Here is a 576716-nt window from a genome sequence, read left to right on the forward strand (position 1 = left end):
GCATGTTTCTGGTTTCCCTGCTTATAACTACGAAACTGATAAATGTTCATTTTTAACATCCTTTCGATATAACCAATATATCGCGGAATTTAGATAAATAAAATTGATGTCAAAGAAAAGATAATTTTGTGTACAATACCAGACAAAAAAAATATTATTTTAATTTTAGTCTCGATTTATGAAATATTCAACCAATAAGAAAAAAATACAGAATAACCAAAAAAATTAAAACCGCGACATTTCGGAAACAAGAGCTGATAAAGATAGTTTTGAAAACGAAATGTTCCATATAAATTTGATCAATGCAGTTTTTTATACATTTGTAAGTTATAAGTATTATTTTTATTAAGAATATCTAAAAAAAAAACAAAATTTATCACCTTTTTTGATTTCAGTCGCTTTTCATTGCTTATTCTGATATGAAAGCTTATAAAAATGTATACCAATGTATAAAGAAAAATTAGTTCTTAACAAAACATGGTTCTAATTATTCAAATCGGATGAAAATTGTAAAAGTTATTCAACTTTTCATAAACACCTTTTTTAGTATTTTCTCCCCTAGCGCATGTAAAGAAAACAAAACAAAAAACTATTTGTACAAAAATATTTGTACAATCTTTACTTTACAACGTACATTTTTTTGAACGTTTTTCGAAAAAGTTCAATAACTTTTGCAAATAAAACCAGGTTTACATATTATTAATTAGGACTTTATTAAGGAAGATTAAGTTGTTAATGTTGACTTATAATTAATCTTCATACTTTAGGAAGTTTTATCAAAATCTTTGGATAAATACAAAATAACTAGTTACCTTTCTTTGAAAAATTCCAAATATTCCAAAATTTTACATTTGAATGGTGAATGGGTTAACATTTCCCAATTTCAGTTAACACTTTTAGGTTTAGTGGTCACTTTTCTAACCAACTTTTCTGGAGTCTCTTTAAAACATTTTTATTGACATCTAATTTGCTAAACAATTAAATTTTTTTAAGTCAACGTTTATGATTTTTTGCAAAACCTTGTCTCCAGGTTGCTCAGGTTTATTTAATGTATTAATTTACAGATATTGTATACCGTTGCTTTTCTAATGGGTTTTCCCGGATTCAATAAAAAAAATGATCAGAGTGTTTATTGTTCATCGAATTCAGTGTTACTTTGTTATTTAGTATTTGTTTGGTTGTCTTGTGCTAACAAAGTAATATTTTATGGTGGTTAAATTACTAACCACTGTGACTGAAATAGGTTTTATATAATATGCTTCTCTACATAATTTTATGTTATTTTGTAAGGATGTCGCGAGTGAATGTGAATATAGAAGATATTTTTTTTGGAAGGTATAACTTCGGATGGTGAAAGCGTATGAAGTCTTGAATCCGACAAAGAAGATAATTATGAGGAGCAAACCGATCTGATGGTGCTCGGTTACATTCCTTTGGAGCTCCAGTCAAATGTTGATGGCGATTTTGAGTCGTATGATAATATAACTCTATGAAATTTGGCTAATACTTCTGTTAGTGACTTATCTACCTAAAATGCTGTGGTGGAACCCAAATGAGGAACCAGTTTAAGATTGGAAGAGACACAGGAGATGGGGATATAGCAAATGATATAATAAAATTGGTGAATGTCTCACCTACTTCGTTTGTTTTGGTCAAGAAATTGTTTATCATAATTATTTTTAATGCCATCCGCTATGGTGGTTATTGTATTCTATAAAAACATTTAGCTGTATTTTTATTTTTTTCTTATTTTTCATAATAAATGAAAATTATTTTGATTATAAACATAAAACCGTGACTGAAGAATTTGCTATTCCTAAATCATAGATTTGTTTCCATCTCTAAATTAGCTACCAAAAAGTGTACCGACATTATACATTTCGTTGCGATATATTAACGAACATTATATATTTATGAAATCTCCAACATCAATATAATTTTTGTACATTTTTGGCAAAAATATTTCTTCTAGGTCTCCTGAATTTAAGCCTTATCGCATATTTTATAAGGACCCACACTATATACACTGAATCAATTAAATCTCCGTACAGACATACTCATAATATAAACTAGCTATTTATGGTCACTTTTCAATACATATTTAAACCTTCTTTTAATTAATTTTATAAAAAATCTTAAAAACTAGAAATCAACATAAAAAAACTACAAACATTTTCATTAAAAACATAAAAATTTACATAAATTCAATAATTGTACGAAAAGTATCACCAAAAAGTCTCCGTACAGTTAACCGTTTTAAGGCAAGGAATCCCAATATTAATCTTAATTGAATTTAATATGTAATAGGTCCTCCTTTCTGAGCAATTGTTTCATTTTAATGGCTGTGCATGGAATGGACCAGCTTTGTTGTTGTCATGGAATCCAAAAATAAGAAAGTTTTAATGGATAGAAAGAAAATTATTATTAATTTGCAAAATTAAGGAAAAAATCTAACCGAAATCAAGGATATTGTAAAAAGACCACGCTCTTCCATTCAGTACGATATTCAACAGTTCAAAAAAACCGGAACAATGGCAAATAAACAAAGAACTGACCATCTAAGAAAAATAGACCACCACTTAGAGAGAAGAATTGTACGATTTGTAGAAGGTAATCCAAAAATTAACGCATGTGTAATTGCGGGAAACTTGAAAACTAGTGATGAATTAACGATAAACCCCCAAACTGTAAGAAACGGTCTTAAACTAAATGGATACAATGGTCGAGTAAGCCGTAAGAAGCCCCTTGTTCGAAAACTGAACATTAAAAAGAGATTGGATTACGCTATCGAGCATATTGATAAAGATTTTTTATTTTGGGATCGAATTATTTTTAGCGATGAAAGTAAATTGAATGTTTTTGGTTCTGATGGAAGAGAAATGTTATGGAGAAAGCCAAATACTGAAATGAATCCGAAGCATTTGACGCTAACCGTAAAGCATGGAGGAGGTAACGTTATTGTTGCCTCCATGCATGGCTTCATCTGGGGTGGGAAATCTTATTTTTCTTGAAAACACGATGGATAAATATGCATACCTTAATATATTAAAAGAAAACTTAAAACAAAGTTCTGAAAAATTAGGCTTGGGACGTTTGTATTGTTTCCAACAAGACAACGATCCCAAACACATCTCTAGATTAGTAAAGGAATGTCTTATTTATAATGTTCCTAAGCACTTAAATTGCTCAGCTACGTCACCTGATCTCAACCCGATTGAGCATCTATCGGATCACTTGGAAAGAAAGATTCGTCAGCACAATATATAACGAGTAAAGATCAGCTAAAAGCCGACAACAACAAAGCTGGTCCATTCCATGCACAGCCATTAAAATGCTGCAATTGCTCAGAAAGGAGGACCTATTACATATTAAATTCAATTAAGATTAATATTGGGAATCCTTGCCTTAAAACGGTTAACTGTACGGAGACTTTTTTGGTGATACGTTTCGTACAATTATTGAATTTATGTAAATTTTAATGTTTTTAATGAAAATGTTTATAGTTTTTGTGTTGATTTCTAGTTTATAAGATTTTTTATAAAATGAATTAAAAGAAGGTTTAAATATGTATTGAAAAGTGACCATAAATAGCTAGTTTATATTATGAGTATGTCTGTACGGAGACTTAATTGATTCAGTGTATATATGTATATACTTTTGTGGGTCTACGAACAATATTTCGATGTATTACAAACTAAGTTATCAAATGAATATACCCCATATTTTTGGTGGTTTGTATAAAAAACCAAAAGTTAACACAATTTCCGTGAAACATTTAAATAGTAAATAGCTTGAATTTGTATTATGTTGTAATATAAAACCTAGTTACGGTTAGAAATTTTCAATTCAGGTTATATGAGATTTATTCGTATACTCACGATTCAAACATGAATACATTGTACATTAATTTCATGCGCAACTTTATAAGAAACATTTAATATCTTTATTTTGAGTTTGATAAAAACAGGCAGCAAATGTTGAAGGTTAAAATTGAAAGCCCTTACTCTCGTGTCGGTTGTGGCAGTTTATTTTCCTTTTATTTTTTAAGGTGTTGAGATCTACTTATAAAGAAATTATTTAAATGCATCATACACTTTCAACATACGAAAACATATTCATATATACATACTTATACATATTTAAATGTTGTTCATTGTTGATGCTGTTGCTGTTTATAACCATGTATTTAACTTTTTTCTTGAGGCTGTTGTATTCTTCTTTTTTTGTATTTGTGCAAGAAGTAGCTTTATTTAAATTTATTGATGTTGCAACTTTTGAAATTCTCATATTTCATATTTTTGCGCATACACACTACCATTGTTGTAAAAAAGAAATACTTTTTTCAACTACAAATTTACATATTAAAACAAGTTAGGGTGTTGCATTAGGTTATGACGAATCTAAAATACTCTCCACCTAAATATAATAATGATAGTTACAGAAACTACACTGATATAAACACTAGAAGATATGTACATTAGGGATATAACTATTGACATTTTTTGCAAATATGAAAATTGGCATAGCATAGTCGAATAGATCATTAACAAATATATAAAACCACTGTATTATTTTTTCGCGGTTGTTAAAAAAGTTCACGCACCAAACGCAATAAAGTTTTTCATGAAGTATTTTCAATTATTTTGAAATACAATATATTTTACTCTAATAATAACTGCGGCCATACTTCAAAAGATAATTTTTAAGTAAGTGAAGTATCCCTCACACTTGCAAAAAAAAAAATGAAATTATTTATATAATTTTTCAGAGAAAAAAATTTTGGTTTATTTTAGAAATCGGTGTTGGTGCGTGATGTTTTTGATTCCAAATGACCTAAAAAAATATTTTTCATTACTTGTACAATATCATTACTTGTATAATATCTAGGAAGTAATTCGATAGCTCGTGAATCATTATATTGCGAACGTCATAATCGTCTCGATACAGACATTTATATATGTTGAAGTGATTTTAAAATGTGGACCTTATATGCGAGCTATTGTCAAATATGAACCAATCTTGCGAATTCTCCTTGCAATTGTTTGCTATATTGGATGTGGATACCCACCTCTATTTTTTATTTTTATTTTTTTTTTTTTGATTGTATGTCTTGAGTTACAACACATTTATTTTCATAGATATCCCACTCGCATCCCATTAAGCGACCAAAAAGGTCTTAAAGCTAATGACTTAAGCATTCTTTTGGGAAAAAAATCAAAAAGGTTTTTGATTTTGCAAAAAAATTTTATGTCTTGAATTACAAAACATTTATTTTAGTAAAAATCCTACTAAACGACCATAAGGCTCTTAACTCTCCGTTACTCGCAACTGATCTAGTTGATACAGGTAAAAAAATTTTTCTGTAAATTTTTCTAAACACCCTAAGTTTTTAGCTATTTTTTGATAAAAAATTATTTTTACTGCAATTTTATTTTTATTATTCTTTTAAATACTTTGGCCCATAATCATAGTCAAAAATAAAGTACATTTTAAGAGAATTAAACCCGACTTTACTTAAGAGTGGACTTTATGTCTATCATAGACAAGTTAAAGTATACTTCTGACGCTGAAGTCGACTCTAAATATAAAACTAGCTGAAGTTGTTTTTAACTCGTTTAATAACAGCATCAGCTGTTCTTCGCCGAGTAAAAAAGTTCGTCACAAAGTAAAAAATGTTTAAGCTACAAGATATTGGTAGAGATTTTGCAATTATTGAACAGTTATCAATAAAAATATCGTAATTATGATATTAATCTTACATTTTCCCTTTTCCACAACAAACAACTTTCTTTCTTTAGATGTCCCGGTTACTTTTATTGTTTACGTTTTTTGGATTATTTTTTTTAATTTTGTATGTCAGCTGTTCAGCGTTGCCACTTGTCTGTTTTTTGTTGTATATTGTATGAAAACATTTTCTACATTTGCGGTGGCACCTAGTTAAAGTCGGTTCAATTTAAAACATACTTTAATTTTGACTATGGTTGCAAATTAATAAAAAGCTGGTTTTTATTTTAAAGTTGTTTTTAAAAAGAAACGACTTTAGTGTTTGACTATGATTATGGGCGTTTGAATTTAATATTGTTTTTATGTTTTCGACATAAAAAGTGAAGAGATTATTTTCAAACGCGCCATTCTTTTATTGATATCAATTTGATACATTGCGACTAGTCTCGATTGAAAATTATTGCAACTAACGGAGGGTTAAAGGAAAAGATCTAAGCTTTTGAGAAAAAAGGCCCATTTAGAAAAAAAGTCAAAAAAGTTGATTTTGGAAAAAAAAAAAATTCAAAATTTTTCTGTTGTTATAATTAAAAATGTAATAACCATATAGAATTATACATAGAGACGAGACACTCTGATTTGTCAAACAAAAATACAACAAATAATATTTCTGATACAACAACAAAATACATTGACTAGCATGTATTTTGTTGTTGCAAGAGATAGGTTTTTGACAACAGACTTAGGTTTTTGACAATTCCGTCTCGTCTCTATGTTACCCTATGGTAATAACATTCCGTCAGTCCATATAACCGAAAACTTCTATTGGATTTTTTTTTTATTTCTGATTCATTACACAGCGGAACAGACATTTTGGTACCTAAATTTGAACTCATTACTATGTTAAAATTGATTTTTTCCAGTCAGTTTGAGTTTTCCAAATATCGTGGTTTTTATATCCACATTACTATATTTTGGTGTTCTTGTTCAAAAAAACACTACTATTTTTTCAGATTTAGTTTATTTTATAGAAAAATTAACATTTAGAATTAGAATAGAAATCATTTAGATTAGAATAGAAATCTTAAATGTTCGAAATATAAATATCTTCGAGGTTTGCTAACATGTTTTTCAAAAGTTGGTTTTGCCAAATTAGTATATATTATAATAAGGATCCAGAATATATCTACTTTGTTGTGTTCCAGTCGAATATCTCTCGACGTTACGCAAGGAATGTCAAACCTGTGCATATCTTCATTTTTCACATTTGTTGGTGAAGGGTATAAAATATATTTTAAAGTAGAGCTAAATAACGTATGATATACGGAGGCAATATGAAGAATATTTTGTGAATTAAAGAAATTATTTTGTTGACTTAAATAACTGTAAATTTTACACACTTAACATTAATATCGAAACATATAGACATAAAAAATGCATTTAGAATGTTTACTCAAAATTTGAAAAGATTTTTTCAGTTTAGTTGGATGGTAGACTGACTTTGATTTTGGTAGGTTTGATCAGGAATACTTTTCTAGAAATTCGATTTTTCATATAAACTTGCTTTGCTTATTATTTTAACTGCTTCGGTTAGTCCTCTAAGAAATAATTTTTATTCTCTGAATAAATGTTTTCAACTATGAAACCACCTCTGAAGAAAGTACATATTTTAATGCTTTCAAAATAATTTTTAGCCATTAAAATGACACAGCAAAAAATTTAATTATTTATAAACCAATTTATTTTTCGGTTACAGTTGAATTTTCCAGCACTGAACCATGTTAGCGTATGAGTAATACTGTAATTAATTGATCAATATTGATCAATCATAACATGTATACTCAATAAAAATTGATATAGAGAGAGTCTATATATAGTAGTTTATACATTTGAATAATGATCGATCGATTATCCCACTAATTTCTTACGAATAATTATTCAAATAATTTTAAAATTACTTTTTCAAATAACGAATTGTTCTAAAAATTTTATGAAGATTATTCGAATAAAACGAATAAATATATATTTTTTAATTTATCATGTTTTTTTCAAAATTCTTAATTTAAATAAGTAATAATATATTTTATGGCGTTCATAATAACTCGTCACACTCATAATTAATGGATTTGACCCAAATCACGGTTTGCATTCATGTATTCACATACAATTTGATGTGGAATCAAAACCAAGTTTTTCTCAAAAACACTTAAAAATAAAAGTTTCTGTGTCATCCTGCAATTTATTTAGAAGCCCAAATTGTAGTCTTAAGTGAAATATTGACAAAATTGCAATTATTTATTAACCACGCTATAAATATGGCCATTAGTGATAACTTTTTTTATTAAAATGGATAATAATAATACAAATTTTAATTCAAAAATAGACGAAGCACGATCTTAAAATTGATTTATGTGATATTATTGAAGATGGCTTTAGATGACACTTGACGAAGAACAGACTTAATAATTTACTATATTTAAAAAAAAAACTAACTTATTCGAATAATTCGATTAATTTTAAACGTGTAATCGATTGATTCGAACAAGTTCATATTTCTTATTCGGATTATTCGATAGTTAAACAAAAACAAAATTTGACCAATAAAAGAAAAGATTTTTGTAAGGACAGGTTTAATGTATAAAAAAGCACAAATGTATATAACGATCCACAATATTTTCCGTAGTACAAGTATACAACTTTTATTTAATTTTTTTTAAATATCTGTGTATTAAGGTGTGCTTGGGTTGAGAATTCTTTTTTCTATTTATTTAGAAAATGTTGTACTTCTAACACTTTGACGTTGTCATTTAGAAGGGGTTGTAATCTAATTGCTCTTGCAGAAAGCAAAACAAAAACAAATTTACCTGATATAGTATATTTAGAATGCAAAATACCTTGTATAACGTGTATTTTACTTAAATTTTAGTGCAAGTATAGGTGCGTTTTTAACAACCACCCACCCAGTATAAAAGAAATAGTTAGTCTTAAGTTTTTTGGCCCTGTTAAATGGCAAGAGTGTGTAAAACAGAATTCACATAAACATAAATTAACGTCAAATTATTCTTATTATTGCTGTTATAATGAAAAGTATGAATGAAAGAAGTTTCGAGATTGTTTTTGCCAGTTGTTTTACTCTGACTCGAAAAGTTTCTAAGAAAAATTCTTCATAAACATAAATTCATTTAATTTATTTAAGAATAATTTCCTACAAACATATTGCACACATATTGCTGCGAAATCAAATTCCTGCTCAAAATGTTAATGGAAAAGTATGTACAACAAAGTTTAGAAATAAAATTAAAGTTGTTTTTGAATTGGATTCTATGTGTTGAAATATTAAATTTCATGATTTTAAAGTAGGTATTCATTCATATTCATGTAAAGTGATAACTATTTATAAAATACCTGATGGGGGGTGGAGAGTTATTTTAAAGTCTGCTCTTCAAAGAAACATTCGATTTTATTTGAAGGTAGTTCTTATATAATAATTATAGCTTAAGTTTACATCATTAAATTTAGCTTACAAAGGCTTTTGTATTCTAAGGAAGTATTTTGTAAATTAAAAAGACTTTTATATTCTAAGAAAGTATTTAGTAAATTATAAGGCAATAAATAAACATTTTAGTCTATCTAATGATTTTATTTGATGAATTTGTATGTTAGAAGATGAAAACATGATATATCCTACATGAAAATATTTGAAACATAAAGAATCCATCTGTTCAGAATTGCATATGCTCCACAAATAACTAGCTTAGCTATCATCTCTCAATACCAAAGATTTTTCATCAACAGAGAATATTTGCGTAAAATGTCATGTCAAGATTTATATCTCTAAGCCCTATTGTGCTTTCAACATACAGACAGACGGATATAACGCAATCATCTTATAATTCTTCAGAATATACTTAGAATTGTTAATTTAAGAAATTCAATTTGTCTAGTTTCTTACATAATTCTTATGGACATTTCGAGTCATAACCGCAAAAAAAGCTCATGCGACATATTTTTCATATAGCGTTTTTTATAATAAATGAATTCATTGGCATCGTTTGAAAATCATTTGCATCATCTACAAAAATTTGACGGTCACACTGTGTACAAATTTAGCTTAAGTGCCCTTTGAATAATTTTTTGTTTTTTTGTGACGAGGGCTTTTCACTTAAGCTAAAATTTCTTAATAAAAAAACTCAAAAATATATTGTTTTTAAAAGTTATAATATAATAACACTGTCCAACAGCATTTTTGAAACAGAATAGCGACCCTATAATTCTGAAAAGGCATGTTGATTAGATAAATTTTGTAGAATAAACTTATAGTACACCTATTCCGAATTTTTTTTACAGTGGGTCAAAGTTTTCATTTTTTGATCGAAGGGAGCAGTATACTAACTGAAAAAAATTTTGTAAGTTAATGTCTAAGAGAATTCTTATTATCAGAGTTATATTGTGAAATTTTATGGGGATTATTTTTGTGGAAGATCTTAACCCACTAGCTCCTCTCCTTTTTTCGAGAAAATCAAAAAAGGTCTTTCAAAAATGACATTTTAGCATTAAAATACAAAATTTTTGCCGGAAAATTTCAGTTGGGGTCACCAAAGATACAAAAGATGTAAATAAAGCTCTTTTTACGCATTTCTCACATTTTTTAAAAAAATCGCCAAAAATCTATTTATAATCCGAATGAGCTGATATTTAAAATATAAATAGTACTAGAGAATATCTACAAAAAAACGTTCATACATATGTAGGTTATCACTTTTAGGTCAAGATTTATTTAGGTTTATTTTTTTTTTAATTTTGCTCGATCTTTTTTTAATTTTTTTAGATGTCGGAGCTACGGATGCTCATTTTTTTTAAATATCATCTATATTTGCGATGATATTTAAAAAAACAAACAAATGGAACTAAAAATACGAAGTTTGGTCCGAATATTTTATAATAATAAAAATATAATGATATAAATGTGAGAAAATATGTTTATTTTACAAGTAAGAGTGCTATATTCGGCTATGCCGAATCTTATATACCCTTCACCTTTGTTGTGGATGCATTATTATTTTTTATAATTAGAATATAGGTATGTATGTACATTTCCCACTTTCAGCTTACAGCATCCTAAATTTATCAAGAACACAAAAAACAACACCAAACGAAACAGAACACCAAAAGAAAAAACAAAATACGCAAGGCAATGAAACCAACACACATCCAAACATACGTTTAATTGTATAAAAAACAACAACAACGCCAAAAGAAACAAAACACAAAAGAAAAACAAAATACGCAAAGCATGCACATTCAAACATACGATTTGTTGATTTTTTGTCAAAAAAACCAACACACAACCAAACAAAAGTTTAGTTGTATAAAAAACAACAACAACGCCAAAAGAAACAAAACAAAAAAAAAACAAAATATCCAAAGCTTGCACATCCAAACATACGTTTTGTTGTGTTTTTGTCAAAAAAACCAACACACAACCAAACAAACGTTTAGTTGTATAAAAAACAACAACAACGCCAAAAGAAAAAAAACACAAAAAAAAAACAAAATAGCTTGAACATCCAACCATACGTTTTGTTGCTTTTTTGTCAAAGCATGCAATACATTGTGTTTTTTGATGAAATTTTCAGAGGTTGTCTCGGATTTTTGCTCATATCTCCGTTATTTATGGACGGATTTTGCTGATTTTAAATAGCAAAATTCTCGAAAGTATGTCTGACAGAATTGTTGAAGATTTGGATCCCGGAGATATCTGGGGCCTTCAGAAAATTGATTTCAACAGACAGACAGACAGACAGACTGACAGACAGACAGACAGACAGACAGACAGACAGACATACAGACAGACAGACAGACAGACAGACAGACAGACAGACAGACAGACAGACAGACAGACAGACAGACAGACAGACAGACAGACAGACAGACAGACAGACAGACAGACAGACAGACAGACAGACAGACATACAGACAGACAGACAGACAGACAGACAGACAGACAGACAGACAGACAGACAGACAGACAGACAGACAGACAGACAGACAGACAGACAGACAGACAGACAGACAGACAGACAGACAGACAGACAGACAGACAGACAGACAGACAGACAGACAGACAGACAGACAGACAGACAGACAGACAGACAGACAGACAGACAGACAGACAGACAGACAGACAGACAGACAGACAGACAGACAGACAGACAGACAGACAGACAGACAGACAGACAGACAGACAGACAGACAGACAGACAGACAGACAGACAGACAGACAGACAGACAGACAGACAGACAGACAGACAGACAGACAGACAGACAGACAGACAGACAGACAGACAGACAGACAGACAGACAGACAGACAGACAGACAGACAGACAGACAGACAGACAGACAGACAGACAGACAGACAGACAGACAGACAGACAGACAGACAGACAGACAGACAGACAGACAGACAGACAGACAGACAGACAGACAGACAGACAGACAGACAGACAGACAGACAGACAGACAGACAGACAGACAGACAGACAGACAGACAGACAGACAGACAGACAGACAGACAGACAGACAGACAGACAGACAGACAGACAGACAGACAGACAGACAGACAGACAGACAGACAGACAGACAGACAGACAGACAGACAGACAGACAGACAGACAGACAGACAGACAGACAGACAGACAGACAGACAGACAGACAGACAGACAGACAGACAGACAGACAGACAGACAGACAGACAGACAGACAGACAGACAGACAGACAGACAGACAGACAGACAGACAGACAGACAGACAGACAGACAGACAGACAGACAGACAGACAGACAGACAGACAGACAGACAGACAGACAGACAGACAGACAGACAGACAGACAGACAGACAGACAGACAGACAGACAGACAGACAGACAGACAGACAGACAGACAGACAGACAGACAGACAGACAGACAGACAGACAGACAGACAGACAGACAGACAGACAGACAGACAGACAGACAGACAGACAGACAGACAGACAGACAGACAGACAGACAGACAGACAGACAGACAGACAGACAGACAGACAGACAGACAGACAGACAGACAGACAGACAGACAGACAGACAGACAGACAGACAGACAGACAGACAGACAGACAGACAGACAGACAGACAGACAGACAGACAGACAGACAGACAGACAGACAGACAGACAGACAGACAGACTGGAGAAAATCGGAAAATATTTGGATACGCTGTTATCAAAAAACTGGAGTAGGTTGGGTAAAAATATTGAACATTTAATTTTCAAATGCGAATATCTCCTAAGATATAATAGGTAATTGATAGCTACGACGAGGTCTTTTGTAGCGCTCGATGAAAAGATTCTATATGTGTTATTTTTTTTTGAAATCGGAACACAAACGAAGAAATAGGATTGTTTTAAAAATGTAATATACACGAGGTGTCCTACTTTGAGGACCCTTGGTCGCACCCCTGGTGGGCCCATGAGGTTCACATTCAGAACTTAAACTCGACAGCACTTCTTCTTTGCGCATGTGAAATTTCATTCAAACCAATCTAACCATTTAGAAGTTACAAATTTATTTATTTCCTTCTTTTTTTTCTATAGAGTAACTTCGGGTATTGTGGACTATGCGTCTAATGTGGACCAGTGTCTTTTTTCAGAAACTATTGAAGGTATGATAAAACTGATTTGTCGTACATTTTACAATTTGGTTGAAACGACAATTGCACATTTGCTTTCATGAGTAATTGATATGTTGGCTTTTTATTCTTGTATTGAAATTAATGCGCCTGCTCAACATTTTTTTCGGCTCAAGTGAGAAACAAAATTTGGTACAGTTACTTGGTAGAATTTAATGTTTGGTTGTTTTATATAGTTAAAGTGGACACGTAGGTTTGCATATATTTGGTAAGAATTTAAGCGCATTTAGATTATTAGGTAAAAATAATTTGTTACCACTGTAACCCAAGTTCGTGTAATGTGGACCACTTAAATTACTTGATTACGTACTACTGGTCCATATTACCCGACAATAACTATGTACTTCGTAAGCAATCTATCTAAGCCAAGATCACGACTTTTTAGTTTGTATTAATAAAAATATATTGAAATTAAATTTTTTAATCATGTATTACATACTAGTCCACATTACCCTCATATAGTGGTCCATATTACCCTCCAATTTTTTTAATGCTAATTTTTGGGTTCCTTACAATATTTTCACATAACTTTTTTATCCTTTGACAGAAAAAATTTTCAACTGCAAAATCAATTAGAGAATACATTAACTAATTTACTGCTTCACAACATTTTTAATATCCATATATATTGTGGCCAAAATTTAGAAAAAACAAAACGGTAGTCCACATTACCCGAAGTTACTCTACCACTATGTGTCGCTTACGATAAAATTCGTTTACTGTAAAATGTAAACATTGACTTACGATCAAATTTTACCCCCTATAATTTTGAAGTTTTAACAATTTTGATTTTCTGAGAACGCCAAAACATCAGTCGGTCCATAAAATTTTAATTTTTGCAATAAAAAAAGGTCTCGATATGTATATACATATTAGGGAGATCAATTCTTCGACTTTTTTTAGAAACCGGTTTTCGGTTTCTTCGAAAAATTGCAATTTAATATAAACCGGTTTCGGTTTCTGTTTTTTATAATAACCGGTGAACCGGTTTTTTGGAATAAGAAATAAGAAGAAGTTGTGTTTATTAAAATAATAATGATTAAAACAATTTTGATTACTTCTTTTATCCTTCACAAAGTCTTCGGTTCAAATTTGACCCATTTTCAAATTAATATTTAATTTTTTCTAAAAGTGAGTGCTTGATATATTTGATATTTTATGAATTTTATTTCATTTCAAATGTCAACAACTATGTTAGGTTTTTAGAAAAACGAATTGGCAAAAAAATTATCTATAAACTTGTTTGTTATGTACAATTAAGTTACATTTTTTCAGAGCTTTGGTAGCACTACAATATATCTTTGGTAGCTCTAATATACATCTGTCTCTTTTCATCATACTTGCTGAACTACTGTTTTTCTTATCCCTCATAAGGACTTCGGGTAAAATGTTACCTATTTTAAAATTAAAATTGCTTTTTTTCTAAAAATGATTGGTTGATATTTTTGATATTTTATGACTCTAATTTAATTTCAAATTGCAACAACTACGTTAGTTTTTTTAAAAAAAATCTATTTTCAATTTGGGTCAAATTTGACCCGAAGATCGTTAACGTCAGTAAATTTGAAATTTGAAGGTAAAATAATCTCTTAGGAATAAGTAAAACACAGTTTAAATGCTTTGGAGTATATCGAATTTTTGTTTTTATAAAACTAGACATTGCAATTATCTTTTACTTGTGTATTTGTAGGACATATAGAAAACAAAGCATTGAGTAAGTTTTCAGACTTTCCAGATCACTTGTGACATTTCTAAATTTAAAAACTCTTCTAAAATAGTTGAAGTAGTTGTTTTAAATTTTTTTTTATGGATTTTGAATATTTTTAAAGTTTTTAATACACTAAAACTCATAAAAACACACTTTTAGAAAAAAACCGGCTATTCGAGGAGAAAACCCCGGTTTCTTCGATATTCGAAATGTGAGCTTTTCAAAAAAAACCGAAACCGACCTTAGCAAAAAAACCGGTTATTAAAAACCGGGTGGATCACCCTAGTATATATGTATGCATAAGATCACCCTAGTATATATGTATGCATAAGATAGAAAAAATTGCAGTCCGTCAACGCGTATTTCCCAACATTACGATAATGATTCGCACTATTACGCGTATTTCCCAACATTACGATAATGATTCGCACTATTGGACATCCACTGTATTGATTACAAAAATATTTAATTTCTAGTATGTACATTTATTTATAACTTAAAAGATTATATATTTTTAAAGTTATTAACAATTTTGATATTCGGAGAACTCTAAAATATCAATAAAAGTTTAATTTCAGAATTAAAAAAAAATTAAAAAATGTCGCTTACGATAATTTGGCGCTCGATATGTTGTTAAATATGTTACTCAGTAAACATTACACCGCATTTCAAAATTCAAACAATTTTGTATATAATAAAGGTTTCAAACCACACACTTCATATGGTCAAACTGTATTTGCAATTTTTCACTTTGTGTTTTTTTTTTTTTGCTTTAAAAGGCGTGAATTTGAGTTTAATCTTTTTTAACTTACACTTTATGTAGTATGACGATATGGATATCAAATAGATGAAAAATTGTTTTAATTTATCAAAATAAAAACACTTTCAAAAATGTCCTTTAATATTCTTGAAAGTTCCCATTCCATTTGTTTAAAAAAAGGCATATGTAGTTACGCCCATGTGGATTTACACATTCCAAAATTTCATATATCTATCTGTCTAGTGGAGAAAAAATTTACTGAACGATTTTAAAAACTAAAAAATGTATATATATTGCGAAATTATTGAATCTAGTACTTCATTATAATGTCTTTAAAATATATAACCAGTTATGGGAAAAGTTTGAGGATATTAAAGGACATTTGAATTTGAAAAATTAAAACATATAAATATTCTGAAAATCAAGATGTCCTCTTTCATTTGATATCCATATATGGTGCACTATACAACCAAAAACAAAAAATGTTTAACAAATACTCTTTCTTCTTATTTTTATCTTTGTAATTAAGAACTGTGCATATAAGTTCGGTAGAATTTTGTTGATTTCAATTCGATTTGTATGAATGTCACAATGAAATGAGACCATCAACAGAATGATTATTATTAAAAGTGTATTCTTACATAATAGCAGTATTTTTTTTATATTTTTTGCTTTCAATATATAAAAACTAATTGGAACATTAGTAATGATTATTTCCTTTGCTCATCATTATCAATGACTTTTTAACATTTACGGACAGAAATAAAAAAATTCTGTTGTCATTGTTGACATTTTCTCATGTTTTTATTCGTCAAGTTGCTAATTAAGTTAAAGTTGATACATCTTCACAATGACTTTCTTTTCTAGATGCTTTTTCTTAATAATTTGTTTTTGCCAGCAATTGTGTTCAGTGTTTTAAAGGAATTGGTAATGCGTTTAGAAGTTTGTATTCTTATGACGGTATCTATCTATATATATATAAAAATGAAATGGTCCATGTATGTAATGGCATCAAGATTCAAAATTTTCAGGAGATGGTTTGTAAAGAAAAAAAATTAAAAATTTTGAAATTTTAAGTTTTTAATATATTGCCTCCTTTTAACTTCTCATTTTTCTTAATAAGATAATTTTTTAGGGTAAACTTGAGGAACTAACATTAGTAAATAGCTACCGAGGGAAGCCGGTGCGGTTAGCTAGTATTTTATATTTCACTAGATTCGAAGAAATTTAAAATACTTTTTAAAATGTTTTGGAGTTATAATTTCATAAATGTACAAAATATTTAAACATAATTTATTTATTTACTTAGTTAGAGTAAAATAAGTCGAATTAATAAATAATAAAAATAAGAAATTGTTTTAAATTGAAATTACAAAAAAGAAAAATGTTTTTAATGTCCTGGCTTTTTCCAAGAATTATTTTCTAAAGAAAATAAATTAACGCATCAATAGTTTAATTTGTATTAATCTCATACTCGCAACTACAAGCTGGAAAATAATGATGTCCTTGTAGTTGTCCTACTAGCGACAATCACATGTAATCCTGTTTAGTTGGGGAGAGTATAAATATAAAAATAACTCACATCTTCACAAATGGGGATATTGTTAAGTATTTGCTGGTCAACATATTGTTATTCATGCTTTAATTAGGATTCAGGCTATAATTAGCATTATTCTGTATGTGCAAGAAAATATTGACAAATATCTTTTTTTTAATTTTGCTTAATCGCTAACCAATTGTAGTAAAATAAAAAGAATTTTATAATAAAATTAAATAAATTTAATTACTACCGTAAATTGTGTGGAAAATAATATTTTGTAAATGCAATTGTTTTTTAACTAAAAATTCTCATGAAATTTCATAAAAGCGTTGATAAAATGTACCTGTTAATCATTAAAAAGAAAAGTTTCAATCATTTAAAAATATATGTTAATAATGCTGTGTAATTAAATCTCAATTTCTTAAACAATTCCGTTGAAATAAATGTTCATGAAAAATAAAATCGTAAAATATCATAATTATTTATAAAAATATTTGGGATATCTCTTGAAAGACCTCAAGTAATCATTTTCATTATTATAAAAATGTTGTTTGCACTATGCTATACCGAAGATATAGAGGGGTTCGAATGTAGCAATTCTCAATCACTTCGTTTAGTATAACGATGTTTCTAACGCTACAATTTCAAAAAATCATGATATGTACATATGTATGTTGTTTTGAAATTGATTTTAAAATTGTTTCATTTATTTAAAATATAGCTTTTTTATATTTCAAATAAAAGAGGCTTTTTGAAAATCTGTTGAAAAATTACGGTATTACTGATAAGTTTTAAAAACGATCTTTTTTCAAAAAAAAATATTTTCTTCACGATCCACTATCAAAACTATAAGGTATCACTGAACAAGGATAAAAATCGGTATACGGGGGTATTCGAGATTGCTGATTCCGAACCTGAGGTAAAATTTTTCAGATTTAAAATAGCGGATCCAATATGGCGGCGTAAATTTTGAAATGTCTTCTGATTTACATGAAAATCTGTATACGGGCGTATTCAAGATTGCAGATTTCGAATATGAGGTAACATTTTTCAGAATCAATATGACGGAAACACTCCCGATAACATAAAATGTCCAATAAAGTATACACAGCTTTAAAATTTTTGGTTTTTAGTAGTCAGGAATAGTTAATATTAAATAACTATAAATATGCAAAAGTGCTAAGTCCATTATATTTTCTAAAAATTTCAAAATTATTATCGCAGTCAAATAGAATTGAGTATATAATACATTTTTTAATTATATAATACTAACTATATAATACATTTTTTAATTATTGGTTTATTCATTAAATTTCAACCAAAAACTGTAAATCAATTTTTTAATTAAATATTTAATAATTTTGAAATTTATTATCATCTCGACTTTCTGATATGAAATGTTACAAGTCCCAAAAAATTACCTATAAGACGCAAACGCATTTATTCTTAGCTGTGATTATTTGTCATTATAAATCATATAAAATATGTAAGTAATAAAACTCCATTATCAGATTTCATAAATACATATTTCGAATTATGGATTTTAGAACGTTTTTCGTATATTCTGTAATATTTCTGAAAAGGATCTTGTACACTAAGCTAACGAAATTATTAATAAAATTAAATTTTAAGAACCAAACACACTAATGAAGTCAAATTGATTGAAAGAAAGTATGTACAGCAAATTCAACTAAACGTTTGGTAAAATCATCTCTAAGTTTATAATGAATCATTATTAAGATTTGGCTTAACTTCTAGACTTATGTGGAACATAATTTTATAGTTTCATTATGTGCAATTTATTCTGAAAAAACTCATCGTCCTCTACTATTTAAAATCATTGTAATTATTAAAAATATTAATCTAAAGAGGTTTGTATTTTAAATCAGCAGTTTAGGTTTCAAATCAGACCAATTATGTGTATACAGTGAATATAAAAATGAATAAAAACATGAGATTTATTAATTTTAGTTCCAAATATTAAAAACCGGTTAACCGAGTGATAAAATCCGGATGAACCGGTTAACCGAAAATCAACATTTTAAATTAACCGGTTCGAAATAAATCCGAGATTTAGAAGAAAAAGCAGTTTTTAGGTTAACCGGTTTATAAACACTACTCCCATATAACTGACATATTCTTACAAAAGATTCGCACTTTTCACATAATCCGATTCCTCATTCAAAACATTGCCGCATTCAACTTTACCAACAATAAAATTGAAAACATCAGCATTTTTCTCCATTTTATTTTGCTCAACCAACCGCAAGTTCGCTATTTTGCAAGCGGAAGCTGCCACGAAAAATGATATTTCTCAAAAAGTGCAACATGAAATTGACAAATTATAATCAAAATTTTTCACTTAACAAGTTTCTGATTGTTTAAACCCGGTCAAATTCGGCCAACTTTTTAAAAGCTTATCCAGAATTAATTTTTCCAAAAAAATTATAAAATTAAAAGTTATGTCAGAAATATGAGTTTTTTCGCCAAAAGCAATTTTTTTACATAATCTTTTTCTTAAACTATTAATCACTTTTGTTTTTCACATTTAATTTAAATTTATGTTTGTTTTTAAACTATTTAAATAAACTTAAAAATTCGATCAAATTGCTCTTTATATACTGCTTTCAACACTTTGCTCAGAAACAATGACTTGACCACTTGCTAAGCAGTCGGCGTTAATTTTTTATAAAAACAAAATTTGTCGTTATTTGCTTCAATGTTTTCTTTATCAAATACCAACAACAAAAATGCATTCTTGAAAGTGAAAAACATTACTTTTTGCCTTAATAATTATTGAAATTACATATAGTGCGATCGTGAGATGTGACATGTATTTTTCTGATATAACCCGTATCCTTTCGTTTTGCCCCTATCGTTTTTCCAGTTGATAGGGTCAGACGGACACAGTTTAATCATCATAGAATGAAGACCAGGCATGACAAAATCAATATTCCCCCCCATCTTTTTTGATGGTGGATATACTAAACCGAAGTGATCGAGAAAAATTTTAAGTATTTTTGTATTCTATGGTCTCTAACAAAAAAGAATTGTTACATGAAAACCCCTGATTTTTTTGTTCACTTTTGTATTACTGTGTTATTGAACCGCAGCTTCTGGTATTCCTGATAGTAGTTTCAAAATATGTACATATTATGCAAAATTATCATGAATGTAATATGCATTTGAGTTATTTCTATTTAATACACATTTTGCGGTTGTACCACGAATGTAGCTTCACATGAATGTACACCCAACATACACCTGGAAAATTATCAAAAAAAAAAAATGTATTTAAAATAGGACAATATTCACGCACTATTATACATATTTGTATCTACATTTTTGTCGTTTTCATTTGGAAAGGTTTTATGCTTTGACTAACGTACTTAATTCATTAGGGGAAAAGCATTTCATGACCAAATATTTATTTTATGTTTGATTACAATTATAAACTAATTTATGTGCAAAAGTTGGAAACCTTTCAATATTTGTATAGTTTAAGTTTATTAGTTAAACAAACATCATGCACATATTTGATATAATGATTTCAGTATAGAAGAACCATGACAAGGAAATTCTTATAAAATAAAAATAAACATAAAATACATAAATAATAAGTAAATATAATAAACGTTAAACTACAACAATGTTCAAAGAACCAAACCTCAATAATTTATCTTTCAAATTGAATTTAAAAATATATATGTACATATAAAGGAAATATAATAAGGCATAACTATTATATTTGCCCTTAACAAGTACTTCTCCTAATTCAAATCACAAAAATATATTTTAAAGACCACCCTAGTAAATTATGTACGTAAAAGTGTGTATAAATAGTTCATAATTTCAAATTTAGTTTCATATTTTTGCAATTCAAATACAAAATTGTTTGCGGTAAAATTAGTCTTGATTTATTGATACAAAATTTAAAATTTAATTTTTAGTAATCAGAGCTGACAGATAAATTTGATGAAAAATCTTTAAAATTTCTGAAAATGTATCACTAGAATCGCAACTATAATTTTGAACATAAGGTATTTTCTGAATTTCTAATTTTATGTGTTTATTATATGTTTTTTTAATTTAAATTAGAATAAATAAAAAGCCTTTAAAATTTTAAAGAACTATATCAATAAAATGATTTAACATTGAAATTCACTAAAGCATCGAAACGTTTTACTTTTTACCCTACATCACCATAGTGGGGAGGTTATATTGCGTTTGTGCTGATGTTTGTAACGTTCTAAAAATATTAGTCTAACACCCACTTTAAAGTACACCGATCGACTCAGAATCACTTTCTGAGTGGATTCTATTCCTCCGTCCGTCTGGCTGGCTGTCCATTGAAATTTTAAAAAAAAAATGTTTTTGCAGTTTAGTGTAGGATATTATATGGTCGGGCTTGACCGATCCTACTTTTTTACTTGTTTTTTAGAGTTTTGTAAGTCAAACCTTTAATGCATTAAAACTTTCGATAATTTTGTTTCGAAATATTTCATTTAATACAAATGATACAAAAAGAGCTATGTAAAATTTACACAGTAAATATATATTTGTTGAAATTACATGCATTGGTTATGATTAAGAATAAACTTTTCAATTCAGCGCACAGAGGTTCCAAATATACTAATTTTGCGGATTAATTGAAAAAACTAATTTCAAGTATAGTGAAAATTGAAAGTACCTATTTAAAGAGCACAAAAATCTACATTAACAGGCAAGAAATTAATGTGAAATATGAAACTTATTTGTGGAAGTGACTTTGTTTTTAGTTTTTATATTGGATTTAAAAAATGGATTTAAAAATGGACATAAAGCCTCATAAGTTATATGCAAATTAGTAGCAGCTTCACCCGTTAAGTCTACCAACAAAAAGCACTTTGCGATTCTGCTAAACGTTTTTATCGCTGTCGTTGTTGATATTGTTATTGTCATTGTTTTTTGTTTATAAGAGATGTGCAATCGTTGTGATTAATAATACGAGAGTCACGTGTGAGTCAGTCCTGGACGTGGCTATATTCATGTATTATAATGAGATAAACAATTTTTTTCTTTATATCAGTTAAGTTTAGTTTTCCATCCGCTGAGTTTCTAATCGTGAATGAATAGCACGCGGGATTTTAACAATTCAACTCTCACGCTTGTATATGCATGCTTAAAAGTTTTTTTTTTGTGATTAATTCGAAGTTTTTTCTTGTGGTTAATACAAAGTCATCAGATAGGAGACAATTTAGCTTAATAAAAATCATGCTGAGAGCGCGATCGCGAGAATTTAAAGTTTTATTTCGGGAGCCAGTTATCACTCACCTACACATCTCATTTTAAATGTATTGCATTTAAACTTTGCAGGAACCGAAGTCGTTTAATGGCAGGTGTTGGGAAAGATCTCTATTATTCAAGCTCCCATTACTAGTTGATATAATGATATCATCTTAAAACAATATTGTAGTTTACATAAATTTAGTGTGTCTCACTGATGGAGTTCTATAGATATAGGAGAATTTGTATGGGGGAACCCGATTCAACCCTCGAATACCCTTCCGATTTGGTAGAATGCGTAGTTTGTTTTTAGAGTTACCCACATCAACAGATAATAATTACTTTATGTATATGGTGGGTAATTGACTTCCACCTCCGATATCCCTGAAATTTTGTTACAATATGCGGATTAGTCGAGCGTCGTTATTAGATATTAATAAATCCGTAAAAACGGCATTTGACCCCACTGTGCAGCGCCACAGTATTCGAAACTATGTGAAAATGTCATCAGATTTGAATGAAACTCATTGAGATTGAATCACTAACTAAGTAAATTATTGGGAAACATATTCACCAAATTTGATATAAATTTAAACCTTGTAACTATACTACAAATTTACTACAAACGCCCACAATATTGGGACGTGCAATTATCGCTTTAATTACATTATTCCCTGCCAATATATTACTGATAGTGTAAATTGATTGAAAAGCAAGATTATCTGAATAAATCTCGATAATGGTTTGCAAAAATTAACTTAAAGTTAATGTAGGGAAACTTATGACATATAATAAGTTAAATATTTTCCCAAAAAATATTTTAAAATAATTTTGGAAAAAACTCTAAATTTTTTAATTTTTTTTATGAAAAACACTCAATTTCAGGAAAAGTTATATCGGTAACAAAAAAGTTAGACCTATCCCGGCGTTTCGCTGGGTCAGGTCTAGGAATCGAGATATATCGATTTGAAATTAGCAGGTATCGTATATGGAAAATTGTAATTTTGTGTACCTTTTTCATGCATTTTGACCATCTAAATGTCCGAATATCTCAAAGTTATGTACAGTAAAGTTGTTAAGGTCAGCGCCGGCTACAACGTAGTCAATAAAGAAAAGTGGTATTTTTCATAATTTTGTTCGTTAGATATCTTACGAAATTCAATTAAAATCATCTAATACTATACCCCAGAGAAAAAATATAGTTGTACATGTTTACCATAACTATTTCAAAATTTTTACAATTCTTTTAAGTTTAAGTTACCATTCAAATATATATGATTATGTTTGCTGAACATAACTTTGCGATATTCGGACTTCAAATTGATATATGTATCTCGATTCCTAAACCTGACCCAGCGAAACACCGGGACAGGTATAACTTTTTTTACCGATATAACTTTTCCCGGTGGACAGAACCCCAGCCGATTTGAGCTATCGCACAGTGTTATTTATGGTACAAACTTTTGAATATACATATACAGTGACGGACATTACAATAGAATCACTACCAATATTTCATATAAAACTATGATTTATATATAATATATTAAACTCTATTTTTATTTTGCCTTTGAATTTTGTCTATGTGGTCAACGCTTACAATTACAACTTATTACAATATTAATAACATTGTTATTTTTCAAATTAAATGACATGAAACGTAAATTTTGTTGAATACATTGCGACAATAAATAGAATCACATTTAAAAAATTAAATTAAAAGTTGGCTTTGAATTTTCATTTTTGGATTTTTTTGTTAATGAGAAAATATTTTAATAGTAATTATTAAATATTAGCTATCGGTAATAAAATATTTATCAAAAAATGGGTCGCGCAAAACATTGCACTGAAGAAGAAAGGAAAATTATTAAAAATTTAAGTAGGACGATCCCAGAAATTTGTTTTCATCCGCGATTTGTTTTCATCCAAACGAGATCCATTTATTCCGGAAGGAGGTTGGTTGTGAAGTATCCACAAGAACTGTTCAAAGAAAATTGGTGGATGCTGGTCTGCATGGCAGAACTTCAAGAAAAGTTCCTATGCTCACTAAAAAGCACGTGGCAGCAAGAAAGAAATTTGTCAAAGAACATAAGGATTGGTGTGTTGTGGACGGATGAAACAAAAATTAATTTGATTGGTAGCGATGGTAAAACATGTGTCAGACGTCCAAAAAATGCTGAATTAGATCCTCGGTATACAACAAAAACGTTCAAACATGGTGGTGGAAATATTATGATATGTGGATGCTTCTCTTGGTATGGCGTTGGCCCAATTTACTGGATTAAGGAGAATTTGGATAAGCACCTGTACGTGAATATTTTGGAAAATGTTATGAAGCCACATGCAGAATGGAGTATGCCCTTAAAATGGGTATTCCAACAAGATAACGACCCAAAGCACACTTCTGGTCTTGCGAAAATGTGGTTTTCAGATAAAAAAATTGATATTATGGAGTGGCCCTCGCAATCCCCTGACTTAAATCCTATCGAAAACCTATGGAAAATAGTCAAAGATAAACTTGGACCTGAAAAAGTGAAAAACAAGGAAGAATTATGGCAAAAAAATCAGGAAATCTGGTACGCTATTCCTCGTTCTACATGCAATAATGGTTATGCAACAAAATATTAGGAAAACGATGAGTTTTTAAGATGTTCTTTAATTTTTATAAGTACTAGTTTTTTATATTTGTCATAGTTTTTAACATAAGAATGTGTTCATTTTTTATTTTAGTTTTATTTATTTTTCGTGTACACCATAGGCATTAATATATACTGAAATAATTTAAATTTTTGAACTAAATTCTGTAGTTTTAATGATTTATTTAAATTTATATGTAGTGATTCTATTGTATTGTCCGTCACTGTATGTATACAAGGGTGGCCCTTAATAAACGAAAGTTGGATTTTGGCCATTCACACCCCCCAGTTTGGTGAATATTAGTAAAAAAATCATCCTGAAAAAATTTTAGGTAAATCGGTTGCGGATAAGACGTGCCGCAAGCCCTCTGAAGTTTTGAGATGCATTTATAGGGGTAAAAAATGCATTTTTTCAGTTTTTGTAAAAATTTTTCCATTAAAAAAATACCTTTGCAATTAAATTTAAAAGAATTGAAATGTGTACGTAATTTTCGTTCTAATGAGACATAAAAAACAGAAATTGGTCAAATAATTTTAAAGTTATTAAAAATTCGTACATACACTATAATAATAAAACTACCATAGTGTCATAAACATTTAAAAATAATTTAAGTTTTAAACGTTTAGTGTTTAATAAAACTTATTTAATTTTTTTTTAAGTTTTGCTACTCAAACCTTGTGAAAACAAGTCATAAAGATTTTAAGGAAGAATTATGTTCATTCATATTTATGTACAAATAAAAAAGAAAATATGAACTATAAAAACTTATGGCTCCTGAATATGAAAAGTAAAACCAAACAAGAAGCTATAAAACCAAAAATGCCAAGAACAGCAATAGCAGCAACAGCACCAACATCAGCTACAATAAAGTTCATCAAAACTTCAATTCATATCATGGGTTCATCAACCAGATGACAAGAAAGAACATACAATATTAAACCATGAAATCTATGATATAATTTACCAGGCAGTGACTCTTAAACATTAATATAAAGAATTAAGTGTAATTCCATTATTGTGATTTTATTGAAAGGAAATGTTAATTGATTATTTAAGGAAAAAAATCGTATATTAGATGACATGAGGTTTAAGTATATATTTGGGAACTGCTGTTTTATACTAATTTATTCTTTTAAATACAATCAGTTATGCTTCAATGAAGTACTAACATTTTCACTTCAATCCCTGCATACGCTGGTGTACATAAATGACTTAAGACAGGTACAACATGGATGGATAGATGAATGAATGATAAATGAAATTGTCATTTTTTGTCTTTTCTTTAACCAACCAGGTTTAAAAAAATTAAATAAACTCTAAAAGCCCAAGGTGATACAAGTTTGTTCATAAAAATATACTTGGTATTTTTGTAGTTAAAAAACATATTGTAACTACTGAAATAACAGCATGATAAAATTTAACAAAATAAAATATTGATTAAAAATGTATTGAGAATTAAACTTTTTGTACTTTTAAAATAAGTAATACAAATAATAGTACTCGCTGAGTAAATTATGTAGTTGAAATTCTCAAGTATTTTTCAAACTTAAAAAAAATTAAGAATTGCTCTTTAGGATTTTATTTTTACTTAAAACAAGTAAGAAAGTATGGTCGGGCTTGACCGTCGGGCTACCCTACACTAAATAAAAGACCAAAAACATTTTTCTTTTAAAATTTCAATAACTTATATTTTTGAGTGATTTTTGGAAGTAGGCCTTATATGGGAGCTATGTCCAATTATGGACCGATCACCATGAAATTGGGTCGTGTGATTTATGTCTATATTAAAGTTAACTATGTTGAATTTTCTGTGTATACCAGCATTTTTAAGCGATTTATGCACGTTAAAGTGATTTTCGGAAGTGGGTCTATATAGGAGCTATGACTAATTATGGACCGATCGTACCAGTCTTAGCTCCCATATAGACCCGCTTCCGAAAATCACTTTAACATGCATAAACGACCTAATTTCATGGTGATCGGTGCATAATTGGTCATAGCTCTCATATAAGGCCCACTTAAGAATATAAATTATTGATATTTAAAAGAAAAATGTTTTTGCTCATTTACTTAGTGTAGGGTATTATATGGTCGGGCTTGATCGACCATACTTTCTTACTTGTTTTAATTTCAAATAAAACTTTTTTGAAATTAAAAAAGGCTAAAACCAAAATTTCTGGACTAAAGAGTAAATAAAAAGGCTAAAATTATATTTGTGAGCCATTTTCATTTTAATTCATTACTGTTTTTCATTTAGTTTTTCAACATACTCAAGAATTGTGCATTATGAAAAGAACAAATAACAATTGCCAATATCAATACTCGATGGCTGTCAATAGTCGTTAAACATATTGCGGATCTATGCTTCGAGTTAAAACCCATTTTGGTTTAATTTCGTCAAACTAGCAATGCTACAAAGCTAAACTTTTAAGTGATTAATATACTGATTACCAGTATTGCACAAAGTACAAAAAGTAAATAAATTATAGTAAATTCAACGGATCCAACAAAACTCTTTTCTGATTTAAAATTCCTTCTACATAGTTTGTGTTTTGAAATTGTAATACAATGCAATGAATTTGATCCATTATCGTCCCCAATTAAAAATTGTTTAATGTTTTCGCCACATTTTTCATACAAGTTTGAAGAATGAGAGATAAAATAAAGAACGGTTTAGTTAGTGAAGATTACGAAAAATAATACTGCAAATTAAACTAATTGGGCAATTGCTACAATGATTACCACATGAAAACTCTTCGCAAAATCGATTTTTTATCCGTTGATAACACCGTAAGAACATGTCAAAAATGTCCTTTCAAATTTTTATCCTTGAATATCCTTTTAGATTTCCAACAATTTTTTTTTTTTAAAAATAGTGAGTTAAAGATCCAAATATTAAATACCACATGCCAAAATTTCCTCCTTCTATCTTAACTAGTTAAGTGTTAAAAAATATTTTAAATTTTTTATATTTTATTTTAATATTTCATTCGAAAAAAATATAACAAAATCCGTTGTGAAAAGCAACGAAGAAGACTTTTTAATAAACAAGTAAAATGGTATAGTCGGACAAGCCCGACCTTATGATACCCTACACCGGGTATATGATTATAAAGAGTTTTCTTTTGATATTATGGACCAATCGTGGTGGGATGAATTGCGAATATATGAAACATATTTGTATTGAATTTTGTTTGGATACTGACATATTTCAGAGATTTATGTATATTAATGACATTTTCGAGAATGTTGCTTATATGGGAGCTATGGAATATTGTTGACCGATCGTCACGAAATTTGGTCGTGACTTCGGCTTACATAAAACTTAATTGTGCTGAATTTGGTTTGAATATGTTTATAATTAAGATATTTATGAGAGCTTAACTATTTTCAAATAGGCCAATTGTATGGGGGCTAGGATAAATAATGGGCTGATTCTACCCAAATTCAATAGCCTTTGTCCTTGGGGAAATATAAAGGTTTGCGCCAAATTTTGTCGAATTATCTCTAAACCAGCGACCTGTAGTTTGATTACAAGGTTTATATGGATGGACTGATGGACATCGCTTAGTCGACTCAGAAAGCGACCCTGTACAGATTGTAGTGTTTATAAAAAACCGACTTTTTAAAAATACGGCTTGTCAGTTAACCGAAAATTGGCCTTTTTTAGAAAACCGGTTTTTCGCTTAACCGACATCGAAAAAAGCGTTTAACCGTCATTTATGTGTAAAAAAAAAATAAAATTGCCAATAAAGTATACACAGCTTTAAAATTTGTAGTTTTTAGTAGTCAGGAATGGTTAATATTAAATAACTATGAATAAACAAAAGTGCTAAGTCCATTTTATTTTGAGTATAAATATGTTACTAAGTACATATATAATTATTAAATTAAATTTCAACCAAAAAATGTAAATCAATTTTTTAATTAAATATTTGATAATTTGAAATTTTGAAATATCACTTCGACTTTCTGATATGAAACAGAAAATATTACAAGCATAGGGAATAGACATAGAGCGGAAACTCTCCTGTCAAAGACCTAACTCTGTTGTCAGAAACCTAAGTGGTGAGAATGTATTAGTTGAAAAAACTATGTGAAAACAAAAACAACACTTGTATGTGTGATTATTTTGAGTAATTTTTTTGTTTGAGTTTTTTTCTAGTTTCCGCTCTATGTTTCTCTATGATTACAAGTCCCAAAAAAGGACTTATGCAAACGCACTTCTTCTTTGCTGTGATTATTTGTCATTAAATATCATACCAAATAAGTAATTAAACTGTATTAACAGACTTCAAAAATATTTAAAATTAAGTATTTTAGAAAGTTTTGTGTCTCCCCTGTATTATTTCTGAAAAGGACTTTGTACACTAAGCTAACGAAATGATTAATAAAATTTTAAGAACAAAAGCAGTTATGGTTTCAAATCAGACCAATAATGTGTGTACAAAGAATATAAAAAATACACAAAACCATGAGATTTCTTAATTTTAGACCTAAATTTTAAAAACAGGTTAACCGAGTGATAAAAACCGGATAAACCGGTTAACCGAAAATCAACATTTTAAATTAACCGGTTCGCAAAAAACCGAGATTTCGAAGAAAACCCGGTTTTTCGGTTAACCGGTTTATAAACACTAGCAGATTGGTATACTTTAAGGTGGGTGTTGGGACAATATTTTTGTATGTTGCAAACAACAGCCCTAACCCATTATACCTCCCCCACTATTTAGTTTTATATAAACATGCACTTTTCTTAATAAATCTTTTTTGTATAATACATTTTTTTTATATTTTAATTTGACCTTTATATATGGGGCATTTCACGTCAAGTGAACCAACTTTTGAAATCGATGTCTTCCGATCGCGATGAAATTTGCACCATTTGTTAGTTCTATTGGATAGTAATTCGGACACCATTTTTCAACAAGATCGGTCAAGAACTCTCTGAGTTATAGGAGGTCAAAATTTGACATTTTGGCCAAACAGGTGTTTTTTTATCCATATAACTTATTACCTATTGTTCTTAGCAAAATGTGTCCCAAATAGTTTAGATAGCTATTTATGCAATCTTTCGAAAAAAAAATTAAAAAAATTTAATAAAATATTTTTGATTTTTTTTTTTTAAATCAAAAATATTTTTGACTTTTTTTTTCAAAATGGGCCCTTTTTATTTTTTTTAAGAAAGCTTGGGTCTTTTCCTAAGCGACCTATATGGTCGCTTAGTGGGATGCGAGTGGGATATCTATCAAAAAAATATTTTGTAACTCAAGATTTAAAATTTTTGAATTTTTTTGCAAAATCAATAACTTTGTTGACTTTTTTTAAAAAAATGGACCCATTTTTTAATTTTTTTTTTTGCTCAGAAGAAAGCTTATGTGTTTTCCTTTAACACCCTTTTTGTCGCTTAGTGGGATGCGAGTGGGATATCTATAAAAAAAATGTTTTGTAACTCAAGACATACAATTTTTAACTTTTTTTTGAAAAATCAAAAAACTTTTTGACTTTTTTTTTCCAAAATGTACTCTTTTTTATTAATTTTTTTTCTCAAAAGAAAGCTTAGGTCTTTTCCTTTAAAACCTTTTTGGTCGCTTAGTGGGATGCGAGTGGGATATCTATCAAAATAAATGTTTTGTAACTCAAGACAAAGGTTTTTAAATTTGCACTATTTTAATTTTTTTCATATTTGTGTGTAAACCTTAAAAATGAAACTTACGCAGAGAAACTAGACACATTAGACTTTCCGATGGTATGTAACATACCCAACTAAAATTTCATAGCCTCGATACTGTAATACCCATAATATGTTAACCTCAGGAATAAAAATCACTTTTTTTCTATGGAAATGTTGAATAATTTAATTTTGTTATTTATTTGTAATAATAATTAATTTAATATATAATAATAATAATAATAATAATAATAATAATAATAAAAAGATGAATAATTTAGTAAAATTTAATCTTAATCACAATAGATCAATTTATATAATAACTATTTTTACACTTAATTTATGAAGTTTTTAAATTTTCAAATATCCATACTTTTATCCTCCTTATTTGTCACCTTTATTAGCTGCTTTTTTTTTGTCAATCCTTTCTTGGCGTTATTTGATTCAGCTACTGATTTCGCTGCTGGCTTCTTTTTTGGCTTTGGAAAGAAATCGCATTGAGTAGATGCAGAAAACTTTTTTAATTTGAGTCTTCCATCGACAAGCGGTATGAAAGCATGGTATTGAGCAGTGCCATCGATTGTTACCGCAGCATCGAATCTGCTCTTTAGTGTTTTCAATGTTTCCTCATGATCCTCTTTGCTACTAAAAACTATTTTAGTTTCTTTACAATAATTCTTTGCCGAATGGAATAAAGCAGTCGCATCTAAGATGCGATCTTGATGAGAGCACTGGAGGCTATACTTCGCTGCATTTCTTTTGAGGTTTGCTCCAATACCATCACATGCTCCTTTACCATGAGCAGTAGGATGAAAATGCCACTCAGCTGGCATTCCAAAATCTTTTTCATGAGCTGTAAGATTTGCGAAGCTACTTCTGTTTTTAAAATGTTGACGAGCTCCGTCCGAAACGTAGATAATTTAGTATTATCTTCTGGTACTCATAAACTGCAACGGTGTCATGTTTTAAATCGTCGGATATGATTGCCATACTTTTGTGTTCCAGGTTTTCTTCTTTCATGTAGTAAATAACTACTGTGAATATAGTTGCTTGGTCGTTATTGAAGTGGAATGCTTGTATGGAATCCTGAAGAACATATTTATAGTTCTCTGCGAAATCAAATGAAATAATGAATTCACCAGACTTCAAATGTGTTTTCAAGTCCTTGAAGAATGACCACTGCTCTTTGACTAAAAAGTCATGGGTTCTCAAATTTAGCAATCCTCTACACAGTTCTTCCACAAAATCATCCACATTTTAAATTATGGTTTTCAGTGTGCATCTTTCAGTCTGAAGCCAAGATTCAAATTTTAACTCCTCAATACATTCTCGATCAAAAGAGTTGATTAAATTTTCTTTGATGGATGTGGTTTCCGGGCAATTCGAACATTCACCTAAGTGGCAAGAAGTTGTAGCATTAGGGCACATAGTCAATTTAAGGCAATCGCGGTAATGGTGTAGATCTTCTGATGAATCATCTTTTAAGTAATTTAAGTTGATTTCCTTCAACATCAATTTAACATTTTCATGGTAAATACAAACACATACTGTGTGAGTTCCGCTGCTTCCTGCCAAAACGCAATGTTTTTGCCTCAGTTGTGTAAATTTTGTGAATCCAATTTTGACATCCTCGTATTCAGATTGAAATGTTGTATATATAAGGGATGAAATTTTGACATTTAGTATAGAATATTTGGGTCTTTAACGCACTATTTTTCTAAAAGGAATTTATTGGCAGTCTTAAAGGATATTAAAGGATAAACATTTTAAAGGACATTTTTGACATCTTTTGATCCTTACAGAATAAAATAAAGATAATACAAAGTATTTTACAACTCTTCTTGTTCTTTTGACATACAATTTGTCATTGTTGGAATAGCAGGAGTATTTTTAAATATTTTTTGAAAAATGTACTTCTTTGAAACTTTGAAGTCTTTAAAAAATGGCACAGGATCACAAAATGAAAAACTGAAAACACAGTTTTTCTCCATTAAATTTATAGTTTCAGACTTATATCATCCGGTTCGTGTCTAACGAAATTTTTCTCTGTTTGTCGGACGGTGTAATACACTTAAAAAAGTGATACCAAGAAAATATATTATGTCATATTGTTAGTGAAAAATTAAACTGCTAATAAAATTACGAAGATTAAGGCGCAGGGGCAGAATATTTTAAACTACATGGTTAATCTAGTATTCAACCTTTTAGTACTTCCTTTAAGTATTGCAGAGGTTGAACGACTTTTTAGTGCAATGAAAATTGTAATGTTATAAAACATTATTGAAGATTAGATTATCATTAAAAAATTACACAAATATTATTTATTGTATTTTATTTATATTTACGCAAATTCTTGTTCTGATTCTTCCGATTATGATAAAACTATTATTCCTGTTTTATAATTATACATGTATCTTTAAAAGACTGCAAATATATTAATGTATATTTTATGCAGTTAATTCGAAACACTAAAATAATAGAACAATGTTTTAAAGCAAAATTTCCATACAAAATTAATTTTAAAACGTTGTTTAAATTTAAAAATTGTTATGAATACGGCCTTTAAAATTAAATTAATTATGAATTTTATAAACATATTTTCTAATTTGCCTTAAGATATGCTTTAAATTTTTGTTTAATTCCTTAATTTTATTAAATACATATGTTTGTTAAAATCATTAGCATATCTTTGGGATGAAAAAACTTTGAAACAGCACAACTTGCAATCAGTTCTGTTTTAACTATAAATGTGCTATAAATTTAAATATACAGTGCACTCGCGATAATATGAACTAATTAAAACCAGGCCAGTTCACTTTTGCAAGAATGTTCATATTTGCGAATGGCATCCCCAAATTATTTTGCAGTTGAATTAGAATTTAGCCACTACCCTGTTGATTTAGATTTCCACTCTGTGTAGATATGTATATAAAATACGTTAAAAAACAAAAATAAGCTGTTCATATTTTAAAGCTTTTGCACACTAAGTGCATATTAGCTATATGTGTATATGTATGTTTTTAAAAATTAACTTATGATGGTTAAACAACTGGAAATTTCAAGTGGGCGTGGTTAGTGAGCGCGGCGCTTCTTATACAATGTAAATTGTTAATTTCGAATACGAAGTTTAGCTAAAAATGGTCGAGATCGGAAAGAAAGAAAGTTGTAATTTCGATAGTCTTTAAGCTTTGCCTGAATAAGTTTGTTATATTTTTACGATGTTTGGCTGAAATTGTGCGAGATCTGCTTAATGGGGATGACCCCTCTCTTATAAAGAATATAGTTAAAGTAAAGCTTGAAATGAGTTATTTTGTTACCATAGAAAAATGTGGAGTGGTATCTCCCTTTCCAAGCACATAGATCTCAGCCATTTGTATATCGATTTTTTCGATTTTAAATAGCACCCGAGACGGAAGAATTCCGGAGATATTGATATATGCATCGAGTATGTAAGTTATTTGGGGGCTTCGGATAGTTGATTTCAACAGACAGACGGACATGGCTTAATCGACTCCGCTATCTATAAGGATACAGAATATATACACTTTATAGGGTCGGAAAATTATATTGTGGAAATTACAAACGGAATGACAAACTTATATATACCCTTCTCACGAAGGTGAAGGTTATAATAAACTGGATCGAAACTATCCCAATGTTAAAACATATCAAGTTATAACGGAAAAAATCTAAAGAATCTAATCTAAAAATCTAAAATCTCAGGATATATTTGGTTTGTAATGAATTTATTGAAATTTTAGTACACATTTTGTATCCCATTTTATATTGTGTGTGTTTAAAAAACGTATTTGAGTTAAAAGAATTTATACTGAAATTACTATTGTATGTATATAAAATCGCAACAAAAAATGTAACGTGTTTAAATTTAAATTATGTTGCCAGAGAAACGTTTATTGTACAACAATAATTGAAATATTATCTGTTTAAATTTTTAATTTTTTTTTATATTAGGTTTCAGCTATACCGTATTATGTTGCAATTCGAAATACAAATTCATAGGTTATTGCAGAGTCTGAAAAATGTATTCCTTTTTTAAATGTTTAATTAAACTGTTTTCAAATGAAAAGCAGATATACACTTTAAGTAATTTGATTACATCTCACTTCACACTAACTCAAATTCCTTAAAGTACCTTTTTTTCTAAGGAAGTTTTTAAACAATATTGAGTTTGTTACAGCATTTGAAATATTTTCAAAAAGTATTTCTTATTCTAAAATATATACATATTTATTGTCTTTTACATACTTAGTTGAGTGTATAAATAAGAATGTTTTTTTTATCATTCTAGTATTGGCACTTTAAAATAGAATACCTTAAAGTATTTTCCGTGTGTTGAAAACATTAAATGAGCTCAAGCGATTTGATATGCCTACCAAAATCAAATGAAAACAAAAAAAAAGGGATTTGATATGTGATACGTGTAGTCGTATGCATGGAATTAACTTCCTTTGAGTGAATTTTCACACGTACAGTTGGAATATTCTAACTTCCCTTAAAAAACATTCACACTGCAAGAGTTAACGGAAAACGTTTCCTAAACAGCGAGTCCCAAGTGAAAATATTTCGAACACTTTCTTGAAAGTAAGTACATACTTGGAATTGTTTCCACTAATGCTTGTAGCATATTCGAATAGGAGCTGTCAAGCTATCACAAAGTTTTTTATAATCAGATAAAATTATACCCTCCTTAGTCACATGTTGGGAAATCACTATTTAAAATCAAATGTAAATGTGGTGGTTCCCAATTCGATAGACAAATCTATAAAAATAGCAAAACAAAAAAGTGTAAATTTCAAGGAAATTGAAATCCCTTTTTCCAAAAAAAAAAACGAAATATACAAAATACAATTTATATGATAATCAAGGTTAAAGTAAAGTTAATTATTTTAAAGATGTAAATATTTGCAAATAAGAAAACTTTTTTAAATATACTTCAAAGTTTATTGAATTTAACATTAACTTTATGTAAACTTATGCATGAGGAAAGTGCGACAATTTGTGGTTTTTTAAATCAAAGAATCTATTAAGATTACAAAAAACGGTAAAAGGAAATGCCTATGATTTAGTGAGTAGTCAATAATTACTTCCGAAGAATGTATATTAGAGCGTACTCTTACAAGCAAAAAAGTTTTTCTGCAACGCAGTTACGAACATTTTTTTTTAATTTTTTTCCCGAAAAAAGGCAATTGGATCTTAAAGTATTACACACCTATAGTTTTGTCTCGAGAAGACAAATATTTTGCTGTAAGTTTAGCAAATGTTTAATGCTTTAATTTTCTGAAATTACGGTGTTACGTTAGGGTAGTAGGAACAGATATCTAGTGGATAAATACTATAACCTGATACTTAAGGTCAACGGCCCTTAAACTTTGAGAAGTCTCGAGAAGACAACAACATTGATATGTCATATTTTAAGATTCGAATGTAAATGCCGAAGATAAAACGAAAAATGTAAAAAAAGCGAACCCTACATTGAGGTACGGTCTAATGTACATGAAATAATTAAAACTTGGTCGAAATAAAATCATCATAAACAGTTTAATTAACAAAGTACGATAGGAACCAACATAAGCTCGATACTCTTATTTCATACGCCATATCTGTAAAGGTAGGGTCACACATGGAAAATATTTGACGATAAGCACGTAACCACTAAATAAAATGTATTTATATTCTTTTATTTATTTCAAAAACTTATTTTACTTAGGATGATTCAAAACAAAAAATTTAGTTTTATTTTATTTGCACTAAAAAAAGTGGTTACGTTTTTTTGAGTAAATATTTGCCATGTGTGACCCTATATTAAGAAATGTATGTTCATCACTAGCAGCTGCTGGAATGATACATCACCGTAAGAATCTACAATTGGTGGTACAATTTGTTAGTAAGCTAACAGCTCAAACTAAGCTACATTAATCATTATAGGTGAATTTAAATCTGGCATTTCAAAGATTTATATTAATGGTACGTGCTCGAGTATCAAATATATATTAAAACATAGCTGAAAAGATAACTAATAACGGGTCAAAATTATATGCTTGTGAAGTAAACCATCCATTGCTCTATGGCCGTAAAACCCCAATAAGCGGCAAAAACTATTTCCCGACATGCTAGACTCACCAAATTTGGTATGCAGTCTTCTGCTGTCAAAATATTCGATTTGATTAAAAATGGGCGGTCCACGCCCCCTTTTTGTAGTGAGCCACCCATAAGGGGGATTTTACATGGCATTAAACCTTAGTCTCTCACGAAAAACTACATGTAGGAAATTCCTTTATCGGTTGTTGTCCACGGGAGTTCAACCCCACAAAAGACGATAACACTATTCACAATTTCCCAAAAAGATGACCCAGTAAAAACATCAAAATAAGTGTTAAATACAATCATTTACAAAATATCTTTACAACAGTTAAAAATACACACCTCCATATTCAAAAATTTATTTTAATGATAATAATAAAAATTATATTGCTTCACAATTGATAACACGAATTAGAATAAATTTACATATTATGGGTAGTCAACTTTCATTATTTGTATCTTACAATGCATTGCATGAATGAATGTAAAAAGTTCGAATCACTGAAATTAAATGAAAGATGCAGCATATGCACTGGTACTAGATGCTCCGTCAAGGATGCGAATATAGGCATCATAAACTATTGCAAAAATTCCAGCAAACTAATCAAAGTCTAGCACCAAATAAAATTCAAACAAATTTCACGATCATACCAGTTGTTTTATATAAGTAATGGAATAATATACTTAATGATGAAAATCTTCCTATTCAAAAATATAATACCGAAAGTACTCATTGGTCTTAATAATGGTCATATTACGAATATCCTAAAATGGCTGAGGTTCGTTATAATGAAACATGTGCTTCCAAACTCAACTGGGTTGGGTTGTTTATGGCGGTGGAGTGACTTTAAATAGCAATTAAAATGTATTTCTCATTAATAAATGTGAATGTCCAGATTCCATGACACCACTAGTTTAGTTTTTTAGGGACTTAGGGAAAAAAGAACAGCACTATTTGCTAATATAAAGGAAATGTTTCGCCAAATGAGAATGGGTAAGGCAGATCAAAATGCGCAACATTTTCTCTGAAGAAATTCAGACTCATTTGTAAATCCAGACTACAGACATGGCCAGTATTCATAAATGGTTTATTTACATGAAATTTGAGGAAAAATTCTTCGGAAGTACTTGACAACCTTAAAGGTTTAAAAGAAGATCGAATATGTCAATATCGAGTGTTTAGACTGTGGTGGTTAACCGAAACGGATAAGTTTACTTTTTTTTATCATCATTTATTTATTGTATCTTCATTATTTAATGAACTAACAATAAGTGGTTCAAATCTTATATCTAATAATTATTATTTAATTAGCCCAGCCAGTGCCGGATGAAAAAATTGTGTATTCATGGTTGTTTTGGTTAAATTGGCATTCTTCCTTCTAGATTAGGTCTGCTGTGTCCCTCCTTCTTAATCGAGTGTGGCCACGGTTATCTAATATGTTGCGGGCCAGCGGGTTTGGGTGAACTTCAAGTTTTTTTAAATATTTTTCGTACATTAATGTCTATATTTTATCCATTTGGATTTCTAACTTCATTTTATGTTGTGGAAGTGTGGAGAACAACCGAGAGTTGGAATTCATAAGTAACTGATCAGATATTCCAAAAATGCCTTAATTGGATAAAGCATTTACCCAAAATCGATCAGTAGCTACTACTAAGAAGTGAGATCGAAAAAATATTAACATACTTAAATGTTAATAAAAAAGAAACCTACAGTTTTGATTCTTTTTATTTGATTAAAATTATTATTACCACTTAAAAAAATATTATTTTTATAGTTCTAATCACTAATGATGAAATTTTGAACCTTTTTCGAAAACCCTTCCATTATGGTGTTTATAGTGCATTCTTTGTTCGAATAGGTAGTCAATCTCCGATTAAAATCTACCACACTTTTAGACACATTTTTAATGCTCTTCAATTCTCTTTTAACAAGAGTCCAATATCTCTCCACTGGCCCTAGCTACAGGCAGTTTGGTTTGGAGGATTTGCCTCTCTTGGTGCAAATGCCACATTATTGTTGTTTTACCACTCAAGACCTTTCTTACCATAGTGACAGGATGCGAAATCAGGCCAAAAATCAGGACACATTAAGAAGTCTTATGAATAAAAGCATCCCATTTTGTAAACATTCCTTGATGTAAATTTCAGTATTTATAGAGCCCTTTTTAACAAATGCTTGGCTTCTTTTGCCGCAACTGCATATTGCTTGCCATGCCAAGAACTTTTTAGGAAAATTTTCTACATTTGGGTCCTAAACTTTTCTACACCATTCCCTCGAAAAATGGTGTAGGAATCTGCGAATTTTTCCATACGTACGTTTCGTCATCCATTATGCAGCAGGTATATTTTTTGTATAAAATTTGACTTCAATTTCCGTGCTCTGTCTTTGGCCTCTAATTTCAGGAACTTCGTGTCAGGAACTTTTTGAGCGTTCGTACCAAATTGACATAGTTTTCAAAGATAACTTGATCAAAAAACGTGTGTTAAGGTTTTTCGATCTCACTCCTTATATATAAAATTAATGAATTGCAATTCGAAGAGCCTCGTTTTTGGAGTGACTCAAATATTTTCAAAAACGCGACCTGTACTTTACATGGAAAGCCAGCCAGACAGTGGAGAAAATTGTTGGCGAAAAAAATGTGTTTAAAATTTAGAAAAAAAAAATACAAAAGGGTGCTACTAAAATGTTATTAAGTCCATGATAATCACAAATATGCTCTGAAATGAATAACATGCAAAAATATGCACTAAGAAATCGATGACGAAATTCTTAAAATGTTACCAATTCTGAAAATTATTCGAATGCTCTTATAAATATTATATTGCTTAAACTGGATTCCCATAATATAGCTTTAACTATTTCAAATTCGTATATACGAATATTAAAATAATAATACTTGTATGTACTACGTATTCAGTAGGGTATTCGAATTATTCGATTTTTCTCTTGTTCGAATAATTCGAATAAGAGATTTTAACTTGTTCGAATAATTCGATCACACGTTTAAAATTAATCGAATTATTTGAATAATTAATTTTTTTTAAAAGTAAAGAATGAAGTTTTGATGTAGGTTTTTAAATATTTTATTGTTAAAGAAAAACAAAAAATTACATTACAGTTAACAATCCAAGAATTGATAATGTTAAAAAACATTCGAAAACAAAGTCCATCATTCAATTGTAATCAGAAATATCCTGATCAGATTTCCTCCCGAACAATCTACAAAAGAGTTGACTAGCAAACTCTTTAGTTTCCGTTTTGGAGCTATGCTTTAAAAAATGTGACATGATCCTGAATTCAAATACAATATAAACGTATTAAGAACTTTTTATGTCGCACAGAGGGTTGAAATGTACCAAAAGTGGCAATTAATTCAAAAGCTGAACTTTATCGGCTTCAGTCATGTTTGGTATTGGGTTAAAGTGCATTAAATAATACATCACACGCTGCTAAAACTTACTTTATTGGCAGTGAGCGGTCAAAGTCAAATAATTTTTACAAATTTTGCGTGCTGTAGTAAAAATTGAAAATTGTGATATTTCGAGAGCTTATATTTTTTGTTAAATCTGTTAAAAGTAGAAATATTAAAATGGAACCATCAACTTCAGGTATTTGAGAACATAAATAAATAATTTTTGTTTAGATAAATGTTTTGAAAATATTTTTTAAGATTTTTTTAAAGTTCTCCATTATTGGGGTTTTTTCGATATATAGATTGAGATTAAAAAAAATCAGGGCGAGATCGGGTAAATTCCATTAAATGCTCTTAAAATATGAACTTTCAGCTTCTATATACAGAAAAAAATCGTGCGGGTTTATTGAGGTTTTTTACTTATTTAAGTTATAGTGAAAGAACTTCTCTTGCTAAAAAACATATTCTGATACAAAATAGGTTAAAACATTTTTTTCTTACATTTTTTTTAAAGTTGTGTTTTTATGTATTTATGATTGTTCATTACAAAAATTTATAATATTGTCTTTTGTGGCTTTTTTTAAAAAAAATTTTAAATTTATACAATTTTGTGTAAAACAAAAATTGGATTTTAAATTAAATTTATACTAATATAAATACATACAATAAATTTATATTTTGAATTTTTTAATAGCACATTAAGTATTCTTTAATTTACAATTTTATTCAATAATTTATCACTTTCCATTCCAATGTTACAGCATAAATTGTGAAAAAAGGTATTTTTTTCCAAAAAACAATAATGCGCTTAAAGGGTTAAATTTTTTTTTTTTTTAAATTTGCTTATAATAACTCATCAATAAAAAAAATATAATATTTTAAAACTACGGCTTCTATGAATTAATCGCCACTTTGGGTACCATTCAACCCACTGTGTGTCGTTCATTAATTCGGGTTTTAAATTGAGTATCTAATTCTTTAGTAAATTAATTATTCACAATTTCTAAATAATTTATAACAAATTGTATTATACATCAAGCTCTATCAACGTTGCCGAATCTTTGCTTAATCAAGTGTTTTGGGAAATTACACAATAAAGGGAATCTGTCCAAAGTTTGATATCATTGTCAGTGAACGTGGCTAATTTGAAGTCAGGCAGTCAAAACGTTAGGTTGCAATATTTGTGTTTATCATTCGATTTATTAAATATTTTGCAACACTTACGTACGCGGTTAATAACATCACATATGTATATTTTAAGATCATGGCCTTCATCTCTTTCAATGTAATCATTATAAATATCATCCTTAATATCACTTTCGACGACCGTTTCAAAATCACATTCCCCATCACATTCAACTCCACTTTAATCTAAATTAATATAATTAATTCTAAGTTTTTAGAATTGTAACTTCTTGCAGTAATATTTATATATTTATAGAAGGAGCTATCGGAACACTTATCTACAGTGATCGAAAGTCCCTTTGTCTTTAATTATTTGTCGAATTTCAGAAACAATACAATTTTTGTGAGTCTTATTACTTATTTAAATTTGAAATTATGAAAAATTTAAAGCAATCTTATAAATTTAAATATATATATATCGTTCTATTCGATTATTCTACATAAAATTGTTCGAATTATTCGTTATTCGAAAATGGCCATTTTTAAATTGTTCGAATAATTATTCGTACGAAATTATTCGATTAATCGAACGATCATTAGTCGAATGAATACCCTAGTATTCATATACTATTCTTTCTTACTTTATAAAATTATTGTTTTTATTTATTTTTCTCTGAATCATAAAACATTCTGCTTTAATCAGTCGACGTATTTTGTGTTTGTTTTGCATGAAAACACTTTAAACTTGTTGTTTATCACTTTTTTGGACTCACGTCTCTGTTATCAATATAAAAGAATTAATAAATTTGTTATCGATTTAAAAGAAATTTGCTCATTGAAATTCACATGTTTCAAATAACAACAATGTTTTATTTATGTAGATTTGTTTAAAATAGACAATCCTGCTAAATTTAAAGTTTTAATAAAAGGCGTACAAAAGATAGATAAATAATTCAGTTGCAGTCAAATTTGACAATATCTAATTATCTTTTGTTTTTAAGTTAAGTTTTCATTAAATTTTATTATTCCCTTCACTTTCGTGAGCAGGGTATATATAAGTTTGTCATTCCATTTGTAATTTCCACAATATAATTTTCCGACTCTATAAAGTATATATATTCTGGATCCTTATAGATAGCGGAGTCGATTAAGCCATGTCCGTCTGTCTGTTGAAATCAATTTTCTGAATACCCCAGATATTTTCGGGATCCAAATCTTCAATAATTCTGTCAGACATGCTTTCGAGAACTTTCCTACTTAAAATCAGCAAAATCGGTCCACAAATGGCTGAGAAATTAAAATAACAATTCAAAAAAATTTTTTTCCAAAAAATTAAAAAAAAACTACTTTGGAAGAAAAAAATAAATTTTGTTTACCTAAAAATATTTAAAATTTGTATTTTGAAGTATAATTTGGTGAAGGGTATATAAGATTCGGCACTACCGAATATAGCTCTCTTACTTCTCTTTATGCACATTGTTTAAAATTTTTCTAAAAATCTAAAATTGCAAAAGTAAGACCTTGTATGGAGGACATGGACGATTTTAACGCTATAAATTTTAAACTGTTATTGTTTCCTTTCAATTAGTAAATATGTAAAATGTGTTTACTTATTTGATCCACGTTTTTATTGATTTTTTTTATCGAAATGTTTCGAAACGATCCAAACTTATTTTTTTAATATTGAAAAAAATACTACTAAAATATTTATGTAAGTTTCTATAAAATAAACTTATTCATTAATTACAACAGCAAACTAAGCAACCGTAACAATGTTAAAAATTGTTTTTGAAAAATATATCAAGGATGTCTTCGATTTTGGTCAATAACATGGTATAGACACTACCAATAAGATGGTAGTATAGTAAGTTTGACATTCCATTTGTAACGCACAAAAAAAAAAAGATGATGTAATGTCTGTCTGTTAAAAGCAGGATATGCTGCAGAGGGATTAGATTTAGTGCAAATATTATATTTTGATAGAAAATATTTGGTATTGAAAATGGGCAAAATCAGATTATAACATATACAATTTAATTTCTAAAAGCGTAACTGCTATTGTTACCATCAATTTGTTTGATGTTGTTTACTCTTACAAATGTTTTGTAACATAAAATAAAATAAAACTAAATGCCTACTGTGATTTGATACAAGGAAAAGAAGATTTTAAAATTAACATACAAAATTCAAAAACTAATTCAAAAAAACAATTAAGAGAGCTATATTCGGCTGTGCCGAATCTTATATACCCTTCTCCAAATTATACTTTTTAATTTTTTTTAATTTTCATCGACTCCGCTATCTATAACGATTCAGAATATATATGGGGGATTTCATGTCAAGTGAACCAACTTTTAAAATCGATGTCTTCCAATCGTGATGAAATTTGCAGAAGGTTAGTCCTATTGGATTATGAAATCCAATATATACTTTGTGGAAATGAAAAATGTAGAAATTACAAACGGAATGACAAACTTATATTTACCATTGCCACTTATTAAAAAAATTCAGCGTAAATAAGTTTTATATAAGACACAATACAATTCATGAACATATCCATATAAGCTCAAGTATGTTTTATAATTTGTTACTATACACTCGAACTTACATATGTACGGTATCATACAGTCGATCCGGGTCGACCACCCCTTCTTATTTTTAATTTTTATCTGCATATATTTATATCGCAAAACCCAAATTACTCCCTTACAACATTACAACTATCTTATACGAAAGAAAATTAATATTATGTACATATGTATCACGTTCATTAAATCAATTAAATGTTTTTACTTTCAATTACTTTAAAATGTGTCAACAAAATGTTGTTTCAAAAACGGCGGGCCTAAAAACATATTGTTTGAACAGTATAAGGTATGTTTCATATTTATAGGAACAATTATTTTTTTCTAAATTTCTCATTATACTTTGATGTAATCTTAAAGGAATCTTTGGAAGACTTATTCATCGCTACATTTACGCTTTGATATGACATTTGTTGATATTGTTGTTGTTATTAATGTAATATTTATTATTTTAAAGTATATCAATGTTTAAAAATTATATAAATTTGTTTTCAAAAATACTTGATTTTTATGCAGTTTTGCATACTTTTCTACTTCGATTATTTGTAATCTTATCTTATACTTATATAAATAGGCCACACATTTTTTCAGTGGTACATTTTTATATTATTGTCCACCAATATTGATGAAACATATATGATTTAAAAGGTTATTTTCTCTAGATATGCACTTTATAAAAGTGATAAAAAGCATTTTAATAGTGATCGAATTTCGGCCATCGGACGATCCTAGTATTTCTAAATTTGAAACATTTCATTAAACAAAGATGTTAAATTTAAATTCATTAATGTGTTTTTAATTAATTTTAAAATTACCTAATTAGAAATAAATTTGTTTGCTATAATTTTTATATTCAAGGTAAGAAAAATATATTTTTTTGTGATTTTGATCTTGAATATGAAGTTTTCTTGCCTCAGATACTAAATCAATATTCCGAAAATTATCACTTTTTTGCAAAAATGACACCGAGCTCCCAAATCTTTGGGGGCCCATTTTTTTTTTTGGTATTTTATCACGTAGTGGTGTCCGTATATTGTTATTTTTCCATGATTGTAAAAATTACACACAGTGTTTTGAAACATTGACAAATATATTATTAACTAAAATTCCAATAATAACAACAACAATATGAACAAATGGCATATCGATGAAAAGTACATGGAGTGATAAATATGTCTTCCTAAGATAACTTCAAGTTTGCATTAAAGATTAATGAGTAATTGAAAATAATTAAATGTTCCTATAAATATGAAACATACTTTATACTTATAAATACATACGAGAATTTAATTATCAAAAGTTATCACTCAATTAAACAAAACTACATACAAATAAAATAAAAAACCTAACTAAAAATGTCGCAAAATATAAATTTAATTCACAAAACCCGATTGTAGCCGGCCTCTTACTAGCAAACGCAGTAAACTGTGAAATATATGCGTAGATACATAAATACATAGTAAGTAAATAACAACAAATATAAATTACTATCTAAAACCCGGTGCACTTCGCGTATCGAAATGAAATAAAACGTTTAGAATTAAAAAAAAATTATTTAGTAATTTTAATCTAGACTATCTTTAACTATTAAAATTTTACATTAAGTCAAATTTTATATTTATATTCGTGGAAAATCACCATACATATGTATTTTTTTTAGTTTTTAAAAACCTTACCCCCTTTGAAAAATTTGTACGTTTTTTCTTATTATGCGTGCAAAATCTGTTACACCAAAATTTCTGTTAAGTCAGTATGTGTTTGAATTGCAATTTTTCAAAGGGGGCAAGGTTTGTGGAACTTCTGAGAAGTAAATAAAAAACGCCTTTATTTACTCCTCAGAAGTTCCACAAACCTTGACCCTTTGAAAATTTTCAATTCAAACACATACTGACTTAACAGAAATTTTGGTGTAACAGATTTTGCACGTTTGGTGTAAGTATTTTATATTGTTGAAAACATTATGACTTGAGGATTGATATTTTAGTAAAATTAAATAATTTTATAAAATTTTGGGACTTCATTTACTTTAAAAACTAAAAAAAAATTCATATGGTGATTTTCCACGAATAAAAATATAAAACTTGAATTAATGTAAATTTTTAACAATTAAAGATATCATAACAAAATTTGGAACCAATATAGACTCAAATGTCCTTAAATCAATGGCATTAGAAGTTTTGAAATTTTTTATTTTCAAATACCGAAATTCCTAAAACGGGGAAAATGTGTTCCAAAAATTGACATTTTTTAGAAAAGTGCCTACTGTGACGTTATTTACCGTTTGATAGTAAAAATACTTAGACCCCTTTCACACTAGGCAATTTAGTTGCGCAAGTCTCTTGTGTTTGTAGATGCCAGAGGTAATGTCGGGTTAAGGAGAAGAAAATTTAACATGCTGTTTTGTTGTTGGGCAAGAGACTTGCATAACTAAATTACCTAGTGTGAAAGGAGTCTTAGTAGGTATTTAAGAAACATATGGGTTTATATAAATATGGAGCTTTTTCGTGGATCGCTGCTTTGCCTTTTTATAATTTTTTACTGAAACCCAAATTTTTTTTTTAAATTGGCCAAGTTTGGATAGGACTGGGGGTGATATGTCCGCTTAAGTGAGCCAAATTTTTCCTTACACGCTTTTGCATTAAGTTATCTTTCCGGATCATATAAAAATTCTATATAGTCCCGAAGTATGTATATGGGCTTTTTTGGGACAAAGCGTAAAAAATACGGCCCTTTTTACAAGTTCCATAGGTAAGAGATAACTGTTAGCAAGTTGTTTTTATTTTATTTAGAATTTTATCGCCAATATAGCTGATGTTTTAAAAATATATTTCGACCCTCCATAGACCCGCCATATTTAACAAAACCATAAAAAGATCCAGCAAAATTTAAAAAAATAAATCAACAAACCTGAATATATCTTCTCAAGGATATATTATATTCTAAATTTCAGCTCATTCGGATCATATATGGATTTATTTGAGACCCGAGGTGACCAACTTTAAGGAGCTACGTACTGGCTCCCATTAGCGCTAGGAAGCTGAACAAACGTAAATCTACTCGAAAATACCTCAGCTCAAACCATGTGAAATTTCGTAACAATATCTACAATAATTCCCAAGATACCGAATTATTTCCACAAAAAAAGTTTCTAAACCACTGTGCAAGGTTGGACCTAAAGTTACATTTTGCAAAAAAAAAGTCAAAAATTGTATGTCTTGAGTTACAAAACATTTATTCTGGTATATCCCACTAAGCGACCAAAAAATTCTTAAATTAATGTACCTTTCGATTTCGAAATTAAATTAATAAACATTTTTAATTTTTTTTTTTAAATATTGAAGAAATTGCTATCTAAACTATTTGGTACACATTTTGCAGAACAATAGGTAAAAAGTTACATGGATGAGAAAAACACATGTTTGGCCAAAATGTAAAATTTTATGTTTTTTTGTCTGAATTACTATCCGATAGGTCTAATCTTGGTGAAAATTTCATTCCGATCGGAAGACATCGATTTTAAAAATCGCCCACTTATCCAATCCCGACAATTTTCTGCCAAACTGTGTAAAATTCTTTTCTTTGAATGGGAGGGAACTCACTTCCCATTCCGATCCCTCCAATTTTTAGGTTTAACATCTTGCAGTGATACGAAATTGCTTCATATAAAGTTTGAAGACTTTCACAATTATAGATCTCGAGATATTGGAAAATAACCATTTACCACATGTCCTTTTCCGATATGGGATGGACCAGATAATCCATAACAACTATTTACTTTTTATGGAAAGTGACAAACTTCAAAATAAAAAATATCTTATTGTCCCTTTCAGAAATAGAGAAACATACGGTACAAATTTTAAGAGGATCGGTCCAGTGGTTTAGGCTATTATAACTCACAGACTAACAATCAAATAAATAAACTGGCATACATTAATTTTTATATATATAGATACATACATACTAATAACCCAGTCAATAATTGTTAAGATGTCAGAACTAAAAAAAATTAACTGAAATTTATTAGTCAATTATACATATTTCAAAATAGGGTCAGATTTTATAAAAAGAAATGGTTAAAGCGATTGTAAAATCTAAGGCCCATAATCAAAGTCAAACACTAAAGTCGGTTATTTTTAAAAACAACTTTAAAATAAAAACCTGCTTTTTATTAATTTGCAACCATAGTCAAAATTAAAGTATGTTTTAAATTGAACCGACTTTAACTGGGTGCCACCGCCAATGTAGAAAATGTTTTCATACAATATACAACAAAAAACAGACAAGTGGCAACGCTGAACAGCTGACATACAAAATTAAAAAAAAAATCCAAAAAACGTAAACAATAAAAGTAACCGGGACATCTAAAGAAAGAAAGTTGTTTGTTGTGGAAAAGTGGAAAAGATAAGATTAATATCATAATTACGATATTTTGGCACTAATTTTATTGATAACTGTTCAATAATTGCAAAATCTCTACCAATATCTTGTAACTTAAACATTTTTTACTTTGTGACGAACTTTTTTACTCGGCGAAGAACAGCTGATGCTGTTGTTAAACGAGTTAAAAACAACTTTAGCTAGTTTTATATTTAGAGTCGACTTCAGCGTCAGAAGTATACTTTAACTTGTCTATGATAGACCTAAAATCCACTCTTAAGTAAAGTCGAGTTTAATTCTCTTAAAATGTACTTTATTTTTGACATGATTATGGGCCTAAGTCTTTAAATTACTTTGCGTCAACAAAACAATTTTCTGCAATTTAATCAAATTCTACCGATAAATACATGACATTTCCCAACAATGCAAATTGGTGTGAATATGATTTCTATAGTGAATTTTAAGATATCCCACATTTGTTCCGAAAACAAATTTTGAATTTTTAATAAGCTTGGTAATAACACTAAAGTAAATTCCTTCACCGTTTTTGTACCTTTCGAAAATGCGAACTCTACCACAATCACAAAAACAACATACATATACATGCCTGTCACAGAATTCCATTCCGATCGAAAGTGGAATTAATTCCGTATTTTGTTTCTTCAGAAAAAGTAAAACGAAAATTTCTTTCGGAATGAAACCACTTTCAGTTTTGAAAGTGGAATTGATATTCCTTTGTAATTATTTTTTTTTCTAGAATTTTTAATAAATTTCTGTACCAAAAGCTTCCCTTTTGTTTTAATATAAAAAACGCTCTAAAATTTGAATCACAAATATAGAATTATTAAATGTTTTTAGAATTAATAAATTACACGGAATCTGAAGAACCTAAAACGAAATAGATCAGAATAAAAACTACGGAATTGAAACCATTCCGAACCAAATGTGTGACAGGCCTGATAGTTGTTGTGATTGTGCGAAATTTCTCAAGGGTCAGAAACGGTGGCATGAATTACCTTACTGTGTTTCCATACTAAATCTGATCTAATTCAAAAAATAATGTTTGGTAGGTTAGTGGGTGTATGTATAAGCGATAAAATATCTTACCGTAAAAATTTATTCGTATATTTTGTTTGAATGAAATTGTAGGTTTATTTCAGTGTTGTCATTTTGACGCTTTTCGGGTATTTTATGACGCTTTTTTTGGTCTCGTTAACCTTTTATTTTTTCCAAATACCCTTTTTTAAAAAGGGTGTTTTTTTACGCTTTTTCCATATTTTGTGGCGTTTTGGTGCTTTTTTTTAAAACTATGTGATTTAGTAACAAATCAGACTTATAAAAGATCTGGGGTTAATTACCGCAGTCGAACAAGATCGAATACTTATTCGAAAGTGCGTTTTTTAATTTTTGGTATTCTCTTATTTGATATCGAATAAAATGTATAGAAAATTATAATTATTGCGTTCGAAATTTATTTCGATTACTCGTGGGACAATTTGCCCCCTGGGTATTTCATTAAAATCGTTTTGTGGCCCGGTGATGATGATGATTATTAAAAAGATGTATTTGAAAATGAAATTGTTTCCCTATAAAAAGTGGTCCTTATTTAGTTTTTTTGTTGAATTGTTATTTTATTAAGGTTTTGTTTACTAAATAATAAAATAAATAATTTAATTAAAAATTTAAACCTGCTTTTTATATTTAAAGTTTTTTGCTTTTAATCCTTGCTTTGAGTGCCAATTTTATTACCCTTTTTACCCGTGTTGAATGTATTATTTGCAAAGCAAAAAAATAAATTTTGAAATTTGTTTTTTAAAATGTTCCTTTTTTCTCTCGGCGCTTTTTACTTTTTTTTCGTAATTTTTTACCCGTTTTTACTATACACTTGACGCTTTTCTTCATTTCTAAAATGGCAACACTGGTTTATTTAGTGCAAACTAGTAAAGTGCTCTAACTACAAATAATATGTATTATCTTCATTTAAGTTTATGTGTGCACAGTGAACACCGCAAAACATATCAGGAATGTATAACTCAGTATTACTTTAGTGACTACGATATTATTGTACAGTGAATGTCACTTAAAATCGTACACCATCGTAGTCAAATTTTATTCATTAGTTTTAGAAAGATGATGTTTTGGAAATATTTTAAAATGCTATTATTATATTGTGTGTGCTATTACCTATCAGAAAATTGGGTATAATTTTAATTGCCCTTATCCACAAATAAAACAAGTAAGAAAGTATGGTCGGTCAAGCCCGACCGTATAATACCCTACACCAAGTAAATGAGTAAAAATATGTTTCTTTTTAAATATTAATAATTTACATTTTTGAGTGATTTTCGGAAGTGGGCCTTATATGGGAGCTATGACCAATTATGGACCGATCACCATAAAATTAGGTCGTGTGATTTATGTCTATATTAAAGTTAACTATGTTGAAATTTGTGTGTATACCAACATTTTTAAGCGATTTATGCACGTTATAGTGATTTTCGGAAGCGGGTCTATATGGGAGCTATGACTAATTATGGACCGATCGTAATAAAATTTCGTGACATGAATTTTGTATATATAAAACTTATTTGGAGCGAAATTTGTGTAGATACATAGATAAATTAAACGTTTATGACCGATAAAGTCCAATTTCGAGGGGACATTTGTATGGGGGCTAGGTGAAATAATGGACCGATTTCAGCCAGTTTCAATAGGCTTGGTCCTTGGGCCGAAAAAGTAATATGCACCAAATTTGATCGAAATATCTTCAGAAAGTGATTCTAAGTCGATCGGTATACTTTAAGGTGGGTGTTAGACCAATATTTTTGGGCGTTACAAACATCTGCACAAACGCATAATACCCTCCCCACTATGGTGGTGTAGGGTATAAAAAATTGGGTAAGACTGTCAGTGCCCAGAATATCAACGCTTCATTTAAAATCGTAAAGGCACTAAAAAATAGCAAATGATACCCTACAAAGTATTAGGATTATTTAATATTAAAATTTTTTTTCATTTTTAAAGTTTTAATTATAATTTAATATAATTTTACGAATTTAAATGAAATATGAATTTTGTGATGTTCTTTAATTTTCATCAATATTTTTTTAACGAAATGAGGTTTTGTTAACTTTTTTGTTGAAATACATATTTTTTGTTCCAATTAATAAAATGACTTTTAATTTTTTATATATTCACCTATTATTGCCTGTATAATTTCATAATATTTAAAAAAAAATATGTTGTACGATTTTGAGTGACACTCACTGTATATACATACATGTATCTAATTATTAGATTCTAATATAACTTCTTGGCTGAAGATAGGTTCAGATAGACTCTGTTCAGTTTAAATGTATTTTGCAAAATAACATAAGAAAATGGAACAATATATTTTCCATCTCTGACGTACTCACTTGTTATGGAATTCATATTATGGAATTCATAATAATAAACAAATAAAAAAGAAAACAAAAACAACGCGAACATTTTCATCGTTACAATTGTAAGCTGTTGTAGTTATAAATTATATTTTTTCATTTAAAGAGCCACTTTACCACCCAACACCCAACAAGAGCGTTGTATCATTTGATCGAAGAGAATTTTGGGAAACGTACTCTTTAGCAAATACATACATACATACACATGTTACATGCAGGGCTGCCAGATAATTTTCATGAAAAATATGGAATGTGCTAAATACTAGGATATAGCATTTAAACCGAAGTCTTGGTTTCTTATAATTTTGGGATAATTTATTAAATGTTAAGATATTATAGACTCACAATCAGTTGATACTATAGAAAAATACTACAACAATTACAATTTGGTACGAAACAAAGTATACCAAGTAGTCCAACATTCTATTTTTAAAATTACTCTCTCACTCATCTCGCGTGAGAATTCAACACACTTGTGAGAAAATTAAACACATCAAAATATTTAAAATTTTAACTACGATTTTGCACAAATGAAAAAAATATTTTTAATTAATTTTTGACACTTCATTTTATTTGTGGTAGAATTTCAATTGTAGAACAGAGTTTAATTTTTTGGTATTGAAATACAAACAAATTGAAACTTAACACAATTTTATAAAACTATGTAGGTCCGGTGAAAATTAAACACATAACACATATTTAGACTTAGGTACATTTTCACTAACACATGCCACCGTTTAGAGTTAGGTGCTGCTGTCAAAGACTTAAAATCGACTTTAAGTCTTTTGTAGTTAGGCTGAATAATTTCATTTTACACCTAAAATGAATAAATGTTAGCATTTAATAAAAATTGTTATAATTGACATGAAACTTAATTCAATAAATTTTACACAATTTGGAAATTTTCTCTAAAAATTTCCGATTATTTTTGTAAATCATGTGGCAGCCCTGCTGGCAGGCGATCGTTGTTTAGAATGAAAGCACTTTGAAATACTTTTTTATTTAGGATTTATTTTCATTCATTCAGTGTAAAACGTCGAAGCACCAAGGTGTGATCGTGTAATCGTATGAACGATTGTATACAAATAATAAACAATTTAAAAAAAAACACAAAGTGAAAATAATTAAACAAAAATAAAAAGAGTAATTAATTGAATTTATAAATAATTCAACAAAACAAAATTTAATCAACCATAATAAAATATAAAAACAAAATAGTGAATAAATAATCATCACAGAAGCATAGTTATACAAACATACATCTACATAAATACATAGATATGTATTTATGTTTGTATGTATGTACTTAGATTAGTATCAGTGATAAAGTGTTAATTAAAAATGTCACAAATTGAAATCAACCAAATATTTACTTACAAACAAACACACAAATGTACATAATAAATCCAAATGTTTACAATCTGTGTTTTTTAAGTTTAGAATTTATACATACATACTAGAAATACCTACTTAGTAGGTATAATTTGTAAAAATTACTATAATGTATGTAGTATGTCTGTATATAATTGTTGTGTAATGTCAATGTGTAGCATAATTGGTTCTTAATATGACTAAAACTTTTAACGGCATTCCATGGAAATATTTTGCCATAAAAAGTCATATCTTAATAAAAAAAAGATACAGTTTCGGGTTATAATTTATATAATCAGCATGCAAATCGGAGGTGACCAATATTAAAGTTGTATAGTTTTGTAAACAATTATTCGTTTATGTTTTATAAATTTGCGTGACGTGTTTCATGAACCCACCTTTAAATTTAGTGCAATTTTATACTGAAAATTTCTATTTAATAAAATTTTAAAATAATCACCCTAACTATGGAAGAAATTGTAAAGTTAATTTTTGTTAAAGTCGACTTTATTTTAAAGTAGAACTTTGGTTTTTATTTGAAAAAAACTTCAAAACTTTTTCCAAAATATACATTCAAATAATTGAAAATATTTTTCAATGAATGTAAATAAAAAGAAGAAATTTCAAAAAATTATAAAAACAAATTGTACATAAAAGTTCAAAACAAAAAGCTTTTTTTCTGAAATAATAAAACAACATTTTAAATTATATTTGAAATTTGTTTTATGGTACGAAATTTAAAATAATAGTCAACTTTATGGACTTAAAATCGATTTTAAGGCTTTCGTTGTTAGGCTGAAAATGTTCATAAAATTTCATAACAAAAAGCTTTTTTTTTAAATAATAAAACAACATTTTAAATTATATTTCAAATTTGTTTTATGGTACGAAATTTAAAACAATAGTATAATTAATGGGCTTTTGTAGTTAGGCTGAATAACTTTCAAATAAATAAAAAAAGCTGTATAATTTTAAATTCTAACTCCCATATTTATAAAAAAATTTTAAATTTAAACAATGTTCTAGCTGTTGGTTAATATTTCCATAATAGTTCCTTTAACATTATTTTCACATGTAAAAAAAAATTATATTTTATTTCTTATAAATAAAAGTAAACAAAAGCAGCTGATTCACTAAATGCACAATAAATTCAAGTGTGTGAGTCTAAATTGTCGCGCAAATTTATCAGAGTAGTGCAAACAAATTTCCATAAAATATTGGACAGTTCATTTGCATAGACTGCACAGTTTGTGAGGCATCTAAGCGTTTACATGAGAACCCTTAATATTTTTAGTTATTATTTTAGTCTTATCTAATATCGAAGGAAATAAACAAAAATAGAATAATTTGTATTGTTAACAACATTTTTGCATGAAAAATTCATGTACACAGATATGCGGGTAAACGGGTAGTTTTTTTTTTAAATGTGGTCAGACAAAACTCGTTTTACTTAGCTATTTTTCATTCGATATTAATGTTTTATACCCTGGTAGAAAGATAATTTTTAAAATAAGATAATACTTATTTTAAATGTTAAAAACTATTAGTTGAATAGCAAAATGTTTCAAGAAATCAGATAATGTACCATTGTTTATCGATTTACGACAAGGGATCTCATCCAGTTCATAGCATTTATTCAATAATTTTGAAAAATTGAAAATAATAAAATTTAATTTATTAAAAATAAATACATTTGAATCGATTATGTTCATTTTTGGGTGTTTGAGTGTTTATCGATGTCCGCGTGTTGGCTGAAATAGGTTTTTCAAAGCCCTCAGATAACCTATGGACTCACATGTAGTACTAATATATTAGATATTAGTATTGCAGGTATTAGAAATCAGCAAAATCGTCTCATAAATAGCTGAGATACATTCAAAACCCTAAAAATATCCATAATTAAGCACAAAAATAGACTTTTTGAAACTTCCCACACATAATTCTTTTGTGCTGAAGAAATCATAAAAATCGGTCCCTAAACGACCGAGATATAAGCGAAGGCCGGTATTAAAAAATACGAAAAGATCATTTCTTTACAGTTTTATTATTCTGTTTATAATAAATATGAATCGTCATCGTCTAACTAATAACTACAATTTAGATAAATAAATTTATTAATTTTCTGATTAAAATAATCATTGTGAACACGTCCATTGTTGTGTTGTTATTGTAGTAACAGCAGTATTAATTAAGGCAAAGCACCAAAAACAAAAATTAAATGTTTATTGAAATTCCGAATGCATGAAGCAAACAATAAAAAAAATATACATACAGTAGCCCAATAAAGTCTACATACAGGAATTCATATTAAAGTTCTTTCATTTAGTTAAAAAAATAAATTCATACTAAAAAAAAATAAAAAAACACCTCCTATGTCAGTTTTAGCAAAATTTCATCGTTATTCGAATTATTGATTCTGAGTCAAATAACTATTTTTTTTTATTTTTTGGACTTTAATGTTCAAAATATTATGAAACTCTCCGACAAAAAATTTTTCGTTATTTTCCTCAGCATCAAAAACTCTATTAACGGTAAACTTTTGGGTGTTATTTGATTTTATTTGTCAAATCGACATAAGACGTGTATTAAGTATATAGGTATTTCTTTAAAAAAAACTAAAAAATTAAAGTAACACAATTATTTTTCCTGTATATAGACTTAATTGGGCTACTGTATGTGCAATAAAAAATTATAGAAACAACAATAACAAAACAAAAACAAAATAATGTTAAAAATACACAATATTATAAACAAAAACAAACAACTATAGCTTTTTAAACCCCTTAAATAATTAAAATAAATTAATGATAAAAAAAAATTAAAATATTTGCCCTACAAAAACAACAACAATAAAAACAGCACAAAAATTACTACATTCACACAGTAGCAACATTCACACATGCAACTGCACTACATATTCAGCACACCACACGCAACATGTCAAAGTATCATATTCTAAACAACAGCGATTTCCTCAATCATGATGATGATGATTCAACAGCCACATCTACCAGCACTATTACTGCGGCTCCACTTACAGACGATGAGGAAAACTTTGGCCTCTTCGGCCGAAGCCATCATCATCGTCCAAATGATCAATTAAAACAAAAGAATTCAGTGCACCAAAACAAACAACATCAATATCTGAATAATTATTATGACAACGATCATGATGATCATGATGATAATCGTTACAGTCACGATCACAGGGAATTATTAATCAGTGATAATCACGTTGAAGATCTCATTCAATACACTAACAACAACAATACAATTGACAATAATAATCAAAGTATTTACAACAACAGCAGCAACACAACAACTGCTGCCGGTAAACATCAATTCACAAACACTAACAATTTAATGACACCTTTGGATTCCGCTGCTGCCGATGATGACTATACGATGGATGTTCCGCTGTTACAACAAAATTATAATAATAATAATACTAATAACAATAACAACAACAATGGGGACAGAAGAAACAACTACAACAAAAAAGCAAGTATAGTTTTATATATTTTCTATTTTTATATACATTTAAATGAAAATAAAAGAAAATTCATTAAAATTCCTACTAATGCAGTGATGAAATGATTTTTATTAAATAGTTGTTGCATTGTCTAAAAATATTTATCTGATACAAGTTCGTAAAAGTAAATATGTTTGCATGTAGCTACTTTTTCATTTGATAAACAAAATCCGGAAAATGCTTTGTTTTTAACTTTATCACATATTTTATCAATGAAAACCAACAAGCAACAATAAACTAATTTTCTTTAAGAAGAGCAAACAACAACAACGGAATATATACAAATGTACATATACTCAATTTTCCGAACAGGTTTATTTTTTCTCTCTCTGTAATGAAAAAATAAAGGGATTTTTATTTGCACTCTTCGAATACAGAAATTTAAAGATCTCTTAAGAAATTTTTTTAAACACACATCGTGCAAACAGCGTTCCCAGATTATCGTATTAAATTATCAAAATATAGTTACACTAGCTTAACCCGTTGCGCATCGCTACCCCTTTCGTAATAAAATGAAAAAATTTTATATTATTTTATAAAAAATTAAATGAATATAATTAATACCAGAATTTTTTGTTAGTTTTTAATTTTATACAATGCTTTTGCCATTGAGAGTATACAAACTAGTCTGCGATTTTAAAAAATCTTGATATTTTTCTTAAGACATTCACTCTGTTTTAATTTCGTATGTTTTTACAGTGGGCAAGTTTCGATCAAGTCAATTTTTAGTCAAACTACTTGCAATGATAGGAAAGTAATTTATAAACAGTTAGAAGACTCTAACTATATCAGTTATTTAGATATACGAAAATAACTATTTACCTTCTATAATCTGATACAACCCATTTGCAATACGCAAAATGCACATCCAAATTATTGAGAATCACACTATTATCTCCAGATATCCATTAATAACAATTAATCGCATGTGGGATGGGTTACCCAACCTCTTTCGATCCCAATCAATTTCACCCAAACATCATAAAAATATAAGAAAGTGATTCAGAAAAGCCTTAAAGATAATTGATAATATTTATTTTGTATGTGAGGTTCCATGGAACCACAAATTTTGAACAATCTCGGAATTTTTGTTATCCAGATGTTCAAAATTGACTACTATGTACTTTGTATGGAAGGTGCCACACCCACCGTTCCGATTCAAACCATTTAGCTAAACTCCGTACAGTGATGAGAAATTGATTCATATAAACTTTAAATACTTTACAATTATAGTTCTCCATAATACGCCTGTTTTCAATCTTATTTCGCCATTAATCATTTCTATGGCAAAATCAAAAATTATATATTTTCTCTATTGATCAGAAATTTTTGGTATTGAAAATGAGTAAAAACAGTTAAAAAGGATTGGCAGGAATATTATGACAAACATTAACTAATGAAGTAAAAAATAATCGATTCAAACACATACAAATCGTTGGTGTCTTCCATACATCCTTCACAATTGCTCTAGTTCTCAAATTATATATTAAAATTTGTGTTAAAATTGTTTATTTATAAATTTTCAACGCTTGAATTTTGGTGTGCTTGTTTGGTTCAGAATTTGTATATAAAACAAAAACAAATTTTTGAAATGTGTGAAATTTTGTTTTTGCTATGCACATAAATATCACTTTGGTGACGTGATTTACAAAATTAGGGCCTTAAATTTAATTGGTAACCTATAAAAACATCTTAGGACATCGATATACATATAAAGCTCATATGGACGGAGCTTTTTATTCTCGCAAAATAGTGTTTGTATACATCACAATAGTGGAAATGGTATATTGTATTTGTGCTGATGTTGTTGTAACAGCTGAAACTATACAATTTCCTAATCTGGGGGTTCAATGGGCTTGATCCACAAATTTTTGGACTAAGTGAAGCAGGATTGGTTGTGGGATATCATGGGGACCCTACCACATGCTGGACCCTACCACATACATTTTGTCGGTACGGTCTGTAAGGGACCAGTAGGCATTGGCGATGTTGCACCATTCCGATCTGTGATGTTGAAGCCAGGATGATTCCCTGATGAACTTCTAGGTGGAACTATTTCGATAACGTTATGTTCCTTTACTGAAAGAACATTCGTTTCCTTGTGTATATGGTGTTCCGATGTAATATCTATACAGCCTGTCTTTAAGGCATTGAACATTTCACCACTGGATATAACTCTGCGAAGATAACCTCACTGGTGACGCATAATAGTTCACTGAACGACCAATTGTCTTCTAGGTAGCCAACAAGGTTTCTTTATCCATTCACTATGTGCAGCCGACTAGCCCTTGAGAAGCTTGTTTCTACTTCGCAATTTGTGTGTGATTGTAGTGGCATGAGCTGAGGAGGTTAATAGTCTGTTAAAAGTAACCCCCAACATTTTTGGGTTTATTATAGTCAGAGTTTGGACTACGACTCCAAGGTAGGTATTTACCATCCTCATCCAGGTTGCATGCAGTGAAGAAATTGTGTATTTCATTTTAACTCCTTGTGGAGGTCTTAGATATGTTTGGAATTTAGAAATGTGGAAGTGAAACAGTAGTGGCGACAGGACCCCGCCCTGATCAATTGCTTGTTTAACTCTGTACGGGGTAGTGAACATTTCTCTCTAAGATAATTTACGACCCATCTCTTCAAGTTGTTGGATATTAAGGATTACATGCAAGGTCTGCCGCGTCGAGGATTGTTAATCAGATTTTAATATAATATCTCTCTTTAATGTCCAAACATAAACTCAATAACACCTCTTCTGTAGCCATAGGACATCCGTTTAGAAATTACAGATTTATTTCCATTTTTATTAAAAAATTAATGGTATTGTATGGTCAAGCTTGACCAATTTTACTTTATTCTTTGTTCATGTTATAGTTTTCGATATTATGAAATATGTGTAATTTAAATTATTATAGGTGCCAATTCTATACACCAATACTTAAGTATTCTTCATTTCTAATACTGATTGATATAAATGGTTAATACTAGAAAATTTTGGTTTAATTGATAGCTTGCAAGTACACAGAAAAAAACGATTTTTAAACTGTTTCAATTCAAATGTTTATCAGATATCAAAGCCGGCTTCGATAATTCCATAACTGAATCAAGTATTCATGTGCAATTTGTATTGAACTTCATAATTTGGATAATTAAATATAAAATGTTCGTATTATTAAAAAAAATTCGTTACCTTAATATAGAAAAACTAACTCGTGTTTTTTTTTTGTGCAAGCCCAGATTTTCGTTTATTTCGATAAATGGTCCGCTCGCTCATTGTTGCAACAACGTCATAACTCAAAATCCGGGTGTTTTGAACTGAGTAATACAAAATATGCGCCGTTCTTTAGTCTTTCATATAGTTTTATCAGTTTTAAAAAAAGTCAATTATTTTTTGTATGACAGTGTTTTTTCGTTGTAAACGTCAAAATTAAAATTCATATTTTCTCGTATATTTGACAAGTAAAAATTTGGGTTAAATACAGATTAGAAAAATATTAATATCTACTATTTAAATTTCTGAAATCGAATGATTTGATGAAAATTTATTTAAGAAATAGTAAAATGTCATAAAACATTCAAAGCCGTTTTTCACGAAACGACTTTTTTTGAATTATGACGTTGTTGCAGCAAATGAGCGATATGTACAACTATTCCTTGAAATGTTGGAAATAAAAAACATATGTAAATTATTTTACAAATCTGACCACAAATTCATATTAACAACACTTTCTTGTTTTGATATATTAAAAACAAATCCTCAAAAATCTTTTGGGCCACAAGATTTTTTAGTTGTTTTTAAAAAAAACCAAACGGTTATTGGTGGAACGCCCCACTGCAGGCGTGGATCCAGACGGTGAAAATGGAAATTAAGTAAAATTTTGTCTAAATTACAAAGAAAATATATGTACATATATAAATTTGGCTTCCTATATTCTAATTCCCAATAATAGTAAGTTAAATTAGATTTGAAATTTGTTTTATGGTACGAGGTTTAAAACAATAGTCAACTTTATGAACTTAAAATCGACTTTAAGGCTTTTGTAGTTAGGCTGAAAGTATTTAAAAGAATAATAAAAATAAAATTGCCGTAAAAATATATTTTTATCAAAAAATTGCTTAAAATATAGGGTTTTTAAAAAAAATTACAATAAAAAAATATTTGCCTGTATCAACCAGATCAGTTGCGAGTAACGGAGGGTTAAGGCTTTTGTAGTTAGGCTATATATCTTTTTCAATTTCAATATCGATACAGAACTCAATATAAAAATAAAAACTGGGTACAGTATTTTCAGTATTTTCGTCAAAATGATGATAATTCGATAAATCTGACAGTTATGCTTCTGATCTGTAACGCTATGAGAGCAGGCAAGCCCATGCTCTCAATTACTACGTTTATACGCACGGCTTATTCGCAAATAAAAATATTGCAATTAGAAAAAAATGCCGCATAAACAGTGAATTAATTTTTTATTTGCGAATAGCTATCTCACGAAAACAATTCCTGATTAACGACACTATTAACGCTTTTAGTTTATTAAGACGTTTTTTAAATATTTTATTGCGTTTTTGAATTACTTGGATTGCAAGACGGGCAAGAATTTTTGATTCTATAATTTTTACATTTAAAAAAATAAAAAATGTATCATATTTTATTCAATAAAAGAGCTACCAAATAATTAAATTTTACCGTCCGGCATCTCATAAAAACAAGAATTTTCCGTAACCAATGTGACATATAAACAGTGAGTTAGTTAATTGCAAATAATTTTTATTTGCGAATAGGCTACGTATAAACGTAGTAAATGTTACGTCGCACGGTGGCTCAGAACTTAATTTCATTGGCCAATAGTCCAACATTTTTTAACTCCGATTTCAAAAATTTTAATCCCATTCAATATTAAACATATTGAATGAAACTAAGGCAACCAACAAATTAGATCATAATATTGGCAAAATGCTGTTAAAGTCACATATTTTATGTTATTTAATAAAAAGTGTGATTTTTGTAAATTTTATCAGAAGTAAATTATCATTACTCGCAAACTATTATCAATAATTGGATGATTTTTTTCGTTATGTTGATAGGATAATAGTCTTTAAGAACTGGTATGATTTGTCACTTTACCGTTTATACCAGCTGTGTTATTAAATTGTTTCTCAGGTACTATATTTTAGTCAAAATTTCAGTGGAATATAATTGCTTAGGGTCAAAAGGGGTTAAAAAAATGTTACTTCCAGGAGAAAGGCAAACGTATGCTCTTTAAGCCCATATATACTTGTTGACCTGTTTTGACTTGTTTCTGGAACACTTTTTTCATTTGAATGAAATTACTCCAAAATTTTGTTTGTATTTTTATTTCACCAGTTCATATGACTGGCGCAAAGTACAAGTCGCAATTTTGAAGATATTGCTATAAAATTTGGTACACATATTTTTTTCGGCACGTGGACAAAGCCTATTGAAACTGGCTGAACTCGGTTCATTATTTCACCTAGCACCCATACTAATGTTCTCCCGAAATTGGACTTTATCGGTCGTAAGTGTTTAAGTTATATAGGTATCTCCACAAATTTTTCTCCAAATAAGTTTTATATATACCGAATTGATGTCACCTAATTTTATGGTGATCGGTCCATAATTAGTCATAGCTCCCATATAAGGACTGCTTCCAAAAATCACTTTAACGAGCTTAAATCTCTTAAAAATACAGGTATAAAATTCAACCCAAATCACTTCCATATAGACGTAATGGCGATCGATCCATAATTAGTCGTAGTTCCCATATAAGAACCGCTTCCAAAAATCACTTTGCCGAGCATAAATCTTTCAAAAATACATGTATAAACATAAAATTCAACGGAAACAACTTCCATATAGACATAAATCACACGACCTAATATAACTTTAACGAGCATAAATTTCTAAAAAATTTTGGTATAACATAAACATAAAAAAAAAAAATACTCTCAAATAGACATAAACCACACGACCTAATTTCATGGCAATAGTTTCATAATTAGTCATAGCTTCCATATAATGCCCTCTTCTGAAAATTATTCACGAAAATAAATTATAGTGTAGGGTATTATATGGTTGGGTTTCGCCGTACATATTTTCTTACTTGTTTTTATCAGCTTATAACTCAACAACTGCTGTTTTGGCCGATACTGTATCTCTGTATCAAATTGATATCAATAAAAAAAGGTCCGTTTGAAAATAATATCTTCCTTTTTATTTCGAAAAAAAAAATATTAAATGCAATGTATTTAAAAGACTAATACAAAAAAAAATAGCAGTAAAAATATTATTTTATAAAAAATAGATTAAAATTTAGGGTGTTTAAAAAAATTTACAATACAAAAATGTTTGCCTGTATCAACCAGATCAGTTGCGAGTAACGGAGGGTTAATTTAAGACAATTTGCAATGACAGTCAATGCATTTACATATGTCTGCAAAATAAGGCCTTTTGTTAGGCCAGTAAATGTAATTTCTTACGATTGGTATTTATTATGTAACTACTGCAAATAAATAAATAAATATGGGAATTTATGTATGTATGTAAATGTAATTATTATTTTGGTGCAAAATAAATATTTATTTATTCTTGATTATTGAACAATACTTAATTTTTTTATTTTTTGTTTTGGATTTTGCATGATATTTTAATAATTTATTTATTTTTCTGCAGCAGCAGCAGGAATACGACTTTGAATGTGTTTGCCTGTGCCAACAAAAAGGATTTGCATCCAACCTCAACTCCAATTCAACAAAGAGTGCTAAATCAAAAATCCTTTGGGCGATTGCTTTGTGCTGCATATTTATGGTAAGTAATTTTGTTTCATTCTGTATTTGCTCGTAACTGCTCACAGTTTTGTAAAGATCAACAAGAGAAATTGCAACAGCAACTAACAGTACAATTTGTATGAAAATATTTAGCATGTTCGTATATGCATAGTTCCCAGATTTTGTTCGCATCTTATCCCCACAAAATTATTGTTTGTCCCCAAAACACAATTTTTCTTATCACCAAAAATACCCAGTAAAAAATATTTTAAAATTGTTTTATTTTAATTGATATGATTATTGTTTCAAATAATAAAAGCTTTAACTCTACCGTTCATCATATCAAATCGCAGAAAATATTAGAATAATGTAGAATGTTTAAACTTGTTTATATTATGTTTACTTTTCACTTTTACAAACTGTTTAAAAAAATATGATAAACATTTTTTCCCGAAATTGCACTATAGGTATAAATAAAACAGAAAAACAGATTCGTTTTGACAACTGAATTTGTCGGTTGCATGTATTACCCAGCAAAAACTTTACTTACAAATAAGCCGAAAAATAAGGGGAATTTGACGATTCGACTACTTATTTTTCTACTGAAAGAAGTCATTATTTTTGTTCGCAATGTCCCAAATGTAATCCTTTATATTTTGGGAGGAAATAAGTTGTTTTGTTAGTAGAGTTATTTATAGAATTTTGTATTTGTTGAAATTACTGAATTTATGTGGTACATACAACTGTATTAAATAATAATTCGATCAAATAGAATGAAATTATCAGTGACTATTGTGAATTATTGACTTTCAAATAGAATTTGACTTTTTCTTTTTCAATTTATTTTACCAAAAAAAAAAACAAAAGCAAAATAATTACATATAAAATACAACAAATAAAAATGAAAGATACGTAACTTTATGCACTTTTGTACATTTTGTTGAATATCAACTGATTGTAAGTTTCTCAACGGATTTAGATTAGAGTATCCAAAACCGAAACCAAAAACCGGTTAACCGGTTTTTTCATCTTTGCAAACTCCACCGGTTTCGGTTTTTTTAAGTTTTCGGTTTTTGTAAGACGGTTAACCGGTTTTAATGAAATATATTTTCTAAAGCTCATTCAAACATATTTATGAAAAACTTTGATACCATTTTTAAAAATATTGATTTACTTTATAGACAATTATAGCATTTGACAATATTTCGTAAAATATGTCAAATAATTGCATAATTATAGAGCCTTAATAATTAAAAAATGCTAAATTTCCGAAGATTTAGTGCACAATTCTTAACACTTCCCTATTAGCGTCCAAAAATAAAAATAAATTTAAGTATACGTTTTTCATATTAAATAAAAATTTATTATAAACCGGTTAACCGGTTTTATTTGAGGACAAAACCGAAACCGCTTCACCGGTTTTTTAAGAGACATTAATCAAAACCAGGTTTTTCAAAAACACACTTTTTCGGTTTAACCGAAAACGGTTTCCTAAATTTCCCGGTTTTTCGGACACTCTAATTTAGATAGAAGAAACTTTGGCTTTGCGAATGGTGTATATACAATAAAATGTAAGTAATTTTTTTTTTGGAATTTTGGAACGCTTACCCTCTATTATTTTTATATATATAAAAAACTATAGTTAAATATGAAATTCTGTCTTTCTATCATGATTGCAACCCGTGCCGACTTGCGATTTAGTTTTGTAGTGCATTTACAAGGGCGAAAATGCAATTTTTTCAGTTTTTGTAAAAATTTTGCCATTAAATACTTACTTTTGCAATTCAGTTTAAAAGAATCGAAAGGTGTACGTAATTGTCGTCCTAATATGATATAAAACACATTGGTTAAGAAATGTTAAAATTATTAAAAAATCGCAAGGCCATTAACGTGTTTCATGCCACTAGAACAAGAAATGGAACAAAAATTTTGAAAATATTAAAATAAAAGCTTATCTTTACTTAAAATATATCCATATTTACTTGTTTTTGTTTTCTTAGGATACCGTTAACCTATTCGCAGGTATAGCAAAAAAAAAATTTTTTTTAACAGCAGTTTCAAAACTCCACTTTCAAATTTTTAAAAATTTTGTTAAACAAATTTCAGAATTTTTTAATCATCACATTGGGATTTATTGAGAACATAATAGGGAATAAAAATATGAAATAAGTATGACAAAAACTACTATACCTACTACTCGGTCAAGCTGATTAAATTTGCAAACTAAAAGAGATAACTTGCATATGTATGTTTTTTGTAGATCTTCTCAAGGACTATTTATATTTTAAATTTCAGCTCATTCCGTTCATACTTGGATTTTTGGCGATTTTTTTAAAAAATTTGAGAACCGATATGACATGTAATTTTGCTAATTAAGCGTAAAGAGCTTTATTTACAACTTTGGTATCTTTGTTGATACCCACTGAAATTTTTCGTCAAACTTTTTGGAAGATTATTTTAATTCTTAAATGTCTTGAAAGGACTTTTTTATTTTCTCGAAAAATGGGTCAAATTGACCCCTAATGAGAGGAGATTGAGGTTTAAGATCTTCCACAAAATTTATCCCCATAAAATTACACAATATAACTCTGACAATATGAATTCTCTCAGACATTAACTTACAACATTTTTTTCATTTAGTATAATGCTCCCTTCGATCAAAAAATAAAAACTTTAAACCATAAAAAATAAAAACTTTGACTGAAAAAAAAACTAAGACCAGCTGAACTGCCCTTTCAGAATTATAGGGTGTCTAAAATGCTGTTGGACAGTGTCATTAACAGGGAAACCAAAATATGCAAATGCATGTTTTTTCTGGTGAGTCTAATGGGCACATTGATAAGATATTTACACGTTTCAGAACTATTTAAGAATTTTGGCATCGATTTGTTAGTGCATATTTTTGCATATTTTACCCTTAAATGCATATTTTTACATATATTTGTTTTAGGAGCATATTTATGTCATATTTGTGTTTTAGAGCATATTTTACTGTTTTATAGCATATTTTGACTTTATCAAAAACATATTTTGTCTTACTTATTTTTCGCTGTTGTGTTACAGGTTTTTACTTCCTTTGTTTAAAATTCAAAATTTAAAAATATATGGTTTTTTTTTAATATAAAATAAGCACTATTTTAATAATAGCGCCATCTAAATATCAAATTTTAGTTCTAATTCAAACTTAACCGTTCTAATTGTTAAAGAAATATTATCTTTTAAATTTGCTCCTATAACATCAATTGATGTCGAAAGAACATTTTCTATGTATAAAAATGTTTTCAGATCCAATAGCCGATTTCTATTTGAAAATTTAAGTCAACATTTTGTTATTTTGTTGCAATACTAACCCTAATTGAAGAAGTGGCTTTATATTTATCAGGCTTGGGCGATGCCAATTACATTTTCCATTAAATTAATTTAGGTGTAATTGCAATTGATAATTTCAAATTACAATTACATGTAATTGTAATTGAAGAATTATGATTACAATTACTGGTAATTGTAATTGCGATTTTTCAATTACAATTACATGTAATTGTAATTTGAAAAATTCAATTACAATTAACAGTAATTGTAATTGAAAAATGGCAATTACAATTACCAGTAATTGTAATTGATAGAAAAAGCATATGTAATTTATTAAAAAGTAATTTAATTACTTTAAATTCAATTAAATTTATAAATATTAAACCGGTTTACCTTTTTTTTCATCTTTGTAAACTCGACCGGTTTCAGGTTTCTTTAACGGTTTTATTGAAATATGTTTTTGTAAAGCTCATTTAAACATATTTTTAAAAACTTTGATACTATTTTTAAAAATATTATTTCGTCAAAGATATAAAATAATTGCATAAAGAATTAAAAAATGTACAATTTTCGAGGATTTATTACTCAATTCTTAAGGACCATATAAGGACCATTTACGAACACATTAAGCTGCATAAATATCTAAAAAATATTAATATTGAACAAAAATTCCATACCTATCCGTAATTTATATTTGCAAATCATACTACAGGATTTTGTAAATATAGTCCATATTTGGCTATACCTCCCATATAAGGTCAACTCCCGAATAAGATCGTAATAAATTTCTTACAAATATAGTTATCAAGTTGAAATTCGAAACAAAAAATTTCAATATATATAAAAATCACTGTACTCAATTTTATGAAGATAAATTATCGTCATAGCCTTCGCATGAGAAACATTTCCGGAAAACTCATTAACCTTCACAAATCTCCAAAATAAATCTTTACTGAACCAAGTAGGTCATAGCCCCATATGTCCCTCAACCCAAAAATACATTAACGCACATTTATATCGATCAAAAATTTAACAGAAATCAGTTTCAAGTAGACAGAAATCATACTATTTGATTTTGAGACTATGGGTTCATAATTATATATTGCACGTATATAAGGCTCATATCCGGAAAATTCATTAAACGCGAATATATGTATATTAAAATTTCCGTATGCAAAATTTTGAACTATGTCTAAATATATTTGTATACCCTTTTTTATAATCGGATTCTTCACTTGAATTATATATAATTATTTTACATTCAAAATGAAATAACTTCTGCGCAAAATAGTATTTTTAACAATTGTTATATTATTTCATATATTTATTTAATAGTATTTAAATGACATTTTCTCAATCCTCATACATAATAGGATCTTTATACCAATGTAACTTCTATAATTCTCATCATATTTCGGTGGAGGGTATTTCAGACTCGGCATGGCCGAATATAGTACTCTTACTTGTTTTTAAATGTAAATCATAACTTACAAATTTACTTCGTTTTAAAAATAGTTTGTTAATTTTGTTCAATAGTCGTACATCATATTTCAAAAATGGTCAATATGTTAGTTCTGAGAAGTAAATGTTCTAATTTAGAGGGATATAAAATGATATGAAGTTGGAGTTTCGAGTTAATACGTCTTGAAATGAGTAGAATGTATATACATATGTACTTCGAAAAAATTTAAAAATTATTGTTTACAAACTATACTTATATAAAGATTTTCAATCTTTGTTGGGAAACTGAAGACTAATTTAATTAATCGAGTATGCATCAGTATATATGTATGTGTTACTATATAATATACTGGTCTTCGGCATTCTACTGCACACTATAAAAATAAGTAATTGGTAACTTCTGTAATTTTATATTTTTTTTAATAATAAATACTTTGAAAGTAATCATTACATAGTTTTAGTCATATTACTATTACTTTTTCTTAATTTTGTAATTGTAATTGACATTTTTCAATTACAATTACATGTAATTGTAATGTAAAATTTTGCAATTACAATTACTTGTAATTGTAATTGAAAAATTCAATTACAATTACATGTAATTGTAATGTGCTATTGGTCAATTACACATTACAAGTAATTGTAATTGCAAAAATCCAATTACAATTACAAGGTAATGGTAATGTACCAGTAATATATTACACAATGTAATCATTACCGCCCAAGCCTGATATTTATATAAAATGTCATCATCAAATACTCCTTGAGGCCTTTGCATAACTTAAGTTGCTATTGTTTTTATGTTGTATTTATTTTTTGTTATACTTGTTTAGTTCTTGTTATTTTTGTTTATTTTATGTCACTTTACCTTTTTAGAAATAAATTGTATTGATTTTTTTAAATAAAAGTGTATTTTTTGGTTATAAATTATGTAAAAGTTGGTTTTTTTAAGAGCATATTTTTAAATTTTAAGAGCATATTTTAAAGAAAGACGAATTTAATTTTGAAATGCGAATATCTCACAAAGATAAAATGAATTAATGTTTGTAGACCACAGCTAAGTAATATATTCCTATAGTACAATACTTGAAATGCGCCCCACATACTTTGGAATATCGTCACTACGCCTCCCGTTGGACTATACTAACCAAATACATCTGTTCAATATCTGGCAGCCCAACCCACAATGTTCATTCATTCAACTACAACAAAATTCCTCTGTATTTATGGTTTTAATTTTCAACAATAACTTCTTATTTGCGTTTTTCTATTTTCTATTTTCTTGTTTTCATTTCTTCTTCAGCATACAATGAATATGTTGGTATAATATGAAATATTATTTCTCTTACTTTATATATCCTTTCGTTTGCATTCTATTTTACATACAGGTTGTTGAATTCCTGGGTGGTTATTTAGCCGGAAGCTTAGCCATTATGACGGATGCCGCACATTTAGCATCAGATTGTATTAGTTTCGTTATTGGTCTAGTAGCCATTTGGTTGGGCAACAAACCACCGGATGGAAAAATGTCATTTGGATATAAACGATTTGGTAAGTAAACATCCTTAACTGACAATTATTTTGTAGTTAAAACACACATACAATACAATACACATATGCACACTAGAGTGTACATTCAAGTGCCCTAAGACAAGTTAATGGCCTAAAGAATTTTTAATAACTTTACAAATTTTTAACCAAAATTTTTTTTCTTTTATATCTCATTAGAATGCTAATTACGTACGCATTTCGATTATTTTACACAGAAATCATTATTTAATGCCAAAAAATTAAAAAAATGCTGCTTGATATGACGTAAAATACTCAAAACATTTTAAGAGCCTTTAACAACACTGTCCAACAAATTGAGACTTTTTGATTGGAACAAAAATTTTTTTTTTTTTCATATTTTATTTATTGTATCTTTACAAAATAATGTGAACTATCAATAATTTGTTCAAATCTTAAATCTAAATATTAATTTTTATTTACGTCCCATCACAGTTGGACGAAAAATTATCATCAGCGCAGGTCTGTTGGATTCCTTCTTCTTAGTCGGATGTAGCCATTACTTTTCATTAATGTTCGTGTAAGTGGGTTTGGGTGAACTTCTAACTTTTTAAAATATGACTCCGCTAGTTTTTTATTTAATTTTTCACCAAGGAGACATCTAGGTCCTTATGAATGTTAATATTTCTCACATACCAAGGCGCTGCTGTTATCATTCTTAATATTTTATTTTGAAATCTTTGAATTTTTTCAATATTAGAAGCTGAGGCCGTGCCCCATAATTGAATTCCATAGCACCATATGGGTTTTATTATTGAGCTGTACAGCAAAAGTTTGCAATCTAAACTCAATCTCGAGTTTTTACCAATTAGCTAGTAAATTTTTAGTAATTTTAACTTCATTTGAGTCAATTTCGTATCCATATGCTTTTTCCAGGTAAGACGTCGGTCTAGATGCAGACCTAGATATTTAACTTCAGTTTGTTGAGGTATTATATGATTATTTATTAGGATTGGAGGGCACGATTCTCTACGCAATGTGAATGTAAGATGTATCCATTGTTTTAACCACCTTTCTATGTCGAGTATTTGGTCTTGTAAAAGTACAGATGCTTCTTGGGGTTTTCATGAATGGCTAGTATAGCTGTGTCGTTAGCAAAAGTTGATATATGGGTTCGACTGTTTGTAGGCATATCACATGTATATAGCAAATATACGAAGGGACCCAGTATACTTCCTTGGGGTACGCCTGCTTCAAAAAGCTGTGGTGAACTTATGAAGTCTCCCTCTTTAAGAAATAACTTTCTAGGAGATTGTGTGTGTTCACTGGTAAATATTGTTTTATTTTTTATCGATAATCCTTCATGCCATACTTTGTCGAAGGCTTGAGAAACGTCGATGAAGAGTGCAGAACAATATTTTTTTTCTTCAAATGTCTTGGATATGATTTCTACCAACCTGTGAGTTTGTTCTATGGTGTTATGTTTGGTGGCATGTCACAGTGTCCATTGACATAATGTCCATGGACATTATGTCACTCCAAAAGATGACATTATGTCCATGGACATTATGTCATTTTGGTAGTGTCATTTTGGTAGTGTCATTTTGGTAGTGTCATAATGTCCATGTGTAAAGTGTCGTAAAGTCCATGGACATAATGACACTTTTGGAGTGACATAATGTCTATGATATTTAAAAAATAATTTAAATATTTATGTTTTAATTTAACTTCTAACGAATTTACCGTTGTAAATTTAAAGTAGTAATAAGACGATAGCTGCGATTTTTAGTTATCTGTTATCTGAATTTTGTGGAGTTCAGACGCCACAAATTTAAAGTAAAAGTGTTAAAGTGTTAAAATGGGTAATGTAAAATATAAATATGAATTTAGGAATAAATTTGAGAAAAAAAAGAAAGTTCAATAAAAAATTTAAGAACTTTCACTTCAAAAAAATACTTTTTAATAATTTATTTACAAGAAAGGCTTTATTTAGCGAAGCCGCCTGCCTCGTTCTATGGAGGAGAAAGTCCCTAAGAGCGGCCGTAAGCCGCCAAGCAGAAAAACTTTATTTACAAAGACAAGTTTTTTGCACTCAGTAGCATTGCGAGCAACTATTCGGTATCGCAGAAAAATGTATTTCTTATTGGCGGCCTGCGGCCGCTTTTAGGGGCTTTCTCCTCCATGGAACGCGGCAGACGGCTTCGGTACATGAAGTTTTCTAATATATGAAAATATAAACTGTTACTAGGATCAAAAATTTTATAAAAATTAGTTTTTCTGAACAAAATTTGGACATTATGACACTTTCAAAAGTGTCATAATATCCTAAGCAAAGTGACATAGTGTCCATGGACATTATGACACTACCGAAATGTCCATGGACATAATGTCACTTTATGGGGTGTCATAATGTCCATGGACATTATGTCAATGTACATTATGTCAATGGACACTGTGACATGCCACCGTTATGTTTTTCTCGAAAACCGAATTGATGAGTTGGAATATAATCAAAATGATTCACTATCGGCTTTAACTTGTGCATTAACAGTTTTTCGAATAGCTTTGATATATTTGACAATAGGCTAATGGGTCTATATGATTCTACTTTACTATGCTCTTTTCCCGGCTTAGGTATCATTGTAACTAAAGAAACCTTCCATTCTGGTGGATAATATTCAAGGCGTAATATAGCATTAAAAATAAATATGATTATTCTTAATGCAATTTGGGGTAGCTCAAGGAGCATCTTGTTACTGATTTTATCAATACCAGGTGATTTTTTTGAGTTATATAATATCCGACTAACCCTTTTTGAGTTATCATAAATTGTGTGGAGAAAATCGAAAAAATTTACAATTTTAGAAAAAAACATTTAAAAAATTCTATTCGTAGAATTAAAAAATTTTGCCATTTTTGTACTTAGGTAACCATGATGCATCAAATCTTTATAGAGGTTAGTGAAGCCTTTTTTTGCTGTTGGCCTGTATAATTACAAATATATCAACTCAATCCAATATATTCGATTCGTATAATCTTCTGATATTTCAGGTACATAATTTTATTGGTTTATAGATTTAAAGTTCAGAAAATGTGTCTGTATTTTGATTTTTCTATTGTATTATTAATTTACAATTAAGATGAATCAGGAAATTATTATCGTCCATTAGTATAGGAGACATTTAAGTATAAATTTTTGAAATTTTCGTGATAAGTAATCAATTTCAAAGTTTTGAAATGAGTTTAAAAAATGACTAAATTTTGACAAAAATTTCTATATGTCTATTATAATTGTAGAAATAATAAAAAACTAGATGTGACAATTTTTGATTTAATGATAAACAGTTGCGACCATTGTCTGATGTAGGGTACATGTCTATATCGATTTAAATATTTCTTGTTATACATTTTTGAAGGCAGTTCAAAGTTTTTTAAAAATCTTTAAGAAATATTAAACACAAATAAGCTAAATTTTTAAAAAATTTTATTTTCGAAAATTTTGAGAATGTCGTGCTGTATTCCTGATGCTCAGTCATCATCATGTAGTACCTTAAACCAGGAGTTCTCACAAGCATTTGCTTCACGGGCCCTGACCAATTCTATTGAAAGTACGGACCACTTTTTTTGTCATATTCCATAAAAACAACAAATTCATAAAAAAAACAACAATCACTATTTTTAAAATTTTTATAATTTTTCAACATTTTATTTGAATAATGCACGCACAACCTTCCACTTAAATATTGAACAATTTTAAAAATTAATTAATGAAGGTTTAAATTTTTGATGGGTTACACACATTTTCAAAGTTAGTGGCTCTAATTTATATTGGATTTAATTAATTTGTATATTAGGAACTGTGAGTACATACATATATGAAATTATTAAAAAAAACTCTTGTAAGTTTCAAAGCATATTTAAACATTTTTATCTTTTAAATGATCATAACAAAATAAAAACTGTTAAATTAAAAATCTCCCATAAATCGTTTTTATCACACATTTTTAGAAAATGGAATTAAAATGTTTTTCTTATCTAATCAAGTATAACAAAGGTGCTTATATTTGTCAGAAAGAATAAAGTAATTTAAAAATTTTCTCTAAATGCATAAAAAGAAATGTTGAAATGCAGATTATATTATTTATCGGTCAATCAAATTCAAATAATTTCATTATTAGATTTCAAGAAAATTACAGTTTGTCTTTTATTAACGAAAGAGGTTCTGCACGTGATAATTGATTGTTGACAATAAAATCGGTGGCATGTCACAGTGTCCATTGACATAATGTCCATGGACATTATGACACCCCATTTGTCCATGGACATTATGTCATTTCGGTAGTGTCATAATGTCCATGGAGACTATGAAAGTGTCATAATGTCCAAATTTTGTACAGAAAAACTAATTTTTATAAAATTCTTGATCCTAGTAACAGTTTATATTTTCATATATTAGAAAACTTCATGTAGCGAAGCCGCCTGCCGCGTTCCATGGAGGAGAAAGCCCCTAAAAGCGGCCGCAGGCCGCCAATAAGAAATACCTTTTTCTGCGATACCGAATAGTTGCTCGCAATGCTACTGAGTGCAAAAAACTTGTCTTTGTAAATTAAGTTTTTCTGCTTGGCGGCCTATGGCCGCTCTTAGGGACTTTCTCCTCCATAGAACGCGGCAGGCGGCTTCGCTAAATAAAGCCTTTCTTGTAAATAAATTATTAAAAAGTATTTTTTTGAAGTGAAAGTTCTTAAATTTTTTATTGAACTCTCTTTTATTGTCAAATTTATTCCTAAATTCATATTTATATTTTACATTACCCATTTTAACACTTTTACTTTTTTAAACTTTAAATTTGTGACGTCAGAACTCGACAAAATTCTGACAACAGATAACTAAATTATTTTTTAAATATCATGGACATTATGTCACTCTAAAAGTGTCATTATGTCCATGGACTTTACAACACTTTACACATGGACATTATGTCAATGGACACTGTGACATGTCACCAATAAAATCATGGTTTAAATTTAAAAGTACTTAACTACATTAATAATGCTCATAACTTAAATAATAACAAACAATAAATAATGTAGCCAATAAAAGGTTATTTCGGGTTATAATTTTTCTTACTGCTCTGCAATGAAGTTATTTCAAGTTCAAATTTCTTAAATCCAACATTAACCGGTCAAAAAAGGGTAAAAATTATATTATTATACTTTTTGAAGGTAGTTATGAACAATGAAGCAATAGTTTAAAAATTGTTTGTATATAGGCTAGGAGAATTCTTATACCAAAATCTACCACTCTCAATGAATTTATTTCTTGTATTGAAAAGGTATTATATTGTAAAAACTGTAAAAAAGTATGTGAAAACATAAAATCTGAGGTTGTCCCATATTTGATGTGGGACTGGAAAGGATGTATTTTCCAATGTCTGATTATAAGGGGACCATATTCAAGCCACTTCTCTACTTTTCACCTTTTTAATATTAACTTTTGATATGTCCCAAGTGCAAACGAAATGGGACATATTATAGAGATATACTAAATAATTCTTAACACAATATTTAAAAAGATCATATTAAAGATCACTATGTAACACTTTGATAGCTGATAACACATAAATACATTTATCATAATTCATTAGGTGAACAAAACAATAAAAAATTATTGTATCGAATATTTTACTAAAATAAATTTCGGCATTCGAAAGAAAAAACCGGCTTATTCAATATCGACCCAACAAATTGTTTGTACTTCTTTGAAATTTAATTGTTTGCAAAAATGTCTATCATTTATTCCAAGAATCTGTTGAATTCGATTGATGCTGTGGCATTCACTAAAATCAATAATTCGTTTCATGATTTTACTTCCCGCCATGTATAGATAACATTCTTTTGTAAAACCACAAACATTGTATTTATTGTCAACTAAATCTATAAAATATAACCACAATTACATGAAAACAAACTCAATTAGCTTAAGATTTTTATTACAACGAGTATTTTAGCGATAAAATTTTAGATTAAAACAAAAATAGAAGTTTCAAAACACAAAATAAATTATACTCGTGCATTTCTGTGGCAGTATAATAAAAAATGTTAAATCAACTTAAGTTAAATTGTATAAAAACTTAGCAAACAAATATAATTTTTTTAAATTTCGTTTAAAAAAATGTTGAAAATGTTAAATTTGTGATTTTTTTGTTTGTATCGAATTATACATATGTATGTAATAGATCGATAAATATTTCGTGTTCAAATACAGAGTTTGGCCAAAAAAGCATGGACGTTCTAAAAGTATTAAAAAAAATTGCATGTAAGTGGCTGAAATTTAGTCCAAAAAAAAGATTAACATAAGTGATCAAAAAAATTGGTCATTAAAATTTCGACAATTTGCTTACCTGCTGAAATATACTTGTCTGAAAACTGAAACTACTATGTCGTATTTCGAATACGACTGTTTAAAAAAATTATTTTCGAATTAGCAAGGAAAATTAGTCGATTAACCATTATGTTTCAAAAAGTTAAAACTAAAAACATACAAAATATTTTTGTAAGAAAAAGTACAAAATAGAGGGACTAATTGGTCGTATTATGTGTTCAAATTTCAAGTTTTAGAATGACAACAACTTCATTTAAATTTAATTTCTGAGATATGAGATACAAAAAGTATAAAAACTCCTTTTTTTTTTGAATAAATTATGATTAAGTTGGATATGTAGAGATACCGATTTTACCCGTTTTTATCCATTTTCCATCGCAAGTAATGATTCGGTGAAAAAATGATTTTGTTTTATAGCGTTCAAGCACCATTTCGGTTATACAAAATCGTCTTTCAGGTATTTCAGCTTCAATTCGGATGGTTCCCTGCCTTTGGGTGAATCCTGATGATTGCAAACGTTTTGAAATTGCTGAATAATTAATACAAATTAAAAACAAGTTGACAAATTTATAATATTATAAATTTCAATGAACTTATGCCCTCATTTTGTATCTTCAAACGAATTTTCGTTTACGTTTTCGCTTGGAACGAAAAAATAAAGATTTGGTATTTTATAAAACTAAACGATATTTGCTATTCGATATTTCTGTTTTATAAAATTTATATACAGAAACGAAAAATACGTTTTGACAAATATGATAATTGAAAAATGACAAATTTTTTCGAAAAAAAGTTTCGTTACGTTTTACAAAATTAGGACATTAATTACACTCTGCTACAAAATAACACTTTTTGCTAGAACTTGAAAAGCGACCTAATGGAGGTTGTAGGCCAAGGATAGGACATACTAAAACCGTTTTCAAAAATTTTGAAACACCCTCAAAATTTTGAGTTATTTTGAAAAAAAAACTATTTTAATTCACACACTTTAACACAGATTTCGAAATAGGCAAATAATTGAGCTTTCATAAAATGTATGCATAAATTGTATATTCCAATAAAGTGTGTAAGTTTTTATAGAAAGTTTCGCTTTACTTTCTTATTTTATCGTAATTTTTCAAATTCAACAAGAGTTATTTTAATTTTTTTCTATGAAATCCTATTTTGTTTTGCACAGTGTTTTAAAAATAATTTTATATTGACAAAAATGAGACATATATTTATATATTATAAATTTGCAAAAGTTCGAAAAAATTTACCTTGTAAATTAAAGATTGTTCAAATATTTTTTTTGAATAGTTTTTTTTTTATTTATGTATATGCGCTGGGGGGAGAAAATACTAAAAGAGGTGTTTATGAAAAGTTGATTAACTTTTACAACTTTCATCCGATTTGAATAATTAGAACCATATTTTGTTAAGAACTAATTTTCTTTGTACACTGGTATAAATTTTTATACGCTTTCATATCAGAATAAGCTATGAAAAGTGACTAAAATCAAAAAAGTTGATAAATTTTGTTTTTATTTTAGATATTCTTAACAAAAATAATACTTATAACTTACAAATGTATTAAAATCTGCACGCCATTTTAAAGCGTAATTAGTTTTCTTTCCAAACCAGTTAAAAAATTTAAAGTCGGACAAAAACTGACTAAGCTACATGTCGATAAGACGACGAACATCACTAAAAACGGTTTTTTTTAGAAGAACTTCTGAATTTGAGGGTGAAATTTTTAGACACAATTCGTAATGTACTCAGCAAGACGTATAACCCACGCTAGGTCGTTTTGGTATGAGAAAAAAATAAAGGAAATAAATTTGTAACTTCTTAACCCTTAGTCCGATTTGAATGAAATTTGAAATGTGCAAAGAAGAAGTGGTGGGCATGGTCCCACCAGGGGTGCGGTCAGCTTTCCCCAAAGTACTCTCTGCGAGTTGTTAAGTTTTCCCTAATTTATTTGCCACGTAAAAAATTAAAGGTAGACATGTTATATATCAATGGATAGGGGATTTTGTCTATTTTTTTAAAAATATATAACTTTGGATAATTATTATAAATTCGTGGAATACTTTTTTGAAAAATATAACAAAAATTTATTTTTATAGAGATTTTGCAAAAATACAAATTTTTCAATTGAAATTAAATTTTTATTTATGAATATTTTTTAATAAAATCCATTAGAAATAGAAAAATAAAAACAAATTTTTTTTTAAATTTTTTGGCTATAATATCCATACCAAGCGCGGGGTTATCAGAACCCTTAACAAAACAATTAAAAATATATTTCGCTATCTAAAATGGGTTACTATATTTTGATATTGAGTATGCGATGTGAGAATTTTTGCCCTAAAGTTGAATTTTAGATAAAAAATATGCGTTTTTTGGATGGACCTGGTCCCCTCGGTATCAAAAATTTTCAAATTTGTTTCCATTTAGAATATTTAATATAAAGTTAGCTTTTCAAACTGTAGAAATTCCTAAAAAAAGAAAAAAAGTACTTTTTTCCAAAAACTAGCGAAAAATCGCATTTTTAAAAATTTTTAAATTCAAATGCATATAATTTTGGATTCAGTCACGATTTTTAAACAATTCGTTTTTTATTCGACACATACATTTGTTGTTGTTTATCAAAAAACTGGAGTAGGGTGGGTACAAATGTTGAAAATCAAATGCTAATATCTCCTAATTTATAAGAGATAATCGATAGTTTTTTTTGTAGTGCTCGACGAGGAGATTATATATATGTAATGGTTTTGAAATCTGAACACAGCCCTGGCCGCACCCATGTTGGGCCCATACGGTCAAAATTCAAAACTTAAACTCGACTACACTTCTTCTTTGCGCATGTCAAAGTTCATTCAAATCGGATTAAGGGTTAAGAAGTTACAGATTTATTTCCCTCTTTTTTTTCTCATACCACTGTGCACCGTGTTATTGATATCGAAAATGAGGGTTTATATAATTGGCATTACATATTTGTAAAATATCGGTAATGGTATTTAGAGGTAACGGTATTTACGATTATATCTGTAACGGTAATTGCAGTTATTTCGGTAAGGGATGCTTAGGGGTAACAGTAACCCACCTTGCATATAAGTCTGACAAAGAAAAACAATGATTTTTGACTAAAGTAGTTTTAACATAATGTAACAAAATGGGTGTATTTTTTTAATTTTTATTGATGTAATGTTCATCATATGTTTGTAGGTTAAATGCTGCATTAAAAATTATTTATGTTTTCGTTCTATAGTGTTCTATGTGTGTTTTATAATCAAAATGATTTGAATAAATAAATGTTAAGTCGGTTCAATTGAAATTGTTTCATTCACAGAGGTCATGGGTGCAATTGTATCGATTTTGGGCATTTGGATACTGACCGCAACTTTGGTTTTAGTGGCAATACAACGCATTTATTCGAATGACTATGATTTGGATGCAAATACTATGATGACCATTTCTGGTATTGGAATTTTAATTAATATCATGTAAGTGTGAGTGCACGTGCAATTGCGTATGTACCAGCATCTCTATGTATATTCATACACATACATAAGTACATATACATACATATATATGTAAATATAATGTGGTTATGGATGTTGATGTTGGCATTTAACTGCAAATATACATACATTTATGCAAAAAAGGACAATATATATGTCGACATATGTATGTATGTATTTATTTAAATTTATTTAAAAAGAAAAAAAATAAATAGAATAAAAAACGTGTGTCGTTAAATTCCAGGGAAATGTTGAAATACATGTTCATTTATTTTTTCTGTCAATTTTTTTTATATTAATTTTAAAAATTTTTTCAGTATGATTTTCATTTTACACACTTCAGTGCTTGACCTACCAGCAGGTAGTATTGGTTCCTCTCATGGTCATAGTCACAATCATAATGACCATCATGGTCACAGCCATAGTCACTCACACTCCCCCACTTTACGCCAAAGACACAGTAATGATAGCGGGCACTTGCACACAGAGTTTGCAACGAGGTCACTACTTCCTACTGACAGCGATGCCGATGCTGCTGCTACTGATGCTATTGACACTGGCGGGGCAACATCAATAGAGCTGTCGTCTGCACCAATGGTGCTCAACGGAAATTTGTTGAAACACCAACAAGATGGGTAAGAATTTATTGAAATTAAATTATTCTGTGGCCATTTATTTCAATGTAGTCATTTGTACAAGACATAAAAGGACATTTGTTGCTGTTTTTGTTCTCCTCGTTTTTGCTACAAATTCATTCCCGGTTCAAGTGTATTTTCTGTATGAAATTAATGTCGTCCCTAACAAAAAATCAAGCCCTTTGAAAACATGCCATAAAGTAAATTAAATGTCGTTTTTTATTTATATTAAAGTCGACAAAATCACAATTTAAGTGTACCTTAAACAATAGGTATTTAGAAAAAAGCGCAGCATTTAAAAAGTTATTAAAGATTATTATACCCTTCACCTTCGTGAGAAGGGTATATATAAGTTTGTCATTCCGTTTGTAATTTCTACATTTTTCATTTCCGACCCTATAAAGTATATATATTCTGGATCCTTATAGATAGCGGAGTCGATTAAGCCATGTCCGTCTGTCTGTCTGTCTGTTGAAATCAATTTTCTGAAGACCCCAGATATCTTCGGGATCCAAATCTTCAATAATTCTGTCAGACATGCTTTCGAGAATTTTGCTATTTAAAATCAGCAACATCGGTCCACAAATGGCTGAGATACATATGAGGAAAAAACCAAGGCAACCTCGATTTTTGACCTATATCTGGATTACTAAGACATTAATATAGACAATATGGATATCTAATGATAGATACTTCAAAGACATTTGCAACGACGTATATAAGACCATAGTAAGATGGACCTACAATGGGTCAAAATCGGAAAAAAAATTTTAACCCGAATTTTTTTTTTCACAAAAAAAAATTTAAAAAACATAAAAAAAATTTTAAAATTTAAAAAAAAAAAATTTAAAATTTAAAAAAAAAAATTTTAAATAACAATCAAAAAAATTTTTTTACAAAAAATAACAAAAAAACAACTGGAAAAATAATTAAATTTTTTTTACCAAAAAATATTTAAAATTTTGAAGTATAATTTGGTGAAGGGTATATAAGATTCGGCACAGCCGAATATAGCACTCTTACTTGTTTTTTTTTTTTTAAATTTTACAATATTTACAAATTATTAACGATATGAGAATGTCTTAGTTTTGCAGTATGAAGTATTTCTGATCATAGATTTAGCTTAATTTCCCGAAAAACGTAGTATTTACAAAGTATTAAGAAGTTAAGATTTTGTGATAAAATATCTATTATCTATTCGGTATTGTTTAACAAGATTATTTTAATCAAGTAAGAGTGTTATATTCGGCTGTGTCGAATCTTGTATACCCACCATCAATTATGGTCAGTTATGGTCCGAACTATTCAAAATTAGATAGAGCGGTTTAATGTGTTAAAACTTTAACTGACTTATGTCGAAATTTATGTTATTATCATTTATCAATTATAATTATTAATGAAAATAAAATATTTCTCAGATATAGGGGTTATTGGGGATAGGGTCAATTATCCGATCCTCTAAAATGTTGGTAGAATGATTTAGGTTCATATATAACCTATTTATGTCCAATTTCATCAGTATATTAATATCACAAACATAAAAATATTCGACATAATTTAATTAGATACAACATCACAAATTGAGCCTTAGTGCGATGCCCGCTAATGTAAATTTTGTAATGGGTTGTAATTATTATCTGATGAAATCAAAGGATTAGCATCACCACTCAACTATATTGATTTTAGGTTACTTCAGCACATTATTTGGAACATTAATGTGCTTATTTTACTGGACTATGTGCTATTGTGGATGTTACAAATTTCAACTTTTTATGTGACAGCCAAACAGACTAACAAATGTAAATATTTACTATCACGACAAATATGTTTTTCACTTGGTCGAGAATAGCACCGTAAAAATAGTACATATTTTAATTTTTTTATTTTCTTACATGTGATTATATTTTTCTTCGCACTATAGAGTTTGATAAAAAATGCTGAAAGTTATAAATTAATAAAAAGAATATCTTGATAATGAATATAATTCGTACGATAACTAGACAAAGGTGAATATCGTCACCTTAAATGCAAACGGACATAACTACACAAAAATTCAAAATCGAGTTTTTTATTGATTATGGTTCTTTTTATTAAACTACATGATCACGCAAATTTTTAGACCCCTTCGATCAAAAATTACAACTTTATTAAAGAAATTCAAACGGACGTTTGACTTTATTATTATTGATTGTATAAAGTTTTTTGCTTTTCCTTTAAAAAAAATAAAAGTGTAGTTACGTCCGTTTGCGTTTAAGGTGACGATATGTAGACTTAAAAACCAATAAACATTTTCTACTAGAGTTTACTGACCGATTTGGCTGATAACGATTGGAGTTAAAATTTTAATAGACGAATTTATTGCTTCAACTGAGTAGGAGGTAATTAATCAGAATTATAAAATAGAACACAACGCTCTTTGTCGCGTTTGAAATAAATTTGTTATAATTTATATCCAACAATCATAATCATTCTAATCATTGGTAAAATCATTGCTGAAACAACCTGAAGTAGTTCCATTTTAACACGTGGTTGTTGTGCTCAATTGAACTAGTGACAAATTAAAGCCAAATCATATGTATTATAAATGATTACAGAAGTTTAACATATTTTTAAGTAGTAGTAGAAAAAAACCTGCAGTAGAATATTTGAATCATAACTGAAAAAAGTGATAAAAATCGAAAAGCTACTTGGTATGAAATGAAAATGTTGTGATTTTAGAAATACTTCTTAATTATTTGCTATATAATTATTGGAATGCGTTCACAAATTTTGGTATTAAAATTTCAAGATTTTAATTTTTCAGTGACTACTTCTTATAATCTGTATTACTTAGATGCAACTTAGTTAAATCGTAATATTTTATATGTACGTATATTAGGTGGTTTTTCATTTTTTTGACATTTAATTTTTTGAAAATATCATTATAGTGGAAAATATAAAACTGTGCATTATTTCCAAAAACGTATAACATTTTTAATAATTCAAAAATATTTTAAGTAGAGAAATAAATGTTATTTATTATGCAATAAAATATGTATGTATTTATAAACGCTTCTGAATGAAATTCCACAATTATATAGGATTTTTAGAGATTTGTGATTGTAAGTCCAACAATTCCCAAAAAACTTTTCCAAAATCCCAAAAATGGGGTATTTCTGGCAATTTACCATACAAAAAGCGGAGAGAGGTCCTCTCTGTGACAACAATTTTTAATATTTAATAATATTTATACTTTATCCATTGTTCCTCAAGGGAAGGTATAAAACATGGAATTTCTGATACTTCGAGGCAAAGGCTAAAACGATTTTATTGAAATTTGGAACATTTGGAAAAAATTATATTTCAATTCAAACATTTATCACATTTTGAACTGGTTTCAAATATTTTATAATTGAATCAAGTATTCATGTGCTCAAAAACAAAATGTTCGTGTATTTTCTATTGAATTTTGAGTTTTGAATTTGATAATTTTTGACAATGGAATATACAATTTTCGTTATTGGTTGAACTTCAAATACAAAAATTATTGAATAGATAATTTTCGTAATTGAAAACACAAAAAATAACGAAAAAATTTTTCAATTACGAAAATAATTTATTCAATAATTTTGGTATTTAAAGTTCAACCAATAACGAAAATTGTACATTCAATTTCGGAAGACATTTGTATGGGGGCTAGCTAAAATACTGGACCGATTTCAGCCAGTTTCAATAGGCTTGGTCCTTGGGCCGAAAGAATAATATGTACCAAATTTGATCGAAATATCTTCAAAATTGCGACCTGTACTCTGCGCACAAGGTTTACATGGACACCCAGCCATGTCGAATTATACCCTACCACCATAGTGGGGAGGGTATAATGCGTTTGTGCAGATGTTTGTAACTCCCAAAAAGTCTAACACCCACCTTAAAGTATACCAATCGACTTAGAATCACTTTCTAAGTCGATTAAACGATGCCCGTCCGTCTGGCTGGCAGTCCATGTAAACCTTGTGCGCTGAGTACAGGTCGCAATTTTGAAGATATTTCGATCAAATTTGGTACATATTATTCTTTCGGCCCAAGGACCAAGCCTATTGAAACTGGCTGAAATCGGTCCAGTATTTTAGCTAGCCCCCATACAAATGTCTTCCGAAATTGGACTTTATCGGTCATAAATGTTTAATTTATATATGTATCTACACAAATTCTGCTTCAAAATTCAACATAGTTAACTTTAATTTAGACATAAATCACACGACCTAATTTCATGGTGATGGGTCCATAATTGGTCATATAAATTATTGAAATTTTAAAAGATAAATGTTTTTGCTCTTTTACTTAATGTAGGGTATTATATGGTCGGGCTTGACCGACCATACTTTCTTACTTGTTTTTATTATATTTTTTCATTCATATTTTTCTATGTTGTTCTTGAATCGATCAAGTACACAATGTTACTATGAATGGTCTCTACTTTCACGTATATACCGATTTTTTCATTTGTCCACATGACTGTTAAACGAAATTAGCGTCACCAAATACATAAATTTATTTCGTTAAATAATTTAAAAAAAATATTTATTTATTACTATCATATATGTGGTTTCTAGAATCATGTGAATGGCAACTTAAATATATTATGGTTACGGAGACCGTAATATTGTTAAAAACATCTTGTAAAACTTTTGAAATGGTTATATAAACATTTATATAATTCACGATACTTAATTAACTGTTTTATGTAATAAAAGATAAATAACAGTATAGCCAGAAATAATTAACATCAATTTATGCAAATTAACAACTCAAAACCTTATATGAAAATTAATATACATATGTACATAAATATTTATGTATTTATTATTTCTCTACATATGTATTTATGTATTTTTGTAAATATGAACAAACAATAAAATTGAATTATTTTCTTTATTTGCAGAAATGAGAAAAATTTAAATCTCCGTGCAGCCATGATACATGTAATTGGTGACTTAGTACAAAGTTTTGGTGTATTTTTTGCATCAGTATTAATTAAAATATTTGTAAGTCAATAAGTAATTCCACCTCCAAGCAACGAATAATAATAAACAAATCTCATTCTGTTTACATATTTGTTTTTCTTCTTCAGCCAAAAGCAGTTTTTCTTGATCCATTGTGCACTTTGCTATTTTCCATAATTGTAGTAATGACAACAATTAATTTATTCAAAGAATCAATACATTTAATAATGGATTCAGTACCTCAGGACTTATCAATAGATGATCTGGAAATGGACTTATTAAACATAGAAGGAGTCAAGTAAGTATTTACTTGCTGTTGCATATTATACTGTTTGCTCATTAACTCTACTCTGTTCTATTTTAATCTTCTGTTTGCAGATCAGTTCATCATTTAAATGTTTGGAATCACACTTCAAATTACAGCATTTTAATGGTTCACTTAGTCATTGGTAATTATAATATTCAATTGTTTATAATAGACTACATCAATCATAATCTACTTAAAACATACATTGCATTAATTCATACATATTATGTACGTACGTACATAGAAACACTTGTGAATATGTACATTAGACCGGTCCGTAAAAAGTAAAATTGTCTTGGATGGTCTAGTTTTGTTTTCTAGTATCTAAAACTCTTTATGGAGTTGTAACGTTATGTAAAAGGTTTGTAAATAATAGTTTGTCTAGATGAGAGGTTCTGACTGGTTCCAGGGACAGGTGAGGTGAGTGAGTGACCAGTTCATGTTCTGATATTTTCAAGTTGCACAGCTAATGCGTTTAAACAAGTGTCACAAATAATGTTTAATATATAAAGTAAATGTATTATTACTCTGTCTCAAGTTCTTTAATTTGTGGTACTTCAAAGAATGGAAAATAACTTTTTGATAAAACTGCTAATCGATTTCCGATATGGGTTCTCTAATTAGAAATTTGTCCTCAATTAGTACGATACTAGGGAACAAAATTAGACAAATGAAGGACATGTCTTATGTAGTGTTTATAAACCGGTTAACCGAAAAACCGGATTTTCTTCGAAATCTCGGTTTTTTGCGAACCGGTTAATTTGAAATGTTGATTTTCGGTTTTTAAAATTTGGGACTAATATTAATAAATCTCATGTTTTTTTGCATTTTTTATATTCATTGTATACACATTATTTGAAACCTAAACTGCTGATTTACAATACAGACCTCTTTAGATTAATATTTTTAAGAATTACATTGATTCTAAATAGTAGAGGACGATGAGTTTAAAAACTTTTTCAGAATAAATTTCATATAATTAAACTATTAAAAATTAAATTCCGCATAATTCTAGAAGTTAAACTAAATCATAATAACGATTCATTATAAATTTAGTGATGATTTTACCAATCATTAAATTGAATTTGATGTACATACATTCTTTCAATAAATTTTACTTCATTAGAGTGTTTTGTTCTTAAAATTATATTTTATTATTCATTTCGTTAGATTAATGTACAAAGTCCTTTTCAGAAATATTTCAGGAGAGACAAAAAACGTTCTAAAATCCATGATTTGAAATATTTTTGAAATCTGATAATGGAGTTTAATAAATATTTGGTATGATTTATAATCATAAATAATCACAGCTAAGAAGAAGTGCGTTTGCATCTTATAGGTCCTTTTTGAGACTTGTAACATTTTCTGTTTCATATCAGAAAGTCGAGGTGATAATAAATTTTAAAATTATCAAATATTTAAATAAAAAATTCATTTAAATTTTTTGGTTGAAATTTAATGAATAAACCAATAATTAAAACAAGTATTATATATTTAGTAACATATTTATACTCAATTCCATTTGACTCAGATAATAATTTTGAAATTTTTACTAAATAAAATGGACTTAGCACTTTTGTATATTTATAGTTATTTAATATTAACCATTCCTGACTACTAAAAACTACAACTTTTAAAGCTGTATATATGTACATTATTGGACATTTTATGTTTTTCACACATATATGTCGGTTAACCGGTTTAACAGGTTTCTTCGATGTCGGTTAACCGAAAAACCGGTTTTCTAAAAAAGGTTTAACAAAATTTTTAAAAATTTGAGTTTTAAAACTTCCGTTAAAAAAAATATTTTTTTTGGTTATACCTGTGAATAGGTTAACTGTATCCTATGAAGATAAAAACTCATATACAAGTAAATATGGATATATTTCAAGTAAGAATAAACTTTTGTTTTAATATTTCTCAAAATATGTTAATTTTGTTCCTACATTTCTTGTTCTAGTGGCCTGAGACACGTTAATCGCCTGGCGATTTTTTAATAACTTTACAATTTTTTAACCAATTTTTGTCATTTATATCTCATTAGAACGACAATTACATACACATTTCGATTATTTTAAATTAAATTGCACAAGTAATTACTTAATAGCCAAATTTTTTTTTAAAAAAACTGAAAAATGCATTTTTCCCCTTGTAAATGCACCTCAAAACTAAATCGAAAGTCGGCACGGGTTGCCCTTCTTAGAACAAGCTAAAATTTTTTTTTGGTGGTATTTTAGGTCATTACGAAAGTTTTCAGGAGGTACCGTTTCAACAATTCAAAAAAATTCTAAGGGACACTCTAATGTATGTATATGTTTACATAGAGTTTCCAAAAAACCGAAAAATTTCAAAACCGCGGTTTCGGTTTTATTTCGGTTTTGCGATAATTTGTTAAATATTAAATGTTATAGAAACAAAATCAGTTGATAATATAGGAAATGTTATACAAATTTAAATTAAACTTGATGGGTGTTCAAGAGGATAAAGGAACATTTATTTTAATGGTACTCTTTTAGGGCCATTATTACAACATGCCGTTATAGTTAAAGTTACCTTTAAGGGTACCTTTTTCTATTGCTTAAAGTTACCTTTAATTATAACGGCATGGCCCTTAATATATTGAATTAGTTAGCGTGTATACATTAAAGTTGGCTAATATGCTTTTCAGTAAAGAAATAATCAAGAATAGGGGACTCAATGGTATTATGATTCCAAAAAGGAGAACTAAATGGTACATATGATTCAAAATGGTACACATGATTCTGAATGAGTTAGAATTCACAAAAGGAGACTTTAGTGGTACCTTTCTTTAGCATTTTCTATAATAATGGATGCTGATTAAGAATACAAAATGTGGGTCATTATGGTACTTTTTTATTCTAATAATATGTTCCGAATGAGCTGGGATCCATATTACAATGAATCAATAAACATGAAACTAGAGACATGTTATCCTGAATTAGTATTAATTCACTAAGGGAGACTTAATAGCACTATTTCTTTCTTCCAATTGGGGTGGCGAAGCGCACCGAGTCAGCTAGTACTCCATACTTATATCAGATATTTGAAAACAACTAGGTCTTTGTTACAAAAATTGTGCATAATTTTTTTTTTTAATTAAATAAATAAACAAAAATTTGGTTTAATTATCAGTAAATAATTGTAGATCAATATTTTTAAATGAGTTTGTGTCATTCTTTATTAACAGGTTTCATTGCCTAGCCTACGAAAGGTAGCCTGCTACATCATCTGAAGCAATTATAGCAATACAATTTAAAACATATAAAGAAATCATTAGATGTTTTTACCGATCTGTTTTTTTTCTAAATTTTGAATTTTTCTGCAGAAAATAGATAAATAGTAAAAACCGAAGAATAATTGTAGGTTTCGGTTTTAGGTATTGAAAACCAGCGGTTTCGGTTTCGGTTAAAACCGAACACGAAACTCTATGTTTACATATGTATTGCACATAGATATTGTTGTCTATGAGTTTATCAATAGTTTAATGTAGAAAGGACCCAGCAAAAATTGGAGATTACATTTAAGTAGGTTTGTAAGGGAGAGAAGCTATATTACCCCTTACAAACCTGCTTACAGAAGGCATGATTTATATATGGCGATTTTCCACTTAGAAGCATTACAAACCTGCTTACAGAAGGCATGCTTTATATATGGCGATTTCCCATAATACAACCTGCTTTCTTGTAAGCCACAGGAGTAAGTCCATTAATTATTTAAATATTTCACTTACAATCTACATCTCTATAAGGGATAACAGTAAGCTTTTTATTTGTTTTAGCTTACATTAATACAAAAATGCTTTCGATAGTATTGGCTTATTTGTTACTTGCTTGGTAAGGCTTCTTAGTAAGCGTACCAACAGCGCTTCCGCTTTTACTGGGGACTTATGAGGTTTTAATTTCGTAATGTATATATTTCGGTGGATTTCACTAAAATACAGTTTTCAAGTTTTTCGATTACAAATTACTAGTTTATAACCATTTACAAAAAGTATTCAATGAAAGTACATATATTTACGAACTTCCTCAAGTTGTATTATGATTATTTCTTCTAATAAAAACCGAGATACGGCATTCCTATACTAAGACAGTTACATGAATGAACAGTAGGGGTTTAAAAAACTCTTGTTTTCTTGGTTAGAATTTGTTGTTGTTGATTTTTTCAGAAACATATTCACAAAATTAAGAAAGCAGTTTTAACATTTTCCAATTCTGAGGAAGAGCTGCACTGATAATATTATGTAGGTAAATTCTACGGAAAATGCATTATTAATAACTATAAATTTATTCAAAAAACGGACCGCTAACATTTCATTTGAATTAAAAGAATTTTTCATTTATTTTTTAATGTTGTTTTTATAACTAACAATTTATGTAAAAATAACTGATTTTTTTTAGTTTTTTGTTCAAGGCAAACGAAAGCTTATACTGAAGAATTATTTTTGTTTTTAAAATGATATGAAAACAAATAACTGCAAATATTAACTGTACAGAAAAACATTTTTTTCTTGTAATTTGATTTTTGAACTGCATGCATAAAAAGTTAAAAAAAAATAATTTCTTTAAAAAATAACTACATTTTCATTAATTTTTAACTTTACGGAAAAATTTTTGAATAAACTACAATCAGTTACTGTAAAGAATGCTTGAGTGTGTATTTTTGAGATGACGTAGTTTAAAGCTTTAAATTATTTTATAAATTTTATATGTGCTACTAAATTATTTAAAAATATCAATATTATGATCGTTTATGGATATACATAAATATAATTTAAAAGCTATTTAGATTTTCTTCCCACATGTAATTTAAAATTTCAAGTCGATAAAGAAATTACTGTGCTAATTCATTAATTACGAAAAGTCACAAAAAATATTGTAAATTTTTGAATATAACATTAATTTTTTAGAGTAATTTCCAAAGAACGCAATGAAGTTCTTAACCAGAATTACAACTTGGATCCATACCAGGGTCGGGGTTATCGGGACCCTTAACAAAATAATTAAAAACATATTGAGCCACCTATAATCGTTTACTATAATTTGATATCGGATACGCGATTTGAGAATTTTTTCAATAAATTTTTATTTTACATAAAAAATAGGTGTTTTTTGAAAGGACCTGGTCCCCTCGGTAACAACAATTTTGAAATTGGTTTTCCTTTAAAATATTTGATGAAAACTTAGCTTTCAGAAAGTAGAAATTCCTTATAAATTTTTTGCGATAACTTAAAAAGAAAAAAAAGTTCTTTTTCCCAAAAAATTTGCGAAAAATCGCTTTTTAAAAATTTTTAAATTCAAATGCATATAACTTTGGACTTAGTCATTATTTTTAAACAAGTCTTTTTCCATTTGATACATACATGAGTTGTTAGTCCAATAAAGGAAAACTAGAGAAAATCGGGAAATGTAACATACCCGAGGTGTCCTACTTTGAGGGCCCTTGGTCGCGCCCCTGGTGGGCCCATGAGGTCCACGTTCAAAACTTAAACTCGACAACACTTCTTCTGTGCACATGTGAAGTTTCATTCTAACCATTTAGAAGTTACAGATTTATTTCCCTCTTTTTTTCTATACCACTGTGTGTCGCTTACGATAAAATTTGTTTACTGTAAAAGATAAACATTGACTTACGATAAAATCTTACCCCCTATATTTTTGATGTTATTAACAATTTTGATATTCTGAGAACGCTAAAACATCAGTCGGTCCATCAAATTTTAATTTCTGCAATAAAACAAAAATTTTAAAAATGTAGCTTACGATAATTTGGCGCTAAGAGCACGATATGTTGCACAGTGAGGGAATTTCGGAAAAAGTGAAAATAAATCTGTAATATGTAAAGAGATAGTCCGATTTTAAGAAAAATTCACATGGCTATAAAAGAGGTGCTTCTGAGTTTACGACTTCAATTTGGACTTTAAAAACCGAGGGGGCCTTAAGACACCAAACTGGGATATGAACAATTTAAAACGTTGACAAATGTTTGTAATGTAAATGTTTTGTAACTCAAAACATGCAACTTTTGACTTTTTTTTTGCAAAAACCTTGTTAACTTTTTTTTTCCAAAATTACCCTTTTTTAATTTTTTTTTGCACAAAAGAAAGCTTACATATTTTCCTTTATGACATTTTTGTCGATTACTGGGATGCGAGTGGGATATCTATCAAAATAAATGTTTTGTAACTCAAGACATAGAATTTTTGTGTCAAAACATGGTGCAAATTTCATCCCGATCGGAAGACATCGATTTCAAGTGTTGGTGTACTTGACATGAATTCCCCCATATGTATCATTTAAATAAATTCTAATTAAACGTTCTACATTTTATTGCTAAAAATGCATGTATGAAAAAATGTCAATAAATATGGAATCTACTAGGAGATATCTACAAATATCATCGTTACAGCTACATATGTTCTCTTACAGTTTACGAGATATTCGGATTTTAAGATTAAAATTTAGTTTTTGTTACTCAAACATATCACACATGTCCTATAAATTGTGGTATTTATTATATTTTATATTTAATTATATTTATTAAAAACTAAATCTTAGACTTTCTGTTACTTTCTATTTCGGAACACCCTAATGTGTCTGTTACTCGTAGTTTAATTATTTTACCTAAATACATACGTTCATATTTATGTATTATACATATATTCATACTCATTTATTTACTCATATCCTTTGTACTTAAGTATTTGTATTTTATAATATTTCAGATATTCTCACCGATAGCAATACGGTCCTAATGAATGCCACACAATTAGCTGGAAGTGCAAAATACAACATTAAACACAGCACCATACAGATTGAACGAGTGACCTCATAAATTATCTACACTCATTCACTCACATGTTCATTTCAATTCAAAAATTTTCAATAATTTTTCTTAATGTTTTATTGTTGGAAAACTAAATGCCAAAGTATACCAAATACTTATTGTTCCTAAAATACATATATAGATTTATAAGTTATTTATACGTATGTACGTTTATTTAAACAAATTTAAATATATAAATGCATATATGCATCTATTTAAAACTATGTACATATTTATATAAATAAGTACATAGTACGAGTATATGTACAGATTGTGCACTGAAAATATTTACATTAGGGTGGTTCATTAAAAAATACTACAAGTCAACGCTAAACTATTACATGTACATGAATATAATAATGAATACCTAAGTAGCGCAGCATCGTGTTGCAATTATAGTAAGTAGATAAATAAAAATTTACCCAGATATTACAGATGATTTCCGCTGCCATAATTTAAAACTTAATATGAACCACTCTAATGTACATGTAAAAATTTGGAATAAATTTTTGAAATTATTTACTATTTATTGAATAATATTGTATGTAAGTTTGTACAACAATGTAAAATAAGTTGAATAACAACCATATTTATTCATGTTGATTTATGATGTCAAATATACAAATTTATTTTATAAATCATCTAAATATTTAGGATTATGTGTTTTTTTTACTTGTAATTTTCTAAATCAATCTTATTTAGATTATTCATACATAAATGCATTCTATTGTTTAAAATTCTATTTGCAAATATTTAATGTGGTTGTAAGCCAATTAATTGTGTCCTTAACCATTGAACACATACAAAATCTTTAAATAATTTCCACATGTGGTGGTAGCTTTTATTCAAATTACATATTTGTTTCTACGAAATTAATTATGAAGTGAAACAAGAATATTATGATGGTTTTAAATAAAGTACATACAGTTAGTGAAATTCATTTAGTTACACTACATTTTTCATAGAAATTTTATAAAATTATAATTATTGTGGAAAAAAGTGGTTGAAATAATATTGTTACTGGTAACTTGAGTTGTTTCAATTATTTTATGTGACCTAATTGTTGACCTATAAAAAAAACATTGCTGTTTTCCGACTAATGAAAATAAAGTCAATTAATTCGGTATACAATTAATATAAAAAAAAAGTAATTAAAAATTACAATTACAGCTAGTAAAGTTATTATTTCATAAAAATATGTACGTATAAAATGTGTATAAAAAAATAAATGTGTTTTTATCAGGCTGGGGGTAATGATTACATTGTGTAATATATTACTGGTATAATTACCATTACCTTGTAATTGTAATTGGATTTTTGCAATTACCATTACTTGTAATGTGTAATTGGACAATAGGACATTACAATTACAAATAATTTTAATTGAATTTTATTTTTACAGTGCAAATTTGAATGCCGAATATCATTATTTTACAGTAATAATTCTCTAACGATATGTACTAGATATTAATTATGTCTTCAATTTCCCAACAAAGATTGAAAATTTTGATACAAGTATATAAAAAACGTTTTGCTATTTTTTCGAAATATAAATCAATTATTTCGCAATTTTATGCTAATTATGAGAAATTGTATAAAATAATAACTCCATAAAAGGTCTTCGCCAATGGGAATTCATTATTGGGTAATTCCATTTTATTTTGACTCCGTGTGGATTATCACAAACTCCAATTTCTTTGAAATTTAAATCCATATAATTAATTTTGTATAGCCTTCTAAAGTTAGATATCTCGTACACTTTTCTATAAAGAGAACAATGTTTAGGATAGAATAACTTTAGAACGCGTTATTAAATTTGTATAAGTGTGGTGGCGTAATTTTTAACTCACTATGAGAAAATATTTTTAATTTGTTAGTCAGTTTTAATTTGCTCCTAACAAACAAACTAAAAGACCTTCTACGTCGCGAAGTTTTTATTTGCATAACAAGCTCAAAACTATTTAATTTTTAAGACCCATTTCATCGATTGAGTCGTTCCTCATTCGATCAAATGGTTCAATTTTTGTTAATTCAAATCTAATCCTAGTTTAACGAAAGTATATTTTCATCATTATATTTATTTTTGCTTCGTTTTTAATCATTTCCAAATGAATTGAACAAATTTTCTAAAGCCTCTTTGAATTGAAGAAAAATGGTATCATTCAGTACAAATTTATTATAATACTAGCGGATACCCGGCGTGTGCAACTTAGAGATGCCAAACGGGGATTTCTTAAAACCCGAAGCCCGGGATTTTTTAATTTTAAATCCCGGGATTTTCCAAATCCCGTTTTTCATAAATAGGGGAAATTGTAATTTTTGTGTGCCTTTTTCGTGCATTTTGACATTCTACATGCCCGAATATCGCAAAGTGATGTTCAGTAAAGTTGTTAAGCCCAACTCCTGCTAAAACATAGTTAATAAAGGAAAGCGGTGTTTTTGGTTTTCCTTGAGTGGTGCTCTGGAAAATCAATTCTTCACATTTTTTGGTAAGTTATCTAACAAAACTCAATTTAAATCCTCTTCAAACGAAATTGATTTTATCTCAGATGAGGAGCTCGAATAAAATGAAAATACAGTACGGACTCGATTTGTGCAACTACCTATTATTGCAACTGACCGATTAGCGCAACAGCCTATTTTTTAACATTAGAGTCTTTATAACTGCAACTTTTTTCAAAAAACAGACGCGATAAGTGCAACTTTATTTTTTTTTCATATGTAATATTATTCAGAAGTTATTCTATTCTCTTCTCTATTTATTCTGGTTGTTTTTTAATCAGAAGCGTAATTCAAAACTATTTGCCAAATCATAGGCACCTAAAAAATACTTTCACGACGACACTGCTCTCATAAAGAATTTTGGCTGTTTATTCACAGTTATTTTTTATTAAAATATTTTTTATTTATTCGAGTACATATTATATTTATTTACACCATTTATTTTTACTTTGTTATGTTTAATAAATGAATTAATTACTTTTTGTTAATTAAATTGCATGTTTTTGTTAAAAAAAAGAATAAAAAATAAGAAATAAAAATAAAATAATAAGCGTATATAGTGGTTGCTTATTGCAACATTTCGAATATCGCAACAACCTCGATTTCCTTTCGGTTGCGCAAATCGAGCCCGTACTGTATTTCGATTGCTCAAAGGCTAAAATATATTATTAATAAATCCAAATAACAATAACGAAACCAAGTTATAATGTAGATTTGGAACTTGCAAAAGCAATAGATCACTTTATTTCTGAAGGAACAAGAGGAAAATACTTGCAGATTTGATTTTTTTTTAATTACGAAAGAAAAAATTTACTTTCAATTGTAGATTTCCCTTTACCAAATCCCGAACCCCGGGATTCACAAAAATCAGTCCCGATTAGCATCTTAGTGCTACTATGCTAAAAATTCAAAATTTTATTTACCAATTTTGAAAGTTCAAAATCCATTTGAATTTGTTTACAAGGACTAAATATAATTCCATTTGAATTTAATTTCTAGGATACAAAAAAGGACCAAAACTCGGTTTTCGCCCGTTTGATCCCCTTTATGGTACAAAAATCAAAAAGTACCATACAGATTAAGTTGGATTTTTGATGCCAGCTTTATTAGGTCAAACACTAAAAACATGTTTTTTAATGATCTATCACTATACCAAAAATATATTGAAAAACATCACAAAACAAGCAAAGTTTTATTTTAGGATGGTACAAAACATTTATTTTTAAAGTAAAAAAGTCATATTAAAATCTTTAAATGTAATTGAATTTAAAGTAATTACATTACTTTTTATTAAATTACATAGCATTTTTCTATCAATTACAATTACTTGTAATTGCCATTTTTCAATTATAATTACTATTAATTGTAATTGAATATTACAAATTACAATTACATGTAATTGTAATTGAAAAATGACAAGTACAATAATTGTAATCAGTGACACATCAATTACAATTACATGCAATTGTAATTTAAAATTAATGGAAAATGTAATTAGCATTCCCCAAGCCTGGTTTTTATGTAGATGACTCACTCTAGTAATAAATAATTATATTGTGAATTACGGTTCTGATTGTATGACTATCATTGAAGAGAACCTCTGCTCTCAGAAAATTAACATTTAATCATCCTGTTAGAATGCAGGTTGTCATAGTTGTCTACCGCTAATGTAATAACTCAAATGTATGGATTTTACTTTTCGTAAAATAGTCAATAATATAAAAAGAAAATGTGCTACAATGTATTTTTACTCTTATACTTCAATATTCGACTACAACGAGGTCTTCACCACAGTTCCGAGCACGGCTACTGGCAACAAAGCAATTTAATCAGTTATGAAAACTATATTGACTATATTAGCTCCCAAAATATTCGATAATGAATATTACTTTCGTATGGGAGGGACCATTCACAACCACAATCGATAATAAAGGAAAATCGTATTCTAGGGATCAAAATTAGAAACTTTGCACCTCTAAAATGAATTCTGACGTTCCTTATTTTGACCCAATGGTCAAATTTCAAAAAATTTAAAAAATTTGACTAAGCATATTAGACACGAACGAAGTTATTTAAAAATCGTAACTGAATCCAAAGTTGTATGCATTTGAATTTAAATATTTTAAAAAATGCGATTTTTCGGTAGTTTTTGGGGAAAAGTACTTTTTTTTTCTTTTTAAGTTATCTAAAATATTTCTAAAAAGGTGTATTATGAATTTATACTTTTTGAAAAGCTAACATCACATTAAATATTTTAAATGAAAACAAATTTGAAAATTGTTAATACCGAGGGGACCATCAAAAAACTCCTATTTTTTATCTAAAATTCAACTTTAGGGCAAAAATGCTAAAATCACATACTCGATATAAAAATATAGTAACCCATATTAGATGGCCAAATATATTTTAATTGTTTTATTAAGGGTGTGGATATTATACCAAAAAAACTAAAAAAAAAAACATTTTTTCAAAATTTGTTTTTACCATACAAAAAATCCAGGGGCGGTGCTATGGGTTCTCAAAGTACCTTCGGTATATAAAATTTTTAAACACTGCAATTTTTTTGTTTCCTATCCGATTTCAAAGACTTTTATATTTTTGGAAAGCGCTCGGCTATGTCTTTAAAAAACATGTTAAATTTTAAAATTTTGCCATACCTTGGTCCGCTTTTTTAAAAATATGGGTCGTACTTTTGGACTGAATGGACTGATATTTATTTTATTAGTTAGACAACTAAATTACGAATAACATACAAATGATTTCAGAGCAATATCAATTATGGATCCAAAAATAAACGATTTTCAATTTAAATATTAAAAAAATAGTTGATTTTTGCTGTTTTTTGGGCGAAAAAGTGACTTAACTCTTTTTTAATTAAAAAAAACTTTCTTTAAGATCATATAACAATTTTATGTTTATCTGAAAGATATCTTTACGGAGAACATTTGGATATAAAAAACATGTCCTATTCTTCGAATATGTCGCCCCTCCGCCTTTCGGAATTTGACCTATATTTTATCAAAAATTCAACTTTGGACCACATGTTCTAAAATCCCAAAGCTGGGATCAGAAAAAAACAAGCTTTGGAAACCTTGATGTGTTCCCTATTTATTGCCAAAGTATTTTCCCAGCCCCGAACGAAATGTGGACCTTATAGGCAAAATTGTAAAAAATACCATTTTTGGAATTTTCGCTCGAATTTTTTTTACACGTTGTTATTTAGAATGACAAACTTGAAAATTTCATTTGAGTTTATAAATAAAGATTTTATTACATATTCATTGAGTTTCTAAAACTAAAATTTATATCAAAATTTTAACAGGAACAATTTGATCCATATTTATTCCGAGCTATATTTTTTTGTTTAGATAAGTTAATTTTTGGTCTTAAAAAAAATTTAAGTCAATATCTCAATTAGATTCAAAAATATGCCACTTTAAAACTCCGTCCTTCAAAAATATTGCACTTTTTTATACCAAACATTTTTTTATAAATTTTCTTAATGTGTCTGAGTCAGAACTAATGACTTGTGTTGAATAAAATATTAAGAAAATGTAAAATTTTTTTCAATCGGACCAGCCGTTTAGAAATGCCAGATTTGTTTCCAAAAAATTTCGATTCTGCCCCACTGTGCACTGTTATTTACATTCATAAAAATGTTATGTAGGCAAACATATTTGTGTACAAATTTCTATGTTAGGTAAATTCTGCGAGTTGTTAAGATTTCCCTAATTTATTTGCCACGTAAAAAACATAAGGTAGACATGTTATATATCAATAGATAGAAGATTTTGTCTTTTTTTAAAAATATATGTATATAACTTTTGATAATTAAGAAATTCATGGAATACTTTTTTGAAAAATATAACAAAAATTGCTTTTTATTGAGATTCTGAAAAGATAAAAATTTTTCAATAGAAATTAAATTTTTATTTATGAATATTTTTTAATAAACTTTTACAGTTATATAAATTTTGCAATTGAAAATAGAAAAGTAAAAAAAAAATATAAAATTTGTAGTCAGGAATCCCGCGATTCCCAAAAAAGTGTTGAAAAATCCCAAAAATGGGTTTTTTTTAGTTTTTTGGGTAACAAAAACATTAGAAACATATTTGGCCATCTAAAATGGGTTACTATATTTTTATATCGAGTATGCGATTTTAGCATTTTTGCCCTAAAGTTGAATTTTAGATAAAAAATTGGAGTTTTTTGGATGGACCTGGTCCCCTCGTTATCAACAATTTTCAAATTTGTTTTCATTTAGAATATTTAATGTAAAGTAAGCTTTTCAAAATGTATAAATTCCTTATACACCTTTTTAGAAATTATTTAGATAACTTAAAAAGAAAAAAAGTACTTTTTTTGCCCAAAACTATCGAAAAATCGCATTTTTAAAATTTTTAAATTCAAATGCATATAACTTTGGATTCAGTTACGATTTTTAAACAATTATTTTTTTTATTTGACACATATATTTGTTGTTAGTTAGGGAAATATATGGACCCGCTGTTATCAAAAAACTGGAGTAGGGTGGGTAAAAATGTTGAAAATTTAATTTTCAAATGCGAATATCTCCTAAGTTGTAAGAGATAATTGAAGGTTTTTTGTAGTGCTCGACGAAGTGATTCTATATATATAATAGTTTTGAAATCGGAACACAGCGGAAGAAATTGGATCGTTTTAAAAATTGAATATACACGAGGTGTTCTATTTTAGGGAACCCTGCCCGCACCCCTGGTGGTCGCATGCGGTCAAAATTCAAAACTGAAACTCGACAACACTTCTTTGTGCGTGTTAAATTTCATTCAAATCGGACTAAGGGTTAAAACGTTACGGATTTATTTCCCTCTTTTTTTTCACATACCACTGTGCGCCATTTTGAGCTTGTTGAATGCTCCGCTACTTATGCAAGCTAAAACTATTCGTGTTAATCATTTCGCTCATTGCGAGGAATATAAGGAAAATCAGAATTCATTTTAGAGGTATGGTTCCTTATGCAAAGTTTCTTATTTTGATCCCTAGAGTACGATTTTTCTTGTCACTTGCGCGATTTTTTAATCGACCCGCCCTAATGTATTTTACACGAAGTTTGAAGACTATGTATGGGAAGAGCCACGATCACTGTACTGATCCAAGCCATTTCAATTCCATGTATGTGCAATAGAGTGGCGCTTGGTTTTGTATTTTCGATGCTTTAAAGTTTATTTTAATGTTACTTTTTGAATAATTAGGGTGGGTAGATTTATTTCATTAAAAATCGTATAGCAAATCGCATTCTACAGAAAATTCTAAGAAATTTTCCCCAAGAAACCATAGAATTTCTTAGAATTTTCATATTTTGTGGGAAGAAACTTCCCTTTAATAAGAAGCAAAACGTCATCTGCATATGCGAATACTGGTGGTCTGAATGCTGGAGTTCTTGAGTCCAATTTCCTGACATTTCCTGTTCGTACTGTTCTTTGTCATTCAGTCAGTTTTTTGAGTCCAAATATTTCCCGATTTTCTAGATTTTTCTTTTATTGGACTAACAAGAAATGTATATGTCAAACAAAAAAAGAACTGTCTCCAAAGTTATATGCATTTGAATTTAAAAAGGCGATTTTTCGCTTTTGAAATCAGATCAGTCAAAATTCAAAACTTAAACAACACTTCTTCTTTGCATGTCAAATTTCATTCAAATCGGAGAGTTTAGAAATCACAGATTTATTTCCCTCTTTTTTCTATACCACTGTGCGCTGTGAGGTATGAGATGGGTGGTTCTTAGATCACATCCTTTAGGATGCATAAGCCCCAATACCGTTCCCGAGAACTCAAGATGATCACAGTTGGGAAACATACATTAGTAAGTGAAATAAAAAAACTATTTTAAATTGATTTTTTCAAATGTACAAAATAAGGGCCATCATAATATGCAATGGCAATAAATAATACGTACCAAGTTTAACTGATTTGCCTGTAATAGTTGTTCATTGACATGTTGTCAATATGTAATAAAATTAATAAACTTTATCATTAAGAAATAAAATAAATATAACATGTTATAATAATAGACCATAAGTAAATAATATTTATTTTCAAATTATAATTCCAATTAAAAATTTCGTATGTTTTCGAATAATGTATTAATGTATGATGTTAGGTAGGTACATACGTATTAGGGTGTTTCACGAAAAATGCATTTTAAAAAGGCGAAAAATGATTTTATCCCAAAAAAAATCGGTTACAAAATATAAATTTAATTTTTAAAAATTCATATTGAAATTAACAGTTTAAAAATAACATTTTTAGTCTTAAAAGTCCATTCTATCGTCATGCCTTTACCCAATTAGTTTTGCATATTAATAGTATTGTAATATTGTGACAACAAAAAATATACACGTTCGTCTGAATATCCTAAATTTAAACTTTCAACAATTTTCAGCAGTTTAAACCATGATAAAAATATAGAAGGTAGTTTCAATCAAAATTATTTTTTTAAAATAAGGTTTTTTGAAGTTTCCTTTTTTTGTGAGCATTATAAAAAGCGTTGCCACATTCCAAAAAATGATTATGATTTTCGAGAATTTTTTTACAAAAAATGTGTAATTAAATTTATTATTTAAATAAAAATGTATTATGTTGTGTTGGGAGTTATTGATTCAATTCCTAACGTTCGATTACTTATTAAAACACGTTGACTATTTTTATATGTATGCATTTTCTTCATTTTTTTTATTACTATGTAAATATTTTATATCTTTTAAATGGAGGTTTAATTATAAGAGACAATTAGCACACGGATGAATGTATTTTCAAGATCTAGCCGAGCACTCTCAGAAAATATAAAAATTCTTTGAAATCGGATGGAAAACAAAAAATGGCACGCGTTTAACAAATTTACATGTCGAAGGTGCCCTACTTTGGGTCCCATAGCGCCGCCATTGAAGTATTTGTGGGGTTCATTTTCAAATCTTAAACTTGAATATTCCATAAACTGTTGTTGTTGTTGGGTAAATATTTTTTCTATTTTTTTAATAATTTTCAAATTAATGAAAATTATTTTTCCCAAAGGGAAAATTTGAAATTGATATGGCATTACTATTTTAACGAAAACGTCAAAATCCTTAAGCATGTCAGACGTAGAATTTTAAAAAATAAAGAGAGAATGAAACTACCTTCTATTTTTCTACTAGGTTTAAACCCAGTGTCACGATTAAATAAATTTTAAACACCAAATGGCAGCCACTCTAATATATAATTTAATATGTTTAACATATGTACATTAGACATGTCCTCAAAAAATGTATATGCTTTGGATTGGTCTTAATTTGTTCTTTACTAACTGCTGCCAAATTTGATATCATTCGGATAACTAGAACCCGTGCCGGAAATTGATTGAATGTTATAAAATAGACTGACGGTAGACTGTGGTACTTTTTTTCGATTTCTTCAAAAATTTTAATATTTTAATAATATATTTGACACATTTTTAATAAATCCAACTAATGAATAAAATAATACCCATCCAAAGCAAATATATTTTTTAAGATCCGGTCTAATGTACATATGTATTTGCAAATTTTAATATACGTATATACATGCATATTTTTATATTATATACATGTACACAACTACAAAAACCTATGAATGTACTTGCGTTTGTAACAAGTTCAACGTAACGGAAATCGGTAAACCATAAAACAATTTGAAATGCTTTTTTATTCGTAATTTTAAAGTAAAAACCAATAACTGCTGAACATGTGAAATTATTATCAATTGCACGTAATAATCATACAAAAATACATAACTATTCACAGTCTCACATCACATCCATCCTTACACAGATCTACATCAACCTTGCAAACGTAATCATAATAATAAATATATATCAATGAAAAGAATTCTGTGTTGACGAATTTGTTAGGCACTAGAATAACTACATGTATATTAAAGAACTCCATGATTGTATCGAGGAGAAAAAAAGTACAAGATCAGATAATAACTTCCCATGAAAGTGATACTTTTATTATAAAAATGAGTTCTGAAAAATAAAGTGTGCATCGATTAAAGAGGTAAAACATAGGTTTCCTCAATAATTTCAATACTTACATGTCATATGACTAGGAAATAACTCCGCAGCAGTGGCAGTATAATGGAATAAATGGAATGGACCGCTGGTACTAGAAAGTCACTGACATCTTTAGAAATTGCTTATGGAATATATTTTAAATTTATTTCGAAAAAATCTTAACACAGTGCTAAGAAAAACAAGTAAGAGTGCTATATTCGGCTATGCCGAATCTTATATACCCTTCACCTTTGCTGTGGATGCATTATTATTTTTTATAATTAATATATATATATATATATAACTGAACGTGAAGAGTCTCATTTCATTCCTTGTAATTCTAATTAAAATACAATAAAAAACAAGTAAGAGTGCTATATTCGGCTATGCCGAATCTTATATACCCTTCACCTTTGTTGTGGATGTATTATTATTTTTTATAATTAGTATATATGTATGTACATTGCCCACTTTCAGCGTACAGCATCCTAAATTTATCAAGAACACAAAAAACAACAACGCCAAACGAAACAAAACACCAAAAGAAAAAACAAAAACAAAATACGCAAGCCAATGAAACCAACACACATCCAAACATACGTTTAATTGTTTAAAAAACAACAACGCCAAAAGAAACAAAACACAAAAGAAAAACAAAATACGCAAAGCATACACATCCAAACATACGATTTGTTGCTGTTTTGTCAAAAAAACCAACACACAACCAAACAAACGTTTAGTTGTATAAAAAGCAACAACAACGCCAAAAGAAACAAAACACAAAAAAAACAAAATACGCAAAGCATGCACATCCAAAAACATACGTTTTGTTGCTTTTTGGTCAAAAAAAACCAACACACAACCAAACAAACGTTTAGTTGTATAAAAAACAACAACAACAATCCAAAAACATACGTTTTGTTGCTTTTTTGTCAAAGCATGCAATACATTTGTTTTTTGATGAAATTTTCAGAGGTTGTCTCGGATTTTTGCTCATATCTCCGTTATTTATGGACGGATTTTGCTGATTTTAAATAGCAAAATTCTCGAAAGTATGTCTGACAGAATTGTTGAAGATTTGGATCCCGGAGATATCTGGGGCCTTCAGAAAATTGATTTCAACAGACAGACAGACGGACATGGCTTAATCGACTCCGCTATCTATAAGGATCCAGAATATATATACTTTATAAGGTCGGAAATGAAAAATGTAGAAATTACAAACGGAATGACAAACTTATATATACCCTTCTCACGAAGCTGAAGGGTATAAATATAAAGGGGTTCTCATGTAGATTTTATTTTTTACCTTTTAAACGAATTAAATTTTTAAAAATCGGTTTAAAAAAAAAAAAACTTAACAATCCGAAAAGATAGAAAAACAATTTATCAGAAAAATTAGAGTTGACACTTTCGTTTTATAATTGATTTTTATACTTAAGTGTGTTGGAAAGCTACTTTAGTATGTTTATTCACTTAAATAAGAAAAACATATATTACTGGCTAAAGAACGTAGAAAAATAAAAAAAAATTCCCCAGGAGATTTTTTCCCTTTTCCCATTTTCCTTATTCAAATTCAATGTTAATAATATAATTTTTTTTTAAATAAAAGGTACAATTTAAAAAAAATCAATTTAAAAACAACATACTTAGATTTTTTGAACTTTGAGAATATCATTAAGGGTCCTCATGTAAACGCTTAAAAGCCTCGCAAACTGTTCAATCTGTGCATTTTTACACTCTCGCAAATGAAATGTCAAAAAATGTATGGAAATTCGTTTGCACAACTCCGATAAGTTTGTGCGACAATTTAGACTCGCAAACTTGAATTTATTGTGCATTTGATGAATCAGCTGCTTTTGTTTACTTTTACTTTTATTTATAAGAAATAAAAATCAAATAAAATATAAAAATTTTGTGCATGAAAATTGTGTAACTTTGGAACAGAATGATTGTATTAAATGACATTGTGTATGAAAACATTAACCAACAGCTAGAACATAAACAAAGTCCTCCAAACTATGTATACCACCGTTTGTTCCAAAGATTTAACTTTCATTCAACATTTTAAAATTAAAATTTATACAATTTGAAAAAAAATTATTAAAGCTTTTGTTGAATTTATGTATTTTTATTTGACAAATATAAATTTTCTGTATAAACTTGCACAAAATTGAAAAGGTGGGTTCATGAAACATGTCGCGCAAATTTGCCCATTTGCACAAATGGGAAACTTAAGCGTTTAAATGAGTACCCTTATTATTTCACTACATTTGCAATTATAATATGTACTAAAATAAAGCGACCGCTAAAAACTATGAGGATTTCATAACTCTATAAACTCTAATAAAACTGAATTGCTATATGAGAACGCCTGCATATTTTTGGTGTATGTCATAGTGTGATTAATGGGTTTGAAAAACAGAAATTTGTCGGAAAGGGTACCACTCATTGCATAGTGTGAGGTTTTGACATTCTAGCATATCAAAATTCATAACTCGGTAATAAATATAGGTACAGTTACGCATTTTGGTACAAGTAATATATGACTAACTTCACAACTTCACGCCCACTTCCCATATGAAATAATTTGTTACATTATACTCATTAAAAATCAAGTAAGCAAATATAGTCGGGCAAGACCGACCTCTGATACCCTACACCGAGTGATTATAAACAGTTTTATTTTGATATGAAACTTATTTGTATTGAATCTTATTTTACAGAATGGTGCTTATATGGTAGCTATGACTAATTGTGGACCGGTCGTCACAAAATTTGGTGGAATCATTTACATATACAAGGTGGCGCAAAAGTTATCCTCCTATCAGAAAATGCTATAAATTTTGCGATTGGCCACTAATGTCAGTTCTGTTTTGACATTTGTGTAGTAAACACATGCGAAATACACGCTAATAAACAATGTTACGCTACACTGCTCCAGAACGCGGAATATTGCTGACAATAATCGGTCGGTGACTTTGGCACAACGTGAATTTCGTCGCAGATAAGTGATGAGGCCCATTGCCATCTTAGCGGGTACGTAAATAAGAAAAATTTACGCTTCTTGGGCACTGAAAATCCGCGTGTAACCCACGAAGAGCCATTACACCCGCTCATAGTCACTGTATGGTGTGCTGTTTTCGCTGGAGGAGTCATCGGACCTTTTTTCTTCGAAGACGTCGCGGGCCAAACGGTTACTGTGAATGGTGAGCGCTACAGAGCAATGATCAACGAGTTCTTTTTGCCGCAACTTGACAAATTGGGATTGGAAAATATGTGGTTCCAACAGGACGGTGCAATGGCACACACTGCACGTGCCACAACCGATATGCTGAAGGATGCATTTCCCGGGTGCCTAATCTCCCGTTTTGGCGATTTGCATTGGCAGCAAGATCGCCTGATTTGACCGCTCCAGACTTCTTTTTGTGGGGCTTTTTGAAGTCGCGGGTTTATGTCAACAAGCCCCAGACTCTTGCAGCTCTTAAAGACAATATCCGTCAAGAATGTGAGGACCTATCGCCGGACCTATCGCCAAAGTGATGGAAAATGCCATAAAAAGGGCTCAAATGACAATCAACTGTGGCGGCGGCCATTTACATGACATCATTTTCTCGACTTGTTGTAAAAAAAATTAAAAGACCAAATAAAAATAATCCACAAGAAGAATCAAAGTTTTTCATTATTTTTTTAATTACAGCCAAAAAACAGCGGAAGTTTACTTTTGCACCACCTTGTATATAAAACTTAAGTATGCTGAATTTGATTTGGATATGTTTATAATTACGACATTTATGAGAGCTTAACTATTTTCAGATAGAGCATTTGTATGGGGCTAGGAGAAATAATGGACCGATTATATCCAAATTCAATAGGCTTAGTTCTTGGGGCAATATAAAACTTCGTGCCTAATTTTGTCGAATTATCTTTAAAATTGCGACCTGTAGTCAAAAATTTGTTGTCAGGAAATACCTGAACCCATGATCAGTTTTTGGATCGGCAATTGTGGAGAGGCAAGTTGGGGCATATTTTTTTGGTTGATTCTGTAAGAAGACAGATAAGGTTATCTAATGTAAATGATGCGACAACTTTTCCTTGCTTTCCTATATATTTTTATGTCCAATGAAAAAACACAAAATATCAAAATAAGTTCAAAAAGAGATATATTTTAAAACCTTCAAACTTTTTTTCTGCTCACGCGCAATTTACAATTTATTATTTTTTTTTAATAAACAATGTATGAAACTACAAACTAGAAAAAATTTCATGAAGATATTACACTTTAAGAAAAATTACACACATTTAAAATTGAACTACGCGCCTTGACATGCTTATTTCTTATAAAAGTATGCAATTACAGTGAAGTTTCATGTGCTGTTACTTTATAAAACTGTAAATTTCTTTACTTTCAAATGCAATTCTTTGTAGTTGGGAATGTTATCAATCAATTCTATTTAAAATTCTTTAAAAAAAAAACAAACAAAAAATTGTATATTGATAAGCTAAATTGTTAAAACCTTACACTGTGCATTGTCGAGAATATTTTTCTATAATCCCGGGAAATCGTGAACATAATTAAGGCATCAAACCATGGACGGATTCATATGAATAATAGTTGTGCTGATATTGGAGGCAAGCTTTCACATGCTACATGACATGATATTGACAATTTGAAAAACTATAAACTTAAAATGTAATTAAATTGAAATAATTCTCAATTTAAAGCTTGAGAGCACCGAAACTCCAATTTAAGGGCCATCCTATTGTTCACATATATAATTGCAGACAATAATGTGTATTTAAATATTCGTATAAATGTCTGAAAATCCTTATTTAACTGACAACTTTACAACAAGAATGCAACGTTTGCAATTATTAATTAAAAATGCGAAATATACTTGCAGTACATATTTTTTTATATTTTTTCAGGCACTCAAACAATTCCAAAACATATATAAAATTATATTTTTCCAATACACACAGAAAACATAAATGTTATTTTGTTGAAAATAACTTATTCTGTGTGGTGAAGAAACGTGTCACAGTGGTATAGAAAAAAAGAGGGAAATGAATCTGAAACTTCTAAACGGTTAGTCCGGTTTGACAGAAATTTCACATGCGTAAATTAGAATTTGAATTTGGACCTCATTAAAACTCTTTTGTATTTAAAATTTTACGGAATTTATTAAGTTTATTTGCCGTAAAGTAACAAAAAATCGAGGGCAAAATTTGGGCCTAGTCTCCATACAAGGTCCCCCTTAGAAAATGACTTGAAAACACATACATAATTGTCTTATAATTATTAATATCGTGATCAAATTGGACATAAAAATGTTTTATATGAACCTAAATTTTTGTACCAACTAGCGATGATCGGTCCATAATTAACCCTACCCTTAAAAAAATTGTTATTATGCTTCAAATAAAAAAGTGTTATTTTATGACGAAACAATAACTATAGTTCAAAAAGTCTTATTAGTTTAGAACTCTTTAAAACACAACAAATATTTGTTTTAACTACCATAATATATTAGGACATTATGACAATATGACCCCAATAGTAGACCGTTTGAATTCCGTAAATATGAACTTGAGATTAATGACAAAACCAATACGGCCCTTATCGTTTTTGGTGGTGGGTATAAGAGGACCATTTACCACTTAAAAACAAAAAAGGATATTCATAAATTTGTTCTTCTTTTAAAGATAGATATTAGATAAGTAGGCTATAGTTTAACTTATTTCCAGCATTGTTATCTCTTCTTATTATATATATTTTTAAGCATTTCCACAGTGACCAAAGTCGGCGAAACCGTCTTACCCGTGGTGGAATTGTCAGAATTGGCATATGGCGAATGATCCTCAGGAAGAGTTCAGTGCTTTATTATAATTTTGTTTCTTACTTCCAAATAATTTAGCAAAACAATTATTGTCCTTATAAGGGACAATCAAAAATTTCTTTAGCCATTGTAAATTCATTGCTTTTGATTAGAAAAAAATTATTTCATATTAGTTTTCACTCAAATTAGTTCAATCAGTTAACAGTAATTCATTTTTCAAACACATTTGATTCAAGATATTAATTGAAGTAGATGATAAAACTTCGTTTTCTTCGTACTCATCGTCTTCGTTAAGATTCACTGGTGGATAATTACAACATAAGAGCTCGATAACGTCAGGAGGAAGGCTTAGAAGCTTATGTTGTTGCATGCGTCTGCTTAAATATTTCGTAGATATAACAGGATCAGAAATGTAAAATGTGCAGAAGATTATTAACTCGACTGTTTTTCCGAGCGAGATGCAATATGCCGCAATTCAGCAGCAGCTTCGCTATAGAAACCAATTGGAAATACTGTGATTTCTATGATCTGCTTCGAATATATCAATACATTGAGTAATGTGGATGTCATTGGTAACCAAGGATACAAATCGTCCAAAGAAACTAACTTTGGACAACCAACACGAAGACCCAGCTCCTTCCAAAAAGCATTTGGATATTTTCTTTCCTCTTTGAGACTGCCAGTTTATTATTATCTGTTCGAATTTGCCATTTTTGTACTTCAAAATTGTAGCCTAAATGTGAAATGAACTCAGAAAATCGGATTAAGCAATGCAGAGGGCTCAGCCCGAATTTGAAATTAGACTCTTTTCCACGAAATTTGCTTTTGAAAGCTTTGTTGCAGCTCTTCTTTTTCTATATTCAGATTTAATACAAAATGGAATCTCTAGACGTCCGACACCAAAGAATTTTTTTCCAGCTGCATTCTTAATCTGAAAGCATATATGTATATGCCATTGTTTTTTTAAGTAATTTCAGAAAAGGCAGACTTTTTTCAGCCAAATTTAAAAAAAGTATTTTTTTTTATTGCAAAGTAACCTAAAAAAAATAAACTACTCAGAAAGCGCAATATGCAATAAATTGAAATTAATTCACAACATTGCAATCTATTCATTTCTTTTTAGTTCATGTTTAACAAACGTTAACATTTTTTCAATAAAAGTTTAAGTTTTATAATCAAAAGAAATTACTTAAAGGTTATGTTTCAAATTAACACTCTCAGGAACATTTTATATTTTAACATCTATGAGAAAATCAAATACAAATACTATTTCTAATTCAATGACCCATAATCATAGTCAAAAAAAGTATACTTTATGAGAATTAAACTCGACTTTACTTAAAAGTGGACTTAAGTTCTATCATAGACAAGTTAAAGTATACTTCTGACGTTGAATTCGACTCTAAATAGAAAACTAGGTGAAGCTGTTCTCGTTTAACAAGAGATATTAAGTAGTCTTATTTTTTTCCATTTGTCCACCACAAACAATTTTTTTCTTTAGTTGTCCCTGTCATAGAGAATAAACATAGAGCGGAAACTCTCCTGTCAAAGACCTAACTCAGTTGTCAGAAACCTAAGTAGTGAAAACAAAAACAACACACGTACGTGTGATATTTTGAGTAAATTTTTTGTTTGTCTATGGTCCCGGTTACTTTTAGAGTAAGTTCGGGTAATGTGGTATACCTATTTTTTATTTGACTATAATTTTTAAAATCTTAATTCGATTGGAACAGTTCTCAGCTGGTTTTCTACTACAAGTGTTAGGTTTACATCCATGAAAGTAAAAAAGTCTTTTAAGTTCAAGTTTTAGAGAAATTTGGGAAAAATAAAAAAGCCCATAAACAACCCATTGAAAAAATTTGGCGGGTAATGTGGTATACCATGTTCTGTTAATATTGTATGCTAAACAACTTAACCGATGCATAGTATTTTAATTTGTAAATGAGTTGCGTTTTATTTAAATTATCTTTAATGGGTTCGGTTAAAGTTGGCGACTGACCAAGCTTACCAGAAGCTCCTAAATACATTCTTCGCCTCGTAGGAGACATTGAATGAATGATGCGAAAAAAATGTCCATTTGTTGTTTTTAATAGCTCAGATAGCATTCTTCAAATCTTCCGCTGTCCATTTACATACTTCACATTGCTTTGGCATATTATTTGTTTGAAATTCTTTAGCTATACCACATTTATTGAAATTATTATAAAATTAAACATATACACTAAATATGCTATATTGTTACATATGTTCTTCAATAGCAAAATATTTCCATTTGACTTTAAAATTAAATTAATGAAGTTTAAAACACGTGACTTTAGAAAAAAATTTATTTTTAACAGATCACAAAAAAACTCTACCACAAGATAATGCTGAATTTTTACAACTGACTATTTCCATGACCTGCAAAAATGAAGTACACTCACCCAATGTTAATTAACTGAGTTAAGAAAACTCTTATGCTTGGTACCGCTACTCCTATGCTCTTATTTTTAGAGAAAAGGAACTATACCACATTACCCGCCTATACCACATTACCAGAACTTACTCTATTGTTTATGTCAGTTTTGATTATGACTTTATTTGATTATGTATACTTTAATTATGACTAAAGTTGCAAAATAATTAAAAGCAAGTTTTTATTTTAAAGTTGTTTTTAATTTTTAATTTCTTTAACATTTAATTTTTTATTTTTGTAAACCTCCAAACGATATACGATTTTGATCAAATTAGTTTTTAGACAAATATGACCACCGAAATTTATACAGTGAAAACTCTATATAGTGGACAGCCTTTATTATTTTTTAGTTTATTTAATATCAAAAAAAACAAATCATTCCAATTTCATGCATCTTCCACGAAAAATATATAAAGACAAGAATGTAGATTTTTTGAACCATCTAAATTTGCTTCTAAATGTTCCAGAATAGTTTTGATAACAAAACAGCGATAATGAAATTTAAAACTTTTAATAATACAATGATCTAAAGGAGGTAACCAAAAGGCATTTCATATTGTCCCGTCTCACATTGGTTGAAGTTCATAGAACGAGCGGCTAGAAATAGAAGAAGTTGTCGAAGGGCAATGAAACTTGGCACATAGGCATTTTTTGTTTGAATCAAGAAAAAATGGAAAAATCAAAATGATCCGCCCACTTTTAAGCGCACTTCCCATGCAAAGTAAAAATTAAATTTTGACCCGCGGCATTGTTTTTTGGCACATTTTTAAATACTCAGAATCATTGTGGCATAACTCCCTTGATTTTTAATGCATCAACTCAATCTTCAATAAATTTTCACAAAAAATAAATATTATAATTGTAGAATGAGCTCCTGAAAATATATACCTGATCCGCCCACTTTTACGCCCGTCACCCAAGAAAAAACAAATAGAGAAAACATGAATAAATAATTTAAGCATAGTTTTTTAATAATTTTTTAATTTGCAGCTTTGAGCGAAATCTATTTATAAATGGGTCTGAAGACAATAAAAGACTATGCATTACATCTTCATTAGTGGCTACACGTCCAATTCTTCACGAATGATATAATCTATAGGCTCTATAGTCTTCATTCCTAGCTTCCTGAGCTTCCTCGGACAGCATACCTTATACAAATAATCAATTAAAATGTAAAAATAAAAGGGCCTTTAAATAGAGGCACACCTATTGGCAGATTACCTTCTGCTTTAATTTTGCTACCATGCACCAGAATCTTATGCACAGTTACAGGCATGTGGTACCAGCACTGTTGCCAGATTTGTCGATTTATCGGCATTTTGGCGATTTTTGTCGGAAAAATGGCAAAGTGCGATTTGCCGATTTTAGTACTCAAAATGACGATTTTATGAAAAGTCTATATTTACATCAAGGTTTTCATATAATCTTTTAAGTAACAAATAGAATGAATACAAATTGAACTGTAATTGTTTTTGTAAAAAAGAAGATTATATATAAAAGCAGAAGAAGAGCTTAAAGAGCTTAAATTACATGATTTTAATAATTTAATGAATCAAAACGTAAATGTTTTTTTACGTACGAAACGTTTGCTAAATTGTTTTTGTACATAAATTATTATTCGCAATATATGTAAGTCGTAGCTTTTTGCAAATCTTTCAGCCTTTTGTAAGCCGATCTTCCAGATTTTATTTAGCAACCGAACCAGAACCATTCATGTTTGTAAGTTATTGAGACAGACCAAAATCGAAATATCGATTACTCTATTTATAAGGATCGTAAATGAAAAATGTGGAAAATAATAACGATATGATAAACTTGTATTTAATATCTTATCTTATTATATAACACCTATTTTATAACATTAATTATTTTAATATGTGAATTCTTTATTGGATTGTTAGTTTTTTCTAAAAGTTCGGAAAAAAATTACGTATTTTAATGTTTTCCGATTTCAAAAATATTTGACCGATTTTGACGATTTTTTAGTCCAATTTTGACGATTTTATACCAAAATTATGTGGCAACAGTGAGTACCAGCCATATGGCAACAACAACATGCTTGAACGTCAATTTATGTTTTTTTACTTTATCACTTTATAGTGTTTACTGTTTTTTTTTTTGGAAAGGAGTAGCTGAATTTTTTTTTATCATTTAGCTGAGTCTTTAGGCTGTACTTTGACATCTTTCGTTAAATAGCGCTAAAAAGGTGCAGTCCGCTGAAGTTGATGAACATTGAAATTTTGATGTTGTTTATATTTTGTTTTACGAAATTTTTTATATGGCAATTTTTCCAACTTGTTTTAAAGCAAATCTCATCTATGACAATTGTCATTTACGAAAATATTCAACAAAGTCAAATGATAAGTTTACTGTGATTGTAACAAAAGATTGAATATACAGTAAATTTGCATGCCATTTTAAACAAGCAAACATATATGAACATCGAGCGTGTCCCTCCAAACAAATAATAAATATATCAGCCTAATATTACGGAATCATAATATTCAGATATCTGACAACAAAATACCAACAAATTATGCAAATCGGCGAACATGAAAAAAATAAATTTCGGCCACTCTTCAACCAATGTGCGTCATGCTAACACATATTTGTTTGACATTTTCTTGAACAAGAGTTCCAAACATAGAAATGTTTTGTGATAAACATAGTTGCTACTAGTGTTTATAAAAAACCGACTTTTTAAAAAACCGGTTTGTCGGTTAACCGAAAATTGGGCTTTTTTAGAAACCCGGTTTTTCGGTTAACCGACATCGAAAAAACCGGTTAACCGTCATATATATGTAGAAAACATAAAATATCCAATAAAGTATATACAGCTTTAAAATTTGTAGGTTTTAGTAGTCAGGAATGGTTAATATTAAATACCTATGAATATACAAAAGTGCTAAGTCCATTTTATTTTGTAAAAATTTCAAAATTATTATCTCAGTCAAATGGAATTGAGTATAAATATGTTACTAAATATACTTGTTTTAATTATTGGTTTATTCATTAAATTTTTCTGATATGAAACAGAAAATGTAGCAAGTCCCAAATAGGACCTATAAGATGCAAACGCACTTCCTCTTAGCTGTGATTATTTGTCATTATAAATCATACCAAATAATTAATAAAACTCCATTATCAGATTTCAAATTATGGATTTTGGAACGTTCTTATTTCTGAAAAGGACTATGTACACTAAGCTAACGAAATAAATAATAACATAAAAATTTTAAGAACAAAACACACTAATGAAGTCAAATTGATTGAATGAAGGTATGTACATCAAATTCAACTTGACGTTTGGTAAAATCATCACTAAGTTTATAATGAATCATTATTAAGATTTTGCTTAACTTCTAGAATTCTGCGGAATTTAATTTTTATAGTTTGAGTATATGCAATTTATTCTGAAAAAGTTTTTAAGTAAACTCATCGTCCTCTACTATTTAGAATCATTGTAATTTTTAAAAATATCAATCTAAATAGGTTTATATTGTAAATCAGCTGTTTAGGTTTCAAATCAGACCAATAATGTTTGTACAATGAATATAAAAAATGCACAAAACCATGAGATTTCTTAATTTTAAACCTAAATTTTAAAAACCGGTTAACCGAGTAATAAAAACCGGATAAACCGGTTAACCGAAAATCAACATTTTAAATTTACCGGTTCGCAAAAAACCAAGATTTCGAAGAAAAACCGGTTTTTCGGTTAACCGGTTAACCGGTTTATAAACACTAGTTGCTACTTTTCAGAGTTTGTGTCCATTAAAGTGAGGTGGTGGTGGTGGTTACGACCAGTGTTGCCAAACATTTTTCACAATTTCCCGTCAAATTGGGCTTTAAAAATCGCCAGAAATCGCTAAATAAAATTTTTACAAAACCGTCAGAAACCCGTCAAATAAATAATTTGAAAAATTTTAATTTACGTTAAATAAAAATAGCTGGTAAAATAAAATGTAAAAGTAAATTTACCGTATACCATACTATTCAAAGATTTTACGCTAACCGCTAAAAAGCATTTTTTCCCGCAATTGGCATTGCAAAAACGTCAGATTTGACGGGAAAAACGTCAAATTGGCAACAATGGTTACGGCCCTATGCTCAAATATATAAAGAGAGGTGGTGTGAAGTATAAAGAGTTTTCCGAATTTACCAGGCTATATTAATTTATTAAATATTTAATGTGCGTTAAAATGATGCAATAATTACAATTATTTGCCAATTAAAAAAATATACTAAATAATAATTTAAATACTTACACATGTAAGTACTTTACAATAATGTTTCCTACTTTGTAAGCATTTCTCTGCCAATTCAATTAATGTGTCTTTAAAAGCGCAGTTTTTTCAGATTCACTAGAGTTTGCTTAGTATGTATGTATTTATATATTCTTTTTATATCTATCTATGGCTACATATATGCATATTTATATAAATATTATACAAAAATACTTATTGTGAATATGTTAATGCTTTATAAAATGGCGCACACAAACATACATACATATGCATGTATGAAATTGTAAGATATAATTATTACGCTACATACTATGAACCTACAGAATAAACATGTTACAAACAACGATGTTGATAACCGCATAATAACACAACTTAAGAACGCACTGTAAAATATCACAGATATTCACGCATACATTAACACGTTGCACAAACTGTAAAGAAAACATTTAATGCAACCAAAAGTATGACATGGGTCAACAAACACACAACGTCATTTGGAGCCATTTTCAAATGGCATGTACTCCTGTGTGAGTGTGTTTAATGGGCAGGGCTGAGATTTTTATGTACTAAAATAATGAAGATACGCACATAAATGCAAAATAGTTTTATTAAAAAATATTCAAATTTTATTTGCATAAAAGCAAAATATGCTACTATAACAAAACATGCAACATGAAATCGATGTTATTTTGTTGCAAAACATCTGATTCGTAAAAGTTATTAGTCAAAATTAATGGCTACAAACATGCATTTGCATGAAAATCGCAGTCCTGGTAAAGTGAAACATAAATTTCACAACTATACGAGTAACGACAACGACAACTGCTGCTTATGCGTATCAGCGATAAATGTGTTAGTCTTAACCGAATTACACATACGCACACACTAGATTAACGCATATTTATACATACATACTTATAGATTGTATACGCACTGTGGTCCACTATATCATATCATGGTCACAGATTTAAAAATTCCTTTACTCCTAAGAATGGGTAAGGTTTCTTAGGAGTAAAGGAAATAGTTGAAAGCGAATTAAATTTTCGCAACTTCTTAAGCAATAGTACATTACAGTTCATTCTAAATGCCTTTCTAAATTGGAATAAAATCGTCAATAATAAAGCACTTCGAAATATCATCCAAGAATAGTTTTTGAAGATGATCTGGGAATTCAAATGTTTCACATTTATTTAAAATTATTTGAGATTGAATGGAGTGTTTAAATATACACAGAAAAAAGTTTCAACATAAATATTATGATTCGAATTCATTGATTTCAATTCATAACATTTATAAATAATTTCTTAAATAGTATGATTTTTTTAATATTTTATTTTTTGAAATAAAATCTAGAAGGCTTGAAAAATATAATTTCAATTTCATTTTTATTTTTATGTTGTTCAAAAATGTTTGAAATTTTTCATGGAAAATTTTTAGTTTTTTTATGATTTTCAGCTACAAAATGATATAAAAAGCGCGAAAATGATTAAATTGATTTAAGAGGATGAAATGCTTTTATATTTATGAATGTTTTATTATGTTTAATGATAATTTTTAAGTTTCAGATATTCTCCTTTTTATCTTACAATATTGGCCAATATATGGCTATTATGCAAATATTCTTGCACTAATTCATTATATAATACAATTATAATGCAATTTATTAGAAAAATTAAGTAAAAAAAGCAAAAATTTCCGTCATGTAAAATTTTATAATATTTATGAACATGTTCTTATTTTGAATGAAATAAGTTTGGAAAAAAAAAGTCAAGTTCGATTAATAATATTTATTACAAAATTCATTCCAATTATGAATTTTTTTTTCTGTGTACGGCTCCAATGACACGCTAATGTAAAAAACCTCACTTGAACCCCCCGCCTTAACTAATACTTAGTGTTATACCCTTTTTTTACAGTGATGCCAAATGTGGACAATTTTCCCTTTTTGTTGGGATTTTTTTTTTCCAAAATTTCGCATGTAGGGAAGAAGGGAAAGATTTCTTACTTTTGTCGAATTGTAGGGATTTTTTGCAATGGCAATTTAAAACTATATATTTTCCAATTATAAAATTAAAAAATAAAAAAATTGTTTAAGTGTATCATTAACTCGTAAATCTGGTTAATATGAAGTAAATAAGAATATGACATCTTTAATATCATCACCGCTTTCAAACTATACAGTGATTCTCTTTTTTACGGTATTTGACACTTCCTTAAAGATCTAGCGGCGCTAATAATTTTTGAAAACAACTAGAGTAGATTCTACAATAAATTTTCTTTTGAAGAAAACACTTGTTTGGTTTTGTGCATTTTTTTGTGTTCTTAAAGAACATGACAACTTTCCTCCTAAAAAAATTCGAACTTAAACATCAGTCCAAAAAGGATCCTTTAAATTTCGCAAAATGTCATGAATCCTTCCTGAGTTTTATGATCAGATGAGACATAAAAACAGATTAAATTCTAATAGCATATATTATATATGGGGCATTTCATGTCAAGTGAACCAACTTTTGAAATCGATGTCTTCCGATCGGGATGAAATTTGCACCAAGGTTAGCTCTATTGGATAGTAACTCAGACACAATTTTTCAACAACATCGGTCGAGAACTCTCTGAGTTATAGGGGGTAAAATTTTGACAATTTGGTCAAACAGGGGTTTTTTCTTATCCATGTAACTTATTACCTATTGTTCTTAGCAAAATGTGTCCCAAATAGTATAGATAGCTATTTCTTCGATCTTTCGAAAAAAAATATTTAAAAAAAAAAATAAAAAATTTTTAATATTTTTTTTCCGAAATCAAAAACTTTTTTGACTTTTTTTTTAAATTTTTTCTCTTTTTTTTTTTTTTTCTTAAAATAAAGTTTAGATATTTTCCTTGAACACCTACTTGGTCGCTTAGTGGGATGCGAGTGGGATATCTATCAAAATAAATATTTTGTAACTCAAAACATAAAATTTTTGACTTTTTTTGCAAAATCAAAAACTTTGTTGACTTTTTTTTTTCAAAATGGACCCTTTTTTAATCTTTTTTTTTAGGTCAAACAAAAGCTTAGATATTATCCTTGAAGACCCTTTTGGTCGCTTAGTGGGATGCGAGTGGGATATCTATCAAAATAAATATTTTTTAACTCAAGACTTACAATTTTTGACTTTTTTTTTTGCAAATACGATTTTTTTTCCAAATGGGCCCTTTTTTTAAAATTTTTTTTGTAGTCAAAAGAAAGCTTAGGTCCATTCCTTTAAGATATTTTTAGTCCCTTAGTGGGATGCGAGTAGGATATCTATCAAAATAAATATTTTGTAACGCAAGACATACAATTTTTTAATTTTTTTTGCAAAATCAAAATTTTTTTCCAATATGGGCCCTTTTTTAATTTTTTTTTTTTGCTCAAAAGAAAGCCTAGGTCCATTCCTTTAAGATATTTTTAGTCCCTTAGTGGGATGCGAGTGGGATATCTATCAAAATAAATATTTTTTAACTCAAGACTTACAATTTTTGACTTTTTTTTTTGCAAATACGATTTTTTTTCCAAATGGGCCCTGCGAGTGGGATATATATCAAAATAAATGTTTTGTAACTCAAGACATACAATTTTTGTGTTAAAACATTTATTTTGATAGATATCCCACTCGCATCCCACTAAGGGACTAAAAATATCTTAAAGGAATGGACCTAAGCTTTCTTTTGACTACAAAAAAAATTTTAAAAAAAGGGCCCATTTGGAAAAAAAATCGTATTTGCAAAAAAAAAAGTAAAAAATTGTAAGTCTTGAGTTAAAAAATATTTATTTTGATAGATATCCCACTCGCATCCCACTAAGCGACCAAAAGGGTCTTCAAGGATAATATCTAAGCTTTTGTTTGACCTAAAAAAAAAGATTAAAAAAGGGTCCATTTTGAAAAAAAAAAGTCAACAAAGTTTTTGATTTTGCAAAAAAAGTCAAAAATTTTATGTTTTGAGTTACAAAATATTTATTTTGATAGATATCCCACTCGCATCCCACTAAGCGACCAAGTAGGTGTTCAAGGAAAATATCTAAACTTTATTTTAAGAAAAAAAAAAAAAAAGAAAAAAAATTTTAAAAAAAAGTCAAAAAAGTTTTTGATTTCGGAAAAAAAATATTAAAAATTTTTTATTTTTTTTTTTAAATATTTTTTTTCGAAAGATCGAAGAAATAGCTATCTATACTATTTGGGACACATTTTGCTAAGAACAATAGGTAATAAGTTACATGGATAAGAAAAAACCCCTGTTTGACCAAATTGTCAAAATTTTACCCCCTATAACTCAGAGAGTTCTCGACCGATGTTGTTGAAAAATTGTGTCTGAGTTACTATCCAATAGAGCTAACCTTGGTGCAAATTTCATCCCGATCGGAAGACATCGATTTCAAAAGTTGGTTCACTTGACATGAAATGCCCCATATATATTTTGTCCAAAACAGAAATTGCCACTCAGTCTTACTAAGCTAAAGAAACAGTTAAACAAGGGTGTGGTTCCCGAATGGTTTGGGTGTGATTAAAATACCATGGTCAAGTCCACACCTCTATGTTGTGCTGTCTAATTTACTTTTTTTTTTTAATTTTCTCATTATTTTTTTCGTATTTCATATAGGACGGGTCAACGGAGAGTCGATATTTTTTTAATTATCACGAATATTTGTGATATAGTTCTAAAGAAAATAAAACGAACCTGATAATAATTATCTCGTCCATATAAAATGTTAAACGCAAAAGTTGAAATATCTTTTTATATGTTTCAACTTTGTATGCTTCTATTTTTTAAGTTTTTTTTTCAAAAAAGTCCCTATATCCAAACTTAGTCAATTTTGAAATACAAGAGTACAAAATTCTAAAAACGCAAATCACAAAATCTTCTTTATATAGCTCTATATGTTTTTTTAAATACATACAAAGCGTTTTTAATATCACAATAACGTCAAAGTGGGTACTTTTCTAAAAAAAATATCAGTTTTTGGAACACATTTTCCCCGTTTTAGGAATTTTGGTGTTTAGGGCTAGGTGATATAGTGGACCGATTTCAGTTAGTTTCAATAGGCATCATCCTTGTGCCAAAAAAATTATATTTATGACAAAATAAAAATTAAATTCTTGAAAGATTTTTGATTTTTTAGTGTCTTTTTGCCAAATATACCACTGTAATTCACACAATAGTTCCATTAGTTCAGTACTCTGAAAAATACTGCTCAGAATGTAAATGTCAGTGTCTGTAACTGTAACAGTGAATGTGAGCATGAGTGTGCGTGAGCTCACCCGCAATCGTGGTTTAAATAACACTTTTCACATGAGTAAATTGAAAAATGTTAAACAATTTTTTGCCTTCTGAAGAATTACAATTAATTAAAGACACTTTTTTGTTGTTGCTTTCCGAAGGATTTTAAGTAGTATATGCTTATATGTATGCAGTCCATGATTATGGTTTTGTGTTAAAGGTTTTACTTTAACTGCACATACACATCCATTCATAAGATTACAATTGGCTGGCATACGGGCGTATTGAAACTTGAAAGAATGAAAGGAAGGAAGGCACACGCTACTTGGAGCAGCACAAGCGATCCACTTCAAAGAGTAGCCAGCCAGTTACATGTTATTTAATTTATTTTGCAAAAACACAAAAGCATATTGTGCGTGCATGTTGTTGCAGTTATTATTTTGCAAATTGCAGTAAGTGCGTCATCACACTTACAACTAAGTAGTGTCACATATGCTTCCTTCCATTCGTTCATTCTGGCTCACATGTATATGGAAATTTACTTATTTAGCAATTGTTTGAGTATTTTGTAATTGAATTGTTAAGCATTCACAAGAGGGAGCGTAAGAGTCGGAGCGAGTGACTATGTAATTGCAGCATAAGTATTACGAGTCAGTTGATTTATTATATCCTACCCTACCATACCATACCCATCCCACCATCTCTCGAATTAATACTTATACACCAAGTTTAAACTATTTTACCCAAAAGATATTCATAGCATATGATGATTGGATAATAAAGACCATATTTAAAAAATTAACCATTAATATGCAATTTGCTATTAAATTTATATCGATCGTGGGGAATACTTCGACATCAATCAATTGGTAGCGTAACCACTACATTTAGCACAAATTTGTTTGACAGCTTTTATATTTATTTTGTCATTTCGTTTGTAACACATGGAAATATTCATCGTTATGGGTCTTTATGAAATTCGACGACGATCTAGCTATGTCCGTCCGTTTATCTGTCTGTTGAAAATACGATATGGCCCAAACCAAATATTGATAAGGTTTGTTTGGTATTGAAAATCGGCAGTATCGATCCATGATTTCACCTAACCCCCATGCACAAATTACGCGGAGCATTCCGTACGATACAATAAAAGACTATTAAAATCAACATTCCGTCACATATACAAGGAACGGAACGACATGCTCGATTGCTAGCTATTGTTTCCAAACGAGTTGTACCAGAAAATGTAGACGCTGTTACGGCGACGACATCTGAGGGCCGAGCAAAATTGCCTAGACTTGAGAGAAAAAAGATTTCAAACATTAATTTTTTTTAGTTTCTTTTCTATTATTAAGTTGTATTAAAAAACATACAAACAAACAAAACAAACATAGCCATTTCACTGATTGTTTCATGTAAAGTGCCAGAAAAGATGATTTTTTTTAATTTTTGTATGAGGACAAAATCACATTCGCCATCACTTTCAACACCACTTTAATCTAAGTTAATATTTTTATTATTGATTGCGATTCTGCTAATATTTCACCAGCATATGTTCACACCACAGCTACCCCGTCATGTTTAGAATTTCTGTATCGAAATCAATTCATTAAATAAAAATATTTTTTGCTCTAAACTGTTCTATTTTATTACAATACAATTCCCATTAAGGTTAGCAAATAAGAAATAAATACTGTAATAATTTACATTAGGAAGTAATTTTAGATAGATAAAATATATTGTAAATCATAAGATAACAGAATAATAATTAATTTATAAGGAATACTGTAGATTTTAATTACTAAATAAATATATTGTTTTAATTCTAATATTTGTATTTCATTGTGATAAGGGTAGCGAAGCACACCGGGATTTAGATAGTATAATATAAATTTAAAACTTATTAATTAATAAAACTTTATAAATTATATTATGTTCAACGCACACATTTTTTATGTAAGACCACCCATGACTTTAATATTCATAAATTTACGGAATATTATCATTCTTCTATTCTTGCTTTCAAACTATAAACTGTCGAAGAAAGACAAATTTTTGTGTTTACAATCCTAATGTAATTTTTTATTGTAAACATTTTTTATAAGCTGATTAAAAATTTTTCGATACGAAATAGATAGATTTTAGTATGTATATGTATCGAAAATATAACTTCCAATTGCTGGCAGGGTTAATACACATAACGATGTTCTTTTATTTTCGAACAGTACTTATAGTGTTTGTTTTTCGCCTCTATTACATATTGCCAATATTACATTATTTTAATTATTCAAAAACGTCTAGTTACCAGATATCAACTAAATGCATTTAAATGTTAAATTAATTCATATATGTATATTTTTCTCTAGTTCTACAAGCAATAGAAAATGTCAAAAAACTAATTTACAGAATATTCTACAATTTAACATAATGAAATTTAATACATTGAATATATGTATTTACATATGTATTTATAAATACATAGGGTTACTTATGTATGATTGAAATATGAAATTAATATAATAATACCTGTATGGTTAACATTTCCATTATTAGCTTATAATTTCTGACAACATTTATATCAGTCTATTAGGCATTGGCCCTTATAATAACACAGCCTATGTAATTTTTGGAAACATACATACATAATTATAACTTACATATTTATATACGTATGTATATAATATAGGATGGGCCAACTTCGACTGACTGATTTTAATTGATTATTAACTTTTTTACATTTCTTTATTTTTTGTTTAACCCATTCCCAGCCATTGTACCTGCTTGAGTACAGAAAAAAGTCAATACTCAAATACTCATAAATTTGTTAACAAGATAAATCTGACAACTTTTTTTGTGATTTTGCATTCAACACACTGTGCTTTTAAACATCACACATACAAATTTTAAAAAAATAATACCCTTAAGGTATATTTTGTCCTGGTTTTATAATGCTACATCATTTTTTGGAATATTAGCGAGGTTAGTAACAATTGAGCTGCGGAGAGCAAACACAGTTTTACGAAAGCAAGAGTTTTTTTATAATTTTGTGAAGTAGAGTGATTATGTGTACATTTTATAAAAATGTATAAGAAAAATAATTTTTTGGGACAAAGTTGTGTGATTAGGAAAATCGGTGTACCCAGTTGGGTACAATGGCTTGATATGTATTATTTTTTTTAAGATTTTTCTTACGCTAAAATAGAATTTCAGACCATCAAAACGTGAAGTTTTTAATGCAAATGTTTTAAAAACTAGATTTTTTGGAAAAATATGAGCACCACAATTTTGATAGCTATTATTTTATCAGATCCGGATTGTAATATGGATGAAGATGAAGGTGTTGCTGACGACTTTGTTAGAGATCGCATGTACCAGGTGAAATATAAGTATTTGGTGATAGTGATAGTGACGATGATGTTCAACTTGAGATGTTCTGGCAGAAAATAAAGCCCATGCGATGTTCAAATGTCTCAAACTATTTTTTTGGACAATGAGTTAATATTATTTCATACTTGAATGGGAAAAGGTTATTAGTTTAACCATTTAGCAGACTTGCATTTATGCATCGCAAGCTAATAAACACAATTTATCCTTCAACACAGAAGATTTGAATATATTCTTGAGTATTTTGCTTTACAGTGGATTTCGCTCTATGCCAAAAGAAGATATGTATTGGGTGCTCTGCGAGGATACTCGCACTCCAAAATTTCCGAAATTATATCACGGAACAGATTCAATGAAATAAAACGTTTTGTTAATTTGGCTGATAACACTGACTAGGTGAGATCCATATACAAATTACACTGGCTTCTGGTGTCGCAACTACTCCTGGAAACCAATTTCATTAAAGGATAAAAAGTCCTCTACGATGGGGTGAATGTCATAACAAAATAAGAGGGTTGTCTGAACAATGCGATATTGCTTTGTGTTGAAAAAGTAATGTTTTAAAAATTTTCACACATTATAAAAATAGCATACACTTTACGCCATTGTACCCATTCAGGTACAGCCCCAAAAACACGTGTCCTAAAATTTTTTTTAATTTTTTTTTAATTTTCTATGTTCTTTGACCGTATTTTAGTTTAAATAAATAAATGAATTTAAAAATTTTTCATTTTAAATGGTCTTGGTTTTTAATGGGTTAAATATGTCAGGATTATTGAGAATTACCCGACGTAAACATTTTCCAACAGGGTCCGATATACCGCCCCGAAAACGGTTTCTATCAGCCATAATTCCACACCAAACCGTGCTTCTGAGAGGGTGTAATTGTCGCTGATGCACTGCTCTTGGAATTTGGGGTACTCAAAAATAATAAAGTTAGTCCATTAGCAAGACTGGCAGAAAAAATAGAAAGAAATAAAAAAAAAAATTTTAAAATTTTAAAAAAAAATTTTAAAAAATAATGTTTAAAAAAAAAAATTAAAAAAATATATTTTGTTTACCTTAAAATATTTAAAAATTTTATTTTAAAGTATAATTTGGTGAAGGGTATTTAAGAGTCGGTACAGCCGAATATAACTCTTTTACATGTTTTTGATTGTATTTTTTTCATAAGTTAACATATCATATAATGTGGTCAGCTCAAAACTGGTCTAACCGTAAATATTATCATATCATGACTTATCTACGACAAATTATTAAAAACTGTCTAAAATTTAATGCAAAACCTCCTGTTTCACCAATCTTCACATAGCGTTGCAACTAAAATCAACTTTAAAATGTTTTCATGTACATTGATGTAAAATTCTTGCGAGTATTTTGAAAATTCACTAGTAGTCTCAGTGGCTAACTAATTCGACGTAGCGGAACTAGTTCAGGTATATTTTAAACATATCCCCTTTTTAGAAATGGCGTTTCATGATTATTTAATGATGCCTGTAAGGGCAGGGTCTTTAGTCATCAATGAAACTTAAATTACATATGTCTGTAAATACAGAGCCTTTTAGAAGGCCACTTTTACTCAAAGTTTTTACTTCTAAGTATGTATGTAAATTTATGTATATGCTCTAGGGAATATAATTTAATCCGATTATAAAATAATCATTGAGAAAAAATCAGCCTTGAGGTATGTACTTTAACTATACATCTTCTTACTCGCACTCGTGTTGTTTACATTCTTGAAAATTATTAAGAGTTCATGAAATAAGTTTAAATAATTGTAAATTGTTTTTCCATTCCAGATTCAAGGTGGTAAGTAAAAGTCATTTAATAGTTTAAATTTTCACAAGTACTTACCACAACTGTACCGCAATTCTGTAACCTTTTTATACTTTTCTACTGATTGCTTTAACGAAATAAATATTTATAATATTTATATTTAATATAACGAATATATATATACGAATATAGTTAAAAATATAAATGTCAATATTTTGAATTACCTTATGAATTACGAACGAATGACTGTCATCTCTAATTTGAATCGATTATTTATGTATCAAAATCAGCTGTCCAAACAAAAATGTCAAAACAAAACAAAATAAAGAAAAAGATTTTTGTATTAAATAAATAAATTAAAAGAAATAAAAAGTCTAATTAAAGTTAAATTCATTTGTAGAAGTAGCAGCTCTGCCATTCTTTCAGCCCACACCTCTAATAAAGCCCGCTCGCTGCCCTGGTCCCACTTACTTGCACTTTTTCTTTTTTCTAATAATGAAAATAATAATTAAATTATATTTGTTTAATTAATAATGCTACAATTTTATGTTTTTACTTACCTATTTTTATCCATTGCCAAATTACAAATTTAAAATTCGCACCAAACAAACAAAATAAACAAAAAAACAAAACATGTAAACAGAAGAAAAAAACAAGAAGAAGAAATAAATAAATGTCAAACTGAATTACGAATGTTGTCGTGTAAACAGGTTGATTCGCAATCGTAATTCAAAACGCGAATTAAGTAATTCAGACTGCCGTGGAAACATGGCATTAAATTGTTCACTATTTTTTCGTGTTTGCGGATAAATTCGTAGTTTTGTGAACAAATAATCGCATTTATATATTTTTTTTCTCCCTTAAATATGTTCGCAAAACCTACTGAAAACAGAAAAAAGTTTTTTTTTTAAATAAAAAGTAAACCAGTGTAATCATTGTTTATATATGTGTTGTTATAAGGACAGTCGACAAATTCCGATGAATTTCCTTCTTAGAATACGGTCTTAAAAACGATTTTTAACCTTTATATTTTTTTTTTTTTTTTTTTCATCATTTATTTATTGTATCTTCATTATTTAATGAACTAACAATAAGTGGTTCAAATCTTATATCTAATATTATTATTTAATTAGTCCAGCCAGTGCCGGACGAAAAAATTTTGTGTTCATGGTTGTTTTTGTTTTGGTTAAATTTGCATTCTTCCTTCTAGATTAGGTCTGCTGTGTCCCTCCTTCTTAATCGAGTGTGGCCACGGTTATCTAATATGTTGCGGGCCAGCGGGTTTGGGTGAACTTCAAGTTTTTTTAAATATTTTTGTACGTTTTTCGAGATTTCAGTTTTTACAATGGGCACGTTTAGATCTTTGTGTATATTCGCGTTTTTGATATACCAGGGGGCAACTGTGATCATTCTTAGAAACTTGTTTTGGCGTCTTTGGATCTTTTCTACATTTGACGCTGAGGCCGTGCCCCATAACTGTATGCCATAACACCATATCGGTTTTATGATCATGTTATAAAGTAGAAGTTTACAATCTAAACTAAGCGTGGAGTTTCTGCCAATAAGCCAATTAATTTGAATTGATTTCAATTTCATTTGAGTCAACTTTGCATCTATATGACTTTTCCATGTAAGGCAACGATCGAGATGTATTCCGAGGTATTTCACTTCCGATTGTTGAATTATTGTTTGGTTATTGATATATTGTTTGGTTATCATAATATTAATAGGCAAGTCGATTTCTTTAGACCCCTTTTACGCTCACATTATACATTCAATTTGGGAAAGAAATATACCATTTTAAAGGGATTTATTCACAGAAGTGCAGAATATATATTCTATTGAAATCGGTTCAGGTTTTTAGGAGTTATAAGCGTTTAAAGATGTTACTAACACATATGCAAAAACGTGTACATGTGAACCTTAAGCTAAAAAGTAAACAAAGCAATGCGTGTTGTTGTTGTAAATAAATAAGAGAAACAATTAAACAGTATTGATTTCGCTCTGTTTTAAGTGAGAGTTGTTATAGAAAACAAAGAAGAAGACTTTAGTAATTTAAAGACACAAAAACATATTTTGAAGGTGTTTTTTTATTTTCAAACTTCCATATTCATCACATTTTGTTTTATAAACCAAAATTTTCATTCAAAATTTGGTTTATAAACCTTTGACAAATTTGAAAACTGTTTATGCATATGGGGGTAAGTATGTAATTGTACCTACATAAGTAAATATGTAGTTATTTTATAATATGTGCACAACTATAATTGTGACGGTTTTCAAACTTCATATGAATCAATTACTTATCACTGAATGAAGTTTAATCAAAAATGGGACGGGTCGGAAAAAATGGTGAGTCGCCTCCCATACAATAGTTATTTCTAAATATTTTGTGAACTATAATCGCAAGATTCTTCAAACATAGTTTAAATGGCTCTTTTATAATTTTGCATAGTTTCGCTGAAACTGTTCGGGATTGGAATAGTGGGCGAGGCACACCCTATACAAAGTATATAATTAATTTCGAATATCTGTAGAACTGTAATTGTAAAAGTGTTTAAACTTATAGCGAATTAATTTCTTATTACTGTGCGGAGTTTAGCTGAATATAGACGGAATTAGATTAGAGGACATATCACCCAAAATGGGAGGGGTTGGAAAAGGAAGTGAGTCACCTCCCATACAAAGTAATAATTGCAAGGTTCTTCAAACTTTGTCCGCATAGCTCTCTTATCATTTTACACAGATTGACTGAAAATGGTCGGGATTGCATTAGTGGTTGTGGCACAAAGTAAATAATTAATTTTGTATATCTGGAGAACTATAATTCTAAAATAAATTAAACTCTGTATCAAACAATTTATTACCATTATACGGAGGTTAGCTAAAAACGAATTTATTCCAGTTCCATGTTCGAAGTTTAGCTAAGCATGATCGGCTTAGTAGGAATGACCCCTCCCTTATAAAGGTAAGTTAAAGTAAAGCTTGATATTTACATAAAAGGTTAAAAAATGTGTGGGATCAAAGCAATGGAGTGGTATCTTCCATACAAAATTAGTTAGTTATTTTCGAATGTCAAGTGAATTGTAATTGAGAGATTCTCAAATTTTGTATGTGTTATTTTCGTATTTCCATTCATATTTTTTTAATTTTACTAGGATAGGGGTAGCGAAGTGCACCGGGTTATGCTAGTTGATATGAATAGGGGGGCATGATTCTCTACGCAATGTAAATGTAATGTGTGTACATTTTTGCTCGTTGACTTTAATTTTCCATTGTTTTAACCATTTTTCTAATTCAAATATGTGGTTTTGTAAGTAACGAGACGCTTCTTGAGGGTTTTCATGAATGCTTAGAATAGCAGTATCATCAGCAAATGTTGATGTATGAGTGCGATTGTTAGTTGGCATATCAGACGAATACATCAAATATAAAAAAGGTCCCAGGATACTGCCTTGGGGGACTCCAGCTTCAATGGGTTGTGCAGTACTTAAAAAGTTTCCCTCTTTAACCTTAAATGTTCGACCAGTTAAACCTTTATATAAGTTTATTCTCGTATTACATCGCCAAATATGGTTTAAATTGCTCACTAGGAATGTATTAAAAATGTAATCCCAGTTGCTCTTAAAATTTGAGTACTATTTTCTAAAAGCAATATATGCAATCTACTTATTTATCTTTAAAAGATAATTAAGGCATGTTAATTTTTATATTTAAAATTCAAATCAGTCCGTATCTAACAAACACAAAAGGATCGACCAATCGTACTTTCAAAGAACAGGTTATTTCGAATATTTGTGTTACAAAACTAACTCCTAAACAATTATAGTTATGGCTTACTATAACATTTTATTTGTCGTTAACCTACCGACACATATCGTTATCTACCGACTATTTTTAACGAAAATAATCGGTAAAATTTAATTCGAATAAACGATAAATATTGATAACTAACGAATTTTGATTACTTAACGACAAAATTTTATCGTTTAAAAGTTAGAGAATTGCGGTACTGGATACAAATAAGTATTTACTTTCATAAAACTAAATCAAGATACAAATTTTGATAATTAGGTTTGAAAAAAGTAGTTATCGGTAAAAGAATGTTCTCATGCTAATGTCTAGAAAAGTTATATAATAAATAAGTCATTATTCAACTACATTTATGTAATGCTGTCTGTCATTTTTATACGGTTATTACTAGGATACTGTCCTATAAGTAATTTGATCACAACATTATTATGATACCTTCAAATAGATAAATACTCTCATACATATTTTCATCCCAAAATATGAGAATAATTAAGGAAGATACATATATAAATAATCTTGAGCTTATAAACATTTACAACAGTGTAATGCTTTTATTACCTGGTGAATCCATTGATTATAAAAACTAAATGCATGATTAGTTAAATGTTATTTTAATTATGAAGTATTAAAATATGTTTAAATGGTATTGGTCATAATCAGGGCAATTTTAAATATACAAATAAAGTTAAAAATAAGCAATCAAAAATGCACAAAAAAAATTTAAAAATATGCTGAAAAAAGCTTTGATATACATACATAGAAAAAATATAAATATAAATTAAAGCTTTAAATTAATTTTATTTCAAAGCTAAATTTAAATTGTAATTAAAGGTAGTAATTTTCAATGCAACTTTTGCCAATTTATACATCTCAAATCAGAGTGAAAATAACACTGTGCTCGAAATTGACGATTTTTTTCTGTCAAGCGGAGCACCCGTCGGGTTAACCTAACCGTTTTTTATGTTAGTTCTTGATTTCGAGTATACCGTTATTTCGAAAATGGATTAGGTTGCCCTACACGCATTCGCGTAACTTCAATTCAGTTTAGCTTGTTGAATAAACTAGTAAAAACGAAATTCCACAATATAATTGTTTTTAAGTAAGACTGAAACATTTTTTTAATATGCGCTGTTGTTTTAGATATATGTATATAATATTAGTTGACCGCCCCGGCTTCGCCCGGCAGCATTTACTAATGTATGTTCGTCAAGTTTCTCCAACCCTGCCTGTTCTTATTTATTTGCAAATAAAATATCTAAATTTGTGCTGCATACTTTAGGGGCTTTTTTATTACAGTTGACTGGACTCAAAAAAGACGGTTTTAGCCGTAATTTTTTTAATTGTTTTTCTTTACAAACCATCTTCTGAAAATTTCGAATCGAATAAAAAAAAATCAGCCAAATCGCTCCAGCCGTTCTCACGTGACCCTAGGTCTCCACGTAGCAATTTTTATTGCTAAGCACAAGCAATAACGTCGGCAGAACAACAGCAGAGTGATTGCTGATTGCTTTAGGTGGAGAAAACGTTCGTCACAAATACAAAATTTTCAACGCGAGAAGTTCTATGAAAAACTGTGTTGTATTTTGCCCATATTCTGTATTGGATGATTTTTTTCACTAATTTCTTTGTTTTTTTTTTACTTTTGGTACTTAAATAAATTAAATATGTATAAATTAATCGCACCGAATCATAGAAAGAAGAAATTTTACATTAATGACAACTGAAATGACAGCTTATTGCTTAGCAATAATTGCTCAGGCAATCAGTAGAGCAATCATTGCGCAATGGATTGCTACATATGGCAATTTGCCGTCTACACTCGCAAATTTCATTGACGCAATCAAATTTGACAATTGCAGCAATAAATATTGCTACGTGGAGACCTAGGGTGATGACATTACCTACATGGACCATTTCATTTTTATACCTATAATATTTATAATATTTTTTAGCAAAATTTAAAAATTTTTGTTTTATAAAACCACATACAAAATTGTAAAATGTAGCTACTCAAAGTCAAATATTATATATGGAAACCCTAAAAATGCGGTAAATCAGTAATTAAAAGCGGTACAAATTCTGGATATTTTCCAATTTTTAAAGGAATTCAAATGTTTAATAATATTCGAATAAAAGCAATATTACTATTTCATGCATAATATATAGGCAGCAACTTGAATTAGACAAGCTCTAGAATTGAAAAAAAACTTAACAAATTACAATTTTACAAACTATATTTTAAACTACTTAATTCTTAGAGATGACGCATATGCGAATAAGTATTATTCGTATCAGGGTTGGCAAAGTTGGTACAATTATACTTTTTTTGGTACAATTCGATTTTGAAAAGTACAATGGTACATCAATGATTCATTTGGTACAATTTGAAAATTTATTTCACAGTTAATATATTGAAACAAATATATTTGTAAATGATATAAGTCATCAATAGTGGCATTTGACGGGTCTTGTCAAACCCTTAGCCGTTTTAGTTTTTTCCAAACCGGAAAGTGTATAAACAAATTTAAGTCACTATTATTGTAATCATTTTCTCTAAATATTAATATCCTTAGACGTTGTAATGTTAGGCACCTTATTAATTCCTGTAATAACTTAAATATCACGCAGATAAAAAAGTTTTGGTTGTTCATTCTTAATGACTGAATTTTTCTGCTGTGGCTGAAAAATGTTGGGTGACAAAACTTCAGTAATTTCAAATGTAATGCTTCATTATCAACTGACTATCTCTTGATAGAACCAAAAGAATCAATGGATATAATGGAATCATTCTAAAAAATATTAACGAACAAATTTTGCCGGCTAGGAACGCTAGTTTTGGTACAATTTCTGTCGAAAAAGTACATTTGTTTCTAAATTCCATTTCACATGTCTGATTCGTATCGTATTTGTAAAACTACCCCACAATTTGTTTAAAAACACACACGCAAACTTTCTAAAATGCCTACAAATGCCTACAAATTTAATCAAGCATGAAAAGGATTTAAAATTATTGCTACGGTAGAGTAGACTTTTCTACATTTTTTCCTTCTGAGTTTATCTAACCATTTATTTTCGGAGAAAACATTAATTTATGACATTTTAATTTGGAAATAAATACTTTAACACGTGAATACTTGTAGATGAATGACCATATTGTATACATTTACTCCTTCCCAAACAAATAATAATTTATAATTTTAAGTACAGTCAATTGTAAAAGTCTTTATACAATATGATATATTAAACAAAAAAAGAAAAATACGTTAGTTAAGTAGCTGTCAAATATATTCATACAAGCGCTTCAAAAAGTTGAAAGTGGCTGAACTTTATGCTGCATACACGTTACATAGACTAAACTATGTATAACAAAAGAACCCTTACTGACCATTAACTCTACACATTACTTCTGGTGGTCAAAAAACTACTTTCTATTGTTAAGTAAAAAAAAGTTTAAAGTGACTACATCCTGGATTACTTAGAGACACTATAGTGACAACTGATTAGATTACCTTGGATATATATAGAAATTATTAGTTTATCTTTGCATTACTAAGAACATAAGTGTCAAAACACCCATAAATATACACATCGAAATCAGTCCAGTAACTAGACATAAGCGAAAATTATCTTTAAAAAAAGACATACATCCTACGAAAATACACCACTTCAACTTTTTTGTTAGAAGTCTATAACGCGTTGAACACAGTTATGTTGATCGATTTTTTTAATTAATCGAACTTACTCCAGAACCATTTCGGTTGAAGACCTTTTACTTCCCCAACTGTAGTTTTTCAATATTTTATATAAACAGATTCTAAAGACTAGTATTTTGTTATATTTTCACCATCAAAAAAGATAGGTCCATAATTGACCCTACCCCCATATAGCCCCTATATCAGAATCAAATTCTGTACAGTTCGGACATGTTGATGGTGGGTATATAAGATTTGGCACAGCCGAATACAATACTCTTAATTGTTTTTATATTACCAGTTTAAAACGTTAATTTTACATGAAATATAATCAATTTATAAGGCGTATGAACATTTTTTAGCATCAGTGTATCATCCAGCTATATTGCTTACATAGGTTTGGAAGAAAGTTTCTCACTTTTTAAAGAAGGCAAAACATCTGCGATTGAAAGGTCAATTTAAAACTAAACAATTTTACTTTGAGCGAAAGGACCCAACTTGATTAAAGTAAGTTAAATGTTAATTTAATTTATAAACTCTTTATGGTTTTATTATTGAAAACATTTTCAATGCGTGATATGGAAGTCCATATGTCATTTATAGTTAAGTATTTAGAAATTAAAAAATAAAAATTAATAAGTGATAAATTTTGATAAATAAAATAATATGAACAAAAATGGATTCATATAGGAATAATGAAAAGAGTCATCCCTCACATTTACACTATTATTGTCAAAAATTAACACAATTACAATTAATTTCGATAATAAAGGTCAACAAATAAAGAAAAATAAATTGGTTCCGAGATTCGGTTAGTGGTTTTGTATTAGGCGTGCATTGGTAACACCAAATTTTCTCCATCTAAGGTATTTATAGACGGCAATACTGAGTATTAATATTTGTCAAAAACTCAAGCATCATAATACATTTCATCGTCTAAACAAAATTTGTATAAGATTTTCAAAAAATACAAACGATTTTTTTGATTTGTGGTCGGTATTGAAAATTTGTTTAAAACAATTCAAAAACTTTTTATTTTCATATGTATCGGGTATGTAATTATAAAAACAAATAAGGCAAACAAAAATGTAAAGAAAATATAAAATAAAAATAAAGTTAGCAGAAAAGTATCAATGAACAAAGAAATAAAATATTTGTAATACTATCGTGTAAACAACAAATATATTTTTCGAAACGATTTCTTGACATACCGAAAGATTTCAATAATATTTTAAATTTGAAAAGTGTTAATACTCAGTATTGCCGTCTATAAATACCTTTAATAGAATCTACTTATATGAAGAGACCTACAAAATTAAAATATCAGTTTTTTCCATAGCTGTTAAATAATGATTACTAATCATAATAATTAGTAATTAGATTACTTTTTTTCAAAAGGTGAAGTAATGATTAAATTACGATTATGTTCCGATTCGCACGATTACTAATTGATTACGATTACAAATAATCAAAAAATAATCAAGATTACTTGAAATTACGAGAAAATAATCAAAAATAGTCAAAAGTAATCAAAAAATAATCCGACTATTTTCAAGGATTACTTTTGATTATTTTAGATTATTTTCCAAAAATTTTGCATTTATATCATTTTATTTTCAAAAGTTTGCATTTACAATGTGAAAAAATAAACAAAGAACAGGTCGCCAACATCCGGACTCGAACCGGGATCAAGAGCATGACACATACACCTGACCTATCGAAAGAATTCGTATTGTCAGAGTTATATTTTATGAAAATCATTTTTGTATAAGATCTTAATCCTCTATCTCCTCCGTTAGCAAGTTGTTTTGTTTTTATTCAGAATTTTATAGCAAAAATAGCTGGTATTTTTTAAAATAAATTCGGCCCTTCATAGGCTCGCCATGTAAAAAAATTGTATCTAAGTCAGCAATTCATTACTGAAATAAATACAGATTCTTACCATTTGAGCCAATCGCGTAATTTTAACCAATTATTGTTAACATTACACGTTAGGCTCAAAATGTTTCCTTATTAACCTCAAGTAAAGAAACAGTGTATAAAAAAGTGTATACAAATATATTTAGACAAAGTTCAAAATTATGCATATGGAAATGTGTTATATCACAAAATTTTAATATATAATCGCGTTTAATGAATTTTCCTGATATGAGCCTTATATATAATTATGAACCCATAGTCACAAAATCAAGCAGTATGATTTCTGTCTACTTGAAACTAATTTCTGTGGAATTTTTATCGATATTAATGTTTATAACGGTAATGTATTTTTGGATTGTGGGACTTATATGAGAGTTATGACCTATTGTGATTCGATTCTCATAAAATATTTTTACGTGATGTCTATGCATTTTAATCGAATTTCATCTTAACAATAATTGTATGAGTATTCTAGTTATTATCGCAAGTGGAACGTGATTTCTAAGTATTTGAGGGCTAATTTTGTAGAATTTCATTTAAACAACGCTATTATCAAGAGTGGACCATATATGGGAGTTATGGAATTATGGATCGATATTTAAAAAGCAGTATATCAATTACTGTCGGTGTAACATTTTGGTGCAGTACATATTTTTTTTGGATATTTGTGTAGGTTAATGTGTTTTCTGGAAGTGGTTCTTATATGGAGGCTATGACCAATTATGGGCCGATCATCATAAAATTTGGTACTGCGATTTTTATATATATTGAAATTTTTTGTTTCGAATTTCAACTTGATAACTATAGTTTTAGGAAATTTATACATGTTTAGGCGATTTTCAGAAATGAAATACCACTTTTCTTTATTGACTATGCTGTAGTCGGCGTTGAGCTTATCAACTTTACTGAACATAACTTTGCGGTATTCGGACATTTAGTCAAAATACATGAAAAATGCAAAAAAAAATAAATTTTTCCTATACGATACATACTAATTTCAAATCGATATATCTCGATTCGTAGACCTGACCCAACGAAACGCGCGGACACGTATAACTTTTTGTTACCGATCTAATATTTCCCGGTGGACAAAACCCCCGCCAATCACTGGCCCTACTATTTGTCGTATTTAAAAGTGTTATTAAATTTAATATACGAATATTTTTTTATGAAAAAACATCTAATTTAGTTTTATTTGTTTAGAATTTTTTCATGTAGTGAATGCAAATTTTTGAAAATAATCTAAAATAATCAAAAGTAATCTTTGAAAATAGTCGCATTATTTTTTGATTACTTTTGATTATTTTTGATTATTTTCTAGTAATCGCAAGTAATCTTGATTATTTTTTGATTATTTGTAATCATAATCAATTAGTAATCAGAAATTGTTCTGAAGCGAATTATATAATCAATTAAATTATTTTTAAAAAATAATCTAATTGATTACTAATCGTAATCCAAAATTAACAGCTATGGTTTTTTCTACCTACCTTAGTCTGCATTTTTCCTAATAGCGGATCCAAATCTCGCCCGATTTCTTTCAAATATATTTTTTAATTAACAACCAATTTACAACTACATATGTATTCGCAAAAATAATTATTTCCAAATAAATACTGAGTCAAAAGTTAGGTGCATTTATATTAAAAAAAATAAAAAAGTAGTTTCTTAGCGAATTCTTTTTTCGAAAAAGTACTAATATTAATGATTAGTTATACATAAAATAAAATGAAAATAAATAATGTGTTCACATTTTTCTCAAAGGTACCATTTTGGGAAGTGGTATAGAAGAAAACTAATTTCAATATTTATATTACTACAAGGTTCAGATGTTCTAAAATATTTTACAAAAGAAATTTATAGCCCGGAACTCTGTATCGTCAAAAATCTAAAATTTCATTAAAAGTGATTCGTAAACAAAACTTTTATTGCTTTGTAAAAATTAAATATTTCCTAAAAAATCTGCTAATTTTTTCTAAAAATTGTTCTTTAAAATGTTTAGTTCTTATTTGATGCCCACCAATAAGACTCTTAATGAAAGCCAACTATTTCATATATTCAATGAATGATTTATCTCTTGTTGTCAATGTGAACAATTTCTTAGGAAATCAGAAGGTTGAAAATTAAGAGGAATTAGCAATAGACCTTTTATTATCTTTAAAAATCTTGGATGTGAATAATATGAACATAAAAGTACACTATCTGTGATTTAGACAAGTTTCCTGAAAATCTTAGATCATTAGCCGTTAGCGGCACCAAAATCATTGCAGACTTGTTATTATTACTGAAAGAATTTGAATCTTTAATAGCTTCAAATGCATATGTTTGATAGTGAAGCAAATACGATGTTTGTTCTGCCTTAAAAACCCCTAAGATGCTCATCGATTTGCACATACTAAATAAATTTAATTTACACTTTAGGTCAGACATTTACAAGTATGCATCCACAAACTTAAGGCAAAGAATACGGAGAGAAAAAGGACTACAATCATATGTAACCCACAATATCTTTGAACAAGGATACTTCAATACACTCCCCAAAATATTTATAACACCAAAATTGTTTTTTGTCATAACTCAGGAACTATTAGAGCAATCATAAAATAAATCATACAACACAATTTTCGGACTTAAAAAAAGAATATATAGAGCTATATTTAAAAACTTTTTCCATTCTTTAATCCTACATGATTTCTGAGAATAGTTCAGAAGCTAATATTAAGCATTTAATTCTTAAAATACCAAACAATTTTGAAAGGAAATGTAGTTCATAACTTTTTTTAATTTCGGTAGCTAAAAATTGGTTAGCATATCAGCCATGAGCATTTTTAGTCGATAATAACAATTATATTAATTTACGAGGTCTTATTTGTGCTCCAAGGCATTTTTAAATCGTGGCCAGATTTTATTAAAATCTGTTTATGATAATTTTAATTAAATTTAATCGAAATTAGTGAATTTTATTAGCGAAATTTCAGTAATACTTACTTATTTCTCCGACAAAATAAAAATTAAACAAATTTTGAAACAAAATATTTGTACATTTTACCCTATAATTGATAAAGACAACTTCACTAATTGTTATCAAGATATGTTTTTATGGTTTTTTATTTATTCTACAAGACGACGACGCATAGAGTTATCAAAAATTCGACATACACAAAAAACCGTTTTTCAAAAAATTCGAAAAAGTTTAATTTTTAAAAACCGGGTTTCGTCCGATTGTCTGTTTAAAATACGATAGGGCCCAAACGGAACGAGCTATCTCGCACAAATTTTTCACAAATACTCGCTATCGGTAAGGTGGTTTGTTTGAGCAATATCGGTCCATTATTTCACCTAGCCTCCTTCGGAATACTGTTTGAGCAGTCAAAAATATGTAGATTATGCGTTAATCCTGATAAAATTTTGCATGAATTAAAGTATGACGAAAATCGAGCAACATAACTCTCCAGGGCCCCGAAAATAATTTGAATATTCATAATTTTCTTATAATAATTAATATCGTGATGAAATTGGAAATAAATAAATTTTATATGAACATAAATCTTTCTACTTTATGTCCTCAAGAAGAGGATATATTTTAAATGATTTCAAGACATACGATTCCTTAATTTATTTTTTATTAAAGAAGAAACAGAAAAAACACGTTCACTTGTAGTTGAAGTGGGATGAATTACAGTAATTTTGACTTACCTGCACAACCAACTTTGCACGATATTTTGTGCAGGTAAGATAAAAATGCAGTTAACCTTAATACACTTACGTGCTCATTGATGCTGGTAAGTGCATTTAAGTTTACTGCCCAAAAAAGCAGCTAACGGCAAATAATTTACATGAAGCTTTGTGATTTTTCCGTCTAAACATAACGACAAATTTTTATATCCTACATAGTGGGGAGGGTATTATGCGTTTGTGCAGATATTTGTAACACCCAAAAATATTGGTCTAACACCCACCTTAAAGTATACCGATCGACTTAGAATCACTTTCTGAGTCGATTAAACGATGTCCGTCCGTCCGTCCGTCCGTCCGTCCGTCCGTCCGTCCGTCTGGTTGGCTGGCTGTCCATGTAAACCTTGTGCGCAGAGTACAGGTCGCAATTTTGAAGATATTTCGATCAAATTTGGTACATATTACTTTTTCGGCCCAAGGACCAAGCGTATTGAAACTGGCTGAAATCGGTCCATTATTTCACCTAGCCCCTATACAAAGTCCCCTCGAAATTGGACTTTATCGGTCATAAATGTTTAATTTATCTATGTATCTACACAAATTTCGCTCCAAATAAGTTTTATATATACAAAACTCATGTCACCAAATTTTGTTACGATCGGTCCATAATTAGTCATAGCTCCCATATAGACCCGCTTCCGAAAATCACTTTAACGTGCATAAATCGCTTAAAAATGTTGGTATACACACAAAATTCAACATAGTTTAATTTAATATAGACATAAATCACTCGACCTAATATCAAGGTGATCGGTCCATAATTGGTTATAGCTCCCATATAAGGCCCACTTCCGAAAATCACTCATGAATATAAATTATTGATATTTTAAAAGAAAAATATTTTTACTCATTTACTTGGTGTAGGGTATTATATGGTCGGGCTTGACCGACTATACTTACTTACTTGTTTATTTTAGCTACGTTTCAAATTATTAAGAAGTTGCAAACTTCTTATTTTTTCAAAATCGTATTTTCCTTATTTTGTTTTGATTTGATTTTGTATTAGGCAGCTAAATTAAATTTTTTTCATGAAAACCAGTTATAGCTTCCAAAAGTATTATGCACTTATCTTAAATGTGCAGGTATGAACAATGCCCTTAAATTAACGAATTTATATGGAGTTTGGTAAATAAATATACAAAGCACAAGTTTTGTGCACTTATATGCAAAATGCTCTTAAGTGAAAGGCAGGTAAGTCAAAACTACTGTATTTGTTAAAATTGCATTGTATGAACGATTTAATTAATTTGATCTTTTTGAAAATTTGACCAAATAATCAAAATCTTGTTTTAAGTCGCTAGTTGTTGAAATATTAGTTCTTTAGTGTGGATTTTGAATTTCTGTTAATGTTTAACTGAGCTTCTAAGTTTTGCATAAAATCTGAAAAAAATAAAAAGAAAAATATTAGATTTTGTCGAATAATTCGAGACAGAAAATCGGGTTTGTCGAACAACTCGAAAATCGCTTTATTGTAATGTTCGTTTCAACAGTCTCTTGTATTGCCCCCGTTGACAGCTCCGCTCTCGTTAAGGGCTCCAAGCAATACTTGAGACCATTGAGCAGCACAGTCGTTTGCCAAAGCCAAACCTTGGTCGCTCAAAACACAACCCCAGTTGCTTTACTGCCACAAATCAGGTCATTCCAGACCTGCCAAATTCATTGGTGCTGCAACAGACGGTGTAACTGGTTCCGGTATCGGAACAGTATTCGCAGTCATCGGTTATGCCAGGAACCTATCATTGAAACAACAGTTATTCTCCTACCCCATCTTGGGTTTCGGCCTTTCTGAAGCTATGGGTCTTTTCTGTCTTATTATGGCTTTCTTGCTCCTCTTCGCTTTCTAAAGTGTGTATTTATTAGGGTATTCATTCGACTAATAATCGTTCGATTAATCGAATAATTTCTTACGAATAATTATTCGAACAATTTAAAAATTACCATTTTCGAGTAACGAATAATTCGAACAATTTTATGTGGAATAATCGAATGAAACGAATAAATGTGATTTTGAAACAGCCGTCGAAAGTGATATTGAGGATGACATTTATATTGATGACATTGAAATAGATGAAGGCCATGATCTTAAAATATATATAAGTGATGTATTAACCGCGTACGTAAGTGTTGCAAAATATTTCTTAAATCGAATGATAAACACAAATATTACAAACTAACGTTTGGTTGCAAGAAAAGCATGGAGTTCGTCTTATACATGATTTTGAACATCTTTGTCTAACATGGTAATAAACTTTTTGCGTATTTGTAAATGCGTCAATCATGCACTGCCTGACTTCAAATTAGCCACGTTCACTGACAATGATATCAAACTTAGGACAGATTCCCTTTATTATGTAATTCCCCAAGACCACTTTATTGAGCAAAGATTCGGCAACGTTGATAGAGCTTGATGCATAATTAGAGATGCTAAACGGGAAACCCTGTTCCTTAAAATCCCGGGGTTTCTGGGATTTCCTAAATCCCGAAGCCCGGGATTTTTTAATTTTAAATCCCGGGGTTTTCGGGATTTTTCAACTCCTGTTTCTCATAAATATAAAGGGGAAATTGTAATTTTTGTGTGCCTTTTTCATGCATTTTGACATTTTAAAAGCCCGAATATTGCAAAGTGATGTTCAGCAAAGTTGTTAAGCTCAACTACTTCTACAATATAGTTAATGGTATTTTTGGTTTTCCTTGAGTGGGGCTCTAGAAAATCAATTCTTCACTATTTCTTGTAAGTTGTTTAACAAAACTCAATTTTAATCCTCTTCAAATGAAACTGATTTTATCTCATTTTATATTTCGTTTGCTAAAAGATAAGGTACTGTTTTTTACCGTATGTGCATTAGAGTTCGTTTGTGACCAGGTCACTTCATTTGTTTTTCGGGTATCATAATTTTTCTGAAGGTTTTTGTGTAAATAAAAATAAAGCATCCATTTTTTTGAGAATTTTCACACAAGGAGTGAAAATTTTTCAAAAAAAAAGGACGCCATTATTTTTATTTACGCAAAAGCCTTCAGAAAAATTATGATACCCGCAAATCAAATTTTTTAAATTAACTCTAATGTACATACTTTATTATTATTTATTCTTATATAATGTACTTATGCAAGTATTTTATGCTTTTTAGTGCCTATTAAAAATTAATAGCTAAATAAAAAATTTACTTTCAATTGTAAAGACATATTATGTACGTTTCTTTCTTATAATTTTCGGGATTTTAGATTTTTTTACCAAATCCCGAACCCCGGGATTTTCAAAAACCTCTCTATGTGTAATACAATTTGTTATAAATATTTTAGAAATAGTGAATGATTAATTTACTAAAGAATTATTTACTCAATTTAAAACCCGAATTAATGAACGACATAAACAAATTTCTTAATACGTTTATATTGTATTTGAATTCATGTCCAAGTAGCTCAAATTTTTTAAAGCATAGTTACAAAACGGAAACTAAAATGTTTGATAGTCAATTGTTTTCTAGATTTTTCGGGAGGGAATCTGATCAAAATATTTCTGATGAAAATTTAATAATGGACATTGTTTTTGAATGTTTTTTAACATTATCAGGGGGATAATTCTGGCACTCGTAATCGAAATAAATTTCGAAAGCTTATTAGCGTTCGAGTAAAAACTCGTCCATTATCGAGCACAATCAGTTTTCTATACATTTTATTCGATATCGAATAAGAGAATCCCAAAAATAAAGAAACTCGAACGTTTGAATAAGTATTCGATCGTGTTCGAAAAAAAAAGAAAATTGAGAAAAAGCGGTTTTTTATTAAACTATAGGTTTGACAACTATAATAGTAACTCCCAAAGTCTAGACAACAATTTTTTTTCTAAATAAATCTAAATTTAAATATTGTAATATAGAACTCCAACAACACACGATTAAGGATATACTACCGTCCAAACTATTTTCCGAAATCTTTATTAAAAACAAGCTGACCATATATTGCTGAAAAGAAGGCAATATATCAAAAATAAAAATTTCGAATCGAGTAAATAAAAAATCATTACACACATGGATCATTTAATTTTTATCTAGTTATATGGGGGATTTCATATCAAGTGAATCAACTTTTGAAATCGATGTCTTCCGATCGGGATGAAATTTTATCCAAGGTTATTGGATAGTAATTCAGACACAATTTTTCAACAAGATCGGTCGAGAACTCTCTGAGTTAGATTTCGGAAAAAAATATCAAAAATTTGTAATTTTTAGTATTTTTCGAAAGATTGAAGAAATAGCTATTTTAAATCTTTGGAATACTTATAATTATTTCTTTTGAAGCAGCAATAACGGGACCCTATGTTTTAATACATATAAGAAAAAAATGTTTTAGTTTAACTAAAGTAGAAACAATTTTTGTCTTATAAATATGTCGGGGAGTGTATATGTAGAAGGTGGTATATTTATATTAGAGTAGTGCCATTTGAAAAAAGGAAAAAAAGGAATCGACTAAAACTAAAATTAAAGTTTAGTTTCTCAAAGGCTATTATTTTAAGGCTTTTATAATTTGTTTTTATTTGTATCATGTGGGAGGTATTCGATAGGAGTTTTCAAATATATAGAGAGAACGTATATATGTTTATAAGGACCCAAAATATATATAAATATTTGCAAAAAGTTTAAAAATTGCAGATGTGTCATTAAAAGGGCTTTTCAAAAATATTTTACATGATTACCAATATTTCATGTGTATCCTTTGAATGAAAAAATATTAATAACCTTAATAAATTACATATTTATCCTTGGATCCAGCTCTCCGTATGAATTATACTGTTATTTTAGTCGGGAACATCTGGAACTTGTTTTTGGGGCCCCCTAATGTATATATGTACGTATGTTGATGCGTGAGTCGGTGTAACTATTTATATAAGTAAACTTGATTTATGTAATTCAGTCTGGATATTGTAATCAAATGTAAATTAAATCAATGGAAATAGTTGTGTAAAACTTCATCTCAGTGCTTGTTGTAAGTAACGTGGAAAATTCTATAGTTTTGGATTTACTTCTTACTTATTACACAAAGTACATACTGCATATGAGGAAAGAATGTGGAACTCAGACATGTGTGCACACTTGTGTGTTTTCAGTATATTACAATACATAAAGTCGAACGTCTAAAAATCATAAATCAAATATGTAATGGGTTTACTTACATTTGTGTATTTGAAACATCCATATGTACCAATGTTGGCACTTGTATGTGCGATTGTTTGACTATGAGAGCGTAAACTAGTGTTTAACAATTGTACTTTTGGAATTTACATTATATGGAATTTACAATTTTGGATTTATGTTTTTAACACAAATCAAATCAACAATCAAAAAGTTTGAAGAGTTTGACGGCACGCAACACAGCGCAGCAATATTGGAATGCGGTTCATAACTGCATTAACGATAACTCTTCAAATGGCGTTTTGCAGCAAGCATTATGAAATGCCAAATGAAATGTGTACTAAGTATAATAAATGAAAAAAACCTACATCCTATATACATACATATAATAATGCTATTCGTAGCTAGTAGTATAGGAACTTTTTTTTATATATATAATTCAATTCCATTCAGTCATGCATCCAATCATCCATTTAACCAGTCATACATACATTTGTTCACTCATTCACTCACCCTGCAAGAGCCGGCACGTGTCCTTCATATTTTAATCTCGTACTCGATCGAACACTGATGCTCTTGTAAAACCAAACCAATAAACTTGTTCAAAGTTAAACACTCAACCTGCATAAAGCCACTCGCCAACTCAACTAAACTCAAATACTTACCTCAATCACCTCTAACCGACAGCCAATGGCCCCAATACCACGCAGACATACATATATTTATGTATTAAATGCACTACTATACATATTTGAATAATTTTGAGAAGCTGGCAAATATATCGGTATGTTGGTCAAGTCTATAAAATTTAAAGTTAAAGATGAATACAATTTATTTAAATATATACACAAGTTTTCCGTTGTGTCGAATCCTAAATACCCTGCTCTTATATTTAGAAATACACGCACTTGAACAAAAATTAGTTCTCATTATTTAAGAGTACTATATTCGACTGTCTCTTCGTTTAAGACCTATCGTGTTTTAATTGGCTTTAAACGTCAAACGCACAACATTTTTTGGTTGTAACGATTTTGCCCATTTTCAAAAATTTCTGAACAACAGATTATTTGGGGAAAAGTTCATCGACCTTAATCCTTATCGTGCCTTCAACAGACAAACGGATATAGATAGATCGTCTTACAATTTTATAAAGACCACGAATAATATTCTTTTGTGGATTTATGACCAATATTTCGATATGTTATAAATTGTACGGCAAAATAAATATACCCCTACCTTTTTGATGGTGCACGCAGAGAATAAACATGGTTCAATATGGTCACGATAACTATACTATGTTCTTTGTGTTTTAAAAAAATTTAATTTTAACAATATTTTAGTTATTGTACACGTTTATATAAAGTGAATTTGTCAATAATACAGTGCACTCGCGATAATATGAACTAATTACAATCATGCCAGTTCACATTTGCAAGCTGAGGAAGTCCAAAAATTATTAAGCAGTTGAATTAGAATTTAGCCACTACCCTGTTGATTTAGATTTCAACTCTGTGTAGATAGATAAAATACGTAAAAAAAACAAAAATAATATGTTCATATTTTACAAAACTTTAAAATATGAACAGCTTAGTTCATTAAGTTCATATTTTAGAGTACCCTATGGAAGTAGGTTAGGTTACATGGGTTGCTCGCAATTTAGCGAGTTCACTCGGAGGCCTTGTGGCCCATTGTGATACCCTTAGAAATACTATTCCCTTATGCTGAAAATTCGTACATAAAGTGAGAATAGTTTCCCTCCCTAATTTCGTTGACTATGTGATTCCTGTGATCCCCGTGGGAACCAACCGGTACTTCTAATAAATCTGATCATATTTATTAGTGACACATGTCTGAGACAGTCCAGATCATGGAAAAGAGCTCTACCAAGATGTAGTAGTCTATGCTCTTGTAAGGCTGGGCATTCACATAGAAGGTGCTGTACCGATTCCTCCTCCTCTTCATCTAAACAACTTCTACAGTAGCTATAACGAGGGTAACCCATACGTTCCGACATATGTCCAATCATACAGTGCCCAGTAATTATACCCGTAAGAAGCCTGATCGAATTCCTGCTAAGATACAAAAGAGTCCTAGTTCCATCCTCTGTCAGATTGGGCCAGAGCATTCTTGATATTCTACAAGTGATGATATTTGACAACCTGAGTTCCGTCTCACTCAAAGCCCATTCATCTATCAATCTCGATATTGTCACCAGGGGAGTGTGAATATCCCTTTGCGCTAGAGATACGTCCAGGGACGACCCGTTGGTTGCGCACTCATCAGATACTTCATTTCCCCGGATGCCCTCGTGTCCTGGAACCCATATCAACTCGACGTGCTGTTGTGTCAGTTGTGCCAGTGATTTGATACAATTGAGAAGACATTTCGACCTGATCACGTTGGAGTTAAGAGCCTTGATTGATGCAAGGCTGTCCAAGTAAATATGTATAGTCGAATTTTCGAGATTCAGTTCCCGGATTCTTCTCGCGGCTGTATCGATGGCATAAATCTCTGCCTGGAAAACCGTGCAGGTGTCGGGTAATCGAATAGACATCATAAGGTCTAGTTCATCTGAAAAGATTCCCGAGCCCGTGCCTCTTTCTGTCTTTGAACCATCAGTGTAGATTGAGATCACGTCATCCCTTAGGACAGAGTTCGCGGCCCAATCATCTGGTCTTAAAAGTTCTGTCAAAATTCGGTGTAGGTATTATGTAATCCGTTTCCCGCCCTATGATTGGCCTGCCTATCTTTTGTAGGATGGTTCCATGACCAATACGATCATGCTTTAGTCCGCTCGACTGTTTAAGTCGTAGAGCAGACTTAGCAGAAATGCATTTGATATATATATCAAGGGGAGTTATATTTAGCATCGTCTCTAGACTGGCCTGAGGGGTAGAATTCATAGAGCCAGTAATTGCAAGACATGCTAATCTTTGCACCTTGTTTAGAATAGAAAGGTGAGTCTTAGTGTCCACCAATCTCCACCAAACAAGAGCCCCATAGGTCAAAATAGGTCTTATGACCGCGGTGTACATCCAGTGTACAATGTATGGTTTAAGACCCCATCTCTTCCCAAAGGTTTTCTTACATATATAGAAGGCACATAAAGCCTTCTTCATTCGACTCTCAGCATTACGTTTCCACGAGAGCTTAGAGTCCAAAATTACGCCAAGATATTTGGCTTCGCTTGAAAACTTCAGAAAAGTACCATCCAGTCGTGGAGGTCTGAATTCTGGAGTTTTATATCTTCTGGTGAAAAGAACCAGTTCGGTCTTGGCAGGATTAACACCTAGACCGTTTTCCTTGGCCCATGATAGCAGAACGCTGAGAGCTGATTCCATGAGTTCACTTATTGTGGGAAGAAACTTACCCTGAATAAGAAGCACAACGTCGTCAGCATATGCGACTACTTTGGTACCTATCCTGCTGAGCTTGAAAAGGATTTTATTTACGACAAGATTCCAAAGAAGTGGAGAGATGACACCACCTTGTGGTGTGCCTCTTGTCACAAATTTCCTTGTCCTACCAATGCCCATATTAGAGTTAATGGCCCTGCTCCTAAGCATATTTTCTGTCCAATTTCTTATCCGCTGATCAACACCTAGGTCACCCAATGCATCAACTATTGCGGATATGTTCACATTATTAAACGCACCCTCTATAACCAAGAAAGATGCCATAACATACTCCTTTTTGTCAAGTGTCCCCTCTATAGTTCCGACAACGTCGTGCAAGGCAGTCTCCACCGACCTCCCTTTAAGGTATGCGTGCTGTGCCCTACAGAAATTATCAGGGGATAGGATGTCCCTGACATGGATATCGACCAATCTTTCCAGTGTTTTCAATAAAAACGATGACAGACTGATCGGTATATAGTCCTTGGCGGTATTGTGGTTTACCTTTCCCGCTTTGGGGATAAATACCACTCTAACCTCTCTCGATTCTTTAGGAATGTATCCTGTTTCAAGGCTGTACCTAAATATCATTATAAGCCATGGTATGATGGTTAAAATCGATTTTTGGAGTAACGCTGGGAATATGCCATCTGGCCCTGGAGATTTATAGGGCTTAAAAGATGACACCGCCCCCAAATTTTTCTCCACGCTAACTAATGCACTTATATGGATTTGAGAAGCTGCAAGGTGCTCCGATGCGGAGCCCTCATTTTCATCATCCCTGCAACCCGGAAAGTGTGTCTCCATAAGTAGTTCCAAAGTTTCGGTACTGCTTTCTGTAAAGTTACCATCTGGTTTCATCAGGAATCCAGGCGTACCAGGATCTTTGGATAGTACCTTTCGTAGACGCGATGCCTCCGTGGTATTCTCCAGTTCCTCACAGAAACGCTCCCAAGATTCCTTCTTTGCCCGTCTGGTTTCCCTTTTGAAAGTGTTGAAGCTTTGACGATAATCGTCCCAGCTTAACAAGTCTTGATCCCTCTTCGCCTTATTAAAAAGTTTTCTACATTCCTTCCTTAGCTGCATTAGTCTAGGATTCCACCATTGTTGCCGGAATTTCCTAGGTCCCTGCCGCTCCCTACACGAAGCATAGTAGGCTTCCCTTAATGACCTGGATAGAAACTCTACCGAGTCGTCCAAGTCCCGTGTACCATTTAGTCCATCCATTGCTGGAGGTGGTATGGTGTCACTAGGATTTCTAAAGGGTTTTTCCCTATCCAGTGTAAGCTGTATCGTAAAAACTATCCTGTGGTGATCGGAGAATGAGCACTCGAGTGAAACTCTCTAATCAAGAATTCTAACTGAGTCAGTGTTCCCTACCAAAGTAATATCAATGACCTGCTCCCTGATCCTATTGAAGAACGTTGGTCTATTACCCCTATTGCAAACACTTAGGTTAGTAAATAGAAGGTATTGAAGTAAACACTCACCCCTGTCATTTATATCCGAGCCCACAGAGTATGATGGGCATTTGCATCGCATACTATGATGAGATCATGGCCCCTTGTGTTACACCAGTCTACAAGTGTGCGTACAGCACGTGAGGGCGGATTAACTTCTTCGTATGGTAGGTACGCAGATGATATGATTAGGGTTGGTAACCCTTGTCGCTCTAGTGCAACTACCGTTAAATCACCAGAACTGTAATTAGATAGAAGGAAAACCTTAATGTCTTTCCTGACCAAAATACAGCTCCTTACTTTACCTTCAGGGGTCGGAGAAAGGAGCACATAGTTTCGTGACCGGACGCCTCGAACTTTACTGGCTACAAGCCAGGGTTTTTGGATTAAGGCCACGTGGATGCTGCTTCGGAGTGTTGCAGATTAATCTCACTCTCAGGCCGCTTGGGTTCATCACTGCGCTTCATCGCGGGTAAGATCAACCGAAGTTGGTTTAGCCCGTACTTAATGACGCCTTGCGAAGAACGCAGGAGTCGGAGGGAATCTGAACCGATTTTGATCCAGAGATCCTTGCCTTCTCCTTTGTCCCTCGAGCGTCCTCGTTCGATCGTCCAGTCCTCTGTGCCAAGTTCCTTGTTCTGACGCTTTATAAGTGTTAGTGTGGCTTCGTCCTCCAAAAGAGGAGGAGGAACCCACACTCCCACCGTCGTACGAAAAGGTACTTGATCCAGTGGGACGATTTCGATTCTTGCATTGGGCCAGAGTTCGCCAACTCCTCGGATACAGTTTCTGAGAAAGCCTAGAGCCTTCTCGTTACCACACCCGATGATCTTGACACCCTTTAACCATTTGGCGCCGTCGAATGCAGTGAAGGAATCATCCTCACTGCATGCGAGTTCGTCAACTAGTGCCCGCAAGATCTTCTCCTCCAGAAGCAGCCATCTGTCCGTAGTCATTTTCCCATCAGGTTGACTACGATCAATGATGGCTACTTGTAGCTCAGGTGCTGATGATAAGCTAGTTGATGGTTTCAGCCGCTTACCCTCAGACACCTGCGTTTCACCTGACCTTTGCCGCTTAATACTAGGCCTGCTAGCTAGACCTTTGGCAACCGTCGCGGTTCCTCGAGTAGAGGAGATTGCGGACAGCACCTTGGGTGTTGTGCTAGCAGACTTCGTCGTGCCGCATTGGTCATCACCTCTCTTTGGTCCCGACGTGGCCCTCTTTGATGTACATGGGCGTACGTCAAGATCCTCCGAGACGGTGATCGTGTTCGGTCCAGTGCTGGCATGGGGCACATGTTTAGATGTGATCACCTGCCTGCTCTGGTTTGGTTCGGTCGTAGTCTTGACTGGCCTGACCTCCACAACAGTAGTATTTAGCATAGCCTCATACTTCTGTATGTGGTAGGTATGTTTACGCCGTAAACGCTTTTCCCTGGTGGTCAACGACGCGGGATCTCGTGAGTCCAACGTCCTGACATACCGGAGAGAGCGTTTGTAGCCCGCCAACCTTTTCCGTTCGTCCTGTTCTGAGTCCTGTTTCTTGTTTTTCTATTCTTTGTCTCCCTTTGCAGGGTCATGGGCCTCCGGATTGTGTACGTCTTCCTTCGCTTTTAGCGGCTCGGAGGACACCATGAGTAAGTCCTCCTCATCAGTCTCATAAAGGTTTAACCCTTTTAGACCTGAGAGGTTGTCGTCCAAAGTCACTCTTTCTTGTCTTGTCAGAAAACTGTTCGGTCTGTCGTTAATCCCAGTAGCATCACCGACTACCAGACCCGGGATATTCGTCTGATTCGTCGCAGTCACAGTAGCTCCAGTGGCACTCAGACCTGTGGCTTCCGCCTGAGTACTCACGTTACCCTTGGAGATTTTAGCACACTCGACCAAGGACATAGGGCCGTCTTTATTTTTTGACATTTCATGGGGGGGGTTTGGCAGTTTATACCTCTACCATAGGTAAGAAAAAAAGACACTGCCGCTCCACAGGAGTCAGACGCAGACCAGGATGCCGCTTAATGTGAGTCAGACGCATCCTGGATTTGAGTTTTTTACCAAAATCATTCGGACTGACAGAACCAGATCTTACTTTCCAGCCGCCCTTAACATAGGGAACAGACGCCAGATGGTACGGTTATGTTGCCTAGGTAACCCAACCACAGTCCCGGACCGACATCAAAAATGCAGACAGAGGGAACCCTAACTAAGGGAACAGACGCTACCAATTGAGGTCGTGATCGCTAGGCGACCGAAGATGGTCATTTACCCCACAGCCGCTCATAACATAGAGGACAGATGCTATGAGGTATGGGGAGGGTAGTTCTTAGATCACATCCTTAGGATGCTTAAGCCCCTGCACCGTGCCCGAAGACTCAAGGTGACTACCCACAGCAGGGTCCCTATGGAAGTAAATAGTGTTCATATTTTGGGGTGTTCATATTATCGCGAGTGCACTGTATTTTAATTGGGAATTTAGTACCTTAAAACAAAAACCTATTAAAATAAAATTTTGTATTTCTAGAAATAAATTTTAATAATAATATGATTACTTAGGATCATAACATGATTTCATTGGATCATATCACATATATTTTAATTTGGTCATAAATTGATTTATATAATAATATGCTTATTTCAGAACATATTATGATATTTTATGATAATAATAATGATCATAATATATTTAGATTACAATCATAAATCTTACAATAGTATGTTGCTCTTAGATTATGTTTACCACAACCATGTTTTTCTCTGCGTTTGGGTACAAACAAGTATATCCGAAAAAAATATTTGGATTGTTCCAGACGTTGTCAGAAATACAGGGATTTAGTCAGAATTAATCAGAAAAAGTTTAAAAAAACTACAAATGTTTCCTAAAGAAGTCATCACATAATTTAGATAAATAACACTGTGCAACAAATTTCGAGTCAAATGAAAGTTCACCATTAACTTAACAAAACTGCCAAAGGGTTTTGAAAAGTTAGCTCGAAATTAATTGTTGTGGCCTCTTGAAGTTGGGTAATTTTTGACAATTTTTTGCACTATGAGTTGAAATAAAAAAACAAAAAAAGTATATGTATAAAAATATTTAATGGAATGTTGTGAAATGCATTGTTTAATTGACTTCACTAATAAGCTAATTTGGATTTATCTCTTATTCTAAACATTGTTATGTCAAAGCAAGTGTCATCTTTACTTCGCCGATGACGTGTCACACTCGTGTTGGCGAATGTAATTCAGCTATTTATTTTCTACTAGGACCGCCCGGTGGCCGAAATTGGACCACTTTTAAACGCTTTTTACCACTTTTATGGAAAGAATTTAAAAAAAAAATGATGTTCTGCAAATCTAGAGAAAATAACCTTTAAAACCATATATGTTTCATCAATATTGGTGGACAATAACATACTTAAAAGTGTACCACAAAAAACCGTGTGGCCTATTTATATATAAGATTATAATCATTACCCTTATACCTATGTACTTTTTTCTATAGTTCACACAGCATGTTTAGCTTTTGAGAAATACACTTAATTCTTATATAAGTAAAACTCCACTCGTGTTTTATTTTATTTATTGTGCGTACTTATTGTTGCATTGAATTCAATGTGGAAAAATATATATTTTCTTTTATTTCAACAAATGGTGGACGGTATTAAATATATATTTGGACCCGCTATTATCAAAAAACTGGAGTAGGGTGGGTAAAATTGTTGTAAATTTAATTTTAAAATGCGAATATCTCCTAACCTATAAGATATTTTTTTGAAATTGGAACAGAAACGAAGAAATAGGATCCTTTTACAAATGTAACATACCCGAGGTGTCCTACTTTGAGGTCCCTTGGTCGCGCTACTGGTGGGTCCATACGGTCCAAGTTCAAAACTTAAACTCGACAACACTCCCTCTTTGTGCATGTGAAATTTCATTTAAATCAGAAATACCGTTTAGAAGTTACATATTTATTTCCCTCTATTTTTTTTCTATACCACTGTGCTCCCGTTATTCATTTTTAAATATAGTTTCTTAGTTTCGTATCGAAAATCTCATACTGATTAAAATATGTAGTAAAATCAAACAAATAGTCGGATAAATTGATTTTGACATAAAGTATTTTCTTTTTTTATCAATCAATTTCATTAAGACTACAAATTTAAATATCATTCGTGGTCTCCAAGATATTTGCATTTTAATAATATTGTATATCTGGTATTACTTTTAAGATATTTTACTGATTTCGAATATAATTAAGTGCAAATTGTTCATTGTTTGCAACATTATATCACAAACGCATATACATTACTTGCCATGTATGCATATAATGAAAACCCGGTTAACCGCGTTTTCCAGCTAAAACCGTATTCGAAAACGGTTTTTGAAATATGCTATTTTTTGAATAACAGGGTTTCTAAACAGGTCGTTTTTTTAATACTCTATTATCATACCTTTATCAGACATTTTTTAATGAGCTTTCAAACTACAAGATCTGGAAAGATTAGTGCGTAATGTTGAAATTGAGATAAATGTAAAGAAAACCAAATCCATGAGAATTAACAAGGCGATTCAGTTGATTACTTAGATAGCTTCTTCTACCTAGGCAGTATAGTAACAACAAAAATGGCGGCAAAGAAACATAAGCTAGCAACAGGCTCAACAGAGTGAGAGCGGCATTCGATATTCGCAAATATCCAGACGAACCATGCACAGAATATTCAAGTGCCTCAGAATTATGCAGGATTTTCTGGACCAACATCTGCAATACGGATCTTTGGAACTTAAGATGTCCGAAGATGTCAGGAAGATGTCCGATAGTATTACAAGGATGGTGCTAGAGTGGAATCCTCAAGGCTATGTGGTCGACCCAAGAACACCAGAAAATGCACAATAGCCCAAGAACTAAGATAATGTAATCTAAATAAGTGCGAAAACAACAACAGCAAACAGAAGATGGAGGTGCTTTGTGAAAAAAAATGTTTTGGTTCATTACAGAAATTTTATAAAAAATATATTAAATAACCAACTAGAAAGGCTGTGCCAAATCTTGTATATCCACCATCAATACGAGACAATAAAATATTTTTCTGATAGGCGTTATATGGGCGGTAGAGTAAATTATAGACCGATCATCATAAAAGCTGGTAGATAAATTTAGGTTCATATAAAACTTATTTATTTCCAATTTCATCACGATATTAATTATTATTTTAGTTTCTGAGGGGGACCTTGTATGGGGACTAGGGACAAATGTTGTCCGATATTCGCCATACTTTACAGTATAATTTCAGAGTACTTAGAAATAATTTATGAACAATTTTAGCAGAATTGCCGCGCAATCAACATATTTATGACTGCTGAAATGGTATTCCGGGGGACATTTTTTCAATACCAAACAAACATTACACAGGTCAACAGCAAAAAAAGGCTTCACTAACCACTTTATAGATTTGATGCAACATGGTTAGCTAAGTACAAAAATGGTAACATTTTTTAATACTATGGATAGATTTTTTTTATAAATTTTTTTTCTAAAATTGTGAATTTTTTTAGATGTTTCTCAACATAATTTGTGATAACTCAAAAAGGGTTAGTCCGATATTATTAGAAAAAAAAACTTAGAAAATTTCAAATTTACATAGCCTGTCTGTTTGTATATTGTGTTTTAATCCGCTCAGTAGTTTCGGAGTTATTATAACAAATTGAAGCAAAAAATATATTTTTTATGTAAAAAAAATCATGAAAAATCGAAAACGGCAGAAATTGTTTGATTTATTTATCGCAAAGCCACATGTAATAGGAACAAAATGTGATATCGATCATAAAAATCTATGGATTATTTTCGAATTTATTCACAATTAAGTGAATTCGCTTATTTTCAGAAAATTGTATGTGCGTACAATAGATTGACAATCAGTTGTCTGGAAAAAATTTTTTGTTAAAATTTTGAAGAGTGCCGGGTGGAATATTGTGACACTAGGCCTAAAAGTTAAGTGCTGAAAATTTTAGCCAAATCGAAAAATGATTTCTGGACGCGCATCGAGGTCAAAGTTCAGATATATGTTAAATTTTACTATTTATATGGAATAAATAGGTAAATCTCGTTAACTTTCTGCATTGTTTTCTAGAAATATGTAGATTTATTTATATTAATGAATATTACATTAAAATTTTTTTTAGCATACATCTGAACTTTGACCTCGATCATTGTCCGATTTGGCCCAAATTTTCAGCACTTAACTTTTAGGCCTAGTGTCACAATATTCCACCCGTCACTCTATGAAATCTAAAAAAAAATCGGCTGTCACTCTAGCGTACAAACATGTACTTAGAGTGTAAATTTTACATGTGTTTCGATTGTGGCCTATAATGTTTTCAACAGACAGACGGACGGCTATAGCTAGATCGTCTTAGACTCTTATAATTCTAAGCGACAAATATTTTGATATTTTACAAATGGAATGACAACAGCAACATATCCCATCTTTTTTAATGATGGGTACATTGAAAATTTAATTTTAGTATTAACAATTCAGATGATAACTTCAGTAAGACAAACAAAATATATTAAATTTACTTAATGAACAACAATAAATACATATGTATATATGATTGTGTGTATGAATTTTGTTGAAAAAAGCTAAAATGAAATAAAATAATAAATATTTTATATTTAAGCGGATTTAAGGAATTCATTTTTAGCAAACTGTTTACATATTAAGGACACACACATACACAAACATACTCAAAAATGTCTATGTATATGTGAGTATATATATACATATGTATGTATTGAAGTGTGTGCGTTTGTATTTATAACAATTTCTGGCATCATTTTCTTTATGTTTCCAGTCTTCTAAGACCTAAATATACTGAAGATTCATACAAACCTAGGAAAGATGAATGAAATGATATACATAGATACATGTGTGTTTATATGTTAACAAGGAATGTAACGAATGCGAATAATTCGGTTATTTTTCCATCAATTAAATATGCGAAAATTATAGATGTGAGGATTACGATCATCTCTCTAATCGAAGATATTGTCGCTAATGTATTTACTAGCGCCACAGTTCAAAGCACATCAATCGATCGATTATAAAAAATTGGCAATAAATCTGAATCTTCTAAACAACTATTCCTATTGCAAAATTATGTATGAGCGAATCGTAGAAGTGAACATAGGCTTTAAGAAAATCTTAAAATTTAGGGTTTTTACCATGACTTCATTTTGTTTTCCGCAAATATCTTCTTTTTATACCCTACACCACCATAGTGGGGAGGGTATAATGCAAATGTTTGTAACGCCCAGAAATATTGGTCTAACACCCACCTTAAAGTAAACCGATCGGCTGGCTGGTTGGCTGGCTGGCTGTCCATGTAAACGTTTTGCGCAAAGTACATGTCGCAATTTTGAAGATATCTCGATCAAATTTGGAACATATAATTGTTTCGGCCCAAAGACGAAGCCTATTGAAAATGGCTGAAATGAATAGGTATGTTACAATTTTCAATGCGAACAAAACACAACCTATTAATGTTATTTAATTATTCAGGATCCTTATTAGAAGTGAAATAGATAACCAAAATTGTCTCAAAAAATATTCATTGTTAACTGCAACAAATATTTTAGAATAGAGTACAATTTTTTTTTTTTTTTTTTTTGTATTAAACTTTTTATATAAATATGTTCTAAACAGCAAAATATAACAATTTACTTGTTAAATGGAGATTATATCTTTCATTTTGCTGTTGACTTTAATTATTCGGATTTGCAAATAATGATATTTATTATTCGCCGTCGTATTCGTTACATAGGTATTCCAAACATCCCTAGTATTTAAGTATGTTATCTATGTATACATACGTATATTGTGTATATGTGTAAGTAAGTATGCATAGGTATAATTCCACTTTTAGTACAAAATACACATTGGAGTTTGTTTGGAAATTCCTATTATTCCTATTTAAAATACTGAGACATTTCTGAAGATTCTATGTACATTGTACAAACACTGTATGTACATGCAATAATTCTGTTTAAATGTAGTTCACTTTCTTAAACATACTTATAGTAACCCAAAATGCTAAATGCCGTCACAATCATTTCAACAATTTTACAGAAATAGAAGAACTCTTTAACATTAACAGGTTGCACATTTTATTTGAAGTTTCGAATTTTCCAAAAATGTTCAAAAATTATATGTTGAAAAAAAATTCATGTATTTCATTTATCATAAATTTAAATACCAAACTTTGCATTTTCAAATTTCTAGTTATTTTATTTGACATTTTAAATGATATTTATTTAAGCTTAAGGTCTTTTTTATATCCCTATCGTAGTAAAATCTAAAAATGTGAAAGGAATTTATAAAAAATTAAACGAATGTTTGTCTTTTGTCATTGCAAGTATAAAAAATATCCTGCGATTCTAAAAAATATGGATATTTTTCTTAAGCCTTTCGCTCTGCTCTAATTTACTATGTTTTTATATATAGTAAGACAAAATATATATTTTTTATTAATTAATTTTATTTGTACAAAATTATATAATAGTAGTAAGTATAAAGTTAAAAGAATAATAAAACAATAGGTATACAAAAACATATATTTTTTATTATTTCAATATGTTTTTTACAAAACTATATAATAATAGATAAGTATGTATGTATATGAAAATTTTATTTATAGATATTATTTATTCCAAAACAATATTAAAAAACAAGAAAGTATGGTCGGTCAAGCCCGACCATATAATACCCTACACTAAGTAAAAGAGCAAAAAAATTTTTCTTTTAAAATTTCATTAATTTATATTTTTGAGTGATTTTCGGAAGTGGGCCTTATATGGGGGCTATGACCAATTATGGACCGATCACCATGAAAATAGTTCGTGTGATATATTAACTATGTTGAATTTTGTGTGTTTACCAACATTTTTAAGCGATTTATGCACGTTAAAGTGATTTTCGGAAGCGTGTCTATATGGGAGCTATGACTAATTATGGACCGATCGTAACAAAATTTGGTGACATGAATTTTGTGTATATAAAACTTATTTGGAGCGGAATTTGTGGAGATACATATATAAATTAAACATTTATGACCGATAAAGTCCAATTTCGGGAGGACATTTGTATGGGGGCTAGGTGAAATAATAGACCGATTTCAGCCAGTTTCAATATTTCAGCATGTATCAAATTTCATCGAAATATCTTCAAAATTGCGACCTGTATTCTGCGCACAAGGTTTACATGGACAGCCAGCCAGCCGACCAGACGGACGGCCGGACGGACGAACGGACGGACATCGCTTAATCGACTCAGAAAGTGATTCTAAGTCGATCGGTATACTTTAAGGTGTGTGTTAGACTAATATTTTTGGGCGTTACAAACATCTGCACAAACGCATAATACCCTCCCCACTATGGTGATGTAGGGTATAACAATATAGTTAGGCAAAACAATATATTTTTTATTAATTAATTTTCTTTACAAAATTATATAATAGTAGTAAGTATAAATTTAAAAAAATAATAAAAAATAGTAGACAAAAATATATATTTTCAATTAATTCGATATTGTTTAAAAAATTATATATGTAATAATAGTTAAGTATGTATATGAAAATCTTATTTATATTATTTATTCCAAAACAGGGCCCTCAGAGTCATCATTACAAATATCTGGATCTTTTAGCAATGCCAAAACTTCTGGAGTTAAGACAGGTTTTTTAGTTTTCGGGTTTTTGCTCAAACTGCATATTAACGGATCTGATGATATTAAAAGTCTATGTAACAAATCGGTATTAAAATCAACTCTAGTTGTTTTTCTAGTGAAATGTATCCTTATTCCTAGCTTCCTGTGCTTCTTCCGATAATTGTCCTATTGGAAGTATACAGTTATCTATGATTTCTTTTGCATGGTATAGGACTTTATGTACCGACACAGGCTTTCTTGTTCTTAAAGCGAAATTTTCGAAAGCTGAGGAATTTATTGGATAACCTGATGCTAAACATTTTAAGATAATGTGAAAACGTTTAATCGGTTCTAGGTCAAAACCAATTATCTTAGCTGTATTCTCCGCATTTCTAAAAAATCTTCTTGCCGTGTTTCCATCGTTGGAATTTCCGGATTTTTGTTTCGGCATATCGATCAGTAATCCCATTTCATTTTTAAACCTGTTTTGAATGTGTTGTTTTCGTTCCAATAATTTTGTTTTATTTTCGTCTCCTCTAACTTGCCATTTTTTTATGTCCGTTCTATAAGCAATGTGTAATAGACATTCCATAAAACGGATCCAGGCATGCAGAGGAGAAATGCCTAAACGCAGTATATACTGATCTACTTTTTTATTTAAAATTTCTACTGGGTAATTCATTGCTGATAGTGTGGCTCCACATATAGCATGCTTGCGACGATGCATAATTTGAAAGGGCACTGCACACTTTTTCATCAATCATGCACAAAATTAATTTAGAAGTAACATTAAAAGTTACATTGCCTATTGTGATCTTGGTTGGTACAAGTGAAGAAATTTGTTGTTCAATTAAATTTACTTCGTTTAAAATAAGATCTTTCGTTTCTTTAGCAAATACAAATTTTATTGGGCGACAATATCGCGTTGAGGATGGTGCTATGTTTTTCCAAACTATAATTTTATGTCCATATTTTGTTTTTATATACATTTCAATTGGAACAATGGAAATACTAAACAAATTTCCGTCTAAAATATCTTCTTGAGCGAATTTTTGCTTGTATTGACTATGTTCAGCTTCATCACAGACCCATTTAATAATAATAATTACATTATCGAAATTGCTCGGTATCGATAAAAAAAAAACTTCTTCGTAAACGGAACATAGTCTAACAACTGTATGATCAATTAATGATTGCAGATTTATAACCGCATACGATACCATCCGGGTAACAAAAACTCTTCGATTTGCATACTAAATTATAAGATGGATATATCTTGGGATCTACAGCTTTTGTATGTTGTCTTAGTAATTGATATATATGCGTCGACAAATCGGTATCAATTATCATGGCAAGGGCCTCGTCAGGAGAAAGAGTTGTCGCCCTTTCACTAGACATTCTAGCCATTTTTATTGTAACACCCCTTTTTGGCGATGCATTCGCAAGCTCAGTTACAATTGCAGCTGAAGATCGGTTACCAGATGAATGCAATTGTACGGCAGCTGCCATTAACAACTCATTTGGATTAGTAATTTTCACAAGCTCCTTCGCTTTTCTTATTTTTGTTTTTTGACAACAGTCATCGAAATTTTTTGTTGGTCTACCAACATTAGGCTCTGAAAAAGAAAATTTAAATACGTATAATGCGAAATCAATTTTACATGCGAGCCAATTGCTGTTGCATTTTAAAAACTTAAATTTTGATCTCTGTGACTTCCACCACTTTTCTAGTATTTCATGGCAAATTTTACTAACAAATGTTTTAATTTTTTAAGATCAATAGTTTGATTGGATACATTACTAATATTTCCTAAAATAAAATCCAACACGCGCTCATATTTATCATTTGGCGCAGCCGAACAGAAAACATCGAAAATGTGTTGGTGCGCAATTTGTGACTTCATGTTAAACTTTTAAAAAAATTGTATGGGGTATGCAAAAAGGTGCAAAAAATATTTTGTAAGCACAATAGGTAATATACAGTGAGTGTCACTCAAAATCGTACGACATATTTTTTTTTTTAAATATTATGAAATTATATAAAAAATTAAAAGTAATTTTATTAATTGGAACAAACAATATGTATTTCAACAAAAAAGTTAACAAAACCTCAATTCGTTAAAAATATATTGATGAAAATTAAAGAACATCACAAAATTCATATTTCACTTAAATTCGTACAATTATATTAAATTACAATTAAAACTTTAAAAATTAAAAAAAATGTTAATATTAAAAAATCCTAATACTTTGTAGGGTATAATTTGCTATTTTTTAGTGCCTTTACGATTTTAAATGAAGCGTTGATATTCTGGGCACTGACAGTCTTACCCAATTTTTTTATTTGTGGATAAGGGCAATTAAAATTATACACAATTTTCTAATAGGTAATAGAACACACAATATAAAAATAGCATTTTAAAATATTTCCAAAACATCAACTTTCTAAAACTAATGAATAAAATTTGACTACGATGGTGTACGATTTTAAGTGACATTCACTGTATCAATTTATCATGTGGTAGCAACAGAACAATGGAATCCAATGGTATTCTATATTTTTGAGTCCATGAAAGACTACCCACTTTCCACCTATTTAAATAAAATTATTTATTTAAAACGACGACGAAAATTTATTTAAAACTTTTGAAAAACAAAAAAAAGCGCCAAAAAATATTAAAAAACAAAAAAGTTATAATGGTTCAAAGTTAGTGAATACGCAATAGATAGAAATGAGATGTTTTTTCCGTTATAAAAACGATTTACAAAGTTCCGTTACTTTGTTTTGTTTCACATTTATATGCTTTGATGTGCATTTATATATTACATATTTGGAATATTTGCTGTCATGCTGAATTCAAAAATAGGCAAACAAATTTAGATTTAGGTGTTGTCTTTGACAATAAATTAAATTTTGTAAGTCACTTAAACTATATAAATCCGAGATCTTATTCCCTTTTAAGTTTTATCAAGCGAAATGCTGTTAACTTTGATTTCCATACTAAAAAGATTTTGTTTTCATCTTTTGTCCGATCTATATTGGAATATGCTTCGTTTATTTGGAGTCCAAATGCTAGTACAAGACGATTAATAGTCTTGAAAAGATCCAAATTAAATTTTTAAAATTTGTATTTTCTTCTTTTTATTTTTCAACTCCTATTTCTTCTTATGAAAACAGATGTATCTGGATTTCAATGAAGTCCTTAGAAGTAAGAAGCAATATTTCTTCTTTATTATTCCTTCATGGAATTGTTTGTGGTACCATAGATTGCCCTGTCTTTTGAATAATATTAATATTTCTGTTCCTCAGAGATCTCTAAGGAAATTTAAATTTTTTCATACTTATTTGCATAGAACTGATTATGCCAGAAATGAACCTCTTAATAAATCAATTAGGTTATTTAATACCTTTTGCCAATATTTAGATATATGTAAGTCAATCCAATAATATTTTTAAATCCCAATTAAATAATTTATTATAAATGTTAATTTAGTTTTAAGTTTCTAGTCTGTAAGGATTTTTGTATCCATAGACTAAATAAATTTTGGAGTTTTGTCCACCTAAATCTGACACTGTGCAGCGGTTTTTAAAACGGCATTAACAAATGGAAAATGAATAAACGCTCTTAATTTTTAAATTCAAATGCATATAACTTTGTAGTCAATCACTATTTGTAAACAATTCTTTTTTGTTTGACATATACACTTGTAGTTAGTTCAATAAAAGAAAAATGGAGAAAATCGGGACCCGCTGTTATCAAAAAACTGGAGTACGGTGGGTAAAAATGTTGATAATTTAATTTTCAAATGCGAATATCTCCTAAGCTATAAGAGATAGTTGATAGCCACGACGAGGTTTTTTGTAGTGCTCGATGAGGAGATTCTATATGTATAAGCTTTTTGAAATCGGAATACAAACGAAGAAATAGGATCGTTTTAAAAAGTGATCATACCCCAGTCCTACTTTAGGGACCCCTGGCCGCACACTCGACAACACTTATTCTTTTCACATGTCAAATTTCATTCAAATCGGACTAAGGGTTTATATTTATTTCCCTCTTTTCATTCTATACCACTGTGCATTGTACGATGTAGCTAATTACTATGAGTTATGTACTTTGATAAAATATTACGTGATATTTGTATTATTTTTTGTGAATAGAATTTTAATAGAAATTTAAGAGCATATATGCATTTTTCAATTTTTAATTCCGTTTTAAAAACCAAAAATTTGGAAATTTTTTCAAAAAAAAAATTTTTTTGACAAAAATTATATTTCTAAAACGACTGCGAAGATAGTAAACATTTTATATAATTTCATTATGGAACTTCGTTTTTTCAGTTTATTCCATAAACTAAACCGTTTTTGAATTATGCGAATATATTGTGACGACAAAAGTCGTAAACTTGTTTTTGCCACCATTAAATATTAATTTTATTATTTTATATATATTTTATTTTATGTTTAGTTTTAATCTGATTATTTTGTTTGTTTTATGTATTTAAATTTAACGGTTTCATTTATATGAGTACGCCATCTGTTGGTAAATAATAGAGTCAATTTAATATCACTACCCCAAAATACAACCATGCAGAATGTAATAAAAGTACCATAGTACGATCGTTACCAACGATGGTTGTAGTCACTTAGTTGTCCGACACGGGTATAAATTTTATATATATAAAAGAAGGCACACTGTGAAATTGAAGTCAGTCTGCCAGCAGGAGGCCAAGCGGTAAGAACCACTCGACGTTAGCGACGAGTAGTACTAACTAATTGGTTAGCTTTAAAAGGCAACTAGTGGGAAACCAGTGGTACATCCAGAGGTTATACCTCTACCTTGTAACACTCTTGTCCGACACTTACGACGTTAGCGACGTGGTGTAAACAAGTCCCAATAGAGGCATTTTAAGACTAATTGGCTATTCTAATAGGCACTAGTGGGAAACCAGTGGTACATCCAGAGGTTATACCTCTACCTTGTAACACTCTTGTACGACACTTACGACGTTAGCGACGTGGTGTAGGCAAGTCCCAATAGTAGCTTATTGATCTAGCTCACCAGGGTACAACTAATTGGCTATTCTAAGAGGCACTAGTGGGAAACCAGTGGTACATCCAGAGGTTATACCTCTATCTTGTGACACTCTTGTCCGACACCTACGACGTTAGCGACGTGGTGTAGGCAAGTCCCAATAGTCGCTTGTTACTTTAGCCCAACAGCGTCGTCGTCAGCAGATTTTATCTCAGCACGACTGACTAGTTGCTACCTTGCTTCCCGTGGCTCCACTCAGACAGTTGGCGTTACTCTCTAGATTGAGTTTTTGTGTTATTTGTAAAATTAAAATAAAGTGATCAAGGTTGCCAATTTAGCCTTTTTCCGGCTAGATCTAGCGATTTTATTTTCATTTAGCCATAAAAAAATGGCTAGAATGAATCTAGCCGGAAGATCTAGCCATTTTATTTAGTCTTAGTCTTTTTTTTTATACTTTTCTTGAGCATTTTTGGAATTTTTTAAAAATAAAACAGTATTTTTTATCAAATGACAAAGAAACAGTATTTTTAAACAAATTCGTCTGTTGATGATTTGATGAGAATACTATTGGTTTTATGAAAACAGGCTTCGAAATTGTTTCCAAAGCAAACAATGGATCCGATTTTGAATGTAAGTGCCCAAAAATATGTTTAATTTATCAAAAAGGAAACAAAAATATTGATATTACAATATTTATCCGCATTTTCTCAATTTCTGGTTATTTTTCATCGTGACGATATACTGACAGTTCTCATACAAAAATTCTATTTATTGAAAGTATATCGTTACGGAAAACGATAACCGGAGATTGAGAAAGTGGGGGTTAATCTGCTAAACCCCATTAATACGAAGTCGGTAAAAATTATTTTTCAAAACTGTCAGTATAACTATTAGTTAACACATAACCAGACTCCGTGGTAATGGGGGCAAGAAATGTAATATTTATGAATTTGTATATTTGTATTATTTTTGGGTTTTAGCCATTTCTAGCCATTTATAATTCAAAATCTAGCCATTTTCTGAGCTGAAGAGTTGGCAACCTTGAAAGTGATACGTATTATAACGTTTAAGAGAACTACGTCTTTTATTCTCTTTACTGAGACGACATAGGAGAACTTTGTGGTTTCTCTTCAATCAAGACAACAATACGACCCTGGACTCCGCTGAGACTACCCCGGCAACCAGCAGAAAATCGTGTCGTTACAATATCTTGTGCAACCTCCTCCGTTTTCGAAATAACGGTATATCTCGAAAATACGAGCTAACATAAGAAAACGGTTGACACCACTGAATTCAGCGTACACGAATTAGTTTAACCCACCGGGTGCCCCGCTTGACAGCTTTTTCAACTAGCACAGTGTAATTATTATAATTACATTTAATGATTATAATCAGTTGTGTTCGTAACTTCACCTTATTAATACAAAATTAAATAGAAATAATCACATGACCTAATTTCATGGCGATCTGTCCTTAATTAGTCATAGCACCAATACAAGACTCTCTTCCGAAAATCATTCGCGATAATAAATTATTGTTTATATATTATTATAAAAGAAAAATGTTTTGGTCATTAACTTAGTGTAGGGTATTATATGATCTACAGACATAAGTTTCATATTGACATGATTCACACCACTTAATTTCATTTCGTTCGGTCCATAATTAGTCACAGCTCCCATATAAGCCCAACTTCCGAAAATCATTCACGAAAATAAATTATTGTAATTAAAAAAAAGAAAAATGTTTTGATCGAGCTTACCGATCCATAATTTATTACAATTTTTAACATATACATTATTGGAATGTTAGTTATGACCTTTTGGATTTTAGATAACGATACGTACGAAGTATCTATTATGTAGGACTAAATTAAAAATAATATACAATTGTTTTTGTTTGGCAGATTAAGATAAAATGTAACAATATTAGTGTAATTCAAAGTTTATTATTTTATTTTTAGAAGTAATTTCTTTAACATACGAGTATTTGTTTAATTTTTTTTAAATCGATATATGTATGTAATGATAAAATGACCCGAATTATTCCCACTTGTTTACATATTTTAATTTCAAAAAATAATTAAATTTTTGCGAAATTTTATCGTTGATTTTACTCAAAATATTTGGATAAGTTTATCAGTAAAGCTATCTATCCTTACACAACGGAACAAACATGTTGGTTCTCGAAATTTCAACAACGCACAGTGGTATAGAATAAATAAAAGACGTAACTTCTAAATGGTTAGTCCGATTTGAATGAAATTTCACATGAGCAAAGAGAAAGTGTTATCGAGTTTAAGGCAATATATTACAATTTTCATTTAATTATTTCCATTGTAAGTAATAAAAAAAAAGAAGTTCAGAAAGTTCAAAAAATAAAATATTTCCTTTTTTCAAGTAGAGTTAAAGCTGTTTATTTTTTATAATCATTTATTTGAACTCATTTTTTAATTAATTTATAAGTGAGAAGTGAACCAAACGCGACTGTGCAGGGGCGCGGCCAGGTGTCTTAAAAATATGAAACCTCGGTTGTTTTAAACGATCCTATTTCTTTGAATGTGTGACGTTTTAAAAAAATTACATATCGTCATATTAAATGCAAATTTTCGTAATTGAAAACACATTTTTGTTATTTTTTGTTTTTTCAATTACGAAAATTATCTATTCAATAATTTTTGTATTTAAAGTTCAACCAATAACGAAAATTGTTTATTCAATTGTCAAAATTATCAAATTCAAAACTCAAAATACAATAGAAAATATCAGAAAGTTTTGTTTTTGAGCACATGAATACTTGATTCAATTATGAAATAATTGAAAACAGTTCAATATGTGATAAATGTTTGAATTGAAATATAGTTTTTTCTGTGTGTGTTTGACTTGTATATTTTTCATATGAAAGTGTAGTTACCTTTTTGCATTAAGAATACAGGCAAATCCCGGTATAACGAACGATATGTTGTCAGGCCCATTCGTTAAATTGAAAAATTCGTTATATCGTTTTTTTTTTAATTTTGGACAACTTTTTCTATTTTGGAATTTAACTAAACGTATGTCGTTTTGATCCCTAGGTTGGATGAGCGGTGAGACATTAGGATGCATGAATATCGTCAAAATTTGTATATCTTTAGTAGTTTTTACTAATTGTTTTTAATAAATAAACGATTACTAAAGCCTTCATTGTAAGGGATTTCGATTCTGAAAATAATTCAAACTGTAGAAAATTAAACTAATGTTGAGAATTTTGTTATTCCATATTTCATTCATTCATCTAAATTTTTAGTTTTTCGTTCAATGAAATTCTTCTACGGTTTCCCATATTTAATTCCGCTTAGAATGCGAACAAAATCTTTCATTCGATATTGTGAAAACAAGCAATTAAAACCACTACAATAAAAAATGTCAGCACCTATTACACCGTGCGACAGCAATTATTGGACTTGAACCGGACCATATACATATGAAACCTTATGTCATATATGTATAGTAGAACTGCGTTTTTAGTTTTTCATTTTGTGATCTTTTCTCCTTTTTAAAGGACATGGGGAACGATTCCACCAGGACCTAGCCATTATTGAAAATCGCTTTAGAGGAAAGAGCACTTGTCACATGCTCGCTAAATACTGTTGGTCGATATGTCGAGATTCACATACTCCATACAAGCGGCAGAGTAAACGTATTAATTTTTCTCCATAATATATTTTTATATTTCTTCTTTCTTTTATATCTTTATTTAGTATAGCTAAAATATTTTTCTTATTATATAAATTTAATTTTTTTATAATAATTGTTCCTGCTGGTACTAATTGGGAATTTGTTAGAATTATACTAAAATATGAAAGAATAAAATTTAAGTAACTCTTTTGTTTCATTTCCAATGATTGTCTTTTTTTATTTGATACACATTGACAAACATTTATAAAAATATTTATTTAATTTTTTATAAATTTGTACATCCTTGAAACTTTGAAGTCCTTTAAAAAGAAGAAAGGATCAGAAAATTAAAAACTGAGAACGCAGATTTACTATATACGATCTCCAGTTTCATGTGTATGTGGACTTGTTCAAGTCCAAAAAGTACTATCTAATATTTTTGTAATCTTAATTGCTGTATCGATAAAAGTATTTTTTTTTAATGAACTTAATAATATGTTTTTTTCTGTTTAGGCTTAACTTATAAAGCTATAAGAACGAAATTTAAGCATGTGTTAAAGTATATGCATGGTTTCAACATATATTTTTTTTAGAAAAATATATTGGAAATTCTCAAGGATATAAAAGGATACATTTTTCAAAGGACATTTTTTACAACTTTTCGTCCTGAAAAGTAAAAATAAAAAAAAATTATCTACTTCTAGAAATTGTCCCCTTTCATTTCATATCCATATAAAGAAAAACTAATGAGCAGAACTATTTAAATAAATTTTAAGAAATTTCTATATCCTTAAAACTTTGAAGTCCTTTAAAAAGGAGAAAAGATCAGAAAATGAAAAACTAAAAACGCAGTTCTACTATATATGACATAAGGTTTCATATGTATATGGTCCCGTTCAAGTCCAACAAAAAAAAGTAAAATTGTATCACGGTGTTATTAAAGAAAGTAACCATTGAAAACGGTACTGTAACGACGTATTTTCTTATTTTTACATTCTTTACTACTTTTGTTTTTTATACTTTCTGTTCGTTATATTGAGCGCACAATTTTCGAAATATTCGCTATATAAGGCTGTCAATGTTAAAAATTATTTCGTTTGTTTGATTTTGTTTGTTTTTTCTCATCATTGTATGCTCGATATCAATTTTTGAAACGGTCGTTATATAAGGTGGTGAATGTTACGAATTTGACCGTGCGTTAAATCGGATTTTCTTTAAAGTGAGATTTGTTATACCGGGATTTGCCTGTACATGCACTTGTAGTTACGTCTATTTGAATTTCTTTAATAAAGTCGCCGTTTTGATTGTAAAAACTAACATTAAAACTATACAACCAAATCAATTTTTTCCAAAATTACATGGTCCGACCAACAAATTTTGATAGAGGCGACAAAAAAAAGACACGTGTATCGGCATTTTTAAAGTTTACATCTGAATTGACTTTCTGGTTGAATTTTCCGTTTTGGTATATTCAGGGACTTACAGTAAAATTTCACGGATAATATTTTTGCGGAACATGTTAACCCCTTAAATCCCTGTTTTAATGGTGGTTTTTGCACTTTTTTAAAAGAAGGACAAAAAATACCCATGCCTTGAGGATTTAGAGGGTTAACATATTCTACAAAATTATTCTCCGTAACATTTTACATAACTTTGCTGAACACATTTTATACCTAAAATGTAAAGATCACATGGTTTCTTATGACGATTAACAATAAGAATACGCCAGAGTTGGGAATGTTTAACGCATCCTCAAATGAAATTCAGATGTAGATAAACTTTCAAAACGCCGATACACGTTTTTTTTTGTCTCCTCTATCAAAATTTATTGGTCGGACCTTGTAATTTTTTTTGTGTTGTACAGTGTAATCAATCAAAAAATGGATTTCGAATTTTAATGTAGTTAAGTCCGTTTGCATATAAGGTTACGATATCTAGAATCTCCTTGTCAAATACAACAAAAAACCTTATAACTTAGGAGATATTCAAATTTGAATATTCAATTTTCTACATTTTTACCCACCCTATTTCAGTTTTTATTCGATATCAAAATATAGTAAGTTATTTTATATGGCCCGCCCCTGGTATGGATATTATAGCAAAAAAAACACATTTTTTCTTGGAAATTGCGGTATTCCTGGTAATAAATTTCAAGATTTGTTTTTAAGAAAAATATGAATACAGAATAAACAAAAAATTATAATCGCCATATTTTGAAAACAAGACCCGTAAAAAAAATAAAAATTATTGTGAAAATTAAATGTCCCATATGTATATATATGCTTTATCAATTACATTTTTCGCTGCACCAAATCAACATTTCTATTTTGTTCATCTGTGTTATTAATGCCTCAAAATCCGGAATCAGCCAAGTAAACAGGGAGTAGTGAATCAGTAAATTGTCACTTTTAAAACAGCAGGGATATTAAGAAGATTAAATTAAATATTATTAAATTTATTGTTATTAAATTTATCATTTTCAAGAAATAAACAAAAATATATGTATTTATAATTTTAGGAACATCAAATAAAGCTTCTAATTCTACAAATTCAATTTAATTTGTATCTTTCATTATTTGGGAAATTTCTTTCCTTTCGAAAAAGAGTGTGAGGTGAGCAGGGGGCTTATTGTGTAATTGGATCCAAAAGGAAAATCATTCGGATTTGTATGCTTTATACATTGAAATTCGATAGTATACATATATATTTAACCTACTGAAATTAGATTGATGCTAGAAAATTAAATACATACGTTGCGTGCAGTTATTTATAGCATGATATAATAAGAAAAAGTTATTACTTCTGATGAGTATTTATAAAATAAATAAAAATTGTTTTTTTTAGCGCATCAATAGCATTTTGTATGAACAACTAAAAGAACTTCAGCGTGTAAAAACCATTGGCGAGAATTATTTCAAGTTAATTTAAATAATAAATTAATATTACCAGCGTGAACAAATAATACTATACAACAAAATCAAATTTCATTCAAAATTACAAGGTCAGACCAATAAATTTTGATAGAGGAGACAAAAAAAGACACGTGTAACGGCGTTTTGAAAGTTTACATCTGAATTTCATTTGAGGGGTGGTTAAAGTTTCCCAACTCTTAACTTTTGACAATTAAAAAATTCATGGAATACTTTTTTGAAAAATATGACAAAAAATGCTTTTTATTGAATTTTACATAGATACACATTTTTTAAATTGAAATAAAATTTTTATTTATGAATGTTTTCTAATGAAATATCACAGTTATGTAGATTTTTCTATTCCAAATGGAAAAATAAAAACAAATTTTGAAATTTGTTATCAAGTATCCCGCAATTCCGAAAAAAATCTTGAAAAATCCCAAAAATGGGATTTTTTCGTTTTTTGGCTATGATATCCATACCACGGGCGGGGTTATCGGAACCCTTTGCAAAATAATTAAGAACTTATTGGGCCATCTAAAATAGGTTACTATATTTTGATATCGAGTATGCGATTTGAGAATTTTTGCCCTCAGGTCCATTCAAAAGTGGCATTTTTTGAATGGACCTGATCCCGTCGGTATGAAAAATTATAAATGTTTTTTTCATTTAAAATATTTGGCGTAAAGTTAGCTTTTCAAAAAGTACAAATTCATTATACATCCTCTTAGAAATTTTTTAGATAACTTAAAAATAATAAAAGTACTTTTTTCCCAAAAAAATTGCGAAAAATCTCCTTTTTTAATTTTTTTAAACTCAAATGCATGTAACTTTGGACTCAGCCATGATTTTTAAACACTTCATTATTTGATATATAGATCTATTGTTAATCCTATAAAAGAAAAATGGATGAAATCAGGGAATATTTGGAACCGCGGTCACCAAAAAACTGGAGTAGGGTGGGTAAAAATGTTGAAAATTAAATTTTCAAATGCGAATATCTCCTAAGCTATAAGAGATAATTGATAGCTACGAGGTTTTATGTAGTGCTCGACGAGGAGATTCTATATGTGTATTTTTTTTTAAATCGGAACACAAACGAAGAAATAGGATCATTTTAAAAATTGAACATACCCGAGGTGTCCTACTTTGGGAACCCCTGGTCCCGCTCCTGGTGGGCTCATGAGGTCCAAATTCAAAACTTAAACTCGACTTATTTTTTAAATATCATGGACATTATGTCATTCCAAAAGTGTCATTATGTCCATGGAGTTTACGACACTTTACACATGGACATTATGACACTACCAAAATGACATAATGTCCATGGACATATTGTCATCTTTTGGAGTGACATAATGTCCATGGACATTATGTCAATGGACACTGTGACATGCCACCTTTTTTGTCCTTCTTTTAAAAAAGAGTAAAAAACACCATTAAAACAGGGATTTAAGGGGTTAAAATGTTCCGCAAAAATATTATCCGTGAAATTTTACCATAAGTCCCTGAATACACCAAAACGAAAAATTCATCCAGAAAGTCAGAAATAAGACATTACAAAAGAGACCTTAGGGTTAATTTCGCATTTATTAAGAATTTTATTTTAAAGTACCCCAAAAATTTAGCATGAAAAAAATAATAGTTCAAATTTAACTAAAAATCACTAATATCTCTATTATTTTACCTTCGATAACAAATTTGAATAGGAAGTATTCATTAATTACATTTTTTCAGCTCTAGGCAAATCCACTTCATTACCACACAATGTATATTTCAGCTATAAGCGAATGAATGCTTTTGAATTTATAGCGTTCTTCAATGGATGCGCATGTCTGATGAAATTTTTGACCAAAATTCAACAAAAACTTATTTTTCAAATTCCCATATGTATTACTTTGAGAACAAGTTGCCAACATAATCTGATGAGCATGGTGAACAATTTCATCAGACATGCGCACCCTTTGAAGAACGCTTATAGCTTAAATATTTTGGACATTGCACATACACGCAGAGAAAAAATATAATTGGGCATGGTTACTGTAACCATTTATATAGTGTTACAAGTTTTTTAACTATATTATAGTCACAGTAACCATTTACATGATTGTGGTAACCATAATATGGTTAACTTACGATTCACATGATTGTCTCAACCATATATGTATATGGTTACAGTAAACATATATATGTTTGTGGCAACCATATTTATGATGAATAATTTTATCATAATATGTTGTTCTCAGATTATGATAAGCCTTAAGCCGAGAGCACCATAATATGATAAGTCCTTCATCATATAAATGGTTGTCACAAACATATATATGTTTACTGTAACCATATATATGGTTGAGACAATCATGTGAATCGTAAGTTAACCATATTATGGTTACCACAATCATGTAAATGGTTACTGTGACTATAATATAGTTAAAAAACTTGTAACAATATTGAAATGGTTACAGTAACCATGCCCAACTATATTTTTTCTCTGCGTGTAGGTGACTTGTGGCGATAAAATGAAAAATGCGTTTTACAAAACAAATGATATGTCATTCGAAAGAGGACACTTTTCTACATATAGTTTGTTCGGAACATTTTTTTTCAAAGCTTTGGTTTAAGAGTAGCAGCATGCCAAACGTAATAAAAATAATACTACATTTAATATCTATTAAAAATGGAATATTAAGGTGTATATTTCATTATTCAAATATCTTATTCTTTATTGAATAAAATAGTTTTTTTGTATTAATAATTTCGATATATGTTGTTGGGAACTGATTTGTGATCTCTTTTAAAGAAATTATGAATGCACGTACTTAAATTTTGGTAAATTCTGAACAAAATATTATTATAATTTTTTTTACATGAAAAAGTTCTTTGGAAGTAAAAAAGTAGCATAAATGCGCAAAAATGCCTATAACTATTTTATGTCGATTAAGGAAGGGAATGTATAGAATTATATTCTATTTTAACATTTTGCGGATTTCGATCAAAATCAATAAATCTCATGTTTTGGTGCATTTTTTATATTCAGTTTTATTTTATTAATCATTTCGTTAGTGAACAAAGTTCCTTTTCAGAAATAAACAGTCTAAAATCCATGATTTGAAATATTTTTGAAACCTGATAATTGAGTTTTATTAATTATTTGGTAAGATTTATAATGACAAATAATCCCAGTTAAGAAGAAGTGCGTTTATATCTTATATGTATGTCCTTTTTGGGACTTGGAACATTTTCTCTTTCATATCAGAAAGTCGAGGTGATAATAAATGTTTAAAATTATTAAATATTTAATTTAAAAAATTGTGATTTACATATTTTGGTTGAAATTTAATGAAGAAACCAATAATCAAAAAAATTATTATATATTTAGTAACATATTTGTACTCAATTCCATTTGAATGAGATAATATTTTTGAAATTTTTACAAAATAAAATGGACTTAGCACTTTTTCATATTTATAGTTATGTATATAATATTAACAAAATAAAATTGTAAAGCTGGGTATACTTTATTAGACATTTTATGTTTTCTTCACATATATGTCGGTTAACCGGTTTAACCGGGTTTTTCGAAGTCGGTTAACCGAAAAACCGATTTTCTAAAAATGAACAATTTTCTGTTAACCGACAAACCGGATTTTTAAAAAGTCGGTTTTTTATAAACACTACATATAATGTAATTTAATGTATTTTAAATGACTGATAACATAATTAGAAAATTAAAAAAAAAAAAATCCATTTTTTTTATTTCAGTATTTTTCACTTTATTTTGTTCGGTGGGTTATAATATTTTTCCATATTTGAAAATTACCTTTCAAATAATACCAATAACTTACATCAAAACCCAGTGGTTGATTTATCGCCCCTTTTAATATATCTTTGCCCCTTCCTATCCAAATTTGATATCGAAGGTAAAATAATAGAGATATTAGTGATTTTTAGTTAAATTTTAACTATTTTTTTCATGCTAAATTTTTGGGTACTTTAAAATAAAATTCTTAATAAATGCGAAATTAACCCTAAGCTCTCTTTTGTTATGTCTTATTTCTGACTTTCTGGTTGAGTTGGGAAACTTTAACCCCCCCTCAAATGAAATTCAGATGTAAACTTTCAAAACGCCGATACACGAGTCTATTTTTTTTTTTGTCTCCTCTATCAAAATTTATTGGTCTGACCTTGTAATTTTTTTTGGTGTTGTATAGTGTAATTTTCAACTCTATTACAGTTGTTGAAAATTAAAGTTAGTTTTAAGGATCTTCTATATACCTTCTATTATACATATATGCTTTTATACTACGAAACTATTCTTAGGGCCATTATTACAACTTGCCTTTATAGTTAAAGGTAATTTTAAGCAAAAGAAAAATGTACCCTTAAAGTTAACTTTAATTATAAAGGCAAGTTGTAATAATAGCCCTTAGTCCTTTAAATCTGCAAATTTCGAATTTTTTAAGATTTTTGTGAACGTTTTTTAAACTATTCACCAGGGATCTTGGATGTGCTTCAAAAAAATATTTTGGGTTAAAGACTCTTCAGTAAGTTTCCATAACTCTTCCACAATATTTCATGTATTAAACGAAGTCTACACTGTACGAAGGTACACTTCACAGTGGGGCAGAATCAAAATTTTTTGGAAGTAAATCTGGCATTTCTAAACGGCTCATCCGATCGGGATAAAATTACAAAATTACGGGATACATGGGAGTAGCCAAGGAGTATTCGAGTTTAAGTTATTCAAATGGGCCCTACTAATTAACTAGGGGCGGCGCTATGGGGGCTCAAAGTAGGGCCCATTTTAATAACTTAAACTCGAATACTCCTTGGCTACGCTCACGTCAAATTATATCCCGATCCCGGATGAGCCGTTTAGAAATGACTGATTTATTTCCAAAAAATGTTTGATTCTGCCCCACTGTGCACTGTTGAAAAAAACTAACAAATTATGAAAATCACCAAAATGTTAGCTTCAAAATATAGCACCTTATAACTTTTAACTGGATAGTAAAATTGTAGGTTGATATGATAACAATATTGATTCTCAATATCAGCTGATAAGTTCGTTTATACAACTCTAAATTAAATTTATGGTAAAAAATCCATTTAATGGGCATATTTTTTGTTAATTTAGCAAAGGATTTATCGAAATAAGATCTAAAATTTCTAATGTCCACTGCATGAAAAAAATTATATTTCTAAAACAACTGCGAAGGTTAAAAAAAAATGTTAAGTCTTTAAGGTAATTTGATTACGGAATTTCATTTTCTCAATTTATTCAAGAAAATAAACCGTTTTTGAGTTACGCGAATATATGTTGTGACAACTCCTCCATTTTTTAGAAACCATAGGTCTAAAATCAAATCCTATCTTGCGCATTTCGTCGTTTATCCAATGAAGATTTTCTGTTTTTTTATTTTTTGATAGCGCCAGATCATGGGCTATACGCCCATCTAATTAAATAAATTTCTCTGTTGATAACAATGTGATACTTATATTGGAGCTATGAACAATTATGAACCGGACTTTATAAAATTCTAAGGTAAGATGGGATTTTTATGTAACCCAGATAGCGCTGGATTTTTTGGAAAGTTTAATTTTTATTTCGGAACGTAAATTCCTAATATACAATTAAACCACGAGAAAATTTTTATCAACTGACGCTTTAAGGTTCAGAAGCTTCATAACATGTAATAAACAATGAAAATTAAAAAAAAAATGTGCATTTAAATCAGGAAAAGGCAAAACATGGGCGTCTCGTTTTTCATTTACTCTTCTCTTACGTACGTGTGCACACTAGACATGCCCATAGCTGCCAGATTTGACGTTTTGTCGTCATTTTGACGATTTTTGGTTTCAAAAATAGCAATTTGACGATTTGACGATTTCTTTCTCGAAAATGACGATTTTCTGCATTATGAAAATATGGTACTATTTTATGAAATAGTTAAAGAATTCTTTCATTTTGTTGGTGAATATGAAAAGCAATATTTAGATTTTGAATTTTGTCAATTAAAATTTTTAGATTTTAAATCAATTTTTGTAAATAAATTACTGAAATAAAACGGGAAAATTCTAAAGCAACTTTTTCTATTTTGATAAAATTTATTCTGAATATAATGACATTACCCCATTCAATTGAAGCCGCCAAGCTTGAATTTATGCTTTAATCTCAGGCAATATTACCTTCCGAATGGACCACTTACAGCGTGGTGATATATTTTAATGAAATTATCTTTAAAAAGTAATGTCAGAGATTGTTCTTTCGGGTCATAATAAAGATTTAGACATTAAATTCTATTTTATGTGTTTTATTTAAAATTAAAAAAACTTCTGAATGAAACCTTATATTATAATTAAATTGAGCTATACTTTTTTATTGTAGTGATCCCTTTTTTATAAACTTCAATTTTAAGAAATGTTTTTTGATAACTGTGATGTTTTCGTTCACTTTTTAAATAGAAATTTAAAATTCCGGTTAGAAATCTTGACTTTTTTAATTTTCCGATTTTTTTTTGAAGATTTTTAAAATTCTTTTTTCTTTTTTATCGAGATATTGACGATTTTTTCTCAAATTCATCTGGCAGCCCTGGGCATGCCCTTAAAAAATAGATTTGCTTTGGATGGGTCTTATTTTGTTCATTAGCAGCTAAAACTAACTACTGCAAAATTTAAGTGAAAGTGGATAACTAGAACACGTGCCGGAAATCGATTGAAAGTTGTAAAATTGGGTACTTTTGGTACTTTTTCCGATATCTTAAAAACTGTCCCTATTTAAATACTGTTTTTAAACATTTTCAATAAACCTAAGCTTCTAGAGAAAATTATCTTTCTAACAAGGTATAAAGCATGAACATCGAGTTAAAAATAACAAAGTTATTAGCATTTCCCTACGTCATATATTCAAGAAAAACGACATTTTTGTATTATTTGCTCACTGTTTTGCATGCAAAAGTTATGTAAACAACTATGTCAACAATATAAATGCGAGTAAAATATGAGTAAACTAGGACTTTTTGCTCAATGTTTAGTAAGATAAAACTCGTATAACTTTGTTATTTTTCATTCGAAATTATTGTTTTATACCTTGTTTGAAAGATAATTTTCTAGAAGTTTAGGTTTATTGCAAATGTTTAAAATACAGTATTCAAATAGGGAATTTTTTTAAGATATCGGAATTTTACAACTTTCAATCGATTTCCGGCACGTGTTCTAGTTATCCGATTGCACTTAAATTTTGCAGTAGTTAGTTTTAGCTGCTAATGAACAAAATAAGACCCATCCAAAGCAAATCTATTTTTAAGAGCATGTCTAGTGCACACGCATTATAAAGAAATAAACTACTTTTAATCAGTCTAGCTTGAGAATTCCAACAAGCAGGTTGTGTATCGTTTTTTATTGCACAATTTAAGAATCAGCGTTGCCAGTGAAAAAAAATTGTCCCAACTTTTAAAGATATATGATGAACAATATGATATTTTACATTTTGTATTGGGGAAAAGAGACGAAAGTTATTGTAAAATGTATTATAAAGTCTTAAATCTAGCGCATTAGTTATTTATATTAAATTGATATCAAAAGTATACATTGTATTAGAATTAAACTTTTTTAACATTTTATCTGTAGCCTGAAATGAATTGCAACAAAACTTGTTATTCTCATCAATGAATCTAAAAGTTCATATTGAAATTCCCTTTCTACGTAAGCGTTGCTGGTTGGTAAAATTAACATATTAAGAACGGCCAATGCTAAGTCTTTAAAGAGAAATGTTCCACCTACCGAAAAGTTCCATTTCATTTCAATATTGAAAATTCATTATATACTTTAAAAATAGTTCTATTTTCTGATAACCGTTTAAGCATTTCTTATAAAGCTTTTTAAGTACAAAAAACAATTTTCTTTTAAAATTTCTATTTCTCCATTTTTATATTTTGTAATATATTTCTCCATTTTTATATTTTGTAATTCCATTTCCAATTCTGTGCCAAAATCGATAGATTCCTGATTCCAAAAAATCCGTCGAACCAATAGCAAATTTTAATGAGCATATTCAGTTATCAATATTTCCATTAGTATTTAAAAATGACGCGTCATGACGGCTTAAACATTTTAGAAGAAAAAATTAATATTGTTGAAACTATTTGATCATGTATGCTACCTGCATCCATATGTTCAGATTATAAATGATTAATTTTATTAACTATTCGGTTAATAAATATCAAAAAAAATATTTCAAGAAAACCAAATAATTTGTTAAAAAAATCGCCAAATAAATCGCCAACTAGTCTGTAAATCGCCATGTCGCCAATTGGAAATTTTGGTCGCCAAAGGCAATGAAAAATCGCCACGTTTGGCGAGAAATCGCCACATCTGACAGCCCTGCATACAACAATTGTTTGAAAAATTTACACACATTTGTTATGCTCTTTTAAATACTTTTGTTCATTCATCGCTGAGCATGCGAAGAAAACACATATGGCGGACTATCGTCATTTTTTTTTCAGAAATTTATTAAGCATTGTTGTTGGTTGTTCTCGTTCGAAGCATAGCAAACACACGCGTTTCAATTACAATTGAACACAATAAAACAAAGTCAAAAATAAATACAAAATTTAAGTGAATTTCGGACTTACAACGTATATTTTTTCATTTCCTTAAAATTTAAATTACATTCATTTAATAAATTGGTTTTATTTGACAAAAATCCTAAATCTAAACTTTCTTAATTTTGTTATTATTTTAAGTGTTTGACATTATGTTCGCTGGGTAGCTCTCTCACCAATACATCTTCATTTTTATTTTTGAACATCACTGGTGTATAACTAATACAATCGTAAAATGCAATAGAATAGGTTGCCTTTCCCTGATTTAAATGCACGTACAAACCCGGTTTTCCCTTTTTTCCCCGTTCTTTTAAAAGGACGGTTGCGCTAAGTATCCCACAAATAAGGATTATTTGTGTCGAATTTCAACTTGATAACGTGAATGTGATTTCGAATGTGCACGTTAAAAATATTGACTCATCCACGAATAATATGGTCTTGTGGTTTCTCTTTACATAATACCTATTATTGCTAATTTTGTATGGATACTGCTATTATTTAGACATTTTGTACCATAGTGCCATAAAGAAGCGTAACCACTTTTTTAGTACAAATTTGTTTGATGTGTTTTGTAAGATCAAACAGCATCAAAATAAAATATTTTTTGTTTTGAATCATTCTAAGTAAAATAAGTTTTCGTAATAAATAAATGAATTCAAATATATTTTATTTAGTGGTTACGTCTTTTTCGTGAAATATTTGCCATACTTTAAGTCCTTCTCTAGTTCTATCGTATCACATACGGAATAACATAACAATGGGACTCTATTAATTATAGACAGATCTTTTCAATATTTAGTAATACTGTTTCTGTTGGATAACCTTAAATTTATAGAATTCTATGATTTCAGTAATAGTTTAGTAATGAAAGTCATATTCAATGATAATACTGATTTCGTGTGTTTTTGATGTTACTTTCGTTGTTTTACATTTTCGGCGACAACATGTTTTTCTATTAATCCCTTTTCAAGAAATACATGTGCTTACATATTTAATCGAAATTAAAAACCAATTAATATAATTTTGTAAAAAAAAGGAATATGAATTCAATTTATTGAACCAAAACAAAAAGCCAATTAATATTATACGCTTAATCCTTAAATGTGTAAATGAATGAAAACAAACTTACAGTTGAAAAGTTATATACTAAATACATAAATTAAAGGATACAAAAACAGTACAACAGATTTATTTAGCATAGAAAGAGAAAGCCAGAAAAGAGTAAAAGTAAAAATAAAATAAAAAACAATAATAATAAGACTAAAAAATAATAATATATGGGAAAAGAAACACAAAATAAAAATACAAACAAAAAAAAAATACAAAACAGAGAAATGCTTCTTAAATTTAAATATAAATCCTATGTGTATGTATGGATGTATGTATGTTTGTATTTGGATGCGTAAGTAAGTCTGTAGTTTGTGCATGAATGAATGAGTGTTTTCGTCCTTTAATATTTTACACACAGATACGAAATATAAACAAATAAAATGAACAAGTTCAGAAAGGAAGAAAAGACTGTATGGAACAGTCAACCGACAGAGGAACAGTCAGTCAGACAGACAGACAGAGAGACATACATTACATCCTGGTATAATAATAGTCAAATGTATATATGTATGCATTTATACAAAGCTTTCGCGTGTACATATTTTATGGGAGTTTGTATGTGTGTGCTTATGGCAGTGTAGTAGTAGTTTTTTTTATTGTTTCACACAAAACCAGTGTTGGTATTTGTGTGTGTGTGTGCATGTATGTACGAGTGTGTGTGTGTCTTTCTTTAATTTTTTTGTTTTTTGGTTTTTCATAAAACATAAATAAATTACAAAATATCATCTCATAAATATCTACGATGTATCCTTCTTTGAGGGGATACTAAACTTGTGTCACCATAAACTAAAGAATCATTTCCAGGCGATAAACTGCCAACACTCTCAGGGGTACCACGAATTCCTGCAATAAAAACAAAATGAATGAATGAAAAAATATACAAATATATACTTATTTATAAAACACACAACTAAATCCTTAAATAAGAAATTATTTTAGGTAAATAAGAGAACATAGGTTCCATAAGTTAAAAAATAATTTGGTCAGACTACTGCATCCCAGAATATAAAATAAAAATTAAATATTTGGTCCCTCTATAAGTACAAAGTAATACCTAGACTTTGAATAAGTTAAATAAGGAATTGAATTTTTCCATCTTCGAAATTATATACAGTTACGAACAACTACTTTCATGTCGAATATATTGCTGAAAGCATAGAGAATTATAGACAGAGACGAGACACTCCGTTTTGTCAAACAAAATTACATGTCTAATATATCAACAAAATACATTGACTAACATGTGTTTTGTTGTTGCGAGAGTTAGGTTGTTGACAATTTACCTATGACTGAAGGCCTGAACCTCAAAATTAAATACAAACGAGTACCACTAGTAGTGTCTAGAAATCTATTGTTAACTACATTTATTTATGTTTTAATTTATCTGGCAGAATTAAATGGATTACATTTGATGATTCTTACGGAGGAGCTGTTTTCCGTTTACAGCCCATTTTTAAATTTCTTAATATTCAATAGCATTTGAATATCTGAATAAGATTTACCTTCTTTACTTTAAAAATAATTTTTGTTAAGCAATGCACTGTGGTTCCAAATCAAAATGTGGATAAAATTATGAAAATCGGTATCTTCAGAATTTGGAAAAACTAAGTTTTTTCGGAAGCTGACAATCTGCTCTCCTCCAATACAAATTGGTTTTTCAATTGGACATTTCGTTTTCTCGACAGAAGCGCCAGAAGTTCAACAAATTTTGAATCATATTTTCGTTATTTTTTTTATATTTTACTGCTTTACTAAATTAGATATATCTCAATGGTTTTACCATATAGAAATTCATACTTCAAAACATAGATAAACATTGATATAGGCTTTTATTAAATGTATATCTTATATTTATGGGCCTCTCCATTTTCCTGTTATAGTCCTTTAAACTTGGTTCTCAAATATACTGATATTTTTTTTCTAAGAATGTTATATAGCTTGCCAAAAAAAAGGCCGTCGAAGCCCGTCCAATGACTATATACATCATTTAAAGAAACTTCTGGGGACTTCTTTTTTTTAATTTTTACGGAATGGAATTTTTAGAAATATTTCTTTATTTATTATTGATTTTTATATATCTAGACCCTACTGTAACTTGAAATATAGTAAATACAGATCTTTTTAAAAATTTAGTTTCAGAAAGACATGAAAAAGTATTTTTTTAATTTTTTATTAATGTTTTTATATGTATATCTAGACCCTACTGTAACTTGAAAAAAAGTTTATATTGATCTTTTAAAGATTTTTTTTTGGAATCGGAGATACCAATTCTATATAAAAAGATCGCCAAATAATTTTGTCCACCTAGATTTTGATTTGGAACCACAGTGCAATGGTATAATGTTTTGCTCAACCCACTAAAACAAGAATTATGAATAAATCAACTTAACATTTAATATACAATAAATTCATAATATTTAACTTAATTTCACTTTACTCTTAAAAAGTATTTGACTTCTTTATTAAAATTAAACAAATAAATTAATTCAGTAGTCTATGTATGATTGAAATTATTATTAGAATTTACCAAAAATATAGTTTTTATAGTTCTAATTAATAGTGATGAATTTATGAACCTTTCCCGGAAAACCTTCTATTAAGGTTTTTATTGAGATTTCTGTCATTTTGTTCGAACACGTAGTCCATCTCCGTTTTGGAAACCTTTTTTGTGACCTTCAATTATCTTTTAACAAGAGCCTCTCTTGGTACAAATACCAAATTATTGTTCTTTTACCACTCAAGACCTTGCTTACCATAGTGACAGGATGCCAAATTAGGCCAAAAATAAAAGGTCATAATAAGAAGTCTTATGAGTAGTAGCATCCTCTTTTGCAAATATTCCTTGATGTACATTTCGGTATTTATAGAGCCCTTTGTAACAAATGTTTGGCTTATTTTGCCGCAACTGCATATTGCTTGTCATGCCAAGAACTTTTTGTGAAAATTTTCTGCTTTTGGGTCCTAAACTTTTCTACAACATTCCTTCGAGCATCAGCAACATAAAATTATTGACCCGAAAGCTGCGAAAACGTACATTTTGTCAACCATTTTATTATATAAAATTTGACTTCAATTTCCGTACTTTGTCTTTGGCCATTATATTTAATTATATATAATTTATTACATTTTTGTTTTTTTTCACACATTCCGTTATTGGACCTCTTACGACTATCTGACTCCACCAACATATTTAAAATTGACAAACGCGTTACAACACCAACAATAAAAATATATGTTTTTTCAATATGAATGGTGTCTAAAAAATCTTTGCATACTGAGTGAAGAAAATAAAAAATTGGTTATATATACTCGAATTTTGTGCCAATAGGCCTTTTTATGAATGTTATCGCATTTGAAAGAGGTTGTATAGCGTTTAGTTAAAAAATATTTTTTTTAAGTTCTACAAATAAAAATAATGGCAGGAAATCGCATTTCGAAAAAGATTATACTTTTTGTATTTTAATTATTATAAAGGAAAATGATTATGGGCTAAGAGTATCACATGAAACACTCCGAAATGAGCTACTAAAACACAAATATTCTTCAGGAATGGCTAGGAAAAAACCCCTGCTCTAAATCAAAAATATTGAGAAACGATTAAGATTTTCTATAGAGTACATTTCACTCCCTCCAGAGTGCTGGGACGACTAAATTTTTTCTGATGAGACAAAACTAATGTTGTACTGTCATGATGGAATCCAAAAAGTTTGGCGAAAACCTAATTCCTACAGTTAAGTTTGGAAAGCTTTCTGTTATGGTATGGGGTTGTATATCCAGTAAGGGAGTAGGGTTAATCAGGATTTTGGATAAAATATTGACGAAATAAGTTTATCTTGATGTTTTAAAAACCGATTTAACCGCTATCATTCTGAAATTCGGTTTTGTTGACCCAGTAAATTCAAACAAGTTTTAATACAAATATTACTAGACAATGATCCCAAACATAACTCTTATTTATTTGGTCGTGGTTACTATATAACTGTTCAAAAGTTATTGATAGCCCTGCCCGAAGTCCTGATATTAACCATATCGAAAATTTGTGGGTACATTTAAAGAAAAAAGTGGGAAAAATATCGCCAAAGAATCAAAACGAATAAATTAAAGAAGAGTGGGACAAAATACCCTTGGAATATGATATCCCTAAGCTAATTAACTCAATGGGCAGCCGTAATTGATGCTCAAGTTGGACACACAATATATTAGCAGCTAAAACCCTGGAAATGTATCACAAACTTAATATTTTATCGAATGTGCAAACATTTATTTGATAGTATAAAAATTGATTTTTTTTGTCCTTTTTTATTATAAATATGAATGGTTTTATTGAAATTGATTTTTTTTGTTATCTATTATATTAATAAATATATGTTTATAAAAAATGTGTTGAAAATAATAAAAAAAGTTGATTATTTATATTAGTAATCAATATTTTTTTTGAAATTTTGTCATTTTTTCTCTATGTGCAAAGAGTTTTTTGACAAACTGTACATATTTTAATCAGATTAACAAAAAATGAACATAATTGGCATTAAACATAATAACGGAAATGCTTTACAAAGGTAACTTGATAAAAAAAAAAAAAAAAAAATACTTGGGTGAAACGTTTTAATGAAAAACGTGTGTTAAGGTTTTTTTGATCTCAGACCTTATATGATGAATTCCACACAAGAACGCAGAGAAAACACAAGTATTTGACCTTGGGTTTTCCGATTTTTACTATATGCTATTTCCATGTTTGCTGTACATATTTTCTAAACCAGATACAAGTATACTCATAAATAAGGCAAGTTTAAATATGCTCACAAAAAATATGCACAAAATTACGCACTAAAACTTCATGAATATGCGAAGAAAAAAAAGCTTTAAATTTATTTTATTGTAATACAAAATTACAAATGTTACAAAATGTTTTTTCAGTTTTCAAATTATTAAATTATCTTCATTGGTTACATAAAATGGCGAAAAAAGTAATATTTTGTAAGAAAATTAAAAAATGTTCATAAAAAAATGTTATTTGCCTTCAACAGACAGACAAACCGACGGACATACAAAAAATTAAAAATTAATTTTTTCTAAAAACTAGTGAAATGTGCAAGAAATGTGGCATAGCTCATGAATAACCTTTAACTTATGAGGTGGTGGTAAATTTTACACCCTCTCTTCATTTTTTTAAAGTTTTATCAAAAAGGCTTGCGAAATAAAGTGCCTGTATTTTTGTTTCAAATAACATTTTGCTTTCTTTTTTTAATTTTTTTAAATTAAAATTGTTGTATCTTATTGTTAAAAAGCAAATATTAACGAAAAAATGTTTTTTAAAGTAAAATTTTTTGCAAAAATTATAAGGTGTAAAATTTACACCACATCTGTAACTATGTCAAAAATTTTCACGTCATAAGTTAAAGGATAATACGGTAGTAGTAGTACATTATAAGTTTTTATTTATTGCATATTTGAGAACATAAGAAAAGCAAGGTTTTAAAGGTAGCCGCCATTTGCAGGAATGAGGTCTAACAAGCTGACCGTCTATCGCAGTACTCAAGTACATTGTTCATAGCCCCGATAAGGACACGTTTTAGGTTTTAGAGATTCCAAATTTGAGTGAAGAATAGTGTACACCATGCACAAACTTATGTGAACCAATCATTAATTTCGGTGACCCTTACCACTCATGGAGAATGCTATAAAAAGCTCCACGAAAAACAGTTACCATAAAAATACTTTTCTATTCAATGAGTCCACAATGTAAAGTTAATGTTGAAAAAAGCTTTTTTTTTTTGGAAATTAATAGTACATTTGAAAGGTTTCAGTTTGTTTCGGATTAGGCTAAATAATGATTACTTGGTCGAATATTAGGTGGTTTTGTTCGAATTCGGCCTGCAAAACATATTCGGCGAGACTCTACCACTCAGCTGCAAAACAATGAAGTAATAAACAAGATGTGGAACAATTTAAAGTCATATTAATTAATACAATTAATATCCGATAAATATTTTTCATATAATTGAAAATATATGAGGGAATTTCCTTGGAAAAGTCTTCGAGAGCGGTAATCAATTTGAAACAAAAGAGTACCACTGCGGTACTCAATAACGCCGGTACTCAATAATGCCGGCAATAACCATTACAAAATCGATTGCTTTATTATTATACAATTTGTCTAATTTAATTTGTTTTCTTATTCATGTACTATGCACCGTATAAAAACAATTATTTATAATTATTTCCATATCCGGCTAAATTATAAATATTGAAAAATACTATACCTAATTTAAACGAATCACAGTGTAAAAAAAAATAAGAACGAACAAATTAAACAAGAAAATCAAATATAAGTAACATTAATTATATAATAAGAATCTTAGAAAAACATTTAAATCTACAGTACAATTTTGTGAGTATAATACTCATAGAATATACCAGAAAATATTTTTTTTTAATATTTTATGAACACCCATAGTCCTACATACATATAACACCGTACGACACTTAATATTAGACACGAACCGAATGATATACGTCTGAAACTATAAATTAAATGGAGCCAAACTGCGTTTTCAGTTTTTCATTTCGTGATCCTGTTTCCTTTTAAATGGAAAAATATTTCTGATCATCCTACTATGCCAAATTTGGCGTCAACTGATCAAGAAGAGTTGTAAAATATTTCGTATCATTTTTATTTTATCCTGTCAGGATCAAAAGATGTCAAAAATGTCCTTTGAAATTTTTATCCTTGAATATCCTTTTAGATTTCTAATAATTTTTTTTCAAAAAAATATTGAGTTAAAGATTCAAATATTGAATACCACAAGCCACAAGATCTTATGATACCCTACACCGAGTATATGATTATAAAGAGTTTTTTTATGATATGAAACTTATTTGTGTTGAATCTTATTTGAATACCAAAATTTTCGGTAGTGTGCCTTATATGGGAGCTATGACTAATTATGGATCAATCGCCACAAAATTTGGTGGGATGCTTTGCGAATATATGAAACATATTTGTGTTGAATTTGGTTTAGATATTGACATAAACATGCACTTTTCTTAATAAAACTTTTTTTTATATTTTAATTTGAACTTTATATATGGGGCATTTCACGTCAAGTGAACCAACTTTTGAAATCGATGTCTTCCGATCGCGATGAAATTTGCACCAATGTTAGTTCTATTGGATAGTAATTCGGACACCATTTTTCAACAAGATCGGTCAAGAACTCTCTGAGTTATAGGAGGTCAAAATTTGACATTTTGGCCAAACAGGTGTTTTTTTTTATCCATATAACTTATTACCTATTGTTCTTAGCAAAATGTGTCCCAAATAGTTTAGATAGCTATTTATGCAATCTTTCGAAAAAAAAAAATTAAAAAAATTTAAAAAAATATTTTTGATTTTTTTTTTTTTAAATCAAAAATATTTTTGACTTTTTTTCAAAATGGGCCCTTTTTATTTTTTTTAAGAAAGCTTAGGTCTTTTCCTAAGCGACCTATATGGTCGCTTAGTGGGATGCGAGTGGGATATCTATCAAAAAAAATATTTTGTAACTCAAGATTTAAAATTTTTGAATTTTTTTGCAAAATCAAAAACTTTGTTGACTTTTTTTAAAAAAAATGGACCCATTTTTTAATTTTTTTTTTTTGCTCAGAAGAGCATCCCACTCGCTTAGTGGGATGCGAGTGGGATATTTATAAAAAAAATGTTTTGTAACTCAAGACATACAATTTTTTACTTTTTTTGAAAAATCAAAAACCTTTTTGACTTTTTTTTCCAAAATGGACTCTTTTTTTATTAATTTTTTTTCTCAAAAGAAAGCTAAGGTCTTTTCCTTTAAAACCTTTTTGGTCGCTTAGTGGGATGCGAGTGGGATATCTATCAAAATAAATGTTTTGTAACTCAAGACAAATGTTTTTAAATTGTTTTTTTTTTCATATTTGTGTGTAAGTGTTTCTAAAACCTTAAAAATAAAAACCACAACAACTGACCGATAATAGCCACTGGAGGGGTGCAATATGAGGCCGACCGCTATTAATTTTCCACCTTGTCTGAGTTCCAAATTTGTCTGAGTTTTGTATCTTGCGGCTTTTTTAGTCAATCCTAGAGGTAGTTTTCAGCGCACGTGATTTTCATTGTTAAAATATCAGGTGCCCCAGAAACAAATTTTTGGAATCAAGTGGAAATATTTTATGGCCCTTCTCCGAAGTACCAGTTTATTTATTATTTTATGACATTTGACTTTAAGAAGTGGGTGGAGAGGTAGAAGTTGACAGGTAGGTTATTTATATGGTGGTTTATTTTTATTATTATTTGTAACATTTGGTTAAACTAGGTACTTTAGTATGTAAGCCCTTCTTGACCCTAATAAAAGATTTTAGACTCATTCATTAAAACGTACTACCTATATGATCTTAAAAAACTATTTATTGTCATTCTGAAGACATACGGAAATCAGTTTTTTAGAAACAGCGTTAAAGTTAAGACGTGTGTTATTTACATAAATACTTACAAAATTCAAAATGTCTACGACTTCTAAAAAGGCTAAGGTTGAAAATGAAATTTATTCGTCTTTTTGTTTTAATCCCTTTAACAAAATGAAGCACAGATCATCAGATATGCGAAATATTTCCGACGGCTTATTAAAAAAATTCCCTACGCTGTCAAAACGATTGAAAATTTGTGGATCATGCAGGAAAGAGCTCGGAAAGTTGAACGAATTACCGAATTTGAATAGTAATGAGCCTTGCGTTGAAGTTATTCCAGATGAAGACAAAAGTAATTCCGAGAATGAAGACAGAACTGTTGATGATGATGGTTATTCTAACTTTTCAAATTCAACGAATGAGTGTCGAAACCAATACCATAAGGATGCAGTAGAAGTTCTTGAACAAATAAAAGAGAAATACAAAACGTCACAGAGTGAAGCTGAAAGAATTCAACTTCTCACGCTTGCTCCAAGAACATGGAGTTCTGCAAAAACAATGACTGAGTTTGGAACGTCTCAACGAAAAGCAAGAATTGCTAAACAATTGGTTGCTGAGGGAAAAACTTTGGAGTGCGATACTAAATCTCTAATAACTCAGTTTTATCAGCGAGATGATATGAGTCGCCTGATGCCAGGGATGAAAGACTGGATGTCTGTACGAATCGATGGCAAGAAAGTTCAAATGCAGAAGAGAATGGTTCTCTGTAACCTGAATGAATTATTCGCAACATTTCAATCTGAATACGAGGATGTCAAAATTGGATTCACAAAATTTACACAACTGAGGCCAAAACATTGCGTTTTGGCAGGAAGCAGCGGAACTCACACAGTATGTGTTTGTATTTACCATGAAAATGTTAAATTGATGTTGAAGGAAATCAACTTAAATTACTTAAAAGATGATTCATCAGAAGATTTACACCATTACCGCGATTGCCTTAAATTGACTATGTGCCCTAATGCTACAACTTCTTGCCACTTAGGTGAATGTTCGAATTGCCCGGAAACCACATCCATCAAAGAAAATTTAATCAACTCTTTTGATCGAGAATGTATTGAGGAGTTAAAATTTGAATCTTGGCTTCAGACTGAAAGATGCACACTGAAAACCATAATTTTAAATGTGGATGATTTTGTGGAAGAACTGTGTAGAGGATTGCTAAATTTGAGAACCCATGACTTTTTAGTCAAAGAGCAGTGGTCATTCTTCAAGGACTTGAAAACACATTTGAAGTCTGGTGAATTCATTATTTCATTTGATTTCGCAGAGAACTATAAATATGTTCTTCAGGATTCCATACAAGCATTCCACTTCAATAACGACCAAGCAACTATATTCACAGTAGTTATTTACTACATGAAAGAAGAAAACCTGGAACACAAAAGTATGGCAATCATATCCGACGATTTAAAACATGACACCGTTGCAGTTTATGAGTACCAGAAGATAATACTAAATTATCTAAAATCAAAATTTACAGTAGAAAAGGTATACTACGTTTCGGACGGAGCTCGTCAACATTTTAAAAACAAAAGTAGCTTCGCAAATCTTACAGCTCATGAAAAAGATTTTGGAATGCCAGCTGAGTGGCATTTTCATCCTACTGCTCATGGTAAAGGAGCATGTGATGGTATTGGAGCAAACCTCAAAAGAAATGCAGCGAAGTATAGCCTCCAGTGCTCTCATCAAGATCGCATCTTAGATGCGACTGCTTTATTCCATTGGGCAAAGAATTATTGTAAAGAAACTAAAATAGTTTTTAGTAGCAAAGAGGATCATGAGGAAACATTGAAAACACTAAAGAGCAGATTCGATGCTGCGGTAACAATCGATGGCACTGCTCAATACCATGCTTTCATACCGCTTGTCGATGGAAGACTCAAATTAAAAAAGTTTTCTGCATCTACTCAATGCGATTTCTTTCCAAAGCCAAAAAAGAAGCCAGCAGCGAAACCAGTAGCTGAATCTAATAACGCCAAGAAAGGATTGACAAAAAAAAAGCAGCTAATAAAGGTGACAAATAAGGAGGATAAAAGTATGGATATTTGAAAATTTAAAAACTTCATAAATTAAGTGTAAAAATAGTTATTATATAAATTGATCTATTGTGATTAAGATTAAATTTTACTAAATTATTCATCTTTTTATTATTATTATTATTATTATTATTATTATTATTATTATTATATATTAAATTAATTATTATTACAAATAAATAACAAAATTAAATTATTCAACATTTCCATAGAAAAAAAGTGATTTTTATTCCTGAGGTTAACATATTATGGGTATTACAGTATCGAGGCTATGAAATTTTAGTTGGGTATGTTACATACCATCGGAAAGGCTAATGTGTCTAGTTTCTCTGCGTAAGTTTAATTTTTAAGGTTTACACACAAATATGAAAAAAATTAAAATAGTGCAAATTTAAAAACCTTTGTCTTGAGTTACAAAACATTTATTCTGATAGATATCCCACTCGCATCCCACTAAGCGACCAAAAAGGTTTTAAAGGAAAAGACCTAAGCTTTCTTTTGAGAAAAAAAAATTAATAAAAAAAGATTCCATTTTGGAAAAAAAAAGTCAAAAAGGTTTTTGATTTTTCAAAAAAAAGTAAAAAATTGTTTGTCTTGAGTTACAAAACATTTTTTTTATAGATATCCCACTCGCATCCCACTAAGCGACAAAAAGGGTGTTAAAGGAAAACACATAAGCATTCTTCTGAGCAAAAAAAAAAAATTAAAAAATGGGTCCATTTTTTTAAAAAAAGTCAACAAAGTTTTTGATTTTGCAAAAAAAATCAAAAATTTTAAATCTTGAGTTACAAAATATTTTTTTGATAGATATCCCACTCGCATCCCACTAAGCCACCATATAGGTCGCTTAGGAAAAGACCTAAGCTTTCTTAAAAAGAATAAAAAAAAAATAAAAAGGGCCCATTTTGAAAAAAAAAGTCAAAAATATTTTTGATTTAAAAAAAAAAATCAAAAATATTTTATTAAATTTTTTTATTTTTTTTCTTTCGAAAGATTGCATAAATAGCTATCTAAACTATTTGGGACACATTTTGCTAAGAACAATAGGTAATAAGTTATATGGATAAAAAAAAACACCTGTTTGGCCAAAATGTCAAATTTTGACCTCCTATAACTCAGAAAGTTCTTGACCGATCTTGTTGAAAAATGGTGGAATTACTATCCAAGAACTAACATTGGTGCAAATTTCATCGCGATCGGAAGACATCGATTTCAAAAGTTGGTTCACTTGACGTGAAATGCCCCATATATAAAGGATGAAATTTTGACATTTAGTATAGAATATTTGGGTCTTTAACGCACTATTTTTTTAAAAGGAATTTATTGGCAATCTTAATGGATATTAAAGGATAAAAATTGTAAAGGAAATTTTTGACATCTTTTTATACTTACAGGATAAAATAAAGATAATACACAATATTTTACAATTCTTCTTGTTCTTTTGACATAAAATTTGTCATTGTTGGATCAATTTTTAAATATTTTTTTAAAAAATGTACATACTTCTTTGAAACGAAATGAAAAACTGAAAACGCGGTTTTTCTCCATTTAATTTATAGTTTCATACGTATATCATCCGGTTCGTGTCTAACGATTTTTTTCTCTTTTTGTAGTACGGTGAAATAATTTAATTTAAGTATAATTATAGACATTTAAATAAATATCACTAACCATATGATTGAGGTGATGTTCTCAGTGGTGATCCAACCGGTGAACCTGAACTACTGCTTTGTGAACAGCTTCCTGCTTTGCTTTTCATTGACGTAGAAAATACTGAAAGAAAACGTAAAATTATTATTAGTTATATTACAATTAATAACAAACTAAATATTTAAATAATAATTGAACTAAATTCAATATCAATTTAATAATAATAAAAAAATTATGTTAAAATTAGGCAGATATATTTGTGCATGACAGACACAATTTGATGATTTAAGTTTTAATTAATGCAAACAAATGGAATATATAGAGCGAACAATTTAGTACAATGATTGATAATAAAATAACACAATAAATTGTAATATTTATAAACAAAATTAACTCCCTAAAAAGGTGAATTAGAAGACTGTAACAATTTTTTTTTTGTAAAATTCAATTTGTCAACAAAAAACTAAATTTTAGTGATATAAGAACGACCCATTATTTTTATTATTCATTATGATATCAGATTAAGGTTGTTAATGTACTTAGGATTTTTTATGCACTCTTTCCCTGGTGATGAACTAACAATTATTTCCAAGATGAGATAAAAATAGCAAAATGACATCATTGTGATGGAGGAATGGTTTGGAATAAGTTTGGATTACAATAAACAATTTTTTTAATACCCAAAAAATCATATTTTCTTGATCATGTCACAAGGTATCTAATTATTTTAGAAATTATCCCTTAAAAAACAATCTAAACTTCAATTATATTCTGAAACATCGCCACATTGGTTAAAAACATTTAATAGTTATTTATGCAATCTTAAATAAATATTATTTATATCAATGTCAAAACATTTACAAGTTAAGAACCTGCAAAACAAACAATATTTGTAAAATGTTTACAAATACTTTTATCGGTTCTATTTAAAATAATCGTGAAAAATATATGACCCAGATAAAATTAATGAGGTTATATTCAAATTATTTTTTTTTGTTTGTTTCTTTATGAAATATGTTCATTAATTAATAGTCTAGCAAATAAATATATAAACAATTATGTTATTTGTGAAATACGGTAAGTTGTATTATGAACATTACGGGTGCAATTTTGTGGGAATAACAAAATTAGCATCACACATCACTTAATAAATATTATACATTTAAAATTTTAGGGATCCTTAAAAAGATCTCCACGCCAAACCAGATGCAGATAATGAGAATTTAATACATTGTTCTGTGCTAATACTTATACTGTTTTCACTCAAAATGTGATTAAAAATCTCACAAAAATATATCAGGCTAATTACAAAAGCCTTAAAATCGATTTTAAGTCCATAAAGTTGACTATTATTTTAAATTTCGTACCATAAAACAAATTTCAAATATAATTTAAAATGGTGTTTTATTATTTCAATAAAAACAAAAGTTATATTTTAAAATAGTCGACTTTAACAAAATTAACTTTTAAATGTCTTTCATAGTTCAGGTGTACATTTTTTTTCAGTAAACAGTATACAAAACACAGTAAAATAATTACACTGTAAAAAAGATTCCAATTTCAGTTAAAACAACTAATAAGTTAATAAATAATAATATTGAATGTCTGCTAAGATTTACTAAGATAAAACCATTTTAAATTAAGTACATGTACAAGGCCAAAAATAGTAGATAGTTAAATATTATGGAAATTTTAAATTTTATAGGTTTTTAGTCCAAAAGTCCACTTATAAATCTTAATATTTAAAAAAACTTTCTCCATTTATCATATTCATTTTAAAATCCCAAAAGAGGTATTCCCAAACAGAATTCATTGTTATATAAGGAGTGAGATCGAAAAAATCTTAACATATATAAATGTTAATAAAAAGGAAACCACTAAAACTACAGTTTTAATTTTTTTTATTTGATTGAAATTATAATTACAACTTACAAAAAATTTTATTTTTATAGTTCTATCAATAGTGACGAATTTATGAACTTTTTCCGAAAACCCTTCCCTTATGGTTTTCATAGTCATTTCTCCGTTTAAAATGTACCACACCTTTTGACACCTTTTAGGTTCTCTTCAATTCTCTTTTAACATGAGCCCAATATCCACTGGCCTTAGCTCCAGGCAGTTTGGAGGATTTGCCTCTCTTGGTACAAATACCAAATTATTGTTCTTTTACCACTCAAGACCTGGCTTACCATAGTGACAGGATGCCAAATCAGGCCAAAAATAAGTGGGCACATTAAGAAGTCTTGTGAATGGAAGCATTCTTTTTTGTATTTTAGAGCCCTTTGTAACAAATGTTTGGATTCTTTTGCCGCAACTGCAGCATTATAAAAAAAAGATTGACCCGGAAGCTGCGAAAAGTTTACAGAACATACGTTTCTTCATCGATTATGAAGCATGTATGTTTAAACCAGCATTGGCTTTAACTTTTCATACCAAATAGTCCGAGTACTGAGCTAACCGGGCTGCTTTCCTATCGGATGTGTTGGGAGCTCTTTTAAAAATGTTTTTTATTTAGAAACATCATGTGAAGCATTTCTTCTATCTGACAAGTTCTCCCGATACTGTTTAATAAGATTGGAATCAGTTTGACGACAGACCTTTGATTGTTGGGCCAACTTTTTGTAGGACCAAGTTGGGTTTTGTTGAAAATATTTAATAATTTTAGTATGCACTTTTTTCTCGTCACTCATTTTAATCAGATTAACAAAAAATGAACATAATTGACATTAAATATAATAACTGACATGCTTTACAAACGTAACTTGATCACAAAAAAATCAAAAATAAAATAATACTAGGGTTAAAAGTTTTATGGAAAAACGTGTGTAAAGGTTTTTTCGATCTCACTCCTTACTAAGAGCTAAATATATTTCTGAGAGCTGTTATTGACTTAAGGCCTGTAAATTCTTACCATTTTTAGTACTGTGATTTCAGTTGACATAAAACATACTTGAGCTTATACATATTTATAACATAATTATCATTAAAATATTACTCACAAACTGGTGCCCTGCAATTATATATGTAGTTCAAAAAAAGTTAAACACCTAATGTATGTACAGATATCATAAATCTGGCACTTCATTCACAATGTGTCTGTTGCAAAAAATAAAAAAAATAAATTCAAAAAGTGCATATGAGAGCTGTTTATGGTAGAAATATTTTTTAATATTTCTTTTTATATAAATAAAATACCATCCTCTATATTCACACTAGAGACACTGTATTTATTTATGTAATTAATTTGTATTTAACCTCAAACGACTTTATAAACTAATATTTAAAAAGCCAGCAAAACACACCATAGCAGCAACAACCATCCTTCCTTTCAACCATGGATTCATCCATCCATCCACAAACACACCCAACGAACCAACCAGCCAGCCAACCAAGCATCTATCTATTCATCCTATAATGCCAGTATGTAGTTAGTATGAGTAGATACATTGTGGGTTGTTATAATTAAAATGTAGGTTACACGCTAATGAATTTAAAACACACCGAGATTTTCAACAACAACAATATTAAAATTGGAGAAGGCAAAAAAAAAAACACCTGAATATCAACATGATGTACCCAAAATCAAACGAATGGAAGTAGTGCTCTTGTGCTCTACACTCATGTTGAACTAACTGACTTTAAAGTTCTTGAACGATATTTGTCTTCTTTTTTTTGTGTTATCAATAAATCCAAAGGCATAAGAGGTAAAAGTTATTCCTAGCACCGGTGTTAGTAGTTAGGAGGAGTACTACAGCATATTGAGACAACACAACGACAATAACAAGAACAAGATAACACACTGACACTAAATCTGCTGCTGACTGAGATGGATAAGAATGACAACGATGATATAGACATTTGTCAGTTGATTCGGGTTTTCAGCATTTTGTTGTCGTTGCTTCACTTGGAAGAGATTATGAGTACTAGATAGAGATAAATGATTTCAAGTGAGCAGTGAGTAGAATGACATGATGGTAACATAAATATTTTCATAATACCAAATACTCGTAGCTCTTTGTTATTGTAAAATTTTAACTGATTCCAACTGATATCTTTATAGACGACAAGTGGTACATGAAACGTTTAATGAAACTTGATGCTGTTTTATATAAATTTATGAACATAAGTACATTCTCCTCCTCGGCGATAAAACAATTTATGTTGATGCAAAAATATTCTCGTATATGTATTGAACTTTTCGAGATTAGATGAGGTAGTTATTAATACGAGGGTCAAAATGAAAATCTCGTCATTTCTAAACAAAAATATTTTGTCGTATTTTTTTAAATTCAGACTAACTCCTCAAAAATATATTAAGTTTGGGAAGATACGGATTATGTAGTATAGTCTCGATTGCAAAAACATGTTCCAGTGGAAAATTTGATTCAGGTATCCATGAAAGCAATATAACAATTTGAACATCTATCTTTGGCGTAAAAAACTGGGTACATCCAATAGGTAAATTGGTAAATAGGTAAAATTCGGTAACGCTATTATAATGATGACTGTAGTGTTGGTCTGACTTAAATATGAAGGATTTCATGTCAATTGAACCAACTTTTGAAGACGATGTCTTCCGAAGAAATTCAGACACAGTTTTTCAACAAGATCGGTCAAGAGTCTTAGCAAATTGTGTCCCAAATAGTTTAGATAGCAATTTCTTCAAACTTTCTAAAAAATAAAATTTTTTTAAATTTTTTTCCCAAAATCAAAAAAAAATTTTGAGTTTTTTTTCAAAAAATGCTTTTTTATAATCGAAAGAAAGCTTAGATCTTTTCCTAAAAAAAATTAAAAAACATCGACTTTATTGAAGAAAGAAAATCATATTTGTATAAAATTTATCCTATCCAAGTAAAAGTCTAGAAATATGGTACATATATTTTTTGAAACAAAAGAAGAACGCATGCAGAGTTTCAATAAAATCGGTCACGCCCACCGCCCACGAAACCCATACATAGATAAACATATTTCGTTTATTATTCGACAAAAAATTTTATGTTTTCATCCTGTTCCGAAAACTTCCGAAAACTATTTTTTTTTAATCGAAACAAGACACAACTTTAATTTTATTAAAAAAACAGCTTGGGGGAGTGGGGCTACATTTTTTTCCATGGAAAATCAAAACTAAAATAATTTTTAGAGACTTATAGATTTGGGCAAATCTTCTTAACGGTTTATGATATCCCCATAATTTTTATTTTTTTTTATTTATGGAGAAATGTTATATTTTTCAAATATGTTAAAGGTAAATGGTATTATTAGGAAAATTAAACTTATATGAAATATAAGTGAAAATATAAATAAATTTTTGCTTAACACCCTTGCATGGACTTTACTTCAATTTTTTAAAAATAAAATAAAATTTTTCTTAAAACTATAAGTGTACATTTCATCTTTAAACATTTCTCTAGAAAACTGCATCATTTGGTTTTTGAAATTGAGTGTTTGAAAAATTTACTTTTTGACACCTAAATCCCTCTGTGCGTTGGTCCAATATTACTTGCTGGCTTACCAGGTAAGTAAAGTTTTTGCTGGGTATCACCATATAATTTATGTTGGATTTAATCTTTAAGTAAGAAACTGTGAGTATAGGTATGAAATTAATTAATGAAATTGCAAAGCATATTTTTAAATGTTCAACTTTTAAATGACCATAAATTTAAGTGGTAAAAGATGAATAAACTAAGATTTCGGACTCTCAAGTTTTTTTATGGTCTACCGATATGTGTCACGGATTTTTTTTTCATTTCGAAAACCCAAAAGAAATATTATTCTCCAAAATGATTGATTTTCCTCATATGTATATGTACTTCAATGTAGTTTAATGCAGTTGCAAAAAATAATCCCTTATGTTAAACTCACTGTGTCAGAGAAATACTGAAAGATATGAAAACAGATTAGCATTGAGGTAGAAGTCTAAATATAGAACATTAACATCTAACTAAACAGAAAATTTGAAAAATTTGTTGGAAAAAAAACAAAAATTTTTAAAGATACAATTTCATTTTATGTATGTATTTCCCCCTTTTATCACAACTCAATTGTCTTAAGTGTTGGGGGTATTTTTTACAATCTTAACTTCTAAATCAATTTCCAATTATCCGACACAAAATGGGCCCCCATCATTAAATACAACAACTCATTGTAACAACCTCTATTCACTGGCTGAATCATGCCTAGCATGTCATTTGCTTGTAATACAGGTGTGCGATAAAACATCTGTTGAAACAGTAGCCAACAGATAAACTACCGACTGGGGTGTTGTTACAGCGGCTCGAGATACGTACAAGAATTTATAAATGATTTTGTTTAGAAACAACAAAAATCTAGGAGCCACTGACTGAGCAAAAAAAAAAACAAAAAAACAAGAAAATAGAATGAATACTCGAAAAACTACTACCATAACAACTCAATTTGTGCTGTTACTTTTACCGTTAACAGGAAGTTGCATTCTGTGTATGTCCATGTGTGTGTGTCTGTGTGTCGTCACATGAAATTTCCGCCTGCAAGCAAATACCAACTTACTAAAGCATACAGAAACAAACAAAAACAAAAAGAAAAACTCAGCAGAATGCACGTTAGTTAGTAACTACTACTGCACAGTAACTTTGTATCTTTTTATCTCACTATACATACATACATATATGTTTATATATGTTTGGATGGATGTGTGGATGAATATCTTTTTGTGCATGTATTTGCGAATTAAGCCAGGGTATGCGACAGTATTACAAACTACAATCAGCCATTTGTTGTTAGATGCTGTGTCTTCGTTTATTCATTCATTAAAACTAGAACGTTTGAGTTTTCATGAGTGTGAGTGTAAGTGTTTAGAGTTGTGTGTGTCAATGTTTATATATAGATGGATGCTCTGAAATGTAGTTAAAGTTTAAGATTATTTATACCTATACTGTGTCGACAAAACCTTTGAATGCAAACACAGTTAACAGCAAAATAGTTCAAAACATAGCCATAACATTGTTCCATTAATTCGAACAATTTTTACAAGTAATTATTGCTTGCCATGCCAAGAACTTTTTGGGAAAAAATTTGTGCGTCCTAAACTTATCTACAACATTCCCTCGAGCATCATCAACATAAAAATATTGACCCGGAAGCTGCGAAAAATGTTCCATACGTACATTTCGACATCCATTATACAGGTATATTTTTTATAAAATTTGACTTCAATTTTCGTGCTCTGTCTTTGGCCTCTAATTTTTTAGCAGAGTTCGTGTCAGGAAATTTTTGAGCCTTGTATGTTTTTAAACCTGCAATGGCTTTTTTCTCGTCACCCTTTTTAATTAAATATAATAACTGACATGCTTTACAAAGGTAACCGACAGTGAACCACCCGAAACTCTTGGGTGTCACTTTTGATATAATTTTTACCGCCTCAGCAATCACGCACAAACTGCGAAATAGAAACAAGGTCCTCAAGGCACTAGCCGGCAGCACTTGTGGTATGGACAAACAAACCTTGCTAGCAACCTACAAGACGATTGGCCGGACAAATTACCTCCAAACTAAGGTTCTACCGGTCAAGGAACATAACATCATGCTGACGCAACAGTTCCTTCTGGGATGTCACCGGAGGAGTCATCCAAACTTCAACATGACACAGTTGGAGTCTCCCCCCGAGGCTGGCATTTATTAATAGGTTTTTGGTTATTATTATATTATCCGCCCATTAAATTGCATATGTGGCGCAAATGTATCAATTTATTTTAAAGAGATTCATTGAAAATTGCCTTCAAATATCCATTAATATTGCGAAATATTTTGAGCATCACTGTTCAAATACTTTGATAGTGAGGCACAACACAACATGTCAACCACCAATTTGTGGCTCACTTAGTTATTGACTCAGTACAACATACACTCATCCATACGTTGTTCATACGTCCATACAAACATACATCATGTATAAACTGACTACCGAAAGACGATGAACTTTAGCAAATGCCCCTCAACACACAGAAACTCCCATTCAAACGCCCACATTTCAACTAAATACTTCTGGCGCACACACTCCATGCCATGTCTTAAATTTCTGAACAAGACTGACTGACTGAGCGATGATGATGAATTATGAATACAACAACGAACGATGACAACAGCGTTCAACAGCAGCAGCGAAAAGAAAAACAAAAAAAAAATAACAGCAAGCAGAACTTTTAACAATAATTGTTGGCTTAACTTCAATATTCTTTTTTGCCATCCTCAGAAATTTTGAAAGAAAAATTATAAAAATGTACAGAATTCAAAAAGTCGGGACAAGCCAAGCGAGGGAGAAACGGTATGAAAACTATTTTTTAAATTAAGTTAAAACTCAAACTTAATTGAAAAGAAAACTCAAGCGTAAAGTTGGCGACGCACATGAATATTGGATGCACACAAACTGCCAACTTTTTGGATCAGACAAAAAACTGAGCTGAGCTAAACTAAACTACAACTCCAAGATAAGGAGAACAACACATTAATAAATTAAACAGTCATCAAAAGCAACATCAACAACACCAACTGCCGCGATGATACTCTCCTCTCATTATTTATTGTTGGCATTTGAATGTCGAATAGAAAAAATCTTTAGACAGGAAAGGACTTCGAAAAAAGTCAGCCATACGTATGAGAGAAAATAAATAAAGAACAACAAACAGTTCCTTAAATAAATAAATACATTTTGTAGCAAAGTTTTTAAATGATCAATTAAAAAAAATGTTTATTTGTTGGGTACCCTACAAGTGATAAAAGCACCTCGTTAGCTTAATGATCAAATGGTATTGAGTTTAACTGCGTTCTTAAATAAATATTAGTTTATTTATTTAATTTTAACCAAAAAAACACCAACCATGTCTAAGAAACTTTATTTCCCAATGCTTGTGGGAAATACAGAATAATTTTAGATATTTTTTGAAACTGATTCCTTAAAACTTCTGCCGCCAAATTCTATATGAATTGTGTGTATTATTTATATGCAGTAAGTGTGATTAATGTGTTGTTGCTTTAAATTTAGTATTTGCTAATGACTTCATGTTTCCCATTCACTTTTAAAAACAAAATCAAAATAAAATGTAGCGCAGTATGAAAATAAAACGAAAGTAAAACCAAACAAAAATTCATATTTTATAGGTCAAAATGGTTTTAATTTAATCCTGCACAGAGCCAAAAACTTGATGAAGGTAGTATAGATGATAAAAAAAAATTGTGCAACAAATTTTGGGTAAACAAATAAAATATCAGGATTTATTTGTATTAGCATTTAAAAGATTGGGTATGTATTTCCTTGCGTCTGTTAATTATTTGACAGATAGCATTTAACTTGTCTAAGGGCTATTATTACAACTTGCCTTTATAGTTAAAGGTAACTTTAGGCAATAGAAAAAGGTGCCTTAAAGTTAACTTTAACTATAACGTCAAGTTGTAATAATGGCCCTAAATATACTAAAATGTTGATAATTTATCAATGAATTTTCCACAAATTTGTTTTAAAAATGTTTACCAATTTAATTTAATACCAATTTATTTAATATCTTATGTTATAAATTCTATATGGGCATTTCCTGCCATTAGTCAACCAGAATCAAAAATAAAATGTGGATAATCATCGGGTTTTATTGAACATATTTCGATATAATTTGGTACATAACATTTTTTCGGCCCAAGGACGAAGCCTATTGAAACGGGCTGAAATCGGTCCATTATTTCTCCTAGCCCCCATACAAATGTCCTTCCGAAATTGGACTTTATCGGTCATAGCTCCCATATAAGGCCCACTTCGAAAATCACTCACGAATATAAATTATTGAATTTTTAAATTAAAAATGTTTTGCTCATTTACATAGTGTAGGGTATTATCGGGCTTGACCGACCATTTTAAGGTATTTATGGGAAAATGCATGGTGATAATAATAAAAAAAACATATGCAAAAATCGTACGTTCGCGACCGGTACTTAAGATAATTAAACAGAAACCAATAGAGATATTTTATTGTGTAAATACCGGATAGAGACCTACATTAATACACTTTTAAAATAAATTAATCGCTTTTAAATATTCCGTTCCATTTCGCAGATTTTTACATTTCACTACTGTCAGCCAAAGTTGACTTCTATTTTTCGTACGTTCGTTACCACATGTTTATAATTATGAAAACTTTAACTCGATGAAATCCATATTTTGCACTAAACATAGAGCTACCAAAATGATATCGAATCGCAAAAAAATGCTTGGAAAAGTTTTTTTTTTATATTCTTTATACATCAAAAGCGTACGAACGTACGTTCGTGACCCCTGGTAATGCCCATATATGAATAATCAATTTAGAATAAATATCAGATTAAAATGAAAATTAATTACACTGTCCAACAAATTGAGGATTTTTGATTGGTACAGAGAATTCTCATTGTCAGAGTTATATTGTGGAATTTTATGGGGATCATTTTTGTGTCAATTTGACCCTTTCTTCGAGAAAATTAAAAAAGTCCTTTCAAAAAGGTCATTTAACCCCTTGTGGACCAAGGCTTTAAATAGTTGAAAAAGTTTTATTTGTTTATGAAATATTGAAAATAAGGAAGTTATTTACAACATTTTAACTTTGTGGAGGACCGGCAATGTGCCGAAAGGGACCTGCAAGGATCCGAAAGGGACCTGGTACCGTTGGGTCAGCATCAGACAAAAGACAGAAAAACTCATAGATTTTTGTTTCCATTTTATTATTATATTGATTAGTTTTGTAACTTTTATAAAATTTTCTACTACAAGTGTATTTTATGGTATTTTACGAAAAATTATTTTTGTCATTACAACATCAAATAATTCACCGTTATTCTGGGTAAGCGAATTTGCCAATAGGCAAGAAAAACATATTATTCCAAAGATGATAGTGTACTTCAAAGTACTTTTGGGCAAAAAGGTTCAAAATGTTTTGTTTTCATTTTGTAAGCTTATTATTGTTATGGTACTTATAAGTACCGTCGGTCGACAAAGGGTTAAGGATTAAAATATTCTACAAAAATGTTTGCCCGAAAATTTCAGTGGAGGTCACTAAAGATACAATAGTTGTTAAGTGGTAAAGAGCTTTACATTTAATTAGCAAAATTACACGCCACCCGGGTTTCAAATTTTTAAAAAAAAATGCCAAAAATCCAAGTATAATCGGAATGAACTGAAATTTAAAATATAAATAGTCCTTAAGGAGATCTACAAAAAACATTCATATTTTAATCCTTACATGTCCTTTTTGAAAGAACTTTTTTGAATTTCCCTAAAGAGAGGAGATAGAGGGTTGATTCATTTCGTAGGTATAAACATCATATTTAAAGTATCATTTTCACCAACAAATAAACCGTGCTAATAGGGGGGTCACACGGCATGTATTGCATGTGTTTTTTGACATGTATTGGGACATTTTTCCACATGTAAACATATACATATCGTGTGATCCATATGAAACTTTGTGTATGTAAAATACATGAAAATTTTTCGTAATTAGAGCATGTTATATTTTCGTGTGTTTACCATGTGTATTTTGAAATGCAACACTGTGTGAGTGCAAAATAAAAAATACAAAACAAAAAAAACAGAGAAAAATCATAACAAAATAAGATTCATCAAATTAAATATATTTATTGTGATTTAAAAATTTTTTAATAGATATATAGTTAAAAACAACAATTCTATTGACTAATAGAGGTTATGTCACACGTAATTACATAAGTACGTGTGAACGTGGAAATTATGAATCTTAATACATGCCGTCTGACCCCCCTCTAAGTAAGAGATTATTTTTGAAACATTTTCGATTTGAGCCACTAAATTATGTAAAGCGTAGTTGATATAATTTGAGTAAAAAATAAAAAAAATAAATTATTAAAAATTTAGTAGAAATATATACAATGTACAAGTAGTATCCGCTATAAATTGTTGGGCATAAACAAAATTTATTTTATCCTCATTTGTACACAATTAATTAAATTTTCATACTCAAGTAAGTAGTACAGCGGAACAACAAAAACATAATTTGTAACATTAAAAACACAATAACATAAAATAGTTTCCCAGCGAATGGTTTTGAGTCAGTTGAATGCATTTTAGTTTGGTAAAAAAATTATGTTTTCATATTAGCAAAAATTATAAATTATTTTTTTTGTATAATATTATAATGGGTTATCTATGGTAATGTATATTTCAACATCTATGGTTTAATGAAAAACAACAAAATTTTTAATTGGATTTTTTTTTAAAAACTTAAATTAATTCATTACATCTTTGGAAAATATTCGAAACTGCACATAAAATTTGAAACCTTTAAATGTTATCTGATTTGCTCCAGCAATTGGTTTTGGATGATGGAGAACAATTTGAGACCTTGGGAGCATCGAAAAGATGCACAAAATGTTTGCCAAAGAAAATATTCAAAATTTCGATTTAATTTTGAACACAATAACTTGATATGTGTCTATAAAATATATGTTTACTGGGATTTATTGTTAAAACGCTAAAAAAAATACATTTAAAATGTTTTTATAAGTAAATTCCTCTTTAGAATATCTAGTAAATTTTAATTATTTCAATTATACAAAATTTACTCGCGTTTAACATTCATTCTGTTTTTTTTTTTTTGCTTGTAGCATTTTGTATCGTTGAGTGCTGCTCTGTTCTGTACAGTTCCCTTTTCTTCTGTTTTATTTAACGTTTTTATTTCTTCATTTCAATTTAATTGTGTTCTAGGTCAGGCTTCTTTTGCCCAATGTGACAGTAAAATAATTCTTTCTAAATAATTACGTCTGCTCTTAAAACTGGCAAGAGTTTTTATTTAATTCGAAATATTTAAATGTTGCCACAATGTTTAAACAGTTGTTAATGTATGGAAACCTAAACAGAAGTACGTACACCAGTAGTGAAGTGTTTCCATTTAGGGGTTTCAAGTGTGAATAGAAAATTTTATGTTTCGAGCTACTGGTTCAATTCAAAGGCAATGTAGTAAATATCTAGATACTTTATAACGTTTTTTCCAAAAAAAATGTGATACATATGAGATGCCTACGGCTTCCAAGCTCTAGCACTTTCAATATCCGATCGGCCAACACCATATCATCATCTTCAGTGCTTGTACGGCCACAACGAAATTCAGTAAACCACTATTTTACCATTGAAGTTGATGGTCAGAGTTCCAATAGTATTTATCAAGCTTAGCCTTGGTTTGAGTGATGTTTTTTCTCGCCAAAAAATAATGCTCTTTTTTTAATTTTTCCAATTTCTCCTCAAGTCACAAGGTAGTCTGCTGTAAATGGCTGTCAAACACAAACTAAATGATGCAGCTTGATCGAATTTTGACAGGAGTCAACGGACAATTGCCTATTGACAGTAGCAGTGTTGTTGCCCTTTCAGTAAAGAGACAACCTCTCTCGTAATACTGATACATTTTCAATGTTTTTTTTTCTTTTGCCCTAAGGACGAAGCCTATTGAATTTGGTTAGAATCGGTCCATTATTTCTCGTAGCCTCCTTAAAGCAGCCAACTATAAATTTAGTTTTCTCACAAATACAAGATATGCATTTGAAAATATAACCAATTGAGAAACTCTTGCTTCATACCCAAAAGGGCGAAGATAAAAAAACAACAAAAAGGGAAAACAGACATAATAATATTAATTTTGTTAAAAGTTCACAAAGAAATTATTTTCTAAAAAAAAAAAAAAATATTAAAATACTCGTCGTAGAACAAAAATATTTATGAACAAACCATTTCGATGTATAAATTCAGCCACTTCCACGAAGGCAGCAGCGGACAGAATGGTATTGTGAGCTTTATTGTTGTGCAAAAAGCCGAAAAGTTCAAGAGATAAATGTACATTTTCAACTCAACTTTGATACTCGTACAATTATTATTGTTTTAACTAATATTTGTTTGGATGAATTTCGATTTACTTGGTTCGTTTTGTTAGAAAATTTTAAGAATTTCTTTGCCCCAAAGCTGTATTGAATGAAATATTTATTAATCGCACTGAACTATGTATAAGTAGAACGAATTATGTTTAACCCGTTTTAACTTTTCATTCGTTTTATTTACAAAGCTGTTATTAAAATTTCCAAAATGTTTCTATAATTTCATGCTAGACGAATTTCTTTTTATTACAGTAGGGACCATCATACACTGTGAAAGAGAATAAATAGGGTTCTAAAAAAATGTTCGGCATAGATAAAGTTAAATAAAACCTAAAACGAATAATTTTAATGTTCATAAAAAAGGTTGGAAACGAATTAAATTTTACATTTTATTTACTACTACACCATTTCCAATTGTATTTCAGAAGTTTCTAATTGTATTTCAGAAATTTCCAATTGAATTTCAGAAATTTCTAATTATATTTCAGAAAATTCCAATTCAATTTCAGAAATTTCTATTTATATTTCAGAAATTTCCATTTATATTTCAGAAATTTCCAATTATATTTCAGAAATTTCTAATTATATTTCAGAATTTTCTAATTATATTTCAGAATATTCCAATTATATTTCAGAATATTCCATTTATATTTCAGAACTTTCTAATTGTATTTCAGAATTTTCCAATTGTATTTCAGAAATTTCCATTTGTATTTCAGAATTTTTAATTTATATTTAAAATGTTTCTAATTGTATTTCAGAATTTTCCAATTGTATTTCAGAATTTTCTATTTGTATTTCAGAAATATCCATTGGTATTGCTATTAGAATTTTCTGAAATACAAATGGATATTTCTGAAATACAATTGGAAAATTCTGAAATACAATTGGAAACTTTTTAAGTATAAAATAAAAATTCTGAAATACAAATGGAAATTTCTGAAATACAATTGGAAAATTCTGAAATACAATTGGAAATTTCTGAAATACAATTAGAAATTTCTGAAATATAAATGGAAAATTCTGAAATATAATTAGAAAATTCTGAAATATAATTAGAAATTTCTGAAATATAATTGGAAATTTCTGAAATATAAATGGAAATTTCTGAAATATAAATGGAAATTTCTGAAATAGAATTGGAATTTTCTGAAATATAATTAGAAATTTCTGAAATTCAATTGGAAATTTCTGAAATACAATTAGAAACTTCTGAAATACAATTGGAAATGGTGTAGTTGACCCCGGTAGCATTTACTAATGTTAGTTCTTCAAGTTTCTCCAACCCACATACACCTGCCTGTTCTTATTTATTTACAAATAAAATATCAAAATTTGTACTGCATACGTTAGGGAGCTTTTTTATTACAGTTGACTGGACTCAACAAAAAAAATCCGAGTTTTACCCGGAATTTTTGAATTTTTTTTCTTTACAAACCATCTCCTGAAAATTTCGAATCGAATAAAAAAAATCAACCAAATCGCTCCAGCCGTTCTCACGTGATGCCATTACATACATGGACCATTTCATTTTTATAAATATACTAGTTGACCGCCCCCGGCTTCGCCCGGTAGCTATTTACTAATGTTAGTTCTTCAAGTTTCTCCAACCCACATACACCTGCCTGTTCTTATTTATTTGCATATAAAATATCAATATTTGTACTGCATACTTTAGAGGGCTTTTTTATTACAGTTGACTGGATTCAAAAAAGCCGGTTTTAGCCGCCATTTTTTAATTTTTTTTTCTATACAAACCATCTCCTGAAAATTCGAATCGAATAAAAAAAATCAGCCAAATCGCTCTCACGTGATGCCATTACTTACATACATGGACCATTTCATTTTTACATATATAGATAGATATTTTAAAAAGTTATAAATATACATATGTAGGTATATAAAACATTATCTGTTAATATTTTGTAATTAAAATATTATTTTTTGTTGTTATTAAAGTAGTTTTGTGGTGACTCGATATTGTCTGTTTCACACCGCACAGTGTGGCAGAATCAAAATATTTTGGAAATATGTAAATCTGAGATTTGTAACCGATTGACATACAATTTCACATGTATGTAATCTAGTTTAAGTTTTGACGACGGACTCCACAGACCACTCAGAAAGAAGCGTCCTCAAAGTAGGCCCCTCAAATATGCAAAATTGTTAAACGCTTATAAATTTAAATTTCACTATACTTTGGGCTGGATTTATTATAATATAGGACAAAATTTAAGACCGATTCCATTGCAATTATTTTAAACTAATCAAAATCCAAAAATACCAACATTTTAATTTTAAAAGCGAGCGGTAGATTAAACATTTGTACAAACTCTTTATTTATTAAAATCTGTTAAATAGTCACTCTATTTTAATACACACTCTTTAAAAATACACTGGTAACACTGATGATGCTAACTAATATAACAGCGCCAACGATACACTGACTCACTCACAATTAGCTGTTACTATGAATTCATACAGCACCACCTTATAGAAGTCTCATGAATAATCTAATGGAATATCCAATTTCCACTATGGTCACCTAGAGCTTTTAAAGCTGCTTCACAGTTAATGTTTTAATACTTACAAACAATTTTAATAACAGCGTGTTATCAGCATTGTTGATAAGCAGAAGTTTTTCCAGATGGAAATGTTTATAAAAGGCAAAGGTAGGCGTTACATACCGTTAAATTCAAATTGATAACGCAATTTTAAAAATGCATAAAAAATCGCCGTACCAAATTGTTTGAAGATCGGCCCATAATTGGTCATACCAAATAAAGACCACTTTCGAACAGCACTTCAACGAACATAAATGTCTTATAAATTTCGATATCGAACTGGATTTTGTGACGATCAGATATAATTAATCACAGCTCCCAAATAAGATCCACTACCGGGAATAACTCTAACAACCATACAAATCTTGTCAAATCGTTATTAATACGAAATTTAGACAAAATAAGCATCAAAGATCGTTCCTTAATAGCTTATAACTCCTAAATAAGGCCCATATCAGAAAAATACATTCCCGCAATGTCGATATTGATGAAAAATTTAACACAAAGATATCCATAAATCTTAATACCGGATCCATAATTATACATAGCTCATCTTTAAGGTCCTCAACCGGGAAATATATTACTCTCCACCAAAAATAAACGTTTTAGAGAATGGACTAGTAGGGTGACAAATAGTGTGACATTTTAACAAAAATATTTTTTGTTGATCAGGAATATTTGGTGTTGCAAATGTACAAAATTGGTTCAACTAAAACAATTTTGGAATAAAAACTCTATTAAAATACGAAGAGACATAGAAAACGGAAAATTGCAATAGTAGTTTGTGCTAAAGCTAACTTACATATGCATCCAAAAATCCATTAAAATGTTTGGATCAGAATATATAAAAAACTTTTGTCTGCAAACTAGTTATAACTCTGAATATAGCTCCACATATAAAAACATTAATGCTATAAGAAGTTAAAAGAAGATATAGTTAATCTTATCTTTTGCTGTTACTCTACTGTTAGTTTCTCATGAACAAAATCCTCACGATCTTCTTCATAATCTTTTGTTGTTTTAATTTTAAAGTTTTGGAGACAAACTGGACAAAAAGTAAATTACCTTTGATAATTTCAAAGAGTTTTTCTCTTGCTGGTGTTATCGAATAAACTTTCGACAAACTTTTAGTTTTTCTAATCAAAGTAAGATTTAGTTGGAAAAAGTATCAACTTGAAGAAGAAATATATTTAGGTTTTTTTATTAATAAAAAAAAGATGCAGAAAAGCCATAACCAGTGGTTCATTTGAACAAGAACGAATTTAGTTTACCTTTTTAGGGCCATCGTTATAGTCTGCCCATAAATCATTTGGAAAATTTTAGTTTTTATTATTTTTAACAGATAGTTTATTGAACAACAAGTTTTAGTTTATTTATTCTTGTATGTGTTTGCGACCCTTATATTGACTATAAATCTAAATGAAACGTAACTGGATGTGTTACAAACAAACTGATAAATAAAATTTGCTTTTAAATATACTGCTGATGTGGTGGATGGTGTTGCTTTAAAAGCAACTTCCCCGTAGAGTCACTATAAAATATTAAAAGGTAACAACTTTTTCTTCACTATTTTTTTATATATATATATTAGTTTTTGTGGTTGTTTCTGTTTTTGGCTTATCATTTTCTAAAGTTTTTGTCGCGCTGACTCATTTTCACCAATACGAAAATGCGGATACGTCCGACCACCAACCAACTAATATAACAACACACGCACACCTAGAACAACATACTCATAGAAAAAATAAATTAGTTTGAAAATAAGTTTATATTTTAGTATCGCGTTGAAACGTTCCTGGAGAGAGAGAGAGAAAAAGGAAAGCGAAAACGAAAAAAAAATCGTTGAACTTAAGTCATAAATAAAAATTTTGGTATGACCCCAAAATATACTTGTGTGCGAGTATTAACTTGATGACTTGCTGCTGTTGCTGCCACATATTTCTACTACTTGTACTTGTGCTTTTACCACTCTATGAAAGACGTTGGCACTTTGCTGGTGGTCGATGGGGGTCGGTCGGTCGGTTGTTGCATACTGATGGTTTAGTGTGAAAACTGCTGCAAAGAGCAAGTTTTATGCCATCGAATAAACGCGAAACTGAAATATAATACTTAAATAAAAAGCTACTCTATACATTCTAGGGTATACATACATTCGATTATTATTCGTTTGAATATTGGAACCATTTCTTAGGAACATTTATTCGGGATTTTAAAAAAATTCTCAATTTTAATAAGTCTACTTTGTATTGTATATCGTATTAATTCGAAACATTATTTATATCAGAGGTTCAAAAGAATTAATTCTTAATTCTATTTTCGAAATCAAAATAAATGTTATCGCTTAACCATTCCGTTAATGAATTCATTATGAATTAATTCATAGGCTTTAAGAATTCATTCTTTATATAATTAATTACTTATTGAATTATTCACATTTTCCTGAATTCAAATCTATTACAAAATACATAGCATTTAAAATGTATTGACTGATTCAATTTTTCTTCAATTCAAATCTATTGAAAATTAATGAATTTTTCAACTTATTTTGTAAATGATTAAAGCAAAAAAAACAACAACAAATCAGAATGAAGAAAAAATATTTAAATAAGATTAGAATTAACCAAACTTGAATCATTCAGAGGCTAAAGAATTATATGTTGTGAATGGAATTACGCAATGAATGGCTGACATTTTTATACCCTTCAGCTTCGTGAGAAGGGTACATATAAGTTTGTCATTCCGTTTGTAATTTCTACATTTTTCATTTCCGACCCTATAAAGTATATATATTCTGGAACCTTATAGATAGCGGAGTCGATTAAGCCATGTCCGTCTGTCTGTCTGTCTGTCTGTCTGTCTGTTGAAATCAATTTTCTGAAGGCCCCAGATATCTCCGGGATCCAAATCTTCAACAATTCTGTCAGACATACTTTCTGATTTAAAATCAGCAAAATCCGTCCATAAATAACGGAGATATGAGCAAAAATCCGAGACAACCTCTGAAAATTTCATCAAAAAACACAATGTATTGCATGCTTTGACAAAAAAACAACAAAACGTATGTTTGGATGTGCAAGCTTTGTGTATTTTGTTTTTTTTGTGTTGTGTTTCTTTTGGCGTTGTTGTTGTTTTTTATACAACTAAAGTTTAGTTTGGTTGTGTGTTGGTTTTTTTGACAAAAAAGCAACAAATCGTATGTTTGGATGTGCATGTTTTGCGTTTTTTTGTTTTTCTTTTGTGTTTTGTTTCTTTTGGCGTTGTTGTTGTTTTTTATACAATTAAACGTTTGTTTGGTTGTGCGTTGGTTTCATTGCCTTGCGTATTTTGTTTTTTCTTTTGGTGTTTTGTTTCGTTTGGCGTTGTTGTTGTTTTTTGTGTTCTTGATAAATTTAGGATGCTGTACGCTGAAAGTAGGCAATGTACATTAGAGTGCTCCAAGATTGTATGGACGAAAAAAACTTTCTAGGTACAGGCCGTCCCCCCCTCTAGAATTGTTCTATGTATTGTAGAAACACGTTGTGTAAAATATTAGGATGATTGGATAACGTTAACTGGTGGCGCAACGACGCTGAAGTTTTGAGATGCATTTACAAGGGGAAAATATGCAATTTTTTCTGTTTTTGTAAAAATGTTGCCATTAAATAATGGCTTTTACAATTTAATTTAAAAGAATCGAAATGTGTACGTAATTGTCGTTATAATAAGATATAAAAGACAAAAATTGGTGAAAAAATGTTAAAGTTATTAAAAAATCGCCAGGCCATTAACGTGTCTCAGGCCACTAGAACAAGAAATTTATGAACAAAATTAACATATTTTGAGAAATATTAAAATAAAAGCTTATTTTTACTTAAAATATATCCATATTTACTTGTATATGAGTTTTTGTCCTCGTAGGATACCGTTAACCTATTCGCAGGTATGACCAAAAAAATTTAATTTTTTTAACGGCAGTTTCAAAACTCCAATTTGAAATTTTTAAAAATTTTGTTAAACAAATTTCAGAATTTTTTGATCATCACATGGGGATTTATTGACAACATAATAGGGAATAAAAATGTGAAAAAATTATGTCAATACCTCCTATAGTTTTTCCGTACCTGCGATATAAATTTTGCGATTTTCGAGAAAAACTAATTTTTTGGTCATATTTTGGGGAATGACCAGAATTTCCTTACTGTAATGTTTTTTAAGTAAAAGCTATTCAGAATAATATAGTCCAGGTAATTTTAAATATAGTCTGAAAGTTTTACTAAAATCGGAAAACTTTAACCCTTAAATCGTGAAGGTCAAAGGTCAATTTGTTCAATATTTGGAATTTCTCACGGAAAGATAGCGAAATATTATATATTTTTGGGCCGATTTTGATGAAACTTAGGAAGAATATAAAATGAAGTCTAGTATTCACAATAACAGTACAAAAATGGAAATTAACCCTTAAGAGTACTTGGGGTCAAAATTAATGTGTTTTTCGTGATTTTAAAAGTTGAGGGTCATTTGGACCCCAAGTGCTATTAAGGGTTAATTTCCATTTTTGTACTGTTATTGTTAATACTAGACTTCATTTTATATTTTTCTTAAGTTTCATCAAAATCGGCCAAAAAATATATAAATTTCGCTATCTTTCCATGAGAAATTCTAAATATTGAAAAAATTGACCTTTGACCTTCACGATTTAAGGGTTAAAGTTTTCCGATTTTAGTAAAACTTTCAGACTATATTTAAAATTACCTGGACTATATTATTCTGAATAGCTTTTACTTAAAAATCATTACAGTAAGGAAATTCTGGTCATTCCCCAAAATATGACCAAAAAATTAGTTTTTCTCGAAAATCGCAAAATTTATATCGCAGGTACGGAAAAACTATAGGAGGTATTGACATACTTTTTCACATTTTTATTCCCTATTATGTTGTCAATAAATCCCCATGTGATGATCAAAAAATTCTGAAATTTGTTTAACAAAATTTTTAAAAATTTCAAATTGGAGTTTTGAAACTGCCGTTAAAAAAATTAAATTTTTTTGGTCATACCTGCGAATAGGTTAACGGTATCCTACGAGGACAAAAACTCATATACAAGTAAATATGGATATATTTTAAGTAAAAATGAGCTTTTATTTTAATATTTCTCAAAATATGTTAATTTTGTTCATAAATTTCTTGTTCTAGTGGCCTGAGACACGTTAATGGCCTGGCGATTTTTTAATAACTTTAACATTTTTTCACCAATTTTTGTCTTTTATATCTTATTATAACGACAATTACGTACACATTTCGATTCTTTTAAATTAAATTGTAAAAGTCATTATTTAATGGCAAAATTTTTACAAAAAATGAAAAAATTGCATATTTTCCCCTTGTAAATGCACCTCAAAACTTCAGCGTCGTTGCGCCACCAGTTAACGTTATCCTATCATCCTAATATTTTACACAATGTGTTTCTACAATACATAGAACAATTCTAGAGGGGGGGACGGTCAAAATTCGCAATTTTATTTTTTTGGAGCACTCTAATGTACATACATATATACTAATTATAAAAAATAATAATGCATCCACAACAAAGGTGAAGGGTATATAAGATTCGGCATAGCCGAATATAGCACTCTTACTTGTTTAATTTCGCATTGAGATTTTAGTGAATTAAGTTCAGATTGAATTAATTCGATGCTCTGATTTATATCAATTGAGTAATTCCATTTTGTATTTAATGGTATTTTACCGATGGTCTCCGATTTTAATAAAATTTAGTGAGTATGTGAAGGAGCGTTCGGAAGCATGAAAAATCCATTTTATTCCATTTAATTTTGAAAAATGTGGCAACTTTGAAAATGATTACGAATTTCGTTAAAAAACATCCGTAGATTTTGTTGTGTGAACTCCAAACCTTATTTTTAATGAAAATGTTTGGAGTAAATTTTACTCGATTTGTATCCCATCTAGTGACATCAAAATGTGTTCCCATATGAGACATACATTCTTTAACAGAAAATTTTCTAAGCTTTCCGAAAAATATAAAAATTTTTAATTTTATTACCATCATATTTTTTAAATCTGATATACTAAACTATATAATAGATATCGTAAACTAAAAAGGTGTTACATATACATATATTTTAGGTACACTTTAAATTCTACAATCACTTTAGATATAAAAGAAAAAGCTAGTTATTTGGATACCCTAATACACACACATAACTAAAAAAACAAGAAATACTTTAAAAATCTGTTCACAAAATTGTTTTCAGTTTCCAGGATTTTTATTTTATCCTTTTAATTTCTTCTTTGTGCGTTCACTTTAAGCCGAATATGCTAATAAAACGCTGATTTTTTCCGGTAAAAAATTAGACTTTTTTTTAGTGAAATATGAAGCACAAAAAAGTTTGAAATAAAGAGAACATGGAAATTGTTAATAAAACTTACCGTCTGGATTGATTTGAGTACTGCCACTTGAAGGATTCAAATATAAATACACTGAAAGAGAAATACAAACAAAATTTAATTTTCAATAAATTGTATACTACAGTGCACGAAAAACCTAAGCGTACTAAATAAAAAGTAGTTTAGTGATATAAAAAAATATATTTTAAACTAAACTAATCGTAGTCTAAGATTAGTTTAATTTACACAGTAAATCAAAATGTACACAAAAAAATAACTTTCGGAAGTTCTCAAACAATGGATGGAACTAAAACCTGTTAAACATTTTTTTTGGAATTTTCTATGTTGAAAGAAAAAGTTCCAAAGATATTAACCGATTTTTAAAGATCACTAAAACTCCGACTTGTTTTTTTTTAAGTTTATCTTCCATTTGCGATTATAAGGTTACTGAGCTTATCTTGTATTATATATAAGTTTGTCATTCCGTTTGTAATTTCCACAATATAATTTTCGGACACTATAAAGTATATATATTCTGGATCCTTATAGATAGCGGAGTCTATTAAGCCATGTCCGTCTGTCTGTCAGTCCATCTGTCTGTTGAAATCAATTTTCTGAAGACCCCAGATATCTTCGGGATCCAAATCTTCAATAATTCTGTCAGGCATGCTTTCGAGAAGTTTCCTATTTAAAATCAGCAAAATCGGTCCACAAATGGCTGAGATATGAGGAATACACCAGGACAACCTCGATTTTTGACCTATTTTTTACCAATATCTGGATGACTAGACAATATGGATATCTAATGATAGATATTTCAAAGACTTTTGCAACGACGTATATAAGACCATAGTAAGTTGTACCTACAACAAACAGACAGACGGAAAAAAATTTAAAATTTTAAATAACAATTCGAAAAAAAATGTTTCCAAAAAATTAAAAAAACATCTTTGGAAAAAAAATTAATTTTGTTTACCTAAAAATATTTAAAATTTGTATTTTGAAGTATAATTTGGTGAAGGGTATATAAGATTCGGCACAGCCGAATATAGCTCGCTTACTTGTTTTTTTTTTTTAAAAAATCGATGCAGTTCTTATTCAAATACTATTGAGCTACATACATACATACTTATATGGGCAACTCCACGAGAATGACAACCACAACGGAAAAAACAAAAACCCTTGAAGATGATTTTCAAGATGATTTGAATAGTAGAAAACACTAAAATGTTACTATGTGAAAGTATTTAGAGCTTATTACAACATTTTAAGTGCAAAAATATTAGTTTAAACTGACTAAATTTAATTTTTTAATTTAACTGATATGTTTTAGCTAAGAATGAGGGGAAAACTAAACTCCAAATTAGCATGTAATATAAAATGAATTTGAATCTGATTGTTTTTTTGCTATTATCAAATTGTTTATTGAAACCGAATATATATTTTCTATTTATTTTTCTATCTCTCACGATTCGCAAATTTTCGCATATTTCTACATGTACCTCAAAATTACTTCCGTTTTATGTCACGTACGATAGATATCCCCTTATTTCGATCGATATTTTGGACAACAATGTTTCGAAATAACTTATAATTTTTTAAAAATTATAAGTTTTGCGAACCAGTTAATTTGAAATGTTGATTTTCGGTTAACCGGTTTATCCGGTTTTTATCACTCGGTTAACCGGTTTTTAAAATTTGGGAATAAAATTAATAAATTTCATGTTTTGTGCATTTTTAGTATTCATTCGATACACATTATTGGTCTGATTTGAAACCTAAACTGCTGATTTACAATACAAACCTCTTTTGATAAATATTTTTAAGAATTACAATGATTATATATAGTAGAGGACGATGAGTTTACTTAGATACTTTTTCAGAATCAATTACACATAATGAAAATATTAAAAATTAAAATTAAATTCCGCATAATTCTATAAGTTTAAGTTTAGGCTAAATCTTACTAATGATTCATTAAAAACTTATTGATGATTTTAACAAACGTTAAATTGAATTCGATGTACCTACCTTCTTTCAAAAAATTTGACTTCATTAGTGTGTTTTGTTCTTAAAATTTTAATTTATTAATCATTTTGTTAGCTTTTCAGAAATATTGCAGGAGAGACAAAAAACGTTCTAAAATCCATGATTTGAAACATTTTTGAAATCTGGTAATGGAGTTTTATTAATTATTTGGTATGATTTATAATGACCAGGGAAACAAAAATATGCAAATGCATGTTTTTTCTGGTGAGTCGAATGAGCACATGGATAAGATATTTACACGTTTCAGAACTATTTAAGAATTTTGGCATCGATTTGTTAGTGCATATTTTTGCATATTTTACCCTTAAATTCATATTTTTGCATATATTTGTTTTAAGAGCATATTTATGTCATATTTTGCGTTTTTAGAGCATATTTTACTGTTTAATAGCATATTTTGAGTTTATCAAAAACAAATTTTGTCTTACTTATTTTTCGCTGTTGTGTTACAGGTTTTTAATTCCTTTGTTTGAAATTCAAAATTGAAAAATAGATGGCTTTTCACCAAAAAAAAAAAATTTAAAAACAGAAATTTTTTTTAAAATTTAAAATAACAATTCGAAAAATTTTTTTATCCAAAAAATGAAAAAAGATTCGGCACAGCCGAATATAGCTCTCTTACTTGTTTTAATATAAAATAAGCACTATTTTAATAATAGCTCCATCTAAATATCCAATTTTAGTTCTAATTCAAACTTAACCGTTCTAAGTGTTAAAGAAATGTTGTCTTTTAAATTTGCTCCTGTAACATCAGTTGATGTCGAAAGAACATTTTCTATATTTAAAAATGTTTTCAGATCCAATAGACAACGATTTTTATTTGAAAATTTAAGTAAATTTTTTTTGGTTAAAAATTATGTAAAAGTTTGTTTTTTTAAGAGCATATTTTTTAAATTTTAAGAGCATATTTTAAAGTTTTTACTGCATATTTAAAGCGCCTAAAACGCTTTTTTTAGAGCATATTTCCGGTTTCCCTGATAATGACAAATAATCACAGCTAAGAAGTGCGTTTTCATCTTATAGGTCCTTTTTAAGGACTTTTAAGTTGGAATTGTTGGAATTTAATGAATAAACCAATAATTAAAACAAGTACGTATTATATATTTAGTAGCATATTTATACACAATTCCATTTGACTGAGATAATAATTTTGCAATTTTTACAAAATAAAAAGAACTCAGCACTTTTGTTTATTTATAATTATTTAATATTAACCATTCCTGACTACTAAAAACTACAAATTTTAAAGCTGTATAGACTTTATTTGACATTTTATGTTTTCTACACATATATGACGGTTAACCGGTTTAACCGGTTTTTTTCGATGTCGGTTAACCGAAAAACAGGTTTTTTAGAAAAGGCCAATTTTCGGTTAACCGAAAAACCGGTTTTTTAAAAAGTCGGTTTTTTATAAACACTAATTCCACTCAATAAGCGTAGAAATGTCACGTACGATGACATGGAATTGCCCATATACAAATCATACTTATATATGTAACCCTATTACTGTCGTAAGATATGCTCCAACCTTCAAATATACATAGATAAAAGGTTAAATACAGTGCTAATACATAGTACATGATTTATTTGATTTTGATGTAATGATTTGCTTAATCTGGGCACATTCATTTTCCCAGCTATCATTCCTAGATTTTAGTTAAACTTCAAAACAGTAAGATTTCACATACTACACATATATATACATTAGAGTGACAGCCGATTTTTTTTTTTTAGATTTCAAAGAGTGCCGGGTGGAATATTGTGACACTAGGCCTAAATGGTAAGTGCTGAAAATTTGAGCCAAATCGGGCAACGATTTCTGGACGCGCATCGAGGTCAAAGTTCAGATATATGCAAAATTTTACTGTTAATATGGAATAAATAGGTGAAACTCGTTAACTTTCTGCATTGTTTTCTAGAAATGTGTAGATTTATTTATATTAATGAATATTACATTTAAAAAAAAATTTTGGAAATTAACCCTGTATCTCCTTTGGTTCAAAATGACCCAAAAACTGTATTATCGCCAAAATTAGAGAAAAATGCAAATTTTTCAGTTTTTGAAAAAATTTTGCTACTAAATAAATACTTTTGCAATTGAATGCACTAGAATCGAAATATGTACGTAATTATCGTTGTAATGAGATATAAATGACGAAATTTGATTAAAAAATGTTAATGTTATTACAAATTCGCCAGACCATTAACGTGTTTCAGGCCACTTGAACAAACAATTTAGGAAAAAAATTAAGATATTTCGAGAAAAATTAAAATAAAAGCTAATTTTTACTTAAAATATGTCCATATTTACTTGTATATGAGTTTTTGTCTTCGTAGGATACCGTTAAACTATTCGCAGGTATGGCCAAAAAAAATAATTTTTTTTAACGGCTGTTTCAAAACTCCATTTTCAAATTTTTAAACATTTTGTTAAACAAATTTCAGATTTTTTCGATCATCACATTGGGGTTTATTGAGATCAAAATAGGGAATAAAAATATGAAAAAATTATGTCAATACCTCTTACAGTTTTTCCGTACCTGCGATTTAAATTTTGCGTTTTTTCAAGAAAAACTATTTTTTTGGCCATATTTTGGCGAATGATCCCAATTTCCTTACTGTTATTAATTTTAAGTAAAATCTGTTCAGATTATTATAGTCCAGGTAATTTTAAATATAGTCCGAAAGTTTTTCTAAAACCGGAAAACGTTAACCCTTAAATCGAGAAGGCCAAAGGTCAATTTTTTCTATATTTGGAATTTCTAATGAAAAGATAGCGAAATGTTATATATTTTTGGGCCGATTTTCATGAAACTTGAGGAAAATATATATTGGTATCTAGCATTTACAACAACAGTTCAAAAATGGATTTTAACCTTTAAGAGGACTTGGGGTCAAAATGGTTGTGTTTTTAGTGATTTTAAAAGTTGAGGGTAATTTGGACCCCAAGTGCTGCTAAGGGTTAATTTCCATTTTTGTGCTGTTATTTTAAATTCTGGACTTCATGTTATATTTTCCTTAAGTTGCATTAAAATCGGCCCAAAAATGTATAACATTTCGCTATCATTTCATTAGAAATTCCAAATATTGAAAAATTTGACCTTTGACCTTCACGATTTAAAGGTTATCGTTTTCCGATTTTAGTAAAACTTTCAGAACATATTTAAAATTACAAGGACTATAATATTATGAACAGGTTTTACTTAAAATTTATAACAGTATGGAAATTGGACTCATTCGCCTAAATATGGACAAAAAATTAGTTTTTCTTGAAAAACGCAAAATTTAAATCGCAGGTACGGAAAAACTGTAAGAGGTATTGACATAATTTTTTCATATTTTTATTCCCTATTTTGATCTCAATACACCCCAATGTGATGATCGAAAAAATCTGAAATTTGTTTAACAAAATTTTTAAAAATTTGAAAATGGAGTTTTGAAACAGCCGTTAAAAAAAATTATTTTTTTTGGCCATACCTGCGAATAGTTTAACGGTATCCTACGAAGACAAAAACTCATATACAAGTAAATATGGACATATTTTAAGTAAAAATTAGCTTTTATTTTAATTTTTCTCGAAATATCTTAATTTTTTTCCTAAATTGTTTGTTCAAGTGGCCTGAAACACGTTAATGGTCTGGCGAATTTGTAATAACATTAACATTTTTTAATCAAATTTCGTCATTTATATCTCATTACAACGATAATTACGTACATATTTCGATTCTAGTGCATTCAATTGCAAAAGTATTTATTTAGTAGCAAAATTTTTTCAAAAACTGAAAAATTTGCATTTTTCTCTAATTTTGGCGATAATACAGTTTTTGGGTCATTTTGAACCAAAGGAGATACAGGGTTAATTTCCAAAATTTTTTTTTAAATGTAATATTCATTAATATAAATAAATCTACACATTTCTAGAAAACAATGCAGAAAGTTAACGAGTTTCACCTATTTATTCCATATTAACAGTAAAATTTTGCATATGTCTGAACTTTGACCTCGATGCGCGTCCAGAAATCGTTGCCCGATTTGGCTCAAATTTTCAGCACTTACCATTTAGGCCTAGTGTCACAATATTCCACCCGGCACTCTTCAAAATTTTAACAAAAATTTTTTTCCATACAACTGATTGTCACTCTAATATACATACAACTATGCAACTACAAACTTATATAACGCTTGCCACTAAACTTTATTTGTTGAGTCTCTTCTAAAAACCCGAAAAAAATCATTAACAGCATATTTGCTCGTTCGCATTGTACCTATAAGACAGTTAGCGAAATTTAATTAAAGGCACTTGTTTTTTATTGTAACTTTCACTGAAAATAAAGAAATATTACCTTACACAGAAAAAACTATTTCCTAAACCGTTTCAATTATTTCATAATTGAATCAAGTACACTAATACCGTGATTTCGAAGTTGCGTCGATTTTGTTCCAGTTTGCGTTACATGGCAACACTCAATGTTTAAGCTGCTGACATTAACATCGAAAGCTCTAGAATTCGATTATACTAGTTTGTCCTTTAAGATCATTATAGAAGATTCACGAAAGATGGCGTGTGTGTAAATAGTGGCAGAGTTTGCAGTAGTCAGTTAGTTTATCAGAGACGCGGTTCGAATAAACATCAACTGCATTATAAAGTGTTTAATTTAAGTGTATTTCTGCGAATTTATAAACGTGTATAAAAACACTTGCTTAATTCATAACAATTTGTATCGTGTATCTTGTATTAAATAAACTTTTTGTTTATTAGTTTGTGAACACCCATTGTATACTGTATGAATGTTTTTGAAAGAGTAGTATGTATAACAAGCAGGGCTGCCAGATGAATTTGGGAAAAAATCGTCAATATCCCGATAAAAAATAAAAAAAAACGTCATTTCGAATTTTAAAAATAGTCAAAAAAATCGGAGAATTAAAAAGGTCAAGATTTCTAACAAGAATTTTAAATTTCTATTTAAAAAGTGAAAGAAAACATCACATTTATCAAAAAACATTTCTTAAAATTGGAGTTTATAAATAAGAGATCACTAAAATAAAAAATTAAAAAAGTAAAGCTCAATTTAATTATAATATAAGGTTTCATTCCGAAGTTTTTTTAATTTTAAATAAAACACATAAAATAGAATTTAATGTCTAAATCCTTATTATGACCCTAAAGAACAATCTCTGACATTACTTTTTAAAGATAATTTCATAGCACCACGCTGTAGGTGGTCCATTCGGAAGGTAATATTGCCTGAGATTAAAGCATAAATTCAAGCTTGGCGGCTTCAATTTTTTATTATATTCTAAATAAATTTTGTCAAAATAGAAAAAATTTGCTTTAGAATTTTCCCGTTTTATTTCAGTAATTTATTTACAAAAATTGATTTAAAATCTAAAAATTTTAATTCACAAAATTCAAAATCTAAATATTGCTTTTCATGTTCACCAACAAATTGAGAAAATTCTTCAACTTTTTCATAAAATAGTACCATATTTTCATAATGCAGAAAATCGTCATTTTCGAGAAAGAAATCGTCAAATTGCTATTTTTGAAACCAAAAATCGTCAAAATGACGATAAATCGTCAAATCTGGCAGCTATGATAACAAGGAGTCCGTCGCTCAATTTTTTCAAATTACTCTCTCATATATACGGGTACTATGTGAGCTCAGAGAAATGTGAACAAATGTATAGCTGTAAACCAATACAACTTTTTAAAAACATATAAAATAAAAGTGTATAAGTGTATTTAATTTTTGTATGAAAATTTCCAACAACAAGCTTACAATATTGTATTGAATACAATAATACACTCGATGCACTCTATACAAGGGGTTTTGTGAATTAAGAAACTGAGTGACTATTTAAACTGTTTAATAAGTAAAGAATTGTTACAATTTAAAACTACTAAACTGCTTTTATTTGCAATCAAAAGTATCCGGTTTATTTAAAGGAAATAAACCAAAGTTTTTAAATAGGTAAAAACGTAAAAATATGTTAAACTGTAAAATTTTCTGAAAATTAACTTATAGCGTTGCACAATAAGCAAACGAAAAGATAATTCATATTTCAAATTATTACGAGTATGTTTCATAATAAAAGTGGTATGTATGTATATTTATCTCCGTATTCTAAACTAAATGAATCTTCCACCACCCCTGGATCCTAGACTGGTGTGTATATTGCATGTGCATTGTGAAATTTTTTTGTGAACGTGGAAATTATGAATCGCATGACATACACATGGAAATTAGTATGTATTGGATACATATCACAATACATATGGAATACATACCGTGTGACACCCTTTAAAAGACAACCCATTCTGTACGTAAAGCTACGCATTTTCGAAATAAACTAACTTTAAAAACACATATTAACAACATGTTTTATCTTCGAATGGTGCGAACAGTGAAAAATAAACGTTTTTTAAATAAAATCTGAAATCAAATGCATATAAAACAAAATGCAAAAACAATCTTAAGCAGATTATCGACTCTTGGCTAAAAGTGAATTTGCATGAACGTTTTATCTTCAAATCATTCAATATGCATACTAAGAAAAATGTGTGCCTTTAATTGAATTGTGCTTACTGTAGACATACCAAAAATTCTAAGTGGCAAAATAAAAATATTCAACGAACCGTAAGTTGACACAGGTTAACAGTTTTGCAAATAAAAGTTAAAACAAATACACACAGCCACACAGAAATAAGAAGTGGTAGCACTAATAAACTTCAACCCAATCATCATCTAGATAAAATGTAGAACGGATGAAAACAACCATGAACATCAAACTAAGCTAATAGTTAACAATCTACATAAAATTGGAAAGAACGAAAAGCAACATTCGAAAGATTTAGTTGACTATAGATTATAATGGTAAGGTGTAGAATCGTTAAAGTGTAATTGTGAGCGAATGGAGAATCCACAACAGTTTAATTTGAAATTCTCTAAAACTGTTTATCAATTGCATATCATTATAAATAAGTATCAGAAAAAAAACAATAGTAGAACGCATTAACAAAAGGTTTATAAGGACTGTTATCGAAAAAACATTAACACACGTTTTTCATCAAAACTTTTAACCGAAGAATTATTTGATTTTTTTTTTTGATCAGTTACCTTTGTAAAGCATGTCAGTTATTACGTTTAATGTCAATTATGTTCATTTGTTGTTAATTTGATTAAAATGAGTGACGAGAAAAAATTGCGTACTAAAATTATAAAATATTTTCAACAAAACCCAACTTGGTCCTACAAGAAATTTTCCAAACAATGAAAGGTCTGCCGTGCCGTTCATGTAGAAGGAATGGTCCACATGAGGTTTCTATAGCCAATAGAAAGCATTTTCAAAAGAGCTCCCAACACATTCGGTAGGAAAGAAGTCCGGTTAGCTCAGTACTCGGACTATTTGATACGAAAAGTTAAAGCCAATGCAGTTTTAAAAACATACAAAGGTCAAAAAGTTCCTGACAGGAACTCTGCTAAAAATTTAGAGGCCAAAGACAAGCACGGAAATTGAAGTAAAATTTTATACAAAAAATATACCTGCTGCATAATGGATGACGAATCGAACATATGTAAAATTTTTCGCAGTATTTTTATGTTGCTGATTCTCGAGGGAATGTTGTAGAAAAGTTTAGGACTCAAAAGCTCAAACTTTTCCCAAAATGTTCTTAGTATGGCAAGCAATATGCAGTTGCGGCAAAAGAAGCCAAACATTTGTTACAAAGCGCTCTATAAATACCGAAACTTACATCAAGGAATGTTTACAAATGAGGATGCTTTCATTCATAAGACTTTTATTCGTAATGTGTCCACTTATTTTTGGCCTGAATTGGCATCCTGTCACTCTGGTGAGCAAGGTCTTGAGTGGTACTAGAACAATAATGTGGTATTTGTACCTTAATAGGCAAATTCTCCCAACTGCCTGGAGCTAAGGCCACACAGTGGGGGATCTGAAAAAAAGTGGAAATAAATCTGTATCTTGTAAACGAATTGCCCGATTTTAATAAAATTTCCCGTGGCTATAGAGGAGGTGTTGATAAGTTTAAGTTTTGAATTCTTTCATACTAATATTAATACATGTCTTGTTAATTCAAAAAATTATATTTCAAGAAAATCGGGCAAGAACTGGATCCGTTATTAGCAAAAAACCAGACCAAGGTAGGTAAATAAAATAAAATTTTACTTTTCAAATGCGAATAACTCGTAAACTATAAGAGAAATTATATGGATAATATAAGAGATAATATATCGAGATGTTTTTTGTAGATCTCGTCTAGTAGATTCCATATATATAAAAATCTTTCAATTCGGATCGCAAACAAAAATTTGGCATCATTTTTAATTTTTGATATACCCGAGGTGCCCCACTTTGGGGCATTGTGGCTCGGCCCCACTTGGTGTTATAAGCCCAAATTCAAAACTTAAACTTAATAACACCTCCTATATAGCCACGGGAAATTTTATTAAAATCGGGCAATTCGTTTAGAAGTTACAGATTTATTTCCACTTTTTTTCAGATCCCCCACTGTGGGCCAGTGGAGAGATATTGGGCTCTTGCTAAAAGAGAATTGAAGAGGACAAGAAAGGTGTCCAATGTTGTGATAGATTTTAAACGGAGAAATGACTATGAAAACCTTAATGGAAGGGTTTTCGGAAAAGGTTCATAAATTTATCACTATTGATTAGAACTATAAAAATATTTGTTTTTGTAAATTGTAATAATAATTTCAATCAAATAAAAAAAATCAAAACTGTAAGTTTAGTGGTTTCATTTTTATTAACATATGCAGTGACGGACATTACAATAGAATCACTACCAATATTTCATTTAAAACCAGGAGCAATCATAAGGATTGGTGTGGGCCAGAAAATATAAAAAAAGTGGCAAAATGTGTTGTGGACGGACGAAACGACCATTAATTTAATTCGTAGTGATGATAAGACATGGGTTAGACGTCCAAAAAATGGCAAAAACCAAAAACGTTTAAATATGGTTGGGGAAATATTATTATATGGGGATGCTTTTCTTGGTATTGCGTTGGTCCAATTTATTGGATTAAAGAAAATATGGATAAGCACTTGTATGTAAATATTTTGGAGAATGTTATAAAGCCACATGCAGAATGGAATATGCCCTTAAAATGGCTCTTCCAGCTAGATAATGACCCAAAGCACGCGTCAGGTCTTGCCAAAAAATGGTTTTTATATAACAAAATTCATGTTATGGAATGGCCGTCTCAATAACCAGACTTAAATCCTATGGTAAATAGTAAAAGACAAACTCGGACTTGAAAAATTTAAAAACAAGGAAGAACTTTGGCAGAAAATTCAGGAAATATGGTTTGTTAAATTCAATCCCCAAAAGATTTGATGCTGTTATTAGAAATAATTGATATGCAACAAAATATTAAGAAAACGACGAATTCTTATGATGATTTTTTATTTTTAATCATTTTAAGACCGATTGATTCTATATGAATGTCGCATATTTTATTTAGTCTTTTAGATTTGACATCGTTTTTAACATAATAGAGTAACTTCGGGTATTGTGGACTATGCGTCTAATGTGGACCAGTGTCTTTTTTCAGAAACTATTGAAGGTATGATAAAACTGATTTGTCGTACATTTTACAATTTGTTTGAAACGACGATTGCACATTTGCTTTCATGAGTTATTGATATGTTGACTTTTTATTCTTGTATTGAAATTAATGCGCCTGCTCAACATTTTTTTCGGCTCAAGTAAGAAACAAAATTTGGTACAGTTACTTGGTAGAATTTAATGTTTGGTTATTTTATATAGTTAAAGTGGACACGTAGTTTTGCATATATTTGGTAAGAATTTAAGCACATTTAGATTATTAGGTAAAAATAACTTTTTACCACTGTAACCCAAGTTCGTGTAATGTGGACCACTTAAATTACTTGATTATGTACTACTGGTCCATATTACCCGACAATAACTATGTACTTTGTAAGCAATCTATCTAAGCCACGAACGCGACTTTTTAGTTTGTATTAATAAAAATATATTGAAATTAAATTTTTTAATCATTCATGATTAGCTGGTTCATGAATTTTATGTATTAAATACTAGTCCACATTAGCCTCATATAATGGTCCATATTACCCTCCAATTTTTTTAATGCTGATTTTTGGGTTCCTTACAATATTTTCACATAAATTTTTTATCCTTTAACGGAAAAAATATTCAACTGCAAAAACCATTAGAGAATACATTAGCTAATTTATTGCTTCACAACTCTTTTAATATCCATATATATTGTGGCCAAAATTTAGAAAAAACAAAACGGTAGTCCACATTACCCGAAGTTACTCTAATGTGTTATTTTTTTTTATTTTGTTTTTTTCTATTTATTGGTTACGTTATGAGCATTAATATATAATGAACAAATTTTAAATTTTGAAATCAAATTTTGTAGTTTTACCGCTTTAATCGAATTCATATGTAGTGATTCTATTGTATTGTCCGTCACTGTATGTATGTTAAGATTTTTTCGATCTCTGGTTTTACATATCGCACAGGTTCCTTTAAAGAGCGAAAATTGGAAAATTTTAATCATAAAAACTTTAAAATGGTCCTTTTTATCTATTGATTCAGCTCACTGACGTCAGGACAACAATTTTAAGAAATGGTACTCGTTTCTTTGAATGAATTAAGCATTAGTTGGGAGTTTTCACATAATTTTTTTTTTTGGAGTCGCCCTAGTGTACGTGGTTAACCAGGAATAAATATGGCATAGTTGTCCAATGTTATTTATTCCTTTGTATCGTCTAAATATTTTAATCAATAAAAAATATTCAAATTGAAATACAAGGAAATGTTATACTTACACCACACTGTAGCTGCTAAAATGACAATTGCTACAACGATTAAGCCCAGATTGGAGAGAATTTTAACCAGCAGCGCTGATGAAGAGTTAAACGGTTGATTGGAACACTTTTGTAGTGTTGTGGAGCCCAAAACAGGAATCTGTAAAAAAAAAAAATAAAATTTATTAAAAACATAAATGTACATTTGTCATATTTTAATGTCTTCGTATTAAGAAACGATACTTTCTGCTTTCTATTCGTATGATGCTTCTCTTTTTGGAGAATAATAAATATTAAACGGAATTGAAATTATCTTGGGTTGATTGTCTGCATCTGAGTACATGTTGGTTGGGAACGTTCATTTTAAAAGTTATTAAAAAAAATGGGATACAAGTAAAAATAAAGAGAAATGACTCAAGTTAAGTTATCCGTTGATTGTATAAATTTATGTCATCGATTAAATAAACTTCCGCCATTGGCATTGTCTTGCTATTTCTGTTGCTGTTGCAACACAAATTGCATGCTTCCGCTTCCGTTACACAGAGAAACAGAGACAAAAAAAATCATAAAACAAGAAGACATTGGTAATAACAACGACAACAAGAACTACACAAACAAAAAATAATAAAAAAAAGAACCAAACAATAAAATACAAAAATTGAAGGGTTCATTCTACAACAGCCAGTTATAACCCGAATCTCATACAAAAACAAATATTTATAGTACGTATGGATGTATCTATAAACTACACTACAGAGCAGTAGAGCAGTTGAAGATGATGTTGGAGAGTGGAGAGAGTGTCACGCAATTACATGCTCATCCATGCACTCTCTTACAGATTTAATAAATATCTACAATAAAAACAAAACGAAAAGGAAGAGACCCAGCAGTTAAGCAAGTAGTCAATGTATTCCTTAAAGACAGTAATTGTAACAAATGTCTTATCATTTGGCTGACTCCAATATTTTGGTCATTTGAGACGTGTGTGCACTTTGTAATGTAGAGAGAAAACAATTGGTTACTTTATACATCCCAAGTAATCTAAAGTGAAGACAATTGTCACTTAAGTGTCTCTAAGTAATCTGGAGTGTAGTCACTTTAAAAATTTTGTGAGTAATTCGTACAAACTGCTTTTATAGAAATTATGTTGATATACTTCTCATACAGTTTATTTTTATTTTTGCTTAAGTATCTGGTATCCCATATAACATAGCATGAAGTCAATAGTCACTTTAGTGTCTCTTAGTAACCTATAGTTTTTTTGTACTGCACTTTAGAAAACAATCCATTATAGAGTTGTCGCAGGAAGGTTTGTTTACAAGCAATCCTTTATTATATAATGTTAAAATAACTAGTTATGTAGCTGAGCAAGTGACCAGTTTGGTATCTAGTAGGTATTAAACCAGTTTGTAAATCCAATGCGTTGACTACTTTGGACCAGCTATTAGACAATCTCATTGTAATCAATAAGGGTCAAGGGCGTCACTGCTCACTCACGTAGCTATTGAAGTAACTAGTTCCCACCCTAAATGATGGGTAAAATCACTAGTTCGGAACTGTCTCCTAGAACTGCTGGGAACTTACTCCACAGTACTACAGCAGTGTTACTTTCTGTTGACTGTGTCCCATTTTAAGTTTATTTGTGTGTGTACGTGAAGGAGAAAACAATGAGGAGGACACATTGATGCAGGAAAATCAGTAGACGACCAACAAAAAAAAAAATCAAACAAAAAATGATAATTGCAACTGTGCAACATTATCTTCATCATCATCAAAAATTACGACCCGTATCTGTTGTACACAGTGGTTAACTTTATTAATCGAATTCTTTTGTGCATCACTCTTTATTTCATTCTTTCTTTCACTGTTTCTTTTACTTTTCACAAAATCAGAAAAATAAATAAAAGAAAACAAATTAAAGCATATTGATGAGATGTCGCAAAAAAAATCAAATGAATCTTTGTGACAAAAAAAACGAGATAAAATAAATGTTGTACATGCCTCAATGACATAATTTCTTTGTCATTCTTATTGCAGATATTTTACTTTAGTCAATTCGTGTTAAGGAAACGTGACCTAGACCCCAATGAAGGTGTTACTTTCAAATGTAGCACGTAATTTTAAGGTCGACATTGTATAGAAATTTGCATGACAGCCACCTTATTTATTTAATCTCTCGTTTTCATTTTTTTTTGTAAGTATGTGACACGAATCAAATTCAATCGAAAGTGAAATGAAATTCGTATTTTACAATATTTGCGAAACTCTCACCAAACGTATCAAATGAAAAGTCATGAATAAAATTCAATTTTGTCATAGTTTAACACCTTTTAACTGATATTTTTGAGGTTTTAAATTTATGTTTTCATTTTGCTAAAGATCATTCATTGTTGGCTCCAAATAATTGCGACGTGTTTCATATAACCACACAATTCATCGCACAGTGGGAGAATTTCGATTTTCCGAAATCTCGATTTTTATCAAATTTTCCATGGTTATATAGGTGATGTAGTCCAGTTTATTTTTTAAATTCAGTTATTTTTTAAAAACCAAGGGGGAGAGAGCCTCAAGGCCCCAAAGTTTGGTATCAACGGTCAATGAAAAATTAAAAATAATGCCAAATTGTTATCGATTAGATTTGAAAGTTTTTTATATATACATATGAAATCTACTAGAAGAGATCTAAAAAAACATTTCTTATAGTTTAAGAGATACCCGCATTCGAAAATTTAAAATTTCAGTTTTCTTAACTTTAAAAGCACATATGTACCTTAATACATATAATATATGGACAATTCCATATCATCGTACGTGACATTTGTACTCCTATAGAGTGGAATAGATTTTGCAAAAAAAAGAGAATCTGAAAAATAATTTGGTCTTTATGTTCCATTCAGAGGGTACTATATTTTAAAATAATTAAAAGTTCTTTCGAAACATTGTTGTCCAAAATATCGGGCGAATTAAGGGTATATCGTACGTGACATAAAACGGAAGTAATTTTGAGGTACATGTAGAAATATGCGAAAATTTGTGAATCGTGAGAGGCGCTAAGTTTTCTTTTAATTTCTTTCACTAAACCCAATATATTTTTCCTTTACAATCCGTCATATTTAAATACATATAAACAATCTTTGAATGATTTTATAATAAATAAAACATAATATCGTACGTGACAGATTTTTTTCTTATAGTAAAACAATATATATTCTATAAATATATCTATATCAAAACTAAAAAAATAAATAGAAAATATATATTCGGTTTCAAAAATCAATTTGATAATAGCAAAAAACAATCAGAGTCAAATTCATTTCATACGACATGCTAATTGGGAGCTTACTTTTCGCCACAATTTTAGCCTAAAACATTAAAAAATTAAATATAGTCAGTGTAAACTATTATTTTTGCCCTTAAAATGTTGTAATAAGCTCTAAACACTTTCACATAGTAACATTTTAGTGTTTTCTCGTATTCAAATAATATTGAAAACAAGTTTTAAGGGTTATTGGTTTTTCAGTCGTGGTTGTCATTCTCGTGGAATTGTATAAACAACTCTAAATTTGTTGCTAAATAATAAAAAAAAATATTTAAAAAAAAACGGTAAAGATGTGATCCGCTATTAGCCAAAAACCAGACTAAGGTAATTAAAAAAGTATGTACTAGGTTTGTTTCGTAAGTTTCGCTGAATACGAAGTGGAACTATCGGATACGAAGTTGGCAGATGCCTTTATTAGGAATAGTGGTTGGTTAATGGGACCGAACATATACACTGAATCAATTAAGTCTCCGTACAGAAATACTTGTAATATAAACTAGCAATTTATGGTCACTTTTCAATACATATTTAAACATTTTTTTAATTAATTTTATAAAAAAATTTTATAAACTAGAAATCAACATAAAAAAATACAAACATTTTCATTAAAAACATAAAAATTTACATAAATTCAATAATTGTACTAAAAGTATCACCAAAAAGTCTCCGTACAGTTGACCGTTTTAAGGCAAGGAACCCCAATATTAAAATTAATTGCATTTAATATGTGGCAGGTCCTCCTTTCTGAGCAATTGCAGCATTTAAATGGCAGTGTATGGAATGGACCAGCGTTGTTGTTGTTAGGAAATCTATTTTATACCACTCATCCATTATAACGGCTTTTAGCTGATCTTTACTCTATATATTGTGCTGCCGAATCTTTCTTTCCAAGTGATTCCATAGATGCTCAATCGGGTTGAGATCAGGTGATTCAGCTGGGCGATTTAATTGCTTAGGAACATTATAAATAAGACATTCCTTTACTAATCCAGAGGTGTGTTTAGGATCATTGTCTTAGTGGAAGCAATACATACGTCCCAACCATAATTTTTGCATCACTTTGTTTTAAGTTTTCTTTTAATATATTAAGGTATGCATATTTATCCATCGTTTTTTCAATAAAAATAAAATTTCCCACCCCAGATGAAGCCATGCAACTCCAACCAATTACGTTACCTCCTCCATGCTTTACGGTTAGCGACAAATGCTTCGGATCCATTTCAGTATTTGACTTTTTCCATACCATTTTTCTTCCATTAGAACCAAAAATATTCATCGCTAAAAAAAAATTAGATTCAAAAAAAGTCTTTATCAATATGCTCAATAGCGTAATCCAATATCTTTCTCATGTTTACTTTTCGAACAAGCGGCTTCTTACGGCTTACCCGACCATTTTATACATTTAGTTTAAGAGCGTTTCTTACAGTTTGGGGGGTTTACCGTTAATTCATCACTACTTTTCAAGTTTCCCGCAATTACACATGCGCTAATTTTTGGATTACCTTCTACAAATCGTACAATTCTTCTCTCTAAGTGTTGGTCTAGTTTTCTTGGACGGTGATTTCTTGGTTTATTTGCCAATGTTCCGGTTTTTTTTGCACTGTTGAATAACGTACTGAATGGAAGAGCGTGGTCTTTTTACAATATCATTGATTTCAGTTAGACTTTTTCCTTAATTTTGCAGGCAAATAATAATTTTATTTCTATCCATTGAAATTTGCTTATTTTTGCATTCCCTGATAACAACAAAGCTGGTCCATTCCATTTAAATGCTGCAATTGCTCAGAAAGGAGGACCTACCACATATTAAATACAATTAATTTTAATATTGGGGTTCCTTGCCTTAAAACGGTCAACTGTACGGAGACTTTTTTGGTGATACTTTTAGTACAATTATTGAATTTATGTAAATTTTTATGTTTTTAATGAAAATGTTTGTATTTTTTTTATGTTGATTTCTAGTTTATAAAATTTTTTATAAAATTAATTAAAAAAATGTTTAAATATGTATTGAAAAGTGACCATAAATTGCTAGTTTATATTACAAGTATTTCTGTACGGAAACTTAATTGATTCAGTGTAAATCGCGAAAATATTTTTAATTTTCGCTTCACATTTCCAGCTCCAAAAGCTTTTCCGCCTTCAACTTCCAAAACGTCCCATTTACACAAAATATTTGTATGGCTGATCGGTTTTCAAAGAATTTCATGAACATTATTAGTTCGTTAAATTCTTATGTCAATGTAAGCAAGGACACAATCGATCATATAACAATTGTGTGCAACTTATAAATACAACTATTTTGATTCTTCTCCGTAGTAAATTTTTGTTCTTTTTTCTCCTCGTACATTTTCCAATAAAATATTTTTCTTTGTTTATTTGGAATTGTTATTTTGAACAATATATGTACATTACTGTAGCACCAATTGGAGTCAAAAAAAACTAGTCAATATTTAAAAATTTTTTCAGTTTCATTTTAATCCAGTTTTTCTATATAAATTTAAAACATACGCAGAGAAAACAGATTCTTTTTTCTATTTTTTTAAACAATTTGTTTGCCTTTTAGTGCATTTTCTTTTTATTTTACGAAAATATTCACTTTTTGGAGTAATAATATTTCGTGTGAATACAAAAGAGTAAATAACAGTGATATTAATATCAGGGGTTCTATGTTATAACTTCTAACTAACCCCGAAAATGAATTCCATAACATAGCATATGTATTCTTTGAAATTGTTAAAAAAAAAAACTTAATTTTTTAAATTGGTATGAACTGAAGCCAGAATTATATTTACTGCATATAAAAAAAATTATCAAAAATATTAATAAGTAGAAATGGTATTTCAAATAAAGTTAATCTATATTTTAGATGGAAACATCGAAATTCTATTTTTTTGTGGCCACCTTATTGTAAATCCATTTTATTATTAATTTTATTGGAAACAATTTCGCTGTTTCCAGTTGGTAAAAATTTCAACACAATTATATTGAATTGATTGCGTTTCATTTCATATTTTTCACAAGTGGTCAGCATTGATGGAAATAAATAAACAAAATTTCAGTTACTGTGACCAAAATTGTGAATAAAAAAGTGTTTCTGGCGAATATTATAACTGCTGGTAGTTATTTCCTTTAAAACTCTTTCTTTTTGCAGGCATATAAATCGGTTTTGTATTTATTTATTTTTGTTTCGACACAACATTTCATTTCACAGAATCCACACTTTAATTATCTCAAATACATTTTTAAATTTATTCATAGCACTAACATTTTAATAAGTAAATTAACAAAATCATAAATAATAAATTCAATAAATTAATTAGAAAAAATGTATTTAACAAAAAAAAAGAAACTTGAGATTTTTTAATAAAGTTCTCAAACTAATTAACTTTTAAGTAATTCAGTTGACAAAGTTCTCTCGCATAAAAACTTACATCCTATGTACTTTAAAAACAAGTAAGAAGAAAGGAATAGTAAGGCTAAACCGACCATATGATATCATACACCGAATTAGCTAAAGCCACATAATAAACCCAAGACCTATTATGGACAGATCACAATGGTTTTTAGTAAATTATAAGGAACCATAAAGATATTACAATTTCTGGTTCAAATAAACAAGTGTTTAAACTTTCCCAAACTTAATTTAATAGCTTGAATTTGACTGTAAAAATCATACACCAGATTTAAACATGTTTTTTTCTGCGTATTTCAGTCCAAAAGGGCAAAAGAAAATCATTCTTTTTTAAGAGAAGTTTTAATTTGTTGCTTTTGTAAGCCAGTGTGTCCCAATTGTAAAGCACATTATAGGAAATTTACATTAACAATAAACAATTTTGTTTATTGAATCGAATTATTAAAAGTTTTAAACAACTTTCACGAACAACAACAATTACAACAAAAATACTTACTAACCATTTTGTTGCTTTTATTTTTATTTTTTTATTTTTTTTTTGTTTCTTGTACAAAGAAAAAGTTAAATATTCTGCAAACGAAATAATTTTAATTAAACTTTCAATGCATACAGCACAACAACAAAAATACGAAAACTTTTTACAAAATAATTTTAAATAAGTATAAAAAACTATTAAAATTAATCCAAAAGATTACAATATTAAACATACGCACTCACATCCATACATATAATTTTGTATTGAGATAAAAAAAAATTATATGCATTTACTAACTATATACATTAGAGTGGACCCAAATAAATGTTATTGATGTTCCCAACTAAATAATACATTCTAAGATACCGTTTCTTAAATTGTTGGACCAAGCAAGCGTCAGTATTTGGTGAGCTGGATCAAAGGACAATAGTTAATTTTTTTAAGATTTCATGATTTTTTTCTCAAAGGCATCATGTGAAAGGTCTTTGAAATGCGCTTTTAACAACGTATCCATTTTCTCAAAATCCAATCTCAACACAGGACAAACATTTTGAGAATTGATCACCCTAATATATATCCATATTTATGTATGTATAAATGTATATGCATTTTATACGAGTGAGTACTTATGTACATGTAGTACAAAAAACTAGACAGATAGATGCATACACTCCCAAACTATATTAAACACCACATGTATAAAACAAAGATGCACAAATTTACAGAGTTGAAAATATATTGGTTCGTCAATCGTCATGTTGATTTCTAAAGGTCTAAAATTGGTTTAACTCAGCAAAAATTTAAAATATAAAGATTTTCTGACATCGTAAATTCTTTATAACTTAATAGCAAAATAATCATACAATTTTATCCATATCACGAATTAAATCCCAAATTTTGGGTTCGAATTTTCGAACAAAATTTGGCCGAATACGGAAACCAAAACTTTAATAAGAAAACTATTAGATATTTAAAACACAGACAGAAAAACTGGAGTCCAAAATGAAAAGTCGGTACTGCATGGCACCTAAATATCAGCTGAAACATGGTCTAAAATTAAAATAGTTAAATTACAGATAATATGAACTAATTAAAACCAGGCCAGTTCCCTTTTGCAAAATTGTTCATATTTGCGAATAGCATTAAATTCCCATCTACATAGGCCCATAATCATAGTCAAAAATAAAGTACATTTTAAGAGAATTAAACTCGACTTTACTTAAGAGTGGACTTTAGGTCTATCATAGACAAGTTAAAATATACTTCTGACGCTGAAGTTGACTCTAAATATAAAACTAGCTGAAGTTGTTTTTGACTCGTTTAACAACAGCATCAGCTGTTCTTCGCCGAGTAAAAAAGTTCGTCACAAAGTAAAAAATGTTGAAGTTACAAGATATTGGTAGAGATTTTGCAATTATTGAACAGTTATCAATAAAATTAGTACCAAAATATCGTAATTATGATATTAATCTTATCTTTTCCACTTTTCCACAACAAACAACTTTCTTTCTTTAGATGTCCCGGTTACTTTTATTGTTTACGTTTTTTGGATTTTTTTTTTAATTTTGTATGTCAGCTGTTCAGCGTTGCCACTTGTCTGTTTTTTGTTGTATATTGTATGAAAACATTTTCTACATTTGCGGTGGCACCCAGTTAAAGTCGGTTCAATTTAAAACATACTTTAATTTTGACTATGGTTGCAAATTAATGAAAAGCAGGTTTTTATTTTAAAGTTGTTTTTAAAAAGAACCGACTTTAGTGTTTGACTATGATTATGGGCCATAGTGTTTATAAAAAACCGACTTTTTAAAAAACCGGTTTTTCGGTTAACCGTCATATATGTGAAGAAAACATAAAATGTCCAATAAAGTATACACAATTTTAAAATTTGTAGTTTTTAATAGTCAGGAATGGTTAATATTAAATAACTATAAATATACGAAAGTGCTAAGTCCATTTTATTTTGTAAAAATTTCAAAATTATTATCTCACCAAATATTGTAAATCAATGTTTTAATTAAATATTTGATAATTTTGAAATTTATTATCACCTCGACTTTCTGATATGAAACAGAAAATGTTACAAGTCACAAAAAGGATTTATAAGATGCAGACGCACTTCTTATTAGCTGTGATTATTTGTCATTATAAATCATACCAAATAATTAATAAAACTCCATTATCAGTTTTCAAAAATATTTCAAATCATGGATTTTAAAACGTTTTTTGTATCTTCTGTAATATTTCTGAAAAGCTAACGAAATGATTAATAAATTTAAATTTAAGAACAAAACACACTAATGAAGTCAACCGAGATTTCGAAGAAAAACCAGCTATTGAAATCCCCAAATTATTATGCAGTTGAATTAGAATTTAGCCACTCTGTCTAGATAGAAAAAATACGTTAAAATACAAAAATAAGCTGTTCATATTTTAAAGCTTTTGCACACTAAGTTAATATTTTAGAGTAACCAATGGAAGTAAAAAGTGTTCATATTTTGGGGTGTTCATATTATCGCAAGTGCAGTGTATTTCGAAAATTAGTAGAGCAATTGAAAGGTTTCGAAAAAAATTTTAACGGTTGTAGCTATTATGGGTTAGAGTGGGGACTAAGGATGCCAAAACGGGACTGTATTTTTCAATCCAGGGATAAATCGGGATTTTTGTTTCATATTCAAAAACATAAAATTTAACAATGAAAACAATTTATTTCATAAATATATTTAAATCAAATTATAACAAATAAAAAACTAATTAATTAAATTAAAATAAATTGAAATCGGATGATAATTAATATCTATCTATATATATAAAAATGAAATGGTCCATGTATGTAATGACATCACGTGAGAACGGCTGGAGCGATTTAGCTGATTTTCAGGATATGGTTTGTAAAGAAAAAAATTCAAAAATTTTGAGTCCAGCCAATTGTAATAAAAAGGCTCCTTAAAGTATGCAGTACAAATTTAGATATTTTATTTGCAAATAAATAAGAACAGGTAGGAGTATGCGGGTTGGAGAAACTTGAAGAACTAACATTAGTAAATGCTACCGGGCGAAGCCGGGCGGGGCGTCAACTAGTTTAATATAAATATGTTTGAGAACAATTAGTATTTATTATACCCATACTCTGAACTTTATGACGTTGAGAAAATTAAAACAAAACAGAAAATTTTCCAACATTTGTATGGAAATTGATATTAAAAATATTCTTATTATTGTGATAAATTTTTATTTGTAAATTCTCATTAAAAACAGAAAGTATCATTTTTCGTTATTAGTAATTTTAAATTTTCAAGATAATTTGGCTCACCATAGGAAAATTTTAAAAAGGAAAAATAACAAAAACAAGTAAGAAAGTATGGTCGGTCAAGCCCGACCATATAATACCCTACACCAAGTAAATGAGTAAAATTATTTTTCTTTTAAAATATCAATAATTTATATTCCTGAGTGATTTTCGGAAGTGGGCCTTATATGGGAGCTATGACCAATTATGGACCGATCACCATAAAATTAGGTCGTGTGATTTATGTCTATATGAAAGTTATTTATGTTGAATTTTGTGTGTATACCAACATTTTTAAGTGATTTAAGCGCGTTAAAAGTGATTTTCGGAAGCGGATCTATATGGGAGCTATGACTAATTATGGACCGATTGTAACAAAATTTGGTGACATGAATTTTGTATATATAAAACTTATTTGGAGCGAAATTTGTGTATATACATATATAAATTAAACATTTATGACCGATAAAGTCCAATTTCGAGAGGACATTTGTCTGGGGGCTAGGTGAAATAATGGACCGATTTCAGACAGTTTCAATAGGCTTCGTCCTTGTCGAAATATCTTCAAAATTGCGACCTGTACTCTGCGCACAAGGTTTACATGGACAGCCAGCCAACCAGCCAGCCGGACGGACATCGTTTAATCGGCTCAGAAAGTGATTCTAAGGTGCGTGTTAGACCAATATTTTTGGGCGTTACAAACATCTACACAAACGCATAATACCCTCCCCACTATGGTGGTGTAGGGTATAAAAACTAATAAAATATAATTTATACCAATATATGGAGTTCACGAAAAACATCGTTCACAGTCAACGAGAAATAATTAGCATGTCAAGAGGACAGTGTTGCCAATTTAGCCCTTTTCAATCTTGTTTAGCCACAAAAAAATTAATTTAGCCTTTAGCCTTTTTTTGCTGTTGAAAATTAGTAAAATCAGTTCAAAAAAATTGGCAGGGATATTATGTCAAAAATTAACTAAAAATGTTGAACCAGTAAACAATTTAAGCACATACAAATGGTTGGGCCTTCCATACATTAAAAACATGCCATAACCAATATAGAGAAAATGTACGTCATTTAAATAAAAATTGTTAATAAATATGTTAATGTTTTACGCGCGAGTCCGGGCGTTTATAAAATCATATATAGGGTTAAAGAGAATACTTTTAACTTTATCTGGGCGATGTATTGACGTAAATATAGTACTTTAACAAATATTTTATAACACATGAGTATACCGTTTTCAAAGACTACAATCCAACCAATTTAGAAAGAAAAATTCAGTTCATTATCGATAATAATTTAGGTATGATCATTTTTATCTGATCAATTATAGAAAATTAACTTTTTCCAAATTTAAATTAAATATTTATGTTTACATATTTTGGCTACCTTAGTTTTGATATGTTTACTAACTAATGGCAAAATTTATGTTTTTGCCAATGAAAATCAATTCTGTCCGGCGACGTGTATAATTTTTAGAATATTTTTTTTCTGCATTACATGAGAGGCATATTTGCCATATATTCACTTATCAAAATATTCTCCATCGAAGTTATCACAAAGGATTACTTTATACATAATTTGTCATATTAATAAATTAGCATAGGAACATTTTGCAGGCCAGGTGATAAATACGAGGCTTTAAAAATATCGGCATATGATATACGTGTGGCCCCATATTAAGTTATTTTAAAGTTAAGGATCAACATACAGGAATAAATATTCTTATTTTCTTGCATTTGGACGTGTGTTATATTCATACATTTTTGTTTGTCTATTCGGCATAGCCAAATGTAACATTCTAAGTTGTTTTTTGTGTCAAATGTATGTATTTTTTTAATTAAAAATTTTAGCCCTTTTTTAGCTTTTTTTTAGCCCTTTTTTAGCCTTTTTTTCTAAGTATTTAGCCCTTTTTGTTCACCATGAATTGGCAACACTGCAAGAGGATGAAATTTAAAAATCTGGGATTTGAAGAGCGAATAAGTATTATACGAGTAAGTATACCGAATTTAAGTTATCAAGACATATTTGGGCATGGGAGAGCTCCTTAAAGATCAAAGATAATGGCATTACCCGGAATTTGTACAAACATTTTTTCACAAATCCCGACATTAGGGATTTTTGGGATCGGGATTAGCATCCCTAGTGGGACACATTTTATATTGGTGGATTTCTAGGAAACATAGTTTTTGGTCACAAATTTGTTAAAATTATTTACGATGTTGCATTAAAATTATTGAAGCTGAAGAAGTTGTTCCGAAATATGTTATAAATTAATGTACTTATGACCTTATCGGAGATAGAAAATCAAAGTCAGTCAGTCCTTTAAATGTATGGATATGTGAAGAAATTTTAGAAAAAGTATAATAAAGATACACTCAACTATAAAAGTAGGAGTTTTATTATTGTAGTAACTAAAAATATTATTTTTATATATTTAAAATAAACTCTGTTCGTAGTTAGATGAGATGTTGCATGTCTGTATATGGATGTGTGTGTTTAATTCACATGATTGTGTATGTATTAATTAGGGTTCCTAATATCAAAGATTTATTCCATAACCGAAAACAATTTTACAAAACATATCCAAAAAACTTCGAAGAACTAGCAGCATTTCCGACATTTAGGAAAAAGTAGGTGTTCAAAATTCAATTACAAATAACAAGCCTCTTGCAGAAAAAATGATATTTCTAAACAAATGTATAAAGTGTAAATGCATAACAGTACCAGTCACTATTAAAATATTTTTAATTTTTTTAATATAACCTAAACATACCAATAATATCCCGGCAAAGATTACAGAGCACTTCTAAACTAACTATTTATTCTAAGACTAAGAACCCTAGTTTGATTACATACATGCATACATATATGTAAGTATGGCCAAAAGATAAAACTTTTAAGTATTTATATAAAATTTGTTTACAACAATGATAAAATGCAATATTTAGTTACATGTAAGTAAGTAATTGTTAAAACTTGCATGTTGTTTCTCTACTTGTTTCTGTGGTCGAAATCATGGTGCTGTATTTTGAAAAAAAGAAAATGCAAACAAATGGAAACGGAAATACATATAATTGTATGCAGATTAAATACTCATACATATAAATAAGTACATATGTATAAATATAAATAATCAATTATGGTGTTCCTACAATTTAAGGGTCAAGTTATTTCAAATATTGTTTTTTTATATTTTTTAGTCCAGATGACTAACTTTAATATCTTGGACCATTTTGACCCCAGATATAAAAGGGTTAATAATGTCCTAGAAATTTTCTTAAAATTTAATAATTTGTTCTAGACGGGAATTCCCGGAATCCCGGGAAATTTCAAAATTAATCACGATTTCTGGGGAAATGAAAAAGTGTGAAAACGAAAAACACCAATTACAAATTAAGAAACAATTTTAACAAATTTCATACAAAAATTTAATTTCATCGAAATTCTCTAATTTCAAAAAATTATTCAAAAAAATCACACATACGAGTGTGCATTTATTTTCACATAGTCATTTTTTACTAATATTCTCACCACATAGGTTTTTGACAACTGAGTTAGGTCTTTGACAGGAGAGTTTCTGATCTATGTTTATTTCTCTATAGGTATAACTGTAAAAATTTACGTGTTTCATTTATTAGAATCGAAAAAAAAATATTCACTCTTATCGTGGTTAGCGTAAACGACAGTTTCGTACTAGATTCAAGATAAAATGCAAATTGTTTCTTTAATCTAGTACGAAACTGTCGTAGGCGTAAAACGTTTACGCCAACCACAATAAAGTTGATTACTTTTTTTAAATTACTTTACTTAAAAGAAAGAAGAATTGAAAAAAGTATTTAAATTGACAGCAATCCAAAGAATTTTCAATATTTTTCAATGGTTTACAAACTATACGATTGACGAAATATGTCGCCATCAAAGAATAGTTTTCATGCAGGGTGTCCAATAGCAAAATTAGAAAATGAATTTAAATTATACTTGTTAATAAAAATTGTTATAAACTTTTGAAAATTTTAGGGATAAGACAAAATGTGAACAAATAAGTGACTATTCGGAGCATGGTGCAATACTGGAGTTATGATGGCATACTCATCTTTGTGTAATAAAACTTCATGTAGCTATAAACAATATAAACACACAAAATATCCATTTACTCACTCACATCTACTACAAATATTGTTATTTAATAAAAATACAACAAAAGTAGCAGATGCAAGTAAAGCGACAACAAAAAAATTGTATTTACTAAATATGCAAGTATGAATATGTGTATTATATACATACATACATTCATATATGTAATATGTTTAAAAATACATAAACTTCTTATCGTAGTATGCATACAAATGAAATATTTGCTTATATACACATGCGTCCATAAGTATTTTAATGTCCCTGCAACTCCTGGAACTAGTTAATCTCCAACCTACCTACATTGATTTTAACAGTGGAGTTAAGCATGCACTTGTCATTACAGTTGACCATTTCTGTATAATTAAGCATTTGATAGTGAAATTACTAGAGTCCGACCGAAACTGGGTTTTTCAGGCCGAACCCGAATTTCAAGTTGTTCGGCCTGATACGAAACAAACCGCAACTTTTCAAATGTACTATAAATGTCCAACAAAAATTGGACGCCACTAATCCTGGCTTTTCATCCGAAACCGAATATTCAATCAGACTCTAAAAATTACTAGTAAATGGTGATGTAATTTTTATTAATGGCAGATGATGAATATGTATTTTGAATATTTTCCATATCATCAGTATTTGAATATTAACTATTAAAAACGATCATAATTATTTCGATATAAAGACCTGCTAGGAAGTGAAAAGTTGACCATTGCTACATCTAATACTGCAAGGGTATGTTGTATAATTTGTTTAGTTTTATATACAAAGATATATGAACTAGTTAACAATAATTGTTACAATAACAATTTCTACCATATTACAGACAAATAAGTTTTTCTATATTTTACTTGCAAAAAAATATTTACAATATAAACAGACAATAAAAATGTTAGGGAAACTAAAAAATATATTAACATGATGAAATTAAATAACCGACCAATAAAAAAAAAACACATTGGAAGTTATATGGTACATTCAATTTAATATATAACTATGTACGTACGTTAAAATTACAACTAACAAAATAAATTAATTTAAAAATGTCAGTAGTATGTAGGTAAGGCTAATAATAACTTAATGTAATTACATACATACAGTGACGGACAATACAATAGAATCACTACATATGAATTCGATTAAAGCGGTAAAACTACAAAATTTGATTTCAAAATTTAAAATTTGTTCATTATATATTATTGCTCATAACGTAAACAATAAATAGAAAAAAATAAAACATTCTTATGTTAAAAATGATGTCAAATCTAAAAGACTAAATAAAATATGCGACATTCAAATAGAATCAATCAGTCTTAAAATGATTAAGAATAAAAAATCATCATAAGAATTCGTTATTTTCTTAATATTTTGTTGTATATCAATTATTTCTAATAACAGCATCAAATCTTTTGGGGATTGAATTTAACAAACTTTCGCATGTAGATCGGGAATTTTCTGAAAAAGTTCTTCCTTGTTTTTAAATTTTTCAGGTCCGAGTTTGTCTTTTACTATTTTACATAGGATTTAAGTCTGGTTATTGAGACGGCCATTCCATAACATGAATTTTGTTATATAAAAACCATTTATTGGCAAGACCTGACGTGTGCTTTGGGTCATTATCTTGCTGGAAGAGCCATTTTAAGGGCATATTCCATTCTGCATGAGGCTTTATAACATTCTCCAAAATATTTACATACAAGTGCTTATCCATATTTTCTTTAATCCAATAAATTGGACCAACGCAATACCAAGAAAAGCATCCCCATATAATAATATGGGGATACAACCATGTTTAAACGTTTTTGGTTTTTGCCATTTTTTGGACATCTAATCATCACTACCAATTAAATTAATGGTCGTTTCGTCCATCCACAACACATTTTGCCACTTTTTTATTTTTCTAAAAATATACATTTTAAGGTATTACCTTGGCGTGCGTACTAATTTGAAATTAGCGGATTTCAAGGAAATTAAGTTTTTGGTCACAAATTTGTTAGATTTCCACGGACAAATTCTCCCGATACTGTTTAATAACATTGGAATCAGTTTGACGGCAGACCTTTGATTGTTGGGTTTTGTTGAAAATATTTAATAATTTTAGTACGCATTTTTTTCTGGTCACTCATTTTAATCATTGACATTAAACATAATAACTGACTTGCTTTACAAAGGTAAATTGATCAAAAAAAATCTAATAAAAGTTTTAATGAAAAACGTGTGTTAAGAATTTTTCGATCTCAGTCCATAATATTGGAATTATTTTATAAATATCTTGTTTGTCGTCAATGGGCAATATTTGTTATAGAAATACATCAAATGTCAGTAAGTCTTTTATATATGAGCAATTGAAAATTATCATTTCAAAACATTTTGCTTCAAAAACTTTTAGAGATTTCAAAAACTTTAAAGTATCAAAAATTTAATAAATGGGACATTTCACGTCAAGTGAACCAACTTTTGAAATCGATTTGACACCATTTTTCAACAAGATCGGTCAAGAACTCTCTGAGTTATAGGAGGTCAAAATTTGACATTTTGGCCAAACAGGTGTTTTTTTATCCATATAACTTATTACCTATTGTTCTTAGCAAAATGTGTCCCAAATAGTTTAGATAGCTATTTATGCAATCTTTCGAAAAAAAAAATTAAAAAAATTTAATAAAATATTTTTGTTTTTTTTTTTTTTAAATCAAAAATATTTTTCACTTTTTTTTCAAAATGGGCCCTTTTTATTTTTTTTTTTTATTTTTTTTAAGAAAGCTTAGGTCTTTTCCTAAGCGACCTATATGGTCGCTTAGTGGGATGCGAGTGGGATATCTATCAAAAAAAATATTTTGTAACTCAAGATTTAAAATTTTTAAATTTCTTTGCAAAATCAAAAACTTTGTTGACTTTTTTTAAAAAAATGGACCCATTTTTTAATTTTTTTTTTTGCTCAGAAGAAAGCTTATGTGTTTTCCTTTAACACCCTTTTTGTCGCTTAGTGGGACGCGAGTGGGATATCTATAAAAAAAATGTTTTGTAACTCAAGACATACAATTTTTTACTTTTTTTTGAAAAATCAAAAACCTTTTTGACTTTTTTTTTCCAAAATGGACTCTTTTTTTATTAATTTTTTTTCTCAAAAGAAAGCTTAGGTCTTTTCCTTTAAAACCTTTTAGGTCGCTTAGTGGGATGCGAGTGGGATATATATCAAAATAAATGTTTTGTAACTCAAGACAAAGGTTTTTAAATTTGCACTATTTTAATTTTTTTCATATTTGTGTGTAAACCTTAAAAATTAAACTTACGCAGAGAAACTAGACACATTAGCCTTTCCGATGGTATGTAACATACCCAACTAAAATTTCATAGCCTCGATACTGTAATACCCATAATATGTTAACATTTCCTCTATGGAAATGTTGAATAATTTAATTTTGTTATTTATACTTATATCCTCCTTATTTGTCACCTTTATTAGCTGCTTTTTTTTTGTCAATCCTTTCTTGGCGTTATTAGATTCAGCTACTGATTTCGCTGCTGGCTTCTTTTTTGGCTTTGGAAAGAAATCGCATTGAGTAGATGCAGAAAACTTTTTTAATTTGAGTCTTCCATCGACAAGCGGTATGAAAGCATGGTATTGAGCAGTGCCATCGATTGTTACCACAGCATCGAATCTGCTCTTTAGTGTTTTCAATGTTTCCTCATGATCCTCTTTGCTACTAAAAACTATTTTAGTTTCTTTACAATAATTCTTTGCCCAATGGAATAAAGCAGTCGCATCTAAGATGCGATCTTGATGAGAGCACTGGAGGCTATACTTCGCTGCATTTCTTTTGAGGTTTGCTCCAATACCATCACATGCTCCTTTACCATGAGCAGTAGGATGAAAATGCCACTCAGCTGGCATTCCAAAATCTTTTTCATGAGCTGTAAGATTTGCGAAGCTACTTTTGTTTTTAAAATGTTGACGAGCTCCGTCCGAAACGTAGTATACCTTTTCTACTGTAAATTTTGATTTTAGATAATTTAGTATTATCTTCTGGTACTCATAAACTGCAACGGTGTCATGTTTTAAATCGTCGGATATGATTGCCATACTTTTGTGTTCCAGGTTTTCTTCTTTCATGTAGTAAATAACTACTGTGAATATAGTTGCTTGGTCGTTATTGAAGTGGAATGCTTGTATGGAATCCTGAAGAACATATTTATAGTTCTCTGCGAAATCAAATGAAATAATGAATTCACCAGACTTCAAATGTGTTTTCAAGTCCTTGAAGAATGACCACTGCTCTTTGACTAAAAAGTCATGGGTTCTCAAATTTAGCAATCCTCTACACAGTTCTTCCACAAAATCATCCACATTTAAAATTATGGTTTTCAGTGTGCATCTTTCAGTCTGAAGCCAAGATTCAAATTTTAACTCCTCAATACATTCTCGATCAAAAGAGTTGATTAAATTTTCTTTGATGGATGTGGTTTCCGGGCAATTCAAACATTCACCTAAGTGGCAAGAAGTTGTAGCATTAGGGCACATAGTCAATTTAAGGCAATCGCGGTAATGGTGTAAATCTTCTGATGAATCATCTTTTAAGTAATTTAAGTTGATTTCCTTCAACATCAATTTAACATTTTCATGGTAAATATAAACACATACTGTGTGAGTTCCGCTGCTTCCTGCAAAACGCAATGTTTTGGCCTCAGTTGTGTAAATTTTGTGAATCCAATTTTGACATCCTCGTATTCAGATTGAAATGTTGCGAATAATTCATTCAGGTTACAGAGAACCATTCTCTTCTGCATTTGAACTTTCTTGCCATCGATTCGTACAGACATCCAGTCTTTCATCCCTGGCATCAGGCGACTCATATCATCTCGCTGATAAAACTGAGTTATTAGAGATTTAGTATCGCACTCCAAATCTCAGACAAGTTAGATACAAAACTCAGACAAATTTTGGGGGTGGAAAATTAATAGCGGTCGGCCTCATATTGCACCCCTCCAGTGGCTATTATCGGTCAGTTGTTGTGGTTTTTATTTTTAAGGTTTTAGAAACACTTACACACAAATATGAAAAAAATCAATTTAAAAACATTTGTCTTGAGTTACAAAACATTTATTTTGATAGATATCCCACTCGCATCCCACTAAGCGACCCAAAAGGTTTTAAAGGAAAATACCTAAGCTTTCTTTTGTGAAAAAAAAATTAATAAAAAAAAGAGTCCATTTTGGAAAAAAAAAGTCAAAAAGGTTTTTGATTTTTCAAAAAAAAGTAAAAAATTGTATGTCTTGAGTTACAAAACATTTTTTTATAGATATCCCACTCGCATCCCACTAAGCGACAAAAAGGGTGTTAAAGAAAAACACATAAGCTTTCTTCTGAGCAAAAAAAAAAAGTCAACAAAGTTTTTGATTTTGGAAAAAAATTTAAAAATTTTAAATCTTGAGTTACAAAATATTTTTTTTGATAGATATCCCACTCGCATCCCACTAAGCGACCATATAGGTCGCTTAGGAAAAGACCTAAGCTTTCTTAAAAAAAAATAAAAAGGGCCCATTTTAAAAAAAAAGTCAAAAATATTTTTGATTTAAAAAAAAAAAATCAAAAATATTTTATTAAATTTTTTTAATTTTTTTTTTCGAAAGATTGCATAAATAGCTATCTAAACTATTTGGGACACATTTTGCTAAGAACAATAGGTAATAAGTTATATGGATAAAAAAAACACCTGTTTGGCCAAAATGTCAAATTTTGACCTCCTATAACTCAGAGAGTTCTTGACCGATCTTGTTGAAAAATGGTGTCCGAATTACTATCCAATAGAACTAACATTGGTGCAAATTTCATCGCGATCGGAAGACATCGATTTCAAAAGTTGGTTCACTTGACGTGAAATGCCCCATACACATTCACATATGTATGTTTTCATTATAAATCTGATTAAGTGATTTCGTTAGCGAAAGATTTTGTAACTTCACATACCGAAGTGCCGCTTTTCATAGTAATTTATTATGAGCTGAAAATTAAGTTTGGATGCACGATAAACTTTTTAATGATTCGTAAGAATTATTGCTCATAGCTCTCATTTAAGACACATTTTCAAAAATAATTTTAACCACCATAAATTCTTTTATATAATCATGTATCGAGCGAGACAAATACTTAAATCTTATGTAATCAGAAATCACAAAAAATGAATACTGTTAGGATTGGATCATTATTATTGGATCAGTATTAGCCTTCTTCTTAAAAACCATCCCAATTATAAAACACTTGAAAATAAGTATAAGCAACGAGATTAAATTGAATTTGAAACAAATTTTGTAAAATAAAATAATTTGAATTCACTTTTGTAACCAATGATATAAAATTAATCTGTAACCTGTCACTGAGTCTCAAAAATTTGTCTATTTACCGCCATCATAACCCAAAGCATAGATAGCTTTCAATTAATGTGTTAGAAACTCAACTTATAATATCCTACAATTAAATTATACTCTAATATGAAACAATTTGTATCAAATATATAAATAAAATAACATTTATAACAAAGAAAATGGCATCAAAGTTGACAAATTGTAGTAATTTGCTCTGCAAACAAAATAACTCTTTAATTTGTCATTTTTTGTCAATAAAATTTCCTGGCATTAAAGTTAAAGTTTTGTATAGTTTTTTTTACCAAAATCCATTTCAAGATTTCCATAATCATTCAAGTTTATTCAAAGCACAAAGAGGAAAAAAAATAATAATTTTGTAGATATACTTACTTGAATATCCTGCATTGTTGCCGGTGAATGGACATGGACAAATAATTGTTCATCCAATGGTAGTTCCTTTAGGAATTTTATCTTGTATTGTAGTGTTCCATGTGCTTTTGTATATGTTGTCACTTTTAACAATGAACTATCGGATGGTTTAACCTAAAAAAAAATAAATAGAAGAAAAACAAATATAAAAATAAACCGAAATATGAAACTATGTTTACAGATACAAGCCAACAAACAAACAGGATAAATCAAGAATGACTATAATCGTATTATAATACATAATAAACAATTTGGAAGACAGATAAGAGACATACTTCAGCTTTCATTTTTTGCTGGCTTTTAAGATAAACATACGAACAAACAAAAAAATCCTCAAACAATCGCATGCAATTTGTTGGTAAAATTAAAATTTATTCTATTAAACAAGAAAAATCATTACAGAGACTTAAAGTAATTAATTCTTAAATTTAATGTTTGCGATTAGGGAGTGGAAGACGGCGTTACTGGCATTACTGTTTAAGATTAAATTTATAACAATTTTTCATCTATTTTATCTACGACTTTTAAAAAAGAAATTTGTCCAAATAGATTTAATTCTTTGAATGACACATGATAATGAAGAATACATGTAAATGTCAATTTGTCAGCATGTGTCTGGCAGAGCAAACAGTCAGTCAAATATAAATTGCCATTAAATTAATCTCCATAAAAAGTTTTTTCTCGTTTTTTTTTTCGAAAAAATATTGTAAATAAAACAACAACATAAATGTACATAAAATTTATTTGATCAAAATGTGCAACAACTCTACAAATAAATGAAAATTGTTTTTCTATCAAATTTTAATTAGAAAAATTTATTTGTTAAATTAAAATTGCAATTCTATTTATTTGTTTTCGTTGGTGAATAAAAGTTTAAACAAAAATAAATTTTTGATGTTTGTTGAATTTACAAAGTACTAAAAATAATTGTAATGAAAAGAGCAAACGAATAATACTCTATAAATTAATTAATTAAACAACATAAAATAAACAAAACTAATCTAAATATATTATTGTTGAAAATAAAATAAAACTTGCTGAAGGTCTAGTTTAGAATTAATGAATAAAATGTTTAAAGTTTGCAGACATTTTATACCACATAAGTAAATTAACTATTAGGTAGAGTATCTACAACCGAAACAAAATTGCTGTAAACTCGACCGGTTTTGGTTTAACGAAATATATTTTCTAAAGCATATTTTTAAAAAACTTTGAAAAGTCTCCTAAATATTAAAAAATATAAAATTTGTAAGGATACAATTCTTAAAATATATTTTATTATATTGTGGTTTATTTCCTTTAAATAAACAGAATACTTTTGATTGCTAATAAAAGCAGTTTAGTAGTTTAAAATTGTAACAACTCTTTATTTATTCAAGTTTACACAGTTTAAATAATCACTCTGTGTTTCAATAAACACACACTTTATAATGTATAAGAATACACTGGTAATACAGTTGATGTTAATTCTAACAACGCCTATGATCAACTAAACTAACTGCAACCGCTGCCACTATTTATATACAGCGCCATCTTCCAGTATCTTCATGAATTATCTTAACGAACAAAACTAGAATGTTCTATTTCTAAAGCTTTTAGCAGCTTCAATGTCAATGTTGTCATACTTACAAACAATACCAATAACTGAGTGTTATCAAAAATGTTTATAAAAATAAATTTAGTAGACATTTTTATACTGAATCAAAATGTATTATAAAACCGATAAACAAGTTTTTTTAGAATGATAAAAACTGAAACCAATTTTTTTAAAGGCACTACTTCGGTTAATCCAGTAACCGTTTTTTTTTTAAATTTGCCGGTTTTTTGGATACTCTATTATTAGGGATGTAGATATGCAGTGGACAGTAGGTATTTTGTCCTACTTTTTAGGTCACAATTAACTTCAGCCAATGTTTTGGACCGATATGACTGAAATTTGGAATTTAGGAGTTTTTCATGAGTTTTTGATTTTTGTAATAGTGAATATTTTTAGGGTTGCCACCATATGAAAATAAGTAAAAAAAACTGAATATCTGGAAAAAAAAACTAAAATTTATTTTTGAAATTCGGCACGATGAAAATACGCAAGGGGCTAACAAAATGGCGTATAAGACAAAATCTTTCTTGAAAAAGTCGTTAATTTTCCGTGAACCTTGTGCAACCTTAACGATAAATTTTTACAAAAAGTTTATAGCTTTTGCTTTAACGATGCTAAATCTTGTTTTGAAACATTATTTAAATAAATTTCACTGATAATTAAATTGTAAACAGCATAGATTTTTTTCTTATTATTTTTTTCACATTAGAAAGTTGGCTATATTTTAAGCTGAGGCTGTAGGAAAGAAAATGATATAAATCAAAAACCGAAAAACACCGAAACAAATAATAAATTCAGAATTCTTTTTTACACAAAAGCAATAACGTTCACCAAAATATTATGTTTTTTTTAGTTACTTACTATCCCCTCCCTTACCGTATTATGCAAGATTTCCTTCTAGTTGTTTAAAACTGATAAAAGAACGTTTTAATTCATATAAAAATTACACGTTTTGTGCTGCACTTTGAACATTGTCTACTTCGGCATTACCAAAAACATTATAATTGTTAATGGAAAATAAATATTTTTGGCCAGATATTGGGTCAAATTACATACTGTGCAGTGGGGAGAATCGAGATATTTTGGGAATAAATCTACCATCGACATGAAAATTCTCATAGACGTAGCAAATGAGTATTCAATTTTATGTTTTAACGACGGACCCCACATACCCGTCACTAATGGTGCTGTGCCGTTTTATATCTTCAACGCTGAATTAGGCCTCCAAAAAATGTATCCCTGATATAGTTTGCGAGTTATGCGCATTTGAAAATTCGAATTTCTCAATAAATTTATACAGACTTTTCACAATATCGGATCCAACTTATTACAGATTCCAATAAAAATGTTGTTATAAGCTAAAGAACAAATAAAAAGACATCGTATGAAAAAAGTTTCAAAATTGAGAAAATATTAAATTTTCGTTTTTTTTTTTTGGTCCATAACCGCTATTACTCTATGCATCCTACTACAAAACAAATTTTTTACGAAACTTATAATTTATATTTTTTTGAAAGAGAACTTAACAGGAATAGTAAATATACTAAAATATAAAATATACCTTAAACCCAGAAAAATAACATGAGTCGGCATGGTTACGACAACTATACTATGTTCTTTGTAACAATATATTTTATTGTTACCTTAATTTAGACAATATTTTAGTTACTGTAAACTTAAATTTGAATATGGGTCATCGAAACATAATTATTTTTCCAACAACTATATAATGATAAATAGGTAAACATACAACCATTTATGCTTACAAATAACCATTAAATGTTAAGTTGTAATGCAAACAAAATATGTTTTTTTCACCATTTGTAGAATGCTTTTGCATTAGAGTTTGCTGTTGGTGTTTGTCTAAGCTATGATATTTGTACAAGTAAGTTTTGAGTGTCTGTCATTATCATTCGTTCTATAGTTTTATTTGTATAATATCTAATAATAGCGAATACAAATAAAATTCAGTGAATTTATCAATACTATATCAATTGGGATTTTAGTACGTTAAAATTAAAATATATTAAAATTGGTATTGCAAAAAATTACTTTTAATAATAATATGATTACGTTGGATCATAATATGGTTTCAAGGGGCATAATAATTTTGGGTTATATTATGATTAATTGGGATCATTATATGATTACTACAGAACATATCGTGATCATGTATGACAATTATATTACGGCTATTAGAATCATATGTTACTCTTACATTATGTTTACCACAACGAATTTAACTTACTTTTTATGCAAATTTTATATTTAGACTAAATGTTCTAAAATCTAGAAGCTGATAGTTATTTGTAAATATCTTGAGAACTGTAATTGCGAGATTATTCAAACTATTTTTATAACTAACAACAAATTACGGTATTTATTATATTCATTTAATTTCTTACAAAATCCTTTCAAAATTCTATATTTTACTACGATAAAGGTAGCGAAGCTCAATGGGTTATGCTAGTATTATATATATTTATGAAGACTCAAATTTCATAATTTTTGTATTTTTTAAATATTTTGTACGAGTCCAAAACGAGTTTAAAGTTAAATATTACAAAAATTTTGAATTTTATAGAAAAAAAAAAGAAAAATGTTTACAAATGTACAATATTTTTATTATGTTCTTTTTGTTTCCAATTTTTAATAGGCGTTTTAATAGGCGTCTTCATAATTTTTATGTCGCCCACATCCACGTCAAATTTTATTCCGATCGAACCAGCCGTTTAGAAATGCCAGATATATTTCCAAAAAAATTCGATTCTATCCCACTGTGTAGCATCGAACCAAATGTGGTTCCAATCGTAATATTTATATTTATTTGATTATTATTTTTTTTAAATATTTTCAGAATTATGGGATTTAATGTTGTAATTTTTTATAGTTTACGTATAAACTTTCTGTTAAAGTATCTATATGAACATATTTAGCACTACAATTATAAAACATATGTATCAATCGGTCAATTTTGACACTAAAAATCGTCAAATCTGAAGGAGATATGTTTCCTTGTTAATCAGCTAGATATTGGTATTGAAAAAATAACTGTAACTGTATTTATTCATATAAATATTTATGGTATTTTTGTGTCCACAAATTGGCGTCATTGTGTTCATTATTTTATTGTTTAAGTTCAAATAGAGATACTCTCTACATTTATTGCATTCAGATTAAAATGATGCAAACGTGATGAGCTGAATGAACTGACTGACTGAACGAACGAACGTATAAATGATAAAAATTATCTACTCTATCTAACCAAATACAGTCACAATATTTAATATTAGTAGTTAGCAGAGAACCAGTAAAATAGTTAAAAAAAAATAATATAAAATCGAATAGACAAACAGTCGGACCGACAAGGACTAAATGAATGGTGAGAGATTTAGGTGGAAGATTGTGTCAATATTATTTAACTGTGCAATTGAGCGTATTATGACGTTGATTTTATTTCAATACGACAATGGTGTCAATTGAAAATAAAAATTGGTTTTCTATTACCCACCCACCGCACATTCCCACCACATACAGTATGTCTGTATATATGGATGGATGTATGGATAGATGTAGTATCCTGCAACAGATTATAAAATATCTGTATGCAGTCAATAGTTAGTACACAAACATTAATTCTCAGGCAGGCATACCATCTATGTATATATGCACTATATACGAGTATCCATCTATACTTATAAAATAGTGTATAAAATCTAAAGTTGTGTTTCCTATATTTTATTTGATATTTTCTATTTTTATGGTTTGTTTTTAAAATGTGACATAATCTCTAAATGGCTTTTTGGTACATTAATTCCGATCGAAAAACTTTTAAAGTCACAGCAAAAAAAACTGCAAAGGAAAAAGACATAAATGAAATGCATTTTAAAATGGATCTCTCTGTACTTAAGGCAGCATGTTGCCCAAATGCGAAGTAAAAACAATTTTGGTAACACCTATACTTCACCACATTAATAACCAGACAGAAAACGGCAAAATCGGTAGGAACATATTTGTGCCACCATGAACATTCTAATGAATTTTGACAATTACCGATTAACATTATTAGCACATACCTTCTGCATTACTTAGAAGTAGTCTAATAATGACTTATTTATTAACTAATGTAAAGGGCCCATATTGTTGACGCTACATCTGTCGAATTGACTGTCATTTATTTAGTTTGTTTTGCCAAATCAACATGGATGAATAAAGCATTTAACATCACGTGCAAATGATTAAATTGTTTTATCAAAACGGTGTAGCCCATTTCTGGATGAATGGTTACGTCAACAAACAAAATATCGAATTTGTGACTATACGAATCCACATGAGATACAAAAGCGTCCATTGCATTCCGAAAAAGTCACTATTTGGTGAGAAATATGGACAAATGGTAATCATAGCCGCCAATGGCTATGAACCAATGAACCAAATACATACTTTTTTTAAATTTTATAATAAGACGCAAAAAGGATTTATTAAAAATAAAAAAATGGTAAAATATGCAAAACCATGCAAAAATATGAAATTATATCGTTACCATTGTGTTGCAAATCATCTACTTCGGAGAAGTAATTGGTCAAAACTAATGTTGAGTTAATCCAATAACTGAACAACATTCATTTGAATAATTGGAAGAAAAAGTACCAAAAAGGATCTAATGGGGAGTTGATTCCTCCAGTCACATAAAAATAACAGTTTATTATTTGGAACTCGGGGGGCGATATTTGTCGCAGACCCATATTAGTATAAATATATATTCTGGGTCCTCATGGAATTCTAAGACGATCTAGCTATGACCGCCAGTCCGCCTGACTGGCTCTTGAAAACACGATAGGATATAGCTTTCTGAAATTTTCCATTAAAACTCTCTGTTGATAAGGTTTGGTATTACAAATGGGCAATATCAGTTCATGATTTCACCTAGTTTGAGCAGTCTTAAATATGATGAATATGCGGCAATCCTGATATAATTTTGCACACATACACAAAAATTATACTGTAAAATATTGCGAAAATCAGGCAACATTTGTCATACAAAGTAACCACTCAGAAAATGACTTGAACATTCATAATTGTCTAATAATAATTAAAATTCGTGGTGAAAATGGACATAAACTGTTGAAAATTCCACAATTTCCAATAAAACTTTTCAAAAATCCCAAAAATAGGAATTATAGATTTTTGACTGATCGGGGAGAAAAATTCCCTTTGCTAAATAATTCAGTACATAATGGGGCATTTAAGTTCTAATATTTTGAATACAGCTATGTAATTTGAGAAAATTTGACTTAATGTTGAAATTTACATTAAAAATATGTCTGTTTTGGAAATTGTGAAATTATTTTCTAAAATGTTGCTTTTTGGTTTCCGTCATTTAGGCCTATAACGTTTTAATTGGTATGGACGGACATGTTGTTCTAAAATTTGTTTGGGAATAAAAGTAATAATAGTTAAAATTATTTAAAAACGAAGTCATTCTTTTATGAATATGAATTAGGGTACTTAATTTCAAGATTTTTTTTCATTCCCGGGAAAGATAAAACAAATCGTTTCGATCCCTGAAATTTTTGAATACTTAAACTTAAATTTGTTTGAATATGTAGTGTTTTCAAAGGCTGTCAAACGTTTATTAAGGGTTTTTAATATAATATGTTATTGCAGCGGCCTTGACGCACTAACAGTTTTCGTCGGTCAAAATTCATTAAAATCTATTATTTTATAAAAAAATCTAAGATTAAATCAGGATAAAATGAGATCGTTTTCAAATTAAAGACACTATTATTGCCCATCCTCTACGATGGGTAGTCATCTTGACGCGATGTAGAGGCTTAAGTGCGATGATTCGCGTTGGCCATGCTGGAGGGGACAGTTTAACTTGAGTTGGCTGTCTCTGGCAGGGTCTCCCATTCCAGAAGGGCACGCGTTGAGCATGATACTAAGAACTACCCTCCCTTTGTCTGATAGCGTCTGTTCTCCTCTGGGGCGGCTATCAGATGTTATTTCCATCGAACCATTTTCCCCTCATTGAGAGGGGTGGTTAAGGTGGATAGTCCGGCTGGTCCGTAAGGACTCTTTAATGTCCGTCCGAAATCCACCAGCGTCTGTTTCCCATATTGGGCGGCTGGTGGTCTGCGTCTGTTTCTCCAATGGGGCGGCAGTTATCTCAACACCTGGCAGCAGGTATAAAATGCAAGTAATTGTCCATCAGGACTCATGGAAGAGGATAAGGCATGCCCCATGTACCCGGTCGGGGGCTTCATAATCTCCGGGGACCCTACTCCCACAGCGATGGTTTCGGGCTGTGGTGAGTCGAATGCTACTGCAACTCAGGCTAGTCAGGTGATCACACCGGGCCAGACTAGTCTGCATGCTACTGGTGTCGCAAGAGGTCAATCTGGCATACCCAGATTGGCTGATTGTAAAAAATCCAAGGCAATAGGTGGTAGTGACCTAAGCGGCGAGGTACCTCTGGACTTCTCTCCAAGTACCTCCAAAGCCGCGAAAGCCCAAGTCGTCAAGGCGGCTAAATCCCCTGTTTCGGGTGCCTCTAAGGGGGAAGCGACTAAGTCGCCCCTCACGGATGCTTCCCATATGCCAATTGTGCGCTCAGGTCTTGTGAAGGAATCCTCCTGTCCTGAAGACGCATCACCCCTGGCCAATCCCGGCTCTGAAACTAACCCCAGGCATAAAAACCCTGCTAGAAGGGCTGCTACCACCAGGCGTTCCGCTTACCGCTTTGTTGAGGCACTTGGCTCGAAAAAAGTCGAGGACCTCACTAAGGAGCAACAAGCTTCGCTTTCCTGGGCGAAAGCCTATATTGCTGGTCTCAAGACCGCTCCTCCTTCTGCTGAATTACCAGCGGGGCCTAAACGGCAACGTTCAGAGGAGGATACAGCGACCAAGAGCCAGCAACCGGGACCTAAACGTCCCAAAGCGGCACAAAGGTCGTTAGCTAAATCCTTTAGCGAGATTGTCAAAGACAGTCTTGTTAGGGCGGTTATCGACCGGAGTGCGAATGACGGATCCATATCTCAATTGAATTGGGATATGGTGAAGCAAAAACTGGTAGGGGTGTTTTGGAAAGTTCTCAAAGAGAACCCAGGCACTCCTCCACAATGCGATGACGCTGGTTGGTACCAGGGTCACGTAAAACTTATGTCTTGTGTAGATGAACGCTCAGCGTTGCTACTAAAGACTGCCGTCGCATCACTGGGTGAGGTTTGGCCGGGGTCTAGGCTTGAGGTGGTATCTGTGAGTGAGATACCCCGAAAGCCTAGATCCATAGCTAAAATACCAGCTGAGCCATCTAGCCCGGAGGAGATCTTGGAGATCCTTCAGTGCTGTAACCCACAGCTTCCAACTCAAGACTGGAAAGTTGTTAAGGTTACGGACGCTGAGGGCTCTTCAAAGAAAGCGATCGTTGTCCTGAATAAGGACTCTTTGGGGCCGCTAAGGAAGGCACAAGGGAAGGTCTACTATGGATTTGGTACGATCATCCTGCGTGTCTACCGTAGCGACAACAAAGGCGATACATCCTCAGGTGATGTAAAGCCCATGCTCTCGGAAGAGGGCATGGATTGCAATGACGCCACTGATCCAGCCGACACTGAAGATACCAACTCAGTCTCTGAACTAGTTGGTACATTCTTTGAACGGATGGATGAGGTGGTGGACGAGGACGCCCTCCTGAATTCTGACCAGGAGGACGCCGACGTCACTATTGTAAAAATGGAGCATGGTGAGGGTGACCCAGATAAACCTTCACCACTCTAAAGCAGCATCAGCTGCACTGCTCCTCCGAATTGCTCAGAACGGGGAGGAGCTAGTCATGGTCCAGGAACCTTGGGTCCATCAGGACCGTATCTGTGGACTATGTTTGAAGGGCTATAAGCTCTACTTCGCTAAAGGCGCAGGTAAAATTAGATCCTGTATATTGGCTAAAAGCTCTTTGAAAATCTTCATTCTGTCTGATTACAGTAATGAAGATACAGTAGCAGTCTCATGGGAAACTAATGAAGGCTGTTTGTTATGGCTGATATCCAGCTACATGGCGCATGACCACGGGGAGCATCCACCAAACGATGATATCCGTAGTGCTGTGAAAAAGGCGAATGAGTCCAGGATACCATTGGTTATCTGTGCTGACGCTAACTCGCACCACATTGTATGGGGTAGCAGCGACACCAACACAAGAGGTGAGAGTCTTTTCAGTTTCATACTTAATAGTAGTTTGGAAGTAGTTAATAGAGGTTCAGAACCTACCTTCATTGTTTCAAACAGAAGTGAGGTACTAGACTTAACACTTGTGAGTGCTGAGCACCACAGTATGATTAACAATTGGGCTGTCTCCGACGACTGCTCTTTTTCTGATCATCTATATATTGATTTCAATATCAGTGTAACTTATAGGAATGATAATACCATTCTAAATAGGAGGAAGACCAATTGGGAGTTGCAGAGTGATGTACTCTCCCGGTCTCTACCAAACCCGCCCACTATTGAAAATAGGGACGATATTGAGGTAGCAGTTGAGGCACTTACAGAAGCGTTCCAATCAGCTACTAATTTGGCCTGTAAGCCGAATATCTGCAGGGGTAGGAATAAGCCACCCTGGTGGAACCCTGAGATTGCACACGCAAGAAGGGCGTGTCGTAAATTGTTCAACGAGGCAAAGAGGCTGGGTAACTGGCCGGAATATAAGTCCTCAGTGAACCACTTTAAGAACCTTACGAGGAATGCGAAAAGGAAAGCCTGGAGGGACTTCTGTAGCGGCGTGGAAGGATCCTCTGAGACTAACCGATTACGTAAAATTCTATCAACTTCACCGGTTGTACCGAGCTATATCCAGAAACCCTGTGGTAGATGGACTCTGAATAGTAAGGAAACACTTGAGGTCCTATTGGATACTCATTTTCCAGGTTGCCTTCCAGTCGATGATGAGACTATGAATGGGGCTGCCGATTCTGTTGCTCCGGGTGATAACTCTGTTCCGATAAACAGGGATAGAATCCAATGGGCAATCAAAAGCTTCGACCCGTTTAAATCTCCTGGGCCGGATGGCATTATTCCTGCTGATCTTCAAAAGAACGAAGAAATAGTTGTACCATGGCTCATTAGCATATACACAGGGTGTATTAGATGGACCTATATCCCCACATGGTGGACGAGATGCAGAGTAGTCTTCATTCCTAAAGGTGGTAAGGCGACTCACACTAAACCAAAGGATTATAGGCCAATTAGCCTTGCATCCTTCCTGCTGAAAACCCTAGAAAGGGTGATTGACGTATATCTGAGAATGACCATTCCGTCGGAACTCATCTCTAAATCCCAACATGCCTACACCAAAGGCAGATCTGTGGAAACAGCTCTACATTCGCTAGTTGGCTCCATTGAGGAGTCGCTAATACATAAGGAGTATTCACTTGTTGCCTTTCTCGATATTGAAGGAGCTTTTAATAATGTCAGGCCCGATGCCATCCTATCTGCGATGGATGAACTGGGAATTGATCTATGTGTTCGCCGACTAGTCGAAAAGATACTCGGTTATAGAGTCATTTGTGCTACTTTAGGTGGTGTAAGTGTTTTAAAAGTGGCCAATCGTGGAACCCCGCAGGGGGGTGTTTTATCACCACTTCTGTGGAATTTGGCTATGAATTCCCTGTTGATCAGGATGGACAACAGAAGGATCAAGACAGTCGCATATGCTGATGATGTTGCAGTTTTTATATCTGGTAAATTTCTGGATACAATATCCAGTTGTATGGAATCAGCATTAAGTACACTGAGTGAGTGGAGTATTTCATGTGGACTTAGTGTGAACCCACAAAAAACGGAACTGGTTCTCTTCACTAGGAGGTATAAGATCGATGACTTCAGACCACCTAGACTGAATGGAATCAGTCTTGAGATTAGAGATAATGCGAAGTATCTTGGCATCATTCTAGATAAAAGATTGTCCTGGAATTTGAATATTCAAAACAGGATTAACAAGGCTTATGTAGCCATCTACTCCTGTAAGAAGGCAATTGGTACAAACTGGGGTATTATGCCGAAGGGTATCAGTTGGATCTTCAAAGCAGTTGTTAAACCCATCTTGTTCTATGGAGTGTTGGTGTGGTGGCACGCCTTGGATAATGCTACTCACCGTAAGGCTGTGGAACGAGTTCTCAGGACTATTGCGATACTGATTACAGGCGCTATAAGGACTACCCCCTCTAAGGCACTTTTTACTATCCTGAACTGGTTACCAGTTGATTTGATGGTGATACAAATGGCTCTCAACTCTGCTGTGAGACTAAATGCTGGATGTTCGTGGTATGGTAAAGATCATGGGCACTCTAAGATACTGAACTACTATGGGTACTTACATAGTAATGTCGATTACTGCATCGCAAAACCATTTTTCGATATGCATTTCCATATTAAGATCCCGAATAGGGATTCATGGCAGCGCGGACTCTTACCCCCTGATGATGTCATAAGGGTATTCACTGATGGCTCAAAGAGGGGCAATAGGGTCGGTGGTGGTTTCTTTATTGAGAACTATGGGATTAAATCCTATTTCAGGCTACCTAACTTCTGTACGGCTCTTCAGGCGGAAATTACGGCCATTAAACGTGCATCCAACTGGCTGAGGTTTTATCAAATATCTGGTGATATATGTATATTTACCGATAGCAAGGCTGCCGTTAAAGGAATAGCGGGTGTCTTTACGACATCTAGGTTAACCGAGGAATGCCGGGTATCCCTTAATGAGATAGCGAGACATTCTAGGATAACGCTTATATGGGTCCCTGGCCATGATGGTAATCAGGGTAATTGTATAGCTGACGAACTGGCCAAAATGGGGGCGATGATGGATGATGATGAGATCGACCCCTTTTCTGGTATTTCCCTTGCTATATGCAAGATGGCTGTTCAGCGGACACTATATGAATCTGCACAAAGCAGGTGGACCAATGAGTCTTCCTGTGTTACAACGAGGTCTACTTGGCCCGTATATGATGCCAGCAGGACGAATCTACTTATGGAATTTCGTCGTGAGCAAATAAGGCTAATTGTCTCCTTCATTACAGGACACTGTATAATTGGGACACATGCTAGGAGATTGGGCCTACGGTATAATGACTACTGTAGGAGCTGCCATAATGAAGAAGAGGATGAGACGGTGTCACACCTATTCTGTCAATGCCCGGCTCTGATAAATCTGAGGGAACGTATCTTCGGAACACCATTCCTATCATGCTTAGATGAGCTATCAAGGATAAGTCTTAGACGAATCTACTCTTTCATCAGAGAATCTGGTTGGTTTAGCCTGGAAACAACGGACGTATAATTAATACCAAGATGTTTACCCCTTGGGTATCACAATGGGATCAGTTTTGAATGGACCCAAGTGAGCTGCTTGAAGAGTGGCTACCCATGGAACCTAACCTAACCTTATTGTCATTATTTTCTCCAATACCTTAATAATTCCTTTAAGAACTTAAAACTCAAATTTGTTTTCAGTCGACATACTATTAAAGTATTTTGGTTATAGTTTTTTTGTTTTTTAATTTTTATAAAATTTTGATGGTAAATTTTTGCTAACACTTCAGAATATACAGTATCATTATTATTTTGGCTATAAAGTAACTATATGGTTATTTATAGTGCTGTAAAGTCGAAGGTTTTTCTTGTCATTTTAATATTAGAAAAATGTGATAATTTTACATTTGAATCGATGTAGCCTGTGGTTTTATCTTTAAACTTTTTTTTTATAAAACAGTTAGCAGTTAACCATTCCACGTGGTTATTACGAAGTTTTTGCATGTTCTTTTTATATAAAAGTGAAGTGATTAGGAACTAGTTTTAAATCTATAAAAACTAAATTAAAAAAAAATTTAAAGGCCAGAACAAATTAAAAGCAGTGTTTAAAAAACTAGACTACAAGTAGCAGTAGCAACGAAAAAACACAAGTAGTCTAGTTAAAAAATTAATTAAAACTCGGAGTCAATCAATTACTACTACTACCTTCACATTTTGGTAGCAGTAGTTGTAGTAGTACCAATAAAAGAAAAATTTAAAAGTAGCAGAGTAATTTATTTTCTATTGCTACCTTAAAAAAGAAAAAGTTTTTATGTAGCAGTCATTTGTTTTTTATTAATTCTGCTACTTTTAAAATTTAGTAGTAATAGAAGTAAATTTAGTAGTAATAGTAGAAAAAGTAGCAGTTAAGTAGCAGTTGAGGTAGCAATAAAAGAAGTCAAAAATAAAAATATTCAGCCAAAAATGTATATTGTGTGTTGTTGTTGTGAATGTTCGGCTTATTTGTTATACACACAGAAAACACGATCTTTCTGTTAGCAACACGAACATCTGAGACGACTAAAAACGAATAATTCTTTCAAACACTCTCAAAACAAAAACAACACACAGTGTTTAATTTTGTAAATTTTGGTGTTATGACTGGAGATTTTCTTTTTTGACTACTTCTATTGCTACCTCATCTGCTGCTTCAACTGCTACTTAACTGCTACTTAACTGCTACCTTACTTCTAAATAATAAAAATTAAAACTCGATATAGAGCAGTAGCAATGATTTGTATGCTACTACTCCATTTACAATTCATGTTTTATTACTACTGCTCTGTTAAGAGTTTTATATTTTGAAGGTAGCAGTAGTTTTTAAAAAAACAAGAAAACGAAAAAAGACAAATGCTACTGCTACCGCTACTTACACTTTTTTGAAGCAGTAGTTGTAGCAATAGTTAAAAATTTGTTAGTTATCGTAGCTTTTTAAACACTGATTAAAAGAGGCTATTAGAGCTTAAGTGTAAATTACATCTAATACTGTAAAGTATCAAGAGTAAGTACTATTAATTTCAGCTGCAATTATTTGCCATTCCAATAACCAGAACGATTTCAGTGCCTTCATATTTTACCCCTTTTTTAGTATTTTTTGGTCAATTTCATAAATTATGCAAGTTTGAAAGTTATTTACGTCTATGCTGATTTGGCCAATCCATGTATTTGTATCTCAAAATTTTTTCAATACATCATTTATGTTATTTTTAATTATAAACCTAATTGAAGCCATTTACAAAAATTACATACTTTTCTCGATACTTTTATAACGTCAATGTTTATTTGGCCAACCCCTGTATGCAATTTCTAATATTTTTTGCGATGGATCAATTGTGTTGTTCTTAAATGTACACCAATTTTAAGGCATTTACATGAATAACTTAATTTTTCCGATAATTTCAAAACGTCCATGATTATTTGGCCAAACCCTGTATATGTATTTCGAAATTTTTACGACCATTTTTTTCAATCACTTATGCTATTCTTCATTTTTGGACTAAATTTCAGGCATTTACATGAATAATCTAATTTTTCCGATACTTTTAAAACGTCCATGATTGTTTGGCCAAACCCTGTATAGTAATCCGAAATTTGAATGACCAATTTTTTTTTTCGATAACATATTTTATTCTTTATTTTTGGACTAAATTTCAGCCACTTACATGCTACCGTGTTTGACTACCGTGCAATGGAGGCAAATTCTGGCACTCGTAATCGAAATAAATTTTGAACGCTTATTAGCGTTCAAGTAAAAACTCATTCGTTATCGAGCACAATCATTATAATTTTCTATACATTTTATTCGATAAGAGTAAGAGAATCCCAAAAATAAAAAAAAACTCGCACGTTCAAATAAGTATTCGATTGTGTTCTACTGCGATAATTAGCCCCGTGATTTTATACTGCATGAACCGAATCCGATAAAACTTTGGCGCCTAAATTGGAAATTCAACATAATTTTCGCTATGGAAGTTCTGTTTTGCTAGGTGCTGGTATTAAGTCAGTCATTAGAGTACAGTTGTACTTTTAAAGTTCAAATTGTACTGAATATTCTTAGTTTGTTGTATATGAGTAAAATTATATAAATAATTTTATGATGCTGTGTGTTATTGTATCCACATTTGTACGAATATGTCTGTATAAATATTTACGAAAACATGAAATTTATAAAGTTTCATTTCCTTTTTACTCATGGTTGTTTGTTTGAATTTCTTATTTTCTAACTTTAATGTGCGTAGCAATCTAACTTTGCCTTTTGCAGAATGTTTTTAGTTTATTATTTTTTTTATTCTTTAGAATACTATTTCTACCTCTTATTTTATAGTTTTAGCTATAGTTAGCAGGCAGGGAGTTCGAAATGCATAGTTATTACAGCACATTAAAGAATGTATTTGTAATAAAAAGCTGTTTAATATTTATTTTAGTTTTTAATAAAAAACAAATATAATCGATAATAAAATAATTGTTTTGCTGCACACAGTTTTTGACAGAGTTGCTACTTGTGGAAATTTATATGAATTAAATATATTTAATACGAATTATATTTCAGTAATATTAATAAGTGCTCTTCCAAAAAATGTTGATTGATAAGAGTTCTTTCTGGTAAAATACTAACAAATCTTTGTCATCAGGGATGGTAAAATTTGTACAATTGTACTTTTTTGTTTCGAAGATGAAAATTAGAATGATACTTATTCATATTGGTACAAAATAATTTCTAAATTAACCTCTAACTTATGAGGTGGTGGTAAATTTTACACCCTCTCTTCATTTTTTTGAAAGTTTTATCAAAAAGGCTTGCGAAATAAAGTGCCTGAATTTTTGTTTCAAATAACATTTTGCTTTCTTTTTTTATTTTTTTAAAATTGTATTTTATTGTTAAAAAGCAAATATAAACGAAAAAATGTTTTTTAAAGTAAATTTTTTTGTAAAAATTATAAGGTGTAAAATTTACACTACATCTGTGACTATGTCAAAAATTTTCACGTCATAAGTTAAAGGTTAAAATAAATTATTATTATTTTTTTAATCACGTTAGCTTTTACAAATATGTCAGATATTTTTTTTTATATCATTAATTTCAAATGTTATTTCGGGCAAATTGTTACGGAAAAAAAAAGTAAAAAAATATTTAAAACTTTAAAAAAAAAATCCAATATGGACTTTCAAAAAAATTGCAAAAGATTTGAAGGTTGATCGTCACATTGTTTCAAAAGCAATTATACAGTACAAGGAAGATTTGAACATTGAAAGAAAACTTCGATCAGGAAATTTAAATTATAAGAGATAAATATCAAGGCCTAGCCGAACGCTTTCCAAAAATATAAAAATCTTTGAAATCGGAAGTGAAAGAAAAAAATGGCACGTTTTTAAAAATTTACTTTGAGACCCCATAGCGCCTGGAGCATTTGTAGGGCTCATTTTATTAACTTAAACTCGAATACTCCTTGACTACGCCAACGTCATTATTCTGATCGGACCAGCCGTTTAGAAATGCCAGATTTATTTCCAAAAAATTTCAATTCTGCCCACTGTGCTATGGTCTAGAAAGTGTTTTTGAGACAAAAGTTATTAAAAATGTATTAAAGGTAGAGAAAAAACAAGTAAGAGAGCTACATAATTTTTTTTAAATAAGTTTTTTCAACATTTTTTTTTTAAATTTCTTTAATTAATTTTTTTGGAAAAGAATTTATGACGAAAAAAAATTTTTGATGAAAAAAAAGTTCGGGTTAAAAATATTTTTTTCCGATTTTGACCCATTGTATGTCCAACTTACTATATATACGTCGTTGCAAAGGTCTTTGAAATAGCTATCATTAGATATCCATATTGTCTATATTAATGACTTAGTAATCCAGATATAGGTCAAAAATCGAGGTTGTCCTAGTTTTTTCCTTATATCTCAGCCATTTAATCCCGATTATTACAAGGTCCGACCAATAAATTTTGATAGAGGAGGCAAAAAAATGAAACGTGTATCGGCGCGCACATCTGAATTTCATTTGAAGGCGGGTTAAAGTTTCCCAACTCTGGTACATTCTTATTGTTAATCGGCATAAGAAACCTGTGATCTTTACATTTTAGGTATAAAATGTGTTCAGCAAATTTATGTAAAATATTACGTAGAACATTTTTGTAGAATATGTTAACCCTCTAAATCCTCAAGGCATGGGTCTTTTTTGTCCTTCTTTTAAAAAAGAGCAAAAAACACCTTAAATACCTGTGTATTTAAGGGGTTAAAATGTTCCGCAAAAATATTATCCGTAAAAATTTACTATAAGTCCCTGAATACACCAAAACGGAAAATTCAACCAGAAAGTCAGAAATAAGACATACCAAAAGAGAGCCTAGGTTAATTTCGCATTTATTAAGAATTTTATTTTAAAGTACCCCAAAAATTTAGCATGAAAAAAATAGTGGACTGTAAAAGAAAATGGACTAGTTGTATATTTTTAATAAAAAAAATAAGAAAATAAAAATATCCGTTTTTGAGATATGCATGCCAAAGACTGTCAAAGCCTTAGTTTTGAGTTTAATACAAGTTTTATATTATTTGCAGTATTTTAAGTAAAAATAAATGATACAATCAGTGTGACAAAGTACAATTTTTAATGCCTGTTGGTACAATTTTTAAATTCATTTGCCATCCCTGATTGGCACGTAAATAGCTAATTTACATATTGCTTAACATGTCATGTTTGATATGACTGACATGAGCAAATGTCACGTCTTTCTTTCGCTTTTATAACAATAATTACAATATCACCTTAATCATTTGGTAAAAGCATTTTAAAATATTTATTATTAAAATAAAATAAAAAGTCTTGAATTGTCTGGAAATCAGATAAATCTTAAATCTCACAGGCATGTACCAAAACTCATGTAAAATCTCAAAGATTACATTCTTTAATTATTCTGCTTTAATTTGTTGTGGTGTTGTTATTGCTATTGTTGTTGCTTTATCATGATTATGACATAAATAAGTTTTATTATCCGTTTGTATTTTATAAAAAGGATGTTATTAATTACTGCAATCATAATCTTTAAGAGCAAAAAAAATGTACAATAAACAAACAAAAAAATGAAAAGGGAAATAAGAAACAGAAAGATTGTTTTGCAATTTATATTTCTCGGGAATAAAGTAGATTTTTATTTAAAGAATAAAACAGACGAAGATGTTCAAATTATTAAGCAAAATGAATATACTTGGCACTTTTATGATTCAAAAATGTTATGACATTAAACTGTAGTTGGACGGAAGCAACAAAACGTCTTTAAACTAAAAGCAATAAAATATCAACAATTCTGATAGTATTTATTTGTTTAAATTTAATTGCTAACACTTGATTGTGGGTTAAAGTGAGTTATAGGACTTTGATTGTTTTAAACTAATGACACTAGTTTACAATAGAGTGGACCTTAATAAAGAAAAGTTTGATTTTTCCCAGTCTCACCCCCTAGTTTGCCGAATTTTGTTAAAAAAAAAACATCCTGAAAAAATTGTAGGTGAAGTTTTAAACAAGGAGAAATAGAAAAAATGCAATTTTTCAGTTTTCGTAAAAATTTTGAAACGTTTATGTGCTAGATAAAGACACAGTTACCTTTTTAAATTATTATTTACATTACATATTAACTTGATTGTTACTTTTCATAGTTCATTGTCAGTCCTTCAAACATAAAACTCGTTAAGATCTTAATTTGTTTAACGTGCATTTATGTAAAAAAAAGTGTTAACAAAGACATTCATATGAATTTATTGAGTTTCAAAGTGCAATGAATTGTGTAAAAATATATAAAGGTAAATATATAAATTACACACGAAAAAATGACTTTCATTAAAAATACGAGGTCAATATAGATAAATTTAAAAAAAAAACAAATAAAATTTACATTTGTATCAAGTTTTAACTTTTAAAGATTTCAATGAACTCAATTATGGAAAACAAAAATTTGTAGTTTCATAATTTAATATTATATTTTCGATTACACTATGCTACACCAAAAAATATGCAGGGGTTAGATTTGAGCGATCGCGTGATATTTGAAGAACATCGTTTTCACTGAATCAGGTGCGGATCCAGAGGGGGTGTAATAGAAAATTTCGCCCCCAAAACCGAAAAGTTTTCATATAAAAAAGGTACGAAAGTTAATATCATGTTCAAAACTATGAAAGAACGGTATTAAAAATATCTGACTGACTACTGCAACCGCAGCCACTATTTATAGACAGTGATTGTTCTCGATTGTTCTTAACGGACAAAACTAGAATACTCGAATTCCAGAGCTTTTCAATGTTAATGTTAGCAACTCAAACAATTAGTGTTGCCATACTTACAAACAATGCTAATAACTACATGCCATGAACATTATTAAGAAGCTTCTATTGATGGACATATTTATAAACAGTCCGTTAAATTCGAATCGCTAATGCAAATTCGTAACAATATGAAAGAACGACTTAAATGTACCTGTTACTGTTACTATTCAGTAACAGTTGTTACCAGTGATTTTTCAATCACGGTGATTAAATCACAGGTATGGAAATATCTCTCATCTTTAGCATGGGTTCTCATGTATATATAATGTCATATGTCCAGGGTATGTGGCGCTGGTATGTGAGAAATATTAACATTCATAAGGACCTAGGTGTCTTCCTGGTGAAAAATGAAATAAAAAAACAAGCGAAGTCATATTTGAAAAAGTTAGAAGTTCACCCTAACCCATTGCACGAACATTAATGAGATGGCTACATCCGACTAAGAAGAAGGAATCCAACAGACCTGTGCTGATGATAGGATCTATAAATTTAACATCATTTTTCGTCCAACTGTGGTGGGACGTAAATAAAAATTAATATTTAGATTTAAGATTTGAACAAATTATTAATAGTTCACATTATTTTGTGAAGATACAATAAATAAAATATGAAAAAAAAAATATGTCCAGGTTAATTTTAAAGGAAAATACAAAAAGCATCATTAGAAGGAAAAAAAGTACACTTCTATGATGAAAGACTATTAAGGCTTCCTTCGTGTATTCTAACTGTTAGAATCTAACACATTCGAGATCTTTCATGATTCTAGGTTCATAATGGACGGTAATTTCGGTTTATGTTGTAGCAGAGTTCTTTTGAGGCCAAAAACGAATCAAACCATTATAGGATACTCTGTTCCAAAGTGAAGCGTATATCCGAGAAAGTGTTCAGTTTCGATCAAAACAAATAGTAGTCGGACGTGCAAGGTCTGGACTATAAATAGTTTTTAACAGGTATTTGCATGAGTGGCCGATCGTTGTCATGATTGAATGTTATGGTTTCATGTCTGGCCGCATATTCTGGGCGTTTTTCGGTCAATGCTCGCTCCAAACGAATCAGTTGCGTTCGGTACAGGTTCCCTATGATGGTCTGGCCAGATTTCAGCAGCTCATAATACATAGTCCCATTTTGGTCTTACCATTATCATGGTTTATCAAAGAATGCACGTCGTTTTAAAGCGTAATCAGTTTTTTTTCCCGTTAAAAAATTTAATGTCGGACAAAAACTTACTGAGTTACAGGTCGATAAATTGACGAACATCACTGAAAACGTTTTTTTAGAATAACTCCTGAATTTGAGGGTGTTTCTGTTTGACATAATTTTTAATGTAGTTTTTTTCCACTATAGCACCTTGTTATTAACTCTAGCCAATCTTGACATTTAGTTTCACATTAAAAATGTTTGAAACATTTCATAAAGATTCCATTTTTATACTTAATTCAAACTTTTCATGAATTCACAGAATTACCAAAATAAGAATTAAATAATTAAAAATTCAAGTATTTAAAAATATTGTTGGAATTGAAATCACAGAAATTTTACGCAACTGAAAATAATAAAAAAAAATTTTAAAATGATTCTTTTATTTACACATTTTTAATTTTTTACTTCCACTTTTTTATTGGAATCTGGCATATTTTGTTTGTCCACAGAAAATAATTTCGTTTTAGTTTGCACTTTCGTACGAATTTTATGTAAGTGACAAACCATGAAAAATATTTAAAAAAATTTACAAATTTTTTTCCATTATTTTAAATTTATATTTTTGTTTTACTGAAAATTTTACTACGCCAACGAAACTCGCAGTAAGTCTGATACAGCTATTATTTAATTGGAATTACACTTGTTTTCAACATGAATTCCAGTAAAAATGCTTTTAAGTGACTTAATTCACTTGTTTTATATTAACAGAAACTAGCTTTTACAGAAAATATTTGAAAAAAACAAACTATAGAAGAGAAATGGAATGAATCAAAGTTGATCATTTTGTAATTTTGAAAAAAAAAATTAATTGTAGTTAGTAATTTAGTCGCTTGTTCAAATGCGCCAACAAAATGAAAATTTGAATGGTTTCAAAAGCTTAAAATTCAATTCTTAGTTTAAGGATTTAACTTATTCGACTGTTTTATAAACCCTCGTATCTCAGTTGGTATTTCTGTGAATTTTCAGCAACATTTTCTGTTAATTATTTCTTTGCCACGATGTACAGCAGCACATTCATTCACATTTATAGAAATATATACATACATACATATAAATTAAAATAAATGAAAAAGGAAAAACTCGAAAAAATATTTATATATTATTAAATATTAACGACCTTGATGCTCTGCTCCATTACTTAAATTAATGTTACACAAATACGTAGATACATTTATTCATATTTGTACATTTATATGGGTGCATGAGTACGGGAATGTTATTGAATTTACCTTGATAAATTGTTAACATTCGGTTTTATTTTTTAACTACATATGTACATTCATATATTTAGGATGCGCCTTAAATATAGTTTGAATTCTATTTATTTTGGTGTCATCAACCATTCAGTTAATGAATTCATAGGCTTAACTCCTTTGTACTGCTAAATTTTATAAATTTAATTTATTATTGAATCATTCAAGTATTCTTTAAATTCATTACAAAATATGTTAATATTATGATTATGATTAAATGATTAAATTTTTCTTCAATTCAAATTTATTACAATTATTGCAATTCAAAAACAAAACTGAGTGTCATAACAGCTATAGAAACTAGGGATGTCAACCCCGAAAATCCCGGGATTTTTCGAAATTAGCAAATCTCGAATCCCGGGAATTCCCTTTTGCTATTCCTAATAGTTAGTTAATGAGACATATGCTACATATAACAGTCTTCTTGGTAGCTATATATTGCAGTATCTGTGATAAATATTCAATTAATAAATCAGCAGTTTCAAAAATTATAATATTTTAATTAACTATTTTCTGATTTCTGTTTTCTTAATATAAATAAATAAAAGTTTATATTAAAGAAATATCAAAAAAAATACATTTTTTTTTGGATTTTGATGTGTCTTTATAAGGACACCCTTAGAAAGACACGCGGAGGTATTCACATTTAAAATACAGTAGTGGATATTTTAACACATCAGCGAGGGTAAGGTCAATTGATTACACTAGTTTACATCGAGTGCAGTGGCAATTATGAATTTCTTTCATATACGTTCATATTAAAAATGTAGTAAATCAAATCGTTGCATAAATAAAAATTACATTTTCATTACATTCATTAAGAGAACGTAAATAAGTTAATATAGTAACAACATATTCATCATAAAATGTTTATAAATATAAAAGTATATAATTCAAAGCAATTGAAATTAAAACTGTGGTTTCAAATGTTTTCTGACATAGTACGAGTAATAATGAGCAAAATTCGTGGGTGATTTTCGGAAGTGGGCCTTATATGGGAGCTACGACCAATTATGGACTGATCACCATGAAATCAGGTCGTGTGATTTATGTCTATATGAAAATTATTTATGTTGAATTTTGTGTGTATACCAACATTTTTAAGCGATTTATGCACGATAAAGTGATTTTCGGAAGCGGGTCTATATGGGAGCTATGACTAATTATGGACCGATAGTAACAAAATTTGGTGACATGAATTTTGTATATATAAAACTTATTAGGAGCAAAACTTGTGTAGATACCTGACCGATAAAGTCCAATTTCGATAGGACATTTGTGTGGGGGCTAGGTGAAATAATGGAAAGATTTCAGCTAGTTTCAATAGGCTTGGTCCTTGGGCCGAAAGAAATATTTGTACCAAATTTTATCGAAATATCTTCAAAATTGCGACCTGTACTTTCCGGTCAAGGTTTACATGGACAGACGGACGGACATAGTTTAATCGACTCACCCCCATTTTCTCAATCTCTGGTTATTTTTTATCGTGACGATAAACTGACAGTTATCATACAAAAAATGTTAATTGGAGGTCTATCGTTACGAAAAACGATAACCAGATATTGAGAAAATGGGGGTCAGAGTGATTCTAAGTCCATCGGTATACTTTAAGGTGGGTGTTAGACTAATATTTTTGGACGTTACAAACATCTTCACCTTCGTGAGAAGGGTATATATAAATTTGTCACTCCGTTTGTAATTTCCACAATATAATACCCTATAAAGTATATTTATTCTGGATCCTTATAGAAAAAATATTTTTTAATCTGAATTTTTTTTTTCACAAAAAATTTTTTTTTCGCTTAAAATTGAAAAAAAAAATTTTTAAAAAACAATTCGAAAAATGTTTTTTTTCCAACAAATGAAAAAAACAACTTTGGAATAAAAAAATTTTAAAATATTTAAAATTTTTATTTTGAAGTATAATTTGGTGAAGGTTATATAAGATTCGGCACAGCCGAATATAGCTCTCTTACTAGTTTATTTTCAAATACCTAAATTCCCAAAAACGGGGAAAAGGTGATTTGCGTTTTCTGTTATGGTCCCGAAGAAAATGTTTTTCTATAAAAGAAAAAATACAGACTTTTTTAGGAAAAAAAACGTAAAAAATACGTCCCTTTTCACACGTTTGAACTTTGGATGCGTGTAACTGTTAGCCAGTTTTTTTAAACACGTTTGATAATATCACGCATTTTAAGTTTTTAAAGCAAGACAAAAAACAGCTTTTTTGTATGGCATTTTGTTGCAATGAAATGTAACAAGAGTTATTAAATCATTGGATTATAAATTATGTCAATAGCAAAAATGAATTTTACCACATATTAATAGTTATTTTTTATTGCATAATTTTGATTAAACAATCCTAATGAACTACATACATAAAAGAAAATAAATTTAAAGCGAATTATTTTTAGTTGACATCTGTGATTTGTATAAAATACTCGCACATAGATAGACCCTGACCTGTTAAATAATGCACTTAAATAAATGTTCATGACATTTAACAATTTAATTATTGAATAATATTACATTAAATATTTAAATTGCAGTAATCTTTTTCATTTATGATTACTTTAAACCATTTTGAGTTCATGGAAAATATTAATAAATTTAGACATTGGCCAATGTTATTCTAACACTAAATCCTCGTTGGATTTATGAATTAATTACATCAAATAACAAATTTGCACATTTTTCTGCTCTATTGCCTTTAAATAAAACAAAAATTATGTAATTTATAAAAATGTATCATAGAATAATAACACTATTACTTGAATGTAAATTCGATTTTCAATTGATATTCGAGTTTTGCAAAAAAGTTGAATAAAGTGTGAAAGAAATAGGAAAAATAGTGCAATTAAAACCGCTTTACAAGCATAATTTAAATAAATGATTTAATATCCGTTAGTTGATTTACTTTCTGTTTATTTTGCAATTGAATGCATTTTAAATAAATAATTTAAATAAAAAAAAGAGTAACCAATGCATAGAAAACAAATAATCATGTTAGATGTTTTCAACTGTCAAATGTTGAAAAATAAACAACTAATTGGCAGAATTTACTTTCAAGCAAATTGTGAATACAAAATTAATAGAAAAATCAAACACATTTTTAATGGATAATTCCAAAACATTTTGCTTATCTGCAGATACACTCAGAGTCTCTGGCAGGGAAACGAACCCGCAACTCTCCATATTAACAAATATTTCTTTTTACTTAATTTTACACTTTATCCCTGCTAAATAATTTAAAAAAAAAACAGTTCCAAAACTTAATAAAAAAAATAGTTTTGCTACATTTTCATCCAAATCATTTTGGATTTCTTGTTTCAAATAGTCAATCAGTCAAGTCATTCATATCCAATGCAAAACAATGGAAGAAAAGAGAACTCAAAACTTGTAACAATAGACGACAACCAGATGATGGTCGAGGAAGGAAACATCAACAAATGTGAATGTGACAAAGTTGACAACTCAGAATAAAAACATGCATACGAGCAGAGCACACAATGATTTGAATAAACATGTAAAAAAGTAACCCAAAATCCAATACAGTTCGTACCAAAAGTAATCGTACTTTATAGTTAGAAATACATTTCATTAAAATGTATGTACTACTCTGTTTGTAATGTAGTTTTGTTAAACTAAATACATTAGACCTGTCACACATTTTGTTCGGAATGGTTTCAATTCCCTAGTTTTTATTCCGATTGATTTCGTTTTAGGTTCTTCAGATTCCGTGTAATTTATTAATTCCAAAAATATTTAATAATTCTATATTTCTGATGTGATTTTTTATATTAAAACAAAACTAAAGTTTTTGGTACAGAAATTGATTAAGAATTTTAGAAAAACAAAAAAATTACAATGAAATATCAATTCCATTTTGAAAACTGAAAGTGGTTTCATTCCGAAAGTATTTTTCGTTTTACTTTTTCTGAAGAAGCGAAATACGGTATTAATTCTACTTTCGATCGGAATGGAATTCTGTGACAGGCCTGTATATATGGAGGATTTCATGTCAAGTGAACCAACTTTTGAAATCGATGTCACGTAATTCAAATACAATTTTTCAACAAAAGCGGGATAGACATTTCTGACATTTTTCAAATTGGGTCCTTTTTTATTTTTGGCTCAAAAGGTTTGGTATTTTCTTTTAATAGCTTTTTTGTCGCTGAGTGGGATGCAGGATATAAATTTTTGATTTTTTTTTTGGAAAATCATAAACTTTTTTTGTCTTTTTTTCAAAATGGCATCTTTTAAAATTTTTTTTCTCGGAAAGCTTGGTGCAAATTTCATTCCGATCGGAAGACATCGATTTCAAAAGATGGTTCACTTGACATGAAACCCCGATATAATATATATTTAGGCATTACAATATAAATGACACGAGTGGTGTGTCTTTGTCAAAACGGAGACCTTTCGACTCTACTTGACTGTTTGCGAGTAGTGAACTACGACGATAAACAACCAAATACGAAAATGAACAAAAATGTACCATAAGTGGCGAACAAAAGCTGAACTTTATCTGTCAAAGTCATGTTTGGTATTGGGTTAGAGTGCATTAAATAAGACATCACCAACTGATAAAAGTACAGTTGTGAGTAACTTACTTTATTGGCAGTGAGCGGTCAAAGTCAAATAAGAGAGATTATATTTTTTGTTAAGTCTGTTAAAAGTAGAAATATTAAAATAGAACCATCAACTTCAGGTATTTGAGAAAATAAATAAATATTTTTTGTTTAGATAAATGTTTTGCAAATATTTTTAATTTTTTTTTTTGGTTTACAGTGCTCCATTATTGTGGTTTTTTCGATATATAGATGGAGTTTAAAAAAGTTCAGGGCGAGATCCGGTAAATTTCATTAAATGCTCTTAAAATATGAAAAATGACAATTTATATAGGTATATACAAAAATTTTGTTCCAAATAAGTTTTATATATTCCGAATTAATGTCACCTAATTTTATGAAGATCGGACCATAATTAGTCTTAGCTCCCATATAAGGGTCCGCTTCCAAAAATCACTTTAACGAGCATAAATCTCTTAAAAATACAGTTATAAACATAAAATTTAACTGAAATAAATTTCATATGGACATAGATCACTAATTTCGTGGTGATCGGTCCATAATAAGTCATAGCTCACATATAAGGCCGGCTTCCGAAAATCACTTTAACGAACATAAATCTCTTGAAAATGTTGGTATACACATAAAATTCAACAGAAATAATATTCACGCAGACATAAATCACACGACCTTATTTCATGGCGATAGGTCCATAATTAGTCAATGCCCTCTTCCGAAAATCATTCACGAAAATAAATTATAGTGTAGGTTATTATATGGTCGGGCTTGACCGAACATACTTTCTTACTTGTTTTTATCAGCTTATAACTGTTTTATAAGTAAAACTGATGCAAAAAACAAACAAAAATCCGCATGTTCGTACTAAATACTATAAAAAATTAAAAGTTTTACTTTAGCTTAAAATTACTCAATAACTGCTAAACGGATTTACTAAAACTGGAGGAAAGTTCAAGAAAATATATTTGGCCGATGAAAAATGATCCTGAGCCACTGTGCGTGCCGACGCTTTCAAATTGCAAAATTTTACATCTTTACCTGCACGGTTTTATGACAAATTCGGACATAATTTATTACCGATTCATCAAATGGTTCTGGTAAACAATAAATAAAGAAATCATATGAAAAAAGTTTCAACGTCCAAAATAATTGATTTTCATATTGAAAATTGAGAAAATGTTTAGTTTTCATGTTTCATATTTATGCGAAAAAACGCTATTATCATTGCTTACTAGATTTTAGTTTTAGATTTTAATTCTTAAAATGTTCCTTCATTGAATTGTGTTCATTGCATTTTTGGTCTTTCGCTGTGAAATGATGTGAGCGTGCTTGAGGTAAATATTCGTATTTATGCGGGTTTATTTTTCATCTCATACGAATAATTTAACAACTCAGTGTTTTAAAGTTTAAATTCAGAAAACTAAATATCAACTTCCAGTACAATAGTTTTTGCAGAAAAGATGTCATACATGATGTGCGTGTATAAATCAGTATGTGTGTAAGGTGAAAGAAAGAAAGAAACATCAATGCAAGTTCCATGGAATTATTGAGAATTGTTAGTCAAGTAAACAAATCCGTTTTTAGTTTTTCAAAAAAAAAATATATAAATATAATGTGAGAACTTAAAACTTTGGCTATGAAAATGCAAATCTCATTTTTTTTTTGAAAACTTGTTCTTTTGCGCACATTCTCGCAATAACAACTTTAACGATATTTCTTTCTATATTTTCAAACATTTTATTCTATTCTGTTTTCGGTTTGTTAACAACTTTAAGGAGTTTATAGCACAAGTGCAGTATTATTACTGCTTTATGGCCACTTCAAACATTTAATATTTTATTCATTTATTTGAGTTAGGCTAACTTGCATGTGTTGAGTTTATTATTTGAAAGTAGGGGGAAACAACATATGACATTTGCGTTTCAGCTAAACTAAAGTTTTAGGCATTGCAACCGCACAGAGTAAGAAAAAACATATTGTATTTTTTACTTTCATTAATATTTCTTCATAGGAATTATAATTTAAAGAGGCAGATTAAATCGAAATAAAATCATACTAAGGAGGGAGATCGAAAAAATCTTAACATATATAAATGTTAATTAAAAAGAAACCACTAAACCTACAGTTTTGATTTTTTTATTTGATTGAGTTCTAATCAATAGTGGTGAACCTTTTCCGGAAACTATTCCATTAAGATTTTTATAGAGGTTTCTGTCAATTTGTTCGAACAGGTAGTCTATCTCCGTTTAAAATCTACCACACTTTTCGACACCTTTTTCAATTCAATTCTATTCAATTCTCTTTTAACAATATCCCAACATCTTCCCCTGGCCTTAGCTCCAGGCAGTTTGGAGGATTTGCCTCTCTTGGTACAAATACCACATTATTGATCTTGTACAAATCAAGACCATAATGACAAGATGCAAAAGCAGGCCAAAAATAAATGGACACATTCAGCCCAATTATGAATAAAAATTCCGCGGGAGTTTTTTCCCTTTTCTCATTTTTCCTATTCAAATTCAATGGGAAAAAAACTCCCGGGGAACAAACTCCCGCGGAATTTTTTATTCATAATTGGGCTGATTAAGAAGTCTTATGAATGGAAGCATCCTCTTTTGTAAAAATTCCTTGATGTAAATTTCGGTATTTATAGAGCCCTTTATAACAAATGTTTGGCTTCTTTTGCTGCAATTGCATGCCATACCAAGAAATTTTTGGGGAAATTTTCTGCTTTTCGGTCCTAAACTCGAGCATCAGCAACATAAAAATATTAACGCGGAACATACGTTTCGTCATCCAATATGCAGCAGGTATATTTTTTGTATAAAATTTGACTTCAATTTCCGTGCTCTGTCTTTGGACAGAGTTCCTGTAAGGAACTTTTTGAGCCTTGTATGTTTTTAAACCTGCATTGGCTTTAACTTTTCGTACCAAATAGTCCAAGTACTGAGCTAACCGAACTGCTTTCCTACCGGATGTGTTGGGAGCTCTTTTGAAAATACTTTCTATTTATTGGTTTTAGAAACATCATGTGGACCATTCCTTCTACATGAACCAGGTTTTCTATGCACGGACAAGTTCTCCTGATACCGTTTAATAATATTGGAATCAGTTTGGCCAACTTCTTGTGGGACCAAGTTGGGTTATGTTGAAAATATTTAATAATTTTAGTACGCACTATTTACTCGTCACTCATTTTAATCTGATTAACAAGAAATGAATATAATTGACATTAAATATAATAACTGACATGTTTTACAAAGATAACTTGATCAAGAAAAAAATCAAATAATACTTGGGTTAAAAGTTTTAATGAAAAACGTGTGTTAAGAATTTTTCGATCTCAGTCCTTATATTAATTTTATTATTGCAATAAATTACCATGTGTTTACTTAAACTGCAAATGTCCAAGCAACCTTAAATTTTGTATACCCTACACCACCATAGAAAAATTACAATGCAAACAACAACAAAAATCAGCAAAATATGAAATAACAAATCTCATTCGAAAATTCTTAAAATTGACTGAAATGGCTAAATAACTAACTCATATGTTTATACGCAAATACAAATATAAAGCATTTGAATTCGTATACAGCCTGCATGAATGAATACCTCAATATTGCTACCGTCTGAATTGCCTATAATTTGTATACAAGTTTTTCTGTGTTCTGTTTTGTCTCAGGGACAAACGTAAGAGTAAATTGGAACATTTCTTCTCTGTTGATGATGTTGTTCTTGCTGAATGCACCCCTTGGCATTTGGGTTCAAACTTGGAATATCGCATTTGCAATATACAACCAGAAATTCTACAATTAATAATAGCCAAGAATTGTTATAGACTATAAAAAATCGATTGTATGTATTTATTTTGTTTTTCATTTCTTTAAACAATGAGAGGACAAAAAAAAACAAAAAAACTTTTTGAATGTTTGAACAATGATATAACAAATTTTCAACTTTTATACAGCTTAAATCGATATGAATAAAACGAAATAATCTTTCCATGAAAATATACAATGATGTTGCAATCATACTAGAGAAATAATTCAACAGAAGGCAAGAGTACTTTCATCTGGTAAGATATCATAGATACGAGTAACAATTTTGCTGACTATGATTTAAAAAACATGTTCTAGGATACATATTGTAAATGGACAAATGTAAGTAAACCGTCCATCCTAGTACCCATGTATGTGAATAATTGAGTAATAGACAGTGTAATTAATATATTCTGACTTTTTTTTATTTGAGCAAACGCTTTTTATGACTTGTTAAAAATCTACTCATTGAAAATTTAAGAAAATGTTGCAAAAACTTCACAGTATTTTATAATAATTTCCCTCACTGGGAATTTAAGTAAATTCATGCTGAGATCCTTGTTTTTTTTTTTCATTTACATAAATTTGTATTTACAACTAACTATTGTTGTTGAGCGTCATTAATTGTCCACAACATTTAAATGTGGACAAATAGCAATCTCCAAGGTATTGAATGATACAATTCTTTATAAAGAACTTTTACAATATGAATTCTTATACGTACAACATACCTACTACTATTCACAACTAAAAATAGTCAATGCAACAAAAAAAAAATATAACAAAAACTATAGCAAATTGTATGGCAGACAAGAAAAGGAAAAGGAAATTGAAAAAGTAAAAATGGAGGGAGTAAATGCAGATTTAAACCAAAATAAAAAAAAGAAATACACCAATACACATTCAAAAAAACATTCTTAATAAAATCTTACAATCTAAAACATTGTAGATGCTTTTCATTGTCGTTAAACATTTTCCTCAATTATTGTACATATTTTGTTGTTATTCTGACAGGATCGTGCATCGTATCGTATCGCATGACATCACATACACAGACACACACACCAACTCCAACACACATAATAATAATAGCTCCAAGTCAAATCCAAAAAGAATTATTTTTCCAGTTGACTGGAAGTACAACTGTTGTGTGACTCCATTAGAAAAATAACATCGAAGAACAAAGGACAAATAAAAGCATTGGTTGGTAGTTAAAACGAAGTGCATCCCCCATCAACAACAATGGGGCATTTGTTAAATAATTTCCTTACATGGAAGATTATAAAAGCATTCAATTACTTCAGTTACACTTACTTATTCAGTCACTGTACGCAAAAGAACTTAAGGAGTGTCTCAAAGAAAATTTTATACATACTTTAAGCACTTCTAAGAGGATCAAAATAGCAATACCAGACTAAATTAAATAAATCTGGAGTTTCATCATCAGCCATACACACTACTGAGGACTGAGATCGAAAAAACCTTAACACACGTTTTTCATTAAAACACAAGTACTTTTTTTTGTTCAAGTTATCTTTATAAAACATGTCAGTTATTATGTTTAATGTCAATTATGTTCATTTGTTGCATAGCTGTAACTTGTGAATAAAATACAAAATATAAATATTTTTTATATTATTTTAGTTTTTGTTTCCAATTATAAATATTTATTTTCCAAATTATTTATTAGTTAAATAAAGTATTTGTCTAATTTATTAATAATATTTACAGTTAAATTTATGCATATTTATATCTTTTAAAACCAAATAAATTATAAATAAAATCATTTTATATTAGTTTAATTAAGTTATATTAATATTTTTTTAGAAAATAGTAAAATTTTATATATTCAAATAAAACAAAGTTGAATAAAATTTAAATTTATTTCATTTAGATACAATAAAATCAACTAATTTCTTTGGAATATTTATTCAAACAAAACACAAAAAACTAAAATTATTCAAACAAAAAATGATTGAGTAGAAATAATTCTAATAAAACTTTAGAAATATTTTTATTTCTCACAAATTTGAAACAAATAAATTTATTTTTCCAAAAATTACTGAATAGAAATAATTCTAATAAATGTTAAAGAATATTTTTATTTCACAATAATACTGATGTAAAATGTCTTCTGATTGCATTCTGAGTTGAAAAAGTTATTTTCAAAACGAATTACACATTTTTTTCAGACCCTAATTCTCTGATATCTAATATTCTATTTTTAAAAACTACTACTTAATCATTGATTATCAGAATATGAACACAGATTTATGGTTTCAATTGGAGGTTTATTATTAATTTAAATTGTGAAGAACAAAATTCATGAATTATTTTTGAAAACTGTTTTTAAAGTAACTAGTTGTTCAAAATGATCGTCTGACATGGCATTCCTCCTAGGGCTATTTATCGTTGAATTATTTTTGAGCATTGTTTTTGTTTTTTCATAGAAAACGAAGGATCTTTTTCATAATCAACGGATGAAACATCTTCATCGTCCGAGCTCATTTTCACCCACAACATTTTTTTTTTATAAAACTGTTTAAAAATTTGTTGTTAAAATATTTGACTTTATTTTTACAAATAAAATTATTCAAAGAAAATTTCTATGAATAAAAGTATTCTAAATTTTTTTGTTGAATATTTAAATATTTTTCTTTTTTTTGGAGAAATAAAATCATTCAAAGAAAATTGCTTTGAATAAAATCTATCAACAAATTTTCGAATAAATATAATAACATTTCATTTATAACTAGTTGAATAAACTAAATTAATATTTAATTTTTACTATAAAAATATAATTTGAAAATAATTACATGTTTTCATATTGATTAAAATATTTTAAAATCTATTCATTATATGTTGAATAAAATACAACTTATTGTTACTAAAATACAAATAATATTAGTATAATTTTATGAATGTTTATTCAAAACTTTTCAGTATAATATATTTAATATCGTATTCTATTTAAATCAAATAATATTTATTGCTTTATATTCTGAATAGATATATATTAATTAGTATCCTATTTTGAATCATATAGAATGATTTCAATATAAATTTATTTTTTCAAATATAACTAAAATTCAAAAATAATTAAATTTTTGGAAATATTTTGAATAAAAATATTCACAATTTACAGCTATGATTTGTTGTTAATCTGATTAAAATTGTTTAAATATTTTCAACAAAACCCAACTTGTTCCTACAAAAAGTTGCCCAAACAATCAAAGGTCTGCCATCAAACTGATTCCAATGTTATTAAACAGTATCGAGAGAACTTGTCCGTTGATAAAAAACCTGGTTCAGGTAGAAGGAATGGTTCATATGCACCCTTATCGCGATTCAATATTCCACATGAAATATGTTCCCTTTTCCTAGTTTTCGTTCATAAACTTTGTTCACGTGAAAAAATTCCCCATGTAGAAGGCTCAAAAAGTTAATGACTAAAAATTTAGAGACCAAAGACAGAGCACGAATATTTAAGTAAAATTTTATACAAAAAATATACCTGCTGCATAATGGATAACGAAACGTATGTTTTGATAAATTTTTCGCAGCTTAAAGTGGAATATTTTTATGTTGCTGATTCTCGAGAAAATTTTAAGAACCAAAAGCAGAAAATTTTCCCAAACATTTCTTGGTATGGCAAGCAATATGCAATTGCGGCAAAAGAAGCCAAACATTTGCTACAAAGGGCTCTATGAATACCGAAATTTACATCAAGGAATGTTTACAAAAGAGGATTTTTCCATTCATAAGACTTCTTAATGTGTCCATTTATTATTGGCCTGCTTTGGCATCCTGTCACTATGGTAAGCAAAGTCTTGAGTGGTACAAGATCAATAAATATTATAATAATTGTACCAAGAGAGGAGAATCCTCCAAACTGCCTGGAGCTAAGGCCAGGGGAGTGATATTGGGATATTGTTAAAAGAGAATTGAAGAGCACAAAAAAGGTGTCCAAAAGTGTGGTAGATTTAAAACGGAGAACAGGTGGCCCTGTTCGAACAAACTGACAGAAAGCTCAATAAAAACCTTAATGGAATGGTTTTCGAAAAAGGTTCATAAATTCATCACTATTGATTAGAAATATAAAAATAACATTTCTTGTAAATTGTAATAATAATTTCAATAAAATAAAAAAAATAAAAACTGTATGTTAAGATTTTTATACCCTTCATCATGAGTGGCAAGGGTATATATAAAAATTTGTCATTCCGTTTGTAATTTCCAACCATAAAATTATTTGGCGATCTTTTTATATAGAATTGGTATCTCTGATTCCAAAAAAAAATCTTTAAAAGATCAATATAAACTTTTTTTCAAGTTATACATACAAAAAACATTAATAAAAAAATTAAAAAAATATACTTTTTCATGTCTTTCTGAAACTAAATTTTTAAAAAGATCTGTATTTACTATATTTCAAGTTACAGTATGGTCTAGATATATAAAAATCAATAATAAATAAAGAAGTATTTCTAAAAATTCCATTCCGTAAAAATTAAAAAAAAAGTATTTCGGCGGGTGCTGGCGGCTACAATTTTTTTACAAAGACATTCCACAGAAGTTTCTTTAAATGATGTATATAGACATTGGACGGGCTTCGACGGCCTTTTTTTGGCAAGCTATATAACATTCTTAGAAAAAAAAACTAAAAAAATTTATATCAAAGATATACATTTAATAAAAGCCTATATCAATGTTTATCTATGTTTTGAAGTATGAATTTCTATATGGTAAAACCATTGAGATATATCTAATTTAGTAAAGCAGTAAAATATTAAAAAAATTAACGAAAATATGATTCAAAATTTGTTGAACTTCTGGCGCTTCTGGCGAGAAAACGAAAAGTCCAATTGAAAAACCAATTTGTATTGGAGGAGAGCAGATTGTCAGCTTCCGAAAAAACTTTGTTTTCCCAAATTCTGAAGATACCGATTTTCATAATTTTGTCCACCTAGATTTTGATTTGGAACCACAGTGGCTCGGTTACTATTTAAAATCGAGAAAATCGGTCTGAGATATATGGAAAAAACCAGGACAACCTCGAGTTTTGTCCTATTTTTGACCTATGTCTGGATTACTAAGTTATTAATATAGACAATATGGAAATCTAATGTTAGATATTTCAAAGACCTTTGCAACGACGTATATGACCGTATATGACCGTAGTAAGTTGGACCAGCAATGGGTCAAATTTTTGTTTCACCAAAAAATTTTTTTCACAAACCCCAATTTTTTTTTTAACAAAATTTTTTTTTCACTAATTATTAAAAAAAAAGTTTTAAAATTTAAAAAAAAAATAAAAAACAACTTTGGAAAAAAATTTTAAAATTTATTTTCCTAAAAATATTTACAATTTTTATTTTAAAGTATAATTTGGCGAATACCAACTAAAATTTATCACAAATATGTCAAACATTTTAAAATCGTACGGTCAGTTTTTGAGATATTTTCCTTAAGTTTTGACTAAAACCCCGTGGAATTTAACTGAATGTTTTAAAAATAGTTTATGGATCTACAATTGTTAATAATTTGTTCGAATCCAGTATATTTAATTGTTTTTCTATACTGCAGAAACTAGAGAAATTTGCGATTAAAATTTCGTATTAAGATTCTTAAAATATTTATAAAGACAAGTAAAACAAAATGTTTTATGTTTAAAAGTATATACGACTAATATTGGTCTCTAGTTAGAAATAATGTAATTTAAAAGTAAATATTAAATTATTTCATTATTATTTTTAACTCAGACACATTTAAGGCTTTAGAATTTTTTAAATTTTAACTAATTTCCTACACTTTTCTTCCAGAGAAGGGTTAGATGGAAGAATATCTACAAATATGAAATTGTTGTAATATTTTTACTGAATTTGAATTAATATTTTTAACATTTTGTCGTACAAATGCCACGTCACGACATAATGGAAATGCCCATATGCTGAAATTATATAAAAAATATGTTTTGCGCGTTCAGTGACATCGGAAATGTTGGCATTAAAGTTTAACGTTAATTTCGATCACTTATTCCAATTATCTTATTTGTAGATAATTCAGTTCCAATAAATCGGAACATGCAACTACATCTGTAAAATACCATCCAAAACATGTAAAAAAATTTAAAATTTACCATCAAACCATATTTTACTGGGGACCTTTTCCGGATTAGAATTATGACGATTGACGATGATTAAGTATAAATTAGATTAAGAATAAATTATTGCTGAAAAAGCGTGTGTGTGAGTATACAAACTGCCTTAATGTTTAATAAGTATACCCAATTCTGGGGCTATACATACATATTCGTATGTAAAGTTTCGACATGGATACATGACTGATGGCAAAAACAAAAAGTTTGAAAACAATTTTTGTAATTTTTAACTGCAAAAGTAAGGGAACTATTTGTGTCTTTACCAATACATATGTTAGACAAAATTTTTAAAGTTAATAAATTAAAAAAAATAAAAATATTGTATATTGTATATGAATAATTTGAATAGTTTTAATAAATATGTAACTAGTTTAAATAAAACAAATTGTCGTTAAAGTAATAAAATCACTCTATCAATAAAACCAACTACATACATCGTTGAATGAATATTACCATAACAAGGATCCTATTCATAAAAAACACTTTTCACAAAAAGGATACAACATAAACGCACACTCACATACACATATCGACACTCATATATTCAAGTCCCAGCAAACAACTAGAGTTTAAATCAAAGCCTTTGATTATGATGTGAAGCGTAATAGTTTTCTCCACAGCTTTTAATAAAATCATTTGAAGATTTTAAGTAATTTTTGAAAGTAGATTTGTTATCAAATAAAATAATAAAAAGAAAATTCAAACGCTTGACTTTGTGTTTGCTGGGGTGTATGAAGAAAACACACAACCAAATACAATGGTTGGTTAGTTGAAAGAGATAACTTTTCATGGATTGCTGCAATCAATCTTTTGATATAAAACTTTTTCATTTCGTCTTTCTTTCTTCCAGTTTTGTTTTCAATTCATGCTTGCAGCATGAAAAAACAACAACAAAACAAAAACAAATCATCATACAACGTACATTCATGTGAATACAACGCACACCATTCTATTATACCACACACGCTTACTACATGCCCCTATATAGCAAGGATGGCCATATGCGGCCCGTCAATGACATTCTTGCAGCCCTTCAAGAAATTCATCACAAAAAATGGAAAAGTCTTGGTAAAAAATCGAGTATCCAAAAATAGATAGATCGATGACGCACCACACAGGCCCCTTAGGTGCAAGGCTGTGGGGCCTCAGAACAGGACACTTTAGACATGCACAATTTGTGCGAATTTGTGATAGTAGCAGGTTATGAGCGTTAGCCCATACGGTTTATGAAATCACAAACTGTACACCCCTGCTACATAGTTTCAGCTATACTAAATATACATACTACATATACAGTGGTGGCCACCAATTTAAGACAAATACTTGCATTTTTTTCATCAACTGAATTTTAAGTGCGATAGAGCCAAAATAAAAGGACCTCTAAGGGTATGAAATTTATTATTAATGTTTCTAGTTTCTGAAAAATGTTTGGAAAAATCGGTAAAACATATATGGACAAAGATATGTGGAAATACGTTGACCCACCTCAGCCAACATCCGCTGTTAATAACATGATATGACCGAAACTAATGGAACTAAAAATACGAAATTTGGTCCGAATATTTTATAATAATAAAAATATAATGATATAAATGTGAGAAAATATGTTTATTTAAAAAATTTTTTTTTGGTCAAGTTGTAGAAAAATTGTATGTGTTCGTGGTGAATATGTATGAATTGACACAGTCGAATAAAACACACTTGTGTGTTAAAACAATCCTCATGCATACATATTTGTGGAAATATTTGAAAAAATAATTGACAATCACGTGGAATTTAGCAAACAATTTTTGTCTTAAATTCCTGGCCACCACTGTATATTAGATATATCCAATTTTCTTTTTAGTTAGCAATTACATTTTTATGCAGACGTGCAACTTTTCCTTTGGTCAAATGAATGGGCAAAAAAAAAAATGAAAAAATAAAAAACTTCTCGATAAACTAAAACAACCATTGATGACAATGTTTTCGAATTAAATTGCTGAAACAAAATAGAGAGTTTACACTGTTTAATGAGAGGAAATCAAAAGTTAGATGCCTCAAGGGGATTTATAGCATATCCCATAAAATTGTAAACACATTTCAAATACTCTTAGAGTGTTATGAACTTTTTAAAGTGATTTGAAATAACTTACAATATTGAAAAGCATTTCAATATACTGGGTTATTTTAACCAGCATCTAAATAATAAACGGTTAATTATAAAAACTCATATGTGATTATTAGAGGTCGGATTTTCATGCATCAAAATATTACATCTGTGGTCGTATGGAAAAACTAGATAACTCCATTTTTGAAAACACGAGAAAACACAAACTTAACGTTTTAAAAATATTTCACTAATTATTTAATATGAATTTATGTTATTATGCATGCGCATTAAACAATACATAATTTTAAATAATGTTAAAGATTTCTGGTTCCATTGAACTAATTTTTGGACATTAAAACCGAAAATCGATGTCAGCAGCTACCTTGTTTTTTTTCGAAAAAATGGAGTTACTAAGTTTTTCCAAAAAAAACTTTTTTTTCAATTTATTTTGATATTTTCGTAATTAAATCATTTGTTGGAAAACATTAACATTAAGAGTGCCTCAAGGCATGCATTACAAAACACCAATTATCTCAAAAAGTAATTATATTTTTACTTTAAATTTAACTGTGACTTTAGTTACAGATTTGTTAACATTTCCCTCGAAGGTCGAAATGCATCCTGACTTTTTGTTCTGTCAGCTGTTTTGTGAGTGATGTCATAATTTTAGCACGTGAAATTTTGTGTGTCATTTTTTTTAAATCAAAGTTTGACTGATCTATTCAAAATTCAAATTTTTTTTATTAGTTCTTTGTCATTAGTTTTTCAATAAATTTGTATAATTTTTTACACCTAAACCGGCAACAATGCCCTGAAGCACTCTTCACCTTTTGCAACTTAATTTGCAAATTAGTTTCTGATGGCTGTTCTGAGTTTATTGGGATAATTACCCTAAAAAAATGTATTCGACAACTTTTTTTTAGCTTTTTAAAGTTTTCGGGTTATTTACGTTAATTTTCCCCGAAAAAATGGAGTTACCTAGTTTTTCAAAAAATATTTTTTCCTTTTATTCTTATATACATATCAAAAATAAGCCGAGTTTTTTTCTTTTTTAGGTTTGAAATTTGAACCCACAGAGCTTGTGACCCGAATTTGTTTTATTTCGCTATTTCTCTCTTAGTTTTCGAAACAACGTCGTTTGAAACTTCTAATTTTTCTGTTTTTTAAGAAACTATGGATGGAGTTACACTCGATCTGACAGAGTGATAGTAAATGAAACGCACTTTCTATTTTTGGTGTTATCTCAATTTTCTCAAAAAGTGAAGTTAACTAGTTTTCCATACGACAACAGACCTAAAAATTAATAAAATATATGCCTATTAATAACTATGGATAGCTCAAGTTACACAACAGAGTTCCCAGTAATTATTCATTCGCAGATTGAACTCTTAAAAGTCCTCTAACAAGTAAACAGTTACGTTTTAAAATTTATAATATTTACGAAATTGTACTTAAATTTAAATATAACTGTTTAACGGCTGGTTTAATGCCTTTCAAACAGCAGTGCCTCGAAAATGGTGTTAAACTGCAACATATCTGTGGGTATTATTAACATTGCTGTGGAACATATAACATTGAATAAAAGCTTTAGTTGAGCATTGCTTGTAAGTATGGCAACACTAAATGATTAATGATTAACATCGAAAGCTCTAGAATTCGAATATAGTTCAAGTTTAAAGATCATTGTAGAAATAGAGCTTTCTAGATGGCAATGCAGCGTTATAAACTCGCTGTGAGAACACCAAACGAATGAGTCTAATTTGAAGCATCGTTAAATAAAGACATCAACTACATTACCAGTGTATACTTGTAAAGTGTGTGTATTGTGCGTGTTTCTAAAAATTTATAAACGTGTATAAAAACACTGAGTGACTATTTAAAACTGTTGTTGTATAAATTTAAATAAACTGCTTTTATTTGCAATCAAAAGTATCCGGTTTATTTAAAGGAAATAAACCAATGTTTTAAAAAGTTTAAAACGTTGATTTACAGACATGACCGTAATAGTTAGTTTTATTTTGTATTGTCTCTTGTTATCCGTAAAATGTCTTAAAAACCAGAAACTTGAATGTAAAGAACATGAAAATTGATAGAGAAATGAAGAAGAAATTTTTTATAAAAAACAAGCAGTTTTTAATAATCATACCAATAAAACACATATTTTTGATGGTATTTTTATATAATAACAAATTCGCCAGAAACCTTTTGTCGGGTCAAAATAATGTCCATCGGCGACATAAATAATATTTATATTTAAAATTGGTATAATATGCAAATATGTATAAGCCATTTTACAAAATGTGTGATTCGTATATATAATTGCACTGGGGCGTTCCAGAAAATACATGAATTTGCATATAAATCCACCCCTAGTTATAATAGACAGGAAAATCTCGCACAGATGAGCAAAATATTACAAATTTTCTTCATCTAATTTTATTGGGCTTGAAATAATTCAAACTAAAACCATGAAAAACGCTAAATGTGCAGCAATAATATCAACCGCAAAAAGAAATGAAAAGAAAAAGAGTAAAATATTTTCAAACGATAGAAAAATGACCAACTTTGTAGATAACAGGCAAACTTTGGACTGAAAGGCTAAGTGACCGTCAGTCAGGCTGACTGTTTCTCAATAACTTGACTGGTTGTCGTTTAGATGGCACTAGCGAATTGCTTTTACATTGGAAAGAGTAGAAATCTCAAAAAATGGCCAGCAGTTAAAAAAATGTTTAAGTTGAATTCAATTGTGGACTCGTATCATGGTCAATTGCTGCATTTACAGTTTACAGACCACACAAATGGTACAAAGTCAACGCTCGCTCAAATCCAAAGGAATTCTATATTCAACGAACGGAATGAAGAAGCAGCATGTGTATGTCAGTCAGTCAAATGTTTTATATTCCTGTATCATGGACAGAGACCTATAAATATACATACATATATGTGTGTATGTGTGTGTATATTCACACACACACACATGAATTACTAACAATACATACATACATGCAAAAGCATATTTAACAAAATAAAATGGATTTTTAAGTTATTCCAAACTATTTTTTATTTCAGTTTTGACTTTAGTATTTTATAGAAGAGATTGTTGTTGCTGTTGTTTCTTTTCTTCAGCTCTTTCACACAGTTGCCTCAGTGTTTTGTTGCAAGTTTTGTGAAAAGTAAATATGTACATACTTATAATAAAGTTTCCATAAACTAAAACATAGAAAATCCAAAGAGCCAAGTACGGAAACATAAATAAAATATAAATAAATACTCCATAGAATACGAAGGACGACGAAGGATATTTGGTTAGGGAGAATTGAAAAGCATAAACAACAACAGCAACAATAATAAAAACAAGAAAGAGAAAAATAAAAATAAAAACTATGAAAACAAAAATCCACTTTGTGTATTATATTTCCAGGCATTATATTGAAAAGTTTATGCAACAAGCAAAAAATGCTGCAACTAAATAATAAATAAATGCAACATTTATGTAAAAATGTTTAATAAGAAAAATAAAACTGAAATGGACATGGACATGAAACATTATTCCGCTATAAATAAGAAACTTGGTAAAGAAAAACATTGATTGACTTGTTTTTAAAAATAAACAAAATGAAAATTTTATTAAAAATCAAATGATTTGATAAATTATTCTGCATCTGGATGTGGTGAATTATTGAATAATATTTATTAGACCAGAGACTTTTTAAAGTCAATTGTCGATTGATTAGTGGTTTAACCATGTACTACAGCTAGCGAGTCAGAATCTCCAGTGTGACAAGATTTTAAAATAATATAAAGCTAAATCACGTTTAAATAGAGATAAGAAAAGCTAAAATTGGAAATTTAAAGCCAAATAATAAATCTAAAATGCTTTCCAATAAATTATTTTCATTAGGTGGATATATAACACTATACAACACTAAAAAAATCTTAATAAATACGAAATTAACCGTAAACCCTCTTTTGTTATGTCTTATTTTTGACTTTCTGGTTGAATTTTCTGTTTTAGTGTAAATAGTAAAATTTCACGGATAATATTTTTGCGGAAGATTTTAACCCCTTAAATCCCTGTTTTAATGGTGTATGTTGCTCTTTTTTAGACAAAAAAGACCCATGTCTTGGGGATTTAAAGGGTTAACATATTATACAAAAATGTTCTTCGTAACATTTTACATAAATTTGCTGAATACATTTTATACCTAAAATGTTCTTTAAAATAAAATTCTTAATAAATGCGAAATTAACCCTATGCTCTCTTTTGTTATGTCTTATTCAGGGGCTTATAGTAAAATTTCACGTATAATTTTTTTGCAGAACAGTTTAACCCCTTAGATCCCTGTTTTAATGGTGGTTTTTGAGGATTTAGAAGGTTAACATATTCTACAAAAATATTCTCCGTAACATTTTACATAACTTTGCGGAACACATTTTATAGATAAAATGTAAGGATCATATGGTTTCTTATGAAGATTAACAATAAGAATGTGCCAGAGTTGGGAAACTTTAACCCGCCCTCAAATGAAATTCAGATGTAAACTTTCAAAACGCCGATACACGTGTCTTCTTTTTTTTCTCCTCTATCAAAATTTATTGGTCGGACTTTGTAATTTTGGAAAAAATTTGATTTTGTTGTATAGTGTAATTACATAACACATAAATACAATTTTCTGGGTCTGCAATGAATATTTCGATGTGTTACAAACGGAATGACAAAATCACTATACGTCCCCATCTTTGTTGATGGTGGGTATAAAAAGACTTAAAATATAAAATAAGTTTAATGACAAAAACTATCAACAACATAAACATAAACATATAAAAGTGCAACGACAAAAAACTGCATTTTACAACAAACGTTTATCCTCAATAAACGAAAGAAAAACATTAAAATAAAACAATTTTAAACTTCTTTAAAATTAAACAGCAATATGCAAACACAAATTTATTTAAAATCTCCACTCAAATTAAAAACAATAAACTCAATTTTATTTGTGGATAAAGGTTCCATTCTTCATCAAACCTAGTAAGTACGTAAGTACTGATACACAACGGCACAGAGCGATGGCTTCATACATTTTTGTGCAAAATATGTGAATTAAATTAAGAAAATAATTGTTATATTGAAGAAATAATATGTTGTTTCTTTAACTAATAGCACTGCACTATAGGTTAAACGGCTACCAAAACTGTGCTAAAGTCCAATTTTTCAAATGCAAATATTGCACTTTTTTTAATGCCATTTTGTAACCAATACTCCAAATTAACTAAGTCAGCTTTTTGTTTTTGGTAAATATTAAATTCCATTTGACAACACGCAGTCAAAGACATTGCATCGTAATTACTTAATAAATTTTGTTGAAAAGCCTGTATTGCTTTCAAATTTTCAATTGCATATTTAAATAATTTCGCGAGTTATAAACAAAAATGTGAAAATGGAGAACAATAAACTAAGTAAGTAAGTAATGTTTTTTGTTAAAAAATGTGATAAAATTGTTTAACTTGCTTGAAATAAATCCACTTTTCTAACATAACCTTAAAAGTGCTGCGATTGTTTTCAAAATGTAAATTCGTGGAAACTTTTAAAATTTCGGCAAAGTTCGGCAGATTAAATGAAATCAGCAATGAATATATTGAAATGTTATAAACCAATTTTCATTTACATATAATAGCCATTTTTAGCCGTTTTCGAATAATACTATCTTTTTTAGGTTATTGTTTGAAATTTGGCTTAACAAAAATTCAAAAAAAGAAAAATGTTATGCCGTTTTCAAACATGTAGTGGACAAAATTGAAGTAAACATATTTTCAGATGAAGTGGAGAAGCATATAACGAAAACAATAAATTTGTTATACCCTACACCACCATAGTGGGGAGGGTATAATGCGTTTGTGCAGATGTTTGTAATGTCCGAGAATATTAGTCTAACACACACCTTAATATGGTACATATAATTTTATCGGCCCAAAGACGAAGCCCATACAAATTTCCTCCCGTAATTAGACTTTATCGGTCATAAATTTTCAATTTATCTAGGTATCTACACAAATTTTGCTCCAAATAAATTTTATATATACGGAATTCGTATCAGCTAATTTTATGATGATCGGTCCTTAATTAGTCATAGCTCCCATATAATACACGCTTCCGAAAATAGCTTTAACGTGCATAAATCTCTTAAAAATGTTGATATACACATAAAATTCAACAGAAAATGCAACTTTCATAAAGAAAATAATCACACGACCCAATTTCATGACGATCGTTCCATAATTGGTCGTAGCTCCCATAAAACCCACTTCCGAAAATCACTCACGAATATAAATTATTGAAATTTTAAAAGCAAATGAGACTCTTGCCAAAGTATCTTTGCAATCTATTTTACTTCATATTGCTGAAAAATTTTTGAGATGCAAAAAGGCGCTGTAATGGAAGCGGAGAAGAAATATTTTTTAAGCTCCGAATTAATATTAAGATTAAGCTGTACCTCAGATCCATTAATTTCCACATCATTTTTAAATAGGCGCTTAAAAAAATGGAAACTTTCCACACTTCCACCTGATGTAGACAATGAAATTAATGAAAGCGAAGAGGACCTTTTTGATTTAAATTTACAAAATGAATTAGATTTAAGCAATTACTAAAAGTTTTAGTATTATTAAAATAAATTAATGTATTAAGTTTGCATTAATGATTGCAAATGGGTTAATTTTTGGTCGTTAGTGGGTTAAATTCCATTTTTTTAATAGAATTATTCTTACTTTTGAAATTCTTTAAGGTTTTGGTTTGAATACCATTATTTTGTAGTCGTTATTAATTTAGCACAGAAAAAGTAGTCATTTAACCTATAGTGCACTGTCCAACATCATTTTTGGAACAGAATAGCGACCCTATAATTCTGAAAGGTCCTGCTGGTCTGAATTTTTTTTACGGTGGGTCAAAGTTTTCATTTTTTGATCGAAGGGAGCAGTATACTAACTGAAAAAAAAGTTGTAAGTTAATGTCTAAGAGAATTCTTATTGTGAGAGTTATATTGTGGAATTTTATGGCGATACTTTTTGTGGAAAATCTTGCTCCTCTCCTTAAGGTCAATTTGACCCTTTTTTCGAGAAAATCAAAAAAATCCTTTCAAAAAGGACATTTAAGGATTAAAAAATTCTGCGACAATTTTTCTTTTTTTAGTTTTTTATATATGCCGGGCCTACAGATGTTAATTTTTTTTAATATCATATATATTTGCGATAAAATTTCGAATACTACAAAAACAATTTGCTAACAGTTATCCTTAGTCTCAATTTGTTGCACAGTGTAGTTATTTTCAATGAAAATTAGTTTTGCTTTTCTATAAGTGTTATTCTTTTATTTTCGATTTTTCTATTTTTAAGTTGCCTAAAACAGTCATGCTCAAAAATATAAATATTATTTATTTCACTTTTTTTTAGTTTTTTTGCGAAGGTAATATAATATTTTTTTCAAATTATTAGCTTTTATTTTGAAACATTTGTATAATATAAATTTATACAAAGCTGATCATATTTTGAGGCCATGAACGAATCAAGTCAATTTCGGAATAATGTTTTATACATTTAGGTTAAAGTTTATTTTTGCATATTTGTTATTATTCAAGCATTCTAATATTTGATAATGCCTTTCGTCTCTAACCAAAGTGCAACGTCCGTTAATGTTAATATATGTATGTCCAGCATGTGGTCAGGTTCCCCAAGACCATCCCCACATATCGAATATGCTTTAACCAAAATTTTAGTTGTGAGGTATTTTTAATTTATAATTCGCTGTATAAAAATAATATTAACCATTAGTGGAATGAATATTTGTAACACGATTATAATCAAGAAAACTGATAAAAAATAGCAAAATAAAAACTTGACTTACCTCGACTTTTTGTAGAACTTTGTCTAAACCGGTTACTGTTAAATCTTGTTCTTTCAAATCGTCCGATAAAAGAGTGTCTGGTGTCACTTTAACGCCAGGCACGAATTTTAATGAAAGATTATCGGTTAAACCAGTTGGTAGGGAAACCTATATAAAGAAAAAATTAATTTGACAATTTTATTTAAAATAATATAGTAGTACAGTGGTGCATATCGCAATAAATGACTGTCTGAATTTAAAACAAAGGTTCGAAGGAATTAATCCTTAATTAAATTTTCAAAATCTCTTAAAAATTTCATTGAATGATTCAGTCCTTTGAAAATTCAGTATTTATAGTAGAATTAACACTTTCCTTACTGAATCATTCAAGTCTTCTTTAATTCAAATTCTTTAAAATATAGTTTAATAAAATTTACTGAATAATTAACATTTTTCTTCAATTCAAATCTATTACAAACAACCTCCTTTATGATTCCAAAACTTTAGTAATTTCTGTGATCAGCCGCACAATTTACAAAAATAAAAATAATAACATAAAGTACGTACCTCCAATTCAAAATGTATATCATTGGTTTTCACAATACTCAAGATCTCATTGAATGTGGTCTTCAGTTGAATTTGACAGGCGTAACGACCCGATTCAGCCTCAAATACAGGTGCGATCTTATAGTGTTCCAACAATTGTTGGCCCAAAGTTTGTTTCGATTTCAGCACACAAGTGAACAACTTAACGGGTATATTTTCCAAAACACTGGAACATTTTGAAATGTTTTTAGCCACCTGTAATTAAGACAATAAAAAGCGCAATAGCAATAAATTGCACAAAATAAAAGTTTATTGAATTGATATTCATTTAAAATTCCCAAGAACGTACAGAGAAATCGTTTTCGAAAGAGTCAAGCACTTGGCTTGATTCTTATTTATTGTACGAACAAAACAAAATGATTATAAATCTTATAAATAAATCCTGCAGAATGCAATGGCAATTTTTCATTGACAGTAAAACTTACCAAATTTGTAAATTTATCCACTTGCAAATGATTGCGTACAACAAAATGTCCTCGATACAACGAACCACTAAAAATATCATATGACTTTGCAAATTGTATCTGAAAGAAGAAAAAACAAAATATATATACACAGTACAAGAGGAAAATAAGAAAATAAAAGTTATTTATGTGATATACATTCATACATTGTATTCAATTTTATGGATTTTCTGGGGGAAGTATAGGCCAGAAACCAAAAGCGAGGACTAAATTAAGACGTTTAAATTGGTTAAATCACAAGTAAAATATTTATTCGTTTGTAATATTTATATATTATATAGAGTCCGATCAAATAAATATTCGGTTTCGGATTAGGACAAAAATCTGCCTAATATCAGTATTTAGTATTATTTCAAAATTTATCTTAATACCGAAACTCTTATCAAGGAAAAACCTAGATTATGGAATTATAAATGAGAAACATACTTAATTTTTTTGATTATTATTATTGTAGTGCATTTAAAAAGATTCTGTTTCGGGGTACTAAAGATTTTTTGCCGAATATGAGGTCGGTTTCGGCCTGAAAAAAACACTTTCGGTCGGACTCTAATAACACTGTCCAACAAATTGAGACTTAAACTTATAGTCCAGCTGGTCTGAATTTTTTTACAGTGGGTCAAAGTTTTAATTTTTTGATCGAAGGGAGCATTATACTAACTGAAAAAATTGTTGTAAGTTAATGTCTAAGAGAATTTTTATTGTCAGAGTTATATTGTGAAATTTTATGGGGATCATTTTTGTGGAAGATCTTAACCCTCTAGCTCCTCTCTTTTCGGGTTAATTTGACCCTTTTTTCGAGAAAATTAAAAAAGTCCTTTCAAAAAGGACATTTAAGGATTAAAATATTCTACGAACATTTTAGCCGGAAAATTTTAGTGAAGGTCACCAAAGATACCAAAGTTGTAAATAAAGCTTTTACGCTTAATTAGCGAAATTACACGCCACATTGAGTCTCACATTTTTAAAAAAAAACGCCAAAAATCTATTTATGATCCGAATGAGCTGATATTTAAAATATAAATAGTCCTTGAGAAGATCTACAAAAAACATACATACATATGTAGGTTATCACTTTTAGGTCAAGAGTTTTTCGAATTTTTTTGGTTCGACTTTTATTTTTTAAATATCATTTATATTTGCGATAAAATTTCGAATACTATAAAAACAACTCGATCAAAAAATTAAAACTTTGACCCACTGTAATAAAAAAATTCAGACCAGCTGGTCTATAAGTTTATACTACAAAGATTATCTACTAAACATGCCCTTTCAGAATTATAGGGTCGCTATTCTGTTCCAAAAATGCTGTTGGACAGTGTAATTATAATAATAATATTTAAAATTCGTTGTTCGTTATTATTAAAATCCGTTATCTATATAAACCAAAATAACGTTACCGAAATAATCCCAATTACCCTTTTACCGTTTCGAATCGGTATCCAAACCTTGAAAATGTAAAAAAAAAAATATTTGCATAAAATGTCATGCTTTTCAATGTTACTAAGATAACTTTCCCCATTATGTAAAATCTAATAATAACGTTTAGTAGGAGAAGTAGTAGTACTTTAATCGAAATTGAGTACAAATAAAAACCAACAAAAAACGAATAAAAATAAAACTATAAAAAAAATTGTTGAAATTGCAATAGTCAAACTTTCAGCATGTTGACAAAAAAAAATGTAGAAAAACTGAATGAATGTTAAAAAAATGTGATGCTAAACACTACATTGACTGTGAAGTACTCTCATGGTAACGAAACTTGTAATATTTATGAAATTAAAGTTGATTATTAAATCGGCATATGCTGGGATTTTGGGGTCGCTATGCCTTGTCTTACAATTCAAAATTAAATTAAATTTATAACATGGATTCAGTAAAATGGGTAAATAAGATCAAAAGTCATATTTATTTTGTACAAATATTAACTTCAAAGAAACAAGGTAAATAATACATAATAAATAATTTATAACGCTGAACAATATTCCAGAATCAAAATATTTTGGAAACAAATCTACCATTTCTAACTGGCTGATCCGATTAACATGTAATTTCACATAGTCGTAACAGAAGAATATTTTGACACGTTGTCAAAATGTAAACTCGATTTTTCTGAAATTTGTTGCATTTGAGAATTATTACAAGTGCCATCGATTTTATTACGGAAAGGGAAAAATGTATCGTATTCATATGATTATCTAAGGCCCTAATTTTATAAAACGCAACGCCTCCATTTTCTTTGCGTTGCATTAAATTACAGTTTGCAAATCACTGCGTTCAAGCAAGTGACTGCTCGCGTTGTAACATCTGATTCTTACGTTATTGTGATTGCAGTTGTTTGAAATTGTACATTTTATACAACGCAACGCTTACTTTTTTTGTCACTTTGATTGTCAAATTTAACGCTTCAATTTTCTTGGCGTTAGTTTAAAAAGTGGTCGGTAATATACATATATTAACGACGAATATAGTTAAAACTATAAATTTCAATATTTTTAAAATTAAAAAAATCATTTTTATTTATTAAAATGTTCACTGTATTTTCGTGTTGGTAGATAAAATTGTAGTCGTGTGAATAAATAATCGCATTTATATTTAAAAATCAAACACCAGCTCCCCCAAATACATATATTCGCGAAACCTACTGAAAACAGAAGAACAAGAGTTTTTTTTTCTAAAAATCAAAGTAACCCAGTGTAATCCATATGTCTATGCCACCACAAGTGATTATTGATTCAGAATTTAGATATTTGTTGTTATAAGGACCGTCGAAAAATTCGGATGAATTTCCTTCTAAGAAAACGGTCTTAAAAACGATTTTTTAGCTTTTATATAAGTTTATACTCGTATCACATCGCCAAATAAATTGCTCACTAGGAAATTTGAACTCAAATCAGTCTGTATCTAACGAACACAAAAAGGTTGACCAATCGTACTTTCAAAGAACGGCTTATTTCAAATATTTATGTTACAAAACTTACTTCTTAACAACTATCGTTATGGCTTAACTAGAACATTTTATTTATTGTTAAACTGACAAATGTCGTTATTTACCGACTATTTTTAACGAAAATAATCCGTATAATTCAATTCGGAGTATCTCTTAACGATAAGTATTGTTAACTTATGAATTTTGATAACTTAACGACAAAATTTTGTCGTTAAAAAGTTACAGAATTCCGGTACTGAGCTTCCACAAGTATCGTTCTCTACCCCAGCAGAAAACATCACTTTTATGTTTTTAATATTTATTTTGTTATATTTTTGTGTCTTCTTTGAACAAATATTTTATGGATTCAAAAGTAAATAAACGCCATACAGCTGTTTGGCTTACAGCATTGCCAACACGATATAAGTACATCTTTTTGTATGTTTTTATTTTAAATTTTAGTATCAATTTATACAATGGCAACCACGGCTACGTAGAGATTTGACAATAGAAGTGACATCGAAATATTTCGGCGTTGTCTAAACGCAATGCCGTAGTGAATTATAAAATTTTATATTTTTTGTTACGCGTTCACAACAGCGTTGGTGAAGCGTTTAACGCAAGTGATTTACACAATTAGGACCTAAATATACGTTCACATTGATCATATTTGATGACTTTTGTAAGAGCAAATAAGGTCCAACGATATTGTTTGTTTATTGACATAAATATTGGTTCAATTGAAAGAAAAATAACGATTTTTAAGAGGTTGCGTTTTTTCGTCAAATGTTTCAACAATGTGAATTTACCTTAAGGTGAATACACTCTGCCTGTTCCACGATGTGGAAATTAAAATGATTCGAACAAATTTCTATGAAAAACACTCAGTTTTTAAAATTCTGTTCGAATCAATTTTCTTTCGACATCGTGGCCTACTGTATCAAAATATTGGAGATTTTAGTTCGTATCATCCTATTTTTATACCCTTCACCTTCGTTAGAATATAATTTTCCGACCCTATAAAGTATATATATTCTGGATCCTTATAGATAGCGGAGTCTGACTGTCTGTTGAAATTAATTTTCTGAAGACCCCAGATATCTTCGGGATCCAAATCTTCAATTATTCTGTCAGACATGCTTTCGAGAAGTTTCCTATTTAAAATCAGCAAAATCGGTCCACAAATAGCTGAGATATGAGGAAAACACCAGGACAACCTCGATTTTTGACCTATATCTAGATTACTTAGTCATTAATATCGACAATATGGATATCTAATGATAGATATTTCAACGACCTTTGAAACGACGTATATAAGACCATAGTAAATTGGACCTACAATGGATCAAAATCGGAAAAAAAAATTTTTTAACTTGAATTTTTTTTCAGCAAAAAAAAAATTTAAAAAACCATTTGAAAACATTTTTTTTCCAAAAAATTAAAAAAAAAATTTTTTGTTTACCTAAAAATATTTAAAATTTGTATTTTGAAGTATAATTTTCATATTTTCTTACATTCCCTACTGCAATTGATTGTTTTTCTGTCGACTAGAAATGCATTTTGTAAGTGGGTAATGATATAAAAAAAAATAAAACAACTTTTCTGTTTATTTAATTTATATTCATCAAAATTATGTTTCAATTAAAATTATTATTGATAAGGTAGTCCCCCATGTCATGTTAAATGTAAACAGGTCATTACAATTTAAAAATTTTCTTTAAAATTTCATACCTAAATAACCGTTTGAAAATGACATTTATTACAAATATTTGTTTTTTTCATGTCCATGTAATGTAATGTATGTAGGTGAAAACGTCCCCCAAATACCTACAGATATATGTATTTGAAAATACCACATCAATTTTGTTATTTAAGGTATTCGTAGTTCTGAATGTTAAATATATTTCTGTATTTACAAAAAATATGTCTGCATGTGGATGTGTACAACAAAAACAACAAAAAAAACAAAAACTTACCACATCGGCATCACGAACTTCAACATCATATTTTATAAAATTGCCGCTTGCCTTATCGCCATTGGTAACTAGCACTTTTTCGCCCAATTTATAACGATTTCCAAGTACTCTGCCAACTCCTATAAAATGAAAGCGTTCAGAAGAGAATAGAAATGGAATTGTTAGAAAATGTAACAGCAACAACAACAATAATAACATGATTTACAAAAGTATAAAAAAAGTAAAAATAAAATCAGCATTTCAAATTTAGAAAACAGCAACACAAAGAAAAACAGGAGCAAATATGTTGTAGTAAATGGAAGGCAAACACAAAAACATTTCCAGAATTGTTCACATGAAATATGGTTGAAAAAAATTCGCCAAAAATGCGATTAAATAAAATTTAATCATACACAAATTATACTTTAAGATAATGAGAGAGATCAAAATACACGTTTAAGAAATTTTACTGTCCAACAAATTGAGACTTTTTAATTTGAACAGAATACCGATCCTATAATTCTGAAACGACATGTTGAGTAGATCATTTTTGTATAATAAACTTATAGTCCAGCTGGTTTGAATTGTGGGGGTCAAAGTTTTAATTTTTTGATCGAAGGTAGCATTATACTAACTGAAAAAATTGTTGTTAGTTAATGTCTGAGAGATTATTTCTGTCAGAGTTATATCGTGGAATTTTATAGGGATCATTTTTGTGGAAGATCTTAACCCTCTATCTCCACTCTTTATGGGTCAATTTGACCCTTTTTTCGAGAAAATCAAAAAAAGTCCTTCAAAAAAGGACATTTAAGGATCAAAATATTCAACGAAATTGTTTGCTGTAAAATTTTAGTGGAGGTCACCAAAGATAACAAAGTTGTAAATAACGCTCTTTACGCGTTAAATATAAAGCATTTTCAAAAGAGCTCCCAACATATCCGGTATGAAAGCAGACTATTTGGTACGAAAAGTTAAAGCCAATGCAGGTTTAAAAACATACAAGGCTCAAAAAGTTCCTTATAGGAACTTGCTAAAAATTTAGAGGTCAAAGACAGAGAACGGAAATTGAATTCAAATTTTATAAAAACAAGTATAGCTAAAAACAAGAGCTATATTCAGCTGTGGCGAATCTTATATACCCTTCACCAAATTATACTTCAAAATACAAATTTTAAATATTTTTAGGTAAACAAAAATAAATGTTTTTTTCCAAAGTTGTTTTTTTTAATTTTTTGGAAAAAATTTTTTTTTCGAATTGTTAATTCAAATTTTTTTGGTGAAAAAAAATCGGGTAAAAAAATATTTTTTTGGATTTTGACCCATTGTAGGTCTAACTTCCTATGGTCTTATTATACGTCGTTGCAAAGGTCTTTGAAATATCTATCATTAGATATCCATATTGTCTATATTAATGACTTAGTAATCCAGATATAGGTCAAAAATTGAGGTTGTCCTGGTTTTTTCCTCATATCTCAGCCATTTGTGGACCGATTTTGCTGATTTTAAATAGGAAACTTCTCTAAAAAATGTCTGACAGAATTATTGAAGATTTGAATCCCGAAGATATCTGGGGTCTTCAGAAAATTTATTTCAACAGACAGACAGACGGACACGGCTTAATCGACTCCGCTATCTATAATGATCCAGAATATATATACTTTATAGGGTCGGAAAATTATATTGTGGAAATTACAAACGGAATGACAAACTTGTATATACCCTTATCAAGAAGGCGAAGGGTATAAAAATATACCTGACGAAACGTATGTTCTGGAAAATTTTTCGCAACATCCTGGTCAATGGGTGCCCCGATAGACCAGTCGATAATGTGCTGAACTATTAATCTGAGGGTTGCGGGTTCGATTCCCGCCAAAGACTCTGGGTGTATCTGCAGACAAGCAAAACGCTTCGCAGTTTGTGTTTGTTTAAAAAAAAATGTTGCTGATGCTCGAAGGAATGTTGTAGAAAGTTTAGGACCCAAAAGCAGAAAATTTTCCCAAAAAGTTCTTGGCATTTCAAGCAATGTGCAGTTGCGGCAAAAGAAGCCAAACATTTTTTACAAAGTGCTCTATAAATACCGAAATTTACATCAAGGAATGTTTACAAAAGAGGATGCATCCATTCATAAGACTTCTTAATTTGGCATCCTGTCACTATGGTAAGCAAGGTCTTGAGTAGTACAAGAACAATAATGTGGTATTTGTACCAAGAGAGGCAAATCCTACAAACTGCCTGAAGCTAAGTCCAGTGGTGAGATATTGGGATCTTGTTAAAAGCGAATTTAAACGGAGATGGACTACGAGTTCGAATAAAGTAACAGAAAGCTCTATAAAAACCTTAATTGAAGGGTTTCCGGAAAAGGTTCATAAATTCTTCACTATAAAAATAATTTTTTTGTAAGTTTTAATAATAATTTCAATCAAATAAAGAAATATCAAAACTGTAGGATTAGTATTTTCTTTTTTATTAACATTTATTTATGTTAAAATTTTTTCGATCTCACTCCTTATGTTTCTATTTTGACTTCAATTAATTAGCTTATATTCCAATTGAATACATTTTTTTATAATTTTAATAATGCCGTCTAACATTGCTGTCTTGGACAATTTTGACCCCAGATATAAAAGTTAGATAGCGTTAAAAATATCATAGAAATTTAAAATTACAAAATAGTAAAACTGCAAAAGGATACAATCTTCATTGTCTTGGACAATTTTGACCCCAGATATAAAAGTTAGATAGCGTTAAAAATATCATAGAAATTTAAAATTACAAAATAGTAAAACTGCAAAAGGATACAATCTTCAAATAAGATGTGAAACCTCTAAACCTTATCCAATTTTGCTAAACATTTGGCTTTCAGATGACGGAGAATAATTTTAGACCTTGGGAGAACCTAAAATAGAAAAAGTCATAGCGCCGACTTATAGAGCCGGCTATTTTTGTATCCCTTGCCTAAAAAATCAAAAGTTTCCTGTAGACATTTCTAGAGTGCGACCGGATTTAGCGTGAACAATGTTTTATATGTGCGAACAGAAAGTAAAAAGTTGTTTTATATTTGCATGTTGCATGTAGTACTCGTACTACGTTGCAAATACTATTTCTATTGCCACTACTTCGTACATACAAGCAAGCAAAAGTATTTATGAAAAAGTTGCTGCATATATTTTCGGTAGCCAAACAATAGTGTGGCAAGAAGGTAACAAACAGTATGTAGTAGTAGGTTGGTTTATTGGTGGAAAAAGACTGAGTGGGTATGATGTGGTATGGCATGGTATGGCAGTTTTTAATACATATTTGCCATTAGTGTGCTTGCATTGGATTTGTGGTACATTTTCCCTGCATCTACTTGCAACCGAACGTACATGGATGCTACAACTACTTACAGCTATTTCTAATACTTTCATCAACTACTACCACTACACAAATGTGCATCCAGATATGTACTTACGTACATAATAACTATCCAGATCCAAAGTAGGTGCAGAAAGAGTTTATGGCTATAATAATGCAGCAACAGCAATAACAAAAACAAAAAACAACAACAACAGCTTAAATAATAATAATAAAAAATGGGGTCTGAAAGTGTACGTGTGTATTTTAAACACAACATTATTTGATGGAGGCTTTCTGATGTAGCAGCAGCACCAGAAAAGAAATTTGCAAAAAAAGTACCATCCAACTTAACAAAGCGGTAAATATGAAAAAAAGTATTAAATGAAAAAGTTGGTAATTGGTTTTAGAATTAATAAGTACTTGTTGGCTGATTCTGATTCGGTTGTTATGTTGAACGGAATATGTGTAAGGAAAAAATTGTAATAATTATAATCAGCATTAATGAATATCGTTTGACCTACAATGGGATTTATTTTATTTATGGTACAATTTTTATTTGATTGCAATACACTAATAGTAGTGTCCGTACTAGGGTATTAAATCGATTAACCGATTAATTTTGGTCGGTTAATTTAAAATTTACGATTTTTAAAAAACAAACTGATTAATTTGTGTCGATTAACCGATTAACCAAAATTCCTTTTTTTTTGCACTTTATATAGAAATATGGTTTTAAACACGCAAATTTTATTTCTTAACTGGTGAACATTCCCTTCATGAAATAGTTTTTTGAAGTATAGTATGAAAACTGAAACTCAGGAATTTGGAAATGACCTCTTTTCTAGAATGTTCTGTAAATTTTCTATGAAGTCATTACTGAAACGAGTCCTTTATCAGAACTTAACGATTAAAGTGTTCAAAAGAATGAAATCCATAAATCCTCCATCCAATGTCAGGATGGAGGATTTATATGCTTAGAAAATTGTTTTGTTGAATTGTTATGTTTTGTTTGTTTTTTATGTTTTTTTTTATTAATAAAATGCTTTTATAAGTACAAAAAAAAAACAAATTTTACTAAAAAATTTGAGTTTTTCTTTTCAATTTAAAATTAAAATAGAAATTATTCGATTAATCAAATAATTTAAAATTAATCGATTATTAACCGATTAAATATAACACCAGATGTTCAATTAACCCATTAAACCAGAAACCCGATTAATTGAATACCATATTCTGTACAATAGAAAGATCAATCAAAGAGGGGTCAGTATTTCTACGAATCGTGCCACTCCGCAAGTTGAAGTATTATCTCTCTCATCTGTTTTGGAATATTGTTATAAATATTCTTACCGCGACATCGGTATTGTTATGTGGTAAATTTTTGGATACTATATTTTGTTGTCTGGAATCGGCATTGATCCTAGGAAAATTCCTGACCTTATAGACTTTGCCATATCCTGAAATGTAGATCGAAATTCAATATCTACGGAAATATCTTTTGATTTATCTTCCGACCATTCACCTGTAATAGTCACCTATTATCGAAAAAATATACCAAAATCTCCTGCAAATATTCCGTTTTACAAAACTAGTTGGCTTAAATACAGTAACCATATCCACAGAAATCCAAATATACAATGTGAGGGAGAGATAAACGAATGCGTCAATGACTTCACGTCATTAATTACTTCGGCTCTGGATCATTCAAGAATCGAGATCGCTACAAAGCCAAAAATGCATTATTATTTCTCGAAAAGTAGAAGCTTAGAAGTGGCAACAAAATAGATCACCTGCTGCAAAGCAGAGGCTGTCCATCGCTACTAGAAGACTGAAGACTGTCCTTTGTTTAGAAGAGGACCGCAGAAGCAGGATATACATTGAGAGTTTGACGAATACTAAACATACGAAATTTTCTCTTTGGAAAGCCACAGGTAACATCAAACCACCGGTACGGAATTGGCCAATTACCTCAGACTCCTGGAGATATGGTTGAATAACTGAAGAATACGAGCAAATGAACTCACTTGGATAGACGACTTACATGGCGTCGTCATATAGAAGCCAAGAGACTTCACATGAAGTTAAGAGCCTCTAGCCTTCAATGGTTTATCAATGACCAATCAAAATTAAGCCTTGACTATAAAGTCATCCTGCATAAATATGGACATATGGAATCCAATTGTGGGGAACGGCCAGTAATTCCAGTATTGAACTTATACAGAGGGCCCAATCGAAAAGTCTTAGGGCCATGACGGGTTCACCATAGTGCATAAGAAATGAGAACATCCATAGAGACCTACAAGTACCGTTAGTTAAGGATGAGTTCAAGAATGTCCGTAATACATCATGAAATTACGAAACCACCGAAACCGGCTAGGTGGTTCAAGTTCTCGCATACACCCAAATACGATCAAGGCTTCGAAAAGCCGATCTACAACCCCGCTAAGATGTGGCTCATATTACCCACGCTCCCATCAGAGAGCATTTGGTTTTAATTTTAGTTATAAGATTTTAATATTTATTGTTAGGCCTAAGTAGGGCAGATTCGATAGATAAATAAATGTTATAAAAAAATCTACACTGAGTGTTTGGAACTGGTACTTTTCACAAGTAGTAGGTATAATATTGATAACATCGTACTGTATTGAATCCAGGGCGGTTAATGCGTAACTCAATCCTAAAACGAAAATGTTCGAGATTGTGTACTAAATACATTGTAATTCGAAACGAGTTCCTTTCGAATCGAATTAGGAAGTAACCATAAGACTACCAGTGTCACCCTATCGTAGTGTAAACTACGAATGGGTGCAGCCATAGTCTATTCAAAAGTGAAAATAATCGTTCATGAACATCAGTCGGAAAAAGAAAATAATAAATCAAAAAATATTTGAAACATTAATTTAACAACCGCAAAATAATACAGTCCGTATTTATATAAATATCAGAATATTTATATATATGTGAAGATTTAAAAAAAAGATCCATCCGGATAGTCATGCTTGCTATTTGATCATTAAAACATTTTTTGTCTGTAGGGTGTCATAAAAACAAACACATCGAGCTAATATTTGTACTATGTAAGTACATAGTTATTATAATTATTCACATGCATCTATATTTCAGTAACACCACATAAATACGCAATAAGTATTACAGCATAAAAAACTTTATTATTTGGCTTTTGAATAAATATTGCGTTTATTGAAATAAGCTTTTTGCAAAATGAACAGGAGATGAATGCTTGAATCATGAAAATGTTAGATTAAATTGAATAAAAAGTAAAGATTGAAAAATTGGGGCTACTTTGGTAAACGCGAAAATTTTTACTAGCAAATAGGAAATACCAGTATATAGTAACACATTTAGAAACATACACGGCTGAAAAAGTTCCTGACAGGAACTTTGCTAAAAACAGAGCACGGAAATTAAATTCAAAATTTATAAAAAAAATATACCAACATTTTTATGTTGCTGACGCTCGAGGGAATGTTGTAGAAAAGTTTAGGACCCAAAAGCACAAAATTTTCCCAAAAAGTTCTTGGTATGGTAAGCAATATGCAAGAGCAAAACATTTATTACAAAGGGCTCATAAATACCGAAATTTACACCAAGGACATCATAAGACTTTTTAATGTGTCCACTTATTTTTGGCCTGATTTGGCATCCTGTCACTATGGTAAGCAAGGTCTTGAGTGGTACAAGAACAATAATGTGGTATTTGTACCAAGAGAGGCAATTCCTCCAAACTGCCTGAAGCTAAGGCCAGTGAAGAGATATTGGGCTCTTGATAAAAGAGAATTGAAGAGCACAAAGAAAGTCTCTAAAAGTGTGGTAGTGACAGAAAGCTCTATAAAAACCTTAATGGAAGGGTTTCTTTTTTATTAACATTTATGTATGTTAAGATTTTTTCCATTTCACTCCTTATTTACTCGCACACACTTGAATGAATTCTTCGAAAAATGTGTAATTCTCGCGGGTTAACAAAAACTCATTTATCATTATCTTCGTCATAACGCTTAAAATTATTAGAAATTAATTAAACACAAAGATTTCGCAGTTGATTTCAATTAAACCACTCAATAAGGCCGTTGGCAAAATGCCAATTTCGATTTTATGTTTCAATTTTTTCTATCCTGATGTCCACCACAACGATGCTATATATAACGTCCTTTGGGCTATATTAAGGCAAACATACATATTATATCTATATTATGCGTATGATGAAACGGCGCCTTGCATACATAAATGATGTCCAACATCCAAGTATTTCTATCTGACAATATACACAGATACATACATACATGTGAATGTATGTTTGTAGTATGTATTTTTTTCATTGTGCTCGTGCTTATAAAAGTGTCATTTATGTATAATGAGCACTGAGGAATTTTTATTTCTATCATCATTATTACGGGAAAAATTATGATAACCTGTCACACATGGCTAAAATACCACATTAATAACAAAAACACAAAATGAATGCAAAACTACATTGTAGATACTACAGTGTCACTATGTACTGTCGCTGTCGCTGTCACTGCCACATCCACCATCCAACACATCAACAACACAGTAGAGCCGTCAACAAATGACTGACAAAAAAATAACAACAACAATAACAATAGACAAATAAACCAAAAACCGTCGTACAAAATAATAGTAGTAATTCTTTTGGGAGTTGATAATAAAGTACATATTTGTATGTACATTAGACCGACTCACAGAAAAAAAAAAGATTTTGTTACTACAACTAAGAAATGGATCGTTAATTGTATTGTCAATATTCGTACAATTTCTCGTGTTATCGGACATTCAATCTTGTAAATATATATCACGTTTCAAACATGCTAAATATGGGTATTAAACTGTTTGTTTTGGCAAGAACAATTGCGATCAAGAAAAAGAGAATTTTGTTTATTTCAATCTGTTAATTGTGCGTGAGGTAATCTTTTTGTAAAAATAATGATAACTTCAAAAATGAATTGAGCTACAGCACCATTTGAGGCAAGTAATAAATAAAATCATTGTTTTCCTCTCAATATGAAGTGAGTCACTCTAATGTACATATATTTAGTATGTAGTATATGCGTATGATACATATTATGCCAACATTATCATCGCAGTAATCAGAGTAGTACGAATATGAATTCTTAAAAAGAACATCTAATAAAAATTATTACATTTAACAGTCAAGATGGCAACTTTTATTATGATTTCAAATATTTATTAGAAGCTATTTTCTATTACAGTTCAGAAAGTCTCTAAGTGTTCTGAAATATTTTTAAAATTAAATAAAAAATCGAAAACATATTTGGATCAAACCAATTCGATATGTTATGGTCTAATAATATCATTCTTTTAACATATCTGTCCTATACACAACAAACATATGGGATTGTTGTATGTACACAAATATTCACAAAAATAATGAATATTAATTTGTCTATAATAAAATATGTACAACATGGAATGAATGTACAGTGGTAACGTTCGTACTGCACATTTAAATCAGTATTCCCATAACTTAATTAGGAAAAAATGCAAAATATAAATTTGCTAAAAAATGCAAAAAAATAAAATGTTTTAGTTTGTAGCAAAATAAAGAGATAATTTTCAATAAAGTTGATTCTTAAAAAAATTAAAAACCCCGTTCGAGAACTAGTTTTTTCACAAACGCATATTTTTTAATCTAATTAAAATATTGACTTGAAATTCTTTTGGTAAGACCAAAAATTAACATATCTAAACAACAAAAAAAAATAGTTCGAAATAAATGTGGAGCAAATTGTTCATAGTATTTGCAATTCTATTAAAATTTTGATTCAAATTTTAGTTTTATAAACTCAATAAATATGTAATAAAATCTTTATTTATTAACAAAACTCAATGAAATTTTCAACATATTCTAAATTTGTCATTCCAAAAATTGTATTTTGTACAATTTTGCCCATTTGGCCCACATTTCCTTCGGAGCTGGGAAAATACTTTAGGGACAAATAGGGAACACATCATGGTTTCTAAAGCAGCTTTCCGCTTTTTTATCGCAGCTTTGGGATTTTAGAACATGTGGCCCAAAGTTGAAATTTTAATAAAAAATAGGTCTAATTCCGAAGGGCGTTGGGGCGACATATTCGAAAAATAGGACATGTATTTTATACCAAAATGTTCTCCGTAAATATATCTTACAGAAAAATATAAAATTGTTTATGTTCTTAAAGAAAGTTTATTTTTAATAAAAATGAGTTAATTCATTTTTTCGCTCAAAAAACAGAACAAGTCTATTTTTTTAATTTTTAAATTGAAAATCGTTTATTTTTGGATCCATAATTGATATGAAATCGATTCTATATAATCGAGTCCTTTATTTTTAAAAAAAGCGACCAAGGAATGGCAAAATTTTAAAATTTCAATGAAATGTCTATAACTCGGATATTATAAGAGATAAATAGCACACGCAAGCATGTTTTTTCAAGACCTATTCGAGCGTTTTCAAAAGTATTAAAATTACACGTGTTTAAAAATTTTACATGTCGAAGATACCCTACTTTGAGCCCCCTCTACGCATACGTCAAATTTTATCCTGATCGGACCAGCCATATAGAAATGCCAGATTTATTTCCAAAAAATGTTGATTCTGCCCCACTGTGGAGTGTGAACATGAATTCATACGCAGCAGTTCTAAATGATTGTCCAGAACTAGTGATTTTACATGTAATTTAGGGTGACCCTTTTAAATTACAATGAAACTATCTGATAGCTGGTCCAAAGTAGGTTATGCGTTGGAATAAGTTACATAATCAATTACCTTACTAGCTACCAACTGGTTACTTTATAATTTTAATAACTAGTTATTTAATATGTACTGGTGTAAGCGGAAGCTAATTGACCTCAAATAGTCAGTTAGAAAATATTTAATAGAGAGTCCAATAACCGATTGCTTGTAAACAAACCTTCCTCCGAACACTCTCCAATATATTATTTCTGGTGGGTAAAATAACTGCTTTCTAAATTTTAATATTATACATCCTTCACTAGCGTCCGACCAAACATTCGAACTTAATTGCTTTTTCAAGAGTTATACGGGAATACAAAATTAATATTATAGTAAGAATTGTGCTAAATGTCCCAATTATTGATAAATTCATTGAAATTTATTGTTGGGGGATAAGCTAGTTCATATGCGCATTTCACTGGTTGCTTAGGCCAGATCATCAGGAAACCTTTTCCCAAAAGGCTTCAGAAAAACTAAAGATATTATACAAATCAAGCTATAGAGTGAATGAGAATTACAGACATTCAAGATTTATTTGTAAAAATATCAAAGCTTAAACAAAACTCCAACAATAAACAGTGAGTTTATCTTTTCTTACTTTTTGTTTTTTGTAAGCATCTTCCTACATTTTGTTTCACTATTACATTTAATAGTTCGTATCCTAACTGTACATTATAGCTGTCATTTGAATTATTTTTTTGGAATTAAGGTCCTATTGAACCACTGTAACTTGTCACTCTTACCTTAATTCACATTTAACACATCTACAAACAGGCAAACAGACATACAAAAGTAAACACACTTTTTATACTCGCATGTATTTTACTGTCAATAATAGGAAAACCTATGACACAAAAGTGTTAAAAAGTCATGAAGAGCAAAAAAAAAAAAACAAAAGTTTTATGGACATATAATGCAATAAATTGTTCAGGGATTTGTACAAGTAATTTCCACGGCAACAAGACAAATTAATACAATTAAAGTAGAGAAAAAAAATAAAAGTTTTTCATCTTATTAACATTAACAGAATCGTGAGTAAATTGCAGCTGGAATTGTAATAAATATGATGATGTTAATGATGTAACTTTACTAATATGTTGAGTTTAATGAAGATAATTAAGGTCAAACCATATTTTATCTGCCTTGCCTTACTCTAATTTAAGGTAGAGTTTTAAGATTTTTTAAATGCTAAAACATACATTGTTTCATGTAATACTTCAATTACATAGAACAAAGTTTCGTTTGATTTGATTTGATTTCATTGAATTTAAATCATAACCAATGACTAATAACAAGAAATGAAACGCTGTCAAAAAAACCTAAGTCAGTTGTTATAAAAAACCTAACTCTAAGAATGTATTGGTAACATTTTGGTGTAGGAAACATTACAAAACAGCAATTATCTCAAAGAGTAATTATAATTTTTTTTTAATTTAACTGTGACTTTAGTTACAGATTTGTTAACATTTCCATCAAAGGTCGAAATGCATTCTGACTTTAATTTTTTGTTATAATTATAATAATGTTATAATTTTAGCACGTGAAATTTTGTGTGTCATTTTTATACCCTTCACCTTCGTGAGAAGGGTATATGGGCAAGTCCCAGAAACAGTCTACCAACAAACAATTTTTAAATGAATCAAACTTGAAATATTCAATTGTAATATTAGACTAGATATGTACATATATTATCTTTATCTTTATATATATAATTCTTCTGTACGTGTGTTAGTAACTAAACTCCTCCTTAACGGCTGGGTCGATTTCGATGAAATTTGTTGTGTGTGTTTGAGTAGGTCCCTGGATGGTTTAGATTCACATTTGACCTATATAGGAACAATGGGCATGGCACCTCCCATACAAAGTAAAAATTTATTATTGCATATGTGGAGTAATATTATAGTGGGAGTCTTCAAACTTTGTGTGAGCTATGGCAGAACAACGTTTGCCGGGACAACTAGTATTTTATATATAAACAAAATGTATTTCGATATTCATTCATACAAAAATGATTACCAAATCCAACACTAGCGCAGATATCTCAATTTTATACAAAAAAAAATTAATTTTTTAATGTGTTTTTATCATTACTTACTTAAGTGTTAACAAGATGGTTCGATTGACAGCTATATTTTTGACCATTCAATTTAAATACAAATTAATTTTGAGTAATTTCACTTTGAATGGAATTTTTCACAACTTCTCACGGAAAAGGAGATAATTTTCAAGCAACTGGATAATTGTAACGAACGTCACTTAACGTGCGTCACAAAATGTTCTCCGCTTTTTATGAAAACGGCAAATGTTTGTTCATGCAAATAACTTATATTAGAATTCTCTTTCATTCATCTTTCATAGGAATAAGATTTTGTGTGCTTTATTATGCAAAATTCACTAAAATTACGGAAAAAAAAAAACTTCAACTTTTAATGTAACTTCCATTTTTTCTAACGTCGTCACAAAACTGTGCGATCAATTATTTCGCCAGAAATGGCAATCAAAAGGTAATATCTTATGCCATTTGTAATTGCACTTAAATCTCACTATAGCGTATAGTATACGTTGGAGGTATCTTATTTGAAAAACCAAAACATTTTTATATTTAAATATGAAAACGTGTACGAATGAAACGTTCGTCATGCAGGATTCGCCCATATATAAGTTTGTAATTTTTTCCACAATATAATTTTCCGACCCTATAAAGTATATATGTATATTCTGGATCCTTATAGATAGCGGAGTCGATTAAGCCATATCCGTCTGTTGAAATCAACTTTCCGAAGCCCCCAAATAACTTACATATACGATTCATACATCAATATCTCCGGACCATAGTAAGTTGAACCCACAATGGGTCAAAATCGGAAAAAATATGTTTTTTTCGCTAAATATTAAAAAAAATTCAAAAAATAATTTAAAAAAAATGTTTTTTCAAAGAATGAAAAAAATAATTTTAGAAAAAAAAATATATTTTGTTTACCTAAAAATATTTTTAATTTGTATTTTGAAGTATAATTTGGTGAAGGGTAAATAAGATTCGGCACAGCCGAATATAGCTCTCTTACTTGTTCACCTTTTTGCATCTGGTTCATAAAATTAATTTGCAAATTAGTTTCTGATGGTTTCTGAGTTTATTGGGTCATAATTACCCTGAAAAATATTATTCAACAACTTTTTTTTACCTTTTTAACGTTTGCGGGTTAGAGGGTTAATATTGTAAAAGAAAACCTACTACAAAGCGCTCTAAAGTTAAATCTTGGGGAATATTTATATTTTCAACAGAAAGCAGCATATTACTAGTAAGAATCAACTTGAAGAAGTCAAAATATTGGAGCTGATGTCACAAAAAATTGGTCCATTCAAGACGATTAAAAGGAGTCATTAAAAATGGGCTACTCCACAAAATATTAAAATATTTAAAAACAATTATCCTATTAAAAATTAGAAACTGTGTGAATATTTTTGTCCGCTTAAAATCGAACTTCGAAATATTAGTTAACTTTTTTCTGAAATGTGCCACCTTATGTTTAGTTTTTCCATATATTTCAATAAGTCACTGTATATGTAAATAAATATTTTTGTTGAAACCCGTAAGAAAGTGGCCTTCGTTTAAAAAATATGAAAGATTAAAGATAAATCTGTCTGCTGTATGAATATTTAAGTCCGTCACTGTATATAAAATCAAAATTTTAATATAAAAATACATTAAAAATTGTCAATTATAATGAATTTTCACTCGAATAAAATAATAACTAGACAGTAAATGTTCCAACGAATGTATTTAGTTAATTAACCAAAATCCATTCTTCAAAAAAAGGTCTCTACTGGTATCTACTTTAAAAATCGATTAAACAGATTGAAAATAAGTCCAAAGCTCAAATCCCAAAAAATACAGTAAATATGTTTGTTAAATACATGTTTTTCAAGAATTCTTTTCTACTTATGTACAAAATTGTTTCTTTTGTTTTCAAACACCCAAGTTTGCTCATTTTCCAACCACCTATTTATTGTTGCTTCAATGTTTGCCATATTGTAACGTATAAAGGACAGACATAAATTTCTGTTGAAGGATTTCTCGAGGTCTTGTTCGATTTTCTGATTAAAATGGTTGTAAAATTTCATGAAATGATTTACACCTGGATGAATTTTACTTAGTTTTTGTCTATTTTTTTAATTTGGTCTATAAAGTCTGTTAGACAGTAGACTGTTTAGAGGTGTTTTTTTTAAATAATGAATAAAACAAAGTTAAACAAGGTGTAAATAATTAGATGAAAATTATAATAAAAATGATTTTTCCAAGTATGTACTTAGTTGCGCTGGCATAATACAATCATTCTTTATGTAGTGCTACAGTACTCATCAAATATAAAAAATTAAAATTACGTTTTATAGCTGACGATGATACTGTAGAGTAGATTAATTGTTCTTTTTGAAAAGATGTCATATTTTAAACATATGTTGAACAATTAAAAAAACTATCAATTCACAAAACTACCGGTTTGGCGAAATTTATTAACTTTTAATGTGAAAAGTCCTAATGAAAAGGATCAAAAAAATATTAAATAAAATCAAAATGTGTTCTCATGCATTAAACATTTAAGAATATTGGATATTAAGCGGCTTGCATTTTTTCGAAAAAGACATGAGCCACACATCAAGCCATTCAGTTGTTGCATGTAAAGTTCATCGGTCTCAATTTAGCAATGTCAATTGGCCACCGCTGGATTATTTTCTCTGGGTCCATTTGAAAGACCGGGTTTACTGATGCTCTGAAAGATAAAATTCGGCGCTGCATTGACGAGATAAGCGAAGTGCTTTTGCAAAATTGGTTAAAAATTTATTGACGGCCTGCAGACATACTTGAGGTGATATGATGTTGGGCAAATTCGTATCAATAAAACTAATTTTATTTCAAAAATTTGATTCTAAACCAATTTACTCCATTTACTTAGTTAGATTATTTTTAATGTTCGCTTTCGTGCGAGGTTTATTAATGATTCTGTTTGTAACAAATCTAAATATTGGGCATAGAACAAAAAAGTATATATTCTGTTTCCTTATAACATTCTTAGGTGATCTACCTATGAAGAAACGTAGAGCTTAAAGCAGGCGCGGAACCAGGTCAACAATTTGGGGGGAGGGGGGATGTGTGTAATTAAATTTTACATTTTTTATATTGAAACTTTACGCTTTTTGGGGGAAAATTTCCATTTTTAACCCCCAGGATCCGCACCTGTTCTAGAGAAAATTTTCCAAAACAAATTCTATATTGATCAGAAATGGTATTGCTAATGTGCAAAATCGGTCAAAAAGTTAATATTTTTCAAAAAACTTTTGCTACTTCTTTAGATAATACAATTACATTTTGCACACATTGTTCCTATGATAAAAGGACAAGCTGTGTTAAAAAAGTTAAGAATAGCTACATGATTTTTCACATCCGAGTTTTATTTTGAAGTTCAGGCTGTACATTCGACGTCAAACACAGTTCAGTGTGAAAACAGTTAAAATATTTCAATTGTTCGCAACTGTATATATAAAATTTAATGAATGAATGTATCTGTTTATTTATTTGTTTGTGCCTTATAGGAGGCTAAACCACGAAACCGATGTTTTTGAAATTTTTACTGTATATTTCTCTATATCTGGAAGGAACAATAGGCAAATTTCATCAAGTGTCACCTCCCTCCCATACAAAGTAAATAGTTATTATAGAATATCTGGTGACCTATAATTGTTAAAACCGCAAAACTTCTCGGTATTGTGTGTTGCTTGTCTGAAAATATGCAAGATTGTATAAATATATGTGGCACCATCCACTATTGTATAACTGTGTAAGTCTACAAATTTTACATAGTTTGACTGAAAATGGGCGGTTTTGGATTAATAAGCTCCCATACAACGTAAATTGTTTACTTCGAGTATATAAAGAACTATAATTGTAAAAGTATTTAAACAATTTACGAATCAATTACTTATCACTGTACGGATTTTCGTTGAAATTGAATTAGTGAAATTGGATTAGTGGGCGTGGCTCATCCCATACAAAGTAAATACTAATTTCGAATATCTTGAGAACTATAATTTAAAAATGGGTGGGACCAGAACAGTAGAGAGTATTTAATGCTTGTTTAAATTACGCAGAAAATTAACAATAGTTAATTACTTAAACCTTAAAAAAAAGCAAACTAATAAATCTGCTAAATGTTTGTATTTAGTACACACTCTTATAACAACTAGTGTGTAAGGATACTTAATAGAGTATTTATGTAGATGCATTTAAAATATTTAAACAATAATAATAGAAAATCATAGATAAACATACGAATACATAATAAAAAAAAATAATCATCAATGTAATAAATACAATACATACCTGTTTGTCTATCAATAGCGACAATTTGTTCATCAGAACTCATCCAAAACGATGATAATGGTAATGGAGAATCGAAGCAGATAATGTCACCAACAGAGAATATCGTCTAATGTAAACAACATTAAAAAAACACACATCACAACAGGAGCAGGAGGAGCAGCAGTAGCAAACAACGCAAGGACAACAATTGAGGTAGAAGATGATGATGATGATGAAAATCCATTTACAAACAATAAAAACAACAGCAGTGACATTAAAAAGTAGAGTTGCCATTGAAAGTGAAACAACCATTTGAAGAGCAGCAATTTAACCAGCATCAGTAACAGCAGCATCATTATGAAATCAACATGTTGTTTTTGGTTGGTGGCACCAATATTTGTTTGGTGTTCAATGGCAGCAGCAACAGCAGCATCGTCGTTTACGTTGGAATAGAAAACATTGATGGCAAGTAATGAAAACAAGAGCATCGCATCATAAACAGCAGTACAGTGCAGTGCAAGTAGTCGATGTTGTAGTTGTTGTATTTACCACAGGATGCATTTTAGTGTCAATAAGCAGTAGATGGTGTTTTTTTTTTGTATTTAAGTACATGTATGTATGCACATTGTAGCAGTGCCAATGAAGATGACGTCCACAATGACGACGATAGTAGTTGTAATAGCAATTTGGATGATAATGACAATAGTTATGATTATGAAAATGTTAACACCAATTGAGAAGAAAGTAAACAAAATAAAAAAAAGAAGAAAAGAAAAAATATTACAAGTTAGTTGACATTACTATAATTATGTTAGTAAAAAAATAAGTCAATAAATACAAAAAAAAGAAGATAGCGTAGTGTACATTAACCCGATTTATTATGTTCCTTAAAAGATCTTATTTATAGTTTTTTTATATTTAAATTTGCACAATCTCGGCATAAAGACTGAATTATTTTTGAGAAATTAAATTTGTGAAAAAACTAGTCTTAGGTTCAGAAAGTCCATTTTTTTCATTTTTCGTACAGAACTGTGACTGTCGATATTTAATTTAAAAGAAATCCAAATTAATGTTGAGAAAAAATTAATTGAAATTCAGAAATCGAAAATACAAATTTATGTTGAGAAATACTAAATTGATATTGAGAAATAATAAATTCCTATTAAGTTTAAAAGTCATACTCGTAGTATGTAAGAAAAATTTTTTTAAAAAATGTCTTACAAATTTTTAATCTTTCAATTCAATCTGTGTTTTTCCAACATAGATGACAACTAGATAGGTAACTGAAAGCCAAAAACCTACATATGTTAGTTGTCAAAAATCTAATTCATGAGAATGTATTGCCATGAATTTTGTTATTGTATCACCTTTATGTGTGAAAAGAGAGTAATTATGTTTAAATTTTTTCAATGAATCGAAAAAACCTTAATAAACAGCAGTTGGATTTACCATCTCCGATTTTAATGGAATTTACAAACATACATAATATATCCATTATGTTCCTCATATCAGTGACTTTTTCAACGGAAACTCATTCCGATGTAAAAATATCGCGATTTTAAAATTGATAAATTTTTTTAAAAATGGCTAAAATTATTTATACATAATTGCCCATAACTTTGAAACTACTCAAAGACCAGCATAAATTTTGACTCCATTTTAAAGTCAAGAATATTGTCCTTAACATGGTGTTAATAAAATTGTTTACTTCCAAAAGGTTAAAGGTCAATTTACGGATTATATATTTCACGGAACACGGTATGAGGACGCCTAAACTCTATACTCTATATTCTTGCAAAAAACATGGAGACATTTGTTACAAAGGGCTCTATAAATACCGACATTTATGTCAAGGAATGTCAAAATAATAGCTCCGTCGTAAGAAATTGTCGAAAAAATATAGAATATTCATGTTTTTGTTTTAAAAAATCGCCATTAAATTGTAACTTGAATCTATTTATATCGAAATGAATAAAATTAAAAACAAAAAAATTAATTTTACTTTTCTAATTTTTTTAGTAACAAAAAATGTGGTACATGTGAGTGAGCTCTAGTTTAACTACCATATGCATAAACAATTTTTAAATTTATCAAAGGTTTATAAAACAAAATTTAAATTCAAAATTTGTTTTATAAACCATTGACAAATTTAAAAACTGTTTATGCATATGGGGGTAAAATATTATGATTTCTGAACATACAAATTAGCTAAATTCAGAATAAAACTATTTATAGATATTTAGAAATGGTTTTAAAAAAACATTGCGTTGAAATAAAAATATAAATTTTAGGTTGCGCAACCGCTTATCGCTTTTAATCATAAAACTCTTGGCCCACCGTTTCGAAAATCAGGCATTTATGTGGTCAAAGTGTGACGACTAGTGTTGCAGTTATTCGCTGACCATTACAATAACAAAATTTAAATTATTTAAATCCTAGAAAAGTTTCACCAATAACAATATAACATCCTCTATTAAATGTAAAATTTCCGAAGTCGCATTACCATTATTCAACATTCAAGTACCAAAACACTTTTTGGTCAAATAATTAAACAAATTATATTGTTTGATATCAGACTTCTATAGAAAGTCCTCCGAATCCAATTTCAACCAAAATTTAAGATTATATATTCATCTTATCTTACAAACACACAGATTTTAAAATTGTATTTTGATTGTGGTTTTTCTATTATAACATTCGAAGAATATATTGAATATGTGGAATAAATAATTCAATCTTATATGATCAAATCATACTCAGATATAAATCAATGAAATTATGACCATAGGAATTATCTATGGAATGATAAACTGATATAAATTTGGGTTTCAAGCTAAAAGGTCAATGTCGTGGGACAGGATGCGATATCCCCAAACATAATTTTATTAAAAATAGATGGCCAAAAGTCACAAAAAGGGTAAAAAGAAAGCAACAATATTTAAAAATTTATTTTGGGCAATGAAAAAATATATTTGGCATACAAGTTCTATACAAAATTTTTAAAATTTAAGAATCTTTATAGGTAGGAGGTGGTCGGTCTCTTTTTTGCCAAAAAAATACGAAAACAAAAGACAACAATATTTTACTTTTAATAATAACGTGTTAAGAACGTTACAAACCATAATAATTGTTACTAAATTAAATTTTGTCCTGGTTAATTTTTGTTTATTTTAATCGATTTCTATCATGGTGCTATTTTTTGACTGATGAATTTCTTAGGTATTTATATATTATGAAGTTTTTCTTTAAAATTTGCATTTAATTTTCAAAACTATTTTTAAGGTTTGAAAGTTCATTGAATTAAGCATAAATTTATACAAAAACAACAAAAGTTAATTTAACAGTTTTTACGTAATATTATTATAAAACAATATGAATGTCGTGGTGCTATTATTTTGACCGCAGCTGTATGTTAAGATTTTGTCAATCCCAGTCCTTAAGCTTCCTAATATTAATCTCGATTTCTCAATTTCAATTGAGGTCAATATAAATTTGTTATTCTGAATTTCAATTTGTATTTTCTCAATATCAATTGGGATTTCTGAATTTCCATATGTTAAATTTTGCATTAAGACGTAACAAAATAGTTTGTAACTAAATATGTACTATATATGCCTGTTGTACTTACAACACTTGAATTTAATTTACAATATGTATAAAATTTACTAAACATATCACGTAAAAAGTTAAAGATTTAATCCTTTTAAATGGTATTTAAATGGATTAAACTTGTTTACGTTGCTGTTACATCATTTCAAAATGTCAATAAAATAAAGTAAATAAATTGACAAACAAAAAAATAATGACCAATAAAAATACAAATAGAAAATAGAACAAAAAAATCGAGTATCTATGAGAAGATACACACATACATACATATATTTGTGTAATGAATGTAATAGTCACAGTAAAAATATAAACAACAGCAACTTGTGTTTCCAACTTGTTCAGAAATTGTTGTCAACACATCTTCAAATACACTAGCACACAGTCACAGACATTTTCCTTCTCGATGACAACAACTACAGGAGTAACAACAACAACAACTAAACAGAAAATCACCATTTTAGTTAAAATGGTCCATGGCAAATCTAACAGTATGCAACAAATGCATGAAAACCCAGCAAACACAAATTCAATCAATTTATCAATATCAAACACTTGCAGCTAAATAACAACACATTTATTTGATTTTGAATCGTAATTCACTGTAAATTCAGGGGTCGAATTGCCGCATTCGATATCGAATGAAATTGATCGTGATTCTCTTATTTCACATACATGGCATTCGATATGGAGCAAGAAATTTAGTACATTTTATTATAATTCGATATCGGTATCTATCGTAATTATAATAATCATGATAAAATAATATTAGGGAGAGTTGTCAATTTTAAGCCTTGTTACGTCTAACAACTGAAATATTAAAAACAAAATTAAAAAAACAATACTTCTACTAATGGGAGGATCCATGTGGAAACGGACAGCAGTCGGATTTACCATCTCCGATTTTAATGAAATTTAGCACATACATATCAGTGACTGTTTCAATGGAAACTTATTCCGATGTAAAAAATATCGCGATTTGAAAATTGAAAAATTTGTTAAAATTGTCTAAAATTATATGCACATAATTGCCCATAACTTTGAAACTACTCAAAGACCAGCATAATTTTTGACTCCTTTTAAAAATAATAAAAATTTGAGAAATTTTTTTTTTTATTCCAAATTGACCCGATAAAAATGATAAAAAAAAATTATCGTAAATAACACAACATTTGCCATCGCGTGGTGCTAAAAATTCGACCACTAATAACGAAATTATACAGTTACTTTGAGTATACGCAAACTTATTTTTCACGTTTGTGTACAAATACACGTGTATTTAGATGTGCATAAACAATTTGTTTTTTTTTTCAAGCAAATTTAAAACGCTTTTTAACACTTTTAAGGAAAGAATTAAAAAAAAATTATATTGTGCACATCTAGAGAAAATAATCTTTTAAACCATATATGTTTCATCAATATTGGTGGACAATAACATACTTAAAAGTGTACCACAAAAAAACGTGTGGCCTATTTATATATAAGATTTAGTGATATATGACTGGCATTTCAGGAAAAGAATAAGTGAGAACGTAATTTCTAATGATTCTTCGTTATATAATTGTAGCATGGATTTAAGCAATAAATTTTATACAAATCAATTTAAAAATATCAAAATTATGTTTAAACAATTTACAAAATGTTCAGATTTCATTTGATTGGAATATGTATAATGGAATACAATTGGATATTTAACAAATTTAATGAGTTATAAAATCTTTGTATTTGCTGGGAGATTTATGACAAAAATATACGTACATGTGAACATAAAATGACGTATCTATGTATATTTGTACTCGTATTTAAGTATTTGTAGTGTAGAGTCTCGGAATAAAACATATCGAGCACGCAAGTGGAAATGGGCTTACAATTTAAAGGTTAGAATGTAGAATGTTAGTACATACATAGGATTTTCGCGGAGCATAACTCAAGTTAATCACCATAACTTCAAAGCAGCCTCCTACACTTCAAAGCAGATCCCAGAACACTGGATGCACTCAAATGGATAAGATCCTTTATAGGGCATAAAAGCGACTTGAATATATTAATTTCATTTTAATTTCAGTGATAAGGATACAGTAGTAGCTGAATGGGGACAGGTCTACATTCTATAAATGAACTAGTTCAAATATTAGTTAAATATTTGAACTATGAAGTAAAATGATCCAAACGTACGCACTAAAATTACCAAACAAACATTGTATGTAAACATACATTTTTAACTAAATATTTCATTAAAATCGATAAATAAAATACATAAATATTTTTCTGCACGAAACAGTTCTACACCCTATCTGCCACTTTCCGCACCAAAAGGATCCGAATTTTAAAAAAAAATATATATTTTTAAAATTTGTATAATATAAAAAAACCTTACGTATTTTCCACTTTATATTAAAACATGTATAATTTGTTCAGTCTCCCTTACGTGTATACCAGCGATATTTAGCAGCATTTATAAAAACTTTTCTAATGATGATGGTACGTACAACCTAACCATCAATGTGGCAGACCATAAACTATGTAATAAAGCAACAACACATATACAAGTCAAATTGTTAGAGACTCTAGATTTTACTTGTGTCTTTGGTTACATTTGTTGGTTGCTATTTTTCCTATTTTGTTTTAATTTTGCAAGAAACATGAGTAAAATTTTCAATTTAAATTCAAGACGCTAAAGTTACATATTGTGTGTTGTTCTAAAACGTCCTGCTGCTTCTTACCTTAGTAGGATAAATATGTTTAGATTCACCAACTGACAGTTTAATATAATCCTCGGCATGCTGAACTCCAGTAGCATCTTTTAAACTTATAGCAATCATGTTGCTCGTTTCACGTGGCAGATTTATCTGAAATGGATGAAACAAAACAATTATGTAAGTTGTATACCAAAATAAACTTAAAAAAAAAAACAAAAACAAAATAATATGATTTACTATAATTTAATGAAGATAAATAAAATATGTTGTCGGTAGTTATATGTATGTATGCATTTACGTTTGTTGACTCAATATCAGAGTGTGTATGTAAGATCTAAATAACATGTTGGAAATATAAAGTCGGTCAAGGCTGAACCTGTGAATAAGGATAGATACTGTCATGTGTATTAATACTCTATATAAATATAAATATTTCAAAAATTCCTGAAACACTATCATCACAAATATTTAAAGAGTGATTGCATAATGTATGTAGGACGAAACGAAACATTTCGATCAAAAGACTGAGTTTTTGAACCTTTACTCTTCAGAGTTCGATAATATTTGGTTACATATTTGTAATTGCCATGCAAAATTTAAAGTTCTGCTGAAATTCTAAAGTTTTTTTCTAGAAATCCATTTCTCATCAAAACAGTATATAGCTTAAAGGTGTAAAAAGCACAGATTTAATATTGAAACTAGGGTACATTACTTTATTTTCCAAATCATACAAAATATAAAAAAATAAAATTTAATTTAAACAAATTTTTAAAATTTTTTAAACTCATAATCCTTTTCCGTTTTCTATATTATAATGAAACTAGCTGTCCCGGCAAACGTTGTTCTGCCATAGCACACACAAAGTTTGAAGACTCCCACTATATGAAGACTCCACATATGCAATAATAAATTTTTACTTTGTATGGGAGGTGCCATGCCCATTGTTCCTATATAGGTCAATTGTGAATCTAAACCATCCAGGGACCCACTCAAACACACACAACAAATTTCATCCAAATCGACCCAGTCGTTAAGGAGGAGTTCAGTTACTAACACACGTACAGAAGAATTATACATAAAGAAGATTACAATTGTTTTTTTTGTTTTAAAACTTTCATATGGTACAGCTATCGCAGATTAACAATCTTTGTCCGAGAGAATCAGGTTGTTTCGGAGTGTAGATTCAATTATGCACCTACTTTCGTAAAAGCTCTGGGTATAAACAAGGTAAACCTCTGAAAGTACAATGGGTGTATCATGCAATATCTGGATTTATGACCTCCGTGAAACATGAGTTTCGCTGTAGACCAGGTATTCCTTACTGAGTTGGAGAAGGTTCGTGAAAGTTCTCGATAATGAAGCATGACATGAGTTATGACTGACAAAACACGCATGTAGAATATGCATGAAATTGATACTAAATTTGCGTTGCGAATGCACACCACAGCCAATGGTTCAGCAAGAATATCAGTAAATGAGAACAATTTACTAATGTGTAACAGTAAAGATCAAAGGTCATAGTGCCATGATCTCTAGATGAGCTGAAGACTGAAATGTATATATGTAAGTGTGCGAAAAAAGCTTCATGGATTTCTTGCTGTGGGTTATCAATTACGAATAATATTCAAATAACATAGAGACACATTCAAAAGAGTGATAGCTCATGGTCAGTTTCCAGTTCAGAAACTTATATAGATAGAATTATTATAAGACTAATAATAAATACCTGGACTCGATAACATTATTTCGGTTGTGCTAAGCAATATCTGGGACTACGAACTACATTATCTTGTATCGGTCAAAACATATTAACAAAATTATAGTTATAACTTTTTTCCCAATTCCAAAGAAAGTAAAGATTTTAGAAACAAAATAATGGGTAATAGTATGTTCACATTTGCAGAGTTAATCATCTCAAACGTGATTAAGCTCTAATCACATCAAAATCGAAATGATTATCCACACATTTAAATGATTTGTCCATCACTTCAAATTGGCATGATTTAATCTTAATCATTTCATTAATCTCGAAGAATTACCTGTACATACCTCAGACTGATGATGATGTAGCATCGGACACAATGAACGTACCTTTCTAGTGTACTACCGATAAATAAATTTTTCATAAACAACCATAAATAATCCATAAATTCTTACAATTCCATCATTAATAAGTATAAATAATCTGCTGATAACTTTATTAAAGTATTTCTTTCCATTTTTAATGCTTTAGGGAAATATATATTTGTTTGTTGTTTTTTATTTGTCAACTTAATCACTTTACTGTCAACTTAATCATCTTAAATGTAATGTGAACAGCTTTGATTAACTAAATCAACATTTTGTTTAAACGCGTTTTAAACCCCAAGTGTGAACATAGCATAATTCTCTATTATTGTCATTGAAAAAGTAGATCATGCCTCATTTATAGCTTGCTACAGTTTGTTTGGATATCTTGTGCCTATTCCCGATTTATTTTTACTATTTACTTTTTCTATAGGGTTAAGGTCGGGTGAACGCCATCCTGTTTTAAAAACACCTTTACCAATTTGGATGTGTTTGGATGTGCCTTTGTCATGTTGAAATATCCATTGGGCCATTTTATCATGGGCATGAGGCAGCATAATACCGTAAATTTTGTGTAAAGGTCTTAAGCTTTCACTAGAAAAGCAATCCCACATCATAACACATCAACTTTCATGCTTAACTAGTGCAGTATTTGTAATTTAGTATGTTATTGACAGGTCATCGAACTCCTAATTCCATTTAAATCGTCAAATGACGCGTCATGACGTCGGAAACGGCATTCCATTGAGCAACAGTTCAAGTGTTAAAGAGCAAATCTAATGCGAGCCTTGCGATTTTTCTGCAATATAAATGGTTTCGTCGCAGCTCTATAGCTTTAAAGCCCAGCTGCAACTGCTTTTCTTTGTTTGATTGGGAGAATCTATTACTCTAGAAGTTGACTTGTATGGATCTTTTTTGAACACTTTAGTCGAACGCATTGGTGAATAGTTAGGTTTCGTTTTTTTATACTTATTTATTATATAGCTGACCGTAAAATTAGTTGCATACGCCGATGATGTAGTTATTGAATTTGAGAAAATTTCATCCTACCATGTCTCAATCCCAGTCCTTTGTGGGTGGAAACCAAAGGACTGTGAGTGAAACTGAAAAAACGAAACTTATTCTGTTCACCTGATGATACGAGTATAAAGTGGATTGTTGCACGTCTCCAAAACTCGGAGGAGTGGAACTTAAAACATCTGGTGATGTGAAATATTTATGAGTTTTCATGGTCAGCAAACTATACTAAAAAATACTATTCAAAAATGAACTTAATGCGTACTATGCCAGCATAAAATTGATAAACTAAAATTGATTTTAGTGTCTACATAATGGAAACGGATACTATTATGTCTGTTGTGTATTTCATGCAAAAATTTTGGCGGGTTTCAAGCATTCAGATCTTATAATGGGAATTTTCACCTGGGGTAATAAGATGACGTTCCATGTTGATAGCCAAGCTTTGGAAGGTGACAAGTTCAAATTCAAGATGGTATATAACAGCATGAAGCACGTTTGAACACCATAAAATACAATGTAGTCGTTCCCACGACAATTATATCTTCGCTCCGGAACGACTCGACTAACACTCAGCCAAAGATGATCAACTCAGGGACAGCTGGAATGAACTTTCCCTTATGATATTCTTAATTCTTATTTTTCAATATTCACATATTTTCTGGATATGTAGCAATACATCCTCAAATGATTCTGTACCTCAAAAATGGACAAAAATTCAGGGTATGATTTATTCATACCCAGAATTAAGAATAAAATGGACAAAAATACAGGGTATGATTTATTCATACCCAGATTTTTTGTCCATTTTATCATAAGGGTAATGCTCAATTAAGAGTGATGGAAAAAAATAAAACATAAACACTTATGTTGAATAATGCCAATGAACCTTAAATTTACAAATGAATTATTCAATCTTTATGAATTTGTGTAATTTGCGTAAATAACTAAAATTTATTAACTTAAATACCAAAGAATACAAAATTTAAAAAGTATGTACAACAACATTGTAGTCTTACAATTGTGAACGTAGAAAAGTAGTTCAAAATCTCAGATTTAAAGGATATTACAAACAAGATTACCAACGAAATAAACCTCCTTTATTTCTATCCCTTGTATAAAGATGCGTTGTTGAATGATATAACAAAATAACAAACAACAAAAACAAATTTAATAGTAAGTTGTTGTGGTTTTTCACAAAAGTCCAAACAAAATGTGTACCTTCCTTGGACGATGTTTCATGGTGCAGTGTTTATAAGTTTAAGTTTGTGCTGAAAAAGCTTAGTGAACACCACCAGCATCACCACCACCACCAGCACCACCAGTACCACCATTATCAAACATCAACTTTAACAAACCACATTCTCACTTGGCCATCTAAGATAGAGACCAACACAAAAACGTATGGTCTTACAGCAACGACGCACACATAAAATATCCATTCTATTTGTAGCTATTTGTGTGTATGTTTTTACTATAAAAATTCTAAAACTTGGTCAAATAAAAAAAAAAAAATAAGGACAGCAACAAAAAACGTAACGTTACCATGTGGGATTATAAAGTGTCGTAATGCATTTCATTTTTATGTTACAACTCTAATAAGTTTGTATGCATGTTTTGCAGGTCTACATCCCATAGTAAGGGATGTCCTGAATTGCTATTTTACACATTTAACTGTTTACCACTAGTTCAACTAGTATATTGTAATATGTTATATTTAGTACAAAGCTAAAAGTATTATTGACATTTTATTATAAATGTTATTATTATTTTGCAAGTACATAGTTTTAGTCTTCAAATGGAAAGAAATCATATAACGTAATGGACATTTTTAATATAAAAACTACATAAGTATATCGAGTGGGTATTTTAAAGTACTAATTTACAAGAACCATAGTAAAATATATTTCAATGTCATAAACTTTTTATCAAACTAAATTATTTTCGATCTATGCTCCTAAAAATAATGAATCACGAAAAGCTTAATACATTTCGTAGCAAAAGACTTAAAAATATCAGGAACTACCTTCAGCAATGTTTGAATATTTTGAAATGTTCTTAATTTTGTGAAAGCTGATTTTAACACACTTTCAGATGAACAATTCCATACCGCTATAAAAGGAGAAGAATTCTAGCAGGAACAATTTAAAATATATTTTTTCAAGTTGATTTTAGGGTGTTTTGCTTTAAGGTCAAGTCCAAGGAATGGTGCTACTTCAACAGCATAAATCCTCTGGACGTAGTGGAGTAGGGTTGGCTGTACATTTAAATATGTAGGTGATGGCCTTTAATGATGCGTTTGACAGCTTTCTCCACTGGTTTTATAGAGGTAGAAGTTAAGCAGTAACAGCGATAAGTGCCACAAAAATAGTACCCAAGACAATTGAAATTCGGTCCGGAACGACCCGAAGATTGTCAACTCAGCGACAGTTGTATTAACTAAACGTTCTTTTTCTCAGGAAAGAACGCTCGGTGGAACTATTACAACAACAATAATATTCCATTCTCATCTCGATAGCTAGTTAAAGCCCTGTGGCAATGGTGGATACTCCTGCTGGCAGTTGATGGGTGATCTGGAGTAGGATAAGATCACCAAACGACGAACGGCCACTCAAATAATTCACAATACATTTCTTCGTATTTTTGGTTATTTGTATCAGTATCAAAAGTTTCCTAAAGGTCAAGTGCCACAAGACTAGTCCATTCATAGGCCCTTTGAGATTCTAGTGGTTATAGAGGATACTCTTGGTAGCAAATGCCTTGATTTGAAGGCAGGATATAAGGACCGAAATTCAGAAAAGAATGTACCATGGAATCAATCAGATATTTTCTGTAATGTGGGTTTTGTTATTATAGAGGATAATCTCCGTTGTGTAATACTTTAACCACCAAAGATGTACACTACTGGAGCAAAAGACAGCCGATTGGAAAGAGCTACGCACCACTAAAAAATATTCGGCTTCAGTGAAATAATAGTTTAATTGATTGTTTAAAATTTCTGCAAATGTTTATTTGGAAGAAAATAATTAATTGAACGTTTTTTGTTTATACAAAATCATTTCACGACATTCCTTAGAAGTAGCATAATGTCATTGTAGTCGCACTATCACTACAATGAGCAGTTTCGTTGTTGTTCCCAGTACGTTTCGCAATATATTCATTCTATCATTAATTTTTCCATGAAGAGGATTTAAAAATGTATAATGTATTTATAAGCATTCATATACAAGGGCCACTCCAAAAATGTGTGAAAACTTAATAAAAAATTATAAATTATTCAAGAGAAATCTTAAAATCGCCATAACTTTTAATATTGTTTTCAAACCTTATACATACATATTGTCTAGTTTGTGTTTTCCGACCAGATTCACATACCATTCGATGACGTTCCAAATATTGTAGGTATAACCCTCGTTTTTTGTTCGTACAAACATAAAAATTTAGAGAAATATAAACCCACTGGCGCATTTAAGCCATATAGCCATATGGGTCATTCAAATTACGCAAAAGAAAACTTTTGCTTGAGATTTTCTACATTCTTTTTTAAAAGATTCACCCATTTTGGCGTAGTTCATTTATTTAGTTGCAGCCCTAACCGAGTATAGAGTATAGTGTCATGCCAAAACCAAGTTTATGTGTTCATTGTACCATGAAAAAGAGAAAATAAAAACTATTGCTGCAAAAAAAATGAAAGAAATCCCTGGCTGTGATTGTAAGACGCTTACTGTGGATTTTTTTTTGCTTTAATTTTATATTTTTTCTAGCACAAGTTTCTTCTTTTTAATTCCAGGTTTACGTGCGGTCAGTGCTGTTGAAAACGTGTGGCCAAAGTACGGTGTCTGCATCAAAGACGCTACAACCTTTGAGTAACATCTAAGCAATTAGAGATTTAAATATGATTCGAATTATTAAAGGTAAGCACTTATAATTGATGTAAATAGCAGGACAATTTAAGATTTTACTTTCTAATAAATTTATTTTAATTAAGTATCCACTGTAACATACATGTCTATACGTACATATTAAGGTATTGTCATAGTTAGGTGACATACTTAAAATATCCTTGCATAGAAGAGTAGTTTGTTTCAAAACCCATGAAGGTAAAAAGTTTTTTGTTTTAAGATTTTCTTACTTTTTTTTCTATACAAAATGAGACAAAACTTATTTTTTGAAACTGGCAGCAACTCTATTGAATTTTAACTCGACAACGCTTATATGTACCTGCTGTTTGTGGGAAGGTGTAAATATTAAAACGAAACAACTAAACTTTTTAGTGATAACAGAAATAATCTTGATTTATATAGAAAAACTTAGCAAGCATTTCTTGTCTATTACAACTAACTAAACATAGGTCAGCTTTAATTTTTTTCAAAATGAAAAATCAATTTTTTTTAAATTTGTTTTATTTTATGCTACAGTAAAAGTTCAAATTATACAATATATTAACTTAATTCAACGAACATAGTACCGAAGGCGATTAGTTCATTGTAGTGAAAAGGAGTCTCTGAAACCCAACACCCTTACTGATAGACTAGCTAACTACCAACGATACTAATGGCATCTCTATGTTAATGCTAAACAAAAACTTACACAACTTCTTGGACTCTCAATGCGACAACTGACTCCCGATATCTGAAAATACACCAGACAAACCCGCTACTCTTGGGGAATAACTATCCCCATATTTTTATACTAATTTTTTAATTGACCATCAATGCTTCCAAATTACAAATGAAATTAACTGATTTCAATCAAATGATATTAATTCGCTCAACTTCAATTCTATATAACTTTTTCATCGCTTATGTAGTTTCAATATATTTTCCTAAAAATCCACTTTTTTAAATACATTGTTGAAACAAAAAATCGTCCAAGTATTCTATTTGGTGAGAGATCAATTGCGTTCCCCGGGTCCATTAAGGCCCTTCCGAGCCATTTAGTTATTGTTGTTGTATCAGCTTCAACAATTTTACAATATTTAATCTGAGGGTTCTGCAAGATCAAGTCCAAGGAATTATGCTACTTCTGCTGGGTGGGTCCATAAATCTACTGGACGTAGTGAAGTAGGCCTGGCTGGACAGTTGAAAATGTGGAGGGTATCATGGGGACCCTGACCATATGCTGGGCATAAGTTGAGGACGACACGGCCTATGCGAGAGCAGAAGGCATTAAGCCTGTTGCTCCATCCTGATCTTAGTTGTGCCAGAACGACTCTTGTTTTACGCGGTAGAACTTATACGGCGTCTGCTATCGATGGTGGGCGACCTCCAAATACGACATTCATACGGTATCCTGCTACCGTGGAATTGATGGCGTCTCTATGAATGTTGTACAAAGCTGTCAAATACGAGCTGCGATCAAATGGATCGATCCTGCACATAACTCTGTATGCTCTCCTCGTATTTTCTAAGGTCCTGTCTGACATGCCTCGGGGGAGACTCCAACTGTGTGATGTCGAAGTTTGGATGACTCCTCCGGTGACATCCCAAATGGAACTGTTGCGTCAGTATGACGTTATGTTCCCTGACGGGTAGAACATTAGTTTCCTCGTGAAGGTGGTGTTCGGAGGTAATTTGGAGGCAGCCTGTGACGGTCCTTAAGGCTGCATTTTGACAGCTTTGAATATTTCTCCACTGAGTATCACTTAGCGAAGGCGACCACACTGGAGCAGCATAGTTAACCACTGACCGGCCAATCGTCTTGTAGGTTGCTAGCAAGGTTTCTTTGTCCATACCCCAAGTGCTGCCGGCTAGTGCCTTGAGGGCCTTGTTTAGCCATTTAGTTCTGCATATTGCTAGCGTTGGACAGTCGCATAGAACATGTTCAGAGGTTTCGGCATGAAGTCCACAAAACCTGCACTGTTCATTCTCAACGTTACCTAACATAAATTTGTGATACTTTAAACCGCAATATCCGGTGAATAATCCAGTAAGTATCCTTAAGTCACCCTTTCCGAACGAAAGCAACGACTGGGATCTACGTCTGAATAGGGTAATGAATAGTGCCGAGTTCATTTGAGGATGTCCAGCAATCCATAACAACACCAGACCTCACTTCATATGATCAGTCTGACTGTCAGACATATCTAAAATTCTATTATTCCTTAATCTCCTTCTTAAACATTCATTGGAGCATATAAGGATGGCGTAAATGGGATATCTATTTTCAAAAATATCCTTGCTTAAAGGATATGTTTCAAATTATTATCCTAAGTTTATAAAAATCGCACAACTAATTACAAAGATATGCCTAAAAATATATTTCAAGTTTTTCCATTATTCTTTGAAATATAAGGAAATTATTATTAGCTCGTGATCCCCTCATGGTCCCACTCTGAATTTTGTATATGTTGTTATTCATACAATGGCTCATAATTGACGGAAAGCTTTAGAAAATGAAATATAGCATTTTTGAGATATCCTATGTTCCAGTACGATTTCGCATTTACGAAGGGTTAAAAATGATGACGTATAGTTAATATTACAAATGAATTTGTAAATTTGTTTTCATAGTATGTATAACAAAATGCGTATACTTAAGTGGGACACTTTACATGTATTTATTTGAGTATTTGTAACTTACCGCCACGGTTAAATTATTGCCAATTTGAACATCAACAATATCCTTGTGCGACAAATCATATTTTAAGCCATTCACATCTTCAATATTGTGAGAAAATTCATTGCCCAAGTTGTCATGCAATGAAACTTTCAATACGAAATTCATTCCACGTGGTATTTTCTCTTCGGTCTGTTTCATTTTTAATGTTGGATACTCCAGTGAGGCCAAAATATATTGAACATTTTTCACTTCAATGCCAATAGCCAAAGTTTGGTCGAAAGTTTTTGCCTTAATGGAACAAAGAAAACATAAAAAAGTAGTTTATGAATATGTGTCTGCGTATTTTTGTATTGTATTGAGTACGTACTATAACTAAATCTCTGCCCAAAGTCTCTTGAGTGCGTACAATGCCATCTGGTGTCACTTTAACAATTGAATTGCTGTCACTCGATAGGCGGTATAGGACATCTTCCAAATTTGCTTTCAATTGTATGGAACTACGTGGTGCCAATAAAATGCTATCGGTTGATATACGCTTGGGATGTTCCAATTCCAGTGTTTTAAAAACTAAAAAAAAAATGTGTGAAATTCAATTTAAGTATCAATTAATATAAGTTTAAAAAGTTTGTTGTTTTATATTTTTTCTTTGTGTTACTACTTACCAACAACTTCAACAAATGAGGAAATTCTTTGACCACCTGGCAATTGAACTGTTGCTTGAATTTTAGCTTTGCCTGGATTTAAAGCCTTAATGCGCACAGAAATTAAATCAGTATCAGAATATTCAATGCCTTGAAAAAAAATAGATTTATTAAATAGGAATATAAAGCTTGTTTAATTTCTTACATAAATATACATTTTGTTAAAAATGAAATATGAATGGAAACAACTATTTATCATCAAAATAACTTATTGGAATTTAAAATGTATTTTAATAAATTTTTGATTTTTATACCCAGTTTAAATATTCATTATAAATAAATCTACTGAAATTTATTGTGGGGGCTGAGCTAAGGAGTGGGGAATTTGAGATTGGGAAGTAAATTTTGAATATATTTTAATAATAAAAAACATATTTAAAACTATTTTTTATTTAAATGCTCTAAAAAGAAGAAAATAAACTTTAAATCAAACTATTTATTACATTATAGAATTTATATGATTAAATTCAATTTAATAGTATATCAAATGCCTTTCGTAAACCTTTCAATTTTCCAATTTCGAACTTTAAAAAAAAGTTTTCATGAATTTTAAAGAATTTTCAGAATATGTTCGAAAATTCGAAATATTCAAGGTGCTAGAAGACTAAGTGACTAAATTAATAATAAAAACATTTTTAAAACAAGTTTATAGTATCCGTGATATAGTGAATATGTCGAGGACCGATTTTAGCAGTTTTTAATACCAAAATTCTTATAAATATATCTATATATTGATACTAAATGTGGCTCCATAGGATAGCTTAGAAAAACATTATTCAACTACCGCTCTGTACCTTAATACCTCGTTTTATGTAGTTTTTGTGAATTAGTATTTCAAATCAGAAATATTTGTTTAGATATTTTTTTTATAAGTTCTCTTCTATAAGTTAAAATATTAATTCTGTACAGATTAAGCAAATACTTTCTAATTTGTTGCTAGTCGAATAATTTGGAATTGGAATTTTAAGTTCTTAAAGGAATTGTTTAACATTAAAACTTCTAACGATATTCATATATTTAGAAATTATATTGACAATAATACTGCTTTAAATTTGTTTATATACATATGTACAGTCTGATTTGAAAAAGTACTCTTTCGAAACGAATTACGACATTGGTCTTAAATCTTTAATTTAAGTGGTTTCATTTGCGACGCCATAAAATATATATAATCTGGATCGTATTGATACAATAAAGATTGTTGATGACGTCCTTGGCAGGGTAGAAAATGCATTCCAATTTGCCAATTGTCTAAACATTAATATTCAGTGATATTCTTTGAATTATTACAGATTAATTATAATAAACGAACTTATGACTAATTTAAAAAAAAAATACTTTCAAATTATATAAATTTTCTGTTTTTAAATAATAAATTTTTTTTTTGGATTTTTTTCTTGTGTTTGTTGTGTTATTCCAATAATTTTTTTTAACTGTTATTATTAATCGTCAATTATTTTTGGAAACTTATTTTACAAATTATTAAGATATAAATTTATTATATGTATAACATTTGTCGCATCGAAAAAGCGAATCAAATTTTCTCATATAGGGCTGCATTACCCGACTATTGTATATTAGAACACATTTGTATAGCTTTCAAAAGTTATTGGTGTTATCTGTCCACCATTTATATTTTTCTTCTTTATTTTGTAAATTTCTTCCTGTGCTAGTCAGATTTACAGGTTTTAGTCAGAATTATTCGAAAAAATAACAAAATATGTATATCGAGGGACTAAATTCAATACTGTTCCATTTTAGTTGTATGTTCCGTATCTGTTCCTGAACTGTAACTTAACCATTCACGATCATCGAAGAACATTTATTATATGAACATTTTGTGAGCATTAACGGATTATCTAACCAAAATTAATGCTGTATCGTAGTTCAAAATATAAAGGGGAACATTCAGACTTATTACAAGTGTCATTGTCGCAACGATACTACTCGACAACGATAATATAATTTTATTGTATTTAAGTAATTTTCGACACTTATAATAATGATGGTCGATCGATGATATTTTTGTAATTTTTCTCTTTAAAAAAAATATATTTCTGAATTTATAACCCTCTATTTTTACAATAATTACTTTTTAATTCAATAATTTTGTGTAATTTTCACATACAAAATATGTATTCTTACCAGGGACATAACTGTTATAACCAAAATTGGAAAAAATCCTGAAATAATTTTTTATCAAGAATTTTTGAAAAATGGTCCCTGAATATTAGTTAAAAATAACCAATATTATTTTGGTCTTTGATAACCATTATAAAATATTTTTATTTTTTTAGGTCTTTGATAACTATTATTAAAGATTTTTATTTTTTTTTTGTCTTCCGTAAACATTATGAGTACCAACAAAGTTTTTTAGTCGCATGGACCTGGTTTTCTTGTATTTTAAAATAGACAGAGAAAGATAAATCGTTTCATAATTTCATAAGAATCAAAAATATTTATGAGTTTTCTTTTAAAATGTGCAATATGTGGGAGCTATGACTAATTATGGACCAATCGCCATAAAATTATGTGACATGTCTTCAGTATATATGAAACTTATTTGTGCTAAATTTTATTTGAATACTAACTTTTTTAAGAAATCTATACTCGTGAAAATGGTTTTCGGAAGTGGGCCTTGTATGGGAGCTATGACTAATTATGGACCAATTGTCACAAAATTTAGTAGTGAGAGTTCGACTTCTAGAAAACTTATTTGTGCTGAATTTAGTTTGGATATCTATATAACTAAGATATTTATGAGGGATTATCTATTTTCAGATAGGACAATCGTATGAGGGCTAGGAGAAATAATAGACCGATTCTAACCAAATTCAATAGACTTCGTCCTTGGGGCACTATACGCTATATCACTATGGTGGTGTAGGGTATAAATATTTGTAATGGCTGTAGTCTATCGAAGACCAAAGACCAAAAAAATAAAAATCATTCATAATGGTTATTAGAGACCGAAATAAATAAAAATCTTTCATAATGATTATCAAAGACCTAAAAAAATTAAAAATTTTCATAATGGTTATCATAGACTAAAATTTTTTTGAGTTATTTATAATTGTTATTACGGGATAACCTATTTTTTTGCAGTTATTTTTTCTATAACCAATTGCTTATTTAAGTTATTTCGGGTCCCTGATTCTTACTAATTTGGATATGCTGATCTGAATCATTAAATTTACTAAAGTAATTTCGAGATATCGTCCATTCCCATAAGACATGGAAACTAATTTTACTTTTATATCCTCAAGTTTTAGCAATTCTTTTTTTTAGCTTATATTTAGAAAGGTTTTGAATATCAAAACAAAAAATGAGAAATTGATTAGAAATTTGAGAAAATTAACAAAATAAAATTTCATTTAGAAAAAGAATAGATTGTTTTTTTGAAGAAGCAAAACACCCAATTTATTTATCTTTTGTTCGAAATAAAATTCTGTGGCAGACGTATACGTTACGTTTTAGTTGTATGTTCCGTATCTGTTCCTGAATTGTAACTTAACCATTCACGATCATCGAAGAACATTTATTATATGAACATTTTGTGAGCATTAACGGATTATCTAACCGAAATTAATGCTGTATCATAGTTCAAAATATAAAGGAGAACATTATTTTTATATATATATAAAGCTCTTACCAGCATCAGCGAAAATGTTGTAAATATTTACAACATCGGGTTGATTTGTAGACCAAACGACGTGCATGTTAGCCAATGTACCCAATACCATGGGCGATAGATCAGGAACTCCTAGTTAGATGACCAAAAAAAATGTGTTAAAAGAAAACATAATAAAATGTATTACTTTTTTATATTACCCCATATAGAAGCTGGCATAACAGCGCCACTACGTATTCTAATGAGTGGTGTTTTAATGTATATATTCATCAAAGGTAAAACATGTACTTCAATAGTATCTTCAGATATCACTACTTCTTTGCCATTGGTTGGATTTTTCATTATACATTTGCCAGTTATTTTAGTTTCGCCCAATTTATTTGCAGTAACTATAGCCGATTCCATAGCTGTAACAAAAACATTAATTAGAACCAAAATATGGAAGTTATTAAATTAGAAACCTACTTATCACTTTCTTGTCGTGGACAAAATATACAATATTGACATCGGGCTGGGGTCCACCATGATAATAGATTTGTACACTTGAACCCACCACTAAAGTTGAATTTCGTGGATACAAGCGTAGCGGTGGAAATACCTGGATAAATATAATAATTTCTCATTATGTTTTAATCATTTATAGTGAAATGGATATTTGTTTACCTGCAAATTGTTAGGTTCACTAGACACCAGTAAATCTCCGCTACCCGCATTGAATACAATTTTAGTTTCACCTAAATTGTTGCCAGTAATAACATATCTATAATGATTGTTGAAGGTTGTATTAATATATATCGGTATTGCGATCATAGAAATCTACATACCTTATTTCGCCAATATCTAAATCGAACTGGTCGCCTAATTGGATGCTTAAAATATTTGCATTAAATACTTCTTCCGACAACTCATAGATGTGCAAATTGAAGGGATCAATATGCAGTAAATTATCATGGGAATCGTACAATTTAACAATGGCTTCAATAGATTTTGTGCGTTCCACACGATCTGCGGCTTCCACACGAATGGCGCCAATACTAACCACAGAAATGGACAAGTGTGCAGGTTCATTCATTAAACAACGATCAATTAGTTCTAAACGGGTCTATAGAAAATATAAAAGCAGCGATTTGAATAATTGTAACATTAGTACCCACGATTTAGTGTAAATACTTACATGACCAATCCGCAGTGGTGTTACAATCAATTCCTTCTCTTTGTTATCAAATTCAACCTTAACGATGCCGTTTTCTGAAAGTTGGAAATCATAAAATCCACTGCCCTGTGACATAGGAATCCGCTCGCGTCTATTTTTAGCCAAAAATATGCTGATGTGATCGGAGGGGAAGAAAGTGCTGTTGACAGTCATGAAACGTATTTCATTTTCTATTACAGGTGTAAAAACTTCTCCCGTTTTAGGCTGCAATTTTAAATTTAGTTAATTTATAAAATATTTACTAATAAACTCTGAATTGCTTACATTCTTAACGCCGAATGGTGGTTCCTCAGAATAAATATCTTGTTTCCTCAACAATTTCTCGTCGTATTTGGTAACCACACCTTTAATACGGAAATTTTGTGACACTTCGGCGAGTGTGGTAACAAGAATATCTTTGCCCGGCAAACGTACACCTTCCAAAAACTCTAGCTCCGCTTGACGATTATAAAAAATGGCACCGCTTTGGTAACGCTGATCTCCAGCAGCAAATTCCCAATCTATAAACAGTGATGTGATATTCATTAATTTACGATTCTTAGCATCCTGTACTTCAATTTCGATTTCAAATTTATCATCACGATCTTTAAGCTGCAGCAAGGCATTTTTCATTTCCATGGGGCACGACGAACGCATTTGTTCCGTGGTGTACAGATTCAAGAAACGCGGCTTCACACAATACACCTTAGTGACAATTGTAGACACATACGGTTGGAAATTGGGTGCTAGTAAAGCATTGAACACATTAAATTTCACTACAGTTTCACCAATTTCTCTACACAAGACACTGAAGGCGTACAAATTATTTTGCGTATCAAATTCAATTTCCGAAACACGTGCAATGTTATAGTCATACTCTGTGCCCTTTGTCAATTCCGCTTCTAACGTGTAAATCTTCTGAGGACCATTTGAATAGATGACATTGCGTGAAGCGCCAATAGGCAAAACAACATGATTTTCAATGGGATTTAGAATTGTCAACGGTTCGAAAACACTGAGGGTAACTTCATCCTTTAAAACTTTATCTTGGAACTTGTATGACATTCTCAAATGTGATAGACCGACCGCAGTACTGCGTAAATGTACTACTTGACAGGCATCTGGAGCCATTTCAACATCAACATTGTTGTAGTCTACTTGGAAGATTTGATTGGAAAATTCAAAATCAAACATGAGATTTTCGCATTTTGTAAACGGCATCAGAGTTTTGTTGACATACGCATACATAGCCACATGAAGATGCACATAATCCTTAAGTGCAGTCTCAAAATTATACTTCAGGATCTCCAACTTTACTGGTGGCACAAAGTAAATATCAGCCTGGCGGGTTATTTTTTGGTTTTTAGCCAAGGCCACTTTAATATGGCCATGGGCGGTTAACAGTGAACCGGTAGAGGTGTCAAAAGTGTCCAAATTACGTTTGGCATCCGTATCACGTATCACCGTGGTGACCAAACCATTTTGATTTATTTGCAAAAGACGTGGCTGTTGAGATTTCCAAATGTAGGAACCATCGCCGCCTTGAGCTTGCAATTGTATTTTTTGTGTTTTTATGACATTTGGATCGAATGGTAAAATAACTTTGTTTGGTTTCAAGGTCAATTCACTGAAGATTTGTAATTCAGCTTGTGCTGTCAACTAAACAAATCGAAATATTGTTTTAGTTATGGTTTTTGAATAAGAATTTACTTTTTTGGGTTAATAACTACACTTACATCTTTAAATGAGCCATAGACTGGAGTTGTACCTTCTCTAATCGCTTCACCATTTATACGAGAACCATTTTTACTGCGCTTATTCACTAAGAAGAGCATTTCGTCTAACTCGGAGCTTACCGAAAAACGGGAACCCAAAGTAATTTTGTGATCATCACTACAATGAAATTTATGGCAAATTAAAATTTTTTTATAGAATTTAAAAAGATAAAAGGAATTAGGAAGTAAATATTTTCAAATGATTTCAAAACTTTTCCCAATAATTTGAAACTGCAAATATTATGCACAACATACCTAAAGGCAAATTTTGAGTAACATTTAGGACTTGTTTTGTATTGAAATTTGTTTGTATAATTTTTGTTCAATCGTTTATAAATTGCATTTTTTTTAAATTGCCTATGGACTTTCGCAAAAAAAAGACAATAAAAAAGTAGAGTGATAACATTATATTATCTTCTCATATCTCCCTAATTTGATCAGCTGTGGAGTCGTTTTATATTTTAAATTAAAGCTTAATACTTGAGATTAACCAGCCTTCTTTTGCAATATATTTGTATTCACTTGTTGGACCATAATACCGTAAGACTTGTGTAAAAGTCCTAAGATTTCACCAGAAATGCAACCATAACATGTTTACATCAATGGTTAACTGTTCTGGTATAGTATTTGAGATTTAATTAATTTAATTTAAATTTATCGGAAAATAAAACGGTAACTTTATGATATTTCTGCGATATAAATGGTTTCTTCGCAGCTCTATATCTTTTGATCCCAGCTGAAACTGATTTTCTTTGTACACTTAATTCCAGATTGAGATAGAAGAAGCTGACGTGTATGGATCTGTTTTGAACTATCTCACAACCCTTCATCTTCCTTAGCTGTTGTGCATTTTTTCGACCGAATAGATGAATAGCAGTGTAGCCAGAAACTGAACTTCTCAATATGCTAAAAAGTTAAAACAAGATGCTAAAATGTTCTACTGAAGAGAAAAAAGTGCTAAAGATATGCAATTCGTAGAAATATCAGTTTTAAAAACACTTATTCTTGACATAAATGCGATTAATCGAATAATCGCATATCCATAATATTCGGATTAATCATTTAACTGATTAATGAATTTATTTAGCGGTGGAGTAAAAGCTACTTCAAAAGAGAATTAAGAAAAAACGACGTCGTAAAAATCATGGTGTAAACCAGCACTAAGTTTAAATTATTTGAGCTCTTTTTATAAAAAAAAAATGTTTATAAACATGTTTTTCCTGCAGATGACGCATAATGTATCGAAACATTAAAATAAAAATAATAACATTTCAATAACAAAGACCTAAGCTGTAATAACACTGTCCAACAAATTGAGACCTTTTGATTGGAACAGAATAGCGACCCTATAATTCTGAAAGGGCATGTTGAGTAATCATTTTTGTAGAATAAACTTATACTCCACCTGGTCGGAATTTTTTTTTACAGTGGGTCAAAGTTTTCATTTTTTGAAAAAAATGTTAATAAAAGTTAATGTCTAAGAGAATTCTTATTGTCAGAGTTATATTGTGGAATTTTATGGGAATCATTTTTGTGGAAGATCTTAACCCTCTAGCTCCTCTCCTTAGGGGTCAATTTGACCCTTTTTTCGAGAAAATTAAAAAAGTCCTTTCAAAAAGGACATTTAAGGATTAAAATATTCGACGAAAATGTTTGCCGGAAAATTTCAGTGGGGTCACCAAAGATGTAGATGTACGCGGTACTTTATTTACACGAATTCAATATAACGCGAACTCAAATTAGCAACCATTTTTTACATACGCAACTTTTTTTACACGATTTTTATATAACGCGGCAACAAAGATGAGTTTACCGAAGATGAAAGCACAAATGCCACAACCGATACTTTTGATTCCACTAAATTAAGGCAACTTTTCAAATGGCTCAAGAGTTGGTTGAATTTTCTGCTGAAAATGATCCTTAAGGATCAAATCAACAATCGTTCAAATTCATTTGAATATGCTGTTAAAAAATCGTTGCATTGTATGAAGAGCTTTTCAAACAATAAAAAGCGGAAATAAACAGAAACAAATAACAGATTTCTTTTTTGAAAACTAATTGCATTTTTTTATTATTTTTAAATTACTTTGTTAATTTTCATGAATTTTTTGTTATGTTTTGATCTTTTTTATGTATTGGAATAATATTTTGATTTCTTAATTGAGATTGTTTTCTTACTAACTTACGATTTAACGCGATATTTACGTCCCAATTTCGTTTTTGTTATGTGACTGATGTATTGTTTTACGCGAAATAAAAAATTATTGGCCCACAGAAGCATTTCGTTCTAAATTAGAACCTCGCTTTACGCGAATTTGATTTACACGCAACTTTTTTGGGCCCAAACAACCGCGTAAATGGAGGCTTACCTGTATACATATGTAGATTATCACTTTTAGGTCAAGAGTTATTTAGGTTTATTTATTTATTTACTTTTTTAATTTATTTCGATCTTTTTTTAGTTTTTTAGATATGTATGTCGAGCCTACGGTGGTTCGAAATTGTTTTTTTTAAATATCACCTATATTCGCGATAAAATTTCGAATACTATAAAAACAACTTCCTAACAGTCATGTCGTCCCTATAAAAAGTTAGACGCATCCAAAGTTGGTACATGTAAAAATGGCCGTATTTTTTACGTTATTTCCTAAAAAAGTCCCTATATATTTTCTTTTGTAGAACAAAATTTTCTTCGGGACTATATAAAATTTGTACATGATTCGAAAAGAGAACCTAATGCAAAAGCGTAGAAAGTAAAACTTGGCTCACTTAAGTGGACTAGTCGCCGCCTCCAGACTTATCCAAACTTTGCCAATTAAAAAAAAAATTTGGTTTGAGCAAAAAATTCTAAAAAAATTCGATCCTCGAAAAAGCTCCATGCATGTATAGCCCTATATCTTATTTAAACACGTACAAAGCTATTTTACTATCCCACAGTAAATATCGTCGCCGTAGGGTGTTTTCTAAAAAACTCAGTTTTTGGAACACATTTTCCCCGTATTAGGAAATTTGGTATTTGAAAATAAAAAGTGTTAAAGATTATAATTTCATTGCTTTAAGGGCATTTGGATCTACACTATTTCCAAATTTTGTTATAATATCTTTAACCGTTAAAAATTTACATTAATGCAAATTTTATATGTTTGTTCATGGAAAATCACAATATTAAAATTTTTTAGTTTCTAAGGTAAATGAAGTCCGAAAAATTCATAAAATTATTTCATTTCACTAAACTGTTAATCTTCAAGTCCTAAGGTTTTAACCAATACCAACTACTTATACAAAATGCTTATATTTGTTCATCAGGAGCTCCACAAACCTTGCTCCCTTTTGAAAAATTTTAACGTTTTTTTATATATTCCATGCAAAATGTAGTTTTTGAAAAAAACGTAAAAAATACGGCCATGTTTACATGTTCCAACTTTGGATGCGTGTAACTTTTTATAGACGACATAACTGTTAACAAGTTATTTTTATAGTATTCGTAATTTCATCGCAAATATTGGTGATATTTTAAAAAAACAATTTCGAACCGCATATCTAAAAAATTAAAAAAAATGGAACAAATTTAAAAAAAAATAAATAAATAAACTTAAATAACTCTTGACCTAAAAATGATAATTTACATATGTATATATATTTTTTGTAGATCTTCTCTAGGACTATTTATATTTTAAATATCAGCTCATTCGGATCATAAATAGATTTTTTGTGATTTTTTTAAAAAATGTGAGACCCAAGTTGGCGTGTAATCTTGCGAATTAAGCGTAAAGAGCTTTATTTACAACTTTGGTATCTTTGGTGACCCCACTGAAATTTTCCGGCATAAAAAAAAAAATTCGTAGAATATTTGAATCCTAAATGTCCTTTTTGAAAGGACTTTATTTGATTTTCTCGAAAAAAGGGTCAACTTGACCCCTAAGGAGAGGAGCTAGAGGGTTAAGATCATAGAATAATATATCCATAGAAACGTTACTGAGAGGGAAAAAACCTAAGTCTGTTGTCAAAAACCTAATTCGTGAGAATGTATTAGTACATAGTTTTGAGGTTGTATTGGTGCCTTTTTAATTTTCACCAGACACACAGAGTTCTATAAAAATGTATAAATTTTAATTTATTTAAATTTTGTTCTATTTTCAATACCAAAAATTGAAACTTTGTTCTATAAATTAAATTCTACCAGAATAAAATTAAGTGTCAAAAATTAATAAAAAATATTTTTTTTTTCATTTGAGCAAAATGTTTTGGAAATAAAAGTGTGCTGCAAAGTATTCAAAAAATTGCCAAATATTATGTAGAAGTGTAATAAAGTGGTTCGGTCTGTATTTAGTCGGAAAATCAAAGTTAAAATTTCAAGTATTTTTATGTGTTTAATTCTCTCACAAGTATGTTGAATTCACATATCACAAATACTTGTGAAGAGAATAATTATTGTTACTCTCAGCTTACTCTCAGTTGCGCCTCTAGTTGTACCCTATGGTTAAGATCTTCCACAAAAATGATCCCCATGAAATTCCACAATATAACTCTGACAATAAGACGAGCTTACCTAAAAAGAAGGTTACAATACAACCACTGAATTCAGCGTACCCGAATTAGTTTAAGCCGCTGGGTGCCCCTCTTGACAGAAAAAAAGTGTCAATTTCATGCACAGTGTTATTATTTGTTTTAAATATTCAAAATTATTCAATTAATTATGAATATGAATAATCAATCATAATGTATGATTAATAGAATATTTTATTATATTTAGTGGTTATGCCTTTTTCGTCAAATATTTGCACTGTGTGACCCTACCTTAAGATATACAGTTTTATTAACGTGATACAAATTTTCTAACTTCAGGATCCCTTATTTAAACGCAATAATAATCTGGCTGGATGTAAAAATGCTAAATTAAAATTTACTGTTCAAAAAAATAATACTTCATCTTTATTGCCAAAAATAAATAAAATAAATCACTTACTGCGTATACAAATCAACAGCAATTTCATGTTTTTCTCCTTCAACTGTAATCCAATTGTTATATGGCAACAGACTTAGTCCGATTTTTGTGGGATTGGCCACAGTAATTCTTGCACTGGGTACTGAGGATTTTGTATGTTCGTTGCCAGCAGCGAAACTTCCATCGTTTGGAACATTGCGATCACGTAAAACAACCATTGTACGTCCAGCCTTAAGGCCTGTTCCTGTTGTGCCTTTTATACTGGCAACATTTCCATCATCTATTTCCAAAAAGTACTGATTGTTTAGTGAGATCTCTTGTAACCTGCCCATTTTTAATTGTAATATGCGGAAGTTAACAGTATCCCCAGGTAAGATATACACATCGGAGGGTTCTAAAAGTATATTGGCCAACACATTGATGTAGACTTGTAGTGCTTGAACATGTTTGTACTCCGGATAAAGTAGATTAACTTTGACCTAAACAAGAACAAAAACACATTTAGTTGTATTTTCTAATTAGATAATATAAACTATCGTATCGCATACCTTTGCTGTACCAGTATTTATACCCTCCAATAACACCATATAACCTTTAAGGCCTTGAGCTTCAAATTTTTCCAAAGCTTCGGGCACTTCATGGTAAGAACTCTCAGTAAATGTTAAAAATCTTAATGCTGGCGACCAATCCTTATTGTCTTTATTCAAAGACGAAATATCCCAATTGAATTCAACACCTTCGAGTGTTGTAAAAGCATTTCCCTGAGAATCTTCTGCATGAATAACAAATGTTTCCGGTGCTTCTTCCAAAAAAAGCTGTCTTGTTGTGGTAATGACGCTTAATTTGTCAATGACATCCAAAATGACATCACAACGTAGCGACTCCCCACTGGCAACATCTTCTGCCAGTACTATTGCAGTATTGCGTCTACGTTCACGTGACAATACGGTGACTGTTGCTCTATGCGTGCATTCATTTTCAGCATCTTCATAAAGCGGAGTGATCAGAATTAAATCCTGACGCGACGATGTCCTGTAAATAATCGTAAGCAATAGCAACAGTAACAATGAATAAATTATTCCATTTTAAGGTTAAGATTATTAAAGCGCCAAAACAAAAATTCCCATCCATTCAGCTGCTCATATTTGTGTTTGAGTCGCCGGTATAAACAACAACAACGCTTTTGTAGAAACAACAACAGTTGTGGAATACTTCTAAACGAATTATTACCATTTAAAACATCCTTTTTCTTTCACTTCAAGAGTGAAGTTAACTGAAATTTTATCAAATATTGGAAGTAACACTCTTGGGTAATTTAATTTTGTTGCTTCTGTACATTTTAAAGTACAATAAAATATTAAAACTAGACACAAAACTATTTTCATTTTCTCCATTTTAGCACGTTGTGTCAATGTGAATAAAAAGAAAAAACTGACAAACAAAATCGTGCAAAAGCAATCCCAACACACTGTGGGGAAAATGGGTGACAGCTAGTGCTGCCAGATCAAATTAATAATAAATAACATAGAGTGCTACATTCGGGAGTGTTTTTTCAAGGTCTATTTAATAAGGTGTCATCGGCCGCACGCCTGATTATAGAAATAGCACGCATAAATGTACGTACGCATTCAGGGCACACTTAGAAAGGTGACTGCGATGAAAAAGCTAATTATTTTTTTTATTCAGTTTGAATTGTCAATTCACTTGTGGTTGTTGTGGCGAAAAATACAACAAACCCAAAAGCAAAAACAACAACAGGCAAATTTGACAGTTCACCTACTTTTTAAAAAAAACAAAGTACCTGTTGTTTTTGTATTGTTGTAGTGATGCAGTCACCTTTCTAAGTGTGCCCTGTACGCATTTATGTCAAACTCCATATCAAGGCGAATTTATATACGAGGTGGTGTCGGTGGCGAATTCAGGAAAATACGAGCGAATTCATAATTATACTTCAAAATTTTTATTTTGAAATATAATTTGGTGAAGGGTATATAAGATTCGGCACAGACGAATAAAGTTCTCTTACTTGTCCAAATTAACTTTCTTTTTAAACACAATTAAAAACCTTACTAATTAAAAGTTGTTCAAATGATCTTTGTTTTGAAACACAATTAATAGCCTGACTAGTTTTAAGTTATTAATTTTTTGTAATTAATAGTTACGATCTCATTTGTTTGTTGTTTTCTGAAGAATATGTTATTTAATGAATTTAAGGACGTTTTCAATAAAAACACAAATGTACTGTTTTTTTTCTTTGATATACTTTCTTTGCAAATTCTATAGCAAAGATCCAATTGTCGTGGGATTTGTGTCATCCGTTTGTTTAAATTTTTACATTCCTGCACAAAATCGTAAAAGTAGGGTCACACATGGCAAATATTTGCTCAAAAAAGCGTAACAACTTTTTTTACCACAAATTTGTTTGACGTGTTTACTATCAAACAGCATCAAATAAAAAATCAAACAGCATCAAATAAAATAATACTAAATTTTTTGTTTTGAGTCAACCTAAGAAAAATAAGTTTTTCAAATAAATAAAAAATGTATTTTGTCATGTGTGATCGATTTAGCGATGTCCGTCCGTCTGTACGTCTATGTAAACCTTGTAACAAACTACAGGTCGCAATTTGAAAGATAATTCGACAAAATTTGGTACAAGCTCTTCTATTGTCCCAAGGACGAAGCCTATTGAATTTCGGTCCATTATTTCTCCTAGCCCCCATACGATTGCCCTATCAGAAAATAGTTAAGCTCTCATAAATACCTCAGTTATATAGATATCCAAACCAAATTCTGCAAAAATAAGTTTTATATAAACTCGCCTCACCAAATTTTGTGATGATCGGTCCACAATTAGTCACAGCTACCATATAGACCCACTTCCGAAAATTAGCATAAATCTCTTAAAAATATTGCTATTCTTATAAAACTCAACACAAATAATTTATATATATAGTTTTAACATAGAATTAAAGCTTAACTTATTACCTAAAAGATATATCAGAACTGGCTGCCTTTTCGTGCCTATAGACAAATGGAATGCAAAATTGTTGAGCAACTCAGAAATTAAAACAAAAAAATGTAAATTTAATAAGCTTTTTTATCTTCGCTGTTTTGCATTTCTTATTAAACAAGATTATAATTTAAGATTTAACAATTATGGAGAGACAATGAATTAAGCATTCATAAAATATATGCATAAAATGCACATTTTAAGAAATTATATAAGTTTTTTTTAAAAAAGTTTCGCATATTGTTTTATTTTTTTTCGTAATTTTTCAAATTCAACAATAGTAATTTGAATTTTTTCCTTGAAACCCTATTTTTTGCACAATGTCTTAAAGATAATTTTATGTAGAAATAAACGAGACATCACTTGCAAAAATCGGTTTATATTTGCAAAAGTTATTAAACTTTTTCGAAAAAAGTTCGAAAAAATTTACATTGAAAATTAAAAACTGTTCTTTATACATTGATATAAATTTGTATAAGCTTTCATATCAAAATTAGCAAAAAATTACTGAGTTGACGAACATCACTGAAAACGGTTTTTTAGAATAACTTCTGAATTTGAGGGTGTTTCTGAAATTTTTTGACACAATTTCTAATGTACTCAGTGAGACCTATAAATCTAATGAGAAAATACATAAAAACACCTCTTTTACTTTTCTCAATTTTATACAAAATTTAAAAAAAATAGAAAATTTATTTTTAAGCGTTCATAACTTTTTTTATAATGATTCGCTTTTTATGTTCGAAAATACGAATTAAAGCTTAAAGTCCTTTCAACAGAGAAAAAAGATTACAGAAATACTCATCCATTCAAAAGTTACAGATTTTTGATCCGAAAATTACCAAAATTTTCCACTGTGTCTCGGTGTGAAAGAAGCTATTAATGGACACAAAATTAGAAAAATAAAAATTGTAAATTTTTGTAAAAAAAAAATTGGTTATGGCCCCGCAGCCGAAATAATTATAAACCCATATAAATTTGGAGTCAAATCGATGAGCCGCCCACCAATTGAACATCTTCAGCCGCCGCCAAAAAAATTCTTGGTGATGTAATATTATTGCGACGGCTTGAATACAAGTAGTAATAATTAATTCCTAGAATAACAAACAAATTGCGAGAAAAATACGCAAAGACCCTTTTCACACTAGGCAATTTAGTTGCGCAATTCTCTTGTGTTTGTAGATGCCAGAGGTAATGTCGGGTTAAGGAGAAGACAATTTTGCATACCTAGTATGAAAGGGGTCAAAAGTTTGGAAAAGGACTTTACTTTATTTTGACTTTCAGTCAATGTTATCCAAAACACAAAGCAAAATATTACGAAGTCTTTGTGAACACAAATCTTTTGACTAAAAAAATAAAATCACATGCATTTTTTTAAGTGTACCATTAAGTTGTGTAAAACCGGCAGCGTTACCGCTTTGGTCCAATTGGACCAAAGTTGGTAGTTTTAAGTCAGGGAAAGGCAAAACATGGGCGCCGCGTTTTTCATTAACTCTTCTCTTACGTACGTGTGCACACGCATTGTAGAGAAATAAACAACTTTTAATCAGTCTAGCTTGAGAACTCAAACAAGCAGGTTGTGTATCGTTTTTTATCGCACAATTTAAGAATCAGCGTTGCCAGTGAAAAAAAATATGTCCCAACATTTAAAGATGTATGATGAACAATATGAGATTTTACATTTTTAATTGGGGAAAAGCGACGAAAGTTTACTGGCAACACCGATTCGTGGTGAGAGCGGAGAGAGTGTATAACTAATACAATCGTAAAATGCAATAGTATAGGTTGCCTTTCCCTGTTTTAAGTTAACAAATTGACTTTTGGTAGTTTGGTTGGTTTGTTCCGATTTTTGTCGCATTTTGGTAGGTTTTTTGAATATGTATTTTTAAGAACAAATTAACAAAAAACTTAACAAAAAAACTATGTTAATCCAAAATAATAAAATTATTTATAAAATATGAAGACAGAATTATCTTTAATTTTTAGTTTATTCAAGAAAATGTGTACGTATTTAGTAGTGTTCAGTTCAAAAAATGCCAAAGGCCTTGCAATACTAAAACTGTTAACGTATTATACATTTAATTTACACATTTTAAATATTTCAAAATTATAACACATATTATTTAAATTGTAGTCATGTTAAAAGAAGTAATAAGTAGTGAGCAAAGACATTTTTCTTTTAAAATTTCAATAATTTATTTTCGTGAGTGATTTTCAGAAGTGGGCAGCTATTACCAATTATGTACCGATCGCCATTAAACTTATTTGTGTTGAATTTTGTCGGCATACCAACACTTTTAGGAGTTTTGTGCTCCTTAAAATAAGTTTTAGAAATGGGCCTTATGGTTAATTATAAAACGATTCACACACAATTTTTAGATGTGACATAATTATGATTGTAGTGTAATTAAATAATATTCATCCTCAGGGTAATGCTATAGCAGCAATAATATAATTTTAATTTAACTATTAATTTTGAAAGGAATCCAAATAGCATTTCACAAATATTTAAAATTTGGTAGGTTTTGGTATGTTTTGGTAGTTTTTAATCTGAAATTTGGTAGGAAAAATATTTTATGAGTGGCAACGCTGAAAACCGGACATCATTATAATGGATTTGGCAACTCTGCAATTTTTGACAACTATTTTTTTTATTTGTTTTGCAAATGAAATTTTTGGGGCAGTTTTTTTTAACAAAAACTATAATTTCTCTAATAAAAAGATAAATTGCATCTAAAAAACAAAATGTCTAGTAGTGAGACTGAAAATAACGATAAAGATGAAAAGAAATCATCTAGATCAATGAAACTTGTTATTAAAAATCAACAAGAAGTAAAAGAAATGCAGACGGAAAGTTTGTATAAATACATAGACAATCTTCATGCTCTGCTAAAAAAGCAAGATAAAAAGTTAAAAAAATACAAAAATAAAATCAATAAATTGGTGAGAATAATCAATTAAGAAGTTTAGTTTGAAGGCTAATTAAATGTAATCTTATTTTAGACTAAAGAAATCGACAAATTGAAAGACACTAGTAACAACGAGCATTTATCACCAGGTTTGCAAAAGGAAAGTGCTGGTGCTGATGGTAAATCGAAAGGAAGTGAAACAGTGGACACAGACAAGAAAAATGAATCGAAAGAAGATGAAAGCAGTAAGTGAATTAATGTTTATTTAAATAATAAAATAATTGTAACTAATATAGATTATGGACGCCACTTAGTAACTCAAACAAATTTAAGCTTAAGCTTGTTTCATTGTCGCCGGCTCTTATGTCTAGTGTTACGGGAATGCAAAATTTCAGATTTCTTGAAATATAACGTACTTCGGAAATATAACGTACTAACGTCCAAAAATAAAAAGCTATTCAAATATCAACTAATTTAATTTTAAATCAGTAACTAAACCACATAGCTTAATAAAAAACTGAATGTCTGGTAAACATATAATTTTTGCAGTATTGCTTCATGAAATCTTATTGGGAATATAAAAAAACAAAGTTTTTCAAAGTGTCCGATTTCCCTACCAGCACGGGTAAAGTCTTACAAGCATAGCCAAGCATGTATCGCAGTATGCACGAAATCCATTGGATAATTGTTTACTATCCGGATAAATGCTTGTGTTATGGATTCCAAATTTGAGTGACGAGTAGCGCAGACCGTGCTCTGCAAAATAGAGCAAAAATTATAATATAAAGTATTTAGAAATAAAATTTAACAATTTATTTTTTATAACCAGGTTTGTGTTGGTAGTTATTAGTTAGCCACTGAGAACTATTACTAGTGAACTATAAGTTGACACTTCCTCCCATCTCTCCCACATCCAGCCATTCCTAGAAGTAATGAGCATTTTAATATATGTATACTGGATGTATTAATATAGAAATAGTCAATGTATATATCCCGCCCTTTAACAGCATTGGCGCCAGTTATTACCCAAGCATATCCCATCTCTTGCAAGGTGATCAAAAAATAATACTTGGCGATTTCAATGCTCACCATGTCAGCTGGTATTCCCAGTTACCGAACGATTCCCGTTGAATCAGTATTGCTGATTAGATAGATGATTCAGACTTCGCTGCAATAAATGAGGACTTCTGTACAAAAGTTACTGCAATATGTTCAACCTCCCCAGACCATACCACCTGGCAAACCTATAATTATTTTTTTAAAAATTTTAAAAATCAAGTCAATTTTCTAAGAGTTGCATTTTTTTTGCTCGCACAATTTTACCACAGTTTTTGACAAAATTTCATACAATAATTGCCTATGATCAATAAGAATATAAAAACAGCAGCTGTGGACAATTGGATACCTTTTTGAGCAAAATCAGTGCTGTTGAAAATCACATTGTATAGAGTTGCATTTTTTATGCTGGCTACTGTACGTACTAGATTAATCGTAAATGAACATCGCCGCAACAAATGGTTATCCCATCTCGACCAATGTACATCTAGTTCGGAAAGGCTCTGGTCTACTATTAGAAGTCTATCTGGATAAAGAAATAATAAAAATCTCGCCTCTGTCACCTTTAACGACATGCATTACACATATGCCAGGAAATGAGCTATTCAGTTCAGCCGACAGTTTGTCGAGATACTATGCCCTATTCCGTCACTACCGTTAAAGTCGAAAACATTATCTCTAAATCAAAACCCTTGATAGCATCTCAATGCTTATGTTACAGAATCTTTAAAAAGTAGCAATTGAATATCTCACGAAAGTTGCACGAATTATTGCCATTCTAAAACCTGATAAACTCGCTACGATTGGAGAATCTACCGCCCGATTTCTCTATTATCACCAGTAGCAAAGGTTTAAGAATCGCTACTATTACCATCCCTGAAACAGCATTTCTTGCTCGCCACCCACCAACATGGCTTCAGTGAATCCCATAACACCACGACATCTTTGAACTTGAGAACAACTCAGATCAGCAACGACAGTGTCAACGCACAATTGTAGCATCACTAGACTTATCCAAGGCTTTTGATAAGGTAGATCATTCCATGCTGATAAATGACATCTCGAACTCTACTCTACTCAATGATGTCAAACAAGCGTTTGTTGAGTTCAGAGGCCGGAAGTACTGTCACCCATACTCTTCAACTTTTATCTTGCCTCACTTCCTGAACCACCCCAAGATGTCTCGGTGGTGTCGTACGCAGATGACTGTACGGTATTCTCATCTGGCGTAAATATTGACGATACAAGTGCCAAAATATCTCAATAACTGGCCAGTTATGTGTCACTCTTCACTTCATGGACTTACTAGAAAGTGAAGTTAAGAAACAAAGTCCTAAAAGCACTCGCTGGCACCTCTTGTGGCATGAACAAGGAGCTACATATAAGGCAATTGGCCGCTCTCTCCTTAACTATGCAGCCCCCAGTGACACACAATGGCGAGTATTGAGAACACTCAAAATAATGCACAAATATTTAAAAATTTAGTGGTATTGCTATTATCTTATATAAAGAGAAGTAGTTTTTCGAAATGCATTAGACGCTCTTGGATCTCATGTGGATTGGCATCGTCCCAAATTCGACAATTTTATTTCATTCAAAAATGGATTTCATATGAATAAATGGGCTGAATATTACACAGAAAAAAGTTTCAACATAAATATTATGATTCGAATTCATTGATTTCAATTCATAACATTTATAAATAATTTCTTAAATAGTATGATTTTTTTAATATTTTATGTTTTGAAATAAAATCTAGAAGGCTTGAAAAATATAATTTCAATTTAATTTTTATGTTGTTCAAAAATGTTTGAAATTTTTCATGGAAAATTTTTAGTTTTTTATGATTTTCAGCTACAAAATGATATAAAAAGCGCGAAAATGATTAAATTGATTTAAGAGGATGAAATGCTTTTATATTTATGAATGTTTTATTATGTTTAATGATAATTTTTAAGTTTCAGATATTCTCCTTTTTATCTTAAAATATTGGCCAATATATGGCTATTATGCAAATATTCTTGCACTAATTCATTATATAATACAATTATAATGCAATTAATTAAAAAAATTAAGTAAAAAAAGCTAAAATTTCCGTCATGTAAAATTTTATAATATTTATGAACATGTTCTTATTTTGAATGAAATAAGTTTGGGAAAAAAAAGTCAAGTTCGATTAATAATATTTATTACAAAATTCATTCCAATTATGAATTTTTTTTTTCTGTGTATATCTTACTTTGTCATGAGAGCTGTCCTAAGCAATTTTGGTACCTAATTTTTTTTGTAATAATAATACAATTTATTAACCAATTGGGCCAAATATGGCTTGCAAATTACTCACTAACTAATACTACATCGATTAATAACACTGTGCTAGTTGAAAAAACTGTCAAGCGGGGCACCCGGTGGGTTAAGCTAATTCGGGTACACTGAATTCAGTGGTGCTAACCGTTTTTTTTAGGTTAACTCGTATTTTCGAGATATACCGTTATTTCGAAAATGGAGGAGGTTGCACAAAATATATTCGCGTAACTCAAAAACGGTTTATTTTATTGAACAAACTGAAAAAACCGAAATTCCGAAACAAAATTACCTTTAAGTAAGGCTTGACATGTTTTTAATCTTCGCAGTCATTTTAGAAATATAATTTTTTTAGAAACATTTCGAAATTTTTGGTTTTTAAAAAGGCATTAAAAATTGGAAAATTCATATACGCTCTTAATTCTTAAATTCAAATGCATATAACTTTGGAGTCAGTCACGATTTGTAAACAATTCTTTTTTTGTTTGACATATACATTTGTAGTTAGTCCAATAAAAGAAAAAAATAGCAAATCGGGAAATATTTGGAAAACTGGAGTATGGTAAAAATGTTGATAATTTAATTTTAAAATGCGAATATCTCCTAAGCTATAAGAGATAGTTGATAGCCACGACGAGGTTTTTTGTAGTGCTCGATGAGGAGATTCTTAAAAGTTTTAAAAGCTAAAAATTTCGAAATTTTCTAAAAAATTATTTTTTTCTAAAACGACTGCGAAGATTATAAATATATTAAGCTTTACTTGAAGGTAATTTCGTTGCGGAATTTCGTTTTTTTCAGTTTATTCAATAAACTGAACTGTTTTTGAGTTACGCGAATATATGTTGTGCAACCTCCTCCATTTTCGAAATAACGGTATATCTCGAAAATACGAGCTAACCTAAAAAAATGGCACCACTGAATTCAGCATACCCGAATTAGTCGAAGCCGCTGGGTGCCCCTCTTGACAGAAAAAAAAGTGTCAATTTCGTGCATAGTGTAATCGCTTAAAATAAATTGCACACTAAATAATAAATTAAGAAACATAAATAATAAACTAATTAAGAAACTAAAATAACATTCAATGTGGAAATATTTACAAATTTAGGTATCATATGGAATTTCTGATTATGATGTCAATGAAGAAAAATAATGTAAACATGAAGGATTATTAGAAGCATATTTATATTTTATGCAAAACATAATGCAGGAATTTACAGCTCTAGAGATTGACTCTTGTACAGTTTTAGAGTTGCACGATATAATGACCGTACTTATGAATAGCCTTAAATGTAGAATACATAACACATTTTTTGGCACCAAAGTTAACACCATTTTGAAAAAAAATTTCGCGTAATGAACATAAAACTTTTAAGACGGAATTATAAGACTTTTTAAAAACAGCGGTTAGCTATTTAGAAAATCGTTACGACTTGACTCCTCTTTTTTAAAAAATAGCATATTTAAATTTATAAAATGTCCTATTTTCTTGGGAAGATTTACAAAAGCTTGAAATATCTGACGAAATAGATAACGATAAACTATGTATCGATTATTGCTGCCTTCGTGAAGCTATAAACAAATATCAAGAGATTTGATATGGTTCTTTTTTGTTTACCAAAGGTGAAAGGAATAAATTCGAGAATTTTAGAAAAGTTGTGTGTTTATGTGAAAGAGTTTTTTCTGTTTTAAACAATCTCTATAGATTGTCTAAAGGTTTGGAATTGGCCAATTCCCTAAGCTCAAAAACGAAATAAAGTGGCAGTGTTTTTAGCATTTCATTTTAATTTATTACTTTTAATTCTTTCTTTATTTACATACATACATATGATTGTAAATATGTATATTAGGGTGGGTCGATTTAGCAATCGATATTGTGCCATCGATTTTTCAATAGCTTTTGTCATGAAGAAAAAAAATTTCCGCTACGACATATCAACAAAATAATTTTCGAAGCTCCCAAATTTCAGAAAAAGGAAAAAAAATTAGCTTTTTCTCAACTTTTATTTTTTAAGGTTTTTTAAATCGACTGATTTAATTTTTATTTAAATACTACCTTAAATATTAAAAAAAATCAGCAGATTTTATTACCCACTAAAAAGTCTTAAACTTGAAAAGCGACCAAGTGGGATTATAAGCCTAGGTGAGGACATACAAATACCGTTTTGAAAGATTTTGAAACATCCTCAAAATTTTGAAACAACTCACACATTTCTGGACCGATTTAAAAATTTTAAACAGTTACGGAAAAGCAAAGAACTAACCTTTCATAAAATTTGTAACTTACAAATGTGTCAAAAAATGCACGTCATTTTAAGTTTTCTTTCTAAACCCGTTAAAAAATTAAAATCCGACAAAAACTGACAGAGTTACTGGTCGTTAAGTTGACGAAAATCACGAGTTTTTATAATAACTTCTGAATTTGAGGGTGTTTCTGAAATATGTTTACACAATTTTTATGTACTCAACAAATTTCGCTCCAAATAAGTTTTATATATACCGAATTCATGTCACCAAATTTTATTATGATCGGTCCATAATTAGTCATAGCTCCCATATAAGACCCGATTCCGTAAAATACTTTAACGTTCATAAATCTCATAAAAATGTTGGTATACACATAAAATTCAACAAAAATAACTTTCATATAGACATAAACTACGACCTAATTTCATAGTGTCGGTCAATAATTGGTTATAGCTCACATAGAAGGCCCACTTCGAAAATCACTCTCGAATATAAATTATTGAATTTTTAAAAGAAAAATGTTACTTAGTGTAGGGTATTATATGGTCGGGCTTTACCGACCATACCTTCTTACTTGTTTGTTAAGGAAATTTGAAGATATTTATGGGAAAACGCATGGTGATAATAATAAAAAACATATGGAAAAATCATACGTTCGGGAACAGTACGTGCGCGACCAGGTAATTAAGCCAATTAAACAAAAAACAATAGAGATATTTTATTGTGTAAATACCGACTAGAGACCTACAGTAATACACTTTTAAAATAAATTAATCGCTTTTAAATATTCCGTTACATTTCGCAGATTTTTACACTTCACTACTGTCAGCTAAAGTTGACTTCTATTTTGCGTACGTTCGTTACCACATGTTTATAACTATCATTATGAAAACTTAAAGTCCATGGAATCCATCTTTTGTACTAAACATAGAGCTACCAAAATGCTATCAAATCGCAAAAAAAAAATGATAGGAAATGTTTTGTTTTCTATATTTTTTGGACATCAAATCGTACGAACGTACGTTCGTGACCCAGGTTATATACAGTTATACAGAAAATGTTTTGTATAAAATATAGTTAATACTATTACAAAAAATTTTCTAAGAAAAATATTGTTTTACACAACATTTTCAATGGAAAATACTTTTCTTCAAATCATACTTCAAAATAAAGCATACTGAAGTTATACACCGTATTTGAAACAATCTAATGGGTTCAGAATGACAAACTTAATACCCACCTTTTGGTGGAGTTTATAAAAACATGCATGGCTATATGTTTATGTTTACAATTTATTAAATTTAAAAGTTACAATACACTATCAAGTCAAACTTGTTCCTTAAAACATTATACATAGTAAATTATTTAATTTTTGGTTTCTAATTTTATAACAAAAATACATTATCTTCAATAAATTCTACTAATAATAATTTAATCATTTTGACTAGCCACGGCTGCTACTAGCGCTGCGCCTCTGCCAGAACCATCCTCTGAAAGCATCAAATCAAATTGTATTTTTGGATTGATTAATTTTTTAATGGCCGATCTCATGTAGGCATCAAATTTAGGATGAAATCTATACACCGAACCATCAATACCAACCACCACTTTGGGTTCGTTGATTCGATTTATTAAGCCACTTATGCCCACTGCCACCAAACTAGCTGCACGAATTGATACACATTCACAAATATAACGCAGTTTTTGACAATCTTCTACGGATGGCCTTTCAATGCCAAACAATTGTTTAATTATATGGCGAGTTTTCTTACACTCGGGAAATGTGTCAGCTTCAATGTCCGAAATCATACTAGTTTCGAAACATTCAGTTTCACTGGTTAATTTCTTAATAAATTCCTGTTTGTTTTGTGACAGTACAAATATTAAATTCTGTCCAATGGCATCGATTAATATTAAACGCACTAGGTCGCCCAAATACATTCCTGAAATACAAATAATATATATAAATTGGTTAGCAAACATTTAGGTAGATCGTAATTGTGTTTGATAATAATTTTATGATATTTTTTGTAGATACTATTGATCTATTGATACTATGAATTTTTTAAGCATATGACTAGCACAGTTGATAGTGACACACACCAGTATTCTAGTGAGTTCCACGTGGAATTTGAATGAAATACACCATGTTCATAAAAAAATTTATTTATTCAACAAATATATGGGAATTTTAGCATAGGCGTTAAAAACTGAATTTCGTTTGATGTGAGAAGTTACATATGTGCTTTTCCCAAAATCTCAAAAGTTTAAATCTCTATGTTATACAAATTTTACCTATATAACACATTAGAGGATTTATGAATCTTAGATAAGTAAATTTTGTGTATATCTTTTTATAACTGCTCTGAGAATGTTTAAGCTGGTATTTTCAAAATCTGTAATATTTTTCAACAGATTGCCTTTTATATCATTTAAGAAAGAATGCATTGCGTTTCCTTTATAATAAAATTAGAAAAGGAATATTAAATAATTACATATTCAAATTTGTCTCTCGTATTTGTCTAAAATTTTTTAAAAACACAAATTTTTTTGGATATATAATATGGATGTTATGTAAAAAAGTATGCAAAATCTATTTACGTCATCACAGTGAAGGCAATCGTAAATAATTGGAAATATGTACAAATAATTACACTGTCCAACAAATTGACACTTTTTGATTGGAACAGAATAGCGACCCTATAATTCTGAAAGTAGATAATTTTTGTAGAATAAACTTATACTCCACCTGGTCTGAATTTTTTTTACAGTGGGTCAAAGTTTTAATTTTTGGGTGTCATTTTTGTGGGGCTTTTATGGGGATAATTTATGTGGAGATCCTCTAGCTCCTCTCCTTAGGGCTAAATTTTACCCTTTTTTCGAGAAAAACAGAAAAAGTCCTTTCAAAAAGGATATTTAAGGATTAAAATACTCAACGAAAATTTCAGTGGGGGTCACCAAAGATACCAAAGATATAGATAAAGCTCTTTACACTTAATTATCAAAATTATACGCCACCCTTTTAAAAAAATCGCCAAAAATCTATTTATAATCCGAATGAGCTGATATTTAAAATATAAACAGTCCTGGAGAAGACCTACAAAAAACGTTCATACATATGTAAGTTATCACTTTTAGGTCAAGAGTTATTTAGGTTCATTTATTTATTTTTTTTTAATTTAGCTCGATCTTTTTTTAGTTTTTTATATAGGCTACGGATATTATTTTTTTTTTAAATATCGCCTATATTTGCGATAAAATTTCAAATACTACGTTCATATAGAAAGTTACAAGCACCCAAAGTTGGAACATGTAAAAATTACCGTATTTTTTAAGTTTTTTCCCAAAAAAGTTGTAGAAAAAAATTTCTTCGGGACTATATACAATATGTTTATGATCCGAAAAGAGAACCTAATGCAAAAGCGTTTAAAATAAAACTTGGCTAACTTAAGCGGACCTAGTCGCTCCCAGACCTATCTAAACTTCGACAATTTAAAAAAAAAAAATTAGGTTTGAGTAAAAAATTATAAAAAGGAAAAACACAGATCCTCGAAAATACTCCATGTTTGTATAGCCCTATATTTTATTTAAATACATATAAAGTTATTTTACTATAGCACGGTAAATAACGTCACAGTAGGCACTTTAAAAAACCCAGTTTTTGAAACACATTTTCCCCTTTTAGGAATTTTGGTATTTGAAATGAAAACTGTCAAAAATTATAATGCCATTGATTTAAGGACTTTTAGATCTACATTATTTCCAAATTTTGTTATATCTTTAACCGTTAAAAATTTACATTAATTAAAATTTTATATTTTTGTTCATGGAAAATCCGCATATTAAATTTTTTTAGTTTGTAAGGTAAATGACGTCCGAAAAATTCATAAAATTATTTTATTTCACTAAACTGTTAATTTTCAAGTGCTAAGGTTTTCACCAATACCAACTACTTATACAAAAAGGTTGTATTTATTCATCAGGAGCTCCACAAACCTTGCTACCTTTTGAAAAATGTTAACGTTTTTTTGATATATTCCATGGAAAATGTGTTTTGGAAAAAACGTTAAAAATACGGCCATTTTTACATGTTGCAACTTTGGATGCGTGTAACTTTTTATATGGACGCCAAATTGTTTTTGTAGTATTCGAAATTTTGTCGCACACAAAAAGTTTCAACATAAATATTATGATTTGATTTCAATTCATAACATTTATAAATAAATAAATAAATTTTCCTTGGAAAATTTTTTATTTATTTTTATGATTTTCAGCTACAAAATGAGCAAATATGCTTAATGTTTATGGATATTTTATTATGTTTAATGATATTTTTGAGTTTCAGATATTGTTGATTCATGTTAAAATATTGGCCAATATATGGCTATTAAGCAAATATTTTTAAATTAATTCATTAGATAATGCAATTATAATGCAATTTATTATAAAATATTATTAAATTTATGCAAAAAAAGCAAAAATTTCCGTCATGAACAATTTTATAATATTTATGAACATGTTCTTATTCTGAATGAAAAAAGTTTGGCAAAAAAAGTCAAGTTCGATTAATAATATTTATTACAAAATTCATTCCAATTCTTTTTTCTGTGCAAATATAGATATTTTAAAAAAAAATTTTTGAATCACCTTAGGCCCGACATATATAAAAAACGAAAAATAGATCGTGCTAAATTAAAAAAAAAATAAAAAATTTTCAAAAATTTTCGTAGAATATTTGAATCCTTTTTGAAAGGACTTTTTCGATTTTCTCGAAAAAGGGGTCAAATTGACTCATAGGGGGTTAAGATCTTGCACAAAAATGAACCCCGTAAAATTCCATAATATAACTCTAACCATAAGAATTCTCTCAGATAATAACTTAAAACATTTTTTTCAGTTAGTATAATGCTTCCATCAATCAAAAAATTAAAAATTTGACCCACTGTAAAAAAAATTCAGACCAGCTGGACTATAAGTTTATTCTACAAAAATTATCTACTCAACATGCTCTTTCTGAATTATAGGGTCAATATTATGTTCCAATCAAAAAGTCTTTTCTTGTGATATATTGGACTAAGCGCTTTTGCTTATCACTACAAAAGAACGACAAAAAACGAGATAACTGCAATTTTTTCTTTGTAATCAATGTATTTTTACTTATTGTACATTACTTCATTAAAATCTCAATTTCTAAAAAAAAGTGGACTTAGAGCCTTTGCATGTTAAACCAGCGATATTCCGAAAAGAAATTTGTGTGGGAAACGGTCCCTTTAAAAAGCTAAACATTTTAAAAAAAATTTATATAAATAAAATTGGAACAAAATAAGATACATCTCTTATTTTGTCCATATCTTTGGTACTTGATCAATTTTGCCGATTTTCAATACCAAACATTTCTGAAGACTATCTTGAGAAAATTTAATCTCCCTACGTCCTCTCTTTAATAATGAGAAAAAACAAATTGAAATTGAGAAATCCAAATTAATATTAAATTTATATTGAGAAAATACAAAAATATGTTCCATGGAAAAATCGCGTTTTATATTTGATATCGTAATAAAATCTAGTAAAATAAACTAGATTTTGTTTGAAATCATATTTAAACTATGGTACAATCAACCAGGGAGAATTATTAGGGAGAGTTGTCAATTAGTAGTTACCTTGTTATGTCAAACTACAGAAATATAAATTGAATATCTTCTTCTTCTTTATATATATAATTCTTCTGTACGTGTGTTAGTAACTGAACTCCTCCTTAACGGCTGCGCCGATTTCGATGAAATTTGTTGTGTGTGTTTGAGTGGGTCCTGGATGGTTTAGATTCACAATTGACCTATATAGGAACAATGGGCATGGCACCTCCCATACAAAGTAAAAATTTATTATTGCATATGTGGAGTCTTCATATAGTGGGACATTTCAAACTTTGTGTGAGCTATGGCAGAACAACGTTTGCCGGGACAGCTAGTATATACATATGTATATAAGAAATTTATTTAATTTATTACGTTTGCTTCAATTGTTTTTTCACTTTTCTTTAGACCATACAAATTAAAATTTTAGGGAAATTATAGTTGAGAACATACTTTCTAATAATTGTGCCTGGTTGATTCTGCCATGCTTATTTCATATTAATTTCAATTGGTATTATCTCAGTATTATTTTGACATTTAGAATTTTATGGCTTGGCTCACTAAATGCGAACGAACATTTTCTTTCTTATTTTATATTGAAAACAATAAAAAAAATCGGATTTATTTGTTCTTTTCAATATAAAATAAGAAAGATAATGTTCGTTCGCATTTAGTGAGACAGGCCCTTAATTTGTATTTCTATTTGTATTTTATCAATATTAATTTGGATTTTCTCAGTTTCAATTTGAAAAAAACTAAATGTTTAAACACTTTAGCTATATTTCAATTAAATATGTAAATAATAATTTTTAATAAATTTCTTACCGGAAATCATTTTCTCATACAGTTGAGTGCCGATATTTAGAGATTTTTTATCAATTATTTTGTCGTAATCTGTGCGAATAAAGTCTAATAGACCGCTATCGCCGAAAGCACCCCACTCGGTGTTTATTAAAACATTATTATTTGTTGTTTTATATTCTGGCTCCAGCAAATCGACAACCTCAACACGTTCCACATAGCAGGCATTGCAACCGGTGCCCACGATCACACCAATGCGACATTCAGGATTACGATGAGCACACGACATTAGAGTGCCAGTTGTGTCGTTAAGAATTGCCATTACATGGATTTCACAATCTCCTCTACGTGCAATGGCCTCCTTTAGTAAGCGACCCACATCTTCTTGTTCTACACCCGAACATTGGAATCCCTTGGTCCAACGCACCAAGAGGGCCTTGGTTAGACCAAGTTGGACGCATGGAAATGAGAATGTGAATCCCAATGGCAAGAGTTCATTACCCACTTTATGCTCTTCCACAAAAATAGATAAACAGTTAGCAATATGATCGAATAGTTGTTCTCCAGGACCCAACATTATTTCCTTGGGTATGGCATAAATCATTGATTCAACAACAGCCTCATGATGTCCTTTCAAAGTGACTAGTAAAACGCGAAAATTTGTGCCACCCAAATCCAAAGCTAAATATTTACCCACTTCATCGCCTGTGGGCAAATTCTGAACGTAGGTCACATAACACTTGGTATCCGCTTGACTGTGTTCGGTCTGTGACAAGCCCTTGCGTATTTCATTGCAAAAACGTTTAAACACTTCCTGTAACTGAGAGTCACTCAGTACTAATGGTTTAAGGAATTCCTTTAGACGTTCGTCGTGCATTGTTGCTACTTGTTGATGTATGTACTTTTCTTTTAAATTAGAAATTTGATTCGCGTAACACCCACCCCTTTTCTAACACTGTTCGTTTAAATTTGCAATTAATTAATAACAGAAATGCTTGTTTTTAGATTTTTGCCAATAATTCAATTAATTGATTGTTTTTATTTATTTCTTCCGTTGGGACGCTTTGTTGCGAAAGATCGCTGCCAGAACACTGTTACTGGTGGCAGTGAACACTAAATTGGTAAGAGTAGAATTTGTTTTCGCAAACTTATTCGCTGTCATTTTGAAATATGCCTTGACAAAGTTGGCTGGAATGATTTCACTTTGATAAGAGTTTATTTTCTAATTGTGTTGTATTTTCTTACAATTTGTTGTGTATATATTTTATAACTTTGCGTTGTGTTTTTATGAGCGTTATTAGTGTAGTTTATTTTATTTCAAAAGCTAGCTATTTTTGCTTCGTCGTACTTACTCTCTTTCTCCCATGAAAGGTGATAGAAAATGTATATTGTTGATAAGACAATAGAATCTAGCTATAGCCAACGTCAGTTAGTTTTTGCCAAATGATTGTGTTTGGAACAAACGTTATAATGAAAAAAATATTTGCTGTCTTTAAAGAAAAGCCAAATATCGAGCGATAAAATAAGAATTAAATCAAAATTTCCATTATACATAATGTTTGGTCGCTTATCGTTACCATTTGTTTCGCTTATCTAATTCGTATACCTTTCTTCATAAACGTATTTATCTCTGTTACATTTTTTTTTATTAAAATTATTCAAATAACAAAGAAATTTATAAAATTATAAAATACCCTTCCATTACCATTCAATTTTAAAAATCAGACTTTATTTCTTTAAAACTTGCTGGAATTATGTTAGAAAATGTTTGCCCAGCTAAATCTTTGTAATGATTTTTTATTATTTCCTAGTAGTCTTTTAGTGATTACAAAGTAATGACTTATTTATAATGTTTGTCACAACCATATTATGTGACAGCCATCATTGTCCATAATCATTAAATGATTACGGACAATCTTATAATCTAAAAATTCTATAAAGGTTAAATGAACTTAGTTTGTTATAAAGATATTTTGTTTAATTAATAATTAATTGATACAAATTGCGGTTAACCACAATTTATTTTAACTATATTTCAATTTTATGAAACGGTAACATTTTTTTCCAAATACTATAGATTTGATATTATAAAAATTCCGCAAATTGGTTTTGTAATTCGTTAACAAATTTGTTTTTTTTTTAAGTTTCTAAAGCCATTTCGTTATAAACATAGATTTTTTGTGCTAAAAACATTTCAGTACAATCAATGGCACTGTCGAAAATAGTTCTCTGTAGACATAGTTCGTAATAATTGTGTTTGACTGTATACAATTTTCTAAGCTCTGACAAATAATTTCAGAAATCTCTGAAAAATTATTCTTTCCAGATCTTTCTGAAACTTTCTGGTACACTTGCTAAGAATCTTAACGGATTAAAAAATTTTAATTACGATCAAATAGCAAAAGAACTATGGTCAGAATTATAAACTAGTATGACCAGTATTTATTCTCAAAGTATAAAACTATATTATTTAAAGTAAGTGTTACTTGTAAATTTCTGCGATTAATTCGTTGAATTTATGTAGATTTTTCACCATATAAAGATTATTTTGTTTGTTATTTTCAGCACCATTTGAATTCAACTGATTACTGAAAACAGACATTTGCATATAAATCTATCCCTTTTATTATTGATAATTAAAATTCGCATGTCCTGAATAAATTTAAAGATCGACGGACATCTTAAAAGGCTACATTTAAGCTTTCTAGAAAGCAGACTCAAACTTATTATTTTTACTATAATAATAAAACTATACTTATGATTTAATATTATAGATAATTTTTAAATCACCCCATCAGAAATTTAAATTTTACATATGTATATGAGCCTAACCCAATATTGGAAAATTTACTTTTTTCACGATTATATAGGAAAACTCATTGCAACAACGATCGGTAGTTTTAGGACTCAATTCTGGAATAAGTATTTCATATAATAAAATGCATGAAGTGCTATCAGATTATAAAATAAATATGTTGAAATAATAAAATATAATTTAGCGATAACTTTTTTGACCTAACAATCACTTAATTAACATTTGTATACAAATATGTAGGTATGAATGTATTTCTAATAAATTATTAACCGATTAAACGTCAGAGTCGAATAATTGAAAACATTTCCCATAGTACATAATAAAAATTTTGTATTAAAATGTCGTAAATATTTCTCTTTTTTATAAAATTTTGTAAAAGCATTTTATTCTTTATCTCTATTTGCAAATAACAGTTGTGAGAACATTTTAATTAAGTATTTTGTTTTTTTTCGCCAACTGTAGATAATCCAGACGATAACTACTGATTTGATTAATGAACGTTTGTTTAAATGAAATTCAATTTTAAATTATAACAAACATTTTAATGGAATCTTTATAGGAATTTTGCAGACTTTAGAACGAAATTATATTAATCATTAGAAACTATTTGTAATACAAGTGTATGTATAAATAGTAATACGTAGGTAGGTTATTCATAGACAGCATGTTTCCAACATATGTAGATTTTTAAACCAAACAAATTTCCAAAAGGGAAATTCCATTAATAAACTTTAAGGAAGTGGACTTTAGCATACAAAATACGATAGAACTACTATTCAGTAAGCTATTAAGGTTAGTGGAGATTTCGTTCTTGATTGGGGTGTTTTCCAGTATCAGTGGCTAGAGAGCTTCACTTTATTGAAACTCCAATATAAATATAATTGCCATTCTATGCTTTCTCTCATATGGTATGGCGTCGGAAGTCTTTAACATTATTTTTTTATGCTTCTGGAAGAAACAATAGAATACAAAATTTGTTCAAGGACATAAAGGACGAAAGGATCCTGAGATATTGTAGGTGCAGCTAAAATAAGGGCCTAGCAATACATTTAATGAACATTTATGTACCTTACCTGGATTATTGAATTGTTAACAATAAAATTATATATTTCTTTTAGTTTTTATACTTCACTTTGAAATGGTTAAGTACTCAAGGAAACGTGTTCTACGAACAACTGATCACAAAAATAAATAAAAAAATTTTAGTGTGGCCTGCTTGAAAAAAATCACGGTTTTTAGAACAAAAAACATGTTCAGCTAGCTGTATAAATGGTTGTAAGACGGCTGCACGCCAGGACCGAGGAGGTTAATAAAGGTTCTGGGCCCTATTCCACAAACAACGTGGCAAAGTGATAAGTGTTTCTGTTTCACAATATTCTTTGCAAACCTCACTTTGCACTAAGACAAATTTTGCAAAGTCTTTGCTCTCTTTGCAAAGTCTGTGCAAAGTGTTCCACAAAGCATTTAACCATCTTTGCATTTTAGGCGCATATTTTCCAATAATAAATGCCGCCCCCTACAAATTATACTTTAACATAAAATTTTAAATATTTTTATACCCTTCAGCTTCGTGAGAAGGGTATATATAAGTTTGTCATTCCGTTTGTAATTTCTACATTTTTCATTTCCGACCCTATAAAGTATATATATTCTGGATCCTTATAGATAGCGGAGTCGATTAAGCCATGTCCGTCTGTCTGTCTGTCTGTCTGTCTGTCTGTCTGTCTGTCTGTCCGTCTGTCTGTCTGTCTGTCTGTCTGTTGAAATCAATTTTCTGAAGGCCCCAGATATCTCCGGGATCCAAATCTTCAACAATTCTGTCAGACATACTTTCGAGAATTTTGCTATTTAAAATCAGCAAAATCCGTCCATAAATAACGGAGATATGAGCAAAAATCCGAGACAACCTCTGAAAATTTCATCAAAAAACACAATGTATTGCATGCTTTGACAAAAAAACAACAAAACGTATGTTTGGATGTGCAAGCTTTGTGTATTTTGTTTTTTTTTTTGTGTTTTGTTTCTTTTGGCGTTGTTGTTGTTTTTTATACAACTAAACTTTTGTTTGGTTGTGTGTTGGTTTTTTTGACAAAAAATCAACAAATCGTATGTTTGAATGTGCATGCTTTGCGTATTTTGTTTCTTTTGGCGTTGTTGTTGTTTTTTATACAATTAAACGTATGTTTGGATGTGTGTTGGTTTCATTGCCTTGCGTATTTTGTTTTTGTTTTTTCTTTTGGTGTTTTGTTTCGTTTGGCGTTGTTGTTGTTTTTTGTGTTCTTGATAAATTTAGGATGCTGTACGCTGAAAGTGGGCAATGTACATACATATATACTAATTATAAAAAATAATAATGCATCCACAACAAAGGTGAAGGGTATATAAGATTCGGCATAGCCGAATATAGCACTCTTACTTGTTAGATAAACAAAATTCCAAATTTTTTTTTTTTTAATTATACCCTTCATCTTCGTGAGAAGGGTATATATAAGTTTGTCATTCCGTTTGTAATTTCTACATTTTTCATTTCATTAATCGGAGTCGATTAAGCCATGTCCGTCTGTCTGTCTGTCTGTCCGTCTGTCTGTTGAAATCAATTTTCTGAAGACCCCAGATATCTTCGGGATCCAAATCTTCAATAATTCTGTCAGACATGCTTTCGAGAAGTTTGCTATTTAAAATCAGCAAAATCGGTCCACAAATGGCTGAGATATGAGGAAAAAACTAAGACAACCTCGATTTTTGACCTATATCTGGATTACTAAGTCATTAATATAGACAATATGGATATCTAATGATAGATATTTCAAAGACATTTGCAATGACGTATATAAGACCATAGTAAGTTCGACCTACAATGGGTCAAAATCGGAATAAAAAATTTTAACCCGAATTTTTTTTTTCACAAAAAAAAAAATTTAAAAAACTAAAAAAAAATTTTAAAATTTAAAATAACAATCGAAAAATTTTGTTTTCCAAAAAATTAAAAAAACAACTGGAAAAAAAATGTTGTTTACCTAAAAACATTTAAAATTTTGAAGTATAATTTGGTGAAGGGTATATAAGATTCGGCACAGCCAAATATAGCACTCTTACTTGCTTTCATTTAAATTTTTTTAAAATTTTTTTGTGACAAAAATTTTATGCCAAAAATGTTTTTCAAAATTTATTTTTTATTTTTTAAATTAAAGTTTTGTAGTCATGAAAAATTAATTCGGTCTCTAAAAATTAATTCGTCTTCACTATCGTCGAACAAAAATTCACGTCTTAATTTTTTTAAAGCTTGTTATAACTAACAATATGAATTTGTAAACCAAATTTTTGACAAACTTATCAAAATTTGTTTTGCAAAAATAGAATTTACAGTTTTTGTGGAACGAAACAGCATAATTATTTGAAAAGTCTTTGAACATTACACTTTTCAATATTAACTTTGCACTTTGAACAAGAGTACGTACGTGGAACAGAAATTGCAAAGACTTTGCAAATTACACTTATCAATTTCAACTCACTTATCGAAATGTATAATTCTGAGGAACATAAGGTTTTACAAATTTAGGAAAAATTTGAGAAGTGCAAAGTGAAAAGTTGATAAGTTGTTTTGTGGAATAGAGTCCTGGTTTTCTATTAAACCACAGATACATTACAGCTCTAGTTGATGTCACGAAAGATATTGGATGTGAACTCCTTGATCACTCTAAGGCTTTTCGTTACTGTAATGAAATTTCAAAGTGCTTATTATATATGGGGCATTTCATGTCAAGTGAACCAACTTTTGAAATCGATGTCTTCCGATCGGGATGAAATTTGCACCAAGGTTAGCTCTATTGGATAGTAACTCAGACACAATTTTTCAACAACATCGGTCGAGAACTCTCTGAGTTATAGGGGGTAAAATTTTGACAATTTGGTCAAACAGGGGTTTTTTCTTATCCATGTAACTTATTACCTATTGTTCTTAGCAAAATGTGTCCCAAATAGTATAGATAGCTATTTCTTCGATCTTTCGAAAAAAAATATTTAAAAAAAAAAATAAAAAATTTTTAATATTTTTTTCCGAAATCAAAAACTTTTTTGACTTTTTTTTAAAATTTTTTTTTTTTTTTTTTTTTTTTTTTTTCTTAAAATAAAGTTTAGATATTTTCCTTGAACACCTACTTGGTCGCTTAGTGGGATGCGAGTGGGATATCTATCAAAATAAATATTTTGTAACTCAAAACATAAAATTTTTGACTTTTTTTGCAAAATCAAAAACTTTGTTGACTTTTTTTTTTTCAAAATGGACCCTTTTTTAATCTTTTTTTTTAGGTCAAACAAAAGCTTAGATATTATCCTTGAAGACCCTTTTGGTCGCTTAGTGGGATGCGAGTGGGATATCTATCAAAATAAATATTTTTTAACTCAAGACTTACAATTTTTGACTTTTTTTTTTTCAAATACGATTTTTTTTCCAAATGGGCCCTTTTTTTAAAATTTTTTTTGTAGTCAAAAGAAAGCTTAGGTCCATTCCTTTAAGATATTTTTAGTCCCTTAGTGGGATGCGAGTGGGATATCTATCAAAATAAATATTTTGTAACGCAAGACATACAATTTTTTAATTTTTTTTTGCAAAATCAAAATTTTTTTCCAATATGGGCCCTTTTTTAATTTTTTTTTTTGCTCAAAAGAAAGCCTAGGTCCATTCCTTTAAGATATTTTTAGTCCCTTAGTGGGATGCGAGTGGGATATCTATCAAAATAAATGTTTTAACACAAAAATTGTATGTCTTGAGTTACAAAACATTTATTTTGATATATATCCCACTCGCATCCCACTAAGCGATCAAAACCATCTTAAAGGAATAGGCCTAAGCTTTCTTTATAGCAAAAAAAAAAAATTACAAAAAGGGCCCATTTTAAAAAAAAGTCAAAAAAGTTTTTGATTTTGCCAAAAAATCAAAAATTGTATATCTTGAGTTACAAAATATTTATTTTGATAGATATCCCACTCGTATCCCACTAAGGGACCTAAAATATCTTAAAGGAATGGACCTAAGCTTTCTTTTGACTAAAAAAAAATTTTTAAAAAAGGGCCCATTTTGAAAAAAAATTCGAATTTGCAAAAAAAAAGTCAATAATTGAATGTCTTGAGTTACAACATTTTTATTTTAATAGATATCCTACTCACATCTTCCTAAGTGACAAAATAGGTCTTAAAGGAAAAGACCTAAGCTTTCTTTTGAGCAAAAAAAAATTTTTAAAAAAAAGTCCCATATTGGAAAAAAATTTCGATTTTGCAAAAAAAAATTAAAAAATTGTTACAAAATATTTATTTTGATAGATATCCCACTCGCATCCCACTAAGGGACTAAAAATATCTTAAAGGAATGGACCTAGGCTTTCTTTTGAGCAAAAAAAAAAAATTAAAAAAGGGCCCATATTGGAAAAAAATTTTGATTTTGCAAAAAAAAATAAAAAAATTGTATGTCTTGCGTTACAAAATATTTATTTTGATAGATATCCCACTCGCATCCCACTAAGGGACTAAAAATATCTTAAAGGAATGGAACTAAGCTTTCTTTTGACTACAAAAAAATTTTAAAAAAAGGGCCCATTTGGAAAAAAAATCGTATTTGCAAAAAAAAAAGTCAAAAATTGTAAGTCTTGAGTTAAAAAATATTTATTTTGATAGATATCCCACTCGCATCCCACTAAGCGACCAAAAGGGTCTTCAAGGATAATATCTAAGCTTTTGTTTGACCTAAAAAAAAAGATTAAAAAAGGGTCCATTTTGAAAAAAAAAGTCAACAAAGTTTTTGATTTTGCAAAAAAAGTCAAAAATTTTATGTTTTGAGTTACAAAATATTTATTTTGATAGATATCCCACTCGCATCCCACTAAGCGACCAAGTAGGTGTTCAAGGAAAATATCTAAACTTTATTTTAAGAAAAAAAAAAAAAGAAAAAAAAAGAGAAAAAATTTAAAAAAAAAGTCAAAAAAGTTTTTGATTTCGGAAAAAAAATATTAAAAATTTTTTATTTTTTTTTTTAAATATTTTTTTTCGAAAGATCGAAGAAATAGCTATCTATACTATTTGGGACACATTTTGCTAAGAACAATAGGTAATAAGTTACATGGATAAGAAAAAACCCCTGTTTGACCAAATTGTCAAAATTTTACCCCCTATAACTCAGAGAGTTCTCGACCGATGTTGTTGAAAAATTGTGTCTGAGTTACTATCCAATAGAGCTAACCTTGGTGCAAATTTCATCCCGATCGGAAGACATCGATTTCAAAAGTTGGTTCACTTGACATGAAATTCCCCATATATAATTCTTCTGTACGTGTGTTAGTAACTAAACTCCTCCTTAACGGCTGGGTCGATTTCGATGAAATTTGTTGTGACAATTGACCTATATAGGAACAATGGGCATGGCACCTCCCATACAAAGTAAAAATTTATTATTGCATATGTGGAGTACTATTATAGTGGGAGTCTTCAAACTTTGTGTGTGCTATGGCAGAACAACGTTTGCCGGGACTGCTAGTTCAATATATTTATTAAAATTAAAATAATATTTATTATTAAATTATACTTAAAACTAATATTTCGTGGTAAAACAGTGTTATTTTTGCACCCTTTTAACATAAACTAGTCATATCCTTTTGACCTTGAGCTCATATGCACACAGTTTTAGCTTCACCATATCCGCAAGATTTTAAATTGGTAAAGAAATAAACAAAAATTCTTAAAATTTTCTTGGTAATACGAATAATTCGTTAATAATGTTATCCTTTGTAGATTTCATATCCCTGAATCTACTACACCATTTCCAATTGTATTTCAGAAGTTTCTAATTGTATTTCAGAAATTTCCAATTGAATTTCAGAAATTTCTAATTATATTTCAGAAAATTCCAATTCAATTTCAGAAATTTCCATTTATATTTCAGAAATTTCCATTTATATTTCAGAAATTTCAAATTATATTTCAGAAATTTCTAATTATATTTCAGAATTTTCTAATTATATTTCAGAATTTTCCATTTATATTTCAGAAATTTCTAATTGTATTTCAGAAATTTCCAATTGTATTTCAGAATTTTCCAATTGTATTTCAGAAATTTCCATTTGTATTTCAGAATTTTTATTTTATACTTAAAAAGTTTCCAATTGTATTTCAGAATTTTCCAATTGTATTTCAGAATTTTCTATTTGTATTTCAGAAATATCCATTGGTATTGCTATTAGAATTTTCTGAAATACAAATGGATTTTCTGAAATACAATTGGAAAATTCTGAAATACAATTGGAAACTTTTTAAGTATAAAATAAAAATTCTGAAATACAAATGGAAATTTCTGAAATACAATTGGAAATTTCTGAAATACAATTAGAAATTTCTGAAATATAAATGGAAAATTCTGAAATATAATTAGAAAATTCTGAAATATAATTAGAAATTTCTGAAATATAATTGGAAATTTCTGAAATATAAATGGAAATTTCTGAAATATAAATGGAAATTTCTGAAATTGAATTGGAATTTTCTGAAATATAATTAGAAATTTCTGAAATTCAATTGGAAATTTCTGAAATACAATTAGAAACTTCTGAAATACAATTGGAAATGGTGTAGTATTAACATTAAATTATTTTATTGTAACAGTAAATTATTGTATTGTAACAAGTTTTTAGTCATTTTTAATAATTGTTTTCTATAAAAATTTACAAATCTAGTCAGTTTTCTTAAAGTTGCATTTATTTGCTCTCTCAAATTTACCACTGTTTTTACTAAAAATTTTATAATTATCCTTACGTGCAAAAATATTGGACAAAATGTCATACAATAATTGACTATGACGATAAAGAATATAAAACAAGTAAGGAAGTATGGTCGGTCAAGCCCGACCATATAATTCCCTACACTAAGTAAAAGAGCAAAAACAGTTTTCTTTTAAAATTTCAATAATTTATATTTTTGAGTGATTTTCGGAAGTGGGCCTTATATGGGGGCTATGTCCAATTATGGACCGATCACCATGAAATTAGGTCGTGTGATTTATATCTATATTAAAGTTAAGTATGTTGAATTTTGTGTGTGTACCAACATTTTTAAGCGATTTATGCACGTTAAAGTGATTTTCGGAAGCGGGTCTATAGGGGAGCTATGACTAATTATGGACCGATCGTAACAAAATTTGGTGACATGGTGGTGTAGGGTATAAATAGCAGATGGGGAGAATTGGATTCAGTTATAAGAAAAATAATACCAGTTGAAGATCACATAACATAGCGTTGCATTTATTATGCTGGTACTGTACATATATGTAATAGTAACTTAATCAATCAGTATTTAATATTGTTTCTTAATATTTTAAATTTGAGGGGTTTTTTCTTTATTTCCCGATCTACAAGCTCAAATAGATTTTCTATGGGGTTGAGATTGCGGTATTGTGGCAGCCACTCCAAAACTTTCACATTGTTGTTGTTTAAAAAGTTTCTTGCTAAGACACCTGTGTGCTTAGGGTTATTGTCGTGTCGAAATATAATACCTGGGGCCATTTTTTCACAAATATGTGGTAGCAAATATGTTGTTGCAGTATCAGACATTCATATTTCCTTAATTTTTTATTATAGGACCAACATCATAATTAAGAAATAAATGAGCTACGTTCAATCTTATATGAATATTATTTCTTATCCTACACCATTATTGATCCACCGCCATGTTTGAAACAGTTGGTAATTGATATTGAGGAGAATATTTTTGTTTTGGTGGACTGAGTACGTAGTTTTTTCCATTTGAGCCAAATAAATTAAATTAGCTTTCGTCGCTCCACAACACTTTGGCCCACTGCTTCTTTGACCAATAAATATACCGTTTCGCAAAGTCCAGGAGTTTCTTATTATTGACTTTATTTATGAATGGTTTCTTTCTTGGCGGGCGAATTCAGTTTTAACAGTTTTAACAAATTTAATTCAACTTTAACGCTACGTCTAGCAGTGCTGTAAAGTTTTTAATAAATCAAAGGAAAATGAAGCTGTACAGGTACCTTTATAACAGAAGTCAAACTTGAGTCTGAATACATTTACTTTCAAATTATAAAATTTAATTGCGAATAATTAACAAAAATCTCAAAACCCACAAATTATTGACTCCGCATCAATTATTGGGCTAAAACAAAACGGTCATAGCTAAAAATATTTGGTGCAATTTTATTCAACAAATTGACCACCTAAAATTTTAGAAGAAAACTAAATTGTATAATTTGAAAGTAAATTTTTAATTAGGCTTAAGTTCATTATAATTAATCTGGAATAATTTAAAGAATATTAATTTTTAGACAATTGGCAAATTGAAATGCATTTTCTACCATGCCAAGGGCGACATCAACAATAAATTATTTTCAATAATTTTTATTATATTAAGGCTATTCATTTCAAAAAAATGGAAAATTACATTCTGATTTTTTTACATTTTTACACAACAAAAACTTGAAAAAATTCCACAAAAAAATACATTTTTTTTGATTTTTTTCTTGTTTTTGTTTTTTAAAAGTGTAAAAGAATCAGACTGTTATTTTCCATTTTTTTTTAAATGAATACCCTCATTGTTTTAGTTTTTACATTTTACTATAATGTTTTATTTTTTATATAATTATTTTAAATGCGTTTTATTATTAATTAAAAGCACACAAACTAATCGTTTAATGTTTTTTTAAAAAAAAAAAAAATTGTTAATGGTCAGTACAGTATTTGTAATAAAAGATACCACAATATATTTGGTTCGCTGGTAAAATAGTAATTCAAAGAAAACAATAATAATAATAATTATAAACATCTATAAAAACAACTTATCTTTATTGCAAAAATGTTATTCCATTAGTTTAACCTTCAAATAAATAGTGTGTCGTACATGTAAAACAACAAAGAACTACAAATACATATTTATTTGTTTAAGGAAAACGAAGTAACAAATAAATATCTTGAATGCATTAGGCGAATAAATCTTTTTAAGACTGCACTTAATCTCTTTATACAATTGTATTATTACATATTTTGTTTTTAATTTATAGTTTGTTTTTATTTTTGTTGTTGGAGTTTAATTTTTCGTTATTTTTGCTGATTAAAAGAAAAGATAGAAATAAATACAGTTTTTGTGTAAAATTCTCTTATCAGTTGACTTTCTGAGAGATTTTCACACATTTGTGTAGTTTTGCAAAAAATAATAAAAATAACAACAACAAAAAGGAACATTTGCACTGATCATAAAATGATTTTGAATTTAATTGTTTAACTAATTATTTTATAATTTTTTATAAACTTTTAAACTACAGTAGAAACTCGAAAATAGTGGGAGACGAAACTTGGAATTGTGGAACATTGAGAACAAAGTTCTGAAATATATATCTACAGTTCGAATAATATGATTTTGTATTTAAATCAAAAACTTCCTAATGCTAAGTTCTAAACATAGGTTTATATGATTAATTTTTAAACAAAAAATTCATTAAAAATTGCGACTTGTAATTTGTAATTTGTATATTATGCGTCTAACTATTACTGGACTAATAAATAGTAAATATATGTATGTCTAAATAAACTCTAATGTCTTGTTATTTTAAGAGATTATGTTAACAATTTTATAATAATATCATTATCAATATCTGTAATTACAAATATACATACATACATATATTGTTTTTCCTTTTTTCAGTTTCTGCTAAAGATGCATTCAGTTTTGTAGATGAGATGCGACAAGCTGCTCAACAGGCACAGAATATCAGCAATTTTATTTATGAGCCAACATCTGGTCTATATTACGACCAGAAATCTGGTTACTATTACAATGCGGTATTTAAAGCCCTTCTATAGTTAACCAATTTAACCACATCTCATTCACTTATATAATATTAAATGTATTTTTTTGGTAATTTAGGAGTATGGCCTCTATTATGATGGCAATAATGGATGTTATTATAGTTATAATCAAGAAAAGGACTGCTACGAATTTCACTCACAAGTACAAGTACAACCGACAGCCCCGGCGAAAAAGGTATGGTTTCAAATCAGAATGCAGCGAATAATATTTAGATTCTTATGCGACTAAACTTATGCGTGTTTAAGTGAAACTGTGAACGCAGTTATTTGGAATATTCTCGAAACAAGTAAAATCTAAAAATAATTCGCCAGCCTTGTTGTCTTCATTAATCACATTTTCTGTTAATAAAATCCATTATAATATCTTCTATTAACACTGTTTTTGCCATGATATTTTATTTTAACACAAATCCCAAATGTAATTTATTTGAATTGTCTTGTTACTCGTTGATTTGACTTTGTTTCAGGATTCCAACGATGATGGCAGCTTGTTTGAGAATTATGTAAATGATTCACTTTTAAAGCGTTTTTCAAAACTTAATATAGACCGAATGCGTAAAAATGCATTAGGTAAGAGTTAAAGACCAGAATGTACGATGAAAACGCGGATTTCTTTTCTACTGTTGCAGGGGGACGATAATGACGATGGTGATGGTGATGATGATGTTGACGAAGTTGTTTTCGATGAATTTGGTGTTGTCACTGACCGTACAAAACTGAAGAGGCTGCGCGAAGAAAAAGTCAAACAAAAACAGGAAAAGGAGCGTAAATTTAAAAAGAGATCATCGAAGGATAAGGATAAAGACAAGGAACGCAAGCACAAGAAATCATCACATAAAAAACATAAACGTTCCAAAAAACATACTGCATCTAGTGACGGCGATTCCGGCAGTGAGGACGCTCATAAAGAGAAACGTAAATCTCGAGTGGACTTTGAAGATGGCGAACTTCCTACCTCAAGTTCAAGTAGTAGTAGTGATAGTGAAAGTGATTCCGAGGATGAAAAAAGTAAAGTGCCCATATTTAAAAGTAGTGGAAGATTCCAAGGTAATATATACTTACATATATCTAATACACTTAATCTAATTCGTAAGGAAAAGAAATTCGCGTTAGATAAGAAGTTAGTACAGTATTTATATTAAAAATTTTGCTTTCATACTTTTTAGATATTGCCAAAAAATATCCCCCCTCCCTACGACTCGTTGTGCAAGAGACTAATTTGGATGACCTGAAAGTGGGAAATCTTAGTTTGATTACTTTTAAGGGTGGAAGTTTAGGACGTGAAGGAAATCATGATGTCATAATACCAGATGTTAATGTTTCAAAGGTATATAATAGTCTAATAATGATTTTGCGTTTGTTAACTCCATATTTACTTACTCAATTTTTTTTTAATTAATTCATTTAGTTTCATTTAAAATTTACCTATGACACCAAACAGTCGATATATAAATGTGTCGATTTGGGTTCTCGCAATGGTACCATTCTAAATGGTACTCGTATGTCGGTATCTAAAACAGAAAGCGAATCGTATGACTTGGTACATGGCAGTGTCATACAAATTGCTCAAACTAAACTCCTATGTCACATACACGAAGGCAATAGTACTTGTGGTTTGTGTGAACCGGGTCTCTTAATAGAACCCCAACAACGCGAGGTTTCATCTGGATCGGCAGTTGTACTTTCTCACAAAGAACAGTTAAAGAAAATCCAAAAGAAATACGGCTTGGAAAATGAAAGTAAGTCAACTTATTTAAATATTTCAGTTACAGTTTACAAGTTATCTTTCATGTTATCACAGAGTTTGTTGATTCAAAACAAAACAATGCGGCTGGTGGTAATGGTGGAGCTGGAGGTAGTGGAGCATGTAGCAGTAAGAATAGTAAAAGCAGCTACCAAGATCGTGCTGCTAGCAGACGCTTGAAAGTTGGCAGTAGTACAGATAAAGAGAAAACACAAACTGCTTCTGTTGATACGTAAGATTATTTTATTTTCTAAGCATTTTATCTTTAAGCAATTCACTTACGTCTGCTTTTTATTACTCAGTGCAATTTCAAGTGACAACAAAGGTTTTAGAATGCTTTCCAAATTGGGATGGAACAAAGGTGAAGCTTTGGGTAAAACTCAAGAGAGCGGAGGTCTCTTAGAACCGGTATGTCTAAATTAAGCTTAAAATAACTTTTATAGTATTATATATTTGCTTGTGTTTCTTTTTTTTCTCTTAAGATTAATGTTGAATCGAATTCTGGCCTCAAGGGACTAGGCTGCGATGATCCTACTGCCGGTATAGCTTTAACTGTGTCAGACAAAAAGAAATTAGAGTTAATGAAAAAGACCAAGGAGCGCTATCAAAAGGCAGACATTTTTAGTAATATTTATGATAGCAATTAAACGTGAATGTTTATATATTCAAATATATGTATGTATTTACATACATACATCTATGTATGTACGTTTTTATTTGTATCCAGTGTACAACCGATTTGTTTGTTACTTACAATATAAAGAAATTAATTTTTATTCTCAATAAATATTAAATATCGTAAAAACTTTGCAGGATTTTTTGAACAAATGGATTTTGTAAAATTTATTATCGTTATCAAATTTGGCAAAACAAAGTGAAGAAATGACAGACAGATTTTGCTTCAAAAATATGGCCGTTATCAACAGTCAAAGTTTGGAAGTCCCTATTGGAAGACCCTTTACAACAATGATAACGATAAATGAACATACAACACTTATACAGAAACACAAAAGTATATCAAAAAAAAACGGTTTATTTCGCATATTTAGAAGAAATGTCGAATTACTTCTTCTAAAATATACTAATAAATTATACATATAATTTATCTGAAATATAATTTGGTCTTTATGTTCCATTCTGAGGGTACTATATTTTAAATCTCTATAAATAAAAATCAAATGTCATTAGTTGGTAATTGCATCAGTTGAGAACGGCTCGACCGATTTAGACAATTTTTTTTAAAAAATGTTGGTCATAGTCCAACTTAGGTTTTTACGTAATGAAAAATTACGTGGTTTCACTTTTTTCGATTTATCTAAAATCGGAAAACGGCTACACCGATTTGGCTAATTTTTTGTTTAAATGTTCGTAGTTATCCAATTTATGTTTTTACTGAAGTAAAAATTGACCACGCCTACTTTTACGCCCACTTTTTTCGATTTATCTAAAATCGAAAGTGAAATTGTTCATGTTAGCGATTGTCGAATTTCATGAGAAAAATATAAAATTTTACAATATAAACCTGCGTTTTACACGCTTGAACGTGAAATTCTTTTATTATTAACTGCTTTATTAAAATATGAAATTAAAATTATTAATTAAAATTCGAAAACGAGATTACGAAAAAATATCAATGGAAATAAAATTACTCATTCGTTGTCATACAAAAAAATGAATTTAGAGGATGCAAACACATTTTTTATATAAGGGGATTCCCCAAACGTTTAATCCAATAAGCGTTTAATTAAGAAAAGGAGCTCGATCTCTGATCACTCATATTTCTGGCCATAAATCAATTTTTTATATAAAAACCCACAATAAGTATATTTGCTAATAACTTGGCCAATATGCGTTTAATTAGGAAAAGGAGCTCGATCTTTTTATATAAAAACTCACATATCTAAATTCGCTAATAACTTGGCCAATAAGCGTTTAATCAAGAAAAGCAGCTCGATCTGTGATCACTCATATTTCTGGCCATAAATTGATTTTTTTATATTAAACTCACAATAAATAAATTTGCTAATAACTTGGCCAATAAGCGTTTAATCATGAAAAAGAGCTCGATCTGTGATCACTCATATTACTGAACAGAAATCTATTTTTTATATAAAAATTCAAAATATCTAAATTCGCTAATAACTTGGCCAATAAGCGCTTAATCAAGAAAAAGAGCTCGATCTGTGATCATATTTCAGGCCAAAAATCAGAGCTCGATCTGTGATCACTCATATATTTGAACAAAAATCGATTTATTATATAAAAACTCAAAATATCTAAATTCGCTAATAACTTGGCCAATAAGCGTTTAATCAAAAAAGCATCTCCATCTGTGATCTTGGCCGATAAGCGTTTAATCATGAAAAAGAGCTCGATCTGTGATCAATCTTATTTCAGACCAAAATCGGTTACTTATATAAAAACTCAAAATATGTACATTGTAAATTTGTTTGACGTTGCACAGTGGTTTAACAACTTTTTTTGGAAATAATTCGGTATCTTGGGAACTATTGGAGATATTGTTACGAAATTTCACATGGTTTGAGCTGAGGTGTTTTCGTTTGTTCAGCTTCCTAGCGCTAATGGGGGCAAGTACGTAGCCCCTCAAGGTTGGTCACCTCGGTTTCAAATTTTTTATAAAAATCGCCAAAAATCCATTTATGATCCGAATGAGCTGAAATTTTGAATAATAGTCCTTGAGAAGATCTACAAAAAATACGCTTACAAGTGTAGGTTATCTCTATTAGTTGAAAAGATATTCAGGTTTATTGATTTATTTTTTTTTTTAATTTTGCTCGATCTTTTTATGAAAAGAAAAGAAAAACTTGGCTCACTTAAACGGACCACCCCCTAGTACAATCCAAACTTGGCCAATTTAAAAAAAAATCGGTTTGAGTAAAAAATTCTAAAAAGGCAAAGCACCGATCCACGAAAAAGCTCTATATTTGTATAACCCCATATGTTTTTTAAATACGTACTGAGTATTTTTACTCATTTTATTTACATGGTAAATAACGTCACAAATTTTTTAGGAATTTCAGTATTTGAAAATAAAAAATTTCAAAAATTCTAATGCCATTGATTTAAGGACATTTTAGTCTATATTGGTTTCAAATTTTGTTATGTTATCTTTAACCCTTTCGTTGCGTTGACGCAATTGGATATATTTTTACAGTTAATAACGTTATCAAAAGAGTTTTTTCTAGATTGTATATATATGTGATTTAAACATCTAATTTTTCATTGGTTTTTGTTAAATTAAGTTATTTTCATAAGTCCGTTAGCGTTCTATAAGTATGTGTTAGACATAGTAATACTCGGTGCTTTTTTAAAATGATAATTACATTATTTTAAACTAAAAAAAAAACGTGTAAGTATTAATTGAGTATTAGTTTAGATATTTGTCTATTAATTACATTAATTTTTTAAAATTTATTTTTGAGATATATGTCCTTTAAGAAAATTCGCCCAATATATTTGACCTTACCTGGCAGGCATGTGTGACGATTTACCTGTAATTTGACTTCATATTCTTAATTAGCAGCCTCAAATTAGCTTACACTGAAATTTTCAGTTTTCTATCTCAACTAATTCAATTTAATGTCTAACTAATTCAATTTAATTGTTAAAATTTTACATTAATTCAAATTTTATATTTTTATTCGTGGAAAATCACCATATGATTTTTTTTTAGTTTTTAAGGTAAATGAAGTCCCAAAATTTTATAAAATTATTTAATTTTACTAAAATATCAATCCTCAAGTCATAGTGTTTTCAACAATATCAAATACTTACATATATTAAAAGCCTTTATTTACTCCTCAAAAGTTCCATATATATTTTATTAAAATTCTTAATAAATGCGAAATTAACCCTCGGCTCTCTTTTGTTATGTGTTATTTCTAACTTTCTGGTTGTATTTTCCGTTTTGGATTATTCAGGAGCTTATAGTAAAATTTCACGGATAATATATTTAATTAACATTTTAACCCCTTAAATCCCTGTTTTAATGGGGTTTGTTGCTCTTTTTTAAAAGAAGGACAAAAAAGACCCATGCCTTGAGGATTTAGAGGGTTAACATATTCTACAAAAATATTCCCCGTAACATTTAACATAACTTTGCTGAACACATTTTATACCTAAAATGTAAGGATCACATGGTTTCTTATGACGATTAACAATAAGAATGTGCCAGAGTTGGGGAAATTTAAACCCCCCCCCCCTCAAATGAAATTCAGATGTAAACTTTCAAAACGCCGATACACGTGTAATTTTTTTGCCTTCTCTATCAAAATTTATTGGTCGGACCTTGTAATTTTGGAAAAAAAATTTATTTTGTTGTGTAGTGTTATTATTTCCAATTCTTATTTTTAAAAATTGATGATAACTATTATGGGTATCAAATAAAAGTATTTCTCAAGCATAACTATACTATTCGATAGATATATTATTAATTATTTTTAATAGTTATGAATAAGATATAACATAACTGTTATATCTCATTTTATATAATAAAGTTTAGTCATACAATTTTTTTAATAAATTATGTTTTATTGCAGTTTAGAGATTTAAATTGAAACAAAACATAAAAACATTGCTCTATTTAAAAAGAAATAACACTTGTTTACTTTAAAATTATTGTTAAAATCTATAATAAAAAGGGAACACCAAAATTACAACTGCTATCGCAACGAAATATGATATCAATGTTTTATGCACTTGAAAATTTCTTATACATAAATATTAAAATACTTTATATTGTCCAGTTACTTTAGTTTTATTGTAAATTAATTCGAGGTATAACCACTTAAAATTAAGAATCAAATTCAAAATTAAGAATCAATGAATACAAATCAGCTTATACACCTTATGTATCCACATTAGAGTGCTCCAAGATTGTATGGACGAAAAAAAATTTCTAGGTACAGGCCGTACCCTCCTCTAGAATGGTTCTATGTATTGTAGAAACTCGTTGTGTAAAATATTAGGATGATATGATAACGTTAACTGGTGCCGCATCGACGCTGAAGTTTTGAGGTGCATTTACAAGGGGGAAAATGCAATTTTTTCAGATTTTGTAAAAATTGTGGCATTAAATAATTGCTTTTGCAATTTAATTTAAAAGAATCGAAATGTACACGTAATTGTCGTTCTAATAAGATATAAAAGACAAAAATTGGATAAAAAATTTTAAAGTTATTAAAAAATCGCCAGGCCCTTAACGTGTTTCAGGCCACTAGAACAAGAAATGTAGAAACAAAATTAACATATTTTGATAAATATTATAATAAAAGTACATTTTTACTTAAAATATATCCATATTTACTTGTATATGAGTTTTTGTCTTCGTTGGATACCGTTAACCTATTCGCAGGTATGACCAAACAAATTTAATTTTTTTAAAGGCAGTTTCAAAACTCCAATTTCAAATTTTTAAAAATTTTGTTAAACAAATTTCAAAATTTTTTGATCAATACATTGGGATTTATTGAGAACATAATAGGGAATATAAATATGAAAAAAGTATGAAAATACCTCATATAGTTTTTCCGTACCTGCGATTTAAATTTTGAGATTTTAAAGGAAGTTAAAGGTATCCTACGAAGACAAAAACTCATATACAAGTAAATATGGATATATTTTAAGTAAAAATGTACTTTTATTATAATATTTATCAAAATATGTTAATTTTGTTTCTACATTTCTTGTTCTAGTGGCCTGAAACACGTTAATGGCCTGGCGATTTTTTAATAACTTAACACTTTTTTAACCAATTTTTGTCTTTTATATCTTATTAGAACGACAATTACGTGTACATTTCGATTATTTTAAATTAAATTGCAAAAATAATTATTTAATGCCAAAATTTTTACAAAAACTGAAAAAATTGCATTTTTCCCCTTGTAAATGCACCTCAAAACTTCAGCGTCGTTGCGGCACCAGTTAACGTTATCATATCATCCTAATATTTTTCACAACGAGTTTTTACAATACATAGAACCATTCTAGAGGGGGGGGGGACGGTCAAAATTCGCAATTTGATTTTTTTGGAGCACTCTAATCCACATGCAAAATCAGCAAAAATAAAACAATTAATATCAAGAAAATATTCAAAATAATTATTATCGTAAATAAAAATAATAAAAATCTTAGTAATAGTTATCTGTAATAGAAATAAATATTTATTGATGATAATAGTTATGAGCCAATGTAAAAATTTTTGGATAATTGGATATAATAATTATGTTTAATAAATATTTATTTTCATTATACATAATAATTAAAACCAATTTTTATAAAATATTTCTTAAAATGGTTAATTTTTTGTTATAAAAAAAGTATAACAAATTTTTGCGTAAAATCAAAAACCATTTTTAACAGACATCAATGCACAATATTCTAAAATTAGTCACATTGAAATATTGCCTCTGGTTTCGCTGAAAATTGGCGTTCGAATGGTTGGCCGCGAAATTGACTTCTGTATTTGTCCCGTGCGAATGCCTCGGTTTTTTGCAATTATCTTGAAAATAAAAACTTGCACAAAATTAAACTTAGCACCAATTATAGGGCTAATTAAGAGCTATAAATTAAGCATTTTGTCCAGCTAAAAATTCTATTTATTTTGGGATGGGTCTTATTTTTTTCATTAGTAGCTAAAACTAACTACTGCAATATTTAAGTGCAATCGGATAACTAGAACACGTGCCGGAAATCGATTGAAAGTTGTAAAATTGGGTAAATAATGGTACTTTTTTATATCTTAAAAAAATTCCATATTTAAATACTATTTTTTAAACATTTGCAATAAACCTAAGCTTCTAGACAAAATTATCTTTCTAACAAGAACATTGAGTTAAAAATAATTTTATTTAAGTTATTAGCATTTTCCTACATCATATATTCAAGAAAAACAACATTTTTGTATTATTTACTCACTGTTTTGCATGCAAAAGTTATGTAAACAACTATGTCAACAATAGAAATGCGAGTAAAATATGAGTAAACTAGCACTTTTTGCTTAATATTTGGTCAGATAAAACTCGTATAACTTTGTTATTCTTCATTTGAAATAAATTTTAGCTGCTAATGAAGAAAATAATACCCATCCAAAGCAAATCTATTTTTGAGGGCATGTCTAATGTACATACATATGTATAAACATAAATGAAATCATTACTTACCTTCTTCACCATATGTTTGTGTTCGATACACTGGATGAATTGATGAGTTAGTTGTTTCTGCAAAAGTGTAACTTAATTTTTAAGTTCAACATTTGTCAGCTCTTTTTAGAAATTATAAAATTTGCGTTATTGTTGCACATTTGTGTTTTTATTGATAATATCTGTATAGTTGCCTTAGATCGCAATTTCCTAAAATAAATTACTTTCATTCAAATTCTATTTAATTTGGTTCTGGGATTAATCAGTTATTCAAACGTTGACAAGTATTAAATTCATGAACAATTTTGATCAAAGATTGTGATTTTCAAAAATAAATCCACAGATAAAATACAGATTCGTCAAAACTAGGGTATTTAATTAATCGGATTTCTGGTTTAATCGAGCAAATAATTAATCGGGGTATAGATTTAATCGGTTAATAATCGGTTAATTTTAAATTATTCGATTAACCGAATAATTTCTATTTAGATTTAAAACTGATAATAAAACTATGGATTTTGTGTTCTTATTTAAGTATTTTATTAATAAAATGAACAAAAACATAGAAAACAAGTAAAAGAGCTATATTCGGCTGTGCCGAATCTTATTAATTTAAAAAAAAATAAAAAAACGACTTTGGAAAAAAAATTTTTGTTTACCTAAAAATATTTAAAATTTGTATTTTGAAGTAAAATTTGGTGTAGTGTATATAAGTCGTTTTTTTAATTTTTTCTAAAATTTTAGAAAAAAAATTTTGTTTTTAAATTTTTTGGTGAAAAAAAATTCGGGTTAAAAAATATTTTTTACCGATTTTGACCCATTGTAGGTCCAACTTACTATGGTCTTATATCCGTCGTTGCAAAGGTCTTTGGGATATCTATCATTAGATATCCATATTGTCTATATTAATGACTTAGTAATCCAGATATATGTCAAAAATCGAGGTTGTCCTAATTTTTTCCTCATATCTCAGCCATTTGTCTACCGATTTTGCTGATTTTAAATAGGAAACTTCTTGAAAGCATGTCTGACAGAATTATTGAAGATTTGGATCCCGAAGATATCTGGGGTCTTCAGCAAATTGATTTCACCATTGGAGTCCTTTTTGATTTTTTTTAGATTTTTAATACTTTTACTAATTTCGATAAGTTCTGGTAAAAGACTCGTTTCAGTAGTGTTTCCAGTTTCGTCTATTATCATGTTCTCATCCGTCAAATACATGCAAATTAAATATGTCAGTTGTTATACTCACTAAACATGTTTCTTGGATGTTCGAAAAAATATGAAATTTTACTTTGACATTTGCATTTAAATTAAAACGGAAAAATAAATCAAAAAAAAATATGTTAAACTGCAAAAATAAGAAATTTCGGTTAATCGGTTAACCGACACAAATTAATCGGTTTATTTGTTATTTGAAAATCGGAATTTTTGAATTATTCGAACGGTTAACCGACAAAAATTAATCGGTTAACCCATTAACGGTTAATCGTTTGAATACCCTAGTCAAAACTAACGTTTAGAAAATTGGTGTATCAGCTGTGCTTCATTTAACCCCATCGAAGAAAAAGGATATCCATACATATTGGCCATTCCTTAGTAACGATGGTGTTAAATGTGTGAAGTAACTTTGACACATTTTAACACGACACGTATCTGCTCATTATCTGTGATAAATCATTTACCTTTACAAAACAGTAATCGGCCAATAACGCAATTTTGGATTGTTTGTTGCTTGTCTGGTTTTTGAAATAAACAATTCAAATGCTTCACACTGGACTCAAGGCTTGAATTACAATTGCTTTCAACTTGAATTCCAGTAAAAATGTTTATTGGTATTGTTCTTTTTTTATTCACTTTATTATTTTGGTACATTTGACATTCCTGTATATGTTTGAAACTTATATTTTGAAAAAAATTAAAAATCATGCCAAATTTGTTTCTAAAAGCAGTTGTCACCTGGTCGTTTTGTACAGTGAAATCTTTCATTCAAACACCGCAGAATACAAATGAATTTATTTGTTCTGAACAAAAATTAACAATCAGTTAAAAGAACGATTATCCCCAACTCTAGTCCCAATAAAACAAGTAATCTTTTGACATTCAATTTAAAATTTTATTTAATTGTTTTTTTTTTAATTACAATAAAACTACATGATGTTAACAAATGATTTTTAATAATAAGGTATTAAATTTTATACTATTAAATATTTCTTTAATTGATTTATGTTTGTATACATATAGATATTCGAGTTATACTATCAGTCATATTAGAAAATATATTACGAATTAACAAGATGGTGCAAAATTTAAACAATATTTCAGTGTGGGAGTATACATTTTTTAAAAGTGTACATTTACATATAATAAGGTAATTTACATTACCGTTTTTGACTCTTACGAAATTTTTCACAATCATAAAAATTACACATGGTGGTTGCGATTGTGAGAAATTTCGCATTTTCGCAAGAGTCTGAAACGGTGACGCGAATTACTTTAATATGCTTAAATACTCACAATATCTTTGGGGTAATTTTTATTCTATTTATTAAACAAATATGTATTAATGTAATTTTAGTTGTGTTAATGAAAATAATAATATCTGATAAGCTGAAAATTAATTAAAACTGTTTAAAAAAATGTGCTTTCGGTGTACTATGTTTACTTTTGGCTCTACACTATGAAATCACTTTGCTTTAAACAACATTACCATATCTGAATTTAGACATGTTTTTCATTAGTACATATTTTCAAACAATAGAAATAAAATTACTTTAAAGGAATTGTCAATAGGTATATATATGTATTTGTTTTTTGGCTCTGTACAATATTAAATGAGTTTTTTTTTTCAAATTTCGAGTGTTGGAATCATGTGACACTTGATATAAATACTATAACGCTATACATTGATGCAGAATCCAAATACATATTTTGAAAATAAACCTGCGATTTTAAATTGGCAGTTCCCATTGACATGAAATTCCACAGGGTCGTAACAAAGGAGTATTCGAGTTTAACTTTTGACGACGTATCCCACAGACACCTCAGGGTGGACCTATAGGTAGTCAAAGTAGGGCTTCTCAGACATACATACATACATATGTATATTGTAAATTTAAATTCAAGAAAAAATAATTTGAAACAATTTCATTATTGCTCTTTGGATTCTTATTAACTTATTTGCATTATTAATTTTAAGGATTTATGAAAAAATGTCATTCTTAGCAGTTAGTTATCCAATAATTCTTGCTGTATAAATGTATACTAAATTTATTTATAAAAATCGTAAAATTCACACCTGTAATCTTCCTCTTTAGTATTTTTTCATTAAAATACAGTGTTTTATATATTAACGGATATGGATGAAATATCTGAAAATATTATTTATTGGTAGATTTTGATGAAATATCAAAAAAGAATTAGGTTTAGAAATGATATTGGAAATTTACCATTTAATACTCGTAGTTATGACATCAAAATGATTTTAACAATTTGGACCTTATAACATTAAGTGTGTATTAGTACTAATTTCGACTAAAACCAGGAAATATGTTTCTGAAGTTTCATACAGATACGCTAATATACATATACATAATAGACCCCTTTCACACTAGGAAATTTAGTTGCGCAAGTCGGTTTTTCATTTTCAAAAACATGAATGAAAACACAAACCAATGTTCCGTGTACAAGCAAGTCTGTACTCAAATTTGAAAAAAATTGTTCTCCTTAACCCGACCTTACCTCTGACATTTACAAACATAGAAATTGCGCAGAAGACTTGCGCATAAGACTTTTCCGAAATCAAAATTCAATATGAAAATGCTTTCAAAAACTATAAGAAATCAGATTTATTAATACATAAAATTGCCTGATCAAATTTTTAGAGTTGTAGCTTTATACCAGGCTTGGGCGATGCCAATTACATTTTCCATTAAATTACTTTAGGTGTAATTGCAATTGATAATTTCAAATTACAATTACATGTAATTGTAATTGAAGAATTATGATTACAATTGCTGGTAATTGTAATTGCGATTTTTCAATTACAATTACATGTAATTGTAATTTGAAAAATTCAATTACAATTAACAGTAATTGTAATTGAAAAATGGCAATTACAATTACCAGTAATTGTAATTGATAGAAAAAGCATATGTAATTTATTAAAAAGTAATTTAATTACTTTAAATTCAATTACATTTATAAATATTAAACCGGTTTACCGTTTTTTTCATATTTGTAAACTCTACCGGTTTCAGGTTTCTTTAACGGTTTTAATGAAATATGTTTTTTTAAAGCTCATTTAAACATATTTTTAAAAACTTTAATACTATTTTTAAAAATATTATTTCGTCAAAGATATAAAATAATTGCATAAAGAATTAAAAAATGTAAAATTTTCGAGGATTTATTACTCAATTCTTAAGGGCCATATAAGGACCATTTACGAACACATTAAGCTGCATAAATATCTAAAAAATATTAATATTGAACAAAAATTCCATACCTATCCGTAATTTATATTTGCAAATCATACTACAGGATTTTGTGAATATAGTCCATATTTGGCTATACCTCCCATATAAGGTCAACTCCCGAATAAGATCGTAATAAATTTCTTACAAATATAGTTATCAAGTTGAAATTCGAAACAAAAAATTTCAATACATATAAAAATCACTGTACTCAATTTTATGAAGATAAATTATCGTCATAGCCTTCGCATGATAAACATTTCCGGAAAACTCATTAACCTTCACAAATCTCCAAAATAAATCTTTACTGAACCAAGTAGGTCATAGCATATGTACCTCAACCCAAAAATACATTAACGCTCATTTATATCGATCAAAAATTTAACAGAAATCAGTTTCAAGTAGACAGAAATCATACTATTTGATTTTGAGACTATGGGTTCATAATTATATATTGCACGTATATAAGGCTCATATTAAAATTTCCGTATGCAAAATTTTGAACTATGTCTAATTATATTTGTATACTCTTTTTTATAATCGGATTCTTCACTTGAATTATATATAATTATTTTACATTCAAAATGAAATAACTTCTGCGCAAAATAGTATTTTTAACAATTGTTATATTATTTCATATATTTATTTAATAGTATTTCAATGACATTTTCTCAATCCTCATACATAATAGGATCTTTATACCAATGTAACTTCTATAATTCTCATCATATTTCGGTGGAGGGTATTTCAGACCCTGCACGGCCGAATATAGTACTCTTACTTGTTTTTAAATGTAAATCATAACTTACAAATTTACTTCGTTTTAAAAATAGTTTGTTAATTTTGTTCAATAGTCGTACATCATATTTCAAAAATGGTCAATATGTTTGTTCTGAGAAGTAAATGTTCTAATTTAGAGGGATATAAAATGATATGAAGTTGGAGTTTCGAGTTAATACGTCTTGAAATGAGTAGAATGTATACTTTGAATTTCAGAGAATTCGAAGTTGCTAAAAATCCATATACATATGTACTTCGAAAAAATTTAAAAATTATTGTTTACAAACTATACTTATATAAAGATTTTCAATCTTTGTTGGGAAACTGAAGACTAATTTAATTAATCGAGTATGCATTAGTAGATATGTATGTGTTACTATATAATATACTGGTCTTCGGCATTCTAATGCACACTATAAAAATAAGTAATTGGTAACTTCTGTAATTTTATATTTTTTTAATAATAAATACTTTGAAAGTAATCATTACATAGTTTTAGTCATATTACTATTACTTTTTCTTAATTTTGTAATTGTAATTGACATTTTTAAATTACAATTACATGTAATTTTAATGTAAAATTTTGCAATTACAATTACTTGTAATTGTAATTGAAAAATTCAATTACAATTACATGTAATTGTAATGTGCTATTGGTCAATTACACATTACAAGTAATTGTAATTGCAAAAATCCAATTACAATTACAAGGTAATGGTAATGTACCAGTAATATATTACACAATGTAATCATTACCGCCCAAGCCTGCTTTATACCAAGTGCCATATTTTGGGGATCAAATATAAAATAAAAAAACATCTTAGTGTGAATATGGGTGGCCCTTATATTGGAATTTTTCGATATTCCTAAGATCTAAAATTATTCTCCATCATCTAAATACTAAATTCTCAAAATTTTAGCAAAATCGGACATCATTTAGATGTTATATATTATTTGAAATTTCAAGTTTTGGAACAAAGTAGCAATATTTTTTTAAAAAACAAAAAAAGTGTATCATGTATTTTATATTATAGATGTCTAAACTTTGCAGTTTTGGATAGATTTGACACAGATATAAAATAAATTTAAAATTACGAATAGAATCTGAAATTAAATATTAGAAAATAGGATACGAAATGTCTTTTAAACTTATAATTTTAACAAATTTATAACCACAACAAGTAAGAGAGCTGTGCCGAATCTTATATACCCTTCACCAAATTATACTTCAAAATACAAATTTTAAATATTTTTAGGTAAACAAAATTTATTTTTTTAATTTTTTTCCAATTTTTATTTAAAATTTTTTTTTGTTTAAATTAAATTTTTTTTTAAATTAAAATTTTTTTTTTGGTGAAAAAAAAAAATTCGGCTTAAAAAATATTTTTTTCGATTTTGACCCATTGTAGGTCCAACTTACTATGGTCTTATATACGTCGTTGCAAAGATCTTTGAAATATCGATCATTAGATATCCATATTGCCTATATTAATGACTTAGTAATCCAGATATAGGTCAAAAATCGAGGTTGTCCTGGTTTTTTCCTCATATCTCAGCCATTTGTGGACCGATTTTGCTGATTTTAAAACTTCAAACTTCTCGAAAGCATGTCTGACAGAATTATTGAAGATTTGGATCCCGAATATATCTGGGGTCTTCAGAAAATTGATTTCAACAGACAGACGGACATGGCTTAATCGACTCCGATATCTATAAGGATCCAGAATATATATACTTTGTAGGGTCGGAAAATTATATTATGCAAATTACAAACGGAATGACAAACCTATATATACCCTTCTCACGAAGGTGAAGGTATGTCCTCGAAATACCAAAATTTTTTTTTGAATTTCGTAAAACAAAAATTTTAAATGTAAAATTTGGAATTAGAGATATCAGAAAATTTTTATATTTTATTTTGAATTGGATTTTTTTTTCAAAATTAATTTTTTTGAAAATATTGCTTCTTTGACTCTAAACCTTTAGGGCGATTAAGTTAAGTTTAATATACGAATGTTGTTTTTGTGACGTCGATTATATTGTTTTGTTTGCTAATTTGAGCGGCCAATATCTTTGTAAAAAAATCTGATAGTACAAACAGCTGATGAAAAATATTTATGCAGGAAAACATAAAAAATGGATTATTCCAATGATAAGGACAATTAAGGGACTTGAAAATATATTATATTTTCTCAACACACACAGCCTGCTACACTTCTTCTTATTATCCATAAATGACTCACAGTTTTGATAACAAAATGTGATATTTTCAGACGTTGTGCATGTCAATATTACAATGTTAAAACTAGAACACAAAAACATCCAAGTGGATTGACATTAGATTATATTTCTTTTTAGATTAACTATTCGGATTATTAATTGGTATTTGATTTTCTAGTAAAAACCTTTTTGCTCAAATTTTCTATACGCGTTCTAGATGATATAGAACAATTTTAGACCTTTTGAGCGCCGGAATTCGGCCACCATAGTGTGCATACATAATTAAATGCTAAATATTGAAATTATTTAGAAGATTTCACTTTGTCAGCTCCAGTAAGCCGAACATAAAATTTATCTAGAATTTTTTTATTGAAATCTGCTGTATTATTAGATATACTCGTATTTATGTTTTACTCACAAAATTTCTAGAAAATCGATTTCTTCTTCGAAAAAAATACTGGTTGATTGTTTCATTTAAACTCCACATTGCTTATAATAGTATTTAAAACTTACTTTTTATATTTCTTTTAATATTTTTTTGCTGCATCAATTGCTAATGGACTTTATTTAATTTTTATTAATTTATTGTTTAAAACTCTTTAAATTTTGTATGTATTCCCATAGTAAAATATTTAAAAAAAAACACACTACTCTAATTAATATGGGAACCAAACATTTTGTTAAATTTTCTGAACAAGGCTGAATATTTTTGAAACAAGATATTTATTTTGGCAAATGTTGTTTACTTATTTTATTTATTTAACTAAATACATAAATAATAATTGCAATTTAAGTATTTATGCGGCGGTATTAATTTAGCCGATCCTTCCCCCATGTCCATCAGTTATTTAAGTATATATATATATATATATATATATATATATAGATGTATGTATTTATGTAAGTGATATACGATTACTTATTTATGTTCTATGTATTTATGTATGTTTACTGTAATAATATTATTTTGTATTTGTTTAACATTTATTTAAGCCTCTTAAGATATGTTGTATTTTTATTAATAATTACTATAGTTTGATGTATTGTTTTTAATATATCATTCATTCCAGAAAAGATTTATATATAACAAAATGTAATCTTTTGTACGTGGGTCTTCACACTTTGTTTGAGAAATTTTCGAAAAGTGGAGTTAGGCCTTTTATCTTTGGACACATCCATATAAGAGTGCAATTTTCTGATGTAGTTTTGATAAAATTCTACCCTTTGATTTTTACTATTTTTCAATATATTAATACTTATGTGAAATGTATAGAAAACAGCGCAATAACAATTATTCCAAATTTGTATAAACTATTTCTAAAGGTAGGGTCACACATGACAAATATTTGACGAAAAAGACGTAACCACTAAATAAAATACATTTGAATTCTTTTATTTATTTCAAAAACTTATTTTACTTAGGATGATTCAAAACAAAAAAATTTTGTTTTATTTTATTTGATGCTTTTTGATCTTACAAAACACTTGTAAGAGTAAACACGTCAAACAAATTTGTGCTAATAAAAAGTGGTTACGCTTTTTTAAGAATAGTAGTAATTCTTGTCCCATATTGAATTTTATTGCGCTGTTTACATTTTTGTTCACATTTTAAAATAATAAAAAAATAGTAAAAATTAAAAGCATAGAAATTTATCAAAAATGCATGAGAAAATTGCATTTTGTATGCACTTTTAAATGGAATTTTTAATTTTTAGCTGCTAAATTTAAACAGGTCAACCTTTCATGTGACTTTTCAAAAATAGAAATTTGTGCCTAAATGGCTTCTTTAGGTTAACATGTTGCAAAAATTAACATAAGACATAAGGTGAATTTGTGGGTGCTGTACGGTGGAATAAATGATATGTATTTTGTTTAGGTTTTAAGTATTTATGCATTTAAATCAACATATTTCAATTCTTTTCCCAGTTCGAAAATTATTCACTGACAACAGTAAGGCTACGTACACACGGTTGTCAGATTGTCAGGAACATGCTCAGTAAATGGTTAACACAACCATGAGAACTTATGTTGAAACATATGGGTGTTAGCCATTTATTGAACATTTTCTGACAATATTGTAAAAATATGACAAGCGTATATACGTAGCTTAAGATATGATAAATTTAGGCTGTCATGACATTTTTCATATGGTTTCATACATTTGCGATGTTATTAATTCATATTTATTTCATTAGTTTTAATTTAATATTTAATTTTTATTTGATTCTTTACACATGCACAAGGATGCCATTTTATAATATTTGGGTTGAAATCTTCTAGAAAAAATCAATTTCCCAAATTTTTCAAAAAAGTACCTTTTGTTTTCTGGGGCTCCTCCATTTATGATATATAATGAAAATTCAACTAGAAATTTCTGAACTACAATAGGAAAATTATTGAATATAATTAGATATTTTTTTAAAATTGTATATGGTGTAGAACTGGCAATTAATAGTTTAAGAATCTGCAAATTGAATAACATTTACTTGTAAATAGGGTTCGCAATATATATACGGTATTAGGTATATAACTTATGATCGAATTAAAATAAAAGTTATCAATGTTCATACATTTGGAGTATTCACATGGTCTGCTATTAGTCATATTGTCATAATGTCCTAATATATTATAATAGTTGTTGTTGTTGTGTTTTAACAAAAAAAAAGTATTATTTTGTGACAAAACAATAAAAATAGTTTTATTAGTTTAGAACTTTTTTGTTTGAAACACAACAAAAATTTGTTTAAACTGTCATAATATATTAGGACATTATGAAAATATGACCAAATAGTAGACCGTCTGAATACCCCAATTGTATATACTAAATTTATGTTTATATTCTTGGAATTTAAATAAATTTATTAAAGTCACGAAAACAAACAAAATCTTATAGAAAACAAAATCTTATAGAATCTGAAGGTAAATTCTGGCACTCGTAATCGAAATTCATTTCAAACACTTATTAGCGTTCGAGTAAAAACTCGTTCGTTATCGAGCACAACATTATAATTTTCTATACATTTTATTCGATAATCCCAAAAATAAATAAAACTCGCACGTTCGAATAAGTGTTCGATCGTGTTAGACTGCGGGTTTTCATTAGACTGTGCACGAAATTGTTTATTAAATCAAAAGTTGTGGATATATTTCAATCATTTAGAGCTTGTTTTATTTGGAACTTTATTTTCTATACTCTTAGAAAGAATTAACAGCGTAGCTTTATTTTCCAACAAATGTTTTAAAAAACAAAAATTTAGCTGAAAAATAAATTTTTGTTTGCCAAAAAAAAAAAATGTATTTCTAAAAGGACTACGAAGATTAAAAACATATTAACATATGTACCCGAATTAGTTTAAGCCACTGGAGGCCCGCTTGACAATTTTTTCCACTAGCACAGTGTTATTAGTGGGTATGCTTAGATTATACATACTCTTCAAGTCTTAACTAATTACAATCATAAAATAGTTTTAAGGTTGTAATTCATATCACTATGTGACAAATGGTAGGGGTCAGTGATCATGAATTTTGACCATCAAATTGTCTGAATATCGCAAAGTTATGTTCAGAAAAGTTGTTAAGTTCAACGCCGGCTAAACGTAAAGAAAAGTGGTATTTTTGGTTTTCATTGAGTGGGATCCTGAAAAATCAGTTTTTCAAATTTTTTTTCGTAAGTTATCTAACAAAACTCAATTAAAATCATATAAAACTATACCCCCGGAATACTGTTGATTATACGCCAATCCTGCAAATGTTGCACAAATGTTGTCCAATATAACCCCTATATCAGAAAAATATTTTATTGTCACATATTGATGTTGGGTATACAAGATTCGGAACAGCAGAATATAACACTCTTACTTGTTTTAAGTTGTCACTCTTCTTTGTAATGATTCCTAGGACTATTTCTTAAATCAATGATATTTGTTTTGTGCTACAGATGAAATATAAATTACTTAGGATGATGCTAAAAGGTTTGTGTTCGAAAAATTTTTTTTTTTCCAAAATAAATTTTCAATTACTTTTATAGATGACAATCTTAAGTTTGGAATACCTTTGGAAATGTTTAATTAGGACAAAACCAAACATAATATGTATTGGAATGCAAATGTGTTGTCAAAATTGCTAAATTATTAAATCTGTCGAATGGAATTTAGTATAACTACAGAATAGCAACCCTATAACTCTGAAAGGGCATGTTGAGTAGATAATTTTTGTGGAATAAACTTATAGTCCAGCAGTTCTGTGTTTTTTTTTTTAAACATAATCTATTTATGATCCGAATGAGCTAAAATCGTTATTTCAAATTTAGTAAAAAGTATGGAATATCGATAACTTGTGTATTGCGAACCCTTTTTGTATTATAGTTGATTTAAATTTATACATAAGTAAATGTAAGGTCTTTGGAGAGTTCAAGTATGTATGTATGTGGTTATAAAATTATTTAAATGTAAAAACATCTAGTTTGAGTGCATGTTTAATGGCAATCTCCTGAATACTTAATATCAATATAGAAGCCAGTGGAACAGGAATCTTTACGCATTTCACACCATGAATTGTAGGTACGATTATTAACACCACAAATTTTACCCTCTTCATAGTGGGGAGACTGTAAAAAAATGAAAAACCCAGAGGAATACAATTAAATGAATGAAATAGATAGACATACAGATACGAATACATAGAGTATCCCTTGTATCATGATTGTCAATTATGGTTAACTTACCGATGGACGTCTTTTGCGTGAACATTTGTAACGACATGAGGTGCATCTGGGTTTGTGTGTTAACAAGTCAATTAGACAAACTTGTTTAGAGCCACAATTAATATCATCGCAAGTTACTTGATCTTCTGAAAATATAAATTTTTAACAAAATTTTAAAATTAATTTATTTAGTTTTACACAAGTAAACGTAATTAAATATCTACGTACATAAATATGTATATATTTCCCTTATTAAACATAACGTCATATTAAGTGAATTTAATTAAACAAGCACAAAAAATGCGTATTTCGAAGAAAAACTCTCAAATCAGAATGTGTATAAACAAATTTAAACCAATATTATTGTCATTATTTTCTCTCAATATGAATATCCTTTTAATTACTGGAAATATTCCATTATGAACAGAATCTGTGTTTTCTGTTTTCGCATTCAAATACAGAAACACTTTTTTTCTCACGCATCGAGAAACGATGGAATTTTTTTGTTTCACACTTCATGCGAGATATTTTACGATGCGAAAAATACAGAAACGAGTTACTGGTTGGCCAAAATGTCAGACCCAAAAAAAATTTCAACAATTTTTATCTAAACTATTTGGCACACATTATGCTAAGAACAATAGGTAATAAGTTACATTTATGTGAAAAACATCTGTTTGGCAAAAACTCAGAGAGTTCTTAACCAATATTGTTGAAAAATCAGAAGACATCGATTTCTAAAGTTGGTTCACTTGACATGAAATCCCCCATATATAAATTCACTGAAATTTATTGGTGGGGTATAGGCTAGTTCCTATGCCCATTTCACTGGTTGCTTATGCCAGATCATCAGGAAACCTATACCCAAAGGCTTTAAGTAAGCCAAATATATTACACAAATAAAATTACACATATGTTGATCGAATGAGAATTAAAATATAAAATCTCAGACAAAACACCAACAATAAACAATGATTTTATATTTTCTTACAATATTGATTGGTTTTTTGTCGACTCGAAATATAGTCTGTTATTGAGTAAAGAAAAAACAAGGAACTAACTTATCCCCCAACAATAAATTTGGCATTATTTTAAGATTTCTGCGAAGTATTTGATAAAGTCTGACACAAAGTTATTAGGTTATTATCTGAGAATGTACATATGGGCAATTCCACGAGAATCGCTAGCACGACTGAAAACACAAAAACCCTTGAAACTTTTTTTCAAGATGATTTGAATAGAAGAAAATAATAAAATGTTACTAAGTGAAAGTATTTAGATCATATTACAACATTTTAAATACAAAAATAATAGTTTAAACTGATTATATTTAGTTTTTTAATGTTTTAGGCTAAAATTGCGGCGAAAACTAGGCTCCCAATTAGCTTGTAGTATGAAATGAATTTGACTCTGATTGTTATTTTGCTTTTATAAAATTGTTTATTGAAACCGAATGTATATTTTCTATTCACTTTTTTAGTTTTTGTATACATACGTATATTTACAGAATATATATTGTTTTATTATAAGTGAAAAATCTGTCACGTACGGCATGTCACGTACGATATTAAATTTTATTTATTATAAAATCATGCAAAGATTGTTTTTAATTAAATATGATGGATTGTAAAGGAAAAATATTTCGTTTAGTGTAAGAAATTAAAAGAAAACATAAAACATGTAGGGCTTACCATGTTTATACCATACACCACCATAGTGGGGAGGGTATTATGCGTTTGTGCAGATGTTTGTAACGCCCAAAAATATTAGTCTAACACCCACCTTAAAGTACCGATCGACTTAGAATCACTTTCTGAGTCGATTAAACGATGTCCGTCTGGTTGGTTGGCTGGCTGGCTGTCCATGTAAACTTTGTGCGCAGAGTACAGGTCGCAATTTTGAAGATATTTCGATCAAATTTGGTACATATTATTTTTCCGCCCAAGGACCAAGCCTATTGAAACTGGCTGAAATCGGTCCATTATTTCACCTAGCCCCCATACAAATGTCCTCCCGAAATTGAACTTTATCATAATGTTTAATTTATAAATGTATCTCCACAAATTGCGGCCCAATTAATTTTATATATACAAAATTCATGTCACCAAATTTTGTTACGATCGGTTCATAATTAGTCATAGCTCCCATATAGACCGGCTTCCGATAATCACTTTAACGTGCATAAATCGCTTAAAAATGATGGTATACTTACAAAATTCAACATAGTAAACTTTCATATAGACATAAATCACACGACCTAATTTCATGGTGATCGGTCCATAATTGGTCATAGCCCCCATATAAGGCCCACTTCCGAAAATCACTCAAAAATATAAATTATTGAAATTTTAAAAGAAAAATGTTTTTGCTCTTTTACTTAGTGTAGGGTATTATATGGTTGTTTTTTTTTTACAAAAGACATGATTTTCGTACGATTAGTTTTTTCTCAAGTACTTCGAAAATAAGCTAAAATTTTTACTATCACCCTAAAGTCAATCTATATTGAATATAATGGACCTTTGTTAATTGGAATTATTATTTCTGTTATAAAACACATTTCATGAACTCGAATACAATGACTGCAGTTATACAAACGTTTAAAGCTCTAAAAGGCGATTCTTTTCTTAATAAATTTTTATAGAGTTTTCTGTGGTCATTGTGTTGAACTGGATTAATAGTGTTTTTATATGTTGTAGTCTGTGCTTTTTTAATGCAGTCGCATAATTTAGCAATAAAATTAACACAGATCCTTTTTACTGATAATTATAGACATAAAAATGACGATTAAAGTTTATGTGTCTGCAATATTTCGAAACCAGTTTTCAACGTCGTTGTCAGCATCACCATCATCATCATAATCATCATCGTGAACATCCTCAATGACAAGGACATAGTCTAACACATCGTTAATATGTTTTTTATTGCAAATTTTTCAAATATTTATGATATTTGATTGCATTTTACGTGTTTTCGAAGAAAAGAGTTTCCACAGTTACTTAATTAATTAGTATTGCATGTACATGGTGACGATAATAGAAACATTATAAGCGGATCTAATAATGCGGTTCGCGCAACAAAATGCAACTCATTTATATATGGGCAATTCCACGAGAATGACAACCACGACTGAAAAAACAAAAACCCTTGACATTTTTTTTCAAGATGATTTGAATAGGAGAAAATATTAAAATTTTACTATGTGAAAGTATTTAGAGCTTATTACAACATTTTATGGGCAAAAATAATAGTTTAAACTGACTATATTTAATTTTTTAATTAAATGGTATGTTATTGGCGAAATCTAATCTCCCAATTAGCATGTAGTATGAAATGAATTTGATTCTGATTATTTTTTTTGCTATTATCACCTTGTTTATTGAAACCGAATATCTATTTTCTATTTATTTTTTTAGTTTTTGTATACATAAATTTACAGAATAGGTATGTCACGTACGATATTAAATTTTATTTATTATAAAATCATCCAAAGATTGTTTTTATTTAATTATGACGAATTTATTATTTTTTTAAAATATAGTACCGTTTGAATAGAACATAAATACCAAATTATTTTTCAGATACTCTTATTTTTGCAAAATCTATTCCACTCTATAGGCGTACAAATGTCACGTACGATCATTGATTTTTTTAAGAGAAAACAATTTATAAGCTGTTGGACAAAGAATTAATATATGGTAAAATTCCAAAATTTGTTAATATTTGGAGTATGAAAAAATTGATATTTTTTTTAATGGCACATCGTTCTCCGTTCAATTATTCGACAAAGTCAAATATTTTTTTTTTATTTTAAGATTTTGAGCGATTACTTTTAATAATTGAAATTTATTTATTTTAGATACCCTTTCGTAGGAAAATAAATAAATGTGTAAGGCTTTTAGATAAACAAATAATAAACCCTGGTTTGCGTCTTTTTATAATTGTGTTATTGATTCGATTTGCATAGTTTTTGTTTCAATTTGCGTCGCATGGCTTCAAAGTTGGTAGCTAGAAAAATCAAATTTTTAATCTAAAATTATAAATCTAAATGAAAATCAATACAAATGTATGGAAAATCGTCCAAATTTGCGGCGCAATTTATTGTTTGTGTTTAATTGCATACCATGCTATTGAAAGTATAAAAAATATCCTGCAATTTTAAAAAAGTCAAGTTAAGTCAAACTACTTACAATGACAGGGAAATAATTTATAAAAAGCTAAAAGACTCTAGCAATTACAGTTCTTCAGATATTCGGAAATAACTATTTACTTTATACAATCCACTCATTGCAATGGGTGCATTGTCAATGGTACCAAAATAACACATGCAAACAAATATTGAGAATTGCGCTATTAAAGTTCTCCAGATATTCGATAATAAATATTTACTTTGTCCGACACCCTTAATTTTTAGCATATCATGCCCTATTCAGCCAAACATCTTAAAATATATCAAAGTGATGGAGGTCCTACACCCACCGTTCCGATATCGCCCATTTTTAGATACACTTCGTACAGTGGTACTAATCTTAAAGACTTTCTTACTTATTCTTCACAACATATTCGAAAATAACTAATACAATCCAGCACATTTTCAGCTAATTTCCTACCATGGCCACTAGACATGCCCTTAAAAAATAGATTTGCTTTGGATGGGTCTTATTTTGTTCATTAGCAGCTAAAACTAACTACTGCAAAATTTAAATGCAATCGGATAACTAGAACACGAGCCGGAAATCGATTGAATGTTGTAAAATTGGGTAAATAATGGTACTTTTTTCGATATCTTAAAAAAATCTATTTTTGTAAGGGAATGTCTAATGGCCACAGTACATGGTAACTCAAATTCGCGTAAAATGAGGTTATAATTTAGAACGAAATGCTTTTGTGCGGCCAATGATTTTTTATTTCGCGTAAAACAATACATCAGTCACATAACAAAAATGAAATTGGGACCTAGGGTTTTTAATTTCCCGACCTTTTTTGATTCCCGGGAATCGGGAAATTTTTTTCTACATTCCCGGGTACCCGACTATTCCCGAAATATATAATGATACTGTTAATTAGGAATATTATAGCCAAATTTCATATAAAAGCTTAGTGTTATAATTATTAAATATCAGATCTACTAATTTATTAATAAAATTTGAGCTTAATTCACTAAAATCTTAATCCGTAATTAAAAAATGTCAGCCTTTCATTCCATAAATCCCTTCCTAATACTATTTAATTTTTTAGATTCATTCCAAAGCCTTTGTTTAAACTGAATTAATTTTAAAGTTATTTAATAACAGAATTTATTCAAACTTTGAATGATTAAATTTTTGTTAAATCAAATCATTTCAAAAATTAATTGCAAAAATTGTCTTAAACCTTTTTGTACTAGATTTTAATTGAAGATTTGAAGAAGAAATTTAAAGAAATTAGAATGATTCAATAAGAAATGAATTCTATAAATAATGAATTCTCTTTTTAAATTTTCATACGAAAAACCGCAGATAAATAATAATAATAATAAGCGGTCTATTATTGCCAAGATATATGCGAAAAAAATCTTTTCACTGTTTTTTGTTAAAAAAAGAGTTCTAACTTGTTTTCTATATATTTTCGTCAGTTTTTAATTCCCGGGATTCCCGACTAAAAATCCAGGGAATAATGTAGTGAAAAATTGGCAAAATACACGCGAAATTTGTACCGGGAATTCCCGGGATAAAAACCTATTGGGACCTAAAAATCGCGTTATATAAAAATCGGACGTAACTCCACAAAAATTCAAAATCGAGTTTTTGATTGATTGAACAATTGCCAAGAATATTCTATTATTATGGATTTTATAACGTACCGTGTAAAAACAATAAAAATATAGTTACATATATACTTTAAGTAAACGACGATATATACTTTAAGTAAACTTATTTTATTTGTACTTTTAAAAACTTACTTAAAACAAAAGTAAAGTAAAAAAAACTGAACTAAAAAAATTCTTTCTTATCGAAAATTATGGAAAAAATATTAATTAAAAAAACAATATATTCTAATACATAAAAAAGATCATTAAAGGCGAAGGCCCTGGCAGCCAGTCCTTTTTTTCTCTATATTTTTTGTAAATGAAATTTGCATTAAATAAATATTAATAATAATAATAATAAAAAAGATCAAAACATAACAAAAAATTCATAAAAATTAACGAAGTTTTCAAAAAAGAAATCCGATTTATATAAAAATCGTGTAAAAAAAGTCGCGTATTTGAAAAAATGGTTGCTAATTTGAGTTCGCGTTATATCGAATTCGCGTAAATAAAGTACCGTGTAAATGGAGGCTTACCTGTATATATTTTGTATGTGAAGTTCCATTTCCACTATTAATAACCCGCCCATTTTCAGACAAATTACGTAAAATTATAAAAAAATGTTTCGGAAAAAGTTTGAAGAATCTTGCAATTTTAGTTATCCATATAGATATTTAAAATTGACTATGAACTTTGCTCCGATCACGACTATTTAAACTCCGTAAAGTGATAAGAAATGAATTCAAACAAAGTTTAATTTCTTTTACAGTTACAGTTCTCCAGATATTCGAAATTAATTAGTTATTTTCTTTACTATTAGATTAGTGGCACCTCACTAATCTAATAGTAAAGAAAATCTATATCAGACTATTTATATAAAATTATAAGAGAGTTATTCGTTTGAAGAATCTTGCAATCTCAAGATGTTTAGAAATAACTTTCTTTGGTATTCCGATCAGTTAGACTTCATGCACTGATAATAAATTATGTCGTATAAAGCTTGAAGATTGTCACAATTATAGTGCTGCAGATATTCCAAAATAGGTATTTATTTGGTGGTGGAGCCACGCCCATTTATACAATACAATTTTTAGGGAAGCGGCTTTCACAATGATAATTCACCAGATATTCCAAAATAACTAATTACTTTGTATGGTATGTGCCACGCCCACTTAAAATTTTAAAATAAAATATAACCTATTGATCCTTTGAAATACATAGGAATATACAGTAAAAATTTCAAGAGGATCAGTCCAGTGGTTTAGACTCATATACGGTACAAACAAAAAAATAAACAGTCATAAATATGGATAAACACAAAATTCCTTATTTTACCCGTTTTTACTCCCTTGAAGGTAAACTTTTGAAATGGTACTTTCTAAATACATAGCACCCCGCGGGTTAACTTAATCCAGTTTATTCTTTATTTCTTCATACAAATTTTTTAAATTTGGTATTTGTATTAAGAATAATATAACCCATCGATCGATAAATATTTCGATGTTCAAATACAGGGTTTAGCCCAAAAAAGCATAGACGTAGTAAAGTATCAAAAAAATTTCCATGTAAGTGGCTGAAATTTAGTCAAAAAAAAAAGGATAAAATATATGATCGAAAAAAAAAATTGGTCATTCAAATTTCGGATTACATATACAGGGTTTGGCCAAACAATCATGGACGTTTTGAAATTATCGGAAAAGTTAGGTTATTCATGTAAATGCCTGAAATTTGGTGTATATTTAAGAAAATACACTTGTTCCATCGCAAAAAATATTAGAAATTGCACACAGGAGTTGGTCAAATAAACATTGACGTTATAAAAGTTTCGAAAAAAGTATGTATGTATGTAATTTTTGTAAATGGCTTCAATTAGGTTTATAATTAAAAATAACATAAATAATCCATTGAAAAAATGTATAAAATATGAAGGCACTGAAATCGTGCTGACTATTTGAATGGCAGATAATTGCAGCTTAAATTTATAGTACTTACTCTTGATACTTTACAGTATTAGATGTAATTTACACTTAACCTCTAATATCCCCTTTTAATTTGTTCTGGTCTTTCAAACTTTTTTTTTAATTTAGTTTCTATATATTTAAAACTAGTTCCTAATCACTTCACTTTTATATAAAAAGAACATGCAAAAACTCCTTAATAACTACGTGGAATAGTTAACTGCTAACTGTTTTATATAAACATGTGCTAATTTTCCAAAAGAAAAGCACAGGCTACTTCGATTCAAAAGTAAAAAAAATCCCATTTTTGTAATATTGAAATGAAAAAAACCTTTGACTTTACAGCACTATAAATAACCATACAGTTACTTTATAGCCAAAAAAAAAAACATTTTTGGCCGGAATTTACCACGAGCTAGTTAGTGTATGTAGAAGGCCAAATCCAAAATTCATTAAATCGCTTCAGCTGCAATTATTTATGACCACAAAAATAGGAAAACTTTCCTAGAGTGCATTGAGATGATAAAAATTTTATTTAAATAAATTTCAATATCCTCATAATAAAATGTTCTTCATATCTACATCAATTTAGAGAAAACATATTTTATAAAAAAGTACCAAAAATAAATACAATTTTTTCAATATACCAAATTCATATTTGGTATATTTAGATAAGTAAAGAATACGATTTTAAAATTATTTCTATATTTATTGGTTTAAAAACTACATAGGGTGCCAACAAAGTACCAATGTATAGTTTTCATCCATTTTATCCTCTAAATGGTTCGATTTTTGAAATATATGCGATGGATTTTAAATATTATGTGTACTTATATACCCTAAGCAGACATACCAAAATTTACATTCGAATATCCTTCTGTAGTGGAAATTAAAGTTCAAATTTTAGGATGATGTATTTAGAATATAATTATGTCAACTTTAGATCACATAATTAAACAAATAGAATTGTTGTCATAAAATACAATCATGGTGCTCTATCATGTCTCTATAAAACCCCATTTATTAAAAAAATATACACAAACCTTTATCGAGAAGTAGAATTTTATAGATTTACAAAAGCTTATTAAGTTAAATATATACACTTTAAAGTAATTGTAAAATGCATGTATTATTTTTTGTATATATGTAGTATGTATGTATTTTGTAAATATTTCATTAAATAGTTTTTTGTTGATGTTACGATAAATACAAAAAACATTTTAAAAATCAATTTAAAACTTTTTAATAAAACTTTTCAATAAATTCCTACATCAGCTTCATAAGACACGAATATTTAAAATACACACACCATTTTTCCAAAAATTTAAATTAAAAAAATAAAAATGGAAATTTGCAAACTACTCTAAAGAGTATGTGTTCACCGAATATGATCAAAATCGGAAGATCCCATGTCAATTTGCTTGTGATCTTTTTTAATGATATATTTATTAACATTTATCAGTGCATTGTGTAGATCGCAATATATGCATAAGTCTTCTACTATCAACCATTTTAATCCTTAAGGTTTCAGACTAGCGCAACTTAGTTGCTTCTTTTATCTTGATATTTCTGTTTTTAGAGCGATTTGTTGCAAACGACACCTTACAATTAAAAGTAAATTTAATTATGCAACCAAGTCACACTGGTTCGTACAAACAGTAAAATCACATGTTGATTAGTCTCCAAAGAGAATAGTTCAAGAAAATAAGGGATATCATGTTGGAACATGTGGCCTGCAACACAATTGTCTGATTGCCAACATTTCAATATTTGTTTAAATCATGGGATGGTTAAAATATAATGTTAGGCTACAAACGGCTTCATCGATTCAGAGGAAGCTTATTTCATTTCCTAATTTGTATACCACATGGGTATACTACATGGGTATCAGACATGCCCTTAAAAAATAGATTTGCTTTGGATGGGTCTTGCTAAATTTAAGTGCGATCGGATAACTAGAACACGTGCCGGAAATATATTGAAAGTTGTAAAATTGGGTAAATAATGGTACTTTTTTTGATATCCTAATTTCAAAATTCCCTATTTAAATACTGTTTTTAAACATTTTCAATGAACCTAAGCTTCTAGATTATCTAAAATTATCTTTCTAGCAAGGTAAAAAACAATAATTTTGAATGAAAAATAACTAAGTTATACGAGTTTTTTTGACCATATATTGAGCAAAAAGTGCTAGTTTACTCATATTTTACTCGCATTTCTATTGTTGACATAGTTGTTTACATAACTTTTACATGCAAAACAGTGAGTAAATAATACAAAAATATAATTTTTCTTGAATATATGACTTAGGGTTTATATATATGTTTTATACCTTGTTTGAAAGATAATTTTCTCTAGAAGCTTAGGTTTATTGAAAATGTTTAAAAAACAGTAATTAAATAGGTCATTTTTTTAAGATACCATTATTTACCCAATTTTAGAACTTTCAATCGATTTCCGGCACGTGTTCTAGATATCCGATTGCACTTAAATTTAGCAATAGTTAGTTTTAGTTACTAATGAACAAAATAAGATCCATCCAAAGCAAATCCATTTTTAAGGGCATGACTAATGGGCCATCTAGTGAATCAGTCGATTATTGTTAAACAATAGTAGAAACTCTTTGATGGTGGAAATGGACCAATGAGATAAATGTTGATGTGCACAAATCTTGATGTAGGTACAGAATATTTTGATAATGGTGAAGAAATGTGTCTATTTACTTTTGATTGTTGATATGGTATGCAGTTTCGAACGAATTTGGAGATATGTATATTGATCCATATTTTTTAAAACGAAGCGTTGTTTAACTAAACCACAAATACTTTTTTTTACCAGGATGTGCTAAATTGTGAGGTTTTGAGATAACTGACGACAATTTGTAGGAATATAAGGTCGAGCTTTTGCTCTTGAAATGTCACAGTAAAAAAGTGGTTTACTGAATTGCGTTGAGTCCGAACAAGCAAGGAAGATGTCAAGCGTTTTGGATGCCCAGTTTAGGTCTCTACACTCGAAATTGAAAAAATTTTAAAAATCACGTTATGGTGTTGGCCGGAAGCCTTATGTATCTAACATGGCTCTGTGGTTTCAATTTTGAAGGATCATTTGTGTCTGAGAAAGCTTTTCGCAAGATGGCTGCCGCGTTTGCTCACAATCCGGTGCACGATTTACTGCATGATTTAGCAAGAATAACAAATTATCCAAATTCATGCAGTATGTTAAATAATATAATTGATTTAATTATTAAATTACGTAACATTTTTAATTTTTTAATTTATTTCAAATGAAAGTTTAGTGTAAACTTGTCTTCCTTCAAAATATAAAATATTAACATCGAATTCATATAATCAGCGCTAAAGCCAAATAACTAACACTAAATATGACTACTATATATTTATGTTTAGGTAGAGTAGCGGAGTTCAGTATTAAGTGCGAATGGTATTGCATCATTGCAAATGCAAAATTGTAAATGTGTTTGTGTGTATTTTGTTATTGGATTACGGTAAAATTTTGCATTTGCAATGATGCTAGACCATTCGCACTTAACAGTGAATACCGCCAGTATGTTTAGATTCCGCATAATCGAATATAGCATTCTAACTTGTTAATTATAAAATTTTCAGCTGAAGTTGGTTCGACTTAAAACTTCCTACAATTCCATAGAAAGTTTTGCACACTATTCTCTTCTTTCAGACAAGCATTGTTTTCAATTTCCAGAAATAAGCAGTCTAAATGCACCATTCTATATGCAGTGGCAACCCGCATTACTAACCAGTCCAATTGTCAGACAAATGTACATAATATCAAAAGATAAATCGTTAAATTTTATTAAGTAAAAAAAAAGAAATCCTTTCAATTCCAGTAGTTGGTAATATCTGTTATTAATGGTTGTAAAATACACGTATGTACATATGTATGCTATACGACTGTATCTAAATACGGTAGATAAAATAAAAAAAATATGCCCCAGGGGAATACAACACATTCTCAATAATGTATGTACTACATACATACATATGTATGCAATATCTTAGGAGTTGTTAAAAACACAGTTGGTGTAGTCAAATTAATTAATATCCGCTTTGAGGAGTTGGTCCATTCTAGATTAATTTAGTGCAGTCATATTAAAACCAGAAACTGCAACAATCAGAGCAGCAGCAAATGAAATGAAAAATTAAAACATTTATCAATAACGAAAACTAATTATTAAATAGAATTATTCAATATTAAAGTCGAATACCATTTAATATAAATGCCAATTTAAATACATATGTATGTAAAATTATTTTTTCCATGAAGTATGTGATGTATGTGTTGCTGCAAGTATAATTAAGTACATAAACAAATTTTTAAAAATATTTATTTTATTCTACGTATGGGTAAAATCAAAAAATCAAATGATTCGATTATATCCATCGATTTTTTGATACAAGCAACAAACAATCAATAGACACAGAATAATTACTATTTATGTAAATTAATATTTACACTTTGTTAACACACTTATTTCTTACGGTAACTTTAATTTTCCAGACAAATTATTTTAAAAACTCTCAGTAAAAAGAGATTTTCTCCGAACAAAAAATGGAATTAAGGAAGCTATAACCAATTATGGACCAATCACCATGGTTTCTTTCTATATGAAACTTATTTATGTTGATTTGTTTTTTGGTAACCAACATTTTTATAGTCATTTTCGGAAGTGGACCTTATATGAGAGCTATGGTCAATTATGAATTGATCTGGACAAAATTTGTAGGTCTGATTTATTTGAGGAAAAATTTGTGTGGATATCTATATAAATCAATCATTTATGATCGATAAATTAATATTTCGGGAGGACATTTGTATGGGGACAGATGAAGTAATGGACCGAATTTTATCAGGTTCAATAGGCTACGACCATGGGCCGATAATTAAAATTCAAAATAAAATTCGATTAAATTTCAAAACTATTTTTTAGTAATACGTATTACAATTTATACCGATATTTACAAAAATTAACACATTACTGCTCCAATTTTTTTGCATGGCAAATTTTTCTTAGTAATGAAAAAATTGATTTTACATTTATTTTATTTGTTAATCTCGTAGTTTAACTTTATTAATGGTCTAATTATTATTATTTTTTTTTTGATATGCGAAATGACTTTTAAAACTGTATTTTTGACTTTATGTTATCATGGGTTAATTTTTTTAATAATTATGGTCCAATTGAATTTCACTATCACATTTCATGCACATTCACAAACTTTGCTGTCTTGGACAATTTTGATTCAAGATATAAAAGGATTAATATTGTCCTATTAGAAAAAAAGCTATTAAATATTTTATAAAGAAATAAGTTAAACAAATTAAAGTTTGCATGAAATGTCAGTTGTAGTTATGTCAGTGACAACTAGGGTTGACAGTTTTATTTTTACAAAAGGCGGCACAGTTTTCAAAATAATTGAAAAATGGAGTGATTTTCAAAATTCGAAATTAAACAATACTGTTTTTATTATCTTTATTATATATGTATTTTCTCCCAAATTGTCTATTTATGCAATATAGACTTTTTCTTTCTTGTTTCTTGCCAGGGTTTTTTACAGAATAAATTCGTTTTATATAAAAATATTTCTTATTATATCTATATCTATTTGAAAGGCTGATCATTACCAGATCAGGACATTTGTGTGGGGGTTTATGAAATAAAGAATTGATCCGTACTTTACATTCCTTGATTTATTTTCTATTCAGCATTTTACAATGCTATCAATTTTTACATTTTCGGAATGTAAATACGATTTTTTGAACACCGTTGATCCTGTACTTTAAAATATAAATATATCTATTTATATGTATGTATGTAAGTATCATAAATAGATACAATATTCCAGAGAGTAATTTAGTACAACTGTTTTTAAAATATAAAGTAATGGTACAACATTAGCAAGATAACAAGCCACTTATGTAGCGATCAGCGCCACTGTGCAATGTTTAAATTAAAAGCAAAAGGAAATCCTTTTTTTAATGCTTAATTTTTTATGTATATTTTAAAATATTAATGATCGCCGGAAGCATAGCATTAACACAAGAACGCATGCTACTTGTCTTACACAATCCTTATCGCAGCACATATATACATACATATATATTAATACATATGTATGTATGTACATTAGACATGCCCTTAAAAAATAGATTTGCTTTTGATGGGTCTTATTTTGTTTGTTAGTAGCTATAACTAACTACAGCAAAATTTAAGTGAAAACTGATAACTAGAACACGTGCCGGAAATCGATTGAATGTTGTAAAATTGGGTAAATAATGGTACTTTTTCCGATATCTTAAAAAATTTCCCTATTTAAATACTGTTTTTTAAACATTTTCAATAAACCTAAGCTTCTAGAGAAAATTATCTTTCTAACAAGGTTCCTCAGACAACCCTCAGACATACCTAAACAAAAACGCTGTATGAAGTATAACGAAATGATGATTTTGAAAATGAATTTGGCGTTATTTTGTTCATACAAATTAAAATTGTAAACTCAGTTGGTCAATTCACAAGGTATCTTATCATGTCATAATGTCCTAATATTTCACATTGGTTTTTTTATTTTTCAAATAAAAAATGTCCTAAAATAATAGCAGAGTACTATATGCTATGTTTATTTTGTTATCGTAACCAACCAGTAGAGACCTTCGCCGAATGCCTAAGTGTCGGTTACGCCGAGCTGCCGAGTCGAGATATATTAAGACATTATGACAATATGACTGATAAGAGACCTTGTGAATTGACCAAATATTTCTCATTGTTGACACCAGCCATTTTGTGGCGAAATTTAAACTTTTTCAATCTCATTTAGCCAGTAAAAAATTAATTTAGCCTTTTCATTTAGGCATTTTAATAGCTAAATAAAAAAATAAATATATTTTCTCTATTAATCGGAAATGTTCGGTATTAAAATTGTGTAAAATCAATTAAAAAAGATTTGGCAGGAATATTATGACAAAAATTAATCAAATATGTTGAAGCTATTTGTTTAAATTTGGAATGTTTATATGTATATTTCCTTCCATCTGAACGTGTAACATATTGCTACGTTTTAACCTTTTCAAAACGATGGTATATTTCCTTTAAATAAACCTGATACTCTTGATTGCAAATAAAAGCCGTTTAGTAGTTTAAAAATTGTAACAACTCTTTATTTATTTAAAATGTACAACAACAGAATTAAATAGTCACTCAATGTTTTTTATACACGTTTATAAATTCGCAGAAATACAGACACACTTTATAATGTACACGAATTCACTTGAAAAACACAGCACTCAGTTGATGTTTATTCGAAAAGCGTCTCTAATAAACTCACTCACGACTGCAACCTCTGCCACTATTTATAACACTGCATTACCATCTAGAAAGCTATATTTCTACAATGTTCTTTAACTGAATATTCGAATTCGAATATATGGTCGCAGCAAACAGCTTTGCCATACTTACGATCAATGGTCAACTGAAAGCTTTTATTCAATGTTAATAATGCCCACAGATATGTTAAAGTTTGGGCACTGCTATTTGAAAGCATTATGCAACTTTAAATCAGCCTTTAAAATCGTTATATTTGAATTCAAGTACAATTTCGTAACAATATCGTAGAACCAAAAACTATATACATATGTGTATTATGGTTCTGTCTGTCTGTTGAAAATACGATAGGGTCCAAACGAAAAAAGCTAGTAGATTGAAATTTTCCGAAATTAGTCTCTCTTGAGAAGGTTTTTTTTTGGTATTGAAAATTTTGGTCTATGATTTCTCCTAACAACCACATGACCCTTATATCAGAAATATATTTTATTGTCAATATGTAAATAATTTATACTCGTACATAATTATAAATATTAACATAAATGTCGACATAAGTCATTTAATGATTTAAGAAATTAATCACTCTATCAAATTCTATACAGTTCGGACCATAGCTGTTTCAAGTCACCATAGAAGGACAAAACTATATATTGCAGGTGGGTATACAAGATTCGGCACAGCCGGATATCCCTTATGTGTGTGACAAAAAAAAACACTTTTAACAAGGTGATAGGGTACCCTTGTACCACACACAGAACAAATGACGTTTTATATTACTGCGCAATATATACGAATGCTCCATATTATTAAAGGCTATAACAATGCTTTAGTTTAATCTAACGTCAGTTCAATAAATGGGGATTCCCATTTATGTACACAGTACTGAAATAAATTCAGCAAGTTGAAAGACTACTCAATATTGTGTTGTGGGCGTATGAGTAATATTTTCCATATAATTTGTATTTGGTACCCGGGTGCCCTTTCATTATGTTAAGGGTGTAAAAGGTAAAATTTACGACTTTATTTGTTAAATTTTTTTATTGATAAATAAATTATTATAATGTTATTTGGATGAAATTAAGATGTCTTCCATTATTAAGTATGACTTCCATTATTTTTTGCTGGATAACATTCTAACTTGTTTTGTGTTTTTAAATTAATTTTTGCAAAGAATTATGCCATTTTTTCACCAAGAATTTGCAACACTTTTTGACAGACTTGTTTATGTATGCTACTTTAGTGGCAGAAAACGCAACGGTCGACGAGTTTAGTTAGGTATGGGTGCAAATTCATTCTAAGATACAATATTTGCTTTGTGAAAAACATGAAGAAAATCATAAAAACCGTAAAAATGGACATTTTCATTATTTTATCCTCCAGCTCACCAAATACTGACGACAGGACAACCATTTTGAGAAATGGTTTATCCAAACAAACTAAACCAATGGGAACATCGACACCTTATTTTTCCTCCATACAAATGGGGTCACCCTAATCTACATAAGTATGTATGTATCAGTGGTCTGCTTGTTCTGATCATTTTCTTATTCATTGATTTGTTGCATTATAGCATTATCAAATATATGACTCAGACCAGTCAATATATGTAGCTTTTCTTTGTATATTCTTCTCCCTTACATTGATCCAAAAGTCCATGACAGACAGAACGCGCACGTAAAAAGTCAAGAAATAAAAACAATATACCCAACAGGATTATGACGAATGATATGTAGTTAAATATGAGTGTGTGAAAGCTTCTATATTTGTCAAAATATTTGGATAATTATATTGACACATCAGTTTTAGGCAATGTAATTAAATGTAAAAGAGAAGAACTAAAAAACGATTATATTGAATGATTTATTTTATCCAAGAAGGAAGCAAGCAAAGTCAGTTTTCTAAACAAAAATTACAAAATTCAAAAATCTATTTTGTGATCAATATGTAAAAATAACACTAACACGCACTAAAAGTGCGTTCCATAAAAGAGACAAAATGTGCTGAAAGTTCTTTCTTAACTCAGGAGCAAGAATATTTGATTTTATGTTTCTACGTCAGTGGATAGGTATATTGTCCAGAGTATTAAGATGATCGGCTATTTAAATATACAGGGTCGTATTGCATGTTTTAGAAAAATGTGTACACTGGATAAAGGAATGATCAGAGAATGATATTGTACTGTGTGTCATACAATTTTATTATATTGTATTTACTGATACAGTGGTTTAGTGAAAATAAAAATTACCACTAAAACAAAGAAAATGTACCATTCGATTGGAATTATTTCCTGATTATTGTACTGTGTGTCATACAATTTTATTATATTGTATTTACTGATACAGTGGTTTAGTGAAAATAAAAATTACCACTAAAACAAAGAAAATGTACCATTCGATTGGAATTATTTCCTGATTACTACCTTCTAATATATAAAAATCTCGTGTCACAATGTTAGTGTTTGAACTCCTCCGAAACGGCTCAACCGATTTTTATAGGTACGTGTATGTACGTTTGGTAGGTATGAAAATAGGTAGTAAAGTATATTTCATACTGCTAGGTCATTAGGGTGTCCTTATGCAAAAACTGTTTTTTTCGCATTTGTTTTATTTGGCATCAAAAAATACATATATAACCCCAAATTTACACATTTATTAATCGCGATTTGAGTATTTTTATATTAGCAATATCACAATAATTCAAACAGAATGAAACGGCTCTACCGATTTTTATGAAATTATCTACATATGTATAATTGGTAAGTATTAGAATATGTCCTGAAGTATATACCATACCGCTGGAACCAAAATATTCACTAGAAAAAATTTGTATGGCAGAACAACGTTTGCCAGGACAACTAGTAGTTAATAATATTTATTCTAACTTTTACTTTTTTGTGTTCTATAATTCCTGTCCTATAAGTTAATATCGTTCTCTGGTTTATTGGGTACTATTTAGGGTATTCATTCGACTAATGATCGTTCGATTAATCGAATAATTTCTTACGAATAATTATTCGAACAATTTAAAAATGGACATTTTCGAATAACGAATAATTCGAACAATTTTATGTAGAATAATCGAATAAACGAATAAATGTTCATATATATTTAAATTTATTAAATTGCTTAAAATTTTTCATAATTTCAAATTTAAATAAGTAATAATGACTCACAAAAATTGTATTGTTTCTGAAATTCGACAAATAACTAAAGACAAAGGGACTTTCGATCACTGTAGATGAGTGTTCCGATAGCTCCTTCTATAAATATATAAATATTACTGCAAGAAGTTACAATTCTAAAAACAAATCTTTGAAAATTTTTAACTTAGGACTTGAACCAATGACAATAATAAAAGTAAAATATTAGTTATTTAGCTGGCGAAATATTGGAATAATCGCAATTAATAATTAAAATATTAAATTAGATTAAAGTGGAGTTGAATGTGATGGCGAATGTGATTTTGAAACGGTCGTCGTAAGTGATATTGAAGATGACATTTATAATGATTACATTGAAATAGATGAAGGCCATGATCTTAAAATATATGTATATAAATAATGTTATTAACCGCGTACGTAAGTGTTGCAAAATATTTAATAAAACGTGCAAGAAAATCATGAAGTTCGTCTTATACATGATTTTGAACATCGTTGAACATCGTTGAACATCTTTGTCTAACATGGTAATAAACTTTTTGCGTATTTGTAAATGCGTCAATCATGAACTGCCCGATTTCAAATTAGCCACCTCCACTGACAATGATATCAAAATTTGGACAGATTCCGTTTATTGTGTAATTCCCCAAGACCACTTTATAAAGCAAAGATTCGGCAACGTTGATAGAGCTTGATGTATAATACAATTTGTTATAAATATTTTAGAAATAGTGAATAATTAATTTACTAAAGAATTAGTTACTCAATTTAAAACACGAATTAATGAACGACATAAAAAGTTCTTAATACGTTTATATTGTATTTGAATTCAGGATCATGTCCAACTACCTCAAATTTTTTAAAGCATAGCTCCAAAACGGAAACTAAAGGGTTTGTTGGTCAATTGTTTTGTAGATTGTTCGGGAGTTAATCTGATCAGAATATTTCTGTTGAAAATTTAATGATGGACTTTGTTTTCGAATATTTTTTAACATTATCAATACTTGAATTGTTAACTTTAACGTTATTTTTTGTTTTTCTTTAACAATAAAATATTAAAAACCCGACATCAAAACTTCATTCTTTACTTTTTTAAAAAAATTAAATTATTCGAATAATTCGATTAATTTTAAACGTGTGATCGAATTATTCGAACAAGTTAAAACCTCTTATTCGAATTATTCGTTTTATTCGAACAAGAGAAAAATCGAATAATTCGAATACCCTAGTACTATTAATAAAACATTTGGTCAATTCACAAGGTCTCTTAGCAGTCATATTGTCATAATGTCCTAATATATCACGACTCGGCTGCTCGGCTTAACCGACTCTTAGGCATTCGGGGCAGGTCTCTGCTGGTTGGTTACGATAACACAATAAATATAGCATACAGAGTAGTATCATATTAGGACATTTTTTGCTTGAAAAGCAATAAAAACCATTGTGAAATATTAGGACAATATGACATGATAAGAGACTTTACTCGAGGGCATATTTCGTCTGACTGATTTGAAAGCTTATAACTTTTTTATTTTTAAATTTTATTTTTTTTGCAGGTTATATACAATTTAATAAAATTTTATAATGTTATCATACTCAATTCAAGAAAGTGTAATTTTTTTTAATTTAGTTAGCGAGAAATAATTACAGCTTTTAAAACAATGGGCGATGTAGTTAGTTATCGGTCCATATTTTTTCGAAAATGACATACATATGTATTCAATTAAAAAAAAATAAAAACTTTAAAACAAAAAAATAAGCATTTCAAATTAGGCAGTCGAAGTTGGCGCACCATGTATACAACTATAGTAATGTATTTTCTGGGATGTCATTCGATGAAAATATATTTTTTTATTCGAATGAATATCACTTTTTAATTTAGAATAAAAAATTATTCAATCAATAATTGTCGATTAATCGAATACTCGAATAAATCTATGTTCAAGTTAAAATTAAAGAATAAACAAGACCAATAGTTTATAATGTTGTTCCAAGTTGGTTATATAGGAAATTTTATTAGAAACGACTTTCAACATTCAATTTCCAATCTACTTTGGCTTAACACACCAAGATCAGAACATTATGAAACTTAACTTTAAAACAATATAAATATAATTCAAATTATCTAGGGTCTACATTAGGGATGCCTAGAAAGCTAAATTTCAGCATACTTATAATACTAATCTCGCTTCAAATCCAAACGGATACAGATAAATTTGAGTTGAATAATATGAATACAAAACAAGTAAGAAAGCTATATTCGGCTGTGGCGAATCACCAAATTATACTTCAAAATACAAATTTTAAATATTTTTAAGTAAACAAAATTTATTATTTTATTTAATTTTTTGAAAAAAAAAAATTTCGAATTGATATTTTAAAATTTTTGTTTTTTTAAATTTAAAAAAAAATTATTTGGTTTTTAATTTTTTTTTTGGTGAAAAAAAAATTCGGGTTAAAAAATATTTTTTCCGGAGTCGATTAAGCCATGTCCGTCTGTCTGTCTGTTGAAATCAATTTTCTGAAGACCGCAGATATCTTTGGGATCCAAATCTTCAATAATTCTGTCAGACATGCTTTCGAGAAGTTTGCTATTTAAAATCTGCAAAATCGGTCCACTAATAGCTGAGAAATGAGGAAAAAACCAGCACAGCCTTTTGTGGACCGATTTTGCTGATTTTAAATAGCAAACTTTTCCACGACAGAATTATTGATTTCAACAGACAGACAGACATACATGGCCTAATCGACTCCGCTATCTATAAGGATCCAGAATATATATACTTTATAGGGTCGGAAAATTATATTGTGGAAATTACAAACGGAATGACAAACACTATAAAAACCATAATGGAAGGGTTTTCGAAAAAGGTTCAAAATTTCATCATTAGTGATTAGAACTATAAAAATATTTGTTTTGGTAAATTGTAACAATAATTTCAATCAAATAAAAAAAGATTCAAAACTGTAAGTTTAGTGGTTTCATTTTTATTAACATATATGTATGTTAAAACTTTTTCGATCTCAGTCCATAGAAGGATTTATTTTCATATACAACTTGTTTATTTCCAATTTCATCATGATATTAATTATTATAAGATAATTATGAATGTTTAAGTAATTTTCTGAAGGGGACCATATATGAGGACTAGGGACAAATGTAGCCCGATTTTCGCCATACTTTACAGTATAATTTCAGAGTACTTAGAACTAACTCTTTATCAGGATTGCCGCATAATCAACATATTTATGACTGCTCAAACAGTATTCCAAACAAACCTTATAAACAGAGAGTATTTGTGGATAATTTTAGCTAGCTGGCTCCTTTCGTTTGTGCACTATCGTGTTTTATACAGACAGACAGACAGACAGACGTAAACTTGTTACAAAATAAAACAATTGTTCAATTCACAACTGCGGTTGTACAGTCGTATGAGTTATAAGTCGTCTGAATTTACAATAGTTGCACAAATGTTGTTGACAATTTCTATATAAATGTTTTGTACAACAAAATGCGCGTCTTTAGGTGTGTTGAACCACCACAAGGAGCGAAAATTTTCCAAAAAAAGGACGTCATTAATTTTATTTGCGCAAATACTTTCAGAAAAATTATGATACCCGAAAATCAAATGACGTGACCTGGTCACAAACGAACTCTAATATTTATATATGTATGTTTTTCGAATGTTGTATGAAATTGTATGTGTTACCAAATGTTCATATCTATAAATAAACAAAAAAATTGCTCATTTTAGTTCAAAATAACAACCAAAGGGTAATACTGAAATCATAATATTATTGTCCAATTCACAACATAGTTGTATGTTACAACTGTTGTGGTTGTGAACACAAATTTCGCCAAGTCGAAAGCTTACCCTGTCAAGCCTTGACAATTCCAAATGAAGATGATAACAAAAAACATTCCAAAATCTATTAATATGTAAAATTAATAATGAAAGCGAACTAATGTGTGTATTGTGTAAAAAATGCAAACAATTGACAAATATTTAAAACAAATTATCGTTTTTCATAAATTAAATAAATTTACTGATTTCAGTGTTACCGGCTGTTATTTTGCACTAAAATATTTTATTTTTTTTGTTTATTTATAGATATGAACTTTTGGTAACACTTAAATTAGCATACAACATTCGAAAAACATATGTAAAAATGTTGTAGGTGTTGTACAAAACATTTATATAGAAATTATCAACAACATTTGTACAACTATTGTACATTCAGACGATACGACTGTACAACGTCAGTTGTGAATTGAACATACATATATTCAATTTATGAAAAACTAAATTTTTTTAAGAGATATACGTGAATACATTTAGCACAATTCTTCGCTAGCATTATTTTAAATATTAATAGACTTTTGAATGTTTGTTTTGATCTTCTTCTTTTGGCATTTTCAATGCTTGACAAGGTAAACTTACGACTTGGCGAAATTTGTGTTCACAACCACAATAGTTGTATCATACAACGTACAACATACAACTTTGTGAATTGTACAAATATTTTATTTTAAATATTAATATAAGGAGGAAACACATTTTCGACATAAATTGTGCAGTTTCAATTGTAAATAAAAATTTTCAACGTTTTTGTTATTTTAAATTACTTGTCAAAAGGTCAAAGGAACTCCCACAATTCGTAAAAATTGGAGCGAAAATCCCAAAAATGGTATTTTTACAATTTTGCCCATAGGATCCACATTTCCTTTATGGCTGAGAAAATACGTTGGGGATAAATAAGAAACACATCAAGGTTTCTAAAGCTGCTATCCATTTTTTGCAACCTAGATATATCCTTTCTATTCCTGGTTATCAGTTGCATAGTACGTTTCCCGTTAAAAGATGGCCACATCAACTTGGCTACCCTATATGTGTCTAAATTACGCCATCTATACTCAGCCTTTGTAAGAAAATGTCTGAATATGATGCCTTTGATAGTCCCCAGTGAAATTGCTACTGAGACCGCATTGGAGTTCGTCTGCCTGTTCATTACCGCAGATACCCAAACCAAAGTAATGACAGGTAGACGACCTAGCCTTGACAGAGAATTCCTACATTGCCTAACTAGTGAAGATGAAATTCTGTAGGTATTCAGTGAGAGAAGAAAAGAAATTGGACAATTGGAAACAGAACATAATTTATATTACTCTGAAATCTTTTGTATGTTATTCGCAATTTAGTTGTCTAACTAACAAATAAAATTCGGTCGAAAGGTACGACCTATTTTTTTTTTTAAAAAGCGGACCAAGATACGGCAAAATTTTAAAATTTAAATTTTGAAATGCCTATAACTCGGAAATTATAAGGTATAAATAGCACATGCTTTTTTTTTTTTTTCATCATTTGTTTATTGTATCTTCATTATTTAATGAAGTGGTTCAAATCTTATATCTAATCATTATTATTTAATTAGTCCAGCCAGTGCCGGACGAAAAAATGTTGTATTCATGGTTGTTTTGGTTAAATTGGCATTCTATGTTGCGGGCCAGCGGGTTTGGGTGAACTTCAAGTTTTTTTAAATATTTTTGTACATTTTTCGAGATTTCAGCTTTTACAATGGGCACGTTTAGATCTTTGTGTATATTCGCGTTTTTGATATACCAAATAGCACATGTAAGCATGTTTTTTCAAGACCTATCCGAGCGCTTTCCAAAAATATAAATTCAAATCGGATGGGAAACAAAAAAATGCACCCTAGTTTGAGTCCTCATAGCTCCCCTGGAGCATTTGTAGGCAACATTTTAATAACTTAAACTTGGTTACGTCCAAATTTTGATTCTGTTCCACTGTGCATTCTGGAGTTATTACGCTTTTCAAATCTAGTAAATTTGTTCAAATCTTTGCTTTATTTGAGGTGTTGAAAGTGGACCAGAATATAAGGGTTTCGGTTCAATTTGATTTCTGTGTGGTTTAATTCGAATAGAATGTAAAACTGTATTTTACATACTTTATGCTAGAATTTGGAAGATATAAAAGTGACGTTAGTTCAGAAACCTTAGTATCGTCATGAAATTGGACATAAACAAGTTTTATATGAACCTAAATCTTCCTACCAATTTTTGTGAGGATCGGTCCATAATTGAAATTTCAGCCAGCTAGATCTTTTCCACATACAGACGGACGAACATATCTAGATCGTCTTAGAAATTCATAAGGACCCAGAATATATACTTTTGTAGATCTGCGATGAATATTTTGATGTGGGGTATATTGTAGACTGAAATATATTAAATTATTTTTGGTACCACTAAATTTTAGTTGAATTAAAGCATATTGTGGTTTAACTTTGAATTCATCGTTTTTTTAAATTATGACCTAAAGTTAGTGCTAATTTTAAGTTACATTTTTATTGTTAATGGGGGTTAGTAGTGTCTTTGATTATGTGGGCAGTTATTGGTATTGAGTAAAAACCTCCATACAAGATGATAATTGTCGTCACGTTGAATATTTATGTGTGTGATTGTGATTAGTATATTTCGTTGAATTCTCTTTTTCTTACGTTTCTCGAACGCGAAATACCACAGACGTCTGGACGCTTAAAGGCCTTCTTAAATGCCATGCATAGCAATTGATGTAATGCAGCTGCATAGTTGTTTTTATTTATTTATTTAGTTTTTTTTTGTTTTGTTCTTTCATGAAATTTATTGTTGTTTTTTTTTAATGTTATTTCAGTATCTAAATTTGCTTTTTTTGTTTTTTTTTTGTTGCGAAAAGACCTTAGTAAACGTGCCTTGGTCACGAGAGAAGCACTCACATACTTACGTATTTGACATGTTGCTTTCTGACTGTTGACTGTTGCAGTATAATGTGTATGTGAATGTCTGTTGCATACAACATTGTATGCAACACATTCGAATTTGTGTCCGTAATGTATACACATGTTTTAAATGCGTTTGTTTTTTACGTTCTTGTTGATGGTGCGTGTTGTTGTTATTATTATTTTTGTTTTTTTTTGTTTGGTCGTTCATTTTGTTGCGCTTTAGTAACTTCAGTTGGTTTGTTGGTTGCACTCGACAGTGACCGTCGTCGCATATAAAAAATTACCTGTCGAGTTTAGTGGTGTGCAGTCTTAAATACTTTGTTGTTTTGTCTGGCTGGCTGGCTGGCTGGCCGCTTGTTGTTGTCTGGTCTTAAGTGCACGAGTCTGAGTTGTTGGCCATTAACGTGGTTCAATGTTTTTATTGTTCTTGCTTTTAGACATTTCTAATGTCAGTGTGTGTATGTATGTGGTTAATATTGTGTGTGGAACATACGCATGCGCAGCACAGTAGCTATAAAGAATTGATGTTCCAGACAGGAAAGACAACAACAAATGAATGTGTCTACAATTTGGTTGGCTGTTTGTTTGTTAATCAATTCTTTTGCCCCCTGTCTACGCTGTTGTTGTATATAGCTGTCGTTTTTATTTTTTATTGAGAGGGTCAAACGCTAAAGACACGTCGCGAAACTATTTTCCACGATTATATCGAAACTAAGGCCCTAATTTTGTAAATCACGTCACCAAAGTGGTATTTATGCATGTATGTGGTTAGCAAAAACAATATTTAAAAATTTGATTTTGTTTCATATACAATTTCTGAACAAAACAAATGCACCAAAATTCAGGCATTGATTTGCCTTTCATAATTTGAAAATTTTGTATGAAAAACAAAAACAAATTTGGAAAATATTTGAAATTTTGTTTTTGCTATCCACATTAATATCATCAATTTGGTGACGTGATTTAAAAAATTAGTGTCTAAAACTAGATTAGAAAGGAAATTCGTAAAGTTTATTCGTGGCCACTCTTTAAAATGACACTATGACATATAAAAGCATTAAAAACATCAGTATGTCAAACATTATAAATATAAGTCAGACATCGAACATTCTCCTATGCACTGTGAATACTATTTGTTATGTTGGTGTTGCAACATTGTTGCAAATTCTACCACTTTTAGGTGAGATATTATTTCGAACTGAAAATATAATTAAATACATACAGTGACTCTCATTAATATTCGGTTTTTTTATTCGCGTTATTAAAAATCAACAAAATTAATAGAAACAAATAAAAAACCGGTGATATTATTTTTTTTATTCATGAGGAATTCTGAATATTGAACAAACAACATAAATAACAATAAAAACAAAAAAAAAAACTTAAATAATTCACACTTCACTAATATTCGGTTTTTACATATAACATTATTGTTTAGATACAAATTTAAAAAAATAATTTAATATCTGGTTGGATAGCCCTTATTTTGTGTAACCTTAGAAGGACAATTTGGCATATTTTAAAAAAAATGTTTCAATTAATCAACACTGATTTTATCCCATTCTCCCTGCTGCCTTTTTTTGAGTTCATTTTTAGATGAAACGGGATTTCCGCGGACTCTGCGATCTAAATAGTCCCATAAATTTTCTATGGAATTCATGTCTGGGGACTGAGCAGGCGTATTAATCACTTTTGGACAATTATAAAGCAACCACTCACGCAAAACGTGGCATTTATGCTTAGGGTCGTTTTCCTGATACAATTCAAAAGTTCTTGCAATTCCCACTTTTTCTGCCGATTGTTTCAAATTATCTCTCAAAATGTTCAAATAAACATCCTTGTTCATAATGCCTTCGATTAATACCAGTTTCCCTACCCCTTTCGCTGAAATGCAGCCCCAAACCATTACACTTCTTCCTCAATGCTTAACTATTGGAGTAATGTTTTTTCCTTTTAACTCCTAATTCGGTTTCCACCACACCATAGTTTTTCCATCACTTCCAAATAAGATTTCATCGAGAAAATTACGTCTTTCGACCAATTTTCATCTTTTTTATATGCTAACTTGTAAATTTTAACCGATTATTCAACGGCCGTATTGCCCGAAAAAGCCATTAAATTCACGAAAGGTTTTTTTTCGGGCAATACGGCCGTTGAACCCTTATTTTTAATGGCCTGACTTATTGTTGCTTCGGAAACTGTCTTTCCAAATTCCACCTTAACTTCAGTAACAATTTTAGGGGCACTTAAGCGTGGTTTAGTCTTGATTTTTCTAACAAAAAGGAGCTCTTCCATCTGGGTAAGCTTTTTTGGCTGCCCAGTTTGTTTTTTTTTTAAATCAATTCAATCCTGGTTTTTATATCTTCGGATAATGTAACCGACAGTATTTGGCTTCATATTCAATATACCAGCAATATTTATATATATTTTTTTCGTTTTTTAATGAAAATCACTAATTTTCTTTGCTCTAATCAAGTATTTTTTCCTTTACGACCCATCGCGGCTTTTATAAAAAAAACTTGAGAAAGACAATGTTTATTCAGCTGACATTAAGTGTGTTCGCGTGCTTTCCTGTAAAAATTATCCAGTAACTTTAATTTAGAGCGTAAAAATACATTTACTCTCAATCTAAAAAAATATCCAAAAAGTACGCGAACAACAATTTGTAACAATAAGTTCAAGGCGAATTCATACAAGGTGGTATCAGTTCTACAAAAACAACGATTGGTCTTAACAAATGTCAAAAAACAAAAATTAAAAATTAAACAAATAAGTATTTAAACTTAATATAGTGTAGATAATTGAATAGTGAGGGTTTTACTTATTTATGTAAACAATAAATATTTTGTTAATAAACTTAGAATATATAGATATTTAAATATAAAAACAAGCTTTGACAGTTGTTAGAACCAAAAAGTGAAAAAAAAAAATTATCAGCTGTTTGACTGACTCCACCTTGTATAAATTCGCCTTGAATAAGTTGTATTTTATAATAAATCAATTTAAAATTTTGTTTTGTGTTATTTTACTTCTTTTCTTTGCAAGACTTGTAAATTGTGTTAATTTTCAACTTTCTTGTTTTGTTTACATTTGCAACAATTTGTTTTAACCATATTTTTCATGTTGATATTTTTTACTGGACAAAAAATGTCCAGTAAAAAATATCATGTTCTCTATCTACGAACTGTCACTTTTAACACTCTCTTGCTCTCTCGTTACAAGTTTTTAAAAGTAAACGAACGGAATACCGTAACTTCAAGTGATAATTTGTACAAATTATCAAGTACGCGAACACAACTATTATTTGTTTGATGTTAATTAATGAGTGTATCCCAATTTTACAAATAATTTATGTAAATACGCAGATTTACAGCGGTGAATTTTATGGTAAAACTAAAAAACCGAATATTAATGAAGCATGCATTTCTGTAGTATTTCGGTTTCTTATTATTTTAAAATAGATTCACTCAATATTAATTAAAACCAATTGGTGTAAAGTGTGCTCTAAATATATACCTTTAAGTAAAAAAAAAAAATAAACATTAACAAGATGTCATTATATGCATTAAAAATTTCGGATTTCAGAAACAGATTTATAAAAACCGAATATTAATGGGAGTCACTGTACATACATACCAGCAGTGCCACAAGTTGTCAATGTATAATATGTACATATATTGGTTCATTTGACACGTAAGTATGTTATTTTACGCACCAGAATTAATCTATTGGAGAGTAGCCGGACCAAGGTTTGGGATGTTTAGGAGAAGTCTTTTAACTGACTATTTGAGTTTAATTAGCTTCCGCTTAGGACACGTACTGATTCTAAGTGTGTAATCGGTATGTGAACCCCACGTCAATTGATTCCCTGCATAGGATACTGTCGTAGTAAAATAAAAACTAGAAAGGATTTTATAAAAAAATAAATGAATATATGTAATTAATATCGGAATTTCTTGTTTGTGATTAATTGCATACTATGCCTTTGAATGTACAAAAAATATCCAGCGATTGTAAAAAATCTTGATACATTTCTTAAGACATTCGCAAACTCCTAACAATGATATGAAAGTAGTTCTGATACCATCCATTTGCAATACGTCAAGGCACCATAATAACTCATGCTAAGTATTTAGAATTGCATTATTAGAGTTTATTTAAATATTTACTTTGTATAGGAGGGGCAAGTCCCTTGAAGCATTACTAATTCTCCAGATATTCAATTATAACTATTTTTGTTCATATGAAAGAAGTCATTTCCACTAAAACGATCTCTACTCTACAATTTTCTTTGTAATGTAGGTCGTACATCCTCTGTTCCGATCTCGCCCATTTTTAGCTAAACTTCGTACAGTGATACAATTATTGTTCTCCAAATATTCGAAAATAACTAATATAATGCAGCACATTTTCAGCCAACTATGTAACTTTGGTAAGGAAATAAATCCTTCAAAGTTTTACGACTACTTTAATACAGTTCAGCAGATATTCGATAATATGTAAAGTTTCATGTCCACTATTAATAACCAGCCAGTTTTCAGACACATTACGTAAAATTATAAAAAGATGTTTCGGACAAAATTTGTAGAATTTTGCAATTTTAGTTACCCAGATATTGAAAATTGACTAAGTACTTTGTATGGAAGGGCCCATACTCACTGTTCATATCCCAGCCATTTTTAGCTAAACTCCGTACAGTGATGAGAAATTAATTCATACAAAGTTTAAATACTTTTACGGTTACAGTTACAGTTCTTCAAATATATAAAATTATATATTCCTAACATTAACTCCTCTCAGATGCATGTCAGCTAACTTTAAAGTCGATAAGTGAAATAATTTAAAATATTAAAATAGTACCATTAGGAGAAAAGTACCAATTTCCCTTTTCCTCCTGAAGCTTGAAATTTAAAAATACTCCATTTTGCCAAAATTATTTATGCTACAGACATGTCTCAAACGAAAAAATATGTTTTAAAAAATGTACCAAACTGTTTACCCAGATTTGTCCCAATATACACCTATTCACTCGAGTTCCAAATAACACCCTGTTAGTTAATTTTTGTAATAATCCAGGAAGGAGCCAATATTAAAAAAATTATCAAAATTGGCTTAATAATTTAAAATAAAATGTATTTTCCCGATTTTATCCTCTTTTTGGTAACTTTTTTTATCCCCATTGTGGTGGTAAAATTTTATTCAAATAAATTTCTGTATCGTCGTGGGAGCTCATAATAAAATATTCGTATGTCTCTGTCAAATTATAGAAAACATATGTTATGAAAAAGTTTTTCATAACATATGTTTTCTCCCTAAAAGGTTCGAATTTCGAAAAAGTACGAAACACCTATCAGCTTATTTTAAAAAATGGAGTAACATGCAATTTTAAGTTTTTTTGTATCTTTATTAGTTTTGAAGATATAAGGTTACCGAATTTACCCGTTTTTACCGCCTAAATGTTCGAATTTCCTTCTTATCGGATAGTTTTGGGGAGGGAGGAACCCACAGTTAAAATGTCATGATTCTAGCTTCAGTCGTTTGGGCTGTGCGATGATGAGTCAGTGAGTCAGTAACGTTACTCTTATATATATATAGATTTTGTGTCAAATTTATTTTAATTCAATGCATTAGTTTTTGCTTTGTTATATTTTTACTTAAATATATTAACGAAATAGTTTTTATTGTTGATTTTGATGTTTCTGACTTTTAACTAAAATCCCGAAGTTCCGAAAAATCTCGGGATTTATATTTCTAAAATCACGAATCCAGGGATTTGAAAAACCCAGTCCCGTTTGGAATCCTTAGTTAACAGTGTTCGATATAAGCGGTTAACCGATATTGGAAGGAATTATTATTATATAATTCATTTTTATATGTACTGTGATGCCAGGAGATTTTTTCAGAAATCCCTACGCTTATTAAAAAAAATACCTTTTTTCCCTACACCCACTTTTTATTTTCCCTACATTTTTCCCTACACTACTTTTGAACAACTAAGTTGTCCAAAAGTCTTAAGCGGATTTTGAAATTGGCCACATCAATTTTTCCTGGACTTGTCTGTCGAAAAAAGAATCCATTGTTCGGAATCCATATTTTTATAATACAATAATTATATTATAAAAATATTGTTGTCGTAAACATATTCATAATTGTTATTTGAATTTAATTTTAACAATATTTTAGTTACTGTAAACAGTTTTATGTTCATTGCAATTATAAATTTGATTATGATTCACAGAAACATAATTCTTTTTCGAAAAACTAAATAATTATATATATGTAAACATATGTATTTGAGTGGTAATGTGCTAATATACTCGTATTATGATAGTGTAAACAAATTGTTGTTGTGCTTAAAACAACAAAAAAGTGTTAGTTTATGACAAAACAATAAACATTATTCAAAATTTTATTAGTTTAGAACTTTTTTGTTCGAAACACAACAAAAATTTGCATAAACTATCATAATATATTAGCACATTATGACAATAATAGCAGATCGCTTAATTATGTTTTGCATAACCATTAAATTTTAATTTTCTATACGCGTACTCATAATTGTTCAATTCAATATCTTTAATTTTATTAAAGCGAATATATATCAATAAATTTCAGTGCAATTTAGTACGTTAAAACTAAAAACCTATTAAAATAAAATTGTGCATTCTCAAAAATAAATTTTAATAATAATATGATTTCTTTGGATCATAATATGATTTAATTGGATCATAAATATTATTTAATTGGGTCATATTATGATTACGTCAGACCATATTATGATAATGTATGATAATGGTATTACGCCTATATTTGATCATAATATGATATTTTATGATACTAAGATATTATGATTATAATAAATAAATCTTATCATAATATGTTGCTCTTAGAATATGTTCACCACAATCATGTTTTTTCTCTGCGCGTATTTCAAGGATTCTTGTATTTTTCTAAAATCATACGGTTACCCACAAATATGTTCGTTCTAATAGCTATTAGAACGTGTGGATGTAGACCCCGACAAATGCGATTTCAGTTGAGGCACCTATAAATATATTAAAAAATATGTCTTATATTATACAAATATTTATGAATGGATGTTAATTATATCGCTCATTTGCTGCAACGAAAATTTAATTTTTCAGGAGACGTATTTTTAGTTTTTAAAGACAAAATTTCTTAATTTGGCTCGGCCTGAATGGGCTATAACTAAATTTGGAAGTAACCAAAATGTTTGCGAAATTACTTAATTTCGAGTTGATTTCGTGCGTAACTACAAAATTACTTAATTTTGATGGGTCTGAATGGGCTATAAGTCTCAAATGTAGGTCGATTACTAATTTGATTTGAAATCATTTCAATTAGTTTGAAAATCTATTGGACCAAGAAAGCATTTGTGTGACTAAAGTCATTTCATTCGTATTTGTAATTGATTTGTAATAGATTGAGTTCTGTGTTTTTTCTGTTTGTTTGTTTTTATTGTCAGGTAACATTCCTGTGGTTGATTGATTTTTTGGTTTCCATGTTCACAAACTCTTTTACTTTGTTCCTATTTGCATATAAACTCTTACATGACAATAGAAGAGACAACATGCAATTCAATATGATGTAATTAATTGGAAACATGGAGAAGATGTTTTTTCTGTTGTTACTGTTGACCACATTGTAACACGTAATATGCGTTGCACGGTAGGATTTGTAATTGATTTTGTAAAAACCGATTTTTAAAAACCGATTTATTTAGTCACTTTTGTATTAGTATTGTAAATTTTCTTTTCGAGGAATTGGCAACAATTTTGTAATTATTTGGACTTTTATTTTATATATTTTGAAAGAAAATTTTTAATTTGGCTTAACGGACATCGTTTAATCGACTCAGAAAGTGATTCTAAGTCGATCGGTATACTTTAAGGTGGGTGTTAGACTAATATTTTTGTGCGTTACAAACATCTTCACAAACGCATTATACCCTTGGTATTGGTTCAACGTCACTTTCATCACTAGATGATATAATCATACTGTCATCATATGGTAAAATATCATTTTCATCACCAGAATTAATCTAGTGAATAGGGGACGAAATCGAAGAATTTTTAGGAGCTTCAATTGATTCTTTTCTTGCAAAATAATTTGACATCAAACTTTGCGATTTTGAATTTTTAAGTTGCTTATGCAACTCTTGATATCCGGAAAACAGATCAGTAAGTCCGCGATGAATCTTTAATTCTCTTTCCATATCTGAATCTATATTAAGAATTTGATTTTGCAAAATTGGTTTAATTTAAATATGGTAAAAAGCTAAGGCCCTTAAGGGATCGGTTATGTAAATGAAGAATTAAAAAAAAGAAAAGCTTTAAAAACCATCTAAAATTTCAAAATCTTTTAAAATTAAAAAAAAAATTAATTTAAAAATCGCATAAATTTGAATCCGCATAAAACGAGATCTGAGTGTATATATCAGTTTTTCTTAGAGTTACTGGCCTTTAAATAGGTGTCCTGGTATAGTAACAGACAGTTGTTAAGGGTTAATCAAGTTTTTTTTTTCTTATTTTACTACATAATAATTAAAAAAGGATTATTAAATTTAAAATTGGAATGGAGTGTACTGTTGATATATAACCCTCCCCCCCCTAGAATGGTCTTTCTGTACAACTAATTTGTTCACTACAATTAATTTCCATAGATGTTACTTTCATACAGTATTTTGTATTTAGTTCTACTGTGCATAACGGATGTTTACACATGTCATCGAACATTGATTGAATTTCAGTCTTCATCTAAATCAGAATTCAAATCAGTAGATGCTCCCATCTACTGTTTGCTGCTTGACTGGATGGATGAATGAATGGATGAATGAATGATAGATCATGCAAGTTGAGCCCACCGAAACAGAAACAGGCAATAAACTATCTAGACGTTGCTATTGCTACTGTTAACTTTTTATTGTTGTTCAGTTATTTTCAGCTACTGCTGCAGACTTGGTTTTTTGATGTTGTAGAAGAAATTTAATCTTTAACAAAATGATGACAACAATCGTTTGCAATCTATCTTCATACATACCCAGCAGTTCTAGGAGACAGTACCGAACTAGAAATTTTACTCATCATTTAAGGTGGGAGCTAGTTACTTTAATAGCCAAGTGACTAGTCATTTCAACACGGGCATGTCCTAAGCAGGGGGTCAATTGTCTCTTTCTGATTACAATGGGAGTGTCTAATAGCTGGTCCAAAGTAGGCAACGCAATGGATTCACATACTGGTTACATAGCGTCAGTTACCTTATTAGCTTTGTAACTGGTTACTTGATCGTCTACTTGACTAGTTATTTTAACACGTGCATGTCCTAAGCAGGGGGTCAATTGACCCTTTTGATTACAATGCGACTATCTGATAGCTGATCGAAAGTAGTCAACGCTTCCGGTGGGTAAAATAAAGTGCAGTACAAAAAAAGTTTGAAGTGACTTCACCATAGGTTACTAAGAGACACTAAATTGACTATTGACTTTATGCTGGGATATCAGTATATTTAAGCAAAAATAATAATAAACTGTATGAGAATTATATCAACACAATATGTATAAAACCAGTTTGTACGAATTATTCACAAAACGTTTAAAGTGAATACAATCCAGATAACTTAGAGACACTTAAGTGGCAATTGTTTTCACGCTAGATTACTTGGTATGTATAAAGTAACCAATTGTCTTCTCTCTGCACAACAAAGTGCACACACGTGTCAAATGACCAAAATTTATAAATTGGAGTCAGCCAAGTGATAAGACATTTGTGACAATTACTGTCTTTAAGGGATACATTGACTACTTGCTTAACTGCTGGGTATCTATAAGCAAAACATACTTCAATACTTTGCATAACAATAACGAAGATACACAGAAAATCATCAATTAATGAACATAAATAAGTGTGCTTCTTGTGAATGGATTTGTGTGCAAGGCATATTCAAACCGAAATCAAGCCAGAAAATCGTGTCAATCAAATTTGTACTATACAAACAATATCAATATTTTCGTTTAATCGAATTATGTTGTGATACTCGTAATTACGAGATACATATTATTATTTAGCCTATTGTCTGATTACCATTCTGAAACGAATACTGCCTGTTAAAATAATTTTTGTATGTAAACTGTAGTAATCATTATGATAAACAGGGTTTCGATATTCAGCTCTAGCAACATATTTCTTACATTTGACTATGCAATAAATATGAAATTATCTCATTTCATCACAATCAGCTAATATAAATATTCATACTGTTCGTTCGTATTACTATTAAAATTGCAATGCTAGTCTGCAATTTTTAGTAGCAAACACAATCCATTGCATATCCACCAAAATATATGTTCGTGCTTTAGTACCACACACAGTTTTTCTGTCGTGCTAATATTGCACTCCATTCGTTTTATTTTGTTGTGCTGGCAAACTTTTCTAGCAAAAATACACACTTCTGTAGTTGTGCTATAGCACAATTGACATTTCTGCAATTGATGCTATCAGTTGCTGTTCTTGATAAGTGCATAACAACATATCAGTAAACACACCCAATGTACAGTTGGGCAGAATCAAAATTTTTTTGAAATATATCTGGCATTTCTAAACGGCTGATCTGATCAGGATAAAATTTGACGCGGGCATAGCCAAGGAGTATTCGAGTTTAAATTATTGAAATGGGACCTACAAATGCCTCAGGGGCGGCGCTATGGGGGCTCAGAATAGGGTACCTTCGTCATGCAAAATTTTTAAACACGTGCCATTTTTTTGTTTCCCATTCGATTTCAAAGAGTTTTATATGTTTAGAAAGCGCTCGCCTATGTCTTGAAAAAATATGCTTGTGTGTGCTATTTATCTCTTATACTTTTCGAGTTATAGGCATTTCAAAATTGAAATTTTAAAATTTTGCCATACCTTGGTCCGCTTTTTTAAAAATATAGGTCGTACTTTTGTACCGAACGGGCTCGATTTTTTTTTGTTAGTTAGACAACTAAATTATCAGTAATATACAAAATATTTCAGAGTAATATCGATTATAGATCCAAAAATAAACGATTTTCAATTTAAGAATTCAAAAAATAGTAGATTTTTGCTGTTTTTTGGATGAAAAGGTGACTTAAATCTTTTTTATTAAAAAAAAAATTTCTTTAAGAACATATAACAATTTTATGTTTTTCTGTAAGGTAGCTTTACAGAGAACATTTTGGTATAAAAAACATGTCCTATTTTTTGAACATGTTGCCCTTTCGTCCTTCGGAATTTGACCTATTTTTTGATAAAAATTTCAACTTTGGGCCACATGTTCTAAAATCCCAAAACGGAAAGCAGCTTTAGAAACCTTGATTTGTTCCCTGTTTATCCCCAAAGTATTTTCCCAGCCCCGAAGGAAATGTAGACCATATGGTTAAAATTGTAAAAAATACCATTTTCGGGATTTTCGCTTAAATTTTTAGGAATTGTGGGATTCCTTTTAACCTTTTGAAAAGTTTTTTTACACTTTGTAATTTGGAATGACAAATTTAAAAAACGTTGAAAATTTCATTGAGTTTTGCTAATAAATAAAGATTTTATTACAGATTACATATTTATTGAGTTTCTAAAACTAAAATTTTTATCAAAATTTTAATAGGATTGCAAATACATATTAGGAACAATTTGATCCACATTTATTCCGAACATTTTTTTTCTTGTTTAGATATTTTAATTTTTGGTCTTACAAAAAAAATGCAAGTCAATATCTCAGTTAGATTCAAAAATATTTACACTAATGAATAATCGTTATTTCGTATTACATACTTGACAATAAAATAACTAGCAGCATCCAAATAGCCAAAAAACAAGAAATATCAATGCAACCATAGCAAAGCAACCAAAGAAATGTAAATTGCTGCCAGAGAAAATTGATAGCACAACAAAACAAAAACGAATGCTGACGCGCAATATTAGTTCGGCAAAAAAGTGTGTATGCTGCTATAGCACGAACATATATTTTGGTTGTTGTGCTACAATAACGAGTTGACAACTGGTTGTATCTGCTACTAGAAATTGCAAACTAACTTTGCAATTTGTATAGTAATATATGAATAGTAACAGCAATTTATATTAGCAGAGTTATACAAAATTATAATAGTAACTATATTTTTAGTATGCAGATTGATAAAAATGTATATTTACTGCAATTGACGGCTAATATAGTAGCAATTGTAAACCCTGATGATAAACATATAAGAGTTTTTTATTCGGCTGTGACGAATCTTATATACCCACCACCAATATAATAAAATAAAATTGTATGGGGGCTGGGAGAAATCATGAACCTATTATTACCATTTTCAACAGAGCTTGTCTTTTTATCATAGATATCACATTGATTGCCACTTTAGGGTATCTAAGTAACCTAAACTGTAGTCACTTTAAACGTTTATTTAGTACTGCACCTTAAAATTTAGTTATTTTACCCAACAGAAGTAATCTATTGGAGAGTTGTCGGAGGAAGATTTGTTTACAAGCAATCGATTATTGGACTGTCTTTTCAACTGAATATTTGAGGTCAATTAGCACCCGAATATGTTAAAATAACTATGCACATTAGAGTGTCCCAAAATTTTTTGTTTTGAATTTTGGAACGCCTACCCTCTACTTTTTTAATATATATAAAACTACTAGTTGTCCCTGCAAACGTTGTTCTGCTATAGCTCACACACAGTTTGAAGACTCCCACTATAATAGTACCCCAGATATGCAATATTAAATTTTTACTTTGTATAGGAGGTGCCATGCCCATTGTTCCTATATAGGTCAATTGTGAATCTAAACCATCCAACCATACACACAACAAATTTCATAGAAATCGGCCCAGCCGTTAAGGAGGAGTTCAGTTACTAACACACATACAGAAGAATTATATATATAAAGATAGTTAAATATGAAATATTGTCTTTCTATCATGATTGCAACCCCTGCCGACTTGCGATTTAGTTTTGAGGTGCATTTATAAGAGGAAAAAATTCAATTTTTCCAGTTGTTGTTCGCCAGTCCATTAATGTGTCTCAGGCCACTAGAACAAGAAATGTAGAAGCAAAATTAACATTTTTTGAGAAATATTAAAACAACAGTTTATTCTTACTTAAAATATATCCATATTTACTTGTATGTTAACCTATTCGCAGGTATGACCAAAAAAAATTAATTTTTTTTAAACTCCATTTTCAAATTTTTAAAAATTTTGTTAAACAAATTTTAGAATTTTTTGATCCTCACATGGGGATTTATTGACAACATAATAGGGAATAAAAATGTGAAAAAAATATGTCAATACCTCCTACAGTTTTTCCGCAGTTCGGAGCAAACTCCTGGAACTGCTAGTCTTTGACGGTGTTTCACGTCTTGTTATTCTTTGGTTAGACTGAAAAAAATTATTTATCAAAATTAATTTTTTTAAAAAAAATGTATTTAAAAAATTATATACATCTACATTTATTCAGGTAATGTCTGCAACAGTGTCAATTTCCGAAATGATTTATCACTAATGCAATGACTTATTGACACATACAGTTTGACCAGGAAAAAATTATGTATGTGAAGTGTAGCGTGCCAATTGTTAAATTCCACAAATAACTATGTTGTACGTTATTACTTAAATATTGACATTTGATCACCTAGAATGTTAAAATCTCACACTGTGCAATGGAGCGAATCAATTGTGTCATTAGTTTTTAGTATTTTTACTACTACAATATAATTTATCAAATAAAATCCAACAAACAACAAAAGCTTGTATCATTTAATTACTTGTGCATATCGCTCATTTACTAAAAAAACGACATAACTCAAAATTCGCGTTTTTAATATACGCCGTTATATAGTTTTATAAATTTTCAAAAAAATTCAATTATTTTTTGAGTGAGAGTGTTTTTTGTTGCAAACTTCAAAGGTAAAATTCATGTTTTCTGGCATATTTGAAAAGTAGAAAATTGGGTTAAATACAGATTAGAAACATATTAACATCTAATATTTAAATCTGGTTTTATTTATGAAATCCCATGATTTCTTGAAAAGTTTTTTAAGAAATTGTAAAATGTAATAAAACATTCAAAGCCGTTTTTCTCGAAACGACTTTTTTGAGTTATGTCGTTGTTTTAGTAAATGAGCGATATGTAGAATATATCTTAAAGATGAGATCAAAACAATTTGTCGTACAAGAATGGTTAACCATGATCATTGCTTTTCTAAAACAAAAACAATAATAACAATATTGTAAAATACGAGAACAACTTCGGTACGAGCCCGCTGGATTGCATTTCTGTGAAGCGGTTGAACTGTTTTCAATGTAATAACTTTATATTTATCTATATAGCCATAATTATAAGGATTCTTTCTACAACAGTTCAAGAAAAACAAAAACATGATCTTGTACTCGTATTGTTTTGAGGCGCAGTTTAAAAAAATGTTAATCAATGATTACTGACAGCATCAATTACAGTGAACAAGAACATCACATTTGCCACAGCATATGTGTCCCAGTAAACAATTTATGCAAGCAAATTATTATAGGAGAAATTTAGCGGTAAAAGTTAATTAGAGTTGTTAACCCAGTTTTCAAATTATTCGAAATCCCAATAATTCCCAATTTTCCTGTTTTATAAAACCGGATTTTGAGTTATTCGACAAACCGGATTTTTTGTCTCCAATTATTCTACAAAATCTAATATTTTTGATTTTTATACCCTTCACCATGAGTGGCAAGGGTATATAAGTTTGTCATTCCGTTTGTAATTTCCACATTTTTCATTTGCGACCCCATAAAGTATATATATTCGTTATAGATAGCGGAATCGATATAGCCATGTCCGTCTGTCCGTCTGTGTGTTGAAATCAACTTTCCGAAGCCCCCAAATAACTTACATACACGATTCATACATGAGTATCTCCGAAATTCTTCCGGCTCGATCGCTATTTAAAATCGAGAAAATCGGTCCACAAATGGCTGAGATATAAGAAAAAAAACTAGGACAACCTAGATTTTTGACCTAATTTTGATCTATATCTGGATTACTAAGTCATTAATATAGACAATATGGATATCTAATGATAGATATTTCAAAGACCTTTGCAACGACGTATATAAGACCATAGTAAGTTGAACATACAATGAGTCAAAATCGGAAAAAAATATTTTTTAACCCGAATTTTTTTTTCATCAAAAATTTTTTTTTTGTCATAAATTCTTTTTCCAAAAAAATTAATTAAAGAAATTTAAAAAAAAAAATTAAAAAACAATTTGGAAAAAAAAATTATAAAACATTAAAAAAAAAATTTTGATTTTGTTTAAATAAAAATATTAAAAAAAAAAAATATTTTTACTTGTTCTCAGCTCAGTTTAACGTTAAAAGAATTTAAAAATCTACACAAAATAACTAATATTGCAACAACTAGCAACTTAAAATAAGATTTGGATTATTTTAAAATAATTGGTCAATTCTCTTATCATGTCATATTGGCATAATGTCCTAATATTTCACAATGGTTTTTGTTGTTTTTCAAGCAAAATAATACTACTCTGTATGCTATGTTTATTGTGTTATCGTTGCTCCGAATGCATAAGAGTCGGTTAAGCCGAGCTGCCGAGTCGTGATATATTAGGACATTATGACAATATGACTGCTAGAGACCTTGTTTGACCAATTATTTTAAAAAATACAACTAACTTTAGTATTATATAAAAAATGTATTAATATTATATTAATAAATATACTTGCTTTTGATTTCAAATTCTGTGTAATATTTGTAAAATGACATTAGAGTTATTTGTCTGTAGGTTCAATTATGGACCGATTATCAAATGGTAGAAAGATTTATGTTCATATAAAACTTGTTTATGGCCGATTTCATCACGATATTAATTATTATAATACGAATGTTTAAGTCATTTTCTGGGGGGGACCTTGTATGGGGATTAGGAACTTATGTCGCTCGATTTTCACCATACTTTACTTTATTTGGTACAAAATGTATACGAAATATTGGTATCATATGAAAGGCCCAATAATATATGGCATTGAAAGCGACTAAATTACACACTTTTTTCTAAATTTCTCGACAATTAAAAATCATTTCCCAAAAAATTTAACTTTAAAAAACTTTATACATATAACATACTTTATTTATAAAAAATAACAAAAATTCGAAAAACACGACAATTTCTGAAACAGCATTGAAAGCGCCTTCAAACCAATACTGCTTCTAAATCATTCATTGAATGTATGAAATCGTTGTCTTTAATTAATAAAAGTCATGAATTTTTGCAGTTATTTCAAAAAAATATCTTTGGATACCAGGACGTCTAAAGCCGCCATTTGTATATCAGAGAAATGGTTATTATGAAAAACAAATGACGGCTATAGACGTCAATCTTTTTTTATAAACAATTTTAGAAAATTCAAAATTTTAACATAAAAGTATGAAGTCTTCATCTAACACCTTTAAAATTAAATAATTAACCAAAAAAAGATAAGTGTGTTTTTGGGTGGATTTGTCAATTTTAAGGTGAGCGTCAACGTGTTAACAGTCTTATTTCAGCTTTTATTGTTTCTGTACTCAATCCTGGAAACTTGAAAGAAATGCCTTCACATATTGCTTCATAAGTCCTAACTTGATGTGAAATGGAGGTAAATCAGGATATGACATTTTCCAAAATAGCAGTCATCAATGTGGGCATAGAGAATTATACATTAGTCAAACAAAAATACAACAATTAATATGTATAATACAACAACGAAATACATTTAATAGTACGTATTTTGTTGTTGCAAGAGTTAGGTTTTTGACAATTACGTCTCGTCTCTATGTTACCCAATGAATGTGGTTTTTCAAACATAAAATGTCTGACTGCGAATATTGAAAAATAAAAGTAGATCGAAAACGCTAGTTATTCTAATTTTTGTTCATTTACTGTTGGGAGTAATTGTTGCGAAAAGTTTTTAATAATATTTAGAGGAGCTGTCATGAATATTTTAATCTATGATCAAATTTTAATCTAAAATGACATTAGAGTTATAGGCGTTTGAAAGCTTTTGAAATTCATCAAAAGATCAGATGCAAATCTATATATGTATATAAAATACAACAACTTTTTCTACCTATGTCCGTTATAGACTCTGAGACCATTGTGAATATGGTTTTAGACAGCTATAATACTACATTAGGTCCATTCGGTGTTTTCGTAAAGAAGATTTTCGAATTTTCTCATACAAAAATTAATGTATGTTCCGAATGAACTCAAAAACGGCTGGACCGATTTTAATGAAATTTTTAAGGAATCTTCAGAATAGTCTAGCGGATAACACTCCAATGTGGGCGAAGGGTGTGGCAAAATCAAATTTTTACATTACACCGATAATGCCATATATTTCATAGAAATGGATGTGTGTATGTATGTTCGGTATGGACTCAAAAATGGCTGGACCGATTTTGAAGAAATTTTCACGGAATCTTCAGAAAAGCCTTTTGGGTAACAGCGTAAAGTCTGATTATTGATTTTCGGTCTGTAATAAGCAATTTTGTTTACTCTTGCATATTAGGTGCATGAATAGGAAATTTTCATATGAAATCTACTTTTAATCAAAAAAATTATGATGTTAACAAGCTCGATGACCAAATACAGTTGAAAGTGCCTGGCGAATCAATAAAATACAAATCGATTGACACAGTAATGTACGAAGAATAGGGCCCAGATGTTTTCTAAAGGCCAGCAACGCGGACCGGGTTCAGCTAGTATTAAATAAATTACAGCCGTTTGGCTGTATGGTGACAAAATTAGGTGAAATTTCCTATAGTGTTATAGTGTGTGTACTATTTAACAATTCATATCATATTATTAAAATAAATATTTCAGAATGGAATGTTTTAATATAGAGATACATGTTTTACTTTCCTAACCTCAAATGTAATGCATGCTGGGATGCTTTTGAATTTATAATCGTATTATGTATTTAACGTTGTTGTAACCGCACTGACATTGACACCGGCAATAATATGTTGCAAAACAAGCAATTTTCTGCAACTTTGTAATTTTGTTTTTTAATGGCAACAGCAAACAAATTTTGTGAGAAAAATAAAAAAGAAAAACAAACAAAATATCCAGACGCAAATACAGTCACAAATAAATAAGAATGTGTTTTTTGCTATTTTTATACCCTATACCAATATGTTGACGCCAAATACTCACAATACCTCTCAGTTGCAGGGTTGTGGGGTCTCTGAACACCTCAGATATTAATTATCAATATTTTTAAACGCTTGTTTATTTTTGATGTTTCAACCGATTTCAAATATTTTGGTTTGATCTAGTTTTTTTTTTCAAAATTTGGGATACAATTTACTAACATTTAGATAACTAGTTATCAGGTTATTGACCGGGGTTTATATGTATATGTCGGAAATGTATTTTATATCTCAAATGTATTTTCTTTTTTTTTGTGATAAAAATTCCAAAAAATATTTTTTTCTGGAGAAATGCGCACAGATTTCTAAAGGTAACTTAAATAATTTGTATACCATTCGAAATAGTGTTTATAAACCGGTTAACCGGCGAACCGGTTAATTTAAAATGTTTATTTTAAAAACCGGTTAACCGAGTGATAAAAACCGGTTTTTAAAATTTGGGACTAAAATTAATAAATTTCATGTTTTTGTGCATTTTCAATATTCATTGTATACACATTATTGGTCTGATTTAAAACCTAAACTGCTGATTTGCAATACAAACCTATTAAGATTAATATTTGTAAGAATTACAATGATTCTAAATAGTAGAGGATGATGACTTTACTTAAATATTGCACATTATATATTATATAATATTGCACATATTATATAATAAATTGCACATTATGAAACTAGTAAAATTTAATTAAATTCCACATGATTCTATAAGTTTAGGCTAAATCTTACTAATGCTTCATTAAAAACTTAGTGATGATTTTAACAAACGTTAAATTGAATTCGATGTACATACCTTTTTTCAATAAATTCGATTTTCAGAAATATTACAGGAGAGACAAAAACGTTCTAAAATCCATGATTTGAAATATTTTTGAATTCTGATAATGGAGTTTTATTAATTATTTGGCCTGATTTATAATGAAAAATAATCACAGCTAAGAAGAAGTGCGTTTTCATCTTATAGGTAATTTTTCAGGACTTGTAACATTTTCTGTTTCATATCAGAAAGTCGAGGTGATAATAAATTTCAAAATTATCAAATATTTAAATTCATTTAAATTTTTTGGTTGAAATTTAATGAATAAACCAATAATTAAAACAATATATTTATATATTTAGTAACATATTTATACTCAATTTCATTTCACTGATATAATTTTGAAATTTTTACAAAATAAAATGGACTTAGCACTTTTGTTTATTTATAATTATTTAATATTAACCATTCCGGCCTACTAAAAACTACAAATTTTAAAGCTGTATATACTTTATTGGACATTTTATGTTTTCTACACATATATGACGGTTAACCGGTTTTTTCGATGTCGGTTAACCGAAAACACGGTTTTTTTAAAAAGGTAAATTTTCGGTTAACCGACAAACCGGTTTTTTATAACACTAATTCGAAAGGTTAAAGTTAGCTGAGGAACTTTAAAATCTCTTTATATTTAACTAAGTTTTTAGTTCAATTAATTATGAGTGCATCAAGTACGTCAAACCTGTACTCAATATTTTGGAGGTATTTGGCAAATTTCCGATTTTAATTTTATTCATATTTTTCTCAGATTTTAATCTTTCCATATTCATATCTTTTGATGTAGATATCGGATTTGAAATTCATTTGAATGATACTTTAGACTACGTAAATAAACAAAATATTTAAGAACTGCATTCAAGATGGGACGGGAAGTCCTATTATTTTTCATAATCTTTAATATTTAACACCAACACTCATTTCATTTTTTTTTTGATATATGTATTAGGGTGGAGCGATTTTTATTTTTTTTCGTAATCGCTTTGGAATACCTGTTAAAAGTTACGTTTTTAACTCCTAAATATACACAAAAAATTTAATTTGGTAGATCGTATATATAGAGGTGCCCCCACATCATTATAATAATATAAAAATAAATGGCTCTAGAAAACGGGGGAGTGGAAGTCCCCAATGCCCTCCTTATGTCTAGTAGCCTTGGATGTCCTCTATCAGTAAAAAAAATAACCAAGTGATTAGGCCCACTTTCCTAAGCCACAAGTATGATTTTGTGGATTGGGTATAAAAATGCCTACTTCGGCATATGTGGGTTGTAAAACATATGAAATATGAATTTAATTTTTGAAGTAAAAATAAATTTTTTTTTAATTATTGGATGTAATTATATTGACCTAACAATACATAAAAATATTTATATTCAACATAAATTAAAGTTTATAAAGTATAAGGTTGTTTAATGACCAAAAAAAATTTTCATACATTATCGCTCCACCTTAATATGTATACTTGCAATGCTCTGCCAAAAATAATTTAAAGCCAAATCAAACAATCCGCTTTGAGAAGAAATAATTCTTCAAAGGGTAGCATAGTGGGGGAAATGAAAAAAATGTGGAAATAAATCTGTAACTTCTTAACGGATAGAATTTCCGACGACTATAGAGTAGCTGTAGCTGAGATTTGGACTTTAAGCTCTAAGGGGCGGAGCATCAAGCCCCAATGTGGGTAATCTCGGGTATATTAAAAAATCCAGAAATCGTAGAAATCCAGACTAAAGTTGGTAAAACAAAACTTAAATCTTAATTAAATGCAAATATCTCCTCCTTAACTATAATATATATAATATACCTATAGCAATATTTTTTCTAGGTCTCATCTTGTATATTGATGGAGAACAAAAAATTGGCATCGTTGAGGTTCGGTTCATCAAATTCAAAAGTTAAACTTTTATTAAAATCGGGCTATCGGTTAAGAAGTTACATATTTATTTCCACTTTTTTCATTTCCCCCGATGTGCGCAGGCCCCATTTCAATCTTTAATTCGAATTTGAAATGCAACAACTTCATGTATTATTTTGCATGATCTTCTTCACTGGTGGTCTTTTCTTAATTTAGGCGGGCTCATGGGATCAGATCTAGTCTCAACCAAAGATTTTTTCTTAAACTTACATACACAAATCGCTTAAGCCCTAAGATATAGCTTTATAAATTGTGATGTTTTCGTTTTTAAACATTGCGAACAAAAATAAGTACTTGTTCTAGCCAAATTGTAAGTAGTGTGTACAATAAGTTCCTATTACTTGATATGTTATTTGGTTATACGAAGTTTTTGCTGGGACCTTCCATTAGACTTGTGAAAGTCTAAAGAATGAAGTGAATTTATATAAAACTTAGCGCAAGTAAATTGTACGCACTTTGGAATTACATTAAAAATTATTTTATAAGGTAACTGCACTTATTGCAATTCTATCTACTGGTGTAGATCAAATGTAATATGTTTTGAGGTTCATATTTGTACTTACCACGACACGGTCCCGGATATGCTACACCAATGGATCGACCAATTTTACAGATCATACGATTTATATCACATGTGCTCTTATATGTCTTACCATCGGCGCCACAAACTGCTTTCGTTGCATCAACAGCATCATTATCATAATCATCCTGTGGGCATTCTATTTTACATGTTATACAATGTGGCATTGAATACTGATCCTCAACACAGGTTAATCCATTTAAACATTTAACACCGTTACATGTTGCTGTAATCATAAAAAACACAACAACAACAACAATAAATAATTACAGTGATCATGAGTAAAGTTTTTGTTTTGTTTTCCCAGACATTGAGAAAACAACTATTATTTTTCAAATAAATAGGTATATTAGTGGTATTCACAATGTAGTGTACTTGGCCTGGTAAAAAAGCAGAAAAGCTATTTATTGACAAATATGTATTTCAATTTATTTTTTTTTTCAATATTATTGTATTTTAAAATAAATTTTATAGAAACAAATAATATAATACAAAACATAATTGAAAAATGCAATTTATCGACAACAAATTAAAAAGGCACGTTAAAATTTGTAAAATTTTGTGTCACTAAACTACATTTACTCTTTTACCAGGGTAAGAGATCTACATCATGAATACCGCTATTGTATTTATAAGTATATATTTTTTTATTTTTGAACTACGTTAAAAATAGGGTTTTTAATTTCCCGACCTTTTTTGATTCCCAAGAACCGGGAATTTTTTTCTACATTCCCGGCTATTCCCGAAATACATATATAATGATACTGTAAATTAGGAATATTATAGCCAAATGGAGTATAAAAACTTAGTGTTCTAATTATTATATATCAGTGCTTCGAATTAATTAATACAATTTGAGCTTAATTCACTAAAATCTTCATTAAAAAATATCATTCCATAAATCCATTCCCAATATTTATTTTTTTTGATTCATTCAAAAGCCTTTGTTTAAACTAAATTAATTTTGAAGTTAATTAATAACAGAATTTATTCAAACTTTGAATGATAAAATTTTTGTTAATTCAAATTGAGTTAACGTTTTTTGCTTGATTAATGTGCAGTTTTTCTATAGCGAACGAGTACTTTGAGTGGAAATTTAACATGTGTTTTGTTATTGTAACAAAAACAAAATACATGTAAAACGTGCACTCAAAGCACTCGTTCGCTATAGAAAAACTTTTTTGATTTAATCATTTAATACATTTTTGAAGCTATGGATTTGAAGAAGAAATTTGAAAAAATTTAAATGATTCAATACTTAAAAAAGTTTCAACATAAATATTATGATTTGATTTCATTGATTTCAATTAATAACATTTATAAATAATTTCTTAAATTGTATGATTTTGCTCATATTTTATGTTTTCAGAAAAAATCTAGAAGGCTTGAAAAATATTATTTCAATTTAATTTTTATTTTTATGTTGTTCAAAAATGTTAGAAATTTTCCTTTGAAAATTTTTTATTTTTTTATGATTTTCAGCTACAAAATGAGAAAATATGCTCGAAATTCACTAAATTTTGTTAAAAGGATGAAATGCTTTAATGTTTATTATGATTAATGAAATTTTTGAAGTTTCAGACATTTATAATTCATCTTAATATATTGTCCAATATATGTCTATTATGCAAACATTTTTTAAATAATTCATCAGATAATACAATTATAATGCAATTTATTATAAAATAGCATACAATTTATGTAAAAAAAGCAAAAATTTCCGTCATGTACAATTTTACAATATTGTTCCGAAATTGTACTTGAATTCAAATATAACGATTTTAAGGGCTGATTTAAAAGTAGCATAATGCTTTCAAATAACAGTGCTGTAATAGCATACTGTAACATATCTGTGGGTATTATTAAATAAAAGCTTTCAGTTGACCATTGATCGTAAGTTGGCAACGCTGTTTGAATTCGAATATTCAGTTAAGGAACATTGTAGAAATAGAGCTTTCTAGATGGTAATGCAGTGTTATAAATAGTGGCAGAGGTTGCAGTCGTGAGTGAGTTTATCAGAGACGCTTTTCGAATAAACATCAACTGAGTGCCTTAAAGTGTGTTGTGTTTTTCAAGTAAATTCGTGTACATTATAAATTGTGACAGTATTTCTGAGAATTTATAAACGTGTATAAAAAACATTGAGTGGCTATTTAATTCTGTGGTTGTTGTACATTTTGAATAAATAAAGAGTTGTTACAATTTTTAAACTACTAAACGGCTTTTATTTACAATCAAAAGTATCCGGTTAATTTAAAGGAAATAAACCATCGTTTTGAAAAGGTTGAAATGTAACAATATTTATGAACATGTTCTTATTCTGAATGAAAATAGTTTGGGAAAAAAAAGTCAAGTTCGATTAATAATATTTATTACAAAATTCATTCCAATTATGAATTTCTTTTTTCTGTGTAAGAAATAAATTCTATAAATAATATATGTAAATAATTTCATATAAAGAATAATAATAATAAGCGGTCTATTATTGCCGAGATATAAACAAAAAAATGTAAAAAAAACATTTCACGGTTATTTGGTGAAAAATTGAGTTCTAACTTGTTTTCTTTGTATTTTCATCAGTTTTTAATTTCCGGGATTCCCGAGTAAAAATCCCGGGAATCGGATAGTGAAACATTGTCAAAATTCCCGGGAAATTTGTACCGGGAATTCCCGGGATAAAAACATAGAGAAAATATGCATAGAACTATGAAAAAACTCAAACAAAAAATTTACTCAAAAATGTTACACATACGAGTGTTGCTTTTGTTTTCACATAGTTTTTTTTTACTAATACATTCTCACCACTTAGATTTTTGACAGCTGAGTTAGGTCTTTGACAGGAGAGTTTCCGTTCTATGTAAATTTTCTCTAACGTAAGCATATATTTAAAAACCTTTTTTTATGAAAGCATACTTAGGTTAAATATCCAATGTCCACAAACACTATTCCCTCTTTCGTCCGTCCCATAACCAAAAAAAAACGACTTTTTAAAAATCCGGTTTGTCGGTTAACCGACTTCGAAAAAACCGATTTTAATTGTTGGTTTATTTATTAAATTTCAACCAAACAATTTTTAATTAAATAGTTGAATTTTATTATCATCTCGACTTCCTGATATCGAACAGAAAATGTTCTAAGTCCCAAAAAGGACCTATTAGATGCAAACGCACTTCTTAACTGTGATTTTTTGTAGCTATAAATCATACCAAATATGTAATAAGTCTGCACTAAAAGATTTCAAAACTATCTAAAATCAAGGATTTTGGAACGTTTTTTGTCTCTCCTGTAATATTTCTGTTTTGTATTCAAATTGTTTAATTTTTTTACGGGGATGCGCATAGATACATATTTCAAATTTCAAACATTATTTAACTTTTGGCCACAAAATCAGTGTTCAGTTATAGATTTTTTTTGTGTTGCGGTTCATGTTGTTGTCACTAATCATGAATGAAATTGTTGTAACCAATAAACAATCAAATTTATCATTAAATATTGCAGTGGCATGAAGCGACTTGGCGCCATCTGTGACATCAAGTAAATTGCAATAATATTTCTAATATAAAAAAACCCCAACAAAAGTAATATTGTTCGTTTTAGCTTTAATAATGGCATAGCAACAAGGATCCATTAGTTAGATATTTGAAAGTGAAAAAATGCCTATAACTGTTAGAGATGCCAAACTACTGAGTTTAAACTTATTTGGTGTTTAAATTTGTACATACACATTGTGTCACTTTATAAAACCCATATACAGTGGCGGCCAGCTATTTAGGGACAAATACTTGCATTTTTTTTTATCGAATTAATTTTAAGAGAGATGGTGCCAAAACAAAAGGACCTAGGGGTATGAAAATTAGTATTAATAGTTTCTAGTTTCTCAAAAATGTTTGGAAAAATCGGTACAACATATATGAACAAAGTTATGTGGAAATACGCAGACCCGCCTCAGCGAACATCCGCTGTTAATAACATGATATTACCGAAACAAGTGGAACTAAAAATACGAAATTTGGTCTGAATATTTTCTAATAATAAAAATATAATTATATAAAAGTTAAAAAATGTGTTTATTTAAAAAAAAATATTGGTCAAGTTGTAGAAAAACCGTGGTGAATATGTATGAATTGACACAGCTGAATAAAATACACTTGTGTGTTAAAACAGTCCTTCTGCATATATATTTGTGGAAATATTTGAAAAATTAATTGAGAATCACATGGAATTTTGCAAACAATTTTGTCCCTAATTATCTGGCCACCTCTGTATATGTATATTATAAATGTCTTTATAAGTTTGTTCCGCAATCATGCCTGAACCGATTTGATTCAAATTTGGAACTAATATAGATCCTTTGCAATTAAGAATATATCTCTTTGCAAAACTTTGACAAAAAAGGTTTTTAAACAATGATTAATCTTTGTATTAAAGCAATAAATTTGTTATTTTAGATTTATATTTTCACAAAAATATGTATTAGAAAAGTGCATTTTCGAAAGTCTACCTTCAATGTGGTAACAACGGATAAAAATAGGAATTTTGGGTTTATTTTTAATAAATCATCTACAAACTTTAAATTTTAAATACCGATATGTTAAAAGACACAAAACCGCATCGATAACATATATTTGGAAATTTAATTTAAAGGGGTAAAAGAGGGTAAAGATATTTGTTTTCGGTACTGTTTTGGTACCTTTTGTAACTGTTGTTCTAAGGCAATGAAATTTGTGTTGTAGCATTATATATAATATTTTTTTCATAACACTACCCTTAAAGGATAAATACGGATAAAACGGGGAATTTTGTATTTATTTCAAATAAATCACATAGACATGAAATATTAAATATAGATTTCTAAAATGCAATATAACATTAAAAATTGAGTTCGTAGACTTATTAGATGGTTTTGGTTGATATAGAATGTAAAAAGTTTATATATTTTTTTTCTCGTAATTTTTAACAAAACTTTAAATGGAATAAAAATATTAGCAATTTGTTTGTTATTTTTATTCTGCAGAATGTTCATTTATGGCTCGAAATTTGTGCGAAATGAAATTTATTTATAAATATTTTCTCCTTAGCAAAGATCTATTTCAAAATAGAAATGATTCATAATTTAGAACATTGAGAAATAGATATTTAATTTATTAAGCTACAATTTTAGTTTGTTTTTATTTTTTTTCAAGCTCTTTAAGATTTTCATTCGATGGTATTTAAATGAAAACCTTATTCAAACATCAATATATGAATATTGAGTGGTATTCCTGCAACTAATATACACATATGCAGAAAGAAAAAGCAAAAATTTTTCTCTCTTACAAAAATTTAAAGTTTTGTTACAATTTTATGATTATCAAAACGTTACAAATGAGGGATTAAGAGTAAACAATGTATTCTAATTTATTTTCCAATTTTAATTTGAGAATTTTCACTGATGAGACACCATCCATGATGAGTTCGAGTTCTGAATTTCCAAAGTTGATCAAAACAAAGATCCCATACATAATAGGTTCCCGTTGCTCAAGCACTTGCTGCAAGAACATTGCAAAAAGATTATCAAAATTACCTTCAAATTGGAATTAAAGTTGTAAACTTTGTAAACACTAGTGCCTTGAGAATACGCTGATCTTGCAAAATTAATATTTCACAAAGAAATTCGATGGCTTTCTAAGGGAAATGTGCTTAAAAGGTAGAAGTATTTTAAAACAGAAGTAAAAATTAACACATTAATATCTTGACAGAACATGATTCTATTAGGGCTTTTATATGTGGAATAGTCACCCGCATTCCATCATCAACTTCTAATTATTCATAATTAATAGGTTGCGTCCATGCTGAAATATAGTGATTTATTTAATTTTGGAAATATGATTTGTGAATAAATTTTTCCTATTTTCAAAGAACAAAAATATTCTTTAAGTATTTTCACGTAAAATCGTATGATTGCAAAGATTTGGCAACAGTGCTATTTTATTTATTTATGTATCATGTAAGTATGTAGTACTCTTATGTGTACTCCTATGTCTTATATGTAGGGTTTTTAATTTTCCGACCTTTTTGTCATTCCCAGGAATCTGTAAATTTGTTCGTATGTTCCCGGGTAAACAAGAATTCCGGAAATATATAATTATAATGTAAATTTGGAATATTATAGCCAAATACCATATTGTTACGTTTTAACCTTTTCAAAACGTTGGTTTATTTCCTTTAAATAAACCGGATACTTTTGATTAAAAATTTATTTATTTTGTTTTGCTAATAAATTAATAAAAATTGATTGCTTTATATTAACAACCTAGAAAATGTTTTTGAAATATATTTGTTTGCTTTTTATTTTTTCTGTTTTATAATCAAGACATGACTAATGTGTCATAATAGGATTAAATATAACCTTGTGGTATCTAAAGCACTTGTTTTTTGTTAGTAGGATCTAAATTTAGATGTCCACGAGTGCTGGGGTTATTGTATATGTACTTCGATTCGAAAGAAAGCTTAATAGAAACACAATATATTACACATACAAATTCAAATGATTTTCTTTTCAAACCCCCCCTGTATTTCGTTCCTCCTTTTAAAATTTAATTAATTTTTGTATAAAAATTTAAACAAAAAGTCGCGCTAATTGGGTAGTGACATATTAGCATAATTGCCGGGAAATTTGTGCCGAGAATTCCCAGGATTAAAACCCTACTTGTATGGCTTGTGTATATGGTCTATCATATTTTCATTGGAGATTGGTATATTTATGGCACGCGTCGCGTCCACCATGCAATTCTTAGATGCAAAAGCATGTTGTCTTCTAAATACATAGTTTACTAGCTTGTTAGTATTCATTTGGTCATAACGTATTTGTAAAACAAATTCCAATGCAATCAAGCACAGCCAAACGTTGCCAACAAGCATTCAAGAATACACCACTGAGTTGTTCATTAATCTAACAAGTTTTCAATAACAGCTATTACACACTGTCGTTAGAAATTTTCCATTTTCCATATAACATTGAAAATTGCGATACGATGAGATTGTTTTATTTTTATTCTTTCTTTTCTGTTTTAGTTTTTTTTTTTACTTTTTTAGCATTTCTTAACCACTGACTTTTTTACTTCCTGTATTATTAAATAATTTTCATCGTTAAGATTCATCTATGAATTAGTAATAAATGTAAACTACTGGTAGATGTATACACGATCTACAAACATATGATCAGGAAGAATCTATGCAAATATATACAAGTATATGTACTTACTTATGTCTATTATTATATAAATACGTACATATACAATAGATTGTCCCAAAGGCTTTCTAGAGGAATACAGGAAAATTCAACAAACATTTATTAATAATGCCTTCAATTTACTATCATCGATTGGAAATAACGATATCAATACCATTTGCTCAAAATAAAAGTTTTGTTTTTAGATAATGAATTCTAAATATTGTAGGACAATATTAATTGTGAAGTAAATTGTAAAGCTCTGGATGATCATTCTAATCACTCTAAATATTGCTGAAAACTGCTAGAAGATGCCGCTGGTATATAAAAACGAGTAACGAGAACCTTAACCAGTCAGTGATCGAGTGAACATCAAATCGTATTACCAGCGAGGTTTTAAAGTGTATTTGTTTTAAAATCACCCAGCAGTTCGGGGTGACTGTACCGAACTAGTGATTTTACCTATTATTTAGGGTCGCCACTAGTTACATACATATATAGCTGCGTGACTATTTGTATTTACATGTGTGTATTCTAAGTAGGGGTCGAATAGCTGGTCCAAAGTTGTTAAAAGTCTTATGGATTTAATATTCCGTATTTTAAACGCGATATAAATAATATCATGAAATATTTTTTTTTTTAAATTGAAAATAAATTAGAAATCTTCTACTTACTTCTGCAATGGCCACGATATGCAATTTGCAAATTTGAATTGTCCGTTCTACATGCTCGTTTCCTCAGTTGACATTCGGTATTATAAGTTCGACCGTCAGTTCCACACACTGGATTTAGAGGTTTCACATTATCTTCATTCTTGATTAAAAATAAATATATATATAAAGTTAAAAGATATAGATTATACAAAACAAGCAACATAATACTATGTGTTTCCTAACATAAGTAATCCCTAAACTAAATTGCTGATAATATATATTTAAAATATTTGATCAATTCACAAGGTCTCTTATCATGTCATATTGTCATAATGTCCTAATATTTCACAATGGTTTTTATTGTTTTTCAAGCAAAAATGTCTGTATGCTATGTTTATTGAGTTATCGTAACTAACCAGCAGAGACCTGCGCCGAATGCCTAAGAGTCGGTTAAGCCGGGCGTTACAAACATCTGCACAAACGCATTATACCCTCCCCACTATGGTGGTGTAGGGTATAAAAACAAAAGTTAAATAAAGTTTTAGTTACAGTATTAAGAGCGATCTTTGTGATTTTAAAAAAATGAGTTCGAGGCGTAGTGCGGCAACTTGTGTTATATTGGGACCATATAAGGAACTTGATGATCGGCAGCTACCAACTATAAGAGACGTCCTAAAATATATTTTATTTACTAAGTATAACATGAAATTAAAGTATAATGGAAAACATCCATTAAATTTAGATATATATGCGATTGTTTTTGAAGAGATTGACAATATTTGGACCAAAGCTTCGATTCCTATCGTAACAAAGGAACGAGTTATTCAGGTACTCAAATCCTATTTCGAAAAGTACCTCCATTTGAAAAGATACCCCAAAAGCAAACGAAAAAATGGTTTCGAAAATAAACTAAAGTGGTTTTTGGAGTCAGCTGAGAAGCTTTTTCAAGTTGCTGCTTACAAATGCACTTCATTTGAATTTTGTTCTTGATTAAAATCTAAGAAAGCTCCAATCAATGAAAGATGTTTTTTGTTGGATTAAAGAAATTACAGAAAAATGGTTATATGTGGAGTTGATAAAAGAGAAACAGCTCGGTTAATAAAACGAAAGCAGAGACAAACTGAACATTCCATAAGGGCAGCAAAAAAGGATCGTTCTATTCAAGAAAGCGATTCTATTCCAGAAAATTGTGATGAAATTTCATTGTGTGAATCTTCCCTAGAAACGTATCCGATAACGGAGGCATCTTCCACTAACACACTTTCGACAGATACACCTTCGACTCCAATGACGAATCGGAATACATTGCGGATGCCAACAGTTGCTTAGGTCTGTGATAGATACGGTTTATCGACTCGTTCTGCTGCTGCTTCTGCGGTTTTGACTGACTTCGGCTTAATTTCTACCGAAAATTTAAATCTGGTCATCGATAAAAACAAAATACACAGAGCTGTATCTAAAGAAAATTCAAAAGACATTGGAGGTATTGTTATGAAAAGCATTTACTTTGATGGAAGAAAAGACAAGACTCTGATAAGTGAGAAAATATTCAATATTTGGAGGAGCTCCATGCCAATGAGTTACCTTTTCTTCATTTATTCGTGACTTTAGATGGTTGCACTTTGGGACCTAGAGAATATTGTGGACTTATTGGAAAACAATTAACTACTTGTGATAATGAAAGAACGGTGTCTTTTTGAGCTGTGGCTGTTAATTTGCCTGACTTGCCGAAAAATGTGGTCGATTAACTAAGTACGGATCAAAAATATCTTTATGAGATATGTAAAGCTGTACAAACTGGAAAAATTGCGCACTCGAGGTGGCTTGCCTCTGCTCAGAGTTTACGTAAGTACGCTTACCCTTTTGCTCACCCGGAAAATATAATTGTCAGTATACTGTTTGACCACGTTCGGGAGCTGGCATTTCAAAGAATAATCAAAGCTAGAGAAGATGAAAGTAATACTAAACACAGAATATTTAAACCACCAAAAGTTAACTTCTCTGCTGGAGATTACACAGAAATTATTATATGGAACGAGTGTAGGATTACAGCACCGCTGGTTCTTCGGCATATTTCTTATGAGGACCTTCGAATCATTGCAAAAGATAACAGCTTGGAAATTGTTGACTTTCCTTGTCACACACAAGCTGTGGAAAGATGTGTTAAACTGGTAACAGAGGCCTCTCAAAGTGTAACTAATGCTGCTTCTAGAGATAGCCTTATTAGAACCAGGTTGAAATCACGAGCAGAACTGCCAAATTTTGGCCAAAAAAATATGTTTAAATTTTAAGTTTAATCATTTATTATAAGATTTATTTTCTTGTACATTAAGCATATGGTTTAGGTTTGTAAAAACGTTATCAAACGTAGAGCCATAGAGAATTATACATAGAGACGAGATACTCCTATTTGTCAAACAAAAATACAACAAATAATATTTCTGATACAACAACAAAATACATTGACTAACATGTATTTTGTTGTTGCAAGAGTTAGGTTTTTGACAACAGACTTAGGTTTTTGACAATTACGTCTCGTCTCTATGTTACCCTATGCGTAGAGCCCTCAAGATGGCATGTAATTCGATTATTACATTTTTCGAAAGTGTAGCTCGAAAAAACAATTTTCTCATACAAAGACAGCCTAAAGTGTAACCCTACCTTAAGTATGTATCTTCATTTATGCTCTGTAATCCTTAAATATATTAATTATGTACCCTATACTCGGTGTAGGGTATTATATGGTGGGACTTGACCAACTATACTTCCTACTTGTGGTTTTATTAAGAAAACTTACCGTTAGTATTTGCTGCCGTTGTTTATTTGTAAATCCAATCAAATCGAATTGTTCAGACATTCCATCAAACAATGGAGTCTGGTAATGCTGTTGGTCTTGCTGCTGTTTTTGATTATTATGCAAATTCGATTGCAGTGCTGAAATTTGATTGTCATTGTTGTTGTTATTGTTATTGTGGTTGAATGTTGTTTTCATTGGTATTTCAATTCGATGTTTATGATCATGAGGTAAAACACCTTCGCCTTTAGCAGACATTGTTACAACTGCCGATTCCGATGAGGAACGTGCTGCAACTCCAGACAGTTGCGAATGTGATGAAGACGATGGCAATGATGATGATGATGATAAGGATGATGTTGCTGATAATAAGGATGACGTAGCTATTTTACTTCCGCGATTTGGTAAACGACTATGATAATGATCGTCGGCAGCTGCACCATCATCTGCAGACATTGTGGAATTTACAGGAGTGGTTGATGCAAAGGAAGACGTTGCAGACGATGGCAACAACAGCTGTGATTGTGTATGTTGTGGGTCTGTATTGGATGTAGTTGTTGCTGCTGCTGATAGTGATGATAAATTCAAAGATGTTGGTGTTGTTGCCGTTTTAACTATTCTCGATTGGTGCAGAGGAGAAGACGATGATGCATCGGCTGCAGTTGCATCTGTTTCACTATTGGAAGCATTGTTGTCTTTGGTTGTAGTATTAACAAAGAGAATATTGGTAGTGGTGCTGCTGGTGATGGTGGTGTTGGTGGTTGTGCTGTTGTAATCCTTATTATTCTTTGGCTTTTTTAATACAATGGATTGTTGTTTATGGTGTTGTTTGTTGGTGTTGTTGTTGTGCTTATGTCTGCCATGATTTGGGCTTTGGTGCTGCTGGTTGTGATTATGTTGTTGTTCTTGCTGTCGTTGCTGCTGGCGGTGGTGGGGTTGGTGCTGTTGCTGGTGTTGGTGATGACTGTGATGATTGTGATTATGATGACCATGGTGTAGAGTATTCTCCGCATGACGTCCATTCTGTTGAGAGTGTCTAACGCGGGTATTGTTGTTTTTGCTAGAATGTTGCTGTATTTTGGTTGTTTGTAAATCATGATGGTTTTTGTTTTTATTTTTGTTGTTGGTGTTTCTGTTTCTGCTGTTATTGTTTGATTTTGTGTTAGTTTTAAGCTTATGTCTAGACGGAGACTGGTTTAAAAATCTTGTTGATTCATCGTTGCGGTTGTTCTTGTTGCTGCCGTGGTCATTGTTTTTGTTGTTGTTGTTACCATTATCGATATTTCTGCTGTAGTTATTTTTGTTTTTGGCCTCTTTGGCATCGTCTTCCGCATCGTTATAGTTGTAGTCTTCATCGTTCTCTTCAAAATAGTCTGAGGGATCAGTGTCCTCGTGTTGACCAGGTTTGTTATGCCGTCTGGCATGTGTTGTTCTTACATTACTAAAGATTTGTAATCGTCTAGTGGTGGGCTTTTCCGTATGTTCAACATTGGCGGTTATCAGAAGTCTTCGACTGCCATTTGGCTCCTGGTTTTTATAGTTTGGTTGTTGTACTTGTTGTGGTTGTTGTGGTTGTGTATGGTGCTGTTGCCCATGTCCATGTGAATGATGCATGTGTATTAATTTTCTTTGGTTTTGATTGTGTTCTTTACAATGATGTCGTTCCATTGATGACGTTGCGCCACTGCTGATCATCGCATCTTTGCCGTTTGCTAAACCTAAATTAACATTTGTAATTTCACTACTTAAACTACGTGTATCGCGTGATTGCTGTGATTTTTCTATCTTAATTTTAAAGTCATTTGAGGATCGGATGGCTGGAAAGTAGCCACCGTCATCAACATCGTCGTTATCATCTTTAGCATGACTGTTAATCAAATGTAAAGTGTGATGTTGCTGGTGAGGTTGTTGCTCCTGTTGCATTAAATGCTCTCGTTGCTTACGTTTTCTTCTAGCTGCTCCACATTCGGGGGCACAGATACATTTGGGTCTTCCTTTTCTTTTGACGCATTTCTTATTCGGCCCACATTTGACGTTCCTACAACTTTCTGAAAAATGAATCAAGAGTGTAAAACAAAGATTCTACTTGGAATTAATGATTTTCATGTAATTATCTTGTTTGATTTGCTTAGTTCTTAACCAATTCATTGTTAGAAGCTCTGTACTTTTCTAATTTAGTTTTCAAGAAATCAAAATGAAATAATTAAGTATGTATTTGGTTTTGTTTGGTTTGATTTAGCTACCTAAGCATGGTGAACATTCCATGCCGCCTCCAATTGCTGTCGCAAAAAAATACTCAACATTTGTTGGTTCGCGTTCGGTGTAGGCGAACTCTTGATTGGCGCCACAACATTCACTTTTGCTAATATTTAACGAAAATATTTCGTTGCATTTACCATTGTCTAGCACCGTCTGCCAGCAGGCTCCAGCTGAAAATAGTGTTTGTTCAATTTTAATTTTGGTTTCATAAATATACATAAATTATACATATAAAAATATTCATAGTAACACACACACACAAATAAATACATATATGTATATAAAAATACTTAAATACCCAGCAGTTCTAGGAGACTGTTCCGAACTAGTGATTTTTCCTATCATTTAGGCTGACAACTAGTTACATAACTAGCTACGTGACTAGTTATTTTAAAACGTGTATGTCATAAGCAGGGTGTCAATTGACACTTTTTGATTGCAATGATACTGTCTGATACCTGATTCAAAGTAGTCAACGCATTACAGCGAATCACATAATCAGTTACCTTCTAGCTACCTAATTGGTTACCTGATCAGCTACATAACTAGTTATTTTAACATGTACGGGTGATAATTGATCTTAAATAGTCAGTTAAAAAGACTTCTCATAACAGTCCAACAAACTTTCCTCCGACAACTCTCCAATAGATTACTTCTGGTGGGTAAAGTAACTACTTTTTAAAATACAGTACAAAATAAACGTTTAAAGTAGAGTTTCCAAAAAACCGAAGAATTTCAAAACCGAGGTTTTGGTTTTAAAAAATTGTAAACCGATCGGTTTCGGTCGGTACTTTTTTAATATGTTAAATTAGTTAACTTATATACATTAAAGTTGGCTAATATGCTTCTCAGTAAAGAAATAATCAAGAATAGGGGGCTCAATGGTATTATGATACCATAAAAGGTGAACTAAATCAAACTAAGGAGTACTTTTTCGTTCTTCAAAATGGTAATTTTTGAATTTTCAATAATATTGAACCTAGGGTTGCCAGCCGGGCTGGACTTGGCTGGATTTTCCAGCTTTTTTGATACCTGTCCAGTTTCAAGCTAAAATTGAATTTGTCCAGCTAAATTGAATTTTTCGACAATAATATCCATAAATGAATATTTACTTACTACTACTATATAGTACACAGTAATAACTTATGCAAAAACGTGTATGTATTTTTTGAAGAAAGGAACAAAATAAATACCATAAAGTTTTCTGGGAATACGTGTCATATGGAATTTCTGATAATGATGCCAATGAAGAAGAATGTAAACGTGAAGGATTATTAGAAGCACTCTTTTTATATTTTATGCAAAACATAATGCATTGATAATGACTCTTGTACATTTTTAGAGTTACACGATATAATGACCGCATTTATGAATAGCCTCAAATGTAGAATACATAACAAATTTTTTGGGATTTTGAAAAAAAAATTTCGCTTAATGAACATAAAACTTTTAAGACGGAATTAAAAGACTTTTAAAAAACAGCAGTTAGCTATTTAGAAAATCGTTACAACTTGACTCCTTTTTTTAAAAAAAATGCATTTTTAAATTTATAAAATGTCCTCTTTTCTTGGGAAGATTTACAAAAAGATTGTAATATCTGAAGAAATAGATAACGATAAACCATGTATCTATTACTGCTCCTTCGTGAATCTTATAAACAAATATCAAGAGATTTGTCAAATGATGTGGATCTATTTTGTTTATCAAAGGTGAAAGGAATAAATTCGAGAATTTTAGAAAAGTTGTATATTTCGCATTTTCAATACCAGAAGCAAAGCTTTATGTGAAAGAGTTTTTCCTATTTTAAACAACCTCTATACTAATGAAATAAGCCGAATGTCATTGGACCAGGAATCTTGTACAGATTTTCAAAATTGTTTACAGATCTCTAAAGGTTTGGAATTGGAATCAGTAAGCTCATAAACGAAATAAAGTGTTGTTAGTATTTAATTTATTACTTTTAATTCTTTACATACATACGTATGTATGTAAATATATATGTATATTAGGGTGGGTCGATTTAGCAATCGATATTGTGCAATCGATTTTTCGATAGTTTTTGGCATTAGGAAAAAGCGAACAAGTGGGGGTTTTTGGCATGAGGAAAAAAAATTCCACTACGACATATCAAAAAAATTATTTTTGAGACGCCCAATTTTCATCTTTTATTTTTAAAGGTTTTTTTTTAAAAAAATTGAGTTATTTTGAAACAACAGTTTTAAGGTAGGTCGTAGTACTTTAGTACCTCTAACTCACACATTTTTAGACCGATTTAAACATTTACGGAAAGCCAAAGAATTAACCTTTCATGAAATGTATGTATACAATTAATTTTAAAGCGTAATCAGTTTTTTTCTAAACCCATTAAAAAATTATACTGGTCGTTATGTTGATGAACATCACTGAAAACGGTTTTTTGGAATAACTTCTAAATTTTAGGGTTTTTCTGAAATTTTTTTACACAATTTGTATGTTCTCAACAAAACCCACGATAGGTCGTTTTCCAAGTTCTTTTCACTGTAGCACCGTGTAATAAATATATATTTTGATTACAATGGATAAAAATATATTTACAAAAAATTATTTACACAAAACCAAAATTAACATTTTCTCAGTAATTTTTTAATGTCCAGTTTTTTTTGATTTGTCCCGCTTTTTGCGAATCTGAATCTGGCATCGCTAATTGAACCTATAATCAGGAAATTAGTTTGATTTCCAACTTGACGGGGGTTCAATTGAGGAATTGGTACTTTATCTTCTAATTGTACGTTTTATTATATTAAATTATTTTACTTATGTACATAATAGTTGGCAATAGTACTATTTCTTTATTGTAATAGTACTTTTGGAATATTTTATAATAATAAACGCAAAAGGTGACTTTAGTGGTATATTTCTTTTGCATTTTCAATAATAATAGGACAAGAAATATGAAATTAGGCATTCGTGATACTGAGTGGGAATACAAAATGTGGGTCTTTATGTTATTTTTTATACTAATAATACGTTTTGAATGAGCTTGAATCCACATTACAATGAACCAATAAACTTGAATCTAGAGACATGTTATCCTGAATTATTATTAATTCACAAATGAGACTTAATAGTACTATTTCATTCTTCTAATTGGGGTGGCGAAGCGCACCGGGTCAATCAGTACTCCACACTTTTATTGGACATTTGAAAATAAATTAGTCTTTGTTAAAAACACTTTGTATTCTTTATTTTTAAATTAAATTCATTTGAATTTTAATTGTCAGAATGAATGAATCTTCGGATGAAAAAATTTGTTTTTCATTTCTAAATTTTTCTACTGAAAATAGATTAAAATAAAAAACCGAAAAATAATTGTCGGTTTCGGTTTTAGGCCTTGAAAAACCGCGGTTTCGGTTTCGATTAAAACCGAACACGAAACTCTAGTTTAAAGTGATTACACTCTAGGTTACTTCACACTAGATTACAAAGGATGTATAAAGTAAACAATTGTCAGCCAATTGATCAGATATTAGTGGCAATTGCTGTCTGTAAGGGATACATTGAATACTTGCTTAACTGCTGGGTACATACATAATTATAAGGTAACTTTTTTGCAAAAGTTGCATATATCAAAATGTACATGTCATTGCCGTGTGTCACAGAAAAATGTTTGCAATTGTTAAAAAGTTTCCGCAACAAATATTCGGTGTGCGGACTAGGAATTTGAATATTCCATATAATATTCTGCCTTAGGTGGACATCAGAAGGTTTTATACTTTTACAAATGCAACATGATAGTTTGGTAGTCGGCTCAAATTTTTCGAATATGGTTAGGTAACATACAAATGTCCTCCCGAAATAGAACGTCTTTGCCATAAATCTAATTTATATAGGTATCCATACTAATTTCTTCACCATAAGTTTGATTTAAAAGAAAATCACATTTAAATTTTTTTTCGGATTAATCCGATTAATTGGCCATAATTACCACACAAGGCCTACTTCCGAGAATCACTTTAACGAGCAGAAATTGCTTAACAATTTTGGTATCGACATAAAATTCAACACAAATAAGTTTCTTATTGAAATAACTAATCACTCTACCTAATTTCATGACCTTCGTTCCATAATTGGTCTTAGATAACATATAAGTTCCATTTTCGAAAATCACTTCAACGAGCTTAAATCTCTTAAAACTTTTGGTATCCATATACAATTGGAAAAATTTCATCTAGAAATAAATCACGCTACATAATTCCTAACTTTTAACAGCTCTTGCAAGTGCAGGCGTATCAGGCACCGTAATATTACTTCGTGTTTCCACCAAAGCCTGCAACCAAATAGTTTTTTCTCTTCATTGGCACTATTTTGGATGTTATTTAAATTTTATTATTTTTGTTTGGAAAATAGAAAACAATATTATTTTTGCTGATATGTATTTGGTAAAACATTCCAAGCTAAATGAAGGTAATACTTTTATAGCCTTTTTCACAGCAATGCTCCTTCCTTAAATTTTTGCTAATAGGGGGGTCACACAGCATGTATTGCATGTGTTTTGTGACATGTATTGGGACATTATATACATACATAAGTATACATACCGTGTGATCCATATGAAACTTTGTGTATGTAAAATACATGTGTATGCCTTATGACATTTTTGGCAATTAGAGCATGTTTTATTTTATTGTGTATAACATGTGTATTTTGAAATACAACACTGAGTGAGTTCAACATAAAAAAACACAAAACAAAACAGAGTATAGAAAAATTATAACAAAATAAGTTTTATTGTCATTTTAAAATGCTTTAAATAGATACATATATGTATATGTAGTTAAAAACAAACATATAAACTAATAGATGTTATGTCACATGCAATTACATATGTATGTACGTGTGAACGTTGAAATTATGAATTGTATGTATAACTTGAATTTTGACATATGTACACATGGAATTCCATATGTATCGAATACATGTATGTATACAATTCACAGATGAAAGAACTAATTCTTCAACGGTTGCTCTCTAAAGCTTCTGTACAACTAGTACCGAGGGTGAAAATTTAAAAAAAAAAATCATTGATTACAGAACTGACTCAAGAATGTTTTTAAGTAACGTGTGGTAGCTCCATAAAACTTCTCTGGAGCTAGTTCTAAAGGTGACAATCTCTATCTCTATATAAATAAAAATCAAATGTCGTTCATTGGTAATTGTATCAATTGAGAACAGCTGGACCGATTTTGACCAACTTAGGTTTTAAAGGAAAGAAAAATTTACCATGCCCACTTTTACGCCCCTTTTTTCCATTTATCTAAATTCGGAAAATGGCTGCACCGATATGGCTATTTTTTCCTTTAATGTTCGTAGTAATCCAATTTAAGTTTTTACTGAATGAAAAATTGACCACGCCCACTTTTAAGCCCATTTTTTCGCTTTATCTAAAATCGGAAAACGGCTGCGCCATTTTTTTTTGTAATGTTCGTAATAGTCCATAAAATATTTTTATAGAAAGAAAATGTGTCCACGCCCACTTATTAAATACATCTGCAAATATGTGACCAAAGACAGTGACATGTCTGTGATTAGAGTTAGTGCGGAAAATTCGAACGATGAAGTCACTCAATTTCAAATGGGCCTCTATGTTAGCGCATTTTTTCAATTGTCATTCATGAAAGATATCCAACTGTTGTTCATTTAGCCGTACATCTGGAAAATTGTCAAAGAGTGTATTTTACGGTGGAGAATATATTACAAGGAGTTGATCGAACGCCATCTACAACTTTGACCAGATTTTTGAAAAACTACTAAGATACTTGGAAATCCAGTTTCAGGTTTCCCCCATTTCATGGTCCTACATCATTCCAAGATTAGCGAACTATAATTGGTGAATTATTTGACACGTATAGAGGAGTATGTCAACGCTTACGATTGTTAGAGAATGACACTCATTGGGAACACACCCTCAAATATGATCGAAGAATTATATTGCACTTGCTTCATAAGAAATTAAAGCTATGTACCATAGAGAATGGAAATAGAGCGCAAACTCTCCTGTCAAAGACCTAACTCAGTTGTCAGAAACCTAAGTGATGAGAATGTATTAGCAGAAAAAACTATGTGAAAACAAAAACAAACCTCGTATGTGTGATTATTTATAGTAATTTTTTTGTTTGAGTTTTTTTCCAGTTTCCGCTCTATGTTTCTCTATGCTATGTACTAGGGTATTCATTCGACTAATGATCGTTCGATTAATCGAATAATTTCTTACGAACAATTTAAAAATAGTCATTTTCGAATAACGAATAATTCGAACAATTTTATGTAGAGTAATCGAATAAAACGAATAAATGTTCATATATATTTAAATTTATTAAATTGCTTAAAATTTTCCATAATTTAAAATTTAAATAAGTAATAATGACTCACAAAAATAACTATAGACAAAGACACTTTCGATCACTGTAGATGAGTGTTCCGGTAGCCCCTTCTATAAATATATAAATATTACTGCAAGAAGTTACAATTCTAAAAACAAATCTTTCAAAAATTTGTATCTTAGGACTTGAACCAATGAAAATAAAAGGTACGGAATAAAATATTTGTTATTTAGCTGGCGAAATATTAGAAGAATCGCCAATTAATAATCAAAATATTAACTTAGATTAAAGTGGAGTTGAATGTGACGGAGAATGTGATTTTAGGATGACATTTATAATGATTACATTGAAATAGATGAAGGCCATTATCTTAAAATATATGTATATAAGTGATGTTATTAACCGCGTACGTAAGTGTTGCAAAATATTTAATAAATCTACTGATAAACACAAAATATTGCAAACTAACGTTTTGTTGCAATAAAAGCATGGAGTTCGTCTTATACATGATTTTGAAAATCGTAGAACATCTTTGTTTAACATGGTAATAAACTTTTTGCGTATTTGCAAATACGTCAATCATGCACTGACTGACTTCAAATTGGCCACGTTCACTGACAATGATATCAAACTTTGGACAGATTCCCTTTATTTTATAATTCTCCAAGACCAATTTATTAAGCAAAGATTCGGCAACTTTGATAGAGCTCGATAATACAATTTGTTATAAATAATTTAGAAATACTGAATAATTAATTTACTAAAGAATTAGTTACTCAATTTAAAACCCGAATTAATAAACGACATAAAAAAGTTCTTAATACGTTCAGCTCAAATTTTTTAAAGCATATCTCCAAAACGGAAACTAGAGGGTTTGCTAGTAGTCAATTGTTTTGTAGATTGTTCGGGAATTAATCTGTTCAGAATATTTCTGTTGAAAAATTAATGATGGATTTTGTTTTCGAATGTTTTTTAACATTATCAATAATAAATATAACATTATAATAATAAAAATAACTTGAATTGATAACTTTAAAAATTAACAATAAAATATTAAAAAACCGACATCAATACTTCATTCTTTACTTTTTTAAAAAATTTAAATTATTCGAATAATTCAATTAATTTTAAACGTGTGATCGAATTATTCGAACAAGTTAAAATCTCTTATTCGAATTATTCGTTTTATTCAAACAAGAGAAATATCGAATAATTCGAATACCCTACTATGTACGTTGTTGGAAGGAGGTCGAAATGATCATTCTGTACACAAGTTGCTTTGGGACTCAATTCTGACAATTGCACGTGAATGTAGCCCCAAAAATAAGAACTTCTGCATCATTAGTTTTGTCAAGTTGGCTGCCGTAGCAATTTAATGGCCATACGAATTTCCTTCGCTCAAGATGGACACATACAAAATTCATGATAAATAACTTTCATATAGACACAAATCACACGACCTAATTTCATGGTGATCGGTCCATAATTGGATATGTAATCCAGTTATTGAGCAAAAAAGGTGAAAAATTTAAAAAAAAAATTTTAAGAATGGTAATTTTTGCGATCTTTAAGGCACTGGATGCGCGTTTTTCGGGTAGGTATGTTCTGTTTTTTTTTTCTCCTATTCAATATCTACAACTTTGCTTCAGCCACAAAAGAGATATTCCGTACGGTATACCGAGATATAACCTTGTTAAAATATAGAAAAAGTGATAAAAATCCACCTTGAGCAACAAAAAATTCGTATGGCCATTAAATTACTACTGCAGCCAACTCGACAAAACTAATGATGCAGAACTTCTTATTTTTGGGGCTACTTCACGTGCAATTATCATAATTGAGTCCCAAAATCATGTGTTGTACTGTGTATGTAAACATTAAATAAATCAATTCATTAAAATGTTTATTGGGATACTTGCAGCATCAAAGTAAACATTAATCAAAAAAGAGACAAATTAATAGCAGAAGTAAAATCATTCTTTGATCTGACTGTGTCTGTAAGCATTTGAGAGTGATCGTGATTTATATCAGCATTCATTGGTCTATTAGACACATTCTGATGCAAATACATCCATAAATAACTAGAGATGTATTTAGTAAATTAAATAATAACATTAATAATACTATTTAAATAATAATAATGGCATATATGAACGTACATATGAATATTTTGAAAATGTATTGTATTTGTATGTATGTATGTGCTAATGATGGCGAAAAAAAAATCAGTTTTCTTTTATATATGACTGTTTCTCACCTGTCGTACTGCGTATACCGATGGTGAAGGCGATAAATAACGTCAAAAGCAAACAAGACAAAGTGTAGCTGTGATTCCAGGTTGCATTGACATATTGATCGACCGATTCATAGATACTCGTCCCCGTTCCTCTACCGGTTGCATTAGGTGTGGTGTCGCTACTGTTGTTGCATTTATTGATATTTAGCACTCTACTAGTCGCGTGTTGGTGATGATGTAGCGTGTGTTTGGGTTTGTGGTGATACTGATGTTGGTGGATCGATAGATTGTCGCGGACATAATGACGTAATATGGCTGACCATTGGCAGGTTTCATAATTTCCTATCGATGGTGATGATAGCAACGCAGTGAACGTCATAGTTGCCGTTGTTTTCGTCGTCGTCGTTGTCAATGAAAATGACGTTGGTGAGTGTGAGTGTGATGATGATGATGACGACGAGTTTGTCGCTTTAATCTGGTGATGATTTCGTCTTTGGCACTTTATTGGTGTTGATGTGATTGTTGACACTTTGTCATAATTGTGTTGTTGATGGCTTATTTCATCGTCTATATTGCTGATGTCAACATTGATGTCGGTGTCTTTATTAGCATCTTTATAGGCACGATGGTTTTCGCTGATACTACCATCTTCACATTCATCCTCTCCATTCACATTTACGTTCGCTGGTGATTTCTTGGCTATCTTAAACGCTTTCATCTTTGCAACGAGTTGTGTTACCAACCTGCTATTGTCGCTTTTACTTTTGCTGCAACAGCTGGTGTTGTTGTTGTTATTGTTGCAGTTATTGTTTGTTGGTGTTGCTTGTTGCATAATTAAAATAAATATTCTTAGAAATTTGTCAAGTTTTATGTTTTCATAAAAGGGAATAATTCTCTTTGTAATTTGTTTATCATTCGTCATCGTTTCTTCGTTTGCCGGAAGTTTATGTTTTTGATTTTGTTTTTGCTGACGTTGCGTCAATTGCCAACGCCGCTGTTGTTTGTTGTTAATGTGGCATCGTATGCTTCTCCGTTTGTACTTGTAGTTGGATTTAAAAAATGTTAAAACATTCATGTTGTGACGGTAATTTTTGGCATATTTTCTATAATTCATTCTATTTGAGTTTAAATCTTTTCGAATGTGTTTCATGTTCAATATTTAAAAGATCGATGGGGTTTTTACCTGCAATTTAAAAAAAAATTATAAACATTAGATAATTTATTAATTTTATTAAAAAGATTCAGAAATATTTACACACATAAATACAGATTATATATTTTTTGCTGATTTTATTTAAAATTAACAGGAAATCATTTGCGTAATAAAAATTTTATTATTATATGTAATATGTAATATGTATAGGTTTTATAGCCACCACCAAAAAGATGGGGGTATGTACATTTATCGAGTTTGTCATTCCCTTTGTAACATATCGAAATATTGGTCGTATTACCATAATGTATATATATTTTAGGTCCTTATAAAATTCTAAGGCGATCTATATATGTCAGTCCGTCTGTTGTTGGCACGAAAGGGAATCGAGGAAAGGACGTACGGGAATAAATATTATTTGTTTATCAGAAATGTTTAGTATCGAAAATGAGCAAAATCATTCAGGTAGAACCAGAGTTATGGTATCTCTCAGCCCCCATACATATATCTTCCTGGTACATAAATGACTTATTTTAGTGGCTATCCATCCAAAATTCATCAAAAATATGTAAATTTCATGTAAAAACAAATTACATGAAATTTCTATATATATAGCCATCATATATAGCCCTAAAACCACTTAAATACGCATAAATCTCTTATAAATATCGATATCAGGTTGAAATTATTTTATGACGATCGGATCGGTCATAGCTCCCATATAAGGACCACTTCCGCTAAACATTTAAATATGGATCCATTATTTGAAAACTTTTTAAAAAAATATGATAAATTGATAGATATATTTTTAGTCGTTTTATTCGATTATTCTTCATAAAATTGTTCGAATTATTTGTTATTCGAAAATGATAAAATTTTTCGAATAATTATTCGTAAATATTATCGAATAATTATTCGTAAGAAATTGTCCGATGAATCGAACGATCATTACTCAAATGGATATATTTATGTACTAGGGTGATCGATTCTTCGACATTTTTTAGAAACCGGTTTTCGGTATCTTCGGAAAATTGCAATTTAATATAAACTGGTTTCGGTGTCGGATTTTTAATAATAACCGTTTTTTTTTGCAAAATATTACAACGCATAGAAATAAGAAGAAGAAAGATTTATTTATTAAAATAATAGTTATTAAAACCAAAACAATTCATGGAAAAACATAACAAAATAAAAAAGAGATCATATAATTAAGATAAAGAAAAAATATATATTCTAATAACGAAATATAAGCCTTCACAAGGTCTTCGGGTTAAATTTTACCCCTTTTGAAATTGAATTTTTTCTAAAAGTGAGTGGTTGATATTTTTGATATTTTATGAATTTTATTTCATTTCAAATGTCAACAACTACGTTAGGTTTTTAGAAAAACAAATTGGCATACATATCTATACTTTTTGTTGGGGTCATATTTGACCTGGAGCAAAAATCTTGAATTTTTGTTACGCACAATTAAGTTAAATGTTTTCAGAGCTTTGTAGCACTAATATATATCTGTCTCTTTTCATCATACCAGCTGAACATTACACTTGTATGAAAACTTCCATTTTCCGGTTAGATACCAAAGCTATGTTTTTCTTATTCTTCATAAAGTCTTCGGGTCAAATTTTACCCATTTTGAAATTAAAATTTAATTTTTATGACTTTTATTTAATTTCAAATGTCAAAAAATACGTTAGGTTTTATAAAATAATGTTGCCAAAAAATATATATATTTTCTATATGGGTCAAATTTGACCCGAAGATCATTAACGTCAATAAATTTTAAACCCTTATGAAGGCAAAAATAACCTCTTAGGAATAAAACACAGTTTAAATGCTTTGGAGTATATCGATTTTTTTAAAGTTGGAGTTTTTAATACACTAAAACTCAAAAAAACACACTTTTAGAAAAAACCGGCTATTCGAGGAAAAAAACCCGGTTTCTTCGATATTCGAAATATGGGCTTTTCAAAAAAACCGAAACCGACTTCATCTAAAAAAGCGGTTATAACCGGTTATTAAAAACCGGGCCGATCACCCTAGTGTGTACATAATTCTTAAATTTGTAAAATTTAAATTGTCTTGGGTTTTTTATACAATATTAAAATTTTAAAACAACAACAAACTGTTGCATCCCAATGACTTTTTTGCGGCAACAACAGCCCTTGAGAAAAGTGCACTCCAACAAGTGGCAGACGTTATTTTTTTTGTACATAAATGCACACACACGCACGCTCCCACAAAGCAGAGTCAAAACAGAATAATACCATTGACAACAATAACCCAGCAGTACCGATGAGTTACAAAAGCGTTTGCCACTAAGAACAAATTTCTTCAATGATAATTCTCTGATTTGTCTAGTTTTATAGTCTATCAAGTAGTACACGAATGCTCTCTGCATTACTTTGGATTAGAGAAGTCAGTTGTGTTAATTATCATAGTAAATTCTTTAATAAAGTGACTTAATAGATTCTGTTTAAGGGCAGCTGTGGTCTCTGTTGATAACTGGTGTGTCGTATAACAAGCGTTGTCGCTAGTACACAATTGGCAACGACGACTTACAAAACTGCAGGTAATGTAACATTTATCATAGATGTAAAGATATAAGACTTTCTGTGCACAAGTATTTGTGCTGCGGTTATACTAAAAACAATTAAAATAATGAAAAAAAAAAAACAAAAAAACGTAAACCAATTTCAGACTACTTCATACAAAATCAACGATATCGTACTTGTACTCGTACACCACACAGATTTAGATTTGTTTTTATGTATTTCTAATTTTTGTAATATTTTTAGATAGACAACATGCAGTACCATACGACAAATAACAACAAGTGTGTAGTCTCCCCTAACACTTGTGCTGATAATTATAAAGACAACTAAACGTATACATATATCAGGTATGTATAGTACCATAGTTGGGGGTAGTGCACTAAATGTTGATTGAAATCAGCATTGCACTATCACTCATTAAAATTGCAAAAAATTTAGTTTGCACTATTTTTTATCAGCTTTACGGCCATTCTCACAATGTACGATTAAAAGTTAACGTGAACTTTAACCGCAAGTTAGGCTAATTTGAATTTCACAATGTACGATTAATTCTTAATTAACAACAAAGTTGCTGTTAAATATAACCGAACAAATTTCGCCGGTTAGCATCTTAATTGTAAGAAATATAATAAAAGAACATGGAAAAACATTCATATTTTTGTAATATTTATAATTTTTAAAAGTGTAAAGCGAAGAAAAGTAAATTTTGCACGGGGTGATCCATATACCACCCGGATATTGCACTTACAAACCAAACAACAAATGTGCACTTTTGCTTGTTGGTTTTCAGTAATTGTTGTTCAGTTTGTTCTGTAAATTTTACAGTTAGGTACCTTAATATTTTTGAGTTTTATACGTTTTTTTATACACTAAGAAAACACAAACTATTATTTTTTATGCCGTCTTTTAGACAATTTTTTATATTTCAATCTTTCATTACACTATTTTTCGTAAGCAAATGTATGCATTATTGCCATACTTTCTACTGAATGCTTTGGTTAAGTAATCAAATGATGGTGAAACGTAAATCGGTAACCGTTGGTTAAATGGTCCCCGTTAAACAAACCGACAGTTAGTTAATTTCCCGGTTAAAATGAAATAATCGTACATTGTGAAAATGACCGTTAGTGATAATGCATAATTCTTAACTAGCACTAAAAAAAAATAGTGATAGTGATAATTTTTTAACTATCACTAAACGAAGATTTAGTGCAAAAATCTGCACTACAATTAATTAGTGCAAAATTTTAACCTGCAATCAAAAAAGGCTGCATTAAACATACTATCACTAAATTTTCAAAAATGAGTAGTCATGAAATTGTTGAATCCAAACAATTTTAAATATTTTTTGTTATTTTTAATGAAATATTAGACTTAAGTTTTAAATTAGTGTTCAGAAATAAACTTAAACCATTTTGAACTTAAAAATTTAGTGCACAATTTGAAGTTGCACTCAAATTAGTGCATACAAAAAAGTTGCAATAAACTGATGATTGCATTTTTTTAAATCAACTAATTTAATTTTGAGTGCAAAATTTTCATAACTTTTTAATGGTTAGCGATAGAAAGGAAATATTGGTGCCGTTTTCTAAGCATAAAATACCTTTTCATCGTGCATGTTTAAAAAACTAAAATTTTATTTTTTATTTTGTTATGATATTTGCGCCATCTGTTGTGGGGTTTTGGAACTATTTTTAGGATTAAAAAAAAATCAATTGTATTAATTTTTGATGCAGAATTGACTGGTGAAATCATATTTGCAATATATTGAACCGTTTTTGCTCTACAGAAAAATGTGCTCAAAATGCGCGTCTTTAGGTGCGTTGAACCACCACAAGGAGTGAAAATTTTTAAAAAAGGACGCCATTATTTTTATTTACGCAAAAACATTCAGAAAAATGATGATACCCGCAAATCAAATTTTTGAAATTAACTCTAATGTATATAATTTTTTTTTATTAATTACACTATGCGACAAATAGTAGGGTCAGTGATCGGCGGGGGTTCTGCCCTGGGATATAAAATATGTTTGGTTTTTCCATCTGGTGCACAGGAACTGTGGGTTTTCCCTCTCGCGAATATGCAACATAATGCTGTTCATGTGAAAAATATTTATTTTCTAGATCTGGTCCACAAACTTGCAAAGACTGACCTTAAGCTTTATTAATTGCCATTGCAAATGCTAGGAGAATTGGAAACTGCAATACGTGTCAGCATTACATCTGTTCATTTATACTATCCAGTCATAATGGTCGTTAATTTCTTTATTGTAAGTAGAGATCCATTACAAAGTCGTAGTGTAGTAAAGTAATTCTTAGCGGTTTAGCCTCCTATAAAGTACATATGAGCAAACAATCATACAAACACAAATTCATTCATTTATAAATATAGAAGGTTTTCTAATCCGACTAAGCCAATCACGACCATTTTACACGAAATTAGGAATTTACATTGTATGGGATGAGCCAAACTATGTAGAATAATAAGTGAGATATTCGGGAACAATTTTAACACTTCCAACTATAGTTCTCCAGATATTCGAAAATAATTACCTACTTTGTATGAGTAATGATCGTTCGATTAAAATAATCGAATAAATGTACATATACATTTAAAAATCGCCCAAGTGACAAGGAAAATCGTACTCTAGGCATTAAGATAAGAAACTTTGCCCAAGGAACAATACCTCTAAAATGAATTTTGATGTTCCTTATTTTGACCCAAAGGTAAAATTTTTGAAAATCCCACTTTGACCTATTTAAAGAGCCCCAATCGAGTCTAGATGTATGACCGACCCCCACTAATTTTGGAGGACCGACACACCCATGCTAGTGGCACACCCCCTGGGACACATACAAAAATTTAAAAAAAATCACCATTTTTGGCACTTTACATGTTGTATGTATTGTGTATAAATTTTGTTTTAGAGCGTATGATAAATATAAATGTGATGTATGTGAGAAATAATATCAATCATGCGTATTTCCTTTAAACTTTAAAACAACATAACTTTTGCTAGCAATGATCGAAATGATTAACGTGCTTAAGTAGCGGAGTATTCAACAAGCACAAAATGGCGTTCGTGTCATAATAAACAAATTTGCAAAAAAATATACATAGTCAAATTCTCCAAATTTTTGGAAATTTGACATTTGGGTCAAAATAAGGAACATCAGAATTCATTTTAGAAGTATGGATCCTTGGGCAAAGTTTCTTATTTTGATCCCTAGAATACGATTTTCCTTGTCACTTGCGCGATTTTTTTGGGTCCGTACAAACCCTAATATACATATTAGGGTAAGTAATATTTAATAAATCTAATGGTAAACACAATATATTGCAAACTTTCGCAGAACAAAAGGTACTTTTTCGCACATTTAAAATTTTTGGGAAAATGAGTTTTATTTTTTTCGCCCCCTTAAAAAACTGCGTGAAACTGGAAATGGTAACAAGTTTCTTACTTATCAATAGATACATCTAACTGCCATAAGTCACCAGATTAAATGTTTGGAATGTTTGATATAGAACCATTTTAATATTGCAAAAAGAACCTTTTGTTAAAAAATAAAGAAAAAAAGTACGTTTTGTTAAAAACAAAATTAAAAAGTATGTTTTTTATGCGTTCTATTTTAACGATAATATTTTAAATGAATGTTTTTAATCCTGATGTAATATACATATAAACAAATTACACATTGAAATTAAATAAATTTCTTTTTCGTTTTATACTAGTATTGTACGTTTTGTTAAGTACAATTTTTTTTAGAACTGAGTTTTTGATTGTTTTTAGATGATTTCATTGTTTTTAGATGATTTCAACCCAAATATTATTAGATGATTTCAACCCAAATATTATAAAAATACCAAAAAACCAATTTTTGATAAGATGCGAAAAAGTACCTTTTGTTCTGCGGCTCCTCAATTGTACCAGGGTTTTAAAAGAAGTATAAAATAACTATATTTGGTTGTACAATGTTGGTGCAGCCTTTATAAGGGTTGCTAATTTTATAGTGGCATTTTATCGGTATTGTCACAGTCGTTGTTTTAATCAGTATAAAATCAATAAATTCTTTGTTTAATTAAAGAACTTAATAATTTCGACTATGTTAAATCTATAAAACATGCGTATTTAGAGATATTTTTCATATCTGATTGTAGGTAAACAAATTTGAACCACTATTATTGTTATTATTTTCTTTAAATATGAATAACATTCATTGAATATCCATAAAAGTAGTAATGTTAGGCATAGGGTTTTTATCCCGGGAATTCCCGGTACAAATTTCCCTGGAATTTTGCCAATTTTTCACTACCCGATTCCCGGGATTTTTAGTCGGGTATCCCGGGAATAAAAAACTGACGAAAATACATAGCAAACAAGTTAGAACTAAATTTTTTTCACCAAAAAACAGTGGTAAGTTTTTACAGTTTATTGCTTATATCTTGGCCATAATAGACCGCTTATTATTATTATTATTATTATTATTATTATTATTATTATTATTATTATTATTATTATTATTATTATTATTATTATTATTATTATTATTATTATTATTATTATTATTATTATTATTATTATTATTATTATTATTATTATTATTATTATTATTATTATTATTATTATTATTATTATTATTATTATTATTATTATTATTATTATTATTATTATTATTATTATTATTATTATTATTATTATTATTATTATTATTATTATTATTATTATTATTATTATTATTATTATTATTATTATTATTATTATTATTATTATTATTATTATTATTATTATTATTATTATTATTATTATTATTATTATTATTATTATTATTATTATTATTATTATTATTATTATTATTATTATTATTATTATTATTATTATTATTATTATTATTATTATTATTATTATTATTATTATTATTATTATTATTATTATTATTATTATTATTATTATTATTATTATTATTATTATTATTATTATTATTATTATTATTATTATTATTATTATTATTATTATTATTATTATTATTATTATTATTATTATTATTATTATTATTATTATTATTATTATTATTATTATTATTATTATTATTATTATTATTATTATTATTATTATTATTATTATTATTATTATTATTATTATTATTATTATTATTATTATTATTATTATTATTATTATTATTATTATTATTATTATTATTATTATTATTATTATTATTATTATTATTATTATTATTATTATTATTATTATTATTATTATTATTATTATTATTATTATTATTATTATTATTATTATTATTATTATTATTATTATTATTATTATTATTATTATTATTATTATTATTATTATTATTATTATTATTATTATTATTTATTTGGGGTTTTTCGTAAGAAAATTAAAAAAGTGAATTCATTATTTATTTTTTATTGAAACATTATAATTTCTTTAAATTTCTTCTTCAAATCCATAACAAAATAGCTTCATAAATTTATTAAATTTTTCTTCAATTCAAATCTAGTACAAAAAGGCTTAAGTCAATTTTTTCAATTAATTTTGTAAATGATTTGATTTAACAAAATTTAATCATTCAAAGTTTGAATAAATTCTGTTAACTTCAAAATTAATTCAGTTTAAACAAAGGAATGAATTTAAGGAACAAAAAGCTGACCTTCTTTAATTACGGATTAGGATTTTAGCGAATTAAGCTCAAATTTTATTAATTAATTTGATGCTCTGATATTTAATAAATTATAACACTAAGTTTTTATATGAAATTTGGCTATAATATTCCTAATTTACAGTATCATTATATATTTCGGGAATAGCCGGGTACCCGGGAATGTTGAAAAAAATTTCCCGATTCCCGGGAATCAAAAAAGGTCGGGAAATTAAAAACCCTAGTTAGGCATCTTAATAATTCCTTTAAAACCATAGACTTTACATTTAGTTCATTCTTAATAACCAAATTTTTCTGCTGTGGCTTGAGTTAAGTGAAAAAAACTGACACACTTTTTATGTTTTTTTAGAATCTTGTTATTTTTGTATAAGGCTTTCATATAATTGCCTCCATCTCACACAGGGTCTTTCAAATTACACGTTGTATATGGGGGACTTTTAGAAAACTGTATTTTTTTATAAGATTCCCGTATAATTGACAATATCTCAGGGAGCTGAAGAGCTAAACGCTTCATTTATATTGTTGGAAAGCTATAGATATATTTTATATGGAGGGCTTTTAGAATGCTACAATTTGTCTATTAAGTTTCCCATATAAATACCTGGCTTTCTCTCAGACAGTTGAAACGCTAAACGCTTCTGTTATACCTTGTTAGAAAGCTATATATACAGGCTAATGGACAATGGTACCAAATCTGTTTTTCTATATCCTTCAGGGCCACCAAATCACATGAACGTAATGGCCAGGCAACAGGTCTATTTCTTGAAATTATTCGTTCGCCATATGTTTCTCTCAGTAAATTGATTGTATCTCGCGCTGTGAAACCACATGTCTGCTATACTAATGTCTTTTATTTAAGCCTCTAAAAAGTTAGTTAGCATGTCTCTATACCCTCACCGTTGACTTTAACGTTCTGAACATCGTGATTTGTGAAGTCATATGGACCAAAGATTGCACCGGCCCATAAAGCGCAGCAAATAGTTAGTTTTTGGAAAATATCTCAAAAACTGACAGTACGATTTGGAAATTTTTACCATATATGTGTTCATGCGTACCATAATTATATCAAAAAGATGTTTTATATGAGGAGCACTTCTCAAAACATTAGTATCTAGTGTAATTATTGACTCTAAAAATATATACATGTTTCAAACAATTAATATTTTTTTTCAATTGGTTAGTAGCATCTTCCATGAGTTTATTAAATAACGAGTGTCTGTTTATGAGTGTAAGAACGATAGATATTTTAGAAAAACCAGTTATTTTTATTGTTAGAAAAAATATTCCTTTTCTTTGTCAATACTGAGTTTTTTTGTTCTCTTGAAAAAATAGTATGCCATAGGTAATCGGCTACACCGAATTGAATATACCCATGTAAGCGTACAATCAGGACTACCAGACAAATTTGATGAAAAATCGCTAACATCTCCGACAAATATCGCCATAATCGGGTATCGCCATTTTTGTCAGATGGTACAAAACAAAAATTTTGGAAAAAATTGTAATTCTAATATTGATTTTAAATTCGTTTTTATATCCAGTGGATTCTATAAAAAATTAAATTAATACCAGATTTTTTGGTAGTTTTTAATTTATATCTTGCTTTTGCCATTGAAAATGCGATTTTAAAAAATCTTGTGACCATTCTTAAGAGGTTCATTCCGCTGTAATTTCGTATGTTTTTACAGTTTGAAGGATGCGATCAAGCCAATTTTCAGTCAAATTACTTACAATTATAGTAAAGTAATTTATAAAAAGTAGATGGACTCTAGCTATAACTATTTACTTTGTATGTTCTGATACACCAATTTACATGCCAAGTACGTACAATGGTAAATAAAAATAACACTTGCAAAGTACATATTGAGTTATAGATGTCCAAATATCCATCAATTACAATTAACTCAATGTGGGACGGGTTACCCAACCTGTTCCGATACCCCTCACGAAGAATGAAAACTCTGTCCATCGTAGTTACCAGAATATTCGATAACGCATGTTACGTAGTTGAGGTAAAAGTGGATGGGTTTGGAAATAGGGGTATGTTTTCTCCCATATAAAGGGAGAAAACATACCCCTAGTTCCAAACCCATCCACTTTTACCTCAACTACGTACAAAGTTTTTAGAATTTCACTATTGATCTCCAGATATTCGATAATAAATAACTACTTTGTATGGAAGGGAGCACTGGGGCACGAAAATAACTATACTTGGTATGGGTGATACCACTCCACTGTTCTGATACCATCCATTTTTATACCTTCTGTATGTTACAATGGTAACAAAACCTACTAACCCGATCCCGCACAATTTCAGTCAAACAAGCTTAAAGACTTTCACAATTATTTTTATAAATATTCCAAAGTAACTACATATCGCACTGGTTCTTCTAAAGAGCTTCAACTCAAAATTTTTCACTTTTTGCAAGAAATATATGTGCAGTGGTCATATCTACGCACTGTAAAAATCTGCTATCATTTTCTCTACTCTTTCGCCAAAAAATACAGTTGTATCCTTATAGTTGTTTCATTGTAAAGTATTGAAAACAAAATAGTTTTTTGCTTCTACTGAACATTTTAAAATTTTGAGTTGGCGCTCTTTAGAGGAACCAGTGCGATATGTTGAATGCGTATTTAGAAATAACTACATATATGCTTTTTATGGCAGTTGACTCACCCCCTGTTCCGATTCATCCCATTTTTGGCTAAAGTTCATGAACTGGTAATAAATTGAATCATGTGAAGTTGGAAGACTTTCACAATTATATTTCTACAAAGTAAATAGAAATTACTTTGTCGGGAGGTGTCACGCCCTCTTATCCAATCTCGTCCATTTTCAGCCAAGCTACAAACAGTGGTGCCGAAGTAAATTCCGCGAGGTTTTGACAATTATAGTATCAAGAATATCGCATCAGTGTTTTAAGGTAAGGTTTAAACAAACAGATTTATTTTTATAAACGTTTTTTAATCACAAATAGGTAAATTTACAAATTTGTTTGTATATTTTCCTACCCTTCACCTTCGTGAGAAGGGTAATATAAGTTTGTAATTCCGTTTGTAATTTCCACAATATAATTTTCCGACCCTATAAGTGTATATATTCTGGATCCTTATAGAGTCGGAGTCGGCGGAGTCGATTAAGTCATGTCCGTCTGCCTGTCTGTTGTAATCAATTTTCTGAAGACCCCAGATATCTTCGGGATCCAAATCTTTAATAATTCTGTCAGACATGCTTTCGAGAAGTTCCTATTTAAAATCAGCAAAATCTGTGCACAAATGGCTGAGATATGAGGACAAAAATAGGACAACCTCGATTTGTTACCTATTTTTTACCTATATCTGGATTACTAAGTCATTAATACAGACAATAGGTTATCTAATGATAGATATTTCAAAGTCCTTTGCAACGACGTATATAAGACCGTAGTATGTTGGACCTACAATGGGTCAAAATCGGAAAAACTATTTTTTAACACAAATTTTTTTTCACCAAAAACAAAATTTTTTTTTTTAATTTAAAAAAAAAAATTAAAATAAAAATTCGGCAAAAAAAATTTTTCCAAAAAATGAAAAAACAACTTTGGAAAAAAAAAAATTTTGTTTACCTAAAAATATTTAAAATTTGTATTTTGAATTATAATTTGGTGAAGGGTATATAAGATTCGGCACAGCCGAATATAGCTCTCTTACTTGTTTAACATAAAATGTGTTTAAATATTTGAATTAGGTACCATTACCGATATACGTAATTGTAAATACCGTTACCTCTATAAATTCTATAAATAATTTAAATCAAATATACAAAATTTAAAATATAATAAAATACCACCTTCGTCAATTTATTTTAAATTTTATTAATAATTTAATTCAGCTAAGTTACCGTTACCGATATAACTGTAATTGGAGTTACCGAAATAATCCAATTTAGCGTTAACGTTACCTTTTAACCGTTTTGAATCGGTTGATTTATACCCTAATTATAATTGTAGAAAACCTACCTTATAATAGGTAACTAGAGTAAATTTATATGAACATTTATTACAGTGTATAACATAATTAAACCTAATTTATTTGATATTCCATGGACTTTAATATTCAGAGCTTTGTGGTGTTACATATTAAATGACAAACTGTGTATGCTCCCAATCGAATCCTAAACTAAATCCTCTAAAATACGAAATATGAGACATTACTGTGACTCGTTTTGTACTGTTCTAATATTTTTCTTACATCGTTTGAATGGATTATTGTATCCAAAAGATATGTATAATAATGTGAGTGTGTATGGTATGTATTGTACGATGTCTGCTGGCGATATTGTTATTGCAACTGCTATTATCCGCTCAAATGGAATTTCGTGTTTTCCAATGGGAAACATTCCAAGGGTTTACTTTTGAAGGCCTTCTAAGAGGACTATTAATATTCCAAAACAAGCTCTGTATTTGTTACTTAAAATTGTTAGCACTCAACCATTGAATAAAAAATATGTTAACACTCAACTAATTATATCTTAACAATTCGTCATATTATTGAATTATATGTATTGTTGTTAGTAGGAGGCGGATTTATATACAAGTGCATGTTTTATCTCTATCATCTAAATACAATGTAGACTAATTGCACTATGCGATAAAAAATACAAGGGAAGTATTACTGTTTTCATTTTGATAATGAAATACTTCTACTTTCTTTATACTTTCACGAATATATCAATTTTTCCATGTGTATGGAAAAAATATTAAAATAGTTATAGGGTAAAATCATTCAGCTTTTATTTGATACCCATGATGGAATCAAATATTTTATATAATTTTTGGAAAATGGTTTCAAATTTTAAAGTCCATTTAAGAGTATATCTATAAACAAAACTGTTCACAAATAGCTTAACATAAGAATTTTTTTAATTGTTTTTACCAATGTCCATTTAAAAAAAAATAATGCATATATTTGAAGAGGTATCAATCTACTATAAATAAAACAATAAACAATTTCAAAAAAATTAAAATTCATTTAACTCAGAAAAATGCAATTTAATACGTATTTACTGTGAACTCTTTTGACCTTTGTTTGAAAGGCTGTGAAATTTATAAATTAATATTTGGTATGGCCCCCACGAGATTTTTTTATAGCTTTTATTCTATCAGGCATACTGTTAACCAGATTTTCCAAAATGTTTGGACTCATATTTTGCCATGCTATAAGAACACGCTTCCACAATTCATCTACGGATTTCGGAGATTCCTCTTCAGTGAAAATCTTTCGTTTTAAAATCGACCAAAGATGCTCGATAGGGTTTAAATATGGGGACTGTTGAGGCCATTCGAGTAATTTGATACCGTTATCCATAAACAATTTTTTCGTTATTATTGCCGCGTCCTTCGGATCATTATCCTGCATAAATATGTCGCCTTGTCCACATTCGAGGCCGAATATATTCAAACTTGGGATGTAAGAATCCTTCATAATTTATATGTAGTCTGGTGCACGCATAATACCACTAATACGCCGAAGCACACCAGGCTCATTGCCACGAAAACATCCCTAAAACATAAGTGAGCCAACCCCGAATTTTACCGTTTGGCAAATATTGCGCTCTTGTACACCAACACGTGTATCTATCCATGTCCATTTGCGTCCATCCGACCCTTCACGATTTATCTTAGTTAGGCCGTTCTTGCTACAAAGCCCATTATTTTTAAGACATCTACATATCGTTTTGTTACTGACGATGACGTTATTAGCTTCTCTTAGTACAGCATTAGTTTCCACTGCAGTGTTTGTCGCTCCTGACATGATTAGGCGTTTGGCTATTCGCTCAATACCTGGAGTTATCTTTTTAGGGCGGCCTCTACTAAACAATTCACTTTCCTGATTTTACTGATGAGTCCGAGTGAAACATTGTATATGATTACAATTAAACGGTAAGAAACTCCATTTTGTATACCCTCCACAAGATTTCTTTTCACAATGGAATTCAATGATTTTCCCATACACGCTTTAGTGTCTATATTCAATCTGTTTTAAATTAAATGCAATAAATTTTTTTTAATTTACCATACATTTTTCTAATACTCGAGAATTTAAATATATTTTTATTAAATCTACTATTTGAATTCTTTTTTAAATGCTATTAAATAATCGTTGAAAAGCTCAGTTAGTCTGAAACCGAGTCTGAAACCAGGGAATAATAACCAAAGTTCTTAATAATATACAAAAAGAAGAGTTACCAGATCATCGTCATGATGACCAAATTATGCATTAAGTAAAACGTGACCTGTTCGTGAACAGATTTGACTTCTACTGTATTACCAAATGTTCCATGTGTTCAAATGACTGTCTTACGGTGTAATAATGCAATTCTGTATAAATAGCTTTCCTTATCTTTCCGTGTCTAAATACTTTTAAAACATCATACATAGATAAGCATTGTGGCCAATGGCTTTTTTTCGAATAGTCTCCTTTACTTCTAGTTTTTGAGAATCGATAGTAGCAATTATCTACAGCTTGAAACAGATCTACAAGTAGTTTTTCCACTGCGATTTCTGATATTATTTTTTGATATTATGATTAGTAAGATCCAATTGTTGGGCGAGTCTTTGCTTCTATTTCAAGATATTAATGCATGTTGAATAAACATTTTACAAAATACATTCAGCCGCCGATGACTTGTGAAATAAAGTTTATTGTATGTATACATAGATCATGCCTAGTATATTGCTTCAATTAATCACTATATACATATTTATTATAGCATTTATAAGCCTATATGTCAGAAGCTCCACAAAATAAAAATTAGAGTAATTTAGTGATATTTGAAAAATTGATTTCCAAAATTTATGAAAATGATAAAATGGAACAAATGGTTGTAGTCACTCCCCATAAGTGAAATTAAATAATAGAAGAACAAAATAATTTTCATAGAGCTCTCAACTAATTAGATAGTAATATAACAAAATTGATTAATTTTCTAAAAGTGGAGTTAGGCCTTGCAGTTTTTGTATATCCATTTGTTACTATTCAATTAAGTATTATTTCATAAAAATAATGTTATATGTTCGTCATAGAACAATTGTTTTTTTTAAATAGAGTTTTCAAAATAACTAATGCATTCAATAAGTCATTGACAACTGATTGTTTATTTTAGTGGTAAAGTTTTCAACCTGCGAGAAAACTCTTTAGCTTTCTACAGATGTTGGCTTTATCGTCAGTAAAGCATTAAATAAATTGTTTGTCCGCTACTTGCTTCAAATAAAGCTAATTCCCGCTTAAAACTACTTTCAGCATTTGATTTTAAATTTAATATTCTAATTAGTTTTACAAATTTTGCTCCATTTGTATTTCGGAAACATAATTATCATCGCTTTGAACAGATGAGGGAACATTGTGGTTAAATAGGCGTTCATACAATTGCTGCCCATACAATTTTAACATTGTTATTGTTATAAGTGCAAGCTCGGTATTCGCGACTACCCATTCATTTTGAATATTGCTGGTTCTATAATCGCGACAGTTTAAGAAACACGAGTTTTATTTTGACGACTTTTATCTGTTTTTTTAAATTTGATTACAATGTCTATAACCAAAAAATGGAAAACAATTTGAATAGGAAAAATAAAAAAAAAACGTCCAGGGAGTTTTTTTTCATAATTGGGCTGATTGTCTTCGAAACCTCATCTTATTGATCTATTTGTGAAAGAGTTTAAGGATTATGTTGATGAGCATGTGTTGACTCTTGACCAAATCTACAATGACGACGAATCCGGTTTATATTATAGGATGCTTCCAAATCACACTCTTGTCACATGAGAGAACGGCTCCGGAAGCAAAATATATAAAGAGAAAATAACTTGTTTATTTTCTCTTTATTCAAATAAGAAAACCCAAGCGCCTTTAAATGCTGTTTTAATAATAATGTAATATACAACTACAGTAATAACGCCTGGATGACATCATTTATATTCAAGGACTGGTTCCATCACGAATTTGTTCCCTACTTCTACTAATTGTCACTAATTAGTAAAAGTAAGTTGTTCATAAGTAGAAATATTTTAGGTCCGAGAAATTTTGGCTTCAAAAGTTATGCCGGAAAATGCAGTTTTGCTTTTAGATAGCGCGAAGTGTCACCCAATTGATTAAATAAAAAGTGGTGACGGTTTCAAAAATGCAGTTAAGATTCTAACTACGTCTTGGGATAAAATATCAATGTTCAATATTTGAAAATCCTGGAACACCTTCGGTACTGAATGAAGTGAAGAGGATAACATGACCTTAGATATTTTAAAAAATATAATTCAGGAAGAAAACGAAGATCTTTCAACTATTGGTACACTTGTAGCTCAAATTGGTACGAAATATCTTTTCACGAATGCTGAAATAAGCAACTGGATTCAAGAAGAATTTCACGTGGAAAGTAATGAGGAGCAAATGGAATTATCAGATACCGAATCGGACGATTACATGGACAGCTTGCCAGCCAGATGGATGGACATCGTTTAATCGACTCAGAAAGTGATTATAAGTTAATCGGTATACTTTAAGGTGTGTGTTAGACTAATATTTTTAGACGTTACAAACATCTGCACAAACGCATTATACCCTCCCCACTATGGTGGTGTAGGGTATAATTACATAAAATTGTTCAAGATAATTTTGGGTTCTTCACGAAAATCGAGCTTGTGCTGTATTATAATTTAGCTCATTATGTTGTGAAGTTTTTAGGTAATTTAACAGTGACATAAGTCTGCTGTTATATCGTTTATTAACTTGACATTTTATTGCATGGACCATTTTTTGAGAAATCGTAGAATTTATAGATAAGAGCTGTACATAAAGAGTGTTCATTATAGCATCACCTATCTGCAAACTGGTTTCATTTCGGCTTAATGATAGGACTAGGGTTTTTAATTTCCCGACCTTTTTTGATTACCGGGAAACGGAAAATTTGTTTAAACCTTCCCGGGTACCCGAAATATATCATTATATATCAAAGCTTCGATTAAATTAGTACAATTTTAGCTTAATTCACTAAAATCTGAATTTGTAATTAAAAAAACAGCCGTTCAATCGATAAGTACATTTTACACATCTAATTCTTTAGTTTCATCCAAAAGCTTTTATTTAAATTAAATTCATTCATCATAATAGAATTATTTCGTAACTTGTGAATGATTAACTTTTCTTATTTCAATTCTACTACAAATTGAATTAAAATGTTTTCAGCTTCATTCATTTAATCATTTACAAAATGAATTGAAAAAATTGACTTTAAAAAAAAATTTGACAGTATTTCGTTCGAATCGTTTTCATGTTTAAAATTTAATTCGATTTTAATTTCATATTTGTATATTTTGTATAAAAATTGAAATAAAATCAACCAAAACTATGACGAATTTAAGTATATAAGTTCTAAATATCTACAACATTTTTGCAAAAACGTGCGTTAGATCCATACAGTTTATTAAAAACCGTTAAAACAATTTTTACAATTTTCGTTTACGACCCCATAAAGATTATACATATTGTTACGTTTTAACCTTTTCAAAACGTTAGTTTATTTCCTTTAAATAAACCGGATACTTTTGATTGCAAATAAAAGCCGTTTAGTAGTTTGAAAATTGTAACAATTCTTTATTTATTTAAAAATGTACAACAACAGAATTAAATAGTCACTCAATGTTTTTTTATACACGTTTATAAATTCTCAGAAATACACACACTTTATAATGTACACGAATTCACTTGAAAAAAATACAGCACACTTTAAGGCACTCAGTTGATGTTTATTCGAAAAGCGTCTTTGATAAACTCACTAACGACTGCAACCTCTGCCACTATTTATAACACTGCATTACCATCTAGAAAGCTCTATTTCTACAATGTTCTTTAACTGAATATTCGAATTCGAATATACGGTCGCAACAAACAGCGTTGCCAACTTACGATCAATGGTCAACTGAAAGCTTTTATTTAATAATGCCCACAGATATGTTACAGTTTGCTTTTACAGCATTGTTATTTGAAAGCATTATGCTACTTTTAAATCAGCCCTTAAAATCGTTATATTTGAATTCAAGTACAATTTCGTAACAATATGTATATACTTTGAAGTCTTATAGATTGCGAAGTCGATAAAGCGATGCCTGCATATCTTTTTAAATTATCATTCAATAAACCCCAAATAAAACCCTATTAATAAAAAGCGGTCTATTACTGCTGATATATAGATATAAAAAACACCTTTTCACCTTTTTTTTTGGTGAAAAATAGTGTTCTATCTTGTTTTCTTTGTACTTTCGTCTGTTTTTAATTTCCGTGATTCCCGACTAAAAATCCCGGTAATTCCCAGGATAAAAAACCTAGTTGGGACACACCAAATATGTAAATCTAAAGTGTATCAGCGAAAAAGTGGGGTCACACGACATGTATTCCATATGCTTTGGGACATATATTCGATACATATGGAATACCATGTGTATGTCAAAATTCACGTTATACATACAATTCATAATTTCAACGTTCACATGTACATACATATGTAATTGCATGTGACATAACATCTATTAGTTTATATGTTTGTTGTTTTTAACAATATATTTATTTAAAACATTTTGAAATCACAATAAATATATTTAATGCAATGAAACTTATTTCGTTATGATTTTTCTCTACTTTTTTTGTTTTGTGATTTTTATTATGCACTCACACAGTGTTGTATATCAAAATATAACTCTGTTATACACACGAAAATAGAACATGCTCTAATTGTCAAAAATGTCACAATTAATACATATCTTTTACATACACAAAGTTTCATATTGATCACACGGTATGTATATGTTTACATGTGGAAAAACGTCCCAATACATGTCACAAAACACATGCAATACATGCCGTGTGACCCGCCTATAAGCTTGTATTCTTTGGGATATGAAGGTAATAAATTCACATTTCACTTTGAGATCATATCTCCGTTATATTTCGCAGACATGCAGCTCTGTCTGCAGAATAAGGCTTTCGGAAAGGCCTCTATATTGCGTATTTCTCCCGCGTGTGAAGTGTATATATTTGTGTTGTTGTTTTATTTGAGTGTTGCACATACAGACATGTTTGCTGATGGTAATGGGCTGCAGACAACATGCCAGACATGCATGCAACAAATGTTGTTAGAAATGCTGTTCGAAATTTCAAGTAAGTTTTGGCTCTTGTTGTTGTCGTCGTCGTCGTCTTATGCATTGCAATGCATAGAAAATTGAACGTGACTCAAGTTGTTTTTATTATCGCATAAAAAATTAAAAATAAAAACTGAAAAGAAAAAAAGTTCAATAATATCTTATATGGGGTTTGACAACAGACGCAACAACGTCCTTGAGATGTGTTTTCATTTCTCTTCCACAAAATCCAACAAATTATCAACATTCATTCTACTACAACAAACGAACATTATGCCAATGAATGCCATCATGTCATTTTGAATAGAATGAATAATGTTCAAGTGGTTGGTTTCTTGTATCAAATCATTCCATGGATGTGCGTATGATATGTAAGTAATTACATAAATACTTACATAGATACATATGTATCTATATAGTATCGTCTGTGTGAATGTGTTTGTTGTTTGACACATTTTTAATTGAAATTAGAATATAATCATAACTAGTAAATATCGTCATTAAATAAATAGCCTCATTCTTAAAAAAAAAAACATTTAAAATTGAGTCAAATGTGTACTTGTTTTTCTTAAAATTTGTCAGCAGATATGTCATTTACAGAATTCATCTTGTAAATGTTGCACGTCATTGAGATTTTAAAATTATAAAATCCAAGACAAATATTCAGATTTTTGGCCCATTTTGTGGATTTCTTTTAAATTTTTTCAATTAATTTATTTAAAATTTGAATTATTTTATTTTAATAATGTGTTAATGTTCCTTGAATTTATTACATAGATTAAATTTAAAATAATTTGTATATTTGAAAAGTTTTACATATACATTTCAAAGATATAATTTTGAAATAAAATTGAAAATTTGGTCAATTTATTCGATCGGTTACAATTGAAATTAATTTTTTTTTTTTCTGTGTAGATATATTGTATGTTGGATATTCAAAATGTAAATTGTTCGCTTTAACCTAGAGGTGTTCTATGATAAATCGATTTCCTATCTTCGTTATTCATAACCACAAATGTATGTATTTCTATGCATTTCAATTGCCTCTGCATAATTTAGAGAGATGAACATTAGCGATTTTATTTGCATTTTACACATTTCCATAATAAATCCACGGTTTAGTGGAGAATAAAAATAAATTCCGAATGCTATAAATAGATTGAACGCACAAGGCATGTGAGTATGGTCTAAGTATATACGGACACACATTATTTACGATTTTTTTTACAACTTATTTCAAAGCGTCTGAATTTACAGTATTTGTGGAATGCATAGGACACTGTTGAGGCATTGCCAGTTTGTTTTTTTATGGCTGTTTATACTTTTTTTTCTTCTTTCTGATCAATCCTTTATAATTTTATGTGTTTGATTTCAGACACAAATAAAAATAGTTTTTGTGTTAACCTGCTGATTCCATGTAACTAAATAACCATCAACTAAACTAAGCCAACATTCCAGCAACGCAACACAACCAACCAACCAACAAAACCAAACAATCCAATTCAATTCAATCGAGTCCAGTGTACATAGTTCAAGTGTGCATCCATCTGTACTACAGATTCTGTAGACTCCGATTTGTTATGGAGTTTAGGTGTTGTGTTGTGATGTTTATAGGGAGTGTAATACGAACAGTAAATAATGTCGTCAGTAGGTCGTTAATTGTTTAAGAGGAAAATATAATAAGGACATTTTCGTGACATTTACGATTGTTTCTTTTTTTTGCTCTTTTTAGCTTAACAGTTTTTGCGTTTGTTCAATTCAATTTTAAAGTGAGTGCCAGCACACGACAAACTTTACTCGTTTTCGATATAAAGGTAATTAAACAGAAACCTACCAATTTACAGTGACGAACAAAAGTGTAACATGGTAAAATTATCATTAGGAATAAAACTCCACAAAGAGAAAACAGATTCTTTGTGGCAACCCAATATATAAAAAGACACAAAATAAAGATTGTTTTCAAATGAGATCCTTTATTAAAAGTAGGGTCATATTTGAATTAACAGAAAAATTTGGAATATAAATTGAAATTGGAAAATAAATTTTCACATTTTCATTGCGTACACGTAGCATTACATTTATAACTTTAGTAATCAGTATAATAGGTCTGATTATTTCAGCTCTAAGAAATAGATCAGCCTTAAGCAGTTCTGGATTGATGTTGTTTAAATGAAAATATCTAAATATCATCATCAATATATAACAAGTAAGAAAGTATAGTCGGTCAAGCCCGACCAAGTCGGTCAAGCTCGTTCTCCTACACCGAGAAGAACAATTTTCTTTTAAAATTAGGTGGTATGTCTTCTATATACATATATGAAACTTATTTGTGTTGAATTTTATTTGAATACCAACATTTTAAAGAAATCTACACTCGTTAAAATGATTTTCGGAAGTGGGTCTTATATGGGAGATATGACCAGTTATGGACCAATCGTTATGAAATTGAGTGTAATGACTTTTGTATATATACACTCCCCACTATGGTGGTGTAGGGTATAAAAACGATAAAGAAAGAACTAGCTTTGGAAAGAAATACATAAATAACATCCTTATATTTTAGCTTCATTTAATTTTGGGAACACCGTTTTAAGATACCAAAAAGCTTAGATCACATATTTTTTTTACAAATTGGTTCATGTATCCTATCTTGAGATGTAGTGGTACCAGAATAATATCTTCAATTTTAACACTTTCACGACCATAAGACTATTTGGATAAAAGTAGTCGGTTTGTCTATTTAATGTGAATCAGGTAGCGCCAAAAAAACATATTTTTAAATTGAAACTAAAAAAATGTTAACGGATTTAGTGGAATTTTGGTCGTAAAGTGAAAATTTTCGTTCCACATACTCATGTTTATTGACTACATATCAATATACGAAACATGAATAATGAAATTTGATTTCCCCCTTTGCGCAGCGTTTTTAAATAATAAATCTTCAAATAATGACCGCACTCACTTTTTCTACAAGTTGTTTCGCGAATTCTGTTTTTAACACAAAATGCTAGTTTTAAAGGGACGAGTAAGTGATAAGCAAAACATCAAAATAAACAATATTTTTACAAGAGTTAAGCTCTCATTGCAAAAATTTTTGTTTTAATAAAAAGTTCATTAACTCAGTAAATTTTTAACGGAATTTTAATAGCAAAGTTACGCTATACTCCTATGTGCCATTATTACAACTTGCCTTATGATCGCAATAGTAAAAATTAACTTTAAAGTTATACACAAATTTTTTAATAAATTCATAAATAGTACGTACGGTTCCTTTATAAAATACTGTGGAAAACCATCTCTAAATTCGGAAAATTGTGACAAAATTAAAAAGATATGTTTGCTGGAGAGAGGCCTTAGATTTTTGTTTCAAAAGCAGCAAAGTGTGGGAGTTTTTGGGGTCGTTTTTTACGAATCCGTTATCAGAATTAGCAAATTCAATGTGGCCGACCTTACATGTACTCCATATACGCCTATCATACGAAAAAACTTATTCAAAATTAAAAGAATTTGGTAATTGATTAAAAATTGAAATGTGAAATGAGAAATTTATTAAAAATAAACAAATTTAAAATATTGGATGCAGTATGGCGATTTTACATACTAAAAAAAATTATTATTTTTGTATATTTTTATTGAAATTGAACTCAAGCAAATAAAATAATAAAAAGTTATGTATATTGAAATAATATTACATGAAAAAGTTTTCATTGCCAATCTCGTAACAGTAACAATCTTATACATCTGTATCTGTCGCAGAAGCTGAAATACTGCCAAAATATTGTTGTTCATCTTCTCTTTGATTATTTACAGGTGGATGTGCTAGCAAATTAATACAGTCTTCAGTGGTTTCAGAGATTAAAAATCCATTATGGATTTGTATAAAAAATTCAAACCTGACCGTTAATAACATGATTTTAGTTGTTACGTATGTAATTCTGTTTCTTTAAAGTCAAATTGATTTTATATCATTGGATTTCATAAAATTTTTAAAATTGTGTTCAATACTTGCATTAAATTAAGTAGCATGCTACCTATCCGTGGATAGGCAAGGAATATTCTAATGAAAACCATCCAATAAAGAACGAAAAAAATTCCATTACAAATTTTTATTATATTTCCTGACAATTAAACTTCAGCACAGCCGAATATCACGCTCTGACTTGCTTTTAGTTACAGTTGTATTTTTTGCATAAACCATGATAGCGTATGAGTAATATTGATCAACCGTTACAAGTTTACACAATGTTATTGGGCTAAAAAATATTCTCTTCATATTTAAAAATATATGATTTGATATATTATTATGACATTATGGTCCAAGTTGGTCAGCTGGTTAAAACGTTAATATGAGCACACAAACGGCAACGCACAACTAAAATATTACGTTATTGCAAGTAATAACTACACAATAGTTTATGAAATTAGGACAAAATGCTTTTAGGGCAAAAGCTATTAACTCGAAATTTGATTTTTTTTTAATTATGACGTTGTTGTAGCAAATGAGCGATATATAATTTTTTAATCCAAAAAACTATTGTTTTAAATAATTTTAAAATTTTAAATTTAATTTAATTAAAAAACTTTGCAAGTTTTCAGGAATGAAGTCGGTTTTTATACCCTACACCTGATGTTTGTAAAACCAAAAAGTATTAGTATTCCTATCGACTCAGTATTACTTTTTGATGATCGGTACATTATTAAATCCCACTTTCAAAAATTACTTTAACGTGCATAAATCTCTTAAGAATGTGGGAATACATATAATATTTACATTGAAATAAATCACCAGACATAATTTCATGGCGATCGGTCCATAATTGGTCATAGCTCTCATATAATGTTCAGTTCCGAAAATCATTCACCAAAAAAGTGATTGAAATTTTAAAATGTTATTGCTAATTTACTCAGTCTACGTGTTTTTAATTTTCATTTGATGTTAAATTATTTAATTAAAAAATATATGTATGTATTTCTCTTTGGTAAACGTTATGCTACTGTTTAGCTTGTACTTTAAAGTTTCAATGAGGTCAGCTCATGTATTCGTATAGGTATATTAACTAGAATAGTATAAGTATTTCTCCACAATATTACCAAACATGAACAATGAACAGTTATATGTATATAGTCGGAAGAGCCAACTTATAAATCAGTTATATTTTTTATAACCACACATTTTACTAAAAAAGGATTACTTTAAGAAACATCTGTACTTTTAAAATGCAACATAGATACATATCGTCACCTAAAATGCAAAATAACGTAACATCACTTTTCATAAGTGAAAACGATATAAAATGAAAACTACTTGAGATATTGAAACAAAATTTTCAAATCTGAATTACAGTGACTCTAGAAATATATTTTATGAAAAAAAACTAATTTTTTCAAAGCACACTTTAAGTTATGTGGCTTATGTTTTTTAGAATTGTTATTTTCTGAAACAAAAAAACGTATCATCAATATAAATTTTTATGAAAAAATAAAAACTTAAATAAAATTATTTTTTTTTATTTTAAATAAAAGTAGTTTAGTATTATGTTTTTTTTATTTTAATTACTAACAACTACTTTTTTAAACTAAAAAAGGTTTTTCATTAAATTTTCATTAAGACTGCAAAAAATATTCAATTGCAACAAATTTATTAAAAAAAATTAGGATACTACCTAAAATAAGGTAAAAACAATTTATTAATTAAATACTCAAAGCTGATACTTTAGTTTCAATTTTGGTTATAACTTGGTTATTTTTGATAGTAAAAGTATAAAATTTTGCACACATATGTAATATGATGTAATGAATCGTAATCAATAATAAAATCAATTTCGAATTTTTTGATGATACGTTGTTTTGCATTTTAGGTGACGATATGTATATAATTGTATCTGCTTTATATAAATTTTAAACATTAATTTATTTTTCAATTCTTGGAAACAATCGTTTTAAGTAAAAGACAAATAATTTAAAACATTTAGTTATAGCGAGGGCGTTAAAAATGTATTGGCGTGAGAATATATTTTATTAACGTTTAGACAAAAAATATGGAAAAAAACAAAAGCGGTATTAAAATAAAAAATATGTTTATTGCATGTTGTTTATTAAAAAATAATTGCACTTTTCTCATTAACCAAGTAGTATAAAAATTCTTACGTAACAAATTTGTGAAATTCAAAGTTAATTAATGGATGGAAAAAAATTGACTGCTTTTCCTGTTTTCTAAATGTGAAACATACCCATAACATGTCAAAGAATATACGTTTTCTGGACAGATTTTATTGTGGTTGAGGATTAGTGATTTCGGGGTCAGTGAACTTTTTATTTTCAAATGGTGGAAAATGCTAAATGCAAAAGTCTATAATGAATATTGTACTCCAAACCTTAAATCATCGAAAAATTTTAAAATAAGATTTTCGCCTGTTTTAACGACGCACACTTCGTTAACAGTTTGAATTGCTGAAAAATCAAAGTTATGCTGAAAGTAAGCAATCCATTCAAAGATCCAGAAAATCATTTTAGGAAAATATACAGTGGATGGTTTATAAAAAGAGATACCGTGGAAAAAATATATGTAGATTCCTCAACTAAAAATAAAAGATTTTTAAAAACATCGATACAAAGAGAATTCAAAAATCAAATGGCGATTACGGAATAATATCGAAAAACAAAACTATAATTTTGCTCAATTCAAAGCATTGTCTTCCATTTTTTCTACATCAGCAACATTTGTACTATGTGAATATAACACACTTATAAGAGAGAAAAACTGCAAAATTTTGGTTATTTTGTCCAAATGAAAAAAACAAATTTAAATTTTTCTGACATAGTATAGTTTTTGAGGTTGAAATTAGAACTGAAAAAAAACAAAGTTGTAAATTAAATCTTTTAAAGAAATTATGGAATTAAAAGCAGAAAAATATATCGTTAGCTTAGTACGCAAACGTAACAAGTCCACTTTTGATTGAAATTATGATTTTGATGCAGAAAGATAGTAAAACATAAGATACATATTTTGCAATAAAAAATTTCGTTATTTTGTTTCTAACTGATGATTTTTCAGTGATACGCAAAAGTACTAACTCCACAAAAAAAAATAATAATAAGAAAACATGCTAAGTCCAGCAAAACACATTGAATGTGCTATTTAAATCTACTTTTTCAATACTATTTACTATAATACTTTGAAGATTAAAATTTTTCGATGTAATCACTATAGTAGTTACACAATTCACTGTAAAAAAAATTAATTTTGATGAAATAATAATAAAAAACAAATTTATTTAAGATTTTAAGTTATTTTCCTTTACAGCAATGAAATAAGACTGTTTTTTGTTATGTATTTAAATAATATAAAATAATAAAACAAATTTGTAAAATAATAATACGAGGAATTAAAATTTATTATAAGAAAATGTGCTAAGTCCAGCCAAAAAACTCAAAATCATAAAAATCAAAAGAGCTAAGTCACTAAAAATGGCTTCAGTTTCTAAAGTCATTTCAATTATTTTATTTTAGGAGAGAACTGCGTTTACGGATCTAAAGAATATTGAAAACAAAAAAAGATAGAACGTTTTTTGTTTAAAAAAACGTTTAAAAAATGGGACTTGGCACGTTTGCGTACTAAGCTAAAGATATTTAGAAAATCTTTTCAGGTCAAATATACATACTAGGGTGGGTCAATTTTTTAGGTCAAAAAAATTCTAAGAAAATTTTCCCAAGAAACTATGGGTCTAAACCCAATTTTTGTCTTTTATATCTTATTATAATGACAATTACGTACACATTTCGATTCTTCTAAATTAATTTGCCAAAGTAATTATTTAATGAAAAAATGCATTTTTTCCCCTTGTAAATTCACCTTAAAACTTCAGCTAAGTCCATTTTATTTTGTAAAATTTTCAAAATTATTATTTCAGTCAAATGGAATTGAGTATAAATATGTTACTAACTATATAATACTTGTTTTAATTATTGGTTTATTCATTAAATTTCAACCAAAAAATGTAAATTAATTTCTTAATTAAATATTTGACAATTTTGAAATTTATCATCACCTCGACTTTCTGATATGAAACAGAAAATATTACAAATCCCAAAAAAGGACCTATAAGATGCAGACGCACTTCTTCTTACATATATACGGCCGTATTCATAAACAAATTTTAAATTTAAGCAACGTTTTAAAATCAAATTTTGTATGGAAATTTTGCTTTAAAACATTGTTTAAATTTAAAATTTTTTTATGAATACGGGGGATAGTATGTAGTACTATATTAATGTAAACAAGTAAGAGTGCTATATTCGGCTATGCCGAATCTTATATACCCTTCACCTTTGTTGTGGATACATTATTATTTTTTATAATTAGTAGGTATATAATATATACTAATTATAAAAAATAATATATACTATATATGTATGTACATTGCCCACTTTCAGCGTACAGCATCCTAAATTTATCAAGAACACAAAAAACAACAACAACGCCAAACGAAACAAAACACCAAAAGAAAAAACAAAAACAAAATACGCAAGGCAATGAAACCAACACACATCCAAACATACGTTTAATTGTATAAAAACAACAACAACGCCAAAAGAAACAAAACACAAAAAAAACAAAATACGCAAAGCATGCATATTCAAACATACGATTTGTTGTTTTTTTGTCAAAAAAACCAACACACAACCCAACTAAACTTTAGTTGTATAAAAAACAACAACGCCAAAAGAAACAAAACACAAAAAAAACAAAATACACAAAGCTTGCACATCCAAGCATACGTTTTGTTGTTTTTTTGTCAAAGCATGCAATACATTGTGTTTTTTGATGAAATTTTCAGAGGTTGTCTCGGATTTTTGCTCATATCTCCGTTATTTATGGACGGATTTTGCTGATTTTAAATAGCAAAATTCTCGAAAGTATGTCTGACAGAATTGTTGAAGATTTGGATCCCGGAGATATCTGGGGCCTTCAGAAAATTGATTTCAACAGACAGACAGACAGACAGACAGACGGACAGACAGACAGACAGACAGACAGACAGACAGACAGACAGACAGACAGACAGACAGACAGACAGACAGACAGACAGACAGACAGACAGACAGACAGACAGACAGACAGACAGACAGACAGACAGACAGACAGACAGACAGACAGACAGACAGACAGACAGACAGACAGACAGACAGACAGACAGACAGACAGACAGACAGACAGACAGACAGACAGACAGACAGACAGACAGACAGACAGACAGACAGACAGACAGACAGACAGACAGACAGACAGACAGACAGACAGACAGACAGACAGACAGACAGACAGACAGACAGACAGACAGACAGACAGACAGACAGACATACAGACAGACAGACAGACAGACAGACAGACAGACAGACAGACAGACAGACAGACAGACAGACAGACAGACAGACAGACAGACAGACAGACAGACATGGCTTAATCGACTCCGCTATCTATAAGGATCCAGAATATATATACTTTATAGGGTCGGAAATGAAAAATGTAGAAATTACAAACGGAATGACAAACTTATATATACCCTTCTCACGAAGCTGAAGGGTATAAAAATTGTAGTATTCAAGGCCATCTTGCAGACATCATAATTTTTATAAATATTCTCTTCCAATCAAAAAGTTTAATGTGTTGGACAGTGAAATTTCTTAAACGTGTATTTTCAAGTCTCTCAGCGGGAGTTAGGTTTTGATTGTAGACCCATACTTTCTTTTGGTAATTTTCTTAGAATTTTGTGTAGATTCCGATTTTGCTATACGCCTGTCACGTTTTTTTCACGCCCGAACAAATTGACACACCCTAATACATACATTAAACAATTTGAGATTTGTTTGAATTTAGAAATTTAAATGTAATAAAATCTTAACCCATACATATTGTATTTGCAATATGTACCGTAGAAACCTATATTACTATTTAATATCAAACTGTTATAACACAATATTTAACAAATATTTATAAAAATTATGATGTCTGCAAGATGGCCTTGAATATCACAATTATATAGATTTTTTTTTACTAAATTCATAATTAAATCTTAATAGACCTTTGAATGATTACATTTTTGTTAATTCGAATTAATTTTCTTCATTCAATATCTTTTTTTAATTTCTTACAAAATAAATGAAGAACAGTTTTTGAAGGACAGTTTGTAATAGATTACTTATTTAAGTCCCTATATGTATCTGACCGTTTTCCTAATTTTTATGTACATACAAAAATATTTATTTGGTCAATTCACAAGGTCTCGTATTATGTCATATTGTCATAATGTCCTAATATTTCACAATGGTTTTTATTGTTTTTCAAGCAAAAAATGTAATAAAATAATACTACTCCCTATGCTATGTTTATTGTGTTATCATAACCAACCAGCAGAGATCTGCCCGAATGCCTAAGAGTCGGTTAAGCCGAATTGCCTAGTCGTGATATATTATATGACAATATGACTGATAAGAGACCTTGTGAATTGACCAATTGTTTTTGGATTTTTTAGTTAAATCAGGATTTTAACTTTTCGTATCATATATATTGTTACGAAATTGTACTTGAATTCAAATATAACGATTTTAACGGCTGATTTAAAAGTAGCATAATGCTTTCAAGTAACAGTGCTGTAAAACTGTAACATATCTGTGGGCATGGTTAAATAAAAGCTTTCAGTTGATTTGATTGTAAGTTGGCAACGCTGTATTCGAGTTCGAATAATCAGTTAAAGAACATTGTAGAAAGTACACCACAGATGGCGTATGATCTAGAATATTCGAACTTTGACAATTAAAGAGCTTTCTAGATGGTAATGCAGTGTTATAAATAGTGGCAGAGGTTGCAGTCGTTAGGGAGTTTATCAGAGACGCTTTTCGAATAAACATCATCTAAGTGCCTTAAAGTGTGTTGTGTTTTTCAAGTAAATTCGTGTACATTATAAATTGTGTCTGTAATTCTGAGAATTTATAAACGTGTATAAAAAACATTGAGTGGTTATTTAATTCTGTTGTTGTTGTACATTTTAAGGAAATAAAGAGTTGTTACAATTTTTAAACTACTAAACGGCTTTTATTGCAATCAAAAGTATCCGGTTTATTTAAAAGGAAATAAACCAGCGTTTTGAAAAGGTTAAAACGTAACAATATTTTTTGTTTTAAAAGAAATAGTATTGGCATAATTTTTATCAAATGTGTTTTGACCGACACTGTATGTACTATGTTCATTCATACAAACAAATGCTCAATAATGAATATGTGGCTACAGTTAATTCTTGCAATATTTTTTTTATAAACATTTGTTAAGGTCGTCTCTGGTTTTATTTATTTATATTTGATGTTTATTTTAATTTTATTTCGATTTAAATTATATTGTTTTCATTACACATAAAAACCAGACTGTTATCAACCTTCTTAAAGTTGTTTTTTTTTATTGTATTTTAATTAGAATTACAAGGAATGAAATGAGACTCTTCACGTTCAGTTGTTGTCTGCGTAAATAAATCATGTTTGGAATATAAATTCTATATAAACAATTTGTGATGAACAAAAAGAAAGAACAATTTTGTTTGTTTTTCAGTATGTATTTATTATAAATACTAATTGAGGAAAATATTGTTAATAATTATGTTGGAAGAAGAGTCTGAGTCTCTGAATTAAGTGGGCAGTTTTAATTAGAGATGTGCACGTGACACAGTGGTTTAGAAGAATTTAATTTTTTAAAGAAAATATCGGTTGCTTTAACAAATTTGCTATTCACAATTTTAAGTTAACGGTTTCTCTCGTTAATACACTTTTAAAATAATACGAAATAAAATATTTCTTTGAAATGTCCCAAAATTTCACTATTTTTTCCAGTTTGTAACCTCTAACTCACACATTTTTAGACCGATTTAAAAATTTTAAACAATTATGGATAGACAAAGAATTAAGCTTTCATAAAATGTATGCATAAAATGTATATTCCAAAAAATTGTGTAAGTTTTTATAAAAAGTTTCGCTTTCATTTTTTCTTAATTTTTTAAATTCAACAATAGTATTTTATTTTTTTTCTATGAAAACCTTTTTCTTTTTGCACAGTATTTAAAATGCAATTTTATATAAACAAAAATGAGAAATTACATGTTAAAATCGGTTTATATTTGCAAAAGTTATTAAACTTTTTCGAATTAGTTTCGAACAATTTACCTTGTAAATTAAAATTTTACAAATATTTTTTTTTGTAAATTTTTTGTTTTTTTTTATTTATATGCGCTGGGAGAAACTTTTACAATTTCCATCCGATGTGAATAATTAAAACCATGTTTTTTTAAGAACTAATTTCCTTTATACACTCTTATAAATTTGTTTAAGCTTTCATATCAAAATAAGCATTGAAAAGCGACTAAAATCAAAAAAATTTATAAATTTTGTGTTTCTTTTAGATATTCTTAGCAAAAACAATATTTATAACTTACAAATGTTAGCACGTCATTATAAAGCGTAATCAGTTTTCTATCTAAGCCAGTAAACAAATTTAAAGTCGGGCAAAAACTAACTGCGGTATAGGGTTTGGCGAAACGTATGGAAGATGTTGAAAACTTGAAAGATTTGTTCACACTTACAACATCTAACATCTACCATCAGTAAAATTGCAAAAATATTAAAAAACATATTGTTTTTATGAAAACAAAATGAATTGAGACTGGTTTTCTTTTTTATACTATCAAATTAAATAAGAAAATAATTTCACAAGCAAATTTCAAACAAATATAATGTCCCCTCATTATTATATTATATTTGTTTACATTTTTTTCTTAATATAAATGCCATTTTATTAATGGTGACACTAAAATAATCGAAAGATTTTAGGTGGAACGAAATGAGATAGGAACATTTTTTAAAGATGTTAACATCTTTGCAAATTGATGGTACATGTTAGATGTGCGCTAGTGTGAAAACCCTATTACAGGTCGATAAGTCGACGAAAATCACTGAAAACGGTTTTTTTAGAATAACTTCTGAATTTGAGGGTGTTTCTGAAATTTTTAGACACAATTTATTATGTACTCAGAAAGACCTATAACCCACTCTGAGTCGTTTATAGAGATAAACATTAAACATTCCAGAAATGTATTAAATATGGATATAATACCCCATATAAAATTTCCTCCAAAAAATCGAGTACAGTTTTTTAAAATCAATATAAAGAGTGAGTCAGAAAACTTATACAGACTATTCCAAAAATTATACTTGGTCCAAGAAATTATTATTTTTTTTAATCACGTTAGCTTTTAAAAATATGTCAGATATTTTCTTTTCTAAATCATTAATTATCACTGTTATTTCGGTCAAAATGGACAGTACAAAAAAAGTATGTGAACAAATAATTAAAACTTTTCAAACAAATCCAATATGGACTTTCAATAAAATAGCAAAAGATCTGAAGGTGATCATACTGTTCCAAAAGCTATTAAACAGTATAAAGAAGACCTGAACATTGAAAGAAGAAAAAAGGTATAATAGATATTGGTATGGCAAAAAAGTCGACAACTCTTTCGGAGAGCACCGAACCCATCCATCAGAAAAGCAGCTCGTAAAGTTAAATGCTCCGATTCTTAAAAAGTGTAGTTGCAACCGAATTCAGTTGCCACAATAAATATGTTTTCTCTGTGTTGTAATAGAAAATATAAAACTTATTAAAAAAATAAGGGTTTTTGTCACGGGAATTCCCGGAACTAATTTCCCGGTAATTTTGCCAATTTTTCACTACCCGATTCCCAGGATTTTTAGTGGTTATTCGAATGATAACTTAAAAGAAATACGGAAATCACATTTTATCGACATTGCTATCTATAAGGCTTCAAATGAAAATTGTTACGTCACGGTATAGGGTAACAATTTAATAGATATTTAGAACTTATTTCTGGCGCATTTTTGGTTGATTCCATTTATATACAAAATATACAAGAATGGAATTAGGATCGAATTCAATTTTAAACCGGAATACTATTCAAACGAAATACTCCATTCGGGGACATCTAAATTTAGATCCTATTATCAAAAACATTGTCTTTACATACCACAAGGATATATTTAACGAGCCAGAAAAAATCTGTATACTGCTTATAAATGTCATTACAAGAAGTAATGATATAAATTGCAACAGAATATTGGCCCGAATTGTCCAACAAAGTTTCTTACAATTTTTGCATAACACATATTGCAAAAGCTTGGTAATAACTTGCAATTACTCAATAGATTACTTTTCACTGACTACTACTTACATACCGCCTGCATTACGTAGAAGTTGTCTTATAATGACTTATGTATTATCTGGTATATAACTACTTACTTTCTAGTCGTGCTTATGCATATTCGGTTTTTATTGATACGGCTTCTGCGAGACCTTACTAGCAATGAGTTATTATTAATTATTAAAATAATGAGTTGTGAAGCCACAGAATTTAGGATTTTAACTCATTACTTGGTAATCAAAGCTTTACCTGGGTGGGTAATTCCAAATATAAGAAAATTGTATTGGAAAATGTCATATTTTCTTTTCCTGAATACGTACTGCTGCCGCTTATCCAATAAATTATTGTTGGTAAGAATGGCAGAGCTTTATAATTATTATGTTTTGCAGATTTTGCAGATAATAGTAATATTCGCGTACTTGATAACTTGTACAATCACTGGAAGTTAAGGGATTCCGTTCGTTTACTTTTAAAAACTTGTAACGAGAGAGCAAGAGAGTGTTAAAAGTGACAGTTCGTAGATAGAGAACATGATATTTTTTACTGGAAATTGTAAAATAACACAAAACAAATGTTTTGAATTGATTTATAATAAAATACAACTTAGTTTTACAAATAGTTGTACTTTTTTTGCAATTTTTCAGATTGAGAGTAATTTATTTTTACTCTCTAAAATAAAGTTACTGGATATTTTTTACTGGAAAGTACGCGAACACACCTATTAGGTTTTTGAAAATTCATAATCTTCTTGATTTTTTGAATAAACGCCAATTAATCTAATAAGTAATTTTCTTTTTAAAGCCGTCATTATATTTTTAAAAAGTTATCTGTAAAAACTTTTCTATTTGTAAATAATAATAATAATAATAATAATAATAATAATAATAATAATAATAATAATAATAATAATAATAATAATAATAATAATAATAATAATAATAATAATAATAATAATAATAATAATAATAATAATAATAATAATAATAATAATAATAATAATAATAATAATAATAATAATAATAATAATAATAATAATAATAATAATAATAATAATAATAATAATAATAATAATAATAATAATAATAATAATAATAATAATAATAATAATAATAATAATAATAATAATAATAATAATAATAATAATAATAATAATAATAATAATAATAATAATAATAATAATAATAATAATAATAATAATAATAATAATAATAATAATAATAATAATAATAATAATAATAATAATAATAATAATAATAATAATAATAATAATAATAATAATAATAATAATAATAATAATAATAATAATAATAATAATAATAATAATAATAATAATAATAATAATAATAATAATAATAATAATAATAATAATAATAATAATAATAATAATAATAATAATAATAATAATAATAATAATAATAATAATAATAATAATAATAATAATAATAATAATAATAATAATAATAATAATAATAATAATAATAATAATAATAATAATAATAATAATAATAATAATAATAATAATAATAATAATAATAATAATAATAATAATAATAATAATAATAATAATAATAATAATAATAATAATAATAATAATAATAATAATAATAATAATAATAATAATAATAATAATAATAATAATAATAATAATAATAATAATAATAATAATAATAATAATAATAATAATAATAATAATAATAATAATAATAATAATAATAATAATAATAATAATAATAATAATAATAATAATAATAATAATAATAATAATAATAATAATAATAATAATAATAATAATAATAATAATAATAATAATAATAATAATAATAATAATAATAATAATAATAATAATAATAATAATAATAATAATAATAATAATAATAATAATAATAATAATAATAATAATAATAATAATAATAATAATAATAATAATAATAATAATAATAATAATAATAATAATAATAATAATAATAATAATAATAATAATAATAATAATAATAATAATAATAATAATAATAATAATAATAATAATAATAATAATAATAATAATAATAATAATAATAATAATAATAATAATAATAATAATAATAATAATAATAATAATAATAATAATAATAATAATAATAATAATAATAATAATAATAATAATAATAATAATAATAATAATAATAATAATAATAATAATAATAATAATAATAATAATAATAATAATAATAATAATAATAATAATAATAATAATAATAATAATAATAATAATAATAATAATAATAATAATAATAATAATAATAATAATAATAATAATAATAATATATTAAATCATAGAATAAACACATAGAATATGGAAAAATTACTCTCTTTTCACACACACGGGTGATACAATAACAAAATACATACAATACATTCTCATGAATTAGGTTTTTGACAACAGACTTAGGTTTTTGGCTCTCAGTTACCTATCTAGTTGTTGTCTATGTATTAAATGAAGACTGAACATTAGGCTGGGTCGATTTAGCAATCGATATTATGCCATCGATTTTTCGATAGCATTTGGCATGAGGAAAAATGTTCCATTACGACATATATATAAAAGTCGGGAAATTAAAAACCCTAGATGCGCACAACCGAATATGAGCATTTCCTGGGGTCACGAGTGTACGTTCGTACGCTTTTAATGTCCAAAAATATGGAAGAAAAAAACTTTTTCTAGCCTTTTTTTGCGATTCGATAGCATTTTGGTAGCTCTTAGGGTATTCAATCGATTAACCGTTAATCGGTTAACCGATTAATTTTGGTCTGTAAACTGTTTGAATAATTCAAAATTGATGATTTTCAAATAACAAATAAACCGATTAATTTGTGTCGATTAACCGATTAACCGAAATTTATTTTTTTTGTACTTTATATAGAAATATAGTTTTAAACACACAAATTTTATTTCTTAACTCGTAAACACTCCGTTCTAGTAATAGTTTTTAGAAGTATAGTACGAAAAATTACCCTTTTTTCTAGAATCTTCATTAGTCTTAATTAGTCGGAGGACTATGTGGTAATAGACGAAACTGAAGACATTACAGTAACGAGTCTTTTATCACAACTTAAAGAAACTATTAAAAACTACAAAAATCCAAAAAGGACTCCCATGGTATAATTGAGGATTCGTATGCTTAGAAAAAACTAAAAAAAAGAACTGAGAAATTGAATATACCACAATCAGTGAGTTTTTTCAAGTCAAGTTTTATTAAAACTAAAAAAAAAATTGTTTAAAAAGAAATAATTTAAATTATATTCTTTTTTAAAAGATCATTTCAGAAGATCTCCCTAACATCCAAGAAAAACTCACATGTTTATTTATGGTTTTGTTGATATGTTATGTTTTGTTTGTTTTTATGTTTTTGTTCTTTTTGTTAACAACATGCTTAATTAAGTACACAAAATTCTTGTTTTTCTTTTCAATTTAAAATTAAAATGGAAATTATTTGGTTAATCGAATAATTTAAAATTAACCGATTATTAACCGATTAAATCTAAACCTCGATTAATTATTTACTCGATTAACCGATTAAATCAGAAACCCGATTAATTGAATAACCTAGTAGCAAATGATGGATTCCATCGACTTTACGCTTTCATAATGATAGTTATAAACATGTGGTAACGAACGTACGCAAAATAGAAGTCAACTTTAGCTGACAGTAGTCTGGGAAATGGAATGGAATATTTAAAAGCGATTAATTTCTTTTAAAAGCTTATTAATGTAGGTATCTTTCCGGTATTTACACAATAAAATATATCTATTGGTTTTTGTTTAATTGGCTTAAGTACCGGTATCGAACGTACGGGTCGCGAACGTACGATTTTTCCATGTTTTTTTTATTATTATCACCATTCATTTCCCCATAAATATCTTCATATTTCATTAACAAACAAGTAAGAAAGTATTGTCGGTCTAGTCTGACCATATAATACCCTACACTAAGAACATTTTTCTTTTAAAAATTCAATAATTAATATTCTAGAGTGATTTTCGAAGTGGGCCTTCTATGGGAGCTATGACCAATTATTGACCGATCACCAAATTTTAATATGCAGAGCAATATATTGTTACGAAATTGTACTTGAATTCAAATATAACGATTTTAACGGCTGATTTAAAAGTAGCATAATGCTTTCAAATAACAGTGCTGTAAAACTGTAACATATCTGTGGGCATTGTTAAATAAAAGCTTTCAGTTGATTTGATTGTAAGTTGGCAACGCTGTATTCGATTTCGAATATTCAGTTAAAGTATTAGAAACCTCTAGACAGTTAAAGAGCTTTCTAGATGGTAATGTAGTGTTATAAATAGTGGCAGAGGTTGCAGTCGTGAGTGAGTTTATCAGAGACGCTTTTCGAATAAACATCATCTAAGTGCCTTAAAGTGTGTTGTGTTTTTCAAGTAAATTTGTGTACATTATAAATTGTGTCTGTAATTCTGAGAATTTATAAACGTGTATAAAAAACATTGAGTGGCTATTTAACTCTGTTGTTGTTGTACATTTTAAAGAAATAAAGAGTTGTTACAATTTTCAAACTACTAAACGGCTTTTATTTGCAATCAAAAGTATCCTGTTTATTTAAAGGAAATAAACCAGCGTTTTGAAATGGTTAAAACGTAACAATATTTATGAGGTTAATTGTGTTTTTAATTGTTATTTTTAAAAAAAAATCATTGTAGCTTTACAAACAATAATGAATATCTTTTTTATCAAATATTCATGTTTTTGTTCAAAAATAATTTTGTGTAAATATTCTAGCATTGCCAATGCATTGGCTGGATGTGTGTTATATTATAAGTATTCTACTAGAATATTTGGTTATTTTCCTGATTGTGTTCTTAAATTCAATTTGACAACATCTGATTTTTTATCAAATCCGATGTCAATTTCCAATGCAAGTATTTCCTAGATACGGATATTTATTTATACAAGAGTGTTATTATTTTTCACGATGACTTACTTGCTTGATTGTTAATGCAAATATTTTTTGAAAGCAATGCAAATAAACAAGATGCATTTCTGTGCGAACAAATCCTGTTGAACATATGATGTCAAATAATATCATTGGCAAATGCTTGTGTTCTTATAATGTTTCTAGCTTATGTATATTAATGTGTCAAGACAGTAGTAACTTGCGATATAGTTGAAACAAAGAGGAACAATAAAGTGTTTTTCCAGTTTTCAAAATTAAATTATATTTATGTATTTGTTACATAAAATTTCCATAAAAAATTAGCTTGTAAAAAAAAATTTCATGACTTCAACAGGCAAACCGACGGACATAGCTAGATCGTATTAATGTTTCATTAGAACACAAAGTTTATATAAGTTAAAAACATAAAAGCTATATTTTCTATAAAAAAATTATAATCGAAGTGTAATCTGCTAATTTTTGGAAGGTTCTTCAACAAATGCATTTTTCTATAATTTTTATTGGAATAAATAATTTTTTTCAGTTTAAAATAAAATACTATTCGATCAATAATTGTCGAATAATCTAATACTCGAATAAGTAAAAAGTTAACATTCTTTAAAACTAGTGGTAGATATAAAAAATGAAAAAAATCTCAAATAAAAAAGTCCAGAATTATTGTCACAATACTTACCTTTTAACGCAATTATTACACAAACTTTGCAGTGAATCACTACTTGCAACATATTTTTGAATCAAAATCCATTTTAGGCCTATATTTTCTAGGGCAAAGTTGCTTAGAAACCATCGTAGATTTATTCAACAAAATTTTGCATCCATACAAATCGACCCATCCTAACAAACTCGTACAATCATAATACATATGAATGTACATGTAAGTAAGTATAACATTAGTACTGTCTTTGATTTGCCTATTTTTAGAAAACTAATGCGAAATGGAAAAATGTTTACAAATCAAAAATCTAATATGCAATAATAACATGTGGCTGGAATGTCCACAATAAATGAACATTGCGGATGATTGAAAGTTAAACTGATTTGCGCTTTAATGAAATACAGACCAACCTATAGTCCGACAGACAGATCGTCTGACAAATACACATTCAGAGACAGAGTCGATTATTGGTGATGGTTGATTGAAAATGTCATTGAACGTATATGGCCCTTTTCATTAATTATTCACACTACACAGGAAAACATACCGAGGAGTATTCTTCATATGATGCATTCGATTCCATAAATTGTGGATGGTAAAATGATTATTTGTTTATGTGACATCATTCACGTCAGTATCAATAAATAAAACAAGACTTGATTGTTTTCTTCTGTTTATTAATCCGATTATTATGAGCAATAATTATGACGACTGCGATTGTCTATCAGAATCAATAAAATAATATCAACACCCAAATGAAATTTAATTTTTTTATGTACGATTTCTTTTTGCATTTTTTTCACTTGAGTTAACACACATTACCTGAAATGTAATTTTAATAATTGTCACACATTTTTATAAATTTTAAATACATATGTATCAGAGCTGTAAATGAATCATTCATTTTTGAATTAATTCGCGAATCATTCACACAAAAAAATTAATTGAATGAAATTTGAGTCAATTCAAATGAATTTGCTAAAAATGAATTGCAATTCGTTTCCAATTTGTAGAATTCGTTTCTATTTACTTCTAATGAATTTGTCAAAGTGAACTGCAATTCTTTCCAATTCATTTGAATTGAATTGATTTTGAATTAATTCAAATGAATTAGAAAAAAGAATTAGAAATTCATTTCCAACTCATGACGAAAAAAAGATTTAACAATTTCTATAACTTAGATGCTACTGTCAAAACAGCAATTGTGACATATCTTCTTTGTGCACCAATTAAGTGTCTGTGGTTAAAAGCTTTGAACCCAAATTTAGATATTGGCACTGAAGCAGACATAATTCAAATGGCAAAGGATGCTATTCAACAAATGTCTGATAAGGACATCACAACATCAACCAATTCATTTTGGTAGGAGAAATTTCAATTTTTCATTCCCCCTAGAAATCTGCTCTTGAATTTGATTGCAACTCATTTTTGATTTCATTCATATGAATTGCAATTCATTGTTCTAATTCATTTGAATGAATTCAAAATCAATTCAATTCAAACGAGTTGGAAATGAATTCCAACACATTTTTTCAAATTCATTTGAATTGGAAATGAATTAAAATTCATTTCTTCCTAATTCGTTTGAATTGATTTCAATTATTTTTTGTTGTGAAATGAATTAATTCAAAATTTAGCTAATTCGTAACGAATTCAAATCAAAAAAGAATGATTCATTAACAGCTCTGAGATGTATATATGTATGTATCAATGACTTTTTCCATTGAAAAAATCATTGATATGAGAAACATATTGGCTATATTATGTATGTGGTAAATTTCATTAAAATCGGAGATGGAAAATTCGACTGCTGTCCGCTTTGACATGGATCTTCCCTATGTGAAATCATGTGCCGGTATTGCCCATTTACAATACCAAACAAACCTTATCAACAGATAGTATTTTTCCGCTAACTAGCTCCTCTCGTTTGGGTTCTATCATGATTTCAACGGACATAAGTAGCTAGATCGCCTTGGAATCTTATGAGAACCCATAATATATCTTATGAGAACCCATAATATATATGGAAATGTGGATCTGAGACAAATATTTTAATATGTTACAAACGGAATGACAAAATCAATATACATACACCTTATCTTTTTTGAAATTGGCAGGTCGTTAAATTATTTGTTTACACATCAAATTGTTGCCGAATTCGTCGTATGCCTCGAAATTTGACGTTCGTCTCATTTGTGTTTATAACATTACTCTCCGTTAGCCGCAATCGTTTTCAATTGAGACTAGTCGCAATGTATCAAATAGATATCAATAAAAAAAGACGCGTTTGAAAATAATCTCTTCACTTTTTATTTCGAAAACATAAAAACAATAAGGGTACTCATTTAAACGCTTAAGTTTCCCATTTGTGCAAATGGGCAAATTTGCGCGACATGTTTCATGAACCCACCTTTTCAATTTTGTGCAAGTTTATACAGAAAATTTATATTTGTCAAATAAAAATACATAAATTCAACAAAAGCTTTAATAATTTTTTTTCAAATTGTATAAATTTTAATTTTAAAATGTTGAATGAAAGTTAAATCTTTGGAACAAACGGTGGTATACATAGTTTGGAGGATTTTGTTTATGTTCTAGCTGTTGGTTAATGTTTTCATACACAATGTCATTTAATACAATCATTCTGTTCCAAAGTTACACAATTTTAACATGCACAAAATTTTTATATTTTATTTGATTTTTATTTCTTATAAATAAAAGTAAACAAAAGCAGCTGATTCATCAAATGCACAATAAATTCAAGTTTGCGAGTCTAAATTGTCGCGCAAACTTATCGGAGTTGTGCAAACGAATTTCCATACATTTTTTGACATTTCATTTGCGAGAGTGTAAAAATGCACATATTGCACAGTTTGCGAGGCTTTTAAACGTTTACATGAGGACCCTTAATATTAAATTCAATTGGGGGATTCTAACGGTCTGCTATTATGTCGTATTGTCATAATGTCGTAAAATATTTTTTAGTTAAAACAAATTCTTCTTGTGCTGCAAAAAAAAAGTGTTATTTTATGACAAACCAATAAACATAGTTCAAAAAGTCTTATTAGTTTATAACTTTTTTTGTTTGAAACCCAACAAAAATTTGTTTAAACTAAAAAAATATTTTATGACATTATGACAATATGTCCTAATAGGAGACCGTTTTAATCCCCCAAATGTATTTAAAAGAGTAATAAAAATAAAATTGCAGTAAAAATTTATTTTTATCAAAAAATAGCTTAAAATTTAGGGTGTTTAAAAAATGTTCAATAAAAATTTGTTTGCCTGTATCAACCAGATCAGTTGCGACTAACGGAGGGTTAATTCATACCCATTTGACTTTCCGACAAGATATAATCTGTTGCAAAATATTAAAGTTTTAAAAATTTCCTTTCCGGAGAACGGTGCTTTGAATATACATATGTATATATTTAGAGTTCATAAGCTGCAAAGAAATCATGTAGGATTCATAAAATTGATGAAAAAATACATTCTACTTACGAACTTTTTTCTGTGTAGTTACTTTTCTTAAACAAAAATATTTTTTTTCTTTAAATATATTTTTATTTCGAAACATATGTTTGCAATTACAATTTGTTTTTATTTTCTATAAATTTCGCTTTTTGTTTAAGGAAGCGCTATGAAATAAATAACGAAATGAAAGTATTTTAGCTTCTAAAGAAACACATTTACACATACAATACGATTATTTACACATCTTTCAGTTCACAAAAAATCACTTGCAATTTATTTATTATGTTTGCCAAAAATTCATTCACTCGGTTTGTGTAGTATTTTCAAATTTATTTTGTTTTTCTTTTTTGTTTGGTTTTGGCAATAAAATATATGTATAAGTTCATATTCTTTAGTTTACATACATACACATGATGCATACAGATGTGTAATACATATTCACATACATTTGTATAAACATTTATACATATATTTCCTCAAAAAATAAAAGTAAAATTTGTACTATTTTATTCAGTTTTTTTAGAATTGTATTTCAAGTGCAAATGGCACACGAACAATGAATAATATTATTACAGATTTAAAAGTAGTATTCATTAAACCTGTCCTTCATTTTATGAACATTTTTCAAAACTCAATTTATTTACCTAGATTTACTTTAGATTTACCTTAGATTTACTTAGTATCTAAAAATAATTTCGATTTCACATTTCAATATTATTACACTATTATACATAATTATGTCCTTGTATTCAGTGCTTTCAAAACATTGTATTTGCTAAAAAAATAATTGTGCTTCAAAATAATGTTTGCCTAATAAATTATTTCCGTGCTTGGATTTATGTTAAGAGCACACTTTTGATGATTATTTATTTCACTCCACTTGTCAAAATTCGTACATTGTTTCGAAAGAAATAACAAATGCATAAATTAAATGAGTCAAACAAGAATAGAAAAAACACAATTTATTAATCTGCATCTGACTAAATATTCTTTAGATTTTGTAACAAATTTTTGTAAGTGCAATGTATTTGTATAATAATACGGCTAAAAATTCATGTTTGATGGTCACTGATTTTTAAATTAGATTATTAAAATTGTTACTTGTAAACAAAGATGAATAAAATCATCAGTTTTTATAGTTGAAAAATAAAATAGAAATCCATAATAAAGAGTGAGTCAGAAAAAACTTATACACACTATTCCAGTCAAAACTTATACTTGGTCCAACAAATTACTATTTTTTTAATAACGTTAGCTTTTAGAAATATGTCAGATATTTTATTTTCTAATTCATTAATTTTCAACTGTTATTTCGTTCAAATGGTCACAGAAGAAAAGTCCATGAAAAAATAACTCCTGTTTTCGATAAAATAACAAAAGAACTGAAAGTTCACCGTCAGACAAGAAGCCGTTAAACAGTATACGGAAGACTTGAACATTGAAAGGAAATATATTGGTAAGACAAAAGATGTCAAACAACTCTTTTGAAGAGTTGCAGCTCGTAAAGTTAAATGCTCTGATTCTGGATTGATATCGTGTAAAGTTCAGAAAATTCCAAATCGCAATGCGGCAAAGAACTTAGAAGCAAACGAACAAGCGAAAAAATTGTGCTCAAATTTTATAAAAAAATATACCTAATGAAACTTATGTACTTTCAGAATTTTCACAACTTCCGGGTCAAGATTTTTATGTGGCTGATGTACGAGGTAATGTTTAACAATACCGGACAAAAAATAAACAAAATTCCCCAAGAGGTTTCTTGTGTGACAAGGCATTTCCAGCTGTGGCAAAAGAAGCCAATCATTTGATAATCACTGAAATATATATTACGGAATGTCTACAAATGAGTGCCTTCATATTTCTGGACCGATTTGTCATCATTTCTCTATGGAAAAGAGAACTTTATATTGATTATAAATATAATTTGTATAATATTTAATTTGAATATTAAACCCATACAAAAACTCTTCCGGAACTAATATAACAGCATCGGTTCGGTTCATTTAGCCACAATCTGATAAGTAATGTGTTATGTCCTGTTTTTCCATGACATGGTACTGGTGCGTTTAAAACAATTACCACAAACATTCATAAATGAAATGATTTTGAAATCATACCCTACACTACCATAGTGGTAAGGATATAACACGGAATAGTTTTATGTATTGTAGAAATACGTTCTCCAAAATATTAGGATGATGGGATAACGTTAACATGTGAAGCAACGGCTCTAAAGTTTGAGGATGTATTTACAAGGGGAGACATTTTTTCTTTTTCAGTTTTTGCAAAAATGTTGCCATTAAATAATAAATTGAAATGTGTACGTAATTATCGTTCTAATGAGATATAATATACAAAAATGTTTTAAAAAATGTTTACATATGTTTACATCAGGGATGGAATTTAAAAATTGTACCAATCAGCATCAGAAATTGTACTTTTTCGACTGTAATTGTACCAAAACTAGGGTACTCCACGGACAAATTTTTCCCGAGAATAGTTTTTTTTTGAAATTCCAGTGAAATTTAGGGATTTTTTAAAGTTACAATGAACAAATGAACAGTTGTAATGAATAAATTTGGATCGATTCCATTACATCCATTCATTATTTTGGTTCTAGCAACAGATATTCAGTTGATAATGAAGAATCGCAGTTTATACATTTTTTAGCCACAGCAGAAAAATTCGTCATTAAGAATTACAAATTCTATGGATATTCACATTCAACAGAAAATAATGCCAATAATAATTTTGTTTATATATTTTTTGGTTTGAAAAATACTTAAAATTACGAATGTGACTAGACTAGCCAAATGCCGCTATTATTTAATTTTAAAAATTTTATTGTTAATATTATGGTATAATTGATAGAGAACATTAATTCGTAAATTGGTTTTAATATATTAACTGTGAAATAAATTTTCAAATTATACCAAAAAAAGTACAATTGTACCAATTTTGCCATCCCTAGTTTAGGTACAAAATTGTTTCCTAAATTTCATGTGATTCTCAATTAATTTTTCGAATATTTTCACAAATATACAGTGACTCTCATTAATATTCGGTTTTTATATATCAGTTTCTGAAATCCGAAAATTCTTAATGAATATAATGACATCTTGTTAATGTTTATTTTTTTACTTAAAGTTATATATTTAGAGCTCACTTTACACCAATTGGTTTTAATTAATATTGAGTGAAGCCGAATACTGTCTGTCGGTGACATTATCCGAAGATATAAAAACCAGGATCGAATTGATTTTAAAAAACAAACTTTGCAGCCAAAAAAGAAAAATCAAAGCTAACCCACGCTTAAGTGCCCCCAAAGTTGTTACTGAAGTTAAGACGAAATTTGGAAAGACAGTTTCAGAAGCAACAATAAGTCACGCCATTAAAAAAGGGGTTCAACGGTTGGTATTGGTCGAAAAAAAATCTGTCGTGAATTTAATGTTTTTTTTGGGCAATACGGCCGATTAACCGAATATTAAAATCGGTTAAAATTTACTAAGGAGCATATAAAAAAACATGTAAATTGGTGGGAAGACGTAATTTTCTCGATGAAAGCTATTTTAACTTATTTGGAAGTGATGGAAAAACTATGGCCGAATTAGGAGTTAAAAGGAAAAAATATTACTCCAATAGTTAAGCATGGAGGAAGAAGTGTAATGGTTTGGGGCTACATATCAGCGAAAGGGGTTGGGAAACTGGTATTAATCGAAGGCATTATGAACAAGAATGTTTATTTGAACATTTTGAGAGATGATTTGAAACAATCTGCAGAAAAAACGGGAATTGCAAGAACTTTTTAATTGTATCAGAACAACGACTTTAAGCATAAAGTCCACATTGGTTCCCATTTCTTCGAAAAACGAACACAAAAAAAGGCTGCAGGAAAAATGGGATAAAATCAGTGTTGATTATTTGTCAAAAAATTTGTATAACATGCCAAATAGTCTTTCTGAGGTTATAAAAAATAAGGGCTATCCAACCAGATATTAAATTATTTTTTTAAATTTGTATTTAAACAATAATGCTCTTAATATGAATTATGAATAAAAGAATAATATCACCGGTTTTTTATTATTTTCTATTAATTTTGTTGACTTTTAATAACTCGAATAAAAAAACCGAATATTAATGGGAGTCACTGTATATGCATAAGGACTGTATTAACATACAAGTGTGTTTTATTCAGCTGTGTCAAATTTGAGCGTATATATATATTTTTTGTACATTAATTAATATGGTACAAAAATGTTTATTATAAAACACCTCTATTAATAAAGATTTTTTAGCGTAGTAGCACACGCTGGGTATCTGCTAGTAATTTATATTCATGGTTGATTTTCGCAAGTGGGCCTAATATGGAAGCTATGACCAATTGAGGAGCCGCAGAACAAGAGGTACTTTTTCCCATCTTATCAAAAATTGTTTTTTTAGTATTTTTATAATATTTGGGTTGAAATCTTCTAGAAACAATCAAGTCAGCAAAATTTTTTTATTTTGTTTACTAAGTAAATGGGTTCTAAAAAAATAAAAAAAATTTATTTAATTTCAATGTGTAATTTGTTTATATGTATATTAGATCAGGATTTTTTCTTTATTTTTTAACAAAAGGTTCTTTTTCCGATATTTAAATGGTTTTATATCAAACATCCTTAACATTTAATGTGGTGATTATGGCAGTTAGATGTATCTATTGATAAGTAAGAAACTTGTTACCATTTCCAGGTTCATGCAATTTTTTAAGGGGGCGAAATAAATAAAACTCATTTTCCCAAAAATTTGAAATGTGCGAAAAAGTACCTTTTGTTCTGCGGCTCCTCACTGATGGACCGACCAATCACCATTAAATTTGGTCGTGTGATTTATGTCTATATGAAAGTTATTTAAGTTGAATTTTATATGTATATACCAAATTTTTTTAGGAGATATATGCACATTAATATAATTTTCAGCGGGTCGACTCAGAAAGTGATTTTGTGCCGATCGGTATACTTTAAAGTGGGTATTAGACTAATATTTTTGGACATTACAAACGCAATATACCCTACCCACTATGGTGGTGTAGGGTATAATTAACATATTGTTTTTAGACAAATATTCAAATAAAAGCATTTTTTACTTTAACTATGTATGTATATCCGCATTTACTTTTATATTTACATTTATATGAGTTTTTGTCTTCGTAGCATAATGTTTACCTATTTTCTAGTATGACCAACCAATTTTTATTTTTTCAAGGGCAGGATAACATTAGCACGGTTATATCTCGTATACCGTACGGAATATCTCTTTTGTGGCTGAAGCAAAGTTGTAGATATTGAATAGTAGAAAAAAAGTACGGAACATACCTACCCGAAAAAGGTTCATCCAGTGCCTTAAAAATCGCAAAAATGCCCATTTTTTAAAATTTTTTACCAATTTTTCACCTTTTTTGCTCAATAGCTGGATTACAAATCCAATTATGGGCTGATCACCATGAAATTAGGTCGTGTGATTTGTGTCTATATAAAAGTTATTTATCATGAATTTTGTATGTATACCATCATTTTTAACAGATTTATTCACTTTAAAGTGATTTTCGGAAGCTGGTCTTATATTTTTAGAAAGATTTTTCTATATAAATTTTTAAATGTTATTAATATTTAATTATTTACAAGTGTTTTGCTAAAAATTAAAAACATAACATTTTCACTTAGTAAAAGATTCAGGGCCAATTTAAATGATTAGAGTTGGATTATTAAGACAATTGTCAATCCTCAAAATTACGAAAACAAAATTGTTTGTATAAAAGAAAACCTACTAATTTCACATTTGATAACTTTAATGCAAAAGCTTTAAAAATTCAAAAACAAATGGCCAAAATCCATACGGAGAAAATATTTGGTCAATTAAAAAGGTCTCTTATCATGTCATATTGTCATAATTGAACAATTATAATTTCAAAAACACTCATGTTTTTATACAAATTAATTTTAATTCTATTATGAATCGTTGAATTACTTTACTTTAATTCAGAAATATTTGTTTTTTAATTTTGACATCATGTGAAAATAAATTGCGATATGAGACTGAAATAAAGTACAGTTTTATGGGTCTAGTTAAGCATTAAAATTTCTGAAACTTATTTTTCTACAATTAAAAAAAAGTGGAGAAACACTCAAAATTTGACGTAGTTTCGTGAAAGTGAGAACTTTTTTATATGATTTTATCACATTTATTATTGTTGAAAATGTGTTCACATGCTAATCGTATAATTAAAATTTTGGAAGACATTATAATGTAAATGTTTTTTTATGAATCTAAATAAAATGAATTAAATTCTTCAATTAGCGAAGTACTCTAATGCATTCAATTGAAAATGTAACAAACAAAATTCTCTCTAAAGTATTACGAAAGTACTTCAAATTAATTATTTTCTTTTAATTTGTTTTGATGTCATGCCGTTAGTAATTTTCATACAGAAAACATTTTTAATAACTCAGCTGTGAAGTAAACACAAAATTTTTCCATTATTTTATGCCAAAATGCAATTAAACACACACACAAACCTATTTCACACAAAAAAACTGCATAAATATTTTTAGTTTTATTTTTTGTTTTAGTTTTTGTTTTAAACACTTCATACCTTTTCATCCATTATTGTATAAAATGTCGGTTAAATTGAAAAATAAACAACAAAAAGAACTAATTACAATGAAAACAAAATAAAAGAACTCTTAATTATTGTGGTTTAATTTATTTTTTAAATTTTACACTTTTTTATGTTCAGTTTTTTGCATACGTTAACAGAAATGCAAGTCGAGTGAGTGACGGACTGAATGACTGACTGGTTGAGTGTGAGAATACGATTATCAACACCCACAGGTTTTTAAACACTTCTGTTTGTTGTAGCTGAATTTAGAATTTTTGCTTAAAATTTTTTTTTCAAAATTTCTTGCAGAATTTTCCGTAATTTACAATAAATATACACATTTTCACTTTTTTAGCTTCACTTTCTCTTGTTTTCTTTATTGCTACGCTCTTTAAATTAATTTTTCTATGAGTATTATGTATTTTGTTTGATTAAAATTACTTAATTCTTGTAAATATAATTACATACAATAGTTTAATTAAACATTTGCAAATTTGTATGTCAAATTGATTTTAAACGTTTTTCTGATTGCCGCTAAACCCGTTCGTTGCATTTGGTAGTCGGATACAAACTGAATTTTTTGAAAAACCAAAATTCTTATTTACGTAAGAAAAAGGCAAATTTCCATCCATCCATCCATCTAACCAACAAACAAACCAAGCAACCAACAATCCATCGAATCAACTACATCCACTCACACACCGACTGACTGACTGGCTGCAGCAACTTAGTCTGCACTACGAGAAACTAAAACAGCAACAACGAAACAACACACACACCCAAACGAATACACTGAATGTGTGTTTTTGTTGCTCGACTGCCGGTTTAAGCTGAATGGTTGCTAGTAGTAAGTAATCTGTTGTTGTTTTTCTTGCTGTTGACTGTGTTGACTGCAACCAACATCCAAACACAAATGTGAGTTTGCTTGTGCAAAGTGTCTATGCATTTCGGATGCACATCGTACAGAATACCTGCTGCATGCATGCACATCGCTTGCACGAGCAACAGTTGTAAATATGTACACACATACGTAATGGCAACATATTGCTGCAACAATTGCCCGCAATACTATAAGTTCTTCTTCATATTACATACATATTTATATTGTAGACAAAAGTATTTTGTTTTTTTTACTTATAGATTTTATGGCGGGAAATATACTTCCGGCTACGATACATTTGATGTTAATTGTTTTTTTTTTAGCAAGTATTGCAATTCATGTTGCTACAACATATTGCTAAACAGCACGTGTCATTTTTGTTCAGCAACATGTTTAGTTAATGGCAAAGTTCTTATTTTAAATGTGTGAATACATATTAATGCACATTAGGGTTTATTGTGACACTGGGTATAATAGAGCAACTCTGAAAGTATGAGTCAAAGTTCTGAAATTAAATTTCACATTATTATATAAAAAACTAAAACAAAAAATCTATTGTTAGGCAATACAGGCAAATATGTATATTAGGGTGAGACGATTTTTTCATAAAAATCGCATAGCAGAAACGCGTTCTACGGAAAATTCTAAGAAATTTTCCCCAAGAAACCATAGGTCTAAAATCAAATCCTATCTTGCGCATTTCGACTTTTATCCAAAAAAAAAAACTATTAAAAAAAATATATATATACTGAAATATCATTGAGGAGGATAGGAATAGGATTTCATTTTAGACCTATGGTTTCTTCTTGGAAACTTACTTAGAATTTTCCGTAGGTTGCGTTTCTGCTATACGATTTTTTACATTTTTATCGTCCATACAATTCGACCCGGCCTAATGTATATAATAAATAATTCTTTTAAAAAATTAATAAGTCGAAATTAATTACACTGTACAACACCAAAAAAAATTACAAGGTCCGACCAATAAATTTTGATAGAAGAGACAGAAAAAAACACGTGTATCGGCGTATAAGAAACCATGTGATCCTTACATTTTAGGTGTAAAGTGTGTTCATCAAATTTATGTAAAATGTTACGGAGAACATTTTTGTAGAATATGTTAACCCTCTAAATCCTCAAGGCATGGGTCTTTTTTGTCCTTTTTTTAAAAAAGAGTAAAAAAAACACCATTAACACAAGGATTTAAGGGGTTAACTCTTTCAGTCCTTCTTTTAGAAAAGCGAAAAAAACACCATTAAAACAGGTATTTAAGGGGTTAAAATGTTCCGGGTTAATTTCGCATTTATTAAGAATTTTATTTTAAGTACCCCAAAAATTTATCATGAAAAAAATAGTTAAAATTTAACAAAAAATTGCTAATATCTCCATTATTTTACCTTCGATGGCAAATTTGGATAGGAAGTATTCATTAATTACATTTCTTTTAGCTCAAGGCAATTCCACTTCATTATCATACAATGTCCAGCATATTTCAGCTGTGAGGGATACTTCCCTTATTTAAAAATTATCTTTTGTAGTATGCCGCAGTTGTTATTAAAATAAAATATATTGTATTTCGAAATAATTGAAAATATTCAATGAAAAACTTATTGCGTTTGGTGCGTGAACTTTTTTAACAACAGCGAAAAAGTAATACTGTGGTTTTTCATATTTTTTAATGTTCTATCCGACTATGCTATGCCAATTTGCATATTTGCAAAAATTGTCAATAGTTATATATCTAATGTACATGATTGATACATCAATATATCCGCAACATTCTAAGTTGATATATATTTAATTTCGAGAAAATCGGCCAACTATGTCTGAGATATAACTTTTGTTTTTATTTGAAAAAATCTTCAAAACTTTTTCCAAAATTAATGTAAATAAACAAAAGAAATTTCAAAACAAAATATACATAAAAGTTCAAAACAAAAAGCTTTTTTTTGAAATAAGAAAACTACTTTTTAAATTATATTTGAAATTTGTTTTATTGTAAGAAATTTTAAATAATAGTCAACTTTATGGACTTAAAATCGACTTTAAGGCTTATGTAGTTACGCTGTATAATTTAGGAAAATTAGTTAATATTGAGAAAAAACCAAAAAATATTTTTGTTAAACATTTTTTTTGTTAAAAAAATTTTTGATAAACTAAATTTTGGTAAAAAAATGTTGGTAAGAAAAATATAGCGACGTCGATATAGTCAATCCGTCAATATGTTGAAATCAATTTTCCGATGCCACCAATTAACTAACATATGTACATGATTGATACATCAATATATCCGCAACATTCTAAGTTGATATATATTTAATTTCGAGAAAATCGGCCAACTATGTCTGAGATATAAGAAATAATCCAAGAATAACTAGATTTTTCACATATTTTTCTCACCAAATTTATTCTATTCACAATATTTTGTTTTTCAACAAAAATTTTGTTTCACAAAAATTTAGTTTACCAACAAATTCAACCAATAGCATTCGTTGTATTATTTGCAGTTGCTACTGATAACATATACTTACATACGTAACTATTTGCGCATAAGTTTTCATGACAATTTGTTTCAAATTAAGACACTATGTTTAGGCAGAAAAAGCAACAATTTATTTGCTGAAAAGTAATTTTGTAAAAACAAAATTTGATTAAAAAAATTTATTGATGAAAAACATTTTTTAAATAAATATAAAACTAGAAAAATTAAAAAAGTATGCTCCAAATAGACCTAATATGCACTAATAAATCGATTCCAAAATTTTGAAACGGATAAATAACTTAAGTACGACATCGAAATATTTCCTTGTCGTATATTACGTATTTTTCGAAATATTTCAATGTGGTATAGACAAAAAAAATAGAGGGATATAAATCTGTAACTTCTAAACCCTAACTCCGACTTGAATAAAATTTGACATGCAAAAAGTGTTGTCGAGTTTAAGTTTAAAAATATATATAACTTTTGACAATTAAACAAATCATGGATTACTTTTATGAAAAATGTGTTTTATTCAGGTTTTGCAAAGGTACAAATGTTTCAAATTGAAATTAAATTTTTATTAATGAAATTTTACATAGATTTTTCTATTGACCAATATTGAAAATTACCAATTCTGGAAGACTGCCAAATATTGTAAGTAGTAGGAAACCTTGCGATTTTTTTGATGTTCTATGTTAAAAAATCGCAGACACTATGATTCTGTTATCGTAAATGGACGATATGGTTTACTATATGCATTTAATTTTAATCATTAATTTTCGACAATTTATTATTTAGTTAATTTATTTTGATTATTCTTTGTTTCTGGTTTTTTGTTAAAATATCACCAGCAACATTTAATTTAAAAAAAAACGTAATAGTAGAAAATTATTGTACAATAAATTCTTTTTTGTTTTATTTATACACAAAGTCAAAATCATGCTTTGGTCATTAAATAAATTTCTATTTAATGTGTCTATTGTTTGTTATTTCCAATTATTCCTAATGACATCGATGAAATTGTATGGCATGCAACTTACAGATGCAGCATTAAAACAAAAACAAAAATGCAGTGCAATGGAAACAAACAACAAATAGCAAACAACAGTCAGTCTAACACATTAACAATAATAATGCCACAGCAAAGACTAGAACTAAAAAGCTAACAGAAATCTTTAAGATGACTATACAAAAAACATTAACCAAAAACGATCAAAACAAAAAACTAAACATAACATTGACAATAGGATAATCTCACAAAATGATACACTTGAAAAGCAACGATTTCTTTATTGCACCATGAAAGTCATAATTTAGATCTAATTGCAAGATACAAGAAAATTTATAAAATTTAATAAAAAAATAAATAAAATTCTATTTCGAAAACATTAAATATGCTTTTATAATCATGCAGGTACTCACTATCCAAACATTAGACTAGGACTTAAAAAATAAATTTGGCATCGATTGGTTTGATTTACTGGTAATTTTAAAAATAATGGACGTTGTACCCTGAAAACCCCATAAGGCTTATTTCCTTTAATGGTACAGACTTTTGGTAAATTATTATAACTATTTCTTTGATATTAATATTGTCTTGACCCATCGACCAATTAAAAACCATATAATACCCTAAACTGAGTAAATGTGCTGCAAAAACATTTTCCATTTAAAATTTCAATAATTTATTTTCGTGATTTCATTCTATATTCAACGTAGTTGTGTTAATCTTTTTGTGGTTACCAACATTTTTGAGAGGTTTATGCTTGTTTAATTAATTTTCGTAAGAGGGCCTTACATGGGATGATCAAAAAAAATATTGAGTTAAGTGAAATCCACCTCAGTCAAATTATTTTACTGTTGGATTCCTAAGCTTGATCACGTCGAATTTTTCTGGATTGTTGGGACATTGGCACATATTCATAAACTATCACCAAGTGTTAACTTTTTTAAGTACCTATTTAAGTTATTCACTATTGGTTACTTTCAGCACAATTAGTTAGCACTTAATCATGGGTAAAGCTGTAACTAAATGCAAACTAACTACTACATTAAAAAAACAGCTGATTTAATTTTAATATATCCATAAAAAAAAATAACTAGAGATGTGTTTTTTTTTTGTCAACAACATTCTATTGAAAAACTTAATTTTATATGCCCTTATTTTAATAGATTTACATACAAACTATCAGCCTAACTACGAAAGCCTTAAAATCGATTTCAAGTCCATAAAGTTGACTATTATTTTAAATTTCGTACCATAAAACAAATTTCAAATATAATTTAAAATGTTGTTTTATTATTTAAAAAAAAGCTTTTTGTTTTGAACTTTTATGTACAATTTGTTTTTATAATTTTTTGAAATTTCTTGTTTTTATTTACAATCATTGAAAAATATTTTCAATTATTTGAATGTATATGTTGGAAAAAGTTTTGAAGCTTTTTTCAAATAAAAACAAAAGTTCTATTTTAAAATAAAGTCGACTTTAACAAAAATTAACTTTAAAATTTCTTTCATAGTTAGGGCCTATAACTATACATTTTGTATGTGCTTTTTAGAGAATAAAAATAATTTTTTAATAGCTTTATAAGCCTTTTAATTAATTACAGTATATATCAATCAAAATATTATCGACATTTTGTTTTCTCTACATGCCAAAGCAGTAACTACGCTAGTTATGAATTGTGAATAAGATCTACAACTATCTATGAACTATTTTTTAGTTTCTGTTTTACTAGTTCCGACTTTAGTTATGATTTCTGAATATGCGTCATTGTTATTTACTGCAGCTAATTTGATGCGCATACTACGTCACTTGCATTGTCAGCACTTCGTTTGCATCTTACGTTCAGAAGGGAACCACGTCATTTTCGGCTGATTATTATATGATCACTTTGATTCTCAGTTACGTGATCTGGAGATACCCATGTTACTTTATGTGCGGAAATAAGGATCCGCCAATAACGAGGTTGTTCGTCGCATACATATTAACAAAGAGCTCTCCATTTTCCGTCCGTCTGCCCAGCGTGCCTCCAGTCCGACGTCCGACAGAGTCTCGTTAGCGTTAACAGGGGTCGCCATCGTCCGTACTGGGCAGTGGGTGACGTTGTCATTTGGAAAGGATTGGCTTCACTTTCCCTTAACCCCCTTAAAGTTATACTGCCTGTTAAAATATCATTATGATACACCATAAATATGCAAGGGTTCTCATATAGCAATTCTTCATTTTTTTATTTTGCAGTCTATAAAGTTTTTCTCGATCACTTCGCTTAGTACTTTTTTTGTTAGCCAATGTAGTGAAATAACTATATTCTTATTTATTTAAATGATGTATGGAAAAATGGCTGCGTTACGGTCGTTTATGTTTCAAAAACCGCACTCTTTTCAAGAAATTTTCATTTCCTTCGCGCTCTAAGTTAATCGTGATGCAGTCAAATATTTGTTTCAATAGCTTTCCAAAACCTGTAAGAAAATTAAATTCAATCAAAAAATGAATAAGTTGTGTGATAATTAGGGGGCGGATTTATATGCAAATGCATGTTTTTTCTCGAACGCCCAAATACAATGTAGACCAATTATCTATCCGAATCGCACATTTTGCTGCAAAATGGCATCGATTTGTTAGTGCATATTTTTGCATATTTTATTGATAATGCATATTTTGTTATATTTTACTTCAAAATGCATATTTATATGCATATTATGCCAATTTTTAATAAAAATATAATTTTTTGTCATTAATGGGCAATACATTATTTCGACAACAATTTTTTTTGTCGAATTTATTATAGAAATAGCAGTAGATAACATACTAACTAACTTCTTTCGACATCGAGAAACTGGCATTAAGTTCTTCATTTCTTTAACAGTAATTGAAAATTATCATTTCAAAACATTTTTCTTCAAAAAAGTTTAGTTTTTTTAAGTATCAAAAATTCATTAAATGTATCGAAAAACATTCATATTTGTTTTTCAAATTCGATTTATAAGAGATTTCGTTATCGAAAGATTCACATACACAGTTACCGCTCCAGACAGTTATTTCTACGAGACTTTCGTAAACTAGTGATTTTGGATAACTTAGAGACACTATAGATTACATAGAGACACTTAAGTGATAATTGTCTTTATGCTAGATTCCATGGGATGCATTACAAATAGCACGTCAAATGACCCAAAATATATAAATTGGAGTCAGCCAAGTGCTCAGATATTATTTCCCTCTATAAGGGATACATTTACTAATTGCTTAATTGCTTGGTTATTACGAGATAAAAATTAAGGTTGGATGCTACTTTACAGCACGATCAAAATAGAGAAGCTCTAAAGATTATGGCTTTAAACAAGTATTCATACCAAGATATTACAATTAATATATCGTCCATCGTTTTTTCAGAAGAAAAATTATTTTAAAAATAGTTTTAGAACTTTAATTGTTTAATTCCTGGTATAATTTAAAGAGCTCTAACTGCTGCCAACAGTGTTGTGTATTTTTTTGGACATTTCGAATTCCATACTTAATTATTTTATGTTTCTGCACAAAAATATAAGTGCATATTTTTTTAATTTTTAGGTCATATTTTGATTTTTTTGAAGCATATTTTAGGCGCATATTTTCCAATAATAAATGCATGAAAATCCGCCCCCTAGTGATAATTTTTGTGATAACATGATTTTCTTTTTCGTTTTTTTCACATAAAGCTTGCGTGTACTTTATTTAAAAAAATAGCTGACATTATTTTGCTTTAGTTGGAGAGCATCCAGACTTTAAATTATGGTAACTCGGCCATTTGCCAACCGATTGTTGCTAAGAATAACGTTATTTCACTAAATCGAAGTGATCAAGGTAAACTATAAACCACTCTATGAGCACCAACAAAACAGAATTGCTACATAAGAAACCCTGCATATTTTTTTCGTTCACTTTTGTATCATTGTGTAATTTTTTGTATGAAAACAGTCAGTAAAAAAAATAAATAAACTTTGCGAAGTGGGGTAAAAATGTGTTTATATACATTCTGATCTGGAAAATTTAGTATATATTTACTGGACAAATTTATGCATTATTTAATATTACTGATTTATTTAAAATATTTTACTGGTTTTTGGCTTAATTTAGTATTAAACAAGTAATAAAGTATGGTCGGTCAAGCCCGAACATATAATACTCTAAACCAAGTAAATGAGCTAAAAAATGTTTCTTTTAAAATATCAATAATTTATACTCGTGAGTGATTTTCGGAAGTGGGCCTTATATTGGAGCTATGGCCAATTATGGACCGATCATCATAAAATTAGGTTGTGTGATATATGTCTATATGAATGTTATTTATGGAGAGTTTGGTGTGTATACCAAAATTTTTAAGCGATTTATGCACGTTAATGTGTTTTTTGGGAGCGGGTCTATATGGGAGCTATGACTAATTATGGACCGATCGTAACAAAATTTAGTGACAGAATTTTGTATATATAAAACTTATTTGGAGCGGAATTTGTGGAGGTACATATATAAATTAAACATTTATGACCGATAAAGTCCAATTTCGGAAGGACATGTGTATGGGGGCTAAGTGAAATAATGGACCAATTTTAGCCAGTTTCAATAGGCTTGGTACTTGATATGTACCAAATTTGATCGAAATATCTTCAAAATTTCGACCTGTACTTTGTGCACAAAGTTTACATGTCCATGCTATTTCTTTATATGTTGGCTCTTTTTTAGTTTCCCTCTCATATTTAAGGCTATGACTGGTCCACTCATAAAATTTCATCAGATCTGCATAGGTTGGCCATATATTTCAAATCACACAAAACAGAAAAAAGGACACTTCCAACTATTCTTGTTACGCTCCATTTCTCAGATTATGAAAACCAAATAAATAATAGCATTTTTTCCCAGAGACATAACTGTTATAAGAAATATTCAAAAAAATGTAGCCATAACTGTTATATTGTAGAAATAAATTTTTGTTTCTTTAAATAATAGTTATTCTCAATGAAAATAAGTTTTGCTTTTCAATAAAGGTATTTATATATATATATACTGAGTATTAATATTTGTCAAAAACTCAAGTATCATAATACAATTTCATCGTCTAAACAAAATTTGTATTAGATTTTCATAAAATACAAATGATGTTTTTAATTTACGGTCGGTATTGAAAATTTGTTTAAAACAATTCAAAAACTTTTTATTTTCATATGTATCGGGTATGTATTTATAAATACAAATAAGGCAAACAAAAATGTTAAGAAAAAATAAAAATAAAGTTTGCAGAAAAATATCAATCAACAAAGAAATAAATGTTTTTTCGAAACGATTTTTTGAAATACAACTTAAAAACATACAAATCGAGAATAAAAGTTATGAGCAACGTAAAAACATATATATTATGAATAACACTTATTAGGCAACGTAAAAAAAATATAACTCAAAAATAAAAGTTATGAGCAACGAAAAAAAATATTTATTATGAATAACTCTTATTTGAAAACGTAAAAATTATTCATTGAATTATGCCTAACTTTTTCAGTCTCAAAAAATTTAATAACAGTTATTTTTGGTCTCTGCTAAGCTACACCATTTGGCACATTTTTATCGCAGAGCATTTCAAAAATTTTAGAAAAAAAAAATTTTGACCCACCCTAATGGACAGCCAGCCGGACGGACGGATGGACATCGTTTAATCGACTCAGAAAGTGATTCTAAGTCGATCGGTGTACTTTAAGGTGGGTGTTAGATCAATATTTTTGGGCGTTACAAACATCTGCACAAACGCATTATACCCTCCCCACTATGGTGGTGTAGAGTATAAAAATGTCCGGGAATGAACAGTTTTTTTTAATATTTCCCGGAAATTAAAAAATCCCGGAAAATAAGGACCCTAATACATGCTCATAAACCAACCATTCATATCAGAGATTTTTTAATTGCGACTTACTGTTTGATTAGAATATTAACATGCATATATCAACTGAAATCTAATACAGATTAATTTAGAAAGTGTATCTAAAAACATTTTAGTTATGTACACCAAACGAATGTCATCGAAAGGGCCACCAGGCCCTTCGAATTGAATGTTGGTGAAAATATATTTTCAAATGCAATAATGCAGGTATACAGAAATACATTGGCAACACAAAGTCCGAATCAATTATTTAATAAATTTTAGTTTTGGTTTGCGTGTTACTCTTGTTAAACTACACTGGATTTTGTTGTGATTTTAAATATAATTTCTAAGTAGGCTTCTGTATAACACACCATACATTTACTTGTCTTTGTTCTCTTTAGCACGAACAGAATTTGAACACATCGCGTCACCATTTAGATTTCAATAGTTAGATGCATCAAAACTTCTAATAAATACAAACGTATTAGCTTCATCTTCATCTCTACTTTGCCATGGAGCAAAATACCCAAACAACCAGTCACTTAGCAATCTTTAAAGAAGTACAAAATTATACAAACAAACAGACAAATACTTAGAAGTAAATACTAACAGACTGACATACAAATAATGCAGCTCTTTCTTTTTTTTAATTTAAGTTTAACTAATGATACTCGCAACATGAAACTAATGAATGAATCTGCCACTTTCAACAAATTTTATTGAGGAATATGTCTCTAATGAGATATACTCATTGTACAAGCATGCAGACAAACGTAAATACGTGGGTCTGCAAGAGGTTTGTCTGTCTGTCTGAGTTTCTGTTTTATTTTTTTGCTGATCGTCATATATGATTGCGATTGTCAGTAGCAATAGAGTATGTTGCATGCAATTTTCCAACAAACCAACTACATCGAGGCATTTCATGCAATATGAAAATAAAAGCTTATTTATGTCTTGGAATTTAGTTTTCCTTTTCTTGCTCTATGCTGGTGCATTAAATTAGTCAGTGGCTTAAGGCAATTAAATTATTATATTGAAATTAATTTTCAGACTAAATATCCTAGGGTAAGGCAACTAACTCATACCTTGTCACGTGACTAGTTACAAAGTGGCAGGGATCGGTTCTAGTTCTAGAACTTTATATGAAAATGACCTATCACTTTAATATGACGATGTCCTAGGACAGGTCACGGAACTAATCCAAAAAACACCCATTTAGTTTTGGATTATTTAATATTGGTCATAACTAGGACTTTTTCCTTCTCTTTACAATTTCACTAAATTAAACCAAAAACCCGTCTTAGAGTTTTAAAAGAGATATAAAATATCTATATATGGTTGTACAAAGTTGGTTCAACCTTTTTAAGGGTTTCTAATTTGATAGTGGCATTTGAATGGTATAAAATAAAAAAATATACATATTTTATTTAATAAACAACTTTAAAACTCGAATACGTTAAATGAGGAAAACATGCGTAGTTCGTTTCGGAAGCGAAATTATTTTGACTGAACAAAAGTAGTTGATTAAAAAAATTCGGTTGTTTCAACCGTAATGCTTCTTTGTTAACTGACTATCTATAGCTAAAACCAAAAAAAGCTATGGATATAATGGAATCATTCAATTAGCAACACATTCGGCCATCATAACAAATCTGAATATTGTAACTTTAAGAAGAAAACTTTTATGAATTTTTCCAAAAAATATTCCGGTGCCACTATTGGAAAACTAAGTTCTTGACTTTTAGCATGAAACAGAGGTTTTCAGATAAAAAATCATTTTATTTTTCAACTTTTGAACTCTACACACTTTGTCCAACGTTACTTCACGTTTTGTATCCCTTCCAAAAAATAAGATTTGTCGAGGTCATCCAAATAGGTATTTGTTTGTCGCCCGGGGCTAAATCCGGAGAATAATGCCATGGAAAATGCACATGTGTGCACCTGGGTTTTTTCCGCAAAAAATAATCCTTAATGAGCACATGAAATTCACTAATTTGTCACGGGACTAATTCGTTTCCTGCAGGGTAGTATAAAACTACAAACCGCAGCTGCGTCAATATAAAGATCTATGTTTTTCCGCCCTATTGATTTTCCGTATACTTACCAAACTACTTGCGAATATTAAACAAATTTACGCTTAATTTTATATGGTATCTCTGCTTAAAAGTTTATGAAAACTAAAAAAAAAAACACATTATGTTGGCGCAGCAATGAAACATTTTTCAATTAGATTTAGGATGATTGCTGCACTTTAAATGTCTGAAATTGTTAATAGTTTTTATTAAAAAAAAACAAAAATCATGTTTATATATTCTTAATAGTTTCTTTGTATAACAAAATGGTAAGAATAATTTTGAACAGCACGGAATCTAAAATGTTGTAAGTTGCAATCAGACAATGAAATGCATTTTTGTATACTGATTATAAAGCAATTTGTTATCAAAGTTTAACGCGCCTCGTGGGCTTGAATAATGTTGTATTTTTTTTTCGTCAAAACAAATAGCACATGTAGTTTTTCTAGACGCTATTTTTACACCATTTCAAATTTAATTTTTTAGTAAAAACATTACCAATTTTAAAAATGTTATTTACCCTTTATCTAGACCTGATAAATTTTTGCCATGATACACGTCAAAATTGTTGTCAAGATTAAAAATTATCCAGGTCCATGGTATAGCATTATCAAATCGAATTTAACAGTCTGTAACGGCTGCTTGAAATATTCATTATGTTTATCAACATTTCTCTTGCTAGAAACTTCAACTTATATACAATGTTTATAACACGCTGGTTATATTTTTTAAGTATGGCAAAATTTTTTCTATTCAAATTCAATGGGTAAAAACTCACGGGGAATTCTAAGACGATCTAGATATGTCCTGTCTATCTGTCTGTTGAAAACACGATAGGGCTTAAGCAAAAGGAGCTGAAATGCTTGTTTGGTATATAAAATGGGCAATATAGATACATACATGATATCCGGTAGCCCCCATTCAAATGTCTCCGCGGATACAGTCATAAATATGTTGATTATGCAGCAATCCTGATAAAATTTTGCACAAATTAGTTAAGTTCTTTGAAATTTTACTGTAGAGTATGGCAAAAATAGGGCAACATTTGTCCCTAGTCCCCATTCAAAAAATTACATGAACATTCAGGAGCGCATAGGAACTAGCTTATTCCCCAACAATAAATTAAATTAAAAATATTACGATAAAATCATTATATATATTATTTACCAATGTTGGCAAATGCTGAAATTATTTAATGTAGTTTTTGTAAAACAATTTCAGAAATAAAACGGACAAAATTCTACAAGTGCTTTTCCTATTTTTATAAAATGTATTTAATTTATCTATTGAAGGAATTGTTTACCCTATGTGTTTTATTTCAGACATTTCAGAAATATATTGTATATTATCGATAGTCCTTATTGAATATATGCACTCGTACTATTTAAATACAAATTACTAGTAGAATTCTTGACGTTTTTATTTTCCGATTTTTTGACGATTTATTAAATTCGAAATGATGATTATTTTCTTTTTTATCGAGATATTGACGATTTTTGGCCAAAAAGAGAGTGATTATTTAAGTTGTTTCAAATTTAAATAAATAAAGAGTTTCTACAAATTTTAAACTGATCGCTTTTAATTGCAATTAAAATAATACGGTTTATTTAAAATAAATAAACCACCGTCTTAAAAGGTAAAAATGTTTATAGTGAATTCCAAAAAGTCTGTGTGCAAAGAAAGCAACTTGAAAAAGTCATGCGATTTAAACTTTGAAAATTTTTCTTACAATTTTAACTAAGCGTTTGCTTTGTTTTGATAAAGATTCACTGCAAAGCATTTTGATGTTTTTGAAAAACGGTCAACCATCTTTTCATCTTTTTAAAATTGACCGGTTTCGGTTTTTTTGACAAACCGCTTTTTTAAACGGTTTTAACGAAATACTTTGTAAAGCATGAGAACATATAACTTAAAACCTTAAAAAAAATATTGTTTTAGACAATTTTTATCATTTGAATTATTTCATTCAGTTTATTAGTCACGAATAACAAATAAATACACATTTATTAAATAGAACAAACTAAGAAATATTTATTTGTGTAAGAATTTCGTTATTAATAATTTTGCAGCGACTGTGTTCATTGTTAATTTTAAAAATAACTCATTAAAATTAGATTTTCAAAATTATATTTAAATTTCTAAATAAATCTCAATATAACATATTAATTTCAAACAATGTGATTCAATGGAATCAAAGTCATGCATAAAATATTTACAATAATTTTGCGGAAATGAAAGTAATAAATAGTTTTTTGGCAATCAATTCATGATTTTATTGTTCTGAGTGGAATTAATGTTGTTAATTCACTTTATATAAAATCAACACATTAAAATGCAATTCATATCGTTTGATGTATAGTATCTATACAATGTATAAACAATTTAATATTCCCAGAGAAAATTTAAAAATACATAATACATTTTGGATTATTGAAAGTTCGAACAAAATCAATTTTCTGTGTTTGGAATCAGCTAAATTTATATTTGTTTCTAGTGATTAATATTCATTGTTGTAAAACTCAGTAGCCGTTTTCAATATACATAAATTGTCTTAGTAATTATAAATGTTTTTGTGCCGAATATACATAATTAATATACATACATATTACAATTTTTTTATTGGATTTCAACCGTATCGATGATTTTCATGAAAATTACTTTTTAATGGAAAAATGTTTAGTAAAACAGCCATCGTGTGTTGTGTAAATTTCTAACAATCATATTCCTTTTGCTGTTTTATTTGTATTTTTGTTGTTTCTCTATCTTACACAATTAATTTTCTAATATTTTTTTGGAATAATTACTTCTTGCAATACATGTTTTTACTATTTTTTGCATACTGAACATGAATCTGACATTTTTTAATCGTTTATCAAAATAGCGAAATCCGATTCTGAATTGAAAATATTTTACCTTTTTGTTTTTGGAATAAAAATATGAACCTAACTGTTCGTATTCAACGATATACAACCCTATATTCTGCTCTAATATACCATTATTTTTACGATAATTTACACCAATCAAACTCCAAAAAAAAAATTAAAAAAGCAAAAAAAAACAATTTTTCTATTACTTTTTGTTTAATATTGTTTATTGCTAATTTTTTTTATCTTATGTTGTATTATTAGCCGTTATCTTAAATAAATCACGTTAAAAACTGGCAAATGGCATAAATGAAATCAAAATAATTTATTTTTACTAAAATGCAAAATCCTCTATCTTGAATATGAATATTGAATATTTTTGAGAAGCGAAATCCTTTATCTATCATAAAGTCCCCAATATGTGGGATTTAAATAACTCTTCTGAAATGTTGTGTTTTTTAAGATAGAGGGTTTTGAATATAGGCTCTCGATGTGTAAGATAAATTGAAGTTGGCATTTTCGAAAATAATTAATAAAAAATATAAATTATAAGTAAAACACGAACAATACATTGAAAAACTTAATATATTCTGCTGGCCACCAATTTCAGCAAGGTGCAAATTACTTTGTTGGAATTTTGTCTTATGTTTTTACGAAGAAGCATCTTAATAATGGTAAGAAATATTAATTTAATTTATGCGTTATAAAATAATCATGTGCTAATAAAGATATATTTTGGATGATTTGAGTGCAGTTATTTATACATTGTTGGACCTGGAGGGTTCCAGGACTAGGACTTGTTCAAGTTATTGTACATTGCTGTTCATGAATTATATTGATTGAAGAATGTATGCCAGAAAAATTTAGCAATCCTTCCAAAATATTTAGTAACATATACTATCAGGAAGAATGATATTAGGATAGGCAAGTATAATTGATAAAAATAAATATATGTATATTAGAGAGTGCCAATTTTTTTCTCGACCAAGAGGTCATCAGAATCGTAATCTACGACGAATTCTAAGAAGGTTTGCAAATAAACCATGGGTCTAAAATCAATATCGAGCTTTCCATTTTTACCGCGAAACTTTTCCTTTCTTATTTTATATTTTTGTTTAAATATACTAAAATTTTATTGAGCCTTTTAAGAAACTTGACTATATTTGGGCTACTTCGAAAGGAAAGAACGGCAGAAAAGATGAATCATTGCAAATGGAGAAGATAAACTTTACCCGAGGTTGGTTAAAAAATCTCTTATCGTGGTTGTGCTAGAACCTAAAACCGAGCTTTTGGGTCACAGTGGGGGAAATGAAAAAAAGTGCAAATAAATCTGTAACTTCTAAACCGATAATTCGATTTTAGTAAAACGACTTTAGAGGAGGTGTTGCTTAGCTAAAGTTTTGAATTTGGACTTTCAACACTAAGGTGGGGCGGAGACTCATGAACCCAAATTGGGATGCCTGGGTTATATTAAAAATTAAAAATGATGCCGAATTTTAGTTTGAAAGATTTTGTATGTAGAATCTACTAGTTTACGAGATATTCACCATTGAATATTTAAATTTTATGTTTCTTACTTACCTTGGTCTGTATTTTTGCAAATAGCTGATCCAAATCTCACCGAATTTTTTTTTTCAAATATATATTTTTTCAAATATTTTATATCTCTTAGACATTTTATACATTTTTGAAAAGAATACACAATTTACTATACGTTAATATATAATATATATATTAGAGTGTCCCTTAGAATTAAATTTTTTGAAATGCTGAAACGGTGCCCACTGAAAACTTTCGTAATGACCTACTACAACAAGAAATGTAGGAACAAAATTAACATATTTTGAGAAATATTAAAACAAAAGTTTATTCTTACTTAAAATATATCCATATTTAACCTATTTGCAAGTATATAACCCGTTAACCTACTTGCAGGTATATCCAAACAAAATATTTTTTTTACGGCAGTTTCAAAACTCCAAAAATTTTGAAAATTTTGTTAAACAAATTCCAGAATTTTTTGATCATGACATGGGGATTTATTTACAACATAATAGGGGATAAAAATGTAAAAAAAGTATGTCAATACCTACTATAGTTTTTCCGTACCTGCGATATAAATTTTGCGGTTTTCGAGAAAAACTAATTTTTTGGCCATATTTTGGCGAATGAGCCCAATTTCCTTACTGTTATTAATTTTAAGTAAAATCTGTTCAGAATATTATTGTCCAGGTAATTTTAAATACATTCTGAAAGCTTTCCTAAAATCGGAAAACGTTAATTCTTAAATCGTGAAGGTCACGTTAATGGCCTGGCGATTTTTTAATAACTTTAACATTTTTTAATCAATTTTTGTCTTTTATATCATATTAAAAGTAATTATTTAATGACAAAAATTTAAAAAAATGTAAATTTTTCCCTTGTAAATGGACCTCAAAACTAAATCGAAAGTCGGCACGTGTTGCCCTTCATAGAACAAGCCAAACATTTTTTTGGTGGTATCTTAGGTCATTACGAAAGTTTTCAGTGGGTACCGTTTCAACATTTCAAAAAAATTAATTTTAAGGGACACTCTAATGTATATCTTATCATTTCCACTAGTCTCGGTTTTAGGTTCTCGTACAACCAAGTTAAATTTTATGAAAATGAGCGAATTCACCTAATTGTGAATTAATTCGAAAAGAATCAATCGATTTTTATCTTCGATTTTGTTTTTAACAAAACGTACTTTTTTTTTCTTTATTTTTTAACAAAATGTTCTTTTTGCGATATTAAAATGGTTTTATATCAAACCTCCTTAACATATAACTTGGTGACTTATGCCAGTTGGATGTATCTATTGATAAGGTTCATTCAGTTTTTTATGGGGACGAAATAAATAAAACAAATTTTGCCAAAAATTTGAAATGTGCGAAAAAGTACCTTTTGTTCTGCGGCTCCTCATTTATTCTAATTCGTATTATCAATTGTGAAGCAATATAATTTTTATTAAATGAAACGTAGTTTTCCAAAATATACTTCCAATAAAATAAATTGTTTGTATATGAATTTTATTACTCGAGGTGTGTATTTTTAACAATTGTAAAGATATTTTGAACATTTTTGTGATCCCGTGGATAACAACCGTTAAAGGAGTTTCCTACATGTAGTTGTTCGTGTGAGACTGATGTTTAATGACATGTAATTTTTTTTTTCAAATAATTGCAAACTCACGATTTAATGCTGCTTTTGCAAAAGGTAAGTTCATATGAGAGCCCCAAAAAAAATAGACACGACTTTCATAATTTCTTCTAAGGTTTATAGAAATGTATCTACCAAATTATAAAGGGAGTGTTTTAGTAAATATCTTTCTGTAAGTATTAAATTTTCCGAATATCCCCCCTACAAAAAAGTGGGCGGTCCACCTATTTTTACTTAAATCGAAAATTTTGACAGCATACCAAATTTGGTGAGGCAGCTTGTAGGGAAATAGTTTTTGCCGCTACTTGGGATTGTTCTGCCATAGGGCAATATCAATAAATTAAAGTGATTTTATTAAATTCATTTTTGTATTATTAATTTTTCTTAAAATGAAGAAATCTGCAGATGAGTAAGTTAATAGCAAGTCCACAAGTGCATGTTGTCGATATATTTATATATATAGTTTAAATTAATTACTTACATTGATTTTTTATTTAAATCAGCAAAATACCGAATTAACAAAGCAAAATGTTATTTACTAATATTGTGTATATTCGATAGGGCTATTTTTTAACACATACAATAACTTACCATATGTATGTACTTGTTTAGTGTAATTATTATTTTTATTTAGTTTTATTTTGTATGTGGAAAGTGCGTTAGTTGTTTTTACAAGGTACGATTAAATATTATGAACGATTAGCAATGTAAGACCGCTTTAGAATAAGCACTCCAATCGGCCGGCATTGTTTTGAACTTATCTAATATGTACTTACTTATGTATATTCGCTTATACATACTTACAGATGTTTGTCCGTATTTTGTACATGCTCTTATCTACAATATACTTGATCTAACTCTAGGTAAATAATATGTTTGTAGGTATAGAAAGAACATTTGCTTTTGAGGTGGATTAAACAAATATTAAGAAGGATTAAACTGTCTGAGTGTGATGGGTAATTGATCTCCTTGACTGGTTGTAAAATAACAACAACAACAATTGCACTAGCAACTAAAACTTCCTTCTAAAAGCCAGACAGTATTGGATAACATTTATTGAAAGTTCCGCAAATAAAAGGAAACCGACACAAGCGAATATACATACATACAAACTTACAAACATCCATGCATAGATTAATAGAATGATTGGTAAAAAGTTGCAGTATGTACATATGTATGTACGAGCACTAGAGTGCTCCAAGATTGTATGGACGAAAAAAACTTTCTAGGTACAGGCCGTCCCCCCCTCTAGAATTGTTCTATGTATTGTAGAAATACGTTGTGTAAAATATTAGGATGATAGGATAACGTTAACTGGTGGCGCAACGACGCTGAAGTTTTGAGGTGCATTTACAAGGGGAAAATATGCAATTTTTTCAGTTTTTGTAAAAATTTTGCCATTAAATAATGACTTTTACAATTTAATTTAAAAGAATCGAAATGTGTACGTAATTGTCGTTATAATAAGATATAAAAGACAAAAATTGGTGAAAAAATGTTAAAGTTATTAAAAAATCGCCAGGCCATTAACGTGTCTCAGGCCACTAGAACAAGAAATTTATGAACAAAATTAACATATTTTGAGAAATATTAAAATGAAAGCTTATTTTTACTTAACATATATCCATATTTAATTGTATATGAGTTTTTGTCCTCGTAGGATACCTTTAACCTATTCGCAGGTATGACCAAAAAAATAAAATTTTTTTAACGGCAGTTTCAAAACTACAATTTCAAATTTTTAAAAATTTTGTTAAACAAATTGCAGAATTTTTTGATCATCACATGGGGATTTATTGACAACATAATAGGGAATAAAAATGTGAAAAAAGTATGTCAATACCTCCTATAGTTTTTCCGTACCTGCGATATAAATTTTGCGATTTTCGAGAAAAACTAATTTTTTGGCCATATTTTGGGGAATGACCAGAATTTTCTTACTGTAATGATTTTTAAGTAAAAGCTATTCAGAATAATATAGTTCAGGTAATTTTAAATATAGTCTGAAAGTTTTACTAAAATCGGAAAACTTTAACCCTTAAATCGTGAAGGTCAAAGGTCAATTTTTTCAATATTTGGAATTTCTCGTGGAAAGATAGCGAAATATTATATATTTTTGGGCCGATTTTGATGAAACTTACGAAAAATATAAAATGAAGTCTAGTATTCACAATAACAGTACAAAAATGGAAATTAACCCTTAATAGCACTTGGGGTCCAAATGACCCTCAACTTTTAAAATCACGAAAAACACAGTCATTTTGGCCTAAAGTACTCTTAAGGGTTAATTTCCATTTTTGTACTGTTATTGTGAATACTAGACTTCATTTTATATTTTTCGTAAGTTTCATCAAAATCGGCCCAAAAATATATAATATTTCGCTATCTTTCCACGAGAAATTCCAAATATTGAAAAAATTGACCTTTGACCTTCACGATTTAAGGGTTAAAGTTTTCCGATTTTAGTAAAACTTTCAGACTATATTTAAAATTACCTGGACTATATTATTCTGAATAGCTTTTACTTAAAAATCATTACAGTAAGGAAATTCTGGTCATTACCCAAAATTTGGCCAAAAAATTAGTTTTTCTCGAAAATCGCAAAATTTATATCGCAGGTACGGAAAAACTATAGGAGGTATTGACATACTTTTTTCACATTTTTATTCCCTATTATGTTGTTAATAAATCCCCATGTGATGATCAAAAAATTCTGAAATTTGTTTAACAAAATTTTTAAAAATTTGAAATTGGAGTTTTGAAACTGCCGTTAAAAAAATTTTATTTTTTTGGTCATACCTGCGAATAGGTTAACGGTATCCTACGAGGACAAAAACTCATATACAAGTAAATATGGATATATTTTAAGTAAAAATAAGCTTTTATTTTAATATTTCTCAAAATATGTTAATTTTGTTCATAAATTTCTTGTTCTAGTGGCCTGAGACACGTTAATGGCCTGGCGATTTTTTAATAACATTAACATTTTTTCACCAATTTTTGTCTTTTATATCTTATTATAACGACAATTACGTACACATTTCGATTCTTTTAAATTAAATTGTAAAAGTCATTATTTAATGGCAAAATTTTTACAAAAACTGAAAAAATTGCGTATTTTCCCCTTGTAAATGCACCTCAAAACTTCAGCGTCGTTGCGCCACCAGTTAACGTTATCCTATCATCCTAATATTTTACACAATGTGTTTCTACAATACATAGAACAATTCTAGAGGGGGGGACGGTCAAAATTCGCAATTTTATTTTTTTGGAGCACTCTAACGAGCACTTATGTATATAAGGGTAAACCTTATTTTGGACTTTGTCGACTAAGTTCTAAGATTCTTGATCTACGTCATATAAAATTCAAATGTGGAAAATTTGAGCAAAAAAGGATAACGTTTAGAGGTTACACACTTTATCTGAAGTTTGGAGTTTTGGGCCAATATTATCCAAAAAAAATTAAAATCAAAAACTAAACAAAAATATTTTTTGTATTTCATTTACCCATAGATGTTTAAATGTCCAATATAAAAATTTTTCACATCGATAACCCTTTACAACTTGATATACAAATTCACGTTTCCATTTTTTTAAACGTTTATAGTTGGCGGTTTTCAGGGAAATTTACTTTTTGGTCTCAAATTTATTAAAATTATTTATTTAAAGCACATTTTATAGATTATTTTCTAATATTTAATTTCAAATTTTTTTTCTTTCTTTTAATTTTCCCATTAATAGCTGCACACCTTTTTTCCCCACTTCTACGGTTATTCCAGCATATTTATTCCAATTTGTTCTCACAATCTGGTTATTTACTGTACCCGCACTCTTTTTCAATTCAAGTTTAACAATTGCTCAATATATCTCGATTGGACGAAGATTTGGGCAATTTGTTTAATTGATGTGTTTTGGTATAACATCAATATTATTCTCATTATACCACTTTATAGTTATATTTGAGTAATGACAATTTGGCTAAAACTTTGTCAGATGTGTGATGTCTTATAAATGACAGCAATCGCTTTTCCAAACTTTCTTTTTATATATAATTCTGGAAATTCTTTAAAAACATGTTTGAAAAGCTTGACTCTTCAAACCGCAGCTGCGGATTGCCTGCAAAATTAATATTTTTGTTCAATTTTACGTATTCATATTTAAAGGCCACACAACCTCGAGCTACCGAGACGTAAAATTTTTAATCTGATATCTGCCGAAAATCAGATTTTGGTTAGCTTATAAACCGACAAAGTCGGATTTTCTAGATATTTGTGCACAATTTTTTCTCTAGCTTATTTTTCCATTGTGTCTACACTTTTTAAAACTAAACATAATGACTTGCAATAGCGGTAGATTTGTTGTTAAAAACGTATTGTAACGATACAATACGTTTCCATTTCCCACGTTGTTATGATTACTACAGTGCGTACGATTTCAAGTAACCACTTCTTTACAATAAATAAATGGAAATGAAAAAAAACAATTATGAGACCTATACCCTTCTCCAAATTATACTTTAAAATACAAATTTTAAACATTTTTAGGTAAACAAAATTTAAAATGTTTTTTTTTTCAAAATTGTTTTTGAAATTTAAAACAAAAAAATTTTCCAAAATTCTTTTCTCGATGTTGTAGTTTTATAATTTTTTTTTTTAAATTTAGTGAAAAAAAAATTATATGACAAAAAAAATTTTTGGTAAAAAAAAAATCGGGTTAAAAATATTTTTACCGATTTTAACCAATTGTAGCCTTGTATCGTTACAATAGACTTTGAAATATCTATCATTAGATATCCATATTATGTATATTACTGACTTAGTAATACAGATATAGATCAAAAATAGTCCAAAAATCGAGGTTGTCCCGGTTTTTTTCTTATATCTCAGCCATTTGTGGACCGATTTTAAATATCGATCGAGCCGGAAGAATTCTCGATATATTGATGTATCAATCATGTTTGTAAGTTATTTGGGGGCTACGGAAAGTTGATTTGAACATACAGACGGACATGGCTATATCGACTTCGCTATCTATAACGATCCAGAATATATATACTTTGTGGGGTCGCAAATGAAATATGTATATAGAAATTACAAACGGAATGACAATATAAGTTTGTCTTGCCTCTCATGGTGAAGGGTATAACAAAAATGTTTTTTGTTGATCAGAATTGTTTGAAGCGCAGTTATGAACCAAAATGACAACCTCCAAAAAAATTTTTTTTTTTAAACGTTTATTTGGCAAAAAAATTTTTTTTATAATGTAGCACAATAAATAAATAAATAATAGTTAATATAACATAGTATACCCTGTCCCGTGTTCGAGCACTCTGGTATATTTACAATCAAAAAAATTTAAGTTCTTTTTAGGAATATTGATAAGTTAACTTACAAGTATTAATAATACATACATATGTACATTGAATTTGCAAGATTTAATGTAGGAAAAACAATTGAAAAAAAACACTTTAGTATTTAGAGTAAATAAAATGAGAAAAAGTTAAGGGGTAAAAGAAAAATTTTAGCTACCATATCGGTCAAGCCACCAGTATTTTTTAATATTTAAGTTTGGCAACATGTTTTTATCCCTCATATGTGTCGTATCTTTTATTCTCATCTGTAATTTGTTTGCAGTTTATTGCCTTGACATTGGTTTGTCTATAAATGTGGTATAATACCGGAATACCCAAATTATTTTGAATATATCCTTGTTTATCTATACATATAAAAATGAAATGGTCCATGGATGTAATGTCATCACGTGAGAACGGCTGGAGCGATTTGGCTGATTTTTTTTTATTCGATTCGAAATTTTCAGGAGATGGTTTGTAAAGAAAAGAAAATTAAACAATTACGGCTAAAGCCGGCTTTTTGAGTCCAGTCAACTGTAATAAAAAAGCCCCTAAAGTATGCAGTACAAATTTAGATGTTTTATTTGAAAATAAATAAGAACAGGCAGAGTTGGAGAAACTTGACGAACTAACATTTACCTACCAGGCGAAGCCGGGGCGGTCAACTAGTCTAGGTATAAAAATGCTTCCGGTGGCACATACCCGTTTTTTAGAGTTACCTCGATGTATTCATCACTGACATAGTAGGGAGCCATACCTCCAAAAATGTACATTTACAATGTGCATCTAAAGATTTTGGAATTCTGAAAATGTAAAAAGTCCAATATATGAACCACCCTAATGTATATATGCATAAATGTACTTGTCCCAACTACACACAGACATATATACCTAATACGGATAGTTGACAATTAGTAGATGGTTTGTTATGACACGTCAGTCGTTTACTTAGAACGAAGGAAGGAAGGTAACAAATTTAATTGTTTTAATTAAACTGTGTCAATCAATTAATTAGGAACATGTTGCAGTTATTAGCAGCGTACTTTGTATGATATAAATATGAGATGTCTGTGATAATGAAAACTAAAGTAAATTATTTAGAAATACTGATAGAGAAAGCGTCTTCCATCGTCATACTTAATGGATGAATCCAAGTCCTACACATAAATTACTTTACGTTGCAATTGTTCATAACAAAACAAATAACTTGTCACTTTGATGTTTGTACAATAATCGGTTTTTGTTTGGTCATGCATTTTATTTGATATTCGATACTGGCGGCATCAACCCACCACATTCGCACAAACAGACTTGCAGCCACACAGACACAATTTCAGTCTCAAACACATTAAAACGCTTAATTTGCGAGTAAGTACTTGTACAATCAACTACAAAATTTTAAATGCATGAAAAGAAGACTCAGAATAAGTACAAAAGCATTTGCAAAGCAAAGTTTTGTAACCTTGTCGGTAGTTTCTATTAATACCCTCCCTCAAAATATTGGTGCAACATTTGTCAATGATTATATTTGAAACATTTCTCTTTCAAATTATTGAGCAAATTGTAAGTTAAAACAAATTATATTTATAAAATACATAACGTTAGCTTAGTTAGTGAGCAAACATGCTAAGTCCACTTTTTATAAAAATTTAGATTTTAAAACAAATCATTAGAATAAGAAAACTTCATTGTTTGATTAACAACCGTTTATAATTATTTAGTTTTTTCTCGTTGTTATACTTTGGTATACAAATGTGCAAAGTCCAATTTATTTTATGTTCAAATTTCAAAATTATTATCTCAATGAAAAGGAATTTAGTATAACTACGTTACAGTGATGCCAGGAGATTTTTTTCAGAAATCCCTACGCTTATTTTTTTTATCTTTTATTCTTTATTGAATCTTTCGTTTTAGAAATTTACAATAAGTATTCAAATCTTAACCTAAACTAAAACTAAAGTTGTTATTGCTGCTGCAATGTCCAACATGAGTGCTCGTTAAATGATTATCTGGCCAGATCCAGTGTTTCCAATCGCCTCAGTCGTCTATGACCCTCAAATGATTGCAATCCCTGGCAAGGGGGTTTTGATGATCCATTAGTTTTGAAATGTATTTTAGACTGGAGAGTTTGATCTCCTCGCGTATTATGGGGACATTGAGATCCCTATGGATATTACTATTGCGAATGTACCATGGAGCACCTGTTATTGTCCTTAACAGTGCTGACTGCTTTCTTTGCAATTTTGCAACGTTAGATGAGGAGGCTGTTCCCCATAGCTGAATGCCGTATAGCCATATCGGTTTTATAATTGTTTTGTACAAAAGCACTTTGTATGCCAAGTCTAGAGCAGACCGTGGGCCAATTAACCAGTACAATTGAACTGACTTTAATTTTATTTGTGTATCCTTGGCTTCAATATGGTGGGACCATGTTAAACGGCGATCAAGATGGATACCGAGATATCTCACATGGCTCTGTTCTGGGATTTTGATATTATTTATCTGTATGGAAGGGCAACTTTCTCGTCTTAGAGTAAATGTAATGTGAATACATTTTGTTGCATTGACCTTAATTGTCCATGGCTGGACAACCATTTTTCCATGTCGCCGATGTGAGACTGGAGTTGTTCAGAAGCTATTGCAGGGGTTTTTATGTGTACTTGAAAAAGCGGTATCAACCGCAAATATAGGAACGGCCCTAGAATACTTCCCTGTGGTACACCAGCGGATATTTTTTGACGTGTTGAGATCACATCCTTTGATCTGATTTGGAAAGATATTTCATGTATGTAATTTTTAAGCAGTTTATGTACGTTCGCAGGTAGTAATCTAGTAATATTGTGTATTAGTCCATCGTGTCAGACTTTATCGAAGGCTTGAGATATGTCAATAAATAATGCGGAGCAATACTGCTTGCTCTCGAAGGTTTTCCGAATAAGTGTACTTATCCGATGTACCTGTTCGATAGTACTATGTTTCCTTCTGAAACCAAATTGATGGTCAGGAATAATGCAATTGTCATCAAGGTGCACTATAAGTCTCTCAAGTAAGAACTTTTCAAAAAGTTTTGAGAATATTGACAATAGGCTAATGGGACGGTATGATGTCACTTGAATGACATCTTTTCCCGGTTTTGGTATCATAACTATATCAGATATTTTCCATGAGGATGGGAAATATCCAATTCGTAGTATTGAGTTAAATATGAACAAAATAATTCTCAGTGCTGAGTTGGGCAGATTACTTATCATTCCTACGCTTATGAATAAAAATATCCCTTTTTTTCTCTACACCCACTTTTTATTTTCCCTACAGTACTTTTTTTCAATTTTGAACAGCTAAGTTGTGTTCAACAAAAAAGGCTTAAGCGGATTTTGAAATTGGCCACATCATTGTTTTTTCCAGGACTTGTTTGTCAAGAAAGGAACTTATAGTTCAGCGGGTCTAAATTTTTTTTACAGTGAGTCAAAGTTTTAATTTTTTGATCGAAGGTAGCATTATACTAACTGAAAAAATGTAGTAAGTTAATATCTGAGGGATTTCTTACTGTCAGAGTTATATTGAGGAATTTTTTCGAGAAAATCAAAAAAAGTCCTTTCAAAAAGGACATTTAAGGATCAACTGGGAGTCACCAAAGATACAAAAGTTGTAAATAGAGCGCTTTACGCATAATTACACGCCATCTTGTGGCTCACTAATATTTCACAATGGTTTGAAAATGTTGCTTTTGCCTTTCAAGCAAAAAATGTCCTAAAATAATACTACTCTGTATGCTATGTTTATTGTGTTATCGTAACCAACCATCAGAGACCTGCGAACGCCTAAGAGTCGGTTAAGCCGAGCGGCCGAGTCATGAAATATTAGGACATTATGACAATATGACATGACCTTGTGAATTGACCAATTGTGTAATTTTGAAATTTATTATCATCTCGACAACTGATATCAAAAACGTAGCTTGAAAGCAACTTTAGTGACAATAGAGATATTAATCAAATAACTGAGTTAAAATGATAAAAATAAAGAAAAAATTTGCTAAGTCCAGTATGAAATAGAATAGGGACTTATAAAACGGCAACGCACTTCTTTAAAATTGTGATTATTTATTTTTAGAATAAAAAACTTCATTAACATACTATGTATGTATTTCAAAAATATTTAAAACAACAAATTCAAAAACATTTTTTGTGTCATCTGTAAAATTTGTGAAACAGGACTTATCACGTCAAGCTAACTATAATAAAGGATATATCATTAAGCGCTTTCTATCTTTAAATTTAAATAAAAGAAAGTGTGTGTATACATATCGATGCCATTATGTATGGAATATAATATAGTGTAAATTCCGCAGCGGCGTCGCTGGGTGGCGTGCACCCGAAATGTACAATCATGTATAAATGATGTCAACTTTTGTATTTTTGGAAGCTAAAACAGGTCGTAAGCGCTGTTGATACGCATACTAGGAAGTCTTACCAAGCAAGCAACAAATAAGCCAATACCATCGAAAGCATGTTTGTATTAATGTAAGCTAAAACAAATAAAAATCTGATATCCCTTATAGAGAAGCAGGTTGTATGTGAAATATTCAAATAATTAATGGACTTACTCCTGTCACTTATAAGAAAGCAGGTTGTATTGCAGAGTAATGCTTCCAAGTGGGAAATCGTCATATAAAAATCATGCCTTCTGTAAGCAGGTTTGTAAGGGGTAATATAGCTTCTCTCCCTTATAAACCTACTTAAATGTAAGCTCCAATTTTTGCTGGGTTATTAAATAACAAAAAACTTACTAAAAAATGTTATTTGTAAAATATAAGGGCAATCAATGAATTTTAAAATCTTTGGTGGTCAAATTTTGCTCCCTGTAGGTCAATTTGTTTTTATAGATGTTTTTAGGACCAATAACATATGTATTACAATCTATAACAGTTTTTTCCAATCGGGCCATTGTATGTTGTAGGGATGATATATTTCTAGTATGCCGTCATCAATTAATGTGCAGTTTCTTTGTTTATTCTAGTACTAAATTTATAATGGGTTCAAAATAGTTGTAAACTCTTTCTTTAGATGACATATCATGTTGATGTTAGGCCCAATAAGTTAGTGACTGCAAGTTTAATGGTTGAGTGAAAATAGTGAACATGAGCATGTGAATCAAAAAATGTAGACATGGACGCACACAAACAGCCTAACTACAAAAGCCGAAAGTAAAAAAAAAACAAAATTTTTTTTTTTTAAATAATAAAACAACATTTTAAATTATATTCGAAATTTGTTTTATGGTACGAAATTTAAAATAATAGTCAACTTTATGGACTTAAAATCGACTTTAAGGCTTTTGTAGTTAGGCTGATTAAATCATATTTGAAATTTGTTTTATGGTAAGAAATTTAAAATAATAGTCAACTTTATGGACTAGTTAGGCTGACTGATGTTTAGGTTATGAATGTTTTATTATGTAATTTCTTATTACCATAATTTTTATTGAATATTTCACTATTAAAAATTTAAATAATTACCATCGTCATGAATATCCACAAGTAATAGATTTAAAAAGTGTTTTTATTTTCGTGTAACATGTGACTCAAATAAAACAAAAAAACTACACCATGTGTTTCAGTTTACAGCTGTTGTTAAAATGTTAAACTTTCTCACTTCATAGAATAACGGTTACTTGAAGTTTGCAAAAACAAGTTATTTTATTTGTTTATCTGAAGTGTTTGCTACAATATTCCAACAACAAATATAGGGAAAAAAATAGAGTTTTGGCCAAAAAAATGGGTCTTGGAGACCAATGTACAGTGAGAGAGAATTGAAGTGTTAGAAAAGTTTGGTGAATTACAAAAGAATATGACAATATTTAGTAGGCTTTATTTGTTTACAATAATGAATTTCACAATCTTATTAAAATTGTCTGCGACACATTACCATAGTTCTTTAATTAAACTATGTTATATACCCTCATTCACCACTTATGATGGTATAATAAGAATACGTGTAAGTGTGCATGAAATGAACATCATTGATCTAAAGTCGTTTGCCGTTTCATCAGAGAATGTTGAGATGGTAAGTCTATCGCACACAAGCAAATCTGTAGTATATATTAAATAAAATGCTCCGATAACACTTCCCTGAGGAACTCATTTTGATGTGATCATCTGTTGTATGTTTAACAGGAGGATTTTCTAGTACAAAATTATTATTGGGTGGATTTGCCTTAAATACGTTACTCAGGTGTTCGGCAAAAATTAATGCTTTATCCTTGGCACTTCTTGCTCAATTGCAATCAGCATTTTTTCTCAAATGATTTTTTTTGTATGTTTAGTATTCGTCAAGCTCTCTAAGTATCAATGGTACCACACTGTTATCGTATCTATAATAGTGTGATTCACAATACTTTGTTCGTGTCACTTTATGACAAACAAAACAGATACAGGTAGGCCTCCATTTACGCGGTTTGTTGGGCCGAAAATTTCGTGTAAATCAAAGTCGCGTAAAACGAGGTTCTAATTTGGAACGAAATGCTTTTGTGGGGCCAATAACTTTTTATTTCGCGTAAAACAATACATCAGTCACATAACAAATAAGAAATTGGGACCTAAAAATCGCGTTAAATCGAAAACACCTTAAATTCAAACGGACGTAACTACACAAAAATTCAAAATTGAGGTTTTGATTGATTTTGGTTATTTTTATCATACTACATGTTCACGCAAATTTGCGATCAAAAATTACAACTTAACTAAAGAAATTCTCTATTATTATTGATTTTATAACGTGTTTTGCTTCTCCTGTAAAAACAATAAAAATGTAATTACATCCGTTTGCATTTAAGGTGACGATATATACTTTTTAAGTAAACTTATTTTAGTTGTACTTTTATAAACTTAAAACAAAAGTAAAGTAAAAAAACTGAAATAAAAAAAAATTCTTATCGAAAATTAAGAAAAAAATTTCAATTAAAAAAACAAAATATTCCAATGCATTAAAGAGATCAAAACATAACAAAAAATTCATAAAAATTAACAAAGCAATTTCAAAATAATAAAAAAGTGCATTTAGTTTTCAAAAAAGAAATCTGTTATTCGCATATGTGTTTTCCGTTTCTTGTGTTTGCTGCCGCATTATATACAAATCGTGTAAAAAAAGTCGCGTATTCGAAAAAATGTACCGCGTAAATGGAGGCTTACCTGTACTGGCAACAAAGTAATTTAAAGGAAGTATGAATAATCTGTAAATATGTAGTAGTGCCCAACATTTTCGAAAATTAATATCATCTTTTATCTCAACTACGTACAATACCAACAAAATAACTCACTCAAAGTTCTGAGAATCTCATTATTATAGTTCTCCAGATATTCGATATTAAATATTTACTTTGTAATGGAGGCCACTTTCCTTTCTCCGATCCTTTTAATTTTTGGCATAACAGCTGAAACTTGAATCATATTAATTTTAACAAAATTTAAAGACGCTGTCAATTACGGTTTGAAAATAACTATATACTTGGTATGAGATATACCACTTCGCAGTTTTGCTCCCATCTACTAAGCTTAAAGACTTTCACAATTATTTTTATCAATATAACTATGTATTATGTATGTATTATTATGTTGTATACGAGGTGCCACATCCACTAATCTAATCCGGAACATTTTCAGCCAACTACGACTTTCTCTAATTCAGTTCACCAGATATTTAATTTGTATATGAGGTGCCATTCCCATTAAATTACGTAAAATTATATAAAAGTAATTTAGGAAAATGTGTAAGAATCTCGCAATTTTATGGCGTTTTCTTTTCTGACATGCAGCACTTTTTAAACAGCAAAATGTAGTTTTACAGCATTTAGAAGGTACATAAAAGAAAATTGCATAAATGGTAATGGTTTTTGTACTATTGTGATCGTTAAAAATGTAAAACATTATGAGGGTATGGGTAACCTTTAATAAAGGCAACATTTTGTGTCTGAAAAGAAAACGCCATTAGTTATCCAGATATTAAAAAAATACTATGTACTTTGTGTGGGAGGTGCACACTAGGTTGTCCCGAGATTTTTTTTTTTTTGATTTCGCTAAATTAAGACCTCCTAAAATTTGCGTAATTGATCGTAGATTACCAAAATGATTTTAAAAATAAAATGAAACTATATCTTTAGGGCTCTACCGATCTTCAAAGTTTTCAAAAGTAGTTATTTTCATGATTATATTTCGCTATCCTTAAATTCGACACATATTATAAATATGCCACGACTATATATAAAAACGATACTACAAATTTGCTAGATACAGTGGAGTTCGTTTATAACGTACACCGGTTATAACTATTTTTTTATAAAAAAAAATTTTTCCTGACCCAAAACATTCACTTTCATATTATATACCAATTATTACGGTTAGTCATTTATTATAAGTTTTATTTTATTGTACATTAATTGCAAGTATAAAATATATCAATAAAAAAAATGTGTATCTCGTTTTTTTTAAGCATACGGTTCAGGTTTGTAAAACCGTTTTCAAAAGTAGAGCCCTCAAGATGGCATGTAATTCGATTTTTTTTACTTTTACCGTAATCTGTGTAAAATTACGCAAATTTTGATACCTCTTGTGAAAGTGTAGCTCGAAAAAACATGTTTCTCATCCAAAGACGGGACAACCTAGTGCACACCCACTGTTGCTATCCCGATAATTTTTAGTTAAACTCCGTAAAATGATAAGAAATTGATTCATACAAACTTCAATTACCTTTACAATTCCCTAGATATTCGAAAATAACTATTCACTTTACTAGGTGCCCCGTTCCCTATTCCGATCCCTCCCATTTTTGGTTCATGCAGTGATAAGAAATTGCTAACAAAATGCAGCTTATTTTAATATACATATCGCACTCGTTCAACAATACTGTATTAACTCAAAATTTTTAAAAATTCACTTTTTGCAAGAAATCAACTAACAACACAATATCCATCTACTGTAAAAATTTCAACGTATTCCGATTACTCTTTCATCTCGAAAACCACATTTGAGACCATTTTCGTGATAATTAGTGACTACCTTGTATCAACAAAAAGGTATTATTTTGAGTTAATACAAAAATTTAAATAGAAATACATCGTATATTTTCATAAAAAATGTATTATTTTGAATTGAGCCTTTATTCAAGTTAAAAATAATCAAATTGTTTTTTGTATTTTGAGTTGATACTGTTTTGTTGATAAAATAATATAAAAAAAAATATCGATAAGTTTCAGAAAAAATGGTATTAACTCAAAAAATAGAATTATTTTGTAATAATTGCAAAAATTTTAAAGAAAAACATTGTAAATATATTTTCAAATGGAGTTTGCTTAATATGATGTACACTCAGGTCTCGTTTTATGCGATAGATGCGTTCCAAAGAAAATCGCATAAATTCAATTCGCATAAAACGATACTCTAGCTTCATATAAAAACTAATGATTCGTTCCAAAATTCTGCAAAACCGCATAAATTCAAATTTGAATTAAAAAACCAAAGCAAAATCGTATAAAAAAATCAACAAAACTATATTTATTTCATTTACTTAAACCCATGGTAGGCGTTCATATTGTTCAGGTTACGATGATTTTCGTCAAACAACCCGAATGTGAACAAAAAAAATCATATTGTAAAATATGATTTTCATCACTAGAATTAAAAAAAAACATCTAAAATTTTAAAATCTGTTAAAATTCCGAAAAATATCGTTAATTTAAAAATCGCATAAATTTTAATCCGCATAAAACGAGACCTGAGTGTATTCAGATTTTCAAATTCTCTTAAAATGTAATCACAAACAGTTTTATCCCTCTGCTGAACATTTTAAAATTTTGAGTTAATACAGTATTGTTGAACGAGTGCGATATGTATAACGATTTCATAGAAGTAATTAATTGTCCAACTTTCATTAATTTGCCCTATTATAACGGAACAAGGATTAATATTCATTGTTGAGGTAAAAAAAACGTCGGATTAATTTTTTTTATATATTATCTTAAATATTTAAAAAAAATTGTGGACTTTTTGAAATTTGAGCGCCTCGAAAATGATTTTTTTGATATGTCGTAGTGAACATTTTTTTACTTCAATCCAAAAGCTAAGGAAAAATCGATGGCACAATATCGATAAATTTTTGGCCTTGCAAATCGGCCCACCCTAATAACACTGTTCAACAGCATTTTTGGAACTGAATAGCGACCCTATAATTCTGAAAGGGCATGTGTAGAAAATTTTTGTGGAATAAACTTATAGTCCAGCTAGGCCCTATTCCAAAAAACAACTTATCAACTTTTCACTTTGCACTTATCAAATTTTTAGTCAATTTGCAAAACTTTATGTTCCTCAGAACTATAAAATTTGATAAGTGATAATTGATAATTGAAATTGATAAGTGTAATTTGCAAAGTTTTTGCAATTATTATATTATCTTTGCAATTTCTGTTCCACGTACGTTCTCTTGTTCAAAGTGCAAAGTTAATATTGAAAAGTGTAATTTGCAAAGATTTTGCAAATAATTATGCTGTTTCGTTCCACAAAAACTGTAAATTCTATTTTTGCAAGGCAAATTTTGATAAGTTTGTAAAAAATTTGCAAAGTAAACGATCGCTTTACAAATTCATATTGTTATAACTAGTGAAGCTTTAAAAACGTTAAGACGTGAATTTTTGTTCGACGATAGTGAACACGCGGTTAAAACAAGAAATTATAGAGACCGAATTAATTTTTCATGACTATAAAACTACAATTTTAAATAAACATTTTGCCAAAAATAAAACTGCTAGTCAATTGTTGACAAAAAAATCTATGAAAATATGATTTTTTTTCTAGGTTTGGCAACACTAACCTCTAGACAATAGTGCTTAGTGTCTTGGATATTGTATTCGTACCAATGTGCAATGTTTTCCATGTGTTATGGCGAATTCAAATTGCAGGTTCGTGTCTCGAATAATTGGGTTATTGATAAGATGTGGTGAGAAATTTTAGAACATTTGCACTTAAGTGGTGGACATATGAAATAGTGGGAAAAGGTGGTGTTGGTGTACTCAGAAGCAGAGCTACCGTTGTGACTAATTTCTAACAAAATGGATATGAAAATTGTAAAAATATAAAATTTTTTAATAACTTTAAAATCGATAAAAAAAAGTCCTAAACTAAAATCAATATGGGAAGACATTTAGTATATAATATTATTTAACCATGATTAGCTAAATAATTTCTGAAACTTATACGTTTACGTTTGTCCCAAAAATGTTTAAGAATATAGTAAAGACAACATCCATTTATATTTCAAGAATAAATGAATTAAATTACACATACAGCGACATCTATGAACGTAAATATTATATACACTGACACATATACACAAAGAAAATTTATTAAAAAACAACAGTTCATATTTGTAAAAAATGATTAAAGAAACCGATTTTTAATAAGAAGCTTTTTTACTAATTTTGTTTTAATTAAATTAATTCATACTTACAAAGAAACATTTTGCACATGAATTGTATGAATTTTCTTTCATTGGTTTCAATTCATAATAACTATAGGATCTCTCAGTAAGAAAAATTTTAAATTTACTGTAATTGTTTTTGTGGAAGTGGCAACTCTGAATTTTGCACTTTACGAAAGGACAAAGCGTTAAAATTGTGAAAACTTATTACAAAAATTGTGCTGATACGCTCTCAAATTTCGAAGATTTTTCAGTCGAGAAAGTGCAGCTAATCGTTAGGTCCTAATGTGTCAACTATTCGAAGAGTGAACTATGTGCCTATTTACCATTTTTGTTTTTTTGGCTTTTGTAGTATAGAACTTATGCTGCCTGCATTTGCCCAAGGAATGACACATATGTGGTTATTTGTAGGAAGGTCAGGATTCATGCCTTACTAAAATTTTTTGCACATATTTGCACCTAAGCAAGAGCTTAATTTAGCAAGTTTTATAACGATAGCGAATGTCAAAGACATACACAATTGCTTACCCAAAATTTAGTTATTGCGGAGCTCCAAGAAAATGCCAAACAAACGAAGAAATGCTAATGGTAACTTTTTTAAAATGGTATTTGTGGCAAGTTCAATGAGAATATAGATTGAAATGTTTTTGAAAATGTTTGGTGAGTTTGAGGGGGGGAGGATCATTTTTTTTACATGGTTATTTTAGTAACAAAATTTTATGATGCTAGCACTCTTGGAAATAATTTTTGCCGCAATTTTGGCTTTTGGGCACATAGTGGAGTGGTTAAAATATTTGAAGAAACTGGGTCGGTTATGAACAGTAAGACTCCTGTGCTGTAAACGAGAGTGTAGCCGAAAACATCAATTCGACATCGTTCTTAACAAATTAAAATTTCACGAAGTACTACACAGCGAATTTTGACGAAAGACCTACACCTTCATGTGTACAGGACCTCAAACTAGCAGATCATGCGAAGCGCCTGTCTGGCGGCGCGATGGGCCTCACTTGTTTGAATATTGCAGTGACTGTGAACGGCATTCATTACAGGAACATGAGAACGGAGTTCTTGTTACCTCAACTGGACGGCATGGAACAGAACGACATGTGGTTTCAGTAAGAGAGCACCACCTGCCTCACCGCGCATATTACAATCAATTTATTGCAGCATCGATTTCCATATCGTAATTATTGTTTTATACCTTGTTAGAAAGACAATTTCCTCTAGAAGATAAGATTTATTTCAAATGTTTAATGTACTTCAAAAAAGTACCATTATTTGCCCAATTTTACAACTTTCAATCGATTTCCGGTACGTGTTCTAGTTATCCGATTGCACTTAAATTTTGCAGTAGTAAGTTTTAGCTACTAATGAACAAAATAAGACCCATCCAAACGCAAAATTATATTTTTTATGGGCATGTCTAATGTACATATTTAATAAAATTATCAATTGTTGCTCATAGAGTTTTATTATCGTAGAAACATTCACAAATTTATCGATATTATCGACAAATTAATTTACACTTTTATGTTCACATAAGAAAAACAACAACAATAATTTATTGTAAATGGTTGATTTTTTTTTGGGAAATTTATATTGCTTCTTCAATCAACCGATGCACATTAAATACGAGTAACTACTTATGTAGAAAATTTGATTGATAATAATTGCAATTATGTGAATTTAATAAAATTATATTAAACAGTAACTCAGACATTTAATGAATATTATTTGTTCTCATAATACATATAATTAATGCATTATTTGTTAAAATATATTTGACAATTCTGTCAAATAAATATCAAAGTCGATATTTTTTCTGAGCAGAAAAATTCAAATGTTGGTATTTTATATTTTTTTTAATTAAAAAAGTCATGTTTGCTTTTAAGATTGTTCTAAAAGTGATCAGAAATGTTTTTGAAAAAATACTAAAAATCTGAAATTTCTCTACTCAGAAAAGTTCCACAACTTAATCATATTACTATCGTAGTTAATAGAAAAATAAGTAGGGCGTTTTGAATATTTATTCAAATAATGGTTGATTTACTCATAATTTTAGCGCCAAAATTTAAAAATATTTCACACCAACATAGCGATGGTATAGGGTATATAATTATTGACCTAAAGTATTTCAATCAGCACAGGATCACTTGCCGAGTCGATTAAGCGATGTCCGTCCGTCTGTCCGTCCATGCAAACCTTGTAATCAAACTACAGGTGGCAATTTCAAAAAGTATTCCAATCTGCTAAGGATCACTTACCGAGTCGATTAAGCGATGTCCGCCCGTCCGCCCGTCTGTCCGTTCATGTAAACCTTGTCAAACTACAGGTCGCAATTTCAGAAATAAAATTTGGTACAAGCTTTTCCAATAGACAATATCCCAAGGACGAAGCCTATTAAATTTGAATATAATCGGTCTATTATTTCTCCTAGCCCCCATACGATTGCCCTGTCTGAAAATAGTTAAGCTCTCATTAATATCTTAGTTATATACATAGATATCCAACCAAATTCAGCACAAATAAGTTTTATATAACACTGTACAACAAAAAATTACATTGGTCCGACTAGGGTATTCAATTAATCGTGTTTCTGATTTAATCGGTTAATCGAGCAAATAATTAATCGAGGTTTAGATTTAATCGGTTAATTATCGGTTAATTTTAAATTATTCGATTAACCGAATAATTTCCATTTTAATTTTAAATTGAAAAAAAAAACAATAATTTTGTGTACTTTTATAAACATTTTGTTAATAAAAAGAACATAAAAAACAAACATACCATAACATTTCAACAAAACAATAAATAAACATCTTCTGAAATAATCTTTTAGAAAAAGAATATAATTTAAATGATTTCTTTTTAAACGATTTTTTTTTAGTTTTAATAAAACTTGAATTGAAAAAACTCTCTCACTGATTGTAGATGATGGAGAAATCGATAGTAACGCATGATAAAGAATATCCAATTTCTCTGTTAATTTTTTAGTTTTTTGTAAGCATATAAAGTCCTTTTTACATTTTTTTAGATTTTGAATGTGATAAAAGACTGGTTTCAGTAATGTCTTCAGTTTCGCCTATTACCATATAGTCCTCCCACTCATTAGGACAAAGTTCATCATAGAAAATTCTAGAAAAAAGGGTCATTTGCAAAGTACTTAGTGTCAGTTTTCGTACTATGCTTCAAAAAACTATTGCTAGAAGGGAATGTTTACGAGTTGAGAAATAAATTGTATGTGATTAAGGGCCTCATTTTATAAAACGAAACGTTTGGAAGCGTAAGCAATTTGTATGAAGATTACTGGGAAAAGGGTTTAAAACTTGAATATTTTCCATAGAATTTTATTTTAACGTTTGTCGTTTCGTTTTATAAAATTAGACCCTAAAACTATATTTCTATATAAAGTTAAAACAAACCCAAATTTTGGTTAATCGACACAAATTAATCGGTTTATTTGTTATTTGAAACTCGTAAATTTTTAATTATTTGAACAGTTAACCGACCGGAATTAATCGGTTAATCGATTGAATACCCTAGGTCCGACCAATAAATTTTGATGGAGGAGACAAAAAAGAGACACGTGTATCGGCGTTTTGAAAGTTTACATCTGAATTTCATTTGAGGGGGGGTTAAAGTTTCCCAACTCTGGCACATTCTTATTGTTAATCGGCATAAGAAACCATGTGATCCTTACATTTTAGGTATAAAATGTGTTCAGCAAATTTATGTAAAATGTTACGGAGAAATTTTTTGTCCTTCTTTTAAAAAGGAGGCAAAAACACCATTAAAGCAAGGATTTAAGGGGTAAAATGTTTCGCCAAAATATTATCTGTGAAATTTTATTATAAGTCCCTGAATACACCAAAATGGAAAATTCAACCAGAAAGTCAGAAATAAGACACAACAAAAGAGAACCTAGGGTTAATTTCGCATTTATTAAGAATTTTATTTTAAAGTACCCCAACACACATTAAGGGTCTAATTTTATAAAACGAAACTACAAACGTTAAAATAAAACAAGTAAGAGAGCTGTGCCGAATCTTATATACCCTTCACCAAATTATACTTTAAAATAATTTTTTTTTAAATATTTTTAGATAAACAAAATTTAATTTTTTTTTAATTGTTTTTCAAAAATTTTTTTTTTCGAAATTGTTTTTTTTTGGAAAAAAAATTTATGACAAAAACAATTTTATGATGAAAAAAAAATTCGGGTCAAAAAATATTTTTCTTGATTTTGACCCAGTGTAGGTCGAACTTACTATAGCCTTATCTACATCGTTGCAATGGACTTTGAAATATCTATCATTAGATATCCATATTGTCTATATTAATGACTTAGTAATCCATATATAGATAAAAAAATAGGTCAAAAATTGAGGTTGACCCGGTTTTTTGCTCATATCTCCGTTATTTATGGACGGATTTTGCTGATTTTAAATAGCAAACTTCTCGAAAGCATGTCAGACTGAATTATTGAAGATTTGGATCCCGAAGATATCTGGGGTCTTCAGAAAATTGATTTCAACTAACAGACGGACATGGCTTAATCGACTCCGCTATCTATAAGGATCCAGAATATATATACTTTATAAGGTCGGAAATGAAGAATGTAGGAATTACAAACGGAATGACGAACTTATATATACCCTTCTCACGAAGGTGAAGGGTGTAATTATATGGAAAATATTCAAGTTTCAAACCCTTTTCCCAGTTTCTTCATACAAATTGCTTACGCTTCCAAAGGTTGCGTTTTATAAAATGATTAAGAGCTCATATGTTTTTAATAGTTGTCGAAAATTAAAATTATTTTTTAAATATCTTAAGAAATATTGAATGTTTTAGCAACTTTAAAGCAAAATATTAATAATCAAAATACCTTTGTTATATTAGCGATGAACATCATGTAATTCCTTACACGATTCTGCAAATATCCTTAAATATTATAATAACAAATGGTACTCAACTAAGAGGTTAACTTCCATAGATTTCAAATCCATAAACATTCTATGTGCTTGAGGAAAATCTGTTATAAATTTGTTTTTTTTTTTCGTATAAATGTAAAATGAAAATATCTGGAAAAATGCACACACGATTTTAAAATCTTAGAAAGATTTGTATTCAGTGTGTTATATCAAAAAAGTGTTTTATATCTGTGTTGTTTATTATTAATTTGAAAATCATTATAACTCTATTGCAGGTACTTCTCGTTACTTAATCTTTCCTAGGACTCATTGTTTCTAATACAAATTGTAATGTAAATAACTTGGAGGAGTAATATTATAAACTATTGGTCTTGTTTATTTGACATATTTTTCGCAAAATTTTTGATTATACGAGTATAATGGAGCTTTCTCAGAGATCGCACTATACGAGTTGTTATAGATGGAATTTCATCAAACGAGTTCAAGATCAATTCAGGCGTACCGCAAGGCTCCGTACTTTCTCCTACTCTATTTGTTATCTTTATACACGACCTTCTACGTCAAACTTCCAACCCTATCTACTATTTTGCAGGTGACAGCAACATTTGCCATTCATATGCATTCAATTATAGACCGAGACTGTTGGAGATTGGGCAATGTGGCAAAACATGAATGATAACCAAGATCTTGTGACAATCTCTGAATGGGGTTGTGCGAATAGAGTATATTTCAATGCACGCAAGACTCAATGTTGTATGTTAACCAGAGATCGAAAATAACGCGTCCATTTACCAAAAAATCCAAATTGTGATTTATATTTTTGTGATAAAAATAAATCACTGAAAATAACAGTTATAAAATAATTTTTATATAAATGGTTTGATATGACCTAAATTCGTTTTTGTTGTTTTTTAATGGTTTGGTGTGAGATAAACAATTCATTTGTTCTTGTTCTTAATAAATGTTACTTTCTCTTTTATTTACATACAATAACATATTATTAGTAATTTTTAACAAATTATGGAAATAATATGATAAGTATGAAGTAATGAAGTCTGAGTAACAGAAATGAGAATTTTTTTTTAATTGTTATTAATCTTTTGTAAATTTTATATATTTAAGCGTTGATTTGCATCAAATGCATTTTTGCGATGTATTTTTCATGTATTTTTCATGTTCGCAAATAAAAGTCACAAGCTGACCTTTACGAAAAAAATAAATTATAAATCACTCATCCAGATTATTTGTGTTTGTTTCTTTTCTGTTTCTCTCAACCCCAAACCTAAAATGTTCTCGAATAAATCACTCAGTGATATATGACAAAAAATTATTTTTAAATGGCTGCGAAGGAGAATTTACCATTGAAATGAAAGTGAACCCGTTATTTTCGGTCTCTGATGTTAACACACAAAAGCACAACAGATCATGTAGCTCCATCTGTATTTATGGGTGGTGTAAATATTAAGGAATCAGAAGAAATCTGATCTCTGATCTCCTTACTATTTACACCACTTATATCCGACCTAAAATGGAATACAACTCTCATGTGTGGGTCGGTGCTTCGAAGTCTGCACAGATGCTTATGCGAAGATGCTTATCGGTGACAGTAGGGTATCCAGCTCAATTGACTCTGCTGAAAATAGGGAACTTGTTCCCTAAACCCGTAGTTTTTTACGCAACACACGATCTTCTGCAAGACACATCAATTCGTTTTCGACTGGACTGTGGATCGCACAACACATTACAGGGAAAATTCGGTCTTTAGCCGTACTCTCCGTATGTGGAATAAGCTTCGTCCACAAACATTACTTTCTCTATCCTCTCTCCCATATCCTATTTTTCTAGTTCCAACACAATGCTTTGCACGAGTAGGGGTCATCCCCAGAGTGCTGGTCCAAGAAAAAAAATTTTACTTGAAAAAAATATAATTGAGTATTCGACAATTACACGGTGCTACGATGAAAAAAACTTGGAAAACGACCTAGCGTGGGTTATAGGGCTTGCCGAGTACATTAGAAATTGTGTCAAAAAATTTCAGAAACACCCTCAAATTCAGAAGTTATTCTGAAAAAAACCGTTTTCAGTGATGTTCGTCAAATTATCGATTTGTAACTCAGTCTCTCTATGTCAGACTTTAAATTTTTAAACGGGGTTAGAAAGAAAACTGAATGCGCTTTAAAATGACGTGCATTCTTTGATACATTTGTAATTAATAAGTATTGTTTTTGTTAAGAATATCTAAAAGAAAAACAAAATTTATCTACTTTTTTGATTTCATTGCTTATTTTAATATTGAAGCTTATAAAAATTTATACCAATGTATAAAGAAAACAAAACATGGTTTTAATTATTCAAATCGGATGAAAATTTTAAAAGTTATGCAACTTTTCATTAACATCTTTTTTAGTATTTTTTCCCCCAAAAAAAAAATTATACAAAAAACAAGTAAGAAAGTATGGTCGGTCAAGCCCGACCATATAATACCCTACACTAAGTAAAAGATCAAAAACATTTTTCTTTTAAAATTTCAATAATTTATATTTTTGAATGATTTTCGGAAGTGGGCCTTATATGGGGGCTATGACCAAGTATGGACCGATCACCATGAAATTAGGTCGTGTGATTTATGTCTATATGGAAGTTTATTATGTTGAATTTTGTGAGTATACCAACATTTTAAGCGATTTATGCACGTTAAAGTGATTTTCGGAAGCTGGTCTATTTGGGAGCTATGACTAATTATGGACCGATCGTAACAAAATTTGGTGTCATGAATTTTGTATATATAAAACTTATTTGGAGCGCAATTTGTGGAGATACTTTTATAAATTAAACATTTATGACCGATAAAGTCCAATTTCGGAAGGACATTTGTATGGGGGCTAGGTGAAATAATGGACCGATAGGCTTGGTCCTTGGGCCGAAAAAGTAATATGTACCAAATTTACATGGACAGCCAGCCAACTAGACGGACGGACATACATCGTTTAATCGACCCAGAAAGTGATTCTAAGTCGATCGGTATACTTTAAGGTGGGTGTTAGGCTAATATTTTTGGACGTTACAAACATCTGCACAAACGCATAATACTCTCCCCACTATGGTGGTGTATGGTATAAAAATATTTGTACAATTTTTAATTTACAAGGTAAATTTTGTGGATCTTTTTTCGAAAAAGTTTAATAACTTTTGCAAGTATAAACCGATTTTAATAAGTAATGTCTCATATTTGTCTATATAAAATTGTCTTTATAAAACTTTGCAAAGAAAAATAGGTATTCATAGAAAAAAAATAAAATAACTATTGTTGAATTTGAAAAATTACGAAAAAAGTAAAAAAAAAAGCGAAACTATTTATAAAAACTTAAACAATTTCTAGGAAAATAGATTTTATGCATACAGTTTATGAAAGCTTAATTCTTTACCTAACTTTAATTGTTTAAAATTTTGAAATCGGTGTAAAAATGTGTGAGTTAGATATACTAAAGTACTACGACCAACCCTAAAACCGTTTTTTCAAAATATCTTAAAATTTTGAGGTGTTTCAGAATCTTTGAAAACTGTTTTAGTATGTCCTTACCTAGGCCTACAACCTCCATTAGGTCGTTAAAGTGTAATTTTGTAGCAGAGTGTTATTGATCGAATATTTTTTTTCTATGCTGACAAATGTTATTCATTCAAATAAAAAATACATTTTTTCAACGAATAATTCATTCGAATAATTTTTATTCAAATAATAACCCAGTATCTAGTAATAAAATCCTATTTTTTTGGACTATAATTTGTTCAAACTCGTGTCGAAAAACAAATAGCAGTAATTATTATATAATTAGGTCAGCTTGTTTGTATATACTTACAAATTGATTCATAATACATACATATCGTCACCTGAAATACAAAAGAGCGTAACAACCAAAAATTAAAAATTGAGTTTTTAATGGATATTGGTACAACGAAGAAAATCATACTTGTAACCACAGCACTTTAAATTTTATTAAGTTTTCTTGTCTCTCCTGTAAATTTTTTGTAGGTTAATTGTTTAATTTTTTTCCTAATTACTTTCCGTAATAAATTGCCCACTTCAATAGAAATCATTATAATTTCATTTGTTTACTTCCAATCTAAATAATACACTGTACAATCTTTTAAATATTAGCAAATTTCTTTTCTTTTGTCATTACATCTAAATATTAAAAAAAAACTCTTGTAGGCTGACCATAATTATTCATCAATCAATTCAACAGATTTTTTAGATTTTTACATGAATTGGCAAAAAAGCTCATGATCGTAATTGTCATAATGTAAACATTTTGGATTTAAAATATTTTTGCCGAATTATTTGATAGTTTTAGACACCTTCAATGAATTCGTAATATTTTCATAAAAACAAATATTCATTTGCAGCTCTTGCCATTCATTCAATGGCAAGTAAACCCACTAATGCTGTATATTACGACACAGTCATTTGAAATACATTAGGCGGCGACAACAATTGTCACTCTTACTTTTATTTTCAGTTGAAATTTATGAAAGACAATAACATGAAATTCGTCTAGATGTTCGTAATTTTCATTCTTCATGTAATAAAAGAAAACTTATGTTTAACCCTTTTTGTCCTAAATGGTGCTAAATAGACTGGTATTCATTTGTGTTGCTACAAAACATGTCATTTATGGTTTGTACTTTCATCTCAGTTCACTAGTTTGGTTCGTCAGTTCGCAAATGAGTCTAGGAATTTAAGTCGATGAGGGATTGTTATTTATTATTAGGGCCAAGCAAACGGTGAAAGTGTAGAAATTGTGTGGATGCCATAAAAAAGGGTTTGAATTTGAAAAAATTTTGTTATTCTAGTTTTAATTATTTTGGTTGTTTGTAGGTCGGTTTTTGTTTCATTGATTATTTGTTTAACATTTTTTTTTTCACCAGTCATTATGATTTATGAGCCCTCGCTTACAATTTGTAGCAATGCATTTGAGTTTAGTTTGTTTTTTATGACAGGCGCTTAGTTTTATACAATAATAATGACCTGTACACAAATGGGTGTTGTGTTCGTATAATTTAAATGGGTTTATGACAGTTACAATTTCAGTTACTACCTGTTGCTCAAGTAAAAAATATTTTATAGATTTGACCTAAGGGAATATGGGACAGTAAGTAGATTTAATTTAAGAGATGCGATGATGAAGCCAACGAAATCATGAATTATTTTGGATATATAGATTTTGCCAATCCGAATGTAAGGCATTTAAGTCAAATCACCCTTTACTATCCAAAAAAGTATTGACTGTTTTTGTTAACAACTTTTCAATATTGGATTAAGATAAGAGGCTGTTCCCCAAAGCTGGTTTTATAACAGCCTTGTTCAAGAACACTTTTTGGGCCATGTATTATTTTAAATTCAATATGGTGGGTCCATTTCAAACGATACATCTCTTTGATCAGGTGAAAACATCCAAAACTTTCCAAACAAGTTATCAAGAGACCTATTGAGAAGATTTGTAGAATTAAAAATTCCTAAGATAATAATTATATTCTGGATTGATACGCCACTATCCATTCGATAAAATAAATATTAGTGGTACCATACAAATAGGGTTCTGATTGCATAAAGGGATACATTTTATAAATTGCTCTACTCCATTCAACTGAACAGTATTGGTCATTATTAAAAAAAAAACATTTGAAAAGCACTTTATTGCCAGTTAAAATTGTGAAGGATATTCAAAAAAACTTAATTAAAATTGAAATTTATGAATTTTTGTTAAAAAAATATAAAAACAGCAAATCAAAATTGTATGATATGATAATTACACTGTTCAACAAATTGACACTTTTTGATTGGAACAGAATAGCGACCCTATAATTCTGAAAGGGCATGTTGAGTAGAATATTTTTGTAGAATACACTTATAGTCCAGGTGGTCTGATTTTATTTTACAGTGGCTGAAAGTTTTAATTTTTTGATCGAAACAATCGACTAATTGAAAAATATGTTGTAAGTTAATGTCTGAGAGAATTCTTATTGTCAGAGTGGATTTTTGTGGAAGATCTTAACCCTCTATCTCATCTTTTTATGGGTCAATTTGATTTTTTCGAAAAAAAAACCAAAAAGTCCTTTCAAAAAGGACATTTAATGATACAAATATTCTACGAAACTTTTTGCTGGAAAAGTTTTAAATAAAGAGTTTTACACTTAATTAGCAAAATTACACGCCATCTCGGGTCTCGCACTTTTTCAAAAAAGGCAAAGCACCAATCCTCAAACAAGCTCCAGGCTTGTATAGCCCTATGTCTTATTTAAATACGTACAAAGTTATTTTACTATCGCACGGTAAATAATGTCACAGTAGGGTATTTTAAAAAAATGGAACACATTTTACTCGCTTTAGGAATTTTGGTATTTGAAAATAAACGGTGTCAAAAATTATAATGTCATTGATTTAAAAACATTTGGATCTACATTATTTTCAAATTTTGTTGTAATATTTTACTATCGCACCGTTAAAATTTTACATAAATTCAAATTTTATATTTTTGATCATGAAAAAACCCTATATTATAATTTTTTAGTTTCTAAGGTAAATGACGTCCGAAAATTTCATAAAATTGTTTTATTTCACTAACCTGTAAAGCTTCAAGTACTAAAGTTTTCACCAATATCAACGACTTATACAAAAAGCTAATATTTATTCATCAGGAGCTCCACAAACCTTGCTCCCTTTTGAAAAATTTTAAGATTTTTGTATACATTCCATGCAAAATGTGTTTTGAAAAAAATACGGCCATTTTTTTCATGTAGCAACTTTGGATTCGTGTAACATTTTATAGGGACGAGATAACTGTTAGCAAGTTATTTTTATTGTATTCGAAATTTTATCAAAAATATAATTGATATTTAAAAAAAAATTTCGAACCTCAGTAGGGCCTACTAAAAACCAAAAAAAAATTTCGTAGAATATTTTATTCCATAAATGTCCTTTTTGAAAGGACTTTTTTTGATTTTCTCGAAAAAGGGTCAAATCGACCCCTAAAGAGAAAAGATAAGATTTAAGATCTTCCACAAAAATGATCCCCATAAAATTCCACAATATAACTCTGACAATAAGAATTATCTTAGACATTAACTTACAACATTTTTTCAGTTAGTTTAATGCTACCTCCGATCAAAAAATTAAAACTTTGACCCACTGTAAAAAAAATTCAGACCAGCTGGACTATAAGTTTATTCTACAAAAATGATCTACTCAACATGCCCTTTCAGAATTATAGGGTCGCTATTCTGTTCCAAAAATGCTGTTGTACAGTGTAATTATTATTTTACGAACAAACAATTTACATAAGTCTGGTTTTTAATAAATTTATTATTTAAAATTCGTACAACTACTAGTTCTAGTATGAAATAAATTTCTTTCCAGATGACTAATGCGGACTATTGTACATGTGAATCATTTAGTTTTTGTGTTTTTTTATTTGTACAAAAGTGATGTGAAGTGAGTGAATTGTATAAATTGTCTGAGTGTATTTTCCAATGAACGGTGGCTAAAACGTGTTTTGTTAACAAAAATGTATAATGTGTCTGTTGAATTACATTTAATCAAAATACAATCATGAAATTTGACATATAAATACTCGACAAAAACATATTTTTTTTGTTACACTACACATTATCTATACACAATACATATTTACACTCTATTGTATTTGGACGATTTAAATAATTGCAACATTATTGTCTGTACAGCACAATTGTGTCGAATTATATACATATGTATGTATATCTACCTACATGTAAAACTTGTATTCATTTTAATGTATACTCTTATTAAGTAATTTTAAGTTTTGCGCTATTTTTTATATTGTATCATATTCGATTGTCGATTCAAAAACTCATTGTACTTTGGTCTACTTTAATTCACTATTGTACAGTCGCAGCGATAGAACGATAAATATATTTATATGTTGGTATTTAAGGTGTCGTTAGATGAGATGACAGGCTTTCAGAATATTGTCTGCATAGCTGCGAGATTTTTTTAAGGATTTACATTCTAATTTCGAAAAAGTTGCAATTTTATTCACAATTTTTTAAAGATATAAAACATAGACATAATGTGTAACTTTAATTAGCCGTATTTTTTTGAAACATTTTTTTTATATTTGTATTTTAAGTGTTTTTTCCATTTTAGTAATTTTAAAGAGTCCGGATCGAATTATTATAAAACTACAAAGTAGATATTTTGAGTCAAATCGGAAAATGTTAAATGTGTTGGCTCTGAAATTTGGAAATGTTTATATGGAGGAAGTCGAAATTATTTTCAGTTTTTCAACAAAAAAATTGGTTGACAAATTTTAGAGTTACTAAAAATTGCCTCGACCATTACGTGTTCCTGGGCACATATAAAGAAAAGTACAGAAAAAATTTCACCTTCCAAAGATTCATACTTTCAAAGATTAATTTTAGAGATTTTTTGTTTACCTATTCTGAAATTCTGCCAAAAACGTAAATTTTTAACCCATTTTCAAAAATCCAATTTCAAAATTTTGTTAAATAATTTCTAAATATTTTAGAATGACTTTTTAGAATTTTACTACAGATAGATTTTTTTAACGTTTTATTTATTTATTGAATCTGTCTTTCATCGACCTTACAATAAGTATTTAAATCTTATAATTAAAATTAAAACTATTTGCTCTTCAACAAGAGAGCCTTCATGGTTAACTGGTACTCATCTTAGCGGGGTGGTAGATCTGCTCTACGGAGCCTGGATCGGGTTTGGATCTGCACAAGTTGTTTTGCAAGCGTATTGGGATTGTTTTGCAGCTTTATAATATATTTCTCACGGACTTTCTTGAACTCTTCCTTTACCAATATCACTTCTAAGTCCCTGTGGATGTTTTCATTTCTTATGTACCATGGTGCTCCCGTCATGGTCCTAAAAATTTTAGATTGGTCCCTCTGTATAAGATCAATACTGGTGTTGCTAGCTATTCCCCATAGTTGAATTCCATATGTCCAAATTTGTTTTAAAACGGTCTTTATATTCAAGGCTTAATTTTGATTGGTCACTGATTAACCAATGAAAGTTAGAGGCTTTCAACTTCATGTGAAGTCTCTCAGTTTCTATGTGTCGGCGCCAAGGTTGCCAATTTAGCCATTTTCCGGCTAGATCTTGCGATTTGATTTTCATTTAGCCATAAAAAAATGGCTAGATTTAATCTAGCCGGAAGATTTAGCCATTTTATTTTGTCCTAGCCATTTTTATTTTAAACTTTTCTTGAAATTTTTTAAAAAATATACCAATATTTTTAATCAAATGACAAATAAATAGTATTTTTTTAAAAATTCTTACGTAGTGGATTTGATGAGAACAGACTGCGTAATTGTTTCCAAAGCAAACACAGCAGTCATATTCAAAAATCAATTTTGCATTTGGATCCAATTTTGTTTATAAGTGCCCAGAAATTTGTTTAATTTATCAATTTATATTGATATTACAATTTTTAATCTGCTAAGAAATGTAATATTTTATATACATACTAGTGAAGTCGATCTCACTAAATAAAAAGATAATATGGAACAAATCAAGATCCCCGTAACAGTTTATATTTTCATAATTTTTTTTCCGTTAATATTCTGTATTGCCGGCCTTCGGCCGGGTGAAGGGGCTTTTAACTCTGGGGTGTATCGAACACCGGCTTCGCTAAAATCACTTTTTCTATATATCAAAATTTTCTTAAGTACTGTCATATAAAATCAAAAAGGAATTTTTGGTTCACAATATTAATAAACTGTACCATTTTATATATCATTTTAAAGGTATTGTGAAGCACTATTCAATGATACCCATAACGATCAGTTTGTTTTCCAAATATATGAGAAATGTACTATTATATGTATTGACTTTAAATTCATATAACTCTTAAACTAAGAGAGAGCAGGCAAAAATATTAATGTTTTTGTGCTTCTAATTATGAGAGCTATCAACACCAAAGAAATTATAAAAATGCAAGCTGTTTCGCTGATCTTGATTTATACCGACAATATTTATGAATTTGTATTCAGTCATTTTGGGTTTTAGCCATTTCTAGCCATTTTTAATTCTAAATCTAGCCATTTTCTGAGCTAAAGAGTTGGCAACCTTGGTCGGCGCCAAGTAAGCCGTCTATCTAGATGAGTACCAAGGTAGGTGATATAATCAGACTACGGTATATTAACGTTGTTGAGTGTGACAGTTGGGCAATTTCCTCTCCTTAGAGCGAACGTAACATGTTTACTTTTCAACTCATTTACCTTTATTCGCCAGTTTTTCAACCATGACTCCACACGTACGAGATAATTTTGTAGTTGACTAGATGCAATGAGTTGATTTTCGTGTGAGCTAATAATGGCGGTATCATCAGCAAATGTTGAAATTGTTAGTTTACCGCAAGTAGGCAGGTCGGAGGTGTAAATCAAAAAAATTTCCTGTGGAATGCCAGCTCTAATCTTGTATTCTCTCGTCACATAATCATTGTACTTAACTCTGAAAAGTCTATTCGATAGATAAGACTCCAGCTACAGATAGATGAAAGCCAGAAAGAGTTACATCAATAACACTCAAAATTTTGCCATTTGAACTTTAAGGATTCGCAGTGATTTAGAAACTTTTTATTTTGGAAATAAATAGCTCATGAAAGATTGTATATATCTTAATAAAATTTCAGTTTTTTGAGTTGATTTGTATTTACAAAGGTTCATAGTTGGAATTGGGGCTAGTGGACGACCCTCAAAAGTTGCTCACATCGGGCCTACTAAATTTAAAAAAAATTATCAAAAATAGTTTGCAAGTTTTATGAGTCTCCTGTAGGTTAGATATAACCAATATGTAAACGTATTTGGGATTATTGAAAACCTTTGGACTAGAGGAATAATATTTTAAAGAAAACAATTAAGAGTGTTACACTATCAATATGTAGTTTTGGCCATAGAGAATTATACATAGAGACGAGACACTCCGATTTGTCAAACAAAAATACAACAAATAATATTTCTGATACAACAACAAAATACATTGTCTAGCATGTATTTTGTTGTTGCAAGAGATAGGTTTTTGACAACAGACTTAGGTTTTTGACAATTCCGTCTCGTCTCTATGTTACCCTATGGTTTTGGCCTTCTATGGGGACATGAATCAGTTATGGTCCGAACTGTGCCAATATCATTATATATAAATTATTTATTGACAATATAATATTTTTCTAATATAAGGTTCAATTATAAACCGATCCTCACAAAAGTTTGTAGAAAGACTTAGATTCATATAAAACTTGTTTATGTCCAATTTCATTACGATATTAATTACTATAAGTCAATTATGAAATTTCAAATGATTTTCTGAGAGGGACCCTGTATGGGGAATAGGAACAAATGTTACCATACTTAACAGTATAATTTCGGAGTACCTAGAACTAAAATGTTCAAAATTTTATCATTGTTACATAATTAATATAATTATGACTGCTCAAACAGTATTCCGAGGGTTCATTTGTCTTGGAGCTAGGTGAAATCATGGACGATATTGCTCATTTACAATACCAATCAAACATTATCAACAGCCAGCTAGCTCCTTTCTAGCTCCGATCGTCTTAAAATCTTATATAATTTTTGTGTGTCTGCGATGAATATTTCGATGTTTGCTATAATTTTTTTTCTATTTACCAGTCCCACTACGAATTATGTATTTACAAAAACACCTTCGCACTGACTATGAGAAATTTCATTATGATATCTCAAATCGTGCACGACCTACCGAATTATTTCCAAAATAAAATGTTTCTAAACCGCTGTGTGACATATTTGTCACCTGAAAAAGTATATGAAAATTCTTTAACATAACAAAAAAAAATATTAAAATAATTTTATCAAATTTTAAACTTTTTGTGAGGTAGCGTGTTTTTTTTTTTTTTTTTAATTTTGCTAATTAAGCGTAAAGAGCTTTTTCTTTAACTTTGGTATCTTTGGTTACCCCCACTGAAATTTTCCGGCAAAAGTTTTCGTCGAATAGTTTAATCCTTAAATGTTCTTTAAGGATTAATTTTCCACAAAAATTATTCCCATAAAATTCCACAATATAACTCCAACAATAAGAATTCTCTTAGACATTAACTTAGTAACTGCTCCCTTCGATTAAAAAATTAAAACTTTGACGCACTGTAAAAAAAATTCAGACCAGGTGGACTATAAGTTTATTCTACAAAAATTATCTACTCAACATTTCCAAAATAAAAAGTTTCTAAACCGCTGTGTGCCAGTATACTGCCTATCCGTTTCAATAAAATAATTCAGAATATTATTTTGTAAGACATAAGAAATAAATTTTAAAATTATATTTATTTAAGCTAAAATCCTTTTTTATAAAAATCTTTATATTTTTATTTCAATATTTCGCTACATCATGTGTAGCATCTTCAAGATTTTTTTTTTAATAATTTAAAATATTTGTCACCTGAAAATGTATATGAAAAATGTTTAACATAATAAACAAAATATATTAAAATAATTTTATCAAATTATTTAACATACCAAACAAAATTTTTAAAAATTGTTTTATTTTTAATGTACTAAATTTCTGAAAGACTGAAATTCATCTTCAGTATCGTTTTAAAATTAATTCTCTGCGTTGTTGGTATGTCAATTAAAATGTATCAGTATTAAACACTACAAACGTCGTTATACGTTAGAAATGTTACTAATAACGCTGTTCTCGAATTTGAAACTTTTTCAAACTCAAATTTATTCAAACTCAAATATGATAATATTTATAGCATTATTACATACATATATGGGGGATTTCATGTCAAGTGAACCAACTTTTGAAATCGATGTCTTCCGATCGGGATGAAATTTGCACCAAGGTTAGCTCTATTGGATAGTAACTCAGACACAATTTTTCAACAACATCGGTCGAGAACTCTCTGAGTTATAGGGGGTAAAATTTTGACAATTTGGTCAAACAGGGGTTTTTTCTTATCCATGTAACTTATTACCTATTGTTCTTAGCAAAATGTCTTCCAAATAGTATAAATAGCTATTTCTTCGATCTTTCGAAAAAAAATATTTAAAAAAAAAAATAAAAAATTTTTAATATTTTTTTTCCGAAATCAAAAACTTTTTTGACTTTTTTTTAAAATACGCTATTTTTTTTTATTTTTTTTTTTTTCTTAAAATAAAGTTTAGATATTTTCCTTGAACACCTACTTGGTCGCTTAGTGGGATGCGAGTGGGATATCTATCAAAATAAATATTTTGTAACTCAAAACATAAAATTTTTGACTTTTTTTGCAAAATCAAAAACTTTGTTGACTTTTTTTTTTCAAAATGGACCCTTTTTTAATCTTTTTTTTTAGGTCAAACAAAAGCTTAGATATTATCCTTGAAGACCCTTTTGGTCGCTTAGTGGGATGCGAGTGGGATATCTATCAAAATAAATATTTTTTAACTCAAGACTTACAATTTTTGACTTTTTTTTTTGCAAATACGATTTTTTGTCCAAATGGGCCCTTTTTTAAAAATTTTTTTTGTAGTCAAAAGAAAGCTTAGGTCCATTCCTTTAAGATATTTTTAGTCCCTTAGTGGGATGCGAGTAGGATATCTATCAAAATAAATATTTTGTAACGCAAGACATACAATTTTTTAATTTTTTTTTGCAAAATCAAAATTTTTTTCCAATATGGGACTTTTTTTTAATTTTTTTTTTTGCTCAAAAGAAAGCCTAGGTCCATTCCTTTAAGATATTTTTAGTCCCTTAGTGGGATGCGAGTGGGATATCTATCAAAATAAATATTTTGTAACGCAAGACATACAATTTTTTAATTTTTTTTTGCAAAATCGAAATTTTTTTCCAATATGGGACTTTTTTTTAAAAATTTTTTTTGCTCAAAAGAAAGCTTAGGTCTTTTCCTTTAAGACCTATTTTGTCACTTAGGAAGATGTGAGTAGGATATCTATTAAAATAAAAATGTTGTAACTCAAGACATTCAATTATTGACTTTTTTTTTGCAAATTCGAATTTTTTTTCAAAATGGGCCTTTTTTTAAAAATTTTTTTTTTAGTCAAAAGAAAGCTTAGGTCCATTCCTTTAAGATATTTTAGGTCCCTTAGTGGGATACGAGTGGGATATCTATCAAAATAAATATTTTGTAACTCAAGATATACAATTTTTGATTTTTTGGCAAAATCAAAAACTTTTTTGACTTTTTTTTAAAATGGGCCCTTTTTGTAATTTTTTTTTTTGCTATAAAGAAAGCTTAGGCCTATTCCTTTAAGATGGTTTTGATCGCTTAGTGGGATGCGAGTGGGATATATATCAAAATAAATGTTTTGTAACTCAAGACATACAATTTTTGTGTTAAAACATTTATTTTGATAGATATCCCACTCGCATCCCACTAAGGGACTAAAAATATCTTAAAGGAATGGACCTAGGCTTTCTTTTGAGCAAAAAAAAAAATTAAAAAAGGGCCCATATTGGAAAAAAATTTTGATTTTGCAAAAAAAAATTAAAAAATTGTATGTCTTGCGTTACAAAATATTTATTTTGATAGATATCCCACTCGCATCCCACTAAGGGACTAAAAATATCTTAAAGGAATGGACCTAAGCTTTCTTTTGACTACAAAAAAAATTTTAAAAAAAGGGCCCATTTGGAAAAAAAATCGTATTTGCAAAAAAAAAAGTCAAAAATTGTAAGTCTTGAGTTAAAAAATATTTATTTTGATAGATATCCCACTCGCATCCCACTAAGCGACCAAAAGGGTCTTCAAGGATAATATCTAAGCTTTTGTTTGACCTAAAAAAAAAAATTAAAAAAGGGTCCATTTTGAAAAAAAAAAGTCAACAAAGTTTTTGATTTTGCAAAAAAAGTCAAAAATTTGATGTTTTGAGTTACAAAATATTTATTTTGATAGATATCCCACTCGCATCCCACTAAGCGACCAAGTAGGTGTTCAAGGAAAATATCTAAACTTTATTTTAAGAAAAAAAAAAAAATAAAAAAAAATAGCGTATTTTAAAAAAAAGTCAAAAAAGTTTTTGATTTCGGAAAAAAAATATTAAAAATTTTTTATTTTTTTTTTTAAATATTTTTTTTCGAAAGATCGAAGAAATAGCTATCTATACTATTTGGAAGACATTTTGCTAAGAACAATAGGTAATAAGTTACATGGATAAGAAAAAACCCCTGTTTGACCAAATTGTCAAAATTTTACCCCCTATAACTCAGAGAGTTCTCGACCGATGTTGTTGAAAAATTGTGTCTGAGTTACTATCCAATAGAGCTAACCTTGGTGCAAATTTCATCCCGATCGGAAGACATCGATTTCAAAAGTTGGTTCACTTGACATGAAATGTATATATACATTTTAAATACTTTCCCAACAGAACTTTTCATAAGCAAAATATAACTAAATTGTAGAAAAAGCTTATTGTAAGATATTTCCTACAACTTTTTATAAGCTTACTTGTTATAAGCTTAGTTTATATAACTATTTAACAAATATGTATGATTGCAAATGACATATGCTCGTAATAGTTTTGTAAGTGTTATTGAGAATGATGTTGTGATGCGTTATTTGACGCGTCCCTGAATTTCGCATTATTTGTTGAAGTGTTACGTCTTAGTGTTTTGTTCAAAGAGTGAAGTGTTTTAAAACCCCAGGAAAAATTTTGTGAATTTTTGTAATGACCACTAGTTATTTCATGCATTCTTTTGTAAGGAGTGGTGGTTACCCAGCACATTATTTTATTTACTAGAATAAGTACTTATTTTTATGCAGGCTGGTAATGAACTTTTGCATTTAGCACAGCTATCTAGTGTGTTTGACTGGAAAACGGGAGGTTAGTGGTTCGCCACCTGTCAAAGCCATTCATTTTTTTGTTCATATCATATTCATTTATATGTTGATGTTAAAACTATTGTTAACTTACAATAAAATAACTCGTACATGGAGCAGTCAGTTAGCAGCTTGACTATCAAACACAAGCAAATAATGTGACTGTTCGATTCCCACACAAGGCAATATTTTTTGTGTTTTTTTTTTAGCTACATATTCTTGTTGTGAATTTACTACTTATTTCTTAACTGATTGTAAGTACATTTGTAAGCTTGACCCCTGAATTTTTTAAAAATCTCGAACAACGGTAAGTAGTGTTTCAGTCAAATAATAAGTAGTTATCGCTTTGCTCCAATTATACTTGCTGGCTTACTAGGTAAGTAAAGTTTTTGCTGGGACGTAATTATTAAAATAATAAATCTTAAAATTTGTAAAGAAATTTCAGAAAAATTAAATTCTTATAAAAATCGCGTACAAATATTATTTGGTTATACATATTCCCAAGCTTACAAAAATATTACGATTGTAAGCTTATTATATACTACAGACAAGTAATATTATCGCAAGGGATCAGTTTTCATTATTAAATAATTTTTAATTAGACTATTACAATAGTAATCACAACACTTTTCTAATGGCGTTTTCTTTTCTGATACAAAATGTTGCCAACATATTTTGTACCATTTATTAAATATTACCCATACCCTCATAATGTTTTACATTTTTAACGATCACAATAGAACAAAAACCATTACCATTTATACAATTTTATATGTACCTTCTAAATGTTGTAAAACTATACATTTTGCTGTTTAAAAAAGTGCTGCATTTCTAACCCTTTGATAAAATTGAGGGTGAAACGTGTAGCATATCTTCGGGGTTTTAGGGCAACATTATTTGAAAAGAACACGTTATACCCTTACCAGACTACATTTTTTTTAGAAAAGAACACAGAAAGGGTAAAAGGTAGAATAAAGGCATCATTTATGCCAGAAAAGAAAACGCCATAAGCTTAAGGCTTATGTTGGTAAGCTTGTTACAAGTGATTTCTAAATAGTTTTGGTTTGTTGGGTTATCTTATTCGGTAAGTGGTTCGTGTGTTTCAGATACATATGAAATCCAAAAGGTACAACAGATTACATGTAGAACACTTTAGCATCATGATTATCCTGTTAATCTCATGTGGATTAATGCACTACAAGAATAAAATCTTTAAATTGCCTACATATTTAGGTCTGTATCTGTATTCAGTGGAAGTAAACTCATTTTGCAGCAGACAATCCGGTTACGAGAACATTGGTAACATGTTGCATATGTTACCCATATGAATTAAGTATCTATGTATTGTAATTACATACAACAGGTGTTAAAATCTGTCAAAATACTGTCTATCTCAACTCAGACTAAATATTTAAATTTATTTGAGGCACGATAATCTCCGAGTAGATTACACACGTACATGATGTAAATGTAAATTCTATAATCTGGGAAATCACACAGAATGAAATGTCAAGCACAATGAGTTGTTACTGTTGTTTGATGTAATGATCCAAATTACATGGACCATAATAGAATAACTTAATTAAAATAACAATTGAAATATACATAAAAAAGATTCAAGAGGTTACAGATTGTGAAATGTCATCTACTCTTTCATTTGATGTTGAGATTCAATAGAGTTGTTCTATTATAACTCTATGTGTAGCATTGTGAGTGTGAATGCCAATGACTGCAAAGATATACAGTGATGGGAAAAATAATGAAAATAAGAAGAATTTTCGAGTGGTATTTAAAAAAAAAATATGTTAAAATTTGTGTTATTTTTGTCATAAGAACGGAATGAGAAAATCTAATTCAAACAAAAAAAATCTATTATTTATTCCACTACTGTATGTACATATAATCATACATAGTACATTATCTTGTACTATCAATTGTGAATGTACAGATACAACACAATTGTAAGATATGTTGTATGTACATTAATGTCGATTTCAATGACAATGAAATGATCATATTTCATAAATTGTGGATTCAACAATCTGTAAGAATTATTTAATTTTACTAATTCTTTAACAAATGTACTCGTACAAGTATGAAAGATGAAAGTAGATGTAGACACAAACAATTACACACATTTTATAACTCAAGAGGGAGTTCATGCCTTGAACTTGATCGTTGTGATATCAATGATGGATAAAGCCAGTTGAAGCTGGTAATAACAACATGAAATAATTCCTATTGAACATTATGCTTTCAATTCATGCACAGAGAAAAGAGATTCGTGATAGCAACCGAATTTGTTGCCAATCGAATGATTCTATCTTAGTGACCGAATTTTACAGTTGTGAGTAAGGGGTAACTAAAGTTTGGTTGCCTCAACT

At 29.4% G+C, this 576716-nt stretch overlaps 7 protein-coding genes, 2 non-coding genes and 2 pseudogenes across 12 annotated transcripts; 4 read left to right on the top strand and 7 right to left on the bottom strand.

The window, feature by feature from the left end:
- The first annotated feature begins 53100 nt into the window (after positions 1-53100).
- Positions 53101-93339, top strand: ZnT41F (Zinc transporter 41F). Of its 4 annotated transcripts, none has more exons than XM_065513116.1 (10): positions 53101-53213; positions 56098-56942; positions 63659-63793; positions 69912-70074; positions 79747-79900; positions 80236-80553; positions 85475-85577; positions 85664-85833; positions 85914-85984; positions 92585-93339. In XM_065513116.1, the coding sequence occupies exons 2-10, from the start codon at positions 56379-56381 to the stop codon at positions 92692-92694; spliced, it is 1788 nt and encodes a 595-aa protein (XP_065369188.1). In that variant the 5' UTR covers positions 53101-53213; positions 56098-56378; the 3' UTR covers positions 92695-93339. The 4 variants fall into 4 exon arrangements, with proteins under 4 accessions (XP_065369188.1, XP_065369191.1, XP_065369189.1 ...); XM_065513119.1 differs by having other exon boundaries at positions 63662-63793; XM_065513117.1 differs by having other exon boundaries at positions 53108-53213; positions 56137-56942.
- A 47466-nt stretch (positions 93340-140805) lies between these two features.
- On the top strand, positions 140806-141175 carry LOC135960850 (ATP synthase F(0) complex subunit C2, mitochondrial-like; annotated as a pseudogene).
- Positions 141176-145956: 4781 nt separating this feature from the next.
- LOC135961270 (uncharacterized) lies at positions 145957-149354 on the bottom strand. The gene is made up of 3 exons (XM_065512768.1): positions 149346-149354; positions 148436-149142; positions 145957-145969 (listed from the first exon to the last, which is right to left on the bottom strand). Exons 1-3 carry the CDS (start codon positions 149352-149354, stop codon positions 145957-145959), a joined length of 729 nt encoding a protein of 242 aa, XP_065368840.1.
- Positions 149355-180240: 30886 nt separating this feature from the next.
- On the bottom strand, positions 180241-348410 carry Gp210 (nucleoporin 210). Its single transcript, XM_065512218.1, has 25 exons — positions 348247-348410; positions 347565-348048; positions 347038-347495; positions 342033-342189; positions 340582-341955; positions 340279-340521; positions 339929-340206; positions 339768-339864; positions 339570-339702; positions 339305-339511; positions 339126-339236; positions 335435-335563; positions 335140-335339; positions 334794-335060; positions 325152-325277; positions 318844-318949; positions 302381-302499; positions 297440-297538; positions 296976-297209; positions 296430-296576; positions 249613-249765; positions 228246-228384; positions 215380-215430; positions 192521-192622; positions 180241-181175 (listed from the first exon to the last, which is right to left on the bottom strand). Exons 1-25 carry the CDS (start codon positions 348408-348410, stop codon positions 181060-181062), a joined length of 5694 nt encoding a protein of 1897 aa, XP_065368290.1. The 3' UTR covers positions 180241-181059.
- Positions 257065-259896, top strand: LOC135961632 (uncharacterized). The gene is made up of 2 exons (XM_065513159.1): positions 257065-259167; positions 259232-259896. Exon 1 carries the CDS (start codon positions 257468-257470, stop codon positions 259025-259027), a length of 1560 nt encoding a protein of 519 aa, XP_065369231.1. The 5' UTR covers positions 257065-257467; the 3' UTR covers positions 259028-259167; positions 259232-259896.
- Positions 333190-334096, bottom strand: LOC135959724 (uncharacterized; annotated as a pseudogene).
- On the bottom strand, positions 337233-337364 carry LOC135962600 (small Cajal body-specific RNA 8). Its single transcript, XR_010576688.1, has one exon. It is a non-coding gene; the product is annotated as a small Cajal body-specific RNA 8 (non-coding RNA).
- On the bottom strand, positions 338949-339080 carry LOC135962591 (small Cajal body-specific RNA 8). Its single transcript, XR_010576679.1, has one exon. It is a non-coding gene; the product is annotated as a small Cajal body-specific RNA 8 (non-coding RNA).
- Positions 348411-352737: 4327 nt separating the features above from the next.
- On the top strand, positions 352738-381101 carry LOC135959946 (angiogenic factor with G patch and FHA domains 1). Its single transcript, XM_065511099.1, has 10 exons — positions 352738-352972; positions 353033-353183; positions 378490-378626; positions 378712-378828; positions 379283-379700; positions 379820-379980; positions 380062-380392; positions 380455-380629; positions 380700-380805; positions 380880-381101. Exons 1-10 carry the CDS (start codon positions 352775-352777, stop codon positions 381042-381044), a joined length of 1959 nt encoding a protein of 652 aa, XP_065367171.1. The 5' UTR covers positions 352738-352774; the 3' UTR covers positions 381045-381101.
- Hex-C (Hexokinase C) lies at positions 359815-366154 on the bottom strand. The gene is made up of 2 exons (XM_065511098.1): positions 365001-366154; positions 359815-360485 (listed from the first exon to the last, which is right to left on the bottom strand). Exons 1-2 carry the CDS (start codon positions 365851-365853, stop codon positions 359974-359976), a joined length of 1365 nt encoding a protein of 454 aa, XP_065367170.1. The 5' UTR covers positions 365854-366154; the 3' UTR covers positions 359815-359973.
- An 18350-nt stretch (positions 381102-399451) lies between the features above and the next one.
- On the bottom strand, positions 399452-468566 carry LOC135962216 (GATA zinc finger domain-containing protein 14). Its single transcript, XM_065514022.1, has 7 exons — positions 467839-468566; positions 459207-459392; positions 456967-459011; positions 454191-454329; positions 446290-446532; positions 399756-399880; positions 399452-399638 (listed from the first exon to the last, which is right to left on the bottom strand). Exons 1-7 carry the CDS (start codon positions 468533-468535, stop codon positions 399507-399509), a joined length of 3567 nt encoding a protein of 1188 aa, XP_065370094.1. The 5' UTR covers positions 468536-468566; the 3' UTR covers positions 399452-399506.
- Positions 468567-576716: the final 108150 nt, after the last annotated feature.

The sequence above is a fragment of the Calliphora vicina genome, chromosome 5, assembly GCF_958450345.1.
Source record: "Calliphora vicina chromosome 5, idCalVici1.1, whole genome shotgun sequence".
NCBI lineage: Eukaryota > Metazoa > Arthropoda > Insecta > Diptera > Calliphoridae > Calliphora > Calliphora vicina.

Coding starts and splice junctions, on each gene's coding strand:
- LOC135959946 (XM_065511099.1), top strand. CDS start 352,775: ATGTCTAGTAGTGAGACTGAAAATAACGATAAAGATGAAAAGAAATCA. Junction 379,981..380,061: donor CAGATGTTAATGTTTCAAAG/GTATATAATAGT, acceptor TAATTCATTTAG/TTTCATTTAAAATTTACCTA. Junction 380,393..380,454: donor ATACGGCTTGGAAAATGAAA/GTAAGTCAACTT, acceptor ATGTTATCACAG/AGTTTGTTGATTCAAAACAA.
- Gp210 (XM_065512218.1), bottom strand. CDS start 348,410: ATGGAGAAAATGAAAATAGTTTTGTGTCTAGTTTTAATATTTTATTGT. Junction 335,340..335,434: donor CTCATTTGTTGAAGTTGTTG/GTAAGTAGTAAC, acceptor TTTTTTTTTTAG/TTTTTAAAACACTGGAATTG. Junction 325,278..334,793: donor GCAATAATTTAACCGTGGCG/GTAAGTTACAAA, acceptor CATCCATTTCAG/ATAAATCTGCCACGTGAAAC.
- ZnT41F (XM_065513116.1), top strand. CDS start 56,379: ATGTCAAAGTATCATATTCTAAACAACAGCGATTTCCTCAATCATGAT. Junction 63,794..69,911: donor CTTTGTGCTGCATATTTATG/GTAAGTAATTTT, acceptor TTTTACATACAG/GTTGTTGAATTCCTGGGTGG. Junction 85,834..85,913: donor TTAAACATAGAAGGAGTCAA/GTAAGTATTTAC, acceptor TTCTGTTTGCAG/ATCAGTTCATCATTTAAATG.
- LOC135961632 (XM_065513159.1), top strand. CDS start 257,468: ATGGAAGAGGATAAGGCATGCCCCATGTACCCGGTCGGGGGCTTCATA.
- Hex-C (XM_065511098.1), bottom strand. CDS start 365,853: ATGCACGACGAACGTCTAAAGGAATTCCTTAAACCATTAGTACTGAGT. Junction 360,486..365,000: donor GTATGAGAAAATGATTTCCG/GTAAGAAATTTA, acceptor TTTGTATTTCAG/GAATGTATTTGGGCGACCTA.
- LOC135962216 (XM_065514022.1), bottom strand. CDS start 468,535: ATGAAAGCGTTTAAGATAGCCAAGAAATCACCAGCGAACGTAAATGTG. Junction 446,533..454,190: donor ATATCGTGGCCATTGCAGAA/GTAAGTAGAAGA, acceptor TTATGATTACAG/CAACATGTAACGGTGTTAAA. Junction 399,881..446,289: donor ATATCCGGGACCGTGTCGTG/GTAAGTACAAAT, acceptor TTATATTTTCAG/AAGATCAAGTAACTTGCGAT.